The sequence below is a fragment of the Lepisma saccharinum genome, unplaced genomic scaffold (assembly GCF_977018435.1).
Source record: "Lepisma saccharinum unplaced genomic scaffold, izLepSacc3.1 HAP1_SCAFFOLD_8, whole genome shotgun sequence".
Lineage (NCBI taxonomy): Eukaryota > Metazoa > Arthropoda > Insecta > Zygentoma > Lepismatidae > Lepisma > Lepisma saccharinum.
Genome location: NW_028142894.1, coordinates 152,886 through 729,601, shown reverse-complemented (window position 1 = coordinate 729,601; position 576,716 = coordinate 152,886). Strand labels below are relative to the sequence as shown.

At 38.4% G+C, this 576,716-nt stretch overlaps 1 protein-coding gene across 1 annotated transcript; it reads left to right on the top strand.

The window, feature by feature from the left end:
* Positions 1–20,832: 20,832 nt before the first annotated feature.
* On the top strand, positions 20,833–21,666 carry LOC145982245 (uncharacterized). Its single transcript, XM_083115824.1, has one exon. It carries the CDS (start codon positions 21,052–21,054, stop codon positions 21,664–21,666), a length of 615 nt encoding a protein of 204 aa, XP_082971950.1. The 5' UTR covers positions 20,833–21,051.
* The last annotated feature ends 555,050 nt before the right edge of the window (positions 21,667–576,716 follow it).

Here is a 576,716-nt window from a genome sequence, read left to right as displayed (position 1 = left end):
ATTGCCAAAAGCCACAATTTTGAAATTGTTGAATTTATATTTCCGAAATGTCTATATAACTGAAGCACGAATGTCTGTAAATTATTTTTTGGTTTTATTAGCATAATACACTATAAATTTAATTGAAGATTCAAAAGATGCTTTTATTTATTTTTATTATGGTGAGATGCCAGTGAGTTTTAAGTTAATTTTGAGATAAGTTGCTCTGCATGCGTTTCTAATTTTAGTACATCAACTTGAAAAGAAAAAATCAACATTTTTATTCTGTGAAGAAAGTTTAAAATACACTTATACAATTGTCCACTATTGCGGTACATCCTCCTGGAAGAATACTTGTGGCACGTTAGTTATGAAAGAACCTGCATGACTAGATACACACAGCCTCAGCACCAATATGCTTTACTTCTTGAAACACGAGATGGGATTGAAGTAGCACTGGTGGTAACGGATCTGTCGCTTTCTGTTGGCCGGTCGCAAGTCTCTCATCCAATCGTCGCCGCTCGCAAGGAGGAGATCATCCAAATTTCTCTTAGATAGCGAAAGTGGGAGGGGCAGTATGGCGCGGGCATCCAGGGGGTTCAGGGGCACTTCCCTGCTGCAGTCAGGAGTGGTACAAGGCAGTTCTGGAAGAAAAGCTGGACCTTCCTGCAAAGAGTAAAAAATCACATTGGTGAGGGCAACACACTTCTTTATACAATAAGTTATATAATATAGTCTGATTTACATTTTATTCTGGATAATATACCTAAGTAGACTATATTTATCACTAATTAATAACACATTTCTGATGAGAAATAATATTTCTTAATAACAAATGTACAGGTGTAAAAAAGATATGTGGCAATACTTCAGGAATGAATTCCGGATGAGTAGAAAATAAAAATTACACATCAATATGGGTCCGGAAATTCGCAATTTCCGAGTAATAAAACCCCCAAGCAACAGGTGGTTAAATTAAATTCCCCTACAGAGCCCTCTGGAGTCCGTAACGAAGCATCGGATTGCGGTGAAACTTGGTATAGAGGCTATGGAAAACATTGTGAACCGAATGCTGATAGAAAAATAAATAGTTAAAATTTTCACCACCAGGTGGAAAAGTGGCGCTTGTAAGTTTTTGATCAATGAACACTTACTATATAATACACAGAGTGTTTTGTCCGCATTTTTCTGACTCGCCCTGTATATACGTACATACACGGGGGAGCCAGGTTCAATTCCTGAATCCTGATTTCTTCCGGCCCCCGTGGTGGAGTGGTGAACCGCGTTATGGCGGGTTCCGGGTACGATTCCCGGCCTGGGCATGGCTGTTTGTGAGTGTCCATTCATCAATTTCATCAATCACTCATCCCCATCTTCGCAATTAGCCAAAAGTGGCAAAATAGCGATATAAAATAAACCAAATAAGTAAATAAATAAATTCCTGATTTCAAATGTGAATTTTTTTCAGCAATGTCTTGGGTGGAGTAGCTCGGGGGTTTACTTAGACTCAAATACATGAATACTTGTGAGCACTATTAAGGATTAAGGCGGCCGGAGAATGGTGTTGATCACTTCACCCCCACAAATGACCCGATATTGTGAATGTATGTGGCCCTACCTCTACATTGTCCATCTGCCTTCACGACATGTTGCAATGTGCAGGATGTGTGTATGTACGTATATGTGTTTCTTTGTATTGTATTAGAGATAATGATGGACGGATGTATGGAATGCGCAGATTTGAATGTCCTTTTAATCTTCCCGACTCCTTGGCATCTATGTGGATAGACGATGGTAGTGTTTTAACCAATGTTTTCACATTTTTTAGTAGTAGCTATAACAAAACCGATATAAAACTACACACGTTCCTAGGTTCGAGCCCCGGTGGAAGCGCACATTATGTAGTGCTTCGGATTCCACTTTACACTGTAGGTCCAGTCTTTATTAGCCTATAAGCTCTGTAGGAATCCTGTTGTGTGGTCCATATGTATTTGCGATTGTCCCTCCATCCACAAAGGGGCAGAAAAGCGAAGTAAAATCAAGCAAATCAATCAAGCAATCAATCTGCTAGCCTATCTCAGAAAAATGCAAACTTAAAAACAAAACGTTCAACGACATTCAAATATTTTTATATTGAGCTTAGCCAGTAGTGCATCACAAGCGCCCCCTTTGTTGCTTTTGTTTGCTAGTACATATTTTGCAAGGTTTTCGCATATCGGATATTCGTTAGTAAGATATATTTGAAATGCTAGATATTTCTCATTTCTTGGACTGAGGAATTCTCTCAGTCCTTCGAAATTATGTACAGTACGTCACTGCAGAGATACCTCGGAGTTGATTCTAAAACTACTGCTCTATAATATCCTTTCAGTTTTTGCGAGGAACTATGGAGCTTCAATAGACCTAGAAACTGATTTAATATCATTAATCGCATTAGCTTCTACACGAGACAACCAATGAAATACGAAAGAAACCCTTGAATACTTCCTCACTTAAACACTAGAATCAACACTTACTTTTAAGTATCTAAAAACTGGTTCTCACAACTCTAGTTAGCAACACTGTAAACCACTCCAAACACTATCACCCAACACTAATACCAGTAACAGTGCTTACCATATAAGCCCCGCTACTATCAACCTAAAATTGACATTATTTACTTCAGGCATATTTAAAAGTGTATGGACAGCGCCATTCCACATCAAAATGCCAGAAGTTATATGAATCACATGAATTAATTGTTTCTTACATTTAACTATCCAAAAACTAGTCCCCACAAACTCTACTCAAGCACCAATAACCGACCTCCGTTGTAGAGTAGTTAGCACAGCGCTCTACGAATCCCAGCCTGGGCATGGGTGTGTGTGTGTGAGTGTCCCTTCATCGTTTTCATCATTAATCATCACTCATCGTTAAAAGTGGCAGAAAAGCTAAGTAAAATAAACAAAATCACTAAACCAATCAAACACTATTATCACCATTAGAATCATTTGAGACATAAATGACATGAATTTATGAAACTCGAAAAACATATTATTATAAAACAACTTCCAAAACGAAGCATAGAGAAGAAAAACTTTTAGTTAATTGTTCCACGAAATTCCAGAATTCTGTTGGAGGACAATATTAATGCGATGGGGTTCTCTAAGTTGTTGGAGATACAAAGAGACGAACAAAACGTTATATGAATTCGTGGACCTTTTTATACTCCCTATTTGCTTCAATTGACCCCAGGGCTTAATTTACCGTGCGCACCGACGTAGATATTTTGATGGAAAAAATATGCCATCTCTGTTTCAAACGGGACAAAGGTTAGGTACAGGAAGTAATTGAAAAAATATCAAGCGTTCTGTCCGATGCTGGTTGGATGTGATAATTATGTTGTATATCTATTGTCGACCAAAAGGGGAAGCTTTTTTGCGTAATTATAAAACATGGATTTCAAATAAAAATACTTCTCACACAAGCTATAAGAGAACTTTCACTTTGGGCTCCTTTTTCGACAAGCTTTCTTAGTTCAACAGCGCAAGGTAGTTTCATAACTTGATGTGAGTTACATGAAGGACGCAATCAAGATAGAGAAATATTTCTATTTATGGAAAAAAAGGCATATGGCATTTACAATGGCATCTTTACTAAACTTTAACTAAAGTCAACATCATTCAGAGGCAGAATAGGAGATTTCAAAGTTGTGTGTGTTATCCACATCAGTGGCCATTGCCATATAATGTAAGTGTAACCCCTAAGCGAAAAACTAAAACCAGGATCCTTAAAAACTATAAACAGCAAGAATCATGTCAACCACTTTATGCACTGCAATTTTCATTTTGATTTTCTTCTCAGCGACTAAAACCAATTGTATTTCTTAATTACTGCTATTTTTTAATTGTTGTGAAATTGATAATGGTTCATGTACAAGAATCGGTGTAAAAGCTCACAGTTGAACAATATCATGCGCATATGGTCAATATATACAGTATATCTACACATACGGAGTTACTTGTGCATTTCAAACCACCTCAGTGGCAGAGTTTGTGGACTTCAGGTCATGCCACCACCAAAGGATTCAGGTTCGAATCATTAGTACCGATTAATCTATTTTGTGAGACTTTCCTTTATTTTATTACCACCTGGAAAAGGACTGGCCATTTTGTTTTAAATCGTTGTAGTCGGGAGGGGCACATGCCCCGGAGATCTCCAGTTAAATCCGCCAAGAACACTGCAATTTCTAGGTGTGGTTTCCAATGAAAACCACAAGTCTAGATTTGTTTCCGCTCCTAGACACCTTATTTTCTCCGACACCTGTTACACAGATTCAATGTACAAGTTTACGACTTTCCATAGATCTTGCGTCTAGCCATGATAGAGTGCCGAACACGCTGCACTGAATGCATAAATCCTCTATTTTTCGTCTACTTTTCCTAGTTTACTGCCACCCTGCTTGCATTACTGGCAGTCTATTTACCTCCAGGGAACGAGCTACTACAAAAACTAGTTTATTGCATATAAATTACACTGGTGTGGCAACCCCTGAGATACTATTCGTAACCACGTGGTTTAATGGAGTAGAAAGAAAGTGGAACAATCATTTGTTGCGTGTATTGAAGAATTTAAAAGTAACATGTAGTGTTGCCAACCGTATGCTTTCATTTTATGGACGGTACACAAAAAGTGGGGATGATACCGATACAAGTTCGTCTTGTCTGGAAGTCCGAAAAGAGACAGAGAATTGCACAGATCTCTGTCAAATTTAGACGAAACCGATACAACACCGGGAATACAGTGTCCTGCACACAACGATGTGACATGATCAATACATGACTCATGCGTACGAACAAGAAAGGTACATACATGAAACAACCTCTAACGATTTATAAAACTCTCCATCCCATACAATTACTGTATCTCGCATATTTTGTACAAATTACCTTTTGAAATGTCCTCTCTGAATACTGGACACCTTTTGTTACGATATTTCGAAAACTGACCACGTTCAGAGGTTTTCATACAGCCTGTTCGAACAAGTATGGTACATACTGTATAGTGGTAATGTCGTCGCCTTGTAATCAAGGAGTCTGGGATTCGATACCCGGTGGTGGCACATGGTGGTTTGGATCCCACTTTAAACTGTAGGTCCAGTGCCGATTAGCCTTTCTGCGTATAAAGCGGACTTAAACATACTGGTAAGTAAGATGGTCCCTTCTATTCCAGCGTCTCATTTTTGTGCGCACCCCCTCTCCTCTCTTGCTTGCGGACTCTGGACTATAGCCTAGGATAGCCTTGTGAGTGATCGCCCCCGTCTATTGCTGAGGAGCTGTTCCAGGTCTGAAACATTTCACGTTTTTTTACTGGACTTTGCGTGGCAACTTCCAGTGCAGAAATAAAATTGCAACTGTAGAATCGCAATCGAAAAAGGATAACTGAGACCTTAATTGTCAGAAAGCGAGTGCCAAGTCCAGCATTGTGTGCAACGAATGACAAAACCGCCAATCATGACATTCATTTCCACGATGAACACAGATCCATCCCGAAAGCAGCACGACACTCTCCCACAGCCTTCCATTGTTCCGTCAAGCTTCAAAAGTACACATATTTCCTATTTTGTCTCCCGTGAACTTTCAGCTTGGCTCATTTATTATTAAGGGATTCATCGAGTTGTTTCAGAGACTCTTTTCATTCTTGTAAAGAACAAACCTGGCAGGCTCTGTTTGTTTAAGCCAATTGTCAAGATTTATGAAGGAAAGGTTATATTGAAACATTTTGATTCCAATTTTTGTCGACGTGTTGGCTATCCGTATGTAAGCATGGCCGGACTGTGTGGCAATTTTCTCAACAAAAGTCGTTTATTGTAATGGCCTCGTGTTACAGTAAAGGCTGAATTGTTTGATTGTTCTTGTTGATTTAGTTTATTTTACTTCGCTTTTCCGACACTTTTTGGCTAATAGTTAGGGATTGTCCCCTTTTTAAAAGAAATGTCCCAGTATCCCGGAAAATATTTTTGGGGGCGCTCATTTGTCCCGTATTTAGCTAAAGAAACAACGAATTCAAAGTTTATTCTGTTAAATAAAACTATGTTTATACATTTTAAATTGAAGAATAAAACTCCAATGTAAGGAAAATAAACAAAATAATGTTCACAAAGAATCATTTTGTTTTCATGCTGTAGAGGTTGTGATAAAAATAGATTCCCTCATGTACGTAAAATTTACGTAGCACTAGTTACACTGTAATATTGGAACACGATAGTGTTCTAGGGTTAACAATGCTTTAAATAGCAATTGATTTTGTAATGTTTAAAAATGTTATAAAAAATAATTGTAACTATATCCATGTCAATATAATCTGAATGTCCCGTTTTTCTATTTTAGAAATCATGCAACCCTACTAATAGTGAAGATGAGGATGAGTGATGATATGATAATAATTGATGAAGGGACACTCACAAAGAACACCCTTGGCCAGGTCAGGATTCGAAACCGGGACACCTATGAACACTGCGCCACAGAAATCAGCTAAAGGATAAAATACGATTCACTTTTTTGTATGTTAAAAGACAGGAAATTCAAGATACTAACACAGATAACAAAAAAAAAACAAGTACCAGGTTGTTTCATTAAAGTTTAAACGTAGAGCAAATTAACCCACAACAATAAAATTAAAATATATTTTCAAATTCTAAAAACTATCAATATAGTAAAAATTCGGCAAAATTCATGATTTATGCTTTACGGTGTCACGATCCGCCCTAGATCGTACTTGGTTTTATGAATCTATTGACCCTCGGCTTCACGCTCAGTATCTCTTCGGGGCTTGAGTCTCCTCGGCTCAAGGTTCGGGTTAATCCGGCTGCTTCAGTCCTCGATGTCAGGTCCCTCGTAATTCTGGATCAAAGGTTCTCAATCTACTTATAGATCTTGACCAAGATTCTACAAGCAATCGATAATCCTTCTTCCCATTAGGTTCTGTCGATATCCAGTTAAGTATCCAACTTACTTTTTTCTTTTCAGCCTCTGACCAGAGAACCGAAAATTAATCCGTGACCACAGAATAAGAAAAGGTATAACCTGACCAGGGTCACAAACGTTGACTACCAACAGTCTATCGGCCGATCCCGAATTCCGGTATATCTCAAGACAATCACAACCCTCTCAATTATATCTCCTGACCAGGAGCATAGAACAGAGAGAACATAAGCCTTCTGACCAGAAGAGATAAGTAACTGTCCTAAGGTAATCCCAGAATGAACTAATTCCTAATAACGAAGTGGAAGTAAACGCAGAAGTTTGAGCGTTGAAAGAAAAGACGGCTATACAAGTTCCGTATTTATAAGAAGTTCGAATACAAAGGCCACGGGCCAGTTGAAATTTCTTGAAGTTTTCTTGTAGAAGCACCGTTTCCTTGACTCCCATCTGTTTTAAAGTTGTGGTAATGGCGTAGTGCGATGAATTGGCTTTTGTTACCTCTGCAACTGTCGCTCGAGGTTCGGTCTGTGGTGGCAGTTCAATTACGAACTGAGTGTTGTGGTCCTTAAAAGGGCCGACAAACTTTTTTGTCCTAAGAAGGGCCTATCTTAATTTTTGGTTCTAAAAGGGCCGTTTTGCTATGACATTTCGTGTTATATCTGTGTTGTTGTTTGTTGTTTGTTTAGAACATTTCTGTGACGAACTCGACGAGTGCTTGAAGGGCTGCCACGGTTCTATCTGATTCGTTCTTTGTCTTTTCGATCTTGTCTTTCGCCGTTTTGATGAGCGTTCTTATTTTCTTGTCTTGTAGTTTTGCCAGTAACCATTTGATGATTTCATTTGTCTCTTTTTGCTCTTCAGTTGGAGTCTGAAGTGTCTGGCTATAATTCATGGTAGTCGGTGGTGTGCTCTTCGCAGGTGGCTTCTCTTGTGGTAAGCTGAATGGTAGTTGTTTCTGTTGTTCCTTCCCATCATCTGGCTTTGGTTTTGGTTTCGTCTGATGTACTGATTGGAACATTTTACAGCCCCTGTAGTTGGCCGGATGGTTTCCTCCACAATTGCAGCATTTTGCAGGGAGTTTTCGGTCTTTCTTTTGGCATTCTGCTGTGAAATGATTATTTGCACATTTCACACATCTTGGTTGAGCCATGCATTGGCTCTGGGAATGTCCTATTCTCTGGCATCTATGGCATTGCAGTATTCCTGGAGAGCGGTATGGCACCACTTTCATCTCATAATTCAGGATGTGGTCTTGGCTGTAGATGTTTCGTGTTGTCTCGTCTTTGCTCAATGAAACTAAGTACAGTGGCATCGGTGTCTTGATGAAGGTCTTCGGGTCTCGTCTCTTCATCTGCTGGACTTGTTGTACTTTGTAGTTTTGCGCTGCTAGATCTGTCTGTATTTCTTTCGTTGATAGGTCGATTGGCAGTTGTCTGAGTACCACTTTAACCGGCCTCTCTTGACGTGGTTTGTCGGTGGCGTAGCTGAGCGAGTGCTCTTTGCAGTGATTGATGAGCTTATTGTAAGCTGGTCTGGTATTGGCTTGTATCTTCATTCCATCATGTAGAATACGAATCTTGGCTTGTTTCTCATCTATTATCTTTGTCACCGAAGTGACAAATTGATGGCTTCTATTTGCATTGTAGATGTAGACTGCTGGTATCTTGGCAGTCGGTCGATGAATTGTCTCTTCGTCATGATCTGAGAACGCTTGATACGTGTTTGATGTGTCTATTGGCTTGACTGTCTGTGGTGATCTAGAACGTACTGGCTTTTTAGGATAATTAAATGGTTCGTCCATGTCTTCTTCGCCGTCGGAAGAATTGCAGGGATATTCCCTTTCCTTGGTTTGCATCTCTCTTGGAGTTTCTGGTTTTTGCTGTTCTTCCTTGGACTGTGACATGAAGTTTTCTTCCCTCCCTCTGGTAGGCTGGCCAGAACGTGGTGTTGATTGTGCCTGTTCCTTCTCTTGACGTTGTTTCTCTTCTTCTCGCTTCCTCTCTTCCTCCTCTCTGTCTCTTATTTTCTTCCTCTCCTGCTTCCAGAGTTCATGGGCTTCTCTTTGTTCTTTGGTCAATGGCCCGTTTGGATTTCTTGATCGGACGAAAGGCGATCCGCCTCCTCGGCGTTGCTCGTAAACGTTTCTCTGCATCTGGTCTCCTCTCTTCTTGCTGCCCTTGGCAAACAATACGTCTGTTAGGATTAGAATCCCAAAGAAGAATCTCCCACGGGCCACCGAGCTTCGCTGCTTATATAGCATTTCTCGCTGCCGTGAAGGATTTACCAACTTTTATCTTAACATCAATTTTACATTACAATAAAATACAAATTAATTAAATATCAATGAGGAACATAATTAGCTACATGTAAAAATTGCTATTTTTACCCTTTTGTGAATAATAAATATGCAATAGAATTTTAATTGTTACAATCAGTATTTAATTTGACCAGGGAGTATGGCTTCTTCCAACTCCCCTCTCTCCCTGCAACGGCCACGCGATATGACAACAAAGAAAAAGAAAGAAAATACAACGTCAAAATGTTAAGCAAAAATGATTTATATACAGGTTTTGTCTTGTGCGGGCATAACTTTCTTTTACGTTAACGTAACTAAATTCTGAATACACTGTCTTGTAGTAAAATAATTATGGATTATTATGAAATAAGTTTAATTATTGTCCGCCAAGGGACACGACAGATATAGCGAGGGAAAGACAGCCTAATCTTTCGTCTTTTCCCTGTGACAACGTTTTCATAAGGTTGAGTCTGCCTGGCTCTTACACAATAGCGTTAGCTTTCTTGCATTGTTGTCACCGATAATAAACTTCCATCTCAGCTTGCTGGCAGAAAGAAACAAACTCTTGGAACTTATATTTAACATCAGGATGTATAGTTTATATACGAGGTGTGTTCCACATTCCTTGGTAATTAACCACTAACATATACAATTATAAGTACAAAACAAAGAAAAATATGAAGTTTAAATACATATTTGTAACGTGGACACTGCTACACGTTACAACGGTGTACGGTTTCAGAAGCGATATCGGGCGGGGCCACGCAGAGTCTTTCCGTGGTAACCAGCCAATAGCAGGAGTGCAACGTTGTACAGTTAGGAAACTGCGGCGCGCAAATTAAATAGCGTGTTCTGTATATTTCTTGTGTGTAAGAAGTGTTCATAAAACTCGCCACTTTAAGGTTCATCATAAGATGGGCAAGACATTTCGAACCTGGCAGTCCAAGGTCCCATAAATTTCCGTCGCCTACAGCCGGAGTTATCGTTTCTTGAGGAAACACAGGGAAACAACATGTCTTTCAACACACCGTGTTGGCACAGCTGAGTTATGTCTTGGGAAAACAGTGGGTGTTAAATTCGTCTCAATATACACAATAACCCTTAATTGTCGTGGGCGTTCTCGAACATTGAGAGTCTGAGTCAGTTTGAGTTCTTATATGCTGCAGTGATTTCATATTATAATCCTGTGTACCCATGTAGCACACATTGTTGGGCCAACGTTGGGTGTTTGTCGGCATGGTTGGGAAGTGGTTGGTAGTTCTTGCCAACAAATATCTTACGTTGGGCCAATGATTCATATTGTTGGCAGACATGGTTGTCAATTACGCCCATATTGTAGGTTGGCCCAATGAGTGAATATTGTTGGCACACATGGTTGTCAATTATGCCCATATTGTAGGTTGGCCCAACATTTTTTTCGTAGGTGCATTCAAGGTTTGGTACAGTGACCAGTGACGTTATGCCAAACGGGAAAGGGGGAGTAAAATTCTCCCTGTCGATCAGAAAGACCCTACAGTGAGCTAAAAAAATTAAATTCTGTCTAACGTAAAAAAAGTGTGCATATTTTAACTGGATTTTGGTATATATATTGCACTCCACAAATACACCCATATCATTGCTTTGTGGTGATTTTGAATTTTCTAATTCTAATTTTCTAATAATTTAATTCTTGCTCTATTTCTTCCACTATGAGCAATTTATGGGCAGCAGATTCAGGAACGGATGCATATTTTTGTTTTCCAATGGGACTAAGCACAACTTCTTTATGGTTGTATAGACAGAAGAAGGGTTTGAGAAATGATTTCCTAACATTTCAAGATCACGATCAGTAGGAATTATCATTTTTTAAAGTGGCTATTTCTCCGTGTTTTCTGCACAGTACGTAGAAGTTGTTAAACAATCACTCGACGGAGAAACAGCGTGTAAAATTCGAGTTTTATGAAGTGTCGGGGAAAAATAAAATATTTTTCGTCCCGAAAAATTTCCGATTTACTAGGGACATGGTTAATTTTCCTTGTCCCGAAAGTCGTGATCAAAAAAAATTTCCGTCGCTACCAAAAATTTTCCGTCCCGCGCTTGCCTAATGCTAACGATTAGTGCGCTACAATGTAAAACTTAGGGCAACCAAATGACGGACGAAATTCTTTTAGGTCACAACGAGTCTCGGGCTGCTACCGCAAAAGATTAGCAAGATTAGATTAGAACATTCCCAATGCATTTAGTTAAATATAAACGTAAAAACGATGGCGTGTTCTTTGATTTGTTCATTCCTCGGAGAAATTTTAAAATATAAAAATTTTACATCACGATTTATATCGAAATGCGTATAATCGATGTGTGTTTCGAAAGTCGATTGTGACTGTGATAGCACGTGACCTGAGTACTTGGCGGGATCCTGGATGTTTGCTTCATTTTTTACGACTTTATATTTTCTTTACAGAAAACAACGTTGAGAAAGGTAAGTGACACACTGATTTAGTTCGATAACAGTACAGATAATGAAAAGTAGTGTTATAAGTTACTTGCAGAGTTATTCATATTTACATAGTTAAGAAACTTATGCATTCCGAGGCAGTTTTTGGTAACGGTTAGTTTTTTAAGAATGTACTCAAAATAGCATTATACGTATGTATCTACGTTTTCACCCGGATTTCAATATTAGACATGTTTAGAAACCTAGTCTCTTAATTGAAATTATTTCCTTGTTAAGCATAATGAGAAACATTGGCGATTTTTTCGAGAGATACTCCGAATCGGGTCAAGTTCCTTTTGTTTTATTGTGATTTCGTCACTTTGCGATTGCAATTGTTACATGGTTTCATTTCGATTTACTTCTGCTAACACATACGGCGGAGTTTTAGGGATTGCTTAAGATTTTGTTCAATATATGCCTTTGTACAACATCGAAATTGAACCATGTAAAAATTGCATTCGTAGCATGATGAAATCGCAATAAAACAAAAGGAACTTGGGCCATTTTTTTCAACATAAATAACTTCTTTTAGAACTCCAAACTACTCATTACGTTAAGAAAGATTCAAATTTCATGCGACAATGATTGCCAAAATTCTACGATAATTAGTCTTCCTGTTAGGAGAATTTGAAATAATCATAAAACAATCTGAACTGTTACCCATCAAACACAACATTTTTCATTTCCACTCTTGTTTGAGTGAAATACACTGAATCGTTAGGTATGTAATTCATGAATAATTCGGAAAAGAATGAGTTTGTAATCACACTTAAGAAATTCAAGTACCATACAAATTTCTTAAATGATGTGTCAAACTCGTTATTTGTTATATTATTCTGATAAACATGTTTCATAGCCATATTTAATCAAAAGCAGACTACTATACACAGTGTGGTATACAATAACCAGTGCAGAGGCATGGGTAAAAATCTGATATTCCCCGGACACCTATAACTTCTTCGTTTTGTCAATTTTTGACATTCGTACTTACCCATCTGCTTCGCGGAACATTCTTGAAGGTGCATTCACGTTTTTTTTGATGAAAGTAATTGCAATTTTTCTTTTAAAAAAAGTGTTTTTGTAACTGAAGAACATACGTTTCTGCAAATGGTTTGTTGGGCTATGTGTCAATGGTTCGTGGGGCTATGCAAGAATGGTGTGTGGGGCTACGCATATTTTTTTCGAAACCAATTTTTAACTATTGTAACCTATACGTGACCCTACCTAACCTAACCTTACCGGAAATGGTTCGTGGTGCTATGTGTCAGTGGTTGAATTTCCGCTATGAAACATTCCCACATCACACAAAACACCTTCCAGATGTTAGACAATGCTACAGTAACTTATTACCATACATAGTTTCTTCTGTAAAAATGAAGAAATCTGTTCGGGGAATATCAGATTAGTACCACAGAGGCATGTTCTGATTCAAATGTGATACGCATTATACTATAGTAAAATGTAAATTCAAGGCAATATACTAAATGAAGAAACAATGCGCAAAACTAGGCAGTCCTGGAGGTGCCCCTACATGTAAATGACCCATGAAATGCCTTTATAATTTATTTGTGTGCAGTGTAAAAGTGTAACCTACAAAAAGGCTACACAATCAATTTTGACTATTTTCGTTGATTTTGTTCCTAAGTTGTTTTGCATGGCAAGCAGGCTATTTTTTTAATATTTTAGTGGAGAGAGTACTTTTTATATCAGAGGAATTAGTTTGTATAATTAAATTCAGAATGCATGGTAAAGGACAGTCCAGCATTTATCACATAGAAAATTAATAATTTCATGTAGATAGTTTTCACTGTGAAAATTCATTTTGCATACATTTAAAGTTACCCAAGTGAGAATTCATCATGTATATTTCTCAACAACAAATAATTCAATCTTTGTTTTGAGCTAGCTATGTGACACTGTTGAAGCTTTTCTAGATGAAACCTTGATATCGAGAAGCAGGAATGGTCGAATGTTGATCAAGTTCTTTAACCCCGTGTTTGAATATATATTTGATTGGTTATCATTTAAAGGGATGTTCCATGTTGTGGAGTTTGGCAGTGGTTGTGGTGGTGGTTTGGGACTGGTGAGAGAAGAATGGCTTACTCCAAGGAAAAAAGAAACATTTTGGCCGCTTCATAAGTTATCTTCACAGTTCAATAGATGCCTATTGAATAAGGAAAACAGTGGCCCAAATGAACAGTGGCAACTTTGTCCAGTGAGGAAAATATTTTACAGTACAGGTTAGTAATATTTAAAATACTATAGAGCGACCACAAGGGAAAAAAACCTTCGCCGAAAGGTGTCAGCGCAGCTTTCCCTTCTTCCGTTCAGCTCGGGCCATAAGAAAGCATGCTTTACTCTGCCCCTCCATGCAGGAGTACGGTGCATGGGAGTCGCGGGTCTGCGCAGGTTTCTTTGCTTGTGGTTCCACTATACTATTATTTGTGTTAGTGATATATACAATATTTACAGCCACTATATTATGTCCCTTTATAAAAATATGTTTTCTTCCATTATGTTCATTCAAACATTTTTATAGCATGTGTGTATAGCCCAAGTTAATTTTGATGATAAAACTTTTTTTTATATTTATACATGAATGATGGGCATACATTATAATTATAGAACAAAGAAACAGGCTAAAAAAAAAAATTCAAAATTTGGAACCAAATTTTGGAAATTAATTTTTAAGGCAAGAGGTTATTAAGAGAAAACATCAGCGTTATAGGTCATAATTACTAGACTGCAACTAAAATTCTCAAAATTGTAGCATTCATTCTTTACTAGAATAATCATGAAAGTGGAGAATCATTTTCATAAAATTTATAAAAACAAGAAGTTTGTGAAGTTATTTTCACCTGCCATTATGTTTTTTGTCAATGTCTATATTTTTCATAAAATGAATCATCTTTTAGGTGACATTTTGAAGGCTAGGGAGAAACTGAAGGAAGCTGAAAGTGAATCAGAATTATTGTCCATGACAGAAGAAGGAGATCTTAAAAAAAGGAGAAGGGAAAGAAACAGATTATTGTATAGCAGTGAAAGTAGTGATGAAGAGGAGACAAATTACACTGGTCAACAAATTTAATTTTTTTTTTTGCGACATGGATGAAAATGCACTTTTCTTTATCAATCCATGATGCTGAACACGAAACTGACAATGAAAATTCCACTCGACTTCCGGTTTAAGAATTATACGAGGTATTGTCTAAAAGTCGGGTTTCCCAATGTTCTAACGTAGTGGAATGACGTATGCTTGGTGTGCATGTGACTTTTACGCTTGAACTGTATTATGCGAACAGTACAAAACGTGGGTACATTTCCATCTGCCTTTCCAATTAAATTCATGAATCAAAGTTTTTACATTAATCACAAAACAAATATTTTCTAGTATACTACTGTATGGTGTGTTCTTTACTACTTACGTGGGATTAAATCCGCTTCCTCTTTGCTTCCCTCTTGTAGTGAAGTTCAGGATCATCCATGGTTACTGTCCAGCAATAGTCGGAAAGCATTCCTCTACTCCATTTCCCTTGGTATCTTTTCTCCATTACAGATATTTGTTGGTGGAAACGCTCACCGTGTTCATCACTTACCTCCCCACAACTTTTAGGCAAGAAATTGTGATGAGAGTAGAAATTGCAATTTAAGGAACATATTGCAACCCATTTTTTGATACGATGAAACCAAATTATTTACAAGTTTTTCATAGTCTTCAACACATTTGTTTCCCAAGAAATTGTTGGAGACTTCTCCGAAAGAACTCCATGTACGTTTCTCAAAATCACTTAGCAGGTGTTCGAAGATCTCGTCCTGGTGAAGTTGACGAATTTGAAGGCCCACAAAAATTCCTTCCTTGATCTTCTGTTCACTGATTTTTGGAAATTTGTTAAGTAGATATTTGAATACCAAAGAGTATCGATCCAACTTTTTGACAAATTTTTGATCAGTCCAAGCTTTATATGAAGTGCAGGAAATATAATATTTTCAGATTCAACGAGAGGTTCATTTTGTACATTCACATTTCCGGTTTTTATACTTTGACGTAATGGCCAATCCTTTTTAATAAAATGAGAAGCTCTGTCTCTGCTATTCCATTCGCAGAGGAAACTGCAATATTTGGTATAGCCTTGTTGGAGTTCAGTTAAAATAGCAATGACTTTCAAATCTGCACATATTTTCCACAGGTATGTACCTAGTTGTTCTATTTAATTGATTGAAGGAGGAATTTTAGGCTATCATACGATTCTTTCTTTTACACAGAATAACCAATGAGGATTGACGTCAATTGATTGCTGTTATGAAGCAGTAGAGCTTTTAGACTTTATACCGATGCATCTATGAACAACCGCCACTCTTCGCAGATGTGCTTAATGCCCACAGCCCCTAATAAACCATTAATATCACTGCAGTATATCAGATCTCCTTCGGTCGAAAAGTATTCTTCCAACAATTTTTGACCGTCACGATAAAATGCACCTTCACATTACTATCCAGAAAATTCCATTGTTGAAGTCTGGAGGCTAATAGCTCTGCCTTGGCTAACCTTGTGCTGTTCTGTAAGTTTAACATCACCTCCAAAGTCCGGATCTGTAGATGTGGAAGGTTGTGGATCGTACGGTTCGTCTTGTGAGTCTACGGAATAAGATTCAGGGGGTGTTGGAACAGGTAGTTCATTATTATGCGCCACAGGACGAGAAGCAGAACGAATATTTGGAAATACAATTGTCTTCTTTTTAGTATTGGACATACGTTGTATTGATGGGACCAAAAAAAATAATTAAACAATCGTCTGTATGATTATTATCAGGCCGCGGTGGCTCAGTCGGTAACGCGTCTGACTACCATGCTAAAGGTCCCGGGTTCGATCCCCGGCCGGTTCAAATCCGGGAACATTTCCAACGTTGAAAGCGGCCCCGGCGCCCACCCAGCGTCGAATAACATGGGTACCTGGGAGAAATCCTGGGGGGTAAAGGCGGTCAGGGGCGTGATGCTGATCACATCACCCCCAACTACGACCGGATCAAGAAAGTGTGGGGCGTTACCCCCACACTCCCTATACGCCTTCATGGCGTGGTGCTATGCACAGGGGAGCACTTTACCTTTACCTGTATGATTAGTGGTCTCCAGCCAAATCATGGGAATAGCAAATGGCATTAATGGTCTTCTGTGATTCGTCCAGTCCAGCAGATTCGTGTAGCAGGTCTTACAACGGAAATGTTGAGCCCAAGTCTTATCTTCATCTCCGAATTTGCAGTATTTACCGAAATATAGATTATAGGCTGTTCTTACAGCAGGGGTAATATTTCTCCGCTGTCCAGAAAACACAATTTGACCACAAACATAACAGACATTGTTAGCATTGATAATGGATTTACGTGGCATTTTTTAACATCACTCAGCAATTTAATTAAATGTCAACCTTACCAGAAACGGGCCACGTAATACGCAAAGACGATCTTTGATAAATGCACACACTCTACCTAGTTTTATAAAGCCACAATCACGTCTGCACAAATTAAAACCTCACAAAACAATGAATAAAGAGGTTGTGTGGCTGTTCCCCTTTCCTTACAACAAATAAAAAAAAATAAGAAAAGAAAAATCAACATTTACTTCTTACAGCTATGCAATACCATATAGTATATAGGGAACTTCACCAAATCAACAATGCCCTGTAACTCAATCATAATTAGTCAATTGCGATTTTTAACTACAGTTTCGTATTTAGGAGACCAATATTGACTAGAAATTGTATATATCACTCATGTCGCATTTTGGCTGTTGACCAGTGTTATCAGTCCAGAAAAGTAACAAAAAAAATATTCCACCTGAGAAACCACTGGTATTGCCCTTACCACCTGATATTTCAAGCGCACATGCATCTCAATCTGATCCAGTTGGTGAACCGAATAATGAGTCTGTGAATGTAAATTTGATCGACGAAATCGAAAAAGCAGGACATACAAGTAAGTTGTGTTTTTTCTTGAAGTTTTAAAAAATATTCCAAACATATTGATGTCACTAATTTCATATTTTATTAATTACTCAGTGTTTAACATCGCCAACTAATTCCTTGTGTTTTCATTTTTGTACTTGTTCTCATGGACATAAAACTGGAAACAGGTGTTGCATGTAATGTGAATTTATGTGCATTTTTAAAAGTAATTTTGAATATTTGCTGATGACGGAAGATACACTGACATGTTTGTAACTGTACAACAACACTGTAGCTATTTTCCTATTTCAATTGTAATATGTATGTGCTGATTGCAAGTGATTGATTTTTTGCTTTTACTGGCATCTTCACTCTAGGTGAAGGCAAAGCAACCTTGGCTCTACAATCTACATCTGGGTCAGACAAGAGCATTCCAAATTGCCAGTTTCATGGGAGTAGTTTATCTGTTATTTCACGTCATCTAGCAAAAGTTGAGAATAGACTGTTAGAAATACATGAAAATCAGAAGCTAATTTTGGAAAATTTGAATCCAACATTGATATCCTTCAATCAGCCCTTGCCTGAAAATCTAAAGCTTCCTTGTCAAACAGACGATGACATTCAGAGAGTGGAAGAGTGGTTACTTTCTTCTCCTGAGCACATGAAGCATATGGTAAGTTGACATATTCCTGTAATATTTCTGTGAGTGATATTATTAATGACAAACTTTTTTTTGTTTTAATCGAGCAGTTAACATTTTTAGCATAATTAACTGTAGCTTATACTGTTTGCTCAGAGTGGTATGTTGTAATTTAAGATGTATGAATTACATTCTATGCTCCATGTGCTTCTTTTTACATCAATATCAGTTTCACTGAAAAAATCTTGCAAATTGACAAAGTATTTCAGTTTTCTTACTAGTTGAAATTCAATAATCTGAGCAACAGATACATCTGAATTTTTGGAAGAGGAGGGGGGTGCAAAATGTATACCTTGTATCGTCCACAGTGCAGTGCTTCTTGATTGAATTCATATTTTGTTGTAGGAATCATACATGAGTTTTATTGGAGGCAAGAACGTACAGCAAATTGTGCGAAGAATTCTGGAAAAGATATTTTCTAACACATTGGCAGCACGTCATAACTGGACTGGAAAACACAATAAAACACCTCTCCGAAATTTGAAATTAATGTTACTTGTACCAAGTAAGTTAGAAGGCTGTTATTTTTTTTTCTTTTTTCAATTCATAACTATATTAGACAGAAGGGCCATTACTTTTTGATATAAAATCCGAATAATGTACAGATGGAAAGTTTTATAGCATTTATTATTAACAGTGTGCATTCTTTACATAAATCTTTAAAAATCCTCTAATAAGGAAATTGTAAAAAATATATTAAGAAACAGTTTTATTTAAAAAAAATATATTTGTTTTATTTGACCATTGTTTTTGGTAATTTTTTTTTACTTCAGCTGTTTTATTAGCTTAATAGGAAGAACTAATATTATTTCATGCAACACTGGAATATTCTGCTTTTACTAGAACAGTGTTCATAAGTGCAAACTCATTTCCACAATTCAGCAAGCCTGGCTCTATGAGCCTTCACTTTTTATTCAGAAGGTAGTGAGTTAGATCTCAGATGAGGTCAGGCTAGCCATTCAAGTTTCTTCACTGCAGTTTTACATCACTCACACAAAATGAATATTGTGGTGAATCTGTAATTTATGGAAATTTCCTTCCTCATCCTTTTCCTAGGATATAGTATAAGTAACTGACTAGATGTAAAGGATTAATGCCACACCACATAGAAAATATGTCAATATTAGTTTCCTTTAATGGGGCAGGGAATAAGTTTAATCCTCATACTAGAGATGGGTACACATATATGGCAGGGCTCGAAAAGTCCCAGTCGCCATGGCAACTAAAAATTCCAGAATGGGGACTATGATCTTTTGCTGTAATATTGCCATTTTTTAAGTTTCCATATATGAAATTTTGAAGAGTAAGTTGAAATTGCAGTACAGCGTAAGTTAGCAAATGATTTTTTTTAACAACGTTCTGAACATTCTATAGAATAGGTAACAATTTTTTGCTCTTTGTCTCCCAACCCCCATTTTCCACTTTATCATATGATTTAGCGATGTTTTGAATATGGTGATGCTCAGCTTCTTATAGCATGCATGCCTGATTTTCAGAGCTGGCGCCTAGCTCTGAAGAAGATTTTTCGAGCACTGTCATATGGTATGTTACATTTTAGTTCATCCATGGATCTAACAGTTTGAATTGTTTTTAGTTTCAGTTCGAAGGAATTCATGTACATCAAATGCATCAGATTATGAAATACACTCAGTGATACAAAACTGGTTCCGCATTGTCAAAGATAGAGATGGCGGCCGAGAGCAACGTAGAAAGGAAAAGGCAACTGCAGGAACATCAAGAAATAAGTAAACAAGTAAAGACTGGTGATAGTTTTTCAGCAAGACATGAGAGAAGAGTCATTACTAAAGCTGCAGAAATTATAATGAGTGAATTTCACGAAGTTCCTTCTGTTTCAGGATCTACAGACATAATTCAAAGTGGTTCTGTTGTTCAGACTAGAAGTTCAGTTTCCAATACTTGTGATGAAAGTGTGCGTGATTTTTCAAGTAGTTCATGTAGTGGTAGCAGTAGTGAGGGTAATGTAACTGATTTGGAAACTGACTCACCTCCTATTTCAGAGCATTTAATTTCTTGGGCAAAGAAATACAATATGTCTAATAGTGCAACCACAGATCTTCTCCACATTTTGCAACCTTACATACCAGAACTTCCTCTGGATTCAAGGACTCTTCTTAAAACCCCTAGAACAATAGATTTGAGAACATGCTCAGGAGGTTCATTTGCTTACTTTGGTGTCAAAGAAAACATACTAAAAAAGGCATCATCAGGGTTACTATCTACACCACATTATCGGATTTTTGAAAAGCAGAAAAGAAATGAAAATTTTAAACAATTTTAACCATGAAAATTAATGTTGATGGACTTCCATTGCATAAAAGTTCCACAAAATATTTTTGGCCTTTGCTGGGAATTTTAGATCAGGCTATTAACAATTCTCCATTTATCATTGCAATTTATTATGGGGTATCAAAACCAAGCTCTTCAAATGATTTTTTCTTTGAATTTGTTAATGAGTGTTCTGAATTGGAAAGAACAGGTATTTTGATTGAGGATAAACTTTATGGATTTTCCATAAGTTGCATTGTAGCAGATGCTCCAGCAAGGGCATTTTTGAAGTGCATTGTATCTCATAACTCATTATTTGGCTGTGAGAAATGCATTCAGGAAGGAACATAGTTGGGGAGAACCACATGGCAGTATGAGCATGATTTAGTTCTAAGGACAGATGCAAATTTTAAGAACATGCAATATGAGGATCACCAGCAGTTTCGAAGCATTTTATCTGATTTGCATGTAGGCTTAGTTTCGCAAGTTCCGCTTGACTGGATGCATTTAGTTTGTCTTGGTGTTGTTAAAAAACTTATTAGTGTATGGGTAGAGAAGGGACCAAGAAAATGTAAATTGAGTTCTATGCATACACAGAAGATTTCTGAACGACTTATTGTCCTTGCTCAGTATACTCCAAAGGAATTCTCCAGAAAACCACAATCGTTGAAGCTGTTCAAATTTTGGAAAGCTACTCAATTTAGAGCATTTCTGTTATATTTTGGGACTATAGTTTTGAAAGATGTGTTGCCAGATCATTTATTTAATAATTTTCTTGTCCTGCATGTTTCTCTGTACATTTTGGCCAGCACTGACCTTAGTCAAGTGGAAAGATGGCAAAATTTTGCACATGAACTTCTTCATTGTTTCGTTAAATATATTCCAGAGTATTATTCTCCTGAACTTTTGATATACAATTTTCATAATTTATTACATGTAGTTGAAGATATTTCTAATTTTGGTCCTTTAGATGAATATTCTGCATTTCCATTTGAAAATTTTATGAAAACAATTAGGAAGATTTTTACGTAACGCGACGTCTACTTATTTAACGTGCCTGACGTCGAACTGGTTCTACGTTACAATGGTAATGTCAAACCCACAAAAACAATTAAACAAATAAACAAAAGGCAATCATTAAGAACCTATTTACCTTTTGTCCCAGGGTAAGTGCCATCAGTTGGAGCCCAAGAGATTACATAGGGTAGAACAAATCACACCACAGGGTTAGTTCTATATATATACTGTAATTTCTATAAAAGAGCACATGCATAAACATTACATCATTGCCCCTTTCACTCATACATTCACTCACGCATTCATATCTCGGCAATCCAAAATACATGAGTAATTAATACAATAATAGTTCGGCGGCATGTTTAAAGTTAGCTACATTAATTTAAACTGTTCTTAATTTGACATTTATTTTTTCATTTACGGAAAAACCTGTTCCGGTAGGAGCTTAACCTGCACGGCAAAAACACTACTCCTTTTATGTTGTTGTAATTGAATGTTAATCTTTATATGGTTACTTTTTGCGGTTAACCAGGATCACTGTTATATAATTATATTGACAATTTATAGCGTCGTACAATCTGAATGTTAGATACTTTGGATAAATGGATAATTAAAAGCAGTACGGTTTTACATGTTAAAATGATGGTTGGTGCAATTTAATCACCGTAATAAGCAATGTTACTTCGAGATATTTAATGTAATTAAGCGAGTTCCTTGGATGTCACGACGGGGCGAACGAAGCTTATCCATTTTCACGTCCATTCCGGCTTACCTTTGTCGGCTCAGGCTAAAGTCCTCGTGGTGAAGTCGTGGATGTTTATCGGCGTGGTCAATAGATGGCTTCCGGGCGATAAGATTGGATCTCCGCATCTTCCTAGGTGGCAACTGGGTCGGACGCCCCCCAGCAGGGCCTTTCTCTGTCTCTACTCCATATCGATAGTACACAGACACGTGCGAAATAACACAACACGGAACGGTGCGACACACAAAGCGGATACTTTAAGCGGATGGTTCGCGAAAGATTGTGCACGATAACACGTCGAAGAAAATCTGAGTAAAACTGGTGTCTTCCGCTTCTCTGCGCGTCTATTTATTTGCTATTCAAAAGGTTCGTTACGGTACCCTCTCTTGCCAAGCGTTGATAAATTGTCCTCAAATCGTAGCCTCTTGTCCTGCTATCTTCGCCCGTATATTTGGGGTTTTTGACCCTTCTCAAAAAGCACCTCGAAGAGAGGTTACCCAAAGACCTGGCCTATTGTAACCTGCACGTTCGTTCCGAAGACAGTGCCAGGGAGTCTGTAGTTATTGTTATCCAGTCTAGCTGTTTAACCTTTAATATCGGGCTTAATTTATCTCCTATCAAATTCTGCTTTGGGGATTTCGTCGATGATAATCTGCTGCTGGGCTGTCTTTAATTTCAGTTGAATCTGACCATTGGTAATAAAGTTGTATTTTTATATTCCTTTACCCGAGGCTCGGGTTCTTCTCTCGGGAAACAGGCTAGTCCTTCGCTCTCCGCCGTCCAACTCCCGGTGAACAGCCACCATCCAATGCATATTATTGCTTATTACGGTGATTAATTGATTTACCTGATAATTAGCAAGATTTTATCGTTATAAGATGGTTCGTGGTCCACAAAATTCTTTGGAGCAGGTAGCTAAAAGACTAGGAGAAAAATCTGGCCAACATAGCAATAGCAATTCCCCTGTTTATAGGAATGACTGCATCAAATCTATACTTTTGAATGGAAATGAGAATTGTATTGTGGGAATAACCTCACCTGATAATTGCTTCTTAACGAAAGATGGTGATGTTGTTCTTGTAAACTCCATTGAAAAGGTTTGTATAAATGATGGTTTGTATAATTTAATTGTAAAGTTTTCATAAACAAATTGGATATTTTCACTTCACCTCTTCCAAACAGTAGATTGTTTATGTTTAAGGTAAAAGAATGTAAGAACGGAGTTATTGTATCCTCATCTTATTTACATAAAAAGTGTATTCTTACACCAGATTTTGCTGACACATCAGCATTTGTATGTATTCCATTTTGTAATAATAAGCTATTCTATTGAAATGACATTGTATGATGTTCTTTGACACTTGCATTGTCAACCTCATGCACCTTTTTCCCTTCCATAAATACAATAGCATGTTGCTACTTTTTTTGTAATGTATGAAGGTAATTTAAGTGTGTGTGTGAAATTCATTTTGCTTTTTGGCTCCGCTAAGAAAGGTTTTACTTTTATAAAAGATAAATACATAAGTTTTCTATAATTTCTTGTATTTTTCTCCTGCAGTGTTTGAAAATGTCTTAATAATAAAATTTTATAGCTACTAAAAGTGATACAATTAATTGTTTGTAAAATATTTAATATTATAAACATAAACATTGGCATATAGTTTGTTGGTTTTTGGATTGAGGGTTAATGGTTGGGAATGTTTTTCCGCTGTAGTTAGCTCAAAGCTGGGAAATAGATTTGGTTGGGGGTTGGTTGGCAAAGTTTTTCCATCGTAGTTGGGCCAACGTTGGGAAATAGATTTGGTTGGGAGATTGTTGGGAAAATTTTTCCATTGTAGTTGGGCCAACGTTGGGAAATAGTTTTGGTTGGGAGATTGTTGGCAACATTATTCCATTGTAGTTGGCAAATAGTTGGTTGGGAGATTGATGGCAAGGCGGACATCACCAACAGTTCGCCAACCGTTGGCACAAAAAATCTATAACCATTTACCAACGTTGGCCCAACCTTTCTGTGCTACATGGGTAGAAATATTCACTATATTATTACACTGTACTCATATATACTGTGTATGCATTATTAAAAATAAAGTTGAATATTGGATACAACGAATTCTCTGTCTTTCCCTTCCGCTAGCAGTTAGTTTGGCAACAGCGCAAACGCACTGGCTCCGTATTGGCTGAACTCATGTTCCTTCTAGTAGCGCACACAGTATAATCCTTTTAGTCATTGACTCTTGTCAACAGGCGCCAGAGCGTTCAGTCGTGCTGTCTTATTTTTAAGTCCATAAGGGAACAAATTCACCACTTCTATATCCGTAACCGATTGTGAGCAGTAAGAAAAAAAAAGGCACCGAATGTGTATTTTCGTAAGGTCGCACCGGGATCTTGCACCCGGTCCCGGTGGCCCAGTCCAGCCTTGTATGTAAGCTAGCTAGTTATTCTATGTATTATGTATGGTAAATTTGCGATATCGCCCGGACGGATTTCTTCAAATTTACAGGAGAAAGTACTTACTGAAATGAGTTTCTTTAGCATTCTGGACGTTCTTGGAGGTATTTTCTTTCACGGGAAACTAAAAACTTCGTATTTGAATGCTGCCGAACAAGAATTAATCACTTTTTACGTAAGAAACTTGAATTGCCTGCCATATTATGACGTTGTTTCCATTGTGTGCGTGCAGATGGCGAGAGCGTCGAAAGTCACGCGGTCTCGTCAGTGTTTCCGAACGTGCATTTTTTTCGAGATATTTTTTTAACTATGCTTACCTAACCTAACCTTGCCAGAAATGTTTTTTGGGGCTATCGTGAATGGTTTTTGGGGCTATCCGGCAATGGTTTGTAGGGCTATCGTGAATGTTTTTTTGGGGCTATCCGTCAGTGGTTTGTGATGACTTAATGAACACGAAAGAATGTATTTTTCGGTTAATAAGGTTGAAACACTGCATACCCACTCCAAAACAACAAAACACAAACACGGCGCGATGATCCATGACGAGTTCATGCCATATTGTCTGTTACCCAAGCGGAACAAGAAAGACAAATAATCACTCGTAATATGAAAAGTTTACACTATTTTATGGAAAAAGGCATAACTCCATCTTAAAGAATGTTCCGCAATGCAGCAGAAGTAAGTACGAGTGGTAAAATTAAGGAAATAAATGAGTTAAAGGTGTCCGGGCGTTATCGCATATTATGCATTATTGCAGGAACGTTTTTACGTGTGTGTATAATGGGTGTGTGTCAAAGACGACGCCATCAACAAAACATCGAGAATGGGGAAGGAGGAACTACGTGGATTGTTGTTACCTGTTGCGCAAAAGAAAGGTCAGGACTGACCTGGTTCAGGCTTGAGGGATTGACACAAAAACTCAAATGGAAGAACTGGAGTGCAGAATGCCTGCTATGCAGTGACGAGGCGAAATTTGACACTCTCCTCCAGTGCAAAGAAACGGCAGAGGCATCAAAACAAAAATATGTGAGGGGAATAAACCAATCTAACATTGAGAAGATAATGACAACCGTTATTAGGAAGGAGAGACCGAGAGGAGAAGAGGTACAAAAGAAAGAAGCCGGGAACTTCCCTACACTGTGCCTGGGCAAAGCGGTAAAGTGGAGAGGGTGAAAATCAGTGAATGGGGACAACTAAAAAAAATCTATGAATCGCTTAGCTAATAGTTTAGTGAACTAGTGCAACTCAAGTGAAAGTGAGGGAAATGTAAGACGGTGGCTGTGAGCTCTCAAGTGCGTACGAAGAGGAGGTACACAGAGAAGGAGGGGTTAAGGAAAATGCACTAAAATTTTATTCCTTGTACGGTATGTACAGTCATGGGCAAAAATACTTCCCCAATAGAGCCTTAATGTCAGTAGTATTAGTATTATGGGAGAAGTATTTCTTTCCACGACTGTACAGCTGTAAGAGCTCATACTTGAGAAATAAATTATATTCTATTCAATTCTAATTCTATGCCGGCTCGTTGGTCGAGCGCGTTAGGTGGGCGAGCTTCGATATCGCCACTAAAATTCCCGGGTTCAAATTCCGGCCAGGCAACGGGTGTTTATTCCTAGTGTCCCTTAATCAATTTCACGTAATCATCACTCATTCACATTGTCGCGATCAGCCAAAAGTGGTAGAAAATGACGCTAAGTAAAAACTATACATACGCCACGGCACATAAATATAATGCCAAAAAATTATTCCTGGAGTGTACTATTGGTGTTTGTGTATGAATTGGTTATGTCTGACACAGTTGCAAAGTTTTTGAACTCCACTTTACGCCCAGATACATAAATCGGTAAAGGATTCACGGCTTAAAGTGCGATTCGAACCACTTTGCTTTGTGTTACCACCGGAAATGGAACCATAGAACTCCACGGAGAAAATGTATAATTTAGAATCATTTCATCAGAACACCAAACACTTACTTTCTGTCTTGAACGTTTTTGATTTTCGAAACATTCCTGCACATGCGACATGTCTTTACTTGGTAAATTTACATCACATCATCATTAATAAAACATTCATTAGAGCTGTTCTTAAGGAATAAGTACCTATAAATTTGATGCCACAGAACGCTCGTATTGCGAACGAAGCGAGCACGAAAATTTTTACTAAATCTCGTTGACAATAATATTAATTTAATAGGGCCCCAAAAATTTCACGGAGATCTGAGACTTTTTCTCTTATCCAATTCCCCTGATCCCTTTCTGTTTCACTAGGCACCCTTTTTCCTCTGTGCCCTCACCACCCTTCAGTTATATATGAAGTTCTGTAGTCCCAAAACTTCCACAGGGTATTCGTTAAGTTTTCAAAAAGCTTAAATGAAGACGAATAATTTTGCATTATGTTTCCATTAAATTTATGGATGAAGTGAACTTCTACAGAAAATGTTATTAATGATATAATACTGATGATTCTGATATGTTCATAATTGGCATAAAGAAGAGAGCATTTTTAAAATTAAAAAAAAGTTGTTATCGATTGGCGTACGCGGAGGGGGAGGCGGATGGGGCTAGAGCCCTACCCTAAATTGAGAAAATCAAAATTTTCAAATGAAATCTCGGGGCAAATCGAAATTCTTACATTCCAAACCCCCTTAAAGAAGCCCCGATACCACTTTTGTCTCTGAATAACTTAAAACAAAGATTAAAAATTAAAATTCCGCCCCCGTTCTTGGAATTTAGCTATGCTATCTATCCACATTAACAATTCAGCCCCATCCGAAAAAAAATCCTGCGTTCGGCAGTGCTGGTATCAGTTTCTATACTCCTGACAATTTTAATAATACTGCTAATTACACAAAAAGTGAAAATCTTCGAGAAATACTTACGTAAAAAAATCAAGAAAATGAACATATAAAGCAACAATTATGTTTGCTTTCGTTCTATCAGTGTTTAAAACAGAAATACAACAGACACCAATTGTCGCGTTTAGCGATAAGAACCTTTGTAGTCCGCATCCAATTGTTGCATATTTTTTGGTAGATTTCACACCGAAGCGAATCTTAAGCTCACTGAAGTAATGACCAAAATATGTAAATAAATATAAAATAGCCCAAAGTTAGAAAATATTCGCACTGTAACAGAAGATATATACACGCTAGTGATTTGGGTTAACCAGAGGGTATACAGCGTATACCGTAGTATGCCCCGACTACAGTCGTGTTGTATTTATATGAGACAGAAAAGAAAGCGGTTTATTAAACAACATTATATGTGTTGCGACCGATTTGTAATAACGTCCAGCGTCCCAGTTCGGCCCTACTTGTTAGGCGATCTGGATTGGATGTGAAGAGTGTAGAAAAATCATAACTCAGGGTGCAGCAATGAATCGGGAGATTTTGCAACACTGGATACAGCTGTAGCACGTGACTACCGCAATCTTGCAGCGCCTGCTTTACCATTCATTATGGTGGAGTCTTGGAACAGGATACAGCGCGCATTTGCTGTAAAAGCGTATTAAGAAAACATCAGGGATATTCCTTAGCCCGCCAGTTCACCGTATCTGATCGCGTGTGATCATTTTTTGGGAGGATTTGAAAGCAAAATCTTCTAACCAAAACCATGCAGCCTCAATGAACATAATGAATAAATCTGAAAAGAGATGGCTCAAATTCCTACCGAAATATTGATAGAGTGTGTGGAACGAAATGGAGGTCGTCTTAGCAATGTTATTTTCAAATAAAATAAAATGTAAGGATTGTATTTGTATTTTGTTTTGATAATTCTTCTTCAATAAAAAATGTAGTTAATTTTTCTCTTATGTATGCTTTGTTATGTATTATTTTGTCTTAAGTTGCGGAGCATTTAAAATCGCCCGACCCATAGCCGCACCCTATATATTCCCTTTAAACAGGGGCGGCGCCAGAAATTTTCGACCGGGTGGGCAGAAGCTCCATAGTGATAGATTAGGGTGGGCAGTATAAATGTAAGACCATATATAGTATATATGTGTACGTAAAACGTATGTATCCCCCTCTCTCTTACACTCCCGATTTTCCTCTTACTTCTTTTCCCTTTCCTTGTTTTCCTCTTTATTCTTTTCTAATCTATTCTCGCATCTTGTTCCATTTCCTTTCGTTTCGTCTGTGATGGACACAATTATTTCAAGGAAGTGTTTACACATGCGCAGCCATACACCAGCCATACATTCTAATCACATTTTTTCATGCATGTTAATACAGTGAAATAAATGTGAATTATGTTTAAGCTTGTGTTGCAAATACAAGGCACATACTTGATTTTATGTATTCGGCGGCAATGATAGAAAGTGCGATGGTAGACAATCGTGAAGTTTCTCGTAATTTAAATGCATGTTCCTGAGCATAGTATTTTCATCGTATAAGTTTTTGACTGAAAGAGTTTTCTTACTCCTTGGGGGTTACTTTTCTTAGCTTACAAGGTTTGTACAACTGACAAATCTATCTGAATGTTTGTAGTAGCAGCGATTGGGTGCCAACATTTGAGGGGCAAGGACAATATACGCAGGGGTGTCCATCCCCCTCCCAAGGCCAATGGCGCATCCCCACAAAAATCATGTCCCCCTCCCAAATCATATCATTTGCGCCCTAAAACTATATCGTAATCCCTAAGCAGTATACCAACACTAAGGACTATATTTTAAGAAGTCATGTTACTCATGAATATGGAGAATATCGCTCATGTCTTGTAATGCAGCTATAGCATAAAAATTCACATCCACCTCAGTAAAGCGCCAAACACGCATTGTTGTAACAAACACATTATTGCGAGCGAAGCAAGCAAGAACATTTTTACATCCATGTCTTTGCAGGCTTTCAAGAATATTAATTTAACGGGGTGTCAATACTTTCTTAGGATCCCGGGATATTTAGTCTTTTCCAACTTCTGTTTTTGCACGTTCGTGGTCGAAAACGTGTGGATACCATATCGCTAAATACAGTCTCCAAAATTTAATGTTCAAATTCTCTCTTCCCTACAGAAATCCCTTGACAATCTAAGATTTAACACTTTATCAAGAGCTTCCTATCTCTCCCTCTAAATTTCTTACTCAATCCTACCACAAAAGTGTCCATGCCAATTTTAGACTTACTGTTGATATTGAAGAGTGGATATTTCCTCCTAAAAATTAATTCTCAGTCTCCACACCAGAATTTCTGCAACATTCTAAGACAATAGTAATACACAAGAATTGGATACCTTAATGCTCAATGCCCCTCTAACTAAAATACCCGCCATAATCTAAGACTTAGAGTTGAATACTGTCCCCGCCAACGTATAATTCAGAATTGCCCCCAGAACCCACGTGTCAATTAAGGCCTAATATATAAGAGTTGGATATTTATCCCCCCCCCCCTCGCACCTTCAATAATGACCTTAAACGCTTTCTTTTCTTCATCTAATGGATTAAATATGGTGAATTTAAGGTGTAAAATTTTTACCTGTATTTTGGAAAAATATCTAAATGTTCAATTTTACGTTATTTGAAGGGAAAAAATCCCCCAAAGAATCTCGATGGCGCAGCCTGCGCGAAAATCCCCCCCGTGGGCACCCCTGAATATACGTTTTCTTAGTATAAAAGGCTTAGCATAAAGAGGACATGGTGCGGGGGCAAAAAGTGGCAAAATGTTGCTGGGGAACTGCATCCCCCACTTCCCGCTCCTCCTAATCGCCGCCGCTGAGTGTTTGGATTAAAATGAACGTCTTATTAGGAATGATTTAAAACACACACGGAAAACAAATTATTTGTTCATTGTCCATTAAGTATCTCTAGGCTAATGAAAGGCTATTTTGACAAAATATCACTCGTCATAAGTAATAAACAAGTAAGATTGAGAAATCTGTTCAGAATTTAAGAGCTTATTAGCTAAGTTGATATTCGTTTTCTGAAGACCTGTCATATTACGCGTACTAATGAGGGAGAAGCAATACACGTATAGTTACATGAACATATTTTTTGAGCTAACAAAATGATTTAGGACACAAGAAATTCATCGAAGTTGATCATAATACTTCATCTATTTTTCATTGGGTTGTATGGCGTGACCATTTCGAACACACTAGAATGTCAACCTCTATCCTGTGCAGCATACAGGGCAACGAGTCCCTGGCGCCTGGAACCACTGTGAAAGTATTAATTTATGAGGGTTTGAATTTTGAGTGTCAGCGTGTTTGTTTTCGCCCCTTCGTTACTTTAATCTAATCACCATTGAACCTTATAACATCGTCATTACTAAATTAGCAGAAAAATGACTTACAATAAAACAAATCAACCAGAACTTACTCTTCCAAAATTGAAGTTTCATTAGTTTATACTTCTTTGAAAGTTGAGGTGGTAATTTCAATCGCACGGCGTTTCATTAGTGGATCAAGGCAGCTAATTCCGTGAACAATGGCGTTGTTTTCTGAAAGTCTCAAATACTTGTCTCAGGCAATTACTCTCTTAAAATAGACGCATCTTCTGTGGTGATAAAATGCCACGTTTGGTGAGAGTTCTTTCTGTATATTTTTTCCCCAAATAGCATAACGCTGTCGCATTATAATGAAGAGGTCCTGTTTCGCCTCTCCGTCCTCTGGTGGAAGCACAATGCACACGGGTTCGGACTACACGTTAAACTGTAGGTTTAGTCCCGATTAGCCTATCTGAGCATAAAAGTGGGCTTAGAAAAAAACTAACAAAATGTCTTCTATATACTTCGTGACATAACTTTGTTTTCTTTACTTCAGCTGCATCTACAGATTCTGTTTACATTTTCGGCTGATTCATGTGACAAAATTTATGTGTGGAACGAGGATTTCTAAATAGGATAAGCCACTCTTTAGCAATTGAATAATTCTGTAGCTTTTTCCATATATAACTGATTTATTAAAATTTATTCACTTCGGTATTGTAGTGATTGTTGTGATTCCTTCTTATTAGTAGAACGAATATAAAGTTGATATTTCGTATATCATATTGATATTTGAAGATAACAGGTATATAAAAATTGCAATAAAAAAAGGGACACTTCTGGAATTTCAATGCAGAGCTAATTAAAATTATATTATACTCTATAGCAGGCATATCCAACTTCAATCAAGCAGTTATCTACTTTTTATTGTCACAACAGGCAGTGAGCTACTATTAGATAATCGTTAATCTTTGCAAAAATGTGTACCTACTCAGCCATTATACATTATAGAAGTTGAATTCAAATAACTTATATTCGTATAATTACAATATATAACTGCGATCGACCAACAAACGCCCCGCGATCGACCGGTCAATCGCGATCGACGCGTTGGACATGCCTGCTCTATAGCATACTTAAACCCGAAGGTTTATGGCTGCAGCAACACAAGCCTTCCATCTGTCCCTATCCTGGGCAAGATCAATCCAATCATTCCCATCCTTACCGATTTATTTTAGGTCCATCTCAACGTTTCGCTGAGTGACGCGCTAGGAAGAAGACGTCTCGCGCGCGAGCTCTGTCTTCGTCCGTTTAAATCAAGTTGGAACGAATGTTTCGTGTGTCCAAAAGTGCCGGGAGTTAGTGCGGTGTGTGTGGTGATTGTTTTGTTTTTGGTGTTGTGTGGAGATCTGGAAGCCAGCTCTCCAGGAAGCCGTAAGTATTGAGCTTTTATAAACCATTTGCTTTATGAGAACTATCCTCCGAGTTTTCCCACGCGGTGACTTTTCGGAACAGTCAGCAAACCGTCGACACCACAATGAAAAATAAACTTTGAACTTATAATCGCAGACAATATATTTCAGTAAAATTACACACCTGTTTAGCGAAAAACAATTCCGAATGCCCCAAGAAGGGGAATCAAATCGGAAAATCCCCACACAGAATAAAACAATAGAAAATGATACTCCATCCTTCCAAATTGGCGGTCCGGTCTCAGATCGGTCTGGCCTCCACTCACAAACAACAGTAGTTAACAAAAGACTGCGCTCCCAGGAAACATTAGAGGACCCAAGAAAGAAGAGAAACCAGCAGATAGGGGGCGGCCCCCAGTCCAGCCCCCCACCCCCCGTAATTACAAGGGCAAAGGGAAGGGAATTGGATACAATGAACCCCATAATGGAAAATATTCCAGATACTGCGGATATACAGCTTGGACTCTTCGTTAAACTGTCACTAGAGCTAAACCTGATGATAACCAAAGACAGGAACATCGCATCAGAGAATAAGACATCTATTCTGGAAATAGTTGCTAAAATGGCTCAGGTACACCAAGACACAGTGGCGGAGAACAAGTCTCTAAAAACAGCATGCGACATTCTGCAAAGCACTGCCAAAGCAGACTCCAAACCCTCCTACGCTCAAACGCTGGCCCAACCGGCGGTAACACAATCTGGGAAAACTGCACAAATACAGAAGACAGTGCAGAAACCCAAGCACACTGTCTTCATATCAGATGAGAATCGAACAAAAGATTCAAAAAAGGTGCAGGAGGTATTTACAAAGGCAATTAACCCCCCCCCCCCCAGGGATGGTATTAAAATAAAGCAAATGCGGACGACTAACAAAATGCTTATAGTGGAAACGGAGACCAGAGAAGAGGCAGAGAAGATAATAAATCATCGCGAACTTGCCAAACTCAAGATCAGGGCCGAATTTCCTAAAAAGAGAAATCCGCTTCTCATTGTCTACGATGTCCCTTCAAATAAATCCGAAACGGAGCTTTATGAGGAGATTTTCTTGTTGAATTTAGAGAATCATATATCATGGGAGGACTACATCAAAAAGTTTAATCTCAGATTTAAAACAGGACCACGCAACAGGGCAAATTGTCATTGCGTCTTCGAAGCTACCCCTGACTTAAGAAAGATCCTACTAAAAACAGGCCAGGTTTTCATATCCTTCCAGTCATTGTCTATAAAAGACTACATTGCCGTGTCAAACTGCCATAAATGTGGAAATTTAGGACACATAAGCAAAACTGCAAGGACAACGAAATCTGCACTCACTGTGCTTGCGAGGGGCATACCAGAAATAAGTGCCCCAGGATCGAAGAACCAAAGAAGTGTATACCCTGCCTCAGAAGGAAAAAAGAATGTGACGGCAAAGACTGCCCAACATATAACATTCATTTACAAAGACTAATTGAAAGAACCGATTATGGACTATAAGACAAACTCCAAACAGTCATCCAGGGCCAAGAACAGGAAAACACCCTGCCGCGTTCGCCGCGATGCAGCAAGGGCGGCAGCATACAGAGAAAGATAGATAAGAGAATGGAAACTAATCTTAGCTACTAAAGAAGAGAAACCGATTGACGATCTAATTATTAACCTGCTAAAATCGACAATGCTTAACTCAGAGCATTGCAATACTCACTGCAATAACAATCCATTATCAAATTTTTACCTAACCAACAATCAATCCACCCCTCCAACGAGACTACCTTACCAAATAATTAGTCGAAACATTCCCGGACTACCCATGAGCGTTTTCACCGCATTGCCTTGCATTTTCCCCACACTTAACCCCCCCATATGGCTCCCCGGAGTCATCCTACTCGGAAATGCCACACAGTTATTCTCCACTTTCCTCATCCACCCCGCCATCACCAGTTTGTGCCTCACCAGTCCATGAACCTAATACAAACAATCTCTTAACTCTGCCTATGACCCCACCCGATTCCCCATCGGAATCACCCGAGAGACCTCACACTATCTACTATTCTCCTAAACTCAAAAGGACTACTCCCTCCCCTCCCTCTCCAACAAACATCCTTGCGCAACTGCACCTGGAGCCCACCCCCTCAGAACTTCCACGAAGAAACCTTGTAAACACAACCTCTGCTTCAGAAAAGAACCTCAACCCCAACACTCCTGAGTTCCAACCTTCCAGTAAATACCCTAATTTTTGCAAACCGACACTCCTAAACCCACCTACACCGGAAGTCACTTTCAATAACATAAACCCAGATACAATATATAAAGATTTCGAAACGTCTTTACGCCTCAGTCGGCTGGAACAGAAAGATAACCTAGCAACCGCACTGAGACTAATAATCAGATATAAACATAAGAACGGCAGAAACATTACTTTTCCATATCCGGAGGCTATAGACAAAATAACTCTAGCGTCGAATAACATACCAATTACGGAAAATGAACTCTTTGAACTCCTTGACAAGGTTTTCTCACGAAGGGAAGTGCCCTTCGAGCTGGAAGACATTTATGCTGACTTCGCAAGGGCGTACGGAAGAGTCGCGTTTATCCACCATAAAGAATGGCCACAATGTTACCAGATCGTCAGGCATCCATGAACGGCCAAATAAGAGTCTTACAGGCCAACCTCAATGGTGCAAAACTAGCTACCCAGGAAATATTTGAATTCGCAAATATAAATAAAATTGATATTCTGTCCATTCAAGAACCGTATACTATTAATAGTAAAATACCATACGTACCGTCAGGAATAAAAGTATTACATGACAGCGAGAAACCACAAGCTGCTATAATTTTAATGAACAAGAACATCATTCCAACCAAAATCGCTCAATTTTCGAACTCGCACATTAATTGTGTACAACTCTCCCTAGAAAACTTTACGTTCATCCTTATAAATAGTTATTGTCAATTCAGCACTAACCTCGAATTTTTTCTTGACAAGATTGGGGAAGCATGCGATGCCTAAAACATCCACAAATTACTGATAACTGCGGATGCGAACTCTTCCTCCCCTTGGTGGCACGGCGACACAACGGATCCTAACGGAGAGTTGATGGAAGATTTTATTGCGAGCCACAACCTCTTTGTCGAAAATGCTCCTGGAAATCCGCCAACGTACAGGGGAAGAGCAACATAGACATCACTTTATCAAACAACGAACTCTCAGGAAAAGTGCGAGAGTGGAAGGTCTTCGACATGGAAACCACGAGTGACCATAACATAATCACCTTCTGTTTATTAACCGACATCAACGAACCCACAAGCAATGCCGAAAATACGTACGACTGGAAAAAAACTAATCATAGGCTTCTTATGCAAGCAATAAATCTCCCACCGCAGGTGGACTTTACGAAGACCGTGCATGAATGGGCAAAATACGTGACAGAAGAACTAAAAAATGCAATAGATCAATCAACCCCGAAATTATCGTCCAGCGGGAGACAATCTGGTAAGCTCTGGCCCAAAAAACTTAAAAACCTAAAGCAAGTCATGAAGAAAGCGCGTAAGCTGTACCAGAGGACGCGAATACACGCTCTGAGGGTAATAAACTTAGATCTCTACAGGAGGGCCAAGAGCAGATACGAAGCCGAGCTGAAGAACTTTAAAACCAATAGCTGGAAACGCTTTGTCGAATCAAAATTAAAAAATGACAAATGGGGTCTCCCCTATAGGGTTGCAATGGACAAGATAAAGATTGGAACTGGTTTTACAACTCTGCAGAAAGAGGACGGCACCTACACCAAGGACCTGCAAGACACAGCGGAATTGCTACTTAACACTCTACTTCCCGATGATAACGTAAATGAAGATAACGACACCCATAAATACATCAGAAGCAATTATAAAGAAAAAAACAACAACAGACCCCTCCTTCCCTTCAGCGTGGAGGAGGTCATAACGGTAATCACGGCCACAAGAAGCAAAAAATCGCCGGGTCCAGACAAAATTCCTGCCGAAATCATTAAAATGACAACCCCGGCAATCGCCCCTTTCCTAACGTCTCTGTACAATCAATGTCTCATTGTTAAGGAATTTCCGAAAATTTGGAAGGAATCTGAACTTATTATTATTAAAAAAGACGGGAAAAAAGAAGAAACGCACCCCAAGTCGTACAGACCGATCTGTCTTATCAACATATTGGGAAAAATATTCGAAAAATTACTGACTAAAAGACTTTTGGAATTCACAGCTTTAACGAACAGCTCAGACATTCAATTCGGCTTCACGAAAGGCAGATCTACCGAAGACGCTATAGACAATCTATTAAACACGATTGGCTTGGTTGACGAGAAATATGCAGTGGCGGTGCTGGCGGATATATCGGGGGCCTTCGACAACCTCTGGTGGCCCCACCCTTTCCAAACTTTGCGGAACTTGGACTGTCCTGGGACACTGTACACTATCTTACTTGACTACCTCACCGACAGGAGAGTGTTTTTATCTCTTCCAGAAGGAAAAATCAACAAACTTATATCTAAAGGGTGCCCACAGGGATCGGTCCTCGGTCCACACTTGTGGAATGCTAATTTCGAACCATGTCTCCAAGTCATGAAGGGCCTACAGGTAGTACACAAGTGTATTGCGTATGCAGATGACTTATTGCTGGTGATAACTGGAAATTCCAGACGGGAGATTGAATCACGCACTTCTACTGCTCTTAATAGATTGACGCAATGGTGTAACAAAGCCAAATTGGATCTTTCTGCGAATAAAACCAACTATGTTTTACTAAAAGGAAAATTAAGTTTTAACAGAAACCCTACAATTAAAATAAATAATAATTCCATCAAAAGAGTGAAGGAAGTAAAATATCTCGGAGTCACTCTCTACGAGGGGCTGCTTTTCAAGAGGCACATCGAAATCATTACCTCTAAAGCAGAACTAATAATGAACAAGGTGGCCACGATAGCCTCCAACAAATTCCATCTGCCACCCTCAACCTGGAAAACGTACTTGGTCTCCATTTATGACTCGATAGGATCGTATGGTGCATCTGCGTGGGCATCGACATCCCTGGGGAAATCGACATACGTGCATAGACTCAGATCGTCGCAGAGAAAGGTTCTGCTCAGGCTAACCGGGGCGTTCAGAACAACATCTACCGAAGCCTTGCTCACAGTAACGGGCACCTTGCCGTTGGATTACATTATAAAGCTTCGGGCCCTTTCCTACTTTTTCAGGAAGGGCAACGAAAGAAAGATAACCGAGATGCTAGGAAACTTCTACCCAACATTCCGTGACATAAAGCATAGAGTAAGAGAGGATTGGCAGAGGGAATGGAGCTCTTCCGAGAAGGGTAGGAGACTCTACCAGTTCATGCCGAACACGAACGAGCCTTTGGTGCATAAAAACAAGGGGTTCTCAAGGGGCTTGATCCATTTTCTCACGGGCCACGGCCCATACGGCACCCATCTTTTAAAAACGGAGAGACGAGACAACGATCTCTGCAGGTCCTGCACGACGGAAATCGACACCCCAGAGCACAAGGTATTTTTCTGCCAAGCTTCGGACGAAATTATCATCGCAGCGAGGCGGGAACTTCCCCACACGGACGTCTACAATCTGCTAAGGAGTCCATATTTTGATAAACTAAATGCTCTGGCAGACACGGTGTCCGATGCGGAGCTGAAGATATTCATGCGAGATAATCGCCGGCGACCTTTTGCCCCCCTGCCCCGCCCCGCCCCCGCCGAAACACCAAGAAGGAATCCGAGGAGAGGAATCCTTGCGCCCCCTCCCGAGCCCCTCCCCGAAGAGGAGTCGCCGGAGGGTGCGTCGGGGCGTCGCTGCTGCGATGTCGCCGCTGGACGAAGGAGGCGGCCGAGAGAAGAAGAATCCACCCACCCCGCACGCCTGGGGAGCGACACAGGAAGTACATGAGACGGATGGAACGGCGTTAGGAGGAACAGCAGTGTTAAGTAAATGATCTCAGCTCGATCCCCAGGGAGGACCAAAAAACGCTAAAGAAACAAATTAAAAAAAATAATTAAAAAAAAAATCCCAAAACAAGAAACTGACATCCCGGGAGCTTCCCTTCTGGAGATTTTTAATTTACTTAAGAAAGCTTATCTGATCAAATTAGATCAAATAAATGAATCACCGCTGGAAGCCAGTGGACTCCCTGGGAGTTGAGCTCGGGACTGAGATTAGAATTACAATTTAAGATTATAATTTAACAACATCTAATATGTTCATTGCGTTCAATTAACTTACACAAGTTGTACGCTTAGCATGGTTAAACATATTCTATTTTTCTTATGTAATATATTAATGTTTATATTTCTTGTACTTTAAACATATATAATTTTAACAGGTGAAGGTAATAAAGGGATATTTTTAGTTTCATAAACATTAATCACTCCCGTTACATTGATTAAATAATTAAATAATTATGTAATAAAACAAAAAGTTATGACCCCTGGTAGTGAGACGGGCGTGATAGGATGCCATTTTGTAATGTAGAGAAGCAACGACAATAAAGCATCGTTCTTCACACGGACATTGCTCCTTGTCCGTCGTGATCCCTTGTCCCCTCCCTGGAATGCAGGCGCTGCACTCTTGCATGGACGTGTGCCAGATCAGCAGTTGTGCACGCGGCGGTAACGACCCTAAAGAATTCAAATACAAATACAAATATCACACTCCAAAATTTTAATTTTATCTCTTCTTTCTAATTAATGAATAGCAATCAGTGTGGGCGCAGGATGCGGCCTTTCTTTGGGCTCCCTGCTCTGGTATGCCAGACTGGGGTTCTGGACTTGTGAGTTGGGTTCTGTGGGTTTGATGAGGAAAATAATCTTGTACATCAAACCGCTCTGGAATGCCGGAACGGAATCTTCTGCGACTCCAATATTATGCATGCTTGTCTCACTGCCAGGGAAACGTTATCGAGAATGTTATTGAGGATGTTCTTCATGATGTTGTTAAAATAATATTATTAATATTGTTATGTAATGTAATGTCATGTCATCTGTTCTGGATTCCAGAACAGAAATAATATCACATAAAGTATTGTATACATCAATTATATCATGTATATATTCCCTGTATAACATTACAATTTATTATTATTATACCTATTTTAAAATGCAAATAGTAATAAATAGAGGAAATAAAGTCGGGGGAACCGTCAAATTCGGAGCAACTGACGTCCTGGTATATTTTTAGGAACCAGGACAATAACACCATACCCTCGAATGTAGGCGGGAGGACCCGGGCTTACTTCGGGGGTTCCCCCCCTTATTACATGTATTGAATAGCTGTATATTTGTGTATGATTGTTGTTTATAGTTGATAATTGTCTACATTATATGATAATGCAAATTCAGTATGTAATGTAATAATGTAATAAAGGGAATTATTATTATCTCAACGTTATCCCTCCATCCTCGTCTTAGCCTTCCTACTGTTCCCTTACCATCAGGTTTCCCAACAAGAATCCTGTAAACTATTCTTTCCTCTGCCATTCGTGTCACATGGCCTGCCCATCTAACTAAGTCTTCTTGATTAAATTATTCTAATATTAATTAAAAAGTCGAAATAATTTATTGTGTTGCAGGTGGAAGTAACGCTAAGATGATGTTTAGATTTGTTTATTTGGAGATTATTTTAACCATAGCCAGGCCGGAATATATATACGTAGTGGAGGCCCGGAGCTGCAGCCCTCAAGTTCACCCTCAATTCTGATTTAATCTTGATCATACCCTGAATAATTTTGAGCCTCCTAAGCCTACTAGCTACTTTTAAACATGAAAGTATTAATTTGATCACAGTTTTTGTTTCAACAATGACAAAAGTAGCTTTTTATGGGTTAATATGTGAACATTTCCAGCGTAGATAATATTTACAAGTAAAATGTACATGTTATGAACACCAGGTTACACTTGAATATTTATTCATTCATATATCCCCGAGTATATGTACTTATTGAATTTGATTGGGTGGGCAATCGGGTGGGTACAGGAATTTTTGAGTGGGCGCTTGCCCACCCGTGCCCACCCCTGTCGCCGTCCCTGCCTTTAAAGCACTTCATATGTTAACGACGTCGTTTTTTGACGAAAATATGGCTTCTTAGGAGTCGAAGAGCCCACAAAATTCAACTTAAGGCTGGAGGGCTATTAGGATGGCGTAGTGGTAACGTCGTCGCCATGTAATCAAGGGATCCCGGTTTCGACCAGGTGGAGGCATATAGTGGTCCGAATCCCATTTAAACTGTAGCTGCAGTCCGATTAGTCTATATGTGCATGAAGTTACCTTAAAACAAGTCTGGACAGCTGCTATTGTGAGTCCCTTCTCTCAAGGTCGCCTACGTGCAGTGGTCCGATGCTGAATAGGTATGGTTCTTCCAGGAACCAACAAGAAATGGCTACATTATTACCCGACAACACCCTGAGGCGCTATAGAAAAATCGGATGCCTTCACAGATACGAGTATAATAGAGTGTAAGGGGTTACACTTTCTCTAGACGCCCAAATGTCAACCTATCTTCCACATAATAGTCAGTGGGACTTTTGTTGTGCCGCCTCTATATGTGTGTGACTGTACCTTCATCCATCTCATCACCATCGCGATTAGCCAGAAGTGGCAGAAAACGAAGTAAAATAAACTAAACGAATGAATAAATCAATCACAACCATTCTGATTCAGTTGGCCTTGAAACATATTGAGCACACTTTAATATTTTTATTGAGAAAATCATTTAAACATGATCATTTTTATAACAGTTTCCATGTACACTCCTGTTCACATAGATTGACTAATTTTATAAAAATGGACAGTTCAAATATGTACTACTTTATCTACACAGGACTGTAAGTATGGAAGATATTTTAAGAATCCAATCCCGTGATTGGTTAAATATATATTTCTCTGCATTTTCAAAACAAAGCACACGCTTGAGTACTTTGTTTAGGAGACAAAATTAATTCCGTGCGACCGTTTCAGGGAAAGCTTTACGTCAGTGGAAAGAAGCGGCTGTTTTGTTTACTTTTCTACGTATTGCATCCCACGTATAAAAAGAGCGGATGTATGTGGAAATTATGTGTGATGGTTAGCACGCGCCTCTTTTTCTGCGAATGCCTATCCACAGGATTTATTTCATCTGACGCGCTAACGTCGTTGGAAAGAGATCCTCGGTGTCGTTTCAACGATATCGAAATTAGTTTCGAATCGTTACGCGTTTTCCCCCACTGGCTCGGAAAATGGAACGGCATAGAGTTAAAGCGCGGCAACCAACCTACGAGCTTTCTTGCCAGCGAAATTAATTGGTTAGTTAATCAGGTAATGAAAGAACCTCACCGTCTGACATTCTTATTACTGCGGAAGCTCACTTGTTGCCCATTATTCTTGTCTATGCATAGTGAAGCCAAATTGCGCAAGATCGCTAAAATTAGAAATTGTTAATTATCTTTGTAAATAAGTCTACCTACATGTTCTCTGGTATTTCTGGAAGATTAGTGTGTCGTTTTGCCAATTGTTAGGCATACTTTTGATAATTTAGCTAAATTTCTAAACGCAATGATTTTTTTTTCTACCTACCCGACGGCCTAGTGGTAACGTCGCTGTCTTATAATTAAGTAATCCCAGGTTCGATGCCCGGTGAAGACACATACTGGTAAGAATCCCACTTTAAATACAGGTTGTAGTTCCGATTAGCCTATTTCTGTTTAAAATGGACTTAAAAGCAATCTCAAGCTCAAATTATTTTTTTTTTACTCCTAATATCCAATTTACTACCAATTTACTAAAATATGTCCCCAATTTCATATTTCATTAAGAGCTGACGACCTCCGCACAGCACGCTACAAGCCCAGGGGTTCCGGGTTCGAATCCCGGACTGGACATGGGTGTTCTTTGTGAGTATCCCTTCATCAATTTCATCATATCATCACTCATCTTCATCGTCGCGATTAGTCAAAAGGGGCAAAAAAGCCAAGTAAACTACGCCAAATTAATCAGTAATATGTAGCTTCCTTCATGTTAAAGTTGTAATTGATTTTTAAGCATCCAAAGGGTCTATGAGTTTTTGCCAAGAATCAAAGTCAAAAGTTTATTTCAAATTCACTTTATGCTCAAGTACGCTAATTGGGACTGAACCTATGGCTTTAGACTCGCCTGTACCTTTGACTGCCGGCAGTGAAGCCAATATTCCTGTCTTTTTTAAAAAACAACAATGATATTCCAAAATCTGAAATATTACATATACAGTAAAACCCCGTTAAACCGGACTAATAGGGAGGGGATAAGCTGACCGGTTTAACGAAAGTCCGGATTAACTGAAATAACCTAAAATAACAGTAGAAAGTGCATTAAAACTCAGCTTATAGCAACAAAACACGTTTATTATGATGTATTTAAAGGTCCTAGCCCTAAATACATTATACAGTAAAAAGTCTGCGGGAAACCGAATTTCATCAGTGGTTGACTACCTTTTCTTTGGGAAGTTCTCTTGTTGACTTCTAGCAAAATTTAAAAACTTACATTCTGTTCTTTTTTTTCATTTTGCCTTTTGCCTGTCCGGATTAAGCGAAGTCCGGCTTATCGGGGCCCGGATTAACGAGGTTTTACTGTACTTAGAATTCCTTCTAAAGCATTCACGTGAATCTTCATGTGGTTTATTTCTGCTGCTGTCTAGATATTCTTAATTGTTTCGTGGCTACGTAAAAAAAATATTGAGAATATATATTGAGAGATTCACGTGAATGGCCTAGAAGAAATTCTAAGCACATGTAATTTTTCCGTCATAGGCGATTTTCGAAAGGAGTTGAAATTTCGAAAAAGATATCGCTGGTGACGGCGAAAGGTCTAGTTAAGCCTTAAAGTTCGATGCAAACCAATCGCGACGTGGTGATTACATAAAATTGATGAAGTGACACTCAAAGAAATACTCACAGTCATTCTGGGATTCGAACACAGAATCTCTCTAACTTATAAGGTTTTTCAATCTTAATTTCCAGCCTGTCCTTTCAAAATATTTCAATATTAATTTGTCTATTTGGCTTTATAAGTGATACATTCTCCTAAGTAAATTTACTTTTTTACTTAGTTTTCGATCCAAGAGACCGAATTGCTAAAAAAAAACCGGAAAATCATAGTTTCTATGGTGTTTCAACACCATCAACAAGATACGAGTAATTAGAATTTCTGGAGATCTGTCCACGTTCTGAGCTTGTAGTGATAGTGGTTTTCCATGCAGTACTTGTTCTCACAGTTCTAACCAAACCGGCACAAAACTCCTCACGAATTATTCGTTCACTTCCACCAAAGTTGATTTACAGAGAACTCACCTGAAGGTCGAAAGGAAAATGATTGATTGACTTGGTTTATTTCACTTCGCTTTTTGTGTCACTTTTGGCTAATTTGAGAAGATGAGGATGAGTGATGATATTGATAAATGGACACACACAAATATCCATGCCCAGGACGGGATTCGAACCAGGGACCCCTGGCGTCGTAGCGCGATGTGCTAACCACTTTTTTTTTATTGTCTCATTCTGATATACAAGTTATGGAATTACATTGTTGTTGACATAAGTGTAATACTGCTTTACAATTTGAATTTCTATCTGGTTAACCTTTACATTTTTTTTTACCTAAATTAAGTATAAAGCACTAATAAGAAATATGCATACCATTTCTTCCTTGCTTGGAGAGGAATTTTTTCGTATTGTTCTTGCAAAAAGATACTGAATTGTTTCTGAAAACTGCTCACGTCATTGTGAAATATATATAATAAGTATTCAGTTATCAACCATTGTACTGCTCGTTGTTTTGTTGGTGGAAAAAAATTGAAATCAGGAAAAACTATATCTGTATCCGTAAACTTTGTTAATGAGGTGCGGCATATACGACTGAGCATTGTTCTCAATTTGTTCCATGCCGTGGAGGAGTTTCGACACTTCGTTATCCTGTGGGCTAAAGAGTCTGGCACGTTGCATGATATACAGTTAGGAGAGTCACTGATTCCATATTGGTATGTCCTATCTTTTGTCACTATAACACGATGGACCACTTTGTACCATATTGATTGGCCAGCTTTTGAAAGGTGTTTGGCGGAGACATTTTCCCATATTTGTTGCCAATTATGTATATAGAAATCCCTGACTATTCGTGGTACTGTGTTCTTTGAACTATTGATTTCACTATATAACTTTTTAACAGATGGTGTAATTGTCTCATGTCGTAATAACTGGTAGCATACCTGTAAAGCGATGTCCTTATAAAACAAAAACCTTTTGGGAATGCTTTGGATATCGATGGGAGCTTCTAATGGAATGTTCCGTATTATCGTCTGTATACATGCTTGGGTGGTAGACTCGTGCAGTGAGAAAGCTATTTGAAGGCCAGTCTGTACAAACAATGCTCTTGCCTGTGTGTTCGCGTGTATTAGTGCCAACCAACCTGTCTTCTCTGATAACGTGACCTCATTTATTGCCACCCGGAAAATTGTATCGTGCCACATAAAGTAGCCAACATCTTTGTTGACCTTGGCTAAGTGCTGTGGTTTGAAGGGCAGGATTTTTGCTATATACCAAAGTTTAGAGAGAGCAAAAACGTTGATAAATCTTACTCGTGCTTTTAAACTCAGAGAGCGCAGCTTGTTCGCTTTGAGGAAGTAGATTGCCCTCTCGCACGTGAGTTTACTATTGGCTTTGATCGTTCATCGATATTTGCATAAAAGTTTATACCTAAAACTTTTATTTTCTTGTCTACAGGGATCTCCGTATTGTTTGTGAAAGGATTCTCCTTGCCAATGGGCATCAGGAATGACTTTCGATTGTTTAGTTTTGCTCCTGATGTGAGCTCAAAAGTATGTATTTGGCTTTTAACACTGTACAGATCCCTTTCATCCTTGAGAAAAATTGTGACGTCATCCATGAAGCTGCCAACTTGTATTGTGGCGGAAGCCATAGAAATGCCCTGTAAATGATGCTGGATACTAAACAAAAAGGGAGCTATTGTGAGGACGTACAATGTGCTACACAAGGGACTACCTTGTAGTACACCTCGTCGCATTTTAAAACTTGTTGTCAAGAAACCATTTATTTTGAGTTTTAGCAGCATAAGATTATATAATGTTTTGATCCAATTAATAAAGGTGTCTCCGAAGCCATATGCTTCTAAGACTTTGTACAGATATTCGTGGCTCACTCAGTCATATGCTTGGGAAAGTCTAAGGATAGAATTGCCTCTGATGCATTCTTATTGTGTTTGGTAATAATTACGTCTCTTATCGTTCGCAGCAAGTGATGTATACTTTGAGACGTATTTCAAGCGAACTGTAAATTGACAACAAGTTTAACCATATATTTTTTAAACGCTGATTTATGCACCTACTTATAAGTTTGATGTCTCTACTCAATATTGAAATTGGCCTAAAATCTGTGACGAACTTTGGATTTGCCTTTTTGGGAACTAACACTATAACTCCCGTGCTACTGGTCTTCCCTATTGTCCCTGTTGTCAACACTTCGTTAACCCATTTCGTTAATTCGTCTCCTATTAGACCCCAGAAACATTGATAGAATTCTGATGGTAATCCATCTTCTGCTGTAGTTTTATTCCTCGGTCCTTCGAATACTGCATCATGGACCTCCTTTTTACTAAACGGTTGTGTGAGCTCAGTTCTTTCATTTTCCGTCAGTGATGCAGGGAGGTAGTTCAAAAAATTACATTGCGTTTCTGTTGGTTTAAAGGCTTGACCAAGAAGATTTTTATAGTATTGCAAAAACCTGTCTGGTATACTATGAGGGCTGGTGACAACTTCGCCGGAATCTAAAGTTAATTTATGAATGACGTGACTCCTGGCGTGTTTATGTTCTTGAAGAATGTGACTTAGTGTGGCTAGCTCGTCAAGGTCTTTAGGAAGAATCTTGCTCTATTATTGCTGCAGATTTTCGTTTCCTATGTATAGAAAGTAATTGCGCTTATATTTCATTTTCATAGGGACGATCGAAATTACCTTGCAATGCTAAACGATGGAGATCATTCAAGACTGCATACAAAAAATTACATTTGTTTCTTTGATCTCTACTAACCTCTGCACTGAAGAATTTACTGACCTGACGAGATTTAGGATTAACTCGAGTTTCCCACCACTCGATTAGGGTCTTTTGCACTGGCCGAGAGGCCTTGAGTTCGTTCCACGTTTCCCTAATTAACTGGACATAACTACCATTGTGTAATAATGTGCTATTTAAAAGCCAGTATCCGCTACCTTGTCGGGGTTTGATCAAATCTAAATTTATTTTGAGAATCGGAACACTATGGTCACTAAAGCATACTGGAAAATTTTGAACACTAATTATATATTCCTGAAATTTTGGTGCGACATAAAACCTATCGATCCTTGACGTACTATTGGAGGTGATATGTGTGTAACCTTGACTTTCGCCGTTGGCGTGTATCCAAGCGTCACGCAGTTGTAACCCCTGCGTTAATTCATAGAGCGCACGTGAGAAGTTATATCCTGGATTTTGATCTTGTGAACGAATTACGCAGTTAAAATCTCCCACTAGTACAGTGTCTAGTGTGTGGGATGTCAACTCGGGCCCTACAACTGTTGAAAAAAAAACCTTTTCTTTCCCGTCTGTTTTGGCTTCCTGACGGAGCATACACATTACAGAGAAACACAGCCTAATTTGGCACTTATTTGTCTGCTCGTGGGATGGGGCACTACATTACGTAAATCCAAGTGTCGCCTACATGCTATGGCAGTCCCTTGTGCAAAGGGAGTAAAATTGTTGTATACTTTAAACATGCTCAGTACAGAAAAATCGTCTATGGCGACCTCTTGTAAGAGGGCCACATCAATAGACGATTTAATGAGAAAGTCATTGAGAGCAATTATTTTGGTCTTACTTTGCATTTGATTCAAATTTATAGATGCCAAGGTAAATGTTTGCATTATTATAACTGTCCACAAAAGAAAACTAAACTTACTTACATTCTTCAACATTACTGATCTCTAATTTCTGCCTATAATGCATTAACTATGCTTTCCACTAAATAAATCTGGGGTAAGTTTGTTACTCGTCGAAGGTTTCTCTTTAGTTACATTTGCTGAATTACTTGTTAAACTAACCTATAAAACATCTTGTTTTGGGGTACCAGGTTCTACTCTAAATTCGTTATGAACTATTGTGGAACTTACGCATTCATTATTTTTCTTCTTCTTTCTACGTAGCACCATGGACTCTTCCGCCACTGGCCGTAACCTTGATACAGATCTTGACCGTGATTTCCTAGGAGAGGTAACTACGGGGAATTCTACCTCCGCGAACAAAGCACTTAGGGGTGGGGGCGGGGGTATGTGATGCATCTCCTCTGAAGTGGTCAATGTTGGCTGCTCCATCTCTTCCCTTCCTGTTGGTGCATTCTTCACACTAACTTCGTGTCTGGTACCTGTCTTCTCGTCGGTGATTCTGGGGCTATCCGTGTTCCCTCCATTGTTATCTCCTGACGCAGGGACTTCTGCAACTGATGGAGCTTAATCTCTTGGTTTAGTCCGTACGGGTAGCAGAGTTGGTTCATATACCATCGGTACATTGTCAGCGGGTATATTAACCGGCCCCCTGCGGGGCTGGTTCCCAGAGGATCAACGCTTGGGACACTGAGTCACTACGTGACCCTCTTCCGAACACGCGAGGCAGGTACGAACCTGCCCAGGGTATGTTACGCAATAGGAGTCTCCATTCATGATTACATATGAGGGTATGGGTTTACGTAGTATCATTTTGATCAAGACACGTCCAGTTCGAGTAGGGTAAATGTGATCTGCAGAGTATGTCTCGTCTTCGATTTTCAACACTTCCCCATAAGACCTCATGACACGACTTATCACTTCTGCACTTAATTCAATTGGGACTACATGGATTCTGACAATTACATGTCGCTAGTGGGCGCATTCTACTAAAACTTTATGATCACCATTTAAGTCACTATAGATTACCTCAGAACCAAAATCATTTAGTAACCGTTCTCCTACCACATTTGTCGCAAATTTCACGTACAAACACTTACGAAAGTAATCTATTTCAAAACTGAGCACTTGGTTCGTAGGCACTTGGTAGACATCATGAAACCATCGATGAAAATCCAATGACGTAGGTCGCGTTTTGACATCACTGAAAACAAATTTCAAGGTGTTTTCTCTTTGTGTATTCATCGTGAACTATTTCATAGTATCTTCACTGGCTCACGGTAATTGTAGTCAAAACCTCGCTTGCACTCCAAAGGACAAAAAAGAACTAACACAACACTAGGAAAACGTATACGGCCCTAGCTAACTCGGACAGTTCGTTCACTAAGCCTTCTCACGCGAAGAGCAGAGCTCGCTACGAACTGATTCCTGCACGAGTTGCAGGCAGACTGCGTTTAATTTGTTTATTTGGCTTTATAAGTGATACATTCTCCTAAGTAAATTTACTTTTTTACTTAGTTCTCGATCCAAGAGACCGAATTGCTAAAAAAAACCGGGAAATCATAGTTTCTATGGTGTTTCAACACCATCAACAAGATACGAGTAATTAGAATTTCTAGAGATCTGTCCACGTTCTGAGCTTGCAGTGATAGTGGTTTTCCATGCAGTACTTGTTCTAACCACTCCGGCACAAAACTCCTCACGAATAATTCGTTCACTTCCACCAAAGTTGATTTACAAAGAACTCACCCGAAGGTCGAAAGGAAAATGATTGATTGACTTGGTTTATGTTACTTCGCTTTTTATGTCACTTTTGGGTAATTTGCGAAGATGAGGATGAGTGATGATATTGATAAATGGACACACACAAATATCCATGCCCAGGACGGGATTCGAACCAGGGACCCCTAGCGTCGTAGCGCGATGTGCTAATCACTTCGCCACGGGGGCCTGTAAAATGTACCGAATGCACAGATAGGTTACTCGGGACTGGTTCTGCAGTATAATGTGGGATGCGAATTACCATGTAGGTGAAGAACAGTGCTTGGTTATGTGTTGTTTATAAGATTGGAGTAGCCGTTTGAAAATTAACTTTGCTTTTATGGGAAAGGATTCTGTATTGACAGTTTTTGTTTTAAGACCACTTGATGCACAGTAAGGCTAATCGGGACTGGACCTAGAGTTTAAAGTGGGACCCCAACGACTATGTGCCTCCATCAGTTATCGAACCCGGGATACCTTGATTTCTAGGCGACGACGTTACCACATGCCATCGGGGATGCTCCCACAGTGTGTCCACAACGTTCTTAAATCCATGAGAACTATTCTCCGTTACAGGAATCTGTGGAGCACAGCCGCGCACAACAGTATAAAGCAAGTGGGCGGAGCAAAGGAGTGCGCGCTGTTGCAAACGGCTGGTAGATGCAGTCGAGTTGCCCTACATGCGTGGGGGGGTCTTACCTCTACCTCATTTTTGGGTGAAGTCCTCTCATGTCATAACTTATGCAGAGGACTCGTTTTCGTTCACTTGCTCCACAGTTTCTGGGACAGGGTATATTTGTCTCAGGAACAATTGGGCTAAGAACATAAAATTTTGTAGAGCAATCTACCATACCTACCAACGAAGATACGAGCCCCGGTCTAGGTATAAAGCCTGGTTTTTAATTGGTCGAGTACACGGGAGAGTTGCAGTAGCGTGAGCTACTCTCATCGTGTAAATAACTGGGGAGAGTACAGTACTCGCTCCAGTAGTCAGGGCAGTCGAGTGGTTGTCCAAGGATGACAGCCACTCGACCAAGTTGCTTTCTTCCCCATAGATTTTTTCACACGCGTGTAAACTCGACAGACCACTCGATCATGTAAACGCTTCATGAGGAGAGTGTAGAGTCTGTGTTGTGGTAAAGTGTTGTGAGTTTGCTTGTATTTTTCTTAATCAACCATGAATAGGAAGTGGTCGAAGTCCGTGCCGTGAATATGAGAGTTCATGGAATTTGTGTCGATTATATGAACAAACAAAAGAACCTAAGGGCGTATGAGGCTATACGTGCAGGATATGGAACTTGATGCATTTGGCTTAGAGTAGTGTAAACTTATTGTTTCTAAGTAGTACTTAGTAGGTATGCATTTGTAGCCTCTTTTTTTATCAATGGAATATAAGTTTTTGACTTATTTTGACAATTTTTTGTCGATGTTTTAGCGTTTAGCGATGTTTTAGTAAAATTTCCCTTTTTTCCCACTCGTACTTGGTAGGTATGCATTTGTAGCCTTTTTTTATCAATTGAATATCAGTTTTTGACATATTTTGACAATTTTTTGTCGATGTTTTAGCGTTTAGCGATGTTTTAGAAAAATTTCCCTTTTTTTCCCACTCACACTTGGTAGGTATATCACGATCTTACGTGATATAACTTAACCTATTTATTTTATTACGTGCTAAACTACACGAGAGCCTCTAAGTGCTTTGACCTACTTTAGAGTAGACCCAAATAGACAGTTCTGCAACCGAAAATGAGGCTCGAAGTGAGGCTCGGTGAGGCTCGACTTAATGGTTTGCTCTTGTAAGGCATAAGCCCCATTTTCTCGCAGTGTTGCCAACACCTCACTCGATCACGATCTTACGTGATATAACTTACCTATCTTATTATTTTTTTTTTTTTTGCACACCGAACTAACTTACATTATATTTTATATAACCTAAAAAAAATGTGTTGATTTTTTTTTAGTATGTGGCATTTTTTTTTAGGAATTTTTTAAAACTGCTCCGTGACCCTCTCGTTCTTCACGTCATGGATGAAGGACTTCTCGGCGACCAGGATGACGCTGCACAGAGTATCGGCAGGCAGCGCGTCGTGGAACTCGCAAACGATCTTGCTGTTGGTTCGATCGTTGACCACCACCTGCTTCCGTTTCGTGGTATTGATTGAACATCGGCCTGAGGGTTTTGAATTCGCTGGGCGTGTAGTATATGTCGACGTTTCCCTCGGTCACGCGCTTGTAAACGGTGTAAGCTTCTTAAAGTTTTAGATAATCATCTTTGGTCATGTCGAGGTTGTAATTCTCGCGCGGGAACACTTCGTTCCTCCCATTCTTGAGATAAACATTTTTGATCTTGGAGTCGTCGAATTCGCAAACAGATTTTTCCTAAGTCTTACCGTTTCCAAGATAACCCCACTTCCGGTCGCCATTTTGGATTTCCGAGCATAGGTTCTATTCATACTTTTTCTCCCCCCCTGTCCCCGGGGTCCTATTCCTGTCCCTGGGCTCGTGTTCCCGGGAGTCCCTGGACCCCTGTCCCCGGGGTCCTATCCCTGTCCCCGGGCTCGTGTTCCCGGTTAAGTTAGGTTAAGTTGTCTAATGTCTATGTCTATGTGTAATGTCTATGTCTATATGTAATGTCTATGTCTCTGTCTTTGTAGGTTTTTTTTTTGTCCTGAGATTTTTTTTAACGCAGGACTTGGAAAAAAATTTCGATTGATGAAAAAAAAATGGTTCCATGACGACCTATGTTTATTTTGGTATGGGTGGACAGAGGACACCGAGACTCGACCGACACACTAAACCCAACCTCTCTACGCGTACTCTACGTCACCAAAAAAGGTTAAAGGTTCCAAATAACAATAGTTAGAGTTTCCCCAATCTAGTAAAGTGGATTGGTTGAAATCTCCAAAGCGTATTTTGCATTTTTTTTTCAAATATGAACACGTTAAAACTGAACTGTCTCGGATTTTTGAGTTTTGTATTCGCCCTGAGAAAATTCTATATAAAATAACATACCTGAAAATTATATTCACAGTAGATTGATTTTCTTGAGTTTTGTAATCACCTCAAGAAATTCTATATAAAATAACATACCTGAAAATTGTATTCACAGTAGATTGAATTCTTGAGTTTTTGTATTCGCACACAATAAATTCTATATAAATAACATACCTGAAATTCTATTTACAGTAGATTGAATTTTTGAGTTTTGTAATCACTCCAAGAAATTCTATATAAAATAACATACCTGAAAATTGTATCGCTATATACTAGACTTTTTGATTTCTGTGATTTTGGAGAAAGCAATGGCATCCACCACCAGTTTCAATCGTAAAAATGATAAAACTGAATGTGTTACTTGTGGGAAGCTAATCTCAAGGAACAATTTATCGGTACACAGGGCAAGATGTAGCGAAACAGGTTCGAGAATTAATCGTTCGTCACCTTCTAAGTCTTGTGCTCGATGCGGAAAGATGATTAGCATTACAAATTTAAGTAAACACCTGAAAATTTGCAAACCATCGACCGAACAAGGAACATTGAAAAGAAAAATCGATGATCCAGGAACCGAAGCTTCTACTTCCAAACAAGTTAAATTATCGGATGAACGCAAACCAATTAGATCTGCATTTAACCGTCATATTCAGGATTTCTCTTTTACTTCGGAACCAGGCTGCGACATTCTTAGTTTCTTGCGTGAAACGAAAACATCCGTGATAAATATTCTAAAAAATAAATTGGAAAATAATTCCATAAAAGTATATGTTGATCTATTTTCCGAATACGAAAAAGTCGATGGTACAACAAGAGTTTTTTATCATCGAACAAAAAACCAGGCTCTTCATTTGGCGGACGTCGATAATTTGGACGAATTTTATTCTGATCTTTCAAATGAACTGGTTAAGAAACATGACGATTTCGAGGCTACAGGGTCGGGATTGTCTCTGTGTGGTAGTCCTCACACGTTAATCGTTTACGTAAACCAATTCTCGCCTCTTCGTGCATCCAGCTACGTTCCTCTTCCAGTGGATATTAAAAATAAAAAAGCCGTGCTGAATATTCAAAATATAGATGATAAATGTTTTCTTTGGTGTGTGTTGGCGGAACTTTACCCGATTCATTGGTCAAATAATCCAGAACAGGTTTATCATTACAAGCAGCATGAACCTGAACTGGAAAATGCAATGGCTGGCATCGAATACCCGGTGACCATTTCTGATCTATCAAAATTCGAAACACGAGCACGAGATGCAGAAGGAAAACGCTTAATCATCAACGTGTATTCCTATACGTTGGATAAACATGTCGTGCATCCCGTCAGGATAAGCGATGTCGACGATGATGATGCTCGTGTGATTAATCTTCTTCTAATTTCAAACGACAGTGTTCACCATTACTGTCTCATTCGTTCTCTATCACGTTTGGTCAGAAGTCAAACTAGCAAGTATGCAAACAACATCGAAGTTTGCCCGAGATGCCTAACCACGTTCAACGATATAAAACAAGTCGATTATCGAAAATACACCGGACGTCAGATTGCTATCGAGAAACTTGCCGAACATAAAATTTATTGCGGCAACAACAGACCGGTTCGAATGTTGATGCCCGAAAAGAACGAAGTGCAAGAATTCAAAATGCACAAGGCATTGTTGGAACATCCGGCCATCATCGTTGCTGATTTCGAGGCGTTCCTCAAACCACTCTCATACTGCGATCCGGATCCCGAAGTTTCTTCCACCACACCTTACCAGCTTCACGAACCAAACAGTTTCGGTTACGTTGTCGTGCGACAGGATAAAATAGATGAACCGTACGTATACCGAGGACCCGATGCAATCGAACGCTTCTTCGAAAATATGATCGAGGAGGTTGGGAAAATTGGATGCATGCTGCAAACATCGAAACCGATGCTTCCGTTATCTGCTATCGAACTTCAAAATTACTATGACACTGTCAAGTGTCCTGTGTGCGATAACCACTTCACAGACGACAATCGTAAAGTGTTTCACCATTCGCATACGGACGGTCGCTTCATAAGCGGAATCTGTAATGCATGCAACCTCAAAATCCAAAAACCAAAATTCGTCCCCATATTCTTTCACAATGGTTCTAATTACGACTTTCATCCCTTAATTAGGAAACTCGGATACGACGCTCAAAAAATAGATATTCTTGCTCAAAACGAAGAACGATACATCTCTATAAGTAAGTTATGATTCCTGAGACTAAAAATACCATCGAGATGAGGTTTCTGGATTCGTACAGATTTCTCTCTGCCAGCCTGGACGCTCTTGCCAGCAAACTTTTAGACGAACAATTCAAAATTACAAAAGCTAGTTTTCCCAACGTAGACATAGAGTTAGACGTAAAGGGATTTATCCTTACGAATACGTTAGTGATAATTCTAAATTTAACGACGACGCTCTCCCACTTCCAAGAGAATTTTACAGCAGACTCAGAGAGAAAGGAATTACGGACGAAGAATACCAACACGCGCAACTCATGTGGGAGAAATTAGAATGTAGGACACTCGGAGACTACCACGATGCCTACTTAAAATTAGACGTAACGATACTCGCGGATGTTTTTCAAGCGTTCAGGAAAACGGCGACGAATATTTATAAATTAGATCCAGCGTATTTCTACAGCCTACCAGGATTAGCGTGGTCGGCAATGTTATTCCAGACAAAGGTCAAACTGGAACTGATATCAGTAGATAGAAAACAGGCATTTAAAAACAATCCGGTTATAACTGGTTATACAAGTGTAATTTGCCATCGGGCACTTAACAAGTGCAATCAGGTGACTCTGTGTCGGGATGTGTCATGTGTCCATCTTGCATCTTGGAACATGCAAGTTAGAACATGTTATTTCCCAGTAGGGAACAGTGCATCTTGGGCTAAACTGGTTATACAAGTGTAACTTGTCATCAGGCACTTAAGAAGTGCAATTTAAGGTTATGCCTACCCCTCTGCAAGAGGCCACCCCTCTGCAAGAGGCTACCCCTCTGTAAGAGGTCACTTACACTCACTTCCGGTCTACTTCCGGTCTAATTCCGGTCCACTTCCGGTCTCTACTTCCGGTCCACTTCCGGTCCACTTCCGGTTATACAGTATAACTTAGAATAGACAAGATTGGACAAGACAGGACAAGAATAGACAAGATTCAACAAGACAGGACAAGAATAGACAAGATTCAACAAGGCAGGACACAATATTACAGATTAGGACCAGTCCAGACAAGATTGGACAAGACATTACAAGAATAGACAAGATTCAACAAGACAGGACAAGAATAGACAAGATTCAATAAGACAGGACAAGAATAGACAAGATTCAACAAGACAGGACAAGAATAGACAAGATTGGACAAGACAGGACAAGAATAGACAAGATTCAAGAAGACAGGACAAGAATAGACAAGATTCAACAAGACAGGACAAGAATAGACAAGATTCAACAAGACAGGACAAGCATAGACAAGATTCAACAAGACAGGACAAGAATAGACAAAATTCAACAAGACAGGACAAGAATAGACAAAATTGGACAAGACAGGACAAGAATAAACAAGATTAGACAAGACAGGACAAGAATAGACAAGATTCAACAAGACAGGACAAGAATAGACAAGATTCAACAATGCAGGACACAATATTACAGGTTAGGACCAATCCAGACAAGATTCAACAAGACAGGACAAGAATAGACAAAATTGGACAAGACAGGACAAAAATAGACAAGATTCAACAAGACAGGACAAGAATAGACAAGATTCAACAATGCAGGACACAATATTACAGGTTAGGACCAATCCAAATAAGATTGACAAGAATAAACAAGATTGGACAGTTAATAAACAGAAATTTTGATTAGTTAAAACAAACAAAGTTTTGATTGGCTAAAGCAAGCAAGGTTTTGATTGGTCCGACAAAACTATATAAATCAGTGCACAGTGCTGTTTGTTACCATTGCTGGATCGGCAGTGGAACCCACAAGTGGGGGGCAGAATCTGAACAGGCTCTACCAGATTGTAGGAGACTTGAAGCATACAGTCTGGTGGAATAACCCAAGTAAGATCATAGGGACAGTATACCTGGTGCAGTAAAAGCCAATTTTTGGCAGGGGGGGGCCAAAGTGGTTCCTAAATACAAAATAATTAATATCTCAAGAACTAATTGACATAGAGCTATGCAGTTTTTTTTGTCTGCCTGGTACTCAAGTGCTCTATCATTGTAGACTATAGTCGAGAGTCCCAACTCAATTTTCTTCTCTGATTCTTGTTGTTCTATAGCTGGTCTAGGAGGTTTTTTAAGTGCTAAATGTGTGTGAATATAAAGCTCTGTTCTTAAATATTGTATATTAATAATTTATTGCCTGAAATTTTACAATTTGAAAAAGAAACCTATAAAAATAAACATATACCCCAGTATAAACTCTATTTCATGATATTTGTTGTTTTTTCTATAATTTTTATTAACATAAAATTATAACAATTTTAGTTAAGTGTGAGTTATTCCAACAAATTTTTCTAATTGTATATAAATAAACAATAGGTAAAAAAATGAGTAACAAAAGAATTAGATCAAACCAAAAACAAGAAATCTTGTATAGAAATGAATATACTACAACAGACATAGATGATGATCTCTCAGATATTCCAAATTTTCTGGCTAAACTGAAGCAAAAAATTATAGATGCAATTCAAAGCATGCTTTTGAAATGTTCCCTCAAAATATACTTCACTCTATCCTCACTGTATATAAATCCTCGTGGTGAACAAGAACAATATTCTCATTGTACCCGTGTGTCAATTTTACACCGTGATGATATCACTTGTTTGAATGATATTTATGATAAAATGTGTGAATCACTTAAACTAAAACAACAAGAATTTGAAGGCAGAGGTTCAGGATGGCGACTGTGTAATACTGATCATAAACTTGAAATTAAATTAGCTCGATATACTCCCCTTGGTGGTGTGTCTAGTTATATTGAGCTGCCCAAAAAGATTAGAAACAAACATGCTGTGTTAAATATTCAAAATGAAGATGATATGTGTTTTCTTTGGTGTATTATAGCACATTTTTATCCAGCACCAAATAATAAACATCGTGTCTCTCACTATATGAAATATTTTGATGAGTTTGAACAAATAATGTTTGGTATCCAATATCCAGTAGGTATTTCAGCTATCCAGCAATTTGAAAAACAATATGAACAGCACCACAATCAACCATTAGCTGTGTTTGTTTATGGCTATGATGAAAAATTCCATATTAATGTACTTAGACACCATCCACCAGCTAATGATGCACATATTATTAGATTGCTGTATGTTTCTGAGGGAAATCAAAAGCATTATTGTTTGATACAGGATCTCCCAAAATTAGTGAGAAACCAAATAACATTATATCATAATAGAATTACCATATGTGATTGTTGCCTATCAATATTTCATGGCACAAGTATGAAAACAAAAGAAGAACAATTAAAGGAACATATTGAAAAATGTTACCTCTACCCTTGTGTGACTTATAAGTTTCCACTCAAAACTATAAAATTCAAAAATTTTAAATCACTAGTGCAGCATCCATTTGTGATCTATGCTGATTTTGAGACAATACAGAAACCAATGGCAGTATGCCTCCCAGATTCAAATTCATCATACACAACACATATTGCTAAACATGTCGCTTGTGGTTTTGCTCTGAAATTGGTAAACACATATCACACAAACAGTCCACCCCCTTATATTTATCGAGGTGAAAATGCAGCCCCAAAATTTATCCAAACTCTTCGAGAGTGGGTGGAAACACTTTCTCCAATTTTACATAACACAAAACCGATGAATGATCTTACACCAGAGCAACAAGACCAACATAATAATGCAACACAGTGTGCATACTGTAACAATAAGTTTGATTCACATTGCCCAAAAATTCAACATCACAATCACTATAGTGGGGATTTCATTGCCAGTATTTGCAATCCATGTAACTTGAAAATACAGAGATACAAATTTATTCCAGTATTTGTTCACAATTTGCAAAATTTTGATGCACACTTGTTTATCTCAGAATTGGGATATGATGCAGAGGATATTAATATTATACCACGCAGTAAAGAAAAATATATCACCATAGAGAAAACTATTAGATTAAAAAATGGCAAAATTGTTTCTCTCAGGTTTCTTGATTCATACCAATTTCTATCTAGTAGCTTGGCAACTCTGGTGAAACAATTAACCGATAGTGAATTTGTTCACACGAAGAAATATTTTGGTGATGATAACATGAAATTGCTGAGAAGAAAGGGTGTCTACCCTTATCAATACATGGATAATTTTGATAAATTTAATGAGACACAGTTACCACGACGAGAACAATTTTATAATCATCTTCAAGATGAGGAGTGTAGTGAGGCAGTATGCCCAGAAAATTTGGAATACACTAGATTGTAGAACAATGGGAGATTATCATGACAAATATTTGATTCTGGATACCCTCCTATTATCTGATGTGTTCGAGGCTTTTAGAAGTAGGTGCTTCCACATATATCAACTAGATCCTGTATATTATTACACAACACCTGGTCTATCCTGGCAGGCTATGTTTAAGTATACAGGAGTTGAAATTGGTCTTGTTGACAATATTGAGCCGTTCATGTTTATTGAGTCTGGTAAACGTGGTGGTATAGTACAGTGTCCTTTGAGGTATGCAAAAGCCAACAATAAATATCTAGCTGATTACAATCCTGGCAAATCTTCTACATACATACTATACATTGACATGAACAATTTATATGGTTATGTCATGACCCAATCACTCCCAATTGGGAACTATCAATGGATGACTAATGCAGAACATGAAAACCAGGATTTCCTAAATTGGGGTGAAGATCATCCAGTGGGTTGTCTATTAGAAGTTGATTTAGAATATCCATCTGATCTTCATGATGAACACCATGGATTTGCTATGGTTCCAGTTTCTCAGAAGATTCCGGGTACAGGGGAAACAAAATTGGTGTTATCTTTTGAAAACAAATATAATTATGTGCTTCATTATCGACTGTTACAATATTATGTCAAGCATGGTTTGAAACTCACCAAAATCCACAAGGGATTGAAATTTGAGCAACAAAAATGGTTAGCCCCTTATATTCAAGAAAATACAAATTGTCGCATACAGACAAATTCCAAGGTTGAGAAAAATTTGTATAAATTAATAAACAACTCTATTTATGGGAAATGTCTAGAGGATAAAAGAAATAGGGTGAGATGCTCTTTGGTGTCTGATCCTAAAAAAATCCAGAAGCTTATTAATGACCCCACATACAAGAGCTTTAACAGCATCACTGATGATCTAACTCTTATTGAGAGGAACCCTGTCAGTGTAATATGTGATGCACCAATAGCTGTGGGTGTTGCAGTTCTAGAATTAGCTAAATGGGAGATGTATAAGTTCCATTATAATGTTATGAGGCCCAAAAATAATATTCAGATAGCCTACATGGATACTGATGCTTTTGTATATGTAATAGAAATAGATGATTTATACAGTGATCTGTTTTCTATGAGAGAACATTTTGATTTTAGTAACTATCCAAAAGATCATCCACTGTACAGTGTTGCAAATCAGATGATCCCAGGAAAAATGAAAGATGAGGTGGAAGGGTCCATAATATCAGAATTTGCTGGCCTCAGGCCAAAAATGTACTGCCTAAAGATAGATGGCAAAAATGAAATAAAAAAGGCCAAGGGTGTGAGTCTAAGCTTTACTGCTAAACTCACAATAGAAGATTTCAAACAGTGCCTATTGAAAAATGAAACCTTATTAATGTCAGCTCATCATCTTACTAGTAGATTGGATGGTGTCCATACCACTATAAAAAACAAAATAGCACTCAATGGCAATGATAATAAATTGCAAATATTAGATTGCAATGTTCATACAAGAGAGTATGGACACTATAATACAAGCAAATCTTGCAACAAATGTTCATCATAGATAGATGTAACTTAAAAATTGTTATATCTCCATCCGTAATTGAGCTAGGAGGATGGTTGATAACTTGTTAAACATATAGAAATTAAAATTGTTCTATTATTCTTTCATTCTTCACATCATATATGTATGACTTCTCTACAATTAAAATTGCACTGCATGTAGTGTTCTCTGGTAGTGCATCATGAAATTCACATACTATTTTAATATTAGTTCTATCATTTATAACTACTAATTTTCTTTTTGAAGCATTTATTAGAAACATTGGCCTATGAGCTATGAATTCATCTGGATCGTAATACATATTCATATTTCCTTCAGTAACTCTCTTAAAAGCAGAGTATCCTTCATACAATTTTAAATAATCTCGATTTGCTATGTTCAAATTGTAATTTTCACGGGGGAACACTTCATTTCTACCATTCTTTAAATATATGTTTTTAATTTTACAGTCATCAAACTGGCTGCTGTCTTTTTCTTGATTGTCATCTCTTGCTGTTTGGAACAGTACAGCTACAAACTCTGGCATGTCATATCTTAAAGAATGAAACTGTGTTGTAATATCATATTCAAAAACTTGCCAATTGTTGAATATGAAGCAAATTATTCTCTCAAGTATAAATCCAACATCTTGAAGAATCCAAAAATTCCTTTAGTTTTTTATACTTAAGATATGCACTGGTAAGTATAAAAAACTAAAGGAATTTTTGGATTCTTCAAGATGTTGGATTTATACTTGAGAGAATAATTTGCTTCATATTCAACAATTGGCATTCTTAGTTCCATGGACTGTATAACACTTTGCAGCCTCTGGCAAACTAGCATCATTTGCTGTACCATCTGCATTTAAAGTTTTGTACCTCATGATGGCATTGTTATCATTGGGTGCTCTACGAAATATGATGCTAAGACCTCCTTTCCACATGATCTCTTTGTAATCACTAAAGAATCCAAATAGCAATCTCATAGGGAACAACTCTGTGTGAGATTTTGTTTGAATTTTTGTACCTGCTTCGAATCCAGCAGCTTTGTAGTAAGGACTTTCTGCTTCAGATAGTTTCAAAGTTCCTATTGTAGTGGATGTAATACCAGGGTACTCAATTCCGTCTATGACTGTGCCATGCTTCTTAACTTCAACTTGTGAGAACAAGAAGGGTACAAAGTTATTTATAAGTTTCACATTAGCAGTAGGAGGAAATTCTTCACCAGTGCTCTTCTTAACAATATCAAATTTTATATACAAATCTGATCTGTGTGGATGAATAAACCCATCCCCTGCTGTGATTTCAAACTCGATCTCTTTGTTGGGTTCATTGAGGTTTGCAAAGGTCCTCCTGTTTGGAGGGAAGGACTGTAATTCATAACTCTCGATATTTTTCATTTTGGGTATTTATTTATATATTTATTTATTAAATATTTATTTCAATTACTGCAGTGGTATTGGCACCAGCAAAATCAACTATCTCATTCTTCTCATTTGTAATTGTTATCTCTATGTAATTAACTTTGTCATGTGAAACTGGAAAATAGATTGGTGGGATGGGGGAATAGAAAATTGGCTCCATGAATTCAGAATTTGGTTTGAATGTAGCTATGATACCTGTTTCCTTGTGTCTACCAACTGAATTTTCTTCAGCTTTGATAATAATCCCTTTAGCAATGTTGCAGTGAATGTTCAATGTCTCTATAGCCAAGAATTTTGGTATGAATTTACCTATGTGTCTAATACCTGGTTCTAGTTTGGTGTTGTTGGGAAATCCTAAAATCTCACCCATGCTAGACAGGTCTACCGTTTCTTGTGCAGACACAATCTCCACTCTGTGTGTTACAGAATTCTGAGATAGGAGTATACTGTTGCCAAGTTCTGATTGTAAAGTAGATAAATTATACTGTCCAGGGGGAATAACAATTTTCTCATTGCCCACAACTATAGAATTATTATAATTTGTTACATTTGGAATAAGATACATGCTGTAGAAAGCTCTGAGAGCTATGGATTTTGGATATATGATATCATCATGGAGATGTAGTTTCAAGATCGATGTCTCACTAGAAAGATGAAAAATTCCCATGCTTAATGTACCACACAGCTTTTTGAAAATCTTCTAATTTGATGTTATGTATTTTATTCAAAATTCTGAGCATGGTAACACAAACATGACCACATATAATTTGATTGAAATTTTGTATACGCTCATCATTGTAATAAATGTTTACATGTTTTATATAATTAATTAATTCTGTAGGGGGCACCCCACCAAAGGAGTCAAATATGTAAGCATTGTTGTTCTGTTTATAATAGCATATCCAGTGTGTACCAATATTTTTGGACATATCCAAGTTAACCACACCACATTCTCGAGCCCCCCAAGAGGGGGGGGAACTATTTTTAGGGAGAGCGTCACTCATGAAAACATCTCTGAAATACTTAATTTTAAATATTTTAACTAAAGATTCAATATCTTGGTTGGTGAGTGCTTCTTCTTTTTTTTAATTTTCTGAGAGCTTTGGATTTCATACCACTGAGTACCCTAGACTTTACACCACTACCCCCTCGTAGGGGGCTCTCCATAGCTAGATTGTGTCTTTTCTGTTCTTCTAGTTCTGCTTTATTCTTTTTTGAATCTATTACAGTTTTGGCAATAGCAGCGCTCCCGCCAGCCAAGCTCCCGATACCCCCTAGAGCAGCTAAGATGGCAGGGATGCTAAATATGAAACCATAATTATGTGATTTTTTTCTTCTATTTTGCAACCTTTTTAATTGTGATGTGCTAAGTAATAATTTCATTCCATTCCCTTTGGCTATACATTGTCTCTTCTTCTCTTGTTGTTTTTTAGTTAAAATTGGATTAATTTTTAAATTTTTAAGATTATGATATGGAATCTGGTAGACAACACCTTTAGGTTTCATGTTGTTCATTATTATTATTTAAGGGTATTTATATATATTTATATTACAAACCCCACCCTAACTTTTGTTTTGTATTCATAGCAATTGTTGTACCCAATGCAGTTATTTTTTCACCCAACGAAGCATCTCTGCTGGTTAATCTTCCAAATGCTGCTGCTTCTAATTTTTGATCAGCCACATGTCGAGTATCAAGATCTGCATGTCTATTGTAAGCAATGTCATGTTCCTTGAAGGCTGCATCGAGAGGATTAACTCCCTTGTCTCCCCTCTTCAATCGCTTGTCAAGTTTGGTACCTGGACCACAGTACTGATAGCCAGGAACATGTACCTCAAATGGCAGTTTATTAATAATATCATTAACTAAGCCTTTACCCTCTGCCATGTTCCAGAATTTAGGTGGTAGAGTATTGATAATTTTAATCAAGTATCCTATGCCTTTAGGATCATTTGCAATAAAAGTAGCTAGCTTGTTACTAATCATATCTACAATACCCATCTTCTCATTGTAAAAATTGTTGTTTCCAGCATTCTCTTCCCCTGCTATCACCAACAGCCTGTCTATAAGTTTTCTTACATCATTAATCCACACAAACTCTTTAGCTAAAGTGTTGTATTGCTTGATACCACTTCCAGTCTTGAGTTGGTTCCAGATGGGTTTGATAAGATTCTTGTACTTGTCTCCACTACTTGATTTAACTCTGTTCTGACTAGCATCGTTGTTTTGATACAAGGCATCAGATAGTATAAGAATATCTGAATAACTTTGATAGTCTTCTTCAGTAAAATGTTTTGGTTGCTTCTTGGTTAAGAGCTCCCATAGACCAGGGGTACCAGGGTACCTTGACCAACTGTTTTTATCACCCAAATTGACTTTTATGTTGTCCCCCTCGAATGTCACTCTAGACTTCCCTATTTTCCAAACTGCTCCTTCATTAGGTTTCATAGTAGGGTACAGTCCAAAGACCTCATCTTTCTCAAACTTGCCTGTACTCAAATAATCTCTTGCCAAGGGCCCCAACTCAATTTTCTTCTCTGATTCTTGTTGTATAGCTGGTCTAGGAGGTTCTTTAAGTGCTAAAGGTGTGTGAATGCTAGATAAGGGGGTAGGAGGGAAGTCTGCATAGTTTTTAGCAGTGATAGGCACCAAATCATTGATGAGATCTTTATTTTGCTCTGTGATGCTTTTAATTTCTTTACCAAGACCACTGGTAGCATCTATAATAGGCTGATCTTGATGCTTGCGCTGCTCATAAAAGCCTTTGTTCTCATCCTTCCACCCCTTGAAGCGTTTAGCAAGATACTCATGTAATTTTAAATTATCTTCAATTTTATGTTTTGACATATTTATATTTTTTGATTGATGGTTATTTATAATGTTTCGACGTTCAAAAAGTCGTTGATTTTATTTCTAAATTTCCCATTGCTAGGTTTTCTTGTCATGTCGATCGTAGCAAATCCAAAATCATCGCTGTTCCAGCATGAAGAGCAGAATTTTGAAAATTGATTATAATTTAAATCTCCCCCAACGTAGTCATTGTAAACATGTTTCAGATTAGTATGATCTTGGCTAAATAAACAAATTAAATTTGTATTATCTCTTAATAACTGCTTGGGAATCTTGGAGTAAGTTTGAGCTAAGTAAAAGCAATCTATTTCCCTATGTCTACCCTGTGTAAAGAAATTTCTTATCTCATTCTGATTTTCTAGAATCACATCATCAAAAACAACAACAGAATTCTTCAAACAGTGATCGAGAGGTTTTACTTTTGAATCAAATGTAGATATGTTAAGTCCCTCATACACCTTCATGAGTTGCTGGTATTTTGGTTGTTCTAAACTTCTTGAAAATACATACAAGTGTCTATTTTTCCAGTGTAACCAGTTAGGGGCCAGCAAAAAATGATCTACAAGCAAGGTAGTCTTCCCACAACCTGAAGGCCCTACTATGAGGCATCTTATGTGATCAGGCAGCAACTCACCATTTCTCTTAGTGGTTTTTGCTATATCTGGCAATCGCTGTACAACATTCCATGTTGGTGTCAAAGAATAACTTTGTCTGCATCTATCCAACTTTTCTCTGCTAATCCAAGCCATTTAACATAAAGTTTATTATTCTTTTTAAGTAATACTTTTTCAATTAGATATGTGTCTGGATATTTTGTTTTTCTGAGCTCCTCTTCATAAAATCTCCCTTTTAGTATTTTATTGCTACTATCTTTTATCATATAGGTATTTCTATTCCCTGGCAAAACTTGAACTATAGTGAATAACTCTGTAGACAAATTCTTAGTAAATCCCTTCTCGAATAAATGTTTAAATTTACTAATTCTTACTTGTTCTCCTATTCTGAATTTTGGTTTTTTAATTGTATGTTTATATTTATTACAGTAAACAGTAGAAATCAATCTTGCCTCATCAGCTTTGGTTACCTCAGCTGGTTTCATGTGTATAGTACTGTGTACTGAGTTATTATAATTATGAACTAGGCTAGGTAAAATATCTATCCACTTGTAATTACCCTGTAGAGTAAATTGCCTCCATATTAGATGTTTTAATGTTCTATTGAACCTTTCCACTATACTTGCTTTGAGATCACTATATGTAGAATAATGTTTAATATTATACTGTTCCATTAACTTGCTAAATGTAGAATTATAAAATTATTTTCCTCTATCTGTCTGTAGATATTTTGGTATCCTGCCTTTGCTAAATATCAATTTAAAAGCTTCAACAACACAAGCACCTGTTTTGGATTTTAGGGGAATTGCCCATGCATACTTACTAAATGTATCGATAACTGTAAGCATGTACTTGTAATTATGATTTATCTTATGTAAATTTTTCAAAGTTCCTGTTGACATTTCTATCAGATCTGCTTGAAACAGATCATCTATACCCTTTGTCACCACACTCAATCGCTTGTAGTTGCGACGAGCTGGCTTATGTAATTCATAAACTATATCTTGTCTTGACATCTAATAGTATAAGAGAATATGACATAAAATGTATTATCCTCTGGGTATAATTGTTTCACTTCAAATAATAATTGATCACCTGCTTCTACATTAGAAACAGATAATTGTTCATCCTCATGTACTTCATATCTTTTTCCAGATTCATCCCAGTATGCAACAGGTATCTGAAGTGCTCTATGAACACCATCTTTTCTTTGTATGGTGAACTGTGGTACTTCAAAATGCTTACCACTCTTCAAGTAACCAAATTTGAAAAATTTAATATTACCATCGAGGAAAAATTCATGAGACTGATTGTAAGGGTACAATTTGTAAACATTGCCTGCATTGACATATGTCCAGCGACCTCTAGTATTTGGAATACTCTGTAGTCTAACAATATCAACAGTAAAAAAATGTTTTAATTCTTGTTCCTCCAACCTGCTTAATATTTGTTCCAGGTGTTCCTCTATGGTTTGTACTACTTCACTGTAGCTAGGTTTGATTCTCACATCAACATACAATCGTTTGAACTCTTCCTTGAGGTTGTGGAGTTGTGTGGTGAAATTAGATAATGATGATTCTTGAGTAGATTCCAGAGTAGCAAGCTGTAGCTTGATGTTTGATATAATCTCTTGTAAACTCTCTACAAGTTTCAATTTGGTACTCTGGCTTGCAAGATCGTGCACTTGATTTTTGATTTCCACAAATAATGCATGAAGTTCATTGATTATCTGGTTGGTAGGTAAAGTATTAATAGTATTTTGAATTATACCAATCTCTTCCTGTATGTTTTTGATGTCCTCTGACTTGAGAATTCTATTCACTGCTCTTTTTACAGATCTTAACTCTTGGGAAGTGGGAAAATTAGCTACAGTGTTTTGAAGTGTGGTCAAGGCTTCTTTCACAATATTTAACTCGCTGGCATCTGCAACACTGTTCAAGGCATCCTGAAGGTGCTTTAAGTCATCTTGGGTTGGCGTAGATTGCTGTAATATTTGCAATTTGTTCTGAATGTTATCTATGAGATGGTGAAAATGCGATAATTCAGTTTCGGTATTCAGATTTTCCAATTTGGTGATTTGTTCTTGAATAATGTTTAAAGTTTCGGTTATACTTGGCAACTTGAATTCTAAAGTTTCTTGTACATTTGTTAATTCATTTCTCATAGTATTCAAAGTATCCTCAATGTGAGCTATGGTACCCTGTATCTTACCAAATCTTCATAAGTTTCTAACTGTAGCTTGATATTAGCAACGCTGCGTGCAATAGCATTTAATTCTGAAGATGAAGGAAGATTATCGATAAAATTTTCTAATGTTTGTAGTTTAGCTTGAACTTCTGCTATAGCTGTATGCAACTGATCTGTTTGGAGTTCAGTTTTAATATTTTCCAGTGAAGGGGTCTCAAAAGATTGAAACTGCTCTTGTAATTCTGCAATACTAGCATTGAGCTGTTCATATTCCCCCTGAGTTTTGATATTTTGAATAATAGAAAGCAGTTCTGTGCGAAGAGTATTCGCTTGATTGTTTAATTCTTGTTTTAATTGCTCTGTAGCAGTTGTTTGTATTTGTCTAAATTTCTCAAGTTCAATTTTCAATTTGCCTACACTCTCCCCCAAGCTCTGAAGGTTGTCTATGGATGCTAAATTTGTATATTTTCAAGTAGGGGTTTGAGTTCACTCGCAATTTTCACTATGGGGTTAATCAATTGAGTTTGGAGATTAGTAATCTCTGTTTGTATGTTTAAACTTAGTGAATTCTGTAAGATTAACAAGTCAGCTTTAAGCTTTTTTAATCTTTCATCTAGTCTGGCAATGTCACTTGAATTATCTGGTATTTCTTGTGTTCTTCTGTTTCCAAATATATCCATTATGTATATTAATTTTTGAATATGTGTTATTTAATTTTATTTTTTGTTCACGGTATTTTTATATATTGATGAGAGAATAAATTAATTTAATTTCCATGAAGAAGGGGATTAGCTTGTCATACTCGCCAATAATTTCTGCATAGAGATAATCATCTTTCTCTACATCGTATGTGCTGTCGGGGTTCATATTATTGTGTTTAATTCTATACAAATTTCTACCTATATGTATATTTACCCCCGTAGGGGGCCTCCCTTCCCCCGTGCTAGAAGAAACAGATATTTGAATTTTACCTGTGACAGGAATTCTGTAAGATGCAAGATTATTATTGAACACAAGCAATTGTTTCCCTGTATCCTCATCAACCTGATACCAGATACTATTCAGATGGATGATAATTATTCCTTTTAATTGGCGATGAATTTCTTTAATTACATCCATGTTTACAGCTGTTTTCTCTACAGGTTTAATATGTTTCTTAAATCCAAACAGGTTCATTGGCATTATTTTTCATTGGGTTATTTATTATCATGAAATAAGTATCAGAACTTTATGCCCAAGATGCAATAATGGGTGTGGGTGAACTTGGACCAAGATGCAAGAGGGATCACGTGACACACCCTTGACACAGGGTCACGTGATTTTTGTCTTAAATTGCACTTGATGTTAAGTGCCCCCTCTCCCCCCGATAGGGACAAGTTACACTGTATAACCGGAAGTAGAGACCGGAAGTGGGACCGGAAGTAGGTGTGTGTGGGTGGGTGTGGGTGGCCTCTTACAGAGGGATAGGCATAGGTGGATGTAGGTGTGTGTAGGTGGATGTATGAGAGTGTAGGTAGGTGTAGATAGTCATAGCCTTAAATTGCACTTCTTAAGTGCCCGATGACAAGTTACACTTGTATAACCAGTTATAACCAGTTTAGCCCAAGATGCACTGTTCCCTACTGGGAAATAACATGTTATAACATGCATGTTCCAAGATGCAAGAGGGGCACATGACACATCCCGACACAGGGTCACCTGATTTTGCCTTAAATTGCACTTGTTAAGTGCCCGATGGCAAATTACACTTGTATAACCAGTTATAACCGGTTTGTTTTTAAATGCCTGTTTTCTATCTACTGATATCGGACGTGGACATGTTACTTTTCATCGAGAGGGGGATTCGGGGCGGGATGGTACAATGTGTACAGAGATATGCAAAAGCCAACAACGTGCACATGAAAGAAGATTATGATTCAAATCGAGCATCGAATTACATCTTCTACGCCGACGTTAATAATCTCTACGGACATGCCATGGTACAGAAACTTCCTTACGGGGGATTCGAATGGGCATCAATAAATATAGAAAATTTCGATGATAGTGAGTATGGCTTCTTCGCAGAGGTGGATATCGAATTCCCCGACCATTTACACGATCTGTTCAGCGATTTACCACCGGCATCCGAGTTCAAATCTTCGCCTCATTCTAATCAATGCAAGCTTTTATTGACTCTAGAGGGCAAAAAGAGATACGTTGTTCATTACTCGAATCTCCGATTCTTGATCGGGAAGGGTGCTAAGGTAGCGAATATTAGAAGAGTCCTCAGGTTTAAACATTCCGAGTGGCTCAAACCGTACATTGAAACAAACACGCAACATAGGACGGTTGCCACTTCCGATTTAAACAAAGATTTTTTTTAAATTGATGAATTACGCGGTGTATGGCAAGACGATGGAAAACGTGCGGAATCATGTAGACGTGAAGTTAGTTTCGGATAAAAATAAATGCATGAAGTGGGTGGCCGATCCTAGATTCAAGTCGAGAAAAATTTACAATGAGAATTTAGCACTTTTCAATCTAGATATAAAATTGATGAAATTCAGAAAACCAATTTACGTTGGCGCAACGGTTCTCGACTTGTCGAAACTTTACATGTTCGAATTTCATTACGACGTGATGAAACCCTTCTTCAATGATAAGATGTCACTTTTGTACACGGACACCGACAGCTTCATTTACAGCATACAAACACCTAACCTCTATGAAGACATAAAAAATCCTTCCATGCTTGAGTATTTCGATACATTCTTTCGTGTTCATTAAGTCATCACAAACCACTGACGGATAGCCCCAAAAAACCATTCACGATAGCCCTACAAACCATTGCCGGATAGCCCCAAAAACCATTCACGATAGCCCCAAAAAACATTTCTGGCAAGGTTAGGTTAGGTAAGCATAGTTAAAAAAATATCTCGAAAAAAATGCACGTTCGGAAACACTGACGAGACCGCGTGACTTTCGACGCTCTCGCCATCTGCACGCACACAATGGAAACAACGTCATAATATGGCAGGCAATTCAAGTTTCTTACGTAAAAAGTGATTAATTCTTGTTCGGCAGCATTCAAATACGAAGTTTTTAGTTTCCCGTGAAAGAAAATACCTCCAAGAACGTCCAGAATGCTAAAGAAACTCATTTCAGTAAGTACTTTCTCCTGTAAATTTGAAGAAATCCGTCCGGGCGATATCGCAAATTTACCATACATAATACATAGAATAACTAGCTAGCTTACATACAAGGCTGGACTGGGCCACCGGGACCGGGTGCAAGATCCCGGTGCGACCTTACGAAAATACACATTCGGTGCCTTTTTTTTCTTACTGCTCACAATCGGTTACGGATATAGAAGTGGTGAATTTGCTCCCTTATGGACTTAAAAATAAGACAGCACGACTGAACGCTCTGGCGCCTGTTGACAAGAGTCAATGACTAAAAGGATTATACTGTGTGCGCTACTAGAAGGAACATGAGTTCAGCCAATACGGAGCCAGTGCGTTTGCGCTGTTGCCAAACTAACTGCTAGCGGAAGGGAAAGACAGAGAATTCGTTGTATCCAATATTCAACTTTATTTTTAATAATGCATACACAGTATATATGAGTACAGTGTAATAATATAGTGAATATTTCTACCCATGTAGCACAGAAAGGTTGGGCCAACGTTGGTAAATGGTTATAGATTTTTTGTGCCAACGGTTGGCGAACTGTTGGTGATGTCCGCCTTGCCATCAATCTCCCAACCAACTATTTGCCAACTACAATGGAATAATGTTGCCAACAATCTCCCAACCAAAACTATTTCCCAACGTTGGCCCAACTACAATGGAAAAATTTTCCCAACAATCTCCCAACCAAATCTATTTCCCAACGTTGGCCCAACTACGATGGAAAAACTTTGCCAACCAACCCCCAACCAAATCTATTTCCCAGCTTTGAGCTAACTACAGCGGAAAAACATTCCCAACCATTAACCCTCAATCCAAAAACCAACAAACTATATGCCAATGTTTATGTTTATAATATTAAATATTTTACAAACAATTAATTGTATCACTTTTAGTAGCTATAAAATTTTATTATTAAGACATTTTCAAACACTGCAGGAGAAAAATACAAGAAATTATAGAAAACTTATGTATTTATCTTTTATAAAAGTAAAACCTTTCTTAGCGGAGCCAAAAAGCAAAATGAATTTCACACACACTTAAATTACCTTCATACATTACAAAAAAAGTAGCAACATGCTATTGTATTTATGGAAGGGAAAAAGGTGCATGAGGTTGACAATGCAAGTGTCAAAGAACATCATACAATGTCATTTCAATAGAATAGCTTATTATTACAAAATGGAATACATACAAATGCTGATGTGTCAGCAAAATCTGGTGTAAGAATACAATTTTTATGTAAATAAGATGAGGATACAATAACTCCGTTCTTACATTCTTTTACCTTAAACATAAACAATCTACTGTTTGGAAGAGGTGAAGTGAAAATATCCAATTTGTTTATGAAAACTTTACAATTAAATTATACAAACCATCATTTATACAAACCTTTTCAATGGAGTTTACAAGAACAACATCACCATCTTTCGTTAAGAAGCAATTATCAGGTGAGGTTATTCCCACAATACAATTCTCATTTCCATTCAAAAGTATAGATTTGATGCAGTCATTCCTATAAACAGGGGAATGTTTAATACTATGGCTATTGCTATGTTGGCCAGATTTTTCTCCTAGTCTTTTAGCTACCTGCTCCAAAGAATTTTGTGGACCACGAACCATCTTATAACGATAAAATCTTGCTAATTATCAGGTAAATCAATTAATCACCGTAATAAGCAATAATATGCATTGGATGGTGGCTGTTCACCGGGAGTTGGACGGCGGAGAGCGAAGGACTAGCCTGTTTCCCGAGAGAAGAGGCCGAGCCTCGGGTAAAGGAATATAAAAATACAACTTTATTACCAATGGTCAGATTCAACTGAAATTAAAGACAGCCCAGCAGCAGATTATCATCGACGAAATCCCCAAAGCAGAATTTGATAGGAGATAAATTAAGCCCGATATTAAAGGTTAAACAGCTAGACTGGATAACAATAACTACAGACTCCCTGGCACTGTCTTCGGAACGAACGTGCAGGTTACAATAGGCCCGGTCTTTGGGTAACCTCTCTTCGAGGTGCTTTTTGAGAAGGGTCAAAAACCCCAAATATACGGGCGAAGATAGCAGGACAAGAGGCTACGATTTGAGAACAATTTATCAACGCTTGGCAAGAGAGGGTACCGTAACGAACCTTTTGAGTAGCAAATAAATAGACGCGCAGAGAAGCGGAAGACACCAGTTTTACTCAGATTTTCTTCGACGTGTTATCGAGCACAATCTTTCGCGAACCATCCGCTTAAAGTATCCGCTTTGTGTGTCGCACCGTTCCGTGTTGTGTTATTTCGCACGTGTCTGTGTACTATCGATATGGAGTAGAGACAGAGAAAGGCCCTGCTGGGGGGCGTCCGACCCAGTTGCCACCTAGGAAGATGCGGAGATCCAATCTTATCGCCCGGAAGCCATCTATTGACCACGCCGATAAACATCCACGACTTCACCAAGAGGACTTTAGTGTTTGGAGTGGTTTACAGTGTTGCTAACTAGAGTTGTGAGAACCAGTTTTTAGATACTTAAAAGTAAGTGTTGATTCTAGTGTTTAAGTGAGGAAGTATTCAAGGGTTTCTTTCGTATTTCATTGGTTGTCTCGTGTAGAAGCTAATGCGATTAATGATATTAAATCAGTTTCTAGGTCTATTGAAGCTCCATAGTTCCTCGCAAAAACTGAAAGGATATTATAGAGCAGTAGTTTTAGAATCAACTCCGAGGTATCTCTGCAGTGACGTACTGTACATAATTTCGAAGGACTGAGAGAATTCCTCAGTCCAAGAAATGAGAAATATCTAGCATTTCAAATATATCTTACTAACGAATATCCGATATGCGAAAACCTTGCAAAATATGTACTAGCAAACAAAAGCAACAAAGGGGGCGCTTGTGATGCACTACTGGCTAAGCTCAATATAAAAATATTTGAATGTCGTTGAACGTTTTGTTTTTAAGTTTGCATTTTTCTGAGATAGGCTAGCAGATTGATTGCTTGATTGATTTGCTTGATTTTACTTCGCTTTTCTGCCCCTTTGTGGATGGAGGGACAATCGCATATACATATGGACCACACAACAGGATTCCTACAGAGCTTATAGGCTAATAAAGACTGGACCTACAGTGTAAAGTGGAATCCGAAGCACTACATAATGTGCGCTTCCACCGGGGCTCGAACCTAGGAACGTGTGTAGTTTTATATCGGTTTTGTTATAGCTACTACTAAAAAATGTGAAAACATTGGTTAAAACACTACCATCGTCTATCCACATAGATGCCAAGGAGTCGGGAAGATTAAAAGGACATTCAAATCTGCGCATTCCATACATCCGTCCATCATTATCTCTAATACAATACAAAGAAACACATATACGTACATACACACATCCTGCACATTGCAACATGTCGTGAAGGCAGATGGACAATGTAGAGGTAGGGCCACATACATTCACAATATCGGGTCATTTGTGGGGGTGAAGTGATCAACACCATTCTCCGGCCGCCTTAATCCTTAATAGTGCTCACAAGTATTCATGTATTTGAGTCTAAGTAAACCCCCGAGCTACTCCACCCAAGACATTGCTGAAAAAATTCACATTTGAAATCAGGAATTTATTTATTTACTTATTTGGTTTATTTTATATCGCTATTTTGCCACTTTTGGCTAATTGCGAAGATGGGGATGAGTGATTGATGAAATTGATGAATGGACACTCACAAACAGCCATGCCCAGGCCGGGAATCGTACCCGGAACCCGCCATAACGCGGTTCACCACTCCACCACGGGGGCCGGAAGAAATCAGGATTCAGGAATTGAACCTGGCTCCCCCGTGTATGTACGTATATACAGGGCGAGTCAGAAAAATGCGGACAAAACACTCTGTGTATTATATAGTAAGTGTTCATTGATCAAAAACTTACAAGCGCCACTTTTCCACCTGGTGGTGAAAATTTTAACTATTTATTTTTCTATCAGCATTCGGTTCACAATGTTTTCCATAGCCTCTATACCAAGTTACACCGCAATCCGATGCTTCGTTACGGACTCCAGAGGGCTCTGTAGGGGAATTTAATTTAACCACCTGTTGCTTGGGGGTTTTATTACTCGGAAATTGCGAATTTCCGGACCCATATTGATGTGTAATTTTTATTTTCTACTCATCAGGAATTCATTCCTGAAGTATTGCCACATATCTTTTTTACACCTGTACATTTGTTATTAAGAAATATTATTTCTCATCAGAAATGTGTTATTAATTAGTGATAAATATAGTCTACTTAGGTATATTATCCAGAATAAAATGTAAATCAGATTATACAGGGCTAGCATAAATGATTCATTCGTTTTGAAAAGGCTATATTTTCAAAAGTATTACACGTACGCACATGAAAGATAGATGAAAAGAACCACAAACTCACCAAGTTTGTATTGTGTATTCCAGGTGGCAGCACGAGATCATTATCTTTTTCTATTATCTATTATTTCGCTGCCAAGTTGATATTCAGCGATGAAGCAACGTTCCACTTATCCGGGAACGTGAATCGCCATAATGTGCGATTCTGGGGGACGGAAAACCCACGTGCAGTCGTGACAGTTGAAAGAGATTTGCCAAAGGTGAATGTTTTCTGTGCAGTGTCACAAACAAAGATGTATGGGCCGTTTTTTTCTTCGCTGAGCAAACTGTGACCGGTAATTGTTACCTGGATATGTTGCAGTTGTGGTTGTTCCCGCCACTCAGTGCTGACTTCAGGGATTTTGTCTTCCAACAAGACGGGGCACCCCCTCATTGGAACATCCCACTTCGTGACTACCTATACGATGAACTTCCGCATCGCTGGATTGGGCGTATTTGTGAGGATGACCTAGCTTTGTTCCCCTGGCCTCCCAGATCTCCTGATTTAACGCCCTGCGACTTCTTCCTTTAGGGGTACGTTAAGGACCTTGTTTACGTACCCCCACTACCGCAATCCTTAGTCGAGCTCAAAGAACGCATCAGTGCTGCAGTGCAGACCATTGACAGGACTATGCTACAAAATGTATGTAATGAGCTCGAGTATCGTCTGGACGTGTGTCGTGTAAACAAACGGGCACATATCGACCATTTGTAGAGGGTGTATAAACTTGCTGAGTTTGTGGTTCTTTTCATATATCTTTCATGTGTGTGCGTGTAATACTTTTGAAAATATAGCCTTTTCAAAACGAATGAATCATTTATGCTAGCACTGTATTATATAACTTATTGTATAAAGAAGTGTGTTGCCCTCACCTATGTGATTTTTTACTCTTTGCAGGAAGGTCCAGCTTTTCTTCCAGAACTGCCTTGTACCACTCCTGACTGCAGCAGGGAAGTGCCCCTGAACCCCCTGGATGCCCGCGCCATACTGCCCCTCCCACTTTCGCTATCTAAGAGAAATTTGGATGATCTCCTCCTTGCGAGCGGCGACGATTGGATGAGAGACTTGCGACCGGCCAACAGAAAGCGACAGATCCGTTACCACCAGTGCTACTTCAATCCCATCTCGTGTTTCAAGAAGTAAAGCATATTGGTGCTGAGGCTGTGTGTATCTAGTCATGCAGGTTCTTTCATAACTAACGTGCCACAAGTATTCTTCCAGGAGGATGTACCGCAATAGTGGACAATTGTATAAGTGTATTTTAAACTTTCTTCACAGAATAAAAATGTTGATTTTTTCTTTTCAAGTTGATGTACTAAAATTAGAAACGCATGCAGAGCAACTTATCTCAAAATTAACTTAAAACTCACTGGCATCTCACCATAATAAAAATAAATAAAAGCATCTTTTGAATCTTCAATTAAATTTATAGTGTATTATGCTAATAAAACCAAAAAATAATTTACAGACATTCGTGCTTCAGTTATATAGACATTTCGGAAATATAAATTCAACAATTTCAAAATTGTGGCTTTTGGCAATGATTTGCGGTACGAACGATGCTTATATTACAGTGTTATTTTTATCTCCAGTGCACACTATTTTTTACAATTATGGATAGCTTTTTATGTAATGTATGCTAAATGAGATATTTTCCGAGAAATTGAATTATACATAGCACGAAATTGTTAGATTTATGAAAACCTTTTTCTGAATTGGACATATTAAATTTGTTTTTGATATTATACGAAAATTCAGGGATGAATACTAGTCATGAACCAGAGTCCTAATATTAGTCATTTTTGTTAATTAAGAACTTAAATTGAAGGATCACATACTGTAATGCTTCACAAAGATACAATCAATTAAGTTATAGCTAATTTCCTGTTAACTATATAATTTATATAATTATTTCCATGGAAACTTGAAACAGTATTTTTTTTATTATACAAGTGTACATTAATATTTGTGCTTTAAAACCACATTTCAATATATTTATTATTTTATATAATTGATGTTAACATATATTTATTATCACATATACATCACTGCATTCATTTATTAATTGTGAAATAAATATACTTATACGTGTCATGCGCTTAGTAAAAAAACTATGTATTTTAAGGGAAAGTGAAAAATGAAATATGAACACCTTTTGAAAATTGTTTGCTGGCACATACTATTGTTTAGCTTTATAATGACATGTCTTACATTCTGCAATACTAAGATGTAACAACGATTACTACCAAAGCTATTGCATTTCTGTTTAAAAACTTGTGATATATATCTCTTGTACGTCACAATAATGCAAATAAAGTCCATATTTATTATGATTGTAATTTCTTTTAAAGGGGGGAGGTTAAAAATACTGTAAACACTCAGTCGTCTTCATGGATTTTTCTTGACTCTTCAACTCACAATCATGGAGTTGAATTGAACATCTTCTGTTGCCAAGATTATCAGCGCCCTAAATTCATTGTGTGGCAAGAACCCCAAGTTGAGCAGTTAATGTAAGCTATACTGATGGTAGGCCCAACTGGCGACTCATCTAAACAGCTCCATCTGTCTCCTGCCCTAATAGTTTTCGGGGGGTGTATGCTTCGATGAATGTCAACAACCTCAGTTGTTAAGTAAAAGCTGTAGGGGTGATATCGCTCTCCCGTTACAAAATTGCCAAGGGTACGTCTGTGTTCACCAGTTGTATTTATTAGCTCCTTTGTACAGTGTTTGGGTGTTTTGTGTACTATTTTTCTGTGCTTGGTGTGCTATTGTAGAACTTTCACCAAGTGACGGCTCTGATCAACTCTCTCATCCCGGTTTTGCATTACGTTTGGCAACATGCTGTATACCCGACACTCGTTTGTTTCTTCGCGCCAGCAGCGTTCGGTGCCTCATGACACGAAAATGCCCGACGCCAGTCGAAGATAATTCAACTGATCGCTGATACGTTGTTTCCCAGCCACCAGCTGGAAATGCGAGCAGTATAGCAGTGGAAAAGGGCCCGGTAGCAGAGGTCCTATAAGCATGAATTGTTTAATCGTATTTATTAATTTCAAACAGTATTTATAGTAGGCTACTGTTTGTAGATTTCTTCCAGGTAACACCATGAAAGAAACTAGCTTCTCTGGGGATGAAGCCATATTGAATACCTTACCATAGTGCTGGAACAACAGATACAGCAACAAATTTGCATATCATACAAGTAATTTAATTCACGTGGCATTATACAGTAATGAAATACGTTTGCTACTGATAAGATACACAAAAGCCCACATCCGATAAGCTAGCTGAAAAATGTTCTTCCCGCTCCCGCGAACCGACATGCACCATGCCGCTGTGTTAGAATATCACACTCCCAGAATTCCGCGTTCTTGCAAGAAGCTCCCAGCGGGAGTAAAATAATAACAAATGACGAAAGGAAAGCAATACTATATACAATCTTCAACAGCTACGGTATACAGAAAATTCCAAAGTACAGCACTTGTACACATACTTGTAATCAAATATCACAAAGTAAAAAGAGGAAATGAACATAAGAATAAAATACAAAATGTTTGACAAATACAAGAAAGATATAAAAATCAGAACGTTAATATAAAATTGTCCAATTGGGGCTGGTGTCGATATATGATATGATGTACGTGTCTGGGAGGATTATTTTTCGGTGGCCGAGGCTCCACCTCATCTGGTGGTCACGCCAAGACTCTTCACAGAGACATTTTAATTAAATTCAATTCCGGTTCAGGAGAGAAAATCACAAAGCATAAATGGTTTCTGGACCGCAATGAACCTTTTCATGTGTAAAGTATTTCAATCCGGTCCAGGAACCTTTTTCTGGATGAATTTAAATAAGGTCCAGGAACATTTTTCTTAGGATCAATTTAAATACGACCCAGGAACCATTTTTCCAGATCAATTTAATTACGGTCCAGGAATCTTCTTTCTTAATGAAAAAATACGCAGCTTAGACCAAATATTAATTGTGCGAGAGAAACAAACAATGTTCCGGTCCTGTTCCGGAACCCAAAAGAATTTATTGGTTCCTGATCTTGAGCATCCCTGTCTCCAACCCTGCTTTGGCCAGTCGGCATGCAAACGAGGAACAGTGTAGCACACACACTGGGAGAACTGTATGCCCCCAACCGTTCAGGGACCGAAAGATGCACTTAAGTGGCACTGAAGGAGATTTAACATAAATTTCCAGGTTAAAATCTGAAGAATCGTTTCCCACACTTTTAATTTAATTCATAAATATATTATTTTCTAAACATATAATTATCTGTTCAATGGTGCTGGTATAAGAAAATGAAAACATTGTTAATTTGCGGAAAACGGTAGTATTCGAATACCTCTGAGCATTGAACGTAAACAATAATCACCAAGCTGAATGACGTGTGACAGTCTTTATCTCTTAGCGACTGTGTTGATGATTTTTTGGTCACGGGGCTGGTCCTCCCCCTTTACAAAAATGAATCCTGGTTACAGGCCTGACACAAACCTCAGTACTCTGTCGCAAATTTGCACCTTGTCATCACGTCCGTGTCACAAGAATTGGCAACATTGAAATGACTTATGGTGGCCACACATCTCTTCGCACCTCATTAAGATTGAGGGGAAGATACGGTACAGGTATCTTTATGTCTTCCGTCGGAAGTGATATGGTTTCAGATAACCGACGGTCCATGGTCCATGCAAGCAATTTTTTTTCCAATCAGGGTGCGTAGCAGTTAGTTGAAACATGCAGAAGAAGAAATCAGCCTATGCAGGCCCGTACCTAGTATTTATTTGAAGGGGGTGGGGTCAAATACGAAAGTGTGGAACATCCGAAATGCTATTAGATTGATAGAGTCCGGTTATATTTTACGTCGTATTTCTTCCACTTCGCGACGGTGAGGATGAGTGATGATATGATGAAATTGATGAAGGAATACTCATAAAGAACATCTATGTCCAGGTCGGGATTCGAACCCGGGGCTTCTGGCATTGTAGCGTACTGTGCTAACCACTCCGCCACGGGGACTGGCACTACAGCTAAATGTACAATTATAGAGTTACAATATTATGGTCCTAAGTAAAGGCAAATATTCAAATCACCGATATACCCCACTTCTCCTACCTGACGATCAGCAACACGGTCGCTTACAGACAAAGACTTGTCACACGGCGTACAGCTTAGTGTTGCTTACTGTTTACATTCAATTCTCAGAAGTATTCGAATAGTACTGTGTTACGCAAATTAACAATGTTTTCATATTCCCTTTAATTTTCTTATGGGTGAGTTTCGCCTATGTCACAAACCGTTGCATTGTGGCTTCGAGCAGCCATGATTGCGGCCAGTTCTTTTAAGCGTACGGAATTCAAGCGGGCAGGCGTAGATACTAACACAGACATTCGTGATTTAAAACAAACGCGCAGTTGATGCATAGTATGTAACGAACGATACATGGTGGCTGTTTTTGTTATATTTCCTTCCAAACTGCAAATAAAATTTGCCACAAACATGGCGCCTGTGCCCATCCTAACGTCACACGAATACCACGTATACCAGCACCCAGTGGCGGCAATTAGGGGGCGAGGGGGCAGTTGCCCCTCCACTTTTCGCCACTTTTTCCCCCACACTATGCTAATCTTATCTACAAAGGGAAATGTACTGTCTTCCCCTCCCCAGTTTTGGCACCTTGCCCCCCCTCCTATCTGCCTTTCTCCACAACAAAGCCACCCATTTATGCAAGGACGAAATCGAAATTCTTCAAATTCTGAAAAATTGTCAATGTTATTTTCATATGATTTTATAATTTCATATTATAATATTTCATAGTTCGAGGGGGACATGGCGTCCAACTTTTGACAAGTTTGTACTCATCAGTATTATCTGTCTTCCAGAACATTCAGCTAACAGAACAACAATGGTTTGTCTAAACCAAGGTAAATCATATACACTTTGTTTTCATGACAAATTTATAAAGAAATAATTACTGAATTACACATACTGTACGTATAGAGATAAATGCCTTTGTTACGAATTTATTTATATATATATATATATATATATATATATATATTGTATAGTATAATAAGCACCTAGATACTGCATATACATGTAAGACCAGACCAGCTGTCGTGTAGGGCGTCTGATTGTTTTTTTTTCCGGCCTTGTCACTGCATAAAGCGGCTCTGAGGTTCACTCAATCTCGATAACCCCGTCAAGTTCGCTACACGTTTTGATTCTCTCTCCACTCCCGTGTCTAGTTGGTTACACCGACTTGTCTACTTCGTTGATTTGGAGTCAAGTAGTGTATTTGGTGTCTGCACTACTACTGTGTGTTGTATGGTCACGTGGTGCGTGCTAACTAATCAAATTAACGTTTAAGGCAACAGACAGGCATTTGTTGAATCTTCTGAACTTCAACACCGCTATCCGTCTACTTGGTTAAACGTCATTTCCTTGCACCAGCCTGACACCGAGTGTGCATGGAGAGCTTTACATTTATCTCACGTGAAGACGGGATATAATATAAAATAATAGTCATAAAGTAGGGATAAACTTTGTTTTCGTTGTATCTGATATTTCTTCACTGCAACTCTACGCAACTTTTATATTTGAAGATTTATATAAACTTATCGTGCTTTTTATGACAGGTCACGTGAGATGGTTAACTGGTCTCAGTTTATTATCACATTTCATCATCTCATTTCAGGCCCGTAGCCAGGCCTGGGGAGGCTCAGCCCCCTGGAACTGCCGTCAGACCCCCTGGCACTGCCATCAGCCCCCATTGACATTAGGTAAAACTTTTTTGTATAATTTGTTTGCAGTGAAGAGTGAAAATGTAGTCATCTCGCAACTTTAGGGATAAATCCCCAGAACATGAACAGCAGCTATTACATTCGCTCATCTTGTTTATGAGCTGAAGTCTAAGTAGCTGCAAGTATTTAGAAGATTCTCTAGACTTCAGAAAGTTCTTTCATAGGGATCTTCTTTATCTGTACCTTCGCTACCCCTGTTGCGACCTCCCGTTTAGACAGAAATCTGTGACTTTGATGTCATCATGCAAATTCCCTTCGCATCTGCATCAAAGGCCAACAGCTCTGAAGTTTCAGAAAGGAAGGGGAGTTTCATTGATTCGGTCGGGTGTGGAATGTATTGTAGGCACTGTGATTGAATATTGTGCATTTTTTGTGTGTAATATAAATATCTGTATCACCATCAGTATCAGCCAATTAACACTTAAAGGGCTGTTTTAAAACATGTAGAAAAATATAGCATTTGTGTGATATTTATAAATATTATATACTAACTTAATGATCCCCTAACACACACACATAATTTAACTTCATTTAATACTGTTAATTTTTTTAAAAAATTAACTTGGTTTACAAAGCCCCCTGATAACCCATGAGCCCCCCCTCCCTGGAGATCAATTCTAGCTACGGGCCTGTCTTATTTATGATTTTTTTTCATTTTGTGGCCATTTACAAACCTAACTTTCCTCCCCAGTGGAAGCCTTTTTGTAGATGCACTACAGAGCCTAAAGCCAACGAGTCCCCTCTAAATTTCGAACTGAAAGTTACAAACACGTGTCGTAAATGTGCATCTACTTGGATTTTCTTAGTCAACTGTCGATGATAAGTTCAAATGCAATGTAAATTGCTTGCAATTAAGAGTGTAAGAAATATTACATATTTTCCACCACAACAAACTGTTTTGAAAGGGTGAGATTGCACCGTATATACGGATATATATACCGTGCGTTCATTTCGATCTTCAGCCGAGAGAGCGGGAGAAGCGTGACGGGAGGCGCTGACGGAGATGCCGACATTTGCGGCCTGTAATGCCCGCTTATTTTTATGGACATACGCAGACATTTATATATATATTGCAAAAAACGAGTACTAACCTGTGTTATAAAACGCAAAAGTTATTCTGTAATTCATTAAAGTTCTGTCCTTATATACACAAAAAAATACACTTTAGAAACAATGTTAAGAGTTACAGATAATATAACATTTTAATCATAGTTTTGATCAGTAACGTCCTACTTAAGTTTATATCCTTGAAAGAGTTTTGTGTCGATGGGGATCGTTTGGAGGTTTCGAATGTGCAACACTGTATCAAGATTACGCTGCAGACGAAACCGTTAAAAGTCAATGGTTTTCGTGAGCTTCCTTGCAATCCGAAATCCGAGCTCGAGTTCTTTGTTCCTTCGGGATTAGATGAAGACAGAGCTGTGAATGCAGTGGCGAGCAGATGTAAACCAAGAGCGTGTTAATTTCGAACTGTGCGCAAGAGTGTTATTCTTGGTTACTTGCCGTTACTTGTTTGTGTTATTGCAGTGTGTATGTGTGTTGTGTCATTGAGACGATTGGAATGCCATCCGCAAGGTTCACGTTAGAACAAAGAATTTTTATGTATGACACTTACGTGAAAACAGACTTTTGTCGAGACGTGTGTAGGCAATTTGTACAGAAATTCCCAGGTGTTTCACCTCCACATAGAGATACGGTTAGACATCTTGTCCTTAAATTACGAGAAACTGTATCGTTAAATTTTAAAACACCTAAGCAAAAATGACTGATTCTAACCGAAGCAAAACTCGATGAAATTGGTGCAGCGTTAGAACGTTCTCCAAACAAACCTCTACGCCGTGTTTCACAGGAGATGGGCGTGTCAAAATCATCAGCACATACAGCCACTAAGCTACTAAAATTAAAACCGTACTCTTATAACACAGTTTAGTGCTCGTTTTGCAATATTTATAAGTAGAGTAGGTGGCCCGGTTCACAAACCGAAAATGAGGCTCGGTGAGGCTCGCCTTAATGGATTTCTCTCGTAAGGCATGAGCCTCATTTTCTCGCAGTGTTGCCAACTCCTCACTCGAAAAAAATCACCAAGGTTTTTTTTGGGTCTAACCTAACCTAAAACAAGGGGCTGGCAACACTGCTTGAGGCTTGCCTTGCATGATGTGCTATACACACGTGCGCGTGCTGGTGCCTCTTATTATTTTTCGTATTGTGAGAGTAGTACAGCAAAGAGAGTTCACAAACCGAAAATGAGGTATAGTGAGGTACACAGTGTTGCCAACCTCTTACTCGAAAAAATAACCAAGGTTTTTCTTTTTCGGTCTAACCTAACCTCAAACAAGGAGCTGGCAACCTTGCTTGAGGTTTTTCTCGCAGTGTTGCCAGCTGGGGCTCGGTGGGGCTCAGTGCCAACCTCTTACTCGAAAAGTTACCAAGGTTTTTATTTCTTGGGCTAATCTAACCTAACGCGAGGAGCTGGCAATCTTGCTTGAGGCTTTTCTCGCAGTGTTGCCAGCTGAGGCTCGGTGGGGCTCGCAGTGTTACCAACTCCTCACTTGAAAAAATCACCAAGGTTTTTTGTTTTTGGGTATAACCTAACCTCAAGCAAGGAGCTGGCAACATTGCTTGAGGCTTGTTCTGCAGTATTGCCAACTCCTTACTTAAAAAAATCACCAAGGTTTTTGTTTTTGGGTCTAACCTAACCTAAAGCAAGGAACTGGCAATACTGCTTGAGGCATGTCTTGCAGTATTGCCAACTCGGGCAAGGCGTAGCCTTTTGGGTGTATGTTAACCTCACAGTGTTGCCAACTCGGCGTAGCCTTTTATGCTGTATAATTTTTTAACTTTTTTGTGTGTGAGTGTATATGTGTTACCAACTCGGCGTAGCCTTTTGGGTGTATGTTAACCTCACAGTGTTGCCAACTCGGCGTAGCTTTTTGGGTGTATGTTAACCTCACAGTGTTGCCAACTCGGCGTAGCTTTTTTACGCTGTATAATTTTTTAGCTTTTTGTGTGTGAGTGTATATGTGTTGCCAACTTGGCGTAGCCTTTTGGGTGTATGTTAACCTCGCAGTGTTGCCAACTCGGCGTAACTTTTTACGCTGTATAATTTTTTTAGCTTTTTGTGTGTGAGTGTACATGTGTTGCCAACTTGGCGTAGCCTTTTGGGTGTATGTTAACCTCGCAGTGTTGCCAACTTGGCGTAGCCTTTTGGGTGTATGTTAACCTCGCAGTGTTGCCAACTCCTCACTCGAAAAAATCACCAAGGTTTTTGAGTCTAATCTAACCTAAAGCAGCTGGCAACTTTGCTTGAGGCTTGCCTTGCAGTGTTGCCAACTTACTCGAAAAGTTACCAAGATTTTCTTTTTGGTCTAACCTCTAAAGCAAGGAGCTGGCAATTTTGCTTGAGGCTTGGCTTATAGTGTATAAAGCAATTTGCCAACCTATTGGTATTTTTGCCATAGCTTTTTACGAGAGAGAGGAGAGAGGGAAAAGAGTTAAAACAACTGGCAGCACTGCCAACCCCCTACAGCTTTTTTTTTATTCGATCTAACCTAACCTAAAGCAAAGAGCTGGCAAGTTTGCTTGAGGCTTGCCACAGTGCATAAAACAATTTTTTGCCAACCTACACACACTGGGCAAGAGAGCTGGCAACAAATATATACTGTTGTAAAAGAGATGGATGGCAGCATAGTATGTGTGTGCGTGTGTGTGTAGCATTATTAACTAGTGTTGGCAACCCACTTACAACTAAAAAAATAGAGATGCCAACGTTGCTGTAAAAGAGAGAGACCTATCGTGACTTTTGTAAACCTACCGGGGGAAACACACAATGTGCCACACACGCGCGCGCTGGCGCCTTTATTATTTTCGTATTGCATACAATATTTATTGTGTTTTTTTTCTATCTACAATCATATTTTTCTTATATATTTTTTTATTTTTTTATAGGGTTGATTAAAGCACATATTTGAGGAGGACAATGCCACCCATATATAAATAAACCCCTCGAATTAACACTAATTAGAATTACCTTACAAAATTTTTTCATAAGGCATTTTTGTTTTGTAAACACTCTACCACCAACAGATCACATATAAATAAACATACCCCCCAAAAAAATGCGCTCCATGAAAAGTTGCCCTGTTTGCAAAAAGAGCATATCAAGCAAAAATTTTGCAAGACATTGTCGCACCTGCGTGCCAGGCAAGCATTTGGCTGCCACCGAACTATGTTCTGGATGCAATAAACATATTACAATTGCGTATGCCAAGAAGCATAAGCTTACTTGTCTGAGCCAAAGTACATCTGGGGCTCAGCCTTCGACCAGCTCAACCAAGAGGAAAGCAGAAGCCGACTCGCCACCATCTGCCAAACGCATCAAAACTGTGGCAAAAGCGAGCCAGTCTGCTTTCGGAGGAATATTAGAAGATTTTGTCCTCACCTCGGACGGCTCTTGCGATGTTCGTAGCTTTTTAGAGGAGAAGCGGGCAGAGATAGTTTCTATTCTTAGTAATGCACTGGCTACGCGCTCCTCCACCAAATTCTACGCATCGCTACGTTGCCAGTACAAAAAGCCGTCTGGTGAAATTTACAACTTCTGCCACAACACCAAGGCAAAGGCGCTGCATCTGGCGGATGTCGAAAACCTAGAGGTCATCTACAACAAGTTTGCCGAGGAGCTGGTGGCAAAACAGGAGGAACATGAAGCCAAGGGCTCGGGGGGTTCGTTGTGTGGCGAGCCTCACGAACTGCGCGTCAAACTTTGCAAGTTTGTGCCTCTCTCCGCCTCTAGCTACGTCCGCTTACCAAAAGCGATTGTGGAAAAGAAGGCTGTCCTGAACATTCAGAACAGTGACGCCAAGTGCTTCATATGGTGTGTGCTTGCAGCATTGCACCCCGTTGAGCCAAAAAACCAACCTCGCCGAGTTAACCACTACCTACCCTACGAGCCAGAGCTGGAAGATGCGATGGCTGGGATCGACTACCCGGTGGCGCTTTCGGACATTCGCAAGTTCGAGGCTTGTACACACAACCCTCGGTTGGCCATCAATGTTTATGGCCTCACTGACGAAAATGTGGTGTACCCTATCCGGGTGAGCGACGTAGACGACGATGGTGTGCAGGAAATTCACCTTCTGCTCATCAAGGACGAGACCCATCACCACTACACCCTCATTCGCTCGCTCTCTCGGCTTGTTTCGAGCCAACGGAGCAGTGATAGTCACCACGTCGAGGTATGTCGCAGGTGCTTGTCAATGTTCGACGGACAAGATCAACGTAGTTACCAACACATCAGAGGTCCCAACATCGCTGCTGAGAAGCTTGCTAACCACAAACTTTATTGCAATGCCAACGAGCCTGGGGTGGCAGACTTGCCCAAACCTGGCGCCGTAGAGTGTTTCAAAATGCACGGTGCCATGGTAGAGCACCCCGCCATCATCATCGCGGATTTCGAGGCCTTTCTCAAACCCCTGTCCACTTGCGATCCCGATCCTGAAGTTTCTTCCACCACCCCTTACCAACTCCACGAGGCATCCAGTTTCGCATATGTTGTGGTGCGACGAGATCAACACATCGCCCCCGAGCCCTATGTGTACCGTGGTCCCGACGCAGCCAAACACTTCCTTGAGAGGATGGTTGTCGAGGCTATTGAGATAGGGAAGGTGCTGTTGACCCCCAAGTCTATGCTCCCACTGTCCCCCGACGATCAACATAGACGCGAGGAGGCTACTACCTGTCCTGTGTGCACCTGTGAGTTTAGCATCAACAACCGTAAAGTCCATCACCACGATCACTTTAACGGTAGGTATGTTGGTCCTTGGTGCGACAAATGCAATCGCTTGGCCCGGGACCCGCGCTTCATCCCTGTGTTTTTTCACAATGGCTCGGGATACGACTTTCACCACCTGATCAAGCATCTTGGATACGACAATGCAAGAATCAATGTCCTGGCACAAAACGAGGAGCGTTATATTAGCGTCAGCAAGTGGGTGCCGATCCCCAACTCAAAAAACAGGAGCATCGAGCTTCGCTTCCTCGACTCCCTGAGGTTCCTCTCGGCTAGCCTCGATGCCCTGGCGAAAAAGCTCCGTGACGGGCAAATGCTCATTACCTCTGCAAATTTTCCAAACTTGGACGCCAGTCTCTTCAGGCGTAAGGGGGTCTACCCCTACGAATACGTCACCGACTCTACCAAGTTTGCGGAGACGTTGCTTCCTCCTCGAGCAAACTTCTATAGCAAGTTGCGAGGCTCGGGCATCTCTGAGGATGACTATAACCATGCTCAGTCCATGTGGCGCGAGCTGGATTGTCGAACTCTCGGGGACTACCACGATGCGTACCTCAGACTTGATGTGACGCTCCTCGCCGACGTGTTCCAGACGTTCCGGGCGACTGCAATGAACATCTACCACCTGGATCCCGCCTACTTCTATAGTCTCCCCGGACTGGCATGGTCAGCCATGTTTCTGGTGACGAAAATCAAGCTGGAGCTTCTTTCGGACGTGGACATGATGCTGTTTGTGGAACGTGCCAAGCGAGGTGGAATGGTCCAGGTGTCGCAACGGCACGCGCGCGCCAACAACCATCACATGGCTACTGGCTACGACTCCACGCAACCGTCAAGCTACATCATGTACACGGACGTGAATAACTTGTACGGGCACTCCATGATGCAGCCACTCCCCTTTAGAGGGTTCGAGTGGGCTGACCCTTCCAAATTTGACATCAAAAGTTTCGACGATTCGGAACATGGGTTCTTCGCCGAGGTGGACCTTGAGTTCTCCGAGAAGCTGCAGGATTCGTTCTGCGATCTTCCCCCTGCACCCGAGTTCAAGTGTCCACCCGATTCCAACCAGATGAAGCTCGTCATGGATTTCGAACCCAAGAAGAATTACGTCCTGCACTACCAGAATCTCCGGTGGTTGATGCGGCAAGGGGTCACCGTCCACGCAGTTCACCGCATCCTCAAGTTCGAGCATTCTCCATGGTTGCGTCCATATATTGAAGTCAACACTGAACATCGCACCGCAGCCACGTCCGAGCTTGATAAGGATTTCTTCAAGCTTATGAATAATGCGGTGTTTGGCAAGACCATGGAGAATGTACGGAATCGCGTGGACATAAAATTGGTGACGAGGAAAGAGCGATGTCGTCAGCTTGTTGCAAGTCCATTGTTCAAGTCTCGAACAATCTACAACGAGCAGCTGGCTCTGATTCACATGAAGCAAGGCGTGGTGAAGCTCAACAAGCCCATCTACGTTGGAGCCACTGTTCTGGATCTGAGCAAGCTCCACATGTTCGAGACGTACTACGACACATTACGTCCACACTACGGCCACAACATCTCGCTTCTCTACACGGACACGGACAGCTTGGTGTACCACGTTCGCACAGCCGACGCATACGGGGATATAGCCACAGCTCCATCTTTGGTTAACCTCTTCGACACCTCGGGCTATCCCCAGCCGAACCAGTACGGAATCCTGGCCCGCAACAAAAAGGTGCCTGGCAAACTCAAAGACGAGAAGGACGGTGATGTAATTCTCGAGTTTGCAGGTCTTCGTGCCAAGGCCTATACTATTAAAGCCGAGGGCAGCGTTACCAAAAAAGCCAAGGGTGTCGGCAGACAGGTGGTTCGTGAGCATCTCACATTCGAGGACTTCGTGGATTGCCTCAATACCGGGTCGTCGGTTCTAAGAGCAGAACAGCGCATCCAGAGCGTCGACCATGTGTTAACCACCAACAAAGTGAGGAAGATTGCCCTGGATCCCAACGACGACAAGAGGTGCGTTCTCCAATGTGGAATCCACACACTGCCGTGGGGGCACTATCGCTTAGCAGAAAGCAAAACCTGCAACATGTGCCCATCTTCAACAAAAGATTCATAAAACAAAACAAAAAAAAATCATTTTGTTAGTCATTACAAAAAAAAAACACTGATTGTTATTACAATAAAACTTTGACCGTATTTTAAATAACCAGCATAATATGAATCTCTTTGGTTTCCGAAAACAAGCCAACATGGAGACTGTACACCACACGACGACAGATCATGAATTTCTACCTTCCATGTTAACTAAACTCAACGGTCTGTTGATCATTCACCTCAACAGCATTTGGACGAAATTGGATGAGGACGTGGGCAAAATTTTTTACGTCTTCAACAACAATTTACATTTTTACAAAATTCCGATCGATGGAAAACTTCAAATCGCCGTGAATCCGGAAAACGTAGGCGAAATCAAAATATCTACCGCCAAGAACATTTTTCGAATCAAGCACGACAAGATGCTTTCTAACATTACGTACGATGTTTCCGCAGGAGATTACCTGTACGTCGAACTCCTCGGAAATTACGACAAACTTGTTCCTCTCTTCGTTGAATTGCGAATCGTCTATCCTATTATAAATAACCATTAACCAAAATGCCTAACGACATTTTCGGCAACACTAAGCGTGTAGACCATGCAGAAGAGATTCTTATGTTGGATGTCCGAATTAAAAAGTTGAGGAGCGATTTGATCGCTTTGCAGCAGACCTTAAACAAAAGTTTAGAGTCGGAGATCGCTACGCTCCAAACGCAATGTCTCGACCCTATTTTGAAAATCGATTCAGAACTGAAAACGCTCATAAAAAATTATGTAGACGTACCTTCTTACGACAACGTTCAAAATATACAGTTGAGCGTGGATAAGCTTCAAAATGATTTGGCCAAATTACAACAATTTCAATCGAAAAATGAAGATTTGGAAAAATTGAAACTCGAAATCGAAGAACGAACTTCCGCAATAGAAAAGAATTTTTCTGAACTTCAAACCGTTGTGAAGGATATTGATGTAGAACGCTTGCACGTCGTTGTTTCCAAATTACAAGAAGAATTCACCGGCACGTTGGAGGAAATTAAATCCAAGTTGCAGACTTTGGAAGATACCATGACGAACCTACCATCGTCGGACGAACTGCAGGTCATCGGTAAAAGCGTCGCGAACATAAAAATTCAATTGGAAGCCTATCAAGATTTCGAACACATTCAAACCACCATCGCTACGCTTCAGGCGTCTCTGGAGTTGATCAACGAAGAAATTAAAAATATTCACGCTGAAGCTAGTGCGTTGAAGAGCATACAAGACACGTTGAGCACGGTCCAGCAGAAGATGGAATATTTAGAAAATTTGAACGTCGAATCGAACCTTGCTCATTTTCATCACGTGCTGGACAACATACAGGGTGACTTGGAATCGTTACGGACGAGCGTACCTTCGAGCGAAGATTTGGAAAAATTGAAAACGGCGGTGACGGCACTATCCGATTCGAGCGACATCAAAAGTTCGTTGAGCGATCTCGAGAGTAGGGTGGCCAATCTCCCCACCTCAAAAGAATTGCACGCTTTGAAAAGGAGCATATCACGTATGCTGAAACGACTGGAAACGGAAACGGCGAACGTGGAACAGATTCGAGACGAACTTGTTTCGCTGGTGTCGACGCTGCCCACTTCGCAGAGCGTCGCCGACCTTCACACGCAGTTTACAGAGATGCGAAGCATTGTGAACGATCTTACCGAGAAAAGTTCGAAATTAAATCAAGTCGAGAACCTTCAGAGTATCGTCGTCAACATCAGAGATCAAGTTGGAGTGCTGGAATCCACGCAGGAATCGACGCTGGCCTCTTTCGGTGCCAAATTACAAGAACTCAACGAAAACTTCAAGCAGTTGAACGTGGAAGTGAAAATCAAGCCGTCATTTTCTACAGTAACGAATACCATAGCCGAACATTTGTTGCCCTTACAAAATACACTGGGACAGCTTCACAGCAACCTCGTTAGCGTCGATACTAAATTCGCCAAACTGCATTCTCTGCAAGCCATCGAAATCAACAGCGTACCCAATCAGCAGAGAATCTCCACGTTCGTCGAAGGTAACAAACTGTACATGTTGCATCCTTATCATCCGTACTACAAGTTTCTCCTCGATGGCACGATTCAGATAAACGAATTTTCGTACTGGTCTCACGGCAGAAAAGCTAGCGTTCCCACCATGACCCTGATATCGAATCGCGGTGTTCAGAAAGCAGGAAACATTCCTCTGGCACGTTGGAACGAAACGCGCAACATATATGAAATACACGAAGACGAAGATCTCACCGTTTTTGACGTGAGTGCCGGCGATAAGCTGATCATTCAAAACACGAGCGAAGTGCCACCTTCTTTGAATCCCATCACGCTGGTGCTTCTCTTCAAACGTAATCTCTAAAAATGTCCAGGCAAGCCATCGTCGAAGAATTGCATAAACCTGCACGCCGCAACTACGAACGTTTGGCGGTGGTAACCAAGGGAATCGACGACCTCTGGCAAAGTGACCTCGTGGAGATGAGTAGCGGCAATCTAAAAAATGTACATAAATTGAACAAGGGCAACAAGTATCTCCTCACCGTCATAGACACGTTTTCGAAATTCGCATGGGCTCTACCTTTGAAAGCCAAAACGGGAACATGCGTCACGGAAGCATTCAAGACAATTTTTCGCGAAAGCGACAGACGACCACGGTTTCTGCAAACAGACAACGGTAAAGAATTTTACAACGCCGTATTCCAAAAGTTTATTCAAAAACATGGCATTCGACATTATTCGACCTTCAGTCACATCAAAGCCAGCATCGTGGAAAGATTTAATCGAACCTTGAAAACACACATGTGGAAACGATTCACGCTTCGGGGAAATTACAAATGGGTCGACATACTGCCGGAACTCGTCGACACCTATAATGATACAGTACACAGAACCATAGGCATGAAGCCAGCTTACGTTACGAAATCCGACGAGCAGCGTTTAATTTCTACAGTTTACTGTCCAAAGTACACTCCCACGACTACCAAGAAATCAAAATTCAAAATTGGAGACCAGGTGAGGATCAGCAAATTCAAACGCACCTTCGAGAAGGGGTTCACAAAAAATTGGAGTACGGAACTTTTTACGGTGGTTCGAGTTTTACCCGGAAACCGACACACGTATATAATAAAAGATAGTAGCGGCGAGATTTTGAAAGGAAGATTTTACGAAGAGGAACTCTCTAAAACAAAACACCCCGACACGTACCTCATCGAGAAAGTATTGCGTAGGAAAGGTGACAAACTTTTGGTGAAATGGCTGGGGCTTCCGGAAAAGAGTTGGATCGATTCAAACAAAGTGATCTTGTGAGTACGTGGAACGTGGTGAAGCGTCTACCGGATTCGGAAAGTCAAACGAAAAAAAAGAACGGCGAGTTGCTTCCCGACAGCATCCGCTGTCTGATCGTAGGTCCTTCAGGGTGTGGGAAAACGACACTGCTCGTGGACAATTTTCTCCTTGCACCGAATTGGTTAGATTGGAAGAACAGGCACCTCTACGTATTTTCGAAAAGTCTCGAACAAGCGAAATACCAGCAACTGATGAAACTGTACGATGGTCTGGACATTGCAACGTTCGCTTCGGAAATAAAACCACTCGACGATTGTCGTGAAAATTCAGTCGTTGTGTTCGACGATGTTATCCTGGAAAATCAAAATGAAATTCGCAATTTTTTCACACAAGGTCGTCACAAAGGAATAGATTGCTTCTTCCTAGCTCAAACGTTTTCCAAAATTCCAAAACAGTTAGTACGCGACAACGCTAATTTCATATGTTTGTTTCGTCAAGATCACACCAACCTCAAGCATGCGTACGATGACTACGTAGGCGGAGACATGAACTACAATCAATTTTCGGAACGCTGCTGCTCCCACTGTTGGAACAGTGACGATTTCGGATTCGCGACGATCGACATGACGAGGAAACCCAACGATGGAAAATACAGAAACAAAATCAACGACTTTCTAAACGTTGCAACGTTGTGAGCAACGGCGTGTATTAAATAACGTTATGGCGAAACGAAAAATCGAAGACGAAAATCTCAAGTTGCGAAACTACCTCGCGAAACGCTTCAAAGGTTGGAAATCCGAGAATCGCGGATTCTACGAAGAGAAGAAACGTCAAGATCAACCTGTGATCGATGCCATCAGCGATCTAGGTAAAGAAATTAAAGGCGTCACAGAACAAAATAAAAATTTGATCAACGAACTTGTACCACTTGCAGCTAAAAGTTACACCGTACCCACGCCTATTTCGAGCATTTCTTCGACGCCGTTCGAACTGAAGGACGTACCGCCAGGACGTCGAGCCATAAGCAGCACGTCGTCGTCTTTAGATAAGATCGAGTTGGGACCTTTGGCACGAGACTACCTGAGCACGGGCAAGTTCGACAAGGATGAAGTGTTCGGATTGTATCCCACCATGGAAACCAACGAAGGCGGCGGTGTCGTGTGGAAGATTGGAAAATCGAAAGTTACCTTCGAAGGCAACGACATTAAAGTTAATTTAGGCGATAAGAATAGCTGGAACAGGTATCCGGGTACGGTGGGACTGTGGGAACTCGTTGCCAAAAAGCAGCCGAAGGATTACACCGACGAAGATTACCAGAGTTACAAGGAAATTCTGATCATGACGGATGCCTTGTACCAAAACAACGACGCTACGCAGAATAGGGTGAAATCGAGCAGCGGCGAAAAATACAGGAATCTCATCAAGCCGATATGGAACCAGGTGAAAACAGGCAGTGGCGTCAAACTCTACAACACCCTACCCAAAGAATTCGTTTGGGTGGACGACGTGCGCAAGCTCATAGACAGGTTGTTGGTTATTGCAGGAGAGGAGAATGCAGGCAATCGTAATTTCTACAACGAGAAGGTTGGTATCGTGGACATGATCAGCACCAAACTTTCCAATTTCATCGTGAACGACGACAAGGGCATAGGCTACCTCATCAAAATCATCAACACGCTGCCTCCGAGATTCTGGAACGTGGCCGAAGGAAAGGGTCTCGTGAACAACATCATCAACAAGTTACCTTTCGAGATGCATTTACCCGGCTACCAGTACTGCGGACCAGGTACCAAACTCGAGAAAAGATTGAAGAGAGGAGACAGGGGTGTAAATCCGTTGGACGCCGCATGCAAAGATCACGACATCGCCTACAACACCACTCGCACCGATCTGGATGCACGTCACGAAGCAGACAGAAAGTTAGAGCACGCAGCTTTCGAAAGATTCGTCAGCAGAGACGCTTCGCTGGGAGAAAGAGTTGCCGCACTGGGCACCACCATCGCCATGAACACAAAACAAAAACTTGGGTGGGGTATATAAATAACATACAGTAAAAAAAAACATCATGTCTGGTATAACCGACTTGCCACACGAACTGCTGTGTAAAATATTCAAACATGCAGTAAACGGAGATTGTGAGGATATAAGAAAATTTTTGATCATAGCGAGATCAACGCCGGAATTTCGCATCCCTTGTGAAATGGCTGTTAAGGATTATCTTCGGGAAATTAGCGGCATGAGGTGCGGCGATCTCGACACTCTTTTTTCGGTCGCAGGGGAAAAATTAAACAATAGGTTAGATGAACTGCACGAGGCGAGGCTGGGGAGAAGACGATTCACAGATGATTGGCATAAGTCGAAACAAGAGACGGAAGATATCATCACGCACATTATCGCATTTTCCGAAGCACAAACTTTCTTCCTCTAACACAGACAAAAAAATCTTCGATACAAAAATCTGGTGAAAAAAAAATATATATAAAATAACACACATCGTGAAAAAAAAAATAATCTTCAGTGTATATATAAATAACACACATTGTGAAAAAAATTAAATTTCTCTAACACTGAAAATTTCTCTTCAATATGACGACTGAAAAAATAAGTGACCTCCAAGCATTAAAACAAATGCTAAATTTGTCAGTAGAGTATGTAAAAATTCAGGAATTGGAAGTGGACAAACCTTACACGATAACTTCCGGTTCAATTGTTTCTACCCAGTATGGTCCCAAGGCGCGTTTGTTGCTCAACGCACAATACAGTCTATTTTTACCAGATCGATACGCTAACATGTTATCCGACGAGAAGCTAGCTATTTTAATCGAGAACAAAACTCAAATCGTGTACAAGGGTACAAAGGAACTTCTTGGTAAGAAAACAAAGCACGTAATAGAATTTGAGTAACAGTTCTGCGCGCAGTATATCCTTGAAAAAAAATTATACGGAACAAAAAAAATCTCAGAATATTTATATATAAATAACATACCGAAAAAATTACACAAAACAAAAAAATCTCAGAACATATATATAAATAACATACCGTGAAGATAGCATATAGAGCATCATCATGAAGCCCAAGGGTGTCGTGTACCAGATACCATACTCCAATCTGAAAAATCTAGGTGCCCTCGATGGGTTACTCACCAAAAAACAACGCGAGAAGAAACGTTCTTGCTTGACGAAAGGACACGGAATGAAATTACTTCTCAGCACACCTCAATTGAGACGCTTGCAGCGTTCGCGAAAACAGCAAAAGATCGGAGGTTTCATATTCAGCATCCCAGCCATCCTGGCAGCATTAGGGGCCGTTGGAAGTTTGGCCGGCGGTAGCGCCGCCATCGCAAAAACCGTCATCGACTCGAAGAAGAACAAGGCAGAATTGGAAGAACAGAAACGTCACAACCTGGCTATGGAAAAGAAGGGGAAAGGTATGACCAAAAAACAAAAAAGCAACCTCGATGCTTTGAAGAAATATAAAAAAAAGAAGAAGCCCTGTCCAACTTCGATATTGAATCTCTGATCGAACTGTTGGGAATAAAAAACTTCAGGGGTGTTTTCATGTCCGATTCTCTACCCTCTGCTGTGAAGAAAAAGGAGTATGGCGTGGTCAACCTGGACAGTTACAAAAATCCTGGTACACATTGGATATGCTACCTCAAAATTGACGATGACAAAGCATTTGTTTTCGATTCGTTCGGTGGCACACCACCTGCCAGGTTGGTGAAGTATCTCAGTGTTGCCAACCTCTACTACAATGACAAACGTATCCAGGGTTTCACCGATGTTAACTGTGGCCACCTATGCCTTTCCGTTCTCGCATACATGTCTAAAATAAATAACCCCTCGGTGGAACATTTTCAGAAAGCATTGTGGAACCTAAAACACGATGGGCGTGTTCCATCTCACGAGCGAATCTTCGATCTTGAAACTCACGCTGCACGACGACATCGTCTATCCTAAATCCGTGGCTCTCCGTGCATTCTACAGCATGTACCTCATACCTAACGTCACGCAGCACAATAATAAAATTAGTGTCGGAAGCGAACACATCGTCGTCACGCCAGGCCAATACAATCTTTCCACTTTGCAAGCTCAGTTACCCAAAGGCACGTACCTTTCTCAAAATTCGGTCACGCACAGAGTGGAAATCCTATCGGCGACGGAGACCATAAACCTGGGCACCATGGGAGAACTTTTAGGTTTCGAGAACGACACCAAACTCGAAGCTGGCATCAAACATACGGCAACCAACATTCCTAAATTTCTGGCCATAGAAACTCTAAACGTTCACTGCAACGTGGCGGAAGGCATGATCACGAAATCCTCGGACAGATTGTTAGGAAGTCACAAGCAGACAGGAATCATAGCCACGTTCAAACCCAGTTCCGAATTCATGGAACCGATCATCTACACACCCTCTTCGCCGATCTATTTTCCAGTATGCCGCAACCGCATAGACGACATAGAGTTGGTGGTGACGAACGAGAAAGGAGACGTGGTGGATTTCGCAGGTGCAACGACCACTGCCATCGTGGAGATCAACGTATGATAAATAACACACATAGTAAAAATGGAGCAAATCGAAAGTTACGAATTGCAATCTTTTCCTCCCAACCGTCGCACGTTCGCCAATTTGAACGAAGCAAACAGGGAGATCGAATACGACGTGGACGTAGGGGATGGGTTCGTTCATCCTCACAGAGCGGACCTCTACCTTCAATTCGACGTGGTGAAGAAGGAAAGCGGAGACGCGTTTTCGCCCAATGCAAATTTGATACTCGTTGACAACTTCGTGCCTCACCTGTTCTCGCAGGTGGAGGTGAGGAAACACAACACCGTCATAGACAGAATAGACTATCCAGGCATCACGTCGACGGCAGTCGGAACATTGAAATTATCCAAAACAGACGCAGCATACTACCAGGCGGGAGGTTTCGAAGCGGGGACCAAAATATCGACGACAAGTCACACGGTGCTTTTTCCCATGCGTCTGCTGCCAGGATTCTTCTCCGACTACAAGGAGATCATGTGGAAGGGGGGATTGCGCGTCACTTTTCGAAGAGCAGCCAACGACAACAACGCACTGATGCGATACACCAACTTGAACGCCGACGGCACGCCGATAGCCAACACATTACCCGAAGCAGCCAAGTGCGTCATCCGGAGCATGGAATTGAGAATGCCGATCGTAGAATACGAAACAAACTACGCCCTCAAGTACAAAGCAGAGATCTTGAAAAGTCCGCAGGTGTCGATTCACTTTCACAGTTACCAGTGTGTGCAGAAGATGGCGTCTGGAAGTCACATGGAATTCGACGTGACGACGCAGTTCAACAACATACAGTTCGACATGCCAGATTTCGTCGTAGTGCTCTTTCAGACCGGGCGCGATAACAACCAGGAAAAAGATTGCAGCAAGTTCGACGACTGTAAGATCAAGAACGTTTATCTGAAAAATGGACGCAACGAAGTGTTCCCGCGCGAGAATTACAACCTCGACATGACCAAAGACGATTACCTCAAACTTTACGAAGCTTACACCTCTTTCAAACGCGTGACCGAGGGAAGCATGGACATGTACTACACGCCCAGCGAATTCAAAACCCGCAGACCCATGTTCGTCATCAACACATCTAAGAGAAAGCAGGTGGTGGTCAACGATCGAACCAACATCAAGGTCGTCTGCGAGTTCAACAGTCCGTTGCCCGAGGATACCGTATGCAGTGTCATCCTGGTCGCCGAGAAGTCCTTCGTCCACGACGTGAAGAACGAGAGGGTCACAGAGCAGTTTTAACAAGTTTTTAACCTCTTTTCTTGCACAATAAGAAATTTTTGTACTAGCACAATCAGTTTCAATAGCACAATACGAAAATTTCACTAGTTCAAAATCAGTTAGAATATCTTTTTTCTCATCAGTTTTTGCACTATGGCACAAGACAATCAGAATTTTTGCACAAAAATTTTGTTGTTGTTGTACATGAGAAAATTCTTTTTATCGTTTCAGATGTTGTCGAACATCAAAAAAAAAAACACATACACATACACACACACTAGTAAAAAAAACATGCAACTTTATTTGTAACACACACATACATTCTCCATCTTCATCAAAAAATATTATAATAAACATAATTATTATTATCTATATCTCACAATAAAACTCAATATCCAAAAATATTACAACATCAAATAACACTAGAGTCGTTAGTACACGTTGCATGCATTACGGAGGAAATTCTACAGAGGTGTGGTTATCTAGAGCCGCAGCCGTTAGAATCTTTTTGGGTTGGGCACCACGCACCCTGGCGGGGTTAGGGGTCAGGAATCCTAAAAAAAAAAACACAATAAATATTGTATGCAATACGAAAATAATAAAGGCGCCAGCGCGCGCGTGTGTGGCACATTGTGTGTTTCCCCCGGTAGGTTTACAAAAGTCACGATAGGTCTCTCTCTTTTACAGCAACGTTGGCATCTCTATTTTTTTAGTTGTAAGTGGGTTGCCAACACTAGTTAATAATGCTACACACACACGCACACACATACTATGCTGCCATCCATCTCTTTTACAACAGTATATATTTGTTGCCAGCTCTCTTGCCCAGTGTGTGTAGGTTGGCAAAAAATTGTTTTATGCACTGTGGCAAGCCTCAAGCAAACTTGCCAGCTCTTTGCTTTAGGTTAGGTTAGATCGAATAAAAAAAAAGCTGTAGGGGGTTGGCAGTGCTGCCAGTTGTTTTAACTCTTTTCCCTCTCTCCTCTCTCTCGTAAAAAGCTATGGCAAAAATACCAATAGGTTGGCAAATTGCTTTATACACTATAAGCCAAGCCTCAAGCAAAATTGCCAGCTCCTTGCTTTAGAGGTTAGACCAAAAAGAAAATCTTGGTAACTTTTCGAGTAAGTTGGCAACACTGCAAGGCAAGCCTCAAGCAAAGTTGCCAGCTGCTTTAGGTTAGATTAGACTCAAAAACCTTGGTGATTTTTTCGAGTGAGGAGTTGGCAACACTGCGAGGTTAACATACACCCAAAAGGCTACGCCAAGTTGGCAACACTGCGAGGTTAACATACACCCAAAAGGCTACGCCAAGTTGGCAACACATGTACACTCACACACAAAAAGCTAAAAAAATTATACAGCGTAAAAAGTTACGCCGAGTTGGCAACACTGCGAGGTTAACATACACCCAAAAGGCTACGCCAAGTTGGCAACACATATACACTCACACACAAAAAGCTAAAAAATTATACAGCGTAAAAAAGCTACGCCGAGTTGGCAACACTGTGAGGTTAACATACACCCAAAAAGCTACGCCGAGTTGGCAACACTGTGAGGTTAACATACACCCAAAAGGCTACGCCGAGTTGGTAACACATATACACTCACACACAAAAAAGTTAAAAAATTATACAGCATAAAAGGCTACGCCGAGTTGGCAACACTGTGAGGTTAACATACACCCAAAAGGCTACGCCTTGCCCGAGTTGGCAATACTGCAAGACATGCCTCAAGCAGTATTGCCAGTTCCTTGCTTTAGGTTAGGTTAGACCCAAAAACAAAAACCTTGGTGATTTTTTTAAGTAAGGAGTTGGCAATACTGCAGAACAAGCCTCAAGCAATGTTGCCAGCTCCTTGCTTGAGGTTAGGTTATACCCAAAAACAAAAAACCTTGGTGATTTTTTCAAGTGAGGAGTTGGTAACACTGCGAGCCCCACCGAGCCTCAGCTGGCAACACTGCGAGAAAAGCCTCAAGCAAGATTGCCAGCTCCTCGCGTTAGGTTAGATTAGCCCAAGAAATAAAAACCTTGGTAACTTTTCGAGTAAGAGGTTGGCACTGAGCCCCACCGAGCCCCAGCTGGCAACACTGCGAGAAAAACCTCAAGCAAGGTTGCCAGCTCCTTGTTTGAGGTTAGGTTAGACCGAAAAAGAAAAACCTTGGTTATTTTTTCGAGTAAGAGGTTGGCAACACTGTGTACCTCACTATACCTCATTTTCGGTTTGTGAACTCTCTTTGCTGTACTACTCTCACAATACGAAAAATAATAAGAGGCACCAGCACGCGCACGTGTGTATAGCACATCATGCAAGGCAAGCCTCAAGCAGTGTTGCCAGCCCCTTGTTTTAGGTTAGGTTAGACCCAAAAAAAACCTTGGTGATTTTTTTCGAGTGAGGAGTTGGCAACACTGCGAGAAAATGAGGCTCATGCCTTACGAGAGAAATCCATTAAGGCGAGCCTCACCGAGCCTCATTTTCGGTTTGTGAACCGGGCCACCTACTCTACTTTTATATAAATGTCTACATATCTCCATAAAAATAAGCGGGCATTAGAGGCCGCAAATGTTGGCATCTCCGTTAGCGCCGCCCGCCACGCTTCTCCCGATCTCTAGGCTGAAGATCGAAATGAACGCACGGTATATACATATACATATACATATATATATATATATATATATATATATATATATATATATATATATATATATATATATATCATATATATACACATGAATTGCCACATGGAGAAGACGATCGAACCCTGCTGCTGTTAAACGTATCAACTTGATCCATCTTCTTGTTGGTGGAGAGCATTCGGCGTGCGGTGGGATGTAGGCGAGGGTATACGGCGATATAAGTCGGACACCTTTTGAATAACCGTACTCATTAGCATATACCTTCTGTACAGTGTGTAACTACATAATTTGAAATTTCGAAGTATCCAGTAAACCCCATGCATAAGCCTCAGTAATGTTCATGTTTCTCTTTTCCGTAACGATTGGTGGCAGACTGTAAAGGATTTAATCGTTAAACAACTGAGGTCTGTTTAATTACATTTTTAAAAACGGAGAGAACGAAAAAAGGATCATTTTTGGATTTTCTGTTCATTTGATCGCTTTTACATATAGATACAATTTTCCAGATTCATCATTTTTGTGTGTATTAGCAGAATTATTAAGTTATTAAAAGCATACAAACATATAATTTACAAAATCAGTATTAATAAGGAAAAAATCAATCACATGCTCTACTGTTCCTGTAAAATACTGCTGTAGCCTTTACGTCTAAATCTAATCATTAAAATACAGGTTTTATATATTTTTTATATTTGATAATACCGTATTGCACTCATATATTCTATTAAAACAGAAAGACAATTTGTCTCGATTCTTGGCTATCAGAATCCCAGTCAGGAAACAGACACTGGAATCCAAGGAATGCTGAGTAACGTAGTTACATAAATAAATACAAGGAAGTTAACCGGTGCATCGACCCGGAATTGATGGAAGCAATCCTTGGAGGATGAAGAGTGTGGATTCTGATAGTCCGGGGTCATTCATTCAGTTAACACGGCAGACAGAGGTTATTGGTTGGGCCATAGGAGAGCTGTGTTTGTGACCTCTGCAAACAGACACACTTCACGTCGATACGACGTTGGGGAAGGCTATTATATACTACGAACCAACATCTACTGATGCCACGTCCTCTCACGTGAGCATCTGCCAGCTTAGCACAGAGCAGAAACAATGAGATAAACCTGGGTATAGCTGAGGGCAACTAACACTACGAATATATGGAAAGAAACAATAGATTTAACCCACTACGGAGGGTACAATTCGTAATACAAGTATATTCTTGAATAACATGTACAAATACTAGATAACTTTGGAAATCTTTTCACACAATATTTTTCCTTCTATTTTTATTTCTTATTAATTGCTGCCAATCTTCTTCTTTGAGCTTCTTCGTCTTGTAATTGCTAAGGCTTTTTCTTCTTATAATTACTAAGGCTTCTTCTTCTTATAATTACTAAAGCATCTTCTTCTCATAATTACTAAGGCTTCTTCTTCTTGTAATTACTAAGGCTTCATCTTCTTGTACTAAAGCTTCTTCTTCTTGTAATTACCAAGGCTTCTTCTTCTTGTAATTATTAAAGCATCTTCTTCTCATAATTACTAAGGCTTCTTCTTCTTGTAATTACTAAGGATTCTTCTTCTTGTAATTACTAAAGCTTCTTCTTCTTGTAATTACCAAGGCTTCTTCTTCTTGTAATTATTAAAGCATCTTCTTCTTGTAATTATTAAAGCATCTTCTTCTTATAATTTCTAAAGTATCTTCTTCTTATAATTACATACTGTATATTTACAAATTCCTGATGCTACTTAAGTTTCTTCATATATGTAACATCATTCTTTCCTTATATATATATTGCAAATATTGTATCAGCAGTTATTCAGCTCTAACTTTCACTAGAAAAAGGTAAGCAAGTCATCTGCACAATAGTAGAAATCTTTTATAATGTGTAAGCATTCCTTGTTAAGTTTCAAGTTAGCTGTAATGCATGGGTTACGGCTTGTTAACGTCTGCGCACCGTCAGCTGTTCAGCCTGCCTAACCACTTAATGTACAGTCACTGACACTTCTGTATTGTAGCAGCCCCATATACTTTCAATACTATTGAAGTACCCGTGACTGTACTTGTTTGAAGTTAATTTTCAATCATGGTGGAAAGAAATATATTCTACTCATTTATTAAAAATAAGTACCTATAAATTATCGATTTTGCGAGGCCCCTGTAAGAGTAGGCTCTAGGCGACTCCTTATTTGTCTATATACAGAGCCTTCTCTGACCAACCTGTATTGATGTCAGAATTTTCGCGAGCATGTACTCTTGGTCAAAAATAAAATGTTCAGTAAATACCGGTTGCATTCATGCGACAAACGTCTGCTTTCAGCATGTGATACTTCGTATCAATCCATAAGATTGTATGTTTATTTTATTAAGTCTCTCTGAGTGCTTCACGTTGACCAGGGCATTCACTTGTTTTTCTCAGCTGTGTCAAGCCTCTGAGGCATGTTTACAATGCACTGTGTTGTGCCATGCAAACCTCCTGAGCATTCAGGAAATAGGTAATTCTTCTGGTTACAGAGTCAGCGGTTTGCATGGTAGCAATTAAAAAACACGATTCGGCGTAGAGGAAGAGCTCGATGGCCTAGTAATATAGAGGTGAGACAAGCTGAGAGGGGACTGACTTTTGGGATTGGAGTTGAGAGAAGAGGTGGTTAGCAAGGCACTAGGTCAGGAGTAGAACAACGCTCTGGTCAGCATAGTGAAGAAGCTCACAGAGGACTTTGCATATTCTATTCAGCCTAAGACTTCAGATAGACAGGTAATTATCCTAACATCCAGCCATGATTCAGGTTCAACGGTTCACAAAATCCAACGAGTGACCATTGTCTTTTCTTTAAAATTAAATTAACTTACCTCATCAAAATAAAATATGATTAAAATAAATTGATTAAATAACTGCCATAACTCTTTGAAAATAAATAAGGAAAATTTAAATAAAATATACAACCGTAAATATAAAATATACAACGACTTAACAAGATGTTCGTATCCCGCACGTATTCAACAAGTCAAAACCAAAGACAATTCAATTCAATTATGCTTAAAAAAAACAAACTGCTTTTTTAGCCTTTCTTGGACACCGAGTATAGTTTACATTATTACATAGATTACATTGTCTTTATGTATTCCATATGCATAGTCACATCAGAGCCGGCCATAGGTGGGTTTGAGGTCTGGGGCATACAATATACACTGGACCTCTAACTAAATTTTATTAAAGATCTGAAAGAAATCAGATTTTTCTTAATTAGTCTGAAGTACAGATGCCCTACATTATCACAAAATCAAAAATATTATAATGAATAAACAATTAATTTATGTACATATTTCGTATTATTACATGAGAGAAATAAGATGAACACGTTGAAGATTAAAGTCAAGAATTATGGGATGCTGAGTTTCTAAATTAGTCTTCCTCTTCATTTCAATATCAAAGTAATAACAGTCCACAACTAATTAGAAGACATTTTCTGTCCTTTAGATGAAATCATGTGATTTAGACTAAACAAAGGATACAGAATTGAAGTGTGAAAACCGTATGCTTCTATCATGTATCATTTTCACTGGACAGCTACCTGATGCATTGCTACAAGTATGTGTGAAAGACGTATTACAATACACTGTACAGTAAGAAAGCACAGTAACAACACCTAGGAACATGACGTTGTGGAGCATTTACGCTTGTACAGTCACGGACACTTCTGGCTTGTAACGACCTTATTGAAGAAGCACTGAAGCAAACCATCCATGTCTGACCACCAAGCGCCTTGACTAGACAACCCAACCAGAATTGCAATTCTGCGGCTTGTATACCAGTCACGGGTATACATCTATGTAAATTGAGTAGTGGTACCAAAGAGAAATACGAGATGAAGATTGTCGATCGTAATGCCTCGTGTTCTCGACATGGAATAATACTCGGTGCACGTTACGTTCCATTATTTAATGTTGTTTGGGAACGAACCTGACGGTCTGGGTTTATATTTTCACTCCTTGCATTACAGTAAATTCCATGTTTTACAATTATATTAATGCTTTGAACGAAAATAATACCCAGAAAAATATCGAACACACGTGCACACCACTCTTCTCACACACATGCACGTGAAAACAAGCATACAAAGCTAAGTTCTAACTTCCAAGTGAATGTCCAAATAACAGTAAATGGAGAAGCACGATGTGCGAAACATGGAATTTTTCACAGAAAGAATGTGTCTATTTTTGACATACGTGGTTTCTATTAATGGACAATGAAACAATTATGAGAAAAATTAACATGCATTTTCGTCTTCAGGTGCTGAGGAAGGAAACAGACTGACTGGAAAAAAGAAAGCATGGTGCTATTAATAGAGTGTTGGTTAGCGTACAGAGCTTTCATCAGTGAGGTCTAGGTTCGATCCCCACCAAGAACAATTTTTTCATTCTTTTCTATTAGTGAAGAAGTATGTAATATTGTTTTCTAGGCATTTTGACGAAAGGATACGCATCAAATTTGTTCTTTAATCTGTATTTTCATTCTTCTAATAAGTTCTCTATCGCAATGGGATATAGAGATTCTCTATCTAGACGATGGATATCTTCTCAATGGTTACGTAGCTGCCATTCTCCAGTCCCTTACACCCACTTGTCTTATTTATTTACTTCATTTCATATCTAACGAAAACACACAGATATAGTTAGAACAAGAAACACACACACCTCGCGTCGAAGGTTCCAGACTCGAGTTCTGTTTTTTTTGCGAGGGTGATTATTCTTGTGTGTCTGTTTCTTATTTTTGTCAAAAAAATATTCCTCATTATTGCCGTGATTAACCTAGGGAGAAACCAAAGCGACTGAAATAACAAAAGTACAGAAAATGCATGACACATCTACCTAGGCATGTTATACCTTGGGAATTAGCAATCTGAAAATTAACTTGCGTTTCAGTCGACTAGTTGCGAAAGAGTTTCATGTTGTCTCATTTTGAGTGTTGGTTATCGTGTCGGACTAGCATGCGGGCAACCCGAGTTCGAGCCCAGAGGAAGGAAAGTTTCTTTTTGTCTAATTTCATCCAATCTTATTTATAAAACTGAGGTTTCTGCAAAACCTTTTGAATTGTATGCCACTTCGTATGTTGGTAATCTGAAAGCAGCAAAGATGAAAATTTGATGTTCCGAAGCGACGATGTATTTGTGTATGTGTTGAAAAAACGCAGTTATTTATTAGCGATAAACATGCAGCCACGTGATCATTGAGAACGCTTCCTAGTTGTCAGTGCTAATATGGCAGTAGCTACAGTCTGTCAACACACACCAACTTTCACGTTTCCCGTAAAATGATTACCTTTCCACGTTTCAAAATCATGAGTGCTGTCTAAAGCAATACTTTGATACATGCGTTTGCATGTTAGAATCTAAAGTAATACGATACTTTTTTCCCAACAAATGATATTGAAACCATTAATAACTGTTTGCAATGTGATATTGATATCATATATGGAAAGAATAAAAATGGAGAATTTCGCTTAATACAACTTATAAATAGGGAGCGGAAGTTGATGAAATGTCATCTTTTTTCTGACATCTCGGACACGATGCCCATTAAATATACACAATATTATACTTCATCTAGAACCCAAAAAAGGTAATTTTAAAGTGCATTTTTTTGCATTTGTTACTATTTGTCAGGTTTTAGGTCATTTTCCCGGGTTTTCGGCATTTACCCGTCATTTTTTGCAATATTCGGTATATTGTTTCATCATATTTTATCACTTCTTCAATTTTGGTAATATTCTTGAATCTTTTCACCAAGGTATATATATCTCGCAGGATTGCAATTTACGAGCAAAAGAAATGCTGAACTGGTGACAGTCTTTGTTGTGTCGGGGGAAACCACCAGGTGCCCGTGTGGGGCAAACTCAGATTTAAGATCAGATAAGGAGAGGCTTGAAATACCATAGCTAGACCCCGTTTGCACTGAAAATTCTCGTTGCATATTTTAATTGAATGTGCATGTGCTATTATTTGGTGCCCTTTTTTTTAAAGCAAGATTGCATTTTGTTTAATTTAATTTTCATTTCAATTTTTAAACTGAAACTAACAAATTTGATGGTCATTTTTTGCATTTACGTCATTTTTCCCCCATTTTTTTTTCTATAGGTCATATAGCTATATTTTTTAGGTCATCAACTTCCGCTCCCTACTTATAAATATATTAAATTATGTGGATACCTGATGTGAAGCGTACGATGTACGATCCGAGAGCCTGAATGTTGCATTGAAAACTGCAGAGAAGAATGACTGACTTATGAACAGTGAAAGGTTTTTCCATGCTCCAATGGGATTTTATTTATAACTATAAAGGTCCCGGGTTCGATCCCCGGCCGGTTCAAATCCGGGAATTTTTCTAACGTTGGAAGCGGCCCCGGCGGCCACCCAGCGTCGAATGACATGGGTACCTGGGGGAAACCCTGGGGGTAAAGGCGGTCAGGGGCGTGATGCTGATCACATCACCCCACTCACGACCGGATCAAGAAAGTGTGGGGCGTTACCCCCCACCCCTATACGCCTTCATGGCGTGGTGCTAAGCACAGGGGAGAACAAGAAAAATAAACAAGGGAGAAGGACACAGGTGGGTATGATGAATTAAATTGTAATCTAAAAGTTTTAATTGAAGAAACAAAACACGTTCGCGGTCAAAAATAGGGCATTCAATTTCAGGCACATTACACTAACTGAAAGAGTATTTTCAAAATTAATAGTATCCTCGTTCTTCACCTTTTTCTCAGTTGTCATACATGTCAATTTCCTCTATATTCTCTGTATTCTCATTGGGACAAACACCCACATCCATGCTTGAACCGAGTATTGGTAATATCGCACGCTAGCCAACAATTCCAGAGGAAAAGTTTGATACGCGGTTTAGTGGTTCCAAGTGGTTAAAATCCCACTTTAAACTATAGATCCAGTTTTCTTACTGTGCATAAAGTGGATTTAAAAAGAAGTAAAAAATCGAGGAAAAGCACTTGAAGGTTTCGACGAGTTTAAAGTGCCTTGATGAGGCGAAGCTATTACATGATTTTCAAGAGGTCAAGTGGCCCCGTGGTAGCGAATAAGTTTCACGTACAGATGGCTTTGAGTTCGATTCCCGTTCTATTGCCCTATGTTTTTTTTAAATAACTCGAGCAACTAATTGCATTTTATTTAATAATTTATTGGAGTAAAAATTAAATACATTTTTACTTTATTTTTGGGTGGAAATCTTTACTTTACCGTTTTAAATTTTATTTGTGAAAATTATTTTTTACGATAGTTTTTTCACATTTCTCATAATTTTACAAACATACTCAATAAACTGTTATGCCTGGCGAAAAGTATACATTTCTTTCAAGAAAATGATCCAGAAATACATATTACATATAATACTGTTCACAAGAAATTATCGTAATCGTTTGGAAAACAAAATTCAACAATTCACACAGCAAATAAAATAAGAATGTTCGCAATAAATAAATTGAAATATATATAGTCGCTCGAGTTAAGAAAAAAAATTGGAGGCAATTAAAGGGGAATCGAACCCAGTATCTCCTGCGTGTCAAACAAACACGCTACCAACCCACCACCTGGTCTTCTGTCAGTCGGACAATCTAATCGTCTTATGAGTAACGCTTGCTAAGTTTCTAATCTTTGAAGCACTTGTAATTATTGTTGTGCGTCACGTAGTTATGTTTACTGCAACATTTGAGCACACAATCCAAACATACGTAAATTTTATACACAGAAAACATGGGTTTTCTGCACATAATTACGGAGCATGCGCTCTGTCAAGGACTAGAAGGAACCTCGCAAAAGTTACTGAAGCTTGTCTTCGGTGCTGACAGTTGGCCCCGGAGTCACGTGGTATTTCGTTATCAGTCGACATGACCTTGAGCCTACAGAAATAGCACACTGAAGTGAACGAAGGTATTTTACGTGATTTGTAAGCTGGAAGAAAACATGCCACGCGTTACAACAGACAGACAGATGTTTGTCTTCAAGTTTGGGACAAACCACACTAGGCATACAGAGTATAATGTAAGATAAAAGGAAATTATTTCTCCGTCTCCTCACACTGACAATTTTATTGCCTTTTTTGGAGGTATTTCGCCACAGAAATGGAATTATATTATTGAAGTCGTATCTCATGTGATGGCTTGGTTCAGTATGCTGATCAGGTTTTCTGACAAAAGCAGGATGAGCTACCCAAGAACAGTAATTGTCTATCTTTTATATCTGCTTCAATCATCATCCGGTATAAGGCAGACAAGCTCATACCACAAATATGTAAGAGAACTATTGCTAATTTGGTAACTTGTCTTGAAATTGAATTTCTGTCATGAACAGCTGCAAAGAAACAAAGGCTTTCCTTTTAAAGGATTACACTGAATAATTGTTATTTGATTAGGAAACTAAAATGACTTCAGTATTTACATGCAGTACACAAGAGATTCTAAACACACTCTAAAACATACTACTGTTCGTTTCATCGTGTTATTTCAACAATCAAGACACAAAATAAAGGGCATGCTCAAGAAAAATTATGTTTCTTTGATTATCAAGTGCATTACGTGGTTAACATCAAGTTTGGATTTGCCGGTTATCCAAATATTATAAATTTTGAAAATAGTCTTTCAGTTAGTGTAATGTCCCTGAAATTGAATGCCCTATTTTTAACCGCGAACGTGTTTTGTTTCTTCAATTAAAACTTTTAGATTACAATTTTGTTCATCATACCAACCTGTGTCATTCTGCCTTGTTTATTTATAGATATAAATAAAATCCCATTGGAGCATGGAAAAACCTTTCTCTGTTCATAAGTTAGTCATTGTTCTCTGCAGTTTTCAATGCAACACTCAGGCTCTCTAGATCGTGCATCGTACGCTTCACATCAGGTATCCACATAATTTAATATATTTATAAGTAGGGAGCGGAAGTTGATGATCTAAAAAATATAGGTATATGACCTATAGAATATCCTAAAAAATGGGGGAAAAATGACGTAAAATGCAAAAAATGACCATCAAATTTGTTAGTAATAAAAATAATAAATAACTGCGTTTTGTCTACACATACACAAATACATCGTCGCTTCGGAACATCAAATTTTCATCTTTGCTGCTTTCAGATTACCAACATACGAAGTGGCATGCAATTCAAAAGGTTTTGCAGAAACCTCAGTTTTATAAATAAGATTGGATGAAATTAGACAAAAGGAAACTTTCCTTCCTCTGGGCTCGAACTCGGGTTGACCGCATGCTAGTCCGACACGATAACCAACACTCCAAACGAGACAACACGAAACTCTTTCGCAACTAGTCGACTCAAACGCAAGTTAATTTTCAGATTGCTAATTCCCAAGGTATAACATGCCTAGGTAGATGTGTCATGCATTTTCTGTACTTTTGTTATTTCAGTCGCTTTGGTCTTTCCCTAGGTTAATCACGGCAATAATGAGGAATATTTTTTTTTGACAAAGATGAGAAACAGACACACAAGAATAATCACCCTCGCAAAAAAAAGCCAGAACTCGAATCTGGAACCTTCGACGCGAGGTGTGTTTCTTGTTCTAACTATATCTGTGTGTTTTCGTTAGATATGAAATGAAGTAAATAAATAAGACAAGTGGGTGTAAGGGACTGGAGAATCGCAGCTACGTAACCATTGAGAAGATATCCATCGTCTAGATAGAGAATCTCTATATCCCATTGCGATAGAGAACTTATTAGAAGAATGAAAATACAGGTTAAAGAACAAATTTGATGCGTATCCTTTCGTCAAAATGCCTAGAAAACAATATTACATACTTCTTCACTAATAGAAAAGAATGAAAAAATTGTTCTTGGTGGGGATCGAACCTAGACCTCACTGATGAAAGCTCTGTACGCTAACCAACACTCTATCAATAGCACCATGTTTTCTTTTTTCCAGTCAGTCTGTTTCCTTCCTCAGCACCTGAAGACGAAAATGCATGTTAATTTTTCTCATAATTGTTTCATTGTCTATTAATAGAAACCACGTATGTCAAAAATAGACGCATTCTTTCTGTGAAAAATTCCATGTTTCGCACATCGTGCTTCTCCATTTACTGTTATTTGGACATTCACTTGGAAGTTAGAACTTAGCTTTGTATGCTTGTTTTCACGTGCATGTGTGTGAGAAGAGTGGTGTGCACACCACTCTTCTCACACACATGCACGTGTGTTCGATATTTTTCTGGGTATTATTTTCGTTCAAAGCATTAATATAATTGTAAAACATGGAATTTACTGTAATGCAAGGAGTGAAAATATAAACCCAGACCGTCAGGTTCGTTCCCAAACAACATTAAATAATGGAACGTAACGTGGACAGAGTATTATTCCATGTCGAGAACACGAGACATTACGATCGACAATCTTCATCTCGTATTTCTCTTTGGCATCACTACTCAATTTACATAGATGTATACCCGTGACTGGTATACAAGCCGCAGACTTGCAATGCTGGTTGGGTTGTCTAGTCACAAGGCGCTTGGTGGTCAGACATGGATGGCTTGCTTCAGTGCTTCTTCAATAAGGTCGTTACAAGCCAGAAGTGTCCGTGACTGTACATATCTCTAGGGAGTCTCCCTGATGATGACCAACAATAGTCAGGAAGCATACTGCGTTCCATCGTCTTCTGAAGGGCTTTTCAAAAACCGCAATATCCAGGTGGAACTTTCCCCATCACTGACTCCTCCCAGATTTTGCGGCAAAAAGCCTACACGTGAGTCCAGAAAGTGCAATTTAAGTAACATGTGGCACCCCATGACATGAAATCAGTGCACCATGTCGTGAACAATGGCTTCATAATTTTGTGCTTTCAAATTATCCTGGAAATTAGAGCACACCAACTTGAATTGCTGCTATGCTGCTTTGGTGGATCAGAAAGTGTAGAATCAAAGTCACCATCATGAAGGACGGTTCTAATTTGTGTGTTAATAAACACACCTTCCATAACTTTTGCTTCACTTAAGCGTGAAAATTTCGTCCAGAAGTACCTGAAAGCTTGGCTCTCTCGGCCTAGTGCTTTGACGAAGATTTTCATCAAACCAAGCTTGATGTATAATGGGGCAGAAAGACATTCTGATTGATTGATTGTATTAAAATTTTTGGTTGCGACGGCACGTGTGTCGATTTTGAATCCTTCAATATATGCAGGGAAATATCCCATTATAAAATATTTTTACTTAAAACGTTAAAGCAAGGGTTGTAAAAAGCGCAAGGTTGTAGACAAGACAGAAACAATACATTAAAAAGTCTGATTAACTAAAAGCTTCCTCTGAGACCAGATAAAGCTAAAATAATTTGATAAAACAATTTCATCATCTCCCAGCGATGAGAAACAGCTGGCGAGATTGGAAGTTTGCCGGAGGAAAGCAAAATCGGCCCATTCAACAAGAATATGTAGAATACTTAAAACAACGTACAAATACAGCACATGAAGGGTCCAACCCTTGCAGCAAGTGGCCATGTGTTAGACGACTGTGTCCAAAACGCAGTCGAATAAGAACTTCTTCTTGACTTGAGAGAAAGTTAGGAAAGCCATGCACCTATGGTGGGTTTAATCACGTGAACCTTCTTCCTTGTTGTCGCATCCCACATTTTGGGGCTTGTCAATTGGATCTCGTCACACGTTCTTGACGCCTGTCGTGGCGGCCTGTGTTTACGGACATAATGATTATCTCTGTCCCGACTGTCCCACTCATTGAGGAAGCAACTGTATTTCACGTAAACGTCGTGCATACCTTTTATCCTGTCATACCAATGTATAATTTCGAGCATTCATTCTTTGTAACGCAGGACAAACATACTTTCGGCTATTGTACGACCATGCGTTTCTTATGTAACTTTCAAATTTTGTGTTTTTAGCTAAATGACATGTGATACACGGAAACAAATTGCGGATTCGTTTTTGTCATGCACAAATATATTAGAATCGCACATTTTCATATAATGGACAAATTTGGTGTTTTGCAGTGAAAGTGGCAACTTATATCATATCCAAAAATATTATCTATCATAATTCTCTCTTGCTTTCTTTTTATTGAATTTTAAGGCTGAAGTGAATTTGCGTGGTTTCATATAAAATAATATTTCAACTCCTTGAATTCACGAATAGTACATATTATTTTTGATTGAAATGTTTGGATACGATTTTTATGTAGTACTTTGATTAGAATATGGTGTCAGTAATTTTGATTTTAAAGAAGGCCAAAACAATCCATGAAGTCAGGAAAAATCAGATTAGTTGCTTAATTGGAAACACCGGGAGTCCCATAGAATCGTAATAAACTGCATAGAAAGAAATACTTTTATTTGCTGTGGGACCCCCTGAAACACGGAGCCTCGGGGTTGCAGACCTCTCCCCCTTACCACCCGCCCTTGGGCCGGCTCTGATCTACATTTGATCTACACTGACTAAGCGTAGACGTGCGACACTGCTTATAATACAAGGATGGGCATAACAAATCAGAAATTTCCCTTTTTTCTCTTGCGAATTCTACTTGCTATACTTCAAAATATAATAAATAACAGTAATACAATAATTATTTGGCAATATTCTGCTTTCAATGTGCTGATTTGTGTACTGTGTCTTACTCGTTTCATTACAGCCGAACTAACTTGTAGTTTCTCAGTCTACTTTTTCATCCCCCGAGTCGCGATTTTCACAGAGACAGGTGTAAATGGCATTAAAACGTAGCAATAAACTGGAAACTCGCAGTTCAATGCACCGTATATATTGCCTGCAGCAAATCCGAAGCATCCAAAACTTCCTGCTTGACGCCGAAACCTTATTTTCATTATGGCTGTGGGTGGATGTTTGGAATGAAATTTCCCTTTTCCTTACCTCTCCCCCTCTTTTTCAACTATTCAACTGCAACTGTTAATGAAATTTCCTGGCCTCTTGTCCCTTCTCAGACCGCGTTTTCTGTCGGCGAATGGAATGGCTGGCGCACCCACGCCTGTTAATTTCGTTCTATGTTAGCTCGCCTCTCTGGTGTAATCAAAATTTGATTATTTGTTTGTTTCCAACCCAGCTACTGCAGATATGGACATAACCGGCGTGGAGAACAGGCAATAAATAACACTTAACTTCCTGGCTACTTCTCAGTTGTACCGTCTCAGGATTCTTAAGGTTTAACTTAGTGATTTTTTAAGTTAAATTTCTTAGCTACGGAGGGGGTTGGTGAGTATGAAGCACTATTTTAGGCTCTAACAGAGTGCGCCCTGTACATTCTGTTTCGGGAAGCTCTGGAGCAAGAGAACGAAAACAAGTCCTCTGCGCAAACAACTCGAGAGGGCTCGACCAATGAACACGCGAGAGTGCATGGAGGGGAAAACGCGGTTCCAGTCATGGCCTTATATAAGGGGAAGGCTTGACGGCGACAGTTGCTGCCGGTTCCTTTAGGTCACGACTGAGTTCCCAGAAAAAGAACCTATAATGGTACGCCCCTTCCTCGTAATTGATTAGCCGGCCCCCGTGGCGAAGTGGTTAACCACCGCGCAAGGAGGCCAGGGAACCCGAGCTCGAATCCCGGCATGAGCATGGATGTTTGTGAGTGTTCATTCATCAATTTCATGATATCATTACTCATCCCGATCTTTGCAAATTAGCCAAAAGTGGCACAAAAAGCGAAGTAAAATAAAGCAAATTAATCAATCAATCTTAATTGATTATGTTAAGCTACTTACATGTTTATTACGCGTACAATTGGATTGTTACTTGAAAATTAATACACCCCATGAGTTCATAAAAATCCAAACATCCCATTGGTTTAGTAAGCATTTTACACTAATCGAGTAAACATCTCAAAATTATTCAAAACACTACACTTGTTGACACGGTTATAAATGTTATATTAATATCACACACATACAATAAGTACAAGTTCCATAAACACTAAAGTAAAATGTAAAGATATTGTTACGTTAAATATAATTAATGTACAATGTATATCACGCCAATATTTATGTCCAAATTGATTGGAGATAAAATTTTATTTATTATATTTGAAAAGTGTTTATTCATAATAAATAGTAGCAATTACATTATAATTATTGAAATTGTAGCATACTTGAGCTGCTAAGTTGAACCTCACCCATTATTTCTACGTATAAGACTATGGCTGCAGCTATCAACCGTTTGCAGCAGAGCACTTTGCTTTGCTCCGTCCACTCGCTTTCTCCCCCTTCTAGAGGGTGTAGAAAGTGTGGTGCAAAGTAGCAAAGTAAAATTTGGAGTAAGCACCATCCTTTCGTATTGTTACGAAATTGACATTGTTCAACGACACCTTTTGTGTTTATGAATGAAGTTGTACATTATACTACATTGCATTTCTTCCACTTTTGGCTTATCGCGACGAAGAACATGGATTCTAAAATGGACAATCACAAACATATATGGACAAGACAACACAAGCCGCACAGAGGGCTAATGTATACTGACTGTGGGTACATTCGCCACAGCCTCGTTGGTCTTCATAAATGCAATCAGAAGTGTACTACGTCAAAAAAGATAAACACTTAAGTGCCCTTAGAAAATATCACCCCTCAGACTCTCCTAGGTGTCTTACTACTCCATTTTACATCAATCAACAAGCGAGGCCCTGGCGTCTAGATTCACAGCCAGTATAATCTTCGTTGTGGCTCGTGTTGTGTGATTGTTCTTTCAGCCATTTCATGTTGTCATCATTCTTTCTCATTTTCGCGATTAGCCACAAGGAACGTAAAAGAGATCTAAGTAAATAGCCAAATCAATGTAATCAATCAAGTTAAGAGGCCTTATCACGTAATTAGTAGTTATCAAAGTTTGTTTAAAGTTCACTTTATGCACATGTAAGCTAGTTAGGACTCGACCAACAGCTTAAAGTAGAATCCGATTCATAATATTCCTCCACTAGATATCGAATCCGGAAACCCTTGATTACAAGTCGACAAATTTACCACTACGCAATCAACGAGGGTCTGTTTAGATGTTGCGCTACACCAATTGCGTAACAGTATTTGATTTATTGATTGATTGATTTGCTTTATTTTACTTCGTTTTTTTGTGCCACCAGTGGCTAATTTCCGAAGATGGGGATGAGTGATGACATGATGAAATTCATGAATGAACACTCATACGCGCCCAGGCCAGGATTCGAACCCAGGACCTCTGGCGTCGTAGCATCATGTGCAAACCACTCCGTCATGGGGGCCGGTGGAACTGCATTTGAGTCTATACACCCATGTAGTGTAACCTTAAAGACTTACAAGGTTATGGCGACTGAAAAAGCCACAGTTAATGACTCACTCTTAATTGTATATTGAAGAGTTTGTCCTTTCTTCCTGAAGCATCAACACACAGCTCAAACCCCTGAGGGTAGAGGGCCTCTACGATGGCGCAGTGATAGCGTCGTCGAGTTACAATCAAGGAGTCGCGGGTTTGATTCCTGGTGGAGGCACATAGTCATTCGGATCCCACTTTAAACTGTAGGTCTAGTCCCGATTAGCCTTACTGTGCATCAAGTGGACTTAAGACAACAATTCAATCAATCCAAACCCTGAAGCTAGAAACCTGTCTTTCCCTTATGACGTAAGCACCAATGAAGAATTGATTTTCGTAATTCCTAAGGGGAAAACTTTTGCAACAGAACGAACTGCTTCGCTCCACCCACTCGCTTTCTCCTCTTCTCAGCCGTTATGTGCAGCCTTGCTCCGCATATTCCCAAGACAGTGTTGTAGCACATATATATCCTTATCTGGGCTTGTAGCTTCCCTGCATGGCGTTATGTGGGTTGCCTAACTCCACGTCAATGAACGAGCTTCAGTTCCAAGTTTTGAATATCAGGTTAGGCAAGAAACCATTCAGGGTAGAGAGTATTTCAGGAGGTGTCCCATTTTTATTACATTCTTAATTATTAAAAAAATTGACAGTCTGCACTAAATTGCTCTATATTATAGATATACTAGCTGATTGCCCTGCGTGGCCCAGATATTTATTTATCCCTATCTTCTATTATAAAGGAAAATAATGAATTTTAACTATAGTGTAAAATGAACTTGGAGTTGAACAGCATTGGAACTGTCTCTATTCATCTTAGCGATCTCAAATTTTTTTTACATGTCACTCCCTTCCCACCCTAACCCTCTAAGGGTGCCAGGGATGTATTGGAGTTGAACGGCATTGGGAATGGGACTATTCATCTTAGCGACCCCGAAAACTATGGATTCCACACTAATATCGTCGTTTTACATGTCACCCCCTTCCCATCCCAACCCTCTAGGGGTGCCAGGGGTGTCTTGGAGTTGAACGTCATTGGGAGTGTCACTATTCATCTTAGCGACTCCGACAACTATGCATTTCACACTAAGATCGGTCGTTTTCGATTATTTTCGCATGTCACCCCTCCCACCTCCGCCCCTAAGGGTGCCAGGGGTGTCTTACCCCCTAGTATTTCTTTCCAGATTGCAAGTCATACGTGTACCAAGTTTGGTTGAAATCGCTCCAGGCGTTCGAGAGTTATGCAGGAACAAACAAACACAAACATATACACCCATTTTTATACTGATTTTAGCCGATACAGATTCCTATTAAAGCTTACGTAAAGAATAAAATTTGGTCTATATCTCCAAATACGGTTTGAGTTGAATTGCTATCATGGACTAGCGTGGATGAAGTAATGGATTGCAAAGTCCACCCAGTGGTGAGGAAACCTCAGACCGAGAGCTCTCAATCATCTCTGACAATGCAATTGTTCCTAGAGTAGTAGACTCTCCACGGATGCATATAAAGTGATACTTGTGCGGGTGTTCTCTGTATGCGTTCACACTACCTCGTTTCATTTCCTACAATTTGAAGTTTCAGTCTCGTTGAAGGTTAATCATTTGAATCATTTTCTTCTCCTTTGATGAACACACTCAGGGGGGTATCTCGCAAAACATACAAATAACCATGACAACAGACGTAAGTAGAAGTTGAATGAGATAAGCTCGGTCGCTATTTAATATTCGCAATTAATTTGTATGTACTTATAACTAATTTGCACGGGTTTTAATTAATTTGCACGTACTTAGAATTCATTTGCATGTACTTAGAATACTTTACATTTATGTATTTTCATGTTTATAACTTTTATGAATATATAATTATTTATTTTATGAAAAATATGTATATAGAAGGTAATTAGAGGTACTAAACGCTATGCATATGGTTTTATATTCATTACTGCAAAGTATGTAATGTATAAAATGTTAATATTAATGTTTATAGTATTGAAAATAAGTTTTCTATGGTTTATGAACCGCTATGAACGGTGGTAATGGGTGCAGGTACAGGTCCAATTACGAAAGAAGACGGTCCCGGTACTCGACCCCGCGATATGCAACGTTATTAATTAGTACTATGTAATAATGTTATTATGGTATGAAACACGGTGGTTTCACACGCTAGACAGAATACTGTCTCCGAATCTCGACTCCGCTCTGACGGTAGACAGAGAGAATGAATTAATATTCCGCGCAGGTAGAGGAGAAAGGAATTTGGGGAGTGTGCGTTCAAGGTCAAATGACGTCACATCGACAGAACAAAGAACGAACCCAATTGACCAATCAGAGAACGCGTCGGTAGGTTTTCAGAACCGGTTTTTTCCAAGGTTAACCAGTACGCAAGAACATTTGAAAGCTATGCAATACTGTAGGGCAGGGGAGGGATTGAACCAGACAACAAAGGATGTCTGGAAATGCGCAGCAAGGATCAAATTTTTTGAAACTGCGCGTCGCTTGCATGTCAGAACAGGTTTCTGTCTAAGTAAGCCAAGTTTGCCCAGAACACAAGAAAAAAGGATTTTTGGATACCGAATTAGATTGGAGCGAGAACTTTACTTTGAACAAGGAGAACGAAGCGTAAGGGTTTTTTATATGTACTAGGAAGAAGGGAGAGCTATCAGGGACTGGGCCTACAGTTTTCACTATTTGCTTTTATCACGGGATATCGAACCTAGGACCCCTTGATTATTGATTTAGGTAGTAAATGTATGTTACTGTGTGCAATTTAACATAATATCGAGTTTATTTTTTTACCAAACTTTGACTTTATGTCAAACATTTTTCCAGCTTATCCTTATTTTTTCTCAAATAACACAATTTCATCTATTCAGGCAACATTTTTTATTAAATTTTGGACTCACAAAGACATTTTTCAATTTTTAACTTATTATTTTACAACTTTATGTTAATTTTTTACCAAAATAACACTATAATTAGTATTCAGGCAACATTTTTTATTAAATTTTGGACTCACAAAGACATTTTTCAATTTTTAACTTATTATTTTACAACTTTATGTTAATTTTTTACCAAAATAACATTATTTATAGTATTCAGGCAACATTTTTTATTAAATTTTGGACTCACAAAGACATTTTTTTCAACTTTGAACTTATTATTTTACAACTTTATGTTAATTTTTTACCAAAATAACACTATTTATACTATTCAGGCAACATTTTATATTAAATTTTGGATTCACAAAGACATTTTTTCAACTTTTAACTTATTATTTTACAACTTTATGTTAATTTTTAATCAAAATAACACTATTTATACTATTCAGGCAACATTTTTTATTAAATTTTGGACTCAACAAAGACATTTTTTCAACTTTTAATTTATTATTTTACTACTTTATGTTAATTTTTTTACCAAAATAACACTATTTATACTATTCAGGCAACATTTTATATTAAATTTTGGATTCACAAAGACATTTTTTTCAACTTTTAATTTATTATTTTACAACTTTATGTTAATTTTTTACCAAAATAACACTAATTATACTATTCAGGCAACATTTTATATTAAATTTTGGATTCACAAAGACATTTTTTCAACATTTAACTTATTATTTTACAACTTTATGTTAATTTTTTATCAAAATAACACTATTTATACTATTCAGGCAAAATTTTTTATTACATTTTCGACACACAAAGTGTGTGTTCTCAACTTCTATCTGTTTATTTCACAAGTTTAGCCTAATATTTCCTCAAATAACACGATTTGAACGTGTTTTTTTATTACATTTTGGACACACACGCACTCACACACACACACATCCACACACATACACACACACAGATATATTTTCCAAGTTTACAGGATTATTCTCTAGTTTACTCAAATAACACAATTTAGATGTGTTTTGAATTAAATTTTGTACACATGAAGTGTGTTTCGTCAAGTTTTACCCTTTTATTTTACAAGTTTAGGCTTAATATTACTCAAATAACACAATTTAATTCAGTTAGGAAGGATTTGTTTTATTATATTTTGGATGCACAAAGAGATGTTTTCAACTTTTTTACTGATTTTTTGCAGGGTATGTATTGATTTGTATTTATTATGTTTTGTATCATATATACATTTACAAATTTTTAACTTAGAGTTTAGTATTTATTTAAATCTTTTCAAAAACACTAAAGAAAAAGTACTTTTAGCTAAAATGTAAGCCACAGAATATATTATTATTATTATTATTATTATTATTATTATTATTAAGGTTTACTGATTTCCACTATGCTATTTTTGGTTCTGTATTTCTATATGTATTTATTTAGGTCAGGTTACGCCTGCTACGTAGGAAAGTTTGTTTATTTTAGAGTTTGCTGAGTATTTTGTTACTCTTATACTAGGTAAAGTTTTCTAAATATATCAGGTAGGACTCCATCCATATATTTTTGTTTTTGCTGTTTGGAGATGATGCGATCAGCATCACTCTCCATCTGCTTTTTATTTTATGTACCCAATATTATTTTGAGGCTTAGTGAATTCTAGAGCCTATTTATGCAGGAGAGAGGGCTTGAAAATTTTGATCTCAGATAACCCACAACTATTTGTCAGAGTATTTTAAAGGATATTTTATATTTATTATGTGCCACTAGAATATCAAAGCTTGCTTAATTTTTATGTCTGTAACGCTGTTATTGTATTTCTAGCTAAGGTTTACTGGATAAAGTACACGAAATGTTTATCATTTCGACTATTTACTTTTATACGAGGCCAAATTTTTAGTGTAACGAAAATTATTGTGTATCTATAAAGACTGAAATCCCTTTACCGATGGGTCCATAACTGGACGCTTACCAACATTGTTCCTTTTTTAAAAAAATATATATAACCATTTATCAATATATTCTCAATTCACAGGACAAGACGAAGTTCACAGACGACTGACTATATGGACCATAGGTCCACTTGCTAAACTTTTTTCTATGCTAGAAGAATAATTTAGCCTTATAGCCTTTTTCAAGGTATTTTTGAAGTATTACTGGTTTTTGGGTGAATCAACACTTGGGTTATTTCCACTTGGTTTATTATACGAGGCTACAATCACTATCTGAACACTGAAATTCTCTGATTGAAACTAAAAGCTTAGGCTGTAACTAGGGACTTAGTATGTATATCGACAATTTATAGGACAACACGAACCTTACAAAGGATTATAGGTGACGTAGGACCACACGCCAGAGCTTTGTTAATCTGCAAGAAGCATTTACAGCTAATATTACGAGGAAATGAGGTTGATTTTTTACTGTTTCACAAGAATGCTACCTTTTATACACCCAATATTTGCTTTTTCAAGTAACTACATGTACCAGAAGTATTTACTGGCCAACTCTAAGTAGACTTCGATTTATGTAAATCTATAAAGAACTATGATTGTGTATATTTCTGAGGAAGTACGCAAAAGCAGATTACCCGATTAAAGTATCTGAAAAACAGATTTTTCTATGCAAGTATATTTTTATTGACTGGATTATTTAACAGATCAAACAGGAAGACTGCAAAATTCATTAAATGTAGTTCTATAGTATAGGTGGTTTCAGAGATATAAAAAGAACAAATAGAAGATTTCACTTTTTTTGCTTGTGAGGCTAATCGCGACGTTAAGGGTAAATGGCGAGGAAATGTAACGGAGGAGAAACAGTCCCAAAAGTTATGGGCTGTATGTAAGTTAATACTACAGAGATATTACAGTAGGTGTAGGTTCTACCACCAGAACATTTCTATCATATTAATACTGGTTATGCTGTACTGTTAGCTAAAGATGCTGATATTTGAGAAACTTAAAAGCTTATTTGCAAAATTTTAAGATAAATAATAATCTGTTAGACTGTAAACATATTTTATATCCATTCTGCAAAAGATCCGGTGACAATTTAAAAATTGTAATCGCCCAGACAGGGACTCGAACCCTGGACAGATAGGTTAAAAGCCTAACGCTATACCAACTAAGCTATCTGTGCACAAGGTATTTTTTCTTGAAAAGTTAGTTATGTTAAGAAATATATTGAAATACTTGAGAACACTTTCGGTCTGGTTCGACAGAGAAGAAGACAACATTTCCAAATTTTTAGAGACTGGTTGTATTTTTCCACTATAGAGGCCTTCACTATATGTAATTCGAAACGCTCAAGTTCAGCTAGCTTCCAAAATTGAGGTAAAGATTGTGTTTTGCGAGATTAACAAGTTACAATTATATCCAGTTACGGACAAATAAAGCTAAAACTCTCAGATTTACTGTACTAGCCAAGTTTTAGTAACATTTTCTTCACTTTAGTACAAATACCAAAGAAATAGGTGTATTTTATTTATAATTTGACAAAATGTACTAGTATTCAATTCACAAAGTTAGGTAAAAAACAGTATTTTTAAAAAATATTGTTACTGCCTTCAAATTTTATGTTATTTAGCCACTAACAACTGGTTTACACTGTTTGGCATCCTTTAAATAGGAAAAGAAGGAATTATTTGTTTAGTATTTTTAGTACTTTATATTTATTTAAGAAAACAATTTTACAGTTTAACTTAATTTTAACAAATTGTTACTAATTTATATATCAAAGTTATGTTATTTAGAGTGTATGAAGGCGTATAAAGTTAATATTTGTACTTATCAGTGCAACTAACAATTATATTTTACACACAAAAGATAATGTTTACAGTTAAATTACTTGAATCAGAGAATAATATTTTACAGTAATTGATTCATTCAGTACTAGTCAGTACTTTTATGCATCAGAAAGTTTTTTTTAATTTTCTATTACGCATGCTATTTTGTGCTATTCTTAAAATGTATTTCTAAGGCAAACTGGTTTAATTTTCTGCTTATAATGCAAAGTTGACATCGTTTTCGCACAATGCTTTGTACATTTGTTATATTCTCTACTTACACTCCAAATATTATGCTTATTTAATGTATAACTAACTAACTCTCTAGTCTTCTTAAACCCGAATGTTCATGGCTGCAGCAACTCATGCCTTTCATCTGTCCCTGGCCTGATCAAGATCTATATACTCCTTTCCTTCCCTACCAATTTCCTTTAGGTCCATCTCTACATTATCCCTCCATCTTTGTTTTGGACTTCCTATTGGTATTTTACCATCAGGTTTCCCCACAAGAATCCTGTATACTCTTCTTTCCTCTCTCACTCGTACCACATGATCTACACACCTAAATCTTCTTCATTTAATCATTCTAATACTATCTCGACATGAATACAAATTATGTACTTCTAAATTATGTAATCTTCTCCACTCATCTGTCTCCTCATCTGTTTTAGGCCCAAATATTTTCCTAAGGATCTTATTTTCAAATACTCTCAATTTATGTTCCTTTTTCAATGTAAGGGACCAGGTTTATTTACTGTATTTAACTTTTATTTTTTGTAATTAACAAAAATTAAAAGCTTATACTGTAGTTATTATATCTTTTTCTATCAGCTTATTTTGAAATTAATATTATTAGGTATAGTCTTTGATTTATAACTATATTGCTTTTTTTATCAATTTATCTAAGAGTACAAGCAGACAAACACATGTGTACACACTTTTATGTAAATAGATATGCCTTTTTTTCAATATTTTAGTATGAAGATTGCACTTTAGCTATTTAAGCAAGGGTAGGAAAGGTAGGATTTCTGAGAATTTGTTGCAGGATTTTGTTGTCCAAGTATAGATGAGAACTGAGCTGGGAGACTGTTTTGAACCTTTTCATGAGAGTTTGCATGTGAACTGTATGCAAATTGAGCACTATTGATTGTGCATGCTTCTAAGTTTTGCTGTTATTTTACATCAACTCTGTGAGACTGTAGACAGTTTTCCCATTTCTAGTAGTTTTTATTGATTGTATTTGTATATGTTTTGGGGACTTAGCAGTTTTATGTTATGAGGCAGTTTGTTGTAGAATATTTTTACCGGATTGTTTTGAGATATTGAGTGTCTGTTGTTTTACTTGTAATTATTTTCCTTCTTGTGTTGTGTATTTGACTATATTTTGTCCAAGTTTGTAGTATTTAGAATATTTGTTATTGACTTGTAGATGTAGGGAGTAATAATCCTTTGCAAGATGCCCTATACTTTAGTCTGAACATTATTCTTAGTGTTCACTTTTGAAGCCTTAGTATTCTGGTAGTATTATTAATGTAGAGGTAAATTAGGCTGAAATGTAGGCATTTTTCTGATAAATTATACTCACTTAGTTGTTTCAGCAGGTAGAAGTTGCATGATGGTTTACTACTGATGATGTTAATTTGCTCTTCTTATGTACTACGTATGATGTAGCTTACTTGAGTAATTGGAATTTTCTACTGAAAAAAGGATTGCTTGTCTATTTTATTCCTATGTTGTTGAGTTTGTCCATAAGCAAGCCATGTTTTTTACTCTATCCTATGCCTTGGAAGAATGTAGATGTATTGTGTTTGCAGTTTTATGTTTCTCTAAGGTTTCAGCTATGTAGTTTTTAAACTGTGCTATGGGTGTGACTATTCATTTCTCTTTCTGGATGCCATGTTGGTTTCTGTGTATTCCTCTTGCTGCTTGAATTTGACTTAGGATGTTTGCTTTTTTTCTTACAACTTTATTTGTTTATTTGTTCAGTATTTTTTATTTTTTTTAATTTTAATTACTTTAATTTTACATTAACTAACAAATTTTACATTAACAACAAAATAATTTGCCCTAGTATAAAAACTTCTACCAACAAAAATATACTATTATAACTTTTAATTTTAGAAAATTGTATTTTTAAAACTTTAACTTTGAAAAATTGAATTTTAACACATTTTGACTTTAACAATGTACTTTGAATTTTTTATGTAAAATAATATTAAAAAATAAAAAATACTGAACAAATAAACAAATAAAGTTGTAAGAAAAAAAGCAAACATCCTAAGTCAAATTCAAGCAGCAAGAGGAATACACAGAAACCAACATGGCATCCAGAAAGAGAAATGAATAGTCACACCCATAGCACAGTTTAAAAACTACATAGCTGAAACCTTAGAGAAACATAAAACTGCAAACACAATACATCTACATTCTTCCAAGGCATAGGATAGAGTAAAAAACATGGCTTGCTTATGGACAAACTCAACAACATAGGAATAAAATAGACAAGCAATCCATTTTTCAGTAGAAAATTCCAATTACTCAAGTAAGCTACATCATACGTAGTACATAAGAAGAGCAAATTAACATCATCAGTAGTAAACCATCATGCAACTTCTACCTGCTGAAACAACTAAGTGAGTATAATTTATCAGAAAAATGCCTACATTTCAGCCTAATTTACCTCTACATTAATAATACTACCAGAATACTAAGGCTTCAAAAGTGAACACTAAGAATAATGTTCAGACTAAAGTATAGGGCATCTTGCAAAGGATTATTACTCCCTACATCTACAAGTCAATAACAAATATTCTAAATACTACAAACTTGGACAAAATATAGTCAAATACACAACACAAGAAGGAAAATAATTACAAGTAAAACAACAGACACTCAATATCTCAAAACAATCCGGTAAAAATATTCTACAACAAACTGCCTCATAACATAAAACTGCTAAGTCCCCAAAACATATACAAATACAATCAATAAAAACTACTAGAAATGGGAAAACTGTCTACAGTCTCACAGAGTTGATGTAAAATAACAGCAAAACTTAGAAGCATGCACAATCAATAGTGCTCAATTTGCATACAGTTCACATGCAAACTCTCATGAAAAGGTTCAAAACAGTCTCCCAGCTCAGTTCTCATCTATACTTGGACAACAAAATCCTGCAACAAATTCTCAGAAATCCTACCTTTCCTACCCTTGCTTAAATAGCTAAAGTGCAATCTTCATACTAAAATATTGAAAAAAAGGCATATCTATTTACATAAAAGTGTGTACACATGTGTTTGTCTGCTTGTACTCTTAGATAAATTGATAAAAAAAGCAATATAGTTATAAATCAAAGACTATACCTAATAATATTAATTTCAAAATAAGCTGATAGAAAAAGATATAATAACTACAGTATAAGCTTTTAATTTTTGTTAATTACAAAAAATAAAAGTTAAATACAGTAAATAAACCTGGTCCCTTACATTGAAAAAGGAACATAAATTGAGAGTATTTGAAAATAAGATCCTTAGGAAAATATTTGGGCCTAAAACAGATGAGGAGACAGATGAGTGGAGAAGATTACATAATTTAGAAGTACATAATTTGTATTCATGTCGAGATAGTATTAGAATGATTAAATGAAGAAGATTTAGGTGTGTAGATCATGTGGTACGAGTGAGAGAGGAAAGAAGAGTATACAGGATTCTTGTGGGGAAACCTGATGGTAAAATACCAATAGGAAGTCCAAAACAAAGATGGAGGGATAATGTAGAGATGGACCTAAAGGAAATTGGTAGGGAAGGAAAGGAGTATATAGATCTTGATCAGGCCAGGGACAGATGAAAGGCATGAGTTGCTGCAGCCATGAACATTCGGGTTTAAGAAGACTAGAGAGTTAGTTAGTTATACATTAAATAAGCATAATATTTGGAGTGTAAGTAGAGAATATAACAAATGTACAAAGCATTGTGCGAAAACGATGTCAACTTTGCATTATAAGCAGAAAATTAAACCAGTTTGCCTTAGAAATACATTTTAAGAATAGCACAAAATAGCATGCGTAATAGAAAATTAAAAAAAACTTTCTGATGCATAAAAGTACTGACTAGTACTGAATGAATCAATTACTGTAAAATATTATTCTCTGATTCAAGTAATTTAACTGTAAACATTATCTTTTGTGTGTAAAATCGTATCAATCTCTTCTAAATTGAGATTTATAGCTAGCCTGAATTCATAACCCCTGTCGCCAGCCGTTGCTCTCTTAGGCATTCAAAGAATGTCACATCAGTAATTTACAAATCCTTCCTGGTCTATTGGAGTTAAGGTGCTGATCAGCAGGTATTTCAGGGCAACGACCAAGGAAGGAGGAAAGAGAACAAAACAGAGGGCAATGTGTGGTGTGGGGTCTTTTGCCTGGAATCGCCGAACAAGAAGGAACTGAGGAGATTGAGCGATCGAACACGTTTCGATATGAACAGCTATCAGCGGGGAATTGTATCATAAGAGACAGACAGGTATTGTTACTTCCAACCATGTTGATCTAGACTTGAAGGTATAAATCCGAAAGCTTGTGTTTTGCCATTTCCAAGTGTGTAGTTAGTACCTCTCGCCCATTACCATTAGGCTTACCTTGAAGGGCGAGTGCTCAAATGAGGAGGATGAATGATTAAGCGAGCTACATCACCCCCCTCAATGGTGAAGGTTCTTGGTTCGATCCCACGTACTCAGAGTACGTTACGTGGATGGAGGTGCTGGAATTTTCATTCATTTCAGTTTGAAATAAATGAAAACTAAGAACATAGAACCGTCATGCCATTTTTGTGCCCGATTTCGTTCATCTCAGGCGGAAACGCAAAGAAAAATAACATTTTATTTTAAATTAGGCTTCCTAACCCTCCAGATGGGTTTTCTCATTTCTAGGCAGAGAAAAGAAAGGATGAAAGTTATAATGAAAACATTAAATGAATAACAGGCTGCGTACGTATTTAAAAGTAGAGAATTTATAGAGTTACACGTGTTTTAATGCTAATATCAGCTGGGGAGAACCATTAAGCTATGATGGATGTCGAGTTCTAACTTGAGGATGAATCAGATGAAACCTATAGACCTCAAGTCAAAGTCGGTCACCCGCAAAATGTAAATTGCGGAGGAACCTGCGCCCCAGCTCCGTCGCGGTTACCCGCGTCGGGCTGGCAATTTGGTATCAGGAGCGTCCGGCATTCCGCGTGGCGGAAGGTTCGATGTCGGATTTTAGGGAGGCCCATGTCGTCAAAAATGTGGCCGGCTCAGGGACGTCCGTGGACGATTCCCTATCAATCCGCTCCTGGTAGCGCTGTGGTTCGTTCGCGAATCCTGTACCCTGGCCACGACAGAATTCCCGCCTTGGGAAAAATTTTACCATTCCCAGAATTTTTAGAAGAAAAGGCATTTAGATTCGATGGTTTTTAATCATGATCTTGGATACGAAAATTATCACAGCGTTGTTTATGAGGGTTAAAATAATGCAGTAAGCTACAGTAATTTTAAACATTTTTTTAAATATATCTAACGTTCCTGTGCATTTTGCTCAGATTGTGATTAGGCTTACCCTTAACATATTAATTAATTAAAAACGTGGATTAAAAGTGAATATTGAAGTTATATTATGAACGAGGAAAATAAATTAGAGTATGTTGACTCTGACTCAGTGGCGCTATGGTGCAGTTTAACGAGTCATGGCAGAGAGTATGCTTGTTTGAGTCAATATTTTGTTTTTGTTATTATTATTAATTGAAATTCCTTAAAAGTTTAATTTAAATTTTGTATAAAACTGACCGTAACTTGTAAATGATTTAGAATGCTTGAACTATAACTGCTAAAATTATTGCAAAGAGGATATTACATTTTTATATATATATAGTTTTGGGAACGTATAAGGCCCCGAGGACCACTCATTTATATTCTTAATGACTGAAGTCTCCTAGCACCTCATGAAGGGAGCTTAGATTAAGGAGATAGTCAAGTTTATACGAGATAGTCACTTGCCTTACGTTACCTTAACTTACGCATACATTGCCTAAAAATTTTCAATTCATGTTAATATGTAAAGAAACGAAACGCTAATTATATTCCTCGACACGCTGTACAATTATGTCCGCTATTACGCCAAGCGTATATAGTTAGAGTGGCGTACCGTGATTTAGGGTATAAACCGCCCGATTAATTAAAAGTTCTAGTTGAGAAGTAATAGATGTATAAATAGGCTGCAGTGACGTGAGATGTCCGTACACAGGAAGCAGTTGTGACGAGAATGAATCCGTACACATATATACATATACTTATATGCTTTAAGCAAAGTTAGGCACAGCCAACTTATTTTTGAATAACTAGAAGAGAATTAGGAGAGCATTACACGGCGTGGACGTTTCTCACATATTAACGAGATTTTTTTTGTTAGTATATATTTATATTTTTTTTCCTGTCCGAAACAATGTTTCGTTTGACAGTTGAATATTTATCCTTAGCACGTTGTAGCTTCGAATGTTAACTTTAAAAGGTAGATTGTTTTAAATCTTAAATTACAAATATTGCAATTTTGCTCCAAGTTACGGCATTTATTAAAGTGAAACAGGTCTAATATTTTAAATCCACTCGCGTGACATAATAATAATTTATAATAAAATAGCACTAATAATATTAAAGATTAAAAGCAGACTTATTATTTAATAATGTGCTTTAGGCACAAAAGTTTTTTTTGCAGTATGTAATAATACTCGCTCAGCGAATACATCACTAGAATTTTATAGTTACTCTTCAGACGAAGGTATATGATTATATTAGCAAAGTTTATTTTAAGCGCCAGTTATGAGAATATTTATATTATATGAATATGTAGACGTCGACGTCAAGATTTTATTGCGCTCCAATAACAAGTATTTTCCTTCGGATATTGGATCTAGACCAAAATCCTGGAAATCCATTCTGCCATCGCAGAATGATTATGAGTAAACCACAACGGTTTTAGTTTCTAACTTTGCCACAATAATATGCTAAGCATATTTTAGAATGAGTAGAGGGAATTATAGATTCTTCATTTTTAGTGATGTTAGCATAATATAAAGTTAATTATCGCATGTTTAGAGAGTACTTTATCTTATTTTTTATGGTCGATTTCAAAATAAACGATTGTTAGCAGACGAAAAGTAAACTAACGAGACTAAAATAATAATTATCTTTTAAATAGTAAAGTTTGAACAAATTTAAACCAGAAAAGCCCCCATCAAGAAAAGTAAAACTTCAGGTAGGAAATAACGTTAGTTGTAAGAATGAGTAACTGCGGTTGAGACTAAATATGCACAGGAACTTGTACAGTCAAGAGCAGAAGCATTACATAAATTGTGTCATCTTAACAAGAAACCAAAGTAATTTATTAGTCATGTTCTTCAGAATAAGAATGTTCTTATTAAAACACCCTCGATTGTACTAAACTGCTTGCCTGGTAATTTGAAATAATATTGGGACATGGTTCGAGTCGCGTCAGCGCGATCGCCAGCAGCAACGTCGCTGGAATCAAAGTTTAAACCTCACAAGCTGAAAAACGGGAGCAGCGCCAAAAGTGTTAACACCGCTGCGGGCGAATCCTCCGCGATAACCAAGCAACCAATCACCGCGAGTCCAGCCCGACGTTATAAACATTAGAGAGAGTAAACAGTACAGTTTTAAACACGTGCATTTTTGTATGGGAGCGACCAAAGTCCAGCTCGGCAGCGGAGAAGCAAACCCCTCTCACTCCTCAAACCCCTTGCCATCCCGCAATCCTCCGTCGGTCATCTTTGGACCCAGTCGGCTAGTCACGACACATTTTTTTTTCCCAAACGTTGAATTTAGTCTCCAGTCTTGAAGCCGTCGGAATGAAGAATTTGCAACGTAAGAAAATCACCCCCCTTTCCCTCTTGTATCGAGTTACGCAGCAAGAAGCAGCCACTTCGGCCGCGAAAGACATGTATTCCTTTAACAGGACAACCACGGGAAGGAAAACTTCAATGATAGCAAATTCTTTGTTTGATACAATGTTGCCACATCTCAAATATGTTGCCACTCCGGCGTTATAATTCCCAGAAACGCTTTTACGAACAGAATTTGCTTCAAGCGAAGCAAACTATTAGAATAAATTTAAGCGATTATATATCTTAACGTTTTATTTCCCAGTAAAAGTATGTATATTTTAAACCTCTCTCACCACAATGAGCCAGTACACGTTCAATTTTTAACGATAACAGGACTTGGTCGACTGTCTAGAATGTTCGTTAACAATAGTATAATAATAGGCAAAGTAGAGTTTTCAATGTTTATAGCAAGCAATTTTCCATTCAAAAGAGTAGTATCAAACGGAAACAGGACATTTCTCATAGCACAAGGGAAATTAAAGAAATAATTTCGATAATTTTAACAAATATTTCATTGGTTTCGTTATGAATTCTCACATAAATATAACTAACCTTATTCAGTATCAATCTAATTACATACCTTATTATTTTATGGTTATTAGCTTTCTTTATATTGTATTATCGTGGTAACTTATAAATGTTCATACGAGGAATGGCAAAGCAGTTGAATTTCTGTATTTGTGTTAATAAGTCTAGATCAACACCCCTTTCCTCATTTCCCGTTTACGAAATTATACTTTATCCTTTACCTAAGTCTGTCTATTCATCACACCAGTCAAGAGCTATCAACAGGAGAAGGATTTTCCCAGCGTATCTATTGGGAATCAACATGCAGCAGTTTGGCCAATCACCAGCGAGGAGAACGGGATTCGAACCCGAATCTGCACGCATCCCGACGGTTTAGCTTCCCAGGACAACAGCATGCAACAGCCATTTGAGCCAGCCAGCCTGCCAGTATTTTAGTACATGGAACAAACACTTTCCACCCTTATAAGAAGAAACTCCCACACCGGACAAAATTCTTCAGTCCCTTTCCCCATCAATGCTCCCACAAAAGAAGAACAGAAGACATGAAGAGGGAGCAGGGAAGAGAGAAGAATGAACACCGTAGTTTTGTCCCCACAAACTACACACAATATGCTCCTGTTCCGAAAGTGCATCGCTTTCCACAAATATCACGGTACTTCAATCAAAAGTGCAGCTTACATAATCCAAGTCATCACTGTGTGTAAACGTTCCCCCAAATCTGCCAGTCTTTATAAATTTCACCCAATGAAGAAGCAGAAATTCATCAAGGACGTATCCTAGTGTTTACACTTCTCACCTGTGTACACTTGCATTACAGAATGTACATGACCCCTCCTAAAAAGTCATTCCGCAGTGTTTACGAAAGTGCATTTTTATGTGACATGTAATGCGTCACATTCAACTCTACAACTTTCATGTAAAGCAGTTTTACACCCACAAAGAAGAACCTTCCGGTGTGTGCAACCTGTCTTTTAACGTCATGCACAGGAGTGTACTCAGTGAGTTTCAACGTCCCATGTCTCATTCACTTTTCCATAAATGCACAAACTATGCTTATCAACGGTGCAATTTTACATGGTTTAAGTGAATATGCTGCATGACAAAATAGTGTTTCGCCAGTGTCTACAATTTTGTCGACCGTTTCTCACTTAGTTCCTTGAAATAAACGTTGAAATGAAAATCTGTGTGCAACCAGTTGTGCAACTTTTGCACGGGAGTGTACCATGTGAAAATATTTAAAAGTCGTTTATTCATCATTAAGTACACCGAACAATACTAATCAACAGTGCTTTTAACACATGCCCTTGTCGATCGTTTTCTTACCAGCTTTAAAGAAAACATCGAAGCAAAATTGCTAAGTGCATCAACCTCCAAAGGGAAGTCTCACAGTAACTCGACGGCATGTTTCCCCCAAGTGTACATGTGTGCTTCATGGATTCCAACTATTAATTCATACTTACATCCGTAATTCCAGTAGTGCCGAGAGTGATAACAATCCACTGAACTATCGTGACAACTCCAAACACTTCCAGTGAATGCGTGTGCATCGCAATATAAAACAAGAAGAACCCAAGTGGAAATATATTTATTATACACACATACAAACACTACGTAGTGTATCCGCGAATTTACGGTACTTTTTAACTCAAGTGAAAATATGTGTCGTGTGAGTCCACTTGTGTTGACTACTAACGCACACGTGTGTTCACGCCCCCTTTTGGCGACCTCAGGTCATAAGCAGTCATCATTGTTGCTTGGCCACACCTTTAACATGTTACGTCAGTTATGTCAGTAATCATCACATGTCAATCTTCCGCAGCTATTACAAAATTGACGGTACGCTCATTCCATGCATGATTATGTGAGCGAGTATCAAAGTGCAAGTTAAGCACTGTGCTATTTTTTTTTTACTAAGCAAAGATGCGAGCTTGTTATTTGTTTTTCTTACGGCCAGTTACACCAGACAGTACATTTATGCCTATGGCCAGTTCTCGCGTCTGAAGTATCGCCAAGTATTTACTCAATTACTATTCTGTTACCATTATTTTTTTTCTTTTCGGTTTTGGCGGAAACTATGGTTTTATTTCATTTTTATTTTTTCTATGTTTTTAATAAAAACTTCGATTTATAAGGATAGATCAACATGGATACCTTAAATATAAATTTCAATTCTGGAATTTTTTTTCCAGAGGGGGTAATCGTATCAATCTCTTCTAAATTGAGATTTATAGCTAGCCTGAATTCATAACCCCTGTCGCCAGCCGTTGCTCTCTTAGGCATTCAAAGAATGTCACATCAGTAATTTACAAATCCTTCCTGGTCTATTGGAGTTAAGGTGCTGATCAGCAGGTATTTCAGGGCAACGACCAAGGAAGGAGGAAAGAGAACAAAACAGAGGGCAATGTGTGGTGTGGGGTCTTTTGCCTGGAATCGCCGAACAAGAAGGAACTGAGGAGATTGAGCGATCGAACACGTTTCGATATGAACAGCTATCAGCGGGGAATTGTATCATAAGAGACAGACAGGTATTGTTACTTCCAACCATGTTGATCTAGACTTGAAGGTATAAATCCGAAAGCTTGTGTTTTGCCATTTCCAAGTGTGTAGTTAGTACCTCTCGCCCATTACCATTAGGCTTACCTTGAAGGGCGAGTGCTCAAATGAGGAGGATGAATGATTAAGCGAGCTACATCACCCCCCTCAATGGTGAAGGTTCTTGGTTCGATCCCACGTACTCAGAGTACGTTACGAAATATAATTGTTAGTTGCACTGATAAGTACAAATATTAACTTTATACGCCTTCATACACTCTAAATAACATAACTTTGATATATAAATTAGTAACAATTTGTTAAAATTAAGTTAAACTGTAGAATTGTTTTCTTAAATAAATATAAAGTAGTAAAAATACTAAACAAATAATTCCTTCTTTTCCTATTTAAAGGATGCCAAACAGTGTAAACCAGTTGTTAGTGGCTAAATAACATAAAATTTGAAGGCAGTAACAATATTTTTTTAAAAATACTGTTTTTTACCTAACTTTGTGAATTGAATACTAGTACATTTTGTCAAATTATAAATAAAATACACCTATTTCTTTGGTATTTGTACTAAAGTGAAGAAAATGTTACTAAAACTTGGCTAGTACAGTAAATCTGAGAGTTTTAGCTTTATTTGTCCGTAACTGGATATAATTGTAACTTGTTAATCTCGCCAAACACAATCTTTACCTCAATTTTGGAAGCTAGCTGAACTTGAGCGTTTCGAATTACATATAGTGAAGGCCTCTATAGTGGAAAAATACACCCAGTCTGTAAAAATTTGGAAATGTTGTCTTCTTCTCTGTCGAACCAGACCGAAAGTGTTCTCAAGTATTTCAATATATTTCTTAACATAACTAACTTTTCAAGAAAAAATACCTTGTGCACAGATAGCTTAGTTGGTATAGCGTTAGGCTTTTAACCTATCTGTCCAGGGTTCGAGTCCCTGTCTGGGCGATTACAATTTTTAAATTGTCACCGGATCTTTTGCAGAATGGATATAAAATATGTTTACAGTCTAACAGATTATTATATATCTTAAAATTTTGCAAATAAGCTTTTAAGTTTCTCAAATATCAGCATCTTTAGCTAACAGTACAGCATAACCAGTATTAATATGATAGAAATGTTCTGGTGGTAGAACCTACACCTACTGTAATATCTCTGTAGTATTAACTTACATACAGCCCATAACTTTTGGGACTGTTTCTCCTCCGTTACATTTCCTCGCCATTTACCCTTAACGTCGCGATTAGCCTCACAAGCAAAAAAAGTGAAATCTTCTATTTGTTCTTTTTATATCTCTGAAACCACCTATACTATAGAACTACATTTAATGAATTTTGCAGTCTTCCTGTTTGATCTGTTAAATAATCCAGTCAATAAAAATATACTTGCATAGAAAAATCTGTTTTTCAGATACTTTAATCGGGTAATCTGCTTTTGCGTACTTCCTCAGAAATATACACAATCATAGTTCTTTATAGATTTACATAAATCGAAGTCTACTTAGAGTTGGCCAGTAAATACTTCTGGTACATGTAGTTACTTGAAAAAGCAAATATTGGGTGTATAAAAGGTAGCATTCTTGTGAAACAGTAAAAAATCAACCTCATTTCCTCGTAATATTAGCTGTAAATGCTTCTTGCAGATTAACAAAGCTCTGGCGTGTGGTCCTACGTCACCTATAATCCTTTGTAAGGTTCGTGTTGTCCTATAAATTGTCGATATACATACTAAGTCCCTAGTTACAGCCTAAGCTTTTAGTTTCAATCAGAGAATTTCAGTGTTCAGATAGTGATTGTAGCCTCGTATAATAAACCAAGTGGAAATAACCCAAGTGTTGATGCACCCAAAAACCAGTAATACTTCAAAAATACCTTGAAAAAGGCTATAAGGCTAAATTATTCTTCTAGCATAGAAAAAAGTTTAGCAAGTGGACCTATGGTCCATATAGTCAGTCGTCTGTGAACTTCGTCTTGTCCTGTGAATTGAGAATATATTGATAAATGGTTATATATATTTTTTTAAAAAAGGAACAATGTTGGTAAGCGTCCAGTTATGGACCCATCGGTAAAGGGATTTCAGTCTTTATAGATACACAATAATTTTCGTTACACTAAAAATTTGGCCTCGTATAAAAGTAAATAGTCGAAATGATAAACATTTCGTGTACTTTATCCAGTAAACCTTAGCTAGAAATACAATAACAGCGTTACAGACATAAAAATTAAGCAAGCTTTGATATTCTAGTGGCACATAATAAATATAAAATATCCTTTAAAATACTCTGACAAATAGTTGTGGGTTATCTGAGATCAAAATTTTCAAGCCCTCTCTCCTGCATAAATAGGCTCTAGAATTCACTAAGCCTCAAAATAATATTGGGTACATAAAATAAAAAGCAGATGGAGAGTGATGCTGATCGCATCATCTCCAAACAGCAAAAACAAAAATATATGGATGGAGTCCTACCTGATATATTTAGAAAACTTTACCTAGTATAAGAGTAACAAAATACTCAGCAAACTCTAAAATAAACAAACTTTCCTACGTAGCAGGCGTAACCTGACCTAAATAAATACATATAGAAATACAGAACCAAAAATAGCATAGTGGAAATCAGTAAACCTTAATAATAATAATAATAATAATAATAATAATAATAATATATTCTGTGGCTTACATTTTAGCTAAAAGTACTTTTTCTTTAGTGTTTTTGAAAAGATTTAAATAAATACTAAACTCTAAGTTAAAAATTTGTAAATGTATATATGATACAAAACATAATAAATACAAATCAATACATACCCTGCAAAAAATCAGTAAAAAAGTTGAAAACATCTCTTTGTGCATCCAAAATATAATAAAACAAATCCTTCCTAACTGAATTAAATTGTGTTATTTGAGTAATATTAAGCCTAAACTTGTAAAATAAAAGGGTAAAACTTGACGAAACACACTTCATGTGTACAAAATTTAATTCAAAACACATCTAAATTGTGTTATTTGAGTAAACTAGAGAATAATCCTGTAAACTTGGAAAATATATCTGTGTGTGTGTATGTGTGTGGATGTGTGGGTACGCAGATATATTCTTCTTAGGACCGGCGTATCTTTAAACACCTTTCTTAATGGGACCAAAAAAAATGTTGGGACTTTTTGCCGGTCCCAACAGGGAAAAGGCCATTTCGAGACTCCTGAGACCCCTTTCGACATGTACGCGAAGTATTTCGAAGGTACCAAAAAGTTCATTTTTGTTGGATTAGTGTTTATGTGGCTGTGTTACACTCTGCCACCTGCTGGTGAAAGCTGGTACCTTCAAGGCTGTGTAAAACTGTGGTGTTTAATCGCATCCCTTGGTACCGTGAAGTGTGGGTGTGTAAAATCTTGGATCTATTTCGCATGTATTGGTACTGAACATCGCAGGGGGTTGAGAGGCAAGGAAAGGTTCGTTCGGCGGCCGCCGGGCTTCCCCGCTCGCCTGGCCGTCCTGTTGCTCCCGAGCTGTCAATGTTGCCAACTTAAAACTTTGGAACCAAATCTGTTCTTCTATTATACTTTATTTCTATACTCGAACAATACTCTACAAATGTGACTTTTGTATGTCCCATAACAAATTATCAGTTGGTTTTAACAAAACACTAGTAAATGCACTATAAATGCATTTCTAAAGCACATTTTCTTCCATTGCCAAGAAACAAATAGCAGAGTTTTCATACTTTATTGGTAACATCTCGTTACTTGTTTCGGTCATGCTGAAGAAAAGTGAATTGATAACGAAATAATAATAATATTTTTTTAAAAGAAATAAGAATGGAGATTTCTGTTCAAAAGTGACAACCGACGGGGCAATAGGGGTGGGGGTTATATCGAAGTGACAAGTGACACAGGTACCTTGGTCTATATGCAAGTCTTCTCATATCCGCCAACAACAGACCAAGACGACATGATGCATAACATTCATGGAACTTTCAGACCGAAGTGGAAGGCGACAAGTGACACGTATCGCTTTGAGACAATTGCAACACTAATGAATTCAACATTTCGAAACAAAGCAATGTGACAAGTTGCACGTCTCGCTTATTGCTTCCGTGTTGCACAGAATGGGCAGTTTTCTAAATATCGTGAATTATGTCGCATCGGTCTGGTGTTCGGGCTATCGCATTTTAATGATTTCTGATAGACTAAAGTGGTCCGTGTGTCTTGTAACTTGTCACTTCGATGTGAACCTTAATTGTCACTTGCCGCCGTTTTGTGATACTTGTTCCCTGTAGCTTCGGTTTGAAGTCTCTCCGTAAGAAACCATTCAACGCATGGGCACGACCCCAGACGGGAGAAATACGGCAACGCTCATTGCGAGAAACACGTAAGCGACACATGATGTTTGTCGTGTCGCATTGGTTTGAAAACGACGCACGGGTCCCGGGTTCGAATCCTGGCCTGGGCATAGATGTTTGTGAGTGTTTATTCATCAATTTCATCATGTCATCAGTCATCCCCATCTTCGCAAATTAGTCAAAAGTGGCATAAAAAGCGAAGTAAAATATAGCAAACTAGCATTGGTTCGAATGTTTCATTTATATTTTATCGAATATTTCATATATATAAACGCTCATATTTAGAATAACAGTGTGTACAAACTAAGGGGTTCATACCGAAGTAACAAGCAACACGCACCTCTTAAGAATATAAGCAAGCATTCAGTGCAGTTGCGCTACCAGAAGACGCCACCAGATTAGAACGACGCAATGCGACTCGACATGTGCACCTTGTCATGTCACTTCGAAACGTCACATATACTTTTGAGTGTTTGTTTCCAAGTTATATGCTTCGCTTCTCACTTTGGTCTGGAAGCTCCCTAAACTCGTACAGGATTCGAACACAGAATCCACAGTGTAGAGACGGAGACAAGTGTTCATACGTCTAAAAGCTAAGTGCTTGGTCTGAGTCCTTAACTTCAATGTAGTTCTTTTTCTAACGACCGTGTTTGGCAACACTGTTGTTTTATGCGATCCACCTCTGCGGCCACTGCGCCGTGCATGAGTTTTTTTGCTACGTTGCCACACTTTTTGGCATCTTCACTTCCCGCCCTCTCTGCTTAAAGTGCGACTTGAAAAGTTGATAAGCTCCTCACCTGACAACGTCGCGGGGGAACACAAGTACGCTCCCCTCTTGCAGAAAAGGATCAACGCGACTTGCTAAGCTGCCCGTTATCACGTTCATCTATCTCTCCATTGCGTATCAGCTTCACAAAGCAGGAAACCCATCATTTCGTATGTTGAAGTTGATACAATTCCATTTAAGTTACATTCTGTGTCCTACTCTTGTTGTCGTGTTGTTTATGTGCGTGTATTCAAGAGAAAATATAAATAGATAACATACAAATTCTTACGCAGGGATATTCGAATTATTATATGCGTATCATCCTTAATGCACATTCTTACTTACATAAAACAACAGAGAGGACACTGAAATAAGGGCATCTTTGCTAATGTTCTACAACAAACAACTTTGGGGAAAGGGGAAAACCTCGAGTAGAAAACATTGATTTTATTCCTTTATGATAAATAATGCCTGGAAACTACACATGTACTTACCATCTACGATCATAAAGAAAATATTAATTCCATTAATTTTAAAATGACAAGGTAAAAAAAAAACTATATAAATACTCTTCCCGTTTCTAAACGTGAATAATATGTAAATGTCTATTTGATTGAGATTAAAATAAATTATGTAATAAAATAAAGGGCCAACAAAATATTCAGTTTTAGTAAAAGGAAGCGTGTTCATTTCCTTAGTGTGGCTTTATTGAGACAATATTTACGAAGTTACACAAACAAGTGTACTTAGGGGAACAGCGAAGCCCTAGGCAGAGGTTATGCCATTAAAATGTGTGTGGGCGAGTGGTACAAAAGGTAAAGTTCTTTCTTGTGCATCTTACGGTGCTACCTTTCAAGCAGAAGATATGGCTCCACACATTCTCGATCACGGCCGTACTGCGGGTGATATTGTCAACATCACGCTCCGTTGAAGGGATAGTAAAAAATGAAAGCTATGTAGTTAAACTTCCCCTTAAAACGGTATATGCGGTGGAGCCATATAGTGGTTCGGAACCCACTTTAAACTGTAGGTCCAGTCCCGATTAGCGTAAATGTGCATAACGTGGAATTAAAACACCAAATCAATCGATCAATCAATCAATGCGTATATGTTCTCATTCAGTAAATTCGACTCTATTCTAGCTGCCGGCCCTCATGGCGGAGTGGTTCGCACATCGCGCTACGTCACCAGGGGTACCGGGTTGGAATCCCGGCCTGAGCGTGGATGCTTGTGAGTGCCCATTCATCAATTTCATCATATCATCACTCATCCCCATTTTCGCAAATTAGCCAAAAGTGGCACAAAAATCGAAGTAAAATAAAGCAAATCAATCGATCAATCTATTGCAGCTGACCTTCGTGGCGGAAAGGTTAGCACAGCGCATTACGACGCTACTTGGGTGTTCCTTTGTGGGCGCTCTTCATCAATTTCATCGTATCATTACTCATCCCATCGTTTCGCCTGGACAAAAGGGAAAGAAAAGCGACGCTAAATAATAATATTCAAATCAAATCAACTGTATTGTATTCATTTTTTTTTTACCTTCCGGTCTGCATGAAGGAGTAGCTACGAAGCCAGAAGCCCTAATTTAGAATCCTGAGTAAGGCATAGATATACCATTGTGTTCGTTCTTTCATTTATTTCTGCATTCCACCATTGATGCTCATTAACGATTAACCGAAGAAAAGCAATTCAGATTAACGTTAAAGGCTATACGTTGCATTTTTCTGTCGCTTCATTAATGTTTACCATTTCACTATCCTAGGGTATAATTTTAGTTAAGCAACGTAAGGAATATTTACATTCGAGGCAATCCAAGGCATGGGAAGGGATAATAAATTCAAAATACCGTCTTTCGAAGCGTCACATATATTTTATGCAGTTGTGTTTGTACGTTGAGCATTTTATTGTTAGTTGATTTAGTTTATTTAACGTCGCATTTCTACCATTTCTGGCTAATTGCGAGGATGCAAATGAATGTTAGAAATGGATGAAGGGACAAACATATAACGCAAACCCCACAGAGGATTATACTGATTGTGAATCCAAGCGCTAGAACCTCCTTCTTCTGCACAATGCAGTCGAGGTTGTACTACGTGGAAGAGAGGTTGACATTTGGATGTATTGAACATTTTATTGTATTATAATTGTCAGATATACAATGTTACAAAGTAACACACTGTATCTAGGAAACTGTAATATATCAAGAGACAGCCACTCGGGATCACAGGATCATAAAATATTCTGACAGCACTAAACTTAACTCTCCTAAGCAACTAGCATGTTTAGTTTTTACAATTAGAATTTTAAACAGTGGCGACGATTAGGGGGAGCGAGGGAGGCTGTTGTCCCCTTATTTATGCCACTTTTGCCCTCACACTATGCTAAATCTTATGCACCAAAGTAAACTGTCTTTGCCCCCCCCCCCCAGTTTTGGAACCCAATCGCCGCCACTGATTCTAATGACAATTCTACGTTGATAGGTTAGGAGAGGAGATTTAGGGCTCTTAGCAACCAATTTTCGCTTCGTGTGCACGTCGCACTGCACCACGTTCTCCGCTCTCTTGTCACTGCTGTGTGCCGTATTCTATGACATTCTGATATTGTCCTCGGATTTCTTACAACTTTTCTTTCAATCCTCGATTTTTATTGCATACAACAATGTGTACAATATTCACGATGACAACATGCCTACTGCTGCATTTGCAAACTGGAAGTAACAAAATGCAACTAATTTTTACTGCTGTAATCTAATTTTGTATTGGTATAATTGTTACTTTCCCTTGCTCGTCCCTACTCTTCGCGGCCTCTTGTCCGGACTTCGAGGCGCCAAGCATTCCTCTCATGCTTGTTTCCCTCTGAAATTCAAATGCTATGGAAGAATAAAGCTTTGAATTCAAAGCATTTAGAAGGAAAACGTTTAAGTAAATTTTGTATGTTATTCTAACGATATTAATATAAATAAATAAACTACATAAACATGTGTAGAATAAGTGAATTATTTTAGATCAACAAGTTACTTTTCCTGGATATTCAGGTAAAGAACTAAAGAGTTGTTGCAAGTCACTACCGTCAACATATTATGCGCCACTCAGTGTTCAGTTTTCTAGCCTATGGCTACACCGAACAACCGATTGGGAATTTTAGGTTTAAAATGAAAGCCTTAACCTCCAAAAGTATCATATTAATATGAATGATTAATCTTAGAAAATTAATAAAACTCTTCAACAAAGTTTTAAACTATATAATTGTAGTTCTAAAAACCTACCGATTAAATTCTATTCTTACACCAATATCCATACTTTGAAACATATTTTTATAGAAAGAAATCACGGCTTTTCAACAACACTTTTAATGTCAGTTAAAATATAATGATATTTTTAATCACTTATTGACGCATAGTCGTAACGTAATTTCCTGAGAAATATGGTGTGAAGAGATTAATTCCCCCACTTCTAAAGGTTCGACACTGTGGAAGAGTGCGTTGAATGACCGTACACTCCGAGTTCGAGTCCCGTCAGCCTGGACGAGACTGTTTTGTGAGTGTCTCTTCATCCATTTAACATATTCGTGATCCATCGTCGTGAATAGTCAAAAGTGGAAGAAAAGCGACGTAAAATAAATATGAAATACAAATGACTTCTAAACAACACTGGCCTGGAAGACGACAAAGCTTCGTATTGTCCATAAACTCCACAAATGAATCTCGCTGTCCATCACCCCTCCCCCCACTTCCCTTTTAAAGAGGGGATCATTTGGTGGGGTTATAACTGTACAAATATAAGACATAAAATAGAACAAAGTTGGTTTCAGCGGTGACCAGTGGCAGAGCAGCAGCTCCCTCAATGCAGGGAAGGGGGAGGCTAGGGACCTGGAAATGTTTTCTATGCCTTCAAATATTGGATAACTTCAGATACATATTTTTTTACGCTAACAAACCGGTCTAAATTGTCCGTTTTAACCCTACATTGAGTGAAGTAAATTTCCTCGGTCGGTTCACAATGAGAGCTTTCCTTCATATTGAGTATATATGTTCTAAAATTATACTTTCGCCAGAAGCAAAAGTTTAATGGTGTGTAAAGGGTGTGTCGAATTTTGTTGTTCTCTTTGGCGTAGATTCTCAACCTACGGCTCTATGAATGCACAAATTTTAAACAATATTCACTGTACAACTTCCCTAACTGAATGTAATGTATTCGCTATATGTTATACGTCTAATAATAATAATAATAATAAATGCATGTTAACTGAATCAAGTCTTTCTCGGTATTAAGTGCCTTCGATCCCCAATAAATCTTAAATATCGATCTTTATGTGTGAGACGAGAACAAAAAATGCAGCTTTTTGTGTTTTTCAAACTATGCTCACTTCGACATTCTGTAATTAAAAAACTTGTGGTCCAATCGTGACGAAATTTAAATACATAGCTCTACTGGTTAATTTTTAATTGGAGTTCAAACTCGAGTCTCCATAATGTTTAACCCGACTGTAGACAATCATTCGCTCTCAGGCCATATGACCTGAAAGCAGAGAAAACAGGAATGGTATAGTCTCCCTTCTTTCCGTACTTTCAAGCGGCAACCCTTGAATCAGCCAAGAACGGCGTCACCAACCCCCTCCCCTCCCTTTACGTCCCCTCGCACAGAAAGGCTATTCGAGACTGAACCTACAGTCTAAAGTGGAATCCGTACCACTGTACACGTGTCCCCACCGGTATCAAACCCACGACCCCTTGACGCTATCGTTTTCGAATACCACAGTAAAACGTCCTTTTCCTATATAAGTTACAGTCAACGGGAAACATTATAGCAGGCAAAATATCCATAGTTTTTCCATTATTTACTTTCCCAGGCAGGGCTTTTTTTAAGAAGCTGTATTATTATTATTTTTATATATTATTTGAAGTAGGGTTACACTTAAGCCTACAGTATTTTTACACGGGAAATCACATTGAGGAACACAGAATTAATTAACATAATGATTAGCAATTTGTCTATTTTCACATTTGCCTTCGATTGTGCGCACAACACAGGAATTCTGCATTTATCGCAAGTTACACGGGAAGAGCGAGAGAAACCTGCGAAGTGCTTCTACAGATAACATCTAAAGTGGTTTCCCCTCATCCCTTGTCTGCGAGGGCGAGGGACTTAGTGGGCATGGTTGCCACTGCCTCAGAAACAATGCAAGTCGTGTGGGAAGAGAGAGAACTAAGAACGCCCACTCCCTTGTTCTCTCTGCATTGCTTCACGAAACGTATAATAGAAATATTCTCAATTTAAACTGTGTAAACCAACTTTATGCTTTAATGTTGAAAAAATAACGTTATTTAAAATCAGCGAAGTTAAGCATAAAAGATGAATATCTGGCAACCTTAGATACCGATAGAAGAGAAACAAGATCGCCTGCTTGACAGTAAGGTTGTCCTGTCTCCTGGTTGCAACGTTGCAAATGCAATCTGCAGAAAATGCAAGCTCTTCGAAAAAAAGTTTAGAAAACACTTTTTTTTATAATCAATCGGTCTACAAACCAAAGGCAATAGCAATTGAATAGAATGGTCATATTTCCATACAACAACTTTACTTTTTACTCTACATTTTTTTTTTTTGTCTGAGAGCGTACCGGTGGTGGTGGGGGGGGGGGATCTGTATACTCCCCTAATACATGAGCAATATTCAAAGAACTTAAATGCAGTATTCATCCATTCATTCATTCATTCAGTATAGGTTATATACGCGTGACTTACAAAGTACGAAATTACCTTGCATATAATTTTGTTGTGGATTTGTCGAATTTTACATTGTTATAACAATTTTCTTCTGCGATAAACAAGTGCTTAGCTTTCCTTAAGCTGACATTGAATATAAGTCAACTAAGGGGAAAACCGAAATCCTCAGCATTGTACCAACATGTGACACTGGCGACACCACACAAAATTAGATAAACTTCATAATACAACGACCTCGTACTCTAAACCAAACCAATGCAATGCTCAGGTTATAATACCAATAATATGGCTACCGTTCCAAGTATTTTTCTTTGTGAAAGTATTGTGGATTGTGTGGATTAGTACGAGGTGAAGGTAACTAATTTGTACCGTCTGGTTAACCACGACGCGGATATGAGAGGGCGTGCAGAACGGTAGAAACGGGATGTTTCCTGCAAGTTATCTAAGGTTCTGATCACATGATCGTCTGCAATAAGTGAGAAATAATTCCAAAGGGCGGAATCACAGCCTGATTTCCTGAAATTGCTGTTCTCTGCTTGCTTTCCTATACTCAATAACATGCAACTCACTATCACTACAATTCACGAATGTTGAAGAAAAGAAGATTTAAATAAGATAAGGCATTTTGCCACCCCAAACTCGTACACCACAAGGTCCTGGCTGAGAAGTTAACTTTAGGTCCAGCGCTGAGTAACTGAACGTAAAACTAAAATTACAGTCAAAATAAATTCATTAAATGAAGGGCTCGGGTGTAAAACATGGTAAGTGACATCTTACCATGTACATCTTACCCGTACCATCTTACCAAAATGATAAAAATGTCACAAACAGTTCAATCTGTTCTTTATACTTGATATTTTGTGATTTTCTTGCCACCTGAAGTGAAATGAAGGAAGGTTTTTTCACCGTAACACTGGATTGCTCAATATCCCTCGAAACGATCTCCTCTCAGCGGATGATAGTGCATGAGAACAATTGGGAGTGGAGAGGTCCAAGGGCAAGGTGCAACGGGGGTATCTCCCCAACAATCTCTCTTTCAAACGATCATTAACAGATCTGCAGCAATAGCAACGTATTCACAATTAAAGTGAAACAAGAAAGTACAATAAATATAAGAATGAAACGTAATTGATTTATATTAATAGAAAAACTAAACACAATGTTTCACATCCGTGGCGAAGTGGTTAGCATAGCGTGCTACGACACCTTAGGTTCCGGGTTTGAATCCCGGCCTGGGCATGGGTATTTGTGAGTGTCCCTTCATCGGTTTCATTGTATATCAGCCATTTCAATCTTCGCGATTAGCCAAAAGTGGCAGAAAAGCGAAGAAAAATAAACCAATTCAATCAATCAATCTTTCAGCTGTTCCATAATAAAACAATTTCAACAATTTTGAAACTAATTGACATCTTTAACCACTTAGTAAGGAAATCAGTTTGCTACTTGATGCAAATGTGATATTTATAAATGTAAAAAGATAATTGTTTAAATTTATTTAATAATGTTATTTTTAAATATTTAGTGATTTAGTAATTAGTAATGTTGTATTTAAAATACGTATACATATTAGTGCGCACGTACGTGTAGATTAAGATCTTTGTAAACCTCAACCAGTGATTTCACACCATGTACACGAAGCAAAAAGAAGAACAGTCAGTATTGATTGATTCATTTGGTTTTTTAAGTCCACTTTATGCACAGTAAGGCTAATCAGAACTGGACCTACAGTTTAAGGTGGGATCCGAACCACTATGTGTCTCCACCGGGCATCGAACCCGGTACCCCTGTATTACAAGGCGACGACGAAGAGTCAATATGATGATGTTACACCCATATTCTGCCTACCGTTTCAAAGATAAGGGCCTCCGTAATTGTTTCATGCCCAACGCTGTCGCTTTGTAATCAAAGGATTCCGAGATCGAACTTTCATGCCTGCTTGCGGTAGATTGATCAGAGGCTCGAATCCCACTTTAAACTGTAGGTCCTTCCCGATTAGCCTGCCATGCAAAACGTGGACTCAAAACAAAGTTAAACCAGAGATGAATGTGGTTTGACCAAAGTTTTGCTATGACACGTAAGCTATATTAAACGATGAAACAACATTGACCCCCCACCCTTCACTCATCCGTTTTGCTTTGTAGTTCGCATGTATTGAATCCAGTTATATCCTTCTTAAGTGGATGATAGACAGATATTACCAACGATGGCAAAAACGAAGTACGTAGTGACTAGCAGCTAATGCAAACGCAATTTTCCGTCCGTAGCTTTTCCGACCGGGGTATGAGACTTCCTGGCGCCATTCTTTACTCCGCTGACGCTTCCAGCAAGGGAGGTCAAGAAGCAAGTTGCACAGAATTAGTTATTGCTTGTGGCGTTCTGAAAGCCCACTGTGGAAAATAAAGGAACCCACCAAAGAGTGTTTTCTTTTTACTTTGTACAGTCAACGGCAAAGAAATGGTAGGAAATTGTCCTTTGCTATTTTCATTACTTTTTATTCTACATCCTGTGCTGTTTTAAGGAATGACACTATGTTGGTTCGATGCAGGCGTTGTTCTCTGATTATTGACGTCATTATTTCAATTCAGTATCATCACATTGTGTAATACAGACCGAATGAAAATGGTGGTGGACAATTCGTCTATTGTTTCTTTCGCCGCTGAGTGTACAGCAGAACTGTTAAATACATTAAAAAATGATCAGAAAGTACTTTAACTTTAGATCAATTCGTCTTTTCTTTTGAAAAATTCAGCCTGAGGCTATCCAACTACTCTTCTTTAGCCAACATATTTAAAGACGCGAAAAGCATGAAGGTTGTACAAAATTATGTAACGAGATTGCTAATTTGAAGCAAGTATATAAAATATTTTGAGACTCTTTTTAATCAACGCAAAGCAATGTCCATTTTCTGCAACGACCAGTTTATTCGTCCAACAAACTTATGTAAGTTATTTAGATAACTAACCACTTCTACTCGTTCCTTTGGGCCGGCCCCAGAAGGCAGAGTGGTTAGCACATAGCGCTACGACGCCAGAGGTCCCGGGTTCGAATCCTGGCCTGGGCATGGAAGTTTGTGAGTGTGCATTCATCAATTTCATCATGTTATCACTCATCCTCATCTTCGCAAATTAGCCAAGAGTGGCACAAGAAGCGAAGTAAAGTAAAGCAATATAATCAATCAATCGTTCCTTTGGGGCAGGTAGGAGATTCAGTTCAGACGCGATAGAGTAATGTGGAACGGCTTCACCCCTAAATAAAACCGAGACGCAGTGCGATAATATTTTCTTCCGCCCTTCTTTTCCTTAGATGTTCGACTATGCATTATGGCAATTGCCAGTGAGTCACTGATAAATTAAAAACATAAATGTGAAGGATAATGGCAGGTTGACGTGTGAATATACAAAATTATTGCTTAGGAGTATCAAAATGTAAAATCGTCGCGATTAAGAAAACAGGAAGAAAAGCCACGTAAAATATACAGTGCGTTCAATTTAAAATTGAACCCACCGGAAAAGCATCATGAGAGTAAGTATTAATTTCCTTGCCTCTTCGTTCCACACCAAGCTACGTGACTATTCAGCCGTCGTGTTACCATTACAAACAAAAAACATGCATTGCGTTAGGTATTCGTAAATGGGCGGACTGCGGTAGAATTTTAAATTGAACGAGCTGTAAATAACAGAGTATAAATAGTTGTTTATTAACTTTGGATATTCCTTTTATGTTGCTTACGAATTTAGAAACGGTACCTGAATACTTTCTGAAGCACTGCACAGGCACACAGCCTCCACATGTGTGCATATGTATAAATGTGTGATTAGAAAATAAATATGAATGATAAGAAACGTGATACTTTTTAAAGATGGTGGAGTTATTGATTTACCGTTACTTGAAAATACCAGAATCTCAGGTACTGGCAACACCGAAATATCGATATATCGAAACGGTACCTTCGCTATTTTCCGGTACTTTCTGCATCTTCGATGTAACCGGTATTTCGAGATATTGAATCCCGGTATCTAAAACTCACTCTATACTCCTAATATTCTGAGACTGACACTTGCAAGGTATAAGTTTACTCTCCAGCACTTGAAATGAGAAGGGAAAGGAAGGAGGGGGGGGGGGGATTTCTCGCACCCATAAGCAAAGATGAAGACATGGGACTGGATCGCAATTCTGCCATTCATTGCAACAACTAGGGTGATGTTTTAGCCCCTTTTAGCCCTAAATGAGTATCACCTCACCTCACGTCACGAAGTCTCCGGGGTGTCACTTCGCGAGGTTTTCTTTCTCCTGATAGGAGAGGGAATTCCTTTTTTAGTTTTACCGTGCGACGGGGAAAACGAGCCAACATCTGGGCAAAGCATGTCAAGCTGTTGATCACGTGGCCTCGGGTTAGAATCTCGACCGTCCCCCAAACTTTACGTTGCAGAGAAACGAATGGCAAACGCGGTAGCAAGAGAACCAACAAAACGCACGCATTCATGTAATAAAAAGATTTTCATCTAAAACGTTGTTAAATGTTTAAAAACTCATACTTGACTGATCGAAATCAAATTATTTCAAGGATGGGGTCGACTTCTCACATGATCACTCTTTTGGTTTGCCTCTAATTGTGGTCATCCATTCTTAACTTACTTATTTCATTATTCCATTGATTTTGGAGTGGAGATGAGTAGAGTGTCAGAAAATTTCGTTAGAGAACTCAATTGCGGGGACAAGAAGTGCCAAAACTTGAGGGAGGAAACTACCCCCATGCCCCCATAATCACCGCCACTGTGTATAATCCTATTCTGTTTAATATTATTAATAATAATATGTTAATGTAATTTCCCTTGTTCACCAAGAAGTGATTCTACGACTGATGGCTACTGTCGCACGATATTAAGGGAGTAACCTCGGCTAGAATCTACGATGGTGTTGTTTTTTATATAATCCGCTTTGTGAGCTAATTACTTCATTTCCTTGTGGTTAACTTGCTGGTGTATTTAGTGCACCGTAAAGCAGGCAAAATTAAAAAAGATATCCTGTAATGGTTGCATAATCGGGGTATATTTAGTGCTGCTGAAACTAATGATTGATTTGGTTTATTTTTATTCGCTTTTCTGCCTCCTACGGTTAATTGCGAAGTTGAGGATGAGTGATGATATAGCCTAATGAAATTGATGAAGAGACTTGCACAAACACCCATGCTCTGGCCAGGACTCGAACCAGGGACCCTTGGCGTCGAAGCGCGCTGTGCTAGCCACTCCGCCACGGAGGCCGGTTGCTGAAACCATCTATAGACGGGATCCGTTATCTGTACTCGAAAATATGGCCTCTAAATATCGATATACTGAGAACCGACATTTTCGGTATCTTCGGTAACCAATATAAAGTACTCTCTTTAATGGTGACATTCATTTACCTATATCTTGTAAGGTTGAGTAGTAGAGGCACTAACGTTAGGACCTACGAGAATATTTTTGCGCGTCTGTATTTATTTTCTCTCATCTACCAACCACTTCCACTCATTGTTATCTTTGCGATAGAGACGGCCGAAACACGCCCGCTCTAAATTGCAATTGATTTTGTAATGTTCAAAATGTTATAAAAATAAATTTAACTATATCCATGTCTATATGTCCCGTTTTTTTTATTTTAGAAATCTCGCAACCCTACTTACAGCGAAAGGGGGAAACTACGTTCAAAACGTAAATACGCTCATGTAAAACGCTAGTAACGACAGAGAAGTAGGGGAGAAAGGTTTTCAGCACTCATTTCACATGCATATACTACATGAGAAGCAGCAAATTGAACTTTCCTAAAGGATAAATGGAAAATCTGCTGCTACCAGGATTCTCTGGGTTCTACTCTAACTCCGCGCTATTAATTCGAGGAGACGATTTTCTTCACATATTGACTCGCATGCTAGTCTTTCATGAAAATCCGCGCTTTTAGTAGGTCATTCCCAGGCAGTGACATGAATAGATATTGATATTTTTTAACCTTAAAATTCAAGAAACTATTTTCTAATGAATCATTTCTTCCTTTGTTGTTTATATTAGTGCAGTTATATAATAATTATAATAATTGCAAAATTATAATCATTAATTAAAAGGGAACCAATTATTGCACCAGTGTTACACACATATTTTATCATTTTCTAAACCTCAAAGTAATATGTTAATATTGAATCTATGCTTTTCCTTGTTCACATCAAATCACCTCCAAATTAGCGGCGATTGAAGGTTGAGTGAGGCCCTACACATCGTTTTATATATTCTGATAGATAGTCTGGTCATTGTTAAGAGACTAAACAAAATGCAGGACTACATTTAGAATATAATCGTTATATTTGCACCTTTAATCACTGCCACAGGCACTGTAGGAGCAATGCGTATAAAGTGTGTTTACAACATGCTCCGAAACGTTTGCCGGAATCATTTCAATGGGTGTGATTTCGCGCTAACAATTGTGGGGGAAGTTGTTGGCTGAATATCATCCAATGTACAGCGAGCTTGAACCATATGGGGAGTACTGTATTCTCAAACAATTGCCCCTATGCACACGCCACTGTTGCTTGTGTATATAAGTGTTCACTCACTTACAAGCGAAACCGAAACTCGAGCTCTCAGCGACACAAATCCAGACGCTTTGGCGCCTGAAACAGACGTTCGTTGGATCCTGCATTTCTACAGTCGTGGCCTTTGTCCCACTGCTTTGGTTGCGATGAAGTATTTTGACAGGTTTCCGTCGTTCGCTGCAGGATACATGCAAGGCTTAACAGAAGAATGTTAATGATATGCATATGATATATAATGGTGATTAATTATTATTCCGAAATTAATACATGATTTATCTTCTGCAGAGCGTAAGAATCTTTTCTTCCGATAAAATTAACAACAACGAAATAATAATAAAAATATTTAACCAGAAATCAACCTTTTGATATATTACCAAAGAAATTACCGACTTTTTTTTTAATACTGTCCGATACTGTACGTAAATGCAATCAGTACTCCTTCCCCCAAAATGATATGTTAGTGTCTCTTTATATATCTCTGGCTCTAATGAATTATTTATTGTCACGTAATACAGATGAAACTGACATAGGAATTCGAACCCAGAATTTATTGTGCTAAGATAATGAGTCAACCGACATTTAACAATCATTACATCCTTTAACTTTTCCAGGCAGTCATAGCCGAGATATATAAAACAACGTTTCGATTATAATTCTGTTGGTTAAAGTTGGATAATTTTTCGTAAGTAACGAAAACGCTTTGCTCGTTTCCGAATAGCACCTTTCAGTAAAAAGAAATTATAGATTGATCGAGTTCGTGTTTTAAGTCCACTTTACATATAGTATGGACCGGACTAGACCTACAGTTTAAACTGGAAACCTCACCATGTTATGCGTCAACTGGTTATCGAACCCAGGACCCTTTGATTACAAGGCGGCGACGTTACCACTACGCCAACAAGGAGTCCCAGTAACCAATATATATATATATATATATATATATATAAACACAGTAATAGGATGAGAAAGAGTGCCACAAGGGCGGATAAACTCTAATAATGGAGAGAGAGTGTATATAGCCTATATAAGTAAACAGAAGAGTAACAGTGTACAATTTACTTTCTTTTGGTCTATAAAACAACCGATATTAACACACCTTCAAAAAACAGCTTGTACATATGAAGCAAATTAAAATTGATATGTGAGGGCATAGTAGTGCGCACGGGGGTTGCCAGTGGTGCATGAACACCTCCAAATGCGTCCTCAAAAAATTAAGAATGTAAAAACAACCATTACAATAATGAAAATAATGTATCCCCTACTGTCTTGAAATTTGAATTTTAATGGTCGGACCTTTCTAAAGGATGAAGAGTGAAACGACTTGCAGCCAAAGATATCCTCTTCCCTATATTTAAGCTGCTCTTCCCTATCCTCTTCTATACTCTGTTTCGTAAATAAGGAAAGTGTCGTGAGGCTAATGCTCTTTTCATTTTCGTCAGTTAATTTTTGAACACCCTGTGCACTTTCACTTTTCCATCCTTGATATTTTCCTTTCTGACACTGCGCAGCATATCGTGCAAGAAAATATCTTCTAAATGCAACTCAAATTTCGCAAATTCTTCTTCGCTCATTCTCGCTCAAGATTTATGGTACCACTTTTTACAAAACTACATTCTATTGCCCCAGCATTCAAGTGTTTTATTCCAGCCTATTTCGGCTGCTTCGTCCTGAGACGGCGAGATCGACGTTCGAACCATGTTTGTACCACTGACCTACTTGTCGCTAGCTCGCTAATCCCTTAATCCCGTACAGCTGCAACGAAAAAGTCTGCTCACCCGATCAAACAGTACAGTTCTTTGTCACTTTCTTACGTAGGGCACAAATATTTTACACACAAATAATCCTATCTCAACTTATTATTAATACGATTTCTTAAGTTGAATGTATTATCTCAACAAATAACCAGAGGCACCAAGTAAGGTTATACAAAATAGAATCTAAGTTGAAGTTTTATTGTGGACTGACGTCAAAAGCAAAAAAATAAATAAAACCGACCGTGGATTTTTATATTTAAATTTATATGTATAAATACACATACAGGGTGGCTCAATAAGTCACTTAACACCCCCGGTATAAGGACACTGCGACATGGAACGTGAAAATGGCGATGACCAAACGTTGCCTGGCCAAGGGGGAACGACATTGACGTCTCACGCATGGTCGGCAGCTATATTTATGTCCGCCATCTTGAATTCAACTCCAGAAATTAAAATTGGAAGAGGGTCATGCGACATATCAAAATAGGCTAGAATTTCACCAGGAAAACAACTGTGACATTTGTTTTCACCTAACTTTAATTGTTGCAGAGTTAACAATACCACAAAGTTATGGCTCAATAAGTCACTTAACATCCCCAGTACAAGGCCACTGCGGCATGGAACGTGAAAATGGCAATGACCAATCGTTGACTGGCCAAGGAGGAACCACATTGACGTCACCCGCATGGTCGGCAGCCATCCTGATGTCCGCCATCTTGAATTGAACTTCAGAAATTTAAATGGGAAGGAGGTCGTGCGACATATCAAAATTGGCTAGAATTTTACCAGTAGTTTTCATTTATTTCCCTTTATTGCGTGTGCGGTATTTGTGTGGTATGGTGAAATTGCATTTTGCAAGTCGCGGTTTTTTTTAAAAGAAACTAAATTTACAGAATAATTTTTAATCAGATGTCTATATCTTAAAGATTACAAGTGCTATTAATACAGATCATGCAATTAGTGGAAGTGAAGTTTCATGATAAGAAAACTGTTAATAATAATAATGATAATGATAATGTCGATACTGCCCAAAACAAGGAATAGTCAACGAGACCAAATGTTATCAATCCCGCTCTGCCTGGACAACAAACGGGGCTTTGGCTTCTAGACTCACGGTCAGTCTGTCTGTTCCTCACTGCCCATGCGTATTTGTCATTGCCCTTGCATTAATTTCATCCTAATCTTCGCGATTGGCCAAAAGAGACAGAAGGAAGAAATAAAATAAATCAAATCAATCAGAAGAAAAGAGCAGCAAATGGATGTGCCTTTCCCAAATTGAGGATTCATATTGGCAAGTCTCGCATATAATATGAAGGTTAGGATGAATAATGAAACATTTTGTTGGAACACACACAATTTCATATCCAGGTTCTATCCAGGATGCGAAACTAGGACACCAAGTTTTTTTGCACGTTACGCTAACCATTTAGCCACAGAGCCGAACTAAGGGTCCCGGGTTCGAACCCCGGTCGGGCTTGGTTGTTTGTGAATGTCCATCCATCAATTTCATTATTTCATCACTCATCCCCATCTTCGTAAATTAGCCAAGAGGCAACAAAACGCGAAGTAAAATAAACTAAATCAAATCAAAATAAAAATAAAAAACAGAGCCGAACTGAAATACTTTGTATTTGGCGAGTGATTCCCGACACGTAAACGATACAACTGGGAAGATAAAAAGAGACTGTTGCATTGGCGCCTTCAAGTCTGGGCAGAGCATTCAACCATATCAGTATCAATCACTCAACTTGATTTTGTGGTTTCAGGGTGAATCGTAAGCAAGCCCATACTTCCGGTCATTCTGTCTGTTTCTGTCCTCCAACTTAGAGATATGCGTGTGTAACATAGTGTTAATGCGCAGGGACATGTGAAAAATGCTAACGTTGGGATAACCGTTAAAATAATAGAAATGATAATTGCATTATGGTGGATTAAGGGTGTTGTTTGTTAAGTGACTGTCACAATTACAAGTATGGAAATTTAAATCTTTGTAGTTAAGTAAAACTCTTGGTAAAATATCTTCATACCAATGGCTAATAATGTATTTAAACGCGTCGTTTCTCAACGTATGGAGCGCGACCCACGGCAGGGTTCCGAGAAGGCGTTTGGTGTGTCGCGTAGTCGGGCTCGAAAATTTATTTGTTGTGTCTCAAACACTTATTACATTTTAATTACTAAGATACATTGTTTAACAACTTAAATTCAACTCTTGTTGTACGAAGTCTAAGCTCTTCATGTCTATTATTTGCGCTCTACCATCGCTTTTTGCCGGCATCTCTCAATTTCATCATGCGTGTTTAGTTAGACTAGAGTAAATTAGTCTTTTAAATCACATATTTACTTTTCTTGAAGGAAGTATACGTAATTTCATTACGGAAATGTAAAAGAGGGCTTCTTAAAGTACTCGATGTTAGCAAAAGTATGATTTTAAACTGGGTGCACACCCCTTCAACTAATTTTGCCGGCGCCCATACTTGTGTGTCCCGTGAAGTGTAATATCCCTCAAGGTGGGTCCCGAACTGAAAAAGGTTGAGAACCATTTATTAAAGGTAATATACCTAGATATTAGTATTTTCAGTTTGAGACATCACAGAGTGCGAAGGGGCGGTTTTTGAAGGACTGCTGAATTCGCCGCATTATTCCTGCAAGGGAAAGGGTGGGGATATCGAATTGTATCCATGTACATAAGAAGCACGGACTTGAAGTTTCCTATGGGATATATTAAATATTACGTGCAACCCCCTCTCCTCTACCGCCAATAAATCTTTGACACGCTGCTACCACGGGTCTGTACTCTAACTTTGCGCTTTTAGTCAGAGGAGACGCGTTTCTTCACACACTCACTCACCTAATAATTCATGAAAATCCACGTTCTTAGAATGTCATTCCCAATCAGTGACATTACGAATAGAAATGCGGGAATATAGCTCGCGTACTTTGAAACGGTGTTCATTGAAAATAACCCATAAAGCTTTCACGTTGAACGGTGCTGAAACTTGGTTCACGTCAAAATTTACGTCTTGTCGAATTGTGTTACTCGTCCCCATCTGTTGCCACATAGATGGCGACGCAATCGATCACGGTTAAGCTCTGGCAATTAGTAATATTTTATTATTACAGCAAGAACTGTGCCTTACTGCTAGGCCTACTAAGTGAATTTCCCTTCCATACACGTTACATTAAATCATTTTATGAACAAAAGAAATTAGAAACATTGGTAGGGAACATCCCTAGAGAACAGTGTAATTTATTTTCATTTTTCATTAAAATATTTATTTACAGTTAAAAATTTGATAACAAGATATTGTAGGAATGGCAGCATTCCCCTCTCCTCGTGATCCAGTCTCGATCAACCTATCTGTGAACAAAGTGAACTATATAGAAGAATGTTGTTCCCTAGTCATAGAGGATCACCGACCTCTACTCCGATGGAGGTACAAGGGCGGATACTTTATTAATGTTACTCGGCCATCCAATTTATAATAATATTTTGAGACGTTTCGGGCGAGAGTATCTCATTTCCCAGTTAATCCGCCCATGACTAAATTTAAACTGCATGGGCTATTTTACGCTTAATGGGGAGAGTTTCTTCTATTTTTGTGTCCCATTTTGGATATTTTACGTTGCTTTTCACCGTAGAAAGATGAAGTAATGGCATTAAAATCGCACAAACACAATGAATCGTCTATGCCTAACCAGCGTTGAACCCGCTTACCTCTGGCTCTGGAGGCTGTTAATCTCACCACTTAATCGTGGTTGGTTGGAACTTTAGTGAATGTACGTATGCCAATAAAATTGTTTATAATGATAGGTTTGATTAGATATATTTCATTCGCTTACTTTCAGTTAATCGCAAAGATTATTTGGATCGAGTGTCTTGAGCACGTACTGCAGGGTCCATGGTAAATATGAAGTTAAGGAAACCGTCCCGTAATATTTCCATTGTACCAGAAAATACAACAGGAAAAATAGGGAGACAGAAGGGTGTGTATTTTAGGGACAAAATATCATTGGACATACCCATAAAAACCATACGAAGATAAAATATATGGGTTTGAAAAATCGTTTATTGATTGTACTTCTCTTGAACTTGCTTTCTGTGAGGCGAGAGGTTGTATACACCTTATCCCCTTTGTTGTCGCAAAGTACGTTATTTTATATTCTACCGTTGCCCTCGGTCTCCTTAGCGATTTTCTTTCAATCCTCAAATGTTGTAATGAATATGGCATAGTTATAAACATAGTGATGGACAACTTGCCTGCTGCTTCAGCTGCTGCTTAAAATAAGAGAATGCAAGTAAAATTATGCTATTGCAAGTTTAATTTGTGGAAGCAAACGTTATCTTTTTCCTTCCTTCATTCCTACCTTTCGCCGACCCTTCTACAGTCTTCGAAGCGCCATGCTCTGACACAGCTTGCAGAAGCATTCTTCCCCAACTTGTTTCTGTCCGACTCAAGTGCTAGGGGGAATAAAGCATTGGATCGTATCGTTTCTCAACCTATGGGGCGCGACCCACAGCTGGGTCCCGAGAGGGTGTTTGGTGGGTCGCGAAGTCGAGCTTGGGAATTTACTTACTGTCTTACAAAACTATTACATTTAAAATACTAGTATATATTTGTTTCAATATTTTAAATTCAACCCGTGTTGTCCGTAGTCTAAGCTTTACATTTCTGTTATGCGCACCCTACCATTGCTTTTCACCGGCATCTCTCAATTTCAGCTTTTAAAATTATATATGTATGGCACTTTTCTAGAATGAAGTATGTGAAATTTGTTTAAGCAAGCGTAAAAAAGGGATTCGTAAATTACTTGATGTTAGCATAAACACGTACTATTATAAACTGGGTGCACACCCCTTCAAGTAATTCTGCCTGCACCCATACTTGTGGGTCCCGTGAAGAGTAATATTCTTCAGGGGGGTCAAGTACTGAAAAAGGTTGAGAACTACCTGATTAGAGGCCCTTGAAAAGTTTGATTCGATTCACTGATTGATTGAGTTTATTTTACTTCGCTTTTCTGCTACTTCTGGCTAATCGCGAAGAAAAGAATGAGTGATGAAATTGAAGAAGAGACTCTCTCAAAGAACCCCAATTCCCAGGTCGGGAATCGAACTAAGAACTCGTGGCGTGCTACCCACTTCGTTACGCAGGGTGGTGCCCTAAAGGAAAACTTGGAATTGGAAGTAAATTCCGCACAGAAATGCGTACAGAGTAAGTGAATGGTGGGTGGCGTTTTCTGAATACTGATGGAAATAATTAAAGAGTTGATTTAAGTCCCGAGAATGAAGAGAATTCGTTCAAACCTAATCGGGTTTGAACGGAATCCAAGCAAATATGAGCCTCCACCGGACATGAATTCGTGACCCTTGATAAAAAGTTGACAGCATTACCAGTGCACCATCAATATAAACGGCTTGAAAACACATTGCCCCTTTGCTCGTTTCAAGATTAGTCAGTTAGAGTCAGCGTCAGGGTGCAGGTGAAGTCCCTGAAGGTCTTGCAGTGCAAATTTAGAGAAAACCGAATGACATATAGTACAGACAGATGCCTTTTATCATTCTTCTGAAAATTTATACAAATGCTGTTTATACGGCCTTACTAAAAAAACATTGCTAAAAACACTTCGTTATGTGTTGCCGAACAAAGCTCATACATTGCTGAAGACATTATTAGAGTTCACAATCAAAATTATTTGGTTATGCCATACAGTGTTGCAACGAGGCTAGAAAAAGCCATTTTACCTATCGTATATTAATTTAAAAATGTGACTTTTTGTCGTAGTTTTCTTTTTTAAGTTTGTCCATTTACTTATGCCAAATCACAGGAATGTAAAAGCTTTAATAACATAAATTGGGGGAGAAATTATCTCACACAAACTAATTTGGAAGCATTAGGTGACTGTAACATCTAGAAACAATAGATTTCGTGAATATAACTTGCCTGATAATTGCAGGACAAACCACATCGTTGGAAATTGATATTGCTGAAATTAATGTCGAATTATAGGGAACGATTGATTGATTTATTTGCTTTATTTTAATTCGCTTCTTGTGCCACTTTTTGCTAATTTGTGAAGATGGGGACGAGTGATGATATCATGAAATTGCAGAATGGACACTCACAAACATCCAGACCAAGGCCGGGATTGAACCCGGGGCCCCTGGTGTCGTAGCGCGATGTGCTAATCACTCCACCACGGGGGCCGACTTAACAAGAACGAAACAAGTTTCAAAATATTAAATTTCGTACGTAAATAAATCACCGAATGCATAGTCCGCGTATGCAAGGGCCGAGTGACGGAGCAACCAAAACATTAAAAATTGCTTCATGTTTGTCAACCCGGCGTTGGTCTACTTGTTAGCGTTGCTCTAACATTGAAATTTATGTGCTTATATATCTGTTGTAAAATTCGAAAGTCTCTTGTTTTGTCACGGGCCGGAGGGGGGTCATAACATGGTGGAGCAGTGGTGGCGATTAGGGGGGCGAGGGGGGTACTTGCCCCTCGTTCATCGTCACTTTTGTCCTTGCACTGTGCTAAACCTTATCTTCAAAGGGAAATATTGTCTTTGACCCCGCGGTTTTGGAACCCAATCGCCGCCACTGGGGTGGAGCATTTCCTATCGTCATTCGGTGCTGTGCCGTTATCCTGCAAACACATTGTCTATGTTAACTTGACGTTCACGTGTCGACCAACCTCGAAATGGTTTTTTTTAAATATTTTTTTTAGTGAATTGTATTGGTCTTCTTGTGCTTATGTGATTTTTTCTCATGATGGACAATACACACATATTGTAATGTCTCTCTTGCCCTCCGTGCGCACGCCTATGAGAAGGATTGTTACTGCTGTGACTTTCCATCCGAAGTATGATTTGGAACGGTCTTCTTATCCTGAACAGGTATTGAACGTTTGAAAGATCCTAGGTGATTACTTTGAAGATCTGCCTCTTAAAGGAGGAGTTCAATGATACATGGATTCAACACACACAGAAACGCTCAGGTCGTTAGACCTGACTCAACTTTTATTCATTTTTATTATTTTACTTCACTTTTCGGTCACTTTTGACTAATCGCGACGATGAGGATGAAGTTGATGAAGTGACACTCGCATCCATGCCCAGTCCAGAATTCGGAACATTGGACGCCGGGCGACAAGTAAATCGAGTTCACAACCGTTGACTTCGTAGTAACCATTCATCTACTCGTCATTATAAGAACATTGACGTCATCAAAGCTGCTACCCTCGAGATATAAATAACCATCAAGACTAAGTTTCGGTTGTGATAAATTGTAGACTGTTGTTGCTTCATTCTGCGTGCAACATTTCATCGTACCCTAACCTCTCGATTTCAATACACCGAGCTGTTTGACACGTTCTTCATTTCAACAGTTCACTCATTAGGTCCTTATTGATGTTGTCATTTATATAGGGTGACCGTACGTCCCGTTTTGGCCGGGACAGTCCCGTTTGAGAGGCGTGTCCCGGTCGTCCCTTCGATATTATTTAAAAACACTATTTGTCCCGTTTTATAAAAGTCTAGGTGTTAGCTTGAAAACCAAGTATAAAGTTGAGACATTTCATGCTAAAAAAAAGTTTGTATTGTTTTGCGTGTGTTCCGTTATTTGTTGATTTGTTAAAGGTTGATCAGAAGGAACCAGAAATACCGTGTAAGTCACACCGAGATTATAAAAACGACAGTTCATATTTCAAATAATAATAACGATAGTATAATTATAACAATAATTTTATAATTAGGCCTAACTGATTTTTCAGGAGGGGAGGAGGTAAACTGATCTCCTTGGGATGTCCCGTTTTTGGGCCAAAATATTATGGTCACCCTACTACTAGGGCGCCAAAATATCTAGCTCCTGGGTTCTCATTCCATTGTAATTATCATGCTCTTACCATGAAAAGGTCTCCCACGTATTATCCGCGGTCCCGGGTTCGAACTCTGGTCATAGCTCCAAAATTTGGGTGATGACTCAAAAGAATGAGAATATAGTTAGGAAAACTTAATAAGGACGATCTGGCTCCTATTGAGAAAGTCTGATAACAGCGGCTGTGGGACTCAATGCGTTCAACGAAGAACCCGTTGATAGGCTTTTGTCTTTAAGAAGGCTGTTGGACTCCATGGCTATGCAGAGCACCTGCGTTATATTGAAAACTGAAAATCCATTACGTGAAGTCAAATTAACAATTTTGTAATAGCAATTTTGAAGTAATAAGCATAATCTTGAGTTTCGGGTCATAGGAACAAATGTCTAGAGTGTGAGCGAGCAAATCAATTGTTACTAAATATATGGTAAAAAACAGACAAATTGGTCCAAATTGAACGAAGTATATTTTGTCCCAATCCTCCATCCCCGGTCACGTCCCTTGTCTTGTATGTATACGTGTCAGTTAGAAACCGAATTCATTGCCTGTGTGCTCACTGAAGGTCTGCTTGAGACGATTCCCGACACTTTGGCGCCAGCTGACAGCTGGGTCGCTCGGAACTTGCTTTTGTCGCGGGCACGATTCGAATGGAAACAGACAACTCTGCTAGTGATTGTTGCAGTCTAATTCTCGAATGAATATTTCACTTGCTCTCGTTGCCTTCACGAATTTTATTTAAAGCAGCCCAATAAATCAAAGAACGAAATAGCTATATTGGGAACCTTTCAACAACTCCCATATTCGCAGCCAAAATATTTTACAATAACAGGTGTAATTGTATTTTTGACTGTAAACACAAGAATCTAATAAAAATCTTCCCACATTTTTCATCACGTTTCAATAAGTCAAAAATTACACTGTTCAAACTTCTTGTAATACTTTTCTAGATATCCAAGTTACAAGATGTGATTTCTCAACGATAACTTTGTTGCAACATTAATATACTTCTGTCATTGTAATCAGCATTTCTTAGCTACGGTATAGTAATCGTTCATGCAACTTCCCACTCTTTAAAATGATACACCTTTACGTGAGGTGAGATCCCGCCACCATAAGTTAGGATTTGAGGAACAGAAACGGATGACACGCTCACTCAACAAGAGGCCTTGCATCAGTGGTGCTTTCAAATCTGGGCCGAGTAACAATTACAAAAGTCAGATCAAGTTTACGCCATAGATTAAGCTGATGCACTCGTATCCGTACTGAGATTTTCTGTGGTTTCTACAAACGACTGCAAGCATAGAAGCTTCGTCGTTGGCCAGTATTTTTCAAATATTCCTAAATCAAGTAATTGTCCAAAATAGTGGACATTAAGTGAGATAGAAAGTGTGGCCCCTTACAGCTATATTCGTGCAACGATTTAATAAATTTTATTTTACCTTTACATGATTCACATTCATATCATCAATAAATATTCCACACCTTTCTGACAATTAATATTACAATGCAATTTCTGAAGTGCAATAATGAACGTGGTGTGGTGTCTGACTATCACGGGGTGACCTACCTAGGATTTTATTATTAATTAATTCAATACTTCGAATCAATATTTAGCCATTTGCAGTTTCTTAAGACAGGTCTACTCATGAGAAACCGTTGAAGGGAAAAGTGAACTGTGCACCGTATCCGACGAAGAGAAAGAAAACTGTTCGTGTTAACTAACTCCTTTATTAGGAAGAATATTTTTTTATAGGGTAAATCTCTAACATGCCCACATGTACGTATTCGTTTAGGTCTCTGGTTTGAATGCTTATTTAGAAAAATAAATAACAGAAATAAAAGTTTCATCGATGTAATTAAATGTTACAAATATTACAAATGTTACAAATTTCATCCTGTCATCACTCATCCTCGTCGTCGCGATTAGCCAAAAGTGGTAGGAAAGCGACGCTAAATAACAAAATCAAATCTTTCCAAGACCGCGAACACACAACCAACATCCATACATTGAAGAAACTGAATAGCAGCAACATTTCCTTTAACGCGTGTGTATCTTTATTTTTTCCCTTTCACCCGAGTACTGCAGTGTTGCCAGTTTCCTTCAGTGCTTCACTGTCAAAAGGTTTAACAACGATAAATATTACATCTCTACTTTCGATGTGTGAGGTTCGTGATGATACAAATGCTCAGCACTGGATAAAGATGATGACCGTGCTGAACATTTTGGCAAAGCAGGAGAAGAATTCCATGGTAAACTGTTGATTGCTCCCTTACTGTTGAAAATTATGCAACAGCGCCAGTGGATTGTTCTTATCTTGGTGAAGCTACTTTTCTTGGGTGGATTTCGAAATCAAATCAAACTTGGGCGAGTATACGAGTTATTCACTTCCTTGGCTGCTGATACGTTTTCGCCTTTCAAGTAAATGCAGGAAAGCACGCCTTGTGTGAGAAGCTAAGAGCATTAAAAACATGTCCGTTCGTCCCTCCCCTCTCTGTAAGAAAGCAATAAGAATTGCGCCCTTTGTTCTCTTCACCCAACTCCATTCAGTTAACCATGTCAAACACATTACAAGACCTGGGCTCGGTGGTTGACTGAGGACGGAATAGGCAGTAAAATGTTACAAAATGAATGTTTGGCCCATCTTTCAGAGCTCAAAGACGAGGTTACGAAGTATCTTTGCGAAACTTTTCTTTGGCTTGTTCAAAGAATTTACTGGTGATTCTTTACTGCAAAGATTACTGTGGCTGTGTTTGCTTTATCATTTTTATTTCCGTCATGTCATGATCGGAGCTTCGAAACTGTCGAATGGTAAGGGCCTTACATATAGGGCATCCCCGATTTAGTAGTAGTTAAGTCGTTGGCCTGTAATCAAGGAGATCCGGGTTCGATACACGGGAGAGTGGTTCGGATACCATTTTTAACTGTAGGTCAATCCTGATTAGCCTATCTTTGCATAAAGTATATTTAGAACTCAAGTTAGCGCAATCACAGAACATTTCGGTTTCTTGAAGGCAATTGGGGAGCTACGTGGACTAGCAGGTTCCGATCGAGAAAACCAAATAACAGCGGCAATGCGATTCGATGTGATGACCACGTGACAACCAATGAGGAAGTCTATTAACGGACCGTTGTTATTGAAGGAACCTTTTGCCACGGAGTTAGTGCATCGTAACTGTTACGGAGATAATTAATATATAAATTGAGCGGGTAAATACTAACAAAACAGGCTGTTATACTAACCACTACATCGGCTTGTATTGTGTTCACGCTAAACGGGGTTAAATTCTGTTACTGGGTGATAGACCAGTATTATGATGTGCAAGCTGCGAAGTTATGTAACAGTGGCGTATCTAGAAGTAGTTTTAGAGGGACGTAGTCTTATTTTTGATCAACTTTCCTTTCAAAACACGTAAAATATAGGAAAATAATTCAGGATCTAGGAGTGGTAAAAATGACTCATAACTCCCTTATGCTCACATTCCCTTACTACATTTATGTGCACGCCACTGAAAGTTGGTGAATACAGACCACAAGTGGAGAGGTTTCCATATTTGACGATAACAGAAGCGGGGTGTAAAGGATGATTCTCCTGTAAGCACCAAAATGCCAACCTCTCTCCACGTATTACATCCTGTACTCAGGAAGGGTGAGGGGGGGGGGGGGTTGACACTAAGTCATCTTATGCTATATCCTAGGGCCGTACAAAAATGAGACCCTGAATGCGCAGAAGTTAAAAAGACCATCGACTATTACATTTTCTTAATGTTGTGATAATAGCAAATTAGAACATGTCAGATCCTTTTACCTGCTTATTTAATGAATGAAGGTAGAAGGAAGGAGTTTCTAGCGTTTAAATAAGTTCTTGCATGATGATCCTATTTTCAAAGGTCAAGTCATATAAACAATATGTACAATTTTTATGCTCGAATATAAACAATTTTTCCTCGTAAAAACGAATGTAAACATTTTAAATGCCAATAATTACAAGTCAAGTAAAGTGGAGGGATACTAACGGTCCAAATTAACATCCTTGTTTCTTGGTTAATTCGCGTCCAGTGTGGCTACCGTAATGTAATGTTGGTTTCTGTTCCTTTAGTGTTTGTGCAGTATTAGTCTGGTATGGTGAAATGCATATTAAAAGTGGCAATTTTAAAAGAAACTGAAATTTACTGAATAATTTATAATCAGACGTGTGTATATTTTAAAGTTTACAAGTGTTATTAATAGAGAGCATGCAATTAGTGGAAGTGAAGTACCATGAAAACAAAACGGTTAATAATAATAATAATAATAATAATAATAATAATAATAATCATAATAACAATGATAATATCGACAGTGCCTAAAACAAGGGATAGTCCAGGAGCCCAAATTTTATAAATCCCACTCTGCCTGGACTACAGTCAGTCTGTATTGCGCACTGTCCATACGTATTTGTTATTGTCCGCGCATCAATTACAACCTAATTTTCGCGATTGGGTAAAAGAGACAGAAGGGAGAAGTAAAATCAATCAAATCAATCCGTAAGAAAGAAAAGTAAAATCCTCCCCTGTGCTTTGTACCACGCCATGAGGGCATATACGGGGTGCGGAGTTGGCCCCACACTTTCTTGGTCACAGCCGAAGCCCTGGCCGCCCCCAGAGTTTCCTCCAGATACCCACTTTGTACGACGCTGGGTGGGCACCAAGGCCGCTTGAACAGGTGCAAAAATATCCCGGTTCTCCCTCGCCTGGTAGTCAGACGCCCTGCCGACCGAGTTACAGCGGCAGTATAAAACAGCAGCAAATGGCTGTACCTTTCTCAAATTGAGGATTCCTGTGGCAAGTCTCTCATATAATATGAAGGTTAGAATGAACGATGAAAAAGACTTTCGGAACAAACACAACTTCTATCCAGGATGCGAACCTAGGACACCGAGTTTTGTAGCGCGTCATGCTAACATTTCAGCCACAGAGCCGAACTGAAATACTTTGTAATTGGGAGAGTGATTCCCGACACTTACACGATACAACTGGGAAGATAAAAAAGGACTGTTGCATTGGCGCCTTGAAGTCTGCGCAGAGCATTCAACCATATCAGTTACAATACCTCAACTTGATTTCATGGTTTCAAGGTGAATAGTATGTTGTGTTTCTGCCGTACAACTTATAGATTTGCATCAATAACATAGTGTTAATGCGCAGGGATATGTGAAAAATGCCAACATTGAGATATCCGATAAAATAAAAGAAATGATAATTCAAGGATCGTGGATTAAGGGTGTTGCTTTGGTAACTGGCTGCCGCAATTATAACTATATATATGTACATAAAACTCTTATATTTAAATTACTAAGATATATTGCTTTAATAATTCAAATTTAACCCGTGATGTACGTACATAGTCTAAACTCTGCATGTCTATTATTAAAACAACGAAACTTGGTTCACATCAAAATAGAGGCCTAGCAATCTTTGTCGAATTGTATTCCTCGTCCCCATCTGTCTCCATATCGATGGCGGGCAATCGTTTCACGGTTAAGCTCTCGCAATTAGTAATATTTTATAATTACTGCAAGAATTGTGCGTTAGCTTTCCTTTCCTTTATGCTTACTTGTGAAATCTCGATTATTTATTTCAATTTCACTGGCTTTTATAGTTTTTATTCTTATTTTTAACATACGTATATTGTATTTTAACCTGTTCAAAAGATGTAACTTGTTTCTCTAATATCTAGACTTGAAACACGACCAATTTGTACTATTTTTATACCTTACTTAAACCTGTTCTTCCAACAAAAATGAATTGTGTTATTTAAGTCACGACTTTACAATCTTAAGGTCTGTAGGAATTGAACAGGAAAGGGTCTCAAATTACATTAGCTTTACCTTTTATTGGCTACAATTGAATTGTACCTATTCTGGCTCAAGAGGAAAAGACAGAAGAGGATAGGTGGCAGCCAAAATGTTGAATGAATGAGAATCTGACCAAAGAACCCTTGCAGAAATATTATACGTATAAGATATGATTGCATGCATGAAACCATTGTTTAACAAAATAACTGCAGTTAAGACTGGAAGAAGTTTTATATTATCCCTAGCTTATCCCTGGCGTACAATAAACGTAGACAGACTACTTACATAAGGGAGGCCTCAGAGGCCCACACATTTTCTTCTTCTTTAACATTAAAATGCAAGAATCAATTTTTTAAAATGAATCATTTCTTCCTTTGTTGTTCATATAGCTGCAGTTATATAATATTGCACGAGTGTCACACACAAATTTTATCATTCACTAAACCTGAAAATAACATGTTAATGTTGAATCAATGATTTTTTTGTTTACATATGAGCAGTTCTATAGTTGTTATAATAATTACATTAATTACCATAATTACCAACCAATTGTACACTGTTACAAGGTACACAAGTACCTTGGTGGAACATACATCTGTATTAGGGCTGATAGGCCCTCAACCTAAATTTTCCTCGTATGTACGTTACCTTCATCATTTTATGAACGAAGGCAATTGAGAAATATTGGTAGCGAACATTGTAATTGACTTTAGTTTATTTTCAATTTTTTTATACAAATATCAACAGTTCAAAATTTGATAAAAAATAGGTGGTGGGTTTGGAGTCTCTCCCTCCCCCCTGCCCATCACGGATAAGCTATTGCTAACAATAAATCATTTTAATTAAGAGCGCGGGGGAAGGGGCTGTAGTGAAACTAAGTAGCTTATACACAATACAGTAGGGATCCTGGCTCCCACGGGAGTCCCGTGGATGATCTAAGGTAAATTTTTTTTCGACCAGGTCAATGCATAAAACGGCTCTGGAGCTCACCCAGCCACAAACAAACGGGTGCCTAGGGTTAAACTTTGGGGGGGGGGGGGGGGTTAAAGGCGGCAAGAACGTGTTGCTTGGGCTTGTTCACTTAGAAGCGAAACCGAAACTCGAGCTCTCTAGCACACAAGTGGCGATGCAACTCCAGACGGTTTTGCGCCAGGGACAGAGAACGGTTTACCAACTGAGGTTCGGTTGGAACCTGCATTTCTACAGTCGTGGCTTTGTTCCACTGCTTTGGTTGCGATGAAGTATTTTAACAGTTGTCTGTATTTCTCTGCAGGGTTGTTGTCGTGTGATATAACATGGATTATTATCTCTCTTTGGATAAAATTAACAACGGCAAGATAGCAAAGTATTTAATCAGAAATCAACAAAATGAATACAGCATTTACTTTTCTTTACCTTTTGATGTATTACCAAAGGAATTAGCTGTCTTTGTTTTTAAATACTGCCGATGGTGCGTAAATGCAGTCAGTAACCCTGCCCCCAAAATGGTATGTTTACTGTCTTTTCCAACGCTCTCTATTTCTAACTATTTACTTATTGGCCTCCTTAGGCAGATGAAACTGATATGCGAATTCGAACCCAGAATTTTTGGAGCTGTGATTATGAGTCGCAGTCATAGCTGCGATATATAAAAGAAAGTTTAGATTACAATTCTGTTGAAGTAGGAGAATTTTTCGTAAGTAACGAAAGCGCTTTGCTCATATCAGAATAGCACCTTTCAGTAAACAAAGGATTCATTGATTGACTTTGTGTTTTAAGTGTACTTTATGCACAGTGTGGGTAATCAGGACTAGACCTACAGTGTAAAGTGAAATCCGAACCACTAAGTGCCTCCACCGGCTATCGAAGCAGGGACCACTTGATTACAATGCGACGACGTTACCACTACGCCAACAGGGAGGTCCCAGTAAACAAACAAACACAATACGAGTACAAAGAAGTGTAACAGTGTAAAATTTACTTCCTCTTGTTCTACCTACTAAACACTCGATATCATCACACCTTCAAACACCATCCCTAGTTTTGGTTATCGTCAATATTTCCTTGCACACATGAAGCAAATGAAAATTGATATGTCAAGGCATGGTGGTGCGTACGGGGGGTGCCAGTGGGGCCTGAGTGCCCTCTCATATGTCCTAAAAAAAAAAATATGTATAAACAACCATTACAATAATGAAAATAATGTCTCCTGCGCTGCCTCCAAATTTGAATGTTAACAGTTGGGTCGTTCTCGAGTTACAACTGGGGCCTCCCCGCTGTTCGATACCCAGTGGAGGCACATAGTGGTTCGGATCCCACTTTAAACTGCAGGTTCAGTCCCAATTAGCTTTACTGTGCAGAAAGTGGACTTAATAAAATACTTACCAAATTCAATCAATCAATCAGTAGAGTTAGAGCCGGTAGGTTGAAGAGACTTGCAGCCAAAGCTGGAAACCATCCGGAGAGATAACCTTTCGTTCGGGATTCACAAGAGATAAGAGGAAATACTTGAATGCTTGTCGAGTTTCAAACAAATGATGTTGACTAATACAATAAAATACAATGGTAACAATACCCACAATAGTTTCCAAAATGATCTACGTAATCTGTATGATGTTTCTAGACGAGAAACATTATACTTGAGAGGTTTCAAAGTAGACTTCGATTGATTTGATTTATTTAACATCGCATTTCCACTACTTTTGGGTAATTGCGAAGATGAGGGTGAATGGTAATACGATCAGATTGATGAAGTAACAATCACAAACCTACATGGACGACACAACCCAGGCACCAGAGCCTCGTTAGTCTGATAAATACAGTTCAGGGTCAGACTCAAAGACACACATTTTGGCGAAGTACAAAATAATTTTAACTATATTCTTATTATTATTATTCAATTTGTTCGACATAGCATGCAGTTTTTCTTGCATAACAATTGTGTTACTGAATTCTAATTAGATTTTTTATGTGTAAATATTTAGCGTACTACATACTGCACGAGAAATTACTCTACTCGATTTATATAGGGCCTCCTTAATCTGTTTTTCGGGGGGTGGGTGCAAAACTGATATACCAGTCACCGTTTTGCTGGTGTGTATTAACGCTTTTCGTATAGTAACATTATCGGCCTGTAATGAAGATGTCTCCGATTCGATTTTCAGTGGCGACACATATACATAGTGTAAATACCGTCACAACTCACAATAATAGGAAAAGCTGTGCTAAGGTGATAATGCATACCCATAAACAATAAGGTCAAATATTTATCTTCATATACCTAATGGTTTCTGTGAAAGGGGGGAAATGAACTCATGACAATTAAGCTAACACTGTCCAGATAGGCAACTGAAACACCCCTTAACACTCCCATGCATGCATATGTGTGTGATGGGTAGGGAGAGGAGAGCGTATAGTTTAGAATTCTATTACTTACGTGTTTAAGTGACATTTCAAAAGCTGAATATCTGTTCCTCAGCATCATGAAACATGACCTTGAGACTCCGTATCGTATCGTTAACTAAATAAGGACGGAGAAAAGGATGGTAATTGGACATTATTGATTGTTTTGGTGTACTTCACTTTTCTTTTCTGCCACTTTTGACTAATCGCGAAGATGAGGATGAGCTCTGGATTTCTCCCTATATTTTAGTCGCAATTAGTCACCGTGCACAGTTTTTTTTAAAGTAAACGCTTCCTCCACAACTACATAAGTTTGAGTAGAATAAAAATAGTTACAAGGAACACAGACATTTGCTAGTAAAAAAAGCGTGATCTGCGCGCTTTACAAAAGTACTAGCAACATTTTTTCTTGGTAATTAACAAATCACACAACATTTTAACGTCTACGGCCACTAGGCCTAACTACATATAACAAAGCGTCACAGATTCAACTACAGTTTCTGCCTCGATCGATACTCTCATCACGGGAATTTAAACGTCATTTCTACAGCAATTCTTTTCTCAAAAACCACGACAGTGCAGTTATGCAACGTGCGTGTATAAATTCCAGCCACAGAAGCCACATGTGGAGATAAAGAGTGTCTGCCAAATGGCAACCGTTGCGGAGAAAGCGGTACGGGACGGATAAAGCCGCGTTTACACCGAATGTTACCTACAACTGTTATCAACATTTTGTTACCAACACGGTTAAGAACAGATATTGCCAACAAATGTTGGTTGCCATAACACTACTTCCACTTTATTTTTGTTAATAACTTTTGTTAACATTTTGGCTGCAAGATGCCGACTGTGGAGGAAGTTGATTACTCTCTGTGGCAACATGAGTCATTTTGGCCCAACAGAGAAGACAGAAGATTCTGGATGAGACCTTCACTGTGGGCAGGAACTAATTGTAACGGAAGTGTCCTTTGATCTTTACCGACTTCTAGTGGATAACATTTCTGTTTCCAACAAGGGAAATATGTTGCTAACGTTAGATGTTGATAAGAAATTCAGAAGCGTTTTTTCGAAATATTACCAAAATTTGCTGGTGACGTGTGTGAGCAACCCCGGTGTAAACGCGGCTTTATAGCATGGATAAATCCTGGAAAGTTTCGATACAAAATTTGTTTTCCAATAGTTTTGTTATCCTGAATTGGTATTGAATTACAGCTAGGATCGTAGCAGTTAGTTAATATACTATTTTGTTCATCATTTGAAACTTTTCAGGTACTACAAATCGACATTAACAGTCGAAATAGACGATTACGTTACATTTACATGTAAATGTAATGTAATTGTTTGAGCAATGTTAATTTGTTCGAGCAATAAAATGTAAATAGGAATTTAAGAACTAAGAATATGATTTACATTTATTGATTTTAAAGTACATTGATTGAGTTGGTGTTTTATAGTCTCTTTTATGCACAGTAAAGCTAATCGGGACTCGAACTACAGTTTAAAGTGGTATCTGAACAACTATGTGCCTCCACCGGGTATCGAATCCGTCGAACATTTACTGCAGCTGCGCTACCAGCAGATGCCACCCGAAAACAACGATGCGACGGGAGACGTGCACGTTGTCATGTCGGTTCGAAAAGTTGCATTTGTTATTGAATGTTTTTCCAAGTGACAAATGTCGCTTCTCGCTTCGGTCGGGAAGCTCCGCAAGACTCGTACGGGATTCGAACACAGGATCCCTAGTCGTAGAACACGGAACCAAGTATTTATACTTCTCAAAGTTAACTGCTTGATCGCAATCCTTAACTACATTCAATTTCAATGTAGTTATTTTTTTAACAGTCGTGTTTGGCAACACTGATAAGTGAAGCGAAGTTTTTACTCTCGGCCTGCAGCCACGGCGAAACCCTGGATGTCTTCTTGCAACGTTGCTACACGTATTGGACGTCTTCTGTAATCGCTCGCCCCCTGTGTCTGTTGTCACGGTATCTTACGCTTGATCTCTCCATTGCGTAAGTTTCACAATATCCATGTGTCCTGCTCCTTACTTCGGTTTGTGTGCGTGTGTGTTCAAAGTTCAAATATATAACATATGTATAACATACAAAAACTTACGCAGAGATATTCGAATTATCATATGCGTATAATGCATTTTCATATACTTAAAACAACCGAGAGAACAATGAAATGTACATTTGATGATGGTCCCCAACAGAAACTTTGAGGAAGGATAAAAACCTCGAGTTGAAAACATCGATTTCATTCCTTTTTGATAAATAATGCCTGTAAACAACATGTACTTGCCTTCTATGATATTAATGAAAATATTAATTCCACTGTAGTAAACACTACTTGCTAGATGGCAAAATAAAATAAAAACTACATAAATACTCTTCCCGTTTCTAAACCTGATAATTTATAGCCGTGTATTTGATTGCATTTTATAATTAATAATGCAATGAAGTAAATGGTCACACAGTATTCAGGTTTAGTAGAAGATAGCGCATTCCTTCCCTCAGTGTGGTCTTTATAAAACAATATTTACAAAGTTACAGAAGCAAATGTACTTGAAGGGACAGCGAAGCGTTAGGTAGATTTTATGCCATCAAAATATATGTGGCGACTGCTACAAAAAAAGTAAAGTTCCCCCTGTGTATGGCACCGTGTCGTGACACCATTCGAGCAAATGATATGGCTCCACACATTCTCGATCTCTGCCGTATTGAAGGAGACATGAATGATCAACACCACGCTCTGATGTAATCTAGGGGTCCCGGGTTCGACACGCGGTGGAGGCACATGGTACAGTGATTCGGATCCCACTTAACTGTAGGTCCAGTCCCGATTAGCCTTACTGTGCATAAAGTGGACTTAAAATTACAAATCAATCAATGAATCAAAAACCACGCTCTGGTGAAGCATTATAAAGGGAAGTCTCCTCAAAACGAACGTATTCAGTAGATTCGACTATATTGCAGCTGACCTTCGTGGAGGAGAGGTTAGCACAGTGCGTTACGACGGTACGTGGTTTCGGTTCGAATCCCGGTCTGCTCATGGGTGTTTTTTTGACGGTGAATTTCATCATATTATTACTCGTCCACGTCGTTTGGATTAGCCAAAAATGAAAAAAGCGGCGCTAAAAATAATCTAATAAAATGTATTCATTTTTTACCTTCCGGCCTCCATGAAGAAGTGGCTACGAAGCTAAAGCCCTACTTTTGAATCCTGGGTAAGGATTCGTTCTGATTCCACCATTAATGCGCATTAACGATTAACCTACGGCGTAGAAATACGCTTAAAATAAACGTAAATATACGTTACTTTCTTCTGTTGCTTCATTAATGTAGATCATTTCCCTATCCTAGGGAAAAATTTTAGTTTAGCAACGTAAAGAATATTCACTTTCGGGGCAATCCAAGGCATTGAGAGGCAGTGGTGAAGCAAGGGGTGCGAGAAATGCGCGACCGCACGGGGCCTCGCGCCTAAAGGTGTCTCGAGTCGCATTAGCTTCATACGAAAAATGTTATAAATAGAAGTGGGGGAAAAAAACATGTGGGCAATAATATTAAACTATTCTGTATTCATCTGGTTTTAAATTCTAGTTAAACGTTATAATTTGAATGAATACGTCAAATCAGGGGCATAACATACAGTCAGGCAGGAATAAGTAAAAAATGATCGTCGTTTTTCTCACGTGAAACAGTTAGCAACAATTCACGATAACTTGCTTAGACATTTGTTCCCATTTATTCTTTCATTAATAAGAAGCCCGTTGTCTCGTATTCTCTTCTTTCTCTTTATCTTTCACTCCCGATTATAATAAGTTAACAACAAACGCCTCCAACTGCCACGAAGCAAGTGTGAGGCATTTAAATGCTCGCGTTGTTTTATTGCTTCCTAGAACAGGCCCGTACCCAGGATATTTTTGAGGAGGTTGGAGCTAGTGCTAGCTCGTAGATACAGTGCTAAGTGTACACCCAACGGTTAAAGCAATATGTCCATCTCCTTTGAATTTTCATTCAGTCTGTTTTCCACAGTGTCATGATAATGGGTTGAAATAGAAACGCAGATGTCAACATAAGCTTCACATCAAAAGAATCAATGACCCCTTAGAAGAACACAAGATGTAGGGTAAAGAGAGAATGAAAATGGTGGTGAAAAATTTGCCTACTATTATCTTTCCTAGCTATAGAATTGTAGAGTTGCAATGTTATGGTCCAAAGTATCGGGAAAAAATGAACTCACCGATAAGCCCTCTCCCCCCTATCCGACAACCAGCATTCAGCAACACTATCGCTTACAGACTAATGTTGTCACGTGGCGTAGAGCTTGGTGCTTATTGTTTGCATTCAATTCTCAGAAGTTGAATAGAACTGTGTTCCGCAAACTAAAAATGTTTTCATTATTTTAGAAACGTTCTTGTACCAGCACCATTGAACAGCCATGATAATTCTATGGTTAGAAAATAATACATATATTAATTAAATTATACGTATTAGCAATCATTATTAAAATGAAGAACATGTCAAAATGTGAGTTACCCCCCCCCAAAAAAAAAATAAACATTTTCGAAACACGACTTAAGTTTGAAAGAAATTGGGACAGGGATTAGAAGAAATGGACTGTCGCGACTAAATTGGAATGTCTTGTAATCACGCATCAATGATTATAAAACAAAAATTACATGGACAGTTTACTTTCCCTTGGTAGATAAGGTTTAGCATAGTGCTGGCGCAAAGGTGGAAAAAAAGGGGGAAGCGGCTGCTCGCCCCCACTTCCCCTTAATTTCCGCCACTGGATGCGGGCCTCGCCTTCTAATCTCGTCCAGGGCTTCGCATACTGCTACGCAACTGAGAGAGGATTACTAAATTCAAAATTCCACCTTTCGAAGCGTCATACATGGATTGTGCACTTATTAATATACTTATTGTTAGTTGATTTAGCTCATTTGACGTCGCATTTCTACCACTTCTGGCTAATTGCGAGGATGCAAATGAGTGCCAGAAATGAATGAAGGGACAATCACAGATTTAAGGGTCTTAGCAATAGCAAACAAATTTCGCGACGTGTGACCGTCGCATTACATTACCTTCTCCCCTCTCTCTTGCCATTACTGTGTGCCGTGTTCCTTCAAATTCTGACATGTTTTTGTATGAAGTTCAAATGCTATGCAAGAATAAAGATTGGAATTGAAAGCGTTTTGGAGGAAAACTGAAGTAAATTTTGCATTTAATTCTAACGATGTTAATACAAATAAATAAACTATGTAAACATGTGTAGAATTAGTGACTTAGTTCAGATCGACAAGTTACTGTTCCTAGCCTCCCCGATGGCGAAGTGGTAGCGTCGTCGCCTTGTAATCAATGGGTCCCGGGTTCGATACCCGGTGGAGGTACAAGTTGTTCGAATCCCACTTTAAACTGTAGGTCCAGTCCCTATTAGCCTTACTGTGCATACAGTGGACTTAAAACACCAAATCAATCAATCAATCACGTTAATGTTCCTGGATATTAAGGTAAAGAGATAATGGGTTGTTGCAAGTCTACTTTCTGAACAGATGAACTAATCGGGACTGAATGGGATCCGAAACAATATGTGCCTCCACCGGACATCGAATCCAGGAGCCCTTAATCAAGGTCCGTAGAATCATTCTTCCTCCCCGTCTGAGAAGGTCCCGTCATAACTGGGCTTTTCTAACAACCCCTGCGATCGAGAATTCTGTGACGTCAGCGCGAAAGCTTGCCTTCCTTCGCCAGTCTTTTCACATGGAAGCGCATTGGAGGCACGAATGTTTTCAATTAGTATACAGACCTATATGTATGCAATTGTTGTTGGAATTTTTGTATGCAACGTCGTATTTAGAGGGTGGTTTCTGGTGTCAAGCTCCCCCGGAAAACTTGCGAAGTAGCTACTTAAATTTAGAAAGCAAAATACTTGATTACAGTATGACCAGTGAGCCGGATCGCTCCGGAACTCTGTTGGAGGAACTCAGTTCCTGCTGCGACATAATACACGAAAGTCCATTCTTTGTTACACCTTGTAAATAATAGGTAAGGAGGAAGGAGAAAGATCTTGAACTAAATTTTACTCTTGTCGGTGGTTGGTCCGAAAATTTAGAAAAAAAATACATTTCGGTAATAATAATAATTATATATTATTATTATTGCAAGTTAGCCAAAAATTGCCCAAAAAGCGAAGTAAAATAAAGCATTTCAATCAATATGAATAAATCAATAAAAATAACAATCTCGGGTCTCGTAGCAGTCAGACGCCCTACCGACTTAATCACCACAGCTCCCTGCCTCCATTCACAAATCATCCATAATTATTACATAATAATAATTATTATTCCTATTTTATGAAAGTCAACCCTTTACGCACTCTGCCATAGATCCGTCTATTCTTTGTCTTTTAACATAGTATTATTAGCAGATATTGTAATACCAAGACATTTTTGTGTGATACATATTATACTATTATATGTGATACAATTGACCAACGTTCATGAACCCTTCCCGGAATATATTTCTAGATAAATGTCTGCGTCCATTTCATACCCCAGAAATAAAAAAAAAGATATAATGAGTTAAATATTTTGTTGTAACTATTGGAAAATATTGACACCTCGTCGTTGTTTGAAATGAATTTGTCAAGGCAGAGGAGAAGCTTCCTTCCGAGGTGACGCCAGAAGTTTACGACCCCCACCCCTCGCGGAAAAGGGGCTGTTATGGACAGACCTCTTCAAGCGGGGTAGGAGAAAGTCTTCACGGACCTTGCCCTTAATAAAAACCTTGATAAGAAAGTTACATCGTTCTTAGTCCACCATTTATATATGTATAGAAAGATTTCAACACTGGGAAATATACAATATTACAGGATTGTAAAAAAACAATTATAAAATCACTGTAAAATTTAAGAACGATAAGTAGTTACGAGGATTTCCGAATAATTCGTTCCGAGTGATGTTTTGGTCCTAAAAACTTAGAAGAATCAGGTAATTGACTTGAGGTTTTATTTCAAATCTACTTTATGTACAAACAGGTCAGTCATAGTGGACACCTACAGTATAAAGTTGAATCATAACACTATATGCCTCCATCGAACACAGAACCCCTTGCTTAGAAAAGGACATGTGAAAAATGCTAACGTTGGGATAACCGTTAAAATAAAATAAATGATATTTGCATGATGTTGGATTCAAGTGTTGCTTTAGCTGACTTTCGCAGTTAAAACTATCGAAAATTAAATATTTGTAGTTAGGTTCGCCTAAAATATATTGGTTGTTGGTTGATTTGGTGTTTTATGTTCACTTTATGCACAGTAAGGCTACCTAAAATATATTGGTAAAATGTTTTACATTTTCACACAAATGTCAAGTTAATGTACTTGAAGGTTATATATAGTGTAAGTATGAGACATCACTGAGGGTGGAGGGATGGTTGTTGAAAGACTGCTGAATTCGCCGCATTATTCATACAAGGGGAGAGGGAAACTCTGCGTTCAAAACGTAAATATTCTCACCTAAAACGCTAGTAGCAACAAAGGAAGAGGGGAGAATTGTTTTCATCTCTTTGTCCTCAATATTTAGCATGCATGTACTAGTACATGAGAAGCAGCAACTTGAACTTTCCTAAAGTATAAATGAAAAATCTGCTGCTACCAGGGGCTCTGTATATTGGGTTCTACTCGTAACGGTGTTTTCACATGTTGACTCACATGCTAGTCATTCATGACAGTCTGTGCTCTTAGTAGGTCATTCCTAATCAGAGTCATGAATAGATATTGATATTTTTTAACATTAAAATTCAAGAAACTATTTTCTAATGAATAATTTCTTCCTTTGTAGTTTATATTAGGTGCAGTTATGTAATAATTATAATAATTGCAAAATTATCATCATTGAAAAAAAGAGAACCAATTGCACGAGTTTTACACACATTTTATCATTCTCTAATAATAATAATAATATGTTAATATTGAATCAATGCTTTTTCTTGTTCACATCACATCACCATCACCTCCAAATTAGCCGCGATTGAAGGGTGTGTGAAGCCCTACACATCGTTTTATCTAGTCTGATAGATAGTATGGTCATTGTTAAGAGCTAAAAGAAAGGTAAAGTGCTTAGCACTACGCCATGAAGGCGTATAGGGGGTGTGGGGGTAACGCCCTACTGTTAAGAGACTACATTTAGAATATAATCGTTATATTTGCACCTTCAAGAGTGTTTACAACACGCTCCGAAACGTTTGTCGGAATCATTGCAATGGGTGTGATTTCGCGTACATAATTGTGGGGGACGTTGTTGGCTGAATATCATCCAATGGAAACAGCCGCTGAGGCTCTAATGGTGATCGAACGCCGGACCAAATCATTATATGTGATATCGTTACCACTACGTCATTGGGGACAATTACGATAGCAGACAACATTTACACCATTTCGCCATCTTTATTTGCAGTTGAAGTTAATTTTACAGCGAACTTGAAGCATATTAGCAGTACTGTATTCCCGACTAATTGCCCCCATGCACACGCCACTGTTGCTTGTGTATATAAGTGTTCACTCACTTACAAGCGAAACCGAAACTCGAGTTCTCAGCGATACAACTCCCGACTGTTTGGCGCCTGAAATAGACGTTCGTTGGAACATGCATTTCTACAGTCGTGGCCTTTGTCCCACTGCTTTGGTTGCGATGAAGTATTTTGACAGGTTTCCGTCGTTCGCTGCAGGATACATGCAAGGCTTAACAGAAGAATGTTAATGATATGCATATGATATAAAATGGTGATTATGATTCGGAAATTAATACATGATTTCTCTTCTGCGGAGTGCAAGAATTTTCTCTTCCGATAAAATTAACAACACCGAAATAGTAAAAAAATATTTAACCAGAAATCAACCTCTTGATATATTACCAAAGCAATTACCAATCTTTGTTTTTTAATACTGCCGATACTGTGCGTAAATGCAGTCTGTAGCTACCCCCTGCCCCCAAAATGATATGTTTATTGTCTCTTTATATATATATATATATATATATATATATATATATATATATATATATATATATATATATATATATGGTTCTAATTAATTACTTATTTGCCACATACGACAGATGAAATCGACATAGGAATTCGAAGCCGAATTTATTGTGCTAAGAAAATGAGTCGACCGACGTTTAACAATCATTACGTACTTTAACTTTTCCAGGCAGTCATAACCGAGATATATAAAACAACGTCTCGATTATAATTTTGTTGGTTAAAGTTGGATAATTTTTCGTAAGTAACGAAAACGCTTTGTTTCTTTTCCGAATAGAACCTTTCAATAAACAAATTGATAGAATGATCGAGTTCGTGTTTAAGTCCACTTTACTTACAGATTAGTTAATCGGGACTGGACCTACAGTTTAAACTGGAATCCGAACCGTTTTCTAACTAAACTTTTTATCGAACCCCCCGGGACCCCTTGATTACAAGGCGACGACGTTACCACTACGCCAAAAGGGAGTACCAGTAACCTATATATATATATTATGAGTACAAAGAAGAGTAACAGTATAAAATGTATTTTCTTTGCTCTATTAGACACCCGATATGAACACACTTTCAAACAACATCTTGTACATATGAAGCAAATTAAAAGTGATATGTGAGTGCATAGGAGTGAGCACGGGGGTTGCCAGTGGTGCATGAACACCTCCAAATGCGTCCACAAAAAATTAAGAATGTAGAATCAACCATTATAATAATTCTATTGTCCCCTCATAACAAACTTATTTTCCGCAGCATTCAAGTATTTTATTCCAGCCTATTTCGGCTGTTTCGTCCTGAGAAGGAGAGATCGACGTTCGAACCATGTTTGTACCACTGACCTACTTATCGCTAGCTCGCTAATCCCTTAATCCCGTACAGCTGCAAAGAAAGAGCCTCCTGCTCAGCCGATCAAACTATACAGCTTTTTCTCTTCACTTTCTTACGTCAACACAAATATTTTACACACAAATAATCCTATCAACTTATTATTAACAAGATTTCTTAAGACCCCCTGATTACAAGGCGACGACGCTACCACTGAACCATCGGGGAGACGGTATTGTGCCAGAATATTTTAAATAGCAGGTATTAATTGTATTTTTGACTGTAAACACGAGAATCTAATAAAAATGGTCCTACATTTTCATCACGTTTTAATGAAGTCAAAAATACAATGTTCAAACTTTCTTGTAATACTTTTCTAGACATCCAAGTTACAAGATGTTGTAATTTCTCAATGATAACTTTGTTGCAACATTAATATATTTCTGTCATTGTAGTCATCATTTCTCAGATAGGGTGTAGTAAACGTTCATGCAACTTCCAACTCTTTAAAATTATGCAATTTTTGCGTGAGGCCCGCCATCATAAATTAGGAGGGAGGAAAAGAAACGGATGACACGCTCACTCAACAAGAGGCCTTGCATGAGTGGTTCTTTCAAATCTGGACCGAATAACAATTACAAGAGTCAGAACGAGTTTACGCCATAGATTGAGCTGATGCACTCGTATCCGGACTGAGATTTTCTGTGTCTTCTACAGATGACTGCAGCCATAGCAGCTTCGTCGACGGTCAATATTTTCCAAATAATTGCCCTAAATCAAGAAATGTTCCAAAATATTGGGACATTAAGAGTGATATAATATGTGGCTCCTTACAACTACATCCATGCAAACCTGTAATGCACTTTACTTTACCCTTGCATGTTTCACATTCATATTATTTATTAGTATTTTTTGTATTTAGAACTCTACACCTTTCCAACGACATTAAAATTAAAAGTCTTAAAATACCACCATAAAATAGAGATTGTTCATTGTATGCTGGTAGGCTTGTGGCACTACGTCGCTATGTATTAGTAGCGACATGTTTTTTGCTGCCATTGGTTGAAAATGTTCCGTGTGTACGTCGATCCAAACTGTCTCTTTCAAGGTTAGTTGGTAAAACTACACACAATAATAAAACTAGACCGTATTTGAGTCAGTATGTTCTGCCAAGACGACACCGTCTACTTTTTATAAGTAATTAATTTAAAGCATTTCTTGTGACTAAGAAATGTCTCCCTATGTTGCTAATATCGGACTCTTGAGATAACAGTGCAGAATAATGGTGTGTTCGTCTCTACCTCACTTTGGTGAAGCCACTTGTTTTATTGCGACATGTTGTTACGTACCCAATTGGACCAAGTAATGTGAATAGTTTGCCAAAGACGAATAGAGATGGCAGCACCAGGTGTGCAAGGTTAAGAATTGGCATAATATATGTGAATAACTTTATAAATAAGAACAATTCAAATTGGAAAGATGAAAAACAATAGAATATATTATAAGAAGACAAAGAATAAATATGAAAGAAGTAAATTAATATATATATCTTATAAATCAAATCAATGATCACATGTAAGTTAATATGAAAATTAAGGAAGTCAAAGCACTGATACAAGTTTGTGTCTTTGAACAGATATTGCATCTGTATGATTGATTTACCATTCCTATAGGGGAAATTTTGTTTACATCAGTGGCGAGCGCGTTCTGATCGACGCCCCACAGCACTTTTTGGTTGCGCAGTTTAACTGTAGCACCTACTTGGATGCGCATGTCAATCGGCTGCACCAAGTATACACTCTGTTGTACCTAGTTAGTGGTGGCGCGTTCCGATCGAAGCCCCAAGGGAGGATATTAGTATTATTCCCAAAGCTTAAAGGGAAAAGTTGGAAAAGGGTAAAGGAATTCGATAAATAGTCAAAACCGAAATAAATTGAAAATCCAGAAGGAAGTCCAGATCCTCCATATCAAGAGGGAAGTCCAGATCCAGACCGTCCATTAAGAGGGAAGTCCTGATCCAGATCTATCCATTGAGAAGGAAGTCCAGATCCAGACCGTCCATTAAGAAGGAAGTCCCGATCCAGACTGTCCATTGAGAAGGAAGTCCCGATCCAGACCATCCATTAAGAAGGAAGTCCCGATCCAGATCTGTCCATTGAGAAGGAAGTCCAGATAGAAGAATATACAGATAGAGAAAATAAAGTAATAAAAAGCATAGAAGAAAGTAGCTTCTCATGTAAATATTCTTACTCCATGTATCCTGTGTTTAAATAATATATTCGTTTAAACGTCTCCATTGGAAGGCATCCTGTCTGGTTTCGTTGTCTACAAAGAACCCTACCCTGTAGATAAGCTAGCTGAGTTTTAAGATTAAGGTTTATGTACCTTTGCACCAAATGAAGGTAGCATAAATAAATGGCGACCAACTTTTGGGGCTAGAGAAATTGGAACCAGACAGCGAAGAGAGAAAGAATAATTGAAAATGGAGGAAGAGAATAAAGATGGAAATGAGAATGGAGAAGCTACAATGAAGGAAGACGGAGAAAAAAGGGAAACTTTCATTTGTTGCGGAGAGGAAGGAAACAAGGAAGAAATTATTTTCTGTGTCACATGTAAGGAAATGAAACATTGGACGTGCGAAGGAATAAGAAAGGAGAAATACATATCAATAAGTAAAAGGGAAGAAGACTATACATGTAAGGAATGCAAGAAGGAAAAGCTAAAAGAAAAGCAGAAGAAAACAGAAGAAATAAACTTGATGGAAATGTTCCAAAAGCTGTCAATGCAGATAAATGAAAATAACAGAGAACTGAAGAAGATTGAAGAAAGTAATAGGAAGGCGGAAGAAAATAACAGAGAAGTAAAAGAAAAGTTAGAAGAAAATAACAAGGAAGTGAAAGAAAAGTTAGAAGAAGTAAGAAATGAAAGCAAGAAAATGTACGAGAAAATAACCGAGACATGTGAAGAAAATAGAAGATCATTGGAAAAGAAGATAGAAGAAACAACACTGCTAATTGAAAACAAAAGCGTGGATATAAATAGGACGATCGAGGAAGAAGTTTCAAAACTTAGAGAGGAGAATATACACAGAACCAACAGTATGGAAAGAAAAATTGTTGAAAATAAATCGCAAATAGAAGCAGTATCTTCTAGAGTAGATGAAAATGAAAGCAAGATAGAGGAAGCAAAGGTCCTAATGGAAGAGAGAAGCTGGGAAACAAGCAATAGAATGGAAAAGGAAGTTCTAAAACTGAGAGAAGTAAGCACGCGGGAACTGCAAGAAGTTCAAGAAAAAACTAGCAGTATGGAGAAGGACATTGCGGAAAATCAAAGTAAAATTAATGCAGCAGATAAGAAAGGAAAGGAATTAGACAGAAAATTAAATGGGGCAGTGTCAAAGATAGAGAAAACAGAAAAGAAAGTAGAAGAAGTGGAAAGAAAGTTAGGAAAGCTATTCATCAAAGAAGGAAACATAAATCCTAGGTTTCAAGAAAGTGAAGAAACGAAGGTTAAGAAAGAGCTGAGAGAAGAGAGTTCAAGCGAGGAATCGACGACGGAGGAAGAAGAGAAGTATAAGAGATATAGAATAGCGGGAGGTCACAAGAAAAGGAAATGGAAGAATAGCGAAGATGGAAGTAATAATGAAAGGCTGTTAGACATATTGGAAAATGAATTCCCGAGAGACGAGAACTATAGGACCAGGATACCTAGGCCACAAGAATTGCAGCATCTTCCAAAATTCAATGGGAATATATCTGATAAATGTCCCAGAAAGTTTTTAAGGGAACTAACAACAAATGTCAGACTTATGAGGATCCCCGAAGGAATGATTTTGAACGTCATAGAGACATGTTTTGAACAGTCGGCAGCAGGATGGTATCAACTAAATGAGCACAAATTTAGAAATTTTAAGGAGTTCAGCCGAAAATTCCTGAATTACTACTGCAGTGAAGACATAAAGGAAAGGCAGCTAGAAGCATTAAAAAGAAGATATGTAGATTGGTCAAAAGTCGACAGCCTGGAAGAACATACATGGGAGACCCTTAGAAGCTTCAAAAACCTAAAGGAAGGATGCAGTGAAGAGGAGTTGGTTAAACAAGTTGTCCAAACATTGCCATTAAGAATACAGAGAGCTATAGCAGCGGTTAAGATAAAAGCAGTTGATGATTTGATTGAATATCTAAGAACCGAAGATGTGCTAACAAAAACCCAGAATTCCTGGAACGATAAGGAAGGAAGATTCTATGGAAAGAGGCAAAATTCAGAAGAAGAAGGGCGCTCAAAACCAAAGTTCCGGAGACAGGAATTTGATGTAAGAAGAATAGAAGTTAGAAACCGGAGACCAAGTGCAGAAAGAAGAGATGTAGGAAGAAACAATGGAAGATATGAAAGAAACATAGACTCTGTGGAAGAAAGAGAGAGAAACGATGATAGATATCGAGGAAATTGGAGAAACGTGAGAGGCCGAAATAATTTCCGAAGATACGGAAGAGGAGGAAATCAGCGATGGAGGAACATATATGAACAGAACGAAAGAGAATACCGAGTAAGTGTGCCCAATGAAGAAATAGAAAGAAGAAATGCACTTCCGGATGTAGAAAGAGACGAAGCCATAGAATTAGCCAGAAATTATTGTAATGACGCAAGAAGATTCCAAGAGGGAATTACAGCAGATGAAGATTCAAGGAATGCAGAAGAGAATAGAGGGTCAAACATGTGAGGCTCTTGCAGCATCTCCCAGGTGTGAGAGCAAAAACAGAGAGAAATGTAAGGCAGGGAGAAATTGTAAATAGAAATGTACATAGTGAAAGAGAAAGTCTTGAGTTATATTTAATAGAAGAGCCGAATTTCAATGACCTGAAGCCAGGGAGAACCTTTTATGTAAAGGCAAAAATTATAGAATTAGAAGTAAAATGCCTAATAGATTGTGGTAGTGTGGTAGAAGTAATGAGTTATGATTGTTGGAAACGGATAAAAGGAAAATATCCACAAGCTCGTCTAGATGCATCAGAAAGGGATAAAATAAGATTGGTCATGGCAGCAGGGAAAGAAGAATATAAAATACAGGGAACTGTCGGCGTAATGATGAACCTTCAAGGGTTAAATTTTCCTGTCAGATTTCTCGTAGTAAAAGGTCTAAGAAGTGATATGATATTAGGAATACCATTTTTGGAAAAATATGATGGTCATATTTATATCAAAGAGAGAAGATTGAATCTAGAGTCATTGGAAGAAGAAAGACTAGATGTTCCTATGGAAACTGTAAACAACGAAATGGAGAGAAAAGAATGCATTGGCAACCTCAATTTAATGTACGGACAGATGAAGGCAGTACCAAATGATATATGTGAAGAAATTGAAAGTGAAATGAATAAAGAAAATGATGAATACACTGCATCTGTTGAAGAGATAAAGAATAAGGTTGATGAGTGCAAAGATATCTCCAAAGAAGAGAGGAAGGAATTACAAGAAGTTTTGTTAGAGCATAGGAATTTGTTTAGGCAAAAGCCAGGACTCACCAGAGGGTATTCCTACGAAATAGAAGTAGATACAGAAAGACCTATAGTATCTAAACAGTATCCGATACCTTTTGCGAAAAGAAAAGCTGTAGAGGAAGAACTTCAGAAATGGTTAAGATGGGAAATTATAGAAGATTCAAATAGCATACATGTAAGCCCGATGCATGTAGTTGACAAACCCAATGGAGGAGTTAGACCAGTCTTAGATCTGAGAGAATTAAACAAACACGTATTACTTCCAAGAAACCAGGTGGATAAAATAGATGAGATGTTACACTCATTTGCAGGAAGCAGATACTTTACTTCTTTTGATTTGACCCTGGGATACTTTCAAGTTGAGATCGAGAAGAAGTCAAGAAAGTATACAGCATTCAGATATGGCTCAAGATTGTTTCAATTCAGAAGATTGCCATATGGTTTAAATTCATCTGTTTCGGCATTTATGACTGCGTTGAACAAGATATTTGGGATAGAAACTAAGCATTGGTTAGCCATATATGTAGATGACATGTGCATTCACAGTAAAGACTGGGATTCACATATAAGAAGAATAGATTGGGTATTGAACAAATTAGGAAAAGCAGGATTAACCGTCAAACTGGAGAAATGCTCTTTTGTCAGAAAGGAAGTTAAGTTTTTAGGCCATGTTATATCCGGTGGAGAAATTAAGTTATGTACAGATAAGGATGAAGCGATAAGACTTTTCCCTAAGCCAATTACAAAGAAACAATTACAGAGATTTCTTGGAATGTGTAATTGGAGAAGCAAGTTCATTAGAGATTTTGCACAAAAGGCCAGACCATTGTATGAGCTATTAAAGAAAACTAACAAGTGGAATTGGGGAGAAGAAGAAGATAAAGCTTTCTGTGTACTGAAGATCGATCTCATATCATCGCCTGCCATAAGCCAACCGAATTTCGAGAAAACATTCTGCTTGGGAACCGATGCATCTAATATAGGACTAGGGGCGTATCTATTCCAGTAGGACGGGAATGGAGAAGACCAAGTCATCCAGTATGCCAGCCGTTCTCTTAAGACTTTTGAGAAATCCTATACTATACCTAGCCATCTTATTTGGAATACAAAAGTTCTCACCATACCTCAAAGGAAGGAGATTTAAGGTATTCAGCGATCACAAAAGCTTGGTCTGGCTAAATTCGGCAAAGCAGTGGAATCCTAGACTTACCAGATGGGCCCTGTTAATACAAGAATATAGCTTTGAAGTGATTGATATAAAGGGCAGTGATAATCAAATTGCCGATGCATTAAGCAGAGCTCCAATAAGACCACAACAAGAACCAGAAGAGATAATCAAATTGTCCATAAATGCGATTGTGGAGGAAGAAATGAAGAATATAGTAAAAGAAGAATGGATAAAAGAGATGAAAGAAGATGAAGAACTTAGTACTATATTTAAAATATTGGAAGGAGAAACTATTGTTAGAGAAACGAAGATGAGAAAAGCCAGAATCAAAGGGAATTACAGAATTATAGAAGGCATGATTTTTAAAGTGAACATTGAAAATCCACACCAAGTAAGGTTATGTGTACCCAAAACAATGATCTATAAGATCTTAACAACAGTACATGAAGAGTCAGGACATTTTGGGACAGACAAAACTTTGAGGATGGCACGTCGTTTTTATTTTTGGAAGACTCTGAAAAAGGATGTTGTGGACCATGTTAGAAACTGCGTTGTATGCATACAGACTAAGCCATCTAAATGGAAATTAAGAAAGGAAGAATTACACGTTATAGCTCGAAGGCCATTGGATTTAATATCCATAGACTTAATTGGACCACTGCCGAGATCAAGAGGATTCCAATACATCCTTACATGCGTGGACATAAGTAGTAAATTTGTAATGTGTTACAACATAAGAAAAGCAACATCAAAAGAGATAGTTAAATGTTTCGAAGACGGTTTCACTAAACACTATGGAATTCCTAGAAAGGTGTTAACAGATAATGGCACACAGTTCGTATCGGAGTATTTCATGGACTATATGCAATTCAAAGGAGTCAAAGTAATAAATGTAACGCGATACCACCCCAGCTCGAATCCCATAGAACGATACAATGGAGAAATAGTGAGACTGTTAAGAACATACTGCCACGATAACCATACACGATGGTCAACTGTTGTTAATAAAATAACTAAACTGTTAAATAACGCATTGTCAGAAGAAACAGGAAGAAGCCCTGCTGAATTATTTCTCGGATACACGGAGGAACCATATGTGTTTGAAGAATTGGAGTGGCCAGATATGATGGAGCAAAAGAGCGAAATGAAGAAAGTGATATTAGAGCTGTATAAAAAGAGAAATAGAAGAAAGACAAAGGAAGAGAAGAAGGTGAAGAAAATAGATATCAAGAAAGGAGATTTGGTGTTTTGTAAAACACATCCGGTGAGCAAAGCTTCAGAGAAAGCTATCAAAAAGCTATTTTTTATATATGAAGGCCCATATGAAGTGATAAGTACTTTTAGAAATACAGTTCTTCTAAAGCACATAAAAACGGATGTAGAAAGGAGAGAGAATTTAGATAACATTAGAAGATATAATTGTACAGAAGAGAAGAAAGAGAGCGTCAAGAAGAAATAATAGACTTGTACATATATAATTTGAAAAAAAATGTATCTGCATATATATTACGATATTTTTTTTTATGGCCAACGGGGGGAATATTGTGTTACGTACCCAATTGGACCAAGTAATGTGAATAGTTTGCCAAAGACGAATAGAGATGGCAGCACCAGGTGTGCAAGGTTAAGAATTGGCATAATATATGTGAATAACTTTATAAATAAGAACAATTCAAATTGGAAAGATGAAAAACAATAGAATATATTATAAGAAGACAAAGAATAAATATGAAAGATGTAAATTAATATATATATCTTATAAATCAAATCAATGATCACATGTAAGTTAATATGAAAATTAAGGAAGTCAAAGCACTGATACAAGTTTGTGTCTTTGAACAGATATTGCATCTGTATGATTGATTTACCATTCCTATAGGGGAAATTTTGTTTACATCAGTGGCGAGCGCGTTCTGATCGACGCCCCACAGCACTTTTTGGTTGCGCAGTTTAACTGTAGCACCTACTTGGATGCGCATGTCAATCGGCTGCACCAAGTATACACTCTGTTGTACCTAGTTAGTGGTGGCGCGTTCCGATCGAAGCCCCAAGGGAGGATATTAGTATTATTCCCAAAGCTTAAAGGGAAAAGTTGGAAAAGGGTAAAGGAATTCGATAAATAGTCAAAACCGAAATAAATTGAAAATCCAGAAGGAAGTCCAGATCCTCCATATCAAGAGGGAAGTCCAGATCCAGACCGTCCATTAAGAGGGAAGTCCTGATCCAGATCTATCCATTGAGAAGGAAGTCCAGATCCAGACCGTCCATTAAGAAGGAAGTCCCGATCCAGACTGTCCATTGAGAAGGAAGTCCCGATCCAGACCATCCATTAAGAAGGAAGTCCCGATCCAGATCTGTCCATTGAGAAGGAAGTCCAGATAGAAGAATATACAGATAGAGAAAATAAAGTAATAAAAAGCATAGAAGAAAGTAGCTTCTCATGTAAATATTCTTACTCCATGTATCCTGTGTTTAAATAATATATTCGTTTAAACGTCTCCATTGGAAGGCATCCTGTCTGGTTTCGTTGTCTACAAAGAACCCTACCCTGTAGATAAGCTAGCTGAGTTTTAAGATTAAGGTTTATGTACCTTTGCACCAAATGAAGGTAGCAATGTTATGAGAGTTTTTTAGTCGACATTCTAAAAAAATGTAACGCAGCATCAGATTAGGGTTGTGCTGTCACGGACACTTCTGGGTAGTAATGATTCCGTTGAAAGTTAATAGTGTTGCTACAACAAAGAAGTGTCCGTGACTGTACGATATGATTATTTACCATAATATACTTCTCCCAACTCGGCCTCGAGAACGTTGGTTGGTGATATGGAGGTAGCAAGGTGGTAAGAAGGGTTATTTTTTATCCTGAAGACGTACGATATTTAAACTTCTTGACGGTATGCTTGCTTTTGGTGCAGGTGGAACTCGTTTGTTTCAGTTGGTGTTTTAAGTCCGCTATATGCACAGTAAGGCTAATCGGGACTGGACCTACAGTTTAAAGTGGAATCCAAACCACGAAGTGCCTCCACCAGGTATCGAACCTGGGACCCCTTGATTACAAGGCGACGAAGGAACCACTACGCCATTTTTTTAAAGGAATACCCCTAACCAGAAGTATCCCCCTTTTTTCATTATAATCTCAAGGTTTTCATTTCTCGGTTATTCTCAATTTTCAGTTTTTCTCATTTGGACATACACAAATACCCATGCCTTACCCGGGACTTGAACCCGGAACCCCTGGCGTCGTAGCGCGCTGTGCTAACCACTCCGCCAAGGAGGTCGACAGGGCCATCGGGGAGGCCTTAGGTGGAACTCGTACCCCTCCTACTTGACTGCGAGAAGAACTACCGAAGTAAGAAAGGACCGGGCGTCCGGTAAAAAAGGCGCGAAAACGAAATGCTTGTGCTAGGACGCAAAGAAACACCAGCACACTTCATGGGTGACGTGGAAGTAGAGGTCAGGTGATGAACAGTTACTGTGAATGGGTGGTTGCAAGGAATGAGATTTATAAAACATTTTCTTGTCCGCTCCATTCGCGAAACAAACATTTCTGTACGCTTCAAATCAAGTTTATACGTCAATCATTCATTATTAAAATTATACTCCATTTCAGGGGATCCCAAACTTTGTAGTTTCAAATTTTTTCCGCGGCGCCCAAGTCAGAATGTAGGCATAGGCCTATCTAAAACTTGCAACGCTAAGTTAGTGTTGTTAGGATGCTTGCCTTAAGTTAAAAAATAAGCACATATTTCAAATTAAAGAAACATTGTTTATGTAAAAAGGACTAAATAAACAAATGTTTGAAACAATCATATCTAAAACCTTCTGTAGACTAACAAGTAAGTGGCATTTCAGTGAAAATATCACACAACGGGCGCCGCGGAGCACACTTTGGGAACCACTGCTCTATTCAATTTTGAATCAGTTTGTGAAGAAAGGTTTAATTAAAATGTCGATTAAGACTCACACCATTATATACGTGGATAGTTTTACTGTACTGGACTTCTGGTAAATTAACACTTAATTCATTTTACAAAGAAATTAAATAAGTTACTTTTCCTTTGCTCCTTTTGTTCAAATGTACAGTCTACATGGAACAGCTATCTGAAGCACCACCCTCCGCCCCCAATCTAATAACTCCAACAGAAGAAGTAAATTTTTGTGGACTATAGTCTCCAAATTCTGTTCTCACCCAGAGAGATAAAATCGTAACAATTCTATTGCGAGTGACCCTTCACAACGATGAGGAAAGTAAGATCCTAGTTCCAGCGAATAATTTGTTAAGGCCGCTTCAGTAGATTAAAGTGCACGCTGAGTGTGCACAGAAAATAGAGTTTCAAATACAACGAGTGGCTTCGTAAATGATCTACGGAGACTATATTTGTATAAGCATTCTCTTCCTTTCCTGAGGAGAATTCAATAAAACAATGGCTTGGTGTAGCTTTCAGAGAGAAGCTGCACATGACACGCTTCACTTGCAAACCAGCATTCAGAAATAAATGCAACCTTTCGTATCAAAGCGACAGGACAAGCTGCACGTGTCGCTCTGATTAGGCAGTTTTCTCAATACCGTGCATCCTGTCACCTCGTGCTCTTGTTAGCTCATGCGAGGTGAATGTTTGAATTTAAACTAACTGTGCTAGTGTCGCTTCCCGCTTGCAGCTTTTGTGTGAATTCTCCGTGTCGCTTGTCGTCTCACTTGTCGTCTGTCGTTTGCAGCTTTTATGCTTTGTAAGGGAGATTACACACGAACCAACACGTGTCCCTTGGAAGCGAACCAGCAGTACTGAATTGAACCTTTCTAACAGAAGCGACACGACAGGATGCAGGTGTCGCTTGTAGCTTGCGTGTCGCTCTGATTGGCCAGTTTTGTTAATACCGTGCATCATGTCGCTTCGTACTTTTGTTCGCTCATGCGCGGTGAATGTTTTGCCTTATATTAAATGGTCTAATGTCGCTTGTCGCTTTGGTATAAAATCTCCATGTCGCCAGTCGCCTGCCGTTTATGCCGTTTAAGCAGATTCCAGACCGAAGCGTAAAGCGACAAGCGACAAGCCTCGGTAATCAATGCAACGTTTTGAACTGATAAAGCAAGGTAAGCTGCAAATATTGCATGTCGCTTGGTTGTGTCACTCAAACTGGCTATTTTATCAATGTTGTGCATCGTGACGCCTCCACTTGTTGTCGTGCACGGGTGGTGAATGCCTTAGTCTACATGACAAGAGGGACCCGTGTCTCTTGTCGATGTGGAAGCACACTGTCGCTTGTCGCCTCAGTCAGAATTCTTCCCCTTGCCCCTTCAAGGAAACTTCAGATCGAAGCGACAAGTGGCAGACGACAATCGACAGGCAACACTGGCATGAACGTCAGCAGGATTTTTTCCAGGGAGGGGCAAGGAAGGTATTTTTTTCCAGGGGGCAACTAAGCCACATTTTCCCCAATGTTCTCTAAAAAAATATTGCTTAAATTTGAATGTATCATGTTCGTGCATTAACACACATTATTGTGGCTGAAATGAAATTATATGTGTGAAATATATAATTGTTGGTTGATTTTCATTTTCCAGGGGGGGCACGCCCCCCCCCCTTGCCCCCCTTCCGGGCGCCCATGAACACTGGCGACTTCAATCTAAAGCAAGAAATTCACCGCTAATGAGCGAAAAACCTAATGCATCGAGCGGAAAGCGACATGTGCAGCTTTCCCTGTCGCATCAATGCGAAAGGTCGAATTGATTACTGAGGGTTCACTTCCAAGCGATACGTATCTCTTGTCGCTTGTTACCTATTGCGTTTCGCTTGGTAGCGTGCCAATAAAGTTCACACCGTTGCGGCATGATAGGCCGCACAAGTCTGCTTTGATTTCTGAAATCTTCAAACAACACAAAAAAGTATGCAAAGTAAAAATTAAGAGTAAGCGATTAGGGTAAATGTGATTATTATCTCAATTCCACACTGAGGCAAAAACTCCTTCAGTACGCCACTGACTGCGCAGCAGTCTGACTGCGCCCTTCCTCAACTGCGCCCTTCCCGCGAGAGGAACTCTTCCCCCCCCCTTCCTAATGCTCTGTGCCGAGACAGAGACGCGCAAGCTACGCGCTCTCAATTGACGCCGTAAAGCGCATTTCACAACTATTGCCCAATTCGGTATGGCACGTAGCTGCTTACACACAGGAAGAAATCATGTGACATACAAGAATTGTGATTGGTTGGACGGTTTGTGCAATATTGATCTGTACCCACAACGGATGCAATTGTATTAAAAATTACAACACGTAAATCAGACAGGTGATATTGGTACCAGGTTCCAACAAGAATAGTAACCATTTTTTCGTGAGGAAAACTGCATAAATGATAATTTTCAAAAACCACGGTGGTATTTGTAATCACATGCATGGTCTCGACATTTTAAAATGACTTTGATTATGCTAATTTATCAAATTATAGTGGTTCCAACAACATATGTACACTCACTCGGGCCTTATAAGACCACGTTTACACGTATGTGTGTGTGTGTGAGTGCGTGTGTGTCCAAAATGTAATAAAAAAACACGTTCAAATCGTGTTATTTGAGTAAATATTAGGCTAAACTTGTGAAATAAACAGATAGAAGTTGAGAACACACACTTTGTGTGTCGAAAATGTAATAAAAAATGTTGCCTGAATAGTATAAATAGTGTTATTTTGATAAAAAATTAACATAAAGTTGTAAAATAATAAGTTAAAAGTTGAAAAAAATGTCTTTGTGAATCCAAAATTTAATATAAAATGTTGCCTGAATAGTATAATTAGTGTTATTTTGGTAAAAAATTAACATAAAGTTGTAAAATAATAAATTAAAAGTTGAAAAAAATGTCTTTGTGAATCCAAAATTTAATATAAAATGTTGCCTGAATAGTATAAATAGTGTTATTTTGGTAAAAAATTAACATAAAGTAGTAAAATAATAAATTAAAAGTTGAAAAAATGTCTTTGTGAGTCCAAAATTTAATAAAAAATGTTGCCTGAATAGTATAAATAGTGTTATTTTGATTAAAAATTAACATAAAGTTGTAAAATAATAAGTTAAAAGTTGAAAAAGTGTCTTTGTGAATCCAAAATTTAATATAAAATGTTGCCTGAATAGTATAAATAGTGTTATTTTGGTAAAAAATTAACATAAAGTTGTAAAATAATAAGTTCAAAGTTGAAAAAAATGTCTTTGTGAGTCCAAAATTTAATAAAAAATGTTGCCTGAATACTATAAATAGTGTTATTTTGGTAAAAAATTAACATAAAGTTGTAAAATAATAAGTTAAAAATTGAAAAATGTGTTTGTGAGTCCAAAATTTAATAAAAAATGTTGCCTGAATACTAATTATAGTGTTATTTTGGTAAAAAATTAACATAAAGTTGTAAAATAATAAGTTAAAAATTGAAAAATGTCTTTGTGAGTCCAAAATTTAATAAAAAATGTTGCCTGAATAGATGAAATTGTGTTATTTGAGAAAAAATAAGGATAAGCTGGAAAAATGTTTGACATAAAGTCAAAGTTTGGTAAAAAATAAACTCGATATTATGTTAAATTGCACACAGTAACATACATTTACTACCTAAATCAATAATCAAGGGGTCCTAGGTTCGATATCCCGTGATAAAAGCAAATAGTGAAAACTGTAGGCCCAGTCCCTGATAGCTCTCCCTTCTTCCTAGTACATATAAAAAACCCTTACGCTTCGTTCTCCTTGTTCAAAGTAAAGTTCTCGCTCCAATCTAATTCGGTATCCAAAAATCCTTTTTTCTTGTGTTCTGGGCAAACTTGGCTTACTTAGACAGAAACCTGTTCTGACATGCAAGCGACGCGCAGTTTCAAAAAATTTGATCCTTGCTGCGCATTTCCAGACATCCTTTGTTGTCTGGTTCAATCCCTCCCCTGCCCTACAGTATTGCATAGCTTTCCAATGTTCTTGCGTACTGGTTAACCTTGGAAAAAACCGGTTCTGAAAACCTACCGACGCGTTCTCTGATTGGTCAATTGGGTTCGTTCTTTGTTCTGTCGATGTGACGTCATTTGACCTTGAACGCACACTCCCCAAATTCCTTTCTCCTCTACCTGCGCGGAATATTAATTCATTCTCTCTGTCTACCGTCAGAGCGGAGTCGAGATTCGGAGACAGTATTCTGTCTAGCGTGTGAAACCACCGTGTTTCATACCATAATAACATTATTACATAGTACTAATTAATAACGTTGCATATCGCGGGGTCGAGTACCGGGACCGTCTTCTTTCGTAATTGGACCTGTACCTGCACCCATTACCACCGTTCATAGCGGTTCATAAACCATAGAAAACTTATTTTCAATACTATAAACATTAATATTAACATTTTATACATTACATACTTTGCAGTAATGAATATAAAACCATATGCATAGCGTTTAGTACCTCTAATTACCTTCTATATACATATTTTTCATAAAATAAATAATTATATATTCATAAAAGTTATAAACATGAAAATACATAAATGTAAAGTATTCTAAGTACATGCAAATGAATTCTAAGTACGTGCAAATTAATTAAAACCCGTGCAAATTAGTTATAAGTACATACAAATTAATTGCGAATATTAAATAGCGAGCGAGCTTATCTCATTCAACTTCTACTGACGTACGTAACTTTTCATCCTTGCCAGAGGTGAGTAAACCCGCTCCCCTCATAGAGAATAGTCACATAGAATATAAAATACATCCCTTTACATTCCATATTAAAAGCTTCTTCTGATTGGTTGATTTGGTGTATTTGGCTTCGCTTTTGGGGCGAAAATGAGGATGAGTAATGAGTAATGGATTGATTGATTTAGTTTATTTTACTTCGCATTTTGTGCCTCTTGGCTAATTTGCGAAGATGGGGATGAGTGATGAAATGATGAAATTGATGAATGGACATTCACAAACAACCAAGTCCGAGCGGGATTCGAAACCGGGACCCTTGGCACCGTGACGCTTGGCACAGTCCGACGCGGAGGTCAGCGTTTCCGTCCTGGAATCAGGCTTAGGGCAAAAGCGGCTTTTGTTGCCCTCGCGGATAGAAGCATCACACGACCGGATGTTGTGTCGAAGCTTCTATCTGGCATGGATCACCAACATCCGAAAAGATGCATTGTATACGGACGGTACATACCACACGGTGGCAACCATATGCACCATGCGTACCGTGCCAAAAGGGGACCCAAATTGCATTGGACTTGTGGGTGGATCGGCCCTTGTAAGGGCCACGAAACTCTTCCTGTTCTGATCTCTCGCTGTTGTCCATATCCTTCACGTAGGACTTTAATACACCGTTTTATTTGCGAATATTTATTCCGTAAACTTCTGTGTACCCAATATAATTTGCGAAAACGATTTACGTTATGTTCCTCCTGCACAGATAAAAATTGCCCTCCTCTTCCCAACTCCTGCTGTCGGGAACAAACTCGCTATTCTCAGGATCATATATTGATTGATTGATTGATTTGGTTTATTTTACTTCGCATTTCTGCCACTTGTAGCTATTCGCGAAGATGAGGATGAGTGATGATATGTTGAAAGTGATGAATTGACACGCAAAGAACACCCATGCCCAGGCCGGTGTTTGAACCTGGAACCTCTGGCGTCGTAGCGCGGTTTGCTAACCACTCCGCTACGGAGGTCGGCCTCAGGATCATGAGAACAGGAAACTCGAACACAATGCTTCAGTACACAAACCAGTTTTATTTGAGAAGATAACTTACATCCACTGGATACTGGAGATGGAGGAAAATCTCGGATACTTCCACTTGGATTCAGGATGAAGGAGTGGGCTAGAGATTCCAGTCGGATAAGAATTTACAGTACCAGACCCTTCCGTAATTTCTATCCTAGTTCTTATACTCACAAAATACGTATTCTCGATGAATTATCTGAGGTTAACATCTGGAGGTGACGTGTAGAAATTGTTCATTAACGTGTAGAAGTTGTAAAATAAGCTTCACAGTCATTCTCCGTATACCAGTAGTGTAAAAGTACATATAACCAGGACGAGAAATGATGAACCCCCCTCAGGCAGATTTGCCTACACTTAAAACTAGCTCAACATGCCCATATGAGCTTTTTGCTCAAGTGTGGTACTCTGTCTAATCCAAGATTTTTGTAAAAATGCCCTCGGGAATTTCCCGTGAAATGATGAGCCCCCTCAGATTGATTTGGCTACACTTACAAAAGCTACATCTGTCAGATTGTTGTCCAGAAGCTTGTAAAAAATATGCCCTTCTTGATATTTTTTTGGCCACACTTAAAACTAAGCCAAGATGCTCATAAAACCCACACCCACACCCACCCACACCCACCCACACCCACACCCACCCACACCCACACCCACCCACACCCACCCACACCCACACCCACCCATACGTGTAAACGTGGTCTTATAAGGCCCGAGTGAGTGTACATATGTTGTTGGAACCACTATAATTTGATAAATTAGCATAATCAAAGTCATTTTAAAATGTCGAGACCATGCATGTGATTACAAATACCACCGTGGTTTTTGAAAATTATCATTTATGCAGTTTTCCTCACGAAAAAATGGTTACTATTCTTGTTGGAACCTGGTACCAATATCACCTGTCTGATTTACGTGTTGTAATTTTTAATACAATTGCATCCGTTGTGGGTACCGATCAATATTGCACAAACCGTCCAACCAATCACAATTCTTGTAGGTCACATGATTTCTTCCTGTGTGTAAGCAGCTACGTTCCATACCGAATTGGGCAATAGTTGTGAAATGCGCTTTACGGCGTCAATTGAGAGGGCGTAGATTGCGCGTCTCTGTCTCGGCACAGAGCATTAGGAAGGGGAGGAAGGGAAAGAGTTCCTCTCGCGGGAAGGGCGCAGTTGAGGAAGGGCGCAGTCAGACTGCTGCGCAGTCAGTGGCGTACTGAAGGAGTTTTTGCCTCACTGTGGAATCACATTTACCCTAATCGCTTACTCTTAATTTTTACTTTGCATACTTTTTTGTGTTGTTTGAAGGTTTCAGAAATCAAAGCAGACTTGTGCGGCCTATCATGCCGCAACGGTGTGAACTTTATTGGCACGCTACCAAGCGAAACGCAATAGGTAACAAGCGACAAGAGATACGTATCTTGGAAGTGAACCCTCAGTAATCAATTCGACCTTTCGCATCGATGCGACAGGGAAAGTTGCACATGTCGCTTTCCGCTCAATGCATTAGGTTTCTCGCTCATTAGCGGTGAATTTCTTGCTTTAGATTGAAGTCGACAGTGTTCATGGGCGCCCGGAAGGGGGGCAAGGGGGGGGGCGTGCCCCCCCTGGAAAATGAAGATCAACCAAAAATTATATATTTCACACATATAATTTCATTTGAGCCACAATAATATGTGTTAATGCACGAACATGATAAATTCAAATTTAAGCAATATTTTTTTAGAGAACATTGGGGAAAATGTGGCTTAGTTGCCCCCTGGAAAAAAATACCTTCCTTGCCCCTCCCTGGAAAAAATCCTGCTGACGTTCATGCCAGTGTTGCCTGTCGATTGTCGTCTGCCACTTGTCGCTTCGATCTGAAGTCTCCTTGAAGGGGGTCAGGGGAAGAATTCTGACGGAGGCGACAAGCGACAGTGTGCTTCCACATCGTTCAGAGACACGGGTCCCTCTTGTCTTGTAGACTAAAACATTCACCGCCCGTGCACGACAACAAGTGGAGGCGTCACGGTGCACAACATTGACAAAGTAGCCAGTTTGAGTGACACAACCAAGCGACATGCAATATTTGCAGCTTACCTTGCTTTATCAGTTCAAAACGTTGCATTGATTACCGAGGCTTGTCGCTTGTCGCTTTACGCTTCGGTCTGGAATCTGCTTAAACGGCATAAACGGCAGGCGACTGGCGACATGGAGATTTTATACCAAAGCGACAAGCGACATTAGACCATTTAATATAAGGCAAAACATTCACCGCGCATGAGCGAACAAAAGTACGAAGCGACATGATGCACGGTATTAACAAAACTGGCCAATCAGAGCGACACGCAAGCTACAAGCGACACCTGCATCCTGTCGTGTCGCTTCTGTTAGAAAGGTTCAATTCATTACTGCTGGTTCGCTTCCAAGGGACACGTGTTGGTTCGTGTGTAATCTCCCTTACAAAGCATAAAACTGCAAACGACAGACGACAAGTGAGACGACAAGCGACACGGAGAATTCACACAAAAGCTGCAAGCGGGAAGCGACACTAGCACAGTTAGTTTAAATTCAAACATTCACCTCGCATGAGCTAACAAGAGCACGAGGTGACAGGATGCACGGTATTGAGAAAACTGCCTAATCAGAGCGACACGTGCAGCTTGTCCTATCGCTTTTATACGAAAGGTTGCATTTATTTCTGAATGCTGGTTTGCAAGTGAAGCGTGTCATGAGCAGCTTCTCTCTGAAATCTACACCAAGCCATTGTTTTATTGAATTCTCCTCAGGAAAGGAAGAGAATGCTTATACAAATATAGTCTCCGTAGATCATTTACGAAGCCACTCGTTGTATTTGAAACTCTATTTTCTGTGCACACTCAGCGTGCACTTTAATCTACTGAAGCGGCCTTAACAAATTATTCGCTGGAACTAGGATCTTACTTTCCTCATCGTTGTGAAGGGTCACTCGCAATAGAATTGTTACGATTTTATCTCTCTGGGTGAGAACATAATTTGGAGACTATAGTCCACAAAAAATTTACTTCTTCTGTTGGAGTTATTAGATTGGGGGCGGAGGGTGGTGCTTCAGATAGCTGTTCCATGTAGACTGTACATTTGAACAAAAGGAGCAAAGGAAAAGTAACTTATTTAATTTCTTTGTAAAATGAATTAAGTGTTAATTTACCAGAAGTCCAGTACAGTAAAACTATCCAAGTATATAATGGTGTGAGTCTTAATCGACATTTTAATTAAACCTTTCGTCGCAAACTGATTCAAAATTGAATAGAGCAGTGGTTCCCAAAGTGTGCTCCGCGGCGCCCCGGGGTGTGATATTTTCACTGAAATACCACTTACTTTTTAGTCTACAGATGGTTTTAGATATGATTGTTTCATACATTTGCTTATTTAGTCCTTTTTACGTAAACAATGTTTCTGAATTTGAAATATGTGCTTAATTTTTAACTTAAGGCAAGCAACCTAACAACACTAACTTAGCGTTGCAAGTTTTAGATAGGCCTATGCCTACATTCTGACTTGGGCGCCGCGGAAAAAATTTGAAACTACAAAGTTTGGGATCCCCTGAAATGGAGTATAATTTTAATAATGAATGATTGACGTATAAACTTGATTTGAAGCGTACAGAAATGTTTGTTTCGCGAATGGAGCGGACAAGAAAATGTTTTATAAATCTCATTCCTTGCAACCACCCATTCACAGTAACTGTTGATTACCTGACCTCTACTTCCACGTCACCCATGAAGTTTGCTGGTGTATCTTTGCGTCCTAGCACAAGCATTTCGTTTTCGCGCCTTTTTTACCGGACGCCCGGTCCTTTCTTACTTCGGTAGTTCTTCTCGCAGTTAAGTAGGAGGGGTACGAGTTCCACCTAAGGCCTCCCCGATGGCCCTGTCGACCTCCTTGGCGGAGTGGTTAGCACAGCGCGCTACGACGCCAGGGGTTCCGGGTTCAAGTCCCGGGTAAGGCACGGGTATTTGTGTTTGTCCAAATGAGAAAAACTGAAAATTGAGAATAACCGAGAAATGAAAATCTTGAGATTATAATGAAAAAAGGGGGGTACTTCTGGTTAGGGGTATTCCTTTAAAAAAATGGCATAGTGGTTGCTTCGTCGCCTTGTAATCAAGGGGTCCCAGGTTCGATACCTGGTGGAGGCACTTCGTGGTTTGGATTCCACTTTAAACTGTAGGTCCATTCCCGATTAGCCTTACTGTGCATATAGCGGACTTAAAACACCAACTCAAACAAACGAGTTCCACCTGCTCCAAAAGCAAGCATACCGTCAAGAAGTTTAAATATCGTACGTCTTCAGGATAAAAAATAACCCTTTTTACCACCTTGCTACCTCCATATCACAAACACGTCACCCTTGCAATACGCAACCACGATTAAGAAAGAGAAAAGAACCAACGTTCTCGAGGCCGAGTTGGGAGAAGTATATTATGGTAAATAATCATATCGTACAGTCACGGACACTTCTTTGTTGTAGCAACACTATTAACTTTCAAGGGAATCATTACTACCCAGAAGTGTCCGTGACAGCACAACCCTAATCTGATGCTGCGTTACATTTTTTGGAATGTCGACTAAAAAACTCTCATAACATGTCGCAATAAAACAAGTGGCTTCACCAAAGTGAGGTAGAGATGAACACACCATTATTCTGCACTGTTATCTCAAGAGTCCGATATTAGCAACATAGGGAGACATTTCTTAGTCACAAGAAATGCTTTCAATTAATTACTTATAAAAAGTAGACGGTGTCGTCTTGGCAGAACATACTGACTCAAATACAAAAGCACAAGAAGCTAACTGTCTCCATTATATACGGTCTAGTTTTATTATTGTGTGTAGTTTTACCAACTAACCTTGAAAGAGACAGTTTGGATCGACGTACACACGGAACATTTTCAACCAATGGCAGCAAAAAACATGTCGCTACTAATACATAGCGACGTAGTGCCACAAACCTACCAGCATACAATGAACAATCTCTATTTTATAGTGGTATTTTAAGACTTTTAATTTTAATGTCGTTGGAAAGGTGTAGAGTTCTTAATACAAAAAATACTAATAAATAATATGAATGTGAAACATGCAAGGGTAAAGTAAAGTGCATTACTGGTTTGCATGGATGTAGTTGTAAGGAGCCACATATTATATCACTCTTAATGTCCCAATATTTTGGAACATTTCTTGATTTAGGGCAATTATTTGGAAAATATTGACCGTCAACGAAACTGCTATGGCTGCAGTCATCTATAGAAGACACAGAAAATCTCAGTCCGGATACGAGTGCATCAGCTCAATCTATGGCGTAAACTCGTTCTGACTCTTGTAATTGTTATTCGGTCCAGATTTGAAAGAACCACTCATGCAAGGCCTCTTGTTGAGTGAGCGTGTCATCCGTTTCTTTTCCTCCCTCCTAATTTATGATGGCGGGCCTCACGCAAAAAGTGCATAATTTTAAAGAGTTGGAAGTTGCATGAACGTTTACTACACCCTATCTGAGAAATGATGACTACAATGACAGAAATATATTAATGTTGCAACAAAGTTATCATTGAGAAATTACAACATCTTGTAACTTGGATATCTAGAAAAGTATTACAAGAAAGTTTGAACATTGTATTTTTGACTTCATTAAAACGTGATGAAAATGTAGGACCATTTTTATTAGATTCTCGTGTTTACAGTCAAAAATACAATTAATACCTGCTATTTAAAATATTCTGGCACAATACCGTCTCCCCGATGGTTCAGTGGTAGCGTCGTCGCCTTGTAATCAGGGGGTCTTAAGAAATCTTGTTAATAATAAGTTGATAGGATTATTTGTGTGTAAAATATTTGTGTTTCACATAAGAAAGTGGAAAAAAAACCTGTACTGTTTGATCGGGGGAGCAGACTTTTCCGTTGCAGCTATAAGGGATTAAGGGATTAGCGAGCTAGCGATAAGTAGGTCAGTGGTACAAACATGGTTCGAACGTCGATCTCTCCTTCTCAGGACGAAACAACCGAAATAGGCTGGAATAAAATACTTGAATGCTGCTGCATATAACTTTGTTATGAGGGGACAATAGAATGTAGTTTTTGTAAAAAGTTGTACCATAAATCTTGCGCGAGAATCAGCGAAGAAGAATTTACGAAATTTGAGTTGCATAGAAGAATGTTTTTCTTCCAAGATATGCTACACGCTGTCAGAAAAGGAAAAGTAAAAGTGCACAGGGTGTTCAAAAATTAACTGACGAGAATAAAGAGAGCGTTAGCCTCGCGACACTTTTATTATTTATGAAGCAGAGTAGAGAAGACGATAGGCAAGAGCAGCTTAAATTTAGAGAAGAGGATAGCTTTAACTGCAAGTCGTCTCACTCTTCTGGCTTTAACTTTAGAAAGATCTGACCATTAAAATTTCGAGACAGCAGGGGAGACATAGTTTTCATTATTATTATAATGGTTGATTCTACATTCTTAATTTTTTGTGGACGCATTTGGAGGTGTTCATGCACCACTGGCAACCCCCGTGCTCACTCCTATGCCCTCACATATCACTTTTAATTTGCTTCATATGTACAAGATGTTGTTTGAAAGTGTGTTAATATCGGGTGTCTAATAGAGCAAAGAAAATAAATTTTACACTGTTACTCTTCTTTGTACTCATAATATATATATATATAGGTTACTGGTACTCCCTTTTGGCGTAGTGGTAACGTCGTCGCCTTGTAATCAAGGGGTCCCGGGGGGTTCGATAAAACGTTTAGTCAGAAAACGGTTCGGATTCCAGTTTAAACTGTAGGTCTAGTCCCGATTAACTAATCTTTAAGTAAAGTGGACTTAAACACGAACTCGATCATTCTATCAATTTGTTTATTGAAAGGTTCTATTCGGAAAAGAAACAAAGCGTTTTCGTTACTTACGAAAAATTATCCAACTTTAACCAACAAAATTATAATCGAGACGTTGTTTTATATATCTCGATTATGACTGCCTGGAAAAGTTAAAGTACGTAATGATTGCTAAACGTCGGTCGACTCATTTTCTTAGCACAATAAATTCGGCTTCGATTCCTATGTCGATTTCATCTGTCGTATGTGGCAAATAAGTAATTAATTAGAACCATATATATATATATATATATATATATATATATATATATATATATATATAAAGAGACAATAAACATATCATTTTGGGGGCAGGGGGTAGCTACAGACTGCATTTACGCACAGTATCGGCAGTATTAAAAACAAAGATTGGTAATTGCTTTGGTAATATATCAAGAGGTTGATTTCTGGTTAAATATTTTTTTACTATTTCGGTGTTGTTAATTTTATCGGAAGAGAAAATTCTTGCACTCCGCAGAAGAGAAATCATGTATTAATTTCCGAATCATAATCACCATTTTATATCATATGCATATCATTAACATTCTTCTGTTAAGCCTTGCATGTATCCTGCAGCGAACGACGGAAACCTGTCAAAATACTTCATCGCAACCAAAGCAGTGGGACAAAGGCCACGACTGTAGAAATGCATGTTCCAACGAACGTCTATTTCAGGCGCCAAACAGTCGGGAGTTGTCTCGCTGAGAGCTCGAGTTTCGGTTTCGCTTGTAAGTGAGTGAACACTTATATACACAAGCAACAGTGGCGTGTGCATGGGGGCAATTAGACGGGAATACAGTACTGCTAATATGCTTCAAGTTCGCTGTAAAATTAACTTCAACTGCAAATAAAGATGGCGAAATGGTGTAAATGTTGTCTGCTATCGTAATTGTCCCCAATGACGTAGTGGTAACGATATCACATATAATGATTTGGTCCGGCGTTCGATCACCATTAGAGCCTCAGCGGCTGTTTCCATTGGATGATATTCAGCCAACAACATCCCCCACAATTATGTACGCGAAATCACACCCATTGCAATGATTCCGACAAACGTTTCGGAGCGTGTTGTAAACACTCTTGAAGGTGCAAATATAACGATTATATTCTAAATGTAGTCATGCATTTTGTTTAGTCTCTTAACAGTGGGGTGTTACCCCCACACCCGCTATACGCCTTCATGGCGTAGTGCTAAGCACTTTACCTTTCTTTTACCTCTTAACAATGACCATACTATCTATCAGACTAGATAAAACGATGTGTAGGGCTTCACACACCCTTCAATCGCGGCTAATTTGGAGGTGATGGTAATGTGATGTGAACAAGAAAAAGCATTGATTCAATATTAACATATTATTTTGAGGTTTAGAGAATGATAAAATGTGTGTAAAACTCGTGTAATTGGTTCTCTTTTTTTCAATGATGATAATTTTGCAATTATTATAATTATTACATAACTGCACCTAATATAAACTACAAAGGAAGAAATTATTCATTAGAAAATAGTTTCTTGAATTTTAATGTTAAAAAATATCAATATCTATTCATGTCACTGATTAGGAATGACCTACTAAGAGCACAGACTGTCATGAATGACTAGCATGAGAGTCAACATGTGAAAACACCGTTACGAGTAGAACCCAATATACAGAGCCCTTGGTAGTAGCAGATTTTTCATTTATCCTTTAGAAAAGTTCAAGTTGCTGCTTCTCATGTACTAGTACATGCATGCTACATATTGAGGACAAAGAGATGAAAACAATTCTCCCCTCTTCCTTTGTTGCTACTAACGTTTTAGGTGAGAATATTTACGTTTTGAACGCAGAGTTTCCCTCTCCCCTTGTATGAATAATGCGGCGAATTCAGCAGTCTTTCAACAACCATCCCTCCACCCTCTGTGATGTCTCATACTTACACTATATATAACCTTCAAGTACATTAACTTGACATTTGTGTGAAAATGTAAAACATTTTACCAATATATTTTAGGTAGCCTTACTGTGCATAAAGTGAACATAAAACACCAAATCAACCAACAACCAATATATTTTAGGCGAACCTAACTACAAATATATAATTTTCGATAGTTATAACTGCGAAAGTCAGCTAAAGCAACACATTTAATCCACCATCATGCAAATATCATTTATTTTATTTTAACGGTTATCCCAACGTTAGCATTTTTCACATGTCCCTTTGTAAGCAAGGGGTTCTGTGTTCGATGGAGGCATATAGTGTTATGATTCAACTTTAAACTGTAGGTGTCCACTATGACTAACCTATTTGTACATAAAGTAGATTTGAAATAAAACCTCAAGTCAATTACTTGATTCTTCTAAGTTTATAGGACCAAAACATTACTCGGAACGAATTATTCGGAAATCCTCGTAACTACTTATCGTTCTTAAATTTTACAGTGATTTTATAATTGTTTTTTTACAATCCTGTAATATTGTATATTTCCCAGTGTTGAAATCTTTCTATACATATATAAATGGTGGACTAAGAACGATGTCACTTTCTAATCAAGGTTTTTATTAAGGGCAAGGTCCGTGAAGACTTTCTCCTACCCCGCTTGAAGAGGTCTGTCCATAACAGCCCCTTTTCCGCGAGGGGTGGGGGTCGTAAACTTCTGGCGTCACCTCGGAAGGAAGCTTCTCCTCTGCCTTGACAAATTCATTTCAAACAACGACGAGGTGTCAATATTTTCCAATAGTTACAACAAAATATTTAACTCATTATATCTTTTTTTTTATTTCTGGGGTATGAAATGGACGCAGACATTTATCTAGAAATATATTCCGGGAAGGGTTCATGAACGTTGGTCAATTGTATCACATATAATAGTATAATATGTATCACACAAAATATCTTGGTATTTCAATATCTGCTAATAACACTATGTTAAAAGACAAAGAATAGACGGATCTATGGCAGAGTGCGTAAAGGGTTGACTTTCATAAAATAGGAATAATAATTATTATTATGTAATAATTATGGATGATTTGTGAATGGAGGCAGGGAGCTGTGGTGATTAAGTCGGTAGGGCGTCTGACTGCTACGAGACCCGAGATTGTTATTTTTATTGATTTATTGATATTGATTGAAATGCTTTATTTTACTTCGCTTTTTTGGCAATTTTTGGCTAACTTGCGATAATAATAATATATACCTATTGTTTACAAGGTGTAACAAAGAATGGACTTTCGTGTATTATGTCGCAGCAGGAACTGAGTTCCTTCAACAGAGTTCCGGAGCGTTCCGGCTCACTGGTCATACTGTAATCAAGTATTTTGCTTTCTAAATTTAAGTAGCTACTTCGCAAGTTTTCCGGGGGAGCTTGACCCCAGAACCCACCCTCTAAATACGACGTTGCATACAAAAATTCCAACAACAATTGCATACATATAGGTCTGTATACTAATTGAAAACATTCGTGCCTCCAATGCGCTTCCATGTGAAAAGACTGGCGAAGGAAGGCAAGCTTTCGCGATGACGTCACAGAATTCTCGACCGCAGGGGTTGTTAGAAAAGCCCAGTTATGACGGGACCTTCTCAGACGGGGAGGAAGAATGATTCTACGGACCTTGATTAAGGGCTCCTGGATTCGATGTCCGGTGGAGGCACATATTGTTTCGGATCCCATTCAGTCCCGATTAGTCGATCTGTTCACAAAGTAGACTTGCAACAACCCATTATCTCTTTACCTTAATATCCAGGAACAGTAACTTGATTGATTGATTGATTTGGTGTTTTAAGTCCACTGTATGCACAGTAAGGCTAATAGGGACTGGACCTACAGTTTAAAGTGGGATTCGAACCACTTGTACCTCCACCGGGTATCGAACCCGGGACACCTTGATTACAAGGCGACGACGCTACCACTTCGCCATCGTGGAGGCTAGGAACAGTAACTTGTCGATCTGAACTAAGTCACTAATTCTACACATGTTTACATAGTTTATTTATTTGTATTAACATCGTTAGAATTAAATGCAAAATTTACTTCAGTTTTCCTCCAAAACGCTTTCAATTCCAATCTTTATTCTTGCATAGCATCTGAACTTCATACAAAAACATGTCAGAATTTGAAGGAACACGGCACACAGTAATGGCAAGAGAGAGGGGAGAAGGTAATGTAATGCGACGGTCACACGTCGCGAAATTTGTTTGCTATTGCTAAGACCCTTAAATCTGTGATTGTCCCTTCATTCATTTCTGGCATTCATTTGCATCCTCGCAATTAGCCAGAAGTGGTAGAAATGCGACGTCAAATGATCTAAATCAACTAACAATAAGTATATTAACAAGTGCACAATCCATGTATGACGCTTCGAAAGGTGGAATTTTGAATTTAGTAATCCTCTCTCAGTTGCGTAGCAATATGCGAAGCCCTGGACGAGATTAGAAGGCGAGGCCCGCATCCAGTGGCGGAAATTAAGGGGAAGTGGGGGCGAGCAGCCGCTTCCCCCTTTTTTTCCACCTTTGCGAGAGCACTATGCTAAACCTTATCTACCAAGGGAAAGTAAACTGTCCATGTATTTTTTGTTTTATAATCATTGATGCGTGTTTACAAGACATTCCAATTTAGTCGCGACAGTCCATTTCTTCTAATCCCTGTACCAATATCTTTCAAACTTAAGTCGTGTTTAGAAAATGTTTATTTTTGGGGGGTGGGGTAACTCACATTTTGACATGTTCTTCATTTTAATAATGATTGCTAATACGTATAATTTAATTAATATATGTATTATTTTCTAACCATAGAATTATCATGGCTGTTCAATGGTGCTGGTACAAGAACGTTTCTAAAATAATGAAAACATTTTTAGTTTGCGGAACACAGTACTATTCAACTTCTGAGAATTGAATGCAAACAATAAGCACCAACATTAGTCTGTAAGCGATAGTGTTGCTGAATGCTGATTGTCGGATAGGGGGCAGAGGGCTTATCGGTGAGTTGATTTTTTCCCGATACTTTGGACCATAACATTGCAACTCTACAATTCTATAGCTAGGAAAGATAATAGTAGGCAAATTATTCACCACCATTTTCATTCTCTCTTTACCCTACATCTTGTGTTCTTCTAAGGGGTCATTGATTCTTTTGATGTGAAGCTTATGTTGACATCTGCGTTTCTATTTCAACCCATTATCATGACACTGTGGAAAACAGACTGAATGAAAATTCAAAGGAGATGGACATATTGCTTTAACCGTTGGGTGTACACTTAGCAATGTATCTACGAGCTAGCACTAGCTCGTACAATAATACTACCGAAACATTGGTGGTCACATCCAGTACTCCCAACCGAATTGCGCCGACCAGGGTCGACCACCTTGACGGAGTGGTTAGCGCAGCGCGCTACGAAGCCGTGGGTTCCGGGTTCGAATCCAGGGTTGGCCTTGGATGTTCTTGGTGAGTGTTCCTTGATAAATTTCATCATATCGTTACTCATCCTCATCATCGCGATAAGCCAATGTGTCAGAGAATCAACGTAAAATAACCTAACTCAACAAATCCAACAGCAATTCTGATCTTCCCTTTTGTTCCACATTTTCGGATCTGTCTCCAACCTCCTCAAAAATATCCTGGGTACGGGCCTGTTCTAGGAAGCAATAAAACAACGCGAGCATTTAAATGCCTCACACTTGCTTCGTGGCAGTTGGAGGCGTTTGTTGTTAACATATTATAATCGGGAGTGAAAGATAAAGAGAAAGAAGAGAATACAAGACAACGGGCTTTTTATTAATGAAAGAATAAATGGGAACAAATGTCTAAGCAAGTTATCGTGAATTGTTGCTAACTGTTTCACGTGAGAAAAACGACGATCATTTTTTACTTATTCCTGCCTGCCTGTATGTTATGCCCCTGATTTGACGTATTCATTCAAATTATAACGTTTAACTAGAATTTAAAACCAGATGAATACAGAATAGTTTAATATTATTGCCCACATGTTTTTTCCCCCAATTCTATTTATAACATTTTCCGTATGAAGCTAATGCGACTCGAGACACCTTTAGGCGCGAGGCCCCGTGCGGTTGTGCATTTCTCGCACCCCTTGCTTCACCACTGCCTCTCAATCGCTTGGATTGCCCCGAAAGTGAATATTCTTTACGTTGCTAAACTAACATTTTTTCCCTAGGATAGAGAAATGATCTACATTAATGAAGCAACAGATGAAAGTAACGTATCTTTACGTTTATTTTAAGCGTATTTCTACGTCGTAGGTTAATCGTTAATGCGCATTAATGGTGGAATCAGAACGAACACGATGACATATTCATTCCTTACCCAGGATTCAAAAGTAGGGCTTTAGCTTCGTAGCCACTTCTTCATGGAGGCCGGAAGGTAAAAAATGAATATATTTTATTAGATTATTTTTAGCGTCGCTTTTTTCATTTTTGGCTAATCCAAACGACGTGGACGAGTAATAATATGATGAAATTCATCGTAAAAAAAAACACCCATGAGCAGACCGGGATTCGAACCGAAACCACGTACCGTCGTAGCGCACTGTGCTAACCTCTCCTCCACGAAGGTCAGCTGCAATATAGTCGAATCTACTGAATACGTTCGTTTTGAGGAGACTTCCCTTTATAATGCTTCACCAGAGCGTGGTTTTTGATTCATTGATTGATTTGTAATTTTAAGTCCACTTTATGCACAGTAAGGCTAATCGGGACTGGACCTACAGTTAAGTGGGATCCGAATCACTGTACCATGTGCCTCCACCGCGTGTCGAACCCGGGACCCCTAGATTACATCAGAGCGTGGTGTTGATCATTCATGTCTCCTTCAATACGGCAGAGATCGAGAATGTGTGGAGCCATATCATTTGCTCGAATGGTGTCACGACACGGTGCCATACACAGGGGGAACTTTACTTTTTTTGTAGCAGTCGCCACATATATTTTGATGGCATAAAATCTACCTAACGCTTCGCTGTCCCTTCAAGTACATTTGCTTCTGTAACTTTGTAAATATTGTTTTATAAAGACCACACTGAGGGAAGGAATGCTCTATCTTCCATTAAACCTAAATACCGTGCGACCATTTACTTCATTGCATTATTAATTATAAAGTGCATTCTAATACACGGCTATAAATTATCAGGTTTAGAAACGGGAAGAGTATATATGTAGTTTATATTTTATTTTGCCATCTAGCAAGTAGTGTTTACTACAGTGGAATTAATATTTTCATTAATATCACAGAAGGCAAGTACATGTTGTTTACAGGCATGATTTATCAAAAAGGAATGAAATCGATGTCTTCAACTCGAGGTTTTTCTCCTTCCTCAAAGTTTCTGTTGGGGACCATCATCAAATGTACATTTCATTGTTCTCTCGGTTGTTTTAAGTATATGAAAATGCATTATACGCATATGATAATTCGAATATCTCTGCGTAAGTTTTTGTATGTTATACATATGTTATATATTTGAACTTTGAACACACACGCACACAAACCGAAGTAAGGAGCAGGACACATGGATATTGTGAAACTTACGCAATGGAGAGATCAAGCGTAAGATACCGTGACAACAGACACAGGGGGCGAGCGATTACAGAAGACGTCCAATACGTGTAGCAACGTTGCAAGAAGACATCCAGGGTTTCGCCGTGGCTGCAGGCCGAGAGTAAAAACTTCGCTTCACTTATCAGTTTTGCAAACACGACTGTTAAAAAAATAACTACATTGAAATTGAATGTAGTTAAGGATTGCGATCAAGCAGTTAACTTTGAGAAGTATAAATACTTGGTTCCGTGTTCTACGACTAGGGATCCTGTGTTCGAATCCCGTACGAGTCTTGCGGAGCTTCCCGACCGAAGCGAGAAGCGACATTTGTCACTTGGAAAAACATTCAATAACAAATGCAACTTTTCGAACAGACATGACAACGTGCACGTCTCCCGTCGCGTCGTTGTTTTCGGGTGGCATCTGCTGGTAGCGCAGCTGCAGTAAATGTTCGACGGGTTCGATACCCGGTGGAGGCACATAGTTGTTCAGATACCACTTTAAACTGTAGTTCGAGTCCCGATTAGCTTTACTGTGCATAAAAGAGACTTTAAAACACCAACTCAATCAATGTACTTTATAATCAATAAATGTAAATCATATTCTTAGTTCTTAAATTCTTATTTACATTTTATTGCTCGAACAAATTAACATTGCTCAAACAATTACATTACATTTACATGTAAATGTAACGTAATCGTCTATTTCGACTGTTAATGTCGATTTGTAGTACCTGAAAAGTTTCAAATGATGAACAAAATAGTATATTAACTAACTGCTACGATCCTAGCTGTAGTTCAATACCAATTCAGGATAACAAAACTATTGGAAAACAAATTTTGTATCGAAACTTTCCAGGATTTATCCATGCTATAAAGCCGCGTTTACACCGGGGTTGCTCACACACGTCACCAACAAATTTTGGTAATATTTCGAAAAAACGCTTCTGAATTTCTTATCAACATCTCACGTTAGCAACAGATTTCCCTTGTTGGAAACAGAAATGTTATCCACTAGAAGTCGGTAAAGATCAAAGGACACTTCCGTTACAATTAGTTCCTGCCCGCAGTGAAGGTCTCATCCAGAATCTTCTGTCTTCTCTGTTGCGCCAAAATGACTCATGTTGCCACAGAGAGTAATCAACTTCCTCCACAGTCGGCATCTTGCAGCCAAAATGTTAACAAAAGTTATTAACAAAAATAAAGTGAAAGTAGTGTTATGGCAACCAACATTTGTTGGCAATATCTGTTCTTAACCGTGTTGGTAACAAAATGTTGATAACAGTTGTAGGTAACATTCGGTGTAAACGCGGCTTTATCCGTCCCGTACCGCTTTCTCCGCAACGGTTGCCATTTGGCAGACACTCTTTATCTCCATATGTGGCTTCTGTGGCTGGAATTTATACACGCACGTTGCATAACTGCACTGTCGTGGTTTTTGAGAAAAGAATTGCTGTAGAAATGACGTTTAAATTCCCGTGATGGGAGTATCGATCGAGGCAGAAACTGTAGTTGAATCTGTGACGCTTTGTTATATGTAGTTAGGCCTAGTGGCCGTAGCCGTTAAAAAGTTGGGTGATTTGTTAATTACCAAGAAAAATGTTGCTAGTACTTTTGTAAAGCGCGCAGATCACGCTTTTTTTACTAGCAAATGTCTGTGTTCCTTGTAACTATTTTTTCTACTCAAACTTATGTAGTTGTGGAGGAAGCGTTTACTTTAAAAAAACTGTGCACGGTGACTAATTGCGACTAAAATATAGGGAGAAATCCAGAGCTCATCCTCATCTTCGCGATTAGTCAAAAGTGGCAGAAAAGAAAAGTGAAGTACACCAAAACAATCAATAATGTCCAATTACCATCCTTTTCTCCGTCCTTATTTAGTTAACGATACGATACGGAGTCTCAAGGTCATGTTTCATGATGCTGAGGAACAGATATTCAGCTTTTGAAATGTCACTTAAACACGTAAGTAATAGAATTCTAAACTATACGCTCTCCTCTCCCTACCCATCACACACATATGCATGCATGGGAGTGTTAAGGGGTGTTTCAGTTGCCTATCTGGACAGTGTTAGCTTAATTGTCATGCGTTCATTTCCCCCCTTTCACAGAAACCATTAGGTATATGAAGATAAATATTTGACCTTATTGTTTATGGGTATGCATTATCACCTTAGCACAGCTTTTCCTATTATTGTGAGTTGTGACGGTATTTACACTATGTATATGTGTCGCCACTGAAAATCGAATCGGAGACATCTTCATTACAGGCCGATAATGTTACTATACGAAAAGCGTTAATACACACCAGCAAAACGGTGACTGGTATATCAGTTTTGCACCCACCCCCCGAAAAACAGATTAAGGAGGCCCTATATAAATCGAGTAGAGTAATTTCTCGTGCAGTATGTAGTACGCTAAATATTTACACATAAAAAATCTAATTAGAATTCAGTAACACAATTGTTATGCAAGAAAAACTGCATGCTATGTCGAACAAATTGAATAATAATAATAAGAATATAGTTAAAATTATTTTGTACTTCGCCAAAATGTGTGTCTTTGAGTCTGACCCTGAACTGTATTTATCAGACTAACGAGGCTCTGGTGCCTGGGTTGTGTCGTCCATGTAGGTTTGTGATTGTTACTTCATCAATCTGATCGTATTACCATTCACCCTCATCTTCGCAATTACCCAAAAGTAGTGGAAATGCGATGTTAAATAAATCAAATCAATCGAAGTCTACTTTGAAACCTCTCAAGTATAATGTTTCTCGTCTAGAAACATCATACAGATTACGTAGATCATTTTGGAAACTATTGTGGGTATTGTTACCATTGTATTTTATTGTATTAGTCAACATCATTTGTTTGAAACTCGACAAGCATTCAAGTATTTCCTCTTATCTCTTGTGAATCCCGAACGAAAGGTTATCTCTCCGGATGGTTTCCAGCTTTGGCTGCAAGTCTCTTCAACCTACCGGCTCTAACTCTACTGATTGATTGATTGAATTTGGTAAGTATTTTATTAAGTCCACTTTCTGCACAGTAAAGCTAATTGGGACTGAACCTGCAGTTTAAAGTGGGATCCGAACCACTATGTGCCTCCACTGGGTATCGAACAGCGGGGAGGCCCCAGTTGTAACTCGAGAACGACCCAACTGTTAACATTCAAATTTGGAGGCAGCGCAGGAGACATTATTTTCATTATTGTAATGGTTGTTTATACATATTTTTTTTTTTAGGACATATGAGAGGGCACTCAGGCCCCACTGGCACCCCCCGTACGCACCACCATGCCTTGACATATCAATTTTCATTTGCTTCATGTGTGCAAGGAAATATTGACGATAACCAAAACTAGGGATGGTGTTTGAAGGTGTGATGATATCGAGTGTTTAGTAGGTAGAACAAGAGGAAGTAAATTTTACACTGTTACACTTCTTTGTACTCGTATTGTGTTTGTTTGTTTACTGGGACCTCCCTGTTGGCGTAGTGGTAACGTCGTCGCATTGTAATCAAGTGGTCCCTGCTTCGATAGCCGGTGGAGGCACTTAGTGGTTCGGATTTCACTTTACACTGTAGGTCTAGTCCTGATTACCCACACTGTGCATAAAGTACACTTAAAACACAAAGTCAATCAATGAATCCTTTGTTTACTGAAAGGTGCTATTCTGATATGAGCAAAGCGCTTTCGTTACTTACGAAAAATTCTCCTACTTCAACAGAATTGTAATCTAAACTTTCTTTTATATATCGCAGCTATGACTGCGACTCATAATCACAGCTCCAAAAATTCTGGGTTCGAATTCGCATATCAGTTTCATCTGCCTAAGGAAGCCAATAAGTAAATAGTTAGAAATAGAGAGCGTTGGAAGAGACAGTAAACATACCATTTTGGGGGCAGGGTTACTGACTGCATTTACGCACAGTATCGGCAGTATTTAAAAACAAAGACAGCTAATTCCTTTGGTAATACATCAAAAGGTAAAGAAAAGTAAATGCTGTATTCATTTTGGTGATTTCTGATTAAATACTTTGCTATCTTGCCGTTGTTAATTTTATCCAAAGAGAGATAATAATCCATGTTATATCACACGAGGTAATACTAGCATTAACATTCTTTTATTACCCCTTGCAACAACCCTGCAGCGAAATACAGACAGCTGTGAAAATACTTCATCGCAACCAAAGCAGTGGAACAAAGCCACGACTGTAGAAATGCAGGTTCCAACCGAACCTCAGTTGCTAACCCGTTCTCTGTCCCTGGCGCAAAACCGTCTGGAGTTGCATCGCCACTTGTGTGCTAGAGAGCTCGAGTTTCGGTTTCGCTTCTAAGTGAACAAGCCCAAGCAACACGTTCTTGCCGCCTTTAACCCCCCCCCCCCCAAAGTTTAACCCTAGGCACCCGTTTGTTTGAGGCTTGGTGAGCTCCAGAGCCGTTTTATGCATGGACATGGCCGAAAAAAAATTGACCTTAGATCATCCACGGGACTCCCGTGGGAGCCAGGATCCCTACTGTATTGTGTATAAGCTACTTAGTTTCACTACAGCCCCTTCCCCCGCGCTCTTAATTAAAATGATTTATTGTTAGCAATAGCTTATCCGTGATGGGCAGGGGGGAGGGAGAGACTCCAAACCCACCACCTCTTTTTATCAAATTTTGAACTGTTGATATTTGTATAAAAAAATTGAAAATAAACTAAAGTCAATTACAATGTTCGCTACCAATATTTCTCAATTGCCTTCGTTCATAAAATGATGAAGGTAACGTACATACGAGGAAAATTTAGGTTGAGGGCCTATCAGCCCTAATACAGATGTATGTTCCACCAAGGTACTTGTGTACCTTGTAACAGTGTACAATTGGTTGGTAATTATGGTAATTAATGTAATTATTATAACAAATATAGAACTGCTCATATGTAAACAAAAAAATCATTGATTCAACATTAACATGTTATTTTCAAGTTTAGTGAATGATAAAATTTGTGTGTGACACTCGTGCAATATTATATAACTGCAGCTATATGAACAACAAAGGAAGAAATGATTCATTTAAAAAATTGTTTCTTGAATTTTATGTTAAAGAAGAAGAAAATGTGTGGGCCTCTGAGGCCTCCCTTATGTAAGTAGTCTGTCTACGTTTATTGTACGCCAGGGATAAGCTAGGGATAATATAAAACTTCTTCCAGTCTTAACTGCAGTTATTTTGTTAAACAATGGTTTCATGCATGCAATCATGTCTTATACGTATAATATTTCTGCAAGGGTTCTTTGGTCAGATTCTCATTCATTCAACATTTTGGCTGCCACCTATCCTCTTCTGTCTTTTCCTCTTGAGCCAGAATAGGTACAATTCAATTGTAGCCGATAAAAGGTAAAGCTAATGTAATTTGAGACCCTTTCCTGTTCAATTCCTACAGACCTTAAGATTGTAAAGTCGTGACTTAAATAACACAATTCATTTTTGTTGGAAGAACAGGTTTAAGTAAGGTATAAAAATTGTACAAATTGGTCGTGTTTCAAGTCCAGATATTAGAGAAACAAGTTACATCTTTTGAACAGGTTAAAATACAATATACGTATGTTAAAAATAAGAATAAAAACTATAAAAGCCAGTGAAATTGAAATAAATAATCGAGATTTCACAAGTAAGCATAAAGGAAAGGAAAGCTAACGCACAATTCTTGCAGTAATTATAAAATATTACTAATTGCGAGAGCTTAACCGTGAAACGATTGCCCGCCATCGATATGGAGACAGATGGGGACGAGGAATACAATTCGACAAAGATTGCTAGGCCTCTATTTTGATGTGAACCAAGTTTCGTTGTTTTAATAATAGACATGCAGAGTTTAGACTATGTACGTACATCACGGGTTAAATTTGAATTATTAAAGCAATATATCTTAGTAATTTAAATATAAGAGTTTTATGTATATATATAGTTATAATTGCGGCAGCCAGTTACCAAAGCAACACCCTTAATCCACGATCCTTGAATTATCATTTCTTTTATTTTATCGGATATCTCAATGTTGGCATTTTTCACATATCCCTGCGCATTAACACTATGTTATTGATGCAAATCTATAAGTTGTACGGCAGAAACACAACATACTATTCACCTTGAAACCATGAAATCAAGTTGAGGTATTGTAACTGATATGGTTGAATGCTCTGCGCAGACTTCAAGGCGCCAATGCAACAGTCCTTTTTTATCTTCCCAGTTGTATCGTGTAAGTGTCGGAAATCACTCTCCCAATTACAAAGTATTTCAGTTCGGCTCTGTGGCTGAAATGTTAGCATGACGCGCTACAAAACTCGGTGTCCTAGGTTCGCATCCTGGATAGAAGTTGTGTTTGTTCCGAAAGTCTTTTTCATCGTTCATTCTAACCTTCATATTATATGAGAGACTTGCCACAGGAATCCTCAATTTGAGAAAGGTACAGCCATTTGCTGCTGTTTTATACTGCCGCTGTAACTCGGTCGGCAGGGCGTCTGACTACCAGGCGAGGGAGAACCGGGATTTTTTTGCACCTGTTCAAGCTGCCTTGGCGCCCACCCAGCGTCTTACAAAGTGGGTATCTGGAGGAAACTCTGGGGGCGGCCAGGGCTTCGGCTGTGACCAAGAAAGTGTGGGCCCAACTCCACACCCCGTATATGCCCTCATGGCGTGGTACAAAGCACAGGGGAGGATTTTACTTTTTTTCCTACGGATTGATTTGATTTATTTTACTTCTCCCTTCTGTCTCTTTTACCCAATCGCGAAAATTAGGTTGTAATTGATGCGCGGGCAATAACAAATATGTATGGACAGTGCGCAATACAGACTGACTGTAGTCCAGGCAGAGTGGGATTTATAAAATTTGGGCTCCTGTACTATCCCTTGTTTTAGGCACTGTCGATATTATCATTGTTATTATGATTATTATTATTATTAACCGTTTTGTTTTCATGGTACTTCACTTCCACTAATTGCATGCTCTCTATTAATAACACTTGTAAACTTTAAAATATACACACGTCTGATTATAAAATATTCAGTAAATTTCAGTTTCTTTAAAATTGCCACTTTCAATATGCATTTCACCATACCAGACTAATACTGCACAAACACTAAAGGAACAGAAACCAACATTACATTACGGTAGCCACACTGGACGCGAATTAACCAAGAAACAAGGATGTTAATTTGGACCGTTAGTATCCCTCCACTTTACTTGACTTTTAATTATTGGCATTTAAAATGTTTACATTCGTTTTTACGAGGAAAAATTGTTTATATTCGAGCATAAAAATTGTACATATTGTTTATATGACTTGACCTTTGAAAATAGGATCATCATGCAAGAACTTATTTAAACGCTAGAAACTCCTTCCTTCTACCTTCATTCATTAAATAAGCAGGTAAAAGGATCTGACATGTTCTAATTTGCTATTATCACAACATTAAGAAAATGTAATAGTCGATGGTCTTTTTAACTTCTGCGCATTCAGGGTCTCATTTTTGTACGGCCCTAGGATATAGCATAAGATGACTTAGTGCCAACCCCCCCCCCCCCCTCACCCTTCCTGAGTACAGGATGTAATACGTGGAGAGAGGTTGGCATTTTGGTGCTTACAGGAGAATCATCCTTTACACCCCGCTTCTGTTATCGTCAAATATGGAAACCTCTCCACTTGTGGTCTGTATTCACCAACTTTCAGTGGCGTGCACATAAATGTAGTAAAGGAATGTGAGCATAAGGGAGTTATGAGTTATTTTTACCACTCCTAGATCCTGAATTATTTTCCTATATTTTACGTGTTTTGAAAGGAAAGTTGATCAAAAATAAGACTACGTCCCTCTAAAACTACTTCTAGATACGCCACTGTTACATAACTTCGCAGCTTGCACATCATAATACTGGTCTATCACCCAGTAACAGAATTTAACCCCGTTTAGCGTGAACACAATACAAGCCGATGTAGTGGTTAGTATAACAGCCTGTTTTGTTAGTATTTACCCGCTCAATTTATATATTAATTATCTCCGTAACAGTTACGATGCACTAACTCCGTGGCAAAAGGTTCCTTCAATAACAACGGTCCGTTAATAGACTTCCTCATTGGTTGTCACGTGGTCATCACATCGAATCGCATTGCCGCTGTTATTTGGTTTTCTCGATCGGAACCTGCTAGTCCACGTAGCTCCCCAATTGCCTTCAAGAAACCGAAATGTTCTGTGATTGCGCTAACTTGAGTTCTAAATATACTTTATGCAAAGATAGGCTAATCAGGATTGACCTACAGTTAAAAATGGTATCCGAACCACTCTCCCGTGTATCGAACCCGGATCTCCTTGATTACAGGCAGACGACTTAACTACTACTAAATCGGGGATGCCCTATATGTTAGGCCCTTACCATTCGACTGTTTCGAAGCTCCGATCATAACATGACGGAAATAAAAACGATAAAGCAAACACAGCCACAGTAATCTTTGCAGTAAAGAATCACCAGTAAATACTTTGAACAAGCCAAAGAAAAGTTTCGCAAAGATACTTCGTAACCTCGTCTTTGAGCTCTGAAAGATGGGCCAAACATTCATTTTGTAACATTTTACTGCCTATTCCGTCCTCAGTCAACCACCGAGAACAGGTCTTGTAATGTGTCTGACATGGTTAAATGAATGGATTTGGGGTGAAGAGAACAAAGGAAGTAATTCATATTGCTTTCTTACAGAGAGGGGGAGGGACGAATGGACACTTTTTAATGCTCTTAGCTTCTCACACAAGACGTGCTTTCCTGCATTTACTTGAAAGGCGAAAACGTATAAGCAGCCAAGGAAGTGAATAACTCGTATATTCGCCCAAGTTTGATTTGATTTCGAAATCCACCCAAGAAAAGTAGCTTCACCAAGATAAGAACAATCCACTGGCGCTGTTGCATAATTTTCAACAGTAAGGGAGCAATCAACAGTTTACCATGGAATTCTTCTCCTGCTTTGCCAAAATGTTCAGCACGGTCATCATCTTTATTCAGTACTGAGCATTTGTATCATCACGAACCTCACACATCGAAAGTAGAGATGTAATATTTATCGTTGTTAAACCTTTTGACAGTGAAGCACTGAAGGAAACTGGCAACACTGCAGTACTCGGGTGAAAGGGAAAAAATAAAGATACACACGCGTTAAAGGAAATGTTGCTGCTATTCAGTTTCTTCAATGTATGGATGTTGGTTGTGTGTTCGCGGTCTTGGAAAGATTTGATTTTGTTATTTAGCGTCGCTTTCCTACCACTTTTGGCTAATCGCGACGACGAGGATGAGTGATGGCAGGGTGAAATTTGTAACATTTGTAATATTTGTAACATTTAATTACATCGATGAAACTTTTATTTCTGTTATTTATTTTTCTAAATAAGCATTCAAACCAGAGACCTAAACGAATACGTACATGTGGGCATGTTAGAGATTTACCCTATAAAAAAATATTCTTCCTAATAAAGGAGTTAGTTAACACGAACAGTTTTCTTTCTCTTCGTCGGATACGGTGCACAGTTCACTTTTCCCTTCAACGGTTTCTCATGAGTAGACCTGTCTTAAGAAACTGCAAATGGCTAAATATTGATTCGAAGTATTGAATTAATTAATAATAAAATCCTAGGTAGGTCATCCCGTGATAGTCAGACACCATACCACGTTCATTATTGCACTTCAGAAATTGCATTGTAATATTAATTGTCAGAAAGGTGTGGAATATTTATTGATGATATGAATGTGAATCATGTAAAGGTAAAATAAAATTTATTAAATCGTTGCACGAATATAGCTGTAAGGGGCCACACTTTCTATCTCACTTAATGTCCACTATTTTGGACAATTACTTGATTTAGGAATATTTGAAAAATACTGGCCAACGATGAAGCTTCTATGCTTGCAGTCGTTTGTAGAAACCACAGAAAATCTCAGTCCGGATACGAGTGCATCAGCTTAAACTACGGCGTAAACTTGATCTGACTTTTGTAATTGTTACTCGGCCCAGATTTGAAAGCACCACTGATGCAAGGCCTCTTGTTGAGTGAGCGTGTCATCCGTTTCTGTTCCTCAAATCCTAACTTATGGTGGCGGGATCTCACCTCACGTAAAGGTGTATCATTTTAAAGAGTGGGAAGTTGCATGAACGATTACTATACCGTAGCTAAGAAATGCTGATTACAATGACAGAAGTATATTAATGTTGCAACAAAGTTATCGTTGAGAAATCACATCTTGTAACTTGGATATCTAGAAAAGTATTACAAGAAAGTTTGAACAGTGTAATTTTTGACTTATTGAAACGTGATGAAAAATGTGGGAAGATTTTTATTAGATTCTTGTGTTTACAGTCAAAAATACAATTACACCTGTTATTGTAAAATATTTTGGCTGCGAATATGGGAGTTGTTGAAAGGTTCCCAATATAGCTATTTCGTTCTTTGATTTATTGGGCTGCTTTAAATAAAATTCGTGAAGGCAACGAGAGCAAGTGAAATATTCATTCGAGAATTAGACTGCAACAATCACTAGCAGAGTTGTCTGTTTCCATTCGAATCGTGCCCGCGACAAAAGCAAGTTCCGAGCGACCCAGCTGTCAGCTGGCGCCAAAGTGTCGGGAATCGTCTCAAGCAGACCTTCAGTGAGCACACAGGCAATGAATTCGGTTTCTAACTGACACGTATACATACAAGACAAGGGACGTGACCGGGGATGGAGGATTGGGACAAAATATACTTTGTTCAATTTGGACCAAATTGTCTGTTTTTTACCATATATTTAGTAACAATTGATTTGCTCGCTCACACTCTAAACATTTGTTCCTATGACCCGAAACTCAAGATTATGCTTATTACTTCAAAATTGCTATTACAAAATTGTTAATATGACTTCACGTAATGGATTTTCAGTTTTCAATATAACGCAGGTGCTCTGCATAGCCATGGAGTCCAACAGCCTTCTTAAAGACAAAAGCCTATCAACGTGTTCTTCGTTGAGCGCATTGAGTCCCACCGCCGCTGTTATCAGACTTTCTCAATAGGAGCCAGATCGTCCTTATTAAGTTTTCCTAACTATATTCTCAATCTTTTGAGTCATCACCCAAATTTTGGAGCTATGACCAGAGTTCGAACCCGGGACCGCGGATAATACGTGGGAGACCTTTTCATGGTAAGAGCATGATAATTACAATGGAATGAGAACCCAGGAGCTAGATATTTTGGCGCCCTAGTAGTAGGGTGACCATAATATTTTGGCCCAAAAACGGGACATCCCAAGGAGATCAGTTTACCTCCTCCCCTCCTGAAAAATCAGTTAGGCCTAATTATAAAATTATTGTTATAATTATACTATCGTTATTATTATTTGAAATATGAACTGTCGTTTTTATAATCTCGGTGTGACTTACACGGTATTTCTGGTTCCTTCTGATCAACCTTTCATGTTAGCCCTACGCTAAAGTTGAGGCGTGCAAGAAGTATTTATCAGAACAATCAATCTTCTTGAGAGGAGCTATATTTTTTCATCAACCGTTTATAAATCTCCTTGAAAACCTTACCCCACACATCTGACGCGAGATTAGCCATTTGAGTTTCTGGTTTGTGTCTTGTACCAAGTCCCTATTGAAACTGCATGTACGCTTCTTGGGCATGCTTATGCACTGCTCTACAAATAACGGAACACACGCAAAACAATACAAACTTTTTTTTAGCATGAAATGTCTCAACTTTATACTTGGTTTTCAAGCTAACACCTAGACTTTTATAAAACGGGACAAATAGTGTTTTTAAATAATATCGAAGGGACGACCGGGACACGCCTCTCAAACGGGACTGTCCCGGTCAAAACGGGACGTACGGTCACCCTATATAAATGACAACATCAATAAGGACCTAATGAGTGAACTGTTGAAATGAAGAGCGTGTCAAACAGCTCGGTGTATTGAAATCGAGAGGTTAGGGTACGATGAAATGTTGCACGCAGAATGAAGCAACAACTGTCTACAATTTATCACAACCGAAACTTAGTCTTGATGGTTATTTATATCTCGAGGGTAGCAGCTTTGATGACGTAAGTGTTCTTATAATGACGAGTAGATGAATGGTTACTACGAAGTCAACGGTTGTGAACTCGATTTACTTGTCGCCCGGCGTCCAATGTTCCGAATTCTGGACTGGGCGTGGATGCGAGTGTCACTTCATCAACTTCATCCTCATCGTCGCGATTAGTCAAAAGTGACCGAAAAGTGAAGTAAAATAATAAAAATGAATAAAAGTTGAGTCAGGTCTAAAGACCTGAGCGTTTCTGTGTGTGTTGAATCCATGTATCATTGAACTCCTCCTTTAAGAGGCAGATCTTCAAAGTAATCACCTAGGATCTTTCAAACGTTCAATACCTGTTCAGGATAAGAAGACCGTTCCAAATCATACTTCGGATGGAAAGTCACAGCAGTAACAATCCTTCTCATAGGCGTGCGCACGGAGGGCAAGAGAGACATTACAATATGTGTGTATTGTCCATCATGAGAAAAAATCACATAAGCACAAGAAGACCAATACAATTCACTAAAAAAAATATTTAAAAAAAACCATTTCGAGGTTGGTCGACACGTGAACGTCAAGTTAACATAGACAATGTGTTTGCAGGATAACGGCACAGCACCGAATGACGATAGGAAATGCTCCACCCCAGTGGCGGCGATTGGGTTCCAAAACCGCGGGGTCAAAGACAATATTTCCCTTTGAAGATAAGGTTTAGCACAGTGCAAGGACAAAAGTGACGATGAACGAGGGGCAAGTACCCCCCTCGCCCCCCTAATCGCCACCACTGCTCCACCATGTTATGACCCCCCTCCGGCCCGTGACAAAACAAGAGACTTTCGAATTTTACAACAGATATATAAGCACATAAATTTCAATGTTAGAGCAACGCTAACAAGTAGACCAACGCCGGGTTGACAAACATGAAGCAATTTTTAATGTTTTGGTTGCTCCGTCACTCGGCCCTTGCATACGCGGACTATGCATTCGGTGATTTATTTACGTACGAAATTTAATATTTTGAAACTTGTTTCGTTCTTGTTAAGTCGGCCCCCGTGGTGGAGTGATTAGCACATCGCGCTACGACACCAGGGGCCCCGGGTTCAATCCCGGCCTTGGTCTGGATGTTTGTGAGTGTCCATTCTACAATTTCATGATATCATCACTCATCCCCATCTTCGCAAATTTGCAAAAAGTGGCACAAGAAGCGAATTAAAATAAAGCAAATAAATCAATCAATCGTTCCCTATAATTCGACATTAATTTCAGCAATATCAATTTCCAACGATGTGGTTTGTCCTGCAATTATCAGGCAAGTTATATTCACGAAATCTATTGTTTCTAGATGTTACAGTCACCTAATGCTTCCAAATTAGTTTGTGTGAGATAATTTCTCCCCCAATTTATGTTATTAAAGCTTTTACATTCCTGTGATTTGGCATAAGTAAATGGACAAACTTAAAAAAGAAAACTACGACAAAAAGTCACATTTTTAAATTAATATACGATAGGTAAAATGGCTTTTTCTAGCCTCGTTGCAACACTGTATGGCATAACCAAATAATTTTCATTGTGAACTCTAATAGTGTCTTCAGCAATGTATGAAGTTTGTTCGGCAACACATAACGAAGTGTTTTTCGCAAGTTTTTTTTTTAGTAAGGCCGTATAAACAACATTTGTATAAATTTTCAGAAGAATGATAAAAGGCATCTGTCTGTACTATATGTCATTCGGTTTTCTCTAAATTTGCACTGCAAGACCTCCAGGGACTACACCTGCACCCTGACGCTGACTCTAACTGACTAATCTTGAAACGAGCAAAGGGGCAATGTATTTTCAAGCCGTTTATATTGATGGTGCACTGGTAATGCTGTCAACTTTTTATCAAGGGTCACGAATTCATGTCCGGTGGAGGCTCATATTTGCTTGGATTCTGTTCAAACCCGATTAGGTTTGAACGAATTCTCTTCATTCTCGGGACTTAAATCAACTCTTTAATTATTTCCATCAGTATTCAGAAAACGCCACCCACCATTCACTTACTCTGTACGCATTTCTGTGCGGAATTTACTTCCAATTCCAAGTTTTCCTTTAGGGCACCGCCCTGCGTAACGAAGTGGGTAACACGCCACGAGTTCTTAGTTCGATTCCCGACCTGGGAATTGGGGTTCTTTGAGAGAGTCTCTTCTTCAATTTCATCACTCATTCTTTTCTTCGCGATTAGCCAGAAGTAGCAGAAAAGCGAAGTAAAATAAACTCAATCAATCAGTGAATCGAATCAAACTTTTCAAGGGCCTCTAATCAGGTAGTTCTCAACCTTTTTCAGTACGGGACCCCCCTGAAGAATATTACTCTTTACGGGACCCACAAGTATGGGTGCAGGCAGAATTACTTGAAGGGGTGTGCACCCAGTTTATAATAGTACGTGTTTATGCTAACATCAAGTAATTTACGAATCCCTTTTTTACGCTTGCTTAAACAAATTTCACATACTTCATTCTAGAAAAGTGCCATACATATATAATTTTAAAAGCTGAAATTGAGAGATGCCGGTGAAAAGCAATGGTAGGGTGCGCATAACAGAAATGTAAAGCTTAGACTACGGACAACACGGGTTGAATTTAAAATATTGAAACAAATATATACTAGTATTTTAAATGTAATATTTTTGTAAGACAGTAAGTAAATTCTCAAGCTCGACTTCGCGACCCACCAAACACCCTCTCGGGACCCAGTTGTTGGTCGCGCCCCATAGGTTGAGAAACGATACGATCCAATGCTTTATTCCCCCTAGCACTTGAGTCGGACAGAAACAAGTTTGGGAAGAATGCTTCTGCAAGCTGTGTCAGTGCATGGCGCTTCGAAGTCTGTAGAAGGGTCGGCGAGACGTAGGAATGAAGGAAGGAAAAAGATAACGTTTGCTTCCGCAAATTAAACTTGCAATAGCATAATTTTACTTGCATTCTCTTATTTTAAGCAGCAGCTGAAGCAGCAGGCAAGTTGTCCATCACTATGTTTATAACTATGCCATATGCATTACAACATTTGAGGATTGAAAGAAAATCGCTAAGGAGACCGAGGGCAACGGTAGAATATAAAATAACGTACTTTGCGACAACAAAGGGGATAAGGTGTATACAACCTCTCGCCTCACAGAAAGCAAGTTCAAGAGAACTACAATCAATAAACGATATTTCAAACCCATATATTTTATCTTCGTATGGTTTTTATGGGTATATCCAATGATATTTTGTCCCTAAAATACACACCCTTCTATCTCCCTATTTTTCCTGTTGTATTTTCTGGTACAATGGAAATATTACGGGACGGTTTCCTTAACTTCATATTTACCATGGACCCTGCAGTACGTGCTCAAGACACTCGATCCAAATAATCTTTGCGATTAACTGAAAGTAAGCGAATGAAATATATCTAATCAAACCTATCATTATAAACAATTTTATTGGCATACGTACATTCACTAAAGTTCCAACCAACCACGGTTAAGTGGTGAGATTAACAGCCTCCAGAGCCAGAGGTAAGCGGGTTCAACGCTGGTTAGGCATAGACGATTCATTGTGTTTGTGCGATTTTAATGCCATTACTTCATCTTTCTACGGTGAAAAGCAACGTAAAATATCCAAAATGGGACACAAAAATAGAAGAAACTCTCCCCATTAAGCGTAAAATAGCCCATGCAGTTTAAATTTAGTCATGGGCGGATTAACTGGGAAATGAGATACTCTCGCCCGAAACGTCTCAAAATATTATTATAAATTGGATGGCCGAGTAACATTAATAAAGTATCCGCCCTTGTACCTCCATCGGAGTAGAGGTCGGTGATCCTCTATGACTAGGGAACAACATTCTTCTATATAGTTCACTTTGTTCACAGATAGGTTGATCGAGACTGGATCACGAGGAGAGGGGAATGCTGCCATTCCTACAATATCTTGTTATCAAATTTTTAACTGTAAATAAATATTTTAATGAAAAATGAAAATAAATTACACTGTTCTCTAGGGATGTTCCCTACCAATGTTTCTAATTTCTTTTGTTCATAAAATGATTTAATGTAACGTGTATGGAAGGGAAATTCACTTAGTAGGCCTAGCAGTAAGGCACAGTTCTTGCTGTAATAATAAAATATTACTAATTGCCAGAGCTTAACCGTGATCGATTGCGTCGCCATCTATGTGGCAACAGATGGGGACGAGTAACACAATTCGACAAGACGTAAATTTTGAAGTGAACCAAGTTTCAGCACCGTTCAACGTGAAAGCTTTATGGGTTATTTTCAATGAACACCGTTTCAAAGTACGCGAGCTATATTCCCGCATTTCTATTCGTAATGTCACTGATTGGGAATGACATTCTAAGAACGTGGATTTTCATGAATTATTAGGTGAGTGAGTGTGTGAAGAAACGCGTCTCCTCTGACTAAAAGCGCAAAGTTAGAGTACAGACCCGTGGTAGCAGCGTGTCAAAGATTTATTGGCGGTAGAGGAGAGGGGGTTGCACGTAATATTTAATATATCCCATAGGAAACTTCAAGTCCGTGCTTCTTATGTACATGGATACAATACGATATCCCCACCCTTTCCCTTGCAGGAATAATGCGGCGAATTCAGCAGTCCTTCAAAAACCGCCCCTTCGCACTCTGTGATGTCTCAAACTGAAAATACTAATATCTAGGTATATTACCTTTAATAAATGGTTCTCAACCTTTTTCAGTTCGGGACTCACCTTGAAGGATATTACACTTCACGGGACACACAAGTATGGGCGCCGGCAAAATTAGTTGAAGGGGTGTGCACCCAGTTTAAAATCATACTTTTGCTAACATCGAGTACTTTAAGAAGCCCTCTTTTACATTTCCGTAATGAAATTACGTATACTTCCTTCAAGAAAAGTAAATATGTGATTTAAAAGACTAATTTACTCTAGTCTAACTAAACACGCATGATGAAATTGAGAGATGCCGGCAAAAAGCGATGGTAGAGCGCAAATAATAGACATGAAGAGCTTAGACATCGTACAACAAGAGTTGAATTTAAATTGTTAAACAATGTATCTTAGTAATTAAAATGTAATAAGTGTTTGAGACACAAAAATTAAATTTTCGAGCCCGACTACGCGACACACCAAACGCCTTCTCGGGATCCTGCAGTGGGTCGCGCTCCATACGTTGAGAAACGGCGCGTTTAAATACATTATTAGCCATTGGTATGAAGATATTTTACCAAGAGTTTTACTTAACTACAAAGATTTAAATTTCCATACTTGTAATTGTGACAGTCACTTAACAAACAACACCCTTAATCCACCATAATGCAATTATCATTTCTATTATTTTAACGGTTATCCCAACGTTAGCATTTTTCACATGTCCCTGCGCATTAACACTATGTTACACACGCATATCTCTAAGTTGGAGGACAGAAACAGACAGAATGACCGGAAGTATGGGCTTGCTTACGATTCACCCTGAAACCACAAAATCAAGTTGAGTGATTGATACTGATATGGTTGAATGCTCTGCCCAGACTTGAATGCGCCAATGCAACAGTCTCTGTTTATCTTCCCAGTTGTATCGTTTACGTGTCGGGAATCACTCGCCAAATACATAGTATTTCAGTTCGGCTCTGTTTTTTATTTTTATTTTGATTTGATTTAGTTTATTTTACTTCGCGTTTTGTTGCCTCTTGGCTAATTTACGAAGATGGGGATGAGTGATGAAATAATGAAATTGATGAATGGACATTCACAAACAACCAAGCCCGACCGGGGTTCGAACCCGGGACCCTTAGTTCGGCTCTGTGGCTGAATGGTTAGCGTAACGTGCAAAAAAAACTTGGTGTCCTAGTTTCGCATCCTGGATAGAACCTGGATATGAAATTGTGTGTGTTCCAACAAACTGTTTCATTATTCATCCTAACCTTCATATTATATGCTAGACTTGCCAATATGAATCCTCAATTTGGGAAAGGCACATCCATTTGCTGCTCTTTTCTTCTGATTGATTTGATTTATTTTATTTCTTCCTTCTGTCTCTTTTGGCCAATCGCGAAGATTAGGATGAAATTAATGCAAGGGCAATGACAAATACGCATGGGCAGTGAGGAACAGACAGACTGACCGTGAGTCTAGAAGCCAAAGCCCCGTTTGTTGTCCAGGCAGAGCGGGATTGATAACATTTGGTCTCGTTGACTATTCCTTGTTTTGGGCAGTATCGACATTATCATTATCATTATTATTATTAACAGTTTTCTTATCATGAAACTTCACTTCCACTAATTGCATGATCTGTATTAATAGCACTTGTAATCTTTAAGATATAAAAATTATTCTGTAAATTTAGTTTCTTTTAGAAAAAACCGCGACTTGCAAAATGCAATTTCACCATACCACACAAATACCGCACACGCAATAAAGGGAAATAAATGAAAACTACTGGTAAAATTCTAGCCAATTTTGATATGTCGCACGACCTCCTTCCCATTTAAATTTCTGAAGTTCAATTCAAGATGGCGGACATCAGGATGGCTGCCGACAATGCGGGTGACGTCAATGTGGTTCCTCCTTGGCCAGTCAACGATTGGTCATTGCCATTTTCACGTTCCAAGCCGCAGTGGCCTTGTACTGGGGGTGTTAAGTGACTTATTGAGCCATAACTTTGTGGTATTGTTAACTCTGCAACAATTAAAGTTAGGTGAAAACAAATGTCACAGTTGTTTTCCTGGTGAAATTCTAGCCTATTTTGATATGTCGCATGACCCTCTTCCAATTTTAATTTCTGGAGTTGAATTCAAGATGGCGGACATAAATATGGCTGCCGACCATGCGTGAGACGTCAATGTGGTTCCCCCTTGGCCAGGCAACGTTTGGTCATCGCCATTTTCACGTTCCATGTCGCAGTGGCCTTATACCGGGGGTGTTAAGTGACTTATTGAGCCACCCTGTATGTGTATTTATACATATAAATTTAAATATAAAAATCCACGGTCGGTTTTATTTATTTTTTTGCTTTTGACGTCAGTCCACAATAAAACTTCAACTTAGATTCTATTTTGTATAACCTTACTTGGTGCCTCTGGTTATTTGTTGAGATAATACATTCAACTTAAGAAATCGTATTAATAATAAGTTGAGATAGGATTATTTGTGTGTAAAATATTTGTGCCCTACGTAAGAAAGTGACAAAGAACTGTACTGTTTGATCGGGTGAGCAGACTTTTTCGTTGCAGCTGTACGGGATTAAGGGATTAGCGAGCTAGCGACAAGTAGGTCAGTGGTACAAACATGGTTCGAACGTCGATCTCGCCGTCTCAGGACGAAGCAGCCGAAATAGGCTGGAATAAAACACTTGAATGCTGGGGCAAAAGAATGTAGTTTTGTAAAAAGTGGTACCATAAATCTTGAGCGAGAATGAGCGAAGAAGAATTTGCGAAATTTGAGTTGCATTTAGAAGATATTTTCTTGCACGATATGCTGCGCAGTGTCAGAAAGGAAAATATCAAGGATGGAAAAGTGAAAGTGCACAGGGTGTTCAAAAATTAACTGACGAAAATGAAAAGAGCATTAGCCTCACGACACTTTCCTTATTTACGAAACAGAGTATAGAAGAGGATAGGGAAGAGCAGCTTAAATATAGGGAAGAGGATATCTTTGGCTGCAAGTCGTTTCACTCTTCATCCTTTAGAAAGGTCCGACCATTAAAATTCAAATTTCAAGACAGTAGGGGATACATTATTTTCATTATTGTAATGGTTGTTTTTACATTCTTAATTTTTTGAGGACGCATTTGGAGGTGTTCATGCACCACTGGCAACCCCCGTGCGCACTACTATGCCCTCACATATCAATTTTAATTTGCTTCATATGCACAAGCTGTTTTTTGAAGATGTGTTAATATCGGTTGTTTTATAGACCAAAAGAAAGTAAATTGTACACTGTTACTCTTCTGTGTACTTATATAGGCTATATACACTCTCTCTCCTTTATTAGAGTTTATCCGCCCTTGTGGCACTCTTTCTCATCCTATTACTGTGTTTATATATATATATATATATATATATTGGTTACTGGGACTCCTTGTTGGCGTAGTGGTAACGTCGCCGCCTTGTAATCAAAGGCTCCTGGGTTCGAATAACCAGTTGAGGCATAACATGGTTAGGTTTCCAGTTTGAACTGTAGGTCTAGTCCGGTCCATACTGTATGTAAAGTGGACTTAAAACACGAACTCGATCAATCTATAATTTCTTCTTACTGAAAGGTGCTATTCGGAAACGAGCAAAGCGTTTTCGTTACTTACGAAAAATTATCCAACTTTAACCAACAGAATTATAATCGAAACGTTGTTTTATATATCTCGGCTATGACTGCCTGGAAAAGTTAAAGGATGTAACGATTGTTAAATGTCGGTTGACTCATTATCTTAGCACAATAAATTCTGGGTTCGAATTCCTATGTCAGTTTCATCTGTATTACGTGGCAATAAATAATTCATTAGAGCCAGAGATATATAAAGAGACAGTAACATATCATTTTGGGGGAAGGAGTACTGACTGCATTTACGTACAGTATCGGACAGTATTAAAAAAAAAAAGTCGGTAATTGCTTTGGTAATATATCAAAAGGTTGATTTCTGGTTAAATATTTTTATTATTATTTCGTTGTTGTTAATTTTATCGGAAGAAAAAATTCTTACGCTCTGCAGAAGATAAATCATGTATTAATTTCGGAATAATAATTAATCACCATTATATATCATATGCATATCATTAACATTCTTCTGTTAAGCCTTGCATGTATCCTGCAGCGAACGACGGAAACCTGTCAAAATACTTCATCGCAACCAAAGCAGTGGGACAAAGGCCACGACTGTAGAAATGCAGGATCCAACGAACGTCTGTTTCAGGCGCCAAAGCGTCTGGATTTGTGTCGCTGAGAGCTCGAGTTTCGGTTTCGCTTGTAAGTGAGTGAACACTTATATACACAAGCAACAGTGGCGTGTGCATAGGGGCAATTGTTTGAGAATACAGTACTCCCCATATGGTTCAAGCTCGCTGTACATTGGATGATATTCAGCCAACAACTTCCCCCACAATTGTTAGCGCGAAATCACACCCATTGAAATGATTCCGGCAAACGTTTCGGAGCATGTTGTAAACACACTTTATACGCATTGCTCCTACAGTGCCTGTGGCAGTGATTAAAGGTGCAAATATAACGATTATATTCTAAATGTAGTCCTGCATTTTGTTTAGTCTCTTAACAATGACCAGACTATCTATCAGAATATATAAAACGATGTGTAGGGCCTCACTCAACCTTCAATCGCCGCTAATTTGGAGGTGATTTGATGTGAACAAGAAAAAGCATAGATTCAATATTAACATATTACTTTGAGGTTTAGAAAATGATAAAATATGTGTGTAACACTTATGCAATAATTGGTTCCCTTTTAATTAATGATTATAATTTTGCAATTATTATAATTATTATATAACTGCACTAATATAAACAACAAAGGAAGAAATGATTCATTAGAAAATAGTTTCTTGAATTTTAAGGTTAAAAATATCAATATCTATTCATGTCACTGCCTGGGAATGACCTACTAAAAGCGCGGATTTTCATGAATGACTAGCATGTGAGTCAATATGTGAAGAAAATCGTCTCCTCGAATTAATAGCGCGGAGTTAGAGTAGAACCCAGAGAATCCTGGTAGCAGCAGATTTTCCATTTATCCTTTAGGAAAGTTCAATTTGCTGCTTCTCATGTAGTATATGCATGTGAAATGAGTGCTGAAAACCTTTCTCCCCTACTTCTCTGTCGTTACTAGCGTTTTACATGAGCGTATTTACGTTTTGAACGTAGTTTCCCCCTTTCGCTGTAAGTAGGGTTGCGAGATTTCTAAAATAAAAAAAACGGGACATATAGACATGGATATAGTTAAATTTATTTTTATAACATTTTGATCATTACAAAATCAATTGCAATTTAGAGCGGGCGTGTTTCGGCCGTCTCTATCGCAAAGATAACAATGAGTGGAAGTGGTTGGTAGATGAGAGAAAATAAATACAGACGCGCAAAAATATTCTCGTAGGTCCTAACGTTAGTGCCTCTACTACTCAACCTTACAAGATATAGGTAAATGAATGTCACCATTAAAGAGAGTACTTTATATTGGTTACCGAAGATACCGAAAATGTCGGTTCTCAGTATATCGATATTTAGAGGCCATATTTTCGAGTACAGATAACGGATCCCGTCTATAGATGGTTTCAGCAACCGGCCTCCGTGGCGGAGTGGCTAGCACAGCGCGCTTCGACGCCAAGGGTCCCTGGTTCGAGTCCTGGCCAGAGCATGGGTGTTTGTGCAAGTCTCTTCATCAATTTTATTAGGCTATATCATCACTCATCCTCAACTTCGCAATTAACCGTAGGAGGCAGAAAAGCGAATAAAAATAAACCAAATCAATCATTAGTTTCAGCAGCACTAAATATACCCCGATTATGCAACCATTACAGGATATCTTTTTTAATTTTGCCTGCTTTACGGTGCACTAAATACACCAGCAAGTTAACCACAAGGAAATGAAGTAATTAGCTCACAAAGCGGATTATATAAAAAACAACACCATCGTAGATTCTAGCCGAGGTTACTCCCTTAATATCGTGCGACAGTAGCCATCAGTCGTAGAATCACTTCTTGGTGAACAAGGGAAATTACATTAACATATTATTATTAATAATATTAAACAGAATAGGATTATACACAGTGGCGGTGATTATGGGGGCATGGGGGTAGTTTCCTCCCTCAAGTTTTGGCACTTCTTGTCCCCGCAATTGAGTTCTCTAACGAAATTTTCTGACACTCCACTCATCTCCACTTCAAAATCAATGGAATAATGAAATAAGTAAGTTAAGAATGGATGACCACAATTAGAGGCAAACCAAAAGAGTGATCATGTGAGAAGTCGACCCCATCCTTGAAATAATTTGATTTCGATCAGTCAAGTATGAGTTTTTAAACATTTAACAACGTTTTAGATGAAAATCTTTTTATTACATGAATGCGTGCGTTTTGTTGGTTCTCTTGCTACCGCGTTTGCCATTCGTTTCTCTGCAACGTAAAGTTTGGGGGACGGTCGAGATTCTAACCCGAGGCCACGTGATCAACAGCTTGACATGCTTTGCCCAGATGTTGGCTCGTTTTCCCCGTCGCACGGTAAAACTAAAAAAGGAGCTCCCTCTCCTATCAGGAGAAAGAAAACCTCGCGAAGTGACACCCCGGAGACTTCGTGACGTGAGGTGAGGTGATACTCATTTAGGGCTAAAAGGGGCTAAAACATCACCCTAGTTGTTGCAATGAATGGCAGAATTGCGATCCAGTCCCATGTCTTCATCTTTGCTTATGGGTGCGAGAAATCCCCCCCCCCTCCTTCCTTTCCCTTCTCATTTCAAGTGCTGGAGAGTAAACTTATACCTTGCAAGTGTCAGTCTCAGAATATTAGGAGTATAGAGTGAGTTTTAGATACCGGGATTCAATATCTCGAAATACCGGTTACATCGAAGATGCAGAAAGTACCGGAAAATAGCGAAGGTACCGTTTCGATATATCGATATTTCGGTGTTGCCAGTACCTGAGATTCTGGTATTTTCAAGTAACGGTAAATCAATAACTCCACCATCTTTAAAAAGTATCACGTTTCTTATCATTCATATTTATTTTCTAATCACACATTTATACATATGCACACATGTGGAGGCTGTGTGCCTGTGCAGTGCTTCAGAAAGTATTCAGGTACCGTTTCTAAATTCGTAAGCAACATATAAGGAATATCCAAAGTTAATAAACAACTATTTATACTCTGTTATTTACAGCTCGTTCAATTTAAAATTCTACCGCAGTCCGCCCATTTACGAATACCTAACGCAATGCATGTTTTTTGTTTGTAATGGTAACACGACGGCTGAATAGTCACGTAGCTTGGTGTGGAACGAAGAGGCAAGGAAATTAATACTTACTCTCATGATGCTTTTCCGGTGGGTTCAATTTTAAATTGAACGCACTGTATATTTTACGTGGCTTTTCTTCCTGTTTTCTTAATCGCGACGATTTTACATTTTGATACTCCTAAGCAATAATTTTGTATATTCACACGTCAACCTGCCATTATCCTTCACATTTATGTTTTTAATTTATCAGTGACTCACTGGCAATTGCCATAATGCATAGTCGAACATCTAAGGAAAAGAAGGGCGGAAGAAAATATTATCGCACTGCGTCTCGGTTTTATTTAGGGGTGAAGCCGTTGCACATTACTCTATCGCGTCTGAACTGAATCTCCTACCTGCCCCAAAGGAACGATTGATTGATTATATTGCTTTACTTTACTTCGCTTCTTGTGCCACTCTTGGCTAATTTGCGAAGATGAGGATGAGTGATAACATGATGAAATTGATGAATGCACACTCACAAACTTCCATGCCCAGGCCAGGATTCGAACCCGGGACCTCTGGCGTCGTAGCGCTATGTGCTAACCACTCTGCCTTCTGGGGCCGGCCCAAAGGAACGAGTAGAAGTGGTTAGTTATCTAAATAACTTACATAAGTTTGTTGGACGAATAAACTGGTCGTTGCAGAAAATGGACATTGCTTTGCGTTGATTAAAAAGAGTCTCAAAATATTTTATATACTTGCTTCAAATTAGCAATCTCGTTACATAATTTTGTACAACCTTCATGCTTTTCGCGTCTTTAAATATGTTGGCTAAAGAAGAGTAGTTGGATAGCCTCAGGCTGAATTTTTCAAAAGAAAAGACGAATTGATCTAAAGTTAAAGTACTTTCTGATCATTTTTTAATGTATTTAACAGTTCTGCTGTACACTCAGCGGCGAAAGAAACAATAGACGAATTGTCCACCACCATTTTCATTCGGTCTGTATTACACAATGTGATGATACTGAATTGAAATAATGACGTCAATAATCAGAGAACAACGCCAGCATCGAACCAACATAGTGTCATTCCTTAAAACAGCACAGGATGTAGAATAAAAAGTAATGAAAATAGCAAAGGACAATTTCCTACCATTTCTTTGCCGTTGACTGTACAAAGTAAAAAGAAAACACTCTTTGGTGGGTTCCTTTATTTTCCACAGTGGGCTTTCAGAACGCCACAAGCAATAACTAATTCTGTGCAACTTGCTTCTTGACCTCCCTTGCTGGAAGCGTCAGCGGAGTAAAGAATGGCGCCAGGAAGTCTCATACCCCGGTCGGAAAAGCTACGGACGGAAAATTGCGTTTGCATTAGCTGCTAGTCACTACGTACTTCGTTTTTTGCCATCGTTGGTAATATCTGTCTATCATCCACTTAAGAAGGATATAACTGGAGTCAATACATGCGAACTACAAAGCAAAACGGATGAGTGAAGGGTGGGGGGTCAATGTTGTTTCATCGTTTAATATAGCTTACGTGTCATAGCAAAACTTTGGTCAAACCACATTCATCTCTGGTTTAACTTTGTTTTGAGTCCACGTTTTGCATGGCAGGCTAATCGGGAAGGACCTACAGTTTAAAGTGGGATTCGAGCCTCTGATCAATCTACCGCAAGCAGGCATCAAATTTCGATCTCGGAATCCTTTGATTACAAAGCGACAGCGTTGGGCATGAAACAATTACGGAGGCCTTTATCTTTGAAACGGTAGGCAGAATATGGGTGTAACATCATCATATTGACTCTTCGTCGTCGCCTTGTAATAAAGGGGTACCGTGTTCGATGCCCGGTGGAGACACATAGTGGTTCGGATCCCAAATTAAACTGTAGGTCCAGTTCTGATTAGCCTTACTGTGCATAAAGTGGACTTAAAAAACCAAATGAATCAATCAATACTGACTGTTCTTCTTTTTGCTTCGTGTACATGGTGTGAAATCACTGGTTGAAGTTTACAAAGATCTTAATCTACACGTACGTGCGCACTAATATGTATACGTATTTTAAATACAACATTACTAATTACTAAATCACTAAATATTTAAAAATAACATTATTAAATAAATTTAAACAATTATCTTTTTACATTTATAAATATCACATTTGCATCAAGTAGCAAACTGATTTCCTTACTAAGTGGTTAAAGATGTCAATTAGTTTCAAAATTGTTGAAATTGTTTTATTATGGAACAGCTGAAAGATTGATTGATTGAATTGGTTTATTTTTCTTCGCTTTCTGCCACTTTTGGCTAATCGCGAAGATTGAAATGGCTGATATACAATGAAACCGATGAAGGGACACTCACAAATACCCATGCCCAGGCCGGGATTCAAACCCGGAACCTAAGGTGTCGTAGCACGCTATGCTAACCACTTCGCCACGGATGTGAAACATTGTGTTTAGTTTTTCTATTAATATAAATCAATTACGTTTCATTCTTATATCAATTGTACTTTCTTGTTTCACTTTAATTGTGAATACGTTGCTATTGCTGCAGATCTGTTAATGATCGTTTGAAAGAGAGATTGTTGGGGAGATACCCCCGTTGCACCTTGCCCTTGGACCTCTCCACTCCCAATTGTTCTCATGCACTATCATCCGCTGAGAGGAGATCGTTTCGAGGGATATTGAGCAATCCAGTGTTACGGTGAAAAAACCTTCCTTCATTTCACTTCAGGTGGCAAGAAAATCACAAAATATCAAGTATAAAGAACAGATTGAACTGTTTGTGACATTTTTATCATTTTGGTAAGATGGTACGGGTAAGATGTACATGGTAAGATGTCACTTACCATGTTTTACACCCGAGCCCTTCATTTAATGAATTTATTTTGACTGTAATTTTAGTTTTACGTTCAGTTACTCAGCGCTGGACCTAAAGTTAACTTCTCAGCCAGGACCTTGTGGTGTACGAGTTTGGGGTGGCAAAATGCCTTATCTTATTTAAATCTTATTTTCTTCAACATTCGTGAATTGTAGTGATAGTGAGTTGCATGTTATTGAGCATAGGAAAGCAAGCAGAGAACAGCAATTTCAGGAAATCAGGCTGTGATTCCGCCCTTTGGAATTATTTCTCACTTATTGCAGACGATCATGTGACCAGAACCTTTGATAACTTGCAGGAAACATCCCGTTTCTACCGTTCTGCACGCCCTCTCATATCCGCGTCGTGGTTAACCAGACGGTACAAATTAGTTACCTTCACCTCGTACTAATCCACACAATCCACAATACTTTCACAAAGAAAAATACTTGGAACGGTAGCCATATTATTGGTATTATAACCTGAGCATTGCATTGGTTTGGTTTAGAGTACGAGGTCGTTGTATTATGAAGTTTATCTAATTTTGTGTCGTGTCGCCAGTGTCACATGTTGGTACAATGCTGAGGATTTCGGTTTTCCCCTTAGTTGACTTATATTCAATGTCAGCTTAAGGAAAGCTAAGCACTTGTTTATCGCAGAAGAAAATTGTTATAACAATGTAAAATTCGACAAATCCACAACAAAATTATATGCAAGGTAATTTCGTACTTTGTAAGTCACGCGTATATAACCTATACTGAATGAATGAATGAATGAATGAATGAATACTGCATTTAAGTTCTTTGAATATTGCTCATGTATTAGGGGAGTATACAGATCCCCCCCCACCACCACCGGTACGCTCTCAGACAAAAAAATGTAGAGTAAAAAGTAAAGTTGTTGTATGGAAATATGACCATTCTATTCAATTGCTATTGCCTTTGGTTTGTAGACCGATTGATTATAAAAAAAGGTGTTTTCTAAACTTTTTTTCGAAGAGCTTGCATTTTCTGCAGATTGCATTTGCAACGTTGCAACCAGGGGACAGGACAACCTTACTGTCAAGCAGGCGATCTTGTTTCTCTTCTATCCGTATCTAAGGTTGCCAGATATTCATCTTTTATGCTTAACTTCGCTGCTTTTAAATAACGTTATTTTTTCAACATTAAAGCATAAAGTTGGTTTACACAGTTTAAATTGAGAATATTTCTGTTATACGTTTCGTGAAGCAATGCAGAGAGAACAAGGGAGTGGGCGTTCTTAGTTCTCTCTCTTCCCACACGACTTGCATTGTTTCTGAGGCAGTGGCAACCATGCCCACTAAGTCCCTCGCCCTCGCAGACAAGAGATGGGGGAAACCACTCCGTGTTGATTTTAGATGTTATCTGTAGAAGCACTTCGCAGGTTTCTCTCGCTCTTCCTGTGTAACTTGCGATAAATGCAGAATTCCTGTGTTGTGCGCACAATCGAAGGCAAATGTGAAAATAGACAAATTGCTAATCATTATGTTAATTAATTCTGTGTTACTCAATGTGATTTTCCCGTGTAAAAATACTGTAAGCTTAAGTGTAACCCTACTTCAAATAATATATAAAAATAATAATAATAATACAGCTTCTTAAAAAAAGCCCTGCCTGGGAAAGTAAATAATGGAAAAAACTATGGATATTTTGCCTGCTATAATGTTTGCCGTTCACTGTATATAGGAAAAGGACTTTTTGCTGTGGTCTTCAAGGGGTCATGGGTTTGATACCTGTAAGGACACGTGGTACAGTGGTACGGATTCGACTTTAGACTGTAGGTTCAGTCTCGAATAGCCTTTCTGTGCAAAAAGTGGCAATTGAATTCTTCGAAAAGTAGCATACATTTCAAATCTTGGTCGTCTAATACACGAATGTATGTGCTTACAGTTGTCATGCATCGCTAATGTCAACCCTAAACTAAGAGTTCCAGTGTATTTCTATTTTACACCCATTTTGTACCTATCGGGTTAATCGCCACATATACGCCGAATTTGCATAAATTTCATATAGTCTGAATCTCTGGTTCATTCCGCGTACAACGGGATATCACTCATCTCTCTAGGGCAATTAGCCTCCGATCTATACTCATTTAATTGAAACTCTACATTTTACTCAAAATCGGCTCGGGGCCAAGGGGGTTACATGTGAAAATGGCCTTGGGAATCAAAAGGCTAATGTAAGAAATGGTCGAAAAGTTAACAATGTTTCCCAGTTTTCTTTGTTCAACAAATGTAAAAGAAAAATCATGCTAAAACGCTTTTGCAACTCAGTTTAAATACAGATGTCTGAGAGATATGTGCAATCAAACCATGGCCAGTATTAATGGAAGGACTATTATGCCAACTCATTTTATACAGGCACACTTTGTGCTTGGAGGAAGTGGGTGGTCAGACGAGGCACTTTCTGCATCTCCCAAATAAATCAAGATTACATTCTGAGCTCCCAGCAGCCACTTACGGTTAACGACTTTTTACTTTAGTAGAAATTTTAGACTAAATATTTGGTCAAAATTGCCGGTTTTTCCCTCAATTTTGCAAAAAAATATTTCTTGCTTGCTTCGATTGTAATATAAACGTTTCTACACGTCACATTATTTTGAACGAATTGGCGACCTACTCAATTAAAATGTTCCCTACATAGCTATTTCTATTTTGTTTATTTTTTTGTTTGGTCTATTTCGTGATTGAATCGAGACAATGAGGTGGAATGATAAAATTATGAAGGTACAAACACGATGACGCTGTGCTTCTTGCTTGAGTGCGAGGGGACGTCAAGGGAGGGGAGGGGGTGGGTGACGCCGTTCTTGGCTGATTCAAGGGTTGCCGCTTGAAAGTACGGAAAGAAGGGAGACTATGCCATTCCTGTTTTCTCTGCTTTCAGGTCATATGGCCTGAGAGCGAATGATTGTCTACAGTCGGGTTAAACATTATGAAGACTCGAGTTTGAACTCCAATTAAAAATTAACCAATAGAGCTACGTATTTAAATTTCGTTACGATTGGACCACACGTTTTTTAATTACAGAATGTCGAAGTGAGCATAGTTTGAAAAACACATAAAAAGCTGCATTTTTTGTTCTCGTCTCAACATAAAAATCGATATTTAAGATTTATTGGGGATCGAAGGCACTTAATACCGAGAAAGACTTGATTCAGTTAACATGCATTTATTATTATTATTATTAGACGTATAACATATAGCGAATACATTACATTCAGTTAGGGAAGTTGTACAGTGAATATTGTTTAAAATTTGTGCATTCATAGAGCCGTAGGTTGAGAATTCTACGCCAAAGAGAACAACACAATTCGACGCACCCTTTACACACCATTAAACTTTTGCTTCTGTCGAAAGTATAATTTTAGAACATATATACACAATATGAAGGAAAGCTCTCCTTGTGAACCGACCGAGGAAATTTACTTCACTCAATTTAGGGTTAAAACGGACAATTTAGACCGGTTTGTTAGCGTAAAAAAATATGTATCTGAAGTTATCCAATATTTGAAGGCATAGAAAACATTTCCAGGTCCCTAGCCTCCCCCTTCCCTGCATTGAGGGAGCTGCTGCTCTGCCACTGGTCACCGCTGAAACCAACTTTGTTCTATTTTATGTCTTATATTTGTGCAGTTATAACCCCACCAAATGATCCCCTATTTAAAAGGGAAGTGGGGGAGGGGTGATGGACAGCGAGATTCATTTGTGGAGTTTATGGACAATACGAAGCTTTGTCGTCTTCCAGGCCAGTGTTGTTTAGAAGTCATTTGTATTTCATATTTATTTTACGTCGCTTTTCTTCCACTTTTGACTATTCACGACGATGGATCACGATTATGTTAAATGGATGAAGAGACACTCACAAAACAGTCTCGTCCAGGCTGACGGGACTCGAACTCGGAGTGTACGGTCATTCAACGCACTCTTCCACAGTGTCGAACCTTTAGAAGTGGGGGAATTAATCTTTTCACACCATATTTCTCAGGAAATTACGTTACGACTATGCGTCAATAAGTGATTAAAAATATCATTATATTTTAACTGACATTAAAAGTGTTGTTGAAAAGCCGTGATTTCTTTCTATAAAAATATGTTTCAAAGTATGGATATTGGTGTAAGAATAGAATTTAATCGGTAGGTTTTTAGAACTACAATTATATAGTTTAAAACTTTGTTGAAGAGTTTTATTAATTTTCTAAGATTAATCATTCATATTAATATGATACTTTTGGAGGTTAAGGCTTTCATTTTAAACCTAAAATTCCCAATCGGTTGTTCGGTGTAGCCATAGGCTAGAAAACTGAACACTGAGTGGCGCATAATATGTTGACGGTAGTGACTTGCAACAACTCTTTAGTTCTTTACCTGAATATCCAGGAAAAGTAACTTGTTGATCTAAAATAATTCACTTATTCTACACATGTTTATGTAGTTTATTTATTTATATTAATATCGTTAGAATAACATACAAAATTTACTTAAACGTTTTCCTTCTAAATGCTTTGAATTCAAAGCTTTATTCTTCCATAGCATTTGAATTTCAGAGGGAAACAAGCATGAGAGGAATCCTTGGCGCCTCGAAGTCCGGACAAGAGGCCGCGAAGAGTAGGGACGAGCAAGGGAAAGTAACAATTATACCAATACAAAATTAGATTACAGCAGTAAAAATTAGTTGCATTTTGTTACTTCCAGTTTGCAAATGCAGCAGTAGGCATGTTGTCATCGTGAATATTGTACACATTGTTGTATGCAATAAAAATCGAGGATTGAAAGAAAAGTTGTAAGAAATCCGAGGACAATATCAGAATGTCATAGAATACGGCACACAGCAGTGACAAGAGAGCGGAGAACGTGGTGCAGTGCGACGTGCACACGAAGCGAAAATGGGTTGCTAAGAGCCCTAAATCTCCTCTCCTAACCTAACAACGTAGAATTGTCATTAGAATCAGTGGCGGCGATTGGGTTCCAAAACTGGGGGGGGGCAAAGACAGTTTACTTTGGTGCATAAGATTTAGCATAGTGTGAGGGCAAAAGTGGCATAAATAAGGGGACAACAGCCTCCCTCGCTCCCCCTAATCGTCGCCACTGTTTAAAATTCTAATTGTAAAAATTAAACATGCTAGTTGCTTAGGAGAGTTAAGTTTAGTGCTGTCAGAATATTTTATGATCCTGTGATCCCGAGTGGCTGTCTCTTGATATATTACAGTTTCCTAGATACAGTGTGTTACTTTGTAACATTGTATATCTGACAATTATAATACAATAAAATGTTCAATACATCCAAATGTCAACCTCTCTTCCACGTAGTACAACCTCGACTGCATTGTGCAGAAGAAGGAGGTTCTAGCGCTTGGATTCACAATCAGTATAATCCTCTGTGGGGTTTGCGTTATATGTTTGTCCCTTCATCCATTTCTAACATTCATTTGCATCCTCGCAATTAGCCAGAAATGGTAGAAATGCGACGTTAAATAAACTAAATCAACTAACAATAAAATGCTCAACGTACAAACACAACTGCATAAAATATATGTGACGCTTCGAAAGACGGTATTTTGAATTTATTATCCCTTCCCATGCCTTGAATTGCCTCGAATGTAAATATTCCTTACGTTGCTTAACTAAAATTATACCCTAGGATAGTGAAATGGTAAACATTAATGAAGCGACAGAAAAATGCAACGTATAGCCTTTAACGTTAATCTGAATTGCTTTTCTTCGGTTAATCGTTAATGAGCATCAATGGTGGAATGCAGAAATAAATGAAAGAACGAACACAATGGTATATCTATGCCTTACTCAGGATTCTAAATTAGGGCTTCTGGCTTCGTAGCTACTCCTTCATGCAGACCGGAAGGTAAAAAAAAAAAATGAATACAATACAGTTGATTTGATTTGAATATTATTATTTAGCGTCGCTTTTCTTTCCCTTTTGTCCAGATGAAACGATGGGATGAGTAATGATACGAGGAAATTGATGAAGAGCGCCCACAAGGGAACACCCAAGTAGCGTCGTAATGCGCTGTGCTAACCTTTCCGCCATGAAGGTCAGCTGCAATAGATTAATCGATTGATTTGCTTTATTTTACTTCGCTTTTTGTGCCACTTTTGGCTAATTTGCGAAAATGGGGATGAGTGATGATATGATGAAATTGATGAATGGGCACTCACAAGCATCCACGCTCAGGCCGGGATTCCAACCCGGTACCCCTGGTGACGTAGCGCGATGTGCGAACCACTCCGCCATGAGGGCCGGCAGCTAGAATAGAGTCGAATTTACTGAATGAGAACATATACGCATTGATTGATTGATCGATTGATTTGGTGTTTTAATTCCACGTTATGCACAGTTACGCTAATCGGGACTGGACCCACAGTTTAAAGTGGGTTCCGAACCACTATATGGCTCCACCGCATATACCGTTTTAAGGGGAAGTTTAACTACATAGCTTTCATTTTTTACTATCCCTTCAACGGAGCTTGCTGTTGACAATATCACCCGCAGTACGGCCGTGATCGAGAATGTGTGGAGCCATATCTTCTGCTTGAAAGGTAGCACCGTAAGATGCACAAGAAAGAACTTTACCTTTTGTACCACTCGCCCACACACATTTTAATGGCATAACCTCTGCCTAGGGCTTCGCTGTTCCCCTAAGTACACTTGTTTGTGTAACTTCGTAAATATTGTCTCAATAAAGCCACACTAAGGAAATGAACACGCTTCCTTTTACTAAAACTGAATATTTTGTTGGCCCTTTATTTTATTACATAATTTATTTTAATCTCAATCAAATAGACATTTACATATTATTCACGTTTAGAAACGGGAAGAGTATTTATATAGTTTTTTTTTTACCTTGTCATTTTAAAATTAATGGAATTAATATTTTCTTTATGATCGTAGATGGTAAGTACATGTGTAGTTTCCAGGCATTATTTATCATAAAGGAATAAAATCAATGTTTTCTACTCGAGGTTTTCCCCTTTCCCCAAAGTTGTTTGTTGTAGAACATTAGCAAAGATGCCCTTATTTCAGTGTCCTCTCTGTTGTTTTATGTAAGTAAGAATGTGCATTAAGGATGATACGCATATAATAATTCGAATATCCCTGCGTAAGAATTTGTATGTTATCTATTTATATTTTCTCTTGAATACACGCACATAAACAACACGACAACAAGAGTAGGACACAGAATGTAACTTAAATGGAATTGTATCAACTTCAACATACGAAATGATGGGTTTCCTGCTTTGTGAAGCTGATACGCAATGGAGAGATAGATGAACGTGATAACGGGCAGCTTAGCAAGTCGCGTTGATCCTTTTCTGCAAGAGGGGAGCGTACTTGTGTTCCCCCGCGACGTTGTCAGGTGAGGAGCTTATCAACTTTTCAAGTCGCACTTTAAGCAGAGAGGGCGGGAAGTGAAGATGCCAAAAAGTGTGGCAACGTAGCAAAAAAACTCATGCACGGCGCAGTGGCCGCAGAGGTGGATCGCATAAAACAACAGTGTTGCCAAACACGGTCGTTAGAAAAAGAACTACATTGAAGTTAAGGACTCAGACCAAGCACTTAGCTTTTAGACGTATGAACACTTGTCTCCGTCTCTACACTGTGGATTCTGTGTTCGAATCCTGTACGAGTTTAGGGAGCTTCCAGACCAAAGTGAGAAGCGAAGCATATAACTTGGAAACAAACACTCAAAAGTATATGTGACGTTTCGAAGTGACATGACAAGGTGCACATGTCGAGTCGCATTGCGTCGTTCTAATCTGGTGGCGTCTTCTGGTAGCGCAACTGCACTGAATGCTTGCTTATATTCTTAAGAGGTGCGTGTTGCTTGTTACTTCGGTATGAACCCCTTAGTTTGTACACACTGTTATTCTAAATATGAGTGTATATATGAAATATTCGATAAAATATAAATGAAACATTCGAACCAGTGCTAGTTTGCTATATTTTACTTCGCTTTTTATGCCACTTTTGACTAATTTGCGAAGATGGGGATGACTGATGACATGATGAAATTGATGAATAAACACTCACAAACATCTATGCCCAGGCCAGGATTCGAACCCGTGACCCGTGCGTCGTTTTCGAACCAATGCGACACGACAAACATCATGTGTCGCTTACGTGTTTCTCGCAATGAGCGTTGCCGTATTTCTCCCGTCTGGGGTCGTGCCCATGCGTTGAATGGTTTCTTACGGAGAGACTTCAAACCGAAGCTACAGGGAACATGTATCACAAAACGGCGGCAAGTGACAATTAAGGTTCACATCGAAGTGACAAGTTACAAGACACACGGACCACTTTAGTCTATCAGAAATCATTAAAATGCGAAAGCCCGAACACCAGACCGATGCGACATAATTCACGATATTTAGAAAACTGCCCATTCTGTGCAACACGGAAGCAATAAGCGAGACGTGCAACTTGTCACATTGCTTTGTTTCGAAATGTTGAATTCATTAGTGTTGCAATTGTCTCAAAGCGATACGTGTCACTTGTCGCCTTCCACTTCGGTCTGAAAGTTCCATGAATGTTATGCATCATGTCGTCTTGGTCTGTTGTTGGCGGATATGAGAAGACTTGCATATAGACCAAGGTACCTGTGTCACTTGTCACTTCGATATAACCCCCACCCCTATTGCCCCGTCGGTTGTCACTTTTGAACAGAAATCTCCATTCTTATTTCTTTTAAAAAAATATTATTATTATTTCGTTATCAATTCATTTTTCTTCAGCATGACCGAAACAAGTAACGAGATGTTACCAATAAAGTATGAAAACTCTGCTATTTGTTTCTTGTCAATGGAAGAAAATGTGCTTTAGAAATGCATTTATAGTGCATTTACTAGTGTTTTATTAAAACCAACTGATAATTTGTTATGGGACATACAAAAGTCACATTTGTAGAGTATTGTTCGAGTATAGGAATAAAGTATAATAGAAGAACAGATTTGGTTCCAAAGTTTTAAGTTGGCAACATTGACAGCTCGGGAGCAACAGGACGGCCAGGCGAGCGGGGAAGCCCGGCGGCCGCCGAACGAACCTTTCCTTGCCTCTCAACCCCCTGCGATGTTCAGTACCAATACATGCGAAATAGATCCAAGATTTTACACACCCACACTTCACGGTACCAAGGGATGCGATTAAACACCACAGTTTTACACAGCCTTGAAGGTACCAGCTTTCACCAGCAGGTGGCAGAGTGTAACACAGCCACATAAACACTAATCCAACAAAAATGAACTTTTTGGTACCTTCGAAATACTTCGCGTACATGTCGAAAGGGGTCTCAGGAGTCTCGAAATGGCCTTTTCCCTGTTGGGACCGGCAAAAAGTCCCAACATTTTTTTTGGTCCCATTAAGAAAGGTGTTTAAAGATACGCCGGTCCTAAGAAGAATATATCTGCGTACCCACCCACACCCACCCACACACCCACCCACACCCACACACACCCACCCACACCCACACACACACACACACACACACACACCCACACATACGTGTAAACGTGGTCTTATAAGGACCGAGTGAGTGTACATATGTTGTTGGAACCACTATAATTTGATAAATTAGCATAGTCAAGTTCATTATAAAATGTCGAGACCATGCATGTGATTACAAATACCACCGTGGTTTTTGAAAATTATCATTTATGCAGTTTTCCTCACGAAAAAATGGTTACTATTCTTGTTGGAACCTGGTACCAATATCACCTGTCTAATTTAGGTCCAATAAGTGTTGTAATTTAGGTGTTGTAATTTTTAATACAATTGCATCCGTTGTGGGTACCGATCAATATTGCACAATCCGTCCAACCAATCACAATTCTTGTAGGTCACATGATTTCCTCCTGTGTGTAAGCACCTACGTTCCATACCGAATTGGGCAATAGTTGTGAAATGCGCTTTACGGCGTCAATTGAGAGCGCGTAGCTTCCACGTATCTGTCTCGGCGTAGAGCATTAGGAAGGGGAGGGGGGGGGGGAAGAAGAGTTCCTCTCGCGGGAAGGGCGCAGTTGAGGAAGGGCGCGGTCAGACTGCTGCGCAGTCAGTGGCGTACTTAAGGAGTTTTTGCCTCACTGTGGAATTGAGATAATAAACACATTTACCCTAATCGCTTACTCTTAATTTTTACTTTGCATACTTTTTTGTGTTGTTTGAAGGTTTCAGAAATCAAAGCAGACTTGTGCGGCCTATCATGCCGCAACGGTGTGAACTTTATTGGCACGCTACCAAGCGAAACGCAATAGGTAACAAGCGAGAAGAGATACGTATCGCTTGGAAGTGAACCCTCAGTAATCAATTCGACCTATCGCATCGATGCGACAGGGAAAGCTGCACATGTCGCTTTTGACTCGATGCATTAGGTTTTTCGCGCATTAGCGGTGAATTTCTTGCTTTATATTAAAGTCGCCAGTGTTCATAAGCGTCCGGAAGGGGGACAAGGGGGGGCGTGCCCCCCCTGGAAAATGAAGATCAACCAAAAATTATATATTTCACACATATAATTTCATTTCAGCCACAATAATATGTGTTAATTAATGCACGAACATGATAATTTCTAATTTAAGCAATATTTTTTGACAGAACATTGGGGAAAATGTGGCTTAGTTGCCCCCTGGAAAAAAATACCTTCCTTGCGTGTCGCTCTGATTGGCCAGTTTTGTTAATACCGTGCATCATGTCGCTTCGTACTTTTGTTCGCGCATGCGCGGTGAATGTTTTACCTTATATTGAATAGTCTAATGTCGCTTGTCGCTTCAATCTGAAGTCTCCTTGAAGGGGGTCAGGGTAATAATTCTGACGGAGGCGACAAGCGACAGTGTGCTTCCACATCGACAAGAGACACAGGTCCCTTTTGTCTTGTAGACTAAAATATTCACCGCCCGTGCACGACAACAAGTGGAGGCGTCACGATGCACAACATTGATAAAGTAGCCAGTTTGAGTGACACAACCAAGCGACATGCAATATTTGCAGCTTACCGTGCTGTATCAGTTCGAAACGTTGCATTGATTACCGAGGCTTGTCGCTTGTCGCGTTACGCTTCGGTCTGGAATCTGCTTATACGGCAGGCGACTAGCGACATGGAGATTTTATACCAAAGCGACAAGCGACATTAGACTATTCAATATAAGGTAAAACATTCACCGCGCATGCGCGAACAAAAGTACGAAGCGACATGATGCACGGTATTAACAAAACTGGCCAATCAGAGCGACACGCAAGCTACAAGCGACACTTGCATCCTTTCGTGTCGCTTCTGTTCGAAAGGTTCAATTCATTACTGCTGGTTCGCTTCCAAGGGACACGTGGTGGTTGTCGCTTTCGTGTGTAATCTCCCTTACAAAGCATAAAAGCTGCAAACGACAGACGACAAGTGAGGCGACAAGCGACACGGAGAATTCACACAGAAGCTGCAAGCGGCAAGCGGCACTAGCACAGTTAGTTTAAATTCAAACATTCACCTCGCATGAGCTAACAAGAGCACGAGGTGACAGGATGCACGCTATTGAGAAAACTGCCTAATCAGAGCGACACGTGCAGCTTGTCCTATCGCTTTGATACGAAAGGTTGCATTTATTTCTGAATGCTGGTTTGCAAGTGAAGCGTGTCATGTGCAGCTCATCCCTGAAAGCTACACCAAGCCATTGTTTTATTGAATTCTCCTCAGGAAAGGAAGAGAATGCTTATACAAATACAGTCTCCGTAGATCATTTGCGAAGCCACTCATTATATTTGAAACTCTATTTTCTGTGCACACTCGGCGTGCACTATAATCTACTGAAGCGGCCCTAACAAATTATTCGCTGGAACTAGGATCTCACTTTCCTCATCGTTGTGAAGGGTCACTTGCAATAGAATTGTTACGATTTTATCTCTCCGGTTGAGAACAGAATTTGGAGACTATAGTCCACAAAAAATTTACTTCTGTTGGAGTTATTAAATTGGGGGAGGAGGGTGGTGCTTCAGATGGCTGTTCCATGTAGACTGTAGATTTGAACAAAAGGAGCAAAGGAAAAGTAACTTATTTAATTTCTTTGTAAAATGAATTAAGTGTTAATTTACCAGAAGTCCAGTACAGTAAAACTATTCAAGCATATAATGGTGTGAGTCTTAATGGACATTTTAATTAAACCTTTCTTCACAAACTGATTCAATATAGAACAGGGCAGTGGTTCCCAAAGTGTGCTCCTTGGCGCCCCGGGGTGCGATACTTTCACTGAAATGGCACTTACTTGTTAGTCTACAGATGGTTTTAGATATGATTGTTCCAAACATTTGCTTATTTAGTCCTTTTTACATAAACAATGTTTCTGATTTTGAAATATGTGCTTATTTTTTAACATAAGGCAAGCAATCTAACAACACTAACTTAGCGTTGCAAGTTTTAGATAGGCCTATGCCTACATTCTGACTTGGGCGCCGCGGAAAAAATTTAAAACTACAAAGTTTGGGATCCCCTGATATAGGGCATAATTGTAATAATGAATGATTGACGTATGAACTTGATGTGAAGCGTACAGAAATGTTTGTCTCGCGAATGGAGCGAACAATAAAACGTTTTATAAATCTCATTCCTTGCAACCACCCAATCACAGTAACTGTTCATCACCTGACCTCTACTTCCACGTCACCCATGAAGTTTGCTGGTGTATCTTTGCGTCCTAGCACAAGCATTTCGTTTTCGCGCCTTTTTTACCGGACGCCCGGTCCTTTCTTACTTCGGTAGTTCTTCTCGCAGTCAAGTAGGAGGGGTACGAGTTCCACCTAAGGCCTCCCCGATGGCCCTGTCGACCTCCTTGGCAGAGTGATTAGCACAGCGCGCTACGACGCCAGGGGTTCCGGGTTCGAGTCCCCGGTAAGGCACGGGTATTTGTGTTTGTCCAAATGAGAAAAACTGTAAATTGAGAATAACCGAGAAATGAAAATCTTGAGAATATAGTGGAAAACGGGGGATACTACCGGTTAGGGGTATTCCTTTTAGAAAAAATGGCGTAGTGGTTGCTTCGTCGCCTTGTAATCAAGGAGTCCCGGGTTCGATACTCGGTGGAGGCATTTCGTGGTTTGGATTCCACTTTAAACTGTAGGTCCAGTCCCGATTAGCCTTACTGTGCATATAGCGGACTTAAAACACCAACTTAAACAAACGAGTTCCACTTGCACCAAAAGCAAGCATACAGTCAAGAAGTTTTAATATCGTATGTCTTCATGTCGTTACCCAGTCTCAAACGCAGGATAAAAAATAACCCATTTTACCACCTTGCTTCCTCCATATCACAAACACTTCACCCTTGCAATACGCAACCATGATTAAGAAAGAGAAATGAACCAATGTTCTCGAGGCCGAGTTGGGAGAAGTATATTATTGGTAAATAATCATATCGTAGTCACGGACACTTCTGTGTTGTAGCAACACTATTGACTTTCAATGGAATCATTACTACCCAGAAGTGTCGATGACTGTACAACCCTAAACTGATGTTGCGTTACATTTTTTTGGAATGTCGATTAAAATACTTTCATAACATTAAAACAAGTGGCTACACCAAAGTGAGGTAGAGGCGAACACACCATTATTCTGCACTGTTATCTCAAGAGTCCGATATTAGCAACAGAGGGAGACATTTCTTAGTAACAATAAATGTTTTCAATTCACTACTTATAAAAAGTATATGGTGTCGTCTTGGCAGAACGAACTGACCTGACTACAAAAGCACAAGAAGCTAACTGTCTCGATTATTGCGATCATACGGTCTAGTTTTATTATTGTGTGTAGTTTTACAAACTAACCTTGAAAGAGACAGTTTGGATCGATGTACACCCGAAAAATTTCCAACCAATGGCAGCACAAAACATGTCGCTACTAATACACAGCGACGTAGTGCAACAAGCCAATTTTATCTCTATTTTATGGTGGTATTTTAAGACTTTAGATTTCAATGTCGTTGGAAAGGTGTAGAGTTCTTAACACAAAAAAAATACTAATAAATAATATGAATGTGAAACATGCAAGGGTAAAGTAAAGTTCATTACAGAGTTGCATGGATGTAGTTCTAAGGGGTCACATATTATATCTCACTTAATGTCCCACTATTTTGGAACATTTCTTGATTTAGGGCAATTATTTGGAAAATATTGACCGACTACGAAGCTGCTATGCCTGCAGTCATCTGTAGGAGACAGAAAATCTCAGTCCGGATACGAGTGCATCAGCTCAATCTATGGCGTAAACTCGTTCTGACTCTTGTAATTGTTAATCGGCCCAGATTTGAAAGCACCACTGATGCAAGGCCTCTTGTTGAGTGAGCGTGTCATCCGTTTCTTTTTATCCCTCCTAATTTATGATGGCGGGCCTCACGCATAAAGTGCAAAGTTGCATGAACGTTTACTATATAGTAGCTGAGAAATGCTGATTACAATGACAGAAATATATTAAAGTTGCAACAAAAGATTGTAACAAAACACAGATTGTAACTCAGATACTAATTGCAGGTTAACCTTGGTAAACACAACAGAAATGTACAATAATATACACAAGGATCAACAAGGTCTTGCATACCATCGCAACTTGTAACAGCTGTTGGCAAGTGCGATCTCAGCGCCACTACTGGGTAACGGATGAATCAGTTTGAAGAAGGGAACAAACCCTGGATTCATTCCCTTCTTCGAACGTACGAATATTTTCAAGGCCAATTACACCATCAAGCGTGTGCTTTTCGGTCCCTTTTCCTAACGTCCTAGATGCGGGTATATGTTAAGACACGTTTGGAGCAAAAAAACGAATTTCGATTTTTTGGCGCTTGTTCCCTTCTTCAAACTGCTGATTCAATTCATCCTAGCAAATCGCGAAGATTAAGGTGAAATTCATGCGAGGTCAATAACAAATACACATAGGCAGGATGCAATCGCGTCTGAATCTCCTACCTGCTGCCCCAATGGAATGAGTAGAAGTTGTTAGTTATCTAAATAACTTACATAAGTTTGATGGACGAATAAACTGATCGCTGCAGAAAATGTACATTTCTTTGCGTTGATTAAAAAAAGTCTCAAAATATTTTATCATATATACTTGCTTCAAATTAGCAATCCCGTTACATAATTTTGGACAAGCGACATGCTTTTCGCGTCATTAAATGTGTTGGCTAAAGAAGAGTGGCCGAAGTAAGAAAAAATACGAATTGTTCTAGAGTTAAAGTATTTTCTGATCATTTTATAAATGCAATTAACGGTTCTGCTATACAAAGTAAAAGAAAACACCCTTTGGTGGGTTCCATTATTTCCTACAGTGGTCTTTCAGAACTCCACAAGCGATAGCTAATCCTGTGCAACTTTATTCGTGGCATCTCTTGCTGGCAGCGTCAAAGGAGTAAAGAAGGGAGCCAGGAAGTCTCATCGCGAGTTCGGAAAATATACAGACGGAAAATTGCATTTGCATTAGCTGCTAATCACTACGTACATCGATTTTTTGCAATCTTTGGTAATATCTGTCCATCAAACTTGGTATACCACCCACTTAAGTAGGATATAATTGAAATCAATACATGAGAACTACAAAACAAAATGGGAGGAGCAATGTGATTTCATCTTTTAATATATCAAAGAAAAACTTTGGTCAAACCACACTTATCTGTGGTTTGACTTTTTTTGAGTCCACTTTTTGCATGATAGGCTAATCGGGAAGGACCTACAGTTTAAAGTGGGATTCGAGCCTCTGAGCAATCTGCAGCCAGCAGGGATGGAAGTTCGATCGCGGAATCCCTTGATTACAAAGCTACAGCGTTGGGCATTAAACTATCAGGGAGTCTCTTACCTTTGAAACGGAAGGCAGAATATGTGTGTAACGTCAACATACTGGCTCTTCTTTTTGCTTCGTGTACATGGTGTGAAAACACTGTCTGATGGGGAGAAAGATCTTAATCTGCATGCACGTGCGCGCCAATATGTATACGTAAAAATTACATTATTGAATACATTTAAAGGGATTATTGTTTTACTTTTGTAAATATCAGATTAGCATAAAGTAGCAAATTGATTTCTATACTAAGTGGCTAAAGATGTTATTTAATTTCGAAATTGTTGAAATTGTTTTATTATGGAAAAGCTGAATGATTAATTGATTGAATTGGTTCATTTTACTTCGCTTTCCTGCAACTTTTTGCTAATCGCGAAGATGGGAATAACTGATGATACAATGAAACCTATGAAGGAACACTCACAAATACCCATGCCCAGGCCGGGATTCGAATCCTTAACCACTGACGTCGTAACGCTATGCTAACCACTCCGCCACGGATGCCGGCGTAACGCTTGAAACATTGTATTTAGTTTTTTTCTATTAATATAAATCAATTACCGTACGTTTCATTCTTATATTTACTGTCCTTTCTTGTTTTACTTTACTTGTACATACGTTTCTGTTGGTGCAGATCTGTTAATGATCTTTGAAAGAAAGATTTTTGGGGAAATACCCCCGTTGCACAGTGCCCTTCGACCTCTCCGCTCACAATAGTTCTCGTGCACTATCATCCGTCGAAAGGAGATCGGTTCGAGGGATATTGAGCAATCGAGTGTTGCGGTGAAAAACCTACCTTCGTTTGACTTCAGGTGACAAACAAATAGCAAAAAATTAAGTATAAACAACAGATTGAACTCTTTTGCAAAAATAAATCGCAATAAATTGTCTGTCTTGAAGTTATTTATATATTTGAAGGGATCGGGTAAGTGACATTTTGATCATTTTTGTAAGATGGCACATGTAAGATGTACATGGTAAGATGTCACCATGTTTTACACCAGAGCGCTTCATTTATTGAATTTATTTTGCCTCTATTATTAGTTTTACGTTCAGTTACTCAGGGCTAGACCAAAGTTACTTTATCAGCCCGGACCTTGGGGTGGCAAAATGTCGTATCTTATTTAAAGCTTCTTTTCGTCAACATTCGTGAATTGTAATGATATTCAGTTGCATGTTATTGAGTATGAAAGCCGACAGAGAACAGTAATTTCAGTAAATTCGGCTGTGATTCCGCCCTTTGGAAAATTATTCCTCACTTATTGCAGACGAATAGTTTCATCAGAACGTTTGATAACGTAGGAAATATCCCGTTTCTTCCGTTCTGAACGCCCTCTTATATCCGCGTCGTGGTTAACCAGACGGTACAAATTAGTTACCTTCACCTCGTACTAATCCACACAATCCACAACACTTTCACAAAAAAAATACTTGGAACGACAGCCAAATTCTTGATATAACCTAAGCATTTCATTGGTTTGATTTAGAGTTTCAGTTGGTTTTTTAAGTCCACTTTATGCACAATACGGCTAATCGGGACTGGACCTACAGTTTAAAGTGGGATTAGAACCACTGTGCCATGTGCCTCCACCGGGTGGTTTGATTTAGAGTACGAGGTTTTTGTATTACGAAGCTTATCTAATTTTGAGTCGTGTCGCCAGTGCCACATGTTGTTACAATGCTGAGGATTTCGTTTTTCCCCCTTAGTTGTAATGATTGAGTTAGCTTATTTTACGTCGAATTTCTGCCACTTTTAGCTAATCACGACGATGAGGCTAAGTGATGATGTGATGAAACTGACGAGGGAGTATAGTTGGAAATAGTCGGATAAACCCGACATTGAAAAAAAAACGAGTTTTGTCCGTGTCATTTTTGGTTGGGCTTTTATCGATTTTCCCCCAAAGTGCTTCAAATCAATAAAAATACATTACTTTGATGCATTTTTCTTGTTCCATATCTTTCATTTATCTCTCTGCTGTAAAAAACACTTGATGATATACGTGACGTGAATGAAATACAATGTGCATCAACAGAACTTTAAGATTTGTTCAATTTTAAAAACCTATTTCACAAATAAATTGTGGATTACTTTTACCTTTGTACTGAGTAATGAATATTATATTTTCCCTTTGTCGATTATTTCTGTCAAAAACAGGAAGATCTTTATGATTATTGCGATATAGTTAACGAACTACTATAAAAAAATGTGTACTTTTGTTCCAGCATTCAAGGTTTTGGAAATGTAGAACGAAAATCTGTAGACAAGTTGCCAAAATGAAAATTTACTATAAAAAGAATAACGATTCGTACATTTGCACAGCCAGTCATTGTTATTTCATGTAACCTATTTGCTTTATTTACATTTATGCTCCGTGGGGAAGTAGGACAGCGAGATATTATCTTAATCTGTTCTAAATGTCACAAGTACAAGGGGAAAATATAATTATCAACTTATATGCCCCGATTTGATCCATCTATGTTGACTTTCTTAGATATTTCACGTCCTTTCTCCTTTACTTCCTCCGGCGCTTCTTCAGTTTTCTTGAAATTCTTAGCTACCTTCAATTTCTTACGCTTTGATTTTTCATTTTTTTCTGCAAAACCTTATCTAAGTCTTGTTCTATTTTTCATCCTCTTACTGATCATAATCATTTCCTGAAATGTTCTGTCTGAAGTTCCACATTCTTTCAAATTGGAGCACAGATCATCATTTTTCTCACTCGGTTCTTTATCAATACTTTCGTCTTCCTTATTTATCAGCTCATTTCATTGCGTCCTAATCCGTAATTTATCCTGAACTTTATGCAATATTGTTTCTAATACACTCACTTGTTTATGTTGATCTTCACTGGACTTTCTAAAGCCTCCTTTTGGAATCTTAAACTCGTATTTAGTTCATCATGTCTAGCCTGAGCAGAATGTTCTGGTCTTGAAAACTACATGCACTTACTAACAACAAATATTTGCTTTCTAACTTCTCAATTTCATCTTTCAACTGGTCACCAAATGCTTGCATAGTTCGTTGACTTTCCTCCATCAGTTCCATTCCATTCCGTTCCTTAATATGATACAAGATATCAAATCTATCATTCTGCTTTTGTCTATATTCCTCCCTAAATTTAATCTGTTCTTGTCTCTGTTCTTACCTACTCTGCTTCATAAACAAAATGAGTGTTCTAATGTCAGTATGCTCTATATTTGTCACTTAATTTTGGGACACTCTGTGTACTTTCATCTATGTTTCTTTCATTGATCTTTCGCTTTCCAGACAGTTTGCCACATTTTGTTCAAGAAAAATCCTCAATATACAGTTAAAATTTCGTAAATTCTTCCTTTCTCATTCCTGCACAAGTGTAAAATGGTACCACCTTTGACAGCTACATTCTATCGCACCATCATAACACAGTTCATTTCGGTAACATTTTAGTATTTCATTCCTGTTAACGTCCAAAGCATAGTGTCGAATCTCTCCGTCTTGAGACGTAAATATAAGCGACGTTACAACCATGTTCGTACCACTGACCTACTTATCGCTAACTCGCTAATCCCTTAATCTCTCACAGCTGCAACCAAAAGCTTACTCACCCGATCAAAAATACAGGTTTTTCTTTGCCCCTTTCTTACGTAGAACGCAAACATCTTGCACACTTATAATATCTGTTCTCACCTTAATATTAGCAGCAAATTTCTTAAGATTAATACTTTATCTAAACAAATAACCACAAGATTTCCCGGATTCCAGCACCATGTGAACATAAAAAGATAAAATTTGAAGATTGCTATCCCTGGTTTATGGGACCATGTAAACAAAACAGGAGATTTATTTATTGATTTTTCTTATTGAATTGAATTGACTTTATTGCTAGGCAAGGTTCAGCTGTTGCTGGTCTGTCACATAACCAGTCAGCTGTATATGAATGGACTTTTAATTTATAATGTTGTGGACAGGAGACAAACAGTGAAACTTAGTATTGTTAATAAAATAATAAGGCCCTGACATCAAAGATTTATAAGCGCACTCGCAATACGCTGAGCGGCCACTTTCAGGTTTACATTTCTTGATATACAGGGTGGCTCAAAAAGTCACTTAACACCCCCGGTACAAGGCCACTGCAGCGCGCAACATGGAAATGGTGATGACCAATCGTTATCAGGCCAAGGGAGAACCACATTGACGCCACCCGCGCGGTCGGCGGCCATCTTGATGTCCGTCATCTTGAATTCAACTTCAGAATTTTAAATAGGAAGGGGTTGATATGATATATCAAATCAGGCTAGAATTTCACGAGAAGTGCAATGAAGAAGTAAAAGTTATGACTGAATTCTTGTACCAATTTGCTCCTTTTCGAGGTGTTTGAAAAATGCCTTAATTTTTTTTAGCGAATCGGTAATGCATCGAGATCAAAGTGATGTCTAGGGAGAGAAGTTCGCATGCCATTGCACACGATTTTAATCGAATACATCCACGAAGAGCTGCGCATTATGAATTGTTGTCGCGAACAATTTACAGTGTGACGCTTCCATTGAATTAATATTCCTTCACAGTGACAAGGCTAATGTTTATGTTTATAAGGAAGTTCATAAACAGAATATGCAACCCTTGTCATCTGATAACTAACTTTGGACAGAAACTGCTTCACAACGTTCCCATAGTGTTCTGGTGTTCCTCACTATTGAAAAATACCTTCTTCCATAAGCAAGAATGTAAAAACTTGTTTATTTAACAAATCCAAGTAGCCCTAAGCATTTAAGGTTCCGTTGATGGAAAATTGACTAACCAATCGTGTTCCACACAGCACGCCACACCATTAACTTCAGCTTTGATCTGCCGAAAATAACATTTCATAACAATTCACTGTACCTTACACAATTTGTAGTAACCGATTGTGCCTACAACACTTGGCATGAAACTACATACCCTTGCAATATCTTTAATATATATTATTAATTTTACCACACTGGCGCTAACTTCCTTGACGTGATTGTAAATTCACTTAGCACCTAATACACAAAAACACTAAACACTTTAAGGAAGTTTGGAGGGAGGGGGGGGGGGGCGAGGGATAAATCTTGATGATGACTAAAATGCAGCGTAACATCTTCAATCTTCCTTCAATTCCGTTTATTCTTTAAATCCATAGAGATATTTTAAATATTCTGGCAAGAATTATATAATGACCCAAAGTTGTACTGATCGCGGGAAGAGAATTTTCATTTTACGAACGGACACGTAGTAATGCAGAGTGTTTCAAAAGTCGCGAAACCCAAATTTGAAAATTTATATCACGAACGAAAACCGTTAAGAGATGTTTACACAGGGTTTTATACACTATAAAGCCTCATCCATTAAGATATTCCTCAATGCTTAAAAGTATAAGTTTACTCTATACAGAACATTATATAAATTAAAAACTGGCGGAAGGCATCGTTAATTTCTTTCCAGAAATGCACTTTTGAGTAAGAATAATATATAAGAAATTATCGAAGGGTCATTGTTAGATGTCCGATGACTGATGTAATGTCATGTCATTTGCGACCAATATTGACCATGTGCAGCATTTGATGGATTTATGACTGCGATTATTTGGGAAAATGAAAAAAGTGTAATTTTAGAGACATATCTAAAACAACACTAGCAGGTCGACATTTTCTCAACAGGTGCAGGCAACATGTTTTCTATATTGGACATATATTTATTTGAAAAATCATAAATCATGATTACCCTGAATTTTTCTTCCCCACTCTCCCCCGTTACTGTGACAGGTTCATTAATTGATTCAGTAAGGGGTATTCATTTGAGCAGTACATGTGCATGATTGACAAGTAATTTACTACTCATTCTTACATGCATGTGCACCGGCTTATGCAGGGAGAGGCTGATAGGGCTACAGCCCCCTCCAAAATTTTGAAAAATCAATAGTATCAAATAAAAGCAGTAAAGAATTCGGGAGAACCAGAGTAATAAATTGAAACCTCCCCCTGATTGCAATTTTTGAGAGTGGGAAGTTCTAAAAATACGACATCATATTGTGCATGCCGTCCTCCATAGAAAGCAGCTATGTACTACCCACCTGTACAATTCCAGTCATACATCCTGTATACGCCAGTGAACATGTGCAGGAGGTTTACAAGAAAAATACCGTGCTTGTGCTATTCTGCACAAATCAACTGTTTAAGACTAGTGCGTCGATTTCGAGAAACCAGAAGCGTAGGTGATAAAACACGAATCATAAACATGAATCGTCTGCAATACATAACATTCTGTAAAAAAATTGTTCTCTTATTCATGTTTGTTTTCAATTACTTCGAACAAAACTTTCTTCGTGCCTCTGTACTTCTTTTCCGGCTCCGTTACTTTGTAACCCCATATTTTTGTACCATCAAAACCTCATTTGCCAAATTTTGTACTATTTTTGTACTACTCAAAAATGCTAAAAATAATTTTTGTACCACTCAATTTACCGTCGAAAAAAAATAATCAAATTTGGGGTTACAGAGTAACGTCTCAACCTCATCATCGGTTTCGGCAATGTTTTCCACATCAAAATATTGTACTATTTATGTACCATTTTGTACCACTATTTAAAAATTTTGTACCCATCAGAAACAGCCAGAAAAAAGGCGGGAAAACTTTTACATTGCAACCATATATTTTTGTACCGTCTCGAGTTGCTTCGAAGAATATTATGCTATTTTTGTACTAATTTCTTTTAAATTAAACTTTATTAACACTACCTTGCAATAAGTGGATATCCGATTATTATACCGTTCTTAGAAAACCCTCAAAATTTTGAAATTTGTATTTATTTCTTGGAGGCAGCAATTCACGGAAAAATATTGGACAAAATTTTATCGAATACGTGAGGTTTATGTCTGCGTAATGTTTGAATAAAATGTCTAGAATGACTACTTTCCAATAAGCACCTCCATTATTTTTGTACCGTTACGGAAAACCCGAAAATAATTTTCAATTTTTGGATTTTTCATATCAATGTACTAATTCATATGAATAAATGGACAAAATATTATTACAATGGTGAGTTTAGAGCTCACCAATTCAACAATACAATTTTATAGACATGTACTTTATATCAAGTCCCTTTTCAAGTCTTCGCAAAGTCACGAAAAACCCGGGAAACATTTTATAAATTTCACATTCCTCTCAAAGACACGCACTTTACAACAAAATATGGACCAAATATTAACGAATATCTGAGGTTTATATCTGTTTAACGTTTTAAAAAATGCCCTAATTTCTATTAGGCACCTTTCTGATTTTTGTACCGTCACTGAAAACCCGGGAAATATTTTTGAATTCTTACTTCTTCGCTGAGACACGAAGTTTACAAGAAAATATAGACCAAGTAATATCAAGTGTGTGAGGTTAGTATGTAAGCAATGTTTAAATTATATCTCCTATATCGTTACTTTCTATTAAGCCCGTTATCGATTTTTGTACCGTCACGGAAAACACGGGAAATATTTTTGAATTCTTACTTCTTCGCTAAGACACGAAGTTTACAAGAAATAATAGACCAAGTAATATCAAGTGTGTGAGGTTTGTATATAAGTAATGTTTAAATTATATCTCCTATATTCTTACTTTCTATTAAGCCCGTTATCGATTTTTGTACCGTCACGGAAAACCCGGGAAATATTTTTGAATTCTTACTTCTTCGTTGAGACAGGAAGTTTAAAAGAAACTATAGACAAAGTAATTTCAAGTGTGTGAGGTTTGTATATAAGTAATGTTTAAATTATATCCCCTATATTCTTACTTTCTATTAAGCCCGTTATCGATTATTGTACCGTCACGGAAAACCCGGGAAATATTTTTTTATTCTTACTTCTTCGCTGATACACGAAGTTTACAAGAAACTATAGACCAAGTAATATCAAGTGTGTGAGGTTTGTATATAAGTAATGTTTAAATTATATCTCCTATATTGATACTTTCTATTAAGTCCGTTATCGATTTTTGTACTGTCACGGAAAACCCGGGAAATATTTTCGAATTCTTACTTCTTCGCTGAGACAGGAAGTTTAAAAGAAACTATAGACAAAGTAATTTCAAGTGTGTGAGGATTGTGTATAAGTATTGCTTAAATTATATCTCCTATATTATTACTTTCTATTAAGCCCGTTATCGATTTTTGTACCGTCACGGAAAACCCGGGAAATATTTTTGAATTCTTACTTCTTCGCTGAGACACGAAGTTTACAAGAAAATATAGACCAAGTAATATCAAGTGTGTGAGGTTAGTATGTAAGCAATGTTTAAATTATATCTCCTATATCGTTACTTTCTATTAAGCCCGTTATCGATTATTGTACCGTCACGGAAAACACGGGAAATATTTTTGAATTCTTACTTCTTCGCTGAGACACGAAGTTTACAAGAAAATATAGACAAAGTAATATCAAGTGTGTGAGGTTTGTATATAGTAATGTTTAAATTATATATCCTATATTGTTACATTCTATTAAGCCCGTTATCGATTTTTGTACCGTCACGGAAAACCCGGGAAATATTTTTGAATTCTTATTCTTCGCTGAGACACGAAGTTTACAAGAAACTATAGACAAAGTAATATCAAGTGTGTGAGGTTTGTATATAGTAATGTTTAAATTATATCTCCCATATTGTTATATTCTATTAAGCCCGTTATCGATTTTTGTACCGTCACGGAAAACCCGGGAAATATTTTTGAATTCTTACTTCTTCGCTGAGACACGAAATTTACATGAAACTATAGACCAAGTAATATCAAGTGTGTGAGATTTGTATATAAGTAATGTTTAAATTATATCTCCTATATTCTTACTTTCTATTAAGCCCGTTATCGATTTTTGTACCGTCACGGAAAACCCGGGAAATATTTTTGAATTCTTACTTCTTCGCTGATACACGATGTTTACAAGAAACTATAGACCAAGTAATTTCAAGTGTGTGAGGTTTGTATATAAGTCAAGCTTAAATTATATCTCCCATATTATTACTATCTATTAAGCCCGTTATCGATTTTTGTACCGTCACGGAAAACCCGGGAAATATTTTTGAATTCTTATTCTTCGCTGAGACACGAAGTTTACAAGAAACTATAGACAAAGTAATATCAAGTGTGTGAGGTTTGTATATAGTAATGTTTAAATTATATCTCCTATATTGTTATATTCTATTAAGCCCGTTATCGATTTTTGAACCGTCACGGAAAACCCGGGAAATATTTTTGAATTTTTACTTCTTCGCTGAGACACGAAGTTTACATGAAACTATAGACCAAGTAATATCAAGTGTGTGAGGCTTGTATATAAATAATGTTTAAATTATATGTCCTATATTGTTACTTTCTATTAAGCCCCTTATCGATTTTTGTACCGTCCCGGAAAAACCGGGAAATATTTTTGAATTCTTACTTCTTCGCTGGGACACGAAGTTTACAACAATCTATAGACCAAGTAATTTCAAGTGTGTGAGGTTTGTATATAAGTAATGTTTAAATTATATCTCCCATATTGTTACTTTCTATTAAGCCCGTTATGGATTTTTGTACCGTCACGGAAAACCCGGGAAATATTTTTGAATTCTTACTTCTTCGCTGAGACAGGAAGTTTAAAAGAAACTATAGACCAAGTAATATCAAGTGTGTAAGGTTTGTATATAGTAATGTTTAAATTATATCTCCTATATTCTTACTTATTATTAAGCCCGTTATCGATTTTTGTACCGTCACGGAAAACCCGGGAAATATTTTTGAATTCTTATTCTTCGCTGAGACACGAAGTTTAGAAGAAACTATAGACAAAGTAATATCAAGTGTGTGACGTTTGTATATAGTAATGTTTAAATTATATCTCCTATATTGTTACATTCTATTAAGCCCGTTATCGATTCCTGTACCGTCACGGAAAACCCGGGAAATATTTTTGAATTCTTACTTCTTCGCTGAGACACAAAGTTTACATGAAACTATAGACCACTTAATATCAAGTGTGTGAGGTTTGTATATAATTAATATTTAAATTATATCTCCTATATTGTTACTTTCTGTTAAGTCCGTTATTGATTTTTGTACTGTCACGGAAAACCCGGGAAATATTTTTGTATTCTTACTTCTTCCATGAGACAGGAAGTTTAAAAGAAACTATAGACAAAGTAATTTCAAGTGTGTGAGGTATGCATATAAGTAATGCTTAAATTATATCTCTCATATTGTTACTTTCTATTAAGCCCGTTATCGATTTTTGTACCGTCACGGAAAACCCGGGAAATATTTTTGAATTCTTACTTCTTCGCTGAGACACGAAGTTTAGAAGAAACTATAGACCAAGTAATATCAAGTGTGTGAGGTTTGTATATAGTAATGTTTAAATTATATCTCCTATATTGTTACTTTCTATTAAGCCCGTTATCGATTTTTGTACCGTCACGGAAAACCCAGGAAATATTTTTGAATTCTTATTCTTCGCTGAGACAAGAAATTTACAAGAAACTATAGACAAAGTAATATCAAGTGTGTGAGGTTTGTATATAGTAATGTTTAAATTATATCTCCTATATTCTTACTTTCTATTAAGCCCGTTATCGATTTTTGTACCGTCACGGAAAACCCCGGAAATATTTTTGAATTCTTACTTCTTCGCTGAGACACGAAGTTTACATGAAACTATAGACCAAGTAATATGAAGTGTGTGAGATTTGTATATAAGTAATGTTTAAATTATATCTCCTATATTGTTACTTTCTATTAGGCCCGTTATCGATTTTTGTACCGTCACGGAAAAAACGGGAGATATTTTTGAATTCTTACTTCTTCGCTGATACACGAAGTTTACATGAAACTATAGACCAAGTAATTTCAAGTGTGTGAGGTTTGTATATAATTAAAGCTTAAAATATATCTCCCATATTATTACTTTCTATTAAGCCCGTTATCGATTTTTGTGCCGTCACGGAAAACCGGGAAATATCTTTGAATTCTTATTCTTCGCTGAGAAACGAAGTTTACAAGAAACTATAGACAAAGTAATATCAAGTGTGTGAGGTTTGTATATAGTAATGTTTAAATTATATTTCCTATATTGTTACATTCTATTAAGCCCGTTATAGATTTCTGTACCGTCACGGAAAACCCGGGAAATATTTTTGAATTCTTACTTCTTCGCTGAGACACGAAGTTTACATGAAACTATAGACCCAGTAATATCAAGTGTGTGAGGTTTGTATATAAGTAATGTTTAAATTTTATTTCCCATATTGTTACTTTTATTAAGCCCGTTATCGATTTTTGTACCGTCACGGAAAACCCGGGAAATATTTTTGAATTCTTACTTCTTCGCTGAGACAGGAAGTTTACAAGAAACTATAGAACAAGTAATATCAAGTGTGTGAGGTTTGTATATAAGTAATGTTTAAATTATATCTCCCATATTATTACTTTCCATTAAGTCCGTTATCGATTTTTGTACCGTCATGGAAACCCTTGGAAATATTTTTGAATTCTTACTTCTTCGCTGATACACGAAGTTTACAAGAAACTATAGACCAAGTAATATCAAGTGTGTGAGGTTTGTATATAGTAATGTTTAAATTATATCTCCTATATTGTTACTTTCTATTAAGCCCGTTATCGATTTTTGTACCGTCACGGAAAACCCGGGAAATATTTTTGAATTCTTATTCTTCGCTGAGACACGAAGTTTACATGAAACTATAGACAAAGTAATATCAAGTGTGTTGTTTGCGTATAAGTAATGTTTAAATTATATCTCCTATATTGTTACATTCTATTAAGCCCGTTATCGATTTTTGTACCGTCACGGAAAACCCGGGAAATATTTTTGAATTCTTACTTCTTCGCTGAGACAGGAAGTTTAAAAGAAACTATTGACAAAGTAATATCAAGTGTGTGAGGTTTGTATATAGTAATGTTTAAATTATATCTCCTATATTCTTACTTATTATTAAGCCCGTTATCGATTTTTGTACCGTCACGGAAAACCCGGGAAATATTTTTGAATTCTTATTCTTCGCTGAGACACGAAGTTTAGAAGAAACTATAGACAAAGTAATATCAAGTGTGTGACGTTTGTATATAGTAATGTTTAAATTATATCTCCTATATTGTTACATTCTATTAAGCCCGTTATCGATTCCTGTACCGTCACGGAAAACCCGGGAAATATTTTTGAATTCTTACTTCTTCGCTGAGACACAAAGTTTACATGAAACTATAGACCACTTAATATCAAGTGTGTGAGGTTTGTATATAAGTAATATTTAAATTATATCTCCTATATTGTTACTTTCTGTTAAGTCCGTTATCGATTTTTGTACTGTCACGGAAAACCCGGGAAATATTTTTGTATTCTTACTTCTTCCATGAGACAGGAAGTTTAAAAGAAACTATAGACAAAGTAATTTCAAGTGTGTGAGGTATGCATATAAGTAATGCTTAAATTATATCTCTCATATTGTTACTTTCTATTAAGCCCGTTATCGATTTTTGTACCGTCACGGAAAACCCGGGAAATATTTTTGAATTCTTACTTCTTCGCTGAGACACGAAGTTTAGAAGAAACTATAGACCAAGTAATATCAAGTGTGTGAGGTTTGTATATAGTAATGTTTAAATTATATCTCCTATATTGTTACTTTCTATTAAGCCCGTTATCGATTTTTGTACCGTCACGGAAAACCCGGGAAATATTTTTGAATTCTTACTTCTTCGCTGAGACAAGAAATTTACAAGAAACTATAGACAAAGTAATATCAAGTGTGTGAGGTTTGTATATAATTAAAGCTTAAAATATATCTCCCATATTATTACTTTCTATTAAGCCCGTTATCGATTTTTGTGCCGTCACGGAAAACCGGGAAATATCTTTGAATTCTTATTCTTCGCTGAGACACGAAGTTTACAAGAAACTATAGACAAAGTAATATCAAGTGTGTGAGGTTTGTATAGAGTAATGTTTAAATTATATTTCCTATATTGTTACATTCTATTAAGCCCGTTATAGATTTCTGTACCGTCACGGAAAACCCGGGAAATATTTTTGAATTCTTACTTCTTCGCTGAGACAAGAAATTTACAAGAAACTATAGACAAAGTATAATCAAGTGTGTGACGTTTGTATATAGTAATGTTTAAATTATATCTCCTATATTGTTACATTCTACTAGGCCCGTTATCGATTCCTGAACCGTCACGGAAAACCCGGGAAATATTTTTGAATTCTTACTTCTTCGCTGAGACACGAAGTTTAGAAGAAACTATAGACCAAGTAATATCAAGTGTGTGAGGTTTGTATATAGTAATGTTTAAATTATATCTCCTATATTCTTACTTTCTATTAAGCCCGTTATCGATTTTTGTACCGTCACGGAAAATCCCGGAAATATTTTTGAATTCTTACTTCTTCGCTGAGACACGAAGTTTACATGAAACTATAGACCAAGTAATATGAAGTGTGTGAGATTTGTATATAAGTAATGTTTAAATTATATCTCCTATATTGTTACTTTCTATTAGGCCCGTTATCGATTTTTGTACCGTCACGGAAAAAACGGGAGATATTTTTGAATTCTTACTTCTTCGCTGATACACGAAGTTTACATGAAACTATAGACCAAGTTATTTCAAGTGTGTGAGGTTTGTATATAATTAAAGCTTAAAATATATCTCCCATATTATTACTTTCTATTAAGCCCGTTATCGATTTTTGTGCCGTCACGGAAAACCGGGAAATATCTTTGAATTCTTATTCTTCGCTGAGAAACGAAGTTTACAAGAAACTATAGACAAAGTAATATCAAGTGTGTGAGGTTTGTATATAGTAATGTTTAAATTATATTTCCTATATTGTTACATTCTATTAAGCCCGTTATAGATTTCTGTACCGTCACGGAAAACCCGGGAAATATTTTTGAATTCTTACTTCTTCGCTGAGACACGAAGTTTTCATGAAACTATAGACCCAGTAATATCAAGTGTGTGAGGTTTGTATATAAGTAATGTTTAAATTTTATTTCCCATATTGTTACTTTTTATTAAGCCCGTTATCGATATTTGTACCGTCACGGAAAACCCGGGAAATATTTTTGAATTCTTACTTCTTCGCTGAGACAGGAAGTTTACAAGAAACTATAGAACAAGTAATATCAAGTGTGTGAGGTTTGTATATAAGTAATGTTTAAATTATATCTCCCATATTATTACTTTCCATTAAGTCCGTTATCGATTTTTGTACCGTCATGGAAACCCTTGGAAATATTTTTGAATTCTTACTTCTTCGCTGATACACGAAGTTTACAAGAAACTATAGACCAAGTAATATCAAGTGTGTGAGGTTTGTATATAGTAATGTTTAAATTATATCTCCTATATTGTTACTTTCTATTAAGCCCGTTATCGATTTTTGTACCGTCACGGAAAACCCGGGAAATATTTTTGAATTCTTATTCTTCGCTGAGACACGAAGTTTACATGAAACTATAGACAAAGTAATATCAAGTGTGTTGTTTGCGTATAAGTAATGCTTTAATTATATCTCCCATATTGTTACTTTCTATTAAGCCCGTTATCGATTTTTGTACCGTCACGGAAAACCCGGGAAATATTTTTGAATTCTTACTTCTTCGCTGAGACAGGAAGTTTAAAAGAAACTATTGACAAAGTAATATCAAGTGTGTGAGGTTTGTATATAGTAATGTTTAAATTATATCTCCTATATTGTTACATTCTATTAAGCCCGTTATCGATTTTTGTACCGTCACGGAAAACCCGGGAAATATTTTTGAATTCTTACTTCTTCGCTGAGACACGAAGTTTACATGAAACTATAGACCAAGTAATATCAAGTGTGTGAGGTTTGTATATAAGTAATATTTAAATTATATCTCCTATATTGTTACTTTCTGTTAAGTCCGTTATCGATTTTTGTACTGTCACGGAAAACCCGGGAAATATTTTTTGTATTCTTACTTCTTCGATGAGACAGGAAGTTTAAAAGAAACTATAGACAAAGTAATTTCAAGTGTGTGAGGTATGCATATAAGTAATGCTTAAATTATATCTCCCATATTGTTACTTTCTATTAAGCCCGTTATCGATTTTTGTACCGTCACGGAAAACCCGGGAAATATTTTTGAATTCTTACTTCTTCGCTGAGACACGAACTTTACAAGAAACAATAGACAAAGTAATATCAAGTGTGTTGTTTGTATATAGTAATGTTTAAATTATATCTCCAATACTGTTACTTTCTATTAAGCTCGTTATCGACTTTTGTACCGTCCCGGAAAACCCGGGATTTATTTTTGAAATCTTACTTCTTCGCTTGGAGAGGAAGTTTACAAGAAACTATAGACCAAGTAATTTCAAGTGTGTGAGGCTTGTATATAAGTAATGCTTAAATTATATCTCCTATATTGTTACTTTCTATTAAGCCCGTTATCGATTTTTGTACCGTCACGGAAAACCCGGGAAATATTTTTGAATTCTTACTTCTTCGCTGAGACACGAAGTTTACATGAAACTATAGACCAAGTAATATGAAGTGTGTGAGATTTGTATATAAGTAATGTTTAAATTATATCTCCTATATTGTTACTTTCTATTAAGCCCGTTATCGATTTTTGTACCGTCACGGAAAAAACGGGAGATATTTTTGAATTCTTACTTCTTCGCTGATACACGAAGTTTACATGAAACTATAGACCAAGTAATTTCAAGTGTGTGAGGTTTGTATATAATTAAAGCTTAAAATATATCTCCCATATTATTACTTTCTATTAAGCCCGTTATCGATTTTTGTGCCGTCACGGAAAACCGGGAAATATCTTTGAATTCTTATTCTTCGCTGAGACACGAAGTTTACAAGAAACTATAGACAAAGTAATATCAAGTGTGTGAGGTTTGTATAGAGTAATGTTTAAATTATATTTCCTATATTGTTACATTCTATTAAGCCCGTTATAGATTTCTGTACCGTCACGGAAAACCCTTGGAAATATTTTTGAATTCTTACTTCTTCGCTGAGACAAGAAATTTAGAAGAAACTATAGACAAAGTAATATCAAGTGTGTGACGTTTGTATATAGTAATGTTTAAATTATATCTCCTATATTGTTACATTCTACTAGGCCCGTTATCGATTCCTGAACCGTCAGGGAAAACCCGGGAAATATTTTTGAATTCTTACTTCTTCGCTGAGACACGAAGTTTACAAGAAACTATAGACAAAGTAATTTCAAGTGTGTGAGGTTTGTTAATAAGTAATATTTAAATTATATATCCTATATTGTTACTTTCTGTTAAGTCCGTTATCAATTTTTTTACTGTCACGGAAACCCGGGAAATATTTTTGAATTCTTACTTCTTCGCTGAGACACGAAGTTTACATGAAACTATAGACCAAGTAACTTCAAGTGTGTAAGGTTTGTATATAAGTAACGTTTAAATTATATCTCCTATACTGTTACTTTCTATTAAGTCCGTTATCGATTTTTGTACCTTCATGGAAACCCTTGGAAATATTTTTGAATTCTTAATTCTTCGCTGATATACGAAGTTTACAAGAAACTATAGACCAAGTAATATCAAGTGTGTGGTTTGTATATAGTAATTTTTAATTTATATCTCCTATATTGTTACATTCTATTAAGCCCGTTATCGATTTTTGTACCGTCACGGAAAACCCGGGAAATATTTTTGAATTCTTATTCTTGGCTGAGACACGAAGTTTACAAGAAACTATGGACCAAGTAATATCAAGTGTGTGAGGTTTGTATATAAGTAATGTTTAAATTATATCCCCAATATTGTTACTTTCTATTAAGTCCGTTATCGATTTTTGTACTGTCACGGAAACCCCGGGAAATATTTTTGAATTCTTACTTCTTCGCTGAGACAGGAAGTTTAAAAGAAACTATAGACCAAGTAATATCAAGTGTGTGAGGTTTGTATATTGTAATGTTTAAATTATATCTCCTATATTGTTACTTTCTATTAAGCCCGTTATCGATTTTTGTACCGTCACGGAAAACCCGGGAAATATTTTTGAATTCTTACTTCTTCGCTGAGACACGAACCTTACAAGAAACAATAGACAAAGTAATATCAAGTGTGTGAGGTTTGTATATAGTAATGTTTAAATTATATCTCCTATACTGTTACTTTCTATTAAGCTCGTTATCGACTTTTGTACCGTCCCGGAAAACCCGGGATGTATTTTTGAATTCTTACTTCTTCGCTGGGACAGGAAGTTTACAAGAAACTATAGACCAAGTAGTTTCAAGTGTGTGAGGCTTGTATATAAGTAATGCTTAAATTATTTCTCCTATATTGTTACTTTCTATTAAGCCCGTTATCGATTTTTGTACCGTCACGGAAAACCCGGGAAATATTTTTGAATTCTTACTTCTTCGCTGAGACAGGAAGTTTAAAAGAAACTATTGACAAAGTAATATCAAGTGTGTGAGGTTTGTATATAGTAATTTTTAAATTATATCTCCTATATTGTTACATTCTATTAAGCCCGTTATCGATTTTTGTACCGTCACGGAAAACCCGGGAAATATTTTTGAATTCTTACTTCTTCGCTGAGACACGAAGTTTACATGAAACTATAGACCAAGTAATATGAAGTGTGTGAGATTTGTATATAAGTAATGTTTAAATTATATCTCCTATATTGTTACTTTCTATTAAGCCCGTTATCGATTTTTGTACCGTCACGGAAAAAACGGGAGATATTTTTGAATTCTTACTTCTTCGCTGATACACGAAGTTTACATGAAACTATAGACCAAGTAATTTCAAGTGTGTGAGGTTTGTATATAATTAAAGCTTAAAATATATCTCCCATATTATTACTTTCTATTAAGCCCGTTATCGATTTTTGTGCCGTCACGGAAAACCGGGAAATATCTTTGAATTCTTATTCTTCGCTGAGACACGAAGTTTACAAGAAACTATAGACAAAGTAATATCAAGTGTGTGAGGTTTGTATAGAGTAATGTTTAAATTATATTTCCTATATTGTTACATTCTATTAAGTCCGTTATCGATTTTTGTACCTTCATGGAAACCCTTGGAAATATTTTTGAATTCTTAATTCTTCGCTGATATACGAAGTTTACAAGAAACTATAGACCAAGTAATATCAAGTGTGTGGTTTGTATATAGTAATTTTTAATTTATATCTCCTATATTGTTACATTCTATTAAGCCCGTTATCGATTTTTGTACCGTCACGGAAAACCCGGGAAATATTTTTGAATTCTTATTCTTGGCTGAGACACGAAGTTTACAAGAAACTATGGACCAAGTAATATCAAGTGTGTGAGGTTTGTATATAAGTAATGTTTAAATTATATCCCCAATATTGTTACTTTCTATTAAGTCCGTTATCGATTTTTGTACTGTCACGGAAACCCCGGGAAATATTTTTGAATTCTTACTTCTTCGCTGAGACAGGAAGTTTAAAAGAAACTATAGACCAAGTAATATCAAGTGTGTGAGGTTTGTATATTGTAATGTTTAAATTATATCTCCTATATTGTTACTTTCTATTAAGCCCGTTATCGATTTTTGTACCGTCACGGAAAACCCGGGAAATATTTTTGAATTCTTACTTCTTCGCTGAGACACGAACCTTACAAGAAACAATAGACAAAGTAATATCAAGTGTGTGAGGTTTGTATATAGTAATGTTTAAATTATATCTCCTATACTGTTACTTTCTATTAAGCTCGTTATCGACTTTTGTACCGTCCCGGAAAACCCGGGATGTATTTTTGAATTCTTACTTCTTCGCTGGGACAGGAAGTTTACAAGAAACTATAGACCAAGTAGTTTCAAGTGTGTGAGGCTTGTATATAAGTAATGCTTAAATTATTTCTCCTATATTGTTACTTTCTATTAAGCCCGTTATCGATTTTTGTACCGTCACGGAAAACCCGGGAAATATTTTTGAATTCTTACTTCTTCGCTGAGACAGGAAGTTTAAAAGAAACTATTGACAAAGTAATATCAAGTGTGTGAGGTTTGTATATAGTAATTTTTAAATTATATCTCCTATATTGTTACATTCTATTAAGCCCGTTATCGATTTTTGTACCGTCACGGAAAACCCGGGAAATATTTTTGAATTCTTACTTCTTCGCTGAGACACGAAGTTTACATGAAACTATAGACCAAGTAATATGAAGTGTGTGAGATTTGTATATAAGTAATGTTTAAATTATATCTCCTATATTGTTACTTTCTATTAAGCCCGTTATCGATTTTTGTACCGTCACGGAAAAAACGGGAGATATTTTTGAATTCTTACTTCTTCGCTGATACACGAAGTTTACATGAAACTATAGACCAAGTAATTTCAAGTGTGTGAGGTTTGTATATAATTAAAGCTTAAAATATATCTCCCATATTATTACTTTCTATTAAGCCCGTTATCGATTTTTGTGCCGTCACGGAAAACCGGGAAATATCTTTGAATTCTTATTCTTCGCTGAGACACGAAGTTTACAAGAAACTATAGACAAAGTAATATCAAGTGTGTGAGGTTTGTATAGAGTAATGTTTAAATTATATTTCCTATATTGTTACATTCTATTAAGCCCGTTATAGATTTCTGTACCGTCACGGAAAACCCGGGAAATATTTTTGAATTCTTACTTCTTCGCTGAGACAAGAAATTTACAAGAAACTATAGACAAAGTAATATCAAGTGTGTGACGTTTGTATATAGTAATGTTTAAATTATATCTCCTATATTGTTACATTCTACTAGGCCCGTTATCGATTCCTGAACCGTCAGGGAAAACCCGGGAAATATTTTTGAATTCTTACTTCTTCGCTGAGACACGAAGTTTACAAGAAACTATAGACAAAGTAATTTCAAGTGTGTGAGGTTTGTTAATAAGTAATATTTAAATTATATATCCTATATTGTTACTTTCTGTTAAGTCCGTTATCAATTTTTTTACTGTCACGGAAACCCGGGAAATATTTTTGAATTCTTACTTCTTCGCTGAGACACGAAGTTTACATGAAACTATAGACCAAGTAACTTCAAGTGTGTAAGGTTTGTATATAAGTAACGTTTAAATTATATCTCCTATACTGTTACTTTCTATTAAGTCCGTTATCGATTTTTGTACCTTCATGGAAACCCTTGGAAATATTTTTGAATTCTTAATTCTTCGCTGATATACGAAGTTTACAAGAAACTATAGACCAAGTAATATCAAGTGTGTGGTTTGTATATAGTAATTTTTAATTTATATCTCCTATATTGTTACATTCTATTAAGCCCGTTATCGATTTTTGTACCGTCACGGAAAACCCGGGAAATATTTTTGAATTCTTATTCTTGGCTGAGACACGAAGTTTACAAGAAACTATGGACCAAGTAATATCAAGTGTGTGAGGTTTGTATATAAGTAATGTTTAAATTATATCCCCAATATTGTTACTTTCTATTAAGTCCGTTATCGATTTTTGTACTGTCACGGAAACCCCGGGAAATATTTTTGAATTCTTACTTCTTCGCTGAGACAGGAAGTTTAAAAGAAACTATAGACCAAGTAATATCAAGTGTGTGAGGTTTGTATATTGTAATGTTTAAATTATATCTCCTATATTGTTACTTTCTATTAAGCCCGTTATCGATTTTTGTACCGTCACGGAAAACCCGGGAAATATTTTTGAATTCTTACTTCTTCGCTGAGACACGAACCTTACAAGAAACAATAGACAAAGTAATATCAAGTGTGTGAGGTTTGTATATAGTAATGTTTAAATTATATCTCCTATACTGTTACTTTCTATTAAGCTCGTTATCGACTTTTGTACCGTCCCGGAAAACCCGGGATGTATTTTTGAATTCTTACTTCTTCGCTGGGACAGGAAGTTTACAAGAAACTATAGACCAAGTAGTTTCAAGTGTGTGAGGCTTGTATATAAGTAATGCTTAAATTATTTCTCCTATATTGTTACTTTCTATTAAGCCCGTTATCGATTTTTGTACCGTCACGGAAAACCCGGGAAATATTTTTGAATTCTTACTTCTTCGCTGAGACAGGAAGTTTAAAAGAAACTATTGACAAAGTAATATCAAGTGTGTGAGGTTTGTATATAGTAATTTTTAAATTATATCTCCTATATTGTTACATTCTATTAAGCCCGTTATCGATTTTTGTACCGTCACGGAAAACCCGGGAAATATTTTTGAATTCTTACTTCTTCGCTGAGACACGAAGTTTACATGAAACTATAGACCAAGTAATATCAAGTGTGTGAGGTTTGTATATAAGTAATATTTAAATTATATCTCCTATATTGTTACTTTCTGTTAAGTCCGTTATCGATTTTTGTACTGTCACGGAAAACCCGGGAAATATTTTTGTATTCTTACTTCTTCGATGAGACAGGAAGTTTAAAAGAAACTATAGACAAAGTAATTTCAAGTGTGTGAGGTATGCATATAAGTAATGCTTAAATTATATCTCCCATATTGTTAATTTCTATTAAGCCCGTTATCGATTTTTGTACCGTCACGGAAAACCCGGGAAATATTTTTGAATTCTTACTTCTTCGCTGAGACAGGAAGTTTAAAAGAAACTATAGACCAAGTAATATCAAGTGTGTGAGGTTTGTATATAGTAATGTTTAAATTATATCTCCTAAATTGTTACTTTCTATTAAGCCCGTTATCGATTTTTGTACCGTCACGGAAAACCCAGGAAATATTTTTGAATTCTTATTCTTCGCTGAGACAAGAAATTTACAAGAAACTATAGACAAAGTAATATCAAGTGTGTGAGGTTTGTATATAGTAATGTTTAAATTATATCTCCTATATTGTTATATTATATTAAGCCCGTTATCGATTTTTGTACCGTCAAGGAAGAAACGGGAGATATTTTTGAATTCTTACTTCTTCGCTGATACACGAAGTTTACATGAAACTATAGACCAAGTAATTTCAAGTGTGTGAGGTTTGTATATAATTAAAGCTTAAAATATATCTCCCATATTATTACTTTCTATTAAGCCCGTTATCGATTTTTGTGCCGTCACGGAAAACCGGGAAATATCTTTGAATTCTTATTCTTCGCTGAGACACAAAGTTTACAAGAAACTATAGACAAAGTAATATCAAGTGTGTGAGGTTTGTATATAGTAATGTTTAAATTATATTTCCTATATTGTTACATTCTATTAAGCCCGTTATAGATTTCTGTACCGTCACGGAAAACCCGGGAAATATTTTTGAATTCTTATTCTTCGCTGAGACAAGAAATTTACAAGAAACTATAGACAAAGTAATATCAAGTGTGTGACGTTTGTATATAGTAATGTTTAAATTATATCTCCTATATTGTTACATTCTATTAGGCCCGTTATCGATTCCTGAACCGTCACGGAAAAACCGGGAAATATTTTTGAATTCTTATTCTTCGCTGAGACACGAAGTTTACAAGAAACTATAGACAAAGTAATAACAAGTGTGTGAGGTTTGTATATAGTAATGTTTAAACTATATTTCCTATATTGTTACATTCTATTGAGCCCGTTATAGATTTCTGTACCGTCACGGAAAACCCGGGAAATATTTTTGAATTCTTATTCTTCGCTGAGACAAGAAATTTACAAGAAACTATAGACAAAGTAATATCAAGTGTGTGAGGTTTGTATATAGTAATGTTTAAATTATATCTCCTATATTGTTATATTCTATTAAGCCCGTTATCGATTTTTGTACCGTCACGGAAAACCCGGGAAATATTTTTGAATTCTTACTTCTTCGCTGAGACACGAAGTTTAAAAGAAACTATAGACCACGTAATATCAAGTGTGTGAGGTTTGTATATTGTAATGTTTGAATTATATCTCCTATATTGTTACTTTCTATTAAGCCCGTTATCGATTTTTGTACCGTCACGGAAAACCCGGGAAATATTTTTGAATTCTTACTTCTTCGCTGAGACACGAACTTTACAAGAAACAATAGACAAAGTAATATCAAGTGTGTTGTTTGTATATAGTAATGTTTAAATTATATCTCCAATACTGTTACTTTCTATTAAGCTCGTTATCGACTTTTGTACCGTCCCGGAAAACCCGGGATTTATTTTTGAAATCTTACTTCTTCGCTTGGAGAGGAAGTTTACAAGAAACTATAGACCAAGTAATTTCAAGTGTGTGAGGCTTGTATATAAGTAATGCTTAAATTATATCTCCTATATTGTTACTTTCTATTAAGCCCGTTATCGATTTTTGTACCGTCACGGAAAACCCGGGAAATATTTTTGAATTCTTACTTCTTCGCTGAGACACGAAGTTTACATGAAACTATAGACCCAGTAATATCAAGTGTGTGAGGTTTGTATATAAGTAATGTTTAAATTTTATTTCCCATATTGTTACTTTTTATTAAGCCCGTTATCGATTTTTGTACCGTCACGGAAAACCCGGGAAATATTTTTGAATTCTTACTTCTTCGCTGAGACAGGAAGTTTACAAGAAACTATAGAACAAGTAATATCAAGTGTGTGAGGTTTGTATATAAGTAATGTTTAAATTATATCTCCCATATTGTTACTTTCCATTAAGTCCGTTATCGATTTTTGTACCTTCATGGAAACCCTTGGAAATATTTTTGAATTCTTACTTCTTCGCTGATACACGAAGTTTACAAGAAACTATAGACCAAGTAATATCAAGTGTGTGAGGTTTGTATATAGTAATGTTTAAATTATATCTCCTATATTGTTACTTTCTATTAAGCCCGTTATCGATTTTTGTACCGTCACGGAAAACCCGGGAAATATTTTTGAATTCTTATTCTTCGCTGAGACACGAAGTTTACATGAAACTATAGACAAAGTAATATCAAGTGTGTTGTTTGCATATAAGTAATGCTTAAATTATATCTCCCATATTGTTACTTTCTATTAAGCCCGTTATCGATTTTTGTACCGTCACGGAAAACCCGGGAAATATTTTTGAATTCTTACTTCTTCGATGAGACAGGAAGTTTAAAAGAAACTATAGACAATGTAATTTCAAGTGTGTGAGGTATGCATATAAGTAATGCTTAAATTATATCTCCCATATTGTTACTTTCTATTAAGCCCGTTATCGATTTTTGTACCGTCACGGAAAACCCGGGAAATATTTTTGAATTCTTACTTCTTCGCTGAGACAGGAAGTTTAAAAGAAACTATAGACCAAGTAATATCAAGTGTGTGAGGTTTGTATATAGTAATGTTTAAATTATATCTCCTATATTGTTACTTTCTATTAAGCCCGTTATCGATTTTTGTACCATCACGGAAACCCAGGAAATATTTTTGAATTCTTATTCTTCGCTGAGACAAGAAATTTACATGAAACTATAGACAAAGTAATATCAAGTGTGTGAGGTTTGTATATAGTAATGTTTAAATTATATCTCCTATATTGTTATATTATATTAAGCCCGTTATCTATTTTTGTACCGTCACGGAAAACCCGGGAAATATTTTTGAATTCTTACTTCTTCGCTGAGACACGAAGTTTACATGAAACTATAGACCAAGTAATATCAAGTGTGTGAGGTTTGTATATAATTAAAGCTTAAATTATATCTCCCATATTATTACTTTCTATTAAGCCCGTTATCGATTTTTGTGCCGTCACGGAAAACCCGGGAAATATTTTTGAATTCTTATTCTTCGCTGAGACACGAAGTTTACAAGAAACTATAGACAAAGTAATATCAAGTGTGTGAGGTTTGTATATAAGTAATGTTTAAATTATATCTCCTATATTGTTACTTTCTATTAAGCCCGTTATCGATTTTTGTACCGTCACGGAAAACCCGGGAAATATTTTTGAATTCTTAATTCTTCGCTGATATACGAAGTTTACAAGAAACTATAGACCAAGTAATATCAAGTGTGTGGTTTGTATATAGTAATTTTTAATTTATATCTCCTATATTGTTACATTCTATTAAGCCCGTTATCGATTTTTGTACCGTCCGGAAAACCCGGGAAATATTTTTGAATTCTTATTCTTGGCTGAGATACGAAGTTTACAAGAAACTATGGACCAAGTAATATCAAGTGTGTGAGGTTTGTATATAAGTAATGTTTAAATTATATCCCCAATATTGTTACTTTCTATTAAGTCCGTTATCGATTTTTGTACTGTCACGGAAACCCCGGGAAATATTTTTGAATTCTTACTTCTTCGCTGAGACAGGAAGTTTAAAAGAAACTATAGACCAAGTAATATCAAGTGTGTGAGGTTTGTATATTGTAATGTTTAAATTATATCTCCTATATTGTTACTTTCTATTAAGCCCGTTATCGATTTTTGTACCGTCACGGAAAACCCGGGAAATATTTTTGAATTCTTACTTCTTCGCTGAGACACGAACTTTACAAGAAACAATAGACAAAGTAATATCAAGTGTGTGAGGTTTGTATATAGTAATGTTTAAATTATATCTCCTATACTGTTACTTTCTATTAAGCTCGTTATCGACTTTTGTACCGTCCCGGAAAACCCGGGATGTATTTTTGAATTCTTACTTCTTCGCTGGGACAGGAAGTTTACAAGAAACTATAGACCAAGTAGTTTCAAGTGTGTGAGGCTTGTATATAAGTAATGCTTAAATTATTTCTCCTATATTGTTACTTTCTATTAAGCCCGTTATCGATTTTTGTACCGTCACGGAAAACCCGGGAAATATTTTTGAATTCTTACTTCTTCGCTGAGACACGAAGTTTACATGAAACTATAGACCCAGTAATATCAAGTGTGTGAGATTTGTATATAAGTAATGTTTAAATTTTATTTCCCATATTGTTACTTTTTATTAAGCCCGTTATCGATTTTTGTTCCGTCACGGAAAACCCGGGAAATATTTTTGAATTCTTACTTCTTCGCTGAGACAGGAAGTTTACAAGAAACTATAGAACAAGTAATATCAAGTGTGTGAGGTTTGTATATAAGTAATGTTTAAATTATATCTCCCATATTGTTACTTTCCATTAAGTCCGTTATCGATTTTTGTACCGTCATGGAAACCCTTGGAAATATTTTTGAATTCTTACTTCTTCGCTGATACACGAAGTTTACAAGAAACTATAGACCAAGTAATATCAAGTGTGTGAGGTTTGTATATAGTAATGTTTAAATTATATCTCCTATATTGTTACTTTCTATTAAGCCCGTTATCGATTTTTGTACCGTCACGGAAAACCCGGGAAATATTTTTGAATTCTTATTCTTCGCTGAGACACGAAGTTTACATGAAACTATAGACAAAGTAATATCAAGTGTGTTGTTTGCATATAAGTAATGCTTAAATTATATATCTCATATTGTTACTTTCTATAAAGCCCGTTATCGATTTTTGTACCGTCACGGAAAACCCGGGAAATATTTTTGAATTCTTACTTCTTCGCTGAGACAGGAAGTTTAAAAGAAACTATTGACAAAGTAATATCAAGTGTGTGAGGTTTGTATATAGTAATTTTTAAATTATATCTCCTATATTGTTACATTCTATTAAGCCCGTTATCGATTTTTATACCGTCACGGAAAACCCGGGAAATATTTTTGAATTCTTACTTCTTCGCTGAGACACGAAGTTTACATGAAACTATAGACCAAGTAATATCATGTGTGTGAGGTTTGTATATAAGTAATATTTAAATTATATCTCCTATATTGTTACTTTCTGTTAAGTCCGTTATCGATTTTTGTACTGTCACGGAAAACCCGGGAAATATTTTTGTATTCTTACTTCTTCGATGAGACAGGAAGTTTAAAAGAAACTATAGACAAAGTAATTTCAAGTGTGTGAGGTATGCATATAAGTAATGCTTAAATTATATCTCCCATATTGTTAATTTCTATTAAGCCCGTTATCGATTTTTGTACCGTCACGGAAAACCCGGGAAATATTTTTGAATTCTTACTTCTTCGCTGAGACAGGAAGTTTAAAAGAAACTATAGACCAAGTAATATCAAGTGTGTGAGGTTTGTATATAGTAATGTTTAAATTATATCTCCTAAATTGTTACTTTCTATTAAGCCCGTTATCGATTTTTGTACCGTCACGGAAAACCCAGGAAATATTTTTGAATTCTTATTCTTCGCTGAGACAAGAAATTTACAAGAAACTATAGACAAAGTAATATCAAGTGTGTGAGGTTTGTATATAGTAATGTTTAAATTATATCTCCTATATTGTTATATTATATTAAGCCCGTTATCGATTTTTGTACCGTCAAGGAAGAAACGGGAGATATTTTTGAATTCTTACTTCTTCGCTGATACACGAAGTTTACATGAAACTATAGACCAAGTAATTTCAAGTGTGTGAGGTTTGTATATAATTAAAGCTTAAAATATATCTCCCATATTATTACTTTCTATTAAGCCCGTTATCGATTTTTGTGCCGTCACGGAAAACCGGGAAATATCTTTGAATTCTTATTCTTCGCTGAGACACAAAGTTTACAAGAAACTATAGACAAAGTAATATCAAGTGTGTGAGGTTTGTATATAGTAATGTTTAAATTATATTTCCTATATTGTTACATTCTATTAAGCCCGTTATAGATTTCTGTACCGTCACGGAAAACCCGGGAAATATTTTTGAATTCTTATTCTTCGCTGAGACAAGAAATTTACAAGAAATTATAGACAAAGTAATATCAAGTGTGTGACGTTTGTATATAGTAATGTTTAAATTATATCTCCTATATTGTTACATTCTATTAGGCCCGTTATCGATTCCTGAACCGTCACGGAAAAACCGGGAAATATTTTTGAATTCTTATTCTTCGCTGAGACACGAAGTTTACAAGAAACTATAGACCAAGTAATTTCAAGTGTGAGATGTTTGTATATAGTAATGTTTAAACTATATTTCCTATATTGTTACATTCTATTGAGCCCGTTATAGATTTCTGTACCGTCACTGAAAACCCGGGAAATATTTTTGAATTCTTATTCTTCGCTGAGACAAGAAATTTACAAGAAACTATAGACAAAGTAATATCAAGTGTGTGAGGTTTGTATATAGTAATGTTTAAATTATATCTCCTATATTGTTATATTCTATTAAGCCCGTTATCGATTTTTGTACCGTCACGGAAAACCCGGGAAATATTTTTGAATTCTTACTTCTTCGCTGAGACACGAAGTTTAAAAGAAACTATAGACCACGTAATATCAAGTGTGTGAGGTTTGTATATTGTAATGTTTAAATTATATCTCCTATATTGTTACTTTCTATTAAGCCCGTTATCGATTTTTGTACCGTCACGGAAAACCCGGGAAATATTTTTGAATTCTTACTTCTTCGCTGAGACACGAACTTTACAAGAAACAATAGACAAAGTAATATCAAGTGTGTTGTTTGTATATAGTAATGTTTAAATTATATCTCCTATACTGTTACTTTCTATTAAGCTCGTTATCGACTTTTGTACCGTCCCGGAAAACCCGGGATTTATTTTTGAAATCTTACTTCTTCGCTTGGAGAGGAAGTTTACAAGAAACTATAGACCAAGTAATTTAAAGTGTGTGAGGCTTGTATATAAGTAATGCTTAAATTATATCTCCTATATTGTTACTTTCTATTAAGCCCGTTATCGATTTTTGTACCGTCACGGAAAACCCGGGAAATATTTTTGAATTCTTACTTCTTCGCTGAGACACGAAGTTTACATGAAACTATAGACCCAGTAATATCAAGTGTGTGAGGTTTGTATATAAGTAATGTTTAAATTTTATTTCCCATACTGTTACTTTTTATTAAGCCCGTTATCGATTTTTGTACCGTCACGGAAAACCCGGGAAATATTTTTGAATTCTTACTTCTTCGCTGAGACAGGAAGTTTACAAGAAACTATAGAACAAGTAATATCAAGTGTGTGAGGTTTGTATATAAGTAATGTTTAAATTATATCTCCCATATTGTTACTTTCCATTAAGTCCGTTATCGATTTTTGTACCTTCATGGAAACCCTTGGAAATATTTTTGAATTCTTACTTCTTCGCTGATACACGAAGTTTACAAGAAACTATAGACCAAGTAATATCAAGTATGTGAGGTTTGTATATAGTAATGTTTAAATTATATCTCCTATATTGTTACTTTCTATTAAGCCCGTTATCGATTTTTGTACCGTCACGGAAAACCCGGGAAATATTTTTGAATTCTTATTCTTCGCTGAGACACGAAGTTTACATGAAACTATAGACAAAGTAATATCAAGTGTGTTGTTTACATATAAGTAATGCATAAATTATATCTCCCATATTGTTACTTTCTATTAAGCCCGTTATCGATTTTTGTACCGTCACGGAAAACCCGGGAAATATTTTTGAATTCTTACTTCTTCGATGAGACAGGAAGTTTAAAAGAAACTATAGACAATGTAATTTCAAGTGTGTGAGGTATGCATATAAGTAATGCTTAAATTATATCTCCCATATTGTTACTTTCTATTAAGCCCGTTATCGATTTTTGTACCGTCACGGAAAACCCGGGAAATATTTTTGAATTCTTACTTCTTCGCTGAGACAGGAAGTTTAAAAGAAACTATAGACCAAGTAATATCAAGTGTGTGAGGTTTGTATATAGTAATGTTTAAATTATATCTCCTATATTGTTACTTTCTATTAAGCCCGTTATCGATTTTTGTACCATCACGGAAACCCAGGAAATATTTTTGAATTCTTATTCTTCGCTGAGACAAGAAATTTACATGAAACTATAGACAAAGTAATATCAAGTGTGTGAGGTTTGTATATAGTAATGTTTAAATTATATCTCCTATATTGTTATATTATATTAAGCCCGTTATCTATTTTTGTACCGTCACGGAAAACCCGGGAAATATTTTTGAATTCTTACTTCTTCGCTGAGACACGAAGTTTACATGAAACTATAGACCAAGTAATATCAAGTGTGTGAGGTTTGTATATAATTAAAGCTTAAATTATATCTCCCATATTATTACTTTCTATTAAGCCCGTTATCGATTTTTGTGCCGTCACGGAAAACCCGGGAAATATTTTTGAATTCCTATTCTTCGCTGAGACACGAAGTTTACAAGAAACTATAGACAAAGTAATATCAAGTGTGTGAGGTTTGTATATAAGTAATGTTTAAATTATATCTCCTATATTGTTACTTTCTATTAAGCCCGTTATCGATTTTTGTACCGTCACGGAAAACCCGGGAAATATTTTTGAATTCTTAATTCTTCGCTGATATACGAAGTTTACAAGAAACTATAGACCAAGTAATATCAAGTGTGTGGTTTGTATATAGTAATTTTTAATTTATATCTCCTATATTGTTACATTCTATTAAGCCCGTTATCGATTTTTGTACCGTCACGGAAAACCCGGGAAATATTTTTGAATTCTTATTCTTGGCTGAGACACGAAGTTTACAAGAAACTATGGACCAAGTAATATCAAGTGTGTGAGGTTTGTATATAAGTAATGTTTAAATTATATCCCCAATATTGTTACTTTCTATTAAGTCCGTTATCGATTTTTGTACTGTCACGGAAACCCCGGGAAATATTTTTGAATTCTTACTTCTTCGCTGAGACAAGAAGTTTAAAAGAAACTATAGACCAAGTAATATCAAGTGTGTGAGGTTTGTATATTGTAATGTTTAAATTATATCTCCTATATTGTTACTTTCTATTAAGCCCGTTATCGATTTTTGTACCGTCACGGAAAACCCGGGAAATATTTTTGAATTCTTACTTCTTCGCTGAGACACGAACTTTACAAGAAACAATAGACAAAGTAATATCAAGTGTGTGAGGTTTGTATATAGTAATGTTTAAATTATATCTCCTATACTGTTACTTTCTATTAAGCTCGTTATCGACTTTTGTACCGTCCCGGAAAACCCGGGATGTATTTTTGAATTCTTACTTCTTCGCTGGGACAGGAAGTTTACAAGAAACTATAGACCAAGTAGTTTCAAGTGTGTGAGGCTTGTATATAAGTAATGCTTAAATTATTTCTCCTATATTGTTACTTTCTATTAAGCCCGTTATCGATTTTTGTACCGTCACGGAAAACCCGGGAAATATTTTTGAATTCTTACTTCTTCGCTGAGACACGAAGTTTACATGAAACTATAGACCCAGTAATATCAAGTGTGTGAGGTTTGTATATAAGTAATGTTTAAATTTTATTTCCCATATTGTTACTTTTTATTAAGCCCGTTATCGATTTTTGTTCCGTCACGGAAAACCCGGGAAATATTTTTGAATTCTTACTTCTTCGCTGAGACAGGAAGTTTACAAGAAACTATAGAACAAGTAATATCAAGTGTGTGAGGTTTGTATATAAGTAATGTTTAAATTATATCTCCCATATTGTTACTTTCCATTAAGTCCGTTATCGATTTTTGTACCGTCATGGAAACCCTTGGAAATATTTTTGAATTCTTACTTCTTCGCTGATACACGAAGTTTACAAGAAACTATAGACCAAGTAATATCAAGTGTGTGAGGTTTGTATATAGTAATGTTTAAATTATATCTCCTATATTGTTACTTTCTATTAAGCCCGTTATCGATTTTTGTACCGTCACGGAAAACCCGGGAAATATTTTTGAATTCTTATTCTTCGCTGAGACACGAAGTTTACATGAAACTATAGACAAAGTAATATCAAGTGTGTTGTTTGCATATAAGTAATGCTTAAATTATATATCTCATATTGTTACTTTCTATAAAGCCCGTTATCGATTTTTGTACCGTCACGGAAAACCCGGGAAATATTTTTGAATTCTTACTTCTTCGCTGAGACAGGAAGTTTAAAAGAAACTATTGACAAAGTAATATCAAGTGTGTGAGGTTTGTATATAGTAATTTTTAAATTATATCTTCTATATTGTTACATTCTATTAAGCCCGTTATCGATTTTTGTACCGTCACGGAAAACCCGGGAAATATTTTTGAATTCTTACTTCTTCGCTGAGACACGAAGTTTACATGAAACTATAGACCAAGTAATATCATGTGTGTGAGGTTTGTATATAAGTAATATTTAAATTATATCTCCTATATTGTTACTTTCTGTTAAGTCCGTTATCGATTTTTGTACCGTCACGGAAAACCCGGGAAATATTTTTGAATTCTTACTTCTTCGCTGAGACACGAAGTTTACATGAAACTATAGACCAAGTAATATCATGTGTTTGAGGTTTGTATATAAGTAATATTTAAATTATATCTCCTATATTCTTACTTTCTATTAAGCCCGTTATCGATTTTTGTACCGTCACGGAAAACCCGGGAAATATTTTTGAATTCTTACTTCTTCGCTGAGACAGGAAGTTTAAAAGAAACTATAGACCAAGTAATATCAAGTGTGTGAGGTTTGTATATAGTAATGTTTAAATTATATCTCCTAAATTGTTACTTTCTATTAAGCCCGTTATCGATTTTTGTACCGTCACGGAAAACCCAGGAAATATTTTTGAATTCTTATTCTTCGCTGAGACAAGAAATTTACAAGAAACTATAGACAAAGTAATATCAAGTGTGTGAGGTTTGTATATAGTAATGTTTAAATTATATCTCCTATATTGTTATATTATATTAAGCCCGTTATCGATTTTTGTACCGTCAAGGAAGAAACGGGAGATATTTTTGAATTCTTACTTCTTCGCTGATACACGAAGTTTACATGAAACTATAGACCAAGTAATTTCAAGTGTGTGAGGTTTGTATATAATTAAAGCTTAAAATATATCTCCCATATTATTACTTTCTATTAAGCCCGTTATCGATTTTTGTGCCGTCACGGAAAACCGGGAAATATCTTTGAATTCTTATTCTTCGCTGAGACACAAAGTTTACAAGAAACTATAGACAAAGTAATATCAAGTGTGTGAGGTTTGTATATAGTAATGTTTAAATTATATTTCCTATATTTTTACATTCTATTAAGCCCGTTATAGATTTCTGTACCGTCACGGAAAACCCGGGAAATATTTTTGAATTCTTATTCTTCGCTGAGACAAGAAATTTACAAGAAACTATAGACAAAGTAATATCAAGTGTGTGACGTTTGTATATAGTAATGTTTAAATTATATCTCCTATATTGTTACATTCTATTAGGCCCGTTATCGATTCCTGAACCGTCACGGAAAAACCGGGAAATATTTTTGAATTCTTATTCTTCGCTGAGACACGAAGTTTACAAGAAACTATAGACCAAGTAATTTCAAGTGTGAGAGGTTTGTATATAGTAATGTTTAAACTATATTTCCTATATTGTTACATTCTATTGAGCCCGTTATAGATTTCTGTACCGTCACGGAAAACCCGGGAAATATTTTTGAATTCTTATTCTTCGCTGAGACAAGAAATTTACAAGAAACTATAGACAAAGTAATATCAAGTGTGTGAGGTTTGTATATAGTAATGTTTAAATTATATCTCCTATATTGTTATATTCTATTAAGCCCGTTATCGATTTTTGTACCGTCACGGAAAACCCGGGAAATATTTTTGAATTCTTACTTCCTCGCTGAGACACGAAGTTTAAAAGAAACTATAGACCACGTAATATCAAGTGTGTGAGGTTTGTATATTGTAATGTTTAAATTATATCTCCTATATTGTTACTTTCTATTAAGCCCGTTATCGATTTTTGTACCGTCACGGAAAACCCGGGAAATATTTTTGAATTATTACTTCTTCGCTGAGACACGAACTTTACAAGAAACAATAGACAAAGTAATATCAAGTGTGTTGTTTGTATATAGTAATGTTTAAATTATATCTCCTATACTGTTACTTTCTATTAAGCTCGTTATCGACTTTTGTACCGTCCCGGAAAACCCGGGATTTATTTTTGAAATCTTACTTCTTCGCTTGGAGAGGAAGTTTACAAGAAACTATAGACCAAGTAATTTCAAGTGTGTGAGGCTTGTATATAAGTAATGTTTAAATTTTATTTCCCATATTGTTACTTTTTATTAAGCCCGTTATCGATTTTTGTACCGTCACGGAAAACCCGGGAAATATTTTTGAATTCTTACTTCTTCGCTGATACACGAAGTTTACAAGAAACTATAGACCAAGTAATATCAAGCGTGTGAGGTTTGTATATAGTAATGTTTAAATTATATCTCCTATATTGTTACTTTCTATTAAGCCCGTTATCGATTTTTGTACCGTCACGGAAAACCCGGGAAATATTTTTGAATTCTTACTTCTTCGATGAGACAGGAAGTTTAAAAGAAACTATAGACAATGTAATTTCAAGTGTGTGAGGTATGCATATAAGTAATGCTTAAATTATATCTCCCATATTGTTACTTTCTATTAAGCCCGTTATCGATTTTTGTACCGTCACGGAAAACCCGGGAAATATTTTTGAATTCTTACTTCTTCGCTGAGACAGGAAGTTTAAAAGAAACTATAGACCAAGTAATATCAAGTGTGTGAGGTTTGTATATAGTAATGTTTAAATTATATCTCCTATATTGTTACTTTCTATTAAGCCCGTTATCGATTTTTGTACCATCACGGAAAACCCAGGAAATATTTTTGAATTATTATTCTTCGCTGAGACAAGAAATTTACATGAAACTATAGACAAAGTAATATCAAGTGTGTGAGGTTTGTATATAGTAATGTTTAAATTATATCTCCTATATTGTTATATTATATTAAACCCGTTATCTATTTTTGTACCGTCACGGAAAACCCGGGAAATATTTTTGAATTCTTACTTCTTCGCTGAGACACGAAGTTTACATGAAACTATAGACCAAGTAATATCAAGTGTGTGAGGTTTGTATATAATTAAAGCTTAAATTATATCTCCCATATTATTACTTTCTATTAAGCCCGTTATCGATTTTTGTGCCGTCACGGAAAACCCGGGAAATATTTTTGAATTCTTATTCTTCGCTGAGACACGAAGTTTACAAGAAACTATAGACAAAGTAATATCAAGTGTGTGAGGTTTGTATATAAGTAATGTTTAAATTATATCTCCTATATTGTTACTTTCTATTAAGCCCGTTATCGATTTTTGTACCGTCACGGAAAACCCGGGAAATATTTTTGAATTCTTACTTCTTCGCTGAGACACAAAGTTTACATGAAACTATAGACCAAGTAATATCAAGTGTGTGATGTTTGTATATAAGTAATGTTCAAATTTTATTTCCCATATTGTTACTTTTTATTAAGCCCGTTATCGATTTTTGTACCGTCACGGAAAACCCGGGAAATAATTTTGAATTCTTACTTCTTTGCTGAGACAGGAAGTTTACAAGAAACTATAGACCAAGTAATATCAAGTGTGTGAGGTTTGTATATAGTAATGTTTAAATTATATCGCCCATATTGTTACTTTCTATTAAGTCCGTTATCGATTTTTGTACCGTCATGGAAACCCTTGGAAATATTTTTGAATTCTTACTTCTTCGCTGATACTCGAAGTTTACAAGAAACTATAGACCAAGTAATATCAAGTGTGTGTGGTTTGTATATAGTAATTTTTAAATTATATCTCCTATATTGTTACTCTCTATTAAGCCCGTTATCGATTATTGTACCGTCACGGAAAACCCGGGAAATATTTTTGAATTCTTATTCTTCGCTGAGACACGAAGTTTAAAGAAACTATAGACAAAGTAATATCAAGTGTGTTGTTTGCATATAAGTAATGCTTAAATTATATCTCCCATATTGTTACTTTCTATTAAGCCCGTTATCGATTTTTGTACCGTCACGGAAAACCCGGGAAATATTTTTGAATTCTTACTTCTTCGCTGAGACAGGAAGTTTAAAAGAAACTATAGACAAAGTAATATCAAGTGTGTGAGGTTTGTATATAGTAATGTTTAAATTATATCTCCTATATTGTTACATTTTATTAAGCCCGTTATCGATTTTTGTACCGTCACGGAAAACCCGGGAAATATTTTTGAATTCTTACTTCTTCGCTGAGACACGAAGTTTACATGAAACTATAGACCAAGTAATATCAAGTGTGTGAGGTTTTTTTATATAAGTAATGTTTAAATTATATCTCCTATATTGTTACTTTCTATTAAGCCCGTTATCGATTTTTGTACCGTCACGGAAAACCCGGGAGATATTTTTGAATTCTTACTTCTTCGCTGACACACGAAGTTTACAAGAAACTAAATACCAAGTAATTTCAAGTGTGTGAGGTTTGTATATAGGTAATGCTTAAATTATATCTCCCATATTATTACTTTCTCTTAAGCTCGTTATCGATTTTTGTACCGTCACGGAAAACCCGGGAAATATTTTTGAATTCTTATTCTTGGCTGAGACACGAAGGTTACAAGAAACTATAGACCAAGTAATATCAAGTGTGTGAGGTTTGTATATAAGTAATGTTTAAATTTTATCTCCTATATTGTTACTTTTTATTAAGCCCGTTATCGATTTTTGTACCGTCACGGAAAACCCGGGAATTATTTTTGAATTCTTACTTCTTCGCTGAGACAGGAAGTTTACAAGAAACTATAGACCAAGTAATATCAAGTGTGTGAGGTTTGTATATAGTAATGTTTAAATTATATCTCCTATATTGTTACTTTCTATTAAGCCCGTTATCGATTTTTGTACTGTCACGGAAACCCCGGGAAATATTTTTGAATTCTTACTTCTTCGCTGAGACAGGAAGTTTAAAAGAAACTATAGACCAAGTAATATCAAGTGTGTGAGGTTTGTATATAGTAATGTTTAAATTATATCTCCTATATTGTTACTTTCTATTAAGCCCGTTATCGATTTTTGTACCGTCACGGAAAACCCGGGAAATATTTTTGAATTCTTACTTCTTCGCTGAGACACGAACTATACAAGAAACAATAGACAAAGTAATATCAAGTGTGTTGTTTGTATATAGTAATGTTTAAATTATATCTCCTATACTGTTACTTTCTATTAAGCTCGTTATCGACTTTTGTACCGTCCCGGAAAACCCGGGATGTATTTTTGAATTCTTACTTCTTCGCTGGGACAGGAAGTTTACAAGAAACTATAGACCAAGTAATTTCAAGTGTGAGAGGCTTGTATATAAGTAATGCTTAAATTATATCTCCTATATTGTTACTTTCTATTAAGCCCGTTATCGATTTTTGTACCGTCACGGAAAACCCGGGAAATATTTTTGAATTCTTACTTCTTCGCTGAGACACGAAGTTTACATGAAACTATAGACCAAGTAATTTCAAGTGTGTAAGGTTTGTATATAAGTAACGTTTAAATTATATCTCCTATACTGTTACTTTCTATTAAGTCCGTTATCGATTTTTGTACCTTCATGGAAACCCTTGGAAATATTTTTGAATTCTTAATTCTTCGCTGATACACGAAGTTTACAAGAAACTATAGACCAAGTAATATCAAGTGTGTGTGGTTTGTATATAGTAATTTTTAATTTATATCTCCTATATTGTTACTTTCTATTAAGCCCGTTATCGATTTTTGTACCGTCACGGAAAACCCGGGAAATATTTTTGAATTCTTACTTCTTCGCTGAGACACGAACTTTACAAGAAACAATAGACAAAGTAATATCAAGTGTGTTGTTTGTATATAGTAATGTTTAAATTATATCTCCTATACTGTTACTTTCTATTAAGCTCGTTATCGACTTTTGTACCGTCCCGGAAAACCCGGGATGTATTTTTGAATTCTTACTTCTTCGCTGGGACAGGAAGTTTACAAGAAACTATAGACCAAGTAATTTCAAGTGTGAGAGGCTTGTATATAAGTAATGCTTAAATTATATCTCCTATATTGTTACTTTCTATTAAGCCCGTTATCGATTTTTGTACCGTCACGGAAAACCCGGGAAATATTTTTGAATTCTTACTTCTTCGCTGAGACACGAAGTTTACATGAAACTATAGACCAAGTAATTTCAAGTGTGTAAGGTTTGTATATAAGTAACGTTTAAATTATATCTCCTATACTGTTACTTTCTATTAAGTCCGTTATCGATTTTTGTACCTTCATGGAAACCCTTGGAAATATTTTTGAATTCTTAATTCTTCGCTGATACACGAAGTTTACAAGAAACTATAGACCAAGTAATATCAAGTGTGTGTGGTTTGTATATAGTAATTTTTAATTTATATCTCCTATATTGTTACTTTCTATTAAGCCCGTTATCGATTTTTGTACCGTCACGGAAAACCCGGGAAATATTTTTGAATTCTTATTCTTCGCTGAGACACGAAGTTTACAAGAAACTATAGACAAAGTAATATCAAGTGTGTTGTTTGTATATAGTAATGTTTAAATTATATCTCCTATATTGTTACATTCTATTAAGCCCGTTATCGATTTTTGTACCGTCACGGAAATCCCGGGAAATATTTTTGAATTCTTACTTCTACGATGAGACATGAAACTATAGTAATATCAAGTGTGTAAGGTTTGTATATAAATAATGTTTGAATTATATCTCCTATATGGTTAAATTTACTAAGCCCATTTTCTTTTTTGTACAGCCACTTAAAACTCGGGAAACATTTTTCAAATCATACTTCTTCGTTGAGCCACGAAGTTCACAAGAAACTTAAGACCAAATATTATCGAGCGTGTCCTGTTTGTATCAAAGTAATCTTTATATAAAATCGTATATACATTTATTTCCGATTAAGATCGTTTTTAAATTTTTACAGTCACGAGATATAATTCTTGAGTTCTTCGCTGAGATCCGAAATTCAAAAGAATATATCGCTCAAATTTTATGGAGTGTGTGAGCTCTGTTACTAAGAAATTTTTAAATAAAATTTTCCATGTGATTAATTTGTATTAAGCATATTTTTTTTATTTTTGTACCGCCAAGGATTACCCGGGAAATATTTTGGAATTCTTATTTCTTCGCTGAGACACGAAATTCACAAGAAACCAACGACCAATTGTTATCCAGAGTGAGAGTTCCAAATCTAAGTAATTTTTAATAAAATCTTTTATGTGATTACTTTTTATTAACCCCGTTTTATATTTTTGTACAGTCACGGAAAACCCTGGAAATATTTTTGAATTCTTACTTAATCGCTAATATACGAAATTCGGATCAAACTATGGACCAAATGTTATCTAAAATGTGTGAGGTTTGTATACAGGGTGTTTCTAAAGGTCGTTTACAACGCTTGGGAGGTGATTCCTCTCACGAAAACAAGCAAAAAGTGTGAGTTCCATTTTTACGACTGAGGCTTCGTTTCCGAGATAGGAGCCTCGCAAAAGGTGACAAAGTGAACGTCACACCTAACTGGGACGAATACTATCACAGATAGAGAGGCGGTTCCAAGGGAATCATAAAGGAATCGTATGTGCTCAGTCCGGAAGTCACTATGAAAAGTTCACTGCACGCATGCGCAATGGAGTCCTCAAAGGAATTGGGGATTTCCAGCAAGAACAATGCATGGAAAGGGTATGTAACGCAGCAAGAGGGACCGTGACAATGAGAAATGCGTTAAAGACAACACATCCCGACCTCAAACATCAAAACATGAGCAGGAACACAAAATCCGAAAAGTTGAGCACGGTTGCATACCCCAGTTACACGCGAGGAATAAACGGATCATGTCATGTGGCATACGAGAGACACATTACTCCACCAGGAGGAGGGAAAGTAAAACACATTATCAGATGATTGCGACAACGTGTATTTTTATACGCGACAACTACGTAATATCCCCTCCCCCACACACAACAAACAACAAATGCTACAATGTGTTACGCACAGACAGTGCGTGTCACTGTACACCAACTGAAGATGTCACTTTCACCACACAAAGGGGGTGGGGAGCAATACCAAGAGTGTTCGCACGCAATCATTGTGACGTAAAAGAGACAAGTTTTGGAAGCGCTGCGCAGGCAAGTCTGGCTCTCGTAGTCTACGTTTGACCTTCATGACTACTGTACCCGCGAGAGGAGCTCGAAGGGTTGGTTCTCTCCGGCAGTCGTCCCAGTCGTGTTGCAGGTTCTGGGATATGATCAGCAGTTCGCTCTAGATTGTCATACGCATTGAAGTGTAGTAGTATGTTGTATTGAAAGAAGTTGACGTGGTGGAGTGGGCAAGTCAAGTATCGCAACAATTGGTCTGTTGTGTTCGTACGGTGATACGGCCAATTTTTGCAGTGTGCCAGTGTTAAACCCGAACGATACTTTGCAGTTCCAGCTCCCTATTACACAGATGGCTGCGTATACCACCCAGCAGCTAGCAGACATACATCTCATGTATGGGGAGGCACGTGGTAATAGCCGTGAGGCAAGGCGTCTTTATCGAGAACGCTTTCCACATAGACATTTACCGTCCCACGCCTTCTTTCAGGTAGTAGACAGTGGACTGCGTGAAACATGGTCATTGTTACCACCGCGGCAAGAAGTTGGAAGACCCCGAAGTGTACGCACACATCAGTTTGCAGAAGATGTGTTAACACCGGTCGCAGAACATCCTGGCACCAGTATGCGCGTGCTCGCTCGGGCACGAAACACGTCTCATGTGAATGTTTGGCGAGTGTTGTCAGAGGAATTAATGCACACTTTTAAACTGCAGAAAGTACAAGAACTGTTACCTCGTGACTTTCGCCCTCGTATGGAGTTTTGCCAATGGTTGTTGCATCAGCTGGACATAAACCCTCACTTCTGGGCAAAGGTATTGTGGACAGATGAAGCCATTTTCACCAGGATGGATGTCTTCAATAGTAGAAACAGTCATGTCTGGGACTTTAACAACCCACATGCACTTTTTGTGGCCCATCACCAGCACTGGTTTTCAGTGACTGTGTGGTGCGGGATAGTACATGATCATTTAATTGGACTATACATTCTCCCTGTTCGCCTGAATGGTCGCACGTATCATGCATTTCTTAGTGAGGTTCTGTCTGAACTGATGGAGACCGTACCTTTGGCACTGCGGCAAGAAATGTGGTACCAACACGATGGGGCACCAGCTCATTTCGATCGTAATGTACGACATTTACTTCATGACGTGTATCGTAATAGGTTCATTGGTAAGGATGAGCCTTGGCCACCGAGGTCGCCAGATCTCAACTCTCTCAATTTTTTTTCTGGGGAGAAATGAACACCCTCGTATACGAAGCACCTGTCACATCAGCTGAGGACCTCGTTGCTCGCATCAACGTCGCCGCCGCGACGGTAGCAGACACACCTGGATTGTTTGCTCGTACTCGACAATCCTTGATTCGTCGCTGTCATCTCTGCGTAGAAGTGAACGGCAGACATTTTGAAAACCGTCTGTGATTATCGCCCTCGGCAAATCCCAGTGAGAACACTCTTGGTATTGCTCCCCACCCCCTTTGTGTGGTGAAAGTGACATCTTCAGTTGGTGTACAGTGACACGCACTGTCTGTGCGTAACACATTGTAGCATTTGTTGTTTGTTGTGTGTGGGGGAGGGGATATTACGTAGTTGTCGCGTATAAAAATACACGTTGTCGCAATCATCTGATAATGTGTTTTCCTTTCCCTCCTCCTGGTGGAGTAATGTGTCTCTCGTATGCCACATGACATGATCCGTTTATTCCTCGCGTGTAACTGGGGTATGCAACCGTGCTCAACTTTTCGGATTTTGTGTTCCTGCTCATGTTTTGATGTTTGAGGTCGGGATGTGTTGTCTTTAACGCATTTCTCATTGTCACGGTCCCTCTTGCTGCGTTACATACCCTTTCCATGCATTGTTCTTGCTGGAAATCCCCAATTCCTTTGAGGACTCCATTGCGCATGCGTGCAGTGAACTTTTCATAGTGACTTCCGGACTGAGCACATACGATTCCTTTATGATTCCCTTGGAACCGCCTCTCTATCTGTGATAGTATTCGTCCCAGTTAGGTGTGACGTTCACTTTGTCACCTTTTGCGAGGCTCCTATCTCGGAAACGAAGCCTCAGTCGTAAAAATGGAACTCACACTTTTTGCTTGTTTTCGTGAGAGGAATCACCTCCCAAGCGTTGTAAACGACCTTTAGAAACACCCTGTATAAGTAATCTTTATATAAAAACATCTATATAATTACTTCCTATTATGCCCGTTTATGATTCTTGTACCGTCACGAAAAATCCGGAAATTTTTTTAATTTCTTACTTCTTCGCTGAGACTCGAAATACACAGGAAACTATCAACAAGATATTATCGAGTGTGTGAGGGTTTATTTCTAAGTAATCTTTTAATAAAATTTTATATGTGATTACTTTCTATTAAGACCATTTTGGACTTTTGTACCTCCACGGAAAACTCGGGAAATATTTTTGAATTCGTACTTCTTCGCAGAGACTCGAAGTTCACAGGGAACTATTGACAAAATATTATCGAGTGTGTGAGGTTTCTATCTAAGTAATCCTTAAATAAAAAATTTGGTATGATTTCTATCTATTAAGCCCGTTTTTTATTTTTGTACCGGTACGGAAAACTTGGGAAATATTTTTGAATTCTTACTTCTTCTCTCAGACACGAAATTCACAAGAAACTACTGACCAGGCATTATCAAATTTCTGAGATTTGTATCAAAGTAATCCTTATAGAAAATCTTTTATGCGATTAACTTCTATCAAGCCCGTTTGTGAGTTTTGTACCGTCACGGAAAACACGGGAAATATTTTTGAATTCTCACATCTTCGCTGGGACAAGAAGTTCCAAGAAACTAGACCAAGTAATATCAAGTATTTTTAGGTTTGTATATAAGTAATGTTTAAATTATATCTCCTATACTGTCACTTTCTAATAAGCTCATTTTCAATTTTTGTACCGTCACGGAAAACCCGGGAAATATTTTTGAATTCTTACTTCTTCGCTGAGACACGAAGTTTACAAGAAACTGTAGACCAAGTAATATCAAGTGTGTGAGGTTTGTATATAAGTAATGTTTAAATTATATCTCCTATACTGTCACTTTCTATTAAGCTCATTTTCAATTTTTGTACCGTCAAGGAAAACCAGGGAAATATTTTTGAATTCTTACTTCTTCACTGAGGCACGGATTTCACAAGAAACTATACACCAAATATTATCGAATGTGTCAAATTTGTATCTATCTAATCTTTTTATAAATTCATTTATATAATTACTTTCTATAAATGCCGTTTTTTAATTTTGTACCGTCAAGGAATTCTTACATTTTTCGCTGAGACACGAAATTCACAAATAACCATCGACCAAATATTATCGAGTGTGTAAGGCTTGTATCTAATTAATTTTTAAATAAAATCTTCTCTTTAATTATCTTCTATTAAGCCTCCTTTTTATTTTTGTACCGTCACGGAAAACCCTGGAAATATTTTTGAATTTTTACTTCTTCGCTGAGACACGAAATGCACAAGAAACTATACACCAAATATTATGGAATGTGTGAGGTTTGTATCTAAGTATTCTTTATATAAAGTCATCTATATAATTATTTTCAATTAAGCCCGTTTTTTTGTTTTTGTACCATCACAGTAGTAATAAATACCATAGGATGAGGACAAAATATCGTACAAATGAAGAGTTTATATGATTAACTGACCGATTTGGCTATACTTAAAACTATGTCAAGATGCCCATATGAGTCAATTGCCCCAAGTGTGTTACACTGTCAAATCGAAAGAATCCTGAATTCTAGTGTACAAATGAAGAACTCTTAACAGACTAATTTGGCTTCACTTAAAACTATATCAAGTTGTCCATAACAGTCTATTGCCTTCAGTGTGCTACTCTGTCAAAATCCCAAGAATCCCGAATTCTAGTGTACAAATGAAGAACCCTCAACAGACTGATTTGGCCATGTGTACAAAAGCTGCATCTGTCAGTCTGTTGTCTATAAGCCTGCTAAAAATATAGCCCTTTTGCTTACACAGTTGTACACTCTAATATATGCTTAAATAATAAAATACAAGATAAACTTTTGTAATACCCTGTAGTTGCTAACATGGGCAAAACTTTTGTGATATGCTGTAGCTCAGAACTGCCGCCGGAAAAAATCAATAATCGGTCTGTAACCGGACATGAGTTGGCACTTCAATTGAAAAAAAACCACACTAGAAAAAAAAACACGGTAATGTTTTGACTCCGTCACCTAGACAACAGCCAGAGTATTTGGAAAAACCCCACGGTAATGTTTTGACTCCGTCACCCGGACAAGAGACCAAAGCAGTAGAATTCTATGCTCTGAACAATATCAGCCCAGGTCGGACTTTGAAAATATTCACCGCAGATTCGGAAGTCCAACTTCTGACTGTAATACAGCTGATATCAGCTGATGGCTCCCGGGTTCTATACCCGGTGGAGTGTAGGCCTCCCCGATGGCGCAGCGATAGTGTCGCCGCCTTGTAATCAAGGGGCTCCAAAGTTTGATACTTGGTGAAATGAAGGCCTCCCCCGATGGCGCAGCGATAGTTTCGCCGTCTTGTAATCAAGGGGGTCCCGGGTTGGAGGCCTCCCCGATGGCGCAGCGATAGTGTCGCCGCCTTGTAATCAAGGGGCTCCCAATATTGATACTTGGTGGAGAAGTGGTAGCGTTGCTGCCTTGCAATACCTTGTTGCCTGTTGCACAGAAAACAGATCCCAAACTGCTCGGCCTTTTGATGTTGAGGAATTGTGCCGATTCTATTGGCTTACATAACTTTGGTTGTGCGACAGATGTCGAGTTCTAGAATTGTATAGGCCTCCCCCGATCGCGCAGCGATAGTGTCGCTCCCTTGTAATCAAGGGGGTCCCGGGTTTGATACCCGGTGGAGTGTATAGGCCTCCCCCGATGGCGCAGCGATAGTGTCGCCGCCTTGTAATCAAGGGTGTCCCGGGTTTGATACCCGGTAGAAGCACAAGTGGTTCGGATCCCAACAACAACTCTAGAATTGTGTCTTTAAAAACATATGAGCAAATGCTGGACTCTGGAATATTTATGAATAGCTGTATGCTGTTAAGCATTTGCTAGTACTTAAATTGTCTATTGGAGTGGGCAAATCCAAACTGATTGGCGTTTTGGATAATTCTATTTGGTAGAATATAATTGTACTCAATTTTGGGCTGTACGACACGTTTGTCAAGTTTGTTGTTGTCTGCTGTTGTCTGGGTATAAGAGCACCCGCTCAGCCACCAACTGCTGCTATAATTGTTTTGGCATACTATCCATAGTTCTGTTTTTGGCCGCCCAAGAAATCTTATATAATAATCCTACAACAAAAAAATGCCAAATCAGAAATATTGTAATCAGTGTAATAAGAATATATCTAGTTCTAATTGGGCTAGGCACCGGCATAATTGTGATCCTAAGAAATGTAGAAAGCCTACTATAATGTGCTCAAAATGCCATAAAATATTTAGCAAGGCATATTACAATAGGCATAAGTATACTTGTTATGTACAGCCTTATACTTCATCACAGCCATCTACATCCTCATCTGGTCTAAAAAGAAAGCTTGATACATCCGATAATACTAGACCAGCAAAGCAGCTACGCAATGCACCCATCCATAGTAGTTTTAACGGTCAACTTAGTGATTTCTGTTCTGTATCAGAGCCAAAATGTATTATTAGAAATTTTTTGAACAGTAAAAATCCTGAAGTGCAGGTTATTCTAAATGCACAAAATGGCTCTTATAAGCTATCTCTGAAATTGTATACTCAATATAAGAAATCAAACGGCACAAAATTTACACAGCCCCATATAACAGAAACTGTATCTGTATACTCAAATATAAACTCAGACGAAATACTAAGCAGGTTGATAGACCAATTGCTTATCAAACACTCTGAGTTTGCTGCTAAGGAATCGGGTTGGAGCCTTTGTGGATCTCCACACAAGCTCAATGTTAATATTTCCGAATTCAGACCGCTACAAGGTTCTAGATATCTGCCATTACCTGACAATATCAAAAACAAAAAAGCGGTGGTTATCCTAAAAAAATGATGATCAGAAAAGCTTTTAGTGGTGTATTTTGACGGCTTTGTTTCCAGTTTTAAACCATCCAGAGCGAATAAGTCATTATACACCGCGTGAACATGATTTTGATGACGCTATGGAGGGCTTAGAATATCCAATGTCTGTTCAGAATATTGATAAATTTGAAAAAAAAAAAGCCAGAGATATCAACGGTATGCCATTATCTATTAATGTGTTTATTAATTCTACTGCTCATGGCAATTGCTTGATAGAACCAGTCCGAATCAGTACACTTGATGATGATTCTGCTGTCCCGATAGATCTGCTCTTATTTGAAGAGGACGGTACATACCATTACGCTCTGATACGCGATCTGGAAGCTTTAGTCAGAAAACAACTAGACAAATCTAATACAATATACAAGTTGTGTCGAAGATGTTTGACTGTATTTGATGATCAAAAAATAGTAAATGGCGTTCGTAAACGGAATACCGAAATTGCTAAAAACAAGTTGGTTGAACATTTAAAATACTGTGGCAACCATAAACCTGTTCATATGGTTATGCCTAAACCAAATAAAAATGCCGAATTCAAAAACTTCGAAGCCTTGTTGGGGCACCCAGCGTATATAGTCTGTGATTTTGAATCGAATCTCAAATCGTTTGCATTCTTCAGCCCAGATTCTGATGAATCTTCAAGTACATCGTATCAGCTACATGAACCTTCTAGTTTTTATTAAGTGATTGTAGAAAATGGTGTTGTTAGTGATAAATATTTATACATGGGACCAGATGCCATCAAAGAATTTGCACATAAAATAGAAAATGAGTGCCGTTGCATAGCCTCTAATGTGTTGTTAAAATCAAAACCTATGATGCCTTTAACAGAGGATCAGATCGAAGATTTCAACAATGCAGAAAAATGCCCGGTATGGAATTCTGAATTTTCGTACATAAATATCAAAGTGTCTCACCATTCCCATACAGATGGTAAATTCAAAATGGATCTGTGTAGTAGCTGTAATATTAAGATCCAGAGACCGAAATTTGTTCCGATATTTTGTCACGGGGCATCCAATTATGATTTCCATCATCTGATCAAGTCAAGTCTAGCAGTGGAGCAAAATACAACAACTTAATCAAGCCCATATGGTCACAGATCAAGACAGGTAGTGGAATCAAACAGTACAGCACCCTGCCTAAAGAATTTGTCTGAGTTGATGATGTCAGGGAACTTGTAGATAGGCTGCTGGTAATAGCTGGCGAAGAAAATGCCGGTGACCATAATTTTTACAGTGAAAAGTTTGGAATTATGGACATAATAGCCACCAAATTGTCTAATTTTATAGTCAACGACACTAAGAAGATTGGTTATCTTATAAAAGTTATTCATACTCTACCGCCTAAATTTTGGAATATCTCTGAGGGTCGGGGTTTGGTTAATGACATCATAAACAAGCTGCCATTTGAGCTAAACATACCAGGCTATCAGTATTGTGGTCCCTGTACTAAACTAGACCATAGATTAAACATGGGGGACCCTGGTGTTAATCCCCTAGACGCTGCTTGTAGAGACCATGACCTAGCGTACAACACACATTCTGATCTTGACAAGCGACATGTGGCAGACAGAAAATTAGAAGAGGCTGCATTCGGTAGATTAGTAAGCAGAGATGCTTCTTTGAGTGAGAGATTAGCAGCGTTGGGGACCACCATAGCTATGAATACCAGACAAAAACTAGGGTGGGGGTTGTAATAGATTAAATAAACTGGCTACAACTTAATTGAGCTAGTCAATCCTAGAATATGTATATAATAAACCTACAATGAAAGCTAAGGGTGTTATGTATCAGATACCATGTGCGGGTCTCAAATCACTTGGAACTATCGATAGTCTTCTAACCAAAAACCAGCGTAAGAAAGAAAGCTCTTGTCTTGCCAAGGGCCACGGTATGAAATTGTTACTTACTACACCCCAATTAAAAAAATTACAGCATTCCAGAAAAAAAATCGCATATAGGGGGCTTCATATTTAGTATCCCGGCTATCTTAGTAGCACTAGGAGCAGTTGATAGCTTAGCAGGGGGATCAGCTGCCATAGCAAAAACAGTAATAGATGCCAAAAAAAATAAGGCAGAATTAGATGAACTGAAGCGCCATAATCTGGCCATAGAGAGACAAGGCAAAGGTCTTAAAACAGTCATGATTACGTTTAAAAAAAACAAGTGTCGCTTACCAACCAAGATATTGAAGCTTTAATCAAACCACTGGGCATCAGAAATTTTAGAGGTGTGTACATGTCTGATTCTTTACCAGAACAACCACTCAAAAAAGAGTGTGGCATAGTCAATTTGGATAGCTACAAAAATCAGGGCACACACTGGATCTGCTTTCTTAAATATTCAAACAAGAAGGCCTTTGTGTTCGATTCGTTTGGGAGGATTCCACCTAATAACATAGTAAAATATCTAAAATCTCATAATCTGTATTACAATGACGATCGTATTCAAAATTTTGAAGATATTAATTGTGGACATCTGAGTTTATCTGGTCTTAGATATCTGTCCCAAATAAATAAACCATCAATTGAAGATTTTCAAAAAGCCCTTTGGCATCTAAAACATCATGGGCCTATTCCATCTGACCAGCCAGAATTCAATATTGAAACTCAGACTACATGATGATATAGTATACCCCAAAACAATAGCTCTCAGAGCATTCTACGGCATGTACTTGATCCCCAATATTACACACCATAACAAAACAATCACAGTTGGTGACCAAAACATTGTCATCACTCCAGGGCAGTATAATCTGTCTACTCTAAATGCTCATTTACCCAGAGGTGTAGTGTTAAGTCAAAATTCTGTCACTCGCAGAGTAGAGATTGTGTCTGCTACAGAGACAGTAGATCTGGGTACTATAGGAGAGCTAGTGGGTTTCCAGAACAATACAAAACTTGAACTAGCCATCAAACACACTGCTATTAATATACCTAAATTCTTAGCCATAGAGACTGAATATTCACCGTAATGTGGCCGAGGGTATGATCACCAAATCGGATGGCATAGGCACTCACAAACAAACTGGCATCATCGCAACATTCAAAAATAACTCTGAATTTATGGAGCCAATCATTTACACTCCATCACCAACATTGTATTTTCCGGTGTGCCATAATAGAATCGACTACATTGAGTTGGTGGTAACTAACGAAAAAGAAGAATTAGTTGATTTTGCCTGAGCCACAACAACCGCCATCATAGAGATTAATATATAAATAAAATATATACTAAAAAATGGAGCATATCGAGAGTTACGAGCTACAGTCGTTCCCCCCGAACCGTAGGACCTTTGCCAATTGGAATCAGCCCAACACAGAGATTGAGGTTGACCTTGACGTAGGTGATGGTTTTATACACTCCCACAGAGCACACCTATATATCAAGTTTGATGTTGTAAAGCTCGATGGTACAGATTATCCAGCTAACTCAAATATAAGACTAGTAGACAATTTTGTACCGCATCTGTTTTCTCAAATCGAGATCGGAAAGCATGGTGTTATCATAAACATAGTAGACTCTCCTGGTATTACACTACAGCTTTGGCCACACTGAACTTATCCAAGACCGAGGCTTATTACTACAAAATAGGTGGATTTGAGGCTGGTGATAAAATATTAACCAAGGGCCACACTGTATTGTTCCCGATGCGTCTGTTACCTGGATTTTTCTCAGATTACAAAGACATTATGTGGAAGGGTGGTTTAAGAATCACATTTCGAAGAGCCGCCAATGATAATAATGCTTTGATGCGGTATAGTACATTAAACTGTACAGGTGCAGCTCTGCCTAATACCCTACCTGACGAAGGCAAATGTCTTATTCAGACTATGGAGCTAAGAATCCCGGTTGTTGAATATGAGGCCAGCTATGCTCTTAAATACAAAGCAGGTATACTAAAAATCCACAGGTACCTTTACAATTTTATACATATCAATGTGTCCAGAAACCTGCTACTAGTAGCTATTATGAATTTGATGCTACAAACTCATTCTCCAGTATACAATATGACATGCCAGATTTTGTGGTGGTGCTGTTTCAGACTGGTCGAGACAACAATCAGCAACAAAATTCAAGAAAGTTCGATAGCTGTAACATAAAGAACATATATCTAAAAAATGGCCGAAACGAGGTGTTTCCTAGAGAAAATTATAATTTAGACATGACCAAAGATGATTTTCTTAAATTATACGAGGCCTACACAGCATACAAAAGAGTCACTACTGGCAATACCCACATGTATTACTCACCCGATGAATTCAAAGCACAGAGATCCATGTTTGTAATCAACACCTCAAAACGCAAACAGGTTGTAGTTAATGACAGGACAAATATTAAAATAATTTGTGAATTCCATGATACACCACCTGCCAACACAATATGCAGTGTTATTCTTATAGGTCAGAAATCATATGTTTATGATATAAGAAACGAGAGAGTCACAGAGCAATTTTAGAAGACCTCTGTACAATGCATTGTTTTAGTATTAGATATATGAGTTGAGCCTGGTGCCCAATTAAAATATTTGGGTTAACATATTAATACTCTGAACAAGTATTTAAGCATATATTACAGTGTACTACTGTGTAAGCAAAGGGGGCTATATTTTTAGCAGTCTTATAGACAACAGACTGACAGATGCAGCTTTTGTACACATGGCCAAATCAGCCTGTTGAGGGTTCTTCATTTGTACACTAGAATTCGGGATTCTTGGGATTTTGACAGAGTAGCACACTGTAGGCAATAGGCTCTTAGCCAAATCTGTCTGTTAATCATATGAACTCTTCATTTGTACGATTTTTTGTCCTCATCCTATGGTATTTATTACTACTAATCACGAAAAATCTTGGAAACATGTTTAAATTCTTACTTCTTCGCTGATACACGAAATAACCGGAGATATTTAGCTTCTACTTGAATACAGGTATTTTCCTAACAACATGCCGATACAATGGTAGTGAGACCTAAATCCAATATAGTGTGTATTGAGTATTCATTGCCATTCTCTGCTATTCAAGTACAACCTCTCACATAAGAGTTATTCTCCTAGCGAACACCTGCGATGTAAGATGCTATCGCTACTCGTGGGACATTTAATGATCCCGGGTTAAGATCCCTGCGTTCCTAAAGGAACGATACGATGATACCAAGCTGACGCTAAGTATGTTAATGTTATTTTCGGTAAGTTACGTTGAGGAAAAATTCAAAAAGACATAATATAAAGTACATGTCCATTAAGTTTTGATTTGATATTATTACACAAAAAGCTGAAGAAAAAAATTCACATTTGTTGTGAAAAAGAGCCTCTCAACAGGAAACTTATTTTAAAAAAATCTAGGTGTTCCGTAACGGTTCTCAAATCAAGAAGAGTCAATATAACGCATTAGCATATAAATCAATATATAAAAATTTATCAAATACAAACCTCACACTTGTGATAATATTATCACACACACCCATATTATCTTATGAACTGCGTTTGTTACAGAGGAAGAAATAATTTAAGAAATATTTCCCGTTTTTTCCCTGACAGCTCAAAAATAAAAAAGGGACTTCATACATAGATATAGTCCATGAAATATTACAGGAAGGATTAAATAGCCTTATAACTCACCAACATAATAACATTTTGTCCATGAATTCATACGAATTAATACATCGAACCGAAAAAAAATATATTTTCAGAATAGCCTTAGGGGTTTCCGTAACGGTACAAAAATAAAAAAACGGGCTTAATAGAAAGTAATCACATAGAGAATTTTATATAAAGATTACTTAAAAACAAACCTCACACACTCGATAATATTTGGCCAATTGTTTCTTGTAATCTTCGTGTATCAGCGAAGAAGTAAGTATTAAAAAATACTTCCCGGATTTTCCGTGACGGTACAAATATCAAAGACGGGCTTAATAGAAAGTAATCGAAAATATATGTTTATTTAAAGATTACTTAGATACAAAACTCACACATTCGATAATATTTGGTCAACAGTTTCTTGTGAATTTCGTGTCTCAGCAAAGAAGTAACAATAAAACAAAATCGGATTTCTCGAGACGGTACGGGCCTAATAGAAAGTAATCACACTGAATATTTTATTTAAAGATTACTTAGATACAAAACTCATACATTTGATAATATCTGTTTCAAAGTATGTTCTGAATTTCAAGTCTCAGCGAAGAAGTAAGAATTCTAAAATATTTCCATAGTTTACCGTGATCATAAAAAAATAAAAAACTGGCTTAATAGAAAGTAATGAGATAGAAGATTTTTTAAGATTACTTAGATTCAGAACCCACACACTGGATAATATTTGGTCCTTAGTTTCTTGTAAATTTCGTGTTTCAGCTAAGAAGAAAGAATTTTAAAAAAATTCTGGATTTTTAGTGACAATACAAAAATAAAAAATAGGCTTAATAGAAAGTAATCACATAGAAGATTCTATGTCTCAGACAGGAAGTAAGAATTCAAAAATATTTCCCGTTTTGTTCGTGACGATACAAAAATAAAATAACGGGCTTAAAAGAAAGTAATAACATAGAATATTATATATAGAGATTACTTAGATACAAACATCAATCATTCGATAATATTTGGTGGATGCTTTCTTTAAAATTTCGTGTCTCAGCGAAAAAGTAAGAATTCAAAAATGTTACCCGGGTTTCCGTGACAGTAAAAATATCAAAGGCGGGCTTAATAGAAAGTAATAGGAAATAAATGTTTATCTAAAGATTTCTTAGATACAAAACTCACACATTCGATAATATTTGGTGAACAGTTTCTTTTGAATTTCGTGTCTCAGCGAAGAAGTAACAATTCAAAAATATTTCCCGTTTTGTTCGTGACGTTAAAAAAAATAAAAAACTGGTTAATTGAAAGTAATAAAATAGAAGATTTTACATAAGGATTAATTAGGTACAAACCTCACACATTCGATAATATTTGGTAGATGGGTTCTTTAAAATTTCGTGTCTCAGCGATAAAGTAAGAATTCAAAATTATTGCCCGGATTTTTCGTGACGGTACAAAAATAAAGAACGGGCTTAATAGAAAGTAATCTCATAGAAGATTTTATGTACAGATTACTTAATAAAAAACCTCACACATCCAATATATTTAGTCCAAAGTATCTTGTGAATTTCGTGTCTCAACGAAGAAGTAAGAATTCAAAAATATTTCCCGGGTTTTCCGTGACGGTACAAAAATCGATAACGGGCTTAGTATAAAGTAACAGTATAGGAGATATAATTTAAACGTTACTTATATACAAACCTGACACACTTGATAATACTTGGTCTATAGTTTCTTGTAAACTTCGTGTCTCAGCGAAGAAGTAAGAATTCAAAAATATTTCCCGGGGTTTCCGTGACAGTACAGAAATCGATAACGGACTTAATAGAATGTAACAATATAGGAGATATAATTTAAACATTACTATATACAAACCTCACACACTTGATATTACTTGGTCTGTAGTTTCTTGTAAACTTCCTGTCTCAGCGAAGAAGTAAGAATTCAAAAATATTTCCCGGGTTTTCCGTGACGGTACAAAAATCGATAAGGGGCTTAACAGAAAGTAACAATATAGGAGATATAATTTAAACAATACTTATATACAAACCTCACACACTTGATATTACTTGGTCTATATTTTCTTGTAAACTTCGTGTCTCAGCGAAGAAGTAAGAATTCAAAAATATTTCCCGGGTTTTCCGTGACGGTACAAAAATCGATAAGGGGCTTAATAGACAGTAACAATATAGAAGATATAATTTAAACATTACTTATATACAAACCTCACACACTTGAAATTACTTGGTCTATAGTTTGTTGTAAACTTCGTGTCTCAGCGAAGAAGTAAGAATTCAAAAATATTTCCCGGGTTTTCCGTGACGGTACAAAAATCGATAACGGCCTTAATAGAAAGTAACAATATAGGAGATATAATTAAAACATTACTTATATACAAACCTCACACACTTGATATTACTTGGTCTATAGTTTCATGTCAACTTCGTGTCTCAGCGAAGAAGTAAGAATTCAAAAATATTTCCCGGGTTTTCCGTGACGGTACAAAAATCGATAACGGGCTTAATAGAAAGTAACAATATAGGAGATATAATTTAAACATTACTTATATACAAACCTCACACACTTGATATTACTCTGTATATAGTTTCATGTAAACTTCGTGTCTCAGCGAAGAAGTAAGAATTCAAAAATATTTCCCGGGTTTTCCGTGACGGTACAGAAATCGATAACGGGCTTAATAGAATGTAACAATATAGGAGATATAATTTAAACATTACTATATACAAACCTCACACACTTGATATTACTTTGTCTATAGTTTCCTTTAAACTTCCTGTATCAGCGAAGAATAAGAATTCAAAAATATTTCCCGGGTTTTCCGTGACGGTACAAAAATCGATAACGGGCTTAATAGAAAGTAAAAATATAGGAGATATAATTTAAACATTACTATATACAAACCTCAGACACTTGATATTACTTGGTCTATAGTTTCTTTTAAACTTCCTGTCTCAGCGAAGAAGTAAGAATTCAAAAATATTTCCCGGGTTTTCCGTGACGGTACAAAAATCGATAAGGGGCTTAATAGACAGTAACAATATAGAAGATATAATTTAAACATTACTTATATACAAACCTCACACACTTGAAATTACTTGGTCTATAGTTTGTTGTAAACTTCGTGTATCAGCGAAGAAGTAAGAATTCAAAAATATTTCCCGGGTTTTCCGTGACGGTACAAAAATCGATAACGGCCTTAATAGAAAGTAACAATATAGGAGATATAATTAAAACATTACTTATATACAAACCTCACACACTTGATATTACTTGGTCTATAGTTTCATGTCAACTTCGTGTCTCAGCGAAGAAGTAAGAATTCAAAAATATTTCCCGGGTTTTCCGTGACGGTACAAAAAACGATAACGGGCTTAATAGAAAGTAACAATATAGGAGATATAATTTAAACATTACTATATACAAACCTCACACACTTGATATTACTCTGTCTATAGTTTCATGTAAACTTCCTGTCTCAGCGAAGAAGTAAGAATTCAAAAATATTTCCCGGGTTTTCCGTGACGGTACAAAAATCGATAACGGGCTTAATAGAATGTAACAATATAGGAGATATAATTTAAACATTACTATATACAAACCTCACACACTTGATATTACTTTGTCTATAGTTTCTTTTAAACTTCCTGTCTCAGCGAAGAATAAGAATTCAAAAATATTTCCCGGGTTTTCCGTGACGGTACAAAAATCGATAACGGGCTTAATAGAAAGTAAAAATATAGGAGATATAATTTAAACATTACTATATACAAACCTCACACACTTGATATTACTTGGTCTATAGTTTCTTTTAAACTTCGTGTCTCAGCGAAGAAGTAAGAATTCAAAAATTATTTCCCGGGTTTAACGTGACGGTACAAAAGTCGATAAGGGGCTTAATAGAAAGTAACAATATAGGAGATATAATTTAAGCATTACTTATATGCAAACCTCACATACTTGAAATTACTTTGTCTATAGTTTCTTTTAAACTTCCTGTCTCAGCGAGGAAATAAGAATTCAAAAATATTTCCCGGGTTTTCCGTGACGGTACAAAAATCGACAACGGGCTTAATAGAAAGTAACAATATGGGAGATATAATTTAAGCATTACTTATATGCAAACCTCAAACACTTGAAATTACTTTGTCTATAGTTTCTTTTAAACTTCCTGTCTAAGCGAAGAAGTAAGAATTGATAAATATTTCCCGAGTTTTCCGTGACAGTACAAAAATCGATAACGGGCTTAATAGAAAGTAACAATATAGGAGATATAATTTAAACATTACTTATATACAAACCTCACACACTTGATATTACTTGGTCTATAGTTTCAAGTAAACTTCCTGTCTCAGCGAAGAAATAAGAATTCAAAAATATTTCCCGGGTTTTCCGTGACAGTACAAAAATCGATAACGGGCTTAATAGAAAGTAACAATATAGGAGATATAATTTAAACATTACTTATATACAAACCTCACACACTTGATATTACTTTATCTATAGTTTCATGTAAACTTCGTGTCTCAGCGAAGAAGTAAGAATTCAAAAATATTTCCCGGGTTTTCCGTGACGGTACAAAAATCGATAACGGGCTTAATAGACAGTAAAAATATAGAAGATATAATGTAAACATTACTTATATACAAACCTCGCACACTTGAAATTACTTGGTCTATAATTTGTTGTAATCTTCGTGTCTCAGCGAAGAAGTAAGAATTCAAAAATATTTCCCGGGTTTTCCGTGACGGTACAAAAATCGATAACTTGCTTAATAGAAAGTAATAATATGGGAGATATAATTTAAACATTACTTATATACAAACCTCACACACATGATATTACTTGGTCTATAGTTTCATGTAAACTTCGTGTCTCAGCGAAGAAGTAAGAATTCAAAAATATTTCCCAGGTTTTCCTTGACGGTACAGAAATCGATAACGGGCTTAATAGAATGTAACAATATAGGAGATATAATTTAAACATTACTATATACAAACCTCACACACTTGATATTACTTGGTCTATAGTTTCTTTTAAACTTCCTGTCTCAGCGAAGAAGTAAGAATTCAAAAATATTTCCCGTGTTTTCCGTGACGGTACAAAAATCGATAACGGGCTTAATAGAAAGTAACAATATAGGAGATATAATTTAAACATTACTATATACAAACCTCACACACTTGATATTACTTGGTCTATAGTTTCTTTTAAACTTCCTGTCTCAGCGAAGAAGTAAGAATTCAAAAATATTTCCCGGGTTTTCCGTGACGGTACAAAAATCGATAACGGGCTTAATAGAAAGTAACAATATGGGAGATATAATTTAAGCATTACTTATATGCAAACCTCACACACTTGAAACTACTTTGTCTATAGTTTCTTTTAAACTTCGTGTCTAAGCGTTGAAGTAAGAATTCAAAAATATTTCCCGGGTTTTCCTTGACGGTACAAAAATCGATAACTTGCTTAATAGAAAGTAATAATATGGGAGATATAATTTAAACATTACTTATATACAAACCTCACACACTTGATATTACTTGGTCTATAGTTTCATGTAAACTTCGTGTCTCAGCGAAGAAGTAAGAATTCAAAAATATTTCCCGGGTTTTCCTTGACGGTACAGAAATCGATAACGGGCTTAATAGAATGTAACAATATAGGAGATATAATTTAAACATTACTATATACAAACCTCACACACTTGATATTACTTGGTCTATAGTTTCTTTTAAACTTCCTGTCTCAGCGAAGAAGTAAGAATTCAAAAATATTTCCCGGGTTTTCCGTGACGGTACAAAAATCGATAACGGGCTTAATAGAAAGTAACAATATAGGAGATATAATTTAAACATTACTATATACAAACCTCACACACTTGATATTACTTGGTCTATAATTTCTTTTAAACTTCCTGTCTCAGCGAAGAAGTAAGAATTCAAAAATATTTCCCGGGTTTTCCGTGACGGTACAAAAATCGATAACGGGCTTAATAGAAAGTAACAATATGGGAGATATAATTTAAGCATTACTTATATGCAAACCTCACACACTTGAAATTACTTTGTCTATAGTTTCTTTTAAACTTCCTGTCTCAGCGAAGAAGTAAGAATTCAAAAATATTTCCCGGGTTTTCCGTGACAGTACAAGAATCGATAACGGACTTAATAGAAAGTAACAATATAGGAGATATAATTTAAACATCACTTGTATACAAACCTCACACACTTGATATTACTTGGTCTATAGTTTCTTGTAAACTTCGTGTATCAGCGAAGAAGTAAGAATTCAAAAATATTTCCCGGGTTTTCCGTGACGGTACAAAAATCGATAAGGGGCTTAACAGAAAGTAACAATATGGGAGATATAATTTAAACATTACTTATATACAAACCTCACACACTTGAAATTACTTTGTCTATAGTTTCTTTTAAACTTCCTGTCTCAGCGAAGAAGTAAGAATTCAAAAATATTTCCCGGGTTTTCCGTGACAGTACTAAAATCGATAACGGGCTTAATAGAAAGTAACAATATAGGAGATATAATTTAAACATTACTATATACAAACCTCACACTCTTGATATTACTTTGTCTATAGATTCATGTAATCTTCGTGTCTCAGCGAAGAAGTAAGAATTCAAAAATATTTCCCGGGTTTTCCGTGACGGAACAAAAATCGATAACGGGCTTAATAGACAGTAAAAATATAGAAGATATAATGTAAACATTACTTATATACAAACCTCACACACTTGAAATTACTTGGTCTATAGTTTGTTGTAAACTTCGTGTCTCAGCGAAGAAGTAAGAATTCAAAAATATTTCCCGGGTTTTCCGTGACGGTACAAAAATCGATAACTTGCTTAATAGAAAGTAACAATATAGGAGATATAATTTAAACATTACTTATATACAAACCTCACACACTTGATATTACTTGGTCTATAGTTTCATGTAAACATCGTGTCTCAGCGAAGAAGTAAGAATTCAAAAATATTTCCCGGGTTTTCCGTGACGGTACAAAAATCGATAACGGGCTTAATAGAAAGCAAAAATATAGGAGATATAATTTAAACATTACTTATATACAAACCTCACACACTTGATATTACTTGGTCTATAGTTTCATGTAAACTTCGCGTCTCAGCGAAGAAGTAAGAATTCAAAAATATTTCCCGGGTTTTCCTTGACGGTACAGAAATCGATAACGGGCTTAATAGAATGTAACAATATAGGAGATATATTTTAAACATTACTGTATACAAACCTCACACACTTGATATTACTTTGTGTATAGTTTCTTGTAAACTTCGTGTCTCAGCCAAGATTAAGAATTCAAAAATATTTCCCGGGTTTTCCGTGACGGTACAAAAAACGATAACGGGTTTAATAGAATGTAACAATATAGGAGATATAATTTAAACATTACTATATACAAACCTCAAACACTTGATATTACTTGGTCTATAGTTTCATGTAAAGTTCGTGTCTCAGTGAAGAATAAGAATTCAAAAATATTTCCCGGGTTTTCCGTGACGGTACAAAAATCGATAACGGGCTTAATAGAAAGTAATAATATGGGAGATATAATTTAAGCATTACTTATATGCAAACCTGACACACTTGAAATTACTTTGTGTATAGTTTTATTTTAACTTCCTATCTCAGCGAAGAAGTAAGAATTCAAAAATATTTCCCGGGTTTTTCCGTGACAGTACAAAAATCGATAACGGACTTAATATAATATAACAATATAGGGGATATAATTTAAACATTACATAGATACATACCTCACACACTTGATATTACTTGGTCTATAATTTCTTTTAAACTTCGTGTATCAGCGAAGAAGTAAGAATTCAAAAATATTTCCCGGGTTTTCCGTGACGGTACAAAAATCGATAAGGGTCCTAACAGAAAGTAACAACATAGGAGATATAATTTAAACATTACTTATATACAAACCTCACACACTTGAAATTACTTGTCTATAGTTTCTCTTAAACTTCCTGTCTCAGCGAAGAAGTAAGAATTCAAAAATATTTCCCGGGTTTTCCGTGACGGTACAAAAATCGATAACGGGCTTAATAGAAATTAAGAATATAGGAGATATAATTTAAACATTACTTATATACAAACCTCACACACTTGATATTACTTGGTCTATAGTTTCTTGTAAACCTCGTGTCTTAGCGAAGAAATAAGAATTCAAAAATATTTCCCGGGTTTTCGTGACGGTACAATAATCGATAACGGGCTTAATAGAAAGTAACGATATAGGAGATATAATTTAAACATTACTTACATACTAACCTCACACACTTGATATTACTTGGACTATATTTTCTTGTAAACTTCGTGTCTCAGCGAAGAAGTAAGAATTCAAAAATATTTCCCGGGTTTTCCGTGACGGTACAAAAATCGATAACGGGTTTAATAGAATGTAACAATATAGGAGATATAATTTAAACATTACTATATACAAACCTCAAACACTTGATATTACTTGGTCTATATTTTCATGTAAACTTCGTGTCTCAGTGAAGAATAAGAATTCAAAAATATTTCCCGGGTTTTCCGTGACGGTACAAAAATCGATAACGGGCTTAATAGAAAGTAATAATATGGGAGATATAATTTAAGCATTACTTATATGCAAACCTGACACACTTGAAATTACTTTGTGTATAGTTTTATTTTAACTTCCTGTCTCAGCGAAGAAGTAAGAATTCAAAAATATTTCCCGGGTTTTTCCGTGACAGTACAAAAATCGATAACGGACTTAATATAATATAACAATATAGGGGATATAATTTAAACATTACTTAGATACATACCTCACACACTTGATATTACTTGGTCTATAATTTCTTTAAACTTCGTGTATCAGCGAAGAAGTAAGAATTCAAAAATATTTCCCGGGTTTTCCGTGACGGTACAAAAATCGATAAGGGTCCTAACAGAAAGTAACAACATAGGAGATATAATTTAAACATTACTTATATACAAACCTCACACACTTGAAATTACTTGTCTATAGTTTCTTTTAAACTTCCTGTCTCAGCGAAGAAGTAAGAATTCAAAAATATTTCCCGGGTTTTCCGTGACAGTACAAAAATGGATAACGGACTTAATAGAAAGTAACAATATAGGAGATATAATTTAAACATTACTTGTATACAAACCTCACACACTTGATATTACTTGGTCTATAGTTTCTTGTAAACTTCGTGTATCAGCGAAGAAGTAAGAATTCAAAAATATTTCCCGGGTTTTCCGTGACGGTACAAAAATCGATAACGGGCTTAATAGAAAGTAAGAATATAGGAGATATAATTTAAACATTACTTATATACAAACCTCACACACTTGATATTACTTGGTCTATAGTTTCTTGTAAACTTCGTGTATCAGCGAATTGTAAGAATTCAAAAATATTTACCGGGTTTTCCGTGACGGTACAAAAATCGATAACGGGCTTAATAGAAAGTAAGAATATAGGAGATATAATTTAAACATTACTTATATACAAACCTCACACACTTGATATTACTTGGTCTATAGTTTCTTGTAAACTTCGTGTATCAGCGAAGAAGTAAGAATTCAAAAATATTTCCCGGGTTTTCCGTGACGGTACAAAAATCGATAAGGGGCTTAACAGAAAGTAACAATATAGGAGATATAATTTAAACATTACTTATATACAATCCTCACACACTTGAAATTAGTTTGTCTATAGTTTCTTTTAAACTTCCTGTCTCAGCGAAGAAGTAAGAATTCAAAAATATTTCCCGGGTTTTCCGTGACGGTACAAAAATCGATAACGGGCTTAATAGAAAGTAAGAATATAGGAGATATAATTTAAACATTACTTATATACATACCTCACACACTTGATATTACTTGGTCTATAGTTTCTTGTAAACTTCGTGTCTTAGCGAAGAAATAAGAATTCAAAAATATTTCCCGGGTTTTCGTGACGGTACAATAATCGATAACGGGCTTAATAGAAAGTAACGATATAGGAGATATAATTTAAACATTACTTACATACTAACCTCACACACTTGATATTACTTGGACTATATTTTCTTGTAAACTTCGTGTCTCAGCGAAGAAGTAAGAATTCAAAAATATTTCCCGGGTTTTCATTGACGGTACAAAAATCAGAAAGGTGCCTAATAGAAATTAGGGCATTTTTTAAAACGTTAAACAGATATAAACCTCAGATATTCGTTAATATTTGGTCCATATTTTGTTGTAAAGTGCGTGTCTTTGAGAGGAATGTGAAATTTATAAAATGTTTCCCGGGTTTTTCGTGACTTTGCGAAGACTTGAAAAGGGACTTGATATAAAGTACATGTCTATAAAATTGTATTGATGAATTGGGGAGCTCTAAACTCACCATTGTAATAATATTTTGTCCATTTATTCATATGAATTAGTACATTGATATGAAAAATCCAAAAATTGAAAATTATTTTCGGGTTTTCCGTAACGGTACAAAAATAATGGAGGTGCTTATTGGAAAGTAGTCATTCTAGACATTTTATTCAAACATTACGCAGACAAAAACCTCACGTATTCGATAAAATTTTGTCCAATATTTTTCCGTGAATTGCTGCCTCCAAGAAATAAATACAAATTTCAAAATTTTGAGGGTTTTCTAAGAACGGTATAATAATCGGATATCCACTTATTGCAAAGTAGTGTTAATAAAGTTTAATTTAAAAGAAATTAGTACAAAAATAGCATAATATTCTTCGAAGCAACTCGAGACGGTACAAAAATATATGGTTGCAATGTAAAAGTTTTCCCGCCTTTTTTCTGGCTGTTTCTGATGGGTACAAAATTTTTAAATAGTGGTACAAAATGGTACATAAATAGTACAATATTTTGATGTGGAAAACATTTCCGAAACCGATGATGAGGTTGAGACGTTACTCTGTAACCCCAAATTTGATTATTTTTTTTCGACGGTAAATTGAGTGGTACAAAAATTATTTTTAGCATTTTTGAGTAGTACAAAAATAGTACAAAATTTGGCAAATGAGGTTTTGATGGTACAAAAATATGGGGTTACAAAGTAACGGAGCCATCTTTTCCGGATAATGAACGTTCATGTAGCGTATGATTTTCTTGTGTAATGTTAATCAAGGGGACCCGGCTTCGATACCTGGTGGAGGCACCCGCATATAGTGGTTCGGATTCTACTTTAAACTGTAGGTCCAGTTCCGATTAGTCTTACTGTGTATAAAGTGGACTTAAATCACCAAATCAATCAATCAATCTTGTATAATGTTTCAAAAATATTTTCATAGACAAAGTTAAGACCCAGTGTAAGTAAGTGTCATGTCTCTCTCGTATTTTGGACGTCCTGTATCTACAGTTTATTATGATATGCATGGTGTTATATTCCCCGTTGGAAATGAAAAAAATAACTCTTTTAAAAAAAAAACTTATAATAAAAAATCATTTTCAGATAACAATTATTAAGAAACTGATAATTGAGGCTTTCCAAAGTGGTTGATTTTACTTTTTCCCTAACACGAAGTAAAACCGTATGTCTTGTAAAACGAGTTTCGAGATTTTGACGTCCATAGTACATAGGTTTCCGACGCGTGCGTTCCCATTTTCCAGCGCTTCTACAATACTTAGGTTAGACCCGAGCTACGTGAGACCGCAAGTTCTTACCGATAATTCTGCTGCCGAATATATGACGTAATTCCACCATTAATGAATCAACTGGATGAGCATTTTCTGAATGTTGTTGAAAATACAGTAACAAACGTTCTGCATAGTTAAAGAATGGGTCAAGGACTTCAATTTTACTCTCGTAGAAAATAATTTGATACCCATTAACTGCCACAAGACACAAAATTTTCACTTTTTGAGGCTGTTTGTTATTCGAAATCCGTTCTTTTTTTTTACTGAACCGTAATAGCTGTTATTGTATGAACATAAGTATCCATGCAATTAAAACCAGGCTTCGATTGGTATATTATGAATTGATCTTCTGCAAGATCCTGCTTCAAAAATTTAGTCTGAAAATATGGTTATGGCTTCAACTACTGCATTACTGAAATGTACAAGGGATTTAGTTTTAGTAATTATGTTGCTAATCTAAAAAAAAATACATTAAATATTCAGTTCCTTTTTGCTAACATAGTCTAATTTTCTTTGTAAGAACATGGAGTCTTACATGTCTTTTTTCAGTTCTTTTGTAAACCCGTTCCTTTGATATTTTTTCTTTACTACAGTTCCTTATTGTATTGGTCTTTCATTGGACCACCTTTTCGCACCACACCAACCTGGCGTCAAGCTTTATCTGGAGGGTGGAGATAAGATCGTCTGCCGATATATGCCTGCACAAGTGCCGGAAAAGGGGAGAATGGAAACCTAGCGAGGCGGTGAAGTTGTGCAACACCCTTCACTCTCGCGAACTTGAACCTCTCTGTATTTTAAGAATACGGTGAAGAGCAGAAACAATTGTGTCAATCCAGGTTCATAAGAGTTCTTATAGGTCTCTAAAAATATTGACGAGCATTACTGAAGCGAACAATAAAAATAATACTATGTTCAAGAAAAAAATACGTATTAAATATACAAATTTGTTTCAAAATGTTAAAACAACTTTTTCATTGAATTGAGTGAAATCTTGGTGATAAATATACCAAACAAAGCAAGGTGTGAAATATAACACAGCAATCTAAATTAAATATTACAACATTCTAAAACAAATTATGCTTGAAACACAGCACATTTCAATGTTATGTGTTAAAAATAAAATGGACAGATTCTAGCACTTTCATGACGTAAACTGAAACTCGCACCGACACTAATCGATTACTCGATAATACCCATTTAAAGGATATATGTAGATTATGGCACAAGACACCACATGTCCATGTACCGATCACATATTCGCTGCAGATTGCGATCTTTTAGAAGGGTTTGGGGAGGGGGGGATGGTATGGTATTCTGAAAGTTATTGTAAATTACATTTCGATTAAACTATTAGCAAATATTCCCCTCTGTGTTCGTCAACGCGAACAACTACCTAGTGCACTGTTTTAAACTACACAAAAAGTCATCTACTTTCAATTTGAACATGCAGAATCGTGAATATTCTCTAACATCATAACTTATATTTAACTATCTTGTTTGCTTATTTTAATGTTGGTGACATCGTGTTATGCGCAATAATGTACATCGATCGCTCCTCATTGTGCTTTTGTCCTGTACAGGATCCTGACGGCAAGTCTGCTACTCTCAACTTTCAATGTCCTATGGTGCAACATCTGAACTTGTAAATATATCCGGGTAAAGCTATTTTCCAGTCTTAAGGCGGGCGCATTATATGCTGGCAAGGGGAGTGGGGAGCGGGGAAGTGACCAATACAGCGCGATAAGGAACGCAGCAGCCTGTAGAACAAGGTGAACATAGTAGTTCCTCCCAGGGCCGGCGCTAGTCATTTTGCCGCCCTGGGCGGTGGCGGCGGATGCCGCTCCCTTTCGACCTCCCCCCCCCACGACCGGATCAAGAAAGTGTGGGGCGTTACCCCCACACCCCCTATACGCCTTCATGGCGTGGTGCTATGCACAGGGGAGCACTTTACTTTACTTTTTTTTTTTTACTTTTTTTATTATATTTTATGAAAAGCCTCTCCCTCTCTTAAACGTATCAAGAAATGGCTTGACTTCATATGTTTACCGCTGTAGGTCTGTGATATATGATTGATTGGATTATTAAAAGAAGTACATGTAATATTCTCGGATATCCCGCGTGGGTGATCTAAGGTCTGAATTCTTTCCTGCGTTGTTCCCGCATAAAGCGGCTCTAAGGTTCACTCAGCTTCAAATTAATGTGTACCCGGGGGCAACCCTGGGAGGTAAAGACGGCGGAGAGTGGTGCTGGTCACGTCACCTCCAAAATGGCCGATATCGAAAATGTATGTGACCCTACCCCCACATCCCCTAAATGTGCGTTCATGACACGATGCTAAATGCACAGGGATCTTTACCTTTACATGTAAAGCGTGTTTCGGACATGATTGATCGAAGATAATATTTTTATTAGCCTTAATTTTTAAAATAAAAACTTTGTTCGCCACTTGCCACGGTTACCGACAAAGTTAATAAATTCGAAGTTCTACACTCACATGAGGTGCAAAATCATGACCCTTTATCAGTTTAAGGTCTCCTTTGGTCTAATTGTTTTATTATAGCCGAAAGCACTTTCAGTTCATATTTTAATTCAGTACCCTTCTTGTGTTAACGTTACGGCAAGTTTTCTACACTTTTCAGACAAAATATCAGATGGCATGTCTTTATGCTTACCAATATCATAAAAGAAATTGAAAATTCACTATGACGTTTAAGCTGCTCAAATCTTTCTCTCAGAGCTAAAATAATCGTCTAGGACCTAGTAAAAAAAATCAACTTTGTACAGTGTTTGCGGATCTTCAAGAGTTTTATCATACTGAAACGGCTTCTTCTTTCGATTTCGGACCTGTACAGTGTTGCCTATCTTTGGATTATCTATATTTAAATTCGATACCAATCCTTTCTCATCAACCGGGACTCACAGGTCTCCGCTCCCCGAAGCCTCCACGAGTGTAGGTGAGAGGCCCTGCCAGGCTGCCAAGTGGCGTCTATGAAACTTTGAAATCTTTTACCACTCCTGCTTTTTTCAAAGCGCTGATATGTTTGCAAGACATCATCTAACACATCGTAGATTAATGTTTTGAAGACATTTGCTCATTACATTACTTGGAGTAAACAGTCATAACAGAGCAAAGGAATGCAAAGCCACACAACTGGTTTGCAATACACTAAGCCTCATGTGCGACCATTTGGACAGTTTATTGTCTCCACTTACTTGAAGGAGCGCATCATAGACCTCTCCCAATTGATATTTCAACGGATTTAAGGCATCGAATCTGCTTTCCCACCTTGTGGCACTCAGTGGTTTTAAAGTGAGACTACTGATATGTTCCTTCGAAACGGTGGGTTGGCATATATTAACTTCCAAGTTATATAATGTAATATTATAACTTTCAAGTTTTCAATAGGCTTATTTTTTTCTTCTCTTTCAATTTTGCCGCCCTGAAAATTTGGAGCTCTGGGCGATTACACGGTTCGCTCCCCCCCCCTTCCGCCGGCCCTGGTTCCTCCCCTCGACGTCGTAACTCTCTGCGTCACCGCTGTTGTCTGGTACGTTTTCCCCACTCCCTACTTCCCTTGCCAGCATATAGAGCACCCGCCGTAAGAGTAGAAAATACCTACAATAAGATAACATTTAAAAAGTGAAGTATGTTATACCACTTGTTCAAATGTCTGTTATTCACATAAATTACCGTTATTTCAAGAAAGATAATAGCATAAAATTATATATGTATGCAAATACATATCCGACACCTGTGATAATTTCAATATATTTATACTGAAAATCGTTCTTATTTTCACGTTAGTTATTAATGTGTTACCGGTCATGAAAACTTACAACAACGACGGGTGGTTCTTCATGCTGACCACACGTCACCCCGTAACTGGTTGGATGATTGCCCACCTGAGGTGGGAGTGAGGCCGGCATTCGGTATGTAGATCTGGGCTCTCAATGGAATGTTGAACCACGGGATATTATTATTAACAATGTATTAGAACTCAGAGAATATTGGAATTATAAGGAAAAAACATTTCTGTATTGTATGGGGAGCTGTGAATTGAATGAACGACACCAAAAGTAATAATTAGCTTCATACACCTTTTTGCATGCAGTGACGGTAAGAGTTCTAAAGTGTTATGCAGTATTGATAAATATCAAATTACGTTAGAAATGCCTCTTGTTTTTCTCCCATGCACACTACAGACAGGAAAAAAGCAAATCCCGAATTCTAGAACCATGTTAGAATTTTGAATCTCCAGATTTTAATTTTTATTATTTTCAAGCTATGATTTCCAAATTTTTGTATGAATATGTTATGATAACACGAATGAAACAATGCGAAGTTCCTGGGAGTTATAAGAGAAGAACGCAAACCTTCAGCTAGAAATCTGCTTACTTTGCTGTTAGCATTTTGAACCATTAAACATCCCCGCCCACGTATTCTTTAATGTCTATAATTCAAGCAAACATCCCTTCCCTTACGAACTTTAAACCATGCCGTAGTTTCATCAAATTCATGAAATAACTAGAGCACAGAGACGAACTAAAGTGTGTGTGCGCTAAGACAGGTGTAAAAAAAAGTGTTCGGTAACATCCATACAGAGAAATTCATCTTTCAATGAAAATGATACACTGAGCCTACTGAGAGCTACGAAAAGATTCCTAACTGTTGCAGATCCTAAATTTGTACATAGGGTGCTATGAACCAACCAATTACCTGGTAGGAAACTTTGATAGGTTCTACGTCTGATCGATTATAAGGTTATGGTGAGACGATGTCGTAAATTAAGGTACGGTTATAGGCCTTCAGGCTCCTCCCAAAAATGTCCTGATCGTAAGAAACTGCTATTTTATTACTAGAAGCTAGATTTATATGGGCTAAAAATATGAAAAATTTGCATCGAAAGTTCTAAAGTAAACACCAGATATGCACTCAAGTTTTATTTTTTCCAGAATGCCTTTCACGGTATATTTTGGAAACGTGTGTTTCTGTGTAGGCAGAATAAATTAAATATTAAATTAGTTTTGATATATATGCAAGTTTATGTGTAGAAAAACTATACGTTAACCATTCAAATACTTATGTATACACATTCTGAAATTATACCACACTGATCCAAATACGTGATAGGAATGTATGTGTTGGACACGCAAATTTCAGGATAAATGGCACGTGCTAGTAAATTTGTCTACATCTTTAAAGTCAGAGAACGTCTTACGAGGCAATGCGCCCAAAGAATCCTAAATCGTAATAAAATCGCAAATGCAGGGTACAAAATCCATGGCAATCAATTTTTAAGGTTTAGCTTGTCGTTCTTTTCCAGTCACTTTCTTTTCTTGGCGTTCGTACTGCTAAACAGTGTTGATTATATTGTCGTCTTACCCAGATAGTAATTCCAGTTTTCAGAAAAATCCAAATAAGAATTACTTAACTGATGATTTGAAAATGAACGTTTTACAGTGTAAAGCATTTCTTTTGTTTTAACTGACTTTGCTGAAGTGAAAAATGAGTTATTTTAATGTACAAATGTTAAACTAATCCAAATACAAGATTATGATGAATTACAGAATGAAGTAACAATGTGATCATATTTGTGTCAAATACACGTATGAATGAGTCAAAATTCCCTCCCTCTCGACAGCAGTAAAATGGTGGAGGCATATAGTGGTTCGGATCCCACTTTAAACTGTAGGTCCAGTCCCGATTAGCCTTACTGTGCATAAAGTGTGCTTAAAACACCAAATCAATCAATCAATGGAAAGCAGTAAACTCGAATAATCCGCCATTTACACAATACTTTAACGCTCTATCTGTCCTCCCCCCTCGGGCCAATAGCGCATCGCCCCCAAAATCATGTCATGCGTCCCTAAAGAAAACAATTGTTCGCACCCTCAAACCATATAGTAATTCCTACGAAGTATTTTCTACCAAAAGTAATTATTTTCTTAGCTTTACTGAACAATATTTGAACTTCCACTTTTCCCTATACAGGGGTACCCATAACTCAAGGCCGCCCTTAAAATCATTCATCATAGTCTCCCCAAAATAGTTTTGATAAATATGTAATAATTAATGTCTATTTGAATGGAAAACCATGTTAAACTGTCCATATCTTTTATTTGGTCTATTAATTTATATGTAAAATTTTCCTGTGACAAGGAGTTAGAAATGCGGATTCGATATAACAGGTGTCCCAGAAGTCTTTGCCTAATTACAAACTTTATTCATATCCGCTATATGCAAGGTAGAGATGTGAAAGTGGTGCCAAAATGTTGGAAAACTAACCAAGTTTTTTTGTTGCAGGTTTGAGTAACGTGGCTGTAGTGTAGCAGTGTCGGTGCCCAGAAAACCGGAAATGTTCACAAATCAGGAAAAAGCTCAGCATGTCCTCTGGTATCACGAGACACGGTCACCAATAACAGTGCAGAGGAACTTTCAAATGTACAGAATTCTTTTGTCTAGAATATCTGCCATCAATAAGTTGGTATTTAAAAAATGGAATTTATCTTCATTCCCAAATCCTGTCAAGTCCAAGAAACATTGTATGGAAAGATGCCACCTGATGTCAAGAGCATTAATTCCGGATTCCTTGGCACTGACACTGCTACACTACAGCCACATTACTGAAACCCACCAAAATTTCTATGCCAATTTTAGAGTTACTGTTACTGTTACCTAGAGTTGGATACTGTCCCCCTCCCTTCGATAATACACTTAAACACTTTATTTTGTTCACATAATGGATTAAATATGATGCATTTAAGGTGTAAAATATTTACATATATTTTGGATAATATATAAATGTTGAATTTTGTATTATTTGAAGGGAAAAATCCCTACAAAAAATTTCAATCGCGCAACTTGCGCCATAAACACCCCACCCCCTCCCCCGTAGGCACCCTTGCTGTAACTACTAAATTATTAAAATGTGTTAAAATTTCCGTCAAGTTCATTTTACATACAGAGATCAAACGGAACGGCAAGTACCTATTCAAGACCAGGTAAATAAAGAAAATTGTATTTTTAAATATATGTAAGTATATAGCGGCGGCGATTGGGCTCCAAAACTAGGGGGCAAGCTGTCAAACCTGGGAAGCAAGGACAGTTTACTTCCGCTGGGTATATAAAGCTTAGCATTGTACGGGAGCAAAAGTGGCAAAAAGTGAAAAGGGCGGCTGCCCCTCGCCCCCTATTCGCCGACACTGTAGGTATACATCCAAAAATATCATATGTAGCTACGTTAAACACTCACGTATCATAAAACTTCGTGAATCTCATTCAGGAATATTAAGATAATTTATATGTTTAAAATATGTGGGCGAACTCATAAACTATCCCCCCGCCGAAATTAAAGGAAGGCAAACTGATGATACGAAGTAGGGTAATGAATATATGCAAGAAACGTTACTTCATTATATTCTGAAATATACATGTGGTATTCCTAGAGGGTATAGTCAACAAAGAAATGATAATCGTTAAATAATAATTATCGAAAAAATTAGCTCTCACAAATTTCGTAACGACGCCACCGACTATTCGATTTCTCTCTCGCATATAGAGTTTATAACACGAAGAAGAAAAACACCAGATCTTGCATAGATTCAGGTTTTCAGCACTGGCCCTGCATTGTCAGAACAACGCTCGCAGAAACTAACCTAGAAAGCCAGAAAAGTACTTTACTACTTATCAAAGAACAAAAATCGCCTGAGAGGTCTTGGCTGCCAAAGCTCTGAAACCCCACGGAGATTATATAGTCTAAATTTGTATGATGGGTCTGAACATTAACGCTTCCTCAAATGGTTTCCTATTTAATGATTCTCTTAAAACAACCAAAATATATATCAGATATCCTGGAAAAGCACTTGTGTTCTCTGCGGTATGTACACACCCACACGTAAACAATTTTAAAGCAATACTTAAAAATGCAGAACCTACCTGAATTTAGTCTCTCCATCGTTGCGTTTTTCCTGGGCATGAAGTCGCATATCTCTTCCACAACTTTCAATTTTGGAAGACACCGACGACTACAGCAATTATCCTACGAAGAATTTGCTAATATATTTATGCACACATTCACACTCGAACTAGATAAAGATTAAATGCAATCTACGTTGAAACTGTGACTTCACCCAAGTCAGACTGCAAAGGATTAGTTTCGCGCTCAAATCGTGGCGGGAGCCTCATGCGCACTAAGCTGCATAGCAACTGCCGCAAAGGAAAGTTAACGTCCAGCCCCCTGCCTGAGACGGCCCGTTGGAGACACGAATGTTTTCAATTAGTACGCAGACATATGTGTATGCAATTGTTGTTGGAGTTTTTGTATACAACGTCATATTTAAAGGAAGGGCCCGGGGGGGGGGGGGACAGGCTCCCCAGGAAAAGTTGCCAAGTACTAAAATTAAATAACCAAAGTACGTAATTGCAGTATTCAAGTTTTAAAGTGAACCCGAAAGCTCCGGAACTCAGTTCCTGCTGCGACATAATAACATGAAAGTTTCTTAATTTTTTTGGTACACCTTGTAAAAAATAAATAAAGAGGAAAGTGAAAGTTCTTGAACTTAATTTTTCTCTTGTCGGTGGGTGGTCTGAAAATTTAGGATAATAATACATTTCGGTCAGTGCTACTTGTTTAAGTTGTTATTGAGAACCTAATTTCCTGAAATGACAGACGTGATAGATCTTGTGTTTATATAGACTTTTTACTTTGGATGCAATAATAATAATAATAATAATGATATAATCAATCCATTTTTCTCTTGCACGATCATTTATGAATGATGAATTGTTGAATTTAATTGGCGTTTTTTTCCACTATTGACAAATTGTGAAGACGGGGGAAAATGTTGGTAAGATATATATGGATGAGGGACAATCACAAATACATACTGACAGCACACAACACAAGCCCCATAGAGGAATATACTGGCCTTGAATGCAGACGCCCCTAAGTAATGTAGTCCAGTGAGGTTGACATTTGGGTGTCTTGAGAAGGGGTCACTCCCCACACCATCATTTATGAACATACCACAATATTTAGAGTAGTTTTTATGATAAACATAACAAATAAAAATATTAACAAAGGAACCTCAAGAGTACCGAAATCTTTCTTCCCAGACAAAAATCGCTAATGATGATATTAATAATAATAATATAATAACTAAAATGACATTGTTTTAATACACTTTATATTATTATTATTATTATTATTATTAGTAGTAGTAGTAGTAGTAGTAGTAGTAGTAGTAGTAGTAGTAGAAATAGTAGTAGTTCCCATGAGCCGGCCCCCGTGGCGGAGTGGTTAGTACATCGCGCTACGACGCCAGGGGTCCCGTGGGTGATTGTGAGAGTCGATTCATCAATTTCATCATATCATCATCACTCGTGCCCATCTTCGCAATTAGTCAAAAGTGACAGAAAAGCGAAGTAAAATAAAACAAATGAAATCAAAGTACGTAGTTCCCATTTCTATTCATTTCTGATTGGCATTGAATCAATTAGTTTTGTATTTACAGTGTCTGCGGAAATAGTAGATGGTGTGATGATAATAATACGTTACATTTTGATCATATAGAACCATGAACATTTTCGTTAATCTCGTCGTCGCCTTGTAATCAAGAAGTCTCGTGCTCGATACCCGGCGGATGCACATAGTGGTTCGGATCCCACTTTAAACTGTAGGCCAAGCCCCGATTAGCTATATGTGCATAAAGTGGACTTAAAAAACATTTCTCATTTTACTATTTACTTATTTTGACATTAATTTTGTAGGTAGAACATATCTCTCTGAAAAAAAATAGTGGCCTTAAGTAGAAAGAATGTGTTTTGTTAAATATATATTCTCGTACCATCTCTTTACTGTTTATATAGGTAGGGTTAAGTTTCCATTGCATATTTCACCGTGCCATTAACCACACATCTTCGATCTCGTCATTTTAGATGTGTGATCAGCATTACGCTTCGGCCGATAGCCCGCCCCAAATGTTGTCCCAAAATCCCATTTATTTGAGGCTGGCTGATCCCCAGAGTCGCTTCATGCGGCAACAAGGCCGGAAAAGTCCGACCTTAGATCACCCACATCGGGAATCGAACTCGGGTCTCGTAGCAGTCAGACGCCCTACAGACTAATCACCGCGGCTAGCTTCCTCTATTCACATAATAATAATCCATAATTATTAAAAGTATTACTTATTCTGTATATATTTCTTTCTACTTCGTTATTTTTTCGAATTTCTGCCACTTGGCTAGTCGCGACAATGAGTGATAATTGGATGAAATTGATGAACAACGCCCAGGCCGGGATTCTGACCCGGGAACTTTGTTGGCGATATCAAAAGTCGATCACTTTATGCGCTCGGCCAAAAAGCCTTCTAGTCTATGTCTTATAATATAGTATTATTAGCAGATATTGTAATATCAAGGCAATTTTGTTATTATTATTACATGTGATACAATTGAATCCTTCCCAAAATGTATTTCTAGAAAAGTGCATACGTCCATGCCATGCACGAGAAATGAAGTGAATTTCGTAATGAATCAAATCTTTTGTTGTAACTATTGAAAAATATTGACACCTTGTCTTTGTTTTCAAACGACTTTGTCAAAGCAGAGGGAAAGTTTGCTTCGGCGTTGACGTGGCAAGTTTACGATCCCTACCCCTCGCGGAAAGGGGGCTGTTATGTTCAGGCCTCTTCAAGCGGGGTAGGGGAAACTCTTCACGGACCTTGGTTAACTTCACGTGAGATCGTGTGATTCACGTGTCACACAATTTCTGGTCCCAAATAATGTGAGGCTATCCTGTGAATTTGCTCATCTTCCAAGTTTACTCTTGTTTGAAATTCCGAAGGCTAATCGGACATTTTATTTTGTTTGCACGTTTACGTACATTCATGACCCACCTTAGAGATTTCAGCGCGATACAAAAACACTGCGTATAAAAGCGACTACAAGGAAAAAACTTTGGGACGAAAAGTTCCCGCGCAGCTTTCCCTTCTTCCTTTCAACTCGGGCCATAAGGAAGCATGGTTCACTCTCCCCCTCCCCTCCAGGCGTGAGTATGGTGCACAGGAGTCGCGGGTCTACGCAGGTTTTTCTTGCTTGTGGTTCACTCAGGATTCCTTCAGCATTTTGTGAGAAATCGAATCTAGCAGTGGCAAACGTGATATTAGTGGAAGGGTATGCTGAGGCTTGAGAACGAAAAAGTTGATGTGTTTTTGATGGTTACGATTTATGTTAGAAACAAGCAATGTTTTATGTGCGTTAAAATATGAAAAGAAATCTAAAAGCTAAAACACCCACAATATTGTCTCAGCTTATAAAATTACTAGACACATTAACACATTTAAATTATGTACAAAACGTTAGGAATTTAAATTGTTTGTGTTGCACCCCAAATCAACTTCTAAGCATAAAAATATTTAATTTAAAATTGTACAAAGTATTCTAAAATTGGTTGCTTTGATTTCATTTTTGTAAATGTCCCTTCATCAATTTCATCCTATTTTTGATAGTTAACTTCGCCTTTCTGCAACGATGATAGTATGAAATTGATGAAGGGACATTCACAAAGAATACTCATGCTCAGGTCGGATTCGAACCGGAGACCCCTGGCTTCGTAACTCACTGTACTAGCCTTGTTAGAGGGAACCTCCTAAGCGGAAGTTTCCTCGTGTCATATTCTTACTCATCTCTTTCGTATTCTTCATTCGCTACTTTTTCTTTCAGGGCAGACAAACAAAAATTTAATGTCTTACCTTGATTTGATCCCGGACCCCTGTCGTCGGAGCGTGCTGTGCTGACCACCTTTTTTTTTTCGAATAAATTACGTTTGAGACGGGGAATTGACATCCACACATGATATTTAAACAGATGGCTGGTGTTTATAAAATGATCTCTACGGTCTGTAACATTGGCCATTTTTCAAGTACGTTTTCCATTATGTTCAGAAATTTTATCCGACAACTGGCCTTTCGTAGATTTGTTTTTCTGTACCCTCTGCGTTTCTGTGTTGATTCAGTAACGTTTTTCTTTGGAATCTCTGTCCGTCAGCATGTCATTGTAAAATACGAGTGTATTTGTTTAGTAAAATATATCGCATATTTCTTTATTCTGTACAGATTCCTAGAAAGATGCTTTGTACATTTTGTAAACTTTACAAAAGATTTCCCCTTTAATATGCTATTACAACTTACATTTGAAACTTCTTTCGTGTTACTATTTTCATTTTGCTGCAGCCGCTCCGCTCCGCCCGCCCCCCTCCCCTGTGGCAGAGTGGTTAGCACATCGCGATACGACGCCAGGGGTCCCGGGTTCGAATATGGTTCGGGCTGGATATGGATGTTTGTGAATGTCCACTCAATCCTCCGTACTTTCATGTATCGCCAAAATAGAAAAACGCAAACACAATCAATACTTGGACTCCGTTTTCAGTCGCCATGTTCTTGAGGATCCCCGGCTGTTCTTTTGTTATCAACCCAGTCCGTCGTTAGGTAGTAATATACAGGTGGGTCCATTATACTTGGTCCGGCGATTTGAAGAGTGATGTCAACAGGAATAGGTTATCACGCACTTTTGAACATTGATGCTCACCAAAATCAATTAACGGCTTTACCTTCTTATTAATGTTGTCTGCTATATATTTAATATTATTTGCTAATTATTTATTTTCATTTTCTAACTATTTAAAACAAATTGTATCGATGATGATGCATGTTTATTATATGAAGTTCATTTACAAATGAACTAACATGTCCCGATAAAGACTCGAACCTTTAAATTGGTAGCGTCGTCTCCTTGTAATCAAGTTGTCCCGGGATCGATACCCGGTGGAGGCACATAGTGGTTCGGGTCCCACTTTAAACTGTAGGTCCAGTCCCGATTAGCCTTACTGTGCATAAAGTGGACTCAAAAACACCAACTAAATCAATGAATCAATCAATCGATCGAACCTTTAAACTATAATTTTGAAATCGCGAGTCGACCACTCAACCAACTAAAGCGACTGTAAGAGGCAGTGGCTGCGATTGGGTTCCAAAATTAGGGAATAAGGTGCAAAAAGTGAGGGGGGGCAAGGACAGTTTACTTTCCCTTGGTACATAAGGTTTAGAATAGTGCGGGGGCCAAAGTGGCAAAAAGTGGGTGGGGCAACTACACCCCTCGTCCCCTAATCGCCGCCACTGGTGAGAGGCTCTGGTTTCGAGTCCCCACCTCAACCTCATAGTGGTGATGGAACCAGTTGGCTATTGCCTCAAACATGGCCTAAAGGAATAGGAAGGTAAACTGAAGTGATATCCATCCCAGTTACTAATAAGTCCTTCCATTATATCTGAAATCATATCCAAGTTATACTTTTTATGCTGAACCCTAAATTTCTGTGGTACAGTGGTTCGGACCCCATTTTCAACTATATGTTGCTACGTCCCGCGTAGCGGTGCACTTCACCAGTACACTTACCTTATAAGCTCAGCAGAGCATGCTGGATAATCCCAGGGATCGGGCTGAATTACTGCGTTCCTTCCCCTTGGATCCACAGGTGAAGTCCAATAGCCCGGTTGTCCTACTGATGCAGGTATCCACAAGTACGAAATACACTTTCGAAATAAAGAAAAACCGTAATATGTTCAACTTTACGTTTATTTTAGACACGCACGTAAATAATGTAATACGAAAATTACAATTCAAATACTTTTTAATGGTACAGCACGAGATGCGTAAGCCTAATCTTTTCCGTAACGCGAAGCACCTCTGGCTACTTCAAATCTCTCCGCGCGACTACTAACCGTTTTCCTGGAAGGCGAAAACACCTCAGTTACACAGTGTTACCAGACACAATAACCTTTTAATACTAGGAAGTTCTATAAAAGCCAACAGTAATATATTAGAAAAGTACAGTAATCTGGCACAGTGAATTTAGGTATGTGGTGGCAACAATGCAATGCAAAGCACGTGATCTTCTCACCCCACAAAAGTTTAAATACATCAACAATGGCTTTCAAAATATAAGTGAAACGAACGGCGCTGGCCAGAAACATGAAACAACAAATAGATATAAGGAATTTAACTCAGAAATTATTAACTTCGGCTTCAATTCACTGATCAAAATGAAACTTATAACACTCCTTAGAACATTTAAAAGCAAATGAAACGATTAATGTTGAAACTATGTAAATTGCTTAAATTTGCCGCTATTCATACTTGTAGATATGTGTATTGATTATAAAGGCGGCCATATTGATGAATATATATATGAATTATTAACTGTATAATACTAATAATAATAATATAAAATATAATAATAATATAAAACCACGAAGTAAGGGCAAACTCGGGGTCATTACAATATCCCCCCTCTTCCAAATAAAAAAAATCTTTAATGAGAAAATCGAAGGAAAGTATTTTTTTTTTATATATATATATATATATATATCAAACAAATATAAAACTTGTCTGTGCCAGAAAACGTACTAACAACGAAGTATCTTAGCATTGATTACACAAATGTTTTGCAACGCATTCACAATAAACAGATTATGGAGATAAGAAACCAAAGTTAGTGTACTATTCCATTCTTGTACACACAAAAAAATGATTCAAAGCATTGTTACAAAATAAGCTTCCAAAAGAATTTGAATGTGTGCACAGAGCTTAATCTTTTGCTTGCAATACGTAATTCGTGTTTTTCTTTTGACAATCAAAATATTCTACCGTTTTAACTTACATTAGAAACATATACGATTTGTAAATACAAACTTTTCAACAATCACAGAAAACAATTACAAAAGGAAAAGTTGTCGGCACTTTGACAACCATCGCCGAACGTGAGAAAAAGTTACCAATCTATAAGCATTGTTACAGTCGTGCTTCTCCACAAAAGAAAACAAAACAAAAGAAAACATACAAATATTTACAGGAAATTACAGTCGCAAGCTTCATTCATTGTTACAGGCTTTTACAGAAAAAGCGCGTTCTTGCTTTGAAGAGAAATAAACAGATCTCTTTCTTATACTCTCAGTTCTTTCTTTCTTGCATTTCAACTTAACAATGGATTATTTTGTTCGACAGTGTTGAGTAATATAAAGAACAAAACAACAATTGAAACTATAAGTTCATTTGCACTTGCGAGATTCCTTCCTTCATTCAAAATGCATCCATTTGTGAGTTGTCGGGCAAGGGTTGGATGACTTGTGAGATCGAATGTTTGGGAGCCAAAACAATATCAATGATGAAATTAGACCACAACCGCTGATTCGTATGACAATAAAGGCGCAATAAAACATTTCTTGAATAACTCTCCATTCCTTCAACTGTCCTAATTCCTTGTTGAGTGCAGCACGTTTAGCGATGGGAATCGGATAAGGCTTCCGAAATACAGGAATTTGATCTATTAAATTTATTTCACATTCCAGTCCTTTGACCGTTCCTGGTCTGTCAGAAAACGTCGGTTGATATTTTAAAATTAAATCTAACAGTTCCTTTCGTTCTGAAAAACTCAAAGTAATACTTTCATCGACCTTGCACTTCAAATCCTCCTTACTAGCCATCCACTTGTCATACTGAACGTGGTGCACAGCCTTCCTTTGCTCATTTGCACCCACGTTAAAAACTATATTCTCAGACAAGGATGATTCATCATCGAGGCGAAGTATCAGCTGATTGGTTTGAAAGTCCACATTAGCCTTGTAGTCACGCAGAAACGGAACTCCTAAAAACATATCTGCCGGAATGTTTTTGATCACAAAAATGTCCACTTGAACTTCCTGTCCATCAAATGATATTGTAAGTTTTCGTTTTCCACACACATGTACGTGCTGTTTTCCTGTAAAGTCTGTCAGCCTAACTTGTGGTTCTTTTGTAAGTGTCATACCACTGAATTTCTGCACTAAACGTTCCCAAATTTCATAATTTAACAATGATACCTCGCTTCCGGTGTCGATGACACAAGATACCGGAAGTCCAGCGATGTTACTATTCACGATCGGAGTGGTGCTATTTGAAGATAATTTTTGAATTTTAAATACGGCACCTCGGATCACAGCCTTTTCAGTTTCAGTTAAATCAATCGTCGTGGTCACTCCAAAAGATCTCGAATCACTAACGTGGGATAGCTCCTCAAGATGCCCTTGCCCAACACGGAGAAGATCAATTAAGCAAGGTGAGAGTTTTCCGGAGAATTCCCACCTGCCTGATTCATGTTCCAGTAGTAGTTTCGAGTGTCATTTATGGCCTGTTGCTGTTCGTGACTTAACGGCGGCTCATCAGTGTTTGTTTCAGCGTTCACCATCGGGTTATGACGGGGAGAGTCCGATCTTGACCGTTGGTAGCTCGGCCTGTATCGCTGTCGTCGACGAGCAGGTGGTGTCCATTGCCTCGTTCTTTCTGACCGCTCATCTGTTTGAGACGTCCGGTTCTGTTGATTCTGCCGTCGAGAAGTATTGTACGGATGAAATGAATTTTGGTTTTGATTGTTAGGACGGTTATTTTGTCTTACCATCCTTACTTGTGGAGCTCGGTTATTTTGTGTACGACGAAAGTTAGAGTCTTCCTGTCGTCGTACGCCAGCCGTGTTGTCATACGTTTGCCAACCCATCGGTTCTTCGCACACTTCGTAACTTTTAAGAAATGTTGTCAGGTCACGAATGTTCCTAGGAGCGTTGGCAAGGCACAGATGTCGCACTCGAAAAGGGAGCTGTTCGATTATCAAAGTCACCACTTCATTTTCTCGTAAACTGTCAGACAAGTTCTTGAAAGCAGCGTAGGTACTCCAGGCGTAACTTTCCATGGACGAATTAGTTTGCCTAGAATAACGACGCCGTCGCAAAGCAGCAAGTTGTCGTTGTTTAGCTTCCGGGGAAGCAAACTGTGCCCGGAACTGTTCACAAAAGTCCTCATAGTTTTGGAACTGATCACGGTTCGCGGAAAGCCAATGTTCAGCCGTTCCCACAAAGATTCGAGACAGCAAACCTACTCGACACTCATAAGGTACATGCATTAGGTGAAAGCTAAGGTTTAGGTCTGTCAGATATTTTTCCGCTGAGTACGCTTCAATGTTTCCGTCAAATTTTGGTAACTGATTTATGTCTGTCATTCGTGGCAAACGAATATTCCACTCTCTTAAAGGGGCACTATCCGAATCGGACACTTCATCTCTTACTCGTCGTTCGTCAACGTCGTACTGTCCAACCCGAGCTGCCTCTCGAGCAGGTACAACGGACTCGCGCAAAGAAGGTCGATGATCTCTCTCAATGTGCAAGGACTGCTGTTGTACGTACATTCCTGCAATGTGACGGGGCGACGAGGTAATGTTGTGGCCCATGTTTTCGCCTACGGGAGGGGTAACAGTTTCCTCTCGAACAACTAAATTTGTCACACGCTGCCGAAGGTCTGCAATGTCGTTTTGTAGGTTCGTGTGGGTCTCCGTCACAGTCTCCTTTAGCTGGGTCCGCAGACCAGAAATGTCCTGCGAAAGTTCGGTCACTTGATCCTTCAACACGCCTACATCGGACTCAAGGACAGTCTGCTTGGACGCTAGACCCTGTTGTGCTTCTTCGACTTGCCCAATACGTTCAGATGTAAGCTGTATTTGAATAGGAAGAGCACTTAGTTGTTGCATAATGTCACCAAACTTTCCCGCAATCTGTTCATTACTCTCCCTTTGTTTTTCCGATAATGCGGTGACGAACTGTTCTTGTCGTTGCCGGTCTCTCTCTTCCCGCTCACGTTCCTGGGCTAACCTGGTCTCTTCCCGCTCACGTTCCTTTTGTTCCATAGCGCTGACGAACTGTTCTTGTCGTTGCCGGTCTCTTTCTTCCCGCTCACGTTCCTGGGCTAACCTGGTCTCTTCCCGCTCACGTTCCTGAGCTAACCTGGTCTCTTCCCGCTCACGTTCCTTTTCAGCAATGGCAGCAATCATCTGATCCTGTCTCTCCATCACGGCCTTTATCCAATCCGGGATCACTGACACGGTGCCTAGCACAGGTTCCACCGGCCGCATCCTCTGTTCAAAGCACGTTTGACACAGCAACTCCTTGTCATTCTCGCCGACCACAGTCTCTGCTCGGGCCACACACCCAGTGTGGAATAACCTGTCACAATTTTGACATCGGTATCCAGACTCTTCTGTCCACGTAATGCTGCAACACGCCGCTGTCGTCTCCTGTACTACGCTGCGTGATTGGCTCCTTAGGTTCTTCCTATCCATCTTCTGGGAAAGTGGTATAAATTTTGGGAGGACACAAAACACTCGGGACCACTGGGAAGCACTTCACACAATGGGAGAAAGGACAATCTTCACTCTTCACGAGCCCCGCGATGTGGCGCCAAAAACTTGCTACGTCCCGCGTAGCGGTGCACTTCACCAGTACACTTACCTTATAAGCTCAGCAGAGCATGCTGGATAATCCCAGGGATCGGGCTGAATTACTGCGTTCCTTCCCCTTGGATCCACAGGTGAAGTCCAATAGCCCGGTTGTCCTACTGATGCAGGTATCCACAAGTACGAAATACACTTTCGAAATAAAGAAAAACCGTAATATGTTCAACTTTACGTTTATTTTAGACACGCACGTAAATAATGTAATACGAAAATTACAATTCAAATACTTTTTAATGGTACAGCACGAGATGCGTAAGCCTAATCTTTTCCGTAACGCGAAGCACCTCTGGCTACTTCAAATCTCTCCGCGCGACTACTAACCGTTTTCCTGGAAGGCGAAAACACCTCAGTTACACAGTGTTACCAGACACAATAACCTTTTAATACTAGGAAGTTCTATAAAAGCCAACAGTAATATATTAGAAAAGTACAGTAATCTGGCACAGTGAATTTAGGTATGTGGTGGCAACAATGCAATGCAAAGCACGTGATCTTCTCACCCCACAAAAGTTTAAATACATCAACAATGGCTTTCAAAATATAAGTGAAACGAACGGCGCTGGCCAGAAACATGAAACAACAAATAGATATAAGGAATTTAACTCAGAAATTATTAACTTCGGCTTCAATTCACTGATCAAAATGAAACTTATAACACTCCTTAGAACATTTAAAAGCAAATGAAACGATTAATGTTGAAACTATGTAAATTGCTTAAATTTGCCGCTATTCATACTTGTAGATATGTGTATTGATTATAAAGGCGGCCATATTGATGAATATATATATATGAATTATTAACTGTATAATACTAATAATAATAATATAAAATATAATAATAATATAAAACCACGAAGTAAGGGCAAACTCGGGGTCATTACAATGTCTAGTCCCTATTAGCCCCGATTAGTTTTGCAAAAACTTAGCTTACAATGGAACCAAATATTCATTTAGAATTACATCAAATCATTTCCCAGAGCCGCGGTGGTCTAATCGGTTTGGTGTCCGACTGCCACACGGGATACACGAGTTCTATTCCCGGAGTGGGTGATCTAAGGTAGGAATTTTTCTGGCCTTATCGCCGCATAAAGCTGTTCTGGGGCTAACCCAGCTTCAAATCAATGTGTACCTGGGGACAAACCTGCGGGTTATAAGAGGCGCTGGTGCTGATCACAACACCTCCAAAATGGCCGAGACCGAGAATGTGTGGAACCCTAGCCCCAGCTCTCCTGAATGTAGCACGGTGCTGTATGCACGGGGAAGTTACCTTTACGTTACAAAATCCTTTCAGCTAGACAGAGATACGAGTACAAGGACTGTTAGAAAGGTGACGCAGTTGTGATGATCAGTACTGGACGCACAGTACTGTAGGAACTAGGTAAATAAACAAATAGTGTGGTGACCTTAACTGCATTATTTGGGTTAAAGGTATTTTACCAGTACTGTATGAAAGAAGGAATTGTCCGTTTCCATCAGTGAACTGTGGGCAAGGGCGGAAACAAACACCAGAGAAAAAGAAGAGCGCGTCCGACAGCATGGCGCCTTGAAATCGAGAGTTAGGTTACGATGAAATGTTGCACACAGAATGAAGCAACAACTGCCTACAATTTATGACCACCGAAACTTAAATCTTGATGGTTATTGTATTTATATTTCGAGGGTAGCAGCTTTGATGACGTGAGTGTTAATTTAATGACGAGTAGATAAAAGGGGATCAATGGCTTTCAGGTTTTTATGTAAATTAGTCTGAACAACAGATAAGAAAGATATAGAGAGATGGGAACAGAACAGAGAGCCTTTGTGCCACGGAAGCCGGAATTATTCTAATAGAGTGATTTTCGTTGGGTCCAGACACACGCACAAAATACGTTACAAACCAATAAAAGAAAACAGAGATGGAATGAGCTTTTCCTTTCTTCGATTGAACTTCGATAGAAGTATACTATACAATTACTATATCACCTCGTGTCTCGTCTTGCCTCGTCTCGTAAAAGTGATGAAGGATATTATACCAACAAAAGTTAAAAGTGAGAGGTATCAAAATGTTATTCCCCAAACTGGGTTAAACCTTGAAACATTTTCTCCACTGTTCAGTGAGAATAAATAAGGTTCCTTAGTCATAAGGACATTAATATTTAAAATACAGTTTGTTTATTACCGATAGCTTGGTAGTTTATCAAATCTGCCTTGCGATTTTTCTGGCTTCCATCCACTGTACATTTAGGAGGGCCTTCAACCGATGCGACAAGCGGAACGGTATTTTTTCACAGTTCAACACCGCTCATTCACGAATAACAGTACTAGGCAACAGTATACACTATATTCAGGTAACAGACCAGTCCGAGCGAAACGCAAACACAAGCGACACGTGCAGCTTGCCATTTCTCTTACATTGGAAAGATTTCACGCAACAGGGATCTTTCAGACCAAAGCGACAAGCAGGAGGGGTTAACAAACACCCTTGGGTTTATGCTACAAATCAGTAACTTTCAATTGATTACATCCCTTCAGAGGATTCAGGCACAGGTTATTGAAGACAAATAAATAAATAAAATAAAATAAGCTGTCCCATGCGATGAGAACTATAAAATCTTATTAATTTGCATTCCTCCTGTAATTTAATATAACGAATTGACATATATCAAGAACGAAGCAAGAGAGTTCTAATTATCTTAAAACGTCTTACCTTACTTGTACAGAAACTTTAGCGTTCTTGCTTTCGTGGCGAATTTGTGAATTTCAAAACTCGTACATTTCTTTATTTCCTCTTTCTACTCCGAGGGAGACCTTTCTCAGTGGGTAATACGGCCAAACTGCCCATCTGCTTGCGTCCATCTTTAATGGTATGAATTCTCTTGAGAGCAGAAAAACTCTCAACTGGTGCTGTTTTAGCTGGTATAGTGTGCAAAATAATTTAGCTGAACGGAAAACTTCCTTAAAAGCGTTGTCTAAATTTTCTGTCATAAATACTGCCAATTTATATGGCGATTTATCCTAGACTGTGCAGTTCCATAAAACACAGTCGGTTCATTTCTAAGGGCTTGTGAATGAAAAATATTTGGATGAACTGTATTTGCAAGTCAGCAAGCAGATCTTCAGGAAAATGCCTCCCCTATGGCGCAGTGGTAGCATCCTTGCCTTGTAATCAAGGGGTCCCGGGTTCGATACCCGGTGGAGGCACAAGTGGTTCGGATCCCACTTTAAACTGTAGGTCCAGTCCCAATTAGCCTTACTGTACATAAAGTGGACTTAAAACACCAAATTAATCAATCGATCAAATCAGATTTTCAGGAAAATTGTTTCTTTCTGAATATGATTAGCATTTTCTTAAATTTTAAACTTCGAATAGAGCAAGTTCGGCAACGATAAAAACCGCCTAGCTGTATGACAGGTTGTCAATAACAAAAAATAAATAAAAGAAAAGTCTTCTGTATCTTCGTTCAGGCGAGCTAAAAGCAATGCCTGGCTCCGCGTGCAATGACTACCGAGATCAGCCGAACCATGCCGAACACTACCGGAATGGTCGCGGCGGGTAACAGCATTGGACTCGAGAGGAAGAGCAGAGGGCCTGGGCTCTCCTTTCGATACGCTAAACTTTGCGAATCCCTTGTCTATTTCTAGCCGTTTTATGCTGCCATTGACAAATATGGGAATATTCTTACTCCTTTTTTGGGGTTCTTATCAAAAATATTTAATATGGAGTATTTATATTATTATTTTTCTCATCGCCGCATCTCCCGATGACCGGACGCCTCGCCTTCGATATACCGTATATATTGATGGTTCACTGGTAATGCTGTCACCTTGTTATCAAGGGTCCTGAATTCATGTCCGGTGGAGGCATATATTTGGATCCCGTATATACCCGATTAGTTTTGTACGGCATCTCCTCATTAACGGGACTTAAAACACTTTTTAAATATTTACATCAGTATTCAGGAAACGTCACCCACCATTCACTTACTCTGTACGTATTTATGTGCGGAATTAATTTCCAATTTCAAGTTTTCCTTTAGTGCGCCCACAGCGCGCTATGACGCAACAAGTTCTTACTTCGATTCACGACCTGGTAATTGTAGTTCTTTGTGAGAGTCCCTTTTTTAGTTTCTTCACTCATTCTTATCTTCCCGATTAGCCAGAAGTAGCCGAAAAGCGAAGTAAAATAAACCCAATCAAACAGTGAATCAAATTTTTGAAAGGCCTCTAATCAGGTAGTTCTCAACCTTCTTTAGTCCGGGATCCACCTTGAAGGATACTACACTTTAGAATTACTTGTGGGGGTGTGTACCCAGTTAATAATCGGATATTTTGCTAACATCGAGTAATTTTAGAAGCCCTCTTTTACTCTTGATTAAACAAATTTCACATACTTCATTCTAGAAAAGTACCACACATATATAATTTAAAAGGCTTAAAAAATGGAAGAGAAATATAGAGTTTAGACTGCGTACAACACGGGTTGATTTTAAAATATTTAAACAATATATCTTAGTAATTTAAATGTAATAGTTTTTTGAGACAGTAAATCAATTCTCGAGCCCGACTTCGCGACCCACCAAACATCCCATCGGGACCCAGCTGTGAGTCGCGCCCCATAGGTTGAGAAGCGATGCGATCCAATGCCTAGCATTTGAGCGTCGGACAGAAACAAGTTTTGGAAGAATGCTTCTGTACGCTGTGTCAGTGCATGGCACCTCGAAGTCTGGAGGAGGGTCAGCAAAGAGCAGGAATCAAGGAAGGAAAAGAAAACATTTACTTCCAAAAAATAAGCTTGCAATCAGGCACGTATCCAGAAATTTCTTTCGGGGGGAGGGGGCTGAAGAACATATTTTTAAGGGGTATAGATAGAACCTCACAAGTGTATGTTTCGGTCTAGTGGTGGCCTTTTGGCAACTTTTGGTGCCAAGGGGGGGTGGGGGGTGGGGGACAAGGAAAGTTTACTCTCTCTTGGTAGACAAGGCCTAGCATTAAGAGGCCATAGTGCGGAGGCAAAAAATGTGACGATTCATTGTGTTTGTGCGATTATTATGCCATTACGTAAAATAACCAAAATGAGACACAGAGATAGAAGAAACTCTCTCCATTAAGCGTAAAATAGCCTATGAAATGTACATTTATCATTGGCGGATTAACTGAGAAATCTAATATTTCGCCTGTGCCGAAACGTCTCAATTTTTTAAAAAATATATTTGGTGACCAAGTGAAATTGAGAAAGTATCAGCCCCGGTTCCTCGTTCCAAGCACAGGTCGGTGATCCTGTACTATGACGGGGGAACAGCATTCTTCTTCATAGTTCACTTGCTCACAGAAAAGAGCAAGATTCCGAGGGAAGACGGGGGTGTTGCCAGGCCCACCATTTTTTGTGTATCAAATTTTCAACTGTGAATATTTGCTTAAAAGTAAAATTAATTACATTGTTCCTTGTGGATGATCCCTACCTATGTTTCTGAATTACTTTTGTTCATAAAATGATAAAGGTAACGGGCATGGAATGAAATTCACGTATTAGGCCTATCAGTAATGGACAATTCTTGCAGTAATAATAAAATATTACTAATTGCCTGAGCTTAACCGTGATCGATTCGTTCACGGTAAAATTTACGCAATGTGGAGACAGATGGGGACAAGTAATACAATTCGACAAGACGTGAATTTTGACGTGAACTAAGTTTCAGCACCGGTCGACGTGATAGCTTCACGAGTTATTTTTAATGAACATTGTTTCAAAGTGTGCGAGCTATATCTCCGCATTTCTATTCATAATGTCACTGATTGGGAATGACCTTCAAGAGCGTGGATCTTCATGAATGACTAGTATGTCAGTGAATGTGTGAAGAAACACGTCTCCTCTGACTAAAAGCGCAAAGTTATGGTAGAGTCCCTTGGTAGCAGAGTGGCAAAGATTTTCTGGTGGTAGGAGGGGAGGGTTGCACGTAATTGTTCATTTATTACATAAGAAACTTCAAGTCCGTGCTTCTTATGTATATGCATACAAAATATTGAGGACAGAGTGCTGAAAACAATTTCCCCTCTATTTCTTTATTGTTACTGGCGTTTTAAATACGAGTATTTACATTTTGTGCACATATCCCCACCCATTCGCTTGTAGGAATAATGCGGCAAATTCATCAGTCCTTCAAAAACCGCCACTTCACCCTCTGTGGTGTCTCAAACTGAAAATATATATTTTCTTTAAATAAGTGGTTCTCAACCTTTTTCAGTCCGGGATCCACCTTGAAGGATATTACGCTTCACGGAACCAATAAAAATGGGCGCCGGCAGAATTACTTGAGGGGGTGTGCACCTAGTTTATAATCATATTTTTGCTAACATCGAATTCTTTAAAAAAACCTCTTTTACACTTGCGTTAACAAATTACGCATACTTCATTCTAGAAAAGTAAATATGTAATTTAAAACACTGATTTACTATAGTCTAACTAATAACACATGCTGAAATAAGAGATGCCTGTAAAAAACAATGGTAGAGCGTAAATAATAGACATGCAGAGTTTAGGCTATGTACGTACAACACGGGTTGAATTTAAATTGTTAAAGCAATATATCTTAGTAATTTAAATATAAGAGTTTTATGAGACACAACAAATTAATTTTAGAGCCCGACTTCGCGACACATCAAACGCCCTCTCGGGACCCAGCAGTGGGTCGCGCCCCATAGGTTGAGAAACGATAGGTTTAAATAATTTGTATGGAGATGTAAAACAATTTACCAAGAAATTTTAGGTGAGTTTAATTACAAACGTTTAATTTTCTATAGTTATAATTGCGGCAGCCAGTTACCAAAGCAACACCCTTAATCCACGATCCTTGAATTATCATTTCTTTTATATTTTATCGGATATCCCAACGTTGGCATTTTTCACATATCCCTGCGCATTAACACTATGTTATTGATGCAAATCTATAAGTTGTACGGGAGAAACACAACATACTATTCACCTTGAAACCATGAAATCAAGTTGAGGTATTGTAACTGATATGGTTGAATACTCTGCGCAGACTTCAAGGCGCCAATGCAACAGTCCTTTTTTTATCTTCCCAGTTGTATCGTGTAAGTGTCGGGAATCACTCGCACAATTACAAAGTATTTCAGGTCGGCTCTGTGGCTGAAATGTTAGCACGGCGCGCTACAAAACTCGGTGTCCTAGGTTCGCATCCTGGATAAAAGTTGTGCTTGTTCCAACAGTCTGTTTCATCGTTCATTCTAACCTTCATATTATATGGGAGACTTGCCACAGGAATCCTCAATGTGAGAAAGGTACAGCCATTTGCTGCTGTTTTATACTGCCGCCGTAACTCGGTCGTTAGGGCGTTTGACTACCAGGCGAGGGAGAACCGGGATTTTTTCCACCTGTTCAAGCGGCCTTGGCTCCCACCCAGCGTCGTACAAAGTGGGTATCTGGAGGAAACTCTGGGGGCGGCCAGGGCTTCGGCTGTGACCAAGAAAGTGTGGGGCCCAACTCCACACCCCGTATATGCCCTCTTGGCGTGGTACAAAGCACAGGGGAGGATTTTACTTTTTTTCCTACTGATTGATTTGATTTATTTTACTTCTCCCTTCTGTCTCTTTTACCCAATCGCGAAAATTAGGATGTAATTGATGCGCGGGCAATAACAAATACGCATGGACAGTGCGCAATACAGACTGACTGTAGTCCAGGCAGAGTGGGATTTATAAAATTTGGGGTCCTGGACTATCCCTTGTTTTAGGCACTGTCGATATTATCATTGTTATTATTATTATTATTATTATTATTATTATTATTATTATTATTATTATTATTATTATTATTATTAACCGTTTTGTTTTCATCGTACTTCACTTCCACTAATTGCGTGCTCTGTATTAATAACACTTGTAAACTTTAAAATATAGACACGTCTGATTATAAATTATTCAGTAAATTTCAGTTTCTTTTAAAATTGCCACTTTCAATATGCATTTCACCACACCACACTAATACTGCTCACGCACTAAAGGAACAGAAACCAACATTACATTACGGTAGCCACACTGGACGCGAATTAACCAAGAAACAAGGATGTTGAATTGGACCGTTAGTTGCCCTCCACTTCACTTGACTTTTAATTATTGGCATTTAAAATTTTTACATTCGTTTTTACGAGGAACAATTGTTTATATTCGAGCAATAAAATTGTACATATTGTTTATATAACGTGACCTTTGAAAATAGGATCATCATGCAAGAACTTATTTAACCGCTAGAAACTCCTTCCTTCTACCTTCATTCATGAAATAAGCAGGTAAAAGTGATCTGACATGTTCTAATCTGCTATTATCACAACATTAAGAAAATGTAATAGTCGATGGTCTTTTTCACTTCTGGCCCTTCAGGGCCTCATTTATGTGCGACCCTAGGTTATAGCATAAGATAGCTTAGTGGAAACCCTCCCCCCCCTTTCCTGAGTACAGGGTGTAATACGTGGAGAGGGGTTGGCATTTTGGTGCTTACAGGAAAATCATCCCTTACACCCCGCTTCTGTTATCGCTAATAAGGAACCCTCTCCACTTGTGGTCTGTATTCACCAACTTTCAGTGGCGTGCACATAAATGTAGTAAAGGAATGTGAGCATAAGGGAGTTATGAGTCATTTTTACCACTCCTAGATCCTGCCATCTTTTCCTATATTTTACGTGTTTTGAAAGGAAAGTTGATCAAAAATAAGACTACGTCCCTCTAAAACTACTTCTAGATACGCCACTGTTACATAACTTCGCAGCTTGCACATCATAATACTGGTCTATCACCCAGTAACAGAATTTAACCCCGTTTAGCGTGAACACAATACAAGCCGATGTAGTGGTTAGTATAACAGCCTGTTTTGTTAGTATTTACCCGCTCAATTTATATATTAATTATCTCCGTAACAGTTACGATGAACTAACTCCGTGGCAAAAGGTTCCTTCAATAACAACGGCCCGTTAATAGACTTCCTCATTGGTTGACACGTGGTCAGTACATCGAATCGCATTGCCGCTGTTATCTGGTTTTCTCGACCGGAACCTGCTAGTCCACGTAGCTCCCCAATTGCCTTCAAGAAACCGAAATGTTCTGTGATTGCGCTAACTTGAGTTCTAAATATACTTTATGCAAAGATAGGCTAATCAGGATTGACCTACAGTTACAAATGGTATCCGAACCACTCTCCCGTGTATCGAACCCGGATCTCCTTGATTACAGGCCGACGACGTTACTACTACTAAATCGGGGAGGCCCTATATGTTAGGCTCTAACCTATTCTGGTTAGACTGTTTCGAAGCTCCGATCATGACATGACGGAAATAAAAATAATAAAGCAAACACAGCCACAGTTTTCTTTGCAGTAAAGAATCACCAGTAAATACTTTGAACAAGCCAAAGAAAAGTTTCGCAAAGATACTTCGTAACCTCGTCTTTGAGCTCTGAAAGATGGGCCAAACATTCATTTTGTAACATTTTACTGCCTATTCCGTCCTCAGTCAACCACCGAGAACAGGTCTTGTAATGTGTTTGACATGGTTAACTGAATGGATTTGGGGTGAAGAGAAAAAAGGAAGTAATTCATATTGCTTTCTTACAGAGAGGGGGAGGGACGAATGGACACTTTTTAATGCTCTTAGCTTCTCACACAAGGCGTGCTTTTCCTGCATTTACTTGAAAGGCGAAAACGTATAAGCAGCGAAGGAAGTGAATAACTCGTATATTCGCCCAAGTTTGATTTGATTAAGAAATCCACCCAAGAAAAGTAGCTTCACCAAGATAAGAACAATCCACTGGCGCTGTTGCATAATTTTCAACAGTAAGGGAGCAATCAACAGTTTACCATGGAATTCTTCTCCTGCTTTGCCAAAATGTTCAGCACGGTCATCATCTTTATTCAGTACTGAGCATTTGTATCATCACGAACCTCACACATCGAAAGTAGAGATGTAATATTTATCGTTGTTAAACCTTTTGACAGTGAAGCACTGAAGGAAACTGGCAACACTGCAGTACTCGGGTGAAAGGGAAAAAATAAAGATACACACGCGTTAAAGGAAATGTTGCTGCTATTCAGTTTCTTCAATGTATGGATGTTGGTTGTGTGTTCGCGGTCTTGGAAAGATTTGATTTTGTTATTTAGCGTCGCTTTCCTACCACTTTTGGCTAATCGCGACGACGAGGATGAGTGATGGCAGGGTGAAATTTGTAACATTTGTAATATTTGTAACATTTAATTACATCGATGAAACTTTTATTTCTGTTATTTATTTTTCTAAATAAGCATTCAAACCAGAGACCTAAACGAATACGTACATGTGGGCATGTTAGAGATTTACCCTATAAAAAAATATTCTTCCTAATAAAGGAGTTAGTTAACACGAACAGTTTTCTTTCTCTTCGTCGGATACGGTGCACAGTTCACTTTTCCCTTCAACGGTTTCTCATGAGTAGACCTGTCTTAAGAAACTGCAAATGGCTAAATATTGATTCGAAGTATTGAATTAATTAATAATAAAATCCTAGGTAGGTCATCCCGTGATAGTCAGACACCATACCACGTTCATTATTGCACTTCAGAAATTGCATTGTAATATTAATTGTCAGAAAGGTGTGGAATATTTATTGATGATATGAATGTGAATCATGTAAAGGTAAAATAAAATTTATTAAATCGTTGCACGAATATAGCTGTAAGGGGCCACACTTTCTATCTCACTTAATGTCCACTATTTTGGACAATTACTTGATTTAGGAATATTTGAAAAATACTGGCCAACGACGAAGCTTCTATGCTTGCAGTCGTTTGTAGAAACCACAGAAAATCTCAGTCCGGATACGAGTGCATCAGCTTAAACTACGGCGTAAACTTGATCTGACTTTTGTAATTGTTACTCGGCCCAGATTTGAAAGCACCACTGATGCAAGGCCTCTTGTTGAGTGAGCGTGTCATCCGTTTCTGTTCCTCAAATCCTAACTTATGGTGGCGGGATCTCACCTCACGTAAAGGTGTATCATTTTAAAGAGTGGGAAGTTGCATGAACGATTACTATACCGTAGCTAAGAAATGCTGATTACAATGACAGAAGTATATTAATGTTGCAACAAAGTTATCGTTGAGAAATCACATCTTGTAACTTGGATATCTAGAAAAGTATTACAAGAAAGTTTGAACAGTGTAATTTTTGACTTATTGAAAGTGATGAAAAATGTGGGAAGATTTTTATTAGATTCTTGTGTTTACAGTCAAAAATACAATTACACCTGTTATTGTAAAATATTTTGGCTGCGAATATGGGAGTTGTTGAAAGGTTCCCAATATAGCTATTTCGTTCTTTGATTTATTGGGCTGCTTTAAATAAAATTCGTGAAGGCAACGAGAGCAAGTGAAATATTCATTCGAGAATTAGACTGCAACAATCACTATAAAAAAGGAGATCAGTTTACCTCCTCCCCTCCTGAAAAATCAGTTAGGCCTAATTATAAAATTATTGTTATAATTATACTATCGTTATTATTATTTGAAATATGAACTGTCGTTTTTATAATCTCGGTGTGACTTACACGGTATTTCTGGTTCCTTCTGATCAACCTTTCATGTTAGCCCTACGCTAAAGTTGAGGCGTGCAAGAAGTATTTATCAGAACAATCAATCTTCTTGAGAGGAGCTATATTTTTTCATCAACCGTTTATAAATCTCCTTGAAAACCTTACCCCACACATCTGACGCGAGATTAGCCATTTGAGTTTCTGGTTTGTGTCTTGTACCAAGTCCCTATTGAAACTGCATGTACGCTTCTTGGGCATGCTTATGCACTGCTCTACAAATAACGGAACACACGCAAAACAATACAAACTTTTTTTTAGCATGAAATGTCTCAACTTTATACTTGGTTTTCAAGCTAACACCTAGACTTTTATAAAACGGGACAAATAGTGTTTTTAAATAATATCGAAGGGACGACCGGGACACGCCTCTCAAACGGGACTGTCCCAGTACGGTTACCCTATATAAATTACAACATAAATAAGGACTTAATGAGTGAAATGTTGAAAACAAGAGCGTGTCCGATAGCACGGTGCATTGAAATCGAAGGGTTAGGTTACGATGAAATGTTGCACGCAGAATGAAGCAACAACTGTCTACAACGTATCACCACCGAAACTTAAGTCTTGATGGTTATTTATATCTCGAAGGTAGCAGCTTTGATGACGTCAGTGTTCATTTAATGACGAGTAGATAAATGGTTACTACGAAGTCAACGGTTGTGAACACGATTTACTTGTCGCCCGGCGTCCAATGTTCCGAATTCTGGACTGGGCATGGATGTGAGTGTCACTTCATCAACTTCATCCTCATCGTCGCGATTAGTCAAAAGTGACCGAAAAGTGAAGTAAAATAATAAAAATGAATAAAAGTTGAGTCAGGTCTAACGACCTGAGCGTTTCTGTGTTTGTTGAATCCATGCATCATTGAACTCCTCCTTTAAGAGGCAGATCTTTATTTTTATAACATTTTTAAACATTACAAAATCAATTGCAACTTAAAGCATTGTTAATGCCGAATTGTTAACATTTTGACAAAATGTATTAATATTTGAGTGAACACTTTGCGTCCTTTAAGAGGATCTTTGCTTAGAATAATCACTACTATAAGAACATACACAACATAAGAATATATAGAACCCATAATAATATTAATAGTGATAATAATAAAATCGTCTTTACTAGAGCGGGCGTGTTTCGGCCGTCTCTATCGCAAAGATAACAATGAGTCGAAGTGGTTGGTAGATGAGAGAAAATAAATACAGACGCGCACAAATATTCTCGTAGGACCTAACGTTAGTGCCTCTACTACTCAACCTTACAAGATATAGGTAAATGAATGTCACCATTAAAGAGAGTACTTTATGTTGGTTACCGAAGATACCGAAAATGTCGGTTCTCAGTATATCGATATTTAGAGGTCATATTTTCGAGTACAGATAACGGATCCCGTATATCGAGGGTTTCAGCAGCCGGCCTCCGTGGCGTAATGGTTAGCACAGCGCGCTACGACGCCAGGGGTCCCTGGTTCGAATCCTGGCCAGGGCATGGGTGTTTGTGCGAGTCTCTTCAACAATTTCATTAGGCTATATCATCACTCATCGATGGCGCAGTGGTAGCGTCTTCGCCTTGTAATCAAGGAGTCCTGGGTTCGATACCCGGTGGAGGCACATAGTGGTTTGGATCCCACTTTAAAATGTAGGTCCAGTCCCGATTAGCCATACTGTGCATACAGTGGACTTAAAACACCAAATCAATCAATCAATCATCACTCATCCTCAACTTTACAATTAAGAGGCAGAAAAGCGAAGTTAAATAAACAAAATTAATCAATAGTTTCAGCAGCACTAAATATACCCCGATTATGCAACCATTTCAGGATATATATTTTTTTAATTTTGCCTGCTTTACGGTGCATTATATACACCAGCAAGTTAACCTCAAGGAAATGATGTAATTAGCTCACGAAGCGGATTACATAAAAAATAACTCCATCGTAGATTCCAGCCGAGGCTACTCCCTTAATATCGTGCCACAGTAACCATCAGCCATGGAATCACTTCTTGGTGAAAAAGGGCAATTACATTAACATATTATTATTAATAATATTAAATAGAATAGGATTATACACAGTGGCGGCGATTATGGGGGCGTGGGGGTAATTGCCTCCTCCCAAATTTTGGCACTTTTTGCCCCTACAACTGCGTCCTCTAACGAAATTTCCTGACACTCCACTCAACTCCACTTCAAAATCAATGGAATAAAGAAATGAGTATGTTAAGAATGGATGACCACAATTAGAGGCAAACCAAAAGAGTGATCATGTGAGAAGTCGACCCCATCCTTGAAATAATTTGATTTCGATCAGTCAAGTATGGGTTTTTAAACATTTAACAACGTTTTAGATTAACATCTTTTTATTACATGAATGCGTGCGTTTCGTTGGTTCTCTTCCTACCGCGCCCATTTGAAATTCCTTTCTCTCCAACGTAAAGTTTGGGGGACGATCGAGATTCTAACCCGAGGCCACGTGATCACCAGCTTGGCATGCTTTGCCCAGATTCTAACCACTCGGCCACAGGGTCGGGCAAGTGCTGGTGAGTAAACTTATACCTTGCAAGTGTCAGTCTCAGAATAACACGAGTATAGAGTGAGTTTTAGATACCGGGGTTCAATATCTCGAAATACCGGTTACATCGAAGATGCAGAAAGTACCGGAAAATAGCGAAGGTACCGTTTCGATATATCGATATTTCCGTGTTGCCAATACCTGAGATTCCGGTATTTTCAAGTAACGGTAAATCAATAACTCCACCATCTTTAAAAAGTATAACGTTTCTTATCATTCATATTTATTTTCTAATCACACATTTATACATATGCACACATGTGGAGGCTGTGTGCCTGTGCAGTGCTTCTTTCGGAAGAAAGTATTCAGGTACAGTTTCTAAATTCGTAAGCAACACAAAACGAAAATCCAAAGTTAATAAACAACTATTTATGTTCGGTTATTTTGATATAGCGCGTTCAATTTAAAATTGTACCGCAGTCCCCCCCCCCTTTACGAATACCTAACGCAATGCATTTTTTTGTTTATAATGGTAACACGACGGCTGAATAGTCACGTAGCTTGGTGTGGAACGAAGAGGCAAGGAAATAGAAAAGGAAATTAATACTTACTCTCATGATGCTTTTCCGGTGGGTTCAATTTTAAATTGAACGCACTGTATATTTTACGTGGCTTTTCTTCCTGTTTTCTTAATCGCGACGATTTTACATTTAGGTACTCCAAAGCAATGATTTTGTATATTCACACGTCAACCTGCCATTATCCTTCACATTTATGTTCTTACTTTATCAGTGACTCACTGGCAATTGCCATAATGCACAGTCGAACATCTAAGCGAAAGAAGGGCGAAAGAAAATATTATCGTACTGCGTCTCGGTTTTATTTAGGGGTGAAGCCGTTCCACATTACTCAATCGCGTCTGAACTGATACTCCTACCTGCCTCAAAGGAACGATTGATTAATTAAATTGCTTTACTTTACTTCGCTTCTTGTGCCACTTTTGGCTAATTTGCGAAGATGAGGATGAGTGATGACATGATGAAACTGATGAATGCACACTCACAAACTTCCATGCCCAGGCCTAGATTCGAACCCGGGACCCCTGGCGTCGTATCGCGATGTGCTAACCACTCTGCCTTCTGGGGCCGGCCCAAAGGAACGAGTAGAAGTGGTTAGTTATCTAATTAACTTACATAAGTTTCTTGGACGAATAAACTGGTCGCTGCAGAAAATGGACATTGCTTTGCGTTCATTAAAAGAGTCTCAAAATATTTTATCATATATACTTGCTTCAAATTAGCAATCTCGTTACATAATTTTGTACAAGCTTCATGCTTTTAGCGTCTTTAAATTTGTTGGCTAAAGAAGAGTAGTTGGATAGCCTCAGGCTGATTTTTTTTAAAGAAAAGACGAATTGATCTAAAGTTAAAATATTTTCTGATCATTTTATAAATGTATTTAACAGTTCTGCTGTACACTCAGCGGCGAAAGAAACAGTAGGCGAATTGTCCACCACCATTTCCATTCAGTCTGTATTACACAATGTGATGATACTGAATTGAAATAATGACGTCAATAATCAGAGAACAATGCCTGCATCGAACCAACATAGTGTCATTCCTTAAAACAACACAGGATATAGAATAAAAAGTAATGAAAAAAGCAATGGACAATTTGCCTACCATTTATTTGCTGTTGACTGTACAAAGTAAAAAGAAAACGCTCTTTGGTGGGTTCCTTTATTTTCCACAGTGGGCTTTCAGAACGCCACAAGCGATAGCTAATGCTGTGCAACTTGGTTCCTGGCCTCCCTTGTTGGCAGCGTCAGCGGGGTAAAGAATGGCGCCAGGAAGTCTCATCCCCCGGTCGGAAAAGCTACAGACTCAAAATTGCGTTTGCATTAGCTGCTAGTCACTACGTACTTCGTTTTTGCCATCGTTGGTAATATGTGTCCATCAAACTTGGTCCATCATCCACTTAAGTAGGATATAATTGAAGTCAATACATGCGAACTACAAAGCAAAACGGATGAGTGAAGGGTGGGGGTTCAATGTTGTTTCATCGTTTAATATAGCCTACGTGTCAAAGCAAAACTTTGGTCAAACCACATTCATCTGTGGTTTAACTTTGTTTTGAGTCCACGTTTTGCATGGCAGGCTAATCGGGAAGGACCTACAGTTTAAAGTGGGATTCGAGCCTCTGATCAATCTACCCCAAGCAGGCATGAGGGTTCGATCTCGGAATCCCTTGATTACAAAGCGACAGCGCTGGGCATGAAACAATTAGGGAGGCCCGTATCTTTGAAACGGTAGGCAGAATATGGGTGTAACATCATCATATTGACTCTTCGTCGTCGCATTGTAATAAAGGGGTACCGGGTTCGATGCCCGGTGGAGGCACATAGTGGTTTGGATCCCACTTTAAACTGTAGGTCCAGTTCCGATTAGGCTTACTGTGCATAAAGTGGACTTAAAACACCAAATCAATCAATCAATACTGACTCTTCTTCTTTTTGCTTCGTGTACATGGTGTGAAATCACTGTTTGAGGGGGGAAAGATCTTAATCAACGCGCTAATATGTATACGTAATTAAATACAACATTACTAATTACAAAATCACTAAATATTTAAAAATAACATTATTAAATACATTTAAAGCAATTATCTTTTTACATTTATAAATATGAGATTTGCATCAAGTAGCAAACTGATTTCTGTACTAAGTGGTTAAAGATGTGAATTAATTTCAAAATTCTTGAAATTGTTTTATTATGGAAGATTGATTGATTCAATTGGTTTATTTTTCTTCGCTTTTCTGCCACTTTTGGCTAATCGCGAAGATTGAAATGGCTGATATACAATGAAACCGATGAAGGGACACTCACAAATACCCATGCCCAGGCAGGGATTCGAACCCGGAACCTCAGACGTCGTAGCACGCTATGCTAACCACTCCGCCACGGATGTCGGCGTAACACTTGAAACATTGTGTTTAGTTTTTCTATTAATATAAATCAATTAGGTTTCATTCTTATATTTATTGTCCTTTCTTGTTTCACTTTAATTGTGAATACGTTGCTTTTGCTGCAGATCTGTTAATGATCTTTTGAAAGAGAGATTGTTGGGGAAATACCCCCGTTGCACCTTGCCCTTGGACCCTTCCGCTCCCACGAGTTCTCATGCACTATCATCCGCTGAGAGGAGATCGTTTCGAGGGATACTGAGCAATCCAGTGTTACGGTGAAAAAACCTTCCTTCATTTCACTTCAGGTGACAAGAAAATCACAAAAAATTAAGTATAAAGAACACATTGAACTGTTTGTGACATTTTGATCATTTTGGTAAGATGGTACGGGTAAGATGTACATGGTAAGATGTCACTTAACGTGGTTTACACCAGAGCCCTTCATTTAATGAATTTGTTTTGACTGTAATTTTAGTTTTACGTTCAGTTACTCAGCGCTGGACCTCAAGTTAACTTCTCAGCCCGGACCTTGGGGTGCACGAGTTTGGGATGGCAAAATGCCTTATCGTATTTAAATCTTATTTTCTTCAACATGCGTGAATAGTAGTGATAGTGAGTTGCATATTATTGAGTATAGGAAAGCAAGCAGAGAACAGCAATTTCAGGAAATCAGGCAGTGATTCCGCCCTTTGGAAAATTCTTTCTCACTTATTGCAGACGATTATTTTACCAGAACCTTTGATAACTTTCAGGAAATATCCCGTTTCTACCGTTCTGCACGCCCTCTCATATCCGCGTCGTGGTTAACCAGACGGTACAAATTAGTTACCTTCACCTCGTACTAATCCACACAATCCACAATACTTTCACAAAAAAAAAAAAACTTGAAACGGTAGCCATATTATTGGTATTATAACCTGAGCATTGCATTGGTTTGGTTTAGAGTACGAGGTCGTTGTATTATGAAGTTTATCTAATTTTGTGTCGTGTCGCCAGTGTCACATGTTGGTACAATGCTGAGGATTTCGGTTTTCCCCTCAGTTGACTTATATTCAATGACAGCTTAAGGAAAGCTAAGCACTTGTTTATCGCAGAAGAAAATTGTTATAACAATGTAAAATGTGACAAATCCACAACAAAATTATATGCAAGGTAATTTCGTACTTTGTAAGTCACGTGTATATAACCTATACTTAATGAATGAATTAATGAATACTGCATTTAAAGTTCTTTGAATATTGCTCATGTATTAGGGGAGTATACAGACCCCCCCCCACCACCACCGGTACGCTCTCAGACAAAAAAAAAATATAGAGTGAAAAATAAAGTTGTTCCGTGGAAATATGACCATTCTATTCAATTGCTATTGCCTTCGGTTTGTAGACTGATTGATTATAAAAAAAAAGTGTTTTCTAAACTTTTTTCCGAAGAGCTTTCATTTTGTGCAGCTTGCGTTTGTAACGTATGAGGTTGCAACCAGGAGACAGGACAACCAGGCGATCTTGCTTCTCTTCTATCGGTATCTAAGGTTGCCAGACCTTCATCTTTTATGCTTAACTTCGCTGCTTTTAAATAACGTTATTTTTTCAACATTAAAGCATAAAGTTGGTTTACACAGTTTAAATTGAGAATATTTCTGTTATACGTTTCGTGAAGCAATGCAGAGAGAACAAGGGAGTGGGCGTTCTTAGTTCTCTCTCTTCCCACACGACCTGCATGTGTTTCTGAGGCAGTGGCAACCATGCCCACTAAGTCCCTCGCCCTCGCAGACAAGAGATGGGGGAAACCACTCCGTGTTGATTTTAGATGTTATCTGTAGAAGCACTTCGCAGGTTTCTCTCGCTCTTCCTGTGTAACTTGCGATAAATGCAGAATTCCTGTGTTGTGCGCACAATCGAAGGCAAATGTGAAAATAGACAAATTGCTAATCATTATGTTAATTAATTCTGTGTTACTCAATGTGATTTTCCCGTGTAAAAATACTGTAAGCTTAAGTGTAACCCTACTTCAAATAATATATAAAAATAATAATAATACAGCTTCTTAAAAAAAGCCCTGCCTGGGAAAGTAAATAATGGAAAAAACTATGGATATTTTGCCTGCTATAATGTTTGCCGTTCACTGTATATAGGAAAAGGACTTTTTGCTGTGGTCTTCAAGGGGTCATGGGTTTGATACCTGTAAGGACACGTGGTACAGTGGTACGGATTCGACTTTAGACTGTAGGTTCAGTCTCGAATAGCCTTTCTGTGCAAAAAGTGGCAATTGAATTCTTCGAAAAGTAGCATACATTTCAAATCTTGGTCGTCTAATACACGAATGTATGTGCTTACAGTTGTCATGCATCGCTAATGTCAACCCTAAACTAAGAGTTCCAGTGTATTTCTATTTTACACCCATTTTGTACCTATCGGGTTAATCGCCACATATACGCCGAATTTGCATAAATTTCATATAGTCTGAATCTCTGGTTCATTCCGCGTACAACGGGATATCACTCATCTCTCTAGGGCAATTAGCCTCCGATCTATACTCATTTAATTGAAACTCTACATTTTACTCAAAATCGGCTCGGGGCCAAGGGGGTTACATGTGAAAATGGCCTTGGGAATCAAAAGGCTAATGTAAGAAATGGTCGAAAAGTTAACAATGTTTCCCAGTTTTCTTTGTTCAACAAATGTAAAAGAAAAATCATGCTAAAACGCTTTTGCAACTCAGTTTAAATACAGATGTCTGAGAGATATGTGCAATCAAACCATGGCCAGTATTAATGGAAGGACTATTATGCCAACTCATTTTATACAGGCACACTTTGTGCTTGGAGGAAGTGGGTGGTCAGACGAGGCACTTTCTGCATCTCCCAAATAAATCAAGATTACATTCTGAGCTCCCAGCAGCCACTTACGGTTAACGACTTTTTACTTTAGTAGAAATTTTAGACTAAATATTTGGTCAAAATTGCCGGTTTTTCCCTCAATTTTGCAAAAAAATATTTCTTGCTTGCTTCGATTGTAATATAAACGTTTCTACACGTCACATTATTTTGAACGAATTGGCGACCTACTCAATTAAAATGTTCCCTACATAGCTATTTCTATTTTGTTTATTTTTTTGTTTGGTCTATTTCGTGATTGAATCGAGACAATGAGGTGGAATGATAAAATTATGAAGGTACAAACACGATGACGCTGTGCTTCTTGCTTGAGTGCGAGGGGACGTCAAGGGAGGGGAGGGGGTGGGTGACGCCGTTCTTGGCTGATTCAAGGGTTGCCGCTTGAAAGTACGGAAAGAAGGGAGACTATGCCATTCCTGTTTTCTCTGCTTTCAGGTCATATGGCCTGAGAGCGAATGATTGTCTACAGTCGGGTTAAACATTATGAAGACTCGAGTTTGAACTCCAATTAAAAATTAACCAATAGAGCTACGTATTTAAATTTCGTCACGATTGGACCACACGTTTTTTAATTACAGAATGTCGAAGTGAGCATAGTTTGAAAAACACATAAAAAGCTGCATTTTTTGTTCTCGTCTCAACATAAAAATCGATATTTAAGATTTATTGGGGATCGAAGGCACTTAATACCGAGAAAGACTTGATTCAGTTAACATGCATTTATTATTATTATTATTAGACGTATAACATATAGCGAATACATTACATTCAGTTAGGGAAGTTGTACAGTGAATATTGTTTAAAATTTGTGCATTCATAGAGCCGTAGGTTGAGAATTCTACGCCAAAGAGAACAACACAATTCGACGCACCCTTTACACACCATTAAACTTTTGCTTCTGTCGAAAGTCTAATTTTAGAACATATATACTCAATATGAAGGAAAGCTCTCCTTGTGAACCGACCGAGGAAATTTACTTCACTCAATTTAGGGTTAAAACGGACAATTTAGACCGGTTTGTTAGCGTAAAAAAATATGTATCTGAAGTTATCCAATATTTGAAGGCATAGAAAACATTTCCAGGTCCCTAGCCTCCCCCTTCCCTGCATTGAGGGAGCTGCTGCTCTGCCACTGGTCACCGCTGAAACCAACTTTGTTCTATTTTATGTCTTATATTTGTGCAGTTATAACCCCACCAAATGATCCCCTATTTAAAAGGGAAGTGGGGGAGGGGTGATGGACAGCGAGATTCATTTGTGGAGTTTATGGACAATACGAAGCTTTGTCGTCTTCCAGGCCAGTGTTGTTTAGAAGTCATTTGTATTTCATATTTATTTTACGTCGCTTTTCTTCCACTTTTGACTATTCACGACGATGGATCACGATTATGTTAAATGGATGAAGAGACACTCACAAAACAGTCTCGTCCAGGCTGACGGGACTCGAACTCGGAGTGTACGGTCACTCAACGCACTCTTCCACAGTGTCGAACCTTTAGAGGCCTCCCCGATGGCGCAGTGGTAGCGTCGTCGCCTTGTAATCAAGGGGTCCCGGGTTCGATACCCGGTGGAGGCACAAGTGGTTCGGATCCCACTTTAAACTGTAGGTCCAGTCCCCATTAGCCTTACTGTGCATAAAGTGAACTTAAAACATCAAATCAATCAATCAATCGAACCTTTAGAAGTGGGGGAATTAATCTCTTCACACCATATTTCTCAGGAAATTACGTTACGAATATGCGTCAATAAGTGATTGAAAATATCATTATATTTTAACTGACATTAAAAGTGTTGTTGAAATGCCGTGATTTCTTTCTATAAAAATATGTTTCAAAGTATGGATATTTGTGTAAGAATAGAATTTAATCGGTAGGTTTTTAGAACTACAATTATATAGTTTAAAACTTTGTTGAAGTGTTTTATTCATTTTCTAAGATTAATCATTCATATTAATATGATACTTTTGGAGGTTAAGGCTTTCATTTTAAACCTAAAATTCCCAATCGGTTGTTCGGTGTAGCCATAGGCTAGAAAACTGAACACTGAGTGGCGCATAATATGTTGACGGTAGTGACTTGCAACAACTCTTTAGTTCTTTACCTGAATATCCAGGAAAAGTAACTTGTTGATCTAAAATAATTCACTTATTCTACACATGTTTATGTAGTTTATTTATTTATATTAATATCGTTAGAATAACATACAAAATTTACTTAAACGTTTTCCTTCTAAATGCTTTGAATTCAAAGCTTTATTCTTCCATAGCATTTGAATTTCAGAGGGAAACAAGCATGAGAGGAATGCTTGGCGCCTCGAAGTCCGGACAAGAGGCCGCGAAGAGTAGGGACGAGCAAGGGAAAGTAACAATTATACCAATACAAAATTAGATTACAGCAGTAAAAATTAGTTGCATTTTGTTACTTCCAGTTTGCAAATGCAGCAGTAGGCATGTTGTCATCGTGAATATTGTACACATTGTTGTATGCAATAAAAATCGAGGATTGAAAGAAAAGTTGTAAGAAATCCGAGGACAATATCAGAATGTCATAGAATACGGCACACAGCAGTGACAAGAGAGCGGAGAACGTGGTGCAGTGCGACGTGCACACGAAGCGAAAATTGGTTGCTAAGAGCCCTAAATCTCCTCTCCTAACCTAACAACGTAGAATTGTCATTAGAATCAGTGGCGGCGATTGGGTTCCAAAACTGGGGGGGGGGGCAAAGACAGTTTACTTTCGTGCATAAGATTTAGCATAGTGTGAGGGCAAAAGTGGCATAAATAAGGGGACAACAGCCTCCCTCGCTCCCCCTAATCGTCGCCACTGTTTAGAATTCTAATTGTAAAAATTAAACATGCTAGTTGGTTAGGAGAGTTAAGTTTAGTGCTGTCAGAATATTTTATGATCCTGTGATCCCGAGTGGCTGTCTCTTGATATATTACAGTTTCCTAGATACAGTGTGTTACTTTGTAACATTGTATATCTGACAATTATAATACAATAAAATGTTCAATTAATCCAAATGTCAACCTCTCTTCCACGTAGTACAACCTCGACTGCATTGTGCAGAAGGAGGAGGTTCTAGCGCTTGGATTCAAAATCAGTATAATCCTCTGTGGGGTTTGCGTTATATGTTTGTCCCTTCATCCATTTCTAACATTCATTTGAAACCTCGCAATTTGCCAGAAATGGTAGAAATGCGACGTTAAATAAACTAAATCAACTAACAATAAAATGCTCAACGTACAAACACAACTGCATAAAATATATGTGACGCTTCGAAAGACGGTATTTTGAATTTATTATCCCTTCCCATGCCTTGGATTGCCTCGAATGTAAATATTCCTTACGTTGCTTAACTAAAATTATACCCTAGGATAGTGAAATGGTAAACATTAATGAAGCGACAGAAAAATGCAACGTATAGCCTTTAACGTTAATCTGAATTGCTTTTCTTCGGTTAATCGTTAATGGTGGAATGCAGAAATAAATGAAAGAACGAACACAATGGTATATCTGTGCCTTACTAAGGATTCTAAATTAGGGCTTCTGGCTTCGTAGCTACTCCTTCATGCAGACCGGAAGGTAAAAAAAAAAATGAATACAATACAGTTGATTTGATTTGAATATTATTATTTAGCGTCGCTTTTCTTTCCCTTTTGTCCAGACGAAACGTGGGATGAGTAATGATACGATGAAATTGATGAAGAGCGCCCACAAAGGAACACCCAAGTAGCGTCGTAATGCGCTGTGCTAACATTTCCGACACGAAGGTCATCTGCAATAGATTGATCGATTGATTTGCTTTATTTTACTTCGCTTTTTGTGCCACTTTTGGCTAATTTGCGAAAATGGGGATGAGTGATGATATGATGAAATTGATGAATGGCCACTCACAAGCATCCACGCTCAGGCCGGGATTCCAACCCGGTACCCCTGGTGACGTAGCGCGATGTGCGAACCACTCCGCCACGAGGGCCGGCAGCTACAATAGAGTCGAATTTACTGAATGAGAACATATACAGTCCGTCCAAGGAAGACGAAACTACCTGGAAAGGACGATTCCAAACGCGAGAGGGGAAGCAGGGAGAAGCACTCGCCAAACTATCCTGTGGTATTTCGCTTGCGTGGGTTCGCTTGTTGTGTTTATTACCGCTTTCTGTGTTGTGTTTGTGATGGCTCTTACATTTCGCAACAAACCGTTTCGAAGTGGAATGAGGAAAATTAGGACGTTTTGGCTCCTGTTGCACATTCTACAAAACACCCTCGTTATGCTAGAAAATGTCACAAGCCATTCGGTTACTACATTTATATTTATAATACTATATACAACAATATTATTATTATTGAATACTATCCTGATTAATGTTGTGTACATTTGGGCTAATTATAATATTTACTAAGAAGATCAATTTAATCGAATGATCTAAAATAAAGCTACTGGTTTACAAACAAGTTTATCTACTAATGTGACGATATGAATACTTTCCTGATATGTTCTGTTTGCTGATATAGTATATGACTGGCTTACATAATTCGTAAACATCTCTGTATGTATTTTGGCGGCGATGTTACTACGTTGAAACTTCGTTGCTGTTTCTACAGCAGACGATTTTCAAGGAACCCGCTTCCTGTCCAAAGCTCCGTCACCCCTATTTAGCCACTGAACGCGTCCGGTTGGCGCATGCGCACTTCCGTCCATGGTCTCGGCTAAGGCAGCCAGACAGTACGCATTGATTGATTGATCGATTGATTTGGTGTTTTTATTCCACTTTATGCACAGTTAGGCTAATCGGGACTGGACCCACAGTTTAAAGTGGGTTCCGAACCACTATATGGCTCCACCGCATATACCGTTTTAAGGGGAAGTTTAGCTACATAGCTTTCATTTTTTACTATCCCTTCAACGGAGCGTGCTGTTGACAATATCACCCGCAGTACGGCCGTGATTGAGAATGTGTGGAGCCATATCTTCTGCTTGAAAGGTAGCACCGTAAGATGCACAAGAAAGAACTTTACCTTTTGTAGCACTCGCCCACACACATTTTAATGGCATAACCTCTGCCTAGGGCTTCGCTGTTCCCCTAAGTACACTTGTTTGTGTAACTTCGTAAATATTGTCTCAATAAAGCCACACTAAGGAAATGAACACGCTTCCTTTCACTAAAACTGAATTTTTTGTTGGCCCTTTATTTTATTACATAATTTATTTTAATCTCAATCAAATAAACATCTACATATTATTCACGTTTAGTAACGGGAAGAGTATTTATATAGTTACTGTCAGTTACTGTCATCAAAATCCTTAAGATCTTCAATATTGAAATCTTCAACCCATTCAAGCCCTGCATATGGCAGTTTATCCATCATGGCGTAACCATAGAGGCTGTTTGCATCCACATACAATATATAATTTGATGGCAATTCTGGATCATAATCGGGAATATATTTGTTATTTGCTCTGGCATATCTCTGAGAGCATTGCACCATCCCTCCTCTTATACATTGCTCCATAAACAAGTACATATCTTGATCTTGGATCAGATCCAATTGCTTTTTGGTGTTTAAAAACATTGCAGCCCATGCTAGGCCCGGGGCACTGTAAAAATACACTGGGTCCAGCCTATAATTTTGCATAGAAGATTTTCTGAATGCCTGCAATATATCAGCTAAGAGGGTCACATCAAGTTTTAAATAAGCCATGTGATAATCACCAAATGTCTGGCATTTTAAATTGTTCCACATCAATTGGGCATGGTGATAATCATCATCAGTGATTCCAGATCCTCTGATTTTGCTGTAAAACTCTTCTTGTGGTGGCAAAAAACACTCATCAAATTTAGAAAAATCTGTAACATAGTCATATGGATATACACCCTTCCGCCTAATTAATTTCAGGTCCTGATTTGGAAACAATGCACATGTGATTTTGAATTGATCATCAGATAATTGAGTGGCCAGTGTAGCCAGGCTAGCAGATAAAATTCTGTATGAATCAAGAAATCTTAAGTGAATAGAAACACCATTAACTTTAATTATTTTGCTAATAGATATATATTTCTCATCATTTTCAGCTAAAATATTTAAATTCTGCTTGTCAAACCCCTCATATCTGATCAGATGATGGAAATCATAATTGGATGCTCCATGGCAAAATATGGGGACAAATTTTGGTCTCTTGATCTTAATATTACAGCTATTACACAGGGCCATTTTGAATTCACCATCTGTATGAGAATGGTGTTTCACCTTGATATTTGTATCTGAAAATTCACAATCACATTCCGGGCATTTTTCTGCATTGTTGAAATCTTCAATCTGTTTCTCTGTTAAAGGCAACATGGGTTTTGATTTTAATAAGATATTAGATGCTATGTCACGGCACTCAATTTCTATTCTATGTGCAAATTTTTTGATGGCATCTGGCCCCATGTATGAATCTTTTTTACTAACAACACCATCCTGTACAACCACATAACAAAAACTGGAAGGTTCATGTAGCTGGTATGGTGTAATTGAAGATTCTTCAGGATCTGGATTGCAGGATGCAAGAGGTTTGAGGTTTGATTCAAAATCACAGACAATATATGCTGGGTGTTCCAACAAGGCTTCAAACTTTTTGAATTCTGCATTTTCACTTGGCATTGGCATCACCATATGAACAGGTTTATAGTTGCCACAGTATTTCAGATGCTCAATTAACTTGTTTCTGGCAATTTCTGCATTCTCTTCCCGAACCCTATTTACCATTTTCCTGCCATCAAATACACTTAAACATCTTCTGCACAACTTGAATATTGTATTGGATTTGTCTAGTTGTGTTCTCACTAAAGCTTCAAGATTATGTATCAGAGTGTAATGATATGTGCCATCCCCTTCAATTAAGAGCAAATCAATCGGAACAGCAGATTCATCAACAAATGTACTGATTCTGAGAGGTGCTATCAAACAATTGCCACGGCCAGTGGAACAAATAAATACATTAATAGATAATTGCTTGCCATTGATATGCCTGGCCTTTTTTTCAAATTTATCAATATTCTGAACAGACATTGGATATTCTAAACCCTTCATTGCTTCATCAAAATCATGTTCATGCTGTTTATAATAACATATTCGCTCAGGATTCCTTGAAACTGGATACAAAGCAGCTAAAATACACCACAAAATGCATTTCTCATCATTATTTTTTATATTAACCACGGCTGTTTTGTTTTTAATATTGGCAGGTAATGGCAAATATGTAGATCCTTGTAATGGGCTGAATTCAGAAATATTAACATATAACTTGTGTGGAGAACCGCATAGGCTCCATCCAGCCTCTTTTCCAGCAAATTCAGAGTGTTTAATATTCAATTGATCCATCAAACTGCTTATTATTTTGTCTGAATTTGCATTTGAATATACCGGTACAGTTTCTGTTATGTGGGGCTGTGTAAATTTTGTGCCATTTGGTTTCTTATATTGTGTAGACAATTTGAGGGACAGCTTATAAGAGAAAATTTTGGCATTTAGAATTGCCTGCACATCAGGTTTTACACTGTTCAAAAAATTCTTAATGCCACATCTTGGCTCTGATACAAACCGGTAATCTCTTAATTGGCCATTAAAACTGCTATAGATAGGTGGTTCATAGCGTGGCTGCTTTGCTGCTCTAGCATTAACAGGTGCTTCATGCTTTCTTTTCAGACCAGATGTAGATGGTTGTGGGGGCAATATTGATGACTGTGCAGAGCAAGTACCGTTATGCTTATATGTGAAATATTCCATGCTATATTTTCTATTGCATTTGGGGCATATTTTTGTGGGGGTTCTGTATTTGTCTGGGTTACAATTCCTTTGGTGTCTGGCCCAATTAGAGCTAAATATATTTTTATTGCATTGATTACAATGTTTTTGATTTGGCATTTTTATTATTAGTTTATTATATAAAATTTCTTGGGTTTCAAATCAAAATTCTATGCTTAATAAAAAATATCAGTTGGGTTCAGCACTGTGCTGTGTGTGTGTGTGCGTTGTCGTACCGTGAAAAAGCAGGAACCAAATCGGTTTTAACACCAACACTTGTGGGAACTTTTCGAAACGAGGAACTTTTCGTGGTTCCTCGTTTTGAACTAATTAATTTTTCGTAATCTACAGGCTAAATTACACCAGAAAAATTTAATTTTAACGCAGTTTAGTTTCGGGGATACAGACCGGTCAAAGCCACACACTCGTGTGAAAGGTTCCAAATTTCGATGTTTGGCACCAGTCAGCATAAACACTTTGTGTTTAACAACACGACGGTGGCGACATCTGAGTGTGTGAAACCCGCTGCGAACTAAAAATCACGTGACGGATGACTCATCGAAACAATGTGCAACAAAATTTCCAGCAGGAGACCAACCAAACGAGGAACCTCAGGCGACTGATTTACCACAAGATTTTATGTTAAAACCAAGTCTACAATGAAAGTATGGAGAGATATATAATTAAATTAACTAAAAAGCAATATGCTGCTAGTTTATGTTACCTTGGGTATATTAATATGGCGAAACGATAAGTAAGGGAAAGACGACCATGTTGAAGTTATTTATTACTGAAACCTGTACATTCATAATAGCAATGAAGCTTTCTATTCTTAATATGAACTCGTTCAAATATGCGAGTTAAAAAAAAAAAAAAAACCGGAAATGGATAGTCGCCATATTGAACGTCTACACCTCTGCAAGTAGTAAACTGGTTAAAACAGGTCCGTGCCGAGTGGCATGGGCAAGGATATATTTAGAAGGAGGTCCAGGTGATCCGGACACCCCTAAAGATTTATGAAATTCTAAAATTAAAGAGTGAAAATAAACCTATTTAATATTTGTTGTTTAGTCAATAGTTATTTCCGCCGAACTTTTTGGAAGGCGAGTATTATATTGGGATCATAACTTTGAATGACAGTACCAAAGAAAATATATGCACAATACTATTTATAATAATATGCATAAAATATTGATCATGGTACATGCCTGGCAAGGGGACCATGCAATCCTCTCGAACTATGGAAATCTATATAATCCCACTAAGGTAATACAGGCATTTATATTTTAAAAAAATATATATTTTTTTTTAATTTTTAGATTTTGAAAGAATTTCTATTTGTATAAATCAATGGGTTTGTTGTGGAGAGAGACAAGCACCTGAACTCTGCAGTATGCGATATTGAGTTATTTTAGTTTTATAACCATTGATGCAACGTCACGATTTAGTGACGTTGAGTTTTTTTTTTTTAAATCTCTGTCCAGACTTCTTGGAACCTTAGTATATATATATATTTTTTATTTTGTTTAATTCAAATTTATGTATGTTCTTTGTTTTAATAATAGTTCCTAATACGTATCATTTAATTTCTAAATACAGATTGAACCAAAAGTAGGTGCACAGGAAATAATAATTTTCAGCATGATCTCGCTCGCTACTGTCTGGATCATCCTCCAATCTGCCATGAATTAGCCGTGGACGATAAGGTTTCAACCCAATAGATTTCAGGATTCGTATAATAGAAGTTTGTGAAATACTCAATTCTGCTGAGGCTCTTGTTGTAGACTTACTCTCCACCTACTTTTGGTTCACTCTGTATATTATTTTTAAAACATGGAATTATCATGGTTTTTCGGTTTTTAAGAAAATTAAAGGAAATTGAAAACATTGTTATACTCTTCGAATAGAGAATCCGAGAAATAAATGTATACAGTAAGCACCAAGCAGTACGCTCTGTGACAGCGTTTGTCTGCAAGCGACTATGTTGCCGTTTGTCGGAACGGAATGGATGTTGATTTTTTTTCTATACTTTGGACCATAATATTTCAACTTTATACTTGTGCGTTTAGGTGCAACACTACTCCATTCTTGGTGGTCAGTAGTACAGGTGCACGGGTTCAGCAACCGAAAATGGCGCTCGGTGGCGCTCGCCTTAATGGATTTCTCTCGTAAGGCACGAGCGCCATTTTCTCGCAGTGTTGCCAGCTCCCCACTTAAAAAAAACCACCAAGGTTTTTTTTTGGGTCTAACCTAACCTAAAACAAGGAGCTGGCAACACTGCTTGAGGCTTGCCTTGTAGCGTTGCCAACATCTTACTCGAAAAGTCACCAAGGTTTTTATTTGGTCTAACCTAGCCTAAAACAAGGAGCTGGCAATACTGCTTGAGGCTTGTCTTGCAGTATTGCCAACATCTTACTTGAAAAGTCACCAAGGTTTTTGTTTTTGGGTCTAACCTAGCCTAAAGCAAGGAGCTGGCAATACTGCTTGAGGCTTGTCTTGCAGTATTGCCAACATCTTATTTGAAAAGTCACCAAGGTTTTTGTTTTTGGGTCTAACCTAACCTAAAGCAAGGAGCTGGCAATACTGCTTGAGGCTTTACAGTGCATAAAGCAATTTGCCAACCTACTGGTACTTTTGCCATAGCTTTTTTTTACAAAAAAAAAGAGAGAAGAGAGAGAGGGAAGAGTTAGACAACCGACAGTGTTGCTAATATTTACCTACAGCTTTTTTTACTTGGCAAGGGCTTAGCCAATTTATATACTGGCGTAACATACACTGGGCAAGAGAGCCGGCAACAAATATATACTGCCGTAAAAGAGAGAGAGGGATGGATGGATGGCAGCACAGTATGTGTGTGCGCGTGTGTATAATATGTAGCATTAGTGTATAATATGTAGCATTATTAACTAGAGTGCGTTGGCAACCCACCTATAACTAAAAAAGATAGAGATGCCAATGTTGCTGTAAGATAAAAAGAGAGAGACTAAGCTGGCAACAGTGGTGAGCGAATACACATTATTTCCAAGTCCTGAGCGCCAATGTATATTGTGACTTTTGCAAACTTCTCTCGCGGCAACGATGTGCAGCACATGCACCCACACGTACGTACTTCTCTTTATTTCAGTATTGTGGCGCAAACAAACAAATAATAATTGTTGTTTTTTAGGATGCCTGGCCCCTAACCCCGCCAGGGTGCGTGGTGCCCAACCCAAAAAGATTCTAACGGCTGCGGCTCTAGATAACCACACCTCTGTAGAGTTTCACGTGTTTTTTTTTCCCCCAAACTTCCATGAAACCCTACAGAGGACCTCCGTAATGCATGCAACGTGTACTAACGACTCTAGTGTTATTTGATGTTGTAATATTTTTGGATATAGAGTTTTGTGAGATATAGATAATAATAATTATGTTTATTATAATATTTTTTGATGAAGATGGAGAATGTATGTGTGTGTTACAAATAAAGTTGCATGTTTTTTTTTCTAGTGTGTGTGTATGTGTATGTGTTTTTGATGTTCGACAGCATCTGAAACGATAAAAAGAATTTTATTGTTAATTTTCTCATGTAAAAACAACAACAACAAAATTTTTGTGCAAAAATTCTGATTGTCTTGTGCTATAGTGCAAAATCTGATGAGAAAAAAGATATTCTAACTAATGAAATTAATATTGTCACTGATTTTGAACTAGTGAAATTTTCGTATTGTGCTATTGAAACTGATTGTGCTAGTACAGAAATTTCTTATTGTGCGAGAAAAGATGTTAAAAACTTGTTAAAACTGCTCTGTGACCCTCTCGTTCTTCACGTCGTGGACGAAGGACTTCTCGGCGACCAGGATGACACTGCATACGGTATCCTCGGGCAACGGACTGTTGAACTCGCAGACGACCTTGATGTTGGTTCGATCGTTGACCACCACCTGCTTTCTCTTAGATGTGTTGATGACGAACATGGGTCTGCGGGTTTTGAATTCGCTGGGCGTGTAGTACATGTCCATGCTTCCCTCGGTCACGCGTTTGAAAGAGGTGTAAGCTTCGTAAAGTTTGAGGTAATCGTCTTTGGTCATGTCGAGGTTGTAATTCTCGCGCGGGAACACTTCGTTGCGTCCATTTTTCAGATAAACGTTTTTGATCCTGCAGTCGTCGAATTTGCTGGAATCTTTTTCCTGATTGTTATCGCGCCCGGTTTGAAAGAGCACCACGACGAAATCTGGCATGTCGAACTGTATGTTGTTGAACTGAGTCGTGACGTCGAATTCCATGTGACTTCCCGACGCCAACTTCTGCACACACTGGTAACCGTGAAAGTGAATCGACACCTGCGGACTTTTCAAGATCTCCGCTTTGTACTTGAGGGCGTAGTTTGTTTCGTATTCCACGATCGGCATTCTCAATTCCATGCTCCGGATGACGCACTTGGCTGCTTCGGGTAATGTGTTGGCTATCGGCGTGCCGTCGGCGTTCAAGTTGGTGTATCGCATCAGTGCGTCGTTGTCGTTGGCCGCCCTTCGAGAAGTGACGCGCAATCCCCCCTTCCACATGATCTCCTTGTAGTCGGAGAAGAATCCCGGCAGCAGACGCATGGGAAAAAGCACCGTGTGACTTGTCGTCGATATTTTGGTCCCCGCTTCGAAACCTCCCGCCTGGTAGTATGCTGCGTCCGTTTTGGATAATTTCAATGTTCCCACTGCCGTCGACGTGATGCCTGGATAGTCTATTCTGTCTATGACGGTGTTGTGTTTCCTCACCTCCACCTGCGAGAACAGGTGAGGCACGAAGTTGTCAACGAGTATCAAATTTGCATTGGGCGGAAACGCGTTTCCGCTTTCCTTCTTCACCACGTCGAATTGAAGGTAGAGGTCCGCTCTGTGAGGATGAACGAACCCATCCCCTACGTCCACGTCGTATTCGATCTCCCTGTTCGCTTCGTTCAAATTGGCGAACGTGCGACGGTTGGGAGGAAAAGATTGCAATTCGTAACTTTCGATTTGCTCCATTTTCACTATGTGTGTTATTTATTATACGTTGATCTCCACGATGGCAGTGGTCGTTGCACCTGCGAAATCCACCACGTCTCCTTTCTCGTTCGTCACCACCAACTCTATGTCGTCTATGCGGTTGCGACATACTGGAAAATAGATCGGCGAAGAGGGTGTGTAGATGATCGGTTCCATGAATTCGGAACTGGGTTTGAACGTGGCTATGATTCCTGTCTGCTTGTGACTTCCTAACAATCCGTTCGAGGATTTCGTGATCATGCCTTCCGCCACGTTGCAGTGAACGTTTAGAGTTTCTATGGCTAGAAATTTAGGAATGTTGGTTGCCGTGTGTTTGATGCCAGCTTCGAGTTTGGTGTCGTTCTCGAAACCTAAAAGTTCTCCCATGGTACCCAGGTTTATGGTCTCTGTCGCCGATAGGATTTCCACTCTGTGCGTGACCGAATTTTGAGAAAAGTACGCGCCTTTGGGTAACTGAGCTTGCAAAGTGGAAAGATTGTATTGGCCTGGCGTGACGACGATGTGTTCGCTTCCGACGCTAATTTTGTTGTTGTGCTGCGTGACGTTAGGTATGAGGTACATGCTGTAGAATGCACGCAGAGCTACGGATTTAGGATACACGATGTCGTCGTGCAGCGTGAGTTTCAAGATCGAAGATTCGCTCGTGAGATGGAACACGCCCATCGTGTTTCAGGTTCCACAATACTTTCTGAAAATGTTCCACCGAGGGGTTATTTATTTTAGACATGTATGCGAGAAGGGAAAGGCATAGGTGGCCGCAGTTAACATCGGTGAAACCCTGGATGCGTTTGTCATTGTAGTAGAGGTTGGCAACACTGAGATACTTCACCAACCTGGCAGGTGGTGTGCCACCGAACGAATCGAAAACAAATGCATTGTTATCGTCAATTTTGAGGTAGCATATCCAATGTGTACCAGGATTTTTGTAACTGTCCAGGTTGACCACGCCATACTCTTTTTTCTTCACAGCAGAGGGTAGAGAATCGGACATGAAAACACCCCTGAAGTTTTTTATTCCCAACAGTTCGATCAGAGATTCAATATCGAAGTTGGACAGGGCTTCTTCTTTTTTTTATATTTCTTCAAAGCATCGAGGTTGCTTTTTTGTTTTTTGGTTACACCTTTCCCCTTCTTCTCCATAGCCAGGTTGTGACGTTTCTGTTCTTCCAATTCTGCCTTGTTCTTCTTCGAGTCGATGACGGTTTTCGCGATGGCGGCGCTACCGCCGGCCAAACTTCCAACGGCCCCCAATGCTGCCAGGATGGCTGGGATGCTGAATATGAAACCTCCGATTTTTTGCTGTTTTCGCGAACGCTGCAAGCGTCTCAATTGAGGTGTGCTGAGAAGTAATTTCATTCCGTGTCCTTTTGTCAAGCAAGAACGTTTCTTCTCGCGTTGTTTCTTGGTGAGTAACCCATCGAGGGCACCTAGATTTTTCAGATTGGAGTATGGTATCTGGTACACGACACCCTTGGGCTTCATGTTGATGCTCTATATGTTATTTTCGCGGTATGTTATTTATATATATGTTCTGAGATTTTTTTTGTTTTGTGTAATTTTTTTTTGGTATGTTATTTATATATAAATGTTCTGAAATTTTTTTTTGTTCCGTGTAATTTTTTTTTCAAGGATATACTCCGCGCAGAGCCGTTACACAAATTCTATTACGTGTTTTGTTTTCTTACCAAGAAGTTCCTTTGTACCCTTGTACACGATTTGAGTTTTGCTCTCGATTAAAATAGCTAGCTTCTCGTCGGATAACATGTTAGCGTATCGATCTGGTAAAAATAGACTGTATTGCGCGTTGAGCAACAGACGCGCCTTGGGACCATACTGGGTAGAAACAATTGAACCGGAAGTTATCGTGTAAGGTTTGTCCACTTCCAATTCCTGAATTTTTACATATTCGACTGATGAATTTAGCATTTGTTTTAATGCTTGGGCGTCTAGTGATTGTTTACTCATTTTTTATATGGCAAACACAACTGGAGTTTTTTTCTTTACGTAGTGTTATTTATATACCGAAGAAATTTTTTTCACGGTTCGAGAAATTTTTTTATTTCTACACACCCCATCCAAATTTTTGTTTCGTGTTCATGGCGATGGTGGTGCCCAGTGCTGCAACTCTTTCTCCCAGCGAAGCGTCTCTGCTAACGAATCTTTCGAAAGCTGCGTGCTCTAACTTTCTGTCTGCTTCGTGACGTGCATCCAGATCGGTGCGAGTGGTGTTGTAGGCGATGTCGTGATCTTTGCATGCGGCGTCCAACGGATTCACTCCCTTGTCTCCTCTCTCCAATCTTTTCTCGAGTTTGGTACCCGGTCCGCAGTACTGGTAGCCGGGTAAATGCATCTCGAAAGGTAACTTGTTGATGATGTCGTTCACGAGACCCTTTCCTTCGGCCACGTTCCAGAATCTCGGAGGCAGCGTGTTGATAATTTTAATGAGGTAACCTATGCCCTTATCGTCGTTCACGATGAAGTTGGAAAGTTTTGTGCTGATCATGTCCACAATTCCTACCTTCTCGTTGTAGAAATTACGATTGCCTGCATTCTCCTCTCCTGCAATAACCAACAACCTGTCTATGAGCTTGCGCACGTTGTCCACCCACACAAACTCTTTGGGCAACGTGTTGTAGAGTTTGACGCCGCTGCCTGTTTTCACCTGGTTCCATATCGGCTTGATGAGATTTCTGTACTTCTCGCCGCTGCTCGATTTCACCCTATTCTGCGAGGCGTCGTTGTTTTGGTACAAGGCATCCGTCATGATCAAAATTTCCTTGTAACTCTGGTAATCTTCGTCGGTGTAATCCTTCGGCTGCTTTTTGGCAACAAGTTCCCACAGTCCCACCGTACCCGGATACCTGTTCCAGCTATTCTTATCGCCTAAATTAACTTTAATGTCGTTGCCTTCAAAAGTCACCTTCGATTTTCCAATCTTCCACACCACACCGCCGCCTTCGTTGGTTTCCATGGTGGGATACAATCCGAACACTTCATCCTTGTCGAACTTGCCCGTGCTCAGGTAGTCTCGTGCCAAAGGTCCCAACTCGATTTTATCCAAAGACGACGACGTGCTACCTATGGCTCGACGTTGTGGCGGTACGTCCTTCAGTTCGAATGGTGTCGAAGGAATGCTCGAAATAGGCGTGGGTACGGTGTAACTTTTAGCTGCAAGTGGTACAAGTTCGTTGATCAAATTTTTATTTTGTTCTGTGATGCCTTTAATTTCTTTACCTAGATCGCTGATGGCATCGATCACAGGTTGATCTTGACGTTTCTTCTCTTCGTAGAATCCGCGATTCTCGGATTTTCAACCTTTGAAGCGTTTCGCGAGGTAGTTTCGCAACTTGAGATTTTCGTCTTCGATTTTTCGTTTCGCCATAACGTTATTTATACACGTCGTTGCTCACAACGTTGCAACGTTTAGAAAGTCGTTGATTTTGTTTCTGTATTTTCCATCGTTGGGTTTCCTCGTCATGTCGATCGTCGCGAATCCGAAATCGTCACTGTTCCAACAGTGGGAGCAGCAGCGTTCCGAAAATTGATTGTAGTTCATGTCTCCGCCTACGTAGTCATCGTATGCGTGCTTGAGGTTGGTGTGATCTTGACGAAACAAACATATGAAATTAGCGTTGTCACGTACTAACTGTTTTGGAATTTTGGAAAACGTTTGAGCTAGGAAGAAGCAATCTATTCCTTTGTGACGACCTTGTGTGAAAAAATTGCGAATTTCATTTTGATTTTCCAGGATGACATCGTCGAACACAACAACTGAATTTTTACGACAATCGTCGAGTGGTTTTATTTCCGAAGCGAACGTTGCAATGTCAAGACCATCGTACAGTTTTATCAGTTGCTGGTATTTCGCTTGTTCGAGACTTTTCGAAAATACGTAGAGGTGCCTGTTCTTCCAATCTAACCAATTTGGTGCGAGGAGAAAATTGTCCACGAGCAGTGTTGTTTTCCCACACCCCGAAGGACCTACGATCAGACAGCGGATGCTGTCGGGAAGCAACTCACCGTTCTTTTTTTTCGTTTGATTTTCCAAATCCGGTAGACGCTTCACCACGTTCCACGTACTCACAAGATCACATCGTTCGCGTCGATCCAACTCTTTTCCGGAAGCCCCAGCCATTTCACCAAAAGTTTGTCGCCTTTTCTACGCAATACTTTCTCGATGAGGTACGTGTTGGGATGTTTTGTTTTAGAGAGTTCCTCTTCGTAAAATCTTCCTTTCAAAATCTCGCCGCTACTATCTTTTATTATATACGTGCGTCGGTTTCCGGATAAAACTCGAACCACCGTAAAAAGTTCCGTTCTCCAATTTTTTGTAAACCCCTTCTCGAAGGCGCGTTTGAATTTGCTGATCCTCACCTGGTCTCCAATTTTGAATTTTGATTTCTTGGTAGTCGTGGGAGTGTACTTTGGACAGTAAACTGTAGAAATTAAACGCCGCTCGTCGGATTTCGTAACGTCAGCTGGCCTCATGCCTATGGTTCTGTGTACTGTATCATTATAGGTGTCGACGAGTTCCGGCAGGATGTCGACCCATTTGTAATTTCCTCGAAGCGTGAATCGTTTCCACATGTGTGTTTTCAAGGTTCGATTAAATCTTTCCACGATGCTGGCTTTGATGTGGCTGAAGGTCGAATAATGTCGAATGCCATGTTTTTGAATAAACTTTTGGAATACGGTGTTGTAAAATTCTTTACCGTTGTCTGTTTGCAAAAACCGTGGCCGTCTGCCGCTTTCGCGAAAAATTGTTTTGAATGCTTCCGTGACGCACGTTCCCGTTTTGGCCTTCAAAGGTAGAGCCCATGCGAATTTCGAAAACGTGTCTATGACGGTGAGGAGATACTTGTTGCTCTTGTTCAATTTATGTACGTTTTTCAAATTGCCGCTACTCATCTCCACGAGGTCACTTTGCCAGAGGTCGTCGATTCCCTTGGTCACCACCGCCAAACGTTCGTAGTTGCGGCGTGCAGGTTTATGCAATTCTTCGACGATGGCTTGCCTAGACATTTTTAGAGATTACGTTTGAAGAGAAGCACCAGCGTGATGGGATTCAAAGAAGGTGGCACCTCGCTCGTGTTTTGAATGATCAGCTTATCGCCGGCACTCACGTCGAAAACGGTGAGATCTTCGTCTTCGTGTATTTCATATATGTTGCGCGTTTCGTTCCAACGTGCCAGAGGAATGTTTCCTGCTTTCTGGACACCACGATTCGATATCAGGGTCATGGTGGGAACGCTAGCTTTTCTGCCGTGAGACCAGTACGAAAATTCGTTTATCTGAATCGTGCCATCGAGGAGAAACTTGTAGTACGGATGATAAGGATGTAACATGTAAAGTTTGTTACCTTCGACGAAGGTGGAGATTCTTTGTTGATTGGGTACGCTGTTGATTTCGATGGCTTGCAGAGAATGCAGTTTGGCGAATTTAGTATCGACGCTAACGAGGTTGCTGTGAAGCTGTCCCAGTGTATTTTGTACGGGCAACAAATGTTCGACTATGGTATCCGTTACTGTAGAAAATGACGGTTTGATTTTCACTTCCACGTTCAACTGCTTGTAGTTTTCGTTGAGTTCTTGCAACTTGGCACCGAAAGAGGCCAGCGTCGATTCCTGCGTGGATTCCAACACTCCAACTTGATCTCTGATGTTGACGACAATACTCTGAAGGTTCTCGACTTGATTCAATTTCGAACTTTTCTCGGTGAGATCGTTCACGATGCTTCGCATCTCGGTAAACTGCGTGTGAAGATCGGCGACGCTCTGCGAAGTGGGCAGCGTCGACACCAGCGAAGCAAGTTCGTCTCGAATCTGTTCCACATTCGCCGTTTCCGTTTCCAGTCGTTTCAGCATACGTGATATGTTCCTTTTCAAAGCATGTAATTCTTTGGAGGTGGGGAGATTGGCCACCCTACTCTCGAGATCGCTTAACGAACTTTTGATGTCGCTCGATTCGGATAGTGCCGTCACCGCCGTTTTCAATTTTTCCAAATCTTCGCTCGAAGGCACGCTCGTCCGTAACGATTCCAAATCACCCTGTATGTTGTCCAGTACGTGATGAAAATGAGCAAGATTGGATTCGACGTTCAAATTTTCTAAATATTCGATCTTCTGCTGAACCGTGATTAACGTGTCCTGAATGCTCGTCAACGCGCTCGCTTCAGCGTGAATATTTTTAATTTCTTCGTTGATCAACTCCAGAGACGCCTGAAGCGTAGCGATGGTGGTTTGAATGTGTTCGAAATCTTGATAAGCCTCCAATTGAATTTTTATGTTCGCAACGCTTTTGCCGATGACCTGCAGTTCGTCTGACGATGGTAGGTTCGTCATGGTATCTTCCAAAGTCTGTAACTTGGATTTAATTTCTTCCAACGTGGCGGCGAATTCTTCTTGTAATTTGGAAACAACAACATGCAAGCGTTCTACATCAATATCCTTCACAACGGTTTGAAGTTCAGAAAAATTCTTTTCTATTGCAGAAGTTCGTTCTTCGATTTCGAGTTTCAATTTTTCCAAATCTTCATTTTTCGATTGAAATTGCTGTAATTTGGCCAAATCATTTTGAAGCTTATCCACGCTCAACTGTATATTTTGAACGTTGTCGTAAGAAGGTACGTCAACATAATTTTTTATGAGCGTTTTCAGTTCGGAATCGATTTTCAAAATAGGGTCGAGACATTGCGTTTGGAGCGTAGCGATCTCCGACTCTAAACTTTTGTTTAAGGTCTCCTGCAAAGCGATCAAATCGCTCCTCAACTTTTTAATTCGGACATCCAACATAAGAATCTCTTCTGCATGGTCTACACGCTTAGTGTTGCCGAAAATATCGTTAGGCATTTTGGTTAACGGTTATTTATAATAGGATAGACGATTCGCAATTCTACGAAGAGAGGGACAAGTTTGTCGTAATCTCCGAGGAGTTCGACGTACAGGTAATCTCCTGCGGAAACATCGTACGTAATGTTAGAAAGCATCTTGTCGTGCTTGATTCGAAAAATGTTCTTGCCGGTAGATATTTTGATTTCGCCTACGTTTTCCGGATTCATGGTGATTTGAAGTTTTCCATCGATCGGAATTTTGTAAAAATGTAAATTGTTGTTGAAGACGTAAAACATGTTGCCCACATCGTCATCCAATTTCGTCCAAATGCTGTTAAGGTGAACAATCAGTAGACCGTTGAGTTTAGTTAACATGGAAGGTAGAAATTCATGATCTGTCGTCGTGTGGTGTACAGTCTCCATGTTGGTTTGTTTTCGGAAACCAAAGAGATTCATATTATGCTGGTTATTTAAGAATACGGTCAAAGTTTTTTGTAATAACAATCAGTGTTTTTTTTTTGTTTTTATGAATTTTCTGTTGAAGGGCACATGTTGCAGGTTTTGCTTTCTGCTAAGCGATAGTGCCCCCACGGCAGTGTGTGGATTCCACATTGGAGAACGCACCTCTTGTCGTCGTTGGGATCCAGGGCAATCTTCCTCACTTTGTTGGTGGTTAACACATGGTCGACGCTCTGGATGCGCTGTTCTGCTCTTAGAACCGACGACCTGGTCTTGAGGCAATCCACGAAGTCCTCGAATGTGAGATGCTCTCGAACCACCTGTCTGCCGACACCCTTGGCCTTCTTGGTAACACTGTTTTCGGCTTTGATGGTATAGGCCTTGGCGCGAAGACCTGCAAACTCGAGAATCACGTCTCCGTCCTTCTCGTCTTTGAGTTTGCCAGGCACCTTTTTGTTGCGAGCCGGGATTTTGTATCGGTTCGGCTGGGGATAGCCCGAGGTGTCGAAGAGGTTAACCAAAGATGGAGCTGTGGCTATATCCCCGTATGCGTCGGCTGTGCGAACGTGGTACACCAAGCTGTCCGTGTCCGTGTAGAGAAGCGAGATGTTGTGGCCGTAGTGTGGACGTAATGTGTCGTAGTACGTCTCGAACATGTGGAGCTTGCTCAGATCCAGAACAGTGGCTCCAACGTAGATGGGCTTGTTGAGCTTCACCACACCTTGCTTCATGTGAATCAGAGCCAGCTGCTCATTATAAATAGTCCTCGATTTGAACAATGGACTTGCAACAAGCTGACGACATCGCTCTTTCCTCGTCACCAATTTTATGTCCACGCGATTCCGTACATTCTCCATAGTTTTCCCAAACACCGCATTATTCATGAGCTTGAAGAAATCCTTATCAAGCTCGGACGTGGCTGCGGTGCGGTGTTCAGTGTTGACTTCAATATATGGACGCAACCATGGAGAATGTTCGAACTTGAGGATGCGGTGAACTGCGTGGACCGTGACCCCTCGCCGCATCAACCACCGGAGATTCTGGTAGTGAAGGACGTAATTCTTCTTGGGTTCGAAATCCATTACGAGCTTCTTCTGGTTGGAATCGGGTGGACACTTAAACTCGGGTGCAGGGGGGAGATCGCAGAACGAATCCTGCAGCTCCTCGGAGAACTCAAGGTCCACCTCGGCGAAGAACCCATGTTCCGAATCGTCGAAACCTTTAATGTTGAAGTTGGAAGGGTCAGCCCACTCGAACCCTCTAAAGGGGAGTGGCTGCATCATGGAGTGCCCGTACAAGTTATTCACGTCCGTGTACATGATGTAGCTTGACGGTAGGGTGGAGTCGTAGCCAGTAGCCCTGTGATGGTTGTTGGCGCGCGCGTGCCGTTGCGACACCTGGACCATTCCACCCCGCTTGGCACGTTCTACAAACAGCATCATGTCCACGTCCGAAAGAAGCTCAAGCTCGATCTTCGTCACCAGAAACATGGCTGACCACGCCAGTCCGGGGAGACTATAGAAGTAGGCGGGGTCCAGCTTGTAGATGGTCTTCGCAGTTGTACGAAACGCCTGGAACACGTCGGCGAGGAGCGTCACATCAAGTTTGAGGTACGCGTCGTGGTAGTCCCCGAGAGTTTGACAACCCAGTTCGTGCCACATGGACTGGGCGTGGTGGTATTCTTCGTCGGTGATGTTCGAGCCTCGTAGCTGACTGTAGAACTTCGCCTGGGGAGGTAGCGACGTCTCCTCGAACTTGGTAGAGTCGGTGACGTATTCGTAGGGGTAGACCCCTTTACGCCTGAAGAGACTGGCATCCAAGTTTGGAAAAATTGCAGAGGTAATAAGCATTTGCCCGTCGCTGAGCTTTTTCGCCAGAGCATCGAGGCTAGCCGAGAGGAACCTCAGGGAGTCGAGGAAGCGAAGCTCGACGGTAGAGCATAATCCTGGGATTTGAACCCATTTGCTCACACTGATGTAACGCTCCTCATTCTCAGCGAGAACGTTGATTCGCATGTTATCGTACCCAAGATGCTTGATCAGGTGGTGAAAGTCGTACCCCGAGCCATTGTGAAAAAACACAGGAATAAATCGCGGGTCCCGGGCTAAGAGGTTGCAGTCGTTGCACCAAGGACCAACATACCTACCGTTAAAGTGATCGTGGTGTTGAACTTTACGGCTGTTGGCGGTATACTTCTTGACGCAGACAGGGCAAGCAATAGCCTCGTCGTGTCTACGTTGATCGTCGGGGGACAGTGGGAGCATAGACTTGGGGGCCAACAGTACCTTCCCTATCTCGTTGGCCTCGACAACCATCCTCTCAAAAAAGTGTTTGGCTGCGTCGGGACCACGGTACACGTAGGGCTTGGGGGCGATGTGCTGATCTCGTCGCACCACAACGTAGGCATAACTCGAAGCCTCGTGGAGTTGGTAAGGGGTGGTGGAAGAAACTTCGGGATCGGGATCACAAGTGGACAGAGGTTTGAGGAAAGCCTCGAAATCCGCGATGATGATAGCGGGGTGCTCCACCATGGCACCGTGCATTTTGAAACGCATCATAGTGCCAGGTTTGGGCAAGACAGACACCCTAGGCTTGTTGGCATTGCAGGAGAGCTTGTGGTTAGCGAGCTTCTCGGCAGCGATGTTGGGACCTCTGGTGCGCTGGTAATCCTGCTGTTCTTGATTACGAAATATAGACAAGCACCTGCAACAAACTTCTATGTGGGTTTTGTCTTTGCTTGTTTGGCTCGAAACAAGCCGAGAAAGGGAACGGATGAGGGTGTAATGGTGGTGGGTCTCGTTCTTGATGAGCAGAAGATGAATTTCCTGCACACCATCGTCGTCTACGTCGCTCACCCGGATAGGGTACACCACATTTTCGTCGGTGAGGCCATAAACATTGATGGCCAACCGAGGGTTGTGTGTACGGGTCTCGAACTTGCGAATGTCCAGGACCTTCACCGGGTAGTCAATCCCAGCCATCGCATCTTCCAGCTCTGGCTCGTAGGGTAGGTAGTGGTTAACTCGGTGAGGTTGGTTTTTCTTGTGGACAGGGTGCAATGCTGCAAGCACACACCATACGAAGCACTTGGCGTCACTGTTCTGGATGTTCAGGACGGCCTTCTTTTCCACAATCGTATCTGGTAAGGGGGCGTAGCTGGATGCGGAGAGAGGCATAAACTTGGAAAGTTTGACGCGCAGTTCGTGAGGCTCCCCACACAGCGAACCCCCCGAGCCCTTGGCTTGATGTTCTTCTTGTTTAACCAGCAGCTCCTCGGCAAACTTGTTGTAGATGTTTTCTAGGTTTTCGACATCCGCCAGATGCAGCGTCTTCGCCTTGGTGTTGTGACAAAAACTGTAAATTTCACCAGACGGCTTCTTGTACTGGCAACGTAGCGAAGCGTAGAATTTAGTGGAGTGCGTTGCAAGCGCATCGCCGAGGACGGAAATAATTTGCGCTTGCACGTTCTCCAAAAAGCTACGCACGTCGCATGAGCCCTCCGAAATAAAAGGAAAGTCCTCTAACGAACGCTGGAAAGCAGACTGGTCTGCTTTTATCGCAGGCTTGACGCGTTTGGCGGGTGGTGCATTGATGGAGGCTGCTTCTGCCTTCCTCTTGGTTGAGCTGGTCGACGGTTGAGCCCCAGATGTATTTTTACTTAAACAAGTAAGCTTATGTTTTTTGGCATACGCAATTGTGATGTGTTTATTACATCCAGAACATAATTCGGTGGCAGCCAAATGCTTGCCTGGCACGCAGGTGCGACAATGTCTTGCAAAATGTTCGCTTGATATGGTTTTTTTGCAAACAGGGCAACTTTTCATGGAGCGCATTTTTTCGGGGTATGTTTATTTATATATGGGTGGTGTTGCCTTCCTCAAATATATGCTTTAATCAACTCTATAAAAAAATAAAAAAAATATATAAGAAAAATATGATTGAAGATAGAAAAAATACAATAAATATTGTATGCATGTGTAATTCTATTTAGCTTATTTTTGCTAGACACGAATTTTCTTCAGATTTTATTGCCCATTAGTATAGCTATTTTGAAATTCTAAAACTTTCAGGTATACTTATTTTTACATGCAAACATACATCATAAAAAATTATACAATCGTATTTTTTTTTCCATACACACATTTTTTTTATTTTCAGAAAACAAAGTTATTTTCGATCTCTATTTTTTTAAATCAGGCAATAAACATTATTTGTGTTTATAATATTTGTTGGGCAATAGCAGATAAAACAAGAATGGGTTTTCTACGACCTATAGTTTACGAGTTACAAAACAACTTAGAAATTACATCTTGAAATTTAAATTTAAAATAACTCGAAAACAGTAAGCACTAATCATTATGTTTCCAATAGGTTGTAGAGTACATTCAATTTTTTATCAAATGTCATTAAAATTTTCGAAATAGGGTAAAAACTAAGCCAGCAAATCAAGTTTCTCAAAAAATAAAAAAATTGTCTATATTTTCGAAACTTGAGGAGGTGGAATCGATTTTATTTGCTAGTCGAATAGTTTTCGTCAAATCCTATCCAACAAACCTAAAATCATCATCCTAGCTCAATTAGGAGCCGAGAAAATTAATGTCTTGGAAAACGTCTTAAGATAATTGTCTTAAGAAAATTTTCTTGACAGACCGGAAGTAACATCTTGAGATACCGGAAGTCGACTTTCTTAAAGATTAAGATATTTGTCTTAAGACGTTTTCCAAGACATTGATTTTCTCGACTCCTATGGGGGCTAGAACCATGTAACTTTGGTTTATGTATATACCAGTACTTGCCCGACCCCGTGGCCAAGTGGTTAGCACATCGCGCTACAACGCCAAGGGTCTCGGGTTCAAATCCCGGTCAGGTATGGTTGTTTGTGAATATTCATTTTCATTAATTTCATCACTCATCCCCATCTTCGCAAATTAGCCAAGAGGCACAAAATGCGAAGTTAAAATAAACTAAATCAATCAATCAATCAATCATTAAGTTCGTGTTGTAATCATGAAATTAAATTTTAATTAATTTTTTCCTATCCATCTCTCAAATCTATATAGCCTGTTCATATTTGACATGTCGACCATTTTGTTTACGTAGTAAAAAAATCTCAAGCCATTTTTGCGAATGCTCGTTGTAGCCATAAGTATATTTGGATATAATTGTCGGATTTTATTTAACATTAGGTTTAAAAATCAATAAGCCTGCATAAAAAAAAACTAAATATTTTAAATAAATTAGATTCAAATAACTATGTACTTCCATTAGTCTTTGCAATAGTGTAGTGGTAGCATTGTAATCAAAAATTCGATACCCGCACAAGTGGTTCTTGAAACTGTAGGTCCAGTCCCGATTAACCTTACGTGCATAAAGTAGACTTAAAACATTAAATCTATCAGTACTTCCACTAGCCTCTGCAATAGTACTGTAATAGTTTTGTAATTGAAAGTTTAATATCCGTATAAGTGGTTTTTGAAACTGTAGGTCCAGTCCCGATTAGCCTTACGTGCATAAAGTGGACTTAAAACATCAAATCAATCAGTACTTCTACTAGCCTCTGCAATAGTACTGTAATAGTTTTGTAATTGAAAGTTTGATATCCGTATAAGTGGTTCTTAAAACTGTAGGCCCAGTCCCGATTAGCCTTACGTGCATAAAATAGACTTAAAACATCAAATCTATCAGCACTTCCACTAGCCTCTGCAATGGCACTGCAATAGTTTTGCAATTAAAAGTTTGATATCCGTATAAGTGGTTTTTGAAACTGTAGGCCCAGTCCCGATTAGCCTTACGTGCATAAAGTGGACTTAAAACATCAAATCAATCAGTACTTCTACTAGCCTCTGCAATAGTACTGTAATAGTTTTGTAATTGAAAGTTTGATATCCGTATAAGTGGTTCTTAAAACTGTAGGCCCAGTCCCGATTAGCCTTACGTGCATAAAATAGACTTAAAACATCAAATCAATCAGTACTTCTACTAGCCTCTGCAATGGTACTGTAATAGTTTTGTAATTGAAAGTTTGATATCCGCACAAGTGGTTCTTAAAACTGTAGGCCCAGTCCCGATTAGCCTTACGTGCATAAAATAGACTTAAAACATCAAATCAATCAGTACTTCTACTAGCCTCTGCAATGGTACTGTAATAGTTTTGTAATTGAAAGTTTGATATCCGCACAAGTGGTTCTTGAAACTGTAGGTCCAGTCCCGATTAACCTTACGTGCATAAAGTAGACTTAAAACATTAAATCTATCAGTACTTCCACTAGCCTCTGCAATGGTACTGTAATAGTTTTGTAATTGAAAGTTTGATATCCGTTTAAGTGGTTTTTGAAACTGTAGGTCCAGTCCCGATTAACCTTACGTGCATAAAGTGGACTTAAAACATCAAATCCAACCCAGTGTACACACGTCAATACTATCCACTATAAGTAAACTAACATGATCATAATCATTGCCTCTTTCCCTCCGATTGTTACCTCGCTTTTATGTTATTCGCAATGAAGAATAGTTTTTTCAAGCGCATGTTATATATGCTCATATTTTTTGTTTAGCATAATTTCGTTGTTTAATAAAGACAATACTTTCTGTTCACTGACACCACTTGTAATTATTATTAACACACACACATGTAAAAAAATAACAAAAAAACAAAACTTACCTATAAAATGCTGCTAGCAATTTAACACACACAAAACAGAAGTATAATTGCGTAAATTTTAGTTTTATAGCTGGTCAAGCTACTTGTGTGCATATAACTTATGCTGATATGGTACTCACCTGACAAACCAAACTAATTCGGTTTCTATTACACTTGATATTTCACTTGATATAGCAAACACTTTTATACGACTATCTAGTAGCAATACTCGACTGCAACTAATGTGCGCGTGGTTTCTAATAGAAACTTATACCTACCAGTAGCTAAAATTCCAAGGTTGGTTTGAGCTATGCGTGAACGCCCTTTCCTAGAAAAAATATCGTTGACGCCCAACTGTATTCTGCCGGAAACAAGTAGAACTTGTTTCGTGCAGAATTTATGACAGCTGTGTGAGTGATTGCTTCCTGTGGTCACCCAGTAGATTTGAATCTTGTGTGCCCTTTAGTGCAATCCAGGAAAAAAATATCGTTGAGTTCATCGCACAGCCTGGGTGCGACTGCAGGAAGCTGTCAATCACATAGCCGTTGCAAAAGCTGAGAATTTGCACAGTTTCCGGCAGTAACAAATAATCTTGATTTTTGTCGAGTAATGATACCATCAACTCGATGGACAGCTTCCTGCAGTCGCACCCAGGCGATTGACAGCTTCCTGTTGTGTGATTGATGGTTTCCCGTAATTACCCGCCCAAGTTTCCACACAACACGGATGAGTTGACCACAGATTTTCAGCTTATCCTCTCAGTCACCCCCAACAGTCGATGAAAATTGTAGATAGGCTAAAAACAGAAATCCACAGACTACAGATTTTCAGCTTGCCCTTCAGCCACTTCAGTAGATAAAAATACGAAAATAAAGAGAAGTACGTACGTGTGGGTGCATGTGCTGCACATCGTTGCCGCGAGAGAAGTTTGCAAAAGTCACAATATACATTGGCGCTCAGGACTTGGAAATAATGCGTATTCGCTCACCACTGTTGCCAGCTTAGTCTCTCTCTTTTTATCTTACAGCAACATTGGCATCTCTATCTTTTTTAGTTATAGGTGGGTTGCCAACGCACTCTAGTTAATAATGCTACATATTATACACTAATGCTACATATTATACACACGCGCACACACATACTGTGCTGCCATCCATCCATCCCTCTCTCTCTTTTACGGCAGTATATATTTGTTGCCGGCTCTCTTGCCCAGTGTATGTTACGCCAGTATATAAATTGGCTAAGCCCTTGCCAAGTAAAAAAAGCTGTAGGTAAATATTAGCAACACTGTCGGTTGTCTAACTCTTCCCTCTCTCTCTTCTCTCTTTTTTTTTGTAAAAAAAAGCTATGGCAAAAGTACCAGTAGGTTGGCAAATTGCTTTATGCACTGTAAAGCCTCAAGCAGTATTGCCAGCTCCTTGCTTTAGGTTAGGTTAGACCCAAAAACAAAAACCTTGGTGACTTTTCAAATAAGATGTTGGCAATACTGCAAGACAAGCCTCAAGCAGTATTGCCAGCTCCTTGCTTTAGGCTAGGTTAGACCCAAAAACAAAAACCTTGGTGACTTTTCAAGTAAGATGTTGGCAATACTGCAAGACAAGCCTCAAGCAGTATTGCCAGCTCCTTGTTTTAGGCTAGGTTAGACCAAATAAAAACCTTGGTGACTTTTCGAGTAAGATGTTGGCAACGCTACAAGGCAAGCCTCAAGCAGTGTTGCCAGCTCCTTGTTTTAGGTTAGGTTAGACCCAAAAAAAAACCTTGGTGGTTTTTTTTAAGTGGGGAGCTGGCAACACTGCGAGAAAATGGCGCTCGTGCCTTACGAGAGAAATCCATTAAGGCGAGCGCCACCGAGCGCCATTTTCGGTTGCTGAACCCGTGCACCTGTACTACTGTGGTCGCATCAAATGTTCCAACAGCATTTCACTGACCACCGTGACGAGTGTTAGCACAGCGCTCTATGACTCCAGTGGTCCCGGGTTCGAATTCCGGCCTGAACATTGGCGGGCATTCTTTGTAAGTGTCCCTTCATCATTTTCATCAGATCACCCTCTCTCATCGTCGCCATTAACAAAAAGTGTCAGAGAAGCAACGTAAAATAACGTACTTCAATCAATTCAGCAGCATTTAGATTATATTGTTTGTTCCATATTTTCTGATCTGCACCGCCCGTGAAAAAAATAAATCCTGCGTACAGCCTGTATTCAAGCTTGCCTTGATTATATTATAGATTGATTGAGTTGGTATTTTAAGTCCACTTTATGCACAATAAAGCTAATCGGGACTGGACCTACAATTTAAATTGGGATTCGAACCACTATCTGTATCCACCGGGTATCGAACCTGGGATCCCTTGATGAAAGATGACGACGATACCACTACGCCATCGGGGAGTCTCCACCGTTTCTGACTATTTCATTCTGCTTACTACATAGTCTATAGAGTCGCGGTCGTCTAGACGGTAGGGCGTCTCACATCCACGCGGAAAAACCGGGTTCAATTCCCGGGGTGGGTGATCAAAGGTTGGAATATGTCAGGCCTTTTCCCCGCACAAAGCGGCCCTGGGGTCCACCTAGCCTTATATCTATGGGTACCGGGGACAACCTTATGTGTTGCTGATTGCATCACCTTCAAAGTGGCCGGGAGAATGTGGGGGTAGGACCAAATTTCGTAAATGTGTCTTCATGGCACGGGGAACTGTGGCTCAGCCTTGCAATGCATAGTCTTAGAATGAACGAACTCTGGTATACTGTTCAGTGGGATTTGCCGTAATAAAAACTACTCGAACTTCTCTACTTCTGAAAGTTGTATGCTGATAATCGGGTTAGAGCTTTATTATATTGATACAAACTTGTTGAAATAAAGAAGTTTAAGAAAATAGAAATAGACTGAACGCGCTCTTGAACTTCTTTTTTCTGACGTATTTGGGGTGATAATGGGTACCATGTTTGTTCATACTGATATGAACGTACCGAAATAACCAAATTGGAGAAAACTGGAGGTGGACCGTCGTCTGATTGAATTTTTATATTTGACAAGGTAATAAACTGATATTCCATATGATATTACAAGTTTCCTGAAATAAGTGTAATAAAACTGAAAAGAGGGCATCGACCTATTATGCTTGATTCACAAACTAATTTCAAGTAACGCTCAGATCACACTCCTCTCACCGTGTAGTGAAATATTGTTGAATGATTTTAAAATAGAAGCATTCAGACCTCCTGTATTGATGAAGTTTTACTATCTTTTCTTCTTTTCTCAAAAAACTATTGACTTATTACTTGCTTGTTTTAATTTTAAAATTTTGTAATAACAAAGTTCAGAAAGTAGCTACATGGGAAACACACAAATCAGCCTGAAAATTTTAAAGGTGCTTTCGGTTTCTTAGTTTCTGTGAAGCATATTATCCTTGTTTTCCTTTGGAAGTTTTAGTGCTGTTTCATTTACATAACTGACAGTTAATGCTGTATTGCTCTAAAAACTCATAGTTATGCGGATGTTTGTAAGTATATTACATGTCAGATACTGTTGTGTAGTAAGACAATAGGACGTACGAAGTCCTCTCTTGGAATGACGATGTTTGAGAATGTTCTGTGTTTTACTCCTTGAATATCACCGTCACTTTTCCTGTTTTAGGGTTAATTTAACTACATAAATTCAAAACAAACTAAACAAAATGTAAAAATGGCTGTAGAATCGTCTGCTTTCTCCGAGCTGAATATGTCAAAGTAGAAGCAGTCGAACCTTGTCTTGAAATTGAAATAATCTGGATAGGGGGAGGGCGAATATTTACTAGCTCGTTTCTCAAGCAAAATAAGCAAGGAGCTTACATAATTGACAACGGTTGATTTTCATTTGATATATTTTACATCGAACCGAATAACTATGTGCGTCCACAAGGTATCGAAACCTCGAAACCGGTGCCTCTTGATTACACGGTGGCGATGTTATAACCAGGGCCCGGATTTTGATGACCTAAAAAAATCTGAAATATGACCTATAAAATGACCTAAATATCAAGAAAATGACATAAAAAATGACTTAAAAATTTGTCTATATTTCAAGGTATGATAGTTATAAAGTGAAAAAGTGACTTAATTTTTTTTTATTTATTTCAGGGTATGGCAGTACAAAAAATACTTACAATTTTTCTCTGTTTCAACGTATGACAGTGTACGGCACGGCACAATTCTTACATCTGTAATTGAATTTTAGATAAAAAAAAATCTTACTTATTCAGAGTTATTGCAGTACTTAACAATGAGCATGCGAAGGTTCTCTAAAGTAAGTGAACGCCTGTTGTCGGGCGGCACATTTTTGTATTTGGAGAAAGTCCTTTCCACGTCTGCCGACACTACAGGAGCGTACTTGAAATGCACTAAATCGGTGGCAGTGAGTTCTTCAATGCACGAAGTATCAAATGAATCACCGGCCAACACCTGAGAAATGCGACTCAAAGTTTTGTATCCAGAGTTTTTGTCAAGAACGCTTTCCACTTTCTTCGATACGCTTCTACCAACTTCTCCTCCTACACTTTGCAAATGAGATGCAATTTTTCTAACTGCAGTTAGAGAACTTTAGAGGTTTGCACCTTGCTCCCGTACACTTGCCATCCCACGTGTTAAGGAACTGAAATTTGCCTTTATGAAGGCTAGCTGTCCTTCAATTTCACCGTTTGAAAACAGTGTTTTAGCGGCTTGGAAATTATCGCAATAATAAATTGCCGAATCTATCCAGGTACCCCACCGAGTGATGACAGGTTCTCGAGGGAGTGGAACACCGGGAGCCATGGACTTGAACAGCACTTTACGAGCAGGAGCCTTTATAAAAACTTTCTTGGTCTTTCACGCAAGGGCATCCACTTCCGGAAAATTTGCTCTAACTTCCTCTGCCACCCCATGCATAGCATGTGCTAAGCAAGTAACGTGCACCATTTTCGAGTAAAAAGCCTGTATTGACTTCCCAGCTTTCACGAAGTATGGCGCGGCGTCAGTCACAAAAAACAAGACGTCATCATATCTGATACCCTCGGGCCGTAACAAAAACATACACTTTTCAAACAGTCTACATATTGTGGAGTGATCGACAGTTTCTAACACTTCACTCGTGAGCAGAAAGACTTCGCCTGGTCCGTCGATCTCCAACGTACCAACGACAACGTTAGCCACGCAACGATTTTCTACATCATTTGTTTCATCGATGGATACGAAGATCTTCTTCCCACGTACTTTTCCCCGTATCTTGTTCATGGTGCTGTCGTAACGTTGTACCAGGTAGTTCTTCCGAAGAGTCGATTCGTTTGGGATAGGACGTCCGAAATGCATTTCGAGAAAGCTCTTAAATTTAGCATTGTTTACTGTCCAAAACGGGACGTTAACAGAAACTAGAGCTTCGCAAAAGTCTCTGTTAAAATCGGACGATTTATTCACCTTCATGGATGTACTCTGTTGCAGTAACAATTGCGTGGATTTCTTCTTACTTGCGAGTTGCACTGCCCGTATATGCTTATCGAAATTAAATTTGAGCGTAAGTACGTTTTTTTGAATATGGAATAATTATATTGTGAGTGAAACGCGAAAAATGACCAAAAAATGACCTAAAACTTGCAGAAATGACCTAAAACTTAAAACATGGAAAATATGACGAAAAAATGCATAATAAAAATCGCATTTTTGTAACCTGGGCGTCACATCTAGAATTTTCCTACTAAAGAGCAATGCATACTACACAAGGAAAAAAAGATGACATGTCATCAAAATCCGGGCCCTGGTTATAACTAAACCATCGGGGAGGTTGCGATGCCTTGTAATGAGGTGATGAGGGAGACTTCACTATTACACATGGACAGGGCACACAAACTCCACAGAGGACTTCATCCACACGCCAGTGTGTTGTTCGCTTGCGAAATCTTAAGTATAAAACGTATGAGGATTAAGGTTAGTGATTTATTGTACGCGTAAATTGCAATGACGATAACGAATGATTGTTAAATTCGTAACGGATTTATCGGAACCCTTGCAGCTGCGTTGTTTCCTCGCTGCAGTAAACTGATGTGCCCTTTAAATGGAAGTCTCTACCAAAGACCCCATGACCGTTATGAGGCGCCAAAGCGTTTGGAATCCTTTCTCCCAGAATTGTGTGCTGGATCTCTGAGAGCTCGCTTTTCGGGTTCTCTTCCAAACGAGAGCAGCAACAGTGAAATTCACGGGAGCAGTTGGTGGCGACCTAAGTACTTCCAGTTTGGTTCGAGGTCGCTGTGCAAATAATTAACGTCAACTGCAAGGAAAAACGGCAAAATTGTGTCGCTGCTGTCTCGATTGCTCCGGATGGCGAATTTTTAATGCGGCTCAGTGTCGCTAACGTTTAGAAAACATTGGCAGGGGCTCAAACACTTCGGTTACAACTTCGCGGAAAAAAATTTCTTTTCTGAGAATATTCTTTGCGACACCGGAAGGTTTCATGGCTGAATTTTCTTAAATCATGTTTTCAGTTGGAAAAAGACAGTAGAAATTAAACAAAGGATCTCTTTCCTTTGATGCAAAACTCAATGGTTTTTGATCATTAGCTTCCTTGCATACTTTACACAACGCCACTTCTACATTTTCATCATAAAAACTCCACGGATTTTTGCCCTACCATGAATTTTGAAATTATTTCCACCATCAATTCTTTGAAAAACTCAAGATTCTGACCAAGGCAGAAATTTATTTTATTTTAAAAAAATAAATTAAACGTAACGTTTCAACCTTCTAGCAAGGTCTTCATCAGACTCTGTATCAAGTACAAATTAATAAAAAAATTGTACATGATACAGAGTCTGATGAAGACTTTGCTAGAAGGTTGAAACGTTACGTTTAATTTATTTTTTTAAAATAAAATAAATTTCTGCCTTGGTCAGCATCTTGAGTTTTTCATATAATGGAAACAAGGCTTAATGGCGTTATAATCAATTCCTTTGTTTCCCGTTCATTTGATAGTTTATGTAATAAAATCAATATATTTTATTATCAAAATAATAAAGATAAACGGGTTTTCTAATGCACGTAAGCACCAGACATGAGTAGCTATGGCAATGTTCTTTGGAACTAAAATCTTTTTTCGAGCGTTTCGGGAATGAATATTGATTGATTTATTTGCTTTATTTTACTTCGCTTTTTGTGCCATTTTTGGCTAATTTGCAAAGATGGGGATGAGTGAATATGTCTATTCCTCTTGAGCGAGAATGCTATTCAACTATTGTTGAAACAATAAATTATTGTTGTTATTATTAAATTTTAAGAAAATGTGATTTCGTGCCTATTTTTCCTTCAATTCCTAGAGTTCGTAGGATCTTGACTTAAATATAAGAAATATTTTTTTTTTTGGAATAACAAACGTTTTCAGTATGATATAAAAGTGACTACAACTCCTTCCGTGCTTGAACCCTAGATATTACAGAAATAAGAAATTTCTTGTGCTTGTGTAAGCTAAAAAAATTATCAAGATATACATATGTTTGTTAATATTTTCCCACCCATTTTATCTTTATCTTCATGACAGTTACGAAGACTAAACTCTGTAGGGAAACAGCATTTGAATAAGGGAGGCCTGCCAATCTGTTTTATCGTGGTTGACACGTGGCCAGCACATCACATCTCATTGTCGCTGTTATCTGGTTATCTCCACAACTAGTATTGCTTTCACGTATTTCCCCTATTGCCTTGAAGAAACAATAATCTTCCAGCTACCACCGGTAAGGGAACCTGTGATTGCTCGAACCGAAAGGCGTGAGCGCTAACTTGAATTTTATTTTAAGTCTGCTTCAAGCACAGATGGGCTAATTAGGACTGACATACAATTTAAAGTGGAATCGGAACCATTACGTGCCTCCACCGGGTATCGAAAAGGGATTTCCTTGATTATAAGGCAACGACGTTACAACTGTAGTATACTCCATATATGGAAGACCCTATGAGTGAGCGCTAACCATTCGGCTAGTTGGAAGCTCCAACCATAACATGGAACTTGCAAATTATGGGTTAAGTACGGAAATAATGATGATAAAGTTAGCACAGTCACAGCAGTAAATGTTTGCAGTAAACAATTACTAGTAAACCTCTTTATTTATTTATACTGTATCAGAAATTGAACATGTAATACAGATATAGACTAATACCCAGTTATTGCGTTCATTATACACTAGTTAAGATACCATTATTGAATAATTGCACAGATCAATGTAATATAATAAAATATATAGACAAACAACACATTAAGCAAACATACACGTCTAAGGTTCCATCGTAATTTATGTAATTTTAATATTTTTCTTTTCAATATTGGAGTTTTCTGTTTTCATTTTCATTTATATCATTAAATGTTTTACACATATTTCGAATTGGGGATATTGCCAGTGGGTTGGTTCTACTTCATTGGAGGATGAAGAGTTTCTAAATATTTGAGGCCTCCCCAATTGCTCAGTGGTAGCGTCTTCGGGTTCTAATCAAGGGGTTCCAGGTTCGATACCCGGTGGAGGTACAAGTGCTTCGGATCCCACTTTAAACTGTAGGTCTAGTCCCGATTAGCCTTACTGTGCATAAAGTGGACATAAAACACAAAATCAATCAATCGATCGAACCAAATATCTTGAAATGCTGAGATGGAGAGCACTAGATTCAACAGCGTGTGCAGGGGGTATTTGAGTATCTATCCACATCCCATAAGTATGTAAGGCGGAATTTTATCGGAACCAGTAGATTTTCGGCTTAAGATTTTTTATGGCATCTTCGATATTTTTAAGACTAATATCTGACAGGTTTAGTTTACCAATTTCACTGTAAGATTGAATATTCAGCATCTTATTTTTTCCATCATCCTGCTGGTACACAGATTTAAAATATTTAGCAAACGGTGTTGTTACTTGTAGAGTGCCAGAAAGTATTTTACTTTGGTATTTAATGGTTCTGTTCTTGTTTTGTTTTTGAAAAAGCAATTGCAATGAAACATGAGAATCGATTCGATAGGTCGTGTTGTCACTCTAATTTCATAACATTGAGGTGTGCGATTGTAATTGCAAAGACAACGAATGATTTGAATTATCGGGAACTATCACACTGATTAAACAATAGTTCCGCTCGAAAGAACAGTGCTGTACCTGCCAAAGAAAACTTTCGCATATATACCCTGTCACCCCCTCTGATCTCTGAATGGTGTATCAAACGTTCCTCTTTGTTACATTTTTAATATCAAACCTTTCACTCTGTCTGCAGTCGACCACCCGAAAACAGTTCTTGTATTTCACGTAACATGTACATCATGATTAACTCAATATAGTTCTGCGAAATGAAAGAAGAAAGCGATTCTTATTGTTTTCTTGAAGGGAGAGAGGGGGAGAGCAGAAACGTTCTTAATTCTCTTAATAGTCTGTACACCAGGCATGATTTTCCTGCATAGACTTGAAAGGCGAAAACGCTTTATCAGCAGCGAAGGAAGGAAATAAGTATATTTGCCTAGATGTGATTAGACGTTCAGCTCCACCTAAGAAAAATAGATATAATGATTTTGATGTTACGGCTTGACCAAGATGAGATAAATCAATTAGCGCTGTGTATAATTTTTAACAGTAATCCGGCGGTTGGGGCGTGGGCGATGCAATCAGCTGTTGTCCATGCCATCGTCCTTACTTACAAAAAAAATCCCACAGTAAGAAATTTAACTCTCAGTTCTGACTGCTGGCAAAAGTGTAAGGAAGTCATCATTGCTAAATATTGTTAACACCAAAACCATTGGGTTCGAATCGCTATACCAGTTTCATCCATCTATTAATTAAATACTCATCTGCCTAATGAGGTGAATAAGTAATTATAAGAGAGAAATGAAACATACAATTTTAAGGGGGGGAGCTGGAATACTGCTTTCATTTACACACGGAATGTACAGCAGACAAGCTAATTGCTTTGCAACACATCAGGAGTTAACGGAAATCGAACGCTGTTTATTCGTTTTGTTCAGCCCCGCTTCAGTACTCTGCTATTTTGTGTCGTTAATTTTAGCTTAAAAGTGAATTCTTTCACTCGGCGAAAGAAGAATCATAATAAATTTCCGAATAATAATGGCCATGTTTTATTACATATTATGCGAATGCCATTAACTATTATTTTGTTACATCTTGCTTGCAACCTGCAGCGAAATATAGATACCAGTCAAATACTTTGTAGCAACCAAACCAGTGGAACAAGGGCTTTAGATTACTGAATCAGATAACAACGTTCACATGTTGAAAGCAGGAAAAGCGCTCTGCAGTTGTTATATCGAAATTAGGCATTTGTAGAGCTTGTTATGATGCAAGAAAGGACAAGTACAAAACATGCTTATCTGGAATTCGAACCCTGAAACCACCCTTTAGCGCAAGGACTGAAAGTAAAATTTAGATCTGGCATTTTTTGTTAATCAGGCTCAACAGTACATGACGAAGAGAAACACTTGTGTTATAATTTTTAGTTGAAGTTTGTTGTAAGGGAGAGCTTTGGAAGCACTCATGTGGTGCGTGGGAAATGATAATTCTGTATTAGGGAAAGGAACATATATGTTCCCACTTAGTAAGTTCTGTGATGAAGTAAGATATTTGTTCGCTTTTTTTTATTTGTCGCTAAGTAACCTAACACTCTTTTGGTTGGAGAATTTGTCCTGGTACACGCGATTCTAGCTATCACTTATAAGTAGGGCATGTAGCTAGAGATTTATGAACTCAGAGCAAGAATGTTCTTCAGTTTTTAGCACTAATTCCATTTCATGCGAATGAAAAAGGATGAGAAGCTACTCCTTCAGGGAACCGGGAAAGAGCTTGTACAAACACACGATGCCTCCAGTGATACGGTCCAGGTATTAAGCGTATGGCTACAAGGCATGGGCTTCACGGCCAGATGAAGATAAATCATAAGCAGATGTATTCTGTGTATATTCTTGCTATATCATGGGTTCAATGTATTTGAATGTTTCGGACATAGCGTCCAGTTTATATTAAATATGTTAATTGTTCACCGTCTGGTTTTTATCTTGTGCAACTTATATTAATTTACATTTCCATGTCCTTCACTCCGAACCTATCAATTTGGCGCTGTGGACAGTGAACAGAAGATTTGAAGGATTCTAATCATATCGGCACGGGATAGTGACAAGTACGATTTCATGTAGCAAATCAACAAGACGGTGTTTTACAGGTAACATTCAGTTTGCTATTTTGTTCACGCTTAAGCAAAAGCAAGTTTCAGTTACACATCGTAACTTTTATATTTTCCAGTTATTTCCATCAGTTAACGTAATTTGACGTTTCAACAACATGGCTCTCAACATTACATTCAGCGAATTTGCTGAAGAAAATGAAGATATCGAGAGTTATTTTATGCGTTTTGATCAACTCTGCCTTGCCCAGAATGTGGCAAATGAAAGAAAAGCAGCAGTTCTATTAGCAGTCATTGGTCCTAAGGCTTTCCAAGTACTTCGCAATATTACGGCTCCTGATATGCCATATAATCTAACATATGCTGTCATTCACGACAAAATGGTTCAGCACTTCAGGCCCAAAACCAACAAGTTTACAGAAAGGTTCAAGTTTCGAAAATGTTTTCAGTCTCAAGGAGAATCAGTTGCTCAATTCGTAGTGAGAATCAAACAACAAGCAGCCAAATGTGTGTATGAGCAGTATTTAGATGAGGCACTTGTTGAACAATTCATCGTTGGTATACATTCAGATTCTGCTCGGAAAAGATTATTATCTGAAAGTGATCTTTCCTTTGCTAAATGTCAAGAAATTGCTTTGCATTGTGAGTTATTAGAACGAGAAGTTAAATTATTCTCAAATAAGTACAATGCAGATTCTGTGACTTTTGCCACCAACTCAAGAAATTTGACGCGGATGAATCCAGATCGTCAAACAGGCCCTTCAACGAGTTCACGCTCGGGCGAAACGAGGCAGAACAGCTACAATCAACCTCACAATTCAACTACTACCAAGCAAAATCCTCACTCCCAGTGCGGCAACTGCACAAAGAATCACCCACAAGGTGTATGTCCGGCAAGAAACGCAATCTGTAGCTACTGCAAACGACAAGGCCATTGGAATATACGATGCATAAGGAAGCAGAAAGCTAGAGCCGTGAATAGAACGTCCAGTTCAACCTCACGGAGCACAACACCCGATGAGTTGTCTACGTTCAGCTTCAACCATCTCAACGCTGATGCGCTCATTCATCGTTCCACACTGGTTACTTCTACTCAACACATTTTGGAGCACCAAATCAGTTCGGATAGCTTCATAATAAATCTCCAAATCAATAAGTGTATTGTTAAATGTGAAGTAGATACTGGGTCTGCTGTTACTCTTTTCAACGAGAAGTATTTTGACCAGTTGTTTCCACACTATGTTAAATCTAATTCCAGCCTACGATTACGAGGTGTAAACGAAGGATATGTACGTGTTACAGCACAAACATCCGTCAAACTATACTTAGACAATAAGGATTATACTTTACCTGTCTTTCTCTGCCAGGAGAAACTTTTATATCCATTGATCGGTCGTACATGGTTGGACATTATTCAACCATCTTGGAGGCGATTATTAGTTACAGCCAGTGTTCTTTCAACTAACACAGTACAAGGTACTATTACTAACGCTGGTGACGACGACCTAAGGCGAGAAATTTCTTCTAGATACGAGAAAATCTTTGATGGTGATTTGTCCAAGCCAATTGCACCTTATTTGGTCGATATACCTCTGAGATCCAACTCTGCACCGATATTTCGTAGACATTACGAAGTTCCTTACGGTATTCGAGACCGTGTTCAGGATTCTATTCAAGATCTAGTGAAAGTAGGGTTATGGGAACCGGTCGAATATTCTGATTGGGCCTCACCACTTGTCGTTGTTACCAAGAAAGATGGCTCACTTCGTCTCTGCACTGACTTCTCAGGAACGGTGAATAAAATGACTGAAAACGTCAAGTTTCCCATTGCTAGAGTCGAGGATATTTTCTCTAAGTTGGCCAGGTGTAAATACTTTACGGTAATTGACCTTCAAATGGCTTACGGACAATTGGAACTTTCTGAAGCTGCCAAACGCATCACTGTCGTCAACACACCTTGGGGCTTATATAAACCTCACAGACTACCTTTTGGCATAAACATAAGTGGAGATCTGTTTCAAATGGTCCTAGCGAAGATTCTAGATGACATTACCGGAGTTTCTTTCTACTTTGATGACGTCATCATCGGAGGTGAAACATTGCTAGAATGCTTCACACGCACGTGTGATGTCCTGAATCGTCTGGCCAAACACAATGTCAAAGCAAGCGCCAGCAAAAGCCAATTCCTAACCTCATCTATCGAGTACCTAGGATACAAAATTGACGTCACTGGTATACGGCCGTCAGACAAGAACTTGGAGGCCGTCCTAAATTCTCCACCACCTCAAGACAAATCACAATTACGTTCTTTCATCGGGATGATCAACTTTCATCGAAAGTTCGTTCCCAACTTAGCTTCGAAACTTCACTTCTTGCTTTCTTTACTCAAGAAAAACGTCTCTTGGAACTGGGACGACAACTGTCAACACGAGTTCGACAGCATCATGGCGGAACTTCGACAGGTAAATCCTATTGTACCTTTCGACCCAACAAAGCCAGTTGTACTTATCACTGATGGATCTCCTTTCGGCTGTGGCGCACAATTGTGTCATCGAGTTGAAAGCGGTCTAAAGACCATCGCCTGCTCTTCTACCACCTTCAGTGAGACGGAGCGGAGATACTCCCAGGTAGAGAGAGAAGCTCTAGCCATAGTTCACGGTATCAAGCGATTTCACAAATTTTTACTCGGATCCAAGTTCGAGATTGTTACAGACGCACGTGCTGTAAAGTTTATATTTTCTCCGGATCGAGCCATTTCAAAACATTCATCCAATAGATTGATGAGATGGGCTCTACTTTTATCTTCATACCAATATAATATAATTCATTCCAGCAAGGTAGAAGTAGCTGACATGCTAAGCAGGTTGCCTACGCAAACACATGACACGATACCAGCTGGGGAAGAAGAACTTCATGCATATTTCGGGTCCATTGAAGACGCTGTAGCTCCACTTTCTCGAGACTCAGTACAGGACGCCACTTCAGAAGACCCACTGCTCTCATTAGTTGTGTCCTGTGTAGTAAATGGTTGGCCAGATCAACTCGACACGTCTACCGAACGGAAGAAGCTCGCACCTTTCTTCGAAAGAAGAGCTCACCTTACGTACGAGCAGGGAACGCTCATGTGGTCGGGTAGACTTATCATTCCCACAGTTAAACGGAATGAAGTTCTTAGAGCTTTACACGATGGACACATAGGTTCAACTCGTATGAAAGAGTTGTGTCTATCCAGATTTTGGTGGCCAGGCATGTCAGCAGAGATTACGGATTTTGTAGCGAGCTGCAATACATGCCGAGCTAATGCTCCTAAGGTCCGCAACGGACCGGATTCTTCATGGCCTCTCGCTTCGTACGTGAACGAGAGATGGCATATAGACCATTTTTTCTTTGCAGGGCGTAAGTTCCTACTGATAGTAGACGCCTTCAGCAAGTGGACAGAAGTGTGGCCTGTACACACATTGGACACAAAGGAAACGATCCGCTGGCTTATGCAATCTTGCGCAACGCTAGGGATACCAAATACTATCGTATCCGACAACGGTCCAACGTTCACTTCTCTCGAATTTCGTAACTTCTGTCTTAAAAATGGCATCAAACATGTTACTTCACCGCCTTATCACAGCCCTAGCAACGGCTTAGCCGAACGATACGTTCGTACTGTCAAAACCGCTCTTGTCAAGCTTATAACTGACAAACCCAATCTGAGCACGCTTGAACTTGATATGGGGATCGCCAACCTTCTTTTCATCCTTCGGAACACGCGACTGGGTGGAAAAGGAAGCTTACCAGCACTTTCGGTCTTGAAACATCAACCCAGATTTTGGTGGGAACCATACAATGTGCCTCTGTCGAGTGAATCTCCGTTCAAGCCGAGGAAGTCAGCAAAGTTTCGGAACGACTCTTCGTCGAAATATGGCACTTTCGCCATCAACTCAGCAGTTTGGGTTCAATCACCTAAGCACGGCACTCCAAATTATATCCCAGGAGTTGTCATTCGTCGAATTGGGGATAGCATCCTCTACGAGATAATGTTGGAAGATGGAATCAAACGAGTGGTACATCCCAGGTGGTTGAAGAGACGTGTTTCACGTGACACTGCAGATGACGACGACTTCAACGTTACAATACCAAATAGAAATTCAGCCAACCCCGGTGGAACAGTACCAGAACCTACCCCAGGCAGAGCCGGATACCCAGGACCAGGCCCTAGCACACCTCACTCGTCTCCGAGAAGGTCTACCAGGATTCGCCGCCCACCAGATCGATACGGTCATCAGCATACCTGATTTTTTTTTTATGGGACACCTGGAGGGATGATACGGTCCAGGTATTAAGCGTATGGCTACAAGGCATGGGCTTCACGGCCAGAAGAAGATAAATCATAAGCAGATGTATTCTGTGTATATTCTTGCTATATCATGGGTTCAATGTATTTGAATGTTTCGGACATAGCGTCCAGTTTATATTAAATATGTTAATTGTTCACCGTCTGGTTTTTATCTTGTGCAACTTATATTAATTTACATTTCCATGTCCTTCACTCCGAACCTATCATCCAGTTTATTCATACATAGAAAAGTTTATTTGTTAATGAAAGGGAATACTTTATTCGGTTAAAGAAGTCATCTGGATGGTTTGCAGGACGCTGCTGAATAATAGGATTTTTTTTAGTGGCATCGTGGACCGAAGGACATGGCTCTCAAAAAAGGACTGTCCTTCGAAAATCTAACCTATTAGGCAAAGAACATAGGACAGCTCTATAAGTGTGTTTCATCTACGTCATAAACTGTTGCACTATTGGATCTGCAGCCATGATTGAGTAAGGTTCTTGTAAACATACGGAATTCAAGCGGGCGGGCGGGAGATTTGATAACCTGGTTTACGATGCTACATTATGCAGTATTTTATTGTTTAACAGAAACTCATGTTTATCCTCGAATTTTTCGAAAAAGAGAAGGTGTACTTCACGACACGGAATATGAAAGGACTCGATAATTGTTGATCAGAGGAAGCCGTCTCTGGTTGGCAAGAATAAATTGTACCAACATTAATGAACATTTCCTTTCAGGAAAGTTTATACATCACCTTCCTCTGTTACTTTTAGTAGAAATGGATCGAACTCTGTTTAACCATACTTACAAGTATGCTTGTTTGTTTGATTTTTGGGTGCTGATACGATAGAAATGATAACACAAAGTTAAATTCATCTTGGTAATTGAACGTTTGTACTTGATTATTTATATTTCGTTCGTTAACACAAAGTGTTATTAATTCTTATCCGATACATGAGAGAAGATGCCGGTGGTACGCTTTGCGTACTGTCAGAAAAATGAAGCACTGCTGGGTTAAAACATATTAACAAATTGATTGATTAATTTGGTTTATTTTACTTCGCTTTTCTGCAAGTTTTGGATAATCGTGAAGATGAGGATAAGTAATGATACAATGAAATTGTTTAACGGACACTCACAAAGAACACTCACGCCCAGGCTGTGATTCGAACGCGGGACTTCTGGCATCGTAGCACGCTGTGTCAACACTCCGCCACGAAGACTGGCATATTCGAAATTGTTAAAGTTAGGAGTGAAATTACTGTTTTCGACAACGAAACATTTTAAATTACAGAGCTTGAACAAACTTATAGGGAAACAGACGGTAATGTCAGAGCCTTGGAATTTACGGTTAATCTTTACTGGATGTAAATATTTCATGCAGAATCCGAACCACTAATAAATACGAAAACAAATTGATTCCAGGTAACTGGGTCAAGTAAATAAACAGACGTGAACTATAATTGGCCAAATGTTTAGGCCCCTTTTTATTTCGTTATAGTTCAGTTCATCTGGATCTACACCGCAATTCTTCCCCTTTTCTTCATATCTTTTTCTGTCGACTGAGCAAAGAGCTTGAACACGTGAAAATTTACCGCTGTTTTCAGATAGCAGAACATTGTCGTTAATTTTATGCAATGTTACCGACATTTTACACAGTACTAACAACAAACGTACCTTTGGCGCAAGTGTAACGGAACGCTACGTGGTGGCTATTTCCGTGCAGACGACAAACACTTTGGCCACGAAGATGGCGGTGGTACTATTTCTGACGTCACATTAAACCCACCTATTGTTTGGCAATCTCCGTAACTTCAAATCGCTCTTAAATTTTACAATTATTTTACACTATTTTTACAATCTATCTGTTCACAAAGTGAACTTGCAACAACTCTTCAGCTCTTTCGCTGAATATCCTGGAACAGTCACTTTTATAAAATAAGATAAGTGAATGACTTCAGAATCACATGTTTATGTAGTTTAATTATTTTTATTAATATCGTTAGAATTACATTCAAAATTTAATGTAAAGTTTTTCTTTAAAATGATATGAATTCAAAGCATTATTTTTCCATACGCTTGAACTTCAGAGGGAAACAAGCGTGGGAAGAACGCTGAGCTGTTTCATTGAATGGCGCCTTGATGTCTGGAAGGCGGCAAAGAGTGTGGATCAACAAGGGAAAATAACAATTTACCTAAACAAAATGAACTTATGGCAGTATACATTAAGTATCCTTTTGTTACTTCCAATTTTGCAAATGCAGTCGTAGGCAGGTTTTCCGTCATTGTAAGCATTGTGCATATTGTTATATAGAATTAAACGACCTGCACACGTGGCGAAAATTGGTTGCTAAGAGCCCTAAATCTGGCCTCCTAACCTAACAATGCAGACACTGTTAGAACCGTAACTGTGAAAGTAATATATGCTAGTTGGTTACGAGGTTTAAATTTGCTGCTGACAGCATATTTTTTTTTTTATTACGTGATGCCTTGATCACGGTGCTGTAGAACGCACAAAATTTACACGAAATGTCCTCTCCAATCTTCCTCTTACCCATTTCGTCTCTTCTTTGGAAAATAATAAGTATATTAGACGTCGAACTTCACCTAAGAAATGCAGAGAGATTTTTATGTTACAGATTGAGCAACATGTGAAAAATGCATTGGCGCTGTTGTCAAATTTCCAACAATAAGCGAGGAGTTGGAGCTTGGGCAATGCAATCAGCTGCTCGTCATGTAATCATACCCCTGTTTTACCAAAATATGCGACATGAAGGGGGAAAACTGTACACATCGAAAGTAGAGATGTAATACGAGATCGTTGTTAATGTTATTGAGAACGAAGCACTGAAAGGTTTGAGTTGCTGTTTTAAGTCCACTTTATGCACAGTAAGGCTAATCGGGACTGGACCTACAGTTTAAAGTGGGATCCGAACCACTTGTGCCTCCACCGGGTATCGAACCCGGGACCCCTTGATTACAAGGCAATGACGCTACCACTGCGCCATAGAGGAGGCCCTCGAAGCACTGAAAGGAAATTATAGACATGACAACAAGGCGATATTCGGGCACAAGTTATGGGGAAGCGCGAGGAGAGAACAAATGACTGTCCACTTTATTTCGCGAGTTTGCCGGATTCTCTACATCTTTGTTGAGCTGTACTTCTGAACAATATTATTATTGTCGGAATTGGCAGAAAAGGAAAATAATCAACTTCTGTTTATTTGAAAGTTTAGTTCACTCTATTGATTATGTTATGAAGTAAGCCAGGTTTTATTTGGGTTTAGGTTTGTCACAATTATTACTCATTCATTGGGAATGTCATTCGTAATACTACGCACGTTCTGTCCGAGAATAAAGTACGAGTACGAAAGGTTACTTTTGCACTTCCAGCACTCTGCCCCTCCAGTTTCGTGCTACGTGATTAACAATTTAAAATTAGACATTCTAACATTTCTTGATTTGATCGTCATTATGAAAAAAAGATAAAAAATGCTGGGGCTGATTGATTGATTTGGTATAATTTGCTTCGCTTTTCTGCCACTTTTGGCTAATCGCGAAGATGGGGATGAGACATGATGTGATGAAATTGATGAATGGAGGGTAGGATTCTAACCTAGAACTACGATGTGCTAACCACTGCGCCACGGAAACCAGCATAAGCGAAGGAAAAAAGGCTGGGAATGAAGTGTTCGATCGCAGATTAGTTTCCTGCCTTATTAAACAATCTCACACATTGTATCTACTACTTGATACTAAAAAGGGGTCCCAGTAAAGGAACACTTTCAACTGTATGAATATACTCGATTACTAATCTGTGCATGAAGAAGAGTACTTTGTACAGTCTCGGTGGCGGATAAAAGACTTCCTCGGAAGGAAGGAGAGGGAGTGTAGTGCTTTTTTTTTTAAACCGCCCTTCACTCACTCACTGGAGTATTTTTTTTTATATAACATGAGACGTTAGGATAGAGGAAGCCCTCAAGTCAGCCCATGTCTAAGTTTACATTGCATGAGCTCTTTGACACTTTAAATGAGAGAGGGAGAGAGAGATGTGCGATGGCTTTGTAATTATGCCTGCGTGACTCGACCTTGACTGCATGAATATGCTGGGAAATGTTTTTTTTATTACGATCGAATGTATGAAGTCGGTACAGTCCGTGTCAAGTGTAATGGAAAGTAAATCGCATATACATATTTTCATTCCATCAGTAAGAACATCAGAACAAACAATCGTATGGAGGCAGAATGTCCCCTTGTGAGGTGAAACACTGAATCACTTAGAGAATAGACATCCCCTCCTACAGTTGTCATGGCATTAATGATTATTTTGCATTCTGACATTGTTGTCGGCTCGTTGGTGTTCTTGCATAAAATAAAAGGTAAAAGGGAAACTTGCCAACTCTTCCATTTGCAAATCATATAGTAAGCTAATCCAGGTAAATGTTTACCACAGAAAGCCCAATAAGCAGCAGAGAGAAATGGATTATTAGCTCCTGGTTTTTGTTCTTTGCCGCCTGTTCACCCAGACTTGAAGGTGCCGTGTAATGGAACCTTCCTCTTTATCAGGCATTTTTCTCTTTGGCACCCAAATCTAATGACATGGGTGTGCGCAGACCCTCACATTAAAGGGGCAATAGCTCTGATGGAAGTACAATCAGAGAAAGAAAACACCAATTCCATCTCGCTGTTATATTGTATTCATGGGTCTGGAACAGGGACGGCGAAAATCACTGTGTTAGGGGAATTCAAAGATATGTGGCACCATCCGGGGCGCAACTTTGCAAACTCTACATAGTGAAGCATTTTCTGCCGTCTTATTGGCTACCGTAGTGATGACGTCACACCTACAATGACAGGGTCTTGACGCCGCTGTGCTTATTGTCCGAGGCTCGCACGTCAGAGCAGAAGACTAGCCTACGTTACAGATTATTTTGTTTCAGGATATTTTTTCGTAAAAGAGACAAATGACGAATGCAATTAATGGAAGTGCTAACATTAGCGTGTCCCTCTGGGATGTGGATATTTCGTACCGTAAAGATAAAAAGGGAGTTATAAATTCATGCAGTTGAAGACTACAAACACCAGTGGCGTAGCATGGGCATTTCAGGTGGGAACGCCAAGCCTAAAGGAAGGGTCGGCCCTTTCTTGCTTAATAATTTCCTTATGGTATTAGTTGCCACAGGTATTGTTTATTTGCCTAAACTCAGCTGGGTTTTCAATAAAACATCATCCATGCATGTTTTAGCTAGAAAACTAGATGCCTCACTATGCCACAAATGTTTTGAACTTGGTGTCTTATATCTTTTTTTTATATACCTTTCGGCATGACGCAAGTCATTAAAAAACCTACCTGAATCACAAGCGCCTCTGAACAACAGTATACGTCATTCTTGTGGATGATCCAACTACTGATTGATTTGGTTTATTTTACTTTGCTTTTCTACCACTTTCGGTTAATCGCGAATATGAATATGAGTGATGATATTGAAGAAGGGAGACTCAAAAAGAACACCCGTGCTCACGCCGGGATTCGAATCAGGGGCCTCGGTCGTCTTGGCGCGCTGTGCAAAACACTCTGACACGGAGGTGGTGATTTAAATACAGTACAGTCAACTGACGTAACAGTGCCGATTAGTAATTGAGACCACTGTTTATTACAATTTGAGAATGTTGATAAACATTTTAAAATAACTTTGTTCAGAGATCATTCGCTGTTAAGAGTTTTCAAATGAATGCTAAACATTTGCATTGACAGATACTAACGAGAAAAAATAATATTAATAAAAAAATAATAGTTTTGCGGGTTAAGTGGTAGAGCAGCCACAGGGTGAACTTCTACCACGAGGACTTCACCAACTTATTTGACAAAAACTGTATTGATCTTTTAGTTTTTAATGCACATCGCTTTTCGTGCGATAAATTATACAATGCAGTGGCAATTAAGAAGTGGTATATTTGAGTTTGGTAAAGCTACGTCAGTCAATATTGCGTATTGTATCATCACATAGCACGAGCGCGAAGACCCAGGTAGGAATTCTAATGCTGTCATCTGCTTCAGAAGGCAGGAAGGGTCACATGAACCAATCACGTAGCTAGTCCTCCTGCTCCGTACGCTGGCGTACGAGAGAGCATTTGCGCGCGTGCTGTAGAGATCCAAGCTTCCCCTCCAGATAGACAGCAAAGAATATAGAGTCCTTTACGCCGAACCTGCCCGGCGTCCGGCCAGGAAAGGCATTGAAAAAAAGTCTAGAACGGTTGTTGGTAGTGGAGCGTTGCAAGCGGATCGCGAAAAATAGTTATTATAATGCCATGAAGGTCAAACATATATGAAATTAGTCAATTTTAAATTTATATTTACATCATTTACGCATTTTTGAAATTGAAAGCTGGGAACGCCGGGCGTACGGGCGTACTATAACGCTACGCCACTGACAAACACCAAGTTACCCGTTGCATCTATATAACGTGCAGACATTCCTCTCTCTCCGTTAAATAAATTATAAGAATGTCTTTGGGCATTTGGATATTGCACAATTTTCACATCTGTAGCATACACATATTGTATATATAAGTAGATTCTTTCTCCTTGTGGTCTCTTAAATGTTTATAAAATTTTGCAAATATTTCATTACCACCCCTAAGTAGCAGTTCCACTTATCGCAAGGATTGTTAGCTTCAGTTCGTGTCCTGCATTTCTCAATATTTCAATAGAAGCGGATTGACATTACGAAATGTTATTTATTTATTTTTCGATCAAAATCAGTTCTTTCTTCTGAGAGGAAATTGAGGAGATCATTGCAAAATAAATATCGAGTTGCGGTGTACTGTGTATTGAGTACTCTGGAAAAAATGAGCATTCTGGAAAACTCAGAGAACAGAAAGGAACATATTACTTCAAAATTGATTATTACGTTTTATAAGGTAAGAAATAAATTAATCCCTGGCAGGTATGCACATTTATTTCGTTGCTCGAGATGCTTCAGTCTGTTGATGACAAAACCGCAGCTATTAGGGTTTGGGGGGCTGAAAGGCAGTCGCACCGAGCGCAAGCAACAAGTTTATTGTGTTCCTTGAAAAAGAGTTTTTGTGCATAATTGTTCATAATAATGTCGTATACAAGATACCAAGTAACGACTAATGATAACATGCCTAGACGAGTTTGAAAATTTGGGAAAAGTGATATGAAGTATTAAGAGACACAAATATATTCTCAGTATTAAATAATAATGTTAATATATTATTCGTGCGTTTTATTTCAAGTACACAGCCGACCTTCGTGGCGGAGTGGTAATGACACCGTGCTACGACGCCAGAGGTCTCGGGTTCGAATCAAGCCTTGCCTTGGGTGTTTTCCGTGAGTGTCCCTTCACCAATTTCATCATATCATCACTCATTCTCATCTTCGTGATTAGCCAAAAGTGGCAGAAAAGCGAAGTAAAGTAAACAAAATAAATCAATAAAGCACGTATTTTTTGTAATATTCTCTTTAGAAATATAATTCACGGTATTCTCTAACCCATAATAATTACTCTCAATAGACTACACACAGAAACACATTGTAAATTACCCAGAGAAAAGGGAAGAAAATAATAACAATTGCACATTTGTTTTGTAAGGGAACGAAAAGATCTGTTGTTGCAGTGGATGCTTTGTAGTTTAATTCACGAGAATGACATTTGAATCAAGCACGGCTCATCCCTGTCACCCAAATCATTTTATCCCCTCATATGAACTGCAAAAATCATCAGTATTTATGTCATTCCGTACTGCTGTATACAGAATGGAAACATTCTTACGTAGATAGTGATATGTGTAGCATTGTTATTATCTAGTAAAAAATATTAAATTTTACATATATACTAGTACTATTTAAATGCACATTTGATTTTTGAACAACTTACGATACGAAATGTAATCATTACATTCACATGTAAGGGTATTGACAAGGGTTAGGCGTCAGGACACCTCTAGGCTGAACCTCTCCTGCTTAATAAAGACAATTCATTATTATTATTATTATTATATTATATGAGGAAATAATATTAACACTAATTATTAAACTAAGGAAAGCATAAATACTATTCTCCAATGCGCCAATGTGACCGCCCATGCTTATTAACAAAATGTTGTTTTTCTACCGTCTTCTGCCGTGCACGCCAGTGTAAAAATTCTGCTGAAATAGGATCCAACGAGTATGTGGTTCTACGCGTTCTGCCAGACCGAATGACGTCATGTCGTAATCAGCTAATAACGGCAATGGAATAAGGAGACTTGTGCTTCGCTATGTAGAGTTTGCGAAGTTGCATCCGGGGCCCACCTCCATTTTTTTCTCTCTCCATGGTTGGGTTCAGAGACTATTTTTCATGTACTGACAACATGAACAGTACACGAGATTCAAAACAACCAAACGTAATTTATTCATTTACAACATTGACGGCGATTAGGTGAAACCCACATTTTTTGTCACTTCTATCCCCCATTATGTTCTTAATTCTAAGCCTTGTCTACGAAGAAATAGAAAACTGTCCTTCACCCTCCCTCACTTTTACCACCCAACCGCCGCTACTGATTTACAATGTATGAGGAATGTATATTCTACATACATAAAGGTAACACAACTAAGGAATAAAGTGTGTGTTAGTGGGAGAGTTCAATTTCGTAGTTTATAATGCACCTCCCCCCCAATCTACCATAGTTCCTTTGAACTTTTGTCGACTTGATAATACTTAATTTTGTAAAAAGCATAATATTATTTAATAACGATAAGATTCCTCTAGACTAAATTTCTTAGAGTATTAGGGGGACAACTGCCCCTTCTTATCCCCCTATCGTGAGTATGTCTATGTCTATGTAAATTAAAGTAATTAAAAAGAAATGCTTGGAAATTATTTACGTGGGTAATTAATTGAAATTATTTAATTACAAATTCATAGCATTGTCTAAGATTGTATGCAGTCATATTCTTTTACTTGCTATGTGTCAGGAAACAAATTAATTATGTATGTCTACTTTAATAAACAAGAGAACAAACAAAAAGAAAAAGCAACATTACTGGTCAATTACAAAATAATAATAATAATAATAATAATAATAAACGATCGTACAGAACCGAGACCGAGATCAATGTTCAGAAATCAAGAACGAGGCGAGACGAGACTTCCGAAAACTTTTCTAATCTCCACGATTTCAAGTCGGTATACAACAGCAATAGATAGTCGATGCTCGTTGTCTCATTCTGGGCAGACCTTGCCCAGAGCTCCAGACATGCAGGCGCCACTAATTCAACCCCACCACTGCACTGCTTCTTTCCCGCTGGGGCTGTTTGTACAACTGCCACATGTCTGTTGAACGAAGGCAATGCGATAAAAACTTTTACTGTAAATTGAGCAGTGATGACTTACGTAAGTATCAGTGCTCTCCTGGTTTTCTCTATACTTTCAAATATAGCCGGCCTCCGTGGCGGAGTGGTTAGATCATCGCGATACGACGCCAGGAGTTCCAGGTCTGGCCTGGGAATGGATATTTGTGTGTATTAATTCATCAATTTCTACATATCGTCACTCATCCCCATCTTCGCAAATTATCCAAAAGTGACAAGAAACTAAGTATAATAAAGCAAATCAATCAATCAATCTACTTTCAAATAATCGCTTCCAAAGAGAAATCTCTCTACTCTGACAGGAATACCTACGTAAATGCTATCAATTTTGTCTTGGAAAGCTATTAGATTAAATAACGTCATTGTAACAAAACATCGAACACATACTGTAAGTCAAGTCTTGTCAGATTCTGAATTACAATAAGAAGAAAATTTTCACTAAGTCTATTTTTTTGAAAACGATAACAAGTTTAATGTAATTCGTTGCAAATACTTTCACAGGGCATCGCATCTACTCTTTTTTTTCTTTCTGGCTATCCCGCAATTTTCTTTTGTTCCGCGCGTTCTTCCTTCAGCGTCTGAGGTATCCAACCTGCTTGCCCCTTGACCGCTCTCAGTGAGTCCTGTCATGTAATCTAAAATATGTTTCCAACTATCTGACGTTCCTTTTTTTACCAAATGTTGGAAGAGAGGGATAGATGAAAATATAACGTAATACGTTTCTGTATAATTTACGCAATATATGTAATACATATTACACTTAAAATTTGCATAATATATACATTTTTGCATAGAAGTATCGAATATTTCGATTTCTAATGTGAGATTGGCTTGCATGATACCTACCGATTTCTCTCAAAATTTTCTACGGGACGAGCACTAATAACAAATGTTTGATATTATCAGATAAAACAGGATTTAAAGGATGAAATTTTAAATCTGGATGATAATAAATTTGTATAATTCAAAAAAATAAAAATATTTGTTTTTAATTCTATATTTTATATCCAAATTGACCATATGATTTATGTTTCACATACAACCTAAATGTTTCAATTGAAAGTGGATTGCGATGCATCGTGAATGATGGTGGTGTATTTTCAATTTCTTTGCACCCAACACCAGTCGGCGTGGTTGCAATTGTGTGATCTGTAACTGCATATTTCATCCAGTGATTGCAATTGTCTCCAGATTTGCCTTAATGACAATTATCACGTTTCTCTGTGAACAGTGAGACATTATTATTCTCAGGAAGACGGTGGAAAAATATATTGGAGGATATTCTGCGCTTAAAATGCAGATGGAACGGGCAAAGCTTGCTGGCTTGTTTTAGAAGACATCACTATTCAATACGCTTCTTTCTATCTCACCCCTCCCCCAACTTGAATAACAGTATTTCATTAACTTTAGGGGATATTTCGTACCGAAATGACAAACAAGACGCTACATGCCGCCTGAATTCTGAGGGACTTTTAGCTTGAAATCGAACCTTCAGATGAAAATGAACTATTGTACGTAACGACTAAAAGTTTTATTTGTTTGTCAGTATTCTCTGTGTTTACACAATGGTCTTCTCTTGCAAGTTAACGTGAGTGTAATAGAGCGAAAAGTCTCCGCGCAACTTCTTTTTCTTCCTTTCAGCTCGGGCCATAAAGAAGCATGGTCCACTCTCCCCCTCCCCTCCACGCGGGAGTGCGGTGCACAAGAGTCGCGGGTCTGGACAGGTTCCTTTTTTCCTTGTGGTTCCACTATAAAGCTCCCTTGTCATAGGACTTTGTCGGTTTCCATTTCATATCGAAGATAAAGAAAGGATTTCAGCTCAGTGAAAGTACCAATCAATTTATTTATTGCTTTAAAAAAAAAAATATGAACACATCTCTCCAAATAGATGTCCAGGAGTTATCTTGGAACCAAAGTCTAAATTTGAGACATTTCATGCTAAAAAAATATTTATTCTTTTGAATGTGTTCCATTATTTATAAAGCAGTGAAAAAGCTTGCAGTTCCTTTACGGAATTGCAACAACAATTTAAATTCCCTGCGTCTTGACACAAACTCAAAATAAAAATCTAGAGTTGTTTGTCAATACATATATGTGAGGTATGGTTTTCTGCACTAGCGCAACCACACACAGGGGGGGAAGGGGGGCATTGTCACCCCCACCCCCCGATCTTGGTCGGAATTGAGTTCTAGGGGAGGAGAAACATTGAGGGCCAAGTGTCCTGCAGGGGGCAATTACCGCCCAGAACTTCAAATTTTATGCAAATATATAGACTTTTCGTAAAATTTTCTTGCTCGCTTCGCTCGCAACACATGATTTTCTTAATCAAAACCATAGCTAGAGGACGGCGGGAGACGTTCCTGGGCGCCGAACGATCTAAATTAAAAGAAGTTGTAAAATTGATTGATTGATTTGTGTTTTTTAAAGTCTACTTTATGCACAGAAAGGCTAATTGAGACTGGGCCTATAGCTTAAAGTGGGTTTCGAACCACTGTGTGCCTCCACCGGGTATTAAATCCGAGACCCCTTGATCACAAGGCGACGATGTTACCACTCCACCATCGGGGTATATAATTGAGTTGTTTTCAAAATAATATAATGCAGTCCAATTGAAAATTGATTTTAATGATCAAACTTTATTCCGGTATTAATACAGTATTGGCCCTCTGAACAATGCAATAACAATGACAAATATATAGTATCAGGTGAGACAGAATCAAAAAGTAAACAAAAATTCTCACTTTTTTTAAACAAAATCTACATATTTGGAAACTATATTGGCATAATTATGTGGGTAGGTCTAAGTTTCATTTACTACACTGTCAAAAACATATAAACAAAACTGTTTGTTGGGTTATTTGTCAGTATGTGATAAACGATCTCCTTCGGTCAACTGGCAAAGAAATTCCATTCCATAAGAGTCAAGCTAAATAATGTTTCTGAGAATACTGTTATATATTTCCAAACAAGTATATTTCGTTAAAGTGGGCTGAGAAGAATTTAAACTCTTTTTATTGCAGAGTATAAATGCTTACCGCAAAAGCAACTCCAAAAATCAATGACAGTAAAATGTATGGCGAGATAGCACATGAAGAGCATCAAGGTTGTTGCCTCCTTGATGGTTACTATTGTTGCTTGGATTGTCCATAGCACCTTAATGTCATTACCTTAATCTTACCAGTTGTGAATTTATCTGCTGCCTCTTCAATCGCTTCCGTTCATGGCACTTCCCTTTCATTTAATCATAAACATTTTCTTCCTTTTTCTCTGCCTACTTCTGCATTGACATTAATCCTCTGTCTTAGCCATTATACTCCAGAAACATTACAGATTAAACTAAAAATGAGTTAGCAATATGCAGATAATAAGCTAGCATTATGATACCTCACAAATACCACTTGGAGCAATTCCCAGATATCACTGGTAATTCTTCCAAAAGGAAGAGATTGGATCAAAAACAAGACTAAAGGATACAGAGAATTCTGGAAATGTATTTGAAACACAAGGACTTCCTATTGTGTTTGCAACGATTATCATATTTGCAGAAACTGGACCACTAAAAGTATAACATACCTGCATTAGTTCTGCCAATGTGAAAATATTTATTCAGTAGTAAATAGTGTGAGATATGACGAAGGAAGAATCCAGCTGCAATATATATATCTACTGCATACATGACAAAAAAAACAGCTTTTGGACATTTTCTAAACAAATATGTTTTTGATTAGCTCTACGTCACGTTACGTCAACAGACGCGAGTGCCACGGTGTATTTGTTTAGCGCCGCAAGTGCCACCACAGATTTCACGTCATTTGTAGATCGCCGCAAATGCCACGGATACATCATCCTCCGCAAAAGCCACGGAATCATTCCATCACACACAGCTGGTAATTCCGTCACAGTGATGTACGGCCATTCCATGTACATTGCTGGACATGTAAGTGTTACACATGTGAGTAGTACAAAACATACCTTTGCAGGAAAAGTTATATTTCCGTGTATCAATAACCTACGTTTTTATGAGAAAGAAAACTTAAAAATTGTGACGGAATTACAATTTTTGCCTTACGTATTAACAGACGTGTAGCCGGACCCCGTGGCCGAGAGGTTAGCACATCGCGCTGCGACGCTAGGGGTTCCGGGTTCGAATTCCGCTCGGGCTTGGTTGTTTGTAAATGTCCATTCATCCATTTCATCCCTCATCCCCATCTTCGCAAATTAGCCAAGAGGCACAAAACGCGAAGTAAAATAAACTAAATCAATCAAAATAACAGACGTGTACTAGTATATCTCAGTTTACATACACAAAATAAAGTGGTGAAATACACGAAATAGTTCTTCTAGGGTGTGTTAACCTTACCGTACTATCATTCATATTAGTTCCTTCTTGTTATATGCAGTGAATTAATGAAACGTTAAAATGTACAATCAATATATCATGCAATGTACATTGCGACCATCTTGAAAAATACTGTTTCTAACCACCTGCTGTACTGTTTTTATTGAAATAACAGCATATTCTATTAACTACAAGTATAACTCTCGTATGACATCATTTTCATTTTTATGTACAAAGCTCTTTAGTTTTTGGACTGCAGGTTAACATTTCCATGGTACGTACTGCCCAGTTATATTTGATATAGTTCAGGCGCAGAGTTATGAAAAAAACAGCTTGTTTAGGGAAATGCATACAATGCAGCAGAAGAAAGAATTTGTCCCATCCCATGACGTTCGGTTTGTGCATAGCATGCTCATTATATTTAACTGTAGAATCCTCAATCAACTTCCTAGTTGCCGTTCCCTACATCAAGTAAAACCTTAACTTGTATCATCTCAAAATGAAACGTAACTGGTATCATGGTGTCTGAAGTTTATCCATGACATATTTGATTTTGCATTTTATTTTATTGCTTATACTAACATTTTCACTATTTTATTGTGTTACATTAAACAGTTTGTGACATTGAATGGCGTCTGCTCTTACTGAAGGAGATTCGAATCATCGTCATTCTTCTTCTTATTTTTTGCTTTATTCCTCTAATTATATTCATTACAGGCACACACACACACGAGCAAGCACGACAAGTTCCTCGTTTTGGAAAAAGTTCCTCCAAGCGTTGGTGTTAAACTTAATTTGGTTCCTTCTTTATCAAGAATTGACAACGTGCACATTCGACGAATTTTGTCAATGAAAAATCAGTATTTTTTAAAAAAAAGATCTTATGTATTTTAAACATATTAACATATGTGTTGAGATATCTACTTTTCATAATATTATTTTTTTGTTATCTATAGCGTTTAAAAGTTAATATTAAATACTAATGGAATGCAATACAGCAAAAATGTCATAATACATTTTCTAAGACTGAATAGCATGTGCTCTAAACAAAAAAGATATTATCTTCATCGTTTTCATCATCATTGTTGTAATAATAATAATCATCATCATAACTATTATGTATAAACAAGCACGAGGAAGCATGAAAAGTTCCTCGTTTTGGAAAAAGTTACTCCAAGCGTTGGTGTTAAACTTAATTTGGTTCCTGCTTTATCAAGGATTGACAACGAGCACGTTCGAGGAATTTTGTCAATGAAAATTCCATCAAATATTGTAAATTTTTTATTTTTATTATTCATGGTGTCTCAAAAATAATATTGAGTATTAATGGAATGTAACACAACTACTGTCAAAGTTATAAAAAATATATACTAAATAAACACAATTATCATCCTCACATAACATGGTTTCATATTTCACTGTTTCTCGAGTGCAAAGAATTAATTATATAACGAAAGACAACACAAGAGGAATGGGACCGTTGCCACAGGGGGGACGAAAATGGGGTGTAGACCACCTTGAACATAAAGGATACACGCCGGACCCCGTGGCCGACTGGTTAGCACATCGTGTTGCGACGCTAGGGGCCCCGGGTTCGAATCCCGCTCGGGCTTGGTTGTTTGTAAATGTCCATTCATTAGTTTCATCATTTATCCCTCATCACCATCTTCGCAAATTAGCCAAGAGGCACAATACGCGAAGTAAAATAAACTCAATCAATCAATCAATCATAAAGGATACACACTCGAAGGATAAAAAATAAATAATCGAGATTCATACATTAAACTACAAAGAGGGAATGAAACGAAGAGAGAAATGTATGGATATGTAAAGAAAATTAGCGTTCGATATGAAACAGCGGAAGATAGAGAGAGAATTGAGAAAGAGAGGAAGATAGAATGATAGAATGAGAGAGATAGATAGATAGAGAGAGAGAAGAGTGAATGGAAAGAAATGATAAGGAAGTGGTCTGAGAATTCACGACTACTTAGAAAAAACTCACTTAAAAAATATGCCATCCACCTTTGAACAAAGCCGAACGGAATTACCTCTCAAGAAGCAAGCTTGTGCCATGCGGGAAAAAAATGAAAGGGAGAGACTGCTCTTGAGCAGTCAAAATTCCTTGGGAAATTCTTTAGAGCAAATGCAAATTATCTCAACTTGGCGTGGAAAAGGGCCGCTACTGATTAATGTCATTTAAACATTATTTACCTTAAATGACTTAATTTTATTTTTTTAATTAATTTAGTTTACTTTATGTCATTTTTCCACCACTCTTGGCTAATTGAGACTATAAACATGAAGAATGGCGTTAGGATGAGATAAACAAAGTAATAATCGTATATACCGACGGCATAAAATAACCTCTAGAGAGGATAATACCAAGGATAATCTTTTACAGGATGGGACACTGAGCATATTGAAAATGCAATGTAACAGTGAGGAACTATCGATCAGTACGCATATTAATATTTAAGCTCGATATTTGAAAAGAAAATTGACTTTTTCATTTGGAATCGTACCAACAATTGGAATGTAATGTAATAAGTATCAACATGCAATTATTAAAAGGGTTACGTCTTGTCTTGGATTATGCAAAGGAGATACATGGAAAATGTCCCAATCTCGTACACAATTACTAATAAGTATGATATTGGGTCACTTTCCGATTTTCGTAACAAGGAAGCAAGATAAATTTTAAATTCTTCTTTTCAAATGTTACTTAATGCTTTAGTATTTTAATTTATTTTTTTCATTTGTTATTTACATACTACGTGATGTTCAATGAAATAAACCAAAACAGAACCGTATTGTTTTCCCTTGCACTGAAAGTAACGAACTACCCAGAATGCAGCCAGTATATTTTTACCATAGAGGGAATATTGTTCTGTGGAGTTATAATGAAAATTTATCACATGCAAATAGAAAGGGAGAACATAACCACAAGAATGGCAAGAATATATAAATTTCACAATACACATGTTTTAGATTCCATTTACCATAACATTTTCTTGAACTTCAACATCTGACAGTAAAAATCCGATCTTTATTCCAAAATTCTGTACACATGTCTAGGTTTTCATTAAGCAAAACGAAATAGACATTTTCTTCTGCAAGACAGACAGAAAGAACCTGTTAAAGTCATCTTACTCCATTTTTGGCAATATCATCAAAGCAGTATCCTCTCACAAAGACTTAGGCAATGTTTTCGACCAAAAACTCACATTTGAAGAACATATTACAGACACGACAAAAAAGGCTATGCGTCTCTTAGGTTTATTGTATCGTTTCACCGAAATTAATGACATCTCAGCCCTCACCTTGTACTTCAAATCATTCATTTCTCCAATAATAGAATACTGCTCTCCCGTCTGGTCCATGGCATGTCGCACTCAGCTCTCCAGAATCGACTCTGTTCTTAACTTTTTCCTTGCTATAGTTCGTTACAGGGTTCCCTTTTTACGCAATTTTTCAAAACCGCATCTTCTGTCTATTCTAAACTTACAGACTCCCTATCAGCGCCGTTAACTGAATGATTTTGGGTATCTTTACAAAATCGTCAATGGCAAAATCCGTTGCAACACGCTTCTCCAGGAATTCCACTTTCGAGTACCTATGCGCACAACAACACGCAACTCAAATCTATTTTACACAAAAAAGCCTAGACTGGAAATTCAAAAAAAGATCGCTCTTCCACAGACTTTCCACCCAATATAACGACCTCCCATCAAGTGCTGGTGAATTTTGAAGAGAGTACGCCTTTCGGTCAACCAATAGAACATATCTTGCTATATAATATTTAATGGTGCTATCTTGACTTATTTATATTAATATTTTGTCTAATTTTGTTATTTTTTATTTTGTTATTTTCATTGTTACTAATTTCAGTGTAAAATGGTTACGATCTGTATCTGAAATTTTCTCAATAAATAAATAAACTATAGAGGAGAATGAACTGATCTGTAGGCTACAGAAATCATTTATTTTCTAACTAGGGCAATCGCACACAATACTCTAAAGCAACAACTCATGTAAAACGTCTGTAATGAGAACATTTTACGTAGAGCATGAATACCAAGACCTAGTTTCTTCTGTATTATGCTTTCATGAAGCGTCAAACATAACATAACATTCAATAAAAAAGAAGCAACGATGATATCTCACAATCCCCCATGACATCGTAATATATATTATGTTTACAACATGTGGTTTCTACACTTTAAGTGTGTGCATGTGCATTACGTAACGCAGTGCTGCACAAAATGCAACACACACAGTTTACGATATGAATCACTTGAATTTATACGATTTTGTATGAAGTAGTCTGTGGTCATGGACTTATGGCACACCTTGTCAAGGCAGATCCTTATTAATTTACCATCATTTTGAAGTTGTTAGTTTTCATTCATACGTTTTGAGAGCGCTAGTTACTTCCGTCTCCAACGCAAATATAGTGTAGCAACTTCCCTATACGCCTAGTGATTTCCGCAGTCGCCATGACCATGGTTCCGTGTTATCCTCATGTACATTATCCATTGTTATACTATGGTCCAGGCGATAGAGCCTCGTTAGCCTGCAAGAAATACAGACTAGATTGTGTAGGAAAAGTGTGTCTTGGGTGAAGATTACCCTCTTACACTCTTCAGGCACATCACATATAAGTTCTTCTAGCCAAACAATCCATTAACTTTGCCCTAAAATATTTAATCCTTATATTGCACAACGCGTTAATTAAATACCTGCGCCTCTCGATGGCGTGGTGGTGACGGCTTGGCCTTGCAATGAAGGCGGTTCGATACTCGGTGAAAGCACATGGTATTTTGGATTCAACGTTAGACTGTAATTCCAACCCATATTACCTCTCTTAACTTAAAAATTAACTCAAACAAACAAGCATTCTAGTTAAATAATTCTTGTTGTTTAACTTCCATCGATACAACAGGAAGATTCATACCAAGGCAAGTTGCTTTCACATAGAAACATAAAAAGGAACCATACTCAACGTAGGCATATTTCTCAATAATACCGTTTAATTACTTAATAATATTATCTGTTGATTTGAATTTGATTCAGATTTTTTAGAATGTTCTGCTTTAGAACATACAGACTACAGTCATACTGCAAGTTGATTTACAAAATGTATTAGGGAAGAGAGGGTTTATATCCAGCAATCATCCCACATGGTTGTGCTTTTTTCTTATGACTTCTCTGCTAGTCCAGGGTAATTCTTCAAGTACAACTCTAACCAACGCCACGTGCGATTCATTATATATCCTTGTTTGCTATTTTTCTTCATCTCTCCTCGCCTCCATCACAATGTAATTAAATCTTCAAACAAGTGACATTAAATAAAATAACTAATTGCCCTAAACTTATCTCCTTATTTTCAAAACATTTCAACCTGAACGAAAAATAGAGATCTCTTCAGACTTATTTTATTATATCTTAAAATAACTTTGTTTTTTGTTCCTCACAAGGTTGGTGTGCAACCAAGTGTGTGAACAAGAACAAAGTTCCTTCTTTTGCGGTTCCCACAATGGACGTTACATAACGTGTCAGTGTTCAACAAGACAAAAGACGATCGGGTCCTCGTTTCGGGGTGTAAGTTCCTCGTTTGGTGGGATCCCAGTTGGTGGTCTATATCTCAGCTTCTAAGCATAAACCGCCAGCCACACGCCAACTGGAGAATACCAGTGAGATAATAGTTCACTGTTCGAAATCTCAAGCGGATTGGAGCACTTTTTTTGGTTCCCAAGTTTGCCGTTGCTGTGACCGGTTCCTCGTTTTTCACGGTGCGAAAACATGTGTGTGTGTGTGTGTATGTGTGTATGTGTGTTAATATTTTTGGCTCTGGTATTTATATAAAATTTCTTGGGGTTCAAATCAAAATTCTATGCTTAATAAAAAATATCAGTTGGGTTCAGCAGTGTGATTTGTATATGTGTGTGTGTGTGTGTGTGTGTGTGTGTGTGTATGTGTGTGTGTGTGTGTATGTGTGTGTGTGTGTGTATGTGTGTGTGTGTGTGTGTGTGTGTGTGTGTGAAGGTTCGATGTCTCAGAGATTTACAAATATGTTATGAGGGGACATGGTATTAGGGATAGGAGGGGGTCAAACCGGTCTGCCCCCGCCCCTTGAAACTTAACTTCAAGTTACAAAATGCAGAAAGTTATTGTCTTTAAAGCTGATAACTAGGGCTCGGAAGTGAAAGACCTATAAATTTCCAAAAAAATACCTAAAAAGTCAAAAGAAGGACCTAAAAACGGAAAAAAGGACGTATAAATGTGATCCAAATTAATTAATAACTTCAGTTTTAATTCCATATTTAGTGAATCTGCGCGGCACCTCCTTATCTGACTTGAGATCTTTTCAGGCGCGTGCTGTCTGGTTTGTTTACTACAGAAAGGATGTTTAAGAGGCGATGAACTGATGATGATTTCGAATTGAGAATGGCCAGTAACAACGTAGTCGAAAGAAGGTGAAGTTGCAAAAAAAAAAAAAAAAAGCCGTTGAGACCTAAAAAAGGATAAAAAAGGACCAATAACTTAAAAACGCCGAAAAGTGACAAATAAAACACACCTTTTTCTGGCCTACAATGACCCAAAAGGAACATATATTATGTTGGGCCTCGTCTTCGGACACTAGGGAATAAAAAGGATTTTTCCTCAACTTCCGAGCCCTACTGATAACAGAATACATTTCAGTTCGCTGGTATCCCAACAAAATAACCGATGCAAAAAATGCTTTAGATTGAAAAAAATATTGCAAAAATCAGGAACCAGGATAGGTTTTCATATTCTACTATTTAATCCAAAGAACATGTGAATAAACAGTTAAAAATTAGATTTTCATGTGAGACTTGAAGTTCATGACGAAAATTTCCCCCTTAACTTTTAGAGATTATTCTTATAACACCATTAAGAGTAGTAGTATTGACTGTATTATAAACCCGAGAAAGTATGAACCCCCCTCAAGCAGATTTGCCTATACTTAAAACAAGCTCAACATGCCCATATGAGCTTTTTGCTCAATTGTGGAACCCTGCCTAATCCAAGATTTTTGTAAAAAAGCCCTCATGGATTCCATGAGAAAGTATGACCCCCCTCAGATTGATGTGCCTATACTTACAAAAGGCACTTCTGTGAGATTGTTGTCCATAAACTTGTCAAAAATATGCCCCTCTTGATATTTTTTTGGCCATACTTAAACTAGGCCAAAAATACTCATATGGGCCACCCACACCCACACATCAAATTAGAATAAACAAAATTCAACAAGACAGGACACAATATTACAGGCTAGGACCAGTCCAAACAAAATTCAACAATTCAGGACAAGAAAAAACAAGATTCAACAAGACAGGACAAGAATAAACAAAATTCAACAAGACAGAACACAATATTACAGGTTAGAACCAGTCCAAACAAAATTCAACAAGACAGGACAAGAATAAACAAGATTCAACAAGACAGGACACAATATTACAGGTTAGAACCAGTCCAAACAAAATTCAACAAGACAGGACAAGAATAGACAAAATTCAACAATTCAGGACAAGAATAAACAAGATTCAACAATTCAGGACAAGAATAAACAAGATTCAACAAGACAGGACACAATATTACAGGTTAGAACCAGTCCAAACAAAATTCAACAAGACAGAACTAGAATAAACAAGATTCAACAAGACAGAACAAGAATAGACAAGATTCAACAAGACAGGACACAATATTACAGGTTAGGACCAGCCCAAACAAAATTCAACAAGACAGAACAAGAATAGACAAGATTCAACAAGACAGAACAAGAATAAACAAAATTCAACAAGACAGGACAAGAATAAACAAAATTCAACAAGACAGGACACAATATTACAGGCTAGGACCAGTCCAAACAAAATTCAACAAGACAGGACAAGAATAAACAAGATTCAACAAGACAGGACACAATATTACAGGTTAGAACCAGTCCAAACAAAATTCAACAAGACAGGACAAGAATAAACAAGATTGAACAATTAATAAACAGAAATTTTGAAAGCAAGGTTTTGATTGGTCCAACAAAACTATATAAGCCAGGGCACAGTGCAGATTCTTCACCATTGCTGGATCGGTAGTGGAACCCACAAGTGGGGGGCAGAACCTGAACAGGCTCCACCAAAGTATAGGAGAATTGAAGCATATAATTTGGCGGAATACCCCAAGTAAGGTCATAGAAACAATATACACTAATACAATAAAAGCCAATTTTTGGCAGGGGGGAGGGGGGGAAGAGGGGGGGAAGCCCAAAGTGGTTCCTAAATACAAAATCTCAAGAACTAATTGACATAGAGCTATGCAGTTTTTTTGTCTGTACTGAACCCAACTGATTAAGCATAGAATTTTGATCATAGAAACAATATACACTGATGCAATAAAAGCCAATTTTTGGCAGGGGGGTAAAAGTGATTCCTAAATACAAAATCTCAAGAACTAATTGACATAGAGCTATGCAGTTTTTTTGTCTGCACTGAACCCAACTGATTAAGCATAGAGATTAGATTTAAAACCCAGGAAATTTTATATAAATACCAAAGCCAAAAATATTAACACACACACACACACATACACACATACACACACACACACACACACACACAAAGCACAGTGCTGAACCCAACTGATCCAGCATAGAATTTTGATTTGGACCCCAAGAAATTGTATATAATAAACAACAAGAAAAATGCCAAATCAAAAACATTGTAATCAATGCAATAAAAATATATCCAGCCCCAATTGGGCCAAGCACCAAAAGATTTGTGACCCAGACAAATGCAGAACTCCCACAAAAATTTGCCCCAAATGCCATATAGAATATAACATGCAATACTTCACATATACACATAAAGATACTTGTTCTGCACAGTCATGAATATTGCCCCCACAACCATCCACATCTGGTCTGAAAAGAAAGCATGAAGCACCTGTTAATGCTGGACCTGCAAAACAGCTATGTTTTGCACCTATCCATAGCAGTTTTAATGCCCAACTTAGAGATTATCGGTTTGTATCAGAGCCAAGATGTGGTATTCAGAATTTTTTGAACAGTAAAAAACCTGATCTGCAGGCAATTCTAAATTCACAAAATGGCCCTTATAAGCTGTCCCTCAAATTGTATACTCAATATAAGAAACCAAATGGCACAAAATTTACACAGCCCCACAGAACAGAAACTGTACCGGTATATTCAAATGCAAATTCAGACACAATAATAAGCAGGTTGATGGATCAATTGAATATCAAACACTCTGAATTTGCAGCAAAAGAGTCTGGATGGAGCCTATGCGGCTCTCCACACAAGTTATATGTTAATATTTCTGAATTCAGCCCATTACAAGGATCTACATATTTCCCATTACCTGCCAATATTAAAAACAAAAGAGCCGTGGTTAATATAGAAAATACCGACCAGAAATGCTTTTTGTGGTGTATATTAGCTGCTTTGTTTCTAGTTTCAAGGCATCCTGAGAGAATAAGTTGTTATAAACAACATGAACACTTTTTTGACGATGCAATGAAGGGTTTAGAATATCCAATGTCTGTTCAGAATATTGATAAATTTGAAAAAAGGGCCAGAGATATGAATGGCAAACAATTATCTATTAATGTATTTATTTGTTCCACTGGCAATTGCCCGATAGAACCTCTCAGAATCAGTACAATTGATGATGAATCTGCTGTTCCGATTGATTTGCTCTTAATTGAAGGGGATGGCAAATATCATTATACTCTGATACATAATCTTGAAGCTTTAGTGAGAACACAACTAGACAAATCTAATATAATATTTAAGTTGTGCAGAAGATGCTTAACTGTATTTTATGGTCAAAAAATGGTGAAGGGGGTTCGTGAAGAGAGTGCAGAAATTGCAAAAAACAAGTTAATTGAGCATCTGAAATATTGTGGCAATCATAAACCTGTTCATATGGTGATGCCCAATCCAAGTGAAAATTGCAAATTCAAAAAGTTTGAAGCCTTGTTGGAACACCCAGCATATATTGTCTGTGATTTTGAATCAATCCTCAAATCTCTTGCATCCTGCAATCCAGATCCTGAAGAATCTTCAATTACACCATACCAGCTACATGAACCTTCCAGCTTTTGTTATGAGGTTGTACAGGATGGTGTTGTTAGTAAAGAATATTCATACATGGGGCCAGATGCCATCAAAATATTTGCACATAAAATAGAAAATGAGTGCCGTGACATAGCATCTAACATCTTATTAAAATCAAAACCCATGTTGCCTTTAACAGAGAAACAGATTGAAGATTTCAACAATGCAGAAAAATGCCCACTATGTGATTGTGAATTTTCAGATACAAATATCAAGGTGAAACACCATTCTCATACAGATGGTAAATTCAAAATGGCCCTGTGTAATAGCTGTAATATTAAGATCAAGAGACCAAGATTTGTCCCCATATTTTGCCATGGAGCATCCAATTATGATTTCCATCATTTGATCAGGTACGAGGGGTTTGACAAGCAGAATTTAAATATTTTAGCTGAAAATGATGAAAAATATATATCTATAAGCAAAATAATTAAAGTTAATGGTGTTCCTATTCACATAAGATTTCTTGATTCTTACAGAATTTTATCTGCTAGCCTGGCCACACTGGCCACTCAATTATCTGATGATCAATTCAAAATCACACGTGCATTGTTTCCAAATCAGGACCTGAAATTAATTAGGCGGAAGGGTGTATATCCATATGATTATGTTACAGATTTTTCTAAATTTGATGAGTGTTCCCTGCCTCCACAAGAAGAGTTTTACAGCAAAATCAGAGGATCTGGAATCACTGATGAGGATTATCACCATGCCCAATTGATGTTTAACAATTTAAAATGCCGGACATTTGGTGATTATCACATGGCATATTTGAAACTTGATGTGACCCTCTTAGCTGATATAATGCAGACATTCAGAAAATCTTCTATGCAAAATTATGGACTGGACCCAGTGTATTTTTACAGTGCCCCAGGCCTAGCATGGGCTGCAATGTTTTTCAACACTAAAAAGCAATTCGATCTGATCCAGGATCAAGATATGTATTTGTTTATGGAGCAAGGTATAAGAGGAGGCATGGTGCAATGTTCTCAGAGATATGCCAGAGCAAATAACAAGCATATTCCCAATTATGATCCAGCACGGCCATCAAATTATATATTGTATGTGGATGCAAACAGCCTCTATGGTCACGCCATGATGCAAAAACTGCCATATGCAGGGCTTGAATGGGTTGAAGATTTTAATATTGAGGATTTTCAGAACTTTGATGACAGTAACTATGGCCTCTTCTTAGAGGTTGATCTGACAATTCCTGATGATTTACACAACACATTTTCTGATTTGCCCCCAATTCCTGAGGTTAAGTGCTCACCTGGCTCTAAACAGAAGAAATTAATGATGACACTGGATCCAAAACAAGGCTATGTCATATATTACAAAAACCTACAGTTCCTGATGAAACATGGTGTTCAAGTGACCAAAATTGGCAAAGTTTTGAGGTTCAGGCACTCAGAATGGTTGAAACCATATATTGATACAAACACAAAGCTTCGAACATCTGCAAAGAGCCAATTTGATAAGGGCTTGTTTAAATTGATGGTTAATTCTGTGTATGGCAAAACTATTGAAAATGTCAGAAAACATACCGATGTTAAAATAATTACTGACCCCAGCCTGAGCAAAAAATTGATTGCAAAGCCTAATTTCAATTATAGAAGAATTTATGATGAAAATATGGCACTTTTCAACATGAAAAAAACAAAGATTAAGTTTGATAAGCCTATTTATGTAGGGGCTGCAATATTGGAATTGTCCAAATCACATATGTTGACATTGTATTATGATGTGTTGAAACCTTTTTATAAGGATCGTGTAAAATTGATGTACATGGACACGGATAGTTTTGTTCTTGATATTCAAACAGAAGATGTTTATCAAGATATGGCACAGCCTGAATTGTTTAAATATTTTGACACCAGTGAATTGCCAGGCCATTTGAATATTCAACCCCACAACAAAAAGGTGCCTGGCAAGTTAAAAGATGAGACACTTGGTGATGTTATTGTGGAATTTGCTGGGTTAAGTGCCAAGATGTACAGTTTTAAAACATGTAATGCTGTTGTCAAAAAAGCCAAGGGCATTGGCAAAGTAGCTGTGGAAAAAGAGCTTGAATTTGAAGATTATAAAAATTGTCTCAAATCCCAGAATTTAATCAAAACATCAGAATCCAGAATTCAGAGTGTGGATCACTAATTGACTACAAATATTGTAAGAAAAGTGGCTCTGGACCCACATGATGATAAGAGATGCATTTTATCATGTGGCATACATACTTTACCATGGGGTCATTGTGATTTGAAAAATGGGAATCAATGCACAAGCACAGAGCATGATTTGAAATAAATAAACATGCCTATGAACTTATTTGGGTTTAAAAAACAAGGTATTATGGACCTGCCGACACCACAACCCTCTTCTGATATGATATCTAAACTGAGTGGCTTCTTAATTATTCATCTGAACAGCATATTTACAGATGTTGATGATGAAACAGGCAAAATATTGTACATATTTAACAATAATTTAAATCATTACCAATTACCTGTAGGTGGGCAATTGCAATTTATTACAACCCCTGAGGGTGATGTCAAAATTTCAGTAGGGAGAAATATTTACAGAATTAAGCACTCAAACATGATTTCTGGCACTGTTTATACTGTTTCTGCTGGTGATTGCTTATATATTGAGGTCCCTGGATCTTATGACAAGCTTATACCCTTTTTTATAGAATTAAGAATCAGATATTCAATAATAAATAACTACTAAACAAAATGCCTAATGATATTTTTGGCCACACAAGACATGAAGATCACAGTGATGAGATTTTGATGCTTGATGTCAGAGTCAAGAAATTGAGAAGTGATTTACAAGCTTTACAAACTACACTCAATGCCAGTCTTCAATTGGAAATTACAAATTTGCAATCACAATGCATGGACCCTCTTCTTAAAATTGATTCTGAACTCAAATTATTGCTTCAGAAATATACTGACCTGGCGACATTGGATAATTTTCAAAGTTTAGAAGAAGCTGTTGCAGCTCTTCAAGCCAAATTTAAGACCCAGGCCACCAACTCTGAGCAATTGAAACAGCAATTGGAAGAGCAGATAAACAATGTCCAGGCACAGCTCCAAACAATTGTCAAAAGCATAAAATCACAAGAAGATTTTGATCTAGTGATTTCCACTCTAAAGGAACAGATTCAGTCACTCCAAATACCTAATCTGGACCCTCTGAACAATGCCATAGCCGAGGTTAAAGAAAAAATTGAGACACTTGAAAATTTTATGAACAATTTGCCATCTTCTGATGCTTTGAATGCAATAACTCGGAGTGTTGCAAATATTAAGCTGCAACTTGAAACATATGAAGATTTTGGAAAAATTCAAAGTTCCATAACCCATCTTGAAGGTACAATAGCAGCAGTGCAAAGTGATTTGGCAAATATACTAGAATCCAGATTGCCTGGGATTGTAGATACACTTGTCAGTGTCCAGCACCAAATCACAAAGCTTGAAAACCTCAACACTGAATCTGAACTATCTCATTTTCATCACTTGATAGATGATATCCAAACAAAACTTGAAATTTTACAACAATCCACACCGTCTCAGGCAGATATAGCCCTGCTCCAAAATGCTATGCAAAATGTGGCTGATGCTTCTGAATTAAACACTGTGAAATTGGCACTTGAATCTTTGCAAAATACAGTATCAAATCTTCCCACATCACAGGAACTTAAAAATATTAAGAGAGCAGTGAATAGGATATTGAAATCAGAAGATATCAAGAATATCCAAGCAGAGATCAAACATCTCACACAGACAGTGGCCACTCTTCCAACAAATCAACATATTAATGAATTGCATGCCCTATTTGAGGATATCAGAAGACAGGTCCATGATCTTACTGCTCAAAATTCAAAATTGGCAATTGTTGAAAATTTGCAACAAATTGTAGCTAATATCAAGCAACAGCTAGGGACCATGGAATCCAATCAAACAAATGCTCTGTCTGTTTTTGCCACACAGCTTCAAGAAATTGTGCAACAATACAAGAAACTTATTGTGGACATAAAAATCAAGCCGGGCCATGATGATGTTGTTAGGACCATCAATGAGCATCTTGAATCTGTAACAAGCAGATTGCTCACAGCAGAAAAGGAAATAACAGGCATAATCGAGAATCCAAAACATACAGTAATTCTTGAATTGTACAGCATCCCCAACAAAGAATATGATTCTCCATTTACACCAGGTGGCAAAATATATATGCTGTCCCCTGCACAATTTTATTATCAATTTTTTGTTGGGGGTACATTGAGACCAATCAAGATCAAATATTGGCTTCAGCCACAGGCACACCACTACCCCACCTTATCAATAACAAATGCTGACAACAAAGTGAAAATCACCAGTGTAGAATTGGAGGATTTTACAGATCCCAATACATTAGAAACAGCCTATACTGAAGATGATGGCTCTCTGGAATTTAAAATACAGATAGGGGACAAATTATATTTAGAAAATCCTGCAGTATCAGCTGCTGAACACCCCATAGTTGCAATATTCGTGTTTACATATTATGTCTAGACAAATTATTGTTGATGAATTACACAGACAGGCCCGACATAATTTTAAGAGACTCCCAGTAGTCACAAAGGGCATAGATGATTTATGGCAAAGCGACTTGATTGAAATGGCAAGTGGACAGTTGAAAAACTTAGACAAAATCAACAAGGGCTACAAGTATCTACTTACTGTAATAGATACATTTTCAAAATTTGCCTGGGCCGTGCCACTCAAATCCAAGACTGGAAAATGTGTTACAGAAGCTTTTAGAACAATTATCAATCAGAGTGGAAGATCCCCGCGCTATTTGCAAACAGATAATGGCAAAGAATTTTATAATTCAGTGTTTCAACAATTTATTAAAAACCAGGCAATAAAACATTACTCAAGTTACAGTGATCTCAAAGCCTCAATTGTAGAGAGATTCAACAGAACCTTAAAAAATCTTATGTATAAGCAATTTACCCTGCAAGGTAATTATAAATGGATTAATATTCTTCCAGAACTTCTACATAAATATAACAACTCGGTCCATTCCACAATCAACATGAAACCCTCTGAAGTAACTTCATCTGATGAGCAAAAATTGATCAGCACTGTTTATTATCCTAAATACCAGCCAACAACAAGAAAGGCCAAATACAGGGTGGGGGATGAAGTAAGAATAAGCAAATATAAGCACTTATTCAAGAGAGGCTTTACAAGAAACTGGAGCACTGAATTATTTACAGTGGTTCAAATTAAACCTGGGACCCTTAACACATATATAATAAAGGATCACCGAGGAGAAATTCTCAAAGGCAGGTTCTATGAAGAAGAACTCAGCAAAACTAAACAGCCTGACACATATCTCATAGAAAAAATCATCCGCAGAAAAGGCAACAAGTTACTTGTCAAATGGCTAGGACTTCCAGAACACAGCTGGATCGATGCAAACAAAATAATAATATGAGCACCTGGGATGTTATAAAAAGGCTGCCAGAACCTGAACAACAGAATAAGAGAAATGGCAACTTGTTACCTGATAATATTAGGTGTCTTATTGTTGGGCCATCTGCTTGTGGTAAAACTACACTAATGGTTGATAATTTTTTATTGGCACCCAACTGGTTAGACTGGAAAAACAGGCACTTGTATATCTTCTCTAAGAGCTTGGAACAATTAAAATATCAACAGCTGATGAAGCTATATGATGGATTGGATATTGCCACTTTTGAACCAGATGTTAAGCCACTTGATGAATGTCTCGATAATTCTGTTGTTGTGTTTGATGACATTATATTGGATAATCAAAACAAGGTTAGAAATTTTTTTACACAGGGCCGGCACAAAAATATTGATTGCTTCTACCTGGCACAGACTTTTTCAAAAATACCGAAGCAACTGATCCGAGACAACAGCAATTTTATATGTGTGTTTCATCAAGACCATACCAACCTCAAACACATACATGATGAATATGTAGGTGGAGACCTGAGCTACAATGATTTTTCTAAGTTTTGCAGCAGGTGCTGGAACCAAGACAGTTATGGGTTTGTCACAATTGATATGACAAGAACACCTAATACTGGCAAATATAGAAATAAAATCAACAATTTTTTAGACATTGAGACATATATAAATAAACATGAAAAGGCCAATAATTGATGATCTTAAGTTAAGAGATTATCTTGTAAAAAGATTTAAGGGATGGAAATCAGAGAACCGGGGAATTTATGAAAAACACAAACAAACAGAACAGCCTGTAATTGATGCTATTAATAATTTAGGTAAGAATATCAAAACTGTTACAGAGCAAAATCAAAATTTGCTCACAGAGCTTGTACCTGTAGCTGCAAGGAACATATTAGGTTATCCATTCACCCCACTTTCCAGTATTCATACACCTAGTCCTGTTGCTCCTAGAAGAATTGAAGCAACTCAGGATCCTATTGAATTGGGTCTTCTTGCTCAAAAATATTTAACCACACCTAAAGACAATAAAGATGAGGTGTTTGGCTTATATGGTGACACAGAGCCTGATGGTAGCATCATACATAGAATTGGCAATTTCAGAGTAACATTTATGGGAGATGATATAATTGTATATTCAGAATCTCATCTTGGAGAAAGAGGTGCTTTTGTTAAGTACCCCGGCACACCTGGATTGTGGGAACTGATGACTAGGAAGAGACCTGGCAGCTATACAGATCAAGATTATGAGGATTACAAAGAAATATTAATAAAATCAGATGCTCTATACCAGAACAATGATCCCACACAAAAAAGAGTCAAGTCCAGCAGTGGGGCAAAATACAATAATTTAATCAAGCCTATATGGTCACAAATCAAGACTGGTAGTGGAATCAAACAATACAACACCCTGCCTAAAGAATTTGTGTGGGTTGATGATGTCAGGAAACTTGTAGATAGGTTATTGGTAATAGCTGGGGAGGAAAATGCTGGGAACCACAATTTTTACAATGAAAAGGTTGGAATTATGGACATGATAAGCACAAAATTGTCTAATTTTATAGTGAATGATCCTAAGGGGATTGGATATCTCATAAAAATTATTAACACTCTACCACCTAAATTTTGGAATATTTCTGAGGGTCGGGGCCTTGTTAATGACATTATAAACAAGCTGCCATTTGAACTGCATATTCCAGGCTATCAGTATTGTGGTCCAGGCACAAAATTGGACCATAGATTAAACAGAGGGGATCCTGGTGTTAATCCTTTAGATGCTGCTTGTAGAGACCATGATATTGCATACAACACACATTCTGATCTTGACAAGAGACATGTTGCAGACAAGAAATTAGAAGAGGCTGCATTTGGCAGATTTGTAAGCAAAGATGCTTCTTTGAGTGAGAAAATAGCAGCATTGGGAACCACCATAGCTATGAGCACCAAACAAAAATTGGGGTGGGGGTTGTGAATATGTATATAATAAACCTACAATGAAGGCCAAGGGTGTTACGTATCAAATTCCTTATGCAGGTCTCAAATCTCTTAAAACTATTGACAGTCTTTTGACCAAAAAGCAGCGCAAGAAAAAAAATTCTTGTATTGCAAAAGGGCATGGTATGAAATTGTTGCTTAGTACCCCCCAATTAAAAAAATTACAGCAATCAAGAAAAAAATCACATGTGGGGGGATTTATATTTACCATCCCTGCCATCCTAGCTGCTCTCGGGGCTGTTGGGAGCTTGGCTGGGGGTTCAGCTGCCATAGCAAAAACAGTAATAGATGCCAAGAAAAATAGGGCAGAATTAGATGAGCAGAAGCGCCATAACCTGGCCATGGAGAAACAAGGCAAAGGTGTTAAGAGAGCCATGAATAAGTTTAAAAAAAACAAGAGCCGCTTACAAACCAAGATATTGAAGCTTTAATCAAGCCACTGGGCATCAAACATTTTAGAGGTGTGTACATGTCTGATTCTTTGCCAGAACAACCACTCAACAAAGAGTGTGGCATTGTTAATTTGGATGAGTACAAAAATCAGGGCACTCACTGGATCTGTTATCTTAAATATTTAAAAAATGAGGCATTTGTGTTTGATTCATTTGGAGGTGTTCCACCTGAAAATTTAGTAAAATATCTAAAATCAGCTAATCTTTATTACAATAATGCCCGTGTTCAAAACTTCAAAGATGTTAATTGCGGACATTTGTGTTTATCTGTTCTTGGATATATGTCTCAAATAAATAAACCATCAATTGAAGATTTTCAAAAAGCCTTGTGGTATCTGAAACATCATGGGGGTATTTCATCTCACCAGCCAAAATTCAATATTGAAACTTAAATTGCATGATGACATAGTGTATCCCAAAACAATAGCTCTCAGGGCATTTTATGGCATGTACTTAATCCCTAATATTACACACCACAACAACAAAATTGCAGTTGGGGATGAAAAAATTGTCATCACTCCAGGGCAATATAATCTGTCCACTCTAAATGCTCAATTACCCAGAGGTATAGTGTTAAGTCAAAATTCTGTCACTCACAGAGTAGAGATTGTATCTGCCACAGAAACAGTGGATCTGGGTACTATAGGAGAGTTGTTAGGCTTTGAGAACAACACAAAACTTGAACCAGCCATCAAACACACTGCTGTTAATATACCTAAATTCTTAGCCATAGAAACTCTGAATATTCACTGTAATGTGGCAGAGGGTATGATCACCAAATCAAATGGCATAGGCACTCACAAACAAACTGGCATTATTGCAACATTCAAACCTAATTCTGAATTTATGGAACCTATTATCTACAATCCATCCCCAACATTATATTTTCCTGTGTGCCATAATAGAATAGATTATATTGAATTGATGGTCACTAATGAAAAAGAAGAATTAGTTGATTTTGCTGGAGCCACAACAACTGCAATCATAGAGATTAACATTTAAATAAAAATACATACAAGAAGAAAATGGAAAATATTGAGAGTTATGAGCTACAATCATTCCCCCCAAACAGGAGGACATTTGCAAATTTAAATCAACCCAACACAGAAATTGAGGTTGATCTTGATGTAGGGGATGGATTTATACACCCTCACAGAGCAGATCTATACATCAAATTTGATGTTGTAAAGCTCGATGGTACCGATTATCCGGCAAATTCAAATATAAGATTGGTAGATAATTTTGTGCCGCATCTCTTCTCTGAAATTGAGATCAGAAAACATGGCGTTGTTATAAACAGAATAGATTATCCCGGCATTACCTCCACAGCTTTGGCCACATTAAAATTATCCAAAACCGAGGCTTCATACTACAAAATCGGTGGATTTGAGGCTGGTGATAAGATATTATCTAAAAACCACACTGTGCTGTTCCCTATGCGCCTTTTGCCAGGATTCTTCTCAGATTACAAAGAAATTATGTGGAAGGGTGGGTTAAGAATCACATTTAGAAGAGCTGCAAATGATAACAATGCTTTGATGAGGTACAGCACATTAAACTCTACAGGGGAAGCTCTGCCTAATACCCTACCAGATGCAGGCAAATGCATTATTCAGACTATGGAGTTAAGAATCCCTGTTGTTGAGTATGAAGCCAGTTATGCTCTTAAATACAAAGCTGATATAATAAAAAATCCACAGATTCCTCTGCAATTTTATACATATCAATGTGTACAGAAGCCCGCATCTGGTTCTTATTATGAATTTGATGCCACAAATTCATTCTCCAGCATACAATATGACATGCCTGATTTTGTAGTGGTATTGTTTCAGACTGGAAGACACAACAATCAGGAAAAAAATTCAAGCAAATTTGATAACTGCAACATCAAGAACATTTATCTTAAAAATGGCAGAAATGAGGTTTTTCCTAGAGAAAATTACAATTTAGACATGTCCAAGGATGATTTCCTCAAATTAAATGAGGCATTTACATCCTTCAAAAGAGTCACTACAGGCAATACTGACATGTATTACACACCAGATGAATTTAAAACACAGAGACCTATGTTTGTAATCAATGCTTCAAGAAGAAAACAAGTTGTGGTGAATGACAGGACAAACATTAAAATTATCTGTGAATTCCATGAGGCATTACCTGATGACACCATATGTAGTGTTATTCTCATAGGTGAAAAATCATATGTTTATGATGTAAGAAATGAGAGAGTCACGGAGCAATTCTAGAAGAATTATATTATTTTAATACTAGATATACAAGTTGAGGCTGGGGTCCAATTGAACTTAAACCAGAAGTAAATATGTGTGGGTAGGTATGAGTTTTTGGCTTAATTTCAGGTGTGGCCAAAAAAAATATCAAGAGGGGCATATTTTTGACAAGTTTATGGACAACAATCTCACAGAAGTGCCTTTTGTAAGTATAGGCACATCAATCTGAGGGGGGTCATACTTTCTCATGGAATCCATGAGGGCTTTTTTACAAAAATCTTGGATTAGGCAGGGTTCCACACTTGAGCAAAAAGCTCATATGGGCATGTTGAGCTTGTTTTAAGTATAGGCAAATCTGCTTGAGGGGGGTTCATACTTTCTCGGGTTTATAATACAGTCAATACTACTACTATTAAGCCTTGTTTCCATGATTATGAAAAAATATAAATATGCTGACCAAGGCAGTAACTTATTTTATTAAAAACATAAACTAAACGTAACGTTTCAACCTTCTAGCAAGGTCTTCATCAGACTCTGTATCAAGTACAAAAGTAACAACGTTACGTTTAGTTTATGTTTTTAATAAAATAAATTACTGCCTTGGTCAGCATATTTATATTTTTTCAAGATTATTCTTGAACAAAACTTTGTATGTTAAAATTAAACTGTATGAAATGTAAAAAAGTACTGAAAACAGTTCTTCCTTTCGCGCATATTCCGGTATCCAATTTTGCTTTCGCACTTAATCCGTTTCGCGGTTGTTCCTTTGGCGCTTATTCCTTAGCGGTTATTCCGTTTCGCTCTTGTTCCTTTCGCGTTTAGTCCTGTGTTACGTTTCGCGGTTGTGCCCTTTCGCGCTTTAATCTCTTTCGCGTTTATTTCACCACTCCACAGCCTTAGCAACTTTGAAATTCATTCTAACAGCTCCAAGCTAGGGATGGCCAGATCCCTGGTGGATCCGAAATCCGGATCCGGTTGGTTCCGGATCCTAAAATTTTTCGGGTCCGGATCCGCGGATTCGGAATTTTCGGATCCGGATCCGTTTTGCCATCCCACATGATGGAAAGTAAGAATGTGTTTATAACATATTGTTACCTGCTAATATACATATATACCGTGCGTCCATTTCGATCTGCAGCCGAGAGATCGGGAGAAACGTGGCGGGCGGCGCTGACGGAGGTGCCGACATTTGCGGCCTGTAATGCCCGCATATTTTTATGGACATATGCAGACATTTATATAAATATTGCAAAACTAGCACTAACCTGTGTTATAAGAGTTGTTCAAAGTGATGTCCACCTACATTCACACATTCCTGGCATCGTTTGATGAAATTTTGATTCACACGCAAAAGTTCTTCTTCCGTAATTCTTCCTAGTTCTGCCCTTATATTGTCTTTTAGTTCGTCGATGCTATGAGGGTTATTTCGGTAGACTCTATTTTTCAAGGTTCCCCACAAATAATAGTCACATACGGTAAGATCTGGCGAACGTGAAGGCCATAAACCTCTTGAAATTATTCTGTCATCAAACACCTCCCTTATAGCGTCCAAAGAATCAGCGGCGGTATGGGCTGTGGCCGAATCTTGTTGAAAATACCCATATTGTCTCTCATTATCTGATAACAACTGAAAAAACGGCGCGAGTATTTGTGTGCGGTACCTCTCTGAATTTATTGTGTCTTCAAAAAATATAGGCCCTATTATTCTTTTGGCACTTACAGCACACCACACACCAATTTTTGCATCGTGTAACGGAACTTCGTGTATTATTCGGGGATTTTCAGTGCTCCAGTATCTATTGTTCTGTGAACAAACATGACCACGCAAGTGAAACCATGCCTCATCCGAAAAAATTATTAACTGTGGATCAACAATACCATCTACAATATTCTGCAAAACCCAATTACAGAAATTTACTCTACTTACGTTGTCAGGGGGCAGTAATTCTTGCACTATAGAAACTCTGTACGGTTTTAATTTTAGTAGCTTAGTGGCTGTATGTGCTGATGATTTTGACACGCCCATCTCCTGTGAAACACGGCGTAGAGGTTTGTTTGGAGAACGTTCTAACGCTGCACCAATTTCATCGAGTTTTGCTTCGGTTAGAATCCGTCGTTTTTGCTTAGGTGTTTTAAAATTTAACGATCCAGTTTCTCGTAATTTAAGGACAAGACGTCTAACCGTATCTCTATGTGGAGGTGAAACGCCTGGGAATTTCTGTACAAATTGCCTACACACGTCTCGACACGAGTCTGTTTTCACGTAAGTGTCATACATAAAAATTATTTGTTCTAACGTGAACCTTGCGGCTGGCATTCCAATCGTCTGACTGACACAACACACATACACACTGCAATAACACAAACAAGTAACGGCAAGTAACCAAGAATAACACTCTTACGCACAGTACGAAATTAACACGCTCTTGGTTTACATCTGCCTGCCACTATATTCACAGCTCTGTAGTCGCGAAGGAATAAAAAACTTGAGCTAGGAGATTTCGGATTGCAAGGAAGCTCACGAACACCATTAGCTTTTAACGGTTCGTCTGCAGCGTAATCTTGATACAGTGTTGCACATTCGAAACCTCCAAACGATCCCCATCGACACAAAACTCTTTCAAGGATATAAACTTAAGCAGGACGTTACTGGTCAAAACTATGATTAAAATGTTTTACAGAGTATTATCTGTGGCTCTTAATATAATTTCTAAAGCGTATTTATTTGTGTATATAAAGGTGGAACTTGGAAGAATTACAGAAGAACTTTTGCGTGTTATAACACAGGTTAGTGCTCGTTTAGCAAGATGTCCACAAAAATAAGCAGGCATTACAGGCCTCAAATGTCGGCATCTCCGTCAGCGCCGCCCGCCACGTTTCTCCCGATCTCTCGGCTGCAGATCGAAATGGACGCACTGTATATAACATACATATATATATATATATATATATATATATATATATATATATATATATATATATATATATAGTCTATAGTGTGTGTGTGTGTGCGCGTGCGCGATTTGTAATTAATACACTTGCAAGGGAGGTCTAAGTCTCCCCCTTCGATTTCCATGAAACTTGGCAGGTGTATAGAGGGGCCCAAAGGAAGAAATACGTATTTTTTTTGTTTCGGCTAAAAAACTGTATTAGGGGACAACCCAACCCTCTCAAATGTTAAGATGAGGAAAAAATGGAAGTGGGAATTGACCCCTGTGTCCCCCTCCGATTTCCATGAAACTTAGCAGGTGTATAGAGGGGCCCAAAGGAAGAAATACGTGTTTTTGTGTTTCAGCTAAAAAAAACTGTTTTAGGGGGCAAAACCCCCCTCAAATGTCAAGATGAAGACAAATTGACGCGGGGATCTGACCCCTGTGTGCTACTCCGATTTCCATGAAATTTGGCAGGTGTATGGAGGGGCCCAAAGGAAGAAGTACGTGTTTTTGTGTTTCAGCTAAAACACGGTCTTAGGGGGCGGCAACTTTCGGATCCGGATCCGGAATTTTCGGATCCAGATCCAGATTCGTAACTTTTGGATCCGGTTCCGTTTGGAACCATCCCTACTCCAAACCTGACCTGCCTAACCTGCATATAATACAGAAGCTTAAACAGACAAAATTTAAACTGCCTAACATGCTTATTTCAGCTATTTAATGCCTGCGTGGATAAGTTAGGCAGTTCAGGTTTGATTCTGTTAGCATGTATTTCCAAGTTGCGAATGCTGTCCCTAGCCGCTCGTCCTGCGTGTTGTGCATTTGTGGCTTTTCCCTGATGCAGCGTCAAAGTTTTCTTGCTTGCTTCTTGTGAAGCAGACGACGCGAGTGTGTCGACAAGAACGTCACGCCGTGGCACGGAGTGACGGGAAGGCCACGGAGATTATTTTGTTTTGTTTTAACGTACTTAAACTTGCCGTGACCTCAAAAACAGAATTTATGTGCATTTAAATGGAAGTGGCATGCATGTAATTCATGCTTCAAAGCACTTTTATTACGCGAAAGTGTCGTTTCTTTGGTCCATTGAAAAATTTTCATGCCGGTGCACTGGCAACCTCTTCAGACGAGAGACAGGCTTCGAATTGGAGACAACTCCGTAATCGTTAGCAATCTCGAGGGTGACAAGGTCGCATTTCTGCACATGAACCTTCGTCGTATTTGTGAACTTTGGTCTCTTGGCAAAGTCGTTCTCTCAGGCTTTCACCTCGTAACTTACGCTGTGACCCAGCTCTCTTTGTTTACAGTGTCTGTCGCATATGATAACTTAAGACACTGCAATATTCAATACAAAGATAACATGAAATGTTCTGGTCTTGTATACAAGAGCATTATTTGGTAATAATTCGGTTTTATAGCCACTTTTATTACTCATTTTTCTTGCGGTTAACATTGGGACATCAAGTCCTTTCCTACATTCTGGCACGTCCACGTGGTATATCCTAGACTGCACTAGCGAGTCTCTGGCGTCTGGACTCAAAAGTCAGTGTAATCCTCTATTGGGTTTGTGTTATATCGTCCCATAGGTAGGGACGTGAAGTTTCCATTTTAACGATGACAACAAAAAGTTGAGGAAAACAAAATAAAGTGTTTAAAATGTATTTGGGGAAGTACACGAGGCAAGTTTTCGGTGTTTCGAAATCGCGAAATAATGCGAATTGCGCCATTTTTCATAATAACACCGAATTTTGGACTTTAACGCGAAAAACGCCGCGAAATACGCATTATAAACTGGGGATAACACTTCTTCTATTAAAAAAAAACTACCTGAAGCGCCATTAGATCTGTTATTTGTAGTCTAGCTGGTGAGAGTTTTATTCAAAAGAGATTTCGCAGGAACAGAAAAATTTTAAGGGAGAAACATCTGTGGTGTTTCTGGGGGGGGGTGTATGTGTGTCTGTGTGTGTGTGTACACAAAACTGTATTTTGAGATCGCAGAGGGATTTTTTGGCATTGTTAGAAATATGATGTGCATGATTGTGTTCAAAGATTTGGGTGTTATCATTCAATAAACATTTCATATTTAGTGGCTGATGAGATGAAATAGTTTTCCAAATGGAAGAAATTTGGTCATTTCTCACAAAGGTAAGCCATAATTGTTTTGTCATTAAAACTAAAATTTGTCTCAGTTTTCCAGAACTAAAACAATGTGAAAATCTTAAGCATAAGAGGAACAGTAAAAATGCTTGTAAAAATAACACCAATTTTAAATTAATAATATCGAATTTTGCTTTAAACAGCGAAAAATTACACCGAATTGCAGTAAAAAATAACATCGAAATTTAGGGAAAAATAAAACTAAAACTTCACGTCCCTACCCATAGGGTGTTGGGGAAAGACACGTACGTCACAAACTGCGATTTTCTGTTGTTTTCATTCAAGTCTCACTGAACCAATTAATGAAAATATGTTATGTTTATGTTATGTTAAGCATGTGTAAAGATTCTAAACAGTAATGATCCAACATGTATATAATGTATGTAATATGTGTTATTAAGAGAATAAACATAATAATTATCTGCTGTAAAATTGCATCTTTTGACTCGAGTGCTTTTTCCCGAATAGCCTAGACACGTTTGTGATTGTCCCTTCATCCATTTCATCTGTCACCATTCATCCTCATCTTCGCTATTGGCCGAAAGTGGAAGAAAAGTAGGGAGATCATAATATTTTGACCCAAAAACGGGGCATCCCAATGAAATCAGTTTGTCCCCGTTTTTCCTGAAAAATCTGTTAGGCCTTTCCTAAAAGTATTGTTATTAATAACGTATTGTCATTATTTACTAAAGTATGGATGACATAAATGATACATCATAAACAATAAATGAAATATGATTTCCCAATGTCAAAAGGTATTAATTATTATAATCGAGGTATGACTTACATAGCGTTTCTCGTCCTTTCTGATCAGCCTTTATGCTGAACTTGAGTATGCCAGAAGTATTTAGCAGAAGAACTCATTTTCTTGAGAGCAGCTTTATTCCTCAACAATCGTTCATTAATCTCCCCGAAAACCTTACTCCACATATCAGACACACAACTATAGATTTCTTTTGAGTGTGTTTCAAGAAACAGGAAATTTATATTCTTGTTGCAACTTCGTAAAGAAACTTCATGATTATTTACTGCTCTACAAGTAACGGAGCACATAAAAGAACATACATGTTTAGCATGAAATGTCTCTAAATTTGACTTGGTTTTCAAGATAACTCCCAGACTTTTATAAAACGGGACAAATAGTGTTTTTTTAATAATATGGACGGGACGACCGAGACACGCCTCTGAAACGGGACTGTCCCGGTCAAAAAGGGACGTATGGTGGTCACCTTAAAGAAAAGCGACGTAAAATAAATCAAATCAATCAATCAATCTACATTCTGTCAGGGCGAGTAGTTAGTTATATTCTTTGCTCTGAGTATGTTTTAGATTCGAACTGAAATTTAGATCCAGTCACAATGTTTAAAGTGCACTAAAGCAAATGTTTAATCTGGCACATTGAAATAAAATCAAAACATCTTACCCCTTCCAACTGTTCTTAATTAAGCGACGTTTTAACATACAGTGAGAGCCGAGGAGACCCAGTCGGTAGGGTGTCTGATAGCTATACGACAGACCCAGATTCGATTCAGCTGAGTAATTTTCCAGCAGTGCCCCTGCATTGAGCAGCTCTGGGGTTCACCCAACCTCTAATAAAAGCGTACACAAGGGTAATCCTGAAGGGTAAAGGCGCCATGAGCATGGTGCTGAACACATCACTTCCAAAAATGGCCGAGATTTTGAATGTGTGTGCCCCCTCTCCTCCGTACATGCGTTCATTGCATGTTGCAGTGTGCAAGGGGAGCTTCATTCTTTTAAAAAATAACATGGTCATGATGATGATGATGATGGATTTCATGCATGGATATCAAACAACTTACTGTAACCCTACAAGGAGCTGTTGTGGCGCAATCGGCTTCATGAGTTTTGTTTGTTTCGTAATGCTATTCAGGTTTCAAATACAACTTACAGAGGTTCCAAGGAATGATAAAAAATGTATTCACTCCAGACTGACCAAATTTAGTATGCCCTTAAATCATGTGCAATGTCATACTCAAGAAAATAATATACAGTATTCTGCTAAGTTTATTAATTTTATCGAATTTGCTTCGTACATTTAAAAGAAAATAATCTATAATGTGCAAACTTTTGTTATTTTCTCAATTTCAATAACTACGTGAAAGTTACAATCAATAACTACAAAATCTGTTCACATTTAGAAGTTTTTTGCTGGTTATTACTTTAGAAAATTTAATTACGTATGAATTTGTAATTGACAAATGATCAATTACAGTGTGGGAAAGTTTTTTTCATGATTATTTTGTACGTGTATGTGGCTCATTTTATAAGATCTAATACTTTTTAATGCAGTTCATATTTTTTAACTCGAAAATGTTCATACTTATTTATATCAAGTGTAATTTTTTCTCTGAAAAGAATGTTGGATGAATTAGGTAGATCGCTGGGTTGGTGATCTCTGGTGTGAATTATTACAATTACATCTGATGCTGAAGTGAATTCTGGAAAGGAAAATGTAACCAAATTGTGCAAGGGCAAATCTGCTCACAATAAAAGTAGAAATAAATTTGGTAAAGCTTCCACTTCACAAGGCAAGAATACATATGCATTGTGGGCATTGTGTTTTAGATAATACTGAATTTAGTAATAGCAATCCTACTGTTGACAAAATCCATTGTACATGTTCACTAAATAACCATTCATGTCTTTCTTCGTTGAACAACTGTTTACTGTATGATAATAAGCACGTACATAAGGCAGTTCTTGGGCCCACTCCAATCAGCAGGTACCTGGGAACTACCTTGGGGGGTAAAGACTTTCGGAGCGTGATGTAATTCGCGTCAACTCCACTATCACCGAGATAGAGAATGTGTGCGGCCCAACCTCCACCCGTCTGTGCTTTTATTGTGTGATGCAATACACATGGAATAACTTTTAGATCTTTACCTACAGTAACCTACAATTCAAGTGAATGGACCTCGTTAACAGAAAACAGCAATATGTATTATTTGCATGTAAATACAGTACCTTTAAGTGGTTCTTTCAGTTTCTGAACTTGAATGTTATTAAATAGCTTAAACATTATTGAACATTTTGGCCCTTGAACTTTTTGTTGACTTAATTGGCATGTGGTTGAATATTTGTCAAAATTATGCTGTCTCTTCAATGGTTTTAGTTTGAAATTCGTTTAAGAATGTAGCAGAAATTTACATTGCACACAAATACGTACATATTTGATTTTATTTTAAAATTTTGGGTGCGTCAGCACTTAGGCTATTTTGCACCCGTCACTTTATACGGGGTCCAGCCTATATGTAACGTTGGAAGATTAAAATATTCTGACCTAGGTTATGCAACTGTCCCCACTGTGGAGCAGTTTGTTGCAATATTTTAAATAAAAATAACTTTTCAAATGTTACTTATCACATTAGTATATTAAACAATTTCTACAGTCACTATAGTAACGAATAACAAACAAAATAACATCAACATTGAATAGAGTAGCACAACAGAATTTTCTTCATTCTTTTCAGATTATGAACAAAACTAAATAACAAAATATAATTGCAAAAAATGTCTTTGAATTAAAGAACTGTTGCAATAGCCTCCTCCTCCGGTTGAAAACCTTGACATCATACTTTGATGTAGAAATACGTATATTTTTCAAACGTAACATCTTCAATGTATCATCTTCACTTCTTCTTCTACTACTTCTTTGGCAGCAATCTCATTCCTTTCACATCTTCTTTACAGCCATCTTCAGTAGATTACTTCTTTACTGCAATCTCATTACCATTACTATTTCATAACCATCTTACGTCCAATTAAAAAGGTTTTATTCTTCACGAGTGCACTTCTTCCCCTTGAAGCTATATGTGCAAATGAAGTCCTTCATTATAATGGTATACCATATTACATTCATTTTATCCTACATTGCATATATTCCTTCTTATCGTTCTTACAGCGAGACATTTTGTATATTTTTTTCCTTGGCGCTTTCCGCTTTTATTCGTGTCAAACACTTGTCTTTGATACATTGAAATAAGTCAGACAGTTGTGAGATGAGAGGCCAAACATAGGTTCTTCCATAAAAGACAATATGATGATCAGTAGAACATAAATAAACAGAACAAATACAATAAATTCATGCTGTTTTACACACGATAATAAGAAACAATGAGCTTTCTTGTAACAGCGATGATCAACTCACTGTTCAAATAAACTCGCCTAACCTTTCAGATGAAACAGGAGTATCCGTTCTAGCATCCGAGTAATTTATCGCATTACGAGAATTATTACAAACACTGTCATTATTCTGATTAGTATTACAATTAAGTGTATACTGACCACTAATATAAGATGATTGTTCATCAACATTTGCATTCCTTCTAACATCAGCACTTCCATTATTATTAGATCTGGATGGATAATCTTCACGTCTGAAGTTAGAATTATTCACGTTATTATTAGTTCTTTCAGAGCTTACAAACTGCCTTCTTGAGGAATTGCTTTCAAATCTTCTGGGAGATGGGCGATTATTTACATTGATTCCTGCATTTTCAGTCTGTGTTGTAGAATCATAAGAATTCCGCTCAACATTTACTTGCCTGACGAAGTAATTTGGTCTGTCGAAACTTCTCTTCTTATTAGCCCTGTCATCAGAATCTGTATTATCACCGGGCAAAGATAAACTTTTATTCTTATCACTCTAATACAAATCAATAGTCCTTAATTTCTGCGTCAGTTCCTTAAGATCTGTAATGTTATGGCAGCCCACATTCTTTGAAATTGACTCGGGTAGCTGTTTCAAAATCATCCGTATTACTTCAACTTCGTTTGGAGTTTCCACAAGGTTACAATAAGCAGAGTACGTTTTTAAAGCGTACACTTCCAATGATAAACCTGAAGCTGGGTTGTATTTTCTAGATCGTAACAATGTCAACTGACTTTCTAATAACTCATTAGATGCAAACTGATCAAGAAATTTATGTACAAAGTCCTCATAAGAAATGAAACTCTTATTTTCACTGTTGAACCAGTAAGCGCCTACATTATAAAAACACTTACGAATTATACATAATTTATACTTGGGAGGAACACCAATTAAGTTTAACATTGTAGTTAGTTGTTCGATAAATTCTCTAGCGGACTGTTTTGAAACATCTCCTCCAAAACGTGGCAATTGACCGAGTTCACTAACTCGTGAAAACCTATTAGAACATGTATCAGACTGATTATAAGAATTCCATGTAGAATCTTTATTCAACCACATCGGGTTATAAGTACAGTTCGTTCTAGTACAAGGACTATGATTTACATTTAAGTCATCAGGAAACTGATCGTGGATTAAGGTTGACGTTGGCAACCACATACTGAAGTTTCAAGACCTGTGAAATTGTCTTTATTATCACAATCAACATAAGTTCTAGAAGGTATGGAATTTCTGTTAGATGCAGAACAAATTTGCTTTGATGTGTCTGTAGCACATAAAGAACTAGGTGCATTATTTTCAATATCACACGTGCTTATTATCATACAGTAAAGAGTTGCTCAACGAAGAAAGACATGAATGGTTATTTAGTGAACATGTACAATGGATTTTGTCAACAGTAGGATATCTATTACTACATTCAGTATTATCTAAAACACAATGCCCGCAATGCATATGTATTCTTGCCTTGTGAAGTGGAAGTTTTACCAAATTTATTTCTACTTTTATTGTGAGCAGATTTGCCCTTGCACAATTTGGTTACATTTTCCTTTCCAGAATTCACTTCAGCCTTAGATGTATCATAGCCAGAAGAACCTGTATGAAATGTTTCGCATTTATTGTGTTCACTAAAAACAACATGCTTCATTTTAGAATTTAATCTTGTATCAGTTTGGCATGCTATGTACCTATGTTCATTACTAAGTGCATCAACATTACTTAGTTCTTTATCTGGTTGTAGAACGTCTCTAACCATACTAGTATAAATAACATCGCTTTGCTCTAAGTTAATGCATTTCTCATTTAAATCCTTAATCATAGAATCAAATTCTTGCAACTTTACCTGCGTAGTATTCATATTTGTTTGTAGTGTACTTATAGAAGTTTCATGTTGTCACAACTGGTTTGATACGTGTTGTTTTAACTCATCATCATGATGGTCTAGTTTTGATTCAAGATCACTGACTTTCGAATTTAATAAAGTTACTTCATCATTTATACGTTCATTTAGTAACCTATTAGCTGATTGACAAGAATCAGAAACCTGCTGCAACTTATTTTCTACATGTTGGAGCCCTTCGTTCAGTTTTTCAGTACTTTGCTGCAACCTAACCAATTTTGTGCCCCAAACTTCACAGTTTGTTTGTAAACTTTCGCGCAGCGTTTCAGTGTTCTGATCAAGTCTATCTTGTAACCTATTCTCCAAAGCTTCAGTGTTCTGGAGTAACTTGTCTTGCAACCTATTCTCATGTTTTGCCAAACTCAAGTGAAAAGCAGATAAAATTTGGTCAATATTGGGATTTACCTTATCCAAGTATGATTTTAGAGTGAATGGATTAAATTCTGGCTTACATGCCTTACAGTAATAGTCTTCTTTCGTAGAGCTGAATATTACCCAGTGAATAACTGTAAGACCCCTACAATTTACATGTTCCCATTTCTTGCATGACGTGCATTCTATCATGCGAATGTCAGAAAATCTGTCTTTACAACATAGTAAATCCTTCATTTGCTTACCAGAATTGTCCTCTTCATTGCTTACTTCAGCAACATCACTGAGATCCGGTTGAAGACTCACACTACTTCGAAGCACGTAAGACACTTACTTCTCTTTTCTTCATTATAGCATTATCAGTTCAGTTCTTATCAACTCACAATTTTCGAATCCTGGCTCTAGGTCGCCAATTTATTGCAACTGTCCCCACTGTGGAGCAGTTTGTTACAATATTTTAAATAAAAATAACTTTTCAAATGTTACTTATCACATTAGTATATTAAACAATTTCTACAGTCACTATAGTAACGAATAACAAACAAAATAACATCAACATTGAATAGAGTAGCACAACAGAATTTTCTTCATTCTTTTCAGATTATGCACAAAACTAAATAACAAAATATAATTGCAAAAAATGTCTGAATTAAAGAACTGTTGCAGTTAACAGAACTAAAATAAACATAACTGTAATGTCGTGCCGTAACTAAAATATTAAAATATTCTGACTTCGGTTAAAAGCTGAGGCTGTAAACAGGCACTCAGCACACATAAGGACTAAACACAGGATAAAACACAGAATTATACTGGCCAGTGCTAGTCACCAAAACCTCGTTCGTCTGCAAAATGCAGTCCAGGGTGTACTACCAGGAAGTGAGGTTGCCAATTGGGTGTACTATGTGGAAGATCACCCCTTACACCCATAGATTCTACTTAACTAACTAACTATCTAGCCTTCTTAAACCCGAAGGTTCATGGCTGCAGCAACACAGGCCTTCCATCTGTCCCTATCTTGAGCAACATCTATATACTCTTTTCCATCCCTACCGATTTTCTTTAGGTCCATCTCAACGTTGTCCCTCCATCTTCGTCTTGGCCTTCCTACAGGTCTCTTACCATCAGGTTTCCCAACAACAATCCTGTAAACTCTTCTTTCCTCTCCCATTCGTTCCACATGGCCTGCCCACCTAAGTGTTCTTAATTTAATTATTCTAATAACATCTGGACATGAATACAAATTATGTAGTTCTAAATTATGTAACCTTCTCCACTCACCTGTCTCCTCATCCCTTTTAGGTCCAAAGATTTTCCTAAGGATCTTATTTTCAAATACTCTCAATTTATGTTCCTCTTTCAATGTATGGGACCAAGTTTCACACCCATATAATACTACAAGCAAAATTACTGTTTTGTATATTTTAACTTTTAGCTTCTTAGATATTAAATGAGAAGACAAAAGTTTATGAAGAGATTCTACTTATTAAACATAAAAATAATAATGCAGTAAACAATTTTTTTTAGCCCACTGTTACATATAAACACTTAAAAAGACTTACCTTGGTAACCTATGGGAACTCTGTTATATACGAAGATTTATATCTAGCCCTATATTGACACGCAAACAGAACGAGATAAAGGTTCATTACAAGGAAGGTAGTAATCCAGGCAACAGAAAACAATAACGCCAATAACATACATTGTTGTTAGTGTCGTTCTGGGAGCTTAGGGATTCACGAATTGTTGTCAGGTGTGAGTAAAATTGCAGGTTGCAATATGTACGCTGCCCACTGTTGTATAACAAGTATATATATATCAATACACAAGTTATTTAATACAACTTCCTGACCTTTTCTAATTTTCCCCGGTTCTTGCGCGGAAATTTCAACTTTGATCATTCATTTTATAGCCGATACGATTGGAATAATTTTATCTCTCTTATTAAGTTGTTTAATTGTCACTGGGCTCTGGTCTGATGATAATGGACACTAATACTCTCTCTCTCTCTCTCTCTCTCTCTCTCTCTCACACACACACACACACACAGTCACACACTTGTTTCCTCTCTCACTCATTTCCTTATTCTGGCTTTCTCTCTCTCTCTCACTTACTCTGTCCATTTTCTTCTTTCTCCTCTCTTTCACTTTGATTCTCTATCGTCTATCTTTTCTATTAATTTTCTTCCTCTCTTTGTATTTTTCTCTCTCTTTTTCTTTCTTCTTTCGCACTTTATCTTTCTTCCTGTATTTTTATCTTTTTCGATTCCGTCCATTTCTTGTTACTTTTTTTTGTTATATTTATCATTTTTTCTTCATTCTTTCTGCATCTACCGGCGGTTGGCTTGCGTGTTGAGTGGTCGACTTTCGATCTCGCCACCGAAGTTCGCTTGTTCAAATCCCGGCCTGGGCGTTCTTTATTAATGTCCCTTCATCCGTGCTTCCTATACGCCGAATGCCTTACCGACGAGGAATGCTGACGCCGTAATCTTTCGGACGCGCGATCTCATGAAACCTAATCTGGAAACCAGGCTGGGTATTAACTTCCGTGCAGACTAATCAAAGCCAACCCTCCAGAGGAGTTTCTATAAAATCACCCACATCTAATCCCTCAACCACACAACCCTATCATCTTTAACCACTCAAACCATTAACTGTTCTGGATTTCAGAATGGTTGTCATACCTATATATAACATAACAAGAATAACAACAGTTACATAACTAAAACTAACCACAAACTAACATAAAAAATCAACATATCACTACATTACTAATAGATTAACTAATTATCAAATAAATTAAAATCCTTAAATAAATTTTTGAAAAAAATACTTTGCCAAAGACCTGTTCTGGTCACCAGAATGGGTCAATACAATAATATAAATTTGAAGATACCATTGTATGTATATAATACTAAACTTTTTCTTACTTTTATTCTTATTAGTTAGATTGTCCCTTCATCAGCCTCAGCTATTATTCTTCTCTCTCACCCCTCCCTGTGTGTGTGTGTATGTTTGTGTGAGGTGGACTAATGGCGCATCCAATGTCGACACTCGTCATTGTTCGTTTCTTTCATGACAATTACTTAAATGTGAAACATAATACCCAGGTTCTTTTCGTCAATTTCACCACTCATGCTCATTCCTCATCGTCGCCATTAGACAGAGAAGTGGCAGAAAAGCGAGGCTAAATAGCAAGAATCATAGTGAAACATAGTATTTTTTATTTCGTTTATGATGTCGGTGTGGTGGGAAGAAATGGGCTAAGGAAGTAAACTCATCGACATCGTAACTGGTTTTTCCTGTTTAGCCTAAAGGAACAATGTATCGTAATGGAGTTTTCACGCCTTGGACGTAATAGTAATCACTAGGGAAAGGAACTTTAGGTAAATAAATGTTTTTTCTGCGATAAGATAGAGACCCTCATTTTTGCCAAAATTCTGATCATAGCCTTATATGTCAACACAGCAAATTTTATTTTACATAAAAACACATATTTTCCAGTTTTCCGTATGTAAATACATATTTTGCAAATTTTCATTTTAAATACATAAAATTGACTTCATTGACTTCATCTACCTCGAAATCCTCAAAGGAAAAATGTTTATTCTCCGCACCTCTTTCATATCGAGAGTGCTAGGTTTGTTTTGTCTTTGAACACCCTCGGTGGCAGACTTCTGGCACCTCGCCTACGATCCTATTGGGAGAAAATAGCTGTAAGTAGCTGGGGCTGGCTACATGTAACGATAGCAAGGCTTTTTAATGAAGCAATGCAGCTATTGTGGCCAGAAGGTATAAAGTTTGACAATGTTCTTCTCTTAACAGATGCTGCAGCTTACATGCAGTGGTCTTGCCGTTAGCTACCCCAAAATGGTGCACGTTACATGTGTGGCGCATGCATTGCATAGAATATGTGAAAAGATAAGATCTCTTTATCCCGATGTCGATAAACTGGTTTCAAATGGGAAGAAAGTTTTTATCAAGTCGCCTAGAAGAATATACATTTTTAAACAAAAATTGTATGTGTTGTAAATGATCTCGACAAAGAATAATTCTGCATGAACTGTTGATGGAGCCCTCCTTAAAAGTCGAATTGGCATACATTTCAACAAACCTGTCCATTCTCTCTAATTCCATATGTCTGTGAGAGTAAAACAGACAGGAGCTATCAGGAAGAAAACCATGTTGCTTAGAGCTTAAGTACGGAGAAACAAAATTTTTTGTACAGTCTGTCTTTGATTACTTTTTCACAGATGATGGAGAGAGGGGAGAGTAAGGAGATTGGTCTGTAAGATGAAACAACATTTTTGTTACCACCTTTGTGAATCGGTGTGATGTTAGCTTGTTTCCAAGCTTGAGGAAAGATGCCTTCCGAAAAACATCTGTTCAAGAGAATGGAGAGGGGATAGCACAGGGATTGCACAGTTTTCCTGGGGAACATGGTGTTGAAATCGTCCGGTCCTAGGGCACGGTGAGCTGAAAGAGACGACACCTCATCGGGTGTAGTGACAAGCGTTGTTAGAGAGGAGGAACACACTGGTCTTACGTTTGGGTTCAAAAGGGGTGGGGGTAACATAACACACGCACAACCTCTGAAAAATTTACAAGTCCAGCGTTAAAAATTGCTAATATCTCGAAAACGGTGAGCACGAAAATAAATCGAAAAATCTCCCCAAACACCACCCCTTGTCGATTTTGGGGATGTAGAGTACGTGTACCAAAGTTTGGTGGTCCTAAAAGTTCAAGGGTGGACCAATTGCCGAAATTTTGATCGCTCGATAGAGACATGAGGTTTTTTGCGTTAGCATCGGCTCAGTGTTCTTTTTGATCTCCTAACAAAATAAACATAGGTTATCATGGTTGACCCTTCTGTCGAAAATTTTCCAAGTCCAGCGTTAAAAATTGCAAATATCTGGCGTAATCCGCATCAGAAAAATAGTCCCCATTCCAGGTCGCATTGCTTTTGTCTGAACTGAACATCGATGAAAAGCCGTTCTCCTACTCTTCACTGAACAAGAAGATTTTTCCAGCTTCACGCAGCACAGTCGATTTCAAATACCGCTACAATACAATTTTTGCATCATGAGGAGCAATTTTTACAGAAAAACATCGTAACAGGGGTCCAAAACATCGTAGGAGAGGTCCCGTTAGGTCGTAGCAGGGGGGGAGCCACACATTGTAGAAGATCACTCATGATTTTTAAAAAACATCGTGGCAGATTACGCTGAGAGCAAGGTCGTAGTAGATTACAATGAGGGACCTTACAGTAAGAGGAGACAGACTTATAGGTAAGTCATTTCAAGAGTAGGTCAAAGGGCGAGGTTAGCATAAGAGCAGGAGGTAAAAAATAGCTTAAAAAGTGATGCCAGAGCTTTTTCTGTCCACTTTTTTTATCATTGTAGGTTAGTTTAGTCCGTAAAAAACATCGTAAAATAAAAACAAGTAGTTCAAAGGACTGCGCCAGAACGTTTGGGGTTCCCGCCATAAGGGAGGAGGCCCGGTAAGGGGGTTGGGGGTAGAGAGGAGGAAGCATTAACACCGCTATTGCCAGTTGGCGTCTTCTTCTTCATCTTACTGCATACTTATCATCTTATAGAAGATTACGCCGTCAACTTGTAACTTGTAGGTTAGATTCGCCTGTGAAATATCATATGTTTAAAAAACAAGAGGTTTGTGAAGCAACTAGTCAGTGTTGCCAACTCATATTGGTAGGTTAGCTTCGCCTGTAAAATATCACCATGGTGAAATTTTCTTGGGATGGGTTTGCAACACTGAACCCCACTTGATGACGTTGAAACGGTCCACCTGCACTACTCTAAAGTAGGTCAAAGCACGTAGAGGCTCTCGTGTAGTTTAGCACGTAATAAAAAAAATGAATAGGTTAAGTTATATCACGTAAGATCGTGGCATTCGTACCAAGTATGAGTGGGAATAAAATTAGATGCGGTGAAAATTGCACTGAAAAGTCGTCAAACGCTATAAAATCAACAAAAAAATCGTCAAAATATGCTACCACTGAGGTTAAATCCATAAAAAAAGGGCTCGTACCAAGTATTATTTTGAAACAACTAATTAGCACTACTGAAATAACCAGAATACGTAAACTTTAATAAACAAATATCGTATCCATGCAGAGGCGGGCTGATTAACATCTGTGCATAAATTGGACTTGAATCTGGGGATGTACAATATCGGAATTTTGATATCGAGATATATCGTCAAGAAAATATCGTCGCAGACGATACGATATTATTTCCGTATCGTGATATGGGTGATATATCGTCTCCCTCTCTACAATATATATCGCAAAAATATCGTGACGATTTATCGTCTAGTTAATATCGCCTGGACGATAGTTCCTCAATATCGCGATATATCGTCTGGTCTCAATATGTGTTCCTTGCAACCCTAGCACGCGTGGTTTTACCACAGAGAGCAATGTAAAAAAACGAACTCTTTTGAACGTTCGTACCGCCGAAAGGACCCACCGAAGAGAAAAATGACACTTGCATTAAAATAAAAAAAAACAATATGACCTGCCTTCTTTTCCCACCGGATCATTCACTGTGCGTGCAGTTTCTTCTTCTTCCTCCATGATATGTGGCGCCGTTCTTTCCCTTCAACATGTTTACAGTTAATCGGATATCATGAGTAAGAAGTTGCAGTGGAAGGAATCTTCCAAAGCGAAAAGAAAAAAAACATATTTGTTTCCCCGCCATAATGAATTCACAGTTGCCTTTTCCTTAGATATAACACTGACATAGTGTTGATTGATTGGTTGATTGAGTTGGTGTTTTAAGTCCACTTTATGCATAGTAAAGCAAATTTGGACTTGACCTACAGTTTAAAGTAGGATCCGAACCACTATGTGCCTCCACCGGGTATCGAACGCAGCACCCCTTGAATACAAGGCGACGACGCTACCACTGCGCCATCGGGGAGGCCTGAGGCATAAGGAAAAGAAAAGAAACATTGCTTTCTTCCAGTAAGCATTAATTTAGTTTGATCTAACTTGTAGCTTCCATGACTGAAATATTGATTTCACCCATGTGTTATGTCGCCCCTCCTTCCTTCGAAAATTTTTAATCCCCCCGGTACTTTTTGAGGACATCATACACTTCCTCAACATAAGATAACAACATTGTGAGGACGCTAATCACTTGTGCACCAGAAGTAATAAGCCTTGTGAGGACATCATACACTTCTTCAACAGAATATAGTAGCCTTGTGGGGACACTACTAACTTTGCATCAGAAGTAATAAGCCTTGTGAGGACATCATACACTTCTTCAACAGAAGATAGTATCCTTGTGGGGACACTACTCACTTTACATCAGAAGTAATAAGCCTTGTGAGGACATCATACACTTCTTCAACAGAATATAGTAACCTTGTGGGGACACTACTCACTTTGCATCAGAAGTAATAAACCTTGTGGGGACATCATACACTTCTTCAACAGAAGATAGTAACCTTGTGGGGACACTACTCACTTTGCATCAGAAGTAATAAACCTTGTGGGGACATCATACACTTCTTCAACAGAATATGGTAACCTTATGGGGACACTACTCACTTTACATCAGAAGTAATAAACCTTGTGGGGACATCATACACTTCTCCAACAGAAGATAGTAACCTTGTGGGGACGCTACTCGCTTTGTATCGGAAGTAATAAGCCTTGTGAGGACTTCATACACTTCTTCAACAGAGGATAACAACCTTGTGGGGACACTACCCACTTTGCATCAGAAGTAATAAACCTTGTGAGAACATAAAACACTTCTTCAACAGAAGATATCATCCTTGGGGGACACTACTCGCTTTGGATCGGCAGTAATATACCTTGTGAGGACATAATACCATTCAACAACAAAAAGGTAAGCTTGTGGAGCGAAAAGTTTCTTAAACGTATATCGAATTTCTATCGCGAATTGAAGCCATGAATTCCTTATTTCAAAGCATCCGAGCACATAAAGTAAATTGATTGAATTTGTGAGATGTAAATAATGCATAAAAGAATAATATATTATCATAAATTAGAAATGTACATAGATCAATAATAATAATAGCAGTTACTGTTAGTATTTTCATGGCGTGTAAAGTTACATTTTAGCTTCCTTGAAAAATATATTGACTTTGCCCATGATACACCCGTCCCGCTTCCGCTTGGAAAATTTCTACCTTTGAGCGCACTATATATTTCTTCAAAGGAAGATAACAACGTTGTAGGGACACTACTCGATTTTCCATCAGAAGTTATATCCCTTGTAAAAGCACTTTTTAAATTATTAACTAATTTAATTTAGTAACACTGTTGAGCCTTGTTTCATGCCTTGGTCAGCATTGTAATGTTTAATTGAATTTAGATAAAAATTAACATTTAACTTAAAGCAAAGCATGATTCGAAATGTATATAAATTAAACACAAATAGTTTGTGAGAACAATGAAAGATACTTTGCATATATCACATTTTGCATCGTATCTTTCTGGCTTTTTGGGTTAATCGTGACGATTAGATAAAATTGATGAAGGGACACTGGAAGAAAATAATCGAACTCGGAACTTTATTGAATCAATTTCAAGTCCTATATACCACTGCAAGATTTCCACATCATATCACATGGTGGTGGTATTATTATTATTATTATTATTATTATTATTATTATTATTATCATCATCATCATCATTATTATTATTTTATTATTTGTAATACGCGTGCTATGTAGCTTTTTACTTTTTGTCTTGATGTTAAAACACAGAAGTTTGCATTTCTACCCAAAATAGCACAACACTCATTAGTATAATTATTTTGCTAACTTTATTTGTCAGTCATTTAATTACATCCACCGTCAGATGTCTCCTATTTCATGTAACATCTGTTTCTCTTTTCCAGTGATTTATTCTCTGCAGGACAAGTATTTACGATTTTTTTTATGAAAAATATCATAAATGACAAAAACTGCAAAAATCGACAGAGACTAAAAGTATTTCCTCTCTTTTATTCTCAAGTACCAACAGGGTAGCATTTTCAAACTTATTTACACATCGGTCCCCACAGCGTCTGTACAGAATCAATCGTGTGTATGGAGTGTATGTGCAAATTTTCATGAATCTAATGGACCTTGTGGGGACCCGAGGCCACCTGATTTCACAGGCCTTGTGGGTACTGGTGTCCCCACAAGGATAGGAAACGTTTTTCTTGTATAATTTGCTCACAATGTAGGTTACTTCTAATTTTCGGGAGTTTATAGTTTTAGTGTGTTATTTGTCACATAATTTCAACAAACACATCAGACTACGACTGTGATTTCCCCCGGTCCCCACAGTGTATGTGCACTAACAGAGTCCCCACAAGGTAGCATATGCACGTATGTGTGTGTGTATGTGTGTATGTGTGTTAATATTTTTGGCTTTGGTATTTATATAAAATTTCTTGGGTTTCAAATCAAAATTCTATGCTTAATAAAAAATATCAGTTGGGTTCAGCACTGTGCTTTGTATATTTTGTATGTGTTTATGTGTGTATGTGTGTTAATATTTTTGGCTTTGGTATTTATATAAAATTTCTTGGGGTTCAAATCAAAACTCTATACTTAATAAAAAATATCAGTTGGGTTCAGCACTGCAACAACACAACCTTACTCTTCAACAGCTCTTACAATACTGGCTGATATGCAATGCAAAATCTCTTTATATAGCCTAAACACGGACCGCATTGAAAATATCTGAAACAATAAGCCAATCAGAATATAACACATCATCACATTATGTCATAAGCAACCAATCAGAAAACAACACGTGTCTAATAATTTATTGCAAAACATGATGCAATATAAATAAACCAGAAATAGGCCACAACTTGGCCACAAGTGGACCGGAAGTAGGCAAACCGGAAGTGGACCGGAAGTGGACCGGAAGTGGACCGGAAGTGAACCGGAAGTGGACCGGAAGTGGACCGGAAGTAAATATGTGTGGGTGGGTGGGTGTGGGTGGGTGTGGGTGTGTATGTGGGTGATATACAAGTTGAGCCTGGTGCCCAATTGAACTTAAACTGGAAGTAAATATGTATGTGTGTGGGTGAGGGTGGCCTAGTTTTAAGTGTGGCCAAAAAAAATATCAAGAGGGGCATATTTTTGACAGAATTATGGACAACAATCTCACAGAAGTGCCTTTTATAAGTGTGGGCAAATCAATCTGAGGGGGCTCTTCATTTCACAGGAAATTCTCGAGGGCATTTTTACAAAAATCTTGGATTAGAGGGGGTGCTACACTTGAGCAAAAAGCTCATATGGGCATGTTGAGCTTGTTTTAAGTATAGGCAAATCTGCTTGAGGGGGGCTCTTCATTTCTCGCACTGGTTATACCACAAACCCCACTACTATTTCGTTATCAATTCATTTTTCTTCAGCATGACCGAAACAAGTAACGAGATGTTACCAATAAAGTCTGAAAGCTCTGCTATTTGTTTCTTGGCAATGGAAGAAAATGTGCTTTAGAAATGCATTTATAGTGCATTTACTAGTGTTATATTAAAACCAACTGATAATTTGTTATGGGTCATACAAAAGTCACATTTGTAGAGTATTGTTCGAGTATAGGAATAAAGTATAATAGAAGAACAGATTTGGTTCCAAAGTTTTAAGTTGGCAACATTGACAGCTCGGGAGCAACAGGACGGCCAGGCGAGAGGGGAAGCCCGGCGGCCGCCGAACGAACCTTTCCTTGCCTCTCAACCCCCTGCGATGTTCGGTACCAATACATGCGAAATAGATCCAAGATTTTACACACCCACACTTCACGGTACCAAGGGATGCGATTAAACACCACAGTTTTACACAGCCTTGAAGGTACCAGCTTTCACCAGCAGGTGGCAGAGTGTAACACAGCCACATAAACACTAATCCAACAAAAATGAACTTTTTGGTACCTTCGAAATACTTTGCGTACATGTCGAAAGGGGTCTCAGGAGTCTCGAAATGGCCTTTTCCCTGTTGGGACCGGCAAAAAGTCCCAACATTTTTTTTGGTCCCATTAAGAAAGGTGTTTAAAGATACGCCGGTCCTAAGAAGAATATATCTGCGTACCCACACCCACCCACACCCACCCACACACACACCCACACCCACCCACACACACACACCCACACACAGCCACACCTACCCACCCACACCCACACACATACGTGTAAACGTGGTCTTATAAGGCCCGAGAGAGTGTACATATGTTGTTGGAACCACTATAATTTGATAAATTAGCATAATCAAATTCATTTTAAAATGTCGAGACCATGCATGTGATTACAAATACCACCGTGGTTTTTGAAAATTATCATTTATGCAGTTTTCCTGACGAAAAAATTGTTACTATTCTTGTTGGAACCTGGTACCAATATCACCTGTCTAATTTACGTGTTGTAATTGTAATACAATTGCATCTGTTGTGGGTACCGATCAATATTGCAAAACCCGTCCAACCAATCACAATTCTTGTAGGTCACATGATTTCTTCCTGTGTGTAAGCAGCTACGTGCCATACCGAATTGGGCAATAGTTGTGAAACGCGCTTTACAGCGTCAATTGAGAGCGCGTAGCTTGCAAGTATCTGTCTCGTCGCAGTGCATTAGAAAGGGGGAGGGGAGAAAGCAGAGTTCCTTTCGCGGCGGAGTTAGGAAGGGATTAACTGCGGCGCAGTCAGTGCCCTACTTAAGGAGTTTTTGCCCCACTGTGGAATTGAGAAAATAATCACATTTACCCTAATCGCTGAATCTTAATTTTTACTTTGCATACTTGTATGTGTTGTTTGATGATTTCAGAAATCAAAGAAGGCTTGTGCGGCCTATCATGCGGCAACGGTGTGAAACGAAGCTCTTTATTGGAACGCTACCAAGCGAAACACAATAGGTAACAAGCGACAAGAGATACGTATCGCTTGGAATTGAACCCTCAGTAATCAATTCGACCTTTCGCATTGATGCGACAGGGCAAGCTGCACATGTCGCGTGCGGGTCGATGCATTAGGTTTTTCGAGCATGAGCGATTAATTTCTTGCTTTAGATTGAAGTCGCTAGTGTTCGTGGGTGTCCGGAAGGGGGCAAGGGGGGCCGTGCCCCCCCTGGAAAATTAAAGTCAAACAAATTATATATTTCACACATATAATTTCATTTAAGCCACAATAATAAGTGTTAATTAATGCACGAACATGATAAATTCAAATGTAAGCAATGTTTTTTGAGGGAACATTGGAGAAAATGTGGCTTATTTGCCCCCCAGGAAAAAATACCTTCCTCGCCCTTCCCTGGAAAAAAAACTGCTGACGTCCATGCCAGTGTTGCCTGTCGGTTGTCGCCTGCCACTTGTCGCTTCGATCTGAAGTCTCCTTGAAGGGGTCAGGGGAAGAATTCTGACGGAGGCGACAAGCGACAGTGTGTTTCCACATCGACAAGAGACACGGGTCCCTTTTGTCTTGTAGACTAAAACATTCACCGCCCGTGCACGACAACAAGTGGAGGCGTTAACGATGCACAACATTGATAAAATAGCAAGTTTGAGTGACACAACCAAGCGACATGCAATATTTGCAGCTTACCGTGCTGTATCAGTTCGAAACGTAGCATTGATTACCGAGGCTTGTCGCTTGTCGCGTTACGCTTCGGTCTGGAAACTGCTTAAACGGCAGGCGACTGGCGACATGGAGATTTTATACCAAAGCAACAAGCGACATTAGAAAATTCAATATAAGGCAAAACATTCACCGCTCATGCGAGAACAAAAGTACGAAGCGACATGATGCACAGTATTAACATAACTGGCAAATCAGAGCGACACGCAAGCTACAAGCGACACCTGCATCTTGTCGTGTCGCTTCTGTTCGAAAAGTTCAATTCATTACTGCTGGTTCGCTTCCAAGGGACAGGTGTTGGTTGTCGCTTTCGTGTGAAATCTCCCTTACAAAGCAAAAAAGCTGCAAACGACAGACGACAAGTGACAGGCGACAAGCGACACGGAGAATTCACACAGAAGCTACACGCGGCAAGCGACACTCGCACAGTTAGTTTAAATTCAAACATTCACCGCGCATGAGCTAACAAGAGCACGGTATTGAGAAAATTGCCTAATCAGAGTGACACATGCAACTTGTCCTGTCGCTTTCTGAATGCTGGTTTGCAAGTTAAGCGTGTCACGTGCCGCTCGCCTCTGAAAGCTACACCAAGCCATTGTTTTATTCAATTCTCCTCAGGGAAGGAAGAGAATGCTTATACAAATAGAGTCTCCGCAGATCATTTGCGAAGCCACTCATTATATTTGAAACTCTATTTTCTGTGCACACTCAGCGTGCACTATAATCTACCGAAGCGGCCCTAACAATTTATTTGCTGGAACTATAGTGGAACATCGAGCAAAACAACTTGCGCAGACCCGCAGCTCCTGTGCACCGTACCCCCACGAGTAGGGGAGGGGGAGAGTGGACAATGCTTCCTTATGGCCCGAGGTGAAGGGAAGAAGGGAAAGTTGCGCGAGGACTTTTCGTCCCAAGGTTTTTTTTCCTTGTGGTCGATCTATAGGATCTCACTTTCTTCATCGTTGTGAAGGGTCACACGCAATAGAATTGTTACGATTTTGTCTCTCTGCGTGAGAACAGAATTTGGAGACTATAGTCGACAAAAAATTACTTCTGTTGGAGTTATTATGTTTGTGGAGGAGGGTGGTGCTTCAGATGGTTGTTCCATGTAGACTGTACATTTGAACAAAACGAGCAAAGGAAAAGTAACTTATTTAATTTCTTTGTAAAATGAATTAAGTGTTAATTTACCAGAAGTCCAGTACAGTAAAACTATCCAAGTATATAATGGTGTGAGTCTTAATCGACATTTTAATTAAACCTTTCTTCACAAACTGATTCAAAATTGAATAGGGCAGTGATTCCCAAAGTGTGCTCCGCGGCGCCCAGGGGTGCGATATTTTCACTGAAATGTCACCTACTTGTTAGTCTACAGATGGTTTTAGATATGATTGTTCCAAACATTAGCTTATTTAGTCCATTTTACATAAACAATGTTTCTGAATTTGAAATATGTGCTTATTTTTTTAACTTAAGGCAAGCAACCTAACAACACTAACTTAGCGTTGCAAGTTTTAGATAGGCCTATGCCTACATTCTGACTTGGGCGCCTCGGAAAAATTTAAAACTACAAAGTTTGGGATCCCCAGAGATAGGACATAATTGTAATAATCGTAATGAATGATTGACGTATAAACTTGATGTGAAGCGTACAGAAATGTTTATTTCGCGAATGGAGCGAACAATAAAACGTTTTATAAATCTCATTCCTTGCAACCACCCATTCACAGTAACTATTCATAAACTGACCTCTACTTCCACGTCACCCATCAAGTCTGCAGGTGTTTCCTTGCGTCCTAGCACAAGCATTTCGTTTTCGCGCCTTTTTTACCGGACGCCCGGTCCTTTCTTACTTCGGTAGTTCTTCTCGCAGTCAAGTAGGAGGGGTACGAGTTCCACCTAAGGCCTCCCCGATGACCATGTCGACCTCCGTGGCGGACTGGTTAGCACAGCGCGCTACGACGCCAGGGGTTCCGGGTTCGAGTCCCGGGTAAGGCACGGGTATTTGTGTTTGTCCAAATGAGAAAAACTGAAAATTGAGAATAACCGAGAAATGAAAATCTTGAGAATATACTGAAAAACGGGGGATACTTCCGGTTAGGGGTATTCCTTAAAAATGACGTAGTAGTTGCTTCGTCGCCTTGTAATCAAGGGGTCCCGGGTTCGATACTCGGTGGAGGAATTTCGTGGTTTGGATTCCACTTTAAACTGTAGGTCCAGTCACAATTAGCCTTACTGTGTATAAAGCGGACTTAAAACACCATCTCAAACAAACGAGTTCCACTTGCACGAAAAGCAAGCATACAGTCAAGAAGTTTAAATATCGTATGTCTTCATGTCGTTACCCAGTCTCAAACGCAGGATAAAAAAAAACACGATTAAGAAAAAGAAATGAACCAATGTTCTCGAGGCCGAGTTGGGAGAAGTATATTATGGTAAATAATCATATTGTAGTCATGGACACTTCTGTGTTGTAGCTAGCGATGGCCAAACGGATCCGGATCCGAAAAATCCGGATCCATTCGGATCCGGATCCAAAAGTTACGGATCTGGATCCGGATCCGAAAATTCCGGATCCGGATCCGGGTCTGAAAGTTTCGGTTCTGGATCCGGATCCGGGTCTGAAAGTTTCGGATCTGGATCCGGATCCGAGAGTTCCGGATCCGAAAGTTTCGGATCTGGATCCGGATCCGAGAGTTTCGTATCTCAATCCCATTATAACATTACCACACCTTAAAAGGTATTATGATCTTCGATTACAAAGAAATTTTTCGTTAGTCCTAGAAGAATTTTTTTCAAGTGTTGTTCGTAAAATACATTGCCACGCATCGGCTAACACACTCGTGCACAAATGTCAGAGGTGTAAATGCCTTTGAAACGAATATGTATTCATTCGAATGTATTGGAAATGAAAACACACATAAATGTGAGACATTCCATTCCAGGATGAAACCTTTAACATATATAACAAGATAGAAATGGTATACAAAAATTATACAATTGTTCTACAGTTACAGTTTTACAAACTAAAATAAAACATTATAATATATGCAGTGTTAAATAATTACAAAGTGTAAGACTAACAAGGGAGGTTATCTAAGTGTCCCCCTCCGATTTCCATGAAATTTGGCAGTATAGTGGGGCCCAATGGAAGAAATGCGTGTTTTATTTTTTCAGCTAAAAAAAACTGTTTTAGGGGGCAAAATCCACTCAAATGTCAAGATGAGGACAAATTGAAGTAAGAATCGTACCCCTGTGTCCCCCTCCGATTTCCATGATACTTGGCAGGTGTGTGTATAAACGGGCCCAAATGAAGATACACGTGTTTTTTTGTTTCAGCTAAAAAACTGTTTTAGGGGGCAACCCCTCCAATGTCAATATGAGAACAAATTTAAGTGTGCATTTGACTTATGTGTCCCACTCCGATTTTCATGAAACTTGGCAGTAGTGTAGGTGGCCCGGTTCTGCGCCCGAAAATGGGGCTCGGTGGGGCTCGCCTTAATGGATTTCTCTCGTAAGGCATGAGCCCCATTTTCTCGCAGTGTTGCCAACATCTTACTCGAAAAAATTACCAAGGTTTTTATCTTGGTCTAACCTAACCTAAAGCAAGGAGCTGGCAACACTGCTTGAGGCTTGTCTTGCAGCGTTGCCAACACCTTACTCGAAAAAATTACCAAGGTTTTTATCTTGGTCTAACCTAACCTAAAGCAAGGAGCTGGCAACCTTGCTTGAGGCTTGCCTTGCAGTATTGCCAACACCTTACTCGAAAAGTCACCAAGGTTTTTATCTTGGTCTAATCTAACCTAAAGCAAGGAGCTGGCAACCTTGCTTGAGGCTTGCCTTACAGTGCATAAAGCAATTTTTGCCAACCTACTGGTATTTTTGCCATAGCTTTTTACAAAAAAGAGAGAGAGGAGAGAGAGAGAGGGGGGAAGAGTTAAACAACCGACAGCGCTGCCAACACCTACCTACAGCTTTTTTTTGGTGTAACCTAACCTAAAGCAAAGAGCTGGCAAGTTTGCTTGAGGCTTGCCTTACAGTGCATAAAGCAATTTTTGCCAACCTACACACACTGGGCAAGGAGAGCCGGCAACAAATATATACTGCCGTAAAAGAGAGAGGGATGGATGGATGGCAACACAGTATGTGTGTGCGTGTGTGTGTATAATATGTAGCATTATTAACTAGAGTGTGTTGGCAACCCACCTACAAGAACTAAAAAAATAGAGATGCCAACGTTGCTGTAAGATAAAGAGAGAGAGACCTATTGTGATTTTTGTAAACCTCTCTCGGGGGAAACACGATGTGCCACACACACATGTGCGCGCGCTGGCGCCTCTTATTATTTTCGTATTGTGACGCAAACAAACAAATAATAATTGTTTTTTTTTTGGATTCCTGGCCCCTACAACCTCGCCAGGGTGCGTGGTGCCCAACCAAAAAAGTAAAAGGTTCTAACGGCTGCGGTTCCGTACGCCCTTCGAACGTAGAATTGATTGACGTGGGGGCGAATCTTTTTTGGAATGTTTTTTAATTCGCACATCTGACCATACATGCTGTTTATCATCAATTTAGCCGTATTCTGTTTAGCGTCTATTTCGAGCAGTTTGCCCGGCGGTAAAGTTTTGTTGTTTTTAAATTCTTTGATTTTTTACGCAAGGCTATAATCTTGCGGATACACGTGGCGCGTTGAGCGTCATCACCTCCACCCAAGGGGGGCTGTATGGTAGTGGTGGTGCCGGCAGTAGTGGGTGGGCCAACTGTTGTCGTAGTATTTTGGTTATTTGGCAGAGTGCTGCTGGTAGCTGGAGGAGGTAGCGTGGGAACGTGAGGAGGTGGCGTCTGATTGTCTCCTGCGTTATTGTTCCCACCCGAAGGTCTGCCCGGCCCAGTTCCGGTTGGTCTTTGTACGGGTGGCCTCGGCGGTATTGTGTTGATTCCGCCGCCTGGCACGCCAGGTACGCTCGGGTATTGATTAACATCCGGCGAAGCTGGGACGTGATACATGCCAGGGCTTTTGTCTGCTTTTTCGTCATTCTTCTGGCTGGATTTTTTATAGTACGCCAGGGTCACCCATATTATGACGACTACAATGCAGAAAATTCCAAAGGCTGCGATCCAAATCATGACGGATGGGTGTGTTGTTCTCTGTTATTATTTATCGTCAAAGGCCATGTACGTGTAGCTCGAACCAACCTTGGAACTTTAGCTACCGGCAGGTATAGGTTTCTATTAGAAACCACGCACACATCAGTTGCAGTCGAGTATTTCTACTGGGTAGCCACGTAAAAGTGTACGCTGTACCAAGTGTGATAAATTGTAATAGAAACAATTTTAATTAGTTTGGTCTGTCAGGTGAGTACCATATCAGCATAAGTTATACGCACACAAGTCGCTTGACCAGCTATAAAACTAAAATTTACGCAATTATACTACTGTTTTGTGTGTGTTAAATTGCTAGCAGCTTTTTGTAGGTAAGTTTTGTTTCTTGTTATTTTTTTTGCATGTGTGTGTGTTAATAATAATAATTGCGAGTGGCGTTAGTGAACAGAAAATGTTGTTTTGATTAAACAGCGAAATTATGCTAAACAAAAAAAAATATGAGCATATATAACGTGCGCTTGAAAAAACTATTCTTTATTGCGAATAACATAAAAGCGAGGTAACAATCGGAGGGAGAGGGGCGATGATTATGATTATGCTAGTTTACTTATAGTGGATAGTATTGACGTGTGTACGCTGGGTTGGATTTGTTGTTTTAAGTCTATTTTATGCATAGTAAGGCTAATCGAAACTGGGCCTCCAGTGGGATTCGAACCACCTCCGCCGGGTATCGAACTTGGAGTTTAAAATTATACAAGTGTGCAGGGAAAACTCTATCTTTTTGAATTTGTTGATACTCCGGGTTGGATTTGTTGTTTTAAGTCTATTTTATGCACAGTAAGGCCACTCGAAACTGGACCTACAGTGGGATCCGAACCACCTCCACTGGGTATCGAACTTGGAGTTTACAATTATACAAGTGTACAGGGGGGAAACTATCTTTTTGAATTTGTTGATACTCCGGGTTGGATTTGTTGTTTTAAGTCTATTTTATGCACAGTAAGGCCAATCGAAACTGGACCTACAGTGGGATCCGAACCACCTCCACCGGGTATCGAACTTGGAGTTTACAATTATACAAGTGTACAGGGGGGAAACTCTATCTTTTTGAATTTGTTGATACTTTGGGTTGGATTTTGTTGTTTTAAGTCTATTTTATGTACAGTAAGGCTAATCGAAACTGGACCTACAGTGGGATCCGAACCACCTCCGCCGGGTATCGAACTTGGAGTTTACAATTATACAAGTGTACAGGGGGAGGGGAACTCTATCTTTTTGAATTTGTTGATACTCTGGATTGGATTTGTTGTTTTAAGTCTATTTTATGTACAGTAAGGCTAATCGGGACTAGACCTACAGTTTTTTTTAAAAGTAGGATCCGAACCACTATATACTTTTATCGGGTTCGAACCTAAAACCTCTTGATTACAAGGCAACAACACAACCACAGCACTATCGAACCCTAGTAAATATGTAGGAAAAAACAACGGTATATACGTAATCCAAAGTTGTGTGGTTCTAGGCCCCATAGGAACCAAGAAAATCAATGTCTTGGAAAAACATCTTAAGATATTTGTCTTAATCTTTAAGAAAGTCGACTTCCGGTCTGTCAAGATGTTACTTCCGGTCTGTCAAGAAAATTTTCTTAAGACATTTGTCTTAAGATGTTTTCCAAGACATTGATTTTCTTGTCTCCTAATTGAAATAGGATGATGATTTTAGGTTTGTTGGATAGGATTTGACGAAAACTATTCGACTAGCAAATAAAATCGATTCCACCCCCTCAAGTTTCGAAAATATAGACATTTTTTTTATTTTTTGAGAAACTTGATTTGCTGGCTTAGTTTTTACCCTATTTCGAAAATTTTAATGACATTTGATAAAAAATTGAATGTACTCTACAACCTATTGGAAACATAATGATTAGTGCTTACTGTTTTCGAGTTATTTTAAATTTAAATTTCAAGATGTAATTTCTAAGTTGTTTTGTAACTCGTAAACTATGGGTCGTAGAAAACCCATTCTTGTTTTATCTGCTATTGCCCGACAAATACTATAAACACAAATAATGTTTATTGTTTGATTTTAAAAAAATGGAGATCGAAAATAATTTTGTTTTCTGAAAATAAAAAATGTGTGTATGAAAAAAAAATACGATTGTGTAATTTTTTATGATGTATGTTTGCATGTAAAAATAAGTATACCTGAAAGTTTTAGAATTTCAAAATAGCTATATATATATTTGCTATTATATCAGCCAAAACAATAGAATATATATAAACAAGAACATTTTCATAGTTTCACACCTCTACTAGAATGGTAGAAAAATATACTAATGGGCAATAAAATCTGAAGAAGATTTGTGTCTGGCAAAAATAAGCTAAATAGAATTACACATGCATACAATATTTATTGTGTTTTTTTTTATCTACAATCATATTTTTCTTATATATTTTTTTAATTTTTTTATAGGGTTGATTAAAGCACATATTTGAGGAAGACAACACCACCCATATATAAATAAACCCCTCAAATTAACGCTAATTAGAATTAGCTTACAAAATTTTTCTCATAAGGTATTTTTTGTTTTGTAAACACACTACCACCAACAGATCACATATAAATAAACATACCCCCCCAAAAAAATGCGCTCCATGAAAAGTTGCCATGTTTAAAAAAAAAACCATATCAAGCAAACATTTTGCAAGACATTGTCGTACCTGCGTGCCAGGCAGGCATTTGGCTGCCACTGAACTATGTTCCGGATGCAATAAACACATCACAATTGCGTATGCCAAGAAGCATAAGCTTACTTGTTTAAGCAAAAATACATTTGGGGCTCAACCGTCGACCAGCTCAACCAAGAGGAAAGCGGAAGCCGACTCGCCACCATCCGCCAAACGCATCAAAACTGTGGCAAAAGCGAACCAGTCTGCTTTCAAGCGGTTGTTAGAGGATTTTGTCCTCACCTCGGACGGCTCTTACGATGTTCGTAGCTTTTTAGAGGAGAAGCGGGCAGAGATAGTTTCTATTCTTAGTAATGCACTGGCTACGCACTCCTCCACTAAATTCTACGGTATGCTACGTTGCCAGTACAAGAAGCCGTCTGATGAAATTTACAGCTTCTGCCACAACACCAAGGCGAAGACGCTGCATCTGGCGGATGTCGAAAACCTAGAGGTCATCTACAACAAGTTTGCCGAGGAGCTGGTGGCAAAGCAGGAGGAACATCAAGCCGAGGGCTCGGGGGGTTCGCTGTGCGGCGAGCCTCACGAACTGTGCGTCAAACTTTGCAAGTTTGTGCCTCTCTCCGCCTCCAGCTACGTCCCCTTACCATCTGCCATTAAGGATAAAAAGGCCGTCGTGAATATTCAAAACAGTGACGCCAAGTGCTTTCTCTGGTCGGTGCTTGCAGCATTGCACCCTGTCCACCGGAAAAACCACCCACACCGAGTTAACCCCTACCTACCCTACGAGCCAAAGCTGGATGATGCAATGGTTGGGATCGACTACCCGGTGGAGGTCCCGGACATTCGAAAGTTCGAAGCCCGTACACACAACCCTCGGTTGGCCATCAACGTTTATGGTCTTACCGACAAAAATGTGGTGTACCCTATCCGGGTGAGCGACGTAGACGACGATGGTGCGCAGGAAATTCATCTTCTGCTCATCAAGGACGAGACCCATCACCATTACATTCTTATCCATTCCCTCTCTCGGCTTGTTTCGAGCCAACGGAGCAGTGATAGTCACCACGTCGAGGTGTGTCGCAGGTGCTTGTCCACATTTTGTAATCGAGAACAGCAGGATTACCAGCGCATCAGAGGTCCCAACATCGCTGCCGAGAAGCTCGCTAACCACAAGCTCTACTGCAATGCCAACAAGCCTAGGGTGGCAGTCTTGCCCAAACCTGGCACCGTGGAGCGTTTCCACATGCACGGTGCCATGGTGGAGCACCCCGCTATCATCATCGCGGATTTCGAGGCCTTCCTCAAACCCCTGTCCACTTGCGATCCCGATCCCGAAGTTTCCTCCACCACCCCTTACCAACTCCACGAGGCCTCGAGTTACGCCTACGTTGTGGTGCGACGAGACCAGCACATCGCCCCCGAGCCCTACGTGTACCGTTGTCCCGACGCTGCCAAACACTTCCTCGAGAGGATGGTTGTCGAGGCCATCGAGATAGGGAAGGTATTGTTGGCCCCCAAGTCTATGCTCCCACTGTCCCCCGACGATCAACGTAGACACGACGAGGCCATCGCTTGCCCTGTCTGCGTCAAGGAGTACACCGCCAACAGCCGTAAAGTCCAACACCACGATCACTTTAACGGTAGGTACGTTGGTCCTTGGTGCAACGAATGCAACCTCTTGGCCCGGGACCCGCACTTCATCCCTGTGTTTTTTCACAATGGCTCGGGGTACGACTTTCACCACCTGATCAAGCATCTTGGGTACGACAACATGCGAATCAACGTTCTCGCCCAGAACGAGGAGCGTTACATCAGTGTGAGCAAACAAGTGTCGATCCCGGGATCACGCTCTACCGTCAAGCTTCGCTTCCTCGACTCCCTGAGGTTCCTCCCGGCAAGCCTCGATGCTCTCGCGGGGAAGCTTAGCAACGAGCAAATGCTCATCACCTCTGCAAATTTTCCGAACTTGGACGCCGGTTTCTTTAGGCGTAAGGGGGTCTACCCCTACGAATACGTCACAGACCCTTCCAAGTTCGCGGAGACGTCGCTACCTCCCCAGGCGAAGTTCTACAGTCAGCTACGAGGCTCGAACATCACCGACGAAGAATATCACCATGCCCAGTCCATGTGGCGCGAGCTGAGTTGTCGAACTCTCGGGGACTACCACGACGCCTACCTCAAACTTGATGTGACGCTCCTCGCCGACGTGTTCCAGGCGTTTCGTGCAACTGCGAAGACCATCTACCAGCTGGACCCCGCCTACTTCTATAGTCTCCCCGGACTGGCGTGGTCAGCCATGTTTCTGGTGACGAAGATCGAGCTTGAGCTTCTTTCGGACGTGGACATGATGCTGTTTGTAGAACGTGCCGTGCGGGGTGGAATGGTCCAGGTGTCGCAACGGCACGCGTGCGCCAACAACCATCACATGGCTACTGGCTACGACTCCACCCAACCGTCGAGCTACATCATGCACACGGACGTGAATAACTTGTACGGGCACTCCATGATGCAGCCACTCCCCTTTAGAGGGTTCGAGTGGGCTGATCCTTCCAAATTCGACATCGAAAGCTTCGACGATTCGGAACATGGGTTCTTTGCTGAGGTGGACCTTGAGTTCTCCGAGAAGCTGCAGGATTTGTTCTGCGATCTTCCCCCTGCACCCGAGTTCAAGTGTCCACCCGATTCCAACCAGAAGAAGCTCGTCATGGATTTCGAAACCAAGAAGAATTACGTCCTGCACTACCAGAATCTCCGGTGGTTGATGCAGCGAGGGGTCACGGTCCATGCAGTTCACCACATCCTCAAGTTCGAGCATTCTCCGTGGTTGCGTCCATATATCGAAGTCAACACCAGACACCGCACCGCAGCCACGTCCGAGCTTGATAAGGATTTTTTCAAGCTCATGAATAATGCGGTGTTTGGCAAGACCATGGAGAATGTACGGAATCACGTGGACATAAAATTGGTGACGAGGAAAGAGCGATGTCGCCAGCTTGTCGCAAGTCCATTGTTCAAGTCTCGAACAATCTACAACGAGCAGCTGGCTCTGTTTCACATGAAGCAAGGTGAGGTGAGGCTCACCAAGCCCATCTACGTCGGAGCCACTGTTCTGGATCTGAGCAAGCTTCACATGTTCGAGACGTATTACAACATATTACGTCCACACTACGGTCACAACATCTCGCTTCTCTACACGGACACGGACAGCTTGGTGTACCACGTCCACTCACCCGATGCGTACGGGGATATAGCCACAGTTCCATCTTTGGCTAACCTCTTCGACACCTCGGGCTATCCCCAGCACAACAAGTACGGCATCCTGGCCCGCAACAAGAGGGTGCCCGGCAAACTCAAAGATGAGAAGGATGGAGACGTGATTCTTGAGTTTGCAGGTCTTCGCCCCAAGGCCTATACCATCAAAGCCGAGGGCAGCGTTACCAAGAAGGCCAAGGGTGTTGGCAGACAGGTGGTTCGGGAGCATCTCACATTCGAGGACTTCGTCGATTGCCTCAAGACCAGGTCGTCGGTTCTAAGAGCAGAACAGCGCATCCAGAGCGTCGACCATATCATCACCACAAACAAAGTTAGAAAAATTGCGCTGGATCCCGATGACGATAAGAGGTGCATCCTTGAGTGTGGTATTCACACACTGCCGTGGGGGCACTATCGCTTAGCAGAAAGCAAAACCTGCAACATATGCCCATCTTCAACAGAAGATTCATAAAAAAAAACAAAAAAAACAAAACAAAAAAAAACACTTTGACTGTCATTACAAAATAAAACTTTGACCGTATTCTTAAATAACCAGCATGCCTATGAACTTGTTCGGTTTCAAAAAACAGATCATCATGGAAACTGCACCGTCCATACCAGATCATGAATTTCTACCTTCCATGTTAACTAAACTCAACGGTCTGTTGATCATTCACCTCAACAGCATTTGGACGAAATTGGATGAGGACGTGGGCAAGATTTTTTACGTCTTCAACAACAATTTACATTTCTACGAAATTCCGATCGACGGGAAACTTTGGATCACCGTGAATCCCGAGAACGAAGGGCGAAAAATCAAAATATCTAGCGGCAAGAACATTTTTCGAATGAAGCACGACAAGGCACTTTCTAACATGGCGTACGACGTGTCTGCAGGAGATTGTCTTTACGTTCAACTCCTAGGAGATTACGACAAACTCATTCCTCTCTTCGTAGAATTGCGAATCGTCTATCCTATTATAAATAACCGTTAACCAAAAATGCCTAACGACATTTTCGGCAACACTAAGCGTGTAGACCATGCAGAAGAGATTCTCATGTTGGATGTCCGAATTAAAAAGTTGAGGAGCGATTTGATCGCTTTGCAGGAGACCTTAAACAAAAGTTTAGAGTCGGAGATCGCTACGCTCCAAACGCAATGTCTCGACCCTATTTTGAAAATCGATTCCGAACTGAAAACGCTCATAAAAAATTATGTTGACGTACCTTCTTACGACAGCGTTCAAAATATACAGTTGAGCGTGGATTCGCTTCAAAATGATTTGGCCAAATTACAGCAATTTCAATCGAAAAATGAAGATTTGGAAAAATTGAAACTCGAAATCGAAGAACGAACTTCTGCAATAGAAAATAATTTCTCTGAACTTCAAACCGTTGTGAAGGATATTGATGTAGAACGCTTGCACGTCGTCGTTTCCAAATTACAAGAAGAATTCACCGGCACATTGGAAGAAATTAAATCCAAGTTGCAGACTTTGGAAGATACCATGACGAACCTACCATCGTCGGATGAACTGCAGGTCATCGGTAAAAGCGTCGCGAACATAAAAATTCAATTGGAAGCCTATCAAGATTTCGAACACATTCAAACCACCATCGCTACGCTTCAGGCGTCTCTGGAGTTGATCAACGAAGAAATTAAAAATATTCATGCTGAAGCAAGCGCGTTGACGAGCATTCAAGACACGTTAAGCACGGTCCAGCAGAAGATGGAATATTTGGAAAATTTGAACGTCGAATCGAACCTTGCTCATTTTCATCATGTGCTGGACAACATACAGGGTGACTTGGAATCGTTACGGACGAGCGTACCTTCGAGCGAAGATTTGGAAAAATTGAAAACGGCCGTGACGGCACTATCCGAATCGAGCGACATCAAAAGTTCGTTGAGCGATCTTGAGAGTAGGGTGGCCAATCTCCCCACCTCCAAAGAATTGCATGCTTTGAAAAGGAACATATCACGTATGCTGAAACGACTGGAAACGGAAACGGCGAACGTGGAACAGATTCGAGACGAAATCAGTTCGCTGGTGTCGACGCTGCCCACTTCGCAGAGCGTCGCCGACCTTCACACGCAGTTTACCGAGATGCGAAGCATCGTGAACGATCTTACCGAGAAAAGTTCGAAATTAAATCAAGTCGAGAACCTTCAGAGTATTGTCGTCAACATCAGAGATCAAGTTGGAGTGCTGGAATCCACGCAGGAATCGACGCTGGCCTCTTTCGGTGCCAAGCTGCAAGAACTCAACGAAAACTACAAGCAGTTGAACGTGGAAGTGAAAATCAAACCGTCATTTTCTACCGTAACGAATACCATACTCGAATATTTGTTGCCCTTACAAAATACACTGGGACAGCTTCACAGCAACCTTGTTAGCGTCGATACTAAATTCGCTAAACTGCATTCTCTGCAAGCCATCGAAATCAACAGCGTACCCAATCAACAGAGAATCTCCACGTTCGTCGAAGGTAACAAACTGTACATGTTGCATCCTTATCATCCGTACTACAAGTTTCTCCTCGATGGCACGATTCAGATAAACGAATTTTCGTACTGGTCTCACGGCAGAAAAGCTAGCGTTCCCACCATGACGTTGATATCGAATCGTGGTGTCCAGAAAGCAGGAAACATTCCTCTGGCACGTTGGAACGAAACGCGCAACGTATATGAAATACACGAAGACGAAGATCTTACCGTTTTCGACGTGAGTGCCGGCGATAAGCTGATCATTCAAAACACGAGCGAGGTGCCACCTTCTTTGAATCCCATCACGCTGGTGCTTCTCTTCAAACGTAATCTCTAAAAAAAATGTCTAGGCAAGCCATCGTCGAAGAATTGCATAAACCTGCACGCCGCAACTACGAACGTTTGGCGGTGGTGACCAAGGGCATCGACGACCTCTGGCAAAGTGACCTCGTGGAGATGAGCAGCGGCAATTTGAAAAACGTACATAAATTGAACAAGGGCAACAAGTACCTCCTCACCGTCATAGACACGTTTTCGAAATTCGCATGGACTCTACCTTTGAAAGCCAAAACGGGAACATGCGTCACGGAAGCATTCAAGACAATTTTTCGCGAAAGCGGCGGCAGACGACCACGGTTTTTGCAAACAGACAACGGTAAAGAATTTTACAACGCCGTATTCCAAAAGTTTATTCAAAAACATGACATTCGACATTATTCGACTTTCAGTCACATCAAAGCCAGCATCGTGGAAAGATTTAATCGAACCTTGAAAACACACATGTGGAAACGATTCACGCTTCGGGGAAATTACAAATGGGTCGACATCCTGCCGGAACTCGTCGATACCTATAATGATACGGTACACAGAACCATAGGCATGAAGCCAGCTGACGTTACGAAATCCGACGAGCAGCGTTTAATTTCTACAGTTTACTGTCCAAAGTACACTCCCACAACTACCAAGAAATCAAAATTCAAAATTGGAGACCAGGTGAGGATCAGCAAATTCAAACGCACCTTCGAGAAGAGATTCACAAAAAAATTGGAGCACGGAACTTTTTACGGTGGTTCGAGTTTTACCCGGAAACCGACACACGTATATAATAAAAGATAGTAGCGGCGAGATTTTGAAAGGAAGATTTTACGAAGAGGAACTCTCTAAAACAAAACACCCCGACACTTACCTCATCGAGAAAGTATTGCGTAGAAAAGGTGACAAACTTTTGGTGAAATGGCTGGGACTTCCGGAAAAGAGTTGGATCGACGCGAACGAAGTGATCTTGTGAGTACGTGGAACGTGGTGAAGCGTCTACCGGATTTGGAAAGTCAAACGAAAAAAAAGAACGGCGAGTTGCTTCCCGACAGCATCCGCTGTCTAATCGTAGGTCCTTCGGGGTGTGGGAAAACGACACTGCTCGTGGACAATTTTCTCCTCGCACCGAATTGGTTAGATTGGAAGAACAGGCACCTGTACGTGTTCTCGAAAAGTTTGGAGCAATCCAAATACCAGCAACTGATGAAACTGTACGATGATCTGGACATTGCAACGTTCGCATCTGAAATCATTCCACTCGACGATTGCCGTGAAAATTCAGTCGTTGTGTTCGACGACGTCATCCTGGAAAATGAAAATGAAATTCGCAACTTTTTCACGCAGGGTCGTCACAAAGGAATGGATTGCTTTTACCTAGCTCAAACGTTTTCCAAAATTCCAAAACAGTTAGTACGCGACAACGCTAATTTCATATGTTTGTTTCGTCAAGATCACACCAACCTCAAGCACGCGTACGATGACTACGTAGGCGGAGACATGAACTACAATCAATTTTCGGAACGCTGCTGCTCTTCTTGCTGGAACAGTGACGATTTCGGTTTCGCGACGATCGACATGACAAGGAAACCCAACGATGGAAAATACAGAAACAAAATCAACAACTTTCTAAACGTTGCAACGTTGTGAAAAACGACGTGTATAAATAACGTTATGACGAAACGAAAAATCGAAGACGAAAATCTCAAGTTGCGAAAATACCTCGCGAGACGCTTCAAAGGTTGGAAATCCGAGAATCGCGGATTCTACGAAGAGAAGAAACGTCAAGATCAACCTGTGATCGATGCCATCAGCGATCTAGGTAAAGAAATTAAAGGTGTCACGGAACAAAATAAAAATTTGATCAACGAAATCGTACCACTTGCAGCTAAAAGTTACACTGTACCCACGCCCATTTCGAGCATTCCTTCGACGCCGTTCGAACTGAAGGACGTACCACGACGTCAAGCCATAAGCAGCACTTCTTCGGATAAAATCGAGTTGGGACCTTTGGCACGAGACTACCTGAGCACGGGGAAATTCGACAAGGATGAAGTGTTCGGATTGTATCCGAGCATGGAAACCAACGAAGGCGGCGGCGTGGTTTGGAAGATTGGGAAATCGAAAGTCACCTTCGAAGGCAACGACATTAAAGTTAATTTAGGCGATAAGAATAGTTGAAACAGGTATCCGGGTACGGTGGGACTGTGGGAACTCGGTGCCAAAAAGCAGCCGAAGGATTACACCGAAGAAGATTACCAGAGTTACAAGGAAATTCTGATCATGACGGATGCCTTGTACCAGAACAACGACGCCTCGCAGAATAGGGTGAAATCGAGCAGCGGCGAAAAATACAGGAATCTCATCAAACCGATATGGAACCAGGTCAAAACAGGCAGCGGCGTCAAACTCTACAACACCCTGCCCAAAGAGTTTGTGTGGGTGGACGACGTGCGCAAGCTCATAGACAGGTTGTTGGTTATTGCAGGAGAGGAGAATGCAGGCAATCGTAATTTCTACAACGAGAAGGTTGGCATCGTGGACATGATCAGCACCAAACTTTCCAATTTCATCGTGAACGACGACAAGGGCATGGGGTACCTCATCAAAATCATCAACACGCTGCCTCCGAGATTCTGGAACGTAGCCGAAGGAAAGGGACTCGTGAACGACATCATCAACAAGTTACCTTTCGAGATGCATCTACCTGGCTACCAGTACTGCGGACCGGGTACCAAACTCGAGAAAAGATTGGAGAGAGGAGACAAGGGTGTGAATCCGTTGGACGCTGCATGCAAAGATCACGACATCGCTTACAACACCACGCAGACGGATCTGGATGCACGTCACGAAGCAGACAGAAAGTTAGAGCACGCAGCTTTCGAAAGATTCGTCAGCAGAGACGCTTCGCTGGGAGAAAGAGTTGCCGCACTGGGCACCACCATCGCCATGAGCACAAAACAAAAACTTGGGTGGGGTATATAAATAACATACAAGGACCGTCTTCGGGACATCAGTGGCATGAGGTGCGGCGATCTCGACACTCTTCTTTCGGCTGCAGGGGAAAAATTAAACAAGAGAATGGACGAACTGCACGATGCGAGGCAGGGGAGAAGACGATATACTGATGATTGGCGTAAGTCCAAACAGGAAACTGAAGAAATCATCACGCACATCATCGCGTTTTCCGAAGCACAAACTTTCTTCCTCTGTTAAAAAAAATCTTCGATACAAATCGTGAAAAAAAAAATATATATAAATAACACACATCGTGAAAAAAAGTATATATAAATAACACACACTGAAATTTCTTTGATATGACGACTGAAAAAATGAGTGACCTCCAAGCATTAAAACAAATGCTAAATTTGTCAGTCGAATATGTAAAAATTCAGGAATTGGAAGTCGACAAACCTTACACGATAACTTCCGGTTCAATCGTTTCTACCCAGTATGGTCCCAAGGTGCGTCTGTTGCTCAACGCACAATACAGTCTATTTTTACCAGATCGATACGCTAACATGTTATCCGACGAGAAGCTATCTATTTTAATCGAGAACAAAACTCGAATCGTGTACAAGGGGACAAAGGAACTTCTTGGTAACAAAACAAAGCACGTAATAGAATTTGTGTAACGGGGCTGTGAGGAGTATATAAAATAACATCCCTTGAAAAAAAAAATTACACGAAACAAAAAAAAATCTCAGAACATTTATATATAAATAACATACTGTGAAAAAAAATTACACAAAACAAAAAAATCTCAGAACAATTTATATATATATAAATAACATACCGTGAAAAAAAACAACATGAAGCCCAAGGGTGTCGTGTACCAGATACCATATTCGAATCTAAAAAATCTAGGTGCCCTGGATGGGTTACTCACCAAGAAACAACGCGAGAAAAAACGTTCTTGCTTGACGAAAGGACATGGAATGAAATTACTTCTCAGCACTCCACAATTGAGACGCTTGCAGCGTTCGCGGAAACAGCAAAAGATCGGAGGTTTCATATTCAGCATCCCGGCCATCCTGGCAGCATTGGGGGCTGTTGGAAGTTTGGCCGGCGGAAGCGCCGCCATCGCGAAAACCGTCATCGACTCGAAGAAGAACAAGGCAGAATTGGAAGAACAGAAACGTCACAACCTGGCCATGGAGAAGAAAGGGGGGAAGGGCGTGATGAAAAAGTTTAAAAAAAAGAAACAGCAGCACTCACCAACCGAGACATTGAATCTCTGATCGAACCGTTACGAATCAAACACTTCAGAGGAGTTTTCATGTCCGACTCGTTACCTTCGACCGTTAAAGGAAGAGAATGCGGCATAGTCAACTTGGACAGTCAAGAAAATCCAGGCACGCATTGGATATGTTACCACAAAAATGATAACAATAACAAAGCATTCGTTTTCGATTCTTTCGGAGGCATTCCACCTACAAATTTAGTCTATTATCTGAAAACGAACAAAACTTCTATATACTACAACGACGAACGCATTCAAGATTTCGGAGACGTGAACTGCGGTCATCTCTGCCTCTCCGTGCTCGCGTTTCTCTCTAAAATAAATAAGCCTACGATCGAAGATTTCCAGAAAGCATTGTGGAACCTCAAACACAATGGGCGTGTTCCATCTCACGAGCGAATCTTCGATCTTGAAACTCACGCTGCACGACGACATCGTCTATCCTAAATCCGTGGCTCTGCGTGCATTCTACAGCATGTACCTCATACCTAACGTCACGCAGCACAACAACAAAATTAGCGTCGGAAGCGAACACGTCGTCGTCACTCCAGGTAAATACAATCTTTCCACTTTGCAAGCTCAGTTACCCAAAGGCACGTACTTTTCTCAAAATTCTGTCACGCACAGAGTGGAAATCCTATCGGCGACGGAGACCGTGGACCTGGGCACCATGGGAGAACTTTTAGGTTTCGAGAACGACACAAAACTCGAAGCTGGCATCAAGCACACGGCAGCAAACATTCCTAAATTCTTGGCAATTGAGACTCTGAACGTACACTGCAACGTGGCGGAAGGCATGATCACGAAATCTTCGGACGGATTGTTAGGAAGTCACAAGCAGACGGGGATCATCGCCACGTTCAAACCAAGTTCCGAATTCATGGAACCGATCATCTACACACCCTCTTCGCCGATCTATTTTCCAGTATGTCGCAACCGCATAGACGACATAGAGTTGGTGGTGACGAACGAGAAAGGAGACGTGGTGGATTTCGCAGGTGCAACGACCACTGCCATCGTGGAGATCAACATATAATAAATAACACGCATAGTGAAAATGGAACAAATCGAAAGTTACGAGTTGCAATCTTTTCCTCCCAACCGTCGCACGTTCGCCAATTTGAACGAAGCGAACAGGGAGATCGAATACGACGTGGACGTAGGCGACGGGTTTGTTCATCCTCACAGAGCGGACCTCTACCTTCAATTCGACGTGGTGAAGAAGGAAAGCAGAGACGCGTTTCCGCCCAATGCAAATTTGAAACTCGTGGACAACTTCGTGCCTCACCTGTTCTCGCAGGTGGAGGTGAGGAAACACAACACCGTCATAGACAGAATAGATTATCCAGGCATCACGTCGACGGCAGTGGGAACATTGAAATTATCCAAAACGGACGCAGCGTACTATCAAGCGGGAGGATTCGAAGCCGGGACCAAAATATCGACGACAAGTCACACGGTGCTCTTTCCCATTCGTCTGCTGCCGGGATTCTTCTCGGACTACAAGGAGATCATGTGGAAGGGGGGATTGCGCGTCACTTTTCGAAGAGCGGCCAACGACAACGACGCACTGATGCGATACACCAACTTGAACGCCGACGGCACGCCGATAGCCAACACATTACCCGAAGCAGCCAAGTGCGTCATCCGGAGCATGGAATTGAGAATGCCGATCGTGGAATATGAAACGAACTACGCCCTCAAGTACAAAGCGGAGATCTTGAAGAGTCCGCAGGTGCCGATTCACTTTCACGGTTACCAGTGCGTGCAGAAGTTGGCGTCGGGAAGTCACATGGAATTCGACGTGACGACGCAGTTCAACAAAATACAGTTCGACATGCCAGATTTCGTCGTGGTGCTCTTTCAGACCGGGAGGGACAAGAATCAAGAAAAAAATTCCAGCAAGTTCGACGACTGCAAGATCAAGAACGTTTATCTGAAGAATGGACGCAACGAAGTGTTCCCGCGCGAGAATTACAACCTCGACATGACCAAAGACGATTACCTCAAACTTTACGAAGCTTACACCTCTTTCAAACGCGTGACCGAGGGAAACGTGGACATGTACTACACGCCCAGCGAATTCATAACCCACAGACCCATGTCCGTCATCAATACCACGAAGAGGAGGCAGGTGGTGGTCAACGATCGCACCAACATCAAGGTCGTCTGCGAGTTCAACGGTCCGTTGCCCGAGGACACCGTATGCAGTGTCATCCTGATCGCCGAGAAGTCCTTCGTCCACAACGTGAAGAACAAGAGGGTCACAGAGCAGTTTTAACAAGTTTTTAACATTTTTTCTTGCACAATAAGAAATTTTTGTACTAGCACAATCAGTTTCAATAGCACAATACGAAAATTTCACTAGTTCAAGATCAGTTACAATATCAATTTCATCAGTTATCAGTTACAATATCTTTTTTCTCATCAGTTTTTGCACTATAGCACGAGACAATCAGAATTTTTGCACAAAAATTTTGTTGTTGTGGTTTTTACATGAGAAAATTAACAATAAAATTCTTTTTTTTATCGTTTCAGATGCTGTCGAACATCAAAAAAACACATACACATACACACACACTAGAAAAAATAAGCATGCAACTTTATTTGTAACACACACACATACATTCTCCATCTTCATCAAAAAAATATTATAATAAACAAAATTATTATTATCTATCTCACAATAAAACTCTATATCCAAAATATTACAACATCAAATAACACTAGAGTCGTTAGTACACGTTGCATGCATTACGGAGGTCCTCTGTAGGATTTCATGGAAGTTTGGGGAAAAAAAAACACGTGAAACTCTACAGAGGTGTGGTTATCTACAACCGCAGCCGTTAGAGCCTTTTACTTTTTTGGTTGGGCACCACGCACCCTGGCGAGGTTGTAGGGGGCAGGAATCCAAAAAAACAACAATTGTTATTTGTTTGTTTGCGTCACAATACGAAAATAATAAGAGGCGCCAGCGCGCGCACATGTGTGTGTGGCACATCGTGTTTCCCCCGAGAGAGGTTTACAAAAATCACAATAGGTCTCTCTCTCTTTATCTTACAGCAACGTTGGCATCTCTATTTTTTTAGTTCTTGTAGGTGGGTTGCCAACACACTCTAGTTAATAATGCTACATATTATACACACACACGCACACACATACTGTGTTGCCATCCATCCATCCCTCTCTCTTTTACGGCAGTATATATTTGTTGCCGGCTCTCCTTGCCCAGTGTGTGTAGGTTGGCAAAAATTGCTTTATGCACTGTAAGGCAAGCCTGAAGCAAACTTGCCAGCTCTTTGCTTTAGGTTAGGTTACACCAAAAAAAAAAGCTGTAGGTAGGTGTTGGCAGCGCTGTCGGTTGTTTAACTCTTCCCCCCTCTCTCTCTCTCCTCTCTCTTTTTTTTGTAAAAAGCTATGGCAAAAATACCAGTAGGTTGGCAAATTGCTTTATGCACTGTAAGGCAAGCCTCAAGCAAGGTTGCCAGCTCCTTGCTTTAGGTTAGATTAGACCAAGATAAAAACCTTGGTAATTTTTTCGAGTAAGGTGTTGGCAACGCTGCAAGACAAGCCTCAAGCAGTGTTGCCAGCTCCTTGCTTTAGGTTAGGTTAGACCAAGATAAAAACCTTGGTAATTTTTTCGAGTAAGATGTTGGCAACACTGCGAGAAAATGGGGCTCATGCCTTACGAGAGAAATCCATTAAGGCGAGCCCCACCGAGCCCCATTTTCGGGCGCAGAACCGGGCCACCTGCACTACTCTTGGCAGATGTATAGTGGGGCCCAAATGAAGAAATACGTGTTTTTTTGTTTCGGCAAAAAATTTGTTCTAGGGGGCAACCTCCTCTGAAATGTCAAGATGAGGACAAATTGAAGTGGGGATCTGACCCCTGTGTTCCCCTCCGATTTCCATGAAACGTGGCAGGTGTATAGAGGGGCCCAAAGGAAGAATTACATGTTTTTTTTTGTTTCAGCTAAAAACTGTTTTAGGGGGCAAAATCCCCTCAAATGTCAAGATGAGGACTTATTGAAGTAAGAATCTGACCCCTGTGTCCTCATCCGATTTTCATGAAACTTGGCAGGTGTATAGAGAGGCCCTATGCCCCCTGTTTCTTCCTATGCCATATTTACGTAGTTTCGGGGTCAGATCCCCACTTCAATTTCTCCTCATCTTGACATTTGAGGGTTGGGGCCTCTATACACCTGCCAAGTTTCGTGGAAATCGGAGGGGGAGACTTAAGACCTCCCTTGTAAGTGTATTAATTAATTACAAATCGCGCACGCGCGCACACACACTATATATATATATATATGTGTGTATGTATATTATATATATATATATATATTAGCAGGTAACAATAGGCCTATGTTATAAGCACATTCTTACTTTCCAAAGAAGCGCATGTGGGATGGCAAAACGGATCCGGATCCGGATCCAAAAGTACTGGATCCGGATCCGACAGTTTTGGATCCGGATCCGAAAGTACCGGATCCGGATCCGGATCCGGATCCGGATCTGAAAATTCCGGATCCGAAAAATTTTAGGATCCGGAACTAACCGGATCCGGATTTCGGATCCGCCAGGATCCGGATCTGGCCATCCCGCAACACTTTTGACTTTCAATGGAATCATTACTACCCAGAAGTGTCCGTTACTGTACAACCCTAAACTGATGTTGCGTCACATTTTGTTGGTATGTCGAATAAGAAACTCTCATAACATGTCGCAATAAAACAAGTGGCTTCACAAAACTGAGGTAGAGGCGAACACGCCATTATTCTGCACTGTTATCTCAAGAGTCCGATATTAGCAACAGAGGGAGACATTTCTTAGTCACAAGAAATGTTTTCAATTCACTCTTATAAAAAGTATATGGTGTCGTCTTGGCAGAACGAACTGACCTGACTACAAAAGCACAAGAAGCTAACTGTCTCGATTATTGCGATCATACGGTCTAGTTTTATTATTGTGTGTAGTTTTACCAACTAATCTTGAAAGAAACAGTTTGGATCGACGTATACACGGAACATTTCCAACCAATGACAGCACAAAACATGTCGCTACTAATACACAGCGACTTAGTGCAACAAAACAAGCCTACGAGCGCAAAATGAACAATCTCTATTTTATGGTGGTATTTTAAGACTTTAGACTTTAATGTCGTTGGAAAGGTGTAGAGTTCTTAACAATAAAAATACTAATAAATAATATGAATGTGAAACATGCAAGTGTAAAGTAAAGTGCATTACAGCGTTGCATGGATGTAGTTGTAAGGGGCCACATATTATATCTCACTTAATGTCCCACTATTTTGGAACATTTCTTGATTTAGGGCAGTTATTTGGAAAATATTGTCCGTCGACGAAGCTGCTATGCCTGCAGTCATCTGTAGAAGACACAGAAAATTTCAGTCCGGATACGAGTGCATCAGCTCAATCTATGGCGTAAACTCGTTCCGACTTTTGTAATTGTTAATCGGCCCAGATTTGAAAGCACCACTGATGCAAGGCCTCTTGTTGAGTGAGCGTGTCATCCGTTTCTTTTCCTACCTCCTATTTTTTGATGGCGGACCTCACGCAAAAAGTGCATAATTTTAAAGAGTGGGAAGTTGCATGAACGTTTACTATACAGGGTGTCGCAAAACTCTTTCAACAACGCTTGGGAGCTGGTAGATATATTAAAAACAAGTAACTTTTCCCTATAAAGTTTACCTCGAAAGCGCTTAGTTTCTGTGCTATAAGCGCTTAAAGTCTATCCTGTACGTATGCAACCCAACACAGCAAACGCTTGCCCTGACATAACTAGCAGGGGCGCGTGGCAGGGTTACCACTAGCGTTCCTCGTTAAGAGAGACGACTTAAAAACAACAACTTGGGAGTCTTGCCTGAGCAAAATCGAAAACATTAATGATACTTGCGATGTTGTAAGAAGGATTCACAGTATTTATAAACTGACCAAAACAAATAATGGGCAGACCGAAATTCAAGATTACTCATTCTAAAATATCTTCATAATTGATTGATTGATTTTGTTTATTTTAATTCGCTTTTCTGCCACCTTTGGCTAATCGCGAAGATGAGGATGATATGATGAAATAACAAATGACACCAATGTCTAGACCAGGATTTAAACCCGAGACACCTGGCGCCGTAGCGAGCTGTGCTAACCACATCACCACGGAATGTTTCGTACATCATGCAATATCAACAATTGCAAGGGACACGTGATATAGGGGAAATCCACGAACGAACAAACGTAAGCATGATGTGTGTGCTGCCTCGTTTCGAACACGCAGACTGAAATGTAGAAATTTTCAGCGAAAAATTCAGGCTCGACCAGGACTCGAACCCGGGTTATTACAATTTATTTGAAAATTATTCCTATCTGTAATAGCGTTATTGCTAATCGTGTTTGTCTCATAAGGAAATAATTGCGAGGCTCTTTTAATTTAATGATTGATTGATTCATTGCTTGATTGACTTGCTTTATTTTACTTAGCTGTTTGTGCCACTTTTGGCCAATATACGAAGATGGTGATGAGTGATGATATGATTAAATTGATGAATGTACACTCACAAACATACATGCCCAAGCCGGGATTCGAACCCAAGACCCCTAGCTTATTTTAGAAAACAGTGGCAACCTATAAATTTTACCGACAACTGATATGCATGTAAGAAAAATTATGTGTTTCAAAAATTGGTATCAAGAAAATTCCAACGATTATTTGCAATACTAGGAACATGCGAATTAAAAACTTTCTCTCCCCCTCTCTCTCTCTCTCTCTCTCTTTCTCTCTCTCTCTATCTCTCTCTTTCTCCCCACTCAAACTGGTTAATCTTGAATGCTCTATTAAAGAAGTTGTAGGAAGAAATTAATATTTCACTGAAAGGAATTACATTGAGTTCGGTGCATACTTACTGCCTGTACTAGTTTGTTCTGCACTTCACGATATCGTTTGATATTGGTACATCAAGAGAAATCCTCGTAATTTACACTCTTTTCATGTGTGCGAATTAGTTTTCTCATTTTGTGTCTTTGCTTAGCATTCTTATCATGGAACGTGAAAAAAAAAATAAACAAAAGGAAACCATTGAGTACACGTCATAAATTGTACATATTTATCATTCATTGTAGCAACTTGATATCAACATTGAAATGTAAGATAAATATTTTCGGAAGGCACCAAAATGTCAACTTTTAGTTCACCCTGGAAACAACGTTTTGTAGCAAACGAGCGAGATTCTGACATCTAGATGAATTTCCGGAATAATTCGTGTGAATTTATATTATTCTCATTGTACGTAATTTTCCTACACTTTCGGGCAAATAGTAAATACGAGGACATAAGATTCAGTGACATTTTTGTCCAGGTCGAAACTCGTGTCCGGAACATTCGGTAGAGAGGGATCATGTGTTGATCACTAAACGTACTCAGTCACCGAAATGGTTCAAGAATATTCATCTGCCGGAGATTTTTGTTTCTTTTCAGCCTGCTTTTTATAACGAACTCGATTTGCAATAGCGCTAGTTCAGTTTATTTCTAATAAATAAATTGTAATAACATTACAGTCTGCGTGTTTGAAACGAGGCAGCAAACACATCATGCTTACATTTGTTCGTTCGTGGATTTCCCCTATATCACGTGTCCCTTGCAATTGTTGATATTGCTTGATATACGAAACACTCCGTGGTGATGTGGTTAGCACAGCTCGCTACGGCGCCAGGTGTCTCGGGTTTAAATCCTGGTCTAGACATTGGTGTCATTTGTTATTTCATCATATCATCCTCATCTTCGCGATTAGCCAAAGGTGGCAGAAAAGCGAATTAAAATAAACAAAATCAATTAATCAATTATGGAGATATTTTAGAATGAGTAATCTTGAATTTCAGTCTGCCCATTATTTGTTTTGGTCAGTTTATAAATACTGTGAATCCTTCTTAGTTCTTAAATTCTTATTTATATTTTATTGCTCGAACCAATTAACATTGCTCAAACAATTACATTACATTTACATGTAAATGTAACGTAATCGTCTATTTCGAGTGTTTTGGTCGATTTGTAGTACCTGAAAAGTTTCAAAAGATGAACAGAATAGTGTGTTAACTAACTGCTACGATCCTAGCTGGAGTTCAATACCAATTCAGGATAACAAAACTGTTGGAAAACAAACTTTGTATCGAAACTTTCCAGGATTTATCCATGCTCTTAAGCCGCGTTTACACCGGGGTTGCTCACACATGTTACCAGCAAATGTCGTTAATATTTCGAAAAACGCTTGTGAATTTCTTATCAACATCTCATGTTTTCAACAGATTTCCCGTGTTGGAAACAGAAATGTTGTTGTCCACTAGAAGTCGGTACAGATCAAAGGGCACTTTCCCTACAATTAGCTCCTGTCCGCAGTGAATCTTCGGTCTTCTCTGTTTCGACAAAATGACACATGCTGCCACAGAGAGTACAACGTCCTCCACGGTCGGCATCTTGCAGCCAAAATGTTAACAAAAGTTATTAACAAAAGTAAAGTGAAAGAAGTGTTACGGCTACCAACATTTTGACAACATCTGTTGTTAACCGTGTTGGTAACAAAAGGTTGATAACGTTTGCAGGTAACATTCGGTGTAAACGCGCCTTTATCCATCCCGTCCCCCTTTCTCCGTAACGGTTGCCATTTAGCAGACACTCTTTATTCCTCGAACCCCTACACATGTAGAATCTTCTGTGGCTAAAATTTATACACGCACGTTGCATAACTGCACTGTCGTGGTTTTTGAGAAAAGAATTGTTGTAGGAAGGACGTTAAAATTCAAGTGATGAGAGTATTGATCGAGGCAGAAACTGTAGTTGAACCTGAGACGCTTTCTTATACTGTAGTTAGGCCTAGTGGCCGTAGCGGTTAAAAATTTGGGTGATTTGTTAATTACAAAGAAAAAATGTTTTTCGTACTTTTGTAAAGCGCCGAGATCATGCTTTTTTTTACTAGCAAATGTCTGTGTTCCTTGTAACTATTCTTTTCTATTCAAACGTACGTAGTTGTGGAGCAAAAAACTGTGCATGATGACTAATTGCGACTTAAATATAGGGAGAAATGCAGAGCTCATCCTCATATATTCGCGATTAGTCAAGAGTGACAGAAAAGAAAAGTGAACTACATCAAAACAATCAATAATGTCCAATTACCATCCTTTTCTCCGTTATTTAGTTAACGATACGATAAGCAGTCTCAAGGTCATGTTTCATGATGCCGGGGAAAAGATATTCAGCTTCTGAAATGTCACTTAAACACGTGGGTAATAGAATTCAAAACTATACGCTCTCCTATCCCTTCCCCTCACACACATATGCAACCGCAGACTAATTTATTTGGGAGTGTTAAGGGGTGTTTCAGTAGCCTATCTTGACAATGTTACCTTAATTGTCATACGTTCATTTCCCCCTTTCACAGAAACCATTTTACCTTATGGTTTATGGGTATGCATAATCACCTTAGCACAGGTTTTGCTATTATTGTGACGGTATTTATACTATTTATATGTGCCGCCACTGAAAATCGAGTCCGAGACATCTTGATTACGGTGACTGCTATATCAGTTTTGCACCCACCCTCGCTGAGGAACTGAGGCTATATATAAAACCAGTAGCGTAATTTCTCGTGCAGTTTGTAGTACGCTAAATATTTACACATAAAGAAATCTAATTAGAATTCAGTAACACAATTGCTATGCAAGAAAAACTGCATGCTATGTCGAATAAATTGAATAAGAAGAATATATAGTCGAAATTATCTTGTACTTCGCCAAAATGTGTGTCTTGGAGTCTGGCCCTGAACTGCATTTATCAGACTAACGAGTCTCTGGTGCCTGGGTCATGTCGTCCATATAGGTTTGTGATTGTCACTTCATCAATCTGATCGTATTACCATTCACCCTCATCTTCGCAATTACCGGCAATGAATATTTGAAAGAAGCGCTGATCCAGAAACTGTCTGTTTTCATTTCTTCAGCTTTGGTTTCAAGTTTGGTCCTGAAAATTGGTTAACTCGGATTTGCGACCAGCCAAAGGGATGGCCTTTTTCCTCTGGCCCATTTCTTTCAAGAACTTTAATAAATAGTCGGGCTGTTTGCTTTGCTTTGCTTTATATCCAGTGTAAACTCACTTTTCTCGGGGGCCACATATCTTCGCTTACCTACGAACCTTTGAATCCTTTATTAAATCTCTTTACAATTTTAAATCTCCTCTCCTTGCCTTCTTTCGTTTATATTTGAATTAAACTTTCAATTTTACTTCCAGGTTATTAGTTCTTATTAGTGTTAGTCACGATATTTTAGAACATATATCGTGTCAGCGATATATCGTCACGGCATTTGGCGATATACCATTTGCCTCCTCCCAATAAATCAAGATTACATTCTGATCTACCAGCAGCCTCTTACGGTTAACAACATTTTACTGTAGTATGCAATTTTAGACTAAATATTTGGTCAAAATTGCCTGCTTTACCCTCAATTTTGCAAAGAAAATATTTCTTGCTTGCTTCGATTGTAATATAAACTTTTCTACACGTCACATTATTTTGAAAGAATTTGCGACCTATTCAATTAAAATGTTTCCTATATAGCTTTTTCTATTTTTTTTATTTTACGTCACCGATCTATTTTGTGGATGAATCCAGACAATGATGTGGAATGATAAAATGTTGAAGGTAGAATTACGATGTCCATGACTCCATATTATCGAGTCTATTCTTTAGATTTAGCTATACTTTGTATATCATCTATTAACGCAATCTTTCAAACCAGAATTTTTGTAACTGTTTGAGACCCTCAACATTGGCCCATGTAAGCAATTGGATCTCCGACGCTGTTTTTTCTTGCTTGTGGGCTAGGGGACGTCAAGGAAGGGGAGGGAGTGGGTGACGCCGTTTTTGGCTGATTCCAGGGTTGTCGCTTGAAAGTACGGAAAGGAGGGAGACTATGCCATTCCTGTTTTCTCTGTGTTGGTACTATTTGAGGGCAATTGACCTGAAAGCGAATGAATGTCTACAGTTGGATTAAACATTATGGAGACTCGAGTTTGAGCTCCAATCAAAAAATTAACCAGTAGAGCTACGTATTTGAATTTCGTCACGATTGGACCACAAGTTTTTTAATTACAGAATCTCAAAGAGAGCGTAGTTTGAAAAACACCAAAAAAGCGGCATTTTATTTGGTTCTCACGAGGATAAGAAATTGAAGGCATAATTGAAAAAAATAGTTATTATAGGTTAACTCACAATTCAATAAGTTAACTGGTTAATTTTTAATTCGAGAGCAAACTCGAGTAGCCATAATTTTTAATTGGACGGTAGTTCGGCGGAATCTTTCTTTATTTTTTAATTTATGACGCAGTGTTTGTGCAAGAGATCGTGATGATTAGATATAATGAGATATCGATGTTCGGGAACAGCACATGTTAACGGCTTGTAAAGCAATCGCCTGTTCTCTGTCACCTTAGCACATTTTAAGTCTTAGCGCCTTTCAACTCATTCAGAAAAGTGTCATGATGTTTTAACTTGATATATAAATAGCAGATATTAACATATTAATTAGTTTAATAATTTAAATGAATAATAGAAATATGGGCACATAACACGTACGCAAAATTAAAAACTATTTAATAAATTGTGTTTCAAATCGGAGAAACTTGAATTCAATTTATCATCATAATTATTTTCTTTCTTTCACTTTCCGATCTCGGAATGTAGTCTTGAGGCTTGGGCCCCCTTCTCCCGCAGTGCGGTGTGTGCGAAGTCACGTATACCACTAACACTGCGTATATTTTTCGGGCGAAGAGAGACAGCATAGAATTGTTGCAGTAATCAGGTCATCTTATCATATTATGCCCTATAACTCCACAGTCCACACTCCCGTGATATTCAGTCATGGCGCAATGCACAGGGAACAGCTGTACTTTACTGCATAGACAGGTCCCTAGCTTCCCCCTTCCCTGCATTGAGGGAGCTGCTGCTAAGCCACTGGTCATCCCTGAAACCTACTTTGTTCTTTTTTATGTCTTATATTTTGTTCAGTTGTAAGCCCACGAAATGATTCCCTGTTCAAAAGGGACGGGGGGGGGGGGGGGGTTATGGACTGTTAGGTTAATTTGTGCAGTTATGGACAGTACGAAGCTTTGTCGTTGGCCAGGCCACTGTTTTTTAGAAGTCATTTGTATTTGATATTTATTATTTATTTTACGTCGCTTTTCTTCCATTTTTGGCAATTCACGACGATGAATCTTGATTATGTTAAATGGATGAAGAGACACTCGCAAAACAGCTTCGTCCAGGCCGACGGGACTCGAACCCGGAGTGTACGATCACCCAACGCACTCAACAACAGAGTCGAATTTTTATAAATGGGGGAATTCATCTTTTCGCACCATATTTCTCAGGAAATTACGTTACGACTATGCGTCAATCAGTGACTGAAAATATGAATATATGTTAATAATAAGTTGAGATAGGATTATTTGTGTGTAAAATATTTGTGTTCGACGTAAGAAAGTGAAGAGAAAAAGCTGTACAGTTTGATCGGGTGAGCAGGCTCTTTCGTTGCAGCTGTACGGGATTAAGGGATTAGCGAGCTAGCGATAAGTAGGTCAGTGTTACAAACATGGTTCGAACGTCGATCTCTCCTTCTCAGTACGAAGCAGCCGAAATAGGCTGGAATAAAATACTTGAGTGCTGTGGCAATGGACTTTCTTATGAGGGAGCAATAGAATGTAGTTTTTCTTTTTATGTGGTACCATAAATCTTGCGCGGGAATGAGCGAAGAAGAATTTACGAAATTTGAGTTGCATATAGAAGAAATGTTTTCTTGCAAGATATGCTGCGCACTGTCAGAAAAGGAAAATGTCAGGGTGTTCAAAAATTAACTGACGAAAATAAAGAGAGCGTTAGCGTCACGACACTTTTGTTATTTATGAAGCAGAGTAGAAAAGAGGATATGCAAGATCAACTTAAATTTAGAGAAGAGGATAGGCAAGAGTAGAATAAAAAATTTGACATGTTGTATCAGAATATGGAGGAGAGTAAACGAACCATGAAAGAAATGAGCGTCCGGCTGGAAGATAAATTGGATAAGTTAGAAATTAAAGTATATTTATTGAAAGAGTAATGTAGTTTAATGTAGAAAGATAGGTCCAATGTTCCATTTGTAACATTTTGACTATCTACTCCGTCCGCAGTCAACCAGCGGTCACAGGTCTTCTTGTACTGCATTTGACATGTTTAACTCAATGTAGTTCGGCGAAAAGAAAAAAAGAAGCAAGCACTTCTTATCGCTATCTTGCAGGAGGGCGAGGGACAGAAACGTTTTTAATCCTCTTAGCTTCTTACAGAAGGCCTGATTTTCCTGCATTTACTTGGGCCTCTCCGATGGCGCAGTGGTAGAGTGGTCGTCTTGTAATCAAGGCGCCCCGAGTTCGATACCGGATGGAGACACACAGTATTTCGGGTTTAAACTTTAGGTCCAGTCCCGATTTGCCTTACTGTGCATAAAGTGGACTTAAAACACCAAATCAATCAAACCTGCATTTACTTGAAAGGCAAAAACGTATCAGCAGCAAAGGAAGTGAATTATCCGATGTATGATTAGAGGTCAAACCCCACCTAAAAGAAGTAGATATAATGATTTTGATTTTGATGTTAGAGCTTGAGCAAGATGAGAAATTCACTGGCGCTGTTGCAAAATTGTCAACTGTAAGGGAGTTGCCAGAGCCTACTTGACGCAATGAGCTCTTTACCATGTAATCCTGCCTCTGCGTTGCCAAAATGTTCAGCATTTTTCAACAGATGGTAGTCACCTTTATTCAGTATTAAACAGTATAATCATGAAGCTTACGCATCGAAAGTAGAGATGTGATATTTATCGTTGTTGAAGCCTTTGTCGACGAAACATTGATGGAAACTGGCGACGTCTCGATACTCGGGTGAAGGCTATACGGAAGGGAGGAAAAAACAAATGACTGTCAGTAACAGACATATTTTGGATCCATCGCAAAACATTACTTAATGTGCCTTCAATGTAAAACACACGTAATTGTGAACTGAAATCCAAAACTTTTACTGCTACTAAGTTTCTTCAGTGTATGTATGTTGTTTGTGTGTAATTTGATTTTGTTATTTTGCATAGCTTTGCTATCACTTTTGGCTAATCGCAACGATGAAGATGAGTGATGATAGGATGAAATTACGAAATTGATGCAGGAACACTCACAAAGAAAACAGATGTCGTTACCATTGGCGTCGTAAACTCTCCTAACCACTCCGTACGGAGGTCGGCATATCTGTGGATCTTTTTTACGTATAGTTTTTAAGTCCACTTTTATGCACAGATAGGTTAAACGGGACTGGACCTACAGTTTTAAAATAAAATCCGAACCACTATGTCCCTTTAGCGGATATCGAACATGGTATATACTTATCGAGAGGAAAGTAGAATTGTAAAGTTAGAGTTTTGCAAAATAATGTGCAGATGAAACTTTCCATAAGTCACTTACGACAGATGTTTAAATATACAATTCAGCTGGAAATGATGGACCAATAACTGGTTCATAATATTTCTACATTTGCCACTTTTAATTTCAATTTGTCAAGTTTTGGGCTGGGTATGCAGTTCTGGTTTTGTTGTATCCACGGGATTTTCGTCCTTTGCTCCGCCTGTCTGTCACAATTACAAGTATTATACATTCATTGGACAAACCATTCGTTATATTAATACTATGCACGTTCTCTCCAATAACCAAGTACGAAAGTTAACTTTTGCATTTCAAACTCCCTCAACCTTTGGCTCAGGGCGGTTAACAATTTCAAATAAGACATTCTTACTTTTGTTTGTTTGATTGTCCTTGTAAATACAAGATTAAAAAAAAATATTTGTAAAATAATAATAAATTTAAAAAAAAAACTTGGAACGAAATGTTCGATCACAGGCCAGTTTCGTAAGTAAAGCGTCAAAGAAAGGCAAACGCTGTCTGTTAGCTATTGTCTTTGTTTTGATTCATAGATCTTTACTTTGCTATCTCATTGTTGTTAACTTTAGCGAAAGGGAAAACTATTTCACTTTGCAAAAGAGCAATTCATAAATAATCTCTAATAATAATCGTCATAAATGTTATATCGCATGACTAATTATTTTGTTAGACTTTGCTTGTAGCCTGGAGCGAAAATTAGATACCGGTCAAAATAATTCTTACGCACTACTCTGGCAGCCCGATGAGTGGAAGAAGGGGAACGACTTGACGATTACTGCAGCAGATAACACTCACTTGTGCAAGCAGTAGAAGCACTCTGCCGTTGAAATATCGAACTTGGCCATTTGTACAGTCACTGGCTCTTCTGGGTTGTAATTATCCAACTGAAAGTCAATGAAATCGTTACAACCCAGAACTGTTAGTGACTTGTCATGATGCAACAAAAGACAAGTACAAAGGCATGCTTTTCTAGGATTCGAACCCTGAAACGTTACCCTTGCGTTCTACACGTAAACAAAGACGGACTAGAAGTAAAATCTAGATCTAGCATTTTTGTTTTTCAGACTGTCCAGTATTTGACGAAGAGAAACATTCCTGTTTTAATTTTTTATTGAAGTTTGTTATGAGGAGAGCGTATAAGCAGCAGATCTTTGGCTGCGACTAATGCTAATTCCGTGTTAAAGAAAGGAACATGCTAGTATTAAATTCTGTGAAGTTAGGTATTTTTTTCGTGTTAGTGTAGTATTTTTTTTGTCCCTAAGTAACTTGGAGTTATGAATTATAATTTGGCTGTTATATCTGTAGGGCCTCCCCGATGGTGTAGGAGGAACGTCCTTGCCTTGTAATCAAGGGTCCTGTGTTCGATGGAGACACATTGTGTTATGATTTAACTTTAAATTGTAGGTCCACAATGACTAGCCTATTTATATATAAAGTGGGTTTGAAATAAAGCTCAAGTCAATTTAACTCACCTGATTCATCTAACCTATTAAGCACAAAACATTAACAACATTTAGGACAGCTGTATTATTCGTAAATCCTCGTAACTTCTTTTTCTCTTAAATTTTACAATTACTTTACACTTCTTCTTACAATCCAGTAATATAGTATTTTTCCCAGTGCTGACATTTTTCTGTACATATATTAATAGTGGACTAAGAACGCTGCCACTATATAATCAAGCTTTGTAAGCTAGTGGTCTCAGATTGGATGTCAGGTGAAGGCACATAGTCCGGATCCCATCCAGTCCCGATTAGTTTATCTGTTTAAAAAGCGGACTTGCAACAAACCTTTAGCTCTTTACCTGAGCAGTAAGTTGTTGATCTGAAATAATTCTACACACGTTTATGTAATTTATTTATTTGTATTAACATCATTAGAATTAAATGCAAAATTAACATTAAAAGTTTTCCTTCTAAATGCTTTGAATTCAAAGCTTTATTCTTCCATAGCATTTGAGCTTCAGAGGGAAGCAGGCGTGAGAAGAACGCTTGGCACCTCGAAGTCTGGACAAGACTCCCCGAAGATTAGGGATGAACAAGCGAAAATAACTAACAATTATACCAACACAAAATTAGATTTATTCAATTACTTTAATTTTGTTACTTCCAGTTTCCAAATGCAGCAGTAGGCAAGTTGTCCATCATTGTGAATATTATGCACATTGTTGTATGCAACGAAAAACGAGGATTGAAAGAAAAGCTCTAAGAAAACCGAACACAATATCAGAATGTCAAATAACAGGCACACAGTAGTAATAAGAGAGATGGGAGAAGATAATGTAACGCAACGTGCACACGTCGCGAAAATTGGCTGCTAAGGCCTAAGAGCCTTAAACTTGCCCTCCTAACCTAACAACGTAGGCAGTATTAGAATTATAATTGTAAAAAATATATACCTGCTAGTTACTTAGGAGTGTTAAGTTTGATGCAGTAAGCAAATTTTATCATCACTTGATCCCGAGCGGCGTTCACCGACAAGAAAACATAGACCGGTTCTATTTAGTGCCCACATCAGTGAATTTCGAGATCAAATTTTGTCATTGTTGACGTGCATTTTGTCTATTTCGTATTTTTTTTTAAAAAAACAACCGACACTGTATAAAATCTCAGGAGCTTAGAGACCACGGGGGCGGCTGCTATGCCACTGTCATAAAGGAAAGAAATCGCTATCTTCAGCTCAAGGTTTTTTCCTTCCCCAAAGTTTCCTGGTGGGGACCATTACCATAGGTACATTCATTGTTCGCTCTGTTGTCTTGTATATAGGAAAATGTATTATACGCATATACGAGTATCAATGGTAATATCCCTGCGTAAGTATTTGTATGTTGTTTCTTTATATTTTTACTTTGAATGCACACATTTAAACAGAAAGTTCGGCAAAAGACAACGAGTTTTGGGAGCGGCCTTGCCAGATGGAGCTGGAATACTGTGACCAAGGATTATAGAATATTATAGAAAGAGCATTCCGATACACAGCGGTCTCTCATTGGCCAGGAGCCGCTACAAGCTCTGACGTGACCAAGAGGTATGTCAGGCGTGCGAGTCTCGCGTAGCAAGGCAAACTTACGGGAAATGTATTAAGTTTTAATCGTACATATCTTGGTTCTATCAAATATTTACAGTAGGGTATTAGGCAAAAAGCAAGGAATAAGACCTAGGCAATAATATGAAGAAGTTTACAGCACGTAATAACAATAAATTGCGTTATACAAATCAAGCAAAAATAATCATGACTATCATCAAGTATCAAATATCAAAAAGTAATCACGCTACATTGAAATCTAAAGTTGCTTGTGGGAAAATAAATGCAATTGTACGTATGAAATATTTCGCTACGCCATCAACACTTATTATCCTTCATACCTTCAAATTTCCACAGATGTTTGTTATTTATAATGGCGTGTTCATAATAATTTATATATGTCTAGTATATGTAGGATGCAGCTGTTGATATTTGACGTCGCTTTCTACGTCTTTATGGTAACCGCAACATTAAAAATGAATGATGAAATGATAAATTTGATGGGACCGTAGGCAAGATGAGTGTGGACACTCTGTTCAAATCAACATTTCCCACGTAATTCACTGTCCACAAACTATGGGAAAACTGCAGAAATATTCTACCTGAAGTGATTTGTGTTTAGAAAACCGTAACTCAGATATATTTTATTTTTGAAAAATTGAAATATGTCTTCTAGACATTGTAAAAGGATAGAATCTAATGTCATGGGAAAACGTAATCCATCAATAAAAGATTAACTTCCTCCTCCCTTTGTGAAACTCGTGCCAGCTCGATGGCCAATGTTGTCAAGTGCGTTAAGTGTTTGATTTTGGATCCCGTCATTAAAGTTCCCGAGTTCGAGTCACTCGTGGGCATGGATATTCTTTGTGACTGCCCTTTCATCAATTTCATGTGATCATCACTCATCGCCGCGATTAACCAAAAGTGGTTAATCGCTTGTCGCCTGTTACGTGTCGTTTGTCGCTTCAGTGTGAAATTTCCCTTACAAAGCGAGAAGCTGGAAGCGACAGGCGACAAGCGATACGGAGAATTCACACAGAAGCTGTAAGCGACAAGCGACACCATGGACGGTATTGAGAAAACGGGCCAGTTTGAGCGACACACAAGCTTCAAGCGGCACGTGCGGTTTGTTCTGTCGCTTCTGTTGGAAAGGTTCACTTGATTACTGGGGGTTCGTTTCCAAGCGACTCGTGTCGCTTGTCGTCTGTCGTTTGTCACAAAATGTGAAATCTCTCTAAAGCTAAACATTCACTGCGAACAACGGACTGAGACAACAGGATTATAAAAGCCCAATTCGAGCAATACGCGAACGACAAGCGACACAGGCAGCTTCTCTTATCGCGTGTTTCTTTCCTCTCGAAGCTACATTAAGCTATTATTGTATTGTCTTCACCTAAGGAAAGGAAGAAAATGCTTACGCAAAGGCAGTATCCGCAGAACTTTTGCAAAGCCAATCACTACATACATGCACACTCTCTCAGTGTGCACTATAATCTACTGAAGCGACCCTAAAAAAATATTGCTGAAACTAAGTTTTCACCTTTTTCAACGTTCTGAAATGTCAGTCACAATACAGCTGTTAAGATCCTTGCGCCCTGGGCGTGATCAGATTTAGGATACCCTTCAATCAACTACAATATATTGATTGATTGATTTGCTTTATTTTACTTCGCTTTTTGTACCACTTTTGGCTACTTTACGAAGATGGAGATGAGTGATGACATGATGAAATTAATGAATGGACATTCACAAACATCATGCCCAGGCCGGGATTAGAACCCGGGACCCCCGGCGTCGTAGCGCGATGTGATTGATTGATTGATTGATTTAGTTTATTTTACTGCGCGTTTTGTGCCTCTTGGATAATTTGCGAAGATGGAGATGAGTGACGATATGATGAAATTGATGAATGGACATTCACAAACAACCACGCCCGAGTGGGATTCCAACCCTGGACCATTGGCATCGCAGCGCAATGTGAAAACCACTTCCCCACTTCACTAAAATTTTACCTCTGTTGGAATTATTTGCTTGCTTGGAGGAGGAGGAGGTCGCATCACGTGGCCTTTGCGAATATACTATATTTCAACAAAGAGAGCGAAGAGAAAATGAATTATTTTATTCCTTTTTAAAATGACGATAGTGTTAATTTTAGAAGGCCGCGGTGGCTCAGTCGGTAACGCGTCTGACTACCACGCTCAAGGTCCCGGGTTCGATCCCCGGCCGGTTCAAATCCGGGAACTTTTCTAACGTTGGAAGCGGCCCCGGCGCCCACCCAGCGTCGAATGACAGGGGACAGGGGCATGATGCTGATCACATCACCACCGCTCACGACCGGATCAAGAAAGTGTGGGGCGTTACCCCCACACCCCCTATACGCCTTCATGGCGTGGTGTTAAGCACAGGGGAGCACTTTACCTTTTGATAGTGTTAATTTCTCAGAGATCCAGTACAGAAAATTTACAAGAGTAAAATCGTGTCTCTTAATGGAAATTTCAATAGAATCTTTCATCTCAAACAAATTCAATATTAATTGAATAGTGCATAATTGAATAAATATTTAATTGAAAGTAGAGAGTATAAACTTGATGTGAAGTTTACAGAAATGTTTGTTTCGCGAGTGGAGCGAAGAAGAAAACGTTTTCTAAATCTCATCCTTTGTAACCACCCAATCACGATAACCGTTGGTCACCTGACCTCTACTTCCACGTCATCCAAGAAATTTGCTGGTGCTTCTTTGCGTCCAAGTTCATAGACAATTAGCCTTTCGTTTCTGCGATTTTTTTTTACCGGACTCCGCTCCTTTCTTATTTCGGGATTTCTCCCTGCAGTGAAGCACGAGAAATACGAGTTCCACCTGCGCCAAAAGCAAGCATACAGTCACGTTTAAATATCGTGTGTGGATGTCGATACCCTGTCTCAAACGCGGGATACAATAGAGAACCCTTTTTACCACCTTGTTGCCTCGAAACACTTCATCCTTGCGATAGGCAACCGCAGGGAGCAGGCAAGGTTGAATGAATGAATGATTTGATTTATTTTACTTCGCTTCTTGTGCCACTTATGACTAATTTGCGAAGATGGGGATGAGTGATGATATGATGAAATTGATGAATGGACACTCACAAATATCTATGCCCAGGCCAGGATTCGAACCCGGGAACCCTGGCGTTGTAGCGCGATGTGCTAACCACTCCGCCACGGAGCCGGCGCAGGCAAGGTTGAGACCAACCTCTTCTCAGCCTTTCATATACAAGATTATGAAACTTCGAGTGACGTTATGAGGTAGTAACATTGCAGCAATGTGCTCTTTTTCCTACTCTGCGTCTCTGTGTTGATTCAGTGTCATTTTTCTTTGGAATCTCTTCCCGTCAGCATGTCACTGTAAAATACGAGTGTATTTGTTCTGACAGACAGTTGTAACTCGTGTACAATAAAATATATCACATATTCCTTTATTCTTCCTAGCTTACTAGAAACATACTTTGTACATTTTTCAAACTTTACAAAATATTTCCTATTTAATATGCCGTTGCAACTTACATTTGAAACTTCTTTCGTGCAATATTCATTTTGTTGCAGCCCCACCTCGCCCGTGGCGGAGTGGTCAGAACATCGTGCTACTACGGCAGGGGACCCGGGCTTGAATCCCGGCCTGGGTATGGATATTTGTGAATGTCCGTTCAATCCTCCGTACTTTCACGTGTCGCCAAAATAGAAAAACGCAAATACAATCTATACTTGGACTCCCTTTTCGGTTGCCGTGTTCTTGTGGATCCCTCGCTGTTCTTTTGTTTTCAATCCAGCGCGTCGTTAGGTAGTAATATACAGGTGGGTCCATTATACTTGTTTCAGCGATTTGAAGTGTGACGTCAGCAGGAGTAGGTTATTACGTACTTTTGAATATCAAATTCAATTAACGGTTTCACCCTATTAATGTTGTGTTATATATTTAATATTATTTTCTAATTATTTTTTTTTATTTTCTACCTATTAAAAAGAAATTGTATCGATAATGATGCATGATTTTTATATGAAGTTCATTCACAAATGAACCAACATGTCCTGATCAAGACTCGAACCTTTAAACTACAATTTCGCCCGACCCTGTGGCCGAGTGGTTAGCACATCGCGCTGCGACGCCAAGGGTCCCGGGTTCGAATCCCATTCGGGCTTGGTTGTTTGTGAATGTCCATTCATCAATTTCATCATTTCATCACTCATCCCCATCTTCGCAAATTAGCCAAGAGGCACAAAACGCGAAGTAAAATAAACTAAATCAATCAATCAATTTAAATTACAATTTCGAAATCGCGAGTCGACCATTCAACCAACCGAAGCGACTGCCTAGTGGCGGCGATTGGGTTCCAAAATTAGGGGACAAGGTGTAAAAAGTGGGGGTGGGGGCAAGGACAATTTACTTTCCCTTGGTACATAAGATTTAGCATAGTGCGGGGACAAAAGTTGGAAAAAGTGGGTGGGGGCAACTACACCCCTAATCGACGCCACTGGTCAGAGGCTTTTTCGAGTCCCTTACCTCTACCTCATAGTGCTGATGGAACCAGTTGGCTGTTGCCTCAAACATGGCCTAAAGAAATACGTAGAAAGGTAAACTGAAGTGACATCCATCCCAGTCACTAATGATTCCGTCCATGATATCTGAAATCGTACCCAAGTTAAACGATTTATGCTGAGCCCTGAATGTCTATGGTACAGTGATTCGGACCCATTTTCAACTCTATATCAAGTCCCAATTAACCCCGATTAGTGGCTCTAATCGGTTTGGCGTCTGACTGCCACACGGGATACAAGAGTTCTATTCCCGGTGTTGGGGATCTAAAGTAGGATTATTTTCCGGCCTCGTCACCGAATTAAGCGGCTCTGGGGGCTATCCAGCTTCAAATCAGTGTGTACCTGGAGGCAAACCTACAGGTTAAAGGCGGCGCTGGTGCTGATCACACCACCTCCAAAATGGCCGAGATCGAGAATGTGTGGAACCCTAACCCAGTTCCCCTGAATGTGGCACGGTGCAGTATGCACGGGGAAGTTACCTTTACGTTACAAAATCCTTTCAACTAGACAGAGATACGAATAGAGGGTCTGTTAAAAAGGTTGTTATGTATTATTACAGTATAACTTAATTCCAGTCGGGAAGGACGCGACGCCTTGTAAAAAATTAGTACCAGGTACGATTCCTGGCGAGACACATTGAACCGTGATTTGAATCCGACATTTGAGAATAAAGTGAATTTGAAACCAATTTGGCTAATCAGAAAGACTAATCCCAGAATCACGTAAAGATTTATCAAAATTGTAAGGGTAATTACGCTGTAAATGTATGGGAATTACACATCTATTTATTAATTCTATAATATAACACATGGGGAAAAAATATAAGGACAGATAGAAGAGGGAGAAAGAAGGGTGGAACAGAGAACATAAGCTACGCATCGTGATTCCGTGGCGACGTCTTGTCCGAATCGAATAACCGTTGCAAGAGGCTTAACGAGTTCGTGTTTGAGAGATAGTTTGATAAGGTCCCATCTGCTGCAGCCTGACTAAGCTTTTCCGTTGTTTGGTGTAGTCACTTCAGGCCACTGGCGTACGCACAAGGAGGGGGCATAAATGGGCTACAGCCCAGATATTTTTATAAAATAAACAAATGAAAGCAGAAAAGTCGGGAAACCCTCCATTAAAATAATCCCCGATAACCATTGTTGTCTTTGAATAACTTTTAAAAGGAAGTTTTAAAATCGTATTTGGAGCTCATATCTGATAAAAAAAAAGGGGACATTATCGAAATTGACTTACAGCGATGTAGCTTATTCTATGATCCAAGAAAAGATATCATCTCTGAACCAGCGTTCACATTCAGCTGTAGATATTGGAACAATTTTGATATAATTCACATAAACTTTGAGTGACGTGGCAATGTGTTGTGGAGTTTCTTTGTAGGTGCGATGATTTTTAACTACTGACGCACACATCCTTTCGCTTACAAAGTTTGCCTGACATCTCACACACCTTCACAATTATCTAAATACCATGTATTTGCGTTTTATGGGACTGTATGCGAAAATATACCTGAGTCTTCAAACCGGCTATTCATATTATTCACCAAAGAAGAAAATGCTTTGGAACATGGTTATCCTTAACTCCGAAACTATCGTCCTTCAAGGTGAATCACTTGCTTTCAATGCTTAAAGAGTGGCCATGTCTAAATATCTAAGAAACTGAACTGACGAGACGGAACTGAACGGTTCCAGATAATCACGAACCGGAAGCAGTTCCGGTCGGCTACGGTCCATTTCGAGCCCTGACCAGACCTTATGCTTCGTCTGTGTTTGTAAAATAACAATGTACGTGTAAATATTTTGTGCCAAACTTCCTTTGTTTTCGTTTTTGTAATCGGTGTAAAATGGGCGCACAGTACTGTAGGTACTAGGTAAATAAACAAATAATGTGGTGTCCTGAACTACGTTATTTGGGTTAAAGGTATTTTACCAGTATTGTATGAAAGACGGAATTGTCCATTTCCATCATCAAACTGTGCGCAAGGGCAGGAAATAATAAACTGAGAAAAGAAGAGCGCGTCCAACAGCAAGGCGCCTTGAATTCCAGAGGTTAGGTTACGATGAACAGAAATGTATAGCTTACACTACGTACAACACGGGTTAAAATATTGAAATAATATATATTAGTATTTTAAACGTAATAGTTTTGTAAGACAGTAAATAAATTCTCAAGTCCGACTTCACAACCCACCAAACACCCCCTCGGGTCCCAGCTGTGAGTCGGGCCCCATAGGTTGAGAAACGATGCGATCCAATGCCTTATTCCCCTTAGCATTTGAGTCGGACAGAAACAAGTTTGGGAAGAATGCTTCTGCAAGCTGTGTCAGTGCATGGCTCCTGGAAGTCTGGAGAAGGGTCGGCGAAGAGTAGGAATCAAGGAAGGAGAAATATAACGTTTGCTTCCACAAATTAAACTTGCAGTCAGTGGCGTGCCCAGGGGGGTTAGTGGCGGTTATAACCCCCCGTTTGGCCCAGCATTCCTAAAAGAAAAATGTCAAAGGTAGGAAAATATGACAAAATGAGGGCAGACTGCCAACACAAAGTATACGTAACCCCTCCTTTTGTAAACTCCTGGGCACGCCACTGCTTGTAGTACTATAAATGTTGTGAGGTTGAAAAGTTTGTACTTCGCTAAAGTAAGTTATTGCCACAGCCAGTTCCTGACGTGCACTTCTTCTCTGAAGAGGCAATGGAAACTGTTTGAGGAAATCTAATAAAACAGGGGAAAGTCAAAATTGTACTACAAATAACTAAGTTGGTACTTTCTTCAGCATTCCTTGGCTCTTTCTATTTCCTTTCAACTGATAGCTGCGCTGAGTTCACGATTCGAAGAGAAATGTACAAGAACCAGATAAGTATTTATTATTACCCATACTGATTGATTTGATGGCACCCAAGAAATGTCAAACATTTCGTTAATTTCCATCATTGTTGTTTCTACTGCTTGACCACTCTAGAACAGATCCTTTAATTTTTTTCTGTTTTGACTGAACATAAAATAAAGTGCATCCATAAAATATTTAGGGTGCAATGGCTATCTTTCTTAAAAACATGTTGAAGAGCAAGCTCGAAATTATGACTCAAACAGTGAATGACTGTTATTCCATTCAAAGTACACGTTCAGAGGGGGAAATTTTCTTCCCATGGTTGGGAATGAAAATATAAATGTAGAGCAGGGCATGGGAAAAATAGAGGGGGGGAATCCCCGGTTCACCCCCTTCATTCGGATACTGCTTCATCCATCCGATCTTATTATCATTCACCTTCATCTTCGTGATTAGCCAAAAGTAGAAGAAATGCAACGTTAAAAAAAATCAAATCAATCGAACTCTACTTCAAACCCTGTTTTCTCTAACGTAGAGTGTTGCACCACTACACACATCGCACTGATTACGTAGATCATTTTGCAAATTATTGTGGGTATTGTTGGCATTGTATTATTATTGTTTTGTCAAAATAGTTTGCTTGACACTCGTTAAGCAATCAAGGATTTCCTCTTATCACTGGTGAATCCCGAACGAAGGGTCATCTTTCTAGGCGGATTCCAGCTTTGGCTGCAAGTCGTTTCACTCTTCTGGCTTTAACTTTAGAAAGATCCGACCATTAAAATTCAAATCTCGAGACAGTAGGGGAGACATTATTTTCATTATTATAATGGTTCCTTCTACATTCTTAATTTTTTGAGGACGCATTTTGAGGTGTTCATGCACCACTGGCAACCACCGTGCGCACTCCTATGCCCTCACATATCAATTTTAATTTGCTTCATATGTACAAGATGTTGTTTGAAAGTGTGTTAATATCGGGTGTTTTATAGACAAAAAAAAGTGTATATATATATTGGTTACTGGGACTCCCTGTTGGCGTAGTAGTAAACGTCGTCGCCTTGTAATCAAGGAGTCCCGTGTTCTATAACCATTTGAGACATAAAATGGTTCGGATCCCAGTTTAAACTGTACGTCTAGTCCCGATTAACCATACTGTATGTATAGTGGACTTAAAACACGAACTCGATCAATCTATCAATTTGTTTACTGAAAGGTGCTATTCGGAAATGAGCAAAGAGTTTTCGTTACTTAAGAAAAATTATCGAACTTTAACCAACAAAATTATAATCGAAACGTTGTTTTATATATCTCGGCTATGACTGCCTGGAAAAGTTAAAGGACGCCACGATTGTTAAATGTCGGTCAACTCATTATATTAGCACAATAAATTCTGGGTTCGAATTCCTACGTCAGTTTCATCTGTCTTACGTGGTAAATAAATAATCAATTAGAGCCAGAGATATATAAAGAGACAGTAAACATATCATTTTGGGGAAAGGGGTACTGACTGCATTTACGCACAGAATCGGAGGATTAAAAAAAGGTCGGTAATTGCTTTGGTAATATATCAAAAGCAAAGCAAACGTTGTTATTCACTTTGTTGATTTATGGTTAAATATTTTTATTTTGATAATTTTATCGGAAGAAAAAATTCTTACATTCTACAGAAGAGAAATCATGTGTTAATTTCCGAATAATAGTCACCATTTTATATCATATGCATATCATTAACATTATTCTGTTAAGCCTTGCATGTATCCTGCAGCGAAATAGGACACCTGCCAAAATACTTCATCGCAACCAAAGCAGTGGCTCAAAGGTCACGACAGTAGAAATGCATGTTCCAACGAACGTCAGTGGCTTAACCGTTATCTGTTTCACGGCGCCTGGAGTTGTCTCGCTGAGAGCTCGAGTTTCGGTTTCGCTTGTAAGTGAGTGAACACTTATATACACAAGCAACAGTGGCGTGTGCATGGGGGCAATTAGTTGGGAATACAGTAGTCCCAATATGATTCAAGTTCGCTGTATTATTAACTTCAACGGCAAATAAAGATGGCGAAAAAGTGTGAATTTTTTCTGCTATCGCAATTGTCCCCAATGGTGTAGTGGTAACGGTATCACATTTAATGGTGCGGTTGGGCGTTTGATCACCATTAGAACCTAAGCGGTCGTTTCTATTGGATGATATTCAGCCAACAACTTCCCCGACAATTGTTTGCGCGAAATCACACCCATTGCAATGATTACGGCAAACGTTTCGGAGCGTGTTGCAAACACTTTATAGACATTGCACCTTCAGTGATTGTGGCAGTGATTGAAGGTGCAAATATAACGATTATATTCTAAATGTAGTCCTGCATTTTGTTTAGTCTTTTAACAATGACAAGACTATCTATTAGACTAGATAAAACGATGTGTAGGGCCTCACACACGCTTCAATCGCGGCTAATTTGGAGGTGATTTGATGTGAACAAGAAAAAGCATAGATTCAATATTGACATATTATCTTGAGGTTTAGAGAATGATAATATATGACGTGTGTAACACTCGTGAAATAATTCGTTCCCTATTTATTATGATGATAATTTTGCAATTATTTGCAACAAAAGAGGAAATTATTCATTAAAAAATTGATTCTTGAATTTTAATGTTAAAAAGTATCAATATCTATTCATGTCACTGATTGGGAATGATCTACCAAAAGCGCGGATTTTCATAAATGACTAGCATGTGAGTCAATATGTGAAAACAACCGTCTCCTCGAATTAATAGCACGGAGTTAGTGTAGAAAGTAGATCCCCTGGTAGCAATAGATTTTTCATTTATCCTTTAGGAAAGTTCCAAGTTGCTGCTTCTCATATAGTACATGCATGCGAAATATTGAGGACAGAGTGCTGAAAACAATTCTCCTCTGTTTCTTTGCTGCCACTAGCATTTCTAGTTTTAGATGAGAGTATTTACGTTTTGAACGAGTTTCCCCCCCCCCTTCCCTTGAAGCAACAATGCGGCGAATTCAGCAGTCTTTCAACAACCACCCCTTCGCCCTCTGTGATGTCTCAAACTTAAAATATATATTAGCTTCAAGTACATTAACTTGACATTTGTGTGAAAATGTAAAACAATTTACCAATTGATTTTAGGCGAGTTTAACCACAAATATTTAATTTTCGATAGATATAACTGCGTAAGTCAGTTAACAAAGCAACACCTTTAATCCACAATCATGCAATTATAATTTATTTTATTTTAACGGTTATCCCATTTTTCATATGTCCCTGGTCATTAACACTGTGTTACACATACATATCTGTAAGTTGGGCGGCAGAAATACAACAACCGAAAGTATAGGGGGCATACATACTATTCACCTTGAAACCACATCAAGTTGAGGTATTGATACCGATATGGTTGAATGCTCGGCGCAGACCTGAAGGCACCAATGCAAGTCTTATTCATCTTGCCACTTACGTATATCGTGTGCGTCTCGAGAATTACTCCCGCAAGCACAAAGTATTTCAGGTCGGCTCTGTGGCTGAATGGTTAGCGTAGCGTGCAACAAAACTCGGTGTCCTAGGTTCGCACCCTGGAAAACCTGTACATGAAATTCTTTTTGTTCCAACAATCTGTTTCATCAGTCATCCTAACCTTCATGTTATATGGGATATCTGCGAGAGGAATCCTCAATTTGAGGAAGACACAGCCATTTGCTGCTGTTATATAGAGATTAATTCGACTAATATTACTTCTCGCTTTTGTCTCTTTTGGTCAATCGCTAAGATTAGGATGGAATTGATGCGAGGGCAATAACAAGAATGTATGGGCAGTACGCAACAAACAGAGTGAATCTGAGTCTAGACGCGAAAGCACCGATTGTCTGCAAAATCTAGCCCATCCAGAGCGGGATATATAGAATTTGGACTATCCTCTAATTTGGGAACTGTAGACATTTTTATTAATAATTTGTTCTCATGGTACTTCATTTTCACTAACTGCATCGTGCTTTGTACTAATAACACTTGTAAAGTTCAAAACATTGATACATCTGATTAAAAATTACTCATTAAACTTCGTTTTCCTTTGAAACAGCCACTTTCAATATATATTTCGCCAGACAACACAAATACCGCACACGCACTAAAGGAAAACGAATCAACACTACATTATGGTAGCCACACTGCACGCGAACCGGTAAACCGGTAAACAATGATGTTGATTTTGGTGGCAAATATCCCCCCAATTGACTTTTATTTGTTGGCATTCAAAATGTTTACATTTGTTTTTTCGAGGAACAATTACTTATATTCGAACAATAGAGTTGTACATACTGTTTGTATGATCTAGGTGACGTTTGAAAATAGGCCATGGTGAAAGAACTTATTTAATTGCTAGATAGTCCTTCGTTAACGAAATAAGTAAGTAAAAGGTTTTGGCATGTTTCAATTTGCCATGGTTTTCACTTCTGCCACTTCAGGATCGCATTTTTGTCTGGCCCTTGGTTATAGCCTAGGATAGCCTAATGGCAATCCCCCTTCCTCCCTGAGTCCAGGACGTGGAAGAGAGGTTTACATTTAGGATCTTGTAGGAAAGTCATGCATTACACCCCGCTTCTGTTATCATTATTTAAGGAACCCTCTCCGTTTTATTTGCGAGCAGTATTCCCCACGCTTTCAGTGCCGTACTCACAAATGCAGTAAAGGGATGTGAACATAAGGGGGTTAAAAGGAGTCCCGGGTTCGAATCCCGGTGGAAGCACAAGTGGTTCGGATTCCACTTTAAACTGTAGGTCCAGTCCCGATTAGCCTTACTGTGCATAAAGTGGACTTCAAACAACAAATCAAATCAAATCAAATGATAAGGGGTTATCAGATATTTCTTACCACTCCTAGATCATGCCATATTTTCCTAAATTTGATTTTTTTTTTTATTTTAAGGATACTTGAGCAAAAATAAGACTACCTAGCTCTAAAACTCCTTCTAAATACGCCACTGTTCTTAACATTACAGCTGACATATCATAACACCCATCTATCACCCAGTAACAGAATTCACCTCCGATTAGCGTGAAACACAATAATAGCATGCTTTGTTAATATTTTCTCGCCAATCTTATATAAAACAGTTACGATGAAAAAACTCCGTGGCGAAACGGCCTTGAATAACAAAGGCCTGTTAAGTGGATTTCTTATAAGTTGACACGTGGTCAGCACATCGAATCCCTTTACCGCTGTTATCTTTATCCTCTATTTCACGTAGCTCCCCAATTGCCTTCAAGAAACCGAAATGTTCGGTAATGGAACCTGTGATCACGCTAACTTGAGTTCTAAGTCTACTTTATGCAAAGATGGGCTAATCGGTGCTGACCTATAATTAAAAGTGGTATCCGAACCACAACGTGCATAAGCCCAATAGTAAGGGAGCGGTCGGAGCGTGGGTGACGCAAGCAGCTCTTTACAATGTAATCCTGCCCCTGCGTGGACAAAATGTTCAGCATTCTTGAACAGATGGTCGTCGCCTTTATTCAGTGCTAAGAATTTGTATTATCATGTAACTCAAACATCGAAAGTAGAGATGTAATATTTATCGTTTTTGAAGCTTTTGACAACGAAGCGCTGAAGGAAACTGGCAACAAGGCGGTACTCGGCTAAAAGCGATGTGGAGAGGAGAAAACAAATGACTGTCAGTGACGAATCTACATATTTTTGGCCCATCGCAAAGCATTATTTAAGTTCCCTTGAATGTAAAACAAACACACTTGTGAAAAGAAATGACAAAACATTTCCTCCTGTTCAGTTTCTTCTATTTATGTATGTTGTTTGCGTGTGTCTGCAAAGATTTGATTTTGTTATTTAGCATCGCTTTTATACCACTTTGGCCAATCGCGACAATGAGGATGAGTGATGATAGGATGAAATTAGGAAATTGATGCAGAAACACTTACAAAACACACCCACGTCCAAGGGGAGATGCGAACAGTAACCATTGGCTTCGTAAACTCTGTGCTAAGCAGTCCGTGCTGAGATCGGAATATCTCTGGAGTTTTTTAATGTATAGTTTTAAGTTCACTTTTTTGCACAGATCGGTTAAATGGGACAGGACCTATAGTTTTAAAATGACATCCGAACCACTATGTGCCTCCACCGGTTATCTAACATGGTATACCTCTGTAGAAGGAGGTAGAATTGGAGAGGTAGTGTTTGGCAAAATCATGTGCAGATGAAACTTTCGATAAGTCACTTGTGAGAGATGTTTAAGGATACAATTCAGCTGGGAATGATGGACCAATATCTGTTGCATAATATTTCTACATTTGCTCGCTTTTACTTTTAATTTGTCGAGATTTGGGTTGGGTATGCAGTGCCTGTTAGGTAACTAAATCACGATTGATGCTTCCCAATGTAAATAGTAATTTCGTTCTATACACGGGATTTTCGCCCCTTGCTCCACCTGTCTGTCGCAATTATTAATCATTCATTGGACAAACCATTCGTTAAATTAATATTACGCACGTTCTCTCCAAGAACCAAGTACTAAAGTTAACTGTTGCATTTAGAAGTCCCTCCAACCTTTCGTTTCACGCTACGGGGTTAAGAATTTCAAATAAGACGTCCTGATGTTTCTTTCTTTGATTTTCCTTGTAGATGCAAGATTTAAAGAAGAATAATATAATATATAATAACGAAATATTGGATCACAGGTCTGTTTCCTAACTAAATCGTCAAAGAAAAGCAAACGCTGTTATTAATTTTGTTGATTCATAGTTCATTCTTTGCTATCTTCTTTATGTTAATTTTAGCGAAAGAGAAAACTATTTCACTAATTAATCTTTAATAATAATAATAATAATAATAATAATAATCGCCATGTTATATCACATGAGATATAATTTTGTTACACATTGCTTGCAGCCAGCAGCGAAAATTACATACCAGTCAAAATAATTGAAAGCACTACTCTAGCAGCCTGGCAGGTGGAACAAGGGAGTGTAGATTACTGAAGCAGATAACATCCACTCCTGCAAGCAGCAGAAGAGCTCTGAAGTTGAATTATATCGAGCTGAGGCATTTGTACATCTTATCATGATGCAAGAAAGGACAAGTGCAAAAACATGATTTTCTGGGTTTCAAACACTAAAACTTTAACCTTTCGCGCTACACGTAAACAAAGACGGACTGCAAATAGAGAAACGCTCGTTTTTTTTTTTTAATTTTTAGTTGATCTTTGTTATGAGGGAAAGGGTATATGCAGCAGATCTTTGGAAACACTCATATAGTTTGCAGGTAATGATAATTCCGTGTTAAGGTATTATATTCTGTGAAGTCAGGTATTTTTTGTGGGGGTTAGTGTAGTTTTTTTTGTCACCAAGTAACTTGGAGTTCTAAATTATAATTTGACTGGTACAGTCCGGCCAAGGGAAACGAAACTAGCTGGAAAGTACGATTCCAAACGCGAGAGGGGAAGCAGGTAGAACACCACCCTGTGGCTCTTGCCTGCTATAGTAAAGCACAAGCAAAAAAACCTGCGCAGACCCGCAAAAGCCTGTTCACCGTACTCCTGCGAGGAGGGGAGGGGGAGAGTGGACCAGGCTTCCTTATGGCACGAGCTGACCGGAAGAAGGGAGAGCTACGCTGGGACTTTTCGTCCAAGGTTTTTTTCCTTGTGGTCGCTCTGTAGGGTTCGCTTGCTGTGTTTATTACTGCTTTCTGTGTTGTGTTTGTGATGTCTCTTACAATTCGTAACAAACCGTTTCGAAGTGGAACAAAGAAAACAAAGACGTATTGGTCCCTGTTGAACACTCTACAAAACACCCTTGATATAATACAAACCACAAACCATTCAATTACTACATTTTCTTTACTGTATTTATAATAGTTTGCATAATAATACTGTTGAATACTATTCTGATTACTGCTGTGTACATTTGTGCTAATTATACGATTTAATAAGTATATCAATTAAATTGAATGACCGAAAATAAAGTTCCATGTTTACAAACAAGTTTGATTTGATTTGATTTAGTTTATTTTACCTCGCGTTTTGTGCCTCTTGGCTAATTTGCGAAGATGGGGATGAGTGATGAAATGATGAAATTGATGAATGGACATTCACAAACAACCAAGCCCGACCGGGATTCAAACCCGGGACCCTTGGCGTTGCAGCGCGATATGCTAACCACTTTTTTTTTTTATTACATTTTGCAATTTATTACATTACATTTGCAATTTACATTTCAACTCATTGGGCAAGTAAACATTACAGTGAGAAAATTAGCATACAATATATTTCTTTTACAGTCAGGTATCCTGTGGTATTCTTGATGGAGGTAATTTACAAATTGTATATTAAAATCTGGTTGCCGATATGTCGATAGGAAATAGGCATAGTGTCCTAGGAGCCATTGTACACTTTTACGTTTTGTTTTTGGGTAATAGGCAAAAGCTGGATATAAAAGAATATCTACAGAGATGTTATACACTGATGTTCGACAAATAGTACTAACAAGTTTCCTTACATAAAGCCATGATGTTTCTATTATTTGGCATTCACTCAGTCTATGGACTAAACTATCAGATACATTACATTTAGCACACATTGGCGTATTTATTAATTTAAGATCATAGAGTCTCTCCCCAGTGATTAATTTTTGGTGGACAATTATATACCATGCTGATCGGATTCGTGATGTAAGATGGTGAGCCTGAATATTATTCCATATTTCTCTCCACTTCATTCTGGGATTTTGCTCAATAATTTTACATGTTGGCTGTTCTAATTTACATAATCTGCGATATATTTCCGATGTCACTGGTACTGTTAATATCGGAGATTGTAATAGGGCATAACTAATATCCACTATTGTTGCCTTAAAATACCATAAAGTGTCTACCAGTCTAGTAATATCAATAGGAGCCTCTAGTGAAATATAGTCCAAAGCGCTTCTCAAAACTTTACTTGTGAGGCTGAGTGGATGCTGAATCAATGTCTGCGTGTCAGCTTGAATACGTAAGGCCTGGCATTTGAGTTCTATATTCACAAGATTCATTCCTCCCTCGGCAAAAGGCAAACAAAGTAACACATGTTTCACCCTCAATATCTGACCATTCCAAATAAACCAATTTACTGCACTCTTAAGTTTATTTATATCTAACTTCCGTAGTGGGAGGATTTTTGCCATGTACCATACCTTTGAGAGTGCATACACCTGTACAAAGGTCACCCTTGACTGTAAACTAAGGCTGCGAAATTTATTTGTTTGTAATCTCGCTTTAACCCCAGTTAATACTCTATCATAATTTAATTGGATCATACTTTGAATAGAGTGCGTATATATTATACCTAGTATACGTATCGTTTGTACAACCTTAAAATTACCTCGCTGCAAGTGAGAATGAGCCAAATTTAAATTCAAAATTGACGATTTTTGCTTGGTTTATTTTTAATCCCGACCATTTTCCAAATTTCTGTAATACTTGACATGTTTCATCAATATCCGACTGTTCATTTGTTAATACAGTAACATCGTCAGCATAAGCTAACACCTTAATGGTAGTAGAGTGTATGTTAATTCCTTGAACTTTTCGGCCTATTTCAGAAAGAATGGGTCTCAGTGCAATACAAAACGCTAACATCGACAAAGGATCTCCTTGTCTCACACCTTTATAAATATAGAGTTCTTTTGTCAGAAAACCATTTATTTGAATTTTTGCTGTTGCATGACTATAAAGATTTTTAAATACTGAAAGAAAATGTCCACGTATACCGTAGCCCTGCAAAACGTTAAATAGATATTCATGATTTATCGAGTCAAAAGCACGTTCAAAGTCTAATGCTAATATAGCATTTTCAGAATTTTTGTTCTGTAGTCTATAACATGTAATTACTTCACGCATCGTTTGTAAAACATTTGTGATTTTCTTATTTAAACCAAAAACATATTGATCCTCTCCTACTAATTTGTCGACATAAGGCATAAGTCTGCCAAGCATACATCGCGCCAATATTTTGTAATCCGTACAAAGCAGGGTGATGGGTCTATAATGACCAGCTTCGCTTGGTTTTGGACATTTTGGGATTAGAATTATAATACCCGTATTGGAAGATTTACCCATTTGATACTTGCTAAACACTGCATATATCCAGTCCGTTATTGTTTGACCCATCAATTTCCAAAAGGTTTGATAAAACTTATTGGGTATCCCATCCCAACCAGGAGCTGAAAATGATTGCCCTACCTTAACAGCTCGAAACACTTCCTCACTTGTATATTCTTTGTTTAAGTTTTCACTTTCTTCATCTGTAAAAACCTCTGATTCGGATGCCAATGCATCCATTAAAGCTCCATTGTGTGACGCTGGTTGGGAATATTGTTGCTCAAAATAATTATAAATGCAATTACGTATTTCAGGGGCTGAATTGATATTTGTTCCCCCATTATCAAATATTTCACTAATACATTGTCTTTTAGCATTTTTTCTTTCATGAATTACATGGCTGATAGAGGCGACCTCATCGTTGTCAAAATGAGGAAGTCTACTACGAATTTTGACCCCTAGACGCCTTTCTGCAGTCATTTTTAACAGTACAGCTTGTGTACGTTTGACTTCAGTTTGCACTTTTTTCCCATCTGTTGCTTGCTGAATTTGTTCACGCAACACCCTGTAGTAAAAATTATATTTATTTGTCCAATCTCTCGACCGTTCCTTACAGTAACTGATACAAAATCTTTTTATTCCCGGTTTGAGAATCTCCTCCCACCAGCGGATTATATCTATCCTCCTCAGACGGTGTGTTATCCATCTCGACCATTGGTCATTAAATGCTTGTTGGAAATTTTTCTCATTAAGAATTGAAGCATTTAATTTCCAACAACCGTACCCTCTAGGGACTATTGGAATGTCCACATTTATCATCATAATGACAGCACTGTGATCTGAAAAACATGTAGGTGTTATACTGATAGACTTTACGCACTGACGTAATGTGGGTGTTACATAAAATCTATCCAATCGGGATGCACAATTGTCACGTATATACGTGAAACCCCTCTGCCCAAAACATTTATCACTCCAGACATCTGTGAAGTTAAAGCCAGTTACTAATTTTTGCAATGAATTCGACGTGTTAAATCCAGGTCTTTGATCCTGCGGATACAATACACAATTGAAATCTCCCCCACATATTATGTGTTCTCTCCTACCCTGCATTTCAACCGCAACTTCCTGCGCAAAAAACTCATCCCTTTGTTTTCTACACTGTGACCCGGATGGAGCATATATGTTATATATCCATACATTTGCAACTTTTGCTGATATGATTCTATTATTAGGATGACATACCACATTTGTGAGGGGAACCGTATTACGTGTTAACAAAGCTGTTCCTGTCGATTGGAAATTTGCATTATTATGAACTCTGATCGTTGGGGAAAAATTGAAATTCATTTGTCCACATTCTTGGAGAAATACAATATCTAATGATGCTTGTATAATAAAGTCCTCTAACGCCGCCTGTTTTGTAAGGGATTTCATTTTGTTTATATTTATCGTAGCAAAACGAAGGGTCGTCATCATAAATACTATGAACAAAATTTTTGGGATTGGGTATTCCCAATACTTATACTTCCACCTTTGCCCCATCGAAGAGTAATAGTTCTTACACTATTTTTATATGCCCCTAATGTTATACACCAAAAATTAACAAACACACTAACAATATTATTTTAGTAGGGGGGAGGAAATACCCCTTCCCTTTGTATACCTTAATCCATAAATAACTACCACCACGCAATTCATTATCATTAACTTACTGACAGTCCAATAAAAATATTCATTCCAAATAATACTATTTTCAAATCTTAAAGTGATTACCTGTATCCAGTATTCACAAACTTTCATGGCCTATCGGACTCGGATCAATAACCATGTCTTGTACATTTGTTTTTACATGTCGCAATGATCGTCTTTTCGTCCGGTTGCTGCCTGACGCTTTCCTTATACTCTTTGGTCGTTTTTGTGAGCCGGAAACCGAACGACCCGTACTACTTTGGACACTTCCACTTTCACTATCCGTTTCCGAATCTTTTTCCTGTTCAGCTTCTTGTCTGAAGTCCTTTTGCTTGATCTGATTCTGCTTCCTCTCCTTCTTGCTCTGTAGCACTTCATCACTCGATTCCTCTTGCACTTTAGTTATGTCTTCTTGTCGTCTTAGTGGTCCACCCTTCTTCTGCTCCATAGTATCCAGGGAATTTTCTTCACTTTGTCGCGTAAGTTGAACATTTAACACAGGTTCTTTTGGTTGCTCTTGCATATTTTCTTCAGTTCCTTCCGCGGTCAAAGTTTGTTGATCATTCTTGTGAATATTGTTCTCTTCCTGTATATTTATTCCCTGTTGAAGCCCTTCTATCACCGTCAGTTGTGCTGATTCTTGACTCACATTTATACCATCGTGTGTAGATGTAGACGGTGCAATTGCTTTGCTATAGGACCGAACTGCACGACCCATGACTTTGAACACTGTTGGTTTCCGTAAGGTACAATTAAACCGCATGTGATCACTACTACCACACCATTCACAAGTTGGGATTTGACCATTATATACTACATGTGCCGTATATTGGCCTATTTTCACAAAGGAGGGAATTGGCTTCTTAATTGCCATCAAAACCTGACTCACCCCATTATACACTTTGTACCTAAATTTGTCACTCCAAGTTTCTGCTTTCAATTCATCGATTGTCCCATATTCACTCAGTTTTTCACGAATTTGTCGTTCTGGCACTTCCAAAGGAAGATTAAACACTCGAACCGACTTCACAATTCGATTCGCATCACTCAGTTTAACTTGTGTCACAGCTCCACTACTATAATAAAAATTCACTTCACCAGTATTTTCTTCTAATATTTTTCTCATTTTTCCCGGACGCACTAATTTCAAAAATACACATTTAATCGTCGTGGGAATTTGTATGGCTGCAATTTCATCCACACTCAGTTTGAATTTATCATGAATAAATTCATGTACTTCCAAAGGACTAGGTTTCAAAGTTCCCGTTTCAAAACTGATTTGTATCGTATTTTCGCGATCCATTCTATACTTTACTTTTGTCCAATTCTTCACTAGCACAGTTCAACAGCACACCCTCTCCTACACGTACGTACCGATTCGCGCTGAACTTTCACTTTTCCTCAAAGCGCAGAGCTCGTACAGCACGACCTACCTGTTCCGCGCTAGGCGCGAGACTGGACCACTCGGCCACAGGGTCGGGCTCAAACAAGTTTATCTACTAATGTGACGTAATGAATACTTTCCTGATATGTTCCGTTTGCTTATATAGTATATGGATGGTTATTTCTTTTCATTCTGTACCCTTACATAATTCGTAAACATCTATACGTATTTTGGCGGCGATGTTACTACGTTTGAAACTTCGTTGTTTTTTCAACAGCTGACGATTTTCACGAAACCCGCTTCATGAACAAAGTGCCCCTATTTTGCCAATGAACACTTCCAGTTGACGAATGCGCACTTTCGTCCATGGTCTCAGCTAAGGTAGCCAGACAGTATGTCTGTAGGGCCACCCCGATGGTGGCAATCTCGGTGCCTTGTAAGCAAGGGGTCCTGTGTTCGATGGAGGCACGTAGTGTTATAATTCAACATTAAACTCTAGGTCCACCATGACTAACCTATTTGTACATAAAGTGGATTTATAATAAAACCTCAAATAAATTTAACTGATTCTTCAAAGCTTTTAGGCCCAAAACATTAACAAAATATAGGATATATATTATTCGTAACTCCTTTTCGCTCTTAAATTTTACAGTGATTTTATACTTCTTTTTTTAAATCCTGCAATATTGTATATTTCCCAGTGTTGAAATTTTTCTATACATATATTAATGCTGGACTAAGAACGCCTCAATTTCCAATCAAGCTTTGCAATCAAGGGGTCCAGTAGAGACAGTAGAGACACATATTGGTTCGGATCCCATTCAGTCCCGATTAGTCTATCTGTTCACAAATCAGACTTGCAACAACCCATTATCTCTTTACCTTAATATCCAGGAACAGTAACTTGTCGATCTGAATTCTAATTTGCTAATTCTACACATGTTTACATAGTTTACGGTATTCTTTTGTATTAAAATCGTTAGAATTAAATGTGTGACGTGGGAGCAGGATTTGATGAGACTGCACGCGGTAATTAAGGAAGCGGCTACGCGGCGACTCACCTTCAAAAGGTTTAAGACCCGCTCTTCACGTTACAAGTTGTGTACTTCCCTTCTTTGTGTCGTACTTCCGGCACAATGACGCAAGAGTTTACGAGCGACGAGTACAAGAAGCACGAGACAAATAGGGAAGGAGCCCTGAAAACAAAGAAACACGTGCGTCGCGCAACATGCACAATAAGTTTCCAAAAGGGTTCAACAGCGAATAGCAGTACCTGCCTTCTTCGCTGTAAAAAAAGGTAAAATTGCTATAATATTCTTCCAAAGTAATTTGCTTTCCCGTTTCTATAATTACTATTATATCTACTATTCAAAAGACGTGCCAAAAGACTGCAGCCTTATCTCCAATTCTCTCGTTTAGTTAAATCATGGATTATTTTGTAACCAATTATTTATTTTCGCAATTCTTGCCGTTTAGAATGCAGCAACAGAAATTAAGATTCCACACAATTTTAATTAACAAGCTCAAATGTATTCTTGATTGCTGTCAGTACATCATTCATTTAATACAAACATACCCAAAGTGTAGCTACTATGAGTAATTTAACAACACACTTTCATCATCAACAATTCGAGCGTCCAGCGCTCCATTTAACGTATCGGATAGTTCCCCCATTCAATTTTAACAATCAAGTGCAAACTACAAAGTGCACGTCCACTTAAACAATCTTATATCTTTTGCCAACTACTCTATAATAATAATATTTCGTACCGAGGTTTTACCTCTATTAAACAACGCACATTGCGTGCTTGGATAACAACGTACGACTCATCTTTACTCAATCGAACACACAGGCCAAAACGACCCTTATTTTACTTTACTCGTTATACTTTACTTTTGTGTCCCCCATTTTCTAAAATGCATCGTTAGTGCTACCTCAATGTGGATATGTCTATTATCGGGACACGAGAAAAGACAAACAAAAAGGAACAGAAGGGATCGTAGTTATTCTATGTCTTTGCGTTATTTATTTCTTTGGGTCAAGCGCGAATGCGCCCACATTTGACGTCGCACGAGAAAAAAAAGTCTAATTTGACCTGGAACTATAAGTTCGTTGCACAATTCAAAATCCAATTTCGCCCCCAACAGACGTTTTACTCAAAAAAGGTTCATAAACAATGGCCACGCGCAGTTTCTGTAATTATTACGAACGCCGATTTACAAAAAAGGCCTGGTTCGCGTAATTTATGCAGAGTCCACTCTAGTTTTATATTCTATGCTTCGATTTGCTTGTTTTGCCCTTGCCGCTGTGCGCCAACGAAAATATACACTAGGTTGTAACGCTACGAAAAATTCACCTCACAAAAGGGCAAATACACGAGGGCCAATCACTGATGCAAATATGAATAAAAAAATGTATATATGTTCACATTGCCATATTCACGGTCTAGAGATTATTGTACATACCTCCCCACGAATGTTCAAATCACGTAAAGTTGCATGGCCTTCCTTCCACTAGAGTCTATGTACTCGTTTCATCACCTTCTCCCCATTCAGTGGTCGGCGTGGCAGACGTCAATTTTACAAGTCGTGGATCGGGTACGCTCTTGCCGGCGTGGACTAGATGACGCGGATCGCAACGGAAGCGAGCCGTTCGGAGTGGGCGTACTATGTAGAGAAGCTGAGGGCGAACTGGGCTGCCTGGTGCAGCGGGATTTCCGAGCAGGCATAAGCTGCAAAAATTCACCGCCAGGGGCAGCACCAGAGAGAGCAATCGAGAGGCAAAACGCCCTCGATGGCTAAAAAATTGGACTAGCAATTTTTAATTACGTAAGGTTGGGCACTCGCAAAAGGGACAAACGTTACAAATACCCCCAACAAGCGAAAAACAAAACCCCCTTAACCTAAAAAGACAATGCACTGTTCCCAAGAATATAAACGCGCCAATATAAGCCCATCATAGGTCAATCACATTACCATGTCCAAAACACAATCAGCTATTAACACAAACCCGCAAAATTTATCAATCCACCAAAATGACATACACATAATCAAAACACAGATCAGAGATTAACTCTGATAAATTTCAAAGAGCATATTAAGTGTCTATATAAAAGCACTGCTGTTGTCGTTGATCACATAGTTCAGAGGAGATCGTGTACGCCTCCCGGTCGATACACCTAGATTCCTTGCAATATGGACACTGGTTGAAGAAAAACAATCACACCACTGAATTATGTCACCCACATGGTCGTTCCAGATGTGTATATGCATCATAAGGCTACGCTGAGTGTAATAGAAGTTGTTAAACATAGTCAATTCCCAAAGCGCATGCGTAGCATATTCCATCCTCGCAGAAGTAAAAACATAGAAAAAGAAAAAAAAACAAGAATCAAACCGAGAAAAGTGAGAAGGAAGATGTAAGAAATAGGAAAGGAGAGGAGGACAATTACTACGAAAAGGAACAGGAAGGTAGCACTATTACAAAAGATGCCAAAAATGAGGGAGAACCATAGGATACATATCATAAACAGTGTCAAATTTCAATAAAGCATAATCAGCAATATTAATAAATAACTCAACAAGGGTATGTACAAAACAACCCATAATTACAAAAAGACTGATCTTTAAAAAAATATTAATACATGAATATAAATAATGCACTTGCAACTATACAAAAAAAACATAATATATATACACTGGCAAAGTAAGGAGAAGAAGCAGGAATTACGCTGGAAGAAATAAGCATTACCATTTAATAATGTCAAAAAAATCATGAGCCGTTTTCAGGGGAAGACTGAAGCGTAACTGCAACCTCAGTATCCGATAAATCAACCGGTTGGGGGTCAACATCCATATCCCGAATGATGTATGGCTTGACGTGAGAGACATGGACCTTTCGGATCATTTGCTGGGTATCTGGGTCAACCAACATGACGGTAAATTGACCCAGCATTTTAAACACCTGAGCCGGACCCGACCAACGCTCCTGAAGTTTAGAAGAAATACGGAGCAAGGCATTGCTATGGGGAAAGGTACGGTAAAGTACCATATCTCCTGGTTTCAGAGAAACCTGGGATCTGGAGGGGTCATATTTAAGTTGGCGAGAGCGCCAAGACTTTAATAGATGTTGATAAGCTTCACCCCAGCAATGTGCCCGCTCCGGCGAAGGAGGAGCAGCCAATTCAGAGTCAGTTTGTAACTCCCAAAAAAAATTCATCGGGCCGTCTATGTCTCGACCAAAAATAATTTTAGATGGAGACGTATGAGTGCTATCATGCTGGGCGGTATTGAAGGCAAAAGCTATGCTTTCCAGATGAGCGTCCCATTTGGAGTTATCCTTAGAATGGTAACAAATTAACGAAGCCTTAAGGTTCCGTATGAATCTCTCCGCTAAGGAAGGATTGGGATAATAAGCACTAGTGTAAATATGGCGAATATTTGACTCAAATAGAAAATTATTAAAGAGGTTAGAACGAAAATAAGAGGCATTGTCCGCAACCAACTCACATGGAGCACCAAACAATAAAAACAAGGTGCGTAGCTTGTCAATAATATGATGGGATGTAGCCGACCGAAGCGGAAACAAGGACACCCACTTGGAAAAGGCATCCACCACCACCAAGATATACACATTACCCTTAGTGGAACGAACAAGAGGACCAACCAAATCGATATATAAACGTCGCCAAGGGTGTCGTATAACCTGAGAAGACAATAAGCCAGGAGGCTTACGGATAGCAAGTTTGGCCCTCTGACAAATGTCACAAGAACGGACATAATGCCGGATATCTGAGAGATAAGTAGGCCACCAGAAAAGCGTTGCTATTTTCTTGATGGTTTTATTGACGCCCAAATGCGCACCACCGACAGGGGTGTCGTGATAATAACGACATATTAAATGTCTAAGCACTTGAGGAACAACAACTAGAGAAGAAGTAGAACGAGGCGGCTGCCAAATCAACAGATCCTGATGTAAATGATAATGTTTAACCTGCTGATTATTCTTCAAATGCGTAATAATAGGTGACAAGTCTGAATCCTGACTTTGAAGAACCGCAATATCTGATTTATTGAAAGGAATGATATTGAATTTTGGAGCCGCACAAGCCAAACTGGTACAAGGCGGAGACGTCACCGCAAAATCGTCTGAAGAATGCATGCGGGAAAGACAGTCGGCCACCGGATTTTTAGCGGAACCAATGTGTTCCACATGGTAAGAGAAACGAGACAAATACAAAAGCCATCGACCAAACTTACCAAATTGTTCAGGGTGTTTTAAAAGCCAAGACAATGCCTGATTATCTGTTTGAAGAACAAAATGTTTAGAGGTTAAATATGTTTCAAATTTCTTGAATCCAAACACCACCGCGCAACACTCCGCTTCATATATAGATTGCTTACGCTCCAAGGGTGTGCGCTTCCTCGAGGCAAACGCAATAGGACGCAATGAGCCATCCAGTTCTCGTTGGTTTAAGGTAGCGCCTAGTGCTAAACTTGAGGCATCCGTTTGAAGTACAAACTCCTTTGTAAAATCTGGCAAGGCCAGAACCGTATGTTCAATGAATGCGGCTTTCAAATTATCAAACCGAATTTGATCATCGGGAGTCCATACAAAGGTAGCGTCTTTCTTCCGTTTATCTGTTAAAAAGGACGTGCGATCAGCGAATTGGGGAAGAAACCGGGAATAATACGAGAGTAAGCCCATGACCTGGGAAACACCCTTCTGGCTCTTAGGAGCGGGAATATCTTGGATAGCTGAAATCCGATCCGGATCCATAACCATCTGGCCTTTACGTATGATATAACCGAGATACTTAATCTCCGACGCCATCCAAATAGATTTATCCGGATTGACAGTAAGACCAGCCGATCGCAAAACCTGAAGGACCTCTCTAAGATGTTCCATATGGGACGACTCATCAGGTGAATATATCAATAAATCATCTGCATAGGTCAAAAGGAACTTGTATTTAAACTTTCCCAATACCTCATCGAGAACCCTTGACAATATCTGAGTTCCAAGATTGATTCCAAACGGAACGCGAGTATATCTATACTGGCCAAAGGAAGTGACGAATGCTGTCAAGTCTTTACTCCTCTCATCTAACCGTATCTGATGGAACGATTGGCATAGATCCAAACAAGAAAATACTGCCGCTGATTGTAGGTGTTGAAACAATAAGTCTATGCGCGGTTGCGGAAATTGATCATACGCTATTAGGCGGTTAAGGTTCTTGTATGAGCATACCAGGCGGTGTGTACCGTTCTTTTTGGGAACCAGAAAGGCCGGGCTGGAGTAAGCTGACCGACAGGGCTCTATAATGTGCTGAGCCTGCAACTCTTCAATCTGTTTCCTCATTATGTCAGTTTGAACAGGATTAAGTTGGAAGGGTTTTGATCGAAAGGGGATGTCTGACACAACAGGTATCGAAACCGGATCCAAAGTGCAAGTACCAACCTTTTCCGTAACCACATCCTGAAATTGAAGTAACAATGATTGTAAGGGTTGGTTATCCAAGTGAACGGGAAGGGGATCGGTAATAACGGACACATGAGAAGTTTCTGGCGAACTCGAGGAGGAACCAGGGAGGGCCTCAGAGATATGTAGCTGGATAGGTTCAAGGAAAGCAATAGGTACACCCTCCTGATGAAAGGGAAAGGATAAAAGTTTCGTCTCAAGAGAAATGGTCGCTTTGGTATGGACCAAAAAATCCGTGCCCAAAATTAATGAAAAGGGGAGAGCTTCCGACACCCAAAAGCGCCATTTCCAAGTAAGTCGGTCAAGTCGCAAAGGTAGGTAACAAAAGGAGGATAACAAAAATGAATGGTTAGTAACATCTCGCAATTCGATGGATTGGTCAGAAAAAATAGGAAAGGAACCTTTAAGAGTATGTAACAAGGAAGAAGAAATTATAGATACCGAAGAAGCGGTATCAAGTAATGCCAAAACGGGAGAATGATTAAGAAGCACCCGCAGTGTGGGTGTCGGGTGACCTTCAAACAAAAAGGGATATTCGGCATGCAGTGAAAAGGGAGGGGAATCCACCTGTGTTGTACCGAAAGCCAAAGGTAAATTGGAATCCTGCCCCAACCTAGTTGATGACGCTACCGCTGGCATGCATGATGGAATAGAAACTGGTTGATGGGGCGAAATATCTGGAGCTGAAGAATCGTCTACCGAAGGCACATGTTCCAAAATGTCCACATTGTCCGGTTTGCGTTGGAGATTCCACTTCAATTCCGGCTGCCAAATGTTTTGGGCCATAAGAAGTAAATCCCCAATAGTTTGTGGACGGGAATGCCCCAAAAGTAATGCACGCGCTGGAAAATTTATACCCTCTATAATCGTCCCTAATAATTGTGACTCCGACCATTCTACCGGGAGAATTTGATAAGCGTCATAGATGTCGCGAACGAATGAGTACAAACTCTCACCGGGTTGCTGCACCCGATGTAAAACCTCGTTCTGAAATGGCAACAATAAAGAATGTGGAATCAACCGATTCCATATCATTAACTTGAATAAATTCCAAGGCAACTTTTGTAAAAGGCCTTCCAGCCAAATCTCTTTAAGGGGAGTCAAGGTGTACTGCAAGGCCCATAGCAAAACTGACTCAATGTCAAGCAATTCCAAGGTAACTATCTTATGAAGTCTGAAAAAAAAGGTAAATAAAAGAGGGATATCTAGGCCATGTAACACTGGCAGATCTTGAAAAAGAAATTTGAAGGCATTGAAGCGTACAAGGTCGCGCACGGGCGTTTGTGGCTGAGGTAACAGGAGACCACTTACAAAATCCAATGTTGAAGGGGAGGGTGGAGGTAAAGGGGACGGAGCATAGGGAGGAGGAATATCGAATGTCATATTGCTATCACAAAAGAACAAGGAAATCCTTAAATTTATAAACACCCGGTACAAGTGAAAAATAAGAATAGCCAAACACTAATTGAAAAAAAAGGGCAAGGATTAATTGAGGGGCTACCAAAACCAAAGAAATGGCAAAAGCTGTAAATGGGGAAAAAAAATACACGAAAGAAAAAAAAGGGGGGTGAAGAATGGGAGGTAAAAAAAAATTTCGGGGCAATTATTACTAAAAAAAATATAAAGTGAATTGATGGATCAAAAGAAACCAAAACTTTGCTGCCAAAGTTTGTATAAAAGGACAAAAGAAAAAAAAGGGGGGGAATTAATGGGAGGGGAAAAAATTTTTCATTTCAATTATAACAAAAAGGTATAATATTGATTGATCGGAACGAAAAAAACCAATGCTCTGGTACCAAAATTTGTGACGTGGGAGCAGGATTTGATGAGACTGCACGCGGTAATTAAGGAAGCGGCTACGCGGCGACTCACCTTCAAAAGGTTTAAGACCCGCTCTTCACGTTACAAGTTGTGTACTTCCCTTCTTTGTGTCGTACTTCCGGCACAATGACGCAAGAGTTTACGAGCGACGAGTACAAGAAGCACGAGACAAATAGGGAAGGAGCCCTGAAAACAAAGAAACACGTGCGTCGCGCAACATGCACAATAAGTTTCCAAAAGGGTTCAACAGCGAATAGCAGTACCTGCCTTCTTCGCTGTAAAAAAAGGTAAAATTGCTATAATATTCTTCCAAAGTAATTTCCTTTCCCGTTTCTATAATTACTATTATATCTACTATTCAAAAGACGTGCCAAAAGACTGCAGCCTTATCTCCAATTCTCTCGTTTAGTTAAATCATGGATTATTTTGTAACCAATTATTTATTTTCGCAATTCTTGCCGTTTAGAATGCAGCAACAGAAATTAAGATTCCACACAATTTTAATTAACAAGCTCAAATGTATTCTTGATTGCTGTCAGTACATCATTCATTTAATACAAACATACCCAAAGTGTAGCTACTATGAGTAATTTAACAACACACTTTCATCATCAACAATTCGAGCGTCCAGCGCTCCATTTAACGTATCGGATAGTTCCCCCATTCAATTTTAACAATCAAGTTGATACGCACCCACTTATTGTATCATTTTAAGTGTTTGATATGTTTAATATGTTAATTGTCTATTATGACGTAATTTGTTTTGTTCAATTGGGTAGTCTTTTATGGTTATGAACTAACCTTAAAATATTTGATTGTGAATTGTGAGGTGAGAGATATTATGGATGTTTCTGGAATAATGGAAGTGATTTTGGAAATGTGAATGTTTTAATTTGTGTAGTGGAGAAGTATTATGATCTAAATACACTTTTGTTTGTAATAAGAAGTTTAATTGTGAGTTCTAGTGTAATACATTAACATTAACATATCCTTATCTGATTTCCCACTACCTGAGGGCTTCAAAGTAGGCTGATAAGTCTCATGATCGCCGTGGAGGAATAAACGTAAGTTGATCCTTTGAGCATATTCCGGGGAACGTAACAGGTTTAAACTTTTTGGCGCCGCAACGCGGGACTCGATAAATGTGTTTGAGTAGGGTATGCAGAAGCGTAATTTAAGAAGTGATCGTCGTAAGTTAAAAATGGATACTTTAAGTTGCTGTTCCGATAAAGGGAAAGCTGATGATGAAGAGGTCGAGTGCAACGATTGCAAAAGAAGCTTCCACTTACGTTGTGCTGGTTATCCTTTGCCTAAATCGCAGTATAAGGGGGAAGAATTGAAATGTCTTATTTGTAAAGAGAAGGGTAACAAAGGAAGTCCTTGTTTGGAACAGTTGTTTCAAACCCTGATGGAGAAAATGGAAATGGGAAGAAAAGAAGATAAAGAGGAACAGGAAAGGATAAGAAATGAACAAGAAAGAATCAGAAGAGAAGATAAAGAGGAACAGGAAAGGATAAGAAATGAACAAGAAAGAATCAGAAGAGAAGATAAAGAGGAACAGGAAAGGATAAGAAATGAACAAGAAAGAATCAGAAGAGAAGATAAAGAGGAACAGGAAAGGATAAGAAATGAACAAGATAGAAAAAGAAATGAAGATAAAGATGAACAAGAAAGATTCAGAAGAGAAGATAAAGAGGAACAGGAAAGGATAAGAAATGAACAAGAAAGAATCAGAAGAGAAGATAAAGAGGAACAGGAAAGGATAAGAAATGAACAAGAAAGAAGAAGGAATGAAGAAAGAGAAGAATTGATGAAGCTGCTCAGTCAAGATAAGGAAGAATTATTATTTAGAATAGAAGAGGGGCGAAAGGAATGTAGAGAAATTAAGGAGACTCTGAGGAAGGAAATTGCGTGTGAGAGGCAGCAAGTAGCTGAATTAATTTTAAAGCTGGAAGAAAAACAAAAGGAGGATTATGACAAGTGGAACTTAGACTTGACACAGGAGAAAACATCTAGAGAAGCTAAAGAAAAGGAAATGGAAAATGAAATTGAGAAATTGAGGGGACGAATAGAGAGTGTTGAAATAATTGCAAGGCCAGAAGCAACACAGGGTTCCTCTGAATTACTTGATAATTTAGAGCTAAATCAGAGAAGGCAAGAAAAGAAACTTGAAGAAGTTACGGAGAAAGTCGCATCTGTAGATAGGCAGGTCGATCAACTACAGATGTTAATGGCAGGCTGTCGGGTTCTAGAACCTTCTCAAAATGGTGAAGCTGTATTTCAACCGGGAATGAACGGTTCAACAACGAGAGGTGATTCCAAGGGGAAGATGAGGAAAAGAAATCGTTACTCGTCAAGTTCTTGCTCTGCAGTTTCCTCTAGTTCTGAGGAAACTGAAACTAGGAAAATTACAAAGCCCAGGAAGAGACATAATAATGGAAAGTCTGAGAGTTGGAGACAGGATGAGATATCTCGTGACAATGCCTATAAGAATAGTTCCTACAAATCTTTTCGCATGTCTGATGTTAACGCTCTTTCAAAGTTTGCTGGAGAGATTAATACTGTCTCTGCTGAGAGGTATTTAAAAGAGCTAATAACATACCTGGATCTAATGAATGTCCCTATGTTTTTTAGATTGAAGTTATTGCCCTCTCTTATGGTAGGAAAGGCTAAGGCGTGGTTTGTTGCAAATGAGAAGAAGTGGAAGACTTTTGAACACTTTTGTGCTGCCTTTAGAAAACAATATGCCTCTGCTGATGCCAAACAAAGGGAAATGCAGACTCTGAGAAACAAACGGTATTCGAGGAGCTGTGACCTCTCACTTGAAGAATATTGCTGGGACACATATGGCTCTTATTGTAATCTTGTGGATAGCGTTGACCAAAGCGAAGCGCTGAACTTGGTTATTAGTCAACTTCCGCTGCGAGTGCGTCAGTTGGTACTTACTCGCGATCCACGCAACATGGATCAACTTACCAGCTTCTTGGGAAGATATGAAGCCTCGGAGCAACTCGGCGGATGGAGGACAGAAAACCCGAGATTCGAGGACAGAAGAACCAACCAAGCTAGAGTTAGGCAATTGACGTTCTCCAGAAATCAACCCAATTCAGCGAAGGTGCCTGCTGGTAACGGAAGATCTGATAATGAGAACTTTAGTGGTAGCGCTCGACAAAGTGACAATCATTCAGGAGAAGAAAATAGAAGCAGGTTCTACAGAGGAAGGAACTGCGAGGGATCACAGCGATCTTCTGGAGAAGAGAGAAGAACGCCATTCCGAAGAAGTTCATATGGTAATAATAATTTCTGCCCACATCGCTATAACCGGTATAGAGGTAACTCCAATTGGAGGAGGAAAGAAAGTGCTACACAGACGGAAGATTTTGATAGTGGAGAAACTAGTGTTAAACAATTAAATGTTACCACTTGGAATACGTCTGCCCCGTCCTACACTCCAAGAAACTGAGAAGTAGTTGTTGAGTTGAGTGGATGGCCTTAGAGTTTTGGAAAAGAAAATTTACTCCATTTTCATTTTGTTAATTTTCTTTTTGTTTGTGGGAGGATGCCATGATACGCACCCACTTATTGTATCATTTTAAGTGTTTGATATGTTTAATATGTTAATTGTCTATTATGACGTAATTTGTTTTGTTCAATTGGGTAGTCTTTTATGGTTATGAACTAACCTTAAAATATTTGATTGTGAATTGTGAGGTGAGAGATATTATGGATGTTTCTGGAATAATGGAAGTGATTTTGGAAATGTGAATGTTTTAATTTGTGTAGTGGAGAAGTATTATGATCTAAATACACTTTTGTTTGTAATAAGAAGTTTAATTGTGAGTTCTAGTGTAATACATTAACATTAACATATCCTTATCTGATTTCCCACTACCTGAGGGCTTCAAAGTAGGCTGATAAGTCTCATGATCGCCGTGGAGGAATAAACGTAAGTTGATCCTTTGAGCATATTCCGGGGAACGTAACAAAGTGCAAACTACAAAGTGCACGTCCACTTAAACAATCTTATATCTTTTGCCAACTACTCTATAATAATAATATTTCGTACCGAGGTTTTACCTCTATTAAACAACGCACATTGCGTGCTTGGATAACAACGTACGACTCATCTTTACTCAATCGAACACACAGGCCAAAACGACCCTTATTTTACTTTACTCGTTATACTTTACTTTTGTGTCCCCCATTTTCTAAATTGCATCGTTAGTGCTACCTCAATGTGGATATGTCTATTATCGGGACACGAGAAAAGACAAACAAAAAGGAACAGAAGGGATCGTAGTTATTCTATGTCTTTGCGTTATTTATTTCTTTGGGTCAAGCGCGAATGCACCCACATTTGACGTCGCACGAGAAAAAAAAGTCTAATTTGACCTGGAACTATAAGTTCGTTGCACAATTCAAAATCCAATTTCGCCCCCAACAGACGTTTTACTCAAAAAAGGTTCATAAACAATGGCCACGCGCAGTTTCTGTAATTATTACGAACGCCGATTTACAAAAAAGGCCTGGTTCGCGTAATTTATGCAGAGTCCACTCTAGTTTTATATTCTATGCTTCGATTTGCTTGTTTTGCCCTTGCCGCTGTGCGCCAACGAAAATATACACTAGGTTGTAACGCTACGAAAAATTCACCTCACAAAAGGGCAAATACACGAGGGCCAATCACTGATGCAAATATGAATAAAAAAATGTATATATGTTCACATTGCCATATTCACGGTCTAGAGATTATTGTACATACCTCCCCACGAATGTTCAAATCACGTAAAGTTGCATGGCCTTCCTTCCACTAGAGTCTATGTACTCGTTTCATCACCTTCTCCCCATTCAGTGGTCGGCGTGGCAGACGTCAATTTTACAAGTCGTGGATCGGGTACGCTCTTGCCGGCGTGGACTAGATGACTCGGATCGCAACGGAAGCGAGCCGTTCGGAGTGGGCGTACTATGTAGAGAAGCTGAGGGCGAACTGGGCTGCCTGGTGCAGCGGGATTTCCGAGCAGGCATAAGCTGCAAAAATTCACCGCCAGGGGCAGCACCAGAGAGAGCAATCGAGAGGCAAAACGCCCTCGATGGCTAAAAAATTGGACTAGCAATTTTTAATTACGTAAGGTTGGGCACTCGCAAAAGGGACAAACGTTACAAATACCCCCAACAAGCGAAAAACAAAACCCCCTTAACCTAAAAAGACAATGCACTGTTCCCAAGAATATAAACGCGCCAATATAAGCCCATCATAGGTCAATCACATTACCATGTCCAAAACACAATCAGCTATTAACACAAACCCGCAAAATTTATCAATCCACCAAAATGACATACACATAATCAAAACACAGATCAGAGATTAACTCTGATAAATTTCAAAGAGCATATTAAGTGTCTATATAAAAGCACTGCTGTTGTCGTTGATCACATAGTTCAGAGGAGATCGTGTACGCCTCCCGGTCGATACACCTAGATTCCTTGCAATATGGACACTGGTTGAAGAAAAACAATCACACCACTGAATTATGTCACCCACATGGTCGTTCCAGATGTGTATATGCATCATAAGGCTACGCTGAGTGTAATAGAAGTTGTTAAACATAGTCAATTCCCAAAGCGCATGCGTAGCATATTCCATCCTCGCAGAAGTAAAAACATAGAAAAAGAAAAAAAAAACAAGAATCAAACCGAGAAAAGTGAGAAGGAAGATGTAAGAAATAGGAAAGGAGAGGAGGACAATTACTACGAAAAGGAACAGGAAGGTAGCACTATTACAAAAGATGCCAAAAATGAGGGAGAACCATAGGATACATATCATAAACAGTGTCAAATTTCAATAAAGCATAATCAGCAATATTAATAAATAACTCAACAAGGGTATGTACAAAACAACCCATAATTACATAAAGACTGATCTTTAAAAAAATATTAATACATGAATATAAATAATGCACTTGCAACTATACAAAAAAAACATAATATATATACACTGGCAAAGTAAGGAGAAGAAGCAGGAATTACGCTGGAAGAAATAAGCATTACCATTTAATAATGTCAAAAAAATCATGAGCCGTTTTCAGGGGAAGACTGAAGCGTAACTGCAACCTCAGTATCCGATAAATCAACCGGTTGGGGGTCAACATCCATATCCCGAATGATGTATGGCTTGACGTGAGAGACATGGACCTTTCGGATCATTTGCTGGGTATCTGGGTCAACCAACATGACGGTAAATTGACCCAGCATTTTAAACACCTGAGCCGGACCCGACCAACGCTCCTGAAGTTTAGAAGAAATACGGAGCAAGGCATTGCTATGGGGAAAGGTACGGTAAAGTACCATATCTCCTGGTTTCAGAGAAACCTGGGATCTGGAGGGGTCATATTTAAGTTGGCGAGAGCGCCAAGACTTTAATAGATGTTGATAAGCTTCACCCCAGCAATGTGCCCGCTCCGGCGAAGGAGGAGCAGCCAATTCAGAGTCAGTTTGTAACTCCCAAAAAAAATTCATCGGGCCGTCTATGTCTCGACCAAAAATAATTTTAGATGGAGACGTATGAGTGCTATCATGCTGGGCGGTATTGAAGGCAAAAGCTATGCTTTCCAGATGAGTGTCCCATTTGGAGTTATCCTTAGAATGGTAACAAATTAACGAAGCCTTAAGGTTCCGTATGAATCTCTCCGCTAAGGAAGGATTGGGATAATAAGCACTAGTGTAAATATGGCGAATATTTGACTCAAATAGAAAATTATTAAAGAGGTTAGAACGAAAATAAGAGGCATTGTCCGCAACCAACTCACATGGAGCACCAAACAATAAAAACAAGGTGCGTAGCTTGTCAATAATATGATGGGATGTAGCCGACCGAAGCGGAAACAAGGACACCCACTTGGAAAAGGCATCCACCACCACCAAGATATACACATTACCCTTAGTGGAACGAACAAGAGGACCACCCAAATCGATATATAAACGTCGCCAAGGGTGTCGTATAACCTCAGAAGACAATAAGCCAGGAGGCTTACGGATAGCAAGTTTGGCCCTCTGACAAATGTCACAAGAACGGACATAATGCCGGATATCTGAGAGATAAGTAGGCCACCAGAAAAGCGTCGCTATTTTCTTGATGGTTTTATTGACGCCCAAATGCGCACCACCGACAGGGGTGTCGTGATAATAACGACATATTAAATGTCTAAGCACTTGAGGAACAACAACTAGAGAAGAAGTAGAACGAGGCGGCTGCCAAATCAACAGATCCTGATGTAAATGATAATGTTTAACCTGCTGATTATTCTTCAAATGCGTAATAATAGGTGACAAGTCTGAATCCTGACTTTGAAGAACCGCAATATCTGATTTATTGAAAGGAATGATATTGAATTTTGGAGCCGCACAAGCCAAACTGGTACAAGGCGGAGACGTCACCGCAAAATCGTCTGAAGAATGCATGCGGGAAAGACAGTCGGCCACCGGATTTTTAGCGGAACCAATGTGTTCCACATGGTAAGAGAAACGAGACAAATACAAAAGCCATCGACCAAACTTACCAAATTGTTCAGGGTGTTTTAAAAGCCAAGACAATGCCTGATTATCTGTTTGAAGAACAAAATGTTTAGAGGTTAAATATGTTTCAAATTTCTTGAATCCAAACACCACCGCGCAACACTCCGCTTCATATATAGATTGCTTACGCTCCAAGGGTGTGCGCTTCCTCGAGGCAAACGCAATAGGACGCAATGAGCCATCCAGTTCTCGTTGGTTTAAGGTAGCGCCTAGTGCTAAACTTGAGGCATCCGTTTGAAGTACAAACTCCTTTGTAAAATCTGGCAAGGCCAGAACCGTATGTTCAATGAATGCGGCTTTCAAATTATCAAACCGAATTTGATCATCGGGAGTCCATACAAAGGTAGCGTCTTTCTTCCGTTTATCTGTTAAAAAGGACGTGCGATCAGCGAATTGGGGAAGAAACCGGGAATAATACGAGAGTAAGCCCATGACCTGGGAAACACCCTTCTGGCTCTTAGGAGCGGGAATATCTTGGATAGCTGAAATCCGATCCGGATCCATAACCATCTGGCCTTTACGTATGATATAACCGAGATACTTAATCTCCGACGCCATCCAAATAGATTTATCCGGATTGACAGTAAGACCAGCCGATCGCAAAACCTGAAGGACCTCTCTAAGATGTTCCATATGGGACGACTCATCAGGTGAATATATCAATAAATCATCTGCATAGGTCAAATGGAACTTGTATTTAAACTTTCCCAATACCTCATCGAGAACCCTTGACAATATCTGAGTTCCAAGATTGATTCCAAACGGAACGCGAGTATATCTATACTGGCCAAAGGAAGTGACGAATGCTGTCAAGTCTTTACTCCTCTCATCTAACCGTATCTGATGGAACGATTGGCATAGATCCAAACAAGAAAATACTGCCGCTGATTGTAGGTGTTGAAACAATAAGTCTATGCGCGGTTGCGGAAATTGATCATACGCTATTAGGCGGTTAAGGTTCTTGTATGAGCATACCAAGCGGTGTGTACCGTTCTTTTTGGGAACCAGAAAGGCCGGGCTGGAGTAAGCTGACCGACAGGGCTCTATAATGTGCTGAGCCTGCAACTCTTCAATCTGTTTCCTCATTATGTCAGTTTGAACAGGATTAAGTTGGAAGGGTTTTGATCGAAAGGGGATGTCTGACACAACAGGTATCGAAACCGGATCCAAAGTGCAAGTACCAACCTTTTCCGTAACCACATCCTGAAATTGAAGTAACAATGATTGTAAGGGTTGGTTATCCAAGTGAACGGGAAGGGGATCGGTAATAACGGACACATGAGAAGTTTCTGGCGAACTCGAGGAGGAACCAGGGAGGGCCTCAGAGATATGTAGCTGGATAGGTTCAAGGAAAGCAATAGGTACACCCTCCTGATGAAAGGGAAAGGATAAAAGTTTCGTCTCAAGAGAAATGGTCGCTTTGGTATGGACCAAAAAATCCGTGCCCAAAATTAATGAAAAGGGGAGAGCTTCCGACACCCAAAAGCGCCATTTCCAAGTAAGTCGGTCAAGTCGCAAAGGTAGGTAACAAAAGGAGGATAACAAAAATGAATGGTTAGTAACATCTCGCAATTCGATGGATTGGTCAGAAAAAATAGGAAAGGAACCTTTAAGAGTATGTAACAAGGAAGAAGAAATTATAGATACCGAAGAAGCGGTATCAAGTAATGCCAAAACGGGAGAATGATTAAGAAGCGCCCGCAGTGTGGGTGTCGGGTGACCTTCAAACAAAAAGGGATATTCGGCATGCAGTGAAAAGGGAGGTGAATCCACCTGTGTTGTACCGAAAGCCAAAGGTAAATTGGAATCCTGCCCCAACCTAGTTGATGACGCTACCGCTGGCATGCATGATGGAATAGAAACTGGTTGATGGGGCGAAATATCTGGAGCTGAAGAATCGTCTACCGAAGGCACATGTTCCAAAATGTCCACATTGTCCGGTTTGCGTTGGAGATTCCACTTCAATTCCGGCTGCCAAATGTTTTGGGCCATAAGAAGTAAATCCCCAATAGTTTGTGGACGGGAATGCCCCAAAAGTAATGCACGCGCTGGAAAATTTATACCCTCTATAATCGTCCCTAATAATTGTGACTCCGACCATTCTACCGGGAGAATTTGATAAGCGTCATAGATGTCGCGAACGAATGAGTACAAACTCTCACCGGGTTGCTGCACCCGATGTAAAACCTCGTTCTGAAATGGCAACAATAAAGAATGTGGAATCAACCGATTCCATATCATTAACTTGAATAAATTCCAAGGCAACTTTTGTAAAAGGCCTTCCAGCCAAATCTCTTTAAGGGGAGTCAAGGTGTACTGCAAGGCCCATAGCAAAACTGACTCAATGTCAAGCAATTCCAAGGTAACTATCTTATGAAGTCTGAAAAAAAAGGTAAATAAAAGAGGGATATCTAGGCCATGTAACACTGGCAGATCTTGAAAAAGAAATTTGAAGGCATTGAAGCGTACAAGGTCGCGCACGGGCGTTTGTGGCTGAGGTAACAGGAGACCACTTACAAAATCCAATGTTGAAGGGGAGGGTGGAGGTAGAGGGGACGGAGCATAGGGAGGAGGAATATCGAATGTCATATTGCTATCACAAAAGAACAAGGAAATCCTTAAATTTATAAACACCCGGTACAAGTGAAAAATAAGAATAGCCAAACACTAATTGAAAAAAAAGGGCAAGGATTAATTGAGGGGCTACCAAAACCAAAGAAATGGCAAAAGCTGTAAATGGGGGAAAAAAATACACGAAAGAAAAAAAAGGGGGGTGAAGAATGGGAGGTAAAAAAAATTTTCGGGGCAATTATTACTAAAAAAAATATAAAGTGAATTGATGGATCAAAAGAAACCAAAACTTTGCTGCCAAAGTTTGTATAAAAGGACAAAAGAAAAAAAAGGGGGGGAATTAATGGGAGGGGAAAAAATTTTTCATTTCAATTATAACAAAAAGGTATAATATTGATTGATCGGAACGAAAAAAACCAATGCTCTGGTACCAAAATTTGTGACGTGGGAGCAGGATTTGATGAGACTGCACGCGGTAATTAAGGAAGCGGCTACGCGGCGACTCACCTTCAAAAGGTTTAAGACCCGCTCTTCACGTTACAAGTTGTGTACTTCCCTTCTTTGTGTCGTACTTCCGGCACAATGACGCAAGAGTTTACGAGCGACGAGTACAAGAAGCACGAGACAAATAGGGAAGGAGCCCTGAAAACAAAGAAACACGTGCGTCGCGCAACATGCACAATAAGTTTCCAAAAGGGTTCAACAGCGAATAGCAGTACCTGCCTTCTTCGCTGTAAAAAAAGGTAAAATTGCTATAATATTCTTCCAAAGTAATTTCCTTTCCCGTTTCTATAATTACTATTATATCTACTATTCAAAAGACGTGCCAAAAGACTGCAGCCTTATCTCCAATTCTCTCGTTTAGTTAAATCATGGATTATTTTGTAACCAATTATTTATTTTCGCAATTCTTGCCGTTTAGAATGCAGCAACAGAAATTAAGATTCCACACAATTTTAATTAACAAGCTCAAATGTATTCTTGATTGCTGTCAGTACATCATTCATTTAATACAAACATACCCAAAGTGTAGCTACTATGAGTAATTTAACAACACACTTTCATCATCAACAATTCGAGCGTCCAGCGCTCCATTTAACGTATCGGATAGTTCCCCCATTCAATTTTAACAATCAAGTGCAAACTACAAAGTGCACGTCCACTTAAACAATCTTATATCTTTTGCCAACTACTCTATAATAATAATATTTCGTACCGAGGTTTTACCTCTATTAAACAACGCACATTGCGTGCTTGGATAACAACGTACGACTCATCTTTACTCAATCGAACACACAGGCCAAAACGACCCTTATTTTACTTTACTCGTTATACTTTACTTTTGTGTCCCCCATTTTCTAAAATGCATCGTTAGTGCTACCTCAATGTGGATATGTCTATTATCGGGACACGAGAAAAGACAAACAAAAAGGAACAGAAGGGATCGTAGTTATTCTATGTCTTTGCGTTATTTATTTCTTTGGGTCAAGCGCGAATGCGCCCACATTTGACGTCGCACGAGAAAAAAAAGTCTAATTTGACCTGGAACTATAAGTTCGTTGCACAATTCAAAATCCAATTTCGCCCCCAACAGACGTTTTACTCAAAAAAGGTTCATAAACAATGGCCACGCGCAGTTTCTGTAATTATTACGAACGCCGATTTACAAAAAAGGCCTGGTTCGCGTAATTTATGCAGAGTCCACTCTAGTTTTATATTCTATGCTTCGATTTGCTTGTTTTGCCCTTGCCGCTGTGCGCCAACGAAAATATACACTAGGTTGTAACGCTACGAAAAATTCACCTCACAAAAGGGCAAATACACGAGGGCCAATCACTGATGCAAATATGAATAAAAAAATGTATATATGTTCACATTGCCATATTCACGGTCTAGAGATTATTGTACATACCTCCCCACAAATGTTCAAATCACGTAAAGTTGCATGGCCTTCCTTCCACTAGAGTCTATGTACTCGTTTCATCACCTTCTCCCCATTCAGTGGTCGGCGTGGCAGACGTCAATTTTACAAGTCGTGGATCGGGTACGCTCTTGCCGGCGTGGACTAGATGACGCGGATCGCAACGGAAGCGAGCCGTTCGGAGTGGGCGTACTATGTAGAGAAGCTGAGGGCGAACTGGGCTGCCTGGTGCAGCGGGATTTCCGAGCAGGCATAAGCTGCAAAAATTCACCGCCAGGGGCAGCACCAGAGAGAGCAATCGAGAGGCAAAACGCCCTCGATGGCTAAAAAATTGGACTAGCAATTTTTAATTACGTAAGGTTGGGCACTCGCAAAAGGGACAAACGTTACAAATACCCCCAACAAGCGAAAAACAAAACCCCCTTAACCTAAAAAGACAATGCACTGTTCCCAAGAATATAAACGCGCCAATATAAGCCCATCATAGGTCAATCACATTACCATGTCCAAAACACAATCAGCTATTAACACAAACCCGCAAAATTTATCAATCCACCAAAATGACATACACATAATCAAAACACAGATCAGAGATTAACTCTGATAAATTTCAAAGAGCATATTAAGTGTCTATATAAAAGCACTGCTGTTGTCGTTGATCACATAGTTCAGAGGAGATCGTGTACGCCTCCCGGTCGATACACCTAGATTCCTTGCAATATGGACACTGGTTGAAGAAAAACAATCACACCACTGAATTATGTCACCCACATGGTCGTTCCAGATGTGTATATGCATCATAAGGCTACGCTGAGTGTAATAGAAGTTGTTAAACATAGTCAATTCCCAAAGCGCATGCGTAGCATATTCCATCCTCGCAGAAGTAAAAACATAGAAAAAGAAAAAAAAACAAGAATCAAACCGAGAAAAGTGAGAAGGAAGATGTAAGAAATAGGAAAGGAGAGGAGGACAATTACTACGAAAAGGAACAGGAAGGTAGCACTATTACAAAAGATGCCAAAAATGAGGGAGAACCATAGGATACATATCATAAACAGTGTCAAATTTCAATAAAGCATAATCAGCAATATTAATAAATAACTCAACAAGGGTATGTACAAAACAACCCATAATTACAAAAAGACTGATCTTTAAAAAAATATTAATACATGAATATAAATAATGCACTTGCAACTATACAAAAAAAACATAATATATATACACTGGCAAAGTAAGGAGAAGAAGCAGGAATTACGCTGGAAGAAATAAGCATTACCATTTAATAATGTCAAAAAAATCATGAGCCGTTTTCAGGGGAAGACTGAAGCGTAACTGCAACCTCAGTATCCGATAAATCAACCGGTTGGGGGTCAACATCCATATCCCGAATGATGTATGGCTTGACGTGAGAGACATGGACCTTTCGGATCATTTGCTGGGTATCTGGGTCAACCAACATGACGGTAAATTGACCCAGCATTTTAAACACCTGAGCCGGACCCGACCAACGCTCCTGAAGTTTAGAAGAAATACGGAGCAAGGCATTGCTATGGGGAAAGGTACGGTAAAGTACCATATCTCCTGGTTTCAGAGAAACCTGGGATCTGGAGGGGTCATATTTAAGTTGGCGAGAGCGCCAAGACTTTAATAGATGTTGATAAGCTTCACCCCAGCAATGTGCCCGCTCCGGCGAAGGAGGAGCAGCCAATTCAGAGTCAGTTTGTAACTCCCAAAAAAAATTCATCGGGCCGTCTATGTCTCGACCAAAAATAATTTTAGATGGAGACGTATGAGTGCTATCATGCTGGGCGGTATTGAAGGCAAAAGCTATGCTTTCCAGATGAGTGTCCCATTTGGAGTTATCCTTAGAATGGTAACAAATTAACGAAGCCTTAAGGTTCCGTATGAATCTCTCCGCTAAGGAAGGATTGGGATAATAAGCACTAGTGTAAATATGGCGAATATTTGACTCAAATAGAAAATTATTAAAGAGGTTAGAACGAAAATAAGAGGCATTGTCCGCAACCAACTCACATGGAGCACCAAACAATAAAAACAAGGTGCGTAGCTTGTCAATAATATGATGGGATGTAGCCGACCGAAGCGGAAACAAGGACACCCACTTGGAAAAGGCATCCACCACCACCAAGATATACACATTACCCTTAGTGGAACGAACAAGAGGACCACCCAAATCGATATATAAACGTCGCCAAGGGTGTCGTATAACCTCAGAAGACAATAAGCCAGGAGGCTTACGGATAGCAAGTTTGGCCCTCTGACAAATGTCACAAGAACGGACATAATGCCGGATATCTGAGAGATAAGTAGGCCACCAGAAAAGCGTCGCTATTTTCTTGATGGTTTTATTGACGCCCAAATGCGCACCACCGACAGGGGTGTCGTGATAATAACGACATATTAAATGTCTAAGCACTTGAGGAACAACAACTAGAGAAGAAGTAGAACGAGGCGGCTGCCAAATCAACAGATCCTGATGTAAATGATAATGTTTAACCTGCTGATTATTCTTCAAATGCGTAATAATAGGTGACAAGTCTGAATCCTGACTTTGAAGAACCGCAATATCTGATTTATTGAAAGGAATGATATTGAATTTTGGAGCCGCACAAGCCAAACTGGTACAAGGCGGAGACGTCACCGCAAAATCGTCTGAAGAATGCATGCGGGAAAGACAGTCGGCCACCGGATTTTTAGCGGAACCAATGTGTTCCACATGGTAAGAGAAACGAGACAAATACAAAAGCCATCGACCAAACTTACCAAATTGTTCAGGGTGTTTTAAAAGCCAAGACAATGCCTGATTATCTGTTTGAAGAACAAAATGTTTAGAGGTTAAATATGTTTCAAATTTCTTGAATCCAAACACCACCGCGCAACACTCCGCTTCATATATAGATTGCTTACGCTCCAAGGGTGTGCGCTTCCTCGAGGCAAACGCAATAGGACGCAATGAGCCATCCAGTTCTCGTTGGTTTAAGGTAGCGCCTAGTGCTAAACTTGAGGCATCCGTTTGAAGTACAAACTCCTTTGTAAAATCTGGCAAGGCCAGAACCGTATGTTCAATGAATGCGGCTTTCAAATTATCAAACCGAATTTGATCATCGGGAGTCCATACAAAGGTAGCGTCTTTCTTCCGTTTATCTGTTAAAAAGGACGTGCGATCAGCGAATTGGGGAAGAAACCGGGAATAATACGAGAGTAAGCCCATGACCTGGGAAACACCCTTCTGGCTCTTAGGAGCGGGAATATCTTGGATAGCTGAAATCCGATCCGGATCCATAACCATCTGGCCTTTACGTATGATATAACCGAGATACTTAATCTCCGACGCCATCCAAATAGATTTATCCGGATTGACAGTAAGACCAGCCGATCGCAAAACCTGAAGGACCTCTCTAAGATGTTCCATATGGGACGACTCATCAGGTGAATATATCAATAAATCATCTGCATAGGTCAAAAGGAACTTGTATTTAAACTTTCCCAATACCTCATCGAGAACCCTTGACAATATCTGAGTTCCAAGATTGATTCCAAACGGAACGCGAGTATATCTATACTGGCCAAAGGAAGTGACGAATGCTGTCAAGTCTTTACTCCTCTCATCTAACCGTATCTGATGGAACGATTGGCATAGATCCAAACAAGAAAATACTGCCGCTGATTGTAGGTGTTGAAACAATAAGTCTATGCGCGGTTGCGGAAATTGATCATACGCTATTAGGCGGTTAAGGTTCTTGTATGAGCATACCAGGCGGTGTGTACCGTTCTTTTTGGGAACCAGAAAGGCCGGGCTGGAGTAAGCTGACCGACAGGGCTCTATAATGTGCTGAGCCTGCAACTCTTCAATCTGTTTCCTCATTATGTCAGTTTGAACAGGATTAAGTTGGAAGGGTTTTGATCGAAAGGGGATGTCTGACACAACAGGTATCGAAACCGGATCCAAAGTGCAAGTACCAACCTTTTCCGTAACCACATCCTGAAATTGAAGTAACAATGATTGTAAGGGTTGGTTATCCAAGTGAACGGGAAGGGGATCGGTAATAACGGACACATGAGAAGTTTCTGGCGAACTCGAGGAGGAACCAGGGAGGGCCTCAGAGATATGTAGCTGGATAGGTTCAAGGAAAGCAATAGGTACACCCTCCTGATGAAAGGGAAAGGATAAAAGTTTCGTCTCAAGAGAAATGGTCGCTTTGGTATGGACCAAAAAATCCGTGCCCAAAATTAATGAAAAGGGGAGAGCTTCCGACACCCAAAAGCGCCATTTCCAAGTAAGTCGGTCAAGTCGCAAAGGTAGGTAACAAAAGGAGGATAACAAAAATGAATGGTTAGTAACATCTCGCAATTCGATGGATTGGTCAGAAAAAATAGGAAAGGAACCTTTAAGAGTATGTAACAAGGAAGAAGAAATTATAGATACCGAAGAAGCGGTATCAAGTAATGCCAAAACGGGAGAATGATTAAGAAGCACCCGCAGTGTGGGTGTCGGGTGACCTTCAAACAAAAAGGGATATTCGGCATGCAGTGAAAAGGGAGGTGAATCCACCTGTGTTGTACCGAAAGCCAAAGGTAAATTGGAATCCTGCCCCAACCTAGTTGATGACGCTACCGCTGGCATGCATGATGGAATAGAAACTGGTTGATGGGGCGAAATATCTGGAGCTGAAGAATCGTCTACCGAAGGCACATGTTCCAAAATGTCCACATTGTCCGGTTTGCGTTGGAGATTCCACTTCAATTCCGGCTGCCAAATGTTTTGGGCCATAAGAAGTAAATCCCCAATAGTTTGTGGACGGGAATGCCCCAAAAGTAATGCACGCGCTGGAAAATTTATACCCTCTATAATCGTCCCTAATAATTGTGACTCCGACCATTCTACCGGGAGAATTTGATAAGCGTCATAGATGTCGCGAACGAATGAGTACAAACTCTCACCGGGTTGCTGCACCCGATGTAAAACCTCGTTCTGAAATGGCAACAATAAAGAATGTGGAATCAACCGATTCCATATCATTAACTTGAATAAATTCCAAGGCAACTTTTGTAAAAGGCCTTCCAGCCAAATCTCTTTAAGGGGAGTCAAGGTGTACTGCAAGGCCCATAGCAAAACTGACTCAATGTCAAGCAATTCCAAGGTAACTATCTTATGAAGTCTGAAAAAAAGGTAAATAAAAGAGGGATATCTAGGCCATGTAACACTGGCAGATCTTGAAAAAGAAATTTGAAGGCATTGAAGCGTACAAGGTCGCGCACGGGCGTTTGTGGCTGAGGTAACAGGAGACCACTTACAAAATCCAATGTTGAAGGGGAGGGTGGAGGTAGAGGGGACGGAGCATAGGGAGGAGGAATATCGAATGTCATATTGCTATCACAAAAGAACAAGGAAATCCTTAAATTTATAAACACCCGGTACAAGTGAAAAATAAGAATAGCCAAACACTAATTGAAAAAAAAGGGCAAGGATTAATTGAGGGGCTACCAAAACCAAAGAAATGGCAAAAGCTGTAAATGGGGAAAAAAAATACACGAAAGAAAAAAAAGGGGGGTGAAGAATGGGAGGTAAAAAAAATTTTCGGGGCAATTATTACTAAAAAAAATATAAAGTGAATTGATGGATCAAAAGAAACCAAAACTTTGCTGCCAAAGTTTGTATAAAAGGACAAAAGAAAAAAAAGGGGGGGAATTAATGGGAGGGGAAAAAATTTTTCATTTCAATTATAACAAAAAGGTATAATATTGATTGATCGGAACGAAAAAAACCAATGCTCTGGTACCAAAATTTGTGACGTGGGAGCAGGATTTGATGAGACTGCACGCGGTAATTAAGGAAGCGGCTACGCGGCGACTCACCTTCAAAAGGTTTAAGACCCGCTCTTCACGTTACAAGTTGTGTACTTCCCTTCTTTGTGTCGTACTTCCGGCACAATGACGCAAGAGTTTACGAGCGACGAGTACAAGAAGCACGAGACAAATAGGGAAGGAGCCCTGAAAACAAAGAAACACGTGCGTCGCGCAACATGCACAATAAGTTTCCAAAAGGGTTCAACAGCGAATAGCAGTACCTGCCTTCTTCGCTGTAAAAAAAGGTAAAATTGCTATAATATTCTTCCAAAGTAATTTCCTTTCCCGTTTCTATAATTACTATTATATCTACTATTCAAAAGACGTGCCAAAAGACTGCAGCCTTATCTCCAATTCTCTCGTTTAGTTAAATCATGGATTATTTTGTAACCAATTATTTATTTTCGCAATTCTTGCCGTTTAGAATGCAGCAACAGAAATTAAGATTCCACACAATTTTAATTAACAAGCTCAAATGTATTCTTGATTGCTGTCAGTACATCATTCATTTAATACAAACATACCCAAAGTGTAGCTACTATGAGTAATTTAACAACACACTTTCATCATCAACAATTCGAGCGTCCAGCGCTCCATTTAACGTATCGGATAGTTCCCCCATTCAATTTTAACAATCAAGTGCAAACTACAAAGTGCACGTCCACTTAAACAATCTTATATCTTTTGCCAACTACTCTATAATAATAATATTTCGTACCGAGGTTTTACCTCTATTAAACAACGCACATTGCGTGCTTGGATAACAACGTACGACTCATCTTTACTCAATCGAACACACAGGCCAAAACGACCCTTATTTTACTTTACTCGTTATACTTTACTTTTGTGTCCCCCATTTTCTAAAATGCATCGTTAGTGCTACCTCAATGTGGATATGTCTATTATCGGGACACGAGAAAAGACAAACAAAAAGGAACAGAAGGGATCGTAGTTATTCTATGTCTTTGCGTTATTTATTTCTTTGGGTCAAGCGCGAATGCGCCCACATTTGACGTCGCACGAGAAAAAAAAGTCTAATTTGACCTGGAACTATAAGTTCGTTGCACAATTCAAAATCCAATTTCGCCCCCAACAGACGTTTTACTCAAAAAAGGTTCATAAACAATGGCCACGCGCAGTTTCTGTAATTATTACGAACGCCGATTTACAAAAAAGGCCTGGTTCGCGTAATTTATGCAGAGTCCACTCTAGTTTTATATTCTATGCTTCGATTTGCTTGTTTTGCCCTTGCCGCTGTGCGCCAACGAAAATATACACTAGGTTGTAACGCTACGAAAAATTCACCTCACAAAAGGGCAAATACACGAGGGCCAATCACTGATGCAAATATGAATAAAAAAATGTATATATGTTCACATTGCCATATTCACGGTCTAGAGATTATTGTACATACCTCCCCACGAATGTTCAAATCACGTAAAGTTGCATGGCCTTCCTTCCACTAGAGTCTATGTACTCGTTTCATCACCTTCTCCCCATTCAGTGGTCGGCGTGGCAGACGTCAATTTTACAAGTCGTGGATCGGGTACGCTCTTGCCGGCGTGGACTAGATGACGCGGATCGCAACGGAAGCGAGCCGTTCGGAGTGGGCGTACTATGTAGAGAAGCTGAGGGCGAACTGGGCTGCCTGGTGCAGCGGGATTTCCGAGCAGGCATAAGCTGCAAAAATTCACCGCCAGGGGCAGCACCAGAGAGAGCAATCGAGAGGCAAAACGCCCTCGATGGCTAAAAAATTGGACTAGCAATTTTTAATTACGTAAGGTTGGGCACTCGCAAAAGGGACAAACGTTACAAATGCAAAATTTCCTTCAAAACGCTTTGAATTCAAAGTTTTATTCTTCCATAGCATTTGAACTTCACTGAAAAACAAGCCTGGGAAAAACGCCGCGGGCTGTTTCCATTGCATAGCGACTCGAATTCTGGGCAGGAGTCCGCGAGGAGTAGCGATCGACAAGCGAAAATAACAATTACACCAATACAAAATTAGATTATAGCAGTATACATTGACTTGCATTTTGTTACTTCCAGTTTGCAAATGCAGCAGTAGTCACGTTGTCATTGTGCACATATTTTGATTGAAAGAAAAGCTATAAGAAAACCGAGGACAATGTCAGAATGTCAAAGAACAGGGCACACATGAGTGGCAAGAGAGAGGGGAGAAGGTACACGTCGCGAGAATTGGTTGCTATTGCTAAGACCCTTCATTCATTTCTGACATTCATTTGCATCCTCGCAATTAGCCAGAAGTGATAGAAATGCGATGTCAAATAAACTAAATAAACTAACAATAAGTATAAAACAATTGCACAAAACATGCATGACGCTTCGAAAGATGGATTTTTGAATTTAGTAATCCTCTCTCAACAGTGGCGTAGCAACATATAGCGAGGCCCTGGATGAGATTAGAATGCGAGGCCCCCATCCAATGGCGGAAATTAAAGGGAAGTGGGGGTGAGCAGTCGCTCCCCTTTTTTTTCACTTTTGCGCAAGAACTGTGCTAAACCTTATCTGCCAAGGGAAAGTAAACTGTCCTTGTAATTTTTGTTTTATAATCATTGATGCGTGTTTACAAGACATTCCAATTCAGTCGGGACAGTCTATTCTTTCAAACTCAAGTCGTAATTTGACTAAATGTGTCGAGGTTTTATTTTGGAGGACGTTAACCCCCATTTAGACATGTTCTTCATTTTAATAATGATTGCTCAATTAATAATAATTAATTAATAATTAATAATGATTTCTTCTTGATACTTTGGACCTTAACATTGCAACTCTACAATTCTACAATTAGGAAAGATAATAGTAGGCAAATTGTTCACCACCATTTTAATTCTCTCATTACTCTACATCCTGTGTTCTTCTAAGGGATCATTGATTCTTTTGATGTGAAGCTTATGTTGACTGCGTTTCTATTTCAACCCATTATCATGTCACTGTGGAAAACAGACTGAATGAAAATACGGTGGAGATGGACATATTGCTTTTACCGTTGGGTGTACACTTAGCACTATATCTACGAGCTAGCACTAGCTCGCACAATAATACTACCGAAACATTGGTGGTCACATCCAGTACTCCCAACAGCATTTCGCCGACCAGGGTCGACCACCTGGACGGAGTGGTTAGCACAACGCGCTACGATGCTGTGGTTTCCGGGTTCGAATCCAGGATTGGGCATGGACGTTCTTTGTGAGTGTTCCTTGATCAATTTTCATCTTATCATCACTCATCCTCAGCATCGCGATCAGCCAAAAGTGTCAGAAAATCGACGTAAAATAACCTAACTCAACAAATCCAATAGCATTTCGGATGTTCTCTTTTGTTCCTCATTTTCGGATCTGTCTCCAACCTCTTCAAACAAATTCTGAGTACGGGCCTGTTCTAGGAAGGAATAAAACAACGCAAGCGTTTAAATGTCTCGCGCTTGCTTCGTGCCAGTTGGAGGTTTTTGTTGTTAACTTATTAAAATCGGGAGTGCAAGGTCAAGAGAATGAAGAGAATACAAGACAAAGGACGTTCTATTCAATGAAAGAATAAATGTGTAAAAATGTCTAAGCAAGTTATCGTAAATTTTTCCTAACTGTTTCACATGAGAAATACGACGATCCTTTTTTACTTCTTTCGTGACCCTTAGACTTAAGACCTGCCTGCCTGTATGTTATGCCTCTGATTGGACGTATTCATTCAAATTATAACGTTTAACTAGAATTTAAAACCAGATAAATACAGAATGTTTTGATATTACTGCCCACAAAAAAATAGCATTTTCCATGTCCCCCCCCAACTTCTATTTATAACATTTTTTGTATCAAGCTCCTTTAAGCGCGAAGTCCCGTGCGGTCGCGCACTTCTTCCACCCCTTGCTACACCCCTGCCTCTCAATGCATTGGATTGCCTCGATAGTGAAATGATCCACATTAATGAAGCGACTGAAGAATGCGACGTATCTTTACGTTAATTTTTAGCGTTTTTCTACGTCGTAGGTTAATCGTTAATGAGCATTAATGGTGGAATCCGAATGAACACGATGATATATTCATTCCTCACCCAGGATTCAAAAGTAGAGCTTCTGGCTTCGTAGCCACTTCTTCATGGAGGCTGGAAGGTAAGTAATGAATACATTTGATTAGATGATTTTTAGCGTCGCTTTTTTCATTTTTGGCTAATCCAAACGACGAGTATGAGTAATAATATGATGAAATTGATGAAGGGCACAGTCAAGGGAACACCATGCCATGTTCCTCCACCGCGTGTCGAACCCGCGACCCCTAGATACATCAGAGCGTGGTGTATATCATTCATGTATCCTTCACTACGGCAGAGATCGAGAATGTGTGGAGCCATATCATTTGCTCGAATGGTGTCACGGCAGACTGCCATACACAGGGGAGAACTTTACCTTTTGTAGCAGTCGCCACATATATTTTGATGGCATAAAATCTTCGCGTCCCTTCAAGTACATTTGCTTCTGTAACTTTGTAAATATTGTTATATAAAGACCACACTGAGGGAAGGAATACGCTATATTTCACTAAACCTGAATACTGTGTGACCATTTACTTCATTGCATTACTAATTATAAAATGCAGTCAAATACACGGCTATAAATTATCAGGTTTAGAAACGGGAAGAGTATTTATGTCGTTTACATTTTATTTTGCCATCTAGAAAGTAATGTTTACTACAGTGGATTTAATATTTTCGTTAAGGTCATGGAAGGCAAATATGTTGTTTCCAGGCATTATATAAAAAATTAAATCGATGTCTTCAACTCGAGCTTTTTCCCTCAAAGTTTTCTGGTGGGGAACATTATCAAATGTACATGTCATTGTTCTCTCGGTTGTTTTATGCATAAGATGGCGGGCGCAGTGGTAGCGTCGTTGCCTTGTAATCAAGGGATCCCGGGTTCGATAACCGGTGGAAGCTCATAGTGGTACGGATCCCACTATAAACTGTAGGTCCAGTCCCGATTAGCCTTATTGTGCATAAAGTGGACTTAAAACACCAAATCAATCAATCAATTATGTATAAGCAAATTCATTATACGCATATAATAATGCGAATATCTCTACGTAAGCATTTGTATGTTATCTTTTTACATTTGAACTATGAAGAAACACACGCAAACCGAAGTGACGAGCAGGACACAGTTCCTACTTTGTGAAAATAACGCAATGGAGAGATCAAGCGTAAGATACCGTGACAACAGACACAGGGGGAAAATGCGCGGTGAACTTACTACAAGCAGAGAAGCGATTGTTTTGCCCCTGCGACGTTGTCGGGTGAAGACTTTTCCCTCTCGTCTAGTCGCACGTTAAACAGAGCGAGCGAGTGCAGAAGACGTCAAATTCGTGTAGCATGCAACGTCGCAAAAAGACATCCACAGCTCTCTGTCCACGGTTTCGGCGCGGCTGCAGAGGCGAGAGTGAAAACTTCGCTTCACTTATCAGTGTTGCCAAACACGACTGTTAAAAAAAGAACTGCATTGAAATTAAATGTAGTTAAGGATTGCAATCAAGCCGTTAACTTTGAGAAGTATAAACGTTTGTGTCACACCTAGAATTGCTGCCCATCAGAATCGAACTCAGTAACTTTATTTCGACTACCATATTCCTTTAACCAAAGCTTCCTTTATCTTTTGCATTGCCCAGCCGGCAATGGTAAGTTTTTAAGAGGCTTAAAAGAGCTCTTTCGACAAGGAAAATACTTGTTTATCACCGAGGCAAGAAGCCACAACAGGATGTATGTTTATCTCATATGTCAGAGGTCTGCCCGCATTGGTTGTTAATCTGCATTGTTTGTCTTCCGGAGGGAAAACACGCTTTGTCACGGGTTAAACCAAGCCGCAGAAAGAAATAATGATTCCCCTGTTTGTTTGCAGAGTTGATAAGATCACGCCATTCATATGCCTCGAGCACGTGAATAAATTACCATACTTTCCTTATCCAACCTTCCAACCTTTCATATATGGTAGCAGGAATTTCCCCATTGTCTAGAAACTCATTGTTTCTCAGTTTTAAATACAAGTCAGAGTTCAAAGAATAATACGTCACTCAGAGGGCACTAGTAGTTAACCCCACCCAGAGACAAGCCTTTCTCAATCATATAAAAGCTTAGGTTTTGTCTAAAAATTTAAGTAAGAGTTCAGTTCAGCTCAGCTCAGCTCAGATGGAGAAAGACTCACAGAGAGAGAGAGAGTTAGAGTCTTTAGTTCGAATTCGGGTCCCAAGCCTGAATTATGAAGCCAACTCCACTAGAAGCATAGCTGCTAGGTAATGTATATATTTTGTATATTCTTCATGTAACAGTAGGCCAGAGAGCCCATGTAACCAAAAGGTTTAAATTAAATCTTAAAAGAGAAGAGAAGGAAGATTCTCTTAGAAATGTTTATACGACAATACCAGGAATCACGCTTGAAGATACATTCAGCGTGCATGTATACGATCATCTTGTAATTGATATTAACCCCAGAATATATGTTTATTAAGTTTATTTTGTGTTTCTCTTTTATTTATCTTGATTTCAGAAGGTAATGCATACGAGTGTCCTTCCAACCGTCATAGTTATAGAAATAGGATTTGAGTTCTATTGTCAAATAGTAATGGTGAATGCCTATTGTTTTAAATTCTTAACTCTTAGAAGTTAAGTGGTGGAACCCCCAACTATTGCCCTTTTCTCTTTGTATCTTGTGCTCTTCTGCCGGGAGTACAGATGAGAAAAGAGTGTACAGCCCAAGAACCTAGTTCTGTGTCAGGTGAGCGCAGTGGCTGTGAGATCCCTGGTGAGCCCCGGCAAACATATGTCCCACGGACTCTGAGGATAGCCTAGTGGTAGACGGGGAAGTCTATGGTTCGAGTCAGGGTTCGTGACATATTAAATGGTGGAGGTGCGGGGCATCTCACCAAAAGTAGGAGGAAAAGTGAGAGGGCATCTCACCAAAAGTAGTAGGATATTTGTACCTTGTTGAAACTATGACTTTGGAAATACTTGGATGTCTGATCAAGAAATAAAAGAGACACGACGTAGTGAAAGAATTGCATCACGTAGACAAATAGAAATTTCGTGTATCCTTAGTGAATGTAACCAGCCTATAGCGGAAAGAAAACCACAAATAGTCACAATGCCGACCGACTCAGAAAGCACTAGTACAACGGTAACATCAGTTCCATGTCACGGGAGAATACCGTCCGTGCAGCCCTACACGTTTTCAGGAAATAAAGGTGAAAACGTCCGACAATTTATTCAGACCTATGAGAGGGTAGCAACCATATTGGGATGGTCCGAAAGGGATAAAATAAAGTACCTTCCAGCATATTTAAAGAACAGCGCATCTGATTTTTGGGAATTGCATAAGAGTACCTTAGAGGCATTAAATTTGTTTTCTGAACTAAAAGCAAAATTAGAAGAAGCTTTTTCACCTGTCTATCCAGAAGGCGACGCCTTAATCGAATTGAGTGCACGAAAGAAGGGTGATGATGAAACAATAGAGCAGTATTACTACTCTATGTTGAAATTATGTCAGAGAGCTGATCCACATATGAACACTGAAAGCAAAATGAACTATATTTATAGAGGACTCAGTGAGGACCAAGTTGAGAAACTAGTCCCCATGAGGCCGGAGTCATTAAGTGATTTGTTAAATAACCTTCGATTAATGGAAAGAGCTAAAAAGCAGGCTTCATTAACTAATAGTGCGTTATCAAAGAAAAAGGTAACTCTACAAAAAGAGAAAGATGTTCTTTCATCTTTTGAAAATAAGGGACAAAATACATCCTTTATTAAAGCTAATCAAGGGTCAAATCAAACACAGAATCGACCACAAAACCAAGTATTGAATCGACCACAAAACCAACAGGTATCACAGAATAAGTTCTTTCAAACCAGGTATAATCTTAGGCCCAGGCCCGAAAGACAAGATAACCAGTATCAGCGAGGAACAGGTAGGACATTTAGGAACCCATTTAGAAATGAGTTTCCCAAGCGTACTTTCACAGCAGAAGTAGCCACGCCACCTAGAAACGAGTATAGAGGCAATGATTTTAGAGGGAATAATTACAGAGGTAACAATTACCGAGGGAATAATTACGGAGATAACTCTAATCAAGCTAATCAATATAACCGTAATGATAGAGGTATAATTTCAAACCAAAATGCTAGGAACAACGATAAGAATAACATACAGTGCTTCTCTTGTAGAAATTTTGGACATTATGCAAGAGAATATAACTTCGATAGCCGAACACCCAATGGTAATCAAGCTTCCTTCAGATATTAAAAAGGTGTACCAGAGTTAGTACAGAAACCAGTAGAACATCAAGTCAACGAAATGTTAGCCGAGATGTTAGTATCAGAATTGCTTGGAAAAACGCGTTTGACGGAGGGTAGTGACGCACCTGCCCATGCCGTTCAAACCCCAAACGAGTAGGGACGGAGCGAGATGGGGATCGCTTCGTAAATCAGGCGAATTATGTAAAACCCCTAAACCCCTTAGAGAAACAGTTAAAGTCTGTAGTATCTGAGTCTCACCGTTATCCGAGACCACACTTACATGTACATTTATTTGGAAAAAAGGAAATAGCTTTATTAGATACAGGATCGGAAATTAGTATCCTTAATCCTGCATTATTGCCACCGAAATTCGTCAGCAACAGTAAAAAGATAGGTTTAGTGAGTATTCGAACTTTGCTTGACACAGGTTCAGAGTTGTATCCAGTTCATAGAGTATACTTTAGAGCAAACGGCTTAAAAATGTGGATAAACTTTGTTTTGATGGAACCAAAAAGAGGAGAGAAGTTCTCCCCTGTATTACTTGGTAGTGATTTCTTTAATAAGTATGTGCAATGGATCAGTCCAAAGGGAATATGTTTAAAGCGTCCCAGTGAATTCCGGCAAATGGAAAGAAAAATTCCGTTGGTAAACATGGACAGTAACGGCAATATTCCTTCATATTCCGGTTTTATAAAAGTTGTCAACTTTCGTTCCCAAGTAAAAGAAAAACAAGAAAGAAATTTTAATCAAGAATCGCCATATGTAGAGTACGAATCCCTAATGATGAGGGATGGTAATTGTCAACAGAAAGAAAAACCCAGCCAGATAATTTTAACCAGACTCATTAATATTATCAAGAAGCTGAAGCAAGCCAACGCTTTCGTTATCAACCAAAGCGTCCTAACGCCAACTTTTGATGCCCACGTGATGTCGAAGCGACGCCAAAATATCACGCCACCAGGCAGCAAACACGTGATAACGTCCGGTAGCAACGTAGTGACGCCACATCAGCGATCAGGACTTAGCCACTCAGAAAACATAGTCGAGTCTTGCGACCGCACCCAGTTGCGCGCGCATATGACGCCATCATGTCACCAAGAGGGAACACATGATCGAGTCAACCAATCAGAGGCTATCTCAAGGAACACCGACCGCACCCAAGTGCGTACGCAAACAACAACGCCAGATAACACCGAACATAAAGCGTTAAGTAAACCAACGCAAATCAACAGTAAGACTGAACTTAGTGAACCTTCACCTTGTGACTGTGATCCATCATCTATTGGCTTTCCAATAGACAAGCCACCAGCTACAGAGATTTTGAATCAGCCAACTTCTTCACCAGACGATCAGGTAAATATAACTTCTTTGATACATTCAGGTTTTGATGATAATTTTGAAACTAATTTAAATGCCAGAAAAGAGAAAAGAAAGAGGAGAATGGAAAAGAAAGTGTTTAAAGTGATGGTCAATACGTTTCTTTCATCTCGTCAGCATACGCAGATCGCCGTAATATATTCATATACAACTTCAAAGGAAAGTGATTGTGAGTATTTACTGGAACCTTCTGATGGTCTATACAATCAGTTTAGATGTTTAGTGCCACGAATGTTAGTGAAACCTTCCGATTTGAAAGCTGTGCCGATAATTAATATGGGTTATACCAGTGTTAAGATTCCATCCGGAACAATGATAGGAAAATTGGAATGCACTTCACCACTAACGCAAACCCCAGTGAAATCTTGTCATGCAGTAGATTTAGATGTGTTACACAGTGGAACCACTCCAGGAAAAGAAGATGAACATGACTTAGCCAAAGAATTAGACATCAATCCCGAATTGACACCAGCGCAAAGGATCGAAGTTCTCGATTTAGTGACAAGTTATAAAGACTGTTTAGCATGGACTGCTGATCAGTTAGGAGAAACAGACGTTTATGAATTTACCCTGCCATTGAAGACAGACACTCCTGTAAGTCAACCGCCTTATAGGACGAGCCCGAAGCAGCGTGAGTTTATAAAACAAGAAGTTCAACAGATGCTTGACATAGGAGTCATAGAACCTAGTAAATCACCTTACGCTTCACCTGTAGTGTTAGTACCGAAGAAGAATAACGAGATACGTTTTTGCGTAGACTACCGCAAATTAAATGCCATTACGGAAGAAGATTGTTATCCTTTACCACGTATAGATGATATCATACACTTTTTGGGAAATATTAAATATATAACATCTTTAGATTGTCGCTCAGGATATTGGTCAATTCCAATTAAAGAAGAAGATCGACACAAGACCGCGTTTATCACGGGAGACGGACTTTTCCATTGGAAAAGAATGCCATTTGGATTACATAGAGCTCCAGCAGCGTATCAACGATGCATGGACCAGATTTTCGCTTCTATGAAATGGAACAGCCTTGCAGTCTATCTAGATGATTTAATAGTCTTCGCAGAAGACTGGGAAACCATGGTATATCGCTTGTCAGAAGTTTTAAAACGACTAAGAGGTGCTAATTTAAGGTTATCACCAACTAAATGCCATTTTGGATACTTTGAAACCGAAGTATTAGGATTCATAATAGGAAGAGACGGAGTTAGAACTGACCCCAAGAAAGTACAAGCAATCAAAGAAATTCCGGAACCCAAGAATGTCACAGAAATTCGTAGATTTTTAGGAATGTGCGGATATTACCGACGATTCGTCAAAGATTTCAGTCAGCTTGCACAACCGCTCACAAAGCTTACAAGAAAAGACCAAGAATTTATTTTTGGAGAAGAGCAAAGAAAATCTTTTGAGAAGTTAAAAGCATGTTTGATGAATGCTCCTGTATTACGACATTTTGAACCAGGTATTCCTATAGAACTGCACACCGACGCTTCAGAATCCGGTATATGTGTCGTACTATGTCAGAGTAGACCGAATCCAAAGGACCCGTCATCGAAGAAGAGAATTGTAAACCCTATAGCTTATGCCAGTAGGACCATGAATGGACCTGAAAGAAATTATTCAATTGCTGAAAAAGAAGCATTAGCTGTAGTATTTGGAATCACACATTTCCGAACGTACTTAATAGATCAAAAGTTCACGGTAGTAACTGACAGTCATGCCTTATGTTGGTTAAAAAGATGTAAAGATCTTGTAGGGAGATTAGCTCGATGGGCGATAAGATTGCAAGAATATAACTACGACATTGTTCACAAATCAGGAAAACTGCATTTCGCACCAGATTGTCTTAGCCGTATTCCGTCCACTTCGCTATCAGCTCAAGAAAGAGAGTGCATAGAAGAAGGAGCCATTGTCGCCGCCGCCCAAGTTAAAAAGGAGATAGATGACACGGAAAAAGAAATAAAGGATATAGGAAAACTGCAGAGAGAAGATCCAGTGGTAGCACAACTAATAACAGATAAAGAAACCGACCCAGATCAATTAAATGTACGATACTTTGAAATTAAAGATGACATATTGTATCGAAAGTTTGGAGACCAGTACGTGTTAGTTGTACCAGAAAAATTGAAAGGAGAAATTTTGAGAGAAGCTCACGATTCTCCTCTCACCGGAGCACATTTAGGAATAAGTAAAACTCGTGGAAAAATCACGGAACGTTATTATTGGCCTAATATGAAAAAGGAAATTATTTCATATGTCCAAGGATGCCCAATTTGCCAGCAAAGGAACCGTAATGTTGGTAAACCTCAAGGTTTACTACATCCTATACCTATTGGAGAACCATTCGCTCGTGTATCCACGGATATACTAGGACCGTTGCCAAATTCTAAAGGATTTCAGTATGTCATTACTGCAACATGCTATCTTACAAATTGGATAGAAGCAAGATGTCTAAGAACAACAACAGCAAAAACAGTAGCCAAATTTCTTCTAGAAGATGTAATATGGAGACACGGATGTCCTCGAGAGATACTCTCCGATAGAGGATCTGTATATATGGCAAAGGTAACAGAAGAATTAATGGAATTAATGAAAGTGAAACATGTGTGTACGACAGCTTACCACCCACAGACAAATGGTAAGGTAGAGAGATTTAACGCTACGTTAGCACAAATGTTAAGCAAATACGTAGAACACCATCAAAAGGATTGGAGTGATTATTTGAGATTGTGTGTTTTTGCATACAATTGTTCAAAGGTAGATCAGATTGGTTATTCGCCTTTTGAACTAGTGTACGGTAGAAAACCGGTATTCCCTTTAGAAACAATGGGCATAGAATCACTTAAGACACAAGATCCCACAGTGCATACGACGCACCTATCTCAACATTTGGAAGACATACGCCAAATAGCAAGAAAAAGACACGAACAGAGACAGTCATATGACAAGAAAAGATATGATGAAAAAGTTAACGACGTACAATTCGTCGCAGGAGATTTGGTTTTGGTATACCAACCCGCACATAAAATAGGATTAACAGAGAAGTTAAGACGAAATTGGAATGGACCATGGGAAATCATAAGATATTTGGGAAATAATGTATTTCATGTAAGAAAGTTAACAGGGCGAAAGGAAATGAACGTCAACGTTAGGCGTTTGAAGAGATATTATTCGCCGAAACAATGGTAATTACATTTGTATTTGAAAATGTAAATCAGTAACGACCAAAATCACAAATAATAATTCAAACTCATCGTAATCACACGTAATTTTGTTCCTTTGTTTAAAGAAGGATCGAACTAGTGTTGGAAAGAAAAGATAATCCAAGAAACTAACATTTCAGTTATGCATAAAAGAAAAATGTATATACATTTTCTTTCAATATGTACCTCATTATCATTTTTATCTTCTCGTCAATTGAGTGAACTGGCCATTCATTTAAGAGACAATTATTTCATTTCCACCTTTTTCATTTATTACTTCGTCTATATTATACAAAGGAAGAATCCCTATATCTGGATTTATCTTTAACAGGTTCTACTTAAAGATTGAAAGATTGACCTAGAGGATATCTTCAGTTAAGGATAGAATCGACATTCTGTTTCTTCTCACGAAGAATAGTTAGCCGTTAGGTGAGTTAAGAAGATTTTATGAATCATATCACGAAGAATATGAGAGTTTGCATGATCTCTTAAAAATTTCTTCAAAGTGTTTTTGTGATTTAATGTCTGAATCTGAGAAAGAATTAACCGCATTAGATATCTTTGAAGTGCTATTAATACCAGACGCCGTCCGAAGACGAGTACAGGAAACGATAGATGAGATTTTAATCGAAACTTTTATTAGTTGCTCTTTAATTGAAGTTAAGAAGAGTATAGGACCAAGTGCTCTTGTTTTCTTTGCACAGAGCCTTTGTTCATATTATGTACCATTTGCTGATTATCAAGTGAACTCTTCCCTAGCTCAGGAAGTTCCATATTTAGAGTGGAGCAGATTATTGTTTAACGTTAAGAGAAATACAGTAACAGTTTTATCAGAGTGGAGAAAGAAGTACGGATTGAATTGGAAATTAAAGGTTACCACCGATTCAACAGGACATATAAAACTTTCACGAATACCACATCCCACTAAGAAAAGTGCAGATCATTGAAAATTAATGTAATTGCATTATATAAGGAAATATCCTCATATTCCATTGGAATTAGAAGATAGGAAGATTAAGTATAGAGAATTTTTACTCTATTTCTTTGATACTAAAAGGTATACGGTAGATCAAGTATTAGCGAACCAGAGCATTGCTAGATTTGAGTATGTGTTAAACGAGATACTTGCCAAGGTTACCGTAGTGAACTTCGCAGATGTATATTACGTATTAATAAAAATATTATTTGAATTGTGTACACCATACGGTCCACCACCGTTAGTAACTATACAAACAATACAGGAAATAGAATCGAATCCGTTAGATACGTTGTCTAAACCATTTAAGAAAAGAAAACTGAACCAATGAACCTTCAACCTCTAGCCATTGTACACGATAGGAGTAAGATACACTGTCCTCATTGCGAGAGACAAGAATTAGCCGAATTTCATGATTTCGGATATAATCGATTGTATTGCATTAATATGCTTTGTCGATATTATCGACATTATGTAATAAGACAAGAAAAAGAGTACTTATTTAAAGCACCATACACCTTAAGACTACCTAGAAGCTATTTTTGCAGACATTGTAAAGAGTTTTGTTATAAAAGTGTCCAGCAACATACTACTTGCCGAAGGTTTTACGAAGATAGACCTTGTGTTTTTGAAAGATGAGTAACTTTGTACCCAGTAACATGATTGAAGTTATGAGAGACATAATACCTCCTCGATATTGGAAGAATAAATGTAGTACTTTAGTAACCCATGTAGGCAGATTTTCTCTGCCCTATTTTTGTTATCCACCAGATCATCAATCAATAACTTATACTACGAGACAACATTTCACTTTTCCCTATGAACCTCTAATCAGAGCAACGAAAGTCATACAAGAATATGGTGAAAATCCACATAAAGATCTGTATGTTTTTGAACTAAGAAACTTAAGACATGAGGACGAAATTCATGTAGTCCAGTCTTTTAAGGATCTAGTCAACGATGTTTTATCTGAACAACATCTTACTTTGGTATTGCACCAACCAGGAAACCATGTTCATGATATTTGCTTGTTTATAAGGGACTATAATGATAGAACCCCAAAAGTAAAACTTTTTCCATTTAGTAAAATAAAAGGAGACCTTAAGTATACCGGGTAATGTCATATTTTCTTCCTCCCCAGACATAAACCAGGAAATCCACAAGATTTTGATGGCTTTGGATCTTACCAAACCCAACTTATGGACTTGGATTCTAAAGAACGTCTATGCTTTGTTTGACGTACGACATTTGTTATTTCGAGGAAATTATATGATCAAAGAAGGAACATTATTTGAATGGAAACAATTCCTAGACGCTAATGTAGAATTTGCTACTATACATGATATGGACATAAATGTTTTTCTTCAGAAAGTTGCAAGTGATACAAAGAAGTTTGTATTAGAAAATTTCCAGAAATATGGTAGTAAATGGTTATTTACATCTACTTTCGATAGGGAAACAAACACTATCAAATTAATAGCTTATATCAATCCAGAAAAGAATATTCCAACTTCAAAGTAAATAACTATAGGAAGAACATGGCTGAAAGTAATAAGGATATTCCCATTGAACAATTATTAAAACAATATGCTCAAGAAGAATTAGAGAAATTATACCCAGAAACCATAACTCTTAATGATTTTTGTACAGATTCCAATGCAAGTGTAAGTATCGTTAACGAGACTTTACCTTCAAATATTTCTTATAGTATGTTTGAAAGAGATTTACCTTTAGCAGCTTCCAGTCCAAAAACAGAGATAAATAGGAAAACAATAACGATTTCAGATCATGATATCATTATAGATATTTTAGACTCATCATGTCTTGAGAAATCATTAAGAAGAGGGACTATCACTATAAGCAGTGATGACCTTTCTTCAGAAACGAAAGAAGAAGAGAGTGATATAGTCGAAGTCACATCTAGATGTTCGACCATGTCTATCGGTACAATATCTTCAGAATTTTCTGATTATTTTGACTTAGGAAAAGCCCATAGTTCAATCGAACTAAGACAAGCCCAATTAGGGAGTAAAGAAAGTAAAGAGAATGTTGAAAAGGTAAATGAAGGAGCAAGTACAAGTGGAGGTAACGCAACTTCAAAAGTAGTAGAAAATCAAAATTTACCAATAGCCCAGACCATAAAAATAAAGGATATGTTAGAAATAGCTAGTCTTGCACATAAGTTTATGAAAGGCCCTTTTAAGAAGTGCTTCATAGCAAGAGAAAATAAACACATTCAGTATGGAACCAATGTTTTACCGTTAATAACATCTAATCCACTTCAAGGAAAATCTACGATTGAAAAACCCTATATGAGTTATATTCGTTTTGGTTTAAGTTTGAGACCAAATAAAGTAGATAGAGAGATATGGCTTAAGCAAAATGCCTATCAACTAGATGCTTATGTACAGCGTAGCATATGGATGTATGGTGATCAGTGGAAATTTAGTTGCCACTTTGACCCAACCATAGCTAGGTTAAGACTTGTTAGCCTACCTATAGAACCATACCTTATTCAAAACACCCGTTGAAATGAATTGAAAGTACTTAATAACAAGTAAAATCTCAAATATGGTATAATAATTTTTGTAATAACTAATAAATTGTATTTTTAGTTTTCTAACTAGTTTCAGAAATCTCAGTGAACAAATTGGTATAAGTTCCAAACCTATTTCCAAAAGTACCAATCGACCGGATAGACCCAGATGAAACTGAACCAGAAGATGACTCGCCTATTGTTTTTGGAAATCTACTTCGGTATACTGGTAACTATTTCTTTTCAGGTTTATGGAAATCCATTACCACCAATACGTCTAGTATCTGGAGGATACTGGAATATCATTAGTGGAGTAACAATGTATGAAGCCACTATCCCCTTAGTATATGAAAATGTCTTAATCAAACCTCCAGGTATAGAATCTAGATTATGGAAAATTTCAAATTCAGAAAGGAGTCATTTATGTAATGAACATGAGGAAACAGATTCATTATTTTGTTTTATAGATGAAGCCATAGGACAACTACAAGAAGCTTTTCTTGCACACTTGAATAAATCATCATTAGAATTCCCTACAGAGGAATATTTTGAGTATGAACCAGCTAGAAAGAAAAGAGGACTTTTGCCATTCTTAGGAGATTTCCTTGGATGTTGTTGCTCAGTAGCAACCGATAAAGAAGTTCAAAGCTCTAAAGTAGAAAATCGTAAATTGAAGCAAGCAATTTTAAAAATCACCAGAAGCTTAAAACATTATGATAGAGATATAGTCACCATTAGATATGGATTAAAAGATATGGCTAAACAGATAAATAAATCACTTGATGCAGTAGAAGGAAAATTTGAACAAATTAGATCATTAGAAAACTTTCATTTCGCTGAATTAATGAACGTATCCCAGAATTTACAGTATAAAGGATTATTAGAACAAATGCGAATTATGTTATTCCATAAGATAGTGTTAAATCAGATAATAGAACAGGAATATAAAGAAATTCAGAATGCATGTTTTCATAATACCTTACCCATGACTTCTATTAGACCACCAACCTTGAGAGACGATTTAATGAACATAACACAGAAAATTTCAAAGAAAGGCTTTACACTGGCAATTTCCTTAAATAAATTGAGTCGATATTATAGCTTACCAATAACTCAGTGTATTTTCTCAGACACAAACGTAGTTTTTCATGTTAAAATCCCTATAATCAGGATAGGAGAAAGAGTGTTATTAGAACGATTTCAAACTGTACCATTTAGATGGCATAATTCGACATGTATATTATTACATTCCACAAGTTACGCAGCCACAACAAGTACGAGTGTTAGAATGTTGTCAGGAACCTTCCTTTCAACATGTAATCCTCACACAGATAAGTTATGCTACTTACCACGTTATGGACACGATGCTGTAATAGGCACCGGTTGCCCACAGAAGATAAGAGAAGGAGCTACTATAGAAGAGTTAGCCAAAGTTTGTACATTTCAATGTACTCAAGGAAATCCTATAGTTATCACTGAAATATCGCCAGACAAATATGTAATAACAAACGCTTTAGATGAAATTGAAGTAGAATGTAATGGAAACAAACGTAAATTTCCTACTCATGGTACTCAGCCAGGAGCTAGTGAACTAAATTTGCCTTGTACATGTTCTGCTAAGATTAGTGATGATGTATTCATCCCTCAAACCTTTCCATGTTCAGAAAATGCTGAAACGAACTTTCAGATGTCTAGAGTTATACCAGCTAGTTGGTCTCATATACCCACGTTAAAAGTCACAGATATGAAGACAAAGCAAGAAATGTTAGAATTCAAATCATTTCAAGATTGTTTAGATAGTAATTGGACACAGAAATTACCTCATATTTATATAAAACCCACAACTGAAAACCAATCTATAAATGATAAGAAATAATTATTAGATGAAGTTGAAAATATGGTTACTGATATAGGAAATGAATTAATACCTGCAGATACCACAGATAATTTAGTATTTTATCTTTGGAATGGAATAATTAGTATTCTATTATTATGGTGTATTTTTAAATTAAATCGAACAAATCGATTAGTACAAAATGTTGCTATACCTATGAGTGCTATACCAGTAAGTCAAGTTGAAGCTCATGCTTGTGAATTAACCACTATCGAAGAAATTGCTGTTTACATATGTGTTGTAATAGCATTGTTAGTTATTATAGTTACAGTTTATTTGATATGGATGACAACTTGTAAAGAAATAAGAGAATTTAAGGATAGAGCTATGTTAAGAGCAAATGTAAGATCAAGTCTCGATGAAACGAGAATAAGATTTCATAATCCGCATTTAGAAGGGAGGCCTAGTTGTGTGTCATTTGAAACTAGTGCCAATCCTGCAATGGAACCACAATATGCTACATTAAATAGAACACCTTCATCCTGACTATTTACCTTTGTACTTCTTATGAATTTTTCATTGTTGTCAGCTTTACAAATACCTAATTATATAAACTCAGGATTGCAAATAGAAGAGTTAAGCTCTCCTATATATTATGAAACATCTTTGCCTATTATATATGAAATAACCATTTCAATACCACAACCACATGTAATTGATTGGGAAAACATAATATCACATATTGGTAATCATAGTTTTAACCCTGATCCTCTTACATATGGTTGGCAGTATTTTAGAATTGAAAAAGTGCATGTTAAAACACTTTTTGTAGATGAAAAAGGTTATAATACTATCAGAAGTAAAATTTATGATTCACCAGCCTTATCTTGGTTAAACTTTAAAACACTATCAGTATGTACGAATGAAAATTTGATGTTATTAATAACTTCTTGTCAACAAAAAGTCATTAATCCAAAGTTAATACCTTTTGCTAAACTTCAGCAAGATTTGTTAAACGTACAACAAAAGGTTATAAAGACTAATCATTCTATAAGTATAAATATTACGAATTTAGGACAATTCTACAATGTACCCTTAGTTGAATGTGTAATATCAGAAAGCAAAGTATTGTTTGCAATAAAAATTCTAATTATTTCAGACCAAAGGCAACCACGTAGTTTTTCTGTAAAACAAATTTACTTTAGAAAAGAAACAGAAATTTGCAGTGTATATAATGAAGATATAAATATAGCATATGATGATAATTCTAAGAGTTTATTAACAACTGAGTGTGATATTGCTAAAGATATTTTATGTTTCGTTCACCCGAAACATGGATTTTTTAATAATTTTGAGAAGTGTATAATAGCTACTATAACCAAGAATGTGCATGAGATGTATAATTATTGCAATATGACCTGCACCAAGAATAACAATGATCTAGAGTTTTACAAATTTAACGTTTCTACCCAAGCTTTTATTGGAAACAAAGAATATAATCGTACTTTACGCATTGTATGCAAAGATATTGAAATAAATTTTCAAGTAGAATTTCAATATGGTGTTACTTTAATACATTTAGGTTGTTCATGTTATATTAAGTATGATGAAAGACTTCATATTAGAAGTACTTTTCCTTGTATATTACCTACAGATACTACCGCTAGTATAAGTCGATTAATTCCACTAACATGGACCGATATAAAACACAAGAATTTAACCATACCTTACTTATGCCATAAAGAGGAATGTCATATAAACTTAAAAGATACGAGATATGAAATATCCATTGTTTTATGGTTAACAATATTAACTTTACAGACATATCTACTCATATTTTATATAATATGGAAAGTGTATATAAACACATGTGAATGTAAGAGATCACGGTCTCCTAATAGAAGATTAAGAGTAAGAAGTATGAATATTTCAAGACCATTACCTTCCCCGCCTGTCATTCGCTATGAATCTGACAGAAATTATGAAGAACCAATTCATGTAGTAAATCAAGTAGACCCAAACGAATCAGAGTATATCACAGTTGAGCAAGTAAATAGGTTACATAACGTGTAAATCCTACATACATTATATTGTCAAGTATGTAACAGTATAACCCTATGTTATAAAGTATATGAAGTATACATATATACTAATATATTGTGTGTATATTCCTTTGTATAGGAATGGAACATGTGAAAATTTCACAAGAACATAGTGTAGTGCTACGATTTAATCATTTTAACACAAACATTAAAAACAATTTCTCAGAACTATAAACAGTGTTAACTACAGACGTAAGTGAACCTATAGTGAGAATATAGTGAAATTCCAAATCGTGCTACAAACAAAGAAAATAATATAAACATTGTTCTTACACATGACCTTATCTTATTGGAAGATTTTTACAAATACCTTACGTATTATAGTCACAACATATATACCCATGCTTATATTAGTATAATTAGTTATCGACTAGTTCCACTAATTTCTATTATATATATATATATCTTTATTTGTTTATATGTTTATATGTTATATGTTTATATATAACATATATTATGTCACATATAGAGTTTAATTACTTTATGTTTGTGCAATTATGCAATTGGTAAGGTTGTGAGATGATAGTTATTTCTCATTGAAGAGACAACGAAAACGAGATTATGAGTATCACAGGCATAGATTCCCAAGCTCTGCTACAGCTCATGTTAGCTGAAAATGACCCATATGTCAAATGGCATATAAACAAACAAGTAAGAAATGCTAAGAACCAAAGAGAACACAAATTGTTCACATCATATAAAATACAATATCCAATTTTTGTATTGGACCACTTTATTTAGTATGCCTACGATAGAGCAAATGTTTCCTATCGATACGGAGAAATAGAACCACTTTGTCAACCTTGTAAGACAAATTTACAAAAGTTTGTGTGTTTCGCCTTAAGTAAATGTAAAAGGCTCAGAGAACAGGATTTGTTATATCAACATGTTCTCAAATGTATATTTCGAGTAATAGAAGAATATCATGAAATTCTTGTACCCAAAGAATCTAGTGTATTTAACACTTTTACCTTGTTATGTACGGAAGAAACACCCTTCCCTACATTGATAGCCTATTCTCATGTATCAGAAACAGAGCCTAAGCCTAGTCTGCTTAGAGCCCTTCTTACAGAAAATAGTATACGGATCTCATTAGATCCTTTTGATCCTTTTCATTCAAGGAAAAATATGTACGATGCTATGGAATTAGTATCGCTTAGTTTCTTAGTTAGGTTATTCTCCTGAATATAAGTGTTTATCCTGAATATAAGTGTTTAAAGTTATTGAACAAACATTTAATCAATTTCATTCATATTACTACATACATATTTTAAGTCTAAATGTTAATTTTAAGTGATATTTATAATTATCAATCCAAAGTATACATTGATTTTGTAAACCTTTTGCCCCGCAAAACGGTTATATATATATATGTTTCTACTTTTTAATAAGCAGCACCTTATTTGTAAGCTCTAGTGCAGTTAGCTTCTTTATTGTAAAAATTTGTAAAATCAGTTATTGATTTAATGCTCTCGACGATATAATCCAATGTGATTAGCACAAGTAATAATATTAATTACCCATTTGTTTATGATGAAGTTTGACAATGTGCCGCAATAGCTTATCAGCATAAAGCCTTGTAAATGTCAACAAGACAGATTGTATTTCACCAAAAGTTAAAACTGAATGAAACATCGGGAGATATTTCAATCTCAGTAGAGGGGTATTGTCACACCTAGAATTGCTGCCCATCAGAATCGAACTCAGTAACTTTATTTCGACTACCATATTCCTTTAACCAAAGCTTCCTTTATCTTTTGCATTGCCCAGCCGGCAATGGTAAGTTTTAAGAGGCTTAAAAGAGCTCTTTCGACAAGGAAAATACTTGTTTATCACCGAGGCAAGAAGCCACAACAGGATGTATGTTTATCTCATATGTCAGAGGTCTGCCCGCATTGGTTGTTAATCTGCATTGTTTGTCTTCCGGAGGGAAAACACGCTTTGTCACGGGTTAAACCAAGCCGCAGAAAGAAATAATGACTCCCCTGTTTGTTTGCAGAGTTGATAAGATCACGCCATTCATATGCCTCGAGCACGTGAATAAATTACCATACTTTCCTTATCCAACCTTCCAACCTTTCATATATGGTAGCAGGAATTTCCCCATTGTCTAGAAACTCATTGTTTCTCAGTTTTAAATACAAGTCAGAGTTCAAAGAATAATACGTCACTCAGAGGGCACTAGTAGTTAACCCCACCCAGAGACAAGCCTTTCTCAATCATATAAAAGCTTAGGTTTTGTCTAAAAATTTAAGTAAGAGTTCAGTTCAGCTCAGCTCAGCTCAGAGAGAGAAAGACTCACAGAGAGAGAGAGAGTTAGAGTCTTTAGTTCGAATTCGGGTCCCAAGCCTGAATTATGAAGCCAACTCCACTAGAAGCATAGCTGCTAGGTAATGTATATATTTTGTATATTCTTCATGTAACAGTAGGCCAGAGAGCCCATGTAACCAAAAGGTTTAAATTAAATCTTAAAAGAGAAGAGAAGGAAGATTCTCTTAGAAATGTTTATACGACAATACCAGGAATCACGCTTGAAGATACATTCAGCGTGCATGTATACGATCATCTTGTAATTGATATTAACCCCAGAATATATGTTTATTAAGTTTATTTTGTGTTTCTCTTTTATTTATCTTGATTTCAGAAGGTAATGCATACGAGTGTCCTTCCAACCGTCATAGTTATAGAAATAGGATTTGAGTTCTATTGTCAAATAGTAATGGTGAATGCCTATTGTTTTAAATTCTTAACTCTTAGAAGTTAAGTGGTGGAACCCCCAACTATTGCCCTTTTCTCTTTGTATCTTGTGCTCTTCTGCCGGGAGTACAGATGAGAAAAGAGTGTACAGCCCAAGAACCTAGTTCTGTGTCAGGTGAGCGCAGTGGCTGTGAGATCCCTGGTGAGCCCCGGCAAACATATGTCCCACGGACTCTGAGGATAGCCTAGTGGTAGACGGGGAAGTCTATGGTTCGAGTCAGGGTTCGTGACATTTGTCTTCGTGTTCTACGAATTGGGATCCTATGTTCGAATACCGTACGAGTCTTGGGATGCTTTCAGACCGAAGCGAGAAGCGACACGTGTTACTTGGAAACAAACACTCAATAATATATGCTATGCTGCACGGGTAGTGTTACTTCAGTGAGAAACCCCTCGTTGCTCGTCGCTTCGTCCCAATGGAACTTTCGTACCGAAGCGATAAATGGTTTTGGAAACAAAAATTCTGAAATAAATAAAACTTTCTAACAAATGTGATATGACAAACTACACGTGCGACTTGCATGTTTCACGCACTGGGGACGTTATCGTGTTGCTTCGGTCTGGTGGTCATGCCTACGCATTGATTGCTTTCTTGCAGAGAGATTTTAAACCGAAACGACAGGCAACAAGTAGCAAACGACGGCTGCAAATGACACTGAAGTTCATACCGAAGTGACAAGCGAAAAGAAAGACAAGCCACTTCAGTCTTCAAGTAAGCATTCACTGTTAAAGCCCGAACACCAGACCTAGGCGACCCAATTCAGGATATTGACAAACGGAAGTAACAGGCGAGACTTGCTTCTTCGTTTCGAAACGTGTCGCTTCTCGGCTTCCGCTTCTGAAAGTCATGGATGTCATGCAGCGTGTCGCCTTGGTCTGTTAGAGCATTTGAGAAAAACGCTTGCTTGTAGACAGAGGTATCGTGTCACTTGTCACTTCGATATGAACACCCCCTCCCTTTTGCCGGATCGCTTGTCGCCTTGGTCAGAAATCTCCATTCTTATCCTCATCATGGCCGAAAGGAGACAAGTAACGAGTTTCTACTGATAACATCTGATAACTCTACTCTTTGTTTCCTGGTAATGGAAGAAAATGAGCTTTACAAATGGATTTCTGTTTACCAGTATTATAGTAAAACCCAACTAATAATTTGTTATAGGCACATATAGAAGGGTCACATTTGGAGGAAGAAATTATATTGTAGCATTTTGTTTGATTGCAGGATTAAAGCCGACCCCCGTGGTGGAGTGGTTAACACATCGCGCTACGACACCAGGGTTCCCGAGTTCGAATCCCGGTCTGGGCATGGATGTTGAGGGAGTCGATTCATCAATTTCATGATATCATCACTCATCCCCATCTTGGCAAATTAGCCAACAGTGGTACAAAAAGCGAAGTAAAACAAAACAAATCAATTACAATTACACTTGGAGGGTTAGAAGATAATAGAATAACAGATCTGGTTCCAAAGTTTTAAGTTGGCAACATTGACAGCTCGGAAGCAACAAGACGGCCAGGCGAGAGGGGAACCCCGACGGCATTTGCACGTACCTTTCCTCGCCCCTCAACCCCCTGGGATGTTCGGTACCAATACATGCTAAATAGATCCAAGATTTTACACACCCACACTTCCTGGTCCCAAGAGATGCGATTAAACACCACACTTTTACACAGACGTGAAGCTTCCAGAGCTGGTAGAGTTTAACACACACGTTAACACACAAATCGAACAAATAGCGACTTATTGGTACCTTCGAAATACTTCGCGTACATGTCGAAAGTGGTCTCAGGAGTCTCGCAATGGTCTTTTCTTTGTTGGGACCGGCAAAAAGTCCCAACAATTTTTTTGGTCCCATTAAGAAAGGTGTTTAAACATACGCTGGTTCCCAGAAGAATATATCTGCGTACTCACACACACACACACACACACACACACACAGACACACACATTAGTGTCTGGCCACTCAAGCAAGGAAATCTTGCGTACTGGCCTGGTCTACGTCAATGACAGAAATGCAAGCAATACTTTTATTTATATTTAACCCAATGAAAGGAATGTGGAAGAATTTAAAAGAAATAAGAAAGAGCGGAACTACTGTTGCTCTACTATAAAAATTGTTGTCCTTCGAGGAAGAAAAATAAGAAGGATTTACTCCAGCACCTTAACACAGTGTCCCACGAGTCTCTCTTGACTAATACTGTCAAGTGTGAAGAATAAAATTTTCCGCCTGTTTACGTCTAACGTTGCCCAGATTTGGTAGTTCGCACACGGTGTAATTATTTCGTGTAACCTTACGCAACAGCGAATACATTTCATAAGACTGTTCTGAACACCAGACTTTCGTCAGTAAACAAGCATATCGTCTGTTGCTGTATCACAGGAAAAGAACATCGTCCTGCAATGTTGAAGCCTCTAGATATTTTTCATTAATAATGTCTAATCACAATAATAAGTTAGAAGAAATAACTCGCATTTTCACAACTACCAATATTCTCGTTTTTCTTCATCACTTCAAAAATTATTTCTCGAAGATATCTCCTATACTACAAGAAAGCAATCCAAAATTAAAGTAAAAGTTCAACCACATGTATACCCAACTTCATTTACAATATTGGAGAGACAGAATACTTAAAAATTGTTGTTTCAATCGAAAGTATGGGCGTGATGTAGTGGTTAGAGTTCTTGAAAGCATTGATTGTGGTCCCAGGTTCGATCCTCCTTAGGAGGTGTTCCTTTTTTAATTCTCCTTTTATTACAACAAGAGCATGGTAACATTAATTGTAATAGCAGTGTATAGTAGCTACACTGTTATGCAAATGGAATTTATAAAAAAATAAACAAATAAATGAATTGACACACTTTCAAAGGGATATTTTCATGTATAAGATCGTGAATTATAATAGTTTAACGATAATTGTGTACTGCTTCAAAGACATTGACAAATATTAATGAAATAACTATTTATATTTGTGGCAATTCAGGATATACTAATTTTACCCTTTTTCCCACTCGAGGTCAATGCAAGGATACCTCCGCAAATATGGAATGAAAAGTTCTCATCTTGTGCAATTCTCAATTGAATGTTTCCTCCGAGTCGTACTACCTTCGTTTTCTTTGTTACAAACAAGTATTGTTTGCACATTACACGTAGGAGGAGAGTTGCATCTACATTTCCCATTGGTCAGCTCCTTCTACTTACTTTCAGGAGCGAAAGCTTGTAGTGTAGTGTTTAACGTTCAGGACTGTCAATCTGATGGTCGTAGGTTCAAAAACTTTCGTAAGTTTTAGACATATCCCATTGTGTTCATTGTTCACCCCGTGTGAAACGGAATGATTCAGTTTGGAATTAACGATGTGGGGAGGGGAAATATTAAATTACAAAATCTCCATTTCAACGAACCGAGAATTGGACAAAAATTGGATGATTCTTATAAATATGAAAATTACATTCATGTTTTTAATGGTATAATCGCAGGTAAAATCAAAGATCTTACATGGAAGATTTTACCTTGCTCTGAACTAAGCCAAAAGGCATTTCGCACCGATTTAATACATTCTCCAATACATTTCAAAATTTTATTGAATGTTTCATGTCGATAATTTGACCAATGCATCAATTCTTGACGCTGAGACGATATTTTCTGCAACTACCTCTTCTCTTCAGTCCCTTCTGTTCTTCTCTTCTCCTTCTCCTTCTCCTTCTTCTCTCCCCTCCTTCTGCTCTGCTTTTATCTCATATCTCCTTCCCTACTTTTCTCGCATCTTATCTCCATCCCACTCATCTCCCCTCCTCGTATCTCCTTTCCTGTCTTAGATTTCCGACTCCACGCACTTTTCTCCTCTTCTTTTCGTTCTTCTCTTTTTCTCTCCTTTACTCTACTCTCCACTCTTCTCTCATCTCGTTTTCCTTCTCTTTTCTCTCCTTTGCTCCATTTTCCTCATCTCTCCTAGAATATTTTTCCATTCTCCTCACTACATCTCCTCTTCTCGTCTATCCTCTCTTTCTTCTCTCCTCTACTTTTCCTCTTCTCCTCTCGCTTTCTCTTTCTCCTGTCATTTGTCACCTCTCGTTTTCTCTCATCTCTTATCCTTTCTGTAGACTCATCAGCGATGAAATGCTAGAAAACCTATTATTTTTCATTCAGAAAGAATTTTGTCACTTGCTATATAATATTGATATTTTAATACTTTTTATACACTAATACTTGTTTTTATTTCCTTCGCGTATTTTATAAATATTTATTGTGCATGTGGCAACCCTGAAATTGAGCCTAACTCTACACGCAACCCACCAACACCTTGTGTAAATTGGGTTGCCTAGTTTAAAATGTCGTTGTCCTAAAACTTTTGAGAGACACTGTACCAGATATCATATGGTATCGAAATATTTGGTTAGATTCAAATGCTTTCCTCGATATTAAAAATTTGAGGTACTAATAACGCCATTGAATTGTACAATGCTTGTTATGGCCTTTTACATATATAGCAATTCTGCGAAGTTTGCAGAACGTGTTTTGACATTTTGATATGGTGAAAATTACCATGTAACAGAAAGCGATGTTCAAATGTTTTAGACCAGCCTGTATATAGTCTACAATGGCTTAGAAAGGAAAATTATCTTCTCCTTTGTAAATTAAAATGTGTGTAATCTTAACTTGTAAAAATGGTACTATTCAACGAATTTATAAGCGATTAATTTCTGTTGGTATTAATTAAAGATGATGTCATCAAATTGAGATCAAATTGGTTCGAGAGTAAAACCTCGGGTGTAAAAATATCGACATTTCGACAATTTAGTGTGTGCTACTATTTCCTTTTTAAAGTCTGTAATATGCGTGACAGGAAATAGTTGTCCTGTAATCTCCAAGTTGGCTTACTTGAGACGATTCTCCCGTATTAGAATCATTTCGACTGGAGGGGCGAATTTATAATACCGGACCCCTCCCCGATTTTTGTAATATTTCGCGTACTCACTAATTGAGGCCTCCTAATCACGAATTTGAATCTAAAATTTGGGGGTCACTTGTAGAAATTGCAAAATAAGCTAAATTGAGTGGTTTGTGATTGGAACAGAAACCATGAATTTCTCCACGAACACAATGCATATTGCAATATTTTACGTTTTAGAACGAAATTTATATATTCCTGATATTACTACGACACCAAATTTTAACTATGCTTCCCTAACCTAACCTAACATAACCTTACCGTGAATGGTTTGGGGCTATCCGTGAATGGTTTGGGGCTATCCGTGAATGGTTTGTGGGGCTACCCGTGCATGGTTCTACGACCCCAAATGATAACTATGTTTACCTAACCTAACCTAACTTAACCATACCGAGAATGGTTCGTGGGGCTATCCGTGAATAGTTTGTGGTCCAATTGCGATTACGGACCGTTAAAAAATGTTAGTTTCGTAGCACTATAAAGACAAAATTTCCTCACTCAAGACGCCATTTTCGTAACCTGCAATTGAACGCTCGATGCACTGTAGCCAAACCTAACGATCTGTACAACATTAACAACTTCCGCCATTTTTACACGATCCATGCTCTCCAAGTATGAAAGCAACAGTGTGGCAACGCTGTAGAGCGTAACTGATTGCGAACGTCAATTGTTCATTTCAACAAACATGGTTCTCCCGCTGGTATAAGTAGTGTAAAAGTACATATAACCAGGACGAGAAATGATGAACCCCCCTCAGGCAGATTTGCCTACACTTAAAACTAACTCAAGATGTGCATATGAGCTTATTGCTCAAGTGTGGTACTCTGTCTAATCCAAGATTTTTGTAAAAATGCCCTCGGGAATTTCCCGTGAAGTGATGAGCCCCCTCAGATTGATTTGCCTACACTTACAAAAGCCACATCTGTGAGATTGTTGTCCATAAGCTTGTAAATAATATGCCCCTCTTGATATTTTTTTTGCTACACTTAAAACTAGGCCAAAAATGCTCATAAGAGCCACCCACATACACCCACACCCACCCACACTCACCCACATACACCCACACATATTTACTTCCGGTGCACTTCCGGCCAACTTCCGGTTTAAGTTCAATTGGACACCAGGCCCAACTTGCATATCTAGTACTAAGACAATGTAATATGCAGAATTCTTCTAGAATTGCTCTGTGACTCTCTCATTTCTTACATCATAAACATATGATTTTTCACCTATAAGAATAACACTACATATGGTGTCATCAGGGAGTGTATCGTGGAATTCATAGGAAATTTTAATGTTTGTCCTGTCATTAACCACAACTTGTTTCCTTTTTGAAGTGTTGATGACAAACATGGGTCTCTGTGCTTTGAATTCATCTGGTGTGTAATACATGTCAGTATTGCCAGTAGTGACCCTTTTGTATGCTGTAAATGCTTCATATAATTTGAGGAAATCATCCTTGGACATGTCTAAATTATAATTTTCTCTAGGGAATACCTCATTTCTGCCATTTTTAAGATATATGTTCTTGATGTTGCAGCTATCAAATTTACTTGAATTTTTTTCCTGATTATTGTGTTTCCAGTCTGAAACAGTACCACCACAAAATCTGGCATGTCATATTGCATACTGGAGAATGAATTTGTAGCATCAAACTCATAATAGGTACCAGTGGCAGGCTTCTGTACACATTGATATGTATAAAATTGTAAAGGAATCTGTGGATTCTTTAGGATATCAGCTTTGTATTTAAGAGCATAACTGGCTTCATATTCAACAACTGGCATTCTTAGCTCCATAGTCTGAATAAGGCACTTGCCCTCATCTGGTAGGGTATTAGGCAGAGCTTCCCCTGTAGAGTTTAATGAACTGTACCTCATCAAAGCATTATTATCATTGGCAGCTCTTCTAAATGTGATTCTTAAACCACCCTTCCACATAATATCTTTGTAATCTGAGAAGAATCCTGGCAACAGGCGCATGGGGAACAATACTGTGTGGCTTTTAGATATTATTTTATCACGAGCCTCAAATCCACCTATTTTGTAGTAAGAAGCCTCGGTTTTGGATAATTTTAGTGTGGCCAAAGCTGTGGAGGTAATGCCGGGGTAATCTACTCTGTTTATAACAACACCATGTTTTCTGATCTCAATTTCAGAGAACAGATGTGGCACAAAATTGTCCACCAATGTTATATTTGAATTTGCCGGATAATCTGTACCATCGAGCTTTACAACATCAAACTTAATGTATAGATCTGCTCTGTGGGGGTGTATAAAGCCATCCCCTACATCAAGATCAACCTCAATCTCTGTGTTGGGTTGATTTAAATTTGCAAATGTCCTCCTGTTTGGGGGGAATGATTGTAGCTCATAACTCTCAATATTTTCCATTTTTTTGTATGTATTTTTATTTAAATATTAATCTCTATGATTGCAGTTGTTGTGGCTCCAGCAAAATCAACTAATTCTTCTTTTTCATTAGTGACCATCAACTCAATGTAATCTATTCTATTATGGCACACAGGAAAATATAATGTTGGTGATGGAGTGTAGATGATCGGCTCCATTAATTCAGAGTTAGGTTTGAATGTTGCAATGATGCCAGTTTGTTTGTGAGTGCCTATGCCATTTGATTTGGTTATCATACCCTCGGCCACATTACAGTGAATATTTAGAGTCTCTATGGCCAAGAATTTAGGTATATTAATAGCAGTGTGTTTGATGGCTGGTTCAAGTTTTGTGTTGTTCTCAAAGCCTAACAGCTCTCCTATAGTACCCAGATCCACTGTTTCTGTAGCAGATACAATCTCTACTCTGTGAGTGACAGAATGTTGAGTTAATACTATACCTCTGGGTAACTGAGCATTTAGAGTGGACAGATTATACTGCCCTGGAGTGATGACAATTTTTTGATCACCAACTGCAATTGTGTTGTTGTGGTGTGTAATATTGAGGATCAAGTACATTCCATAAAATGCTCTGAGAGCTATTGTTTTGGGATACACTATATCATCATGTAATCTGAGTTTCAATATTGAATTTTGGCTGGTGAGATGGAATACCCCCATGATGTTTTAAATACCACAAGGCTTTTTGAAAATCTTCAATTGATGGTTTATTTATTTGAGACAGATATCTAAGAACAGATAAACACAGATGTCCACAATTAACATCTTTGAAGTTTTGAACACGGGCATTATTGTAATAAAGATTAGTTGATTTTAGATATTTTACTAAATTTTCAGGTGGAACACCTCCAAATGAATCAAACACAAATGCCTAATCTTTTAAATATTTAATATAACAGATCCAGTGAGTGCCCTGATTTTTGTACATATCCAAATTAACTATGCCACACTCATTGTTGAGTGGTTCTTCTGGTAAAGAATCATACACGTACACACCTCTAAAATTTTTGATGCCCAGTGGCTTGATTAAAGCTTCAATATCTTGGTTTGTAAGCGGCTCTTGTTTTTTTTAAACTTATTCATGGCTCTCTTAACACTTTTGCCTTGTTTTTCCATGGCCAGGTTATGGCGCTTTATTTCATCTAATTCTGCCTTATTCTTCTTGGCATCTATTACTGTTTTTGCTATAGCAGCTGATCCCCCAGCCAAGCTCCCAACAGCACCAAGTGCTGCTAAGATGGCCGGGATAGTAAATATGAAGCCACCCACATGTGATTTTTTTCTAGATTGCTGTAATTTTTTTAATTGGGGGGTACTAAGTAATAATTTCATACCATGGCCCTTGGCAAGACAAGAACTTTTCTTCTTGCGCTGCTTTTTGGTTAAAAGATTATCAATAGTTTTAAGAGATTTAAGACCTGCATAAGGTATCTGATACATAACACTTTGGCCTTCATTGTAGGTTTATTATATATATATTCATAACACCCACCCCAGTTTTTGTTTGGTGTTCATAGCTATGGTGGTCCAAAATGCTGCTATTCTCTCACTTAAAGAAGCATCTTTGCTTACAAATCTACCAAATGCAGCCTCTTCTAATTTTTTGTCTGCAACATGTCTCTTGTCAAGATCAGTATGTGTGTTGTATGCTATGTCAAGGTCTCTACAAGCAGCATCTAGGGGATTAACACCAGGGTCCCCTCTGTTTAATCTATGGTCTAGTCTTGTGCCGGGACGACAATACTGATAGCCTGGAATGTGTAGTTCAAATGGCAGCTTGTTTATAATGTCATTAACCAGCCCCCGACCCTCAAAGATATTCCAAAATTTAGGTGGTAGAGTATTAATAATTTTTATAAGATATCCAATGCCCTTAGTGTCATTCACTATAAAATTAGACAATTTGGTGCTTATCATGTCCATAATTCCAACCTTTTCATTGTAAAAATTGTGGTTGCCAGCATTTTCTTCCCCAGCTATGACCAGCAACCTATCTACAAGTTTCCTGACATCATCAACCCACACAAATTCTTTGGGCAGGGTGTTGTAATGTTTGATCCCACTACCTGTCTTGATCTGTGACCATATGGGCTTGATTAAGTTGTTGTATTTTGCTCCACTGCTAGACTTGACTTTTTTTGTGTGGGATCATTGTTCTGGTATAGAGCATCTGATTTTATTAATATTTCTTTGTAATGCTCATAATCTTGATCTGTATAGCTACCAGGTCTCTTCCTGGTCATCAGTTCCCACAATCCAGTTGTGCCAGGATACTTAACAAAACCACCTTTTTCTCCAAGATGAGATTCTGAATATACAATTATATCATCTCCCATAAATGTTACTCTGAAATTGCCAATTCTATGCCAATTGCCAATTCTAATTCCCATCACGCTCTGTGTCAGCATATAAGCCAAATACCTCATCTTTGTTGTCTTTAGGTGTGCTTAAATATTTTTGAGCAAGAAGACCCAATTCAATAGGATCCTGAGTAGCTTCAATTCTTCGAGGAGCAACAGGACTAGGTGTATGCATACTAGAAAGTGGGGTGATTGGAAAATCTAATATGTTCCTTGAAGCTACAGGTACAAGCTCTGTGATCAAATTTTGATTTTGCTCTGTAACAGTTTTGATATTTTTACCTAATTCACTAATAGCATCAATAATAGGCTGTTCTGTGCGCTTGTGTTGTTCATAGATTCCTCGGTTCTCTGATTTCCATCCCTTAAATCTTTTTACAAGATAATCTCTTAATTTAAGATCATCAATAATTGGCCTTTTCATGGTTATTTATATATGTTTCAATGTCTAGAAAATTGTTGATTTTATTTCTGTATTTACCACTATTGGGTTTTCTTGTCATATCAATTGTGACAAATCCATAGCTGTCCTGGTTCCAGCTCCTACTGCAAAACTTGGAAAAATCATTGTAGCTCGAGTCCCCACCTACATATTCATCATGTATGTGTTTGAGGTTGGTATGATCTTGATGAAACACACATATAAAATTGCTGTTGTCTCGGATCAGCTGCTTCGGAATTTTAGAAAAAGTCTGCGCCAGGTAGAAGCAATCTATGTTTTTGTGCCGGCCCTGTGTAAAAAAATATCTAACCTTGGTTTGATTATCCAGTATAATGTCATCAAACACAACAACAGAATTATCGAGACATTCATGAAGTGGCTTAACATCTGATTCAAAAGTGGCAATATCCAGTCCATCATATAGCCTCATCAGCTGCTGATATTTTAATTGTTCTAAGCTCTTAGAGAAGACATACCAGTGCCTGTTTTCCCAATCTAACCAGTTGGGTGCCAATAAAAAATTATCAATCATTAGTGTAGTTTTACCACAAGCCGATGGCCCAACAATAAGACATCTAATATTATCAGGCAGCAACTTGCCATTTCTCTTATTCTGCTGTTCAGGCTCTGGCAGACTCTTTATAACATCCCAGGTGCTCATATTATCACTTTGTTTGCCTCGATCCAGCTGTGTTCTGGGAGACCTAGCAATTTGACAAGTATCTTGTTGCCTTTTCTGCGGATGATTTTTTCTATGAGATATGTGTCAGGCTGCTTAGTTTTGCTGAGTTCTTCTTCATAAAACCTGCCTTTGAGAATTTCTCCTCGGTGATCTTTTATTATATATGTGTTAAGGGTCCCAGGTTTAACTTGAACCACTGTAAATAATTCAGTGCTCCAGTTTCTGGTAAAGCCTCTTTTGAATAAGTGCTTATATTTGCTGATTCTTACTTGATCACCCACCTTGTATTTGGCTTTTCTTGTTGTTGGCTGGTATCTAGGATAATAAACAGTACTGATCAATTTTTGCTCATCAGATGAAGTTACCTCAGAGGGTTTCATGTTGATTGTGGAATGGACCGAGTTGTTATATTTATGTAGAAGCTCTGGAAGAATATTAAGCCATTTATAATTACCTTGAAGTGTAAATTGTTTATACATATGATTTTTTAGGGTTTTGTTGAATCTCTCTACAATTGAGGCCTTGAGATCACTGTAACTCGAGTAATGTTGTATTGACTGGCTTTTAATAAATTGTCGGAACACAGAATTATAGAATTCTTTGCCATTATCTGTTTGCAAATAGCGCGGTGATCTTCCACTCTGATTGATGATTGTCCTGAAGGCTTCTGTAACACATGTTCCAGTCTTGGATTTGAGTGGTACAGCCCAGGCAAATTTTGAAAATGTAGCCCTTGTTGATCTTGTCTAAGTTTTTCAGCTGTCCACTTGCCATTTCCACCAAGTCACACTGCCATAAATCATCTATGCCTTTTGTAACCACTGGCAGTCTCTTATAATTATGTCTGGCTTGTCTGTGCAATTCATCAACAATAATTTGTCTAGACATAATATGTAAACAAGAATATTGCAACTATGGGGTGTTCAGCAGCTGATACTACAGGATTTTCTAAATACAGTTTGTCTCCTATTTGTATATTAAATTCCAGAGAGCCATCATCTTCAGCATAAGATGTCTCTAATGTATCGGGGTCTGTAAAATCTTCTAACTCTACACTGGTGATTTTTGCTTTGTTCTCAGCATTTGTTATTGATAAGGTAGGGTAGTGGTGTGCCTGTGGTTGTAGCCAATATTTGATCTTGATTGGTCTAAGTGTGCCCCCAACAAAAAACTGGTAATAAAATTGTGCAGGGGACAGCATATATATTTTGCCACCTGGTGTAAATGGTGAATCATATTCTTTGTTGGGGATACTGTACAATTCAAGAATTACTGTATGCTTAGGATTCTCGATTATGCCAGTTATTTCTTTTTCTGCTGTAAGCAATCTACTTGTTACAGATTCAAGGTGCTCATTGATAGTCCTAACAACATCATCATGGCCTGGCTTGATCTTTATGTCCACAACAAGTTTCTTGTATTGTTGCACAATCCCTTGTAGCTGCGTGGCAAAAACAGACAAAGCATTTGCTTGATTGGATTCCATGGTCCCTAGCTGTTGCTTGATATTAGCTACAATTTGCTGTAAATTTTCAACAACTGCCAATTTTGAATTTTGAGCAGTAAGATCATGGACTTGTCTTCTGATATCCTCAAACAGGGCATGCAGTTCATTAATATGTTGATTAGTTGGAAGAGTGGCCACTGTCTGAGTTATTTGTTTGATCTCTGTCTGGATATTCTTGATATCTTCTGATTTCAATATGCGATTCACTGCTCTCTTTATATTTTTAAGTTCCTGTGATGTAGGCAGATTTGATACAGTATTTTGCAAAGATTCAAGTGCCAATTTCATATCATTTAATTCAGAAGCATCAGCCACACCACGCATAGCATCTTGGAGCAGGGTTATGTCTGCCTGAGTGGGTGTTGGTTGTTGTAAAATTTCAAGCTTTGTTTGGATATCATCGATCAAGTGATGAAAATGAAATAGCTCAGATTCAGTGTTGAGGTTTTCAAGTTTTGTGATCTGTTGCTGGACACTTACAAGCGTGTCTACAATACCAGGCAAGCGGGATTCTAGAGATTATTGTACATTTGTCAAATCACTTTGCACTGCTGCTATTGTACCCTCAAGATGGGTTATGGTACTTTGAATTTTTCCATAATCTTCATATGTTTCAAGTTGCAGCTTAATGTTGGCAACACTCCGAGTTATTGCACTCAAAGCATCAGAAGATGGCAAGTTGTTCATAAAATTTTCAAGTGTCTCAACTTTTTCTTTAACCTCAGCTATGACATTGTTCAGAGGGCCCAGATTAGGAATCTCCAGTGATTGAATCTGTTCCTTTAGAGTGGAAATCACTAGATCAAAATCTTCATGTGATTTTATGCTTTTGACAATTGTTTGGAGCTGTGTCTGGATATTATTTATCTGCTCTTCCAATTGTTGTTTCAATTGCTCAGAGTTGGTGGCCTGGGTCTTAAATTTGGCTTGAAGAGCTGCTACAGCCTCGTCTAAACTTTGAAAATTATCCAATGTGGCCAAATCAGTATATTTTTGAAGCAGCAATTTGAGTTCTGAGTCAATTTTAAGAAGAGGGTCCATGCATTGTGATTGTAAATTTGTAATTTCTAGTTGAAGACTGGCATTGAGTGTGGTTTGTAAAGCTTGTAAATCACTTCTTAATTTTTTCACTCTGACATCAAGCATCAGAATCTCATCACTGTGATCTTCATGTCTTGTATGGCCAAATATATCATTAGGCATTTTGTTTTTAGTGGTTATTTATTATAGAATATCTAATTCCTAATTCTATAAAAAAAGGTATAAGCTTGTCATAGGATCCCGGGACCTCAATATATAAGCAGTCACCAGCAGAAACAGTATATATAGTGCCAGAAATCATGTTTGAGTGCTTTATCCTGTAAATATTTTTGCCTATTGAAATCTTGACATTACCCTCGGGAGTTGTAATAAATTGTAATTGGCCAGCTACAGGTAATTGGTAATGATTTAAATTATTGTTAAATATGTACAATGTTTTACCTGTTTCATCATCAACATCTGTAAGTATGCTGTTCAGATGAATAATTAACAAAACACTTAGTTTAGATATTATATCAGGAGAGGGTGCTGGTGTTGGCAGGTCCATAATAGCCTGTTTTTTGAACCCAAATAAGTTCATAGGCATGTTTATTTATTTCAAATCATGCTCTGTAATTGGGCATTGATTACCACTTCTCAAATAACAATGACCCCATGGTAGAGTATGTATGCCACATGACAAAATGCATCTCTTATCATCATGTGGGTCCAGAGCCACTTTTCTTACAACATTTGTAGTCAACAAGTGATCTTTACTCTGAATTCTGCATTCTGATGTTCTGATTGTGCTACATGATTTGAGACAATTTTTGTAATCTTAAAATTCAAGCTCTTTGTCAACAGTTACTCTGCCAATGCCCTTGGCCTTTTTGGCAACAGCACCACTACATGTTTCAAAACTGTACATCTTGGCCCTTAACCCAGCAAATGCCACAATAACATCACCAAGTGTGTCATCTTTTAACTTGCCAGGCACCTTTTTATTGTAGGGTTGAATTTTTGAATGTTCACTGGTATCAAAATATTCAAGCAATTCAGGCTGTGACATATCTTTATAAACATCTTCTGTTTGAATATCAAGGATAAAACTATCTGTGTCCATGTACATCAGTTTTACACAATCACCATAAAAAGGCTTCAACACATTATAATAGAGCTCCAGCATGTGTAATTTGGCCAATTCCGATATCACAGCCCCTACATAAATAGGCTTATCAAACTTAATCTTTGTTTTTTTCATGTTGAAAAGTGCCATATGCTCATCATAAATTCTTCTGTAATTGAAGTTGGGCTTTGCTATTAATTTTTTGCTCCGGCTGGGGTCAGTAATTAATTTAACATCAGTATGTTTTCTGACATTTTCTATGGTTTTGCCATACACTGAATTTACCATCAATTTAAACAAGGTCTTATCAAATTGGCTCATTGCAGATGTTCGAAGCTCTATGTTTGTATCAATATATGGCTTCAACCATCTTGAGTGCCTGAACCTCAAAACTTTGCCAATTTTGGTCACTTGAACACCATGTTTCATTAGGAACTGGAGGTTTTTGTAATATATGACATAACCCTGTTTTGGCTCCAAAGTCATCATGAGCTTCTTCTGTTTAGAGCCAGGTGAACACTCAACCTCAAGAATTGGGGGCAGATCAGAAAATGTGTTGTGTAAATTATCTGGAATTGTCAGATCAACCTCTAAGAATAGACCATAGTCACTGTCATCAAAATCCTGAAGATCTTCAATATTGAAATCTTCAACCCACTTAAGCCCTGCATATGGCAATTTATCCATCATAGCATAACCATAGAGGCTGTTGGCATCTACATACAGTATATAATTTGATGGCAGTGCTGGATCATAATTAGAAATATACTTGTTATTTGCTCTGGCATATCTCTGAGAACATTGCACCAAGCCTCCTCTTTACATTGCTCCATAAACAGATACATATCTTGATCCTGGATCAGATCCAATTGCATTTTAGTGTTTAAAAACATTGCAGACCATGCTAGGCCTGGTGCACTGTAAAAATACATTGGATCCAGCTTATAATTTTGCATGGAA

Coding starts and splice junctions, on each gene's coding strand:
- LOC145982245 (XM_083115824.1), top strand. CDS start 21,052: ATGCAATATGAGGATCACCAGCAGTTTCGAAGCATTTTATCTGATTTG.